The following is a 576,716-nucleotide window of genomic DNA, read 5'->3' on the forward strand; positions in this document are numbered from 1 at the left end:
ACCACTGTTGAATTTTTTAAACAAAATACAAAGACGGCGTCATCTAGATCCATCGAGTGGGAGACGTTCAAAATAGTAATCAGGGGCACTTGTATTATTGAGAACATAGGTGTTCAAACGTCAATGGAAACAGAGCTCCGGACACTGGAAGACTCCCTTAGGGACCTCGAGCGTAGATGCCCTGCACAACCAGACTTGGCCCCCCAGTTGAACGAAACCAAAACCAAAATAACTGAGGCAAACACTAGATTATCACGCTTCGACTACAAGCAGCACTTAATCAAACAACACTCAGAGGGTGATAAAAGAGGTGCCCTACTAGCCTGGCTGGCTAAACCACCAAAACAACAAACAGTCATAGTTGAAATTGAAGAAACCCCAGGTACCAGCGTTTATAGCCAAAAAGAGATAAATGCTAGCTTTACTAAATACTATTCAACACTGTATGCACCTCCCACCGAGACACTAAATAACTCCCAGATACTAGAGCTGGAAGAACTTGCCCTCCCTAAACTGGGAGCTGAGGAGAGTTCGGCCCTAGCAGCTCCAATATCGATCGCAGAGATTAAAACCGCGATCCAAAGTATGGCAAAGGGCAAGGTCCCGGGAGCTGATGGACTTCCATTGGAGTTCTACCACCTATACGAAGAACTACTAGCCCCACATCTCTGCACAATATATGCAGAAGCATGGATAAGCAACAACCAGCCTCAATCTACTAACAAAGCCATTATGATTCCCCTACTGAAACCAGGTAGACCACCTACTGATGTCCGCTCCTATTATCCACTATCCATGCTTAATTTAGATGACAAAATATTAAGCCGGATACTAGCAAACAGACTCTTACCTCATATGTCATCACTGATCCACCAGGATCAGTCAGGTTTTATCCCACAACGTAGCACGCCTCAAAATATTAGGTGCCTAGTATCAATTCTCCACTCCATACCTCCGACAATGACACAAGCAGCGATCATATCAGTAGATATCAAGAAGGCCTTTGACAGCTTGAGGTGGGACTATTTGGAACAGGTCATTCTAAAGTTGGGGCTAGGAGAGGGATTTACACGATGGACAAAGCTACTGTACACTAATCCGACGGCGAGGGTGCGAACAGGCAGTACTATATCTGGCCCTTTCCCGGTTTGTAGGGGCACTAGACAGGGTTGCCCAATATCCCCCCTTCTCTTTGCAGTAGCAGTAGAACCCCTAGCTCAAATGGCCAGAACTGGGCAGTATTTCAGGGGCATTTTAATTAACGACTGGACTCATCATATCGCCCTCTATGCAGATGACATGCTGCTTTTCCTTCGGAATCTGGAGATCGATCTGCCAGGAGCAATGGCTATGTTGGAGAACTACAGAGCAGCCTCCGGACTCCGAATCAATTGGAGGAAATCATCTATATTCCCTACGATCAGGGGCACCGCTGAACCCAATGACACAAGAGGCCTGCCCTGGTCCCCTAACACGTTTAAATATTTAGGAGTGAATATATACCACAAAACGGAAGACCTGCTAGAAGGAAACATACATGGAGGCTCAGAGGGATTAGGGCTAGCATGCACTTCTGGGAGACACTACCTCTGACGGTGTCAGGAAGAACTGCCATACTCAAAATGATAGTGTTGCCCAGAATGCTATATTACTTCTCCACTTACCCACTCATAATCCCGAAAGCAGTGTTCAGAAGCATAGAATCCATGACCGCAAGTTTTATATGGAGATCTGGGAGACACAGAATCGCATTACACTCCTGTAGGAAGTTGGCTCTGTATGCAAAATTTCAAAGTAAGGAATAGTATGCACAGAGTCCAAGGGTTCCCCTTAGAGGTAAGATAGTGGCAAAAAGAGATAATACTAATGCTCTATTTTGTGGTAGTGTGGTCGAGCAGTAGGCTTATCAAAGGAGTAGTGTTAAGCATTTGTTGTACATACACACAGGCAATAAATGAGGAACACACACTCAGAAACAATTCCAGGCCAATAGGTTTTTGTTATAGAAAAATATATTTTCTTAGTTTATTTTAAGAACCACAGGTTCAAATTCTACATGTAATATCTCATTTGAAAGGTATTGCAGGTAAGTACTTTAGGAACTTTGAATAATTACAATAGCATATATACTTTTTACATAAAACACAATAAGCTGTTTTAAAAGTGGACACACTGCAATTTTCACAGTTCCTGGGGAAGGTAAAGTATTGTTAGTTCTTGCAGGTAAGTAAACCACCTACGGGGTTCAAATTGGGGTCCAAAGTAGCCCACCGTTGGGGGTTCAGAGCAACCCCAAAGTCAACACACCAGCAGCTCAGGGCCGGTCAGGTGCAGAGTTCAAAGTGGTGCCCAAAACACATAGGCTTCAATGGAGAGAAGGGGGTGCCCCGGTAGACCAGGGGGGTTTTGTAGGGCACCGGGGGGGGGGGACAAGTCCACACAAAAAGTACACCCTCAGCAGCGCGGGGGCGGCCGGGTGCAGTGTGTAAACAAGCGTCGGGTTCGCAATGTAAATCAATGGGAGACCAAGGGGTCTCTTCAGCGGTGCAGGCAGGCAAGGGGAGGCTCCTCGGGGTAGCCACCACCTGGGCAAGGGAGAGGGCCTCCTGGGGGTCACTCCTGCACTGAAGTTCCGATCCTTCAGGTGCTGAGGGCTGCGGGTGCAGGGTCTTTTCCAGCCGTCGGGATTTTAGAGTCAGGCAGTCGCGGTCAGGGGGAGCCTCGGGATTCCCTCTGCAGGCGTCGCTGTGGGGGCTCAGGGGGGACAACTTTGGTTACTCACTGTCTTGGAGTCGCCTGGGGGTCCTCCCTGCAGCGTTGTTTCTCCACCAGTCGAGTCGGGGTCGCCGGGTGCAGTGTTGCAAGTCTCACGCTTCTTGCAGGGATTGCAGGGGTCTTTAAATCTGCTCCTCTGGATACAAAGTTGCAGTCTTTGTTGAACAGGGCCGCTGTTCTCGGGAGTTTCTTGGTCTCTTGGAAGCAGGGCAGTCCTCTGAGGATTCAGAGGTCGCTGGTCCTGGAGAAAGCGTCGCTGGAGCAGGTTTCTTTAGAAGGCAGGAGACAGGCCGGTAGGACTGGGGCCAAAGCAGTTGGTGTCTTCTTTCTTCTTCTGCAGGGGTTTTCAGCTCAGCAGTCTTCTTCTTCGGTAAGTTGCAGGAATCTAAATTCTTAGGTTCAGGGGAGCCCTTAAATACTAAATTTAAGGGCATGTTTAGGTCTGGGGGGTTAGTAGCCAATGGCTACTAGCCCTGAGGGTGGGTACACCCTCTTTGTGCCTCCTCCCAAGGGGAGGGGGTCACATTCCTATCCCTATTGGGGGAATCCTCCATCTGCAAGATGGAGGATTTCTAAAAGTTAGTCACTTCAGCTCAGGACACCTTAGGGGCTGTCCTGACTGGCCAGTGACTCCTCCTTGTTATTCTCATTATCTCCTCCGGCCTTGCCGCCAAAAGTGGGGCCGTGACCGGAGGGGGTGGGCAACTCCACTAGCTGGAGTGCCCTGTGGTGCTGGAACAAAGGGGGTAAGCCTTTGAGGCTCACCGCCAGGTGTTACAGCTCCTGCCTGGGGGAGGTGATAGCATCTCCACCCAGTGCAGGCTTTGTTACAGGCCACAGAGTGACAAAGGCACTCTCCCCATGTGGCCAGCAACATGTCTCGGGTGTGGCAGGCTGCTAGAACCAGTCAGCCTACACGGGTAGTTGGATTAGGTTTCAGGGGGCACCTCTAAGGTGCCCTCTGGGGTGTATTTCACAATAAAATGTACACTGGCATCAGTGTGCATTTATTGTGCTGAGAAGTTTGATACCAAACTTCCCAGTTTTCAGTGTAGCCATTATGGTGCTGTGGAGTCCGTGTTTGACAGACTCCCAGACCATATACACTTATGGCTACCCTGCACTTACAATGTCTAAGGTTTGGCTTAGACACTGTAGGGGCACAGTGCTCATGCACTGGTGCCCTCACCTATGGTATAGTGCACCCTGCCTTAGGGCTGTAAGGCCTACTAGAGGGGTGACTTATCTATACTGCATAGGCAGTGTGAGGTTGGCATGGCACCCTGAGGGGAGTGCCATGTCGACTTACTCGTTTTGTTCTCACCAGCACACACAAGCTGGCAAGCAGTGTGTCTGTGCTGAGTGAGGGGTCCCCAGGGTGGCATAAGATATGCTGCAGCCCTTAGAGACCTTCCCTGGCATCAGGGTCCTTGGTACCAGGGGTACCAGTTACAAGGGACTTACCTGGATGCCAGGGTGTGCCAATTGTGGAATCAAAAGTACAGGTTAGGGAAAGAACACTGGTGCTGGGGCCTGGTTAGCAGGCCTCAGCACACTTTCAATTCAAAACATAGCATCAGCAAAGGCAAAAAGTCAGGGGGTAACCATGCCAAGGAGGCATTTCCTTACAACTCCCTTCAAAGAACCACTGCAGAGGGAGGTCTAGCTGCCCCAGATCTAGAGATATATTACTGGGCAGGGCAACTACAATGGCTGGCAAAATTCATTAGCGAACCCCCAGTCCCAAAAGAACTACAGATCCCTTTAAATTGCCCACCTGAAAAGGTACTAGGTATATTGTTAAACCCCAGGAAGCCAAAACAACAATTACCATTGGAGTGGGAATCGACAAGATATTGCTGGGAACAATACCTAAAACGTACCTGTACAAAGACTCCATACGCACCAGAGGCACCCCTGGCCTGCATGACATACATGATAGGGGACCAAACGCTAATAGGTCTTAATAAACTAATGGCACACAATATCACAAAATTGGGAGATCTATACAGTAGCGGGAAACTTCGCACTTACACAGAGCTACAAGATCAGTTTAATCTTCCACCTGGATTATTCCTTACCTATAGCGCAGTCACCAGAATCACACAAAGGACCTGGAGAGCAGGAACACTCGAGCTGCCGACCCACAGAGGTTGTAACCTTCTCTGCTCAATAGGGGAGAGGAAGGGGGTGATATCAGAAATATATAAATCCTTACAAAGCAGTAGATGCACACCTCTAAACAAACTTAAAATCATGTGGCAGACAGAGTTAGACACCTCCATTAACAAATCACAGTGGGCTAGGATCACCTCTCATATTTACTCAGTGTCTAGAAACGCCAGATTCAAACTAATAAATGTATACATCTACTATAGGGCCTATTTAACCCCGCAAATGATAACTAAAATATACAATACAAATAACACAGGCTGTCCCAGGTGTGCCGAACCAGCCGCAGGATTAGTACACATGCTATGGAGTTGCCCTCAACTCAGTTCATATTGGATAGAAATATTTAGGAAAATCTCCACTAGCACTGAAAGGACGTTGACCCTATCTCCACTGGTGGCCCTACTGGGAGATTTCACACCCCTCAGTTCATAAAACATCTAGCAAATTTATCGATCCGGCTCTCGTCCTCGCCAAAAGAGAAATCACTTCACATTGGAAAGACTCAGTGGGCCCGCAGGAAAATAGATGGCAGGACGCCCTAGAAATATGGGCAGAAATCGAGGGAACTGTATTACTAAAAGAGGCTTTACGAGGGCGGAGACCCATGGATAGCGCTACGCAATGGGATTCAATACTGGAGAGCCTGAGGACCCTCGATGCCCCCGCCCCAGAGGATGTTTTAGCTGCCTCGGACTCCGAATCTGAGTCCGCCCCCACGCCTACAACATAGAACTTTGTGTGCCTCTGTGGTACTGTTTAGTTCATCAGAGAATTATCAGCTCAGGAACATAATGCGATGACTTAAGTGCAAGAACGGAGCTTCCCTTGAAAGAGGTTGTGGAATTTATTGCACATGTTTAAAATGCAATAAAAGATAAAAAAAAATAAAAAGTATTCTTGACACACATAGGGGCATATTTATACTCTCTTTGCACCGGATTTGCGTCATTTTGTTTACGCAAATCTGTTGCAAACTTAACTGCATATTTATATTTAGGCACTAGACATGTCTAGCTCCAAAATATTGGAGTTAAAGTCAATTTTTGCCTGCGGAAAACTACCTTGCGTCAATGAGATGCAAGGTAGGCATTCCCGGGTAAAAAATGATTCTAAGGCCCTAGCGCCTTATTTATCCTCTCATGCAAAAATCAAGCACGGGAGGAGGAGTGCCTTAAATAATGGCGCTAAGCCTCCTTAGCACCATTATTTAACGCCTGAGTCAGGGCAGGTGGTAGGGGACCTGTGGGCCTTTTTCCATGGTCAGATACCATGGAAACAGCCCACAGGTGCCCTTCCCTGCCCCCAAGGACACCCACACCCATCCACACCCACACATGGAGGACACCTAAGGATGGGGGGACCCATCCCAGGTAAGTATTTTTCATTTTTTTTCAAAGTGCCATAGGGGGGCCTAACTTGGGCCACCATACATGGCACTGTGCCCAATGGCCATGCCCAGGAGACATAAGTCCCCTGGGTATGGCCACTGGGCTGGGGACATGACTCCTGTCTTTATTGAGACAGCAGTCATGTCCATGGGGGTTGTGTGTAAAAAAAATGACGCTAGTCAGGTTAGAGTCATTTTTTTTACTTTAACCTGACTAGCACCATTCTTTCCCGCACAACCTCCAGTTTTCCCTACGCCTCCCCTACCCGGTTAGCGTCATGTATTTTGACGCTAACCAGGCCTTAGTGCTGGCTTGCGCCATTCCTTCAACATGTTGCTGCTCTATATTTTTTTACGCAAACCTGCGCTAACACAGGTTTACATCAAAAAGTATAAATATGAGCCATAGTCTCTAGAACCCATAAGGAGATCCTCTTCATGTGAATTATAAGCACCTAGGGGTCAAGTGTTACACTTTGAGACCATGGATGATACCACGTACAACCATCCAATGACTGCAGCAGAAGAAACATTCAACACTGCAATTGGAAGACATGTGGCATCATTGAGAAATTATTTTGCATATTCAAATTCCGATTAAGATGACCAGATCTGTCTGGGTAGACTTTTCTAAAGTCCCAAAATAATTTGTTACTTGATTGTTGCACACAGCACATTACACAACGTCAGTGTACGAGCTGGAATGTCACTTGAGGAATACTTAGACAGAAGTCTTCAACAAACCATTGTTGACAGCGACTCATAGGATGGATGAGAAGAGACAAAATCATGCATAATCTTTTAAGTTGTAAGTCGTATCAACAATGCAACTCAACATTTACATGTGCTGCAGAACAACATCTCTGACCTCATGCTGGTAATAAAGGATATGCCCATTAGCAAGGGACAAAGATGTGTAGGGAATTATACAAGCAGGATACATCTCATATGCATACAGACCAATATCTCAGTTAAATTGCTTATGTGTATCAAAACACTTGTCTGAAATGGAAATGATACAACAATCATGATTAAGAAAATGAGGAATAAACAAACTATTCTTTGTAGAATGCTTTTTTGGAACAAACATAAGTCGTTTTTAGGAATGTAATTGTATTATATTTGTTACAGATTAATGCATTCCCATTTCCTGCGGACGTTACACCATAGAGCTGCTCCTCGTTTATTGCTGCCATGCCCATGTCATCTGACATTACGCCCAAAGGTTTTACCATTCCAACAGCCATGTCCCCATGAGTCTTCTCAATGGCATTCGGTGTTGAACTATCCAAAAAGGACTCCTTTTCATCCAGGAACGTATATTCCATTCCAATCATGAGAGTGTTGGGGTACTTTGCCTGCTCAGCATTCACATTAAAAGGTTCTTTTGGGTGGCTTCCAAGTCTGCAAGGACTCTTGACAGGCCATCTTCTATAACTGTAGTTGTGTGTGTCTGTCATTGAATGATCTTGTTGTCAAAGCCAATTATATTTTCTTGTGTTTCTCTGGACATGCTGACAGGTGTCACTTTTGGAAACTGGCATGGATGACATGGGAATGTTCATTACTTCCTCTGAAGGGACTGTGATTTTCAGAGGCAATAATATCACAGTATCATCTTCTTTGCATAATTCAGGGTTGGAACTGACATGACAATGTCTTCAGAAGGTTGTATTCCATATTCTGCAATATTAGTTTCACTTACACAGAAGGGGAACAATGGATGATGAATACTGTTGTTTTATTATGCACTTTTCTATGTGTGATATTCATGTACAGATGTTTATGACATGTTATGAACAAGCATGGTCATGTTCACCCTTCACACGAATAGTGGACATCCAACCTAGTACTGTGGATTGAAATGACCATACGGCTAGGAAAACACTTTTTTATGATGCATTGCAATGGCTTACAACCCCACATATGCACAGACTTTTACTATGATTGTGTCTAACGTTTGACTCACTCATGGTCAGATGTATGCTGATTCTTAATGTTGTCACTTTAATCAACTCCTATGTGGAAGTGCAGAAACTGCTGCATTACAGCTGAGTTCATCACACTCACTAGCATAAGCATTAATAACATGTTGGATACATGTTCCAGTCTTTCATGTGCCATGGTAGATGTCTGGATTACTGTGGGCTTTATTCCAGGTAATTGGCATCTCTGCAACCATCTCCCACCATCTGTTACTCCACTGCGACTCTAATCTGTTTGTGTCACGCATTGTTCGTTTGAAGGGGCCATGTCCTTCACATGGTAAAATATGGACTTACAAATGGACTGGAGAAATCGCCTACACATGTCACTGTGAGGATTGTGAATTCGATGTGTGTGCCAATAGCACCACGAAGACTGAGTTCAACGTGTGAGTCAATAGATTTTCTTACCTGGTGTTGGTCTATCCTCCTTGTAAGCAGGATCTGGACCTTCACTTCCAATTACCGTAGCAGGTGCAGATGTGGCCGCCAATTATTCCTAACTTCACAAATTTCTTCTTTGTCCAGCACTTCATGTTGTGGTATCTTTTTTAATATCTTCAGTAGCCCTTTTGGTATATGCCACTGCTTTGAAATTGTCAGGGACTTATTGCAGTTTTCTTCTACTGTGCACTTCAATAACGTTTGTCTTGTGTTTGTTGACCTTAGCAATGCATACCTGCACCTCTTCAGCTGTCAAGTACAGCTTCTTTTTCCTTCCATCACTGACTTCTGCAGTGTGTTCTGAATCTCCTGGCTCTCAGATTGCGCCATTTTTAGATCTCGCCTGCGAACAGCTTTTATCTGTTTGATGTCTAAGACCTATTGTGTCAATACCAATATTTACAGTAGCCATGAACATTGGTTGGATTTCTTGTCAATCTCATTTGCTTGCTATCTTATTTGATAACTTTCCTTCCTCTTGCGTATGTCTCTACCCTGAAGGATAGCTTATTTACCATCCCTTTGACTGGATGACTTGATCTGTATCCTCTCGTGGTGCTGTTTCCCCCTTCGCAACCGCACCCCTCGCACTCTCACTGTTACTCCCCATGCCACCCAGTTCGTTCATCAAACTACAGCAACAGGTATGTTGTTACCAAGGTTTGAGTAAAGAGCGGTCTTTATTGAGTTGGTTTATTTTTTTTTATTTTCTGCGTTTCATTAAACCCTTAAGCCTTGGCACACAAAGGAGGCAATGATGGTGCTCTGGAAGGGGAGGGCTGCTGCACTCAATTAGCTGTCAGAAGGTGTACTTAGAATGAATGTACAAGAGGTGTAGTTTCCCTATGGGGGACCATTAATCTGTTCCATACGCTCCTGCTGAGCACCAAATGGTTCTAGCATTTATTTCAGTTCTGACTTCTGTGAAAACTAAAAATGCCTTGGCAAACATTTGCCTTAATTTATTTCACCTCTTTATACTTTTCAAATTTTCTTCAGAGGTTCTTACGTAAAAGGTATTTGAAAAATATAAACTATGCCATATTTAAAGATTGGACGTATTGAATGCAGTGTTTGAGGTGGCTTATGTTTCATACAGTATTTTGATATGTTTTTGTTTTAATTTTTTTAACAATGCTTTACAAACAAGTATAGGCAAAGCAGGTAGCTTGGCACTCACATAAAAAAGGAACAACCTATTGGCTTTGGAATTGCTTGTGGATCCTCGAGTCTTCTCTATCTCTTCCAAATAATTGATGGGTTCCTGGTTTTGTCTTCATTATGCATGATGGCACCACACTATCCAGCTTGTGTATCACATGTGGACCTCACACTGCGTTCCTTTGTATGTATTTCTTTATGCCATTGGGATTCAACATTTAAAAGACCTCACACAAAGCAACGTTGGGGTGTTGGTGCAATGCCACCAAGCTAGTCCCAATGAAAAAGTCAAGACCTCACCCATAGGAAGATATTGCTGTCCTGAAATGACCATTGAAAAGTGAGATTGGGTCAGAGGAATAGAAGGCTAATATCGCCTGCATTAGAAATACAGGGCTACATTCTGATCTCTGTGCAAACAGGTGTTGGCATAGGTATTGAACTACGAGTAGATTCATAACTTTCAGACCTGAGCAATTTCCCCCTGATACGTTCTGGCAGATCAAACCTTCCAAAGCTTATGAGGGGGAAATGCCCCTATAAAGCAGGGCTGGCCCCTCCAAGAGAGTGGACAAAAATGCCACTAAAATGCCCCAGAGCTGAAAAATACAATGATAATAAACTTTATTACCATTTTATTTTTCAGTGCCCTGTCCTGAACTGAGTGTCAGGACATGGCGGGCCAGAGTTGTGCACTTTTGTTTAAAGTGCGCATGTCCCTTTGTCCTGCTTTCTTGTAATGGCCAGCCTGACATGCGCACTTTAAACTTCTCTAAGCCAACTGTCTTAAGACAGCTGAGTTAGAGAAAGCACAGGCCTCCAGCGCTCTGGTGAGCGCTGAGAGAGGCCGCTCCCACCAATCCTGACGCTGGTGTCATGCTGGTTACCAGCATGAAACCAGCGTCAGGATTTGGTAATGCTGTTTCCTGGTTCCCACTGCGCGTTGAAGCCACAACAAGAGGAGTACACCGTGAGGAGAGGGAGACCCGTCACAGTCAGGTAAGTGCCTTTTCTTTAAAAAAAAATATATATTATAGTGTACTCCCTGCCCCCGCCGTAAATTGAAACCATCCACCACTGCTAAAAAGGCTACCAGGCAACATTTGATATGTTAAATAATAATACTGGGTGTAATTCCTCATTCTCAAGTTGAAAATTCCTTGGTGATAGTATATACAAAGACTTTCATGATTATAACCTGGAAAAAAGAAACACAAGGGTAGTAAGGGTGAAAAATGCCGCACTTCTAGGCAGTAAAACAATAATTTTTAACAGGTATATAAGTTAAAGCAAAGTCTGGTGCAACCTGGCCCAGTGCCTTACTACCCAGTAGGCACCAAAACGGGTATCAAGGTACCCAAGGACGAAAATGGAACAATTTGGCCACAGCACACAGAATGTATTGTCCAATAATATGACAAGGATGAATATCCCTGATGGTGTGTTGTAGGTTGGAGGAAGTATGAGGTTGAAGAAAAGTCTTGAGTCTTGTTAGTAGATGATGCCTTTATTCGTGGGTGTTAGAGATCATTGTGCCATCATAGATATACAGCCAAGACGTGTTTCGTCACACAGGTGACTTCATCAAGGCTGGGCCGTCCGGCCAGAGTGGTAGGTAATAATCAGCTAAGTGGGCTATAGAAGGTGAAAATGATCTTATTAGATTAGTAGACCTGAGAGTAGGTAGACTGCCCAAGCAGCAGCAGGTGAGCAAAGTATTGAGCACGTAAGTTAAGACAGGTATAGAAATCCCTGATAAGCCTTGAGTCAAAACCTGAAAAAGCCGAGTAGAGAAGCGCGGTACACAGTCTAGGAGCGTCTGATGGCATCATCTACTAACAAGACTCAAGACTTTTCTTCAAGACTTTTCTTCAACCTCATACTTCCTCCAACCTACAACACACCATCAGGGATATTCATCCTTGTCATATTATTGGACAATACATTATGTGTGCTGTGGCCAAATTGTTCCACTTTCATGATTAGGTAAGGATTGAATTTCTATTCCTTTTCAGTTTGCGGTTTAGTCTGTTAATTATCACACCCTTACTGTTGTCACCTGATAGATTCCAGCAGATCAAACTTGCTGAATTTTTTTAGGGAAAAAGGCAAATAAATACTTTTAGGCAAAACATACAGAATTGGGGCCAGATGTTCTAACATTAGAAATACCGATTTCCTAATTGCAGTTCTCTGCAAATCGCAATTAGGAAATCAGAATTTCTAATATATGAAACTCTTTTGAGGTTCATTAGCAATTCATAGTGGGTCGGAAATAAACCAACCTCATAAATATTAATGAGGTTGGTCGCAATTTATGAACATTAGGAATGTTAATCATCACAGGGATGGTGGCCAGCTGTGGTCAGCAGACCACTACACCTGTCATTGCTTTTTAATAAAGCAGTCTTTTTGCAGGCTATTTTCCTTAAAGAAAAACAGAATGTGTTTAAAAAACAGAAAATTAAACTTCGAACTTTCATTTTTAAAGAGTCTGTGGGACCAACGCCTGCTCTTCAAAATATTTCTTTTCCATTCTCAATCGGCAAGAGGTCTCTTCAGGGCCCCTTCCCATGTGTGACTGGGTTACCATCTTCTTCAAGAAGTCAGTAAAATATTAATGTTTTGTAACTGTAATTCAGTTGCAAAACATTCATACATCCCATTCAGATTCAGCACTTGAGATGGGCCACTCTAAACATGCCCCTACCAAAAACCGAATCGCAAACAAGAATTGCGATTCGGAAACATGTTACAGAATTGCATTTTGTGTTTTGTACATGTGCAAAAGCATTTTTACAGTCCGAAACGGCCCTACCGGACGCTTCCAACTTTAAAAATAGTTTGTACATATGACCCTAGCTGTGCTAAAACCTGATTATGAATGGTACGGTTCATTTTTACATTGCTAACTCAAAATAGGAGGAACTTCACCATGGACTAATGATATTTACCAAGTGTAGTAAATGCCCCACCATTCTGTTCAAGTTATAATGAGGGTCAAGGTGTGGACTATATTCTACCCTATTCTGCCTAAGGCCCTCATTATGAGTGGCCTGGCAGGAGGTATAATAATGATCACACCTTTTAAAATCTCAAACCCCCGGGATCGTAATTTAAAAGGTGTGATAATTATCGAACATTATATGTGTTCCCATTTAATAGTGGCATAACATGCAGATTTTTTGTGCTTTTTGGGCCAAAATTCACATGTAGTAGTATAAATCTGCAGAAAGTCACATGGGGAAATTGCATGAGGTAATTACAGTGAAGCGAAGCTTGTTATTCTGTTCCCTGCACAAATATGTTTGCACAAGTTTGAAGGTTTATTTATTTATTAGCAAGGTTAATTAAAACCATTGCTATTCAAGCGTACATACTATATATATACTCAAACATACTCTCTGTATAAAATAAAATCACTTAAAAAAATTATTTTTGCTGATTTGAAACTAAATCATGTCATGGTGTTAAATTGTACATGATTCAAACGTACTCCACTGATTTCAACCTTATTCTTGATCTTAAATTCAGGTCTTTCTTACTCCCGTGTTAAAGCCATGTTGCGTCCTGGTTACTAAAAGTAAACAATGGCAATTTCCTAAAGTAAATAACACAAAATTATAGCTATGACTAATTTCTAGCTGGAATTAACCATTTGGGAACTCTTTTAACATAAGCCGATAAACCATGCACTCTCGGCTTACTAGACTTCATTCTCCATTTATTTTTTGGCATCTACCATAAATTTGGTCTCTCGACAAGAAAACAGGATTGAAAGTCCACTAAGCCTACTGATAACGCCCGGCCTACATGAGTGTATATTTAGTGACCTGAAGATGTTTTTCAAATACAATGTCCTGAGGCCTAGCAAAGCCAGGCACATGCAAAAAATATGTTCGAATGGCTCTTGTCAGTACCCACACAGTCAGAAAAAAATGTGTTGGTGCTGGCTGTCTCCATAAAGGGGCCTTGTCTTTTGTTTCCATCAACCCAAATCGAAAAAGCATAAACTGATGTTTTAACGACTGGTTGAAGGATGCTGCTAGATATTCCTGAGCCCGTAAGGTTTTGTATGAAGCAATTACAGTCCAGGCATGTTGTCTTCTTGCCAATTTTTGTTTATCAAAAATTAGAGACTTCAACCTTGTGATAGCATTTGCCTTCTGATAAGACTCCACTTTGCCCAGATTCCGCTCCCAGGCTTCTTGCAAACCTAGCTCTTTAATACAGTTGATTAAATGATGACCCCAGGTGCCTTTATCATTGTGACGCTGCTGCTCCCCGATTTTGATCTAGCATAGATTATTGATGGTACCGATCTCTGCTGCACGCATTCTCCAGCATAATTTGATAAAGGCGCATTTACTCTGATATTCCTAATATTTCAGACCCAATTCTAAGCAGACCTGGGCTGGAGATGCTGATCATGGAATCTGAAAAAACGATTTATGGGCCTTAGTCTGGACTTGGTTATAAAAAGCTGCTTCCTTCCCCAGCATGATTTCGGCTACATAAGTAATGGTGGGCATTAGCCGTGCTACCATGACAGAAAGCAAGTGAGTGTATGACGGGCAACTCAGTTTTTGTTTTAATACTTTAAAGCCATAGGTCAATGAGTGGGCTTTAGCTTGAGCAACAGCAAGCTATGGTTTGAAAGTCAAGAGGCGATCCATAGTGAATCCCAAATATTTATATGGGGGTGCAACCTCCACCCGGGTTCCATTTAAAGAAACATAAGAAAGATTTAAACTTCTTATCAACCAGGCGAACAACCTTAGTTTTGCTCAAGTTCAGTTCCAGCCCTTGCACTGTTATGTATGTATAAAATGCGTCAATGCTATGCTGTAGTCAGACTGGTGTTTGGCTGAGTAAAACTATGTTGTCTGCAAACTTTAACCATGCTATTCCTTTCCTGGCCAATACTGGCCGAAGACTATTTACGGGTGTGAGAGCCACGGCTGGGTCTACAAGGTATAAATTGAACAGCATGGGAGCTAATACACACCCTTGTTTTAATCCTTTTTCTGTTGATATTCTATTGGTGAGGTAGCCACCCTCCCCAGCTTGCGCCCAAGTGCCTGTACAGAAGTCCATCATTGCATTCCAAAGGCTGCAGAGTAAGCCCCAAACTTTCAGTTTCTCCCATAACCGGGTTCTTGGTACACAATCAAAAGTAGCCTTGAGGTCAATAAAACTCGCAAATAACCATTTGTTCTTAAGCCTGGCTTTATTTCCCAACAGGGCCAGGACTGCCAGGTTGGTAGAGGCTCTCATACCAGCTCTAAAAAACCTGGCAGTTCGGGCTGGACTGTTCCCATGAGGAACAGGGTCAAGACTGCTTTGCATATGGCTGGGTCTAAACTGGGGTGGCATGGTGAGCAAAATAACGATGGATTAAACCCAGATCTGTGACTGGGGGTGAATGTTTGATTGGTTTCGCATTCGGCCCAACATTTGTGTTTTGCTTTGCTTTTGCTGCCATAAGTGCACTCGGTAAGCCCAGATGTGGGTCCCGGGCTCACTATGCCACTGGATTCAAACTAGACTGGCTGATGAAGGGTAAAACCCCGAAACCGGTCCCAGGATGCTTGTTTCTGGTCGAGGGAGGACCAGGCCTGGCAGTTCGGGCTGGACTGTTCCCAAGTGGATCAGGGCCAAGACTGATTTGCATATGGCTGGTTCTAAACTGGGGTGGCATGTTGAGCACAATAATGATGGATTAAACCCAGATCTGTGACTGGGGGTGAATGTTTGATTGGTTCTGCATTCAGTCCATCATTTGTGTTATGCTTTGCTTTTGCTGCCATAAGTGTGCAGGGTATGCCCAGACATGGGTCCCGGGCTCACTATGCCACTGGATTCAAGCCAGCCTGGCTGATAAAGGTTGAAACCCTAAAACCGGTCCCAGGATGCCCGTTTCCAGTCCAGGGAGGACCTGGCCGGCAGTTCGGGCTGGACTGTTCCCATGAGGAACAGGGTCAAGACTGATTTGCATATGGGTGGGTCTAAACTAGGGTGGCATGGTGAGCAAAATAACGATGGATTAAACCCAGATCTATGACTGGGGGTGAATATTTGATTGGTTCCGCATTCCGTCCATCATTTGTGTTTTGCTATGCTTTTGCTGCCATAAGTGTGCCAGGTATGCCCAGACGTGGGTCCCGGGCTCACTATGCCACTGGATTCAAGCTAGCCTGGCTGATGAAGGGTGAATCCCTGAAACCGGTCCCAGGATGCTTGTTTCCGGTCCAGGGAGGACCTGGCCTGGCAGTTCGGGCTGGACTGTTCCCATGATGAACAGGGTCAAGACTGATTTGCATATGGCTGGGTCTAAACTGGGGTGGCATGGTGAGCAAAATAACAATGGATTAAACCCAGATCTGTGACTGGGGGTGAATGTTTGATTGGCTCCGCATTCCGTCCATCATTTGTGTTTTGCTTTGCTTTTGCTGCCATAAGAGCACCGGGTATGCCCAGACGTGGTTCCCGGGCTCACTATGCCACTGGATTCAAGGGCTCACTATGCCACTGGATTCAAGCTAGCCTGGCTGATGAAGGGTGAAACCCTGAAACCGGTCCCAGGATGCTTGTTTCCGGTCCAGGGAGGACCTGGCCTGGCAGTTCGGGCTGGACTGTTCCCAAGAGGAACAGGGTCAAGACTGATTTGCATATGGCTGGGTCTAAACTAGGGTGGCATAGTGAGCAAAATAACGATGGATTAAACCCAGATCTGTGACTGGGGGTGAATGTTTGATTGGTTCCCCATTCCGTCCATCATTTGTGTTTTGCTTTGCTTTTGCTGCCATAAGTGCGCCGGGTATGCCCAGACGTGAGTCCTGGGCTCACTATGCCAGTGGATTCAAGCTAGCCTGGCTGATGAAGGGTGAAACCCTGAAACCGGTCCCAGGATGCTTGTTTCCGGTCCAGGGAGGACCTGGCCTGGCAGTTCGGGCTGGACTGTTCCCATGAAGAACAGGGTCAAGACTGATTTGCATAAGGCCGGGTGTAAATTAGGGTGGCATGGTGAGCAAAATAATGATGGATTAAACCCAGATCTGTGACTGGAGGTGAATGTTTGATTGGTCCCACATTCCATCCATCATTTGTGTTTTGTTATGCTTTTGCTGCCATAAGTGCGCCGGGTATGCCCAGACGTAGGTCCCGGGCTCACTATGCCACTAGATTCAAGCTAGCCTGGCTGATGAAGGGTGAAACCCTGAAACCGGTCCCAGGATGCTTGTTTCCGGTCCAGGGAGGATCTGGCCTGGCAGTTCGGGCTGGACTGTTCCCATGAGGAACAGGGTCAAGACTGATTTGCATATGGCTGGGTCTAAACTGGGGTGGCATGGTGAGCAAAATAACAATGGATTAAACCCAGATCCATGACTGGGGGTGAATGTTTGATTGGTTCCGCATTCCGTCCATCATTTGTGTTTTGCTTTGCTTTTGCTGCCATAAGTGCGCCGGGTATGCCCAGACGTGGGTCCCGGGCTCACTATGCCACTGGATTCAAGCTAGCCTGGCTGATGAAGGGTGAAACCCTGAAACCGGTTCCAGGATGCTTGTTTACGGTCCAGGGAGGACCTGGCCTGGCAGTTCGGGCTGGACTGTTCCCATGAGAAACAAGGTCAAGACTGATTTGCATATGACTGGGTCTTACCTGGGGTGGCATGGTGAGCCAAATAACGATGGGTTAAACCCAGATCTGTGACTGGGGGTGAAGGTTTGATTGGTTCCGCATTCCGTCCATCATTTGTGTTTTGCTTTGTTTTTTCTGCCATAAGTGCGCCGGGTATGCCCAGACGTGTGTCCCGGGCTCACTATGCCACTGGATTCAAGCTAGTCTGGCTGATGAAGGTTGAAACCCTGAAACCGGTTCCAGAATGCTTATTTCCGGTCCAGGGAGGACCTGGCCTGGCAGTTCGGGCTGGACTGTTCTCATGAGGAACAGAGCCAAGACTGATTTGCATATGCTGGGTCTAAACCGGGGTGGCATGGTGAGCAAAACAACGATGGATTAAACCCAGATCTGTGACTGGGGGTGAATGTTTGATTGGTTCCGCATTACGTCCATCATTGCCTTGCTTTTGCTGCTATAAGTGCGCCGGGTATGCCCAGACGTGGGTCCCGGGCTCACTATGCCACTGGATTCAAGCTAGCCTGGCTGATGAAGGGTGAAATCCTGAAACCGGTTCCAGGATGCTTGTTTACGGTCCAGGGAGGACCTGGCCTGGCAGTTCGGGCTGGACTGTTCCCATGAGAAACAAGGTCAAGACTGATTTGCATATGACTGGGTCTTACCTGGGGTGGCATGGTGAGCCAAATAACGATGGGTTAAACCCAGATCTGTGACTGGGGGTGAAGGTTTGATTGGTTCCGCATTCCGTCCATCATTTGTGTTTTGCTTTGTTTTTTCTGCCATAAGTGCGCCGGGTATGCCCAGACGTGTGTCCCGGGCTCACTATGCCACTGGATTCAAGCTAGTCTGGCTGATGAAGGTTGAAACCCTGAAACCGGTTCCAGAATGCTTATTTCCGGTCCAGGGAGGACCTGGCCTGGCAGTTCGGGCTGGACTGTTCTCATGAGGAACAGAGCCAAGACTGATTTGCATATGCTGGGTCTAAACCGGGGTGGCATGGTGAGCAAAACAACGATGGATTAAACCCAGATCTGTGACTGGGGGTGAATGTTTGATTGGTTCCGCATTACGTCCATCATTTGTGTTTTTCCTTGCTTTTGCTGCTATAAGTGCGCCGGGTATGCCCAGACGTGGGTCCCGGGCTCACTATGCCACTGGATTCAAGCTAGCCTGGCTGATGAAGGGTGAAACCCTGAAACCAGTCCCAGGATGCTTGTTTCCGGTCCAGGGAGGACCTGGCCTGGCAGTTCGGGCTGGACTGTTCCCATGAGGAACAGGGTCAAGACTGATTTGCATATGGCTGGGTCTAAACTGGCGTGGCATGGTGAGCAAAATAACAATGGATTAAACCCGGATCTGTGACTGGGGGTGAATGTTTGATTGGTTCTGCATTCCATCCATCATTTGTGTTTTGCTTTGCTTTTGCTGCCATAAGTGTGCCGTGTATGAAGAACTTTTTGTTATTTTTCTGTTTGTTGTACATGAGAAGCGTGGTCCACAAATCCTCATGATATCTCTGTTTTGCCACCAGCATTTGTTCTTGTATTTGGCTCTTAATTCAGAAAGCCTTGTATTATCAGATTTCCTTCCCTGGTGTATGACCTTTAGGACTGTTTTTGTTTCTCTAGAAACTTGGGGCCTTATTTATACTTTTTGGTGCAAAACTGCACTAAGGCAGTTTTGCCCCAAAACGTTTTGCACCGGCTTGCACCATTTTTGAGCACCAGCTGGGCACCATATTTATGGAATGGTGCAAGCCAGTGCAAAGGGTAGGCTAGCTTAAAAAAAAATGACGTTAGGCAGTTTTGAGTCAAAATAAATGATTCTGACCAGATTAGCATCATTTTTTGACGCTAAGGGGCATATTTATACTCTGTTTGCACTGAATTAGCGTCATTTTTTAAAAACTTTAATTCAGTGCAAAACTAACTCCATATTTATACTTTTGTGCTAGACCCGTCTAGCACCAAATTTATGGAGTTAAAGTCATTTTTTGGAAGTGGAAACCTACCTTGCCTTAATGAGATGCAAGGTAGGCGTTCCCGTGCAAAAAAATGACTCTATGGCCTTAACACCATATTTATACTCCCATGTAAAAATGGTACAAGGGAGGGAGGAGGGGTCAAAAAATGAGGCAAAGCTTGCTTTGCCCCATTTTTTAAGACCTGGGTCAGGGCAGGTGTTACGGGACCTGTGGCCCTATTTCCATGGTGGAACACCATGGAACAAGCCCAGAGGTGCCCTCCCTAGGCCCTAGGGGCACCCCCACCCACACTAGATGGACTGAGAGGATGGGGGACCACATCCCAGGTAAGTACAGGTAAGTGCATTTTATTTTTGAAAGTGCCATAGGGGGCCCTGAAAGGGGCCCCCATACATGGCACCGGGTGCAATGGCCATGCCCAGGGGACCCCTGTCCTCTGTGCTGGCCACTGGGGTGGTGGGCATGACTCCTGCCTTTTCTAAGGCAGGAGTCATGTGGCATGGTAGGTTTAGCACCATAAAATGACGCTAATCTGGTTAGAGTCATTTTTTTTTACTCTAACCTGCCTAAAGCCATTTTTGGGTGCTAAACCCTCTTCTTCTATACTGCCAGCCCCACCCGACTAAAGTCATTTTTAAAACTCTAGCCTACCCTTTGCACCGGCTTGCACCATTCCATAAATATGGTGCCCGGCTGGTGCACAGAAATGGTGCAAGCCGGTGCTAAACTTTTTGGTGCAAAACTGAGTTAGTGCAGTTTTGCAGCAAAAAGTATAAATGAGGGCCAATATTTTGTAAGTTTGCGCCACTTTTGTGTCATAAAATGACGTTAAAGCGGTGCAAAAAAAGTTTAAATCAGGGCCTTGGTGCTAGATGGGTCTAGCACCAAAGTATAAATATGGAGTTAGTTTTGCACCCAATTAGAGTAAAAAAAAAATGACACTAATTCGGTGCAAACAGAGTATAAATATGCCCCTAAATATGGCGTTAAGGCCATAGAGTCATTTTTTGCACGGGAACGCCTACCTTGCATCTCATTAAGGCAAAGTAGGTCTCCACTTTCAAAAAATGACTTTAACTCCATAAATTTGGTGCTAGAGGGGTCTAGCACCAAAGTATAAATATGGAGTTAGTTTTGCACCGAATTAGAGTAAAAAAAATGACACTAATTCAGTGCAAACAGAGTATAAATATGCCACTTGATTTTTCTGATTATGTAGTGTTTTTTTATACCATGGCTTTCCCGCTCTGCCACTCTTAACTTTGTTATTTGCCTCTATTACCGAAATTAGGAGACGTTTTTTGATGGTGAATTTGTTCATTAAGGAGTCACACAAGTGCTTCCAAGCCGTCACCCGTTCTCCTAGAAGATGTTCTTCATGTTCCTGTATTCTTGTTTTTTTTTTTTTTAACATATTTTTTTTTATTTTTCAATTGTGACATACATTTCAATGCGCTCAGTTAACAGCAATACAAGGATATTGTCAGTTACAGTAATTTGCTGGGCACTTGTTATTAAACTTAACAAACAACTAATAACTTCTGTGCACTGCTAGATCCGCGCATTTATGTCTAGACTTTCAGGCCATGCCGGCACTCGCATTTAAAGCTTTCTTTCGTGTGAGGTTTTAATTGCCGGTTAGGGTTCTAGAAGAGGGAGCCCCCTATGAAAGGAGGGGGGGGGAGAGGGGAGCAGGGGGGTGGCTTGGCTTCTGTAGAGCCTGCATCCACTACTTGGGCATGATGGTCTGTGCGTGCTATTTGTCTTGTATGCGCTTAAGGGTGTGGTGTGTTGATATCAGTGCCGAGGTGCTGTTGGTAGGCGTGTGCGCTTCTCCTGATTTACTGCCGCTTTACAGCCAGGGCGAAGCCCATGATTAACTGTATAGTCGCGGCTATCTGCGGTTCATGGGGGTTTTTCGTCGTTCTTTGCTTCTAATTTGGAGACCAGTGTACCCCAGGTTTCACAGCCCGAGTGTCGCAGTCCACCCCGCGCTAGTTTCGTTAGTACTTGATATTCAGCTCGTGCCCAGCGAAGCGTGAGAGTGAGCCAGGCACCATGGTCGGGGGCCTTGGGGGCCTTCCAGTTCATGGCTATTAGTCTTTTATACATTGCATAAGCCAGGTCTACGAATCTATGCATGTGTTTGCTTCTTTTGGTTCTTGTCCTAAGGCCAAGGAGACAGGATTTGGGATTTGCGTCTAGGCCCAGGCCAGTCATTTCCGACAGTACAGTGGTCAGCACGGCCCACTCCCCCTGCACCCGCGGGCACTCCCAAACCATGTGATAAAACTGTGCTGCTGGGGTTTTGCATCTGGGGCAAGTTGGGTCCGATCCAGGGAACATGCGTTTTATCCTGGCTGGCGCTAAATATGTCTGATGTAAGTAATTAAACTGTGTGTATCGGAATCTGGGGTTCCTTGAGACCTCGCGTGTGTGACTCAGGGCTTTCGGCCATTCTGCCTCTGAGATCGGGGCAGGCAGTGCGGCATTCCACCTCTCCCGAGCTTTTTGCAGGCTAGCCTCCGGGGGCTTATTCAGAAGTTTATACGTGTTTGATACTACTTTTTCACGAGCGTTGTAGCTCAGCATGTGGTGCAGGTTAGCCGAGATGCTTGGCTCAGCGTTCCCAGACTCCCATGTGCTTCTAATGGCGTGGCATATAGCGTGGTATGTCAGAAATTGCCCCGAGCTGATCTCTGTGAGGGCCTGTATGGCTTCGAAGGACATTAGTTTTCCTTCTTCGAAGCATTCTCCCACCGTGCTTATGCCCGCATCTATCCAGGTTACGGACGAGTGAGATCCAGTTGTCACCCATCCGGGGATTCGTTCTAGTGGTAGGAGAGGTGAGTAGGGAAGTTTTTTGGCTTCTTTTTGAATGTACTTCTTCCAGTATGCATGAGCTGCTGTCATCAGTGGATTTACGCGTGTGGCTTTGGTTTGCCTGTTCATGAGCCACTCAAGCAGAGGGACTCCCCGGAGTCGGGTTGTCAGCCAGGTGGCCTCCGCTGCACCAGGATTATGGATCCAATTTAATATCCACTGCAGCTGTGCTGCTGCAGAATAGAGCTCAAAGTTAGGGGCTCCCAGCCCACCCGCCGCAACCGGGTGGTGTTGTGTGTTGAGTGCGACCCGCCTTCTACCATCACCCCACACAAGCTGCACCAGTGCAGAATTTAAACTGTTGAAAAAGCTTTTAGGGATTGTGATCGGCAGGGCAGCGAAGTAATACAGCAGCCTGGGCAGTACTAGCATGTTGGCTATGGCTACCTTTCCCAATGGTGAAAGCGGTAGTTTATTCCAGAAACGCAATGAGCTCTTCATAGATGTCACCGCTCTCCCCAGGTTGCCATCCCTGAGGTCTTCCGCACTGTGGTAGACGTTGACCCCTAAATATTTAAATGTGTCAAAGCACCATTTTAATTGGCCTGATGGGGTATTCTCACGTCGCGCTGGGGACCAGCCGACCAACGGGAATATGCAGGATTTCCCACAATTCACTATCAATCCCGAGATCGCTCCAAACTCGTACAGCAATGACATCACTGGTGGGAGCACCTCCTCTGCGCTGCGTATATATATCAAGGCATCGTCTGCGTACAATGATATGACGTGGGAGGTGCCGTTCCTTACCACCCCCCAGTCTTCCGTTTTTGCTCGGACACACGCGGCCAGTGGTTCCATCGCCAGGGCGAACAACAGGAGGGATAGGGGGCACCCCTGCCTTGTTCCCCTGCTAATCTGGAAGCTCTCTGAGATGACACCCCCTGTCTTCACCCTGGCCTGTGGGTTCGTGTACAGAATGCGTACCCATCTTATAAATTTTGGGCCTATGCCCATTCGATGCATGGTGGTAAACAGGAAGTCCCATTCCAGTGTGTCGAATGCTTTTTCGATGTCTAGTGAAATCACTGCTTCCTCAAATGCACTCGGGGGGGTGTCGCCCATTACGCTCAGTAACCTGCGAATGTTGAGGAAGGTGTTACGTTTTGGAATGAATCCATTCTGGTCTTCGTGTATCAAAGTGTGCATGTGTGGAGCTAGCCTGTTGGCTAGTATTTTGCCAAGTAGTTTGCAATCTAGATTTAGCAGGGACAGAGGTCTGTAGGACCTAACGTCGGTGGGGTCTCGTCCCTGTTTCGGGAGGACCACTATCATTGCCTCTCTCATTGTGTGGGGGAGAATTCTGTTAACCTCCGCTTCTTCAATAACTTTTAGGAGACGTGCAGTAAGGTGTGACGCAAAGGTAGAGTAATATTCTGATGGCAGGCCATCTGTCCCTGGAGCTTTGTTTCTAGGTAGTTGTTCTAAAGCCTTGTTAAGTTCGCCTAGTGTAATAGGGGCCTCTAGTGACTCCTTGTCAGCGTGTGTGAGTTGGGGCAGGGAGGAGTCCGCCAAAAAAGACTCGAGTTGTTGGAGGGTGCATGATGTGCGTGAAGTGTATAGTTGTGTGTAGTATTCCCTGAACGCATCATTTATTTCTTCCTGTGTGGTTGCTAGTGCGCCTGCGCCTAACCCTATTGCCCCAATTGGAGGGCATTGCCGTTCCTCCCGCAGGAGCCATGCGAGCAGCCTGCCCGATCTGTCGCCTTCCGCTTGTAATCTGGTCAAGTGATATTTGTAGACATGAAGGCGTAATGTGGCGTCGGCGGCTGCGTATTCTGCGCGCGCATCTTTTAATGACGTGTATGGTGTTTCGCTGCGGGCCACTGCATTTTCTAGTGCTCTTAATTTCTTCTCCAGCTTGCTAACTTCTGCATGGAGCGTGCTTCTTACCCCCCATGTAGTGGAAATACAATGCCCACGAGTCACTACTTTGTGTGCGTCCCACTCCGTTGCTCTTAAGTTTGTGGTGTCAGCGTTCAATTCCCAGTACTGTTTGAGCGCTGTTTTCAGAGCGTCTGTGAATGCAGGGTCCTGCAGTGCTTCCACTTGTAGTCTCCAGGTTGGGATCGCTTGACGCCTCCTGCCCCAGTCTAGAGTTATTTTGAGTGGCGAGTGGTCTGATAGTGTTTTAGCTAAGTATTCAATCCTGTTAGTTACTGTGCAAATGTCCTGGGTGCCCCATAGTAGATCTATCCTGGTGTGCACCTTGTGTGGTACAGAGTAAAATGAATATTCTCTGTGGTGTGGATGCTTCATACGCCACAAATCATAGAGGCCCATGTTGTTGGCCCATGTTGCCAGTGGGTGCCTGGGGTGTCTATTAGCCGCTAGGTGTGTGGGGGGGCTGGACCTATCCAATGTCGGGTCCGGCGTATTGTTAAAATCTCCCCCCCATATTGCGGATGTTGCGGGGTTCGCCAATAATGCTGGGGTAAGCGTGTTCAGGAACTCAGGTAGCGCAGTGTTAGGGGCGTATATTCCTATAAGTGATAGTTGTTTGCCGTCTAATTTACCCTCCACTATTACGTACCTACCCCCCTGATCTATCCTGTGTGATGTTTGAAGAAATGGGACACTCCCTGCTATCCATATGAGGACCCCCCTCGCGAAGGTTGAATAAGATGTACCTACAATCTGTCCTCCCCATTTGTTCCGCAGTTCTTGTAGGTCTGGATCCCGCAGGTGGGTTTCTTGTAGGATTGCAATGTGTATGCCCTGGCGTTTGAGTCTTGCGTGCACCCTGGTCCTTTTGCTATGATTCCCGAGGCCCCTGACATTCCAGGTGATTATGTCATATTTGCGTGCGTTATAGGCTGTATGTTGGGCCATGTTTATTTTGTAGTGATGCAACTAACATTCTGCTCCCTGGTAGGATCCGAGCAGTTTCCTCCCTTCCCCTCACCTCGTCGACCCTGTATTCCGCCCCCAGCCATGTGTCCTGTGTTATGCGCAGATCCGCGGTGCACGAACTAGTGATTACCCTCCCACCCTCCCCAACTGGATCCCATCCCCAACTGTGAACCAACAAAAAACTGCGCACCCCGTTGGGGTGCGAACTAGGCTGTGTCCATGTGGATGTCTGCGGGGGAGCAATGATACTATCCAGGTGCGGCTCATAATAGGGGCTCGCATCCTTCTGCAGACACAGTCTGCAAGTATTGTAGGGCGTCCCCAGGTCGCAGCTAACCATCCCTCCCCCCGCCGCGCGCCGCCTCCATTTACGCGCAAGTTGAGTACAGGAGTTGGCTCTAAGAGCAGCAAAACAAGGATATATAATGTCAAGCGATATGTCCAACCGCAACCAACAAAGCACACAATGTACAGTCCTGCTCTCCTTCTATGGCGGCGGATCTCGCCCTGGTGGCCGGTCAGCGGCGCTCGTTTAGAGTATGTCTGCGGACCGGGGGGTGATCTCCGGGCCCTTCAGCGACCCGGTTAGTGTGGAATCCGAACTTATTGACTCCGATTCCGAGCCCTCCTCCTGTTGGGTTCTGAGGGCCTCGAAAGAGTTTTGTGTCAGAAGGGGAGTTTCCTTCAGGACCCTGGCTCTCTCTTCCGCAGCCTGTTTCACCGTGGGTTGACCCCCGGGTCGCCTCTTGGAGCGTTTCCGTGGGGACGCTGTGGACCAGCTTTCGTTGATTCCGGTTTCTTCTCGGGGTTGGGCAAAACCCTTGGCATGCAGCCATGTCCAAGCGTCCTCCGGAGATGTGAACACGTGGGTGCGCTCATCTGTTAGTACTCTTAGTTTGGCGGGGGAATAGCAGAGCATACTTTATGTCATGCTCACGGAGACGTTGTTTTATTTGAGCAAAGGAGTTGCGTTGTCTTTGCACTTCCTGAGTGAAGTCTAGAGAGGCGTGAACAGTTGAGTCATCATACTGAAATGGGCCTCTACTGCGAAATTGTTGCAATATCGCATCCCGGTCTCTAACGTTCAGGAACCTGGTTATCAGCGGTCTTGGGGGCTGGCCCAGTACTGGGGGGCGTCCGGGAGTCCTGTATGCTCTTTCAACTGAGAAGAATTTCGATGGGGCTCCATTCAAGACCACTTCGGCTAACCATTGTTCCAATAAAATCTCTGAATTTTGATCTAATGATTTTTCCGGAAATCCAAGAAACCGAATGTTGTTGCGTCGTGATCTTCCCTCCGCCTCTTCTGCTCTTCTCTGCAGTGTTTTTACTTCTAGATCCAGGCGGAGAATTTGTTTTTGGTTGTCCGTTACTTTGGGGCTCATTTCGTTTAGCACCACCTCCGTTGACTTCACTTTGTCGGATAGTTTGCGGTGGTCCGCTCTGAGGATATTTAGGTCTTGTGATACTGTGTCTATTCTATTTTCCAATGAAATTTTAGTTTCCATGATTGCTTGGGGTACTTTCTCAAATTGTGTGGAGTGGGCCAAAAGTGTAGATTCCAGTGATTGTAAAGTGGGTATGGATTGCTGGTCCCCAGGCGCTGGTCCATGCGTGCCCCGGTCTTGACTCCTCGCTGATTTTGATCTCCCGGCCATTTTGTCTCAGTTTGTGAGTCCCTGTTCCTTCTGCACCCACGCGAACTCCCACGGTCCCCGGGTTGGACAGGTATGGAGGGCCGTATATCCGCTCGGATCCACACCGGAATACGCTTCTAGTTCTTAGGGTTGCCGACCGCCCTAAGTTCTTTGATGTGAGTTCCAGGCCCCTCCACCGGCACCGGCGGGAGGGCGACGGACGGCGGGGCGGGGGGGCGGCGAAGCCCGCACGCCCCTAGTGTTACTGCAGTCGACCTGGACAATTCACGGCCTGGGTGTGGGCCCCTCATCCTCACGACGTCGATCGCCATGTGCGCGCTCCTTCATTTGAGCTTCCATGCAGGGTTCTAATCCCCGTGCCAGGGGAATGATGGTGTACATAATTTACTGCAGTGAGCGCTTCCCACGTGGCCCACGAGCGTTCAAAAAAATTGCCGGAGCCACCAGTAATGTTCAGGGGGCGTAGAGAGCAAGCCCCCCCGCTGATCCCAATCCGCCGGCGCTCCAGACGGCCAAGGGGAGGGGGGCACGCCTCGCAGCCAGTCCGCGGGCTAGGGGGGCGGGGGGAACCACCAAGAGTCCCCGTCCGCCACTTCACCGCCGCTCCGCCCCGGGCCAGCAATGGAAAAAGTTATCAAGCGGTAGGGGGGAGCAGCCCAAAGCGGTGCAGGGCCCAGCGGCGGGCCTGCTGCCCTCCCGCCAAGGGATCCCCTCGCCGCTGCACCCCCACCTCACCTTCGGGGCTCAGGGACGGAGCTCCGGGCCTCGCTACGAGGCAAGATGGCGGCCGCAGTTCCCGAGGCGGCGTCGTTGTTCAGGAACCTCCTTTCTCGGCCACACAGACGCCTCCGTAACCGTCGACGGGGGGAGAGAGGTTCCCAGAGCGGGTCCCACTCCTGTGTGAGGATGTTGGCGTCCCCGGGGCGCCCTGCAGTTATTTTGGTGGCGAGCCCGAGACGGAGCGCTTTCTTAAGCGACCTTCCCGGTCGCCATCTTAGCTCCTCCCCCATGTTCCTGTATTCTTAATGTTACTTTGAGCTCTTCAATTGTACCTGCACATCAATACACTTCTTCCATCACTTTCTCAAGGCCCAGCCCCTTCCATTTCAATTTTTTTATATCATAAGTCACTGGGGCAGAAATTATGATATTAGCAGAGGGAAGCCGATTCCATTCGTTCCAGATCTGAATGAGTTGTGGGAAGTGATCGCCCTCTGTGCGTTGGTGGATCCTATATGCTAAGATCAATGACAGTGCTGTTTCACTTATTAACGTGAAATCAATAGTGGATTTTTTGGTATTACTTGAGAAGGTTACTTGTGCGGATGAAGCATCCTCAGGGAGAGGCGTCAAGCAGCGCAAACCCAGATTTTCAAGCCTTATATTCAGATGTGTTCCATTGAAGGGTTTTGTGCTGCCTTTTTTCAAATCTAGGTTAAAATCACCAGACACAATGAGGATAGCATCCTTATTTTGCTTCTGCAGCATTTTTAAAATACTGATCAATGTTTCCGTATTTTCACTGTTTTGAGTTTTGTTTGGGTGAATATATACATTGATCAGTAGTAAAGTTCTGTTGTTGCCTGATGAAACGTGATGTTCCAACTTTATTGGTAGCAGCCAATCGATCCCCAGGTCAATCTGTTTGATCACCCAGTTGATTTTCGTAGAGCAGTATGTTATGAGGCCACCCTTGGGCTGTCCGTGTCTTTGAGGTTGTTTTGCGGAGACGTCCATCCCAGTATATCCAGAGATTTATTACGGCTCCATAGACCATGTTTCCTGAAACATGATGATTTCGAACTGCTGTAGGAAACTCAGAGCCGCCTCGTCAGTAACCAGATCCTTTAGACCATTAGCATTCCAGGAGCATATGTAGATGTTTTCTGGATTTTCGTCAGGACCAGTTGCGGCTGTTGTCGTTTACGTTTTGCCTTCCTACCTGTTTGACTGTTGAGGGCATACCGAGGAAAACTTGTTGGTACATGCCGTGATGAAGCATGCTTTGGTGCTTTACTATTGTTAAATGTTCCTGTCTACTTAGGGAAGTTTCTACTCCCACTGCCCCTTTTGAAATCGAACCGCCCTTCTTTTATTCCGGTATCAGAAGTTTGGGGTATCAAAGCGGTTCTAATTTTTGCAGAGCGATGCCCCATGCGCTAAACGTGTCGTGATATGCTAGAATTTGGTCAATTATGGCAGACGTGGCCCAAGATGTCAGAGTTGCCTCTTTGTCTTTATTATTTGGATGTGGAGTAAACTCCACAGTCCTCAATTCTGTTGTTGAGATATGAGCCCGGGGCGGAATAGCTTTTATTAACTTCAATATTGTGCCTCTGTTTAGGATGTTGAATGCCCCCTTTGAGTCATAACAAGGGATTAGAAGTAGTTTATTGTATTCTGAAGTCACCTTATCATACAATGTATGATGTCCTGGAATTCTTGTTTGTGCTGCACTGTTTGTGCAATTATCTGGCAAAGGGTAGTAAACTTGATCTGAAATCTGTTTATTATTTCCCACAGAGTGGTTTAAAATGATTGTGTAATGTTCGGTGCATGCACATTAAGGGTTATACTCCCAGAGTTTGACAGCTTCCAGCCTGTTGAATTCCCTGTTCAGGGCACGGACAAATAATTGTTATTTTTCCCTGTGGTTCTCTTGAGGCCACTTCACCATATGAGGGGCTACCGCCCCGCTCGCCACTGGAAAAAGGGTTTTTAGGTGACTGTTGCTGTAATTGATTACCAGGAGCACTTGGTTCACACATGGGGTTGTCCTCGCTAGCCGGCTGCTCTTCCCTCATCTGTCTGGATTTTGTCCTACTTGCTACCACATTACTATTGTCTATTCTTCCTGATTCCTTACTCTGCAAGTCCTTGAATTCAGCAAATGATTTCTGTATACCTCTTTGTTGGACCCCCTTTGATTTTTCCGTGCTTTCCTTTGTCGTTTCTTTTCCCTTTTCGTGAGGGAGGTTTCCTCCACTATTGAACTGTTAGCAACTGATTCCTTCAATCCGCCCATGGTCGAGCCTATTTCTTGTGTGCTGAGACATGATCTGCCCTCAATGTTGCTCAGAACCCTTTCCTGTTTGGAAGAATGGTTTTCTGTGAAATCTTTGCTTTCGCGTGGGGGATCTCCACGTTTTGTGTACTTTTCTTCTTCACTGGGTTTTTGAAGGCCTTCTCATTGTTGCTGCTAAAGTGATCTTGAGTTCTAAGGGTCTGAACTTTTACCTCTTTCAGGATGTCATTTAAACTTTCCAAGGTTCTTTGTGAGTTGCCACCTAAAGTGGCACACTGGCATGTCACCTGGTGGGTGTATGAGTGGGTTTGAGCCCTCTTTATCAGATCGTTCAACGCTTGAAGCTTGTTATCGATGCCCACAATGTGGACTGCCAAAATATTAAGTAAGTCTACCTGAGTGTCTTGTTGATCTGCTTGAAATTGGATGGCTGCAGACATCGCATCCATTGTTGATAGCAAAGCCTTCCACGAGCTTCCAGATGTTGATGGTTCTATATTTGATTTAGCCCCCATAATATGGTCCGATTGGGCGTCAGTTTCCTCTTGTCGATCCATTGCCATATCTGCTGAAGTTGCATGAGTATCAGATGTCGATGAAGTTATTATTTTGCAAAGTGAGTAATCTTTCCTTGGTGAGCTTGTGCTACAGATGGATCTCAATTTTGCTTTATTATTTACGATCTGATTGCCTAGTGGTATGTCTGAACAGGTTTCTGAAATATCCATTAGCGGATGTCCCTCTATTATAATACAATCAGTATCGTTCTCTTTTTGCGGAGGTTGTTTGGATTGTGAGGTGCAGCACAGACGCTCCCCCCAGTTGTTCCAGTTACTAAAATCTAAGGTGGAAAAAGTATCATTTTGGTAGTGTAAGGAAATGCCTCCTTGGCATGGTTACCCCTCGACTTTTTGCCTCTTGCTGATGCCAGTTATGATTGAAAGTGTGCTGGGACCCTGCTAACCGGGCCCCAAAACCAGTGTTCTTTCCCTAAACTGTACCTTTGCTTCCACAATTGACACAACCCTGGGACTCAGATAAGCCCCATGTAAATGGTACCCCTGGTACCAAGGGCCCTGATGCCAGAGAAGGTCTCTAACAGCTGCAGCATGTATTATGCCACCCTGGGGACCCCTCACTCAGCACATGCACACTGCCTCACAGCTTGTGTGTGCTGCTGGGGAGAAAACAACTAAGTCGACATGGCACTCCCCTCAGAGTGTCATGCCAACCTCATACTGCATGTGGCATAGGTAAGTCACCCGTCTAGCAGGCCTTACAGCCCTAAGGCAGGGTGCACTGTACCACAGGTGAGGGTATATGTGCATGAGCAATATGCCCCTACAGTGTCTAAGAAAAACCTTAGACATTGTAAGTGCAGGGTAGCCATAAGAGTATATGGTCTGGGAGTTTGTCAAACACGAACTCCACAGTTCCATAATGGCTACACTGAAATCTGGGAAGTTTGGTATCAACCTTCTCAGCAAAATAAATGCACACTGATGCCAGTGTGGAATTTATTGTAAAATGCACCCAGAGGGCATCTTAGAGATGCCCCATGAATACCAGTCCAACTCCTAGTGCTAGGCTGACCAGTTTCTGCCAGCTTGCCACAACCAGACGAGTTTCTAGCCACATGGGGATAATGCCTTTGTCACTCTGTGGCCAGGAACAAAGCCTATACTGGGTGGAGGTGCTTCTCACCTCCCCCTGCAGGAACGGTAACACCTGGCGGTGAGCCTCAAAGGCTCATGCCTTTTGTTACAGCACCCCAGGGCATCCCAGCTAGTGGAGATGCTCGCCCCTCTGGCCACTGCCTCCATTTTTGGCGGGAAGACTGGAGGAGATAATACGAAAAAGAAGGAGGAGTCACCCACCAGTCAGGACAGCCCATAAGGTGTCCTGAGCTGAGGTGACCCCTGCCTTTAGAAATCCTCCATCTTGAGATTGGAGAATTCCCCCAATAGGATTAGGGAATTGCCCTCCTCCCCTCAGGGAGGAGGTACAAAGAGGGTGTAGCCACCCTCCAGGACAGTAGCCATTGGCTACTGCCCTCCTGACCTAAACACACCCCTAAATGTAGTATTTAGGGGCGACCGAGAACCCAGGAAATGGATTCCTGCAACCTGAAACAAGAAGAAGGACTGCTGACCTGAAAGCCCTGCAGACGACGTAGACGACAACTGCTTTGGCCCCAGCCCCACCGGCCTGTATCCTGACTCGAAGAAAACTGCAACAGCGACGCATCCGACAGGGACCAGCGACCTCTGAAGCCTCAGAGGACTGCCCTGAACCAAGGGACCAAGAAACTCCCATGAACAGCGACTCTGTTCAACAACAGCAACAACTTAGCAACTTTCTTGCAACTTTTAAAGACTTCACTCTTCCTGCCGGAAGCGTGGGACTTCACCCTCTGCACCCGACGCCCTCTGCTCGAGCTCCAGAGAACCAACACCACAGGGAGGACTCCCAGGCAACTGCGACCTCGTGAGTAACCCGAGACTATTCCCCTGGACCCCCACAGCGACACATGCAGAGAAAATCCAGAGGCTCCCCCTGACCGCGACTGCCTGTACCAAGGAACCGGACGCCTGGGCCAAGCACTGCACCCCCAGCCCCCAGGACTAGAAGGAACCGAACTCTAGTGCAGGAGTGACCCTCAGGCGACCCTCTGCCTAGCCCAGTCGGTGGCTAGCCCGAGAAGCCCCCCTGTGCCCTGCCTGCACCACTAGAGTGACCCCCGGGTCCTTCCATTGATTCCAATACAAAACCCAACGCCTGCTTTGCACACTGCACCCGGCCGCCCCTGTGCCACTGAGGGTGTGTGTTGTGTGCCTACTTGTGTCCCCCCCCCCCCAGTGCTCTACAAAACCCCCCTGGTCTGCCCTCCGAAGACGCAGGTACTTACCTATTGGCATACAAGAACCGGAGCACCCTTGTTCTCCATAAGCGCCTATGTGTTTTGGGCTCCTCTTTGACCTCTGCACCTGACCGGCCCTGAGCTGCTGGTGTGGTAACTTTGGGGTTGCCTTGAACCCCCAACGGTGGGCTACCTATGCCCAGGAACTTAGACATGTAAGTGCTTTACTTACCTGAGAAACTTAACCTTACTTACCTCCCCCAGGAACTGTTGATTTTTGCACTGTGTTCACTTTTAAAATAGCTTATTGCCATTTTAACTAAAACTGTGTATGTTACTGCTCTAATTCAAAGTTCCTTACTTATCTGTGTGGAGTACCTTGCATTTTATGTATTTACTTCAAATCTTGAATCTTGTGGTTCTAAAATAAATTAAGAAAATATATTTTTCTATATAAAAACTATTGGCCTGGAGTTAAGTCTTTGAGAGTGTGTATTCCTCGTTTATTGCCTGTGTGTGTACAACAAATGCTTAACACTACCCTCTGATAAGCCTACTGCTCGACCACACTACCACAAAATAGAGCATTAAAATGATATCATCATTTTACCACTATCTTAACACTAATGGGAATCCTTGGACTCTGTGCACACTATCTCTCACTTTGAGATAGTATATACAGAGCCAAACCCTACAGGTAGCATCTGTGAATTTCTGCATTAATCGTTAAGCCAGTTTTATTAGGCTGAGGGTTAAGTGTGTTTGTTGTTCCCAAGTAAACACAAGACCTTTCCACGTCCTGCGCGGTCTTCACATCAACTGTGACTGTTGTCTCAGTGTCATTTTCAAAAGCGAAACCTTTTGAAGAGTTGGAGGAATTCGACTCCCTCTTAGTATGGAAGAAATCCGTGATTTTGTATCCTGCCTTTTTTCCCTGGCTCAGCAAGGATCTGAAAACAACTTTTTTTCTTAATGAGTGGCATAATGAGCCACGCATTGTGCTTGCTGGTTTTTATGGAACTAGATTCATGTCTTTTCTCATCATTGTCATCTGACCTTTGCTTGTGACAACTGAGGTCTTCCTGTGAGTCTGAAAAGGGTCAGTCTAAACAATCAAATGCTGAAAGGGGGTACACTGAAAAATAAACTGGTGGGTAAGACGCTGACTCAAAAACATTTTTCGGACCCCTATAATCGACACCAAACGCTGTTGATGGGGTGTGGTTAGTAACTTTGCTTCAGTCTTGGAGTGTAATCAGGGTCAGACTGCCCTTCAAGGAAATGAAGCAGTGCCCAGAGTGCTTGCCTGCAAAGTCGGACTCGCCTAGATGGCATTGTGGCACTGCCCGAAGTGCTGCACTGACAGGTTGGTATGTAGGCTTCTTTTTGGCTGTTTGTGGGCTGCTTTCATGTTGTGATGAGCCAGTTGTTGCATTGGTTTCCATGGTATTACTTCAGTCATTGCCTATAGCACACAAATATGCATGCAGTCTCCCATACCTAGCTACATACCTATAGAGCATGTCTTTAAAAATACAAAACTTCCCTTATTTGCAAATGTGGCCCACCTTGTTAGAGCTAACTAATTCTCTAAAGGGGGCTTCTTTTATTCTGATTCCTGGGTATGTTTTCTGTCTCATTCCGACCTTGCTGGTCTGCAGGGTCTCATAAAACAGCATGGACAAAGTGGTGGGACCAGATGTCCTTTACCAGAAGCATGGCCTATGTAATTAAGGGTGTGGCCTAAAACAAGTTAATCTGGAACCCTGCATCTAACAAATTCTAAAAGTGAGCATACTGCCTGAGATGTATGAAGGAGCAAGGACCCCACAGTACAGTCCAGAAACTGAACACACTAAAGATAAGGCTGAAAACATACTGCCAGGGATCAGACAGTAAAAGTGCCTTGTCTCATCTGAGGTGGACCAGATTCAAATTTTGCTCTTTCCTTTTGAGGCTCAGTCACAGTCCTGTTGCAGAATGTGGTACGAGAAACCATAAAAACAAAAAAATTACATTGTTTTCCATTATTTAATCTCTGTATGGGACCCAGAGCAGTAGCGTAACCAGGGTGTCATGGGCTACAGGGTAAGGAAGGAGGAGGGCCTCTTCGGTGCTGTTCGATTTGAAAAATGCTGCTATAATCAGGGCTCAGTGGGTCACTCAGGCTCCTGGTGCCACTGCGCGTGCTGCACCAATAGAAGGTATGCCCCTGCCTAGTGTTGCTGATCTTTCTTTCGCAAAAACATTATTTCCTTACCCTCCTGATGGAGCACCCAGAACAGGTAAGGGACAGTCTGTCTCCTGCAGCTGCAGATAAATAGTTACAAAATGCATACTATCAGTGGAACTGCCAACAGTCTCCATAGCTCACCATTTACCATTGCAGTACACTTGGAGAATGGGATGTGTACTCAGAGCAGTGCTGATGCCGGGGGTAGTAAGTACTATATAAAATGTAAAATGCAGCAGCAAATTAAGTTCCTCCTGTTCAATGTGGAATGCAAAGGCCCAAGAGGTGAGCCTCTTAGGAGAGCTCAGCCCTGGCTGAAGAAGGTCCTCATCTTCAACAAAACAGAAAAGAAAGCACACCGGTCCTTCTTTCTTCTGGTATTTCTGTTCAGTGCAAGCCCCGAGAAGTGCAACAGTGAGCCATAAAACTGTCGCCAGTCACTCAGGGAAACGTTTTGTTTGTTTTTCCCACTTCTGCAGTCTGTGTGTTTCAGCTTTTTCTCTGCTGGGTATATTAAGGGGCAAAACAAAGAGCCCGAAAGAAACCTGTTTCACTTGCCCATTTTAATTACTGACCCGAGAGTTCCTGGCCCAGTGAAAGCCCTGCTGGTCTGGCAGATCAGAGTAGGTACTGTGTTTCTAGGTTGTTTTTTGCCTGTTTTATTGTCTGGTAGACCGGTTTTTGCTGTTGGTTTCTATTATTACCACAGGTATTGGCTGCAGCAAGCACAACTGTGTATGTTGTCTCCCATACCTTATAAAACACCTACACTACTTGTCTTTACAAGTTTAAAACTGCCCACATTTGCAAATGTGGGCCACTTTTTTAGCTATCTGGGGCCGTATTAAGGAAGTGCCCCGGGGGTTGCAACAGGCCCTTGCGGCACTTTGGTATTACAGAAGGGGCTGCAGATGCTTATGCATCCTCTTCTGTAATATCAATAGCGCTGGCTCACATAAAGCACGCAAAGCACAGCCCCATGCAAATGAGGGAATTCCTTTGCCTCTGCACCCGCGGTGTATCATACACGCGGGCGCAGAGGCAAAGAAGCTGTCAGGAGGTACACTGATGGTGCACCACACTGTCAGTGTGCCCCCTGAAGGCAGCCCTCTGGAGGGGAAAGGGGGTCCCATGGACCCCCCAGACATCCCCTTGCAGGTGGGTGCAGTCACTCACTGCACCCGCCTGCAGTGGGATCCCTAATCCCCCCTAAAAGTGCAGACAGTTCCCGCCTGCACTGTGAAACATGGAGTGACTTCAAAGCAGCCGCTGTTTTTCAAATGAATGCGCTGGGGCAGCGCATTCATCCTAATACAGAGCATTTTTCTTGTTTGCGCCAGGTAAACAAACAAGCAAAATGCGCTATATCTGTGATACGACCCCTGATTCACTAATGGAGGCCACATTTGATTTGGTGCCCAAGGCTATTTTTAGTCCCTGTCCAACCATGAGCGCAATCACAAAGAACATGGAGTTAAGGGCACCATGGCACACATTAGGATAATAGCGGCAATATTTTTTATTCTATTGTGGCGCTTTGCTGGACTAGCGCCAAAATGTTGGCACTAGTCCAGCAAAGCACAGGGAGGCCCATAGGATAATGCACTAGCGTAATTTTAATGCTCGCCTGACCAGCCATTGAAAAATGACGCTAGAATGGCGCAGTGAAATCTTATTAATTTCCCTGTGCCATTTTTTGGGCCTCCATACGGGGGAACACCCCCTTGCATTATTAAACGTGGTGCAGGTAGAATGTGGCGCAAGGAGTTACGAAGTGGCACAATGCAAACTTGCATTGCGCCACTTTGTAAATATGGCAAAGGGTGGGGAAACGGTTAGCGCCACCTTAGCGTAAAAAAATGAAACTAAGGCAGCGCTAGGGGGCATGTAAATATGCCCCTAAGTATTTTCACGACATGCTTGTGAGCCATCATAGTCGATATTTGCCTTTCGATAGCTTTACTACACTGAAGGACTATCAAACCTAGGACAGGCTCCTCCTTCTGAACCTAAAAACTAACATAACACTCATATTTGTTAAGTGCGCTCTTACCCCAGGAGCCACATTCTGGATATTGATAGTTTGTTGATATCAGTGCTTAATGTGTGCTTGTTGTTTCCTTTGCGGAGCACCGGCACTTATTGTTGAGGTCCGGCACCTATTTTTCTGCCTCAAGCATTTACTGCGAGCAAAAGACACATACGGGAAAGAGGGAGGAAGAGAAAAACGACATTTCTTCACAATGGGAGAAAGCAGAATGCTGCAAGAGTGAGTTTATGGGGCAGGAAGTGGCTTTAAATGGATTGAAGAGGTCCGAGCTGGTTTCAGGATTAAGCTGCCTCTGTATTCTGTGCTCGCACTTTTAATTGCAGCAGCCCCGTGTTTAAGAGGAGGGCTTTGGGCACCGGCACGTTTTTATTTACAAATTAAGCACTGGTTGTTATCCAGGCTAAAGGTACTCATTATGTCTACCTTGGAAGGATGAAAGGCCGAGTGGACGCCAGCAATAGGAACCTGTGACTACAAACACAGATATCTGCGTGGATACATTACATTAGTCTGCCGCACTACCTCAAGAGGCTTTACAACCACCATGTAACTCACGAAGTTGTGAAGCTGGAAATTAGCTTGCAATCACAGCTATGTGTGGTTTCCTATATACATTACGGATATATTATTTCAACATTAACGGGCTTGCGCCATCTGGCGTACATAGCAGTCCTTGCACGTTCATGCCTTCATGCGACTACCATAGAGATGTGAAGAGAATATTATTCATGAAGCCATATCAACCTTGGGAATGCATTTGCCACTTAGGTGCGTTCAGTCTTCTTCAAACTACGCGTCAGAGTTTCGTAGCATACATCATTCGATGCAACTTTTCTTGGACTTGTATCTCTTAAATTTTTTGTTTTGTTTTGTTTTTGCTGTTGAACCACCAACCATCTTAGAAAGACCAAAGGGCAGCGGTGGCTTCTGCACCTGTTATAGCTGGGTGAATCTGCCTCTTTTGAAACGCTTGGCTAATGACCATTGACTCCTCCTTGGTCAGCTCAGTCAGTCATTGGCTTATTATATCAAAAAGTAACCGCTGCACTCGAGAAAGATATCCAGTACTTCTTTAAATTGATTATTGTTGTAATTAACCCTTTAACTCATGTTCACCACCGCCCCTCTCGTGCTGAGCACTTTTTTGGCTATTTTGGGTAGTTTGCCCTTAAGACGTCATAACCTTTTTTCACATATAGAATATACGCCAAATTTGCGTCGTTTGTTATCAACATCCTGGGGATTCTAAAACTACCCAGGGTTTCTGGATTCACCTAGAGAGGACGGAGAAAATAGGAACAATCTAGCATACATTTGAGTTTTTGGAGAAACGTATTAAAAAAAAACTACTCAGGATAAAAGTCTCTGCTTTTTTTCCTGCAACGGCATCAATAAACGGTTTGCTGTTCTAAAGTCACCATCTTCCCACCTATAAGGAACAAGCAGGGCAGAATCAAAAATCCTAATTTTGCACAACAGCTTTGGCATTTTTCAGGGGGCCCATTTTTCCTATTTTTTGTGCTCCTAGCCTACTTTCAGTTTGTGGTGGAAAGCAGTGTGAAACCCATGGGTGATCTAGGAAAGCAATAGATTTCTGAAAATTAGATACAATTCCAAATTCAGCAAGGTGTCATATGTGTAGATCCTTCAAGGTTTTCCTAAAGAAAATAACTGTTGAAATAAATAAATATTGAAAATGAGTAGGAAAAAACGGCCATTTGTGACATTTTCATCTGTAACTTTTTCATACAATGGCCAATATACCGATCTGATAGACCCTGCTGGTTGCAGGGATATATATGGTTTAGAAGCAGTGGTTATTTGTACAGCTCTTGTATTTATGGATACTGGTGCCAGAGTATGATTTAGAGGGTATTTTTCAAAACGTATTCTTTATTATACACTGGTTTACATTTGAAACACACAAATGGTAATAACAAATGTTCTACAATTTGGTGCTCCCACATGTCACGTGACAGTAAATGTCCTAAAACACAACATGGACGCGCCACTCAAAACTGACCTTTTTTTTGCTAAATGGGTAGCCGTGGATTTTAGGAACCGAGCTCAGCCAGCCCCTCAGGAAACCTAGAAAAACTGGACATTTTTGAGCACTAGACATCTGGAGGAATCCAGGGTGGGATGACTTGCCTGGCTCTCACTAGGTATTCTTACCCAGAATCCATTGCAAGCCACATTTACCTCACATTTCTGTGCTGGAAAGTCCTACAAGCTGTAGGGAACCACAAATTACCTTCCACCCAGCATTTCCCCAAGTCTTCCAATAAAAGGATACCTCAGTTGTGTGGGTGAGGCCTAGTGCCCGCAGCAGGAAATGGTTGGGAATGCAACATGAATACATCACAGTTTCCCACTCAAAACGGATCCTTTTTTTGCAAAGTGGATTGCTATAGATGTTGGACCCAAGCTCAGCTGGCACGTCGGGAATCCTAGCTAACCTATACATTTTTTTAAACTAGACACAGGGGTATCCAGGATGGGGTGCCTTGCATGGATCTCACCAGGTTTTTGAACCCAGAATTCCCTGCAAATTTCAAACTTTGAAAAAAACACTTTTTCCTTACATTCCTTTGATGGAAGGTTCTGGAATCTGTGGGGAGCCACATAATTCCTTCCTCTCAGCATTCACCCAAGTCACCCAATAAAAATGGTACCTCTCTTGTGTTGGCAGGCCTATTGCCTGCAACAGAAAATGGCCCAAAACACCACTTGGATGCTTCCCATTTTACCACTGAAAACTGGCCCTTTTTTCAATGTGGGTAGCTAAAGATTTTGGACCCTAGCTCAGCTGGCACCTAGGGAAATCTAGCAAACTTATACATTTTTTAAAACTAGATACCTAGAGGTATCCAGGGTGGGGTTATTTGCATGGCTTTCACTAGTTTTTTAAAATACAGAATTCCTTGCAAGCCTCACACTTTGGAAAAAAAAACACATTTTCCTCACGTTTCTGTGATGGGAAGTTCTGGAATCTGTTGGTAGACACAAACTTTCATCCACCCGGCATACCCCCAAGTCTCCCGATAAGAATGGTACCTCACTTGTGTGGGTAGGCCTAGTGCCTCCGACAGGAAACGGCCCAAAACACAACATGGACGCAATACATTTTTCCACTGAAAACTGTTCCTTTTTTTAATGTGGGTAGCTGTAGATTTTGAACCCTATCTCAGCCAGCACCCAGGGAACCCTAGTAAACCTGTATATTTGTATAAACCAGGCAACTAGCAGTATTCAGAGGGAGGTAACTTGCATGGCTCTCTCCAGGTTTGTTTTACCCAGAATCCCTTGCAAACCACTGCCTTTGACTAAAACAACACATTTCCTGACATTTCTGTGATGGAAAGTTCTCAAATCTGTGGGGAGCCACAAATTTCCTTCCATCCAGCATTCTGCTAATCTCCCAATAAAAATGGTACCTCACTTGTGTGGGTAAACCTAGTGTCCACAACAGGAAACAACCTAATAAACAACATAGAGGCATCACATTTTACCACTAAAAACTGACCTTTTTTAAGTGTGTAGCTGTGGATTTTGAACCATAGCGCAGCCTGCACCTAGGCAAACCCAGCAATCCTGAACATGTTTGAAAACTAGACAAGCAAGGGAGTCCATGGATGTGTAGCTTGCTTTCACCAGGTAATTTTACCCAGAAGCCCTTGTATATGTCAAACTTTGGTAAGAAACACACATTTTCCTAATATTTCTGGGACAGAAAGTTCTGGATTCCTTGGGGAGCCATACATTTCCTACCACTCTGAGTTCCCAAAAATCTCCTGTTAAGAACAGTACCCCACTTTTGTGGGTTCGCCAAGAGGCCACATCACAAAACGCCCTAAGGTACTATGTTGGGAGAAAAGGAATAGGTGTTAGCTGCTGTATTTGAGGCCATGTTGTGGCACCCCCTTGCAAAGCTATAAACCATAGACATTTTTGAATACTAGACAAGCATTGGGGTCTAGGGTGGTGTGCCTTGCATGGATCCCACAAGATGGTGGTGGAGTCCATCTTCTTTGCTTGCATTATGGCTCATGACACCTTTGCAACACCACTGTGAACTGGAAAGCAATGGTACAAAGGCTGTCGTACTTTCAAGATACATGACAACTCAGGAGTAGATGTCGGTTGAGGGACATGCACTAGGAGAGAGGACGGTGTACCAGTAGTGAAGTTGTCTGTGACATTATCATAAAGGCTGGAACTTAATACTAATGAAAGGGACCCTACGTGCACCGTTACAGACCTATTCATGAACAGTGCAAGGGGCGAGGAATGGTAAACATGATTCCTGTCAGAAATGTAATCTTTTGTGGCAATTATTTGACTTAGAAACCCATCTTGATGCGTAATTGTAGTTGATGCCTGCTTCCTATCACCAAGGGGTCGATTATGACTTCGGCGGAAAGAAAAGCCTGTTCGCCGAAGTTTCAACAGATAGGTTGCCGCCAGTGCGCCCGCCTCCCCCACCAGCCCCATAACGAGTTTCCCGCTGGGTCAGCCGGTGGAAAAAACAGAGTTTCAACCCGCTTTCCCAGTGGAAAACTGCCTACTGTATTGTTGCTGGCTCGTAATCGAGCCGGCGGTAATGCTGCAGTGCATAGGGTGCCCCAGCAGCCGTCGTGATGTTCAAAGCAGACAGTGAACATTGCGACGGGGTTGCCCAGTGGGACCCCTGCACTGCCCATGCCAAGTGCATGGGCAGTGCAGGGGCCCCTCTGTTGCCCTCTGCACCCGTCTCTGCCAGCCGTTTCATGGCAGTGCTACTGTTGAACAGCTATTTTAGACATGTTTCAGTCACATTATTTTAGCAAACTAGGCCTGCCGTTGTGCACTTTAGCCCAGGTACATTTTATTCAGCATCACTTTATTTTTCTAGCGTTAGCCACATTTGCGGTGTTGTTTTATTTTCTCTATCTATTTGTTCCTTTGCCTAGGCAAGCAGCACGTTCTTAGCATTGCACTTTGTGCTTTCCTCAAGGCTGCAGTCAGATAGGGTTGCCGGCAAAAGTGGTACGCTGTGTCTCCAACATTCACAGAAACATACATATCCTTACGTGAGGACCCTTCCTTAGAATGTCAACTGTTTTATTATAATAACACTCCTTTGTCCCATACACGTTAGAGAGAGATTCCAGCCAGATGACTATGACTGCATGCTGATTGCTGATTGCATTCGCTACAGCTGCTTCCTTAGACTACAAAATCCCTGGCCTATATGGGGACGGTGTCTTTCTAGACTACAGGCTTCCTTGCTCAGGTATGGGGGATAATGTCTTCCCAGCGGGGAAACCTGAAGGGCGGATTAGGGATTATTATGCTGTTGAGCTCTAACATAGCTTAGGTAGGAAAGATATAGATCACTCCTAGTGGCAGTATGGTGGGACTGTTTTTGTATTTCACACTCCTTGTCACCTTCTTGCTTCTAGTGTGTTTTATCATCCTAATTACTGCGATACATGCCATTTTATCTAAGATGCAGTTACTTCAATAAACCATTATTGAACCATAGTCTGCCTCTGTTTGTCTTTGCCCATGTGAGACTAATGTAATCAAGAGAAAGGGGTGCGATCTGATCGATCACGATTCCGCTGAGGAGTCTTACTTGTCATGTGCCCGGTTGTCACAATCATTCCTGCTCTTGGGCAGAGATGAGGTACTGCTAGTTAGCCGGAAAACCCGGATTAGGCCTCACATAGTGTGGAATTGTACTTAGTACCCCACAATCCCTGCGACTCTGCCGCCAAAATCCAGTAGCCTCATTAGAATAATGAGAACCTACGCAACACTACCACCATGAAACTGCTGGTGGACAAGGGAGTCGTAATCCCCAGGGCAGCGCTGCCCTGGCGGATTAGGACTGCCAGCACTGCCATCCCGTCCTGTGGATGAAAACTGGTGGTGCTGGCAGTCTGACCACAGCCCTACCTCCGCGGTTTAATGTAGGGGTCGGACCACCACATTGCCGGCGGTCCGACTGCCACCACAACCCGTCATATTGAGAGCCCAAGTGTCTTTACTTTACCAGTTGTGAAATGTTCCCTGATTAAAGCTTAAAATGAAGAGATAAATACATTAAATAGTCTCATGTTAGCTTTTTCTTGAATTCCAGATGTAAAAGTTAAGGGTGTACCAGGTCCCGGCTTTCACTACAATAAATGATCTGCGTCCTCATCCCTTGTATTTTACTTCAGGGACCACAAGAAAAAAAATTGTCCCTGATCATAGATTGCGTAAAGGTGAATATTTTATGATTTTTGTGACAAACATTTCAGGCATGATTCCATTCTAGGGACATGTCTGTCCCCTAGCACAGGAGTATTTATTATTTTCCAAAAGAGGATATTGTCCTTTGTACGGCTAGCTTTATGTAAAGGTTCCCACAAGTTTCCCTTCAGAATGGATTTCCTTTTTTGTATGGCTACCTTATATTCCTGTCTACACATACGTATTTCGATCGGGCATCTTGTTGGAGCGCTTAAGGCCTTTTTTAATCTCTTGTGTGCTTTTGTGCAATCGTGATCGTTATCTGCAAAAAGGCACTTAAGCATTTTCCTGTGTCTATATCATCACTAAGGCAGTCTGCAAAGGCTTGATTGTGGTCACAGATTAGCTGTTTCATTAAGGCCTTTGGATCTGTCTGCGAACATTGCAAGGTATATCCATTGCGCAGGCTAGTTCGATGTCATTTACCAACACAACATTAACCACTTTTGCCGGTGTAGAGGGAGTTAGTGGAACTTTCAGGCTCTGAGGGAAATGATCGCTTATTGCAATATCATGAAGTGTATAGTTGGTAAGATAATATGCAAAACGGGTGGACATTAAAACATAGTCAATCGCCGTGTCAGCACCCCTTCCATTGAAAGTTGGTTTAAACTGTGGAACTTCGAAATATAGTCATTTACAAAAGACAAGTTATATTTTTGGGCCATTAGGTTCAACGGATCACCTTGGATAGTGTGTGAGAAATGAGGCCTTAAGCCAGTGTCTTCAGTATCCCAGCCGCATACCTTCTCCAAGGTTTCTTTGCAAATGTGGATATTAAAATCACCACCCCATATGATAAGGGTCTCACGTCTATTATTTACACATATTTTCTCTAAATCCTCTCCCATCTCCGTTAGAATATTGGGGGCTTCTCCTGATGGTGCATTATTATAAAAATTTATAATTACTAACTGAGTCTTCTGGTCCAGGTTTCTCTTAATCATTTGATAATGCAATCTCGTAATTTGCATCTTTAGATTCTTTAACGGCAACTTATTGGATATATATGTGCATAAGCCTCCTTTTGGCCTGCCATGTTTGGGCTGTACAGCTGGTGTATGGAATGTTTTGTAACCATTTATATGAACAGGATTTAGTACCCAGGTTTCCTAGAGGCATAAGCATGAAAAATCTTCAATAAAATTCACCCAGAGCTCATTACTAATCATATTAGTTAAGCCTTCCACATTCCAATAAAGTAGAGCTATTTCTGGTTTCTGCTGGGATTGGCAATATATTTTATTTATAATTGTCGGGGGGTATGCCACCATCTAATATATGAGTTATTGTCGGAGGGGGGTCTCTCTGATTTGACCGTCTTCCTGCTAAATTTCTTTCAAGTGCCACTTCATGAGCTATATCGTTCTTATTCATGCTAAGCCCTTCTGTATTTATTTCCGGCGCCGTTTCATGGAGTGTATCTTTCTTATTCATTATAAGTCAATCTAGACCTTCTAAAGTTGTGAGAGGTTGAAATCTGTTACAAGAAAGAATGGGGTCAGGACTGATTAGGGGTATTTTGCATGCTGATTGTGGATTATTAAAATTATGCCCCACAGGTCTTTGATAAAGAATCCCAAGGGTAGTAAAGAGATTCCTTGATGAGTAGCCTGCCTAGACCCTAATTCGTGGGAAATTCTATCCACTAAATCTTGGGATTTAAATTAAAGAACCACGCAGTCTCCTTCCAATACTTTCTGACTGCTTCCTATCCACTTAACTCTTCTAACCATTTTTATATCATCAAAGAGGGGCCCCACCATTCTAAAGCCCAATCGTGTTCCTATCCAATTGAGAGACTTATTCCTCAAAGCTGTCCATGATTTCCGCTGTTGGTCAGCTACAGGTGGAACATTAGCCAGGACCACTACATATGGAGTTGCCTCCGGGGGGAGATGTAAAAGGTCGCTTGACATATATAGAGGCTTCGAGGGTCTTATTCCTCTGCGTTGATCCCCTCCTATATTTATCTGGGGCTGATTTATCCTACCCATAGGTAGAATATTATTCACTGTCCTTGTTAGTATATGGCTAGTATTTGGTACTGGTGGTAGTGATTGTAAATTAGTCAGAGGCTTTGAAGTCAAATGTAATTCATCTGTCCTGTCTTGCGTGGCAGGTTGTCTATTACTCCCAGAATTTGGGATCAACAATGGTGTGCTAGAGTCTTTCTTCAAAGAGTATAAGTCATCAGGTTGGAGACACTTCATGATTTCTAGGCCTGCCTCAAGGTTACTCTCCACCGCTTTTAAGCGCTGTGTCAGAGAGTCCAGTGAAGCCCCAATTGATGATTTCAAGGTATTTACTAATTCATAAAGGTTTGCAAGGAGGGTTCGAGTCGTGTCTACTGGATTACTTGAGGTTTTCCTTCGAGATGGTTTCTTTAATGGCTGTCTACCAAGAGTAATTACTGGGTCTTTCTTTAACAATTTTTGGGGGATATTATCTACCGTCCCTACCACCGGTTTCCTTGGGCGTTTAGCTACAGGAGAAAGAACATCCGGGGTATAGATTAAATCCGAGGTATTTTGGATACATCCATTTGTGTGCCTTACTTCTATATTCACACCCTATGATCACAATGGTTGGACTCATCATGCATCCCAGTATTCTTTGGTGATTGAATAGTATGTTCTTTAGGTGTCAACAGTTTTTCTTCTACGTTAGCGATTTGTTTATCTATCACCCCCATCGCCCCTTAAATGTATTTTAATATAGATGTACTATCTTTTAAATTTGGGGGGTGGTTCAATGTTGAATGCTTTCTTTTACCCATACTTTGTATAATGTCAGACTTATTCCTCTGTAGAAGTAGGGCTGAACAGGAATAGAGGTTAGGTTGGCTTACCAACCCCCACAGATCCTCATATAGTTATACCCAAAACCAGCACTGTCCCAGTTAGATAGCTTAGCCACAAGGTTTAATTACACACTCACAGTTGATAATCGCTGGTTGCAAGCTTACTAAAGGAGTGAGGTCAAATGTCACATAAAGGTAACAAACGTTCTCACTTGTAAGTCCAGTGTTCCATCAGCGGCCACTTCACCTCCAAGTTTTTCCTTAATTCTAGGAGCGGTGGCCCAACCCGAACTCCTTCGGGCTCTGGCGAGCCCCCTCAGGGCGTTACGGTGCACTTTGTAGTGCCTGCGATGTCAGCCAGCCCCCGCTGGCATGCAAAGGGCTCCTGGAGTGCTCCTGGGTTTTGAAGTCCTACCAGGAGCTAAGGCAAGGCGAAGAAGAACCGTGGCGTTTTCAATATACCATCACCTAGCCCAGGGTGACTGAGGCTCCTCTTTCTCCTCCTGGTAGTCAGCGTTGATATGTAGGTCTATCCCAGGGGCCCCCAAAGGAAAAATTAAAAAGGGGGAGCCCAACCAACCTCTTCCTGGTGATGACGGGCGAAGGATGGGACCGCCCTCGGCCCGGGCTTTGCCTGGGCACCGCCTGCGTTCGAAAGTTTAAAGGGCTCTTCTCTGCCCCCGGCAGCCACAAACAGGAAACCAGCGCTTCCCGCGAGGCGAGAGCACGTTCGAAAGTTTAAAGGGCTCTTCTCCGCCCCCGGCAGCCACAAACAGGAAACCAGCACGTCCCCAGGCATCATTCATAAAAATGTTTGTGTGTTATGCAAGATGTCGTAATAAGAACTCTTTTCTAGATGAGGGGCCAGAAAATCTGACGACTATGCCTCCATTTTGTCAAATCTAACAAGGTCTTTGCAGCTGTATTTTTTAACTTTATTTTCATTTTTTATATGCATGGGTAGTACAGATACATTTTTCAGTATTGAATACTAGACATTTAGAAGGGCAAGACAACTTTATGTAAAAAAAAAAATATTATCAATACTCCCAGCGCCCTACTCCAGTACAACAACCTTCATCACACCTCACTCAGGTTGGTTAAAAAACTGTATGATCATTCTCACCACATCTTAAGTGTGCAGTGTAGCATCATCATCGTCTCTAGGAGGTGAAAACGTACAAAACCTAGGATAGCACCGTCAGCAACAGAATCAAAGGGTTGCTACCTAGCTTTTGATCTATCTTCATGTGGTCAAATGGTAGCCAAACCCTCTTAAGCATAGAGGCCCTGTCCTGCCCTGTCCTGCACAATAGCTGAGAGCTTTTCCATTGTATATATATATATACCACATCTTGCCCCACCACATGTCATGTTGAGTTGGAGGATTGTTAACAACTTCCACATCTGTGCAATATACAGTCGCGCCGCCAGTGGCAGGCGGGCATTCCCAATGGTGGGGACACTGTTCTCCCTTGGGCCCTTTAGTAGTAGCAATAGAGGCTGGGACGGCAACGTAATGCCCGTTATTGTTTTATTATGTGAGAGATTTTTTCGCCAGTACTTTTGGATGTGTATAGAGGATCACCAGGTGTGAAGTAATGTGTCCTTCTCCCCACAACCTTTTCAGCAAACATCAGAGCCCCAGTACATTGCTTTTAATTGAGTTGATGAAAGATGGCAGCTGGTAATTAGCTTGAAACACTTTTCTCTATATTGTATGTAGATGGAGGATTTAGCTGCCCTCTTCCTGATAGCCCACCAGGTCTCCTCGGGCACTTGTAGCTAAATTTTGAATGCTCTGAAAGTGCTGAATACTTGTGCTCAGATGCCTTAAATAAACTGAGTTAACAAAGTGAACGTGTGATTGGATCAATGCATAACCTGCAACAACTCTATGAAAGGAGAATGGGAATGGAAATGTACGCCAAAGGATGCGTAGGTGACACAATCAAGATTTGATTACAGCTGCTGTTGGAAAATGGGTTATTGGTAGGGCAGGTAGGTACCTACACCTAGCAACAAGCCACTAACCTCCACATAGGTACAGTTAGGTCTCAGTAAATTAATCCCAGCTCAACCCTTGGTAGCTTGGCAACGAGCGTCAAGGCTTAACTTAGGAGACAAAGTGTAAAGCATTCAAATATCACAAAACAGTAATTAAATAAAACACAGGAAACAGTTTAAAAATCCAAAACCAATTTATAAAAATAGTTTATATTTTTATCTTTAAAATGACACAAAAACGATTAAAATCGGTTCAGGGGAACCGGAGATATGAATTTTTAAAGAATTATTACTTTTCTAGCGCTTAGAAACAAAAAGCGCCAATCGGGTCATCTGGTTGCACCTCGACCGGGGCAAAGTCAAACTTTCAGGCCGACCGCGATGGAGCCCTGCTCGGCTACAGGTCGCGGGAGGCCTCGGTTAAAAAGTTACCTTCTGACTTAGTCTTTATTTTGAAGTTTTTCTTCACCGGGACGAACCTGCCAGTTGAATCCGACCTCCTGGAGCCCTTGTCCGGATACGCGATGTGGGTTTCCTCGGTGGAGACTTTTACCTTCGGACTTAGTCGTTTTTTCGAGATGAAAATCCTTCGACCGGGGTAAACCTGGATCTTGATCCGACGTCCATGGAGCCCTTCTCGGATACGATGGCTGGGAGGTCCCGGTCAACTTTTTACGTTCGGACTTAGTCTCTTTTTTGGATGTTTTTCTTTACCGGGACGAACCACGAAGTCAGGCCGGGTCGCGGTTGAGGCAAGCCGGCTAGAATTTCCGCGGCGGGTCGGTCCCTCTCTGGAGCTTTTTTCCAAAAATTCTCAAATCTTTTCCAAACTTCTGGGGCTTCACCCAGATGTTCTTTTAAGGTTCTTTTGGGGTCCACAGCTCACCCCAAGGGTCCAGAAGTTCTGTGATGGTCCTTGGGGGGTGCGGACTTCAACTCCCAGAATGCACCTGGCGCAAACTCCTTTTTGGCCACTGGACAGTGGTCAGCTGGTCGCTTTCTTCAAGAGTTGGTGCAGGGGACTCTGGTTAGCAATTTTTCACCTGTAGCAAACAGGGAGTCCCTCCTTGAACCAGTTGAAGCCAGGCAAAGTCCTTCTTGTGGTGAAGCCCAAGTGTGCAGCTGGTGCAGTCCTTCTGAGTGCAGGTTCCAGGTGCAGGCCAGGGGTCCAGCAGGGCAGTCCTTCTTCTCCTTAAGTTCTTTCTTCTTGAAATTTGGTGGGGATCTGAGGTGTGGGTGCAGGTCTGCCAGTTTTATCCTTGCTCCTAGGTGAAAAGCAGGGAAGCCCTGGTTCTCCAATCAGGGACAGGGTCGTCCCCCTGTGATGACCACTTCCTGGGAAGTGTGGCAAAAATCCATCCCAGAAGGCAACAGTTTCTAAAAATCCAACATGGATGAATCTGATTTTTGGAGGTTACATCTGGCTGAGCCCACCCACTGGTGTGGCTAAAAATCATAAACACACCCCTCTCCTGCCCTCTCCTAATCTAATCAAGGGGGCACCTAATTGTCTGGGGTTGCAGGATGTGGGGGTGTTGCTGGGTGCTCCAAATGTCCTTCTCTGCCTTTGAAGACCAGTTTGGCAGCCCTCCCCCTTCCTGCCTCACCATCTGCTGAGGGGAGATTCTCTCCCCCAAGCACATTCCTTTGTGTGAAGCCTGGTCACTTCACACCTCATCAAGGCAGCCTGGCAGAAGCTGCTGCAGGCTGGCCAATCAGAGCACAGCAGCAAAAACAATGCAGAGCTGAAATTGGCAACTTTTTAGGTAAAGTCTAAACTTTTTACCTGAACAAGTTATATTAAATCCAACAACTGGAAGTTGTGGGATTTATTACAACAATTAATTTGATACCAAATTCTTGGTATGTAACATTTAAGGAGACTTTAAAATTTAAAATAAAGTCTGCCCATTCTAGCCTATGAAGGCCATTTACTTCAATGAGGGAAAAACGAATTTGGCTGTTTTTACCTCACCAGGGCTTATAAATCTATTTTTATAAAGTCCCTGCTTATAGTTACATGGCACCCAGCCCTAGGGGCACATAGGGCACACCTTAGGGGTGACTTATATGTAAAAATAAGGTAGTTTAAGACTTTGGAAGTACCTTTAATTCCAAAGTCGAATTTGCATATAACTTTAATTTAAAAGCAGCCAGCAAGGCAGGCTTGCTTTTAAAATGACACTGGGCACCTCAGCAGTGCACCTAGGTGTGCACCACCTATGCTGTGGTCCCTAAACCTACATGCCCTACCATATACTAGGGACTTATAGGTAGGTTAACTTAGCCAATTATAATTAGCCTAATTTGCATATCCATTTTACTCAGAGCACAGGCCCTGGGACTGGTTAGCAGTACCCAGGGCACCATCAAATTCAGGAAAACACCAGCAAAAAGTGGAAAATGGGGGCAAAAAGTTATGGGGCCTCTGCAATCAGCCCTGTTTTCTCACACAACCCCCCCCCCCCCCAGCCCACACGCTCAGGAGACTCAGCCCAACCCTGGGAGAGTCTTCCTGGCTTGTTAGGCGAGGAAGACAGTGAAGAAAACTGGCTGTCCCTTTGCAGGGCCTACTCTGCCTTATATCCTCCTGTGAGGGTCACTCCCTATGGGTAGTGAAGCCATCCCAACAGTAAAAGGACCCAACTCAAACTGAAACTTCCCTCTAGGGGGGTCTTCCTCCTTTCTCTCTGCCAACTTGGGTAGTGAGGTGCCCACCTCCCCTACTCCAAACTTTGCTAGGGCAACACCTAGCTTACCCAAAGAGGCCACCCAACACTTGAGCAAGCCCACCATGACCAATAGGGTCAGAGGGCCTACTTTACTATTGGCCCTGGGGTCTGCCTCCCAGGCCAAGTACAGTGCTGCCAGGAAGGCTATCACCCAGCAGAGGCTACTGACAGCTGTCAGTACCCAGAACCACACCCTAAGCTCTCCACTGACAGGTGGCTGAGCTGCTTTAAGGGCAACTTTGGGGTCCTGGCACCCCTCTTGCTGTCTAGAGTGGGGGGCTACCACCTCCTGTGGCAGACACCCTCCTTCCACTCTCCCTTCTGTCAGTGCAGGGGCAACACCTTGCATCTGGACAGCTGCCTGACTACTCAGGACTTCCTTGGGGTCAGGTGAGGCCTCACCAGTGCCAACTCTGGGCTCCCCACCTACTGGGACAGAAGGCCCTTGGCTCCCTGGAACTCTCTTTAAGAGTGGCCTACCCTTCCTTTTCTTCTTTCCTTTTCTTGGGGACCCCTGTCTCCTAACTGTAGGGACTGACTCCCCAGGACTTTGGGTTGGGGGGGGCGCCCTGGGCGACCACCCCATCTGGGACCAGACTCACCTCTGGGAGGTCATTGCCCAGGATACAATCTAGGGGAAGGTCAGCACTGACTACCACCCTAATCCAGTCAAGGATACCCTCCCTCTCTAGGGGCACTATGGCTACAGGTTTGGAGGTGACCTCCCCTGTGGCTATCCTGACTTTCTTTGTCTTTCCTGGGACATACATGTCTGGGGTCACTAACCGGTCACTCACTATAGTGTGACTGGCACAGGTGTCTCTCAGGCCAGTGGTAGGGATCCCATTCACTTGAATGTGGTGGAAGTGCCTACTCCCACCCTCAGGGATCACCAGCTTACCATCTGGTCCTGTCTCCCAGCACAATGCTAGGAGGACTTCATCATCTGAGGAATCCTCCTCTATGGCTACACTGGACAGCCCAGTGCTAACCACCTTCCTTGGACAGGCTGCATCTCCTCTGAAGTGACCTGTCTGCTGACAGTCAAAGCAAGCCCTACTGTCCAATAGTTTTTTTAACCCTGGGTCTCCCTGTCTCTGCTTGTCAGAGTGGGAGTGGGATTTACTCTCCTCCTTCTTAGGGTTCTGGGGTACAGAGGGAGTCTCTGTGGTGGGCTTACCACCTCCCTCCTTAGGTTTTTGGGGACCTATCCCCCCCTTCTTGGAGTCTCCCCCCTGGGACTTGACAACCACCCTGGTTCTCAACCACTCATCAGCTGCCTCCCCTAGCTCTCTAGGGTTGGTCTGCTTAGAGTCCACTAGATGCTGGCGTAACCTTTCTTGGGTACAATTGGTCAAGATGTGCTCTCTCATGATCAGATTGTATAACCCCTCATAAGTATCTACTTTGTTACCAATAATCCAGCCCTCTAGTGCCTTTAGTGAAATGTCCACAAAGTCAACCCAAGACTGGGTACTGACCTTCTGGGTGTCCCTGAACTTCATTCTATATTGCTCTGGGGTCAGACCAAACTTCTTGGCTAAGCACCTCTTCATACTAGGGTATGAATCTGCCTCCTCCCCCCTTAAGGTCAGAAGCCTATCCCTCCCTGAGTTGGGGACCAACTCCCACAAAAGGGAACCCCAGTATTGAGGCCTAACCCTTCTCATTTGGAGTGCCCTCTCAAAGGCCCCCAGCCACTTATCTATGTCATCCCCCTCTACATAAGCAGGAACTACCCCCTTGGGTAATCTGGGGCAAACTCCCCCACCCATGGACACCTCAGCTTCTTTATCGCTGCTTCCATCTCTTTTTTCTTTGTATGCCCACTTTTTCTTTTCTAGGGCCAGCTTCTCTGCTTCCAAAGCTATGTATGCTAGCTGGGCCTCCAGCTCTCTTTCTCTGATGGATGGGTTCTCTCCTCCTGAAAGGACCCCCTTCCCACCACTAGCTTTGGATCTGCCCCTAGTGACTGTGTTTACTGAGGACAGTTCTTCCTCATCCTCACTTGGGCTCAGATGCCTTCCCTCCCCTGAGTGGTTAGAGCTTGCATCCTCCCTTCTTTCTCCCTCCTCTGGAGCTTCTTCTGACTCTACCTCTTGGGCCTCAGCCCATGCTGTCAGGGATGTGATCAGGATTTGCTTCCTGAGATCAGTGGTTGCAGGCAACCCTCTTTCAATACACAACCCCCTAAGCTGGACTACTGTCAGTGTGGGTAGGCTAGCCAGATCAAGCTCCATGGTTCCCTAGTTTTGTGTCAACAAAAACTTTTTGCAAAAATTGGAAACAAGAATTTAGAAAAACTACAAAAATTCAATAATTGAAATTAATCCAAATTAAAAATTAAAAACAATTTTTGCACTAGGACAATTTAAAGGATTTTTAATTTGTTTTACCTAAAACTGTAACGTGATATTGAACACAAGTACAGGATCCCGTCGCTGCTTCCAATTATGTTGGAAAATGGGTTATTGGTAGGGCAGGTAGGTACCTACACCTAGCAACAAGCCACTAACCTCCACATAGGTACAGTTAGGTCTCAGTAAATTAATCCCAGCTCAACCCTTGGTAGCTTGGCAACGAGCGTCAAGGCTTAACTTAGGAGACAAAGTGTAAAGCATTCAAATATCACAAAACAGTAATTAAATAAAACACAGGAAACAGTTTAAAAATCCAAAACCAATTTATAAAAATAGTTTATATTTTTATCTTTAAAATGACACAAAAACGATTAAAATCGGTTCAGGGGAACCGGAGATATGAATTTTTAAAGAATTATTACTTTTCTAGCGCTTAGAAACAAAAAGCGCCAATCGGGTCATCTGGTTGCACCTCGACCGGGGCAAAGTCAAACTTTCAGGCCGACCGCGATGGAGCCCTGCTCGACTACAGGTCGCTGGAGGCCTCGGTTAAAAAGTTACCTTCTGACTTAGTCTTTATTTTGAAGTTTTTCTTCACCGGGACGAACCTGCCAGTTGAATCCGACCTCCTGGAGCCCTTGTCCGGATACGCGATGTGGGTTTCCTCGGTGGAGACTTTTACCTTCGGACTTAGTCGTTTTTTCGAGATGAAAATCCTTCGACCGGGGTAAACCTGGATCTTGATCCGACGTCCATGGAGCCCTTCTCGGATACGATGGCTGGGAGGTCCCGGTCAACTTTTTACGTTCGGACTTAGTCTCTTTTTTTGGATGTTTTTCTTTACCGGGACGAACCACGAAGTCAGGCCGGGTCGCGGTTGAGGCAAGCCGGCTAGAATTTCCGCGGCGGGTCGGTCCCTCTCTGGAGCTTTTTTCCAAAAATTCTCAAATCTTTTCCAAACTTCTGGGGCTTCACCCAGATGTTTTTTTAAGGTTCTTTTGGGGTCCACAGCTCACCCCAAGGGTCCAGAAGTTCTGTGATGGTCCTTGGGGGGTGCGGACTTCAACTCCCAGAATGCACCTGGCGCAAACTCCTTTTTGGCCACTGGACAGTGGTCAGCTGGTCGCTTTCTTCAGGAGTTGGTGCAGGGGACTCTGGTTAGCAATTTTTCACCTGTAGCAAACAGGGAGTCCCTCCTTGAACCAGTTGAAGCCAGGCAAAGTCCTTCTTGTGGTGAAGCCCAAGTGTGCAGCTGGTGCAGTCCTTCTGAGTGCAGGTTCCAGGTGCAGGCCAGGGGTCCAGCAGGGCAGTCCTTCTTCTCCTTAAGTTCTTTCTTCTTGAAATTTGGTGGGGATCTGAGGTGTGGGTGCAGGTCTGCCAGTTTTATCCTTGCTCCTGGCTGAAAAGCAGGGGGGCCCTGGTTCTCCAATCAGGGACAGGGTCGTCCCCCTGTGATGACCACTTCCTGGGAAGTGTGGCAAAAATCCATCCCAGAAGGCAACAGTCTCTAAAAATCCAACATGGATGAATCTGATTTTTGGAGGTTACATCTGGCTGAGCCCACCCACTGGTGTGGCTAAAAATCATAAACACACCCCTCTCCTGCCCTCTCCTAATCTAATCAAGGGGGCACCTAATTGTCTGGGGTTGCAGGATGTGGGGGTGTTGCTGGGTGCTCCAAATGTCCTTCTCTGCCTTTGAAGACCAGTTTGGCAGCCCTCCCCCTTCCTGCCTCACCATCTGCTGAGGGGAGATTCTCTCCCCCAAGCACATTCCTTTGTGTGAAGCCTGGCCACTTCGCACCTCATCAAGGCAGCCTGGCAGAAGCTGCTGCAGGCTGGCCAATCAGAGCACAGCAGCAAAAACAATGCAGAGCTGAAATTGGCAACTTTTTAGGTAAAGTCTAAACTTTTTACCTGAACAAGTTATATTAAATCCCACAACTGGAAGTTGTGGGATTTATTACAACAATTAATTTGATACCAAATTCTTGGTATGTAACATTTAAGGAGACTTTAAAATTTAAAATAAAGTCTGCCCATTCTAGCCTATGAAGGCCATTTACTTCAATGAGGGAAAAACGAATGTGGCTGTTTTTACCTCACCAGGGCTTATAAATCTATTTTTATAAAGTCCCTGCTTATAGTTACATGGCACCCAGCCCTAGGGGCACATAAGGCACACCTTAGGGGTGACTTATATGTAAAAATAAGGTAGTTTAAGACTTTGGAAGTACCTTTAATTCCAAAGTCGAATTTGCATATAACTTTAATTTAAAAGCAGCCAGCAAGGCAGGCTTGCTTTTAAAATGACACTGGGCACCTCAGCAGTGCACCTAGGTGTGCACCACCTATGCTGTGGTCCCTAAACCTACATGCCCTACCATATACTAGGGACTTATAGGTAGGTTAACTTAGCCAATTATAATTAGCCTAATTTGCATATCCATTTTACTCAGAGCACAGGCCCTGGGACTGGTTAGCAGTACCCAGGGCACCATCAAAGTCAAGAAAACACCAGCAAAAAGTGGAAAATGGGGGCAAAAAGTTATGGGGCCTCTGCAATCAGCCCTGTTTTCTCACAGCTGCAAACTAGATACCAGGAGGGAGCTCTGATTCAAGACACGGTTCAAATCTACTTGGGGCAGTGGTACACTCAACAGTGGAGACATATTTTGTTTATACTTTTTTAATGATTAGATAGAGTTCAATCAACCAAAAATGTGCATTTAATGTCCGATTAAAGAATTAAATGATAACAATTTGTATGACAAAATCTGTTTTAACCAAAGATTCTTGTTTTGTTAAAGATTAATTGGAAGAAGTTTCCTTTAATTTAAGTAATTTCCGGGCAACCATTTATTGCGGACAGCAAAAGGCTCTGAGGACTCTAAACTTGTTGCTGTCTCCTGTGAGGTGTTGCAGGGCTCTCCATTATCTATTCATTTGTTTATGCGAAAATTATTTGCCATTAGTTTTCCTTACTCCCCTCCATGTCCAAGGACCTACATCCCAACCTCTTTCCTGTGGTTCTTCAGTCTATGGTCTGGGAGATTGTGGGGTGAGTTCCCCAATTTTTGGGCACCTTAACGAGGGGATGGTCTTTAGACGTAAACTGAGTCAAGAGAAACAAGCATTTGACAAAGTCAGTAGGTCTCGCCCATGACCTTTAACTCAGGGTTTGTACTTGTTCTTGATCTATGTATTTCATAAGAGACACTTCGTTTAACTTAATATTTGGCCTGCTGTTTCTCCAGGTTGGTTAGGGTTTATTGTGTGCTGGGAGTTGATTGTGTCATCCTAAGAATGGTTTTGCAGCTGAGAAAATCATGTGGTTAACTGCGTTGAGGCTTTGTCCCAATTAAACTTAGTTGAAAGGATTCAGATACCGGATTGTTGAAACTGAAGTACTGCTTCTAGCTGGATATGAATTATTTGCAGTAGCTGGTAAAGACGCGTTATTTATTTTGAGGATAAGAGTTTATTTAGGCCTCCTAGAACTACACAATATTACTGATAAATTGAGGGGCTTCACAATGAGGTGGAATTGCAGCTAATAGGCAGTCTTGTCTTGCTGCATATGGGTAACTGGAATATCAGCACTTGCACCTACAACTTCAGCTTCCAGATGGACACATGCACACTGCGCCTATTTGCCTTAAGTACCATCTGTTGTTGAACTCATGGAAGCATACAGTGGATAGATACAACAAAGCCTGGTAGGGCACATATTGATGATCCAAGGAGCTCTTTCAGCTGTGATTAATGGTGTTTCATGGTATTGCATAAACTAAGGCCCATATTCACGGGCTTTGTGGCCCAGGGTGGTGCAGTTTTATGGTCGGGGTCAGTTTTATGTATCACAGCAGGGGTCGGGTAGTTTTAAGGCATGGCGTGGCCAGTTTTATGGATGAGGGTGGGGATTTGGGGTAGTTTTAACAGCAGAGCGGGATCAGTTTTAGGGCTCAGAGCAGTGGGCTGGGGTAGGCTTAAAGGCAGGGCGAGGTCAGTTTTAGGGATCAGGGCGAGGGGTCAGTGTAGTTTTATGGGCAGGGCGCGGTCAGTTTTAGGGTTCAGGGTGGGGGTGTCTGTGCTTAGTTTTAACGGCTGTGAAAGACTGGATTGTAGGGTTGGGATATCAGGCATGAGGGGCAGGACGCGAGTGGCGGGCTGCAACTTACCAGGCATATTCCTTTACCACACATGCTTTTACAACAAAAGTTGTTGTAAAAGCATGCATGGTAAAGGTATGCATGGAAAAGACACAGTCTTAGTCCTAACCGCGTGGTTAAGAAGGCATGCGCAGTTCGAGCATACGTTGTTGTGTCATACAACCCTGTCCTGAGTCACATGGGAATGGCAGAGATGCACCACATTTATCTAATTTGGAGCGTTCCAGTCCTTTCCCCCCTGTGCTGGCACCCTTTTGGTAGCATAGCGCCAACAGAGGCACCCTTACACCATGGTGCAAGGGTGCCTGTGTTGCATGCAGGATTGTTTTTGAGTAGGAAGTGACACCTTCCTGCACAAGAACAATCCTGAGAGGTTTTTTCCTCTTTCTATGTGTGCTGTGTAATGCAGCACACATAGAAAGTGGAAAAACTAGGATAAATAAACAAATTTCTTCTCATTGCGGCGGTGTATCTTTTTGGCACATTTCTAAATTTTCAATTTCTTGTAAATCTGGGAATGCGTCACAATAGTGTAGAAATCCATGTATTTTGAGTGGGAACAACCACGCAATACCCATGGAAATGCGTCCCAGACACAGAGTAATCTAACACAGTGATTTGTGCTCCATTACATTACTCGAGATTTATGAAGTCACACTGGGCCACACAAGGTGGCCTTGCGTGGCTTCATAAATCTCACTTAAGGTTTGCATCGCTCTTGCACCACGTTGCATTGTGCAAGAGCAATGAAAACCAGGACATAAATATGGCCATGAGGGCCAAATTTAAGAGAAGTGGTGCTGCATACAAACAGCACCACTGTTCTTGCGCCCCTGCGCTCTCCTAATGCTACCATGTGTGCGCCCTATTTAAGATACGGCGCACCATGGCGGTAGTTAGAACAATAACGTCAACTGTTTTGATGCTGTTGTGCCGCTTTGCTACACTAGCGTCAAAATTTTTGACGCTAGTGTAGTAAAGTGCAAGGAGGCCCATTGATTTAACTGGGTGCATCATTTTAACGCTTTCTCTGAGCAAACGTTTAAAATTAGGAAAAAAATGGTGCAGTGAAATCTTTTAAATTTCCCTGCATCATTTTTTTCGGGCCTCCTTGCGTACATTATGCCAGGCACAGGCATAATGTGCCGCAATGGGTTACAAAGTGGTGCAATGCATGCATTGCACACTTTGTAAATATGGCATGGGGAAAAGTCCACCTTAGCACCAAAACAATTACGATAAGACAGTGCTAAAGTGGCGCAAGGGGCTCTTAAAGCTGCCCCTAAATCTTTTGTGAAGTAGAATTGCACTTGCAGAGCTACAGACTGTTTTACAACAAGCTAAGAAGCATTTTGCTAAAACGTGGAGCTCTAGAAATTTGACGTCTTCTTATAGTATATCTTTTGTACCCCATACTATGAATTTGAAGAAGATAAGTATTGTTTACGCTTGCGGTGCTTTTTGCAAAACAAAATTCAAACAGTGTATCTTGCACAATGTACAGGGTGAAATCAATGATAAGACCCTCTTGGACTAATGTAAATTATCATATGTAATAAATCATTATTAGTATGTTATAGTTATATGCAATACATGCACCACTGTGTAAATCCCAGATTGGCTCTCGAATTCCGGGTCTGAAGTTACAGCTACAGTGGAGGATGTCCTGCAGATACATACATCCGGTTAATCCTGGCGCTTTCCCACTCATAATGCCATAGACCAAACGAGGAAGCCCTTCTAGGGGCTATGTGCATTGACCCATCACGTGCTACCTGACATCATGCTTCTAGTAAGCCTTAATTAACAATTATCCAGGCACGTTGCTCACATGGCATTAACTGCAAAAGGCTGTAAGACTGAGTTGCCCCACCAAGATTGCAAAGTAAAATCATTACAGCACAGGGATTTCTCAGCACAGTGTGCATTAACCTCCTCTTTACAGGTAAGAGGGCTCAGGTCCTCCTATTGTTAAGTGATGAAAGTAAATACAGGTTTTAGAACAGAAAAGTGCTGGAATTATATGTATATGAAGTGTGGTGCTTGTAGAAGTAAGATATAAAACGTGTACATGGATATGATCTGTATAGCAAATGAACATTACATTCTGGAAATAAATATTGTACAAAGTCTGAAAAATGTTTTACATTTTTATATCATCTTTATGAGTTGTTGCTTTTAGCATTAAGAGCTGTCAACTCCACATTGGACACCTGCACTTGTCTAAATGACTGTGGAAAACTATGTGTACATCCATGCTCCAATGACAATGCACACATGCAAGCCCAACAACTGCAGTACCCTCGTACTCTTAAGGACCTCACTAACAATAAAAGCTTCATCCACAGACAGGAAAGAAAAAGGAAGAAAAAGAGGAAACCTGGTAACCTCATGGCACTGTAGTCCCCCAGTGCAAGACGCAGACAGGCGATCACATCAGGCAATGTAAATTACTATACGAATAGGATCAACAAAGCCAGAAGTAAAACACTTTTCAAGACTATCAAACCTTGCTTCAATCACGTGCCTTACCCACATATCGCACACTTCATCATGTCATCAGTCTCTTGTACAATTTAAAAAATAAAGATCTGCCAACACATTGACCACAACAAGTATTCTTCTCTTATGTCCACCCATTTTCATAGAATTCCACAATGGTCAAAGACCTGTCTCTCACAGATCTCACAGACATATTCAACTCCCTCCAAGCCACTTCCTAAAAAGATGATATCTTGCCCTCATACTTTATCAAAGTGCTCTCCGGAGAAGCCCTCTGACCCCTACTCACCATTGTCAATGCCTCCCTCTCACAAGGCATCTTCCCAGAAGCTCTCATGACATGATCAACCGTCCCACTTCTAATCAAACCTAAATTAGATCCTGATGACCTCACCGACTACCTACCTATCAGTCACCTGCCCTTCATTGTCAATATCACTGAAAAAGCAGTCTACACTCAACTCCAAGATCACACCAATGCTAACCAAGTACTGTATGACTACCATTCTGGATTCAGATCATGCAGCAGCATGGAGACTGCTATCTTACACATCACAGACGAATCTCTCTTGACCAAAGATAAATTTACCCCTGCCTCCTCATATTGCTGGACCTCTCAGCTGCATTCAACACAGTTCCCATCCAATTCTCTTTCACACCCAGAAGTCTTGAATGTGATTCACTGGCAATATCCTTCACTGGTTCTCCTGCTACTTTCTGCGAATGGCAGGTCAATCCTCTCTTATATTAAACAGAACACTGAAAGATGATGAGGCAACTGTTCCCAGCAACCTTAACACTGTATTCCAAAGTGACTAAAAGACAGAAAGGAGATGGTACCCAAATTAACCTCAAAAAGAAAGGAGCTAAGATGTAAAGATGGTAACCTAAGAGAGGAAAAAACCGTGCATAATTACACCTCTCAACAAAAGCAAACAACAGAAGAAACATAAGCAATTAAAAACAAGGAAAAAAGCAAGCACAAAAACAAACCCAATGGAGCCCAGAAAGACAAAACATGGAGTGGAGTGCAAGGGGCTTTGGAAAGGAAAAAGGTAGAATCATCGAAGCATTGCATTAAACTGAAGAATGCAAAACATCCTTTTAAACGCATTACAGCCATTTTATATTAGCAAGCCCAATATAGAAAAAAATAGAAATGGTACTTCCTGTATCAAGATAGCCTTTGTCCTTCAGACCTCCAACCACTAGATTTCCTCATAGCTAAGCAAATTACATTAAGACCATTCAGTTTCACCATCTCTGTCAACCGAAAATCAAAATGTGGTGTATATGGGGATCTTATCTACCAAATGGCCTAGAGGTATGTACAAGACAGCTCGCCTTGCCCTGCTGTCAGTGCGGCACCTGCAGCCTTTTCAGATAGGGTGGTCATTTGTTTGATGCACACAGTTCTCATGCACGCCAGAATCACAAATTTTCTAGCTTTCGCGTCAAGAATTTTCAATTCTATTAAGGACACGGAGGCGAAGATTATTCTTCTCTTTCTATGCTTTATTTTTTCACAGCAGCCAATAAAAAACCTTTATTATAAAAAAACTTAATTTCCCATAACCAAGATCACATGACCAACCATAGAGTATGCACTATAAAACCCCAAGTCCTGAACTCTCGTCCTCTTTCTTTGCAACAAAATAAACAAAGTCTCATCCTGGAACTTGACGAAAACAGTCCTAGCATGAGCATCCGAACACAAGTCCAAACAGACCATCCAGATTCTTAGAAGATCCTGAACCACAACTGCAGCTGAAGATCTCAAATGAAAATGACTCCCAGCTGACGAACCAGAGAGCTTCAAGATTGCTTCTGGATATTTCTTAGGATACAGATTGCAGGGGACATGGTGGGTTGCGTCGCGGCCGCAGCTCGCTAGACGCACCTCCCGCCGTTCCTGGGGGCGTGGCACGCACACACAGCGATCGGCTGGATGTGCTGCCCGGCCGTTCGAGACGCGGAATCCCGGCCGTTGCTGAGACCGGGGGAGGCATCCGGCGAGAGACTCCGGCACTGGGGGCGTGCCGCGCTGGAGCTCCGCCGGGTGCGAAGGGGTTCGGCGAGGATTCCCCTGCGGGGGAATCCAGGCAGAGCCAGCATCGGAAAGGCTCCTGAGAAGGTTTCTCAGGAGCCTGATAGCGTGACAACGCGCTACTCTTCAAATCCAAACCCGGAATTTACAAGTAAGGTGGTGGGTGTCACGGGGGCCAGGGGCGCTTACAGACAAGGAGATAAGAGTTCTCCCCCACCCCAGACCTCTGTTAACGCCTTACAGGTAGGGGGTTTGGGGCTGAAGGGGGGGAAAAAGGACATTGATGTTGGTGGAAGACAGGGGAAATTTAAAAGCAAAACGGACCAGGTGAATCATTTATTTAAGAAAAAGAAAGAAGGAAGTGAGGGGAGATTAAAAAATAAGCACGGACTTGCGCCCTCATTAAGGGCTTATTTTAAGGTTAGGCCGGAGGATATTGTGTTGGTACCGGGACAAGGAAAAATGGATAGCCACACGATTAAGTACACTAGGAACTGCGCAGACCCTGGCGAGGGGGCTGAAAGTTACCCTCCCCCTTAATTGATATTTCAGCTCACCAGGAGAATACACAAGCCGATTTCGATTCTTCTTTGAGCCAAGGTGGTAATTCATCTATTTTGCGACAGGAGGAAGGAGTCATACCAGAAGCGGTTACTAGCCCTCCCCTTGCTCAGGTTTTGGCCCCTGACCCCAGACACAATACTTCCATGGAGGAAGTAATTCTCTCCATCTCGGAGGATATAAAAAAGGGCTTTGCAAGCTCGGAGAGTAATCAAGGAGAGATTAGAGAGGCCTGTGAGGTTTTGGAAAGAAAATTTGATAGTTTAATGGAGAGGATCCAGACATTGGAGGAGACGGTAGGGGGGATGAAGGAGGAGTTGAAACACCAGAAGGATGAGATTCGAGACTTAAACGAAAAAGAACAAGGTTTACAAGTCAGAATTGAGCAATTGGAGAACTATTTACGACGGAACAACATAAAGCTGTTAAAGATCCCGGAAGGGGCAGAAGGGGTAAACTTGAAGTCCTATGTGGTTTCCCTTATTAAAGCTGTATGTGAGCTGGAAGAGAGTGGGGAAGAGATTGAAAAAGACATTCAGAGAATACACCGTGATCCCTTTACGAGGCGGGCCAACAGCACTAGACCAAGGAAAATCTTGGTTAATTTTTTAACCTATCATCTAAAAGAAAAAATCTTGAATAGCGCATTGAAACAGAAATCATTAAGAGTTGAAAATGTGTCATTTGAGATTAGATCCGATTTATCAAAGATTACAATGGATAGGCAGTGGGAGTTGGGGAAAAGGTTGGATGAATTTAAAAAGCTAGGAATCACGGCCCAGTGGAAGTTTCCGGCATTTTTGCGGATAATGTACAACAATAAAATGTATAACATAAGGGAAACAGGTCGGGCGGATGAGTTGTTAGATCTTATTAAAAAGGAACAGACCGATCATGTAAAATAATTTTTCTTGAAATCTTACGCTCCCAGGTAGGCGGGGTGCTCTAAAATCAGGCCCATGGTGGCCGATATAGTGGGGGGGTCCCCCATGGGAAGGTTTAGGGAGGGGGTGGTATTAGGCGGGGGTCTCTGTTTCTTTTTTAGAGTTTTGTGTTTTTGAGTTTTGTATTGAAATAGTTCCTCATTCACCAGGGCAGTGGGACGACGGGTTAATTTTGAATGGTTAGATTGGGTAAAGGGCAGGGGGAGGGGAATTTCACAATTAAGCTACTTTCTTGGAACATCAATGGTTTAAGGACCAAATCAAGGCGGAATAAAATCCTACAATACTTAAAAGATTCACCGGCGCAAATTTTAATTCTGCAGGAGACTCATTTGGCTGCAGATGAGTGTAAGGAGTTGTTTAAGGCCCAAAAATGGGTGCAAGTGTGTCTTTGTACTACTCATAATTTTCACACAAGGGGAGTAGCCATTTTGGTCAAACAAGGTCTGCAAGCTAGACTAGAAATTTTCGAATTTAGAGCGGATCAAGCTGTTCGTTGGGTCACAGTAAGAATTCAGGTTGATGAGGTCACTTTGATATTGGTTGGATTCTATGGCCCAAACACGGATGATATTGAACCTCTCAAAAAGGTTTTTTCCCAGCTTACTGAATTTTCAGATCCAATTATTATGACGGGTGACTTTAATGTGGTGCTGGATAATAGACTGGATAGAACGGACACTTGCAGATCCTTAGGTACGCCAAAATCACAATGTTATTTAAAGAGAATGATGAAAGATTACGGTTTGTGTGATATATGGCGAAAGAGGGAAGGGGGGGCCAGAGTCTTTTCCTTTTTTAATAAGAAATATAGCCACGCGTCATGTATCGATTATTTTGCAGTAGATGATAGGATGTTGGAAAATGTTGATAGAATTGAATATTTGCCCCCACATTTATCAGACCATGCTGCGGTAGCATTGCATTTGACGCTCCCCCAGAGAAGAATGTTCAAGAGGTGGACATTGGAGCGTGCACTATTGCTAGATGAGGATGTCTTGGTGCAATTACGCAGAGAGACGGAAGGTTTTTTTAAGGTTAATATAGGCTCAGCATCATTATCAACGGTTTAGGACTCCTTTAAGGGGGTAATACGAGGGGAAATTAAGAGTATTTCATGCTATAAACGTAAAGCGTTTAGTGAGGAAATAAATAGGGTAGAGCAGGAAATGATAATAAAAAGTGAGAAGCTGGTTGGCAAAGATGAAGGGACCCAGGAGGAGCTAGGAAGAGCAGAGCTGGCCGAGCTAAGAATACGATTGGCAAATATTTTACATGCACGAACGGTTAAGAGATGGGAGGTTAGCAAACTTAAACACTTTGAATATGGGGAGAGTTCAGGGAAACTGCTTGCTTGGAAAGCTAAATCAGATCAAGTTAGGGGCCATGTTAAGGAAATAGTGGCGGGAGACACTGGCACAAAACTATCCCGTAGGGAGGATATTGAACAAGGGTTTCAGGACTTTTTTATATCTCTGTATTCGGAGCACCTGGAGGTGCGAGAAGAATCAGTGGAGGACTGGCTAGCTCAGGACGTGTTACCGGAAATCTCGCAGCAGACACAGGAATTTCTTAATGGCCCTATTACGGTTGAGGAAGTGAGGGCGGCTCTAGCTGGGGGTAAAGAAGGGAAAGCCCCGGGCCCTGATGGCATTCCGGTGGAGCTGTATAAAGTATTAGGCGATGTTATTACTCCAATTTTGGTCGAGCTATTTGGTAAGATTTTTTCTAATGAGATAGGAATGCCTGTTTCATGGAATGATGCAGTGATTTCATTGATTTTGAAACCCGGGAAATATCCGACTAATTGCTCTTCTTACAGACCTATCTCATTATTGAATAGTGATTATAAAATGTTTACCAAAATAGTGGCAGACAGACTAAGCAGAGTAGCAAATAGTTTAATACACTCTGACCAGAAGGGCTTCTCAAAAGGGAGATATTTGCACGAGCTGACATATGAATTAGTTGGGCCATAGATATGGCAGTATCCTTTGATTCCCCTTTAGGGATTATCACGGTTGACGCCGCAAAAGCCTTCGATCAGGTAAATTGGGCTTATTTGAAACTCTTGTTAAAAAAAGCTAAGTTGGGAAACAATCTCTGTGGGGTAATAAATCAGATATACACGGCCCCTACAGCTAGAATATTAGTGAATGGGAATCGTACTGGCCCTATAGCTATAGCAAGGGGCACCAGACAGGGCTGTCCGTTATCTCCTGTACTGTTTAACTTATATATGGAGCCATTTGCGAGGAAGATCCGGCAGAACAGGATGATTTCTCCCTTCTGTTTTCAGGGCTGGGAGAGGAAACTTGCTTTGTATGCAGACGATCTTTTGGTGTACACAGATAATCTAGTAACTGCATTCTCTGAGATTCTCAAGCTGGCTGAGGAGTTCGGTAAGGTGTCTGGTTATCAAGTGAGTGTGGAAAAAACAGAAATTATGGCTTGGAATATGGAGTATGAATCTGTTTACTGTAAAAAGGAAATTAGATATTTGAGAATTCTGATACCTCAAAATATTAATCAACTAGCTGAGAGGAACCAGTTAAAATTGTTGTTGGAATGTAAGAGTTTACTACAAAGCTGGATTCACCTTCCCTTAACGATTATCGGAAGAGTTAACTTGGTAAAAATGTTTATTCTTCCAAAGTGGAATTTTTTGTTCTCTACTTCCCCACTCCCAATGCAGAAAATATACATAGAAAAAATGCAGCGCCTCATAAGTGACTTCATTTGGAGTTTTAAAGGTGTTAGAATTTCTCGGAAGAAGTTACGTCGGTGTAAGGATAAGGGCGGGTTGGCTTTACCAGAGCTGCAATATTATGCATGGGCCTTCCTTTTGAAAAACTTTAGAACATTGTCTCTTGCCTCAGACTCAACGACTACGGGTTTAATGTTTAAGATAATGGCTTCTAATATCAAAAGCGCTTCAACCAATTTTATGTTTAAATTCGGGGACCCCAAATTTTTCAAAAAGATAAAACTGAAAATTATGCGGGTGCTGGCAGAAAGCTGGTACCACATCAGACAATATGCAAAACTTACCTATTATAATCCCGATGCACCTATTTGGGACTCCCCGGGAACCCCGGAATGCTTTCAAGATATTTTAGCACTACCGATAAAACAAGCAGGATTAGAGCACTGGGGAGATTTGTTTTCGGAGGGGGTTCCTCTTCTTTGGGAAGTATTGCAGTTAAAGACGGGTGGTTCCTTGTCTAGGTGGAAATTTTTACAGATAAAAAAATGGGCTCAGGGGGTTAAGGAAGGTGTTGGTATGTCCAATCCATTGAGTGAGATCACCCCGAGCCCACTGGGAGGCTCCCACGAAGTGTCTGCTTGGTACTGGGGGATCCTAGAAGGGGTGGATGGCGAATTTGTACTTCCCAGTGATTTGTGGAGGAAGTTTTTTTCAGAAGAGGAAGTTAAGAGTTGGTGGGAAGAGTCACTAAAAATGCTTTTTTGTATTGTGAAACCGGCCACTCTTAGGAAAAATCATTATTTCACGATACATAGAGTTTATATTTCCCCTGAGAAATTATCTAAAATGAGAGGAGGGCAGGAGTCAAGATGTCCAAAGTGTGGGTTAATCCAAGCAACTGATATTCATATGTTTTGGGAATGTTCTGATATTCAACATTTTTGGGAAGGAGTGTGTGAAACAATTTCGAGTATACTAGATCGGGAAATTGAAGCTTCTCTCCAGTTAATAATCTTTGGTCAGTATCAAGATCATCAGGGACGGTCTGATCGAGACATAATTGTAGATAAGAAGCTTATATTTTACGCAATACTGTTGGGGAGGCGGGAAATATGCAGAAAATGGGTTTCAAAGACCCCTCCAGGCCACTCAGATTGGCTTAAGGACCTTTTTTGCACTGCAGAATTGGATCAAATGACGGGGGGCGGGGCAGGACGGGGGGGAACATTTGGGCACCATTATTGAATTGGAAATCAGGACATTGAGATAAAGAATTTTTTTGTTTAAGTATTACTGAATGAAAGTGTATTTCTGTTATTGGTCCAATGATTTTATATCTTGCTCTGAAATCCTCCTGGAACTGGGACAGTCTGAGGATTGTTTGAGAGGAAAGAGCAACCCCTGGCCAAGGAAAAACTCTTCTCGTCTTGGTTGAAAAGAAAAGGAGGTTTATATAAGGCCTAGGGTGAATGAGGACAAAAAAAAAAAGATTGCTTCTGATCATTTCCTAGGAATAAAGAAAAAAACTTAAAAACTACCCCCCAAAAGAACGATCACATCTGAATGACATAATGGGCTGGAATATATTAACATTTTAACTTTGTAAAACCTTAACAGTAGTACTTATACCTTACTATGTCGGAACGCATCTCCTTTGGGTGGGATAATCTTCGCCTCCGTGTCCTTAATAGAATTGAAAATTCTTGACGCGAAAGCTAGAAATGTTTTGATTCTATGTCAGGACTGGAGGCTCTGATTATGCTTGTTCAAAGCTGTGCAACCACCACTGACGCTATATTCACAATTGGTTTATAATAAAAAGATTTAAACGTAGATTCAGAAGACCAAAACCGCTGCCTTCATGATCTCATTCAAACTAGAGCCTAACAAAAAGGATTTTGAAGCCATAGCTCCTCTCGCTGAATGAGCCCCAAAAACTGAGATATCAATACCTGCCTCCGAAAGCAACCATCTTATCCATCTTGCCAAAGTGGCAGAAGAAATTGGCTTAAATGGTTTCTGTAAAGCAATAAGAAGTTGCCCGAGTGGTTCCTGTCGAACGTCACAGGTTGCTGCTTTATATGCTTTAAGATATTGCACAACGCAGAGTTTAGAATCCTGAGGAAAACACGGATATGAAACTGATTTAGTATTGTTCTTTGTTCATCTTGACACAGCAAAAGATACTCCCTCCGGGGAAAAAGATCTACCTTTGAGGTCCAAAGCTCTCACATCTGACACCAGCTTACAGGAATTCAGACATAATAACATGGTTAATTTGGCTGACAACTGTTTACGAGACAAATATTTGTTATCAGGCCATGACCTGAGAAACCTGAGCACTACATCAACATCCCATAGGGACGTATATTTTGGTTGGGGAGGCGAGGCAAAACGAATGCCTCTGAGTAACTTGCACACCAAGAGATCCTCCCCTACCGGTTTTCCATTAACTGGAACATGCCCTGCTGATATAGCCGATCTGTAATTGTTAACCGATCTATAGACTAAACCAGACTCAGCTAAAGAGGATAAGAAATTCACTATGAAGCAGACATCCGCCTTAGAGTGATCCAAATCCCTGTCGCTACACCAATTACCCACTTTCGCCATGCCGAAGCATATCGTTTATGGGTATTATCGGACCAAGCCTGGTTGATGAACGCGGAAGCTGCTGACAAAATGCCTGACATTTGCCATCTGCCCCTGAAATTCTCCATGCCACTAAGCTCAATTGTTCTGATAGAATCAGAGGGTGGGGACAGCCTACTGGGTCCAGCAACAGGTTCTGACGATCAGGAACCAGGAGAGGAACATCGAATGACATCTCCAGAATCAAAGGGAACCACGGCTGAGCCCTCCACAGGGAAGTCACTAACACCAGGTCCACACACTGACGCCTGACCTGAGTAAGAACCCTGGGGATCATGCTGAATGGAGGAAACACATACCCCCTGAGGGATGACCAGTCCTGCAAGAACGCATCCGTCACTAACACTTCCGGATCCGGACGCCAACTGAAGAACACAGGGATCTGACGATTGAGCCGAGAGGCAAAGAGATCCACAGAACATGGGCCCCACAAGCAATTGATCTGAGCAAAGATCTGAGGATGTAACCCCCAGTCGCTGAAGTCCCGAAGGTGCCGGGAGAACCAGTCTGCCACCACATTTGTGGTCCCTGGTAGATATTCCACTATCAGCGATAATCGATGTTGGAGATAATAATGCCAAAGATCCTTGGAAATCTCGGCGAGCATCCGAGACCTCATCCCTCCCAGCCTGTTGACATAGCGTACCGCTGAGACGTTGTCCATCCGCAACAGAATGCAACAATCGCTTTTAAGGGGAGACAGACTCCTGATCGCAAACGAGCCTGCCAGCAGTTCCAAGCAGTCGATGTGGAGTTGTAATTCCGACTCTGACCAGCGACCCCCCGTGGAGTGTAAACCGCACCTGGCTCCCTAACCCCACCTGCTGGCATCCGATTCCAGACCACATCCGGTGCGCTGACAAAGATTGCTCTGGCATTCCAGGCTTCCATGTGGTTCAACCACCAGTTCATCTCCAGCCTGGCTTCCTGAGACAGATGGATTTGATCTGCATAGGCTAATCCCTTCTGCAGATGTTGAATTTTTAAGCGTTGAAGAGCCCTGTAGTGAAGGGGACTGGCAAAAATCGCCTGGATAGAAGAGGCCAAAAGACCTACAATCCGAGCCACTGATCTCAATGATATTGTCTGGGCTTGCACAGCAGATTTCAATTCCCTCTTGATATTCTGAATCTTGTGTAAGGGAAGAAGCAACTGGGATAGAACCGATCTATCTGGAACCCCAAGAATTCCATCCGCTGGGAGGGGATTAGACTTGACTTCGGTTGATTGATTACAAATCCTAGGGATTGCAGAAGATGCACTGTCCAAGACAGATGCTGAGTAACTGAAAGAGGATCCTGGCCCATCAGGATGAGGTCGTCCAAGTAGACGATCAACCGAACGCCTCTGGCACAAAGGGCCTCCACGACCGGCCTCATCAGTTTGGTGAAGCACCACGGAGCTGATGAGAGACCAAAAGGGAGGACTTTGTACTCGTAGCATTGCCCCTGCCAAAAGAACTGCGGGAAGCGCCTGTGAGGAGCGAAAACAGGAACCGAAAGATAGGCGTCTTTTAGATCTAAACAGACCATCCAATCGTCCTTTAGAAGCAAGTCCCTGAGAAGATGGATACCCTCCAGCTTGAAGTGTCTGTAAACTATCCAGGAATTGAACTCCTTGAGATTGAGTACTAAGTGAGAGCTCCCTCGCCGCTTGCTGACCAAGAAAATGGGACTCACAAAACCCTTGGGATGAGGGCTGGTGCAGCATATAGCATCTTTGAGGAGCAGGCAGGCGATCTCTTGAGATATGAGCTCTTGATCGGGAAGGGAAAAATACAGATCTTGAGGAGGAAACTCCTGAACTGGGGTATTGTAAAACTCCAGCTTGAACCCCCGTACTGATTCTAGAACCCAGGGATCTTGGGTGATCTGCATCCAGTTGTTGACAAAATATTGAATCTGTCCCCCCAAAATTACCTCTGAGTAAGGTAAAATGCTCACCTGAGAAACCTGACTCCTGGGAGTTTCGCTGCTGGCCTCTGCCATAACCTCTGCGGAATCGCTGGCGACCTCCACGGGGACGGGAGGGATAGAAGGTTTGATCAGATGACTGGTCCTGCCAGCTACCCCTTGAACGATTAAAATTTTCCCTCTGGTGGCCCTGATTGAAACCTCGGCCTGACCAATGGGCCCTAAATCATCCGGCCCTGCCAAAAAGGGAATTGTGAAAATCCTTTTTTGAAGACAATTGGGCTTTGTCTAATGTATTGTAAGTGGCTGCAAATGTTGCTAAATCCTTCACAAAAGGACCTCCAAAAAGGAGGCCTTGAGCCACAGGACCAGACTCGGAGGATGCTAATTCGATTAGTTTCGGATCAATACGCATGAGGATGGACCTTCTTCTCTCCGTCGACATTGCCACATTATTATTGCCTAAAAGACAGACTGCGCGATGTGCCCATCCAATAAGGACATCCGGGTCAACATCCACTCCAGATTCCTTTGCCTGAAACCCAAGTTCAAGAATCTTGGTGAGCAGTCCAGACATGTCCAATAATTTGTCTTGGCAAGACCGCCAAGCTCTGTCAAGACCCTTTTTTGGGTCCTTGGACCACTTCTTTAGAAAATTGACCATAGTGAGATCCACCTCCGGGGTATCTGAGACCTTTCCAGCGAGATCTGGGCGTGGGCATTCCGAGCGAAGCCTCACTCTGACATTCTTGTCAAAACCCTGGCGAAGATGGCATTGGACATAAGAGGCGACCTCAGGAAGAGGCACCCAGTTGGAGGACCTGGGATGGCTGATCTCAGTGGGATCGAAGGTGAGAACTTTAGGTGGGCTTGGGCCAGAATCGGAATCGCAGTCCCATCGCTGTTTCTTACTAGGACCTGGAAGATCCACCTGGTCGCTGTCGGACAAATCCTGAGACGAGGAGTCCGAACTCAGAGCGTCTGGATAATTTGAGTTATCGTTGGGAGTATGACTATAGCCATGGTCCACCAGTACGGAAGCTGAAAACTGTTCAAAGGCATCAGAGTGCCAACGTTTGCCCTGGGACTTTCCTTTAGCTTTGCCACCAGGATTAGGATTTTGAGAATTTGATTCTGAGAATGGCATGGAAGGAAGCCAGCCCTGCTGGCGCGCAAACCCTTTCAGGTGTGAAGACAATGGTCCTAAAGCCTTCGCCAAGGCTTTATTGACTGAATATTGGACATTAGAGTCCAAAGCCTCAACAAAGCTGTCTTCAAAAGAAGGACCCATGTCCTGGGCTTCTCCCTGTGCCTCAAAAGGGTCATACTGCTCCATATTGCCTGTTTCTGAAGGCAAAGGACCCCACAAGATGAGTAAAATTATAAATTTGAAAAAAGTATATATACATCAATATATTTATAGCAGAGCTATAATTCAAGGGGGAGTGTGGCCCCTGCAGGCAAAGTACAACTTAAAGAGTGGAGAGAGACACCTGCCAAAACACTCTAGGCAAAGCCTATTCAAATTTTACTACCTTGGCCCACAAGAAGGCACCAGGGCGTCAGGAGCCACTACCAACACTGCCTAAGGAGCAATTATTAATAATCTGTGGAATAAGAGGCACACGAGTGGTGAAGCGCACCGCTAACGCTCTCCCCAGTCTCCTCGCCACGGTAAAAATTGAAAACGGCATATGCGCACATGCGCGCAGCAGTGATCTAGTCCGAAGACTAGACTGTAAAGGTTGCGGCCATCCAAGATGGCGGCCGCGACCGGCTCCACTCTTGCTCCACAGAACTGAGGGACCGCGAGATACTCGCGGCCTAGGGAGGCCGATGCACTCCCAACCTGGAAAGAAAATGAACACAACTACCAGCATTAACGAGCCGGGATATAAACACACACGCGGCGCGTAGAGCAACCGTGAAAAACACCAGTACGCGCGCTGAAACACAGTTCAATGTAAGAAAAGAACAGAGAGGACTTAACTGGCTGCCGAACAGCAAAGAAAGAGGACAAGAGTTCAGGACTTGGGGTTTTATAGTGCATACTCTATGGTTGGTCATGTGATCTTGGTTATGGGAAATTAAGTTTTTTATAATAAAGGTTTTTTATTGGCTGCGGTGAAAAAATAAAGCATAGAAAGAGAAGCATAATCAGAGCCTCCGGTCCTGACATAGAATCCACAACACGCCACACTCGGTGGTGACCACTGAGCATACCTGACACCAATTTGTTCACATAGGCAACTTCAGGTCCCAAAAGATTGCTATCTCAAGCGGAGTCCCCAATATTGTATACGGTCTCCTGTCATCATCAACCTCAATGCATTTTACCAAAATGCTATTTGTAATATAGGTGTAGATAAGTAAAACACTGAAATTCAGAGTAGTTTCATACTTATGTGTAATATTCTGCAACCTTCGAAGCAGTTTGTTCATAAAATTATTTTTAAAATTGAACATTGCATTAACATATTGCTTCTTGCATTCCCATAAAGCCTTTTACTATCATTTTAAAATTTCTCAAGAAACATATTTAATTAAAGGTAAGGTATGTGAAAAAGAAGGGGGTTGAGGAATTAATGTCTACTTGCAGACAAATCTTAAGTGGCCTGAGAGCCTCGGTATACCACAAGCTATCAAAAGAATTGAAGATAGAGTAAATGAAATTGATAGGATAATTGACCTGTTCACCTAACATTCAGAGGTAAATGAATGGCAGTAAAGAATGTCTTAACATAGACATAAACAGAGTTTCCTACAGTGTTCTACTAAGAAGGCAAAACTCCTACGGAAATTTAGATTTGTCTCTGCCTTTGGAAACACAAATGGGGGAGTAGTGCCCTAAGTGTTTTGGGTAGCAGATGATTCATAAATGCTTTCCTTATGACACCCTAAAATGAGCATTTATAACACTGCTGTTACCCACTGCATGAAACACATATTATATCACTAAGGTGGTACAGGTGCGTGAAGCAAGACTGTTGACTGTCCTGATCTGAATGGTGGTACTCTGGTATGCAAGTGGACCACAATGGATGCCAATAAAGGCATTGCTCATTGTGGACATGAGGCTTTGGTGGGTTTGTCAATCCACTTGCAAATGGAACATTAGGACAAAAAATATGCCTTTGACAGAGGCTCTTAGACAAGGCTTTTCTGGAATGACGGCACCTTGATGCTGGGTGACTTTCTGAAGATATCTAAGAGTCTTTTTTGTGAAGAGGAAGGGAGCTCTGTGGTTGCATGGTGGACCCTTGGATGGAGAATTTCAACATGGAGTGTGCTCCCAGGGGAGCGAAGTGTGGCAGAGATTTGGTGTTGGCTTGTCCTTCACTTGTGTTCATCGATCTTCAGTGGTGTCTACGTGCTTTAACTTTTTTCGCCCGCTTTATCCCTTTGGATTACAAGGTTGTAACAATAAAGATACTTTTTTGTAGGCTGCTGCACATAATAATGACAATCTTAGTGATGATTCCATTTTGAGTTGCTCTCACCCAGTACTGAGAGTGGTAGATATTCTGTGGAGGGTAGCTTGCATTTTCAAGCATTTTCAAGCAATGCTCCAATAATCCTACATACTGTGCTACAAAAATATCATAAACGGAATATCACCTATGACACAACTGTGAAGGAACGTATACATAGGTGAGTTTACATTTACTATACCTTACTCCACATTTCTATATGTCGATGATTACCTTCAGAGTACCTAGGGGCGGAGTTAAAAATAGTGAATTTATATTTACCTTATCATCACCATAGTTTGGCTGTCGATATTCTGGTATACAGTCTTAGGTGGTCCTCTAACAGTGTATGTAATTGAACTGGCTCTGACCACATCTTAAACCTAGTTCTATTCCCTAATTTTACCACAAACTCACTTAAAGGCCATCATTATTTCACTTTTTAAGCCTTGATCAAAATTTTCTAATCAACGTCAATTTGTTTTACTCTCAACTCCATCCTTATTATTTCATTGCCTCTTAAGCCTTAATTAAAACTGTCTGATAAATGTCAATTTCTCCGACTCCCACCACCAATTTCTCTCACTCTAAACCTAATTCCCAACAAGTATAGGTATCCGTGACTAGGGATAATCCAAATCAGCAGCGACAATTCTTTTTGCAGAAAACATAAGTTACCTAATTCACAACAAATTTTTGACATTTTGGAAATTCCATGCACATTTTGAATGTTTTGAGACTTCTGTGTACTTTTTAGACATTTTCAAAATTTCGCAGACAGAGGCAAAGGCCTGTAAAATTTTCAGAGAGGGAGGAATGAATGATGGTAAGGAGCCATAGTTAAAGCGGCAGTGATCAACATTGGTGGGGAGCTCAGCAAGCAGTTGCTGAGGTACATATTGTTTGTAATGACAGCATAGGTGAGTTACAGGTTAGGCTAAGCACTGGGTACCTGCATTGTGAATCATTTTAGGTATTTCAAGCATGGTTGAAAGATACATCTGGATGCAATTACAGAAAACTCATCATGAAGCAACCAAATATTGGTGGTTTGTTTTGAATTACTTGTGAGAAAGTGTGACTCAAAGTGTCACACATTTGGCTGTAGAGTGCCACTAAAATACACAGAAACCATATAAATGTCACACCTAATCTGTCTGAAGACTTGCTGGGTATGTACAGCCCTTCTGGGAAACTGCATTTATGAGGGTGCACTGGTGACCTCCAGATTCAGTGCTGAATGTCAGAGGTTTGGCGGTGTGCGGCAGCGTGACAGTGGAGAGTGAGAGGAACCTGCTGAGTAAGAAATGTTGAGCAGCACAAATTAATACCGGGCAACTGGAACATGAATAACAGGCCCACTATGGATCTGTAGTGATACAGAGGGTCCACAGTGTGAAGGAAAAAGAGGGCCTGAGCCACGGAACATGTATATTGCCAGAAAAGAATGAAGACGATGGACAGGCATAATCCCACTAAAGTAAGGTCAGAGCATTGGGCAGAGTGTACCAGCATACAAAATCAGAATCCACTGTTGCACCACATCAGTGAAGACCCCAAAAACTACCTCATGAGCAGCACCGATGCCCATACCCCCATCACCGAACACCTACACTTTCAGATTCAGACAAATCCAAAACACCACCCTACGCGGCACCATCATCTACAGACCCCACCCCCTTTCAATGAAGCCTTGACCGATCTTTGCTCCCCGTGCCCTCTCCTCAACGGACTATATGCTCCTCAGCAACCACAAATTTCACCTCGACAAACTCAGCAACCTGAACACATCAACCTTCATGGAGAACCTCGCCACCATTGGGCTCTTACAACTGGTCAACCTCCCCACACACTCAGCAGGACACACCATCGACCCAGTCTTCTCTGCCGAAAACCACATCTCTTTCTCACACACCTCCGAACTCCGCTGGACTGACCACCACTGCATCCATTTCTCCTTCACCAAGACCACCGAATGGAATCGTGCTCACCTCCCTACCCCCCGCAGAAACTGGACTAAGGTTACCAAAGCCTAGGTCACCCCGCTCTCCACTGCTCCCCACCACCAGACACCGAGGACATCAACGCGTTGGCCCACAAACTCCACCAATGGATCCCTAACCGTGCCAACACTCTAGCCCCCTAAGGAAACTCGCTGGCAATCAACACCATAGGAGACCCAGCTGGTTCTCCTCCGATCTCCAAGAAGCCAAGAGCACCTGCAGACAACTCGAGAGAAAGAGGAGAACCAGTAAGAGCAGCAAGACAGACAACAAAGCCTTTAAAGACTTCGTCACATCGCACCACCTGCTCATCAGATCAGCCAGAAAATCAGCCATTCAGGAGTGCATCAACGCCAATGCACACAACATCAAGGAACTCTTCACCATAGTCAAAGGATTCACAAAACCTGGCACGGACTCCACAGACATCCCCCATCTCAAGACTTCTACAACAACCTCGCCAGCTTGTTCCAATGAAAAATCCAGGACATCTACGAAGGATTCACAAGCGCTCCACAGACCCAAAGGAGCTGAAGAACTACAGACTGATCTCACTGCTCCCTTTTCCAGCCAAGGTAATCGAATAAGCGATCAACACACAGCTCACTGAGTTCATCAAGACAAACCACATTCTAAATCCCATCCAATCCAAATTCAGAAGCAATCACAACATTGAAACCGCACTACTAGCAGCCACGGATGACATCCGTGCTCTACTGGACCACAGTGAAACAGCTGCCCTCATCCTCCTCGACCCCTCCACTTCTTTTGACACCATCTCTCACACCACCTCGTGCACCAGACTACACAACGCCAGCATCGGCAGCAAAGCACTGGAGTGGACCCGCTTGTTCCTCACTGGCCAAAGAAAGTCAGGGTCCCACATTTCACATCAAAACCCACAGAAACCAGCTACAGAGTACCCTAGGGCTCCTCTATGAGTTCCACCCTTTTCAATGTCTACATGACCCCACTTGCTAAGATCGTCAGACCCCCATGGGCTCAACATCGTCTCATACGCCAACAATACACAGCTAATTCTCTCCCTTACCGACGAACCTTCGACAGCCAAAAGCAACTTTCACAACGGAATGAAGGCAGTTACCGACTGGATGAAAGACAGCTGCCTCAACTCAAATTGGACAAGACGGAGATTTTCATCCTAGGCTCCACCACCACTGCCTGGGATGAGTCCTGGTGGCCCACTGCCCTCGGAACTGCCCTTTCTCTCATTCACCACGCACACAACCTCAGCATCATTCTCAACTCCTCGCTCTCTATGGCCTGCCAGGTCAACGTTGTCTCGTCCTCGTGCTTCCTCACACTCCGCCTTCTCCAGAAGATTTTCAAGTGGATCCCCATTGATGAAAGAAGAACAGTCCCCCATGCACTCGTCAGCAGTAAACTCACCTACTGCAACACACTCTATGCCAGCATCAACAAGAAACTCCAAACAAGATTCCAGAGAATATAGAACACCGCAACCAGACTCATCCTGGACATCCCCCACCACAGCCACATCTCCTCCCACCTGAGAGACCTACACTGGCTCACCGTAAAAAAAGGCATCACTTTCAAACTCCTGACACATGCTTACAAGGCACCTCACAACATAGGATCTGCTTACCTCAACCACCGCCTTTCCTTCTAGGCAACGCCCAGGCAACTCCACTCTGCTCAACGGCCCTTCGCCAAAGTCCCTAGGATCTGGAAGAATATGGCTGTACGAAATTCCTTCTCCTACCTCACCGCATGGACCTAGAACACGCTGCAGCTTCACCTCAGGCAGTGACCCTCGCTGGCTCAGTTCAGGAATGAACTCAAGACCTGGCTCTTCTACTGACCCGCGTCCCCTTTCAGCGCCTTGTGGCCCCCTCGAGTTATAAGTTGTGCTCTACAAATATTTGATTGATTGCATGACCCTTGCAGCCCACCTTGTTAATGGCATCCTTTGACTCTCCTTCTTTTTTACTCTCCTGTGTTTTGAGCCAATTTGCCTCTCTGAACTTCATATTGGGTATGAGACCAAGAGCCTGCCTGAAACAAGGAAATAGGGTACCACATTTGGAAATATCTTACACTTCCAGACACCCAGATCATGCTGCGGATAAATAGTAGATATTCCGGACAACAACAACAAAAAAGCTACTTTGAAGTCCTCCAAGATAACAAACAACTCTGCTAATCCAGTCACTTATCCATCGTCTCATTAGATTGGTGGTGATTGGTTTGGGCTTCATGAGACCGGTGTAAAAAAAATAAAGTGATGTGGTACAATACGAAATGAGGTTGAAAATTATTTTCTCTTTTGTATTATCCAATTGTAAACACATTCTTCACGGTATAGCCATGCTACCTAGCTAGGGTACCATCCAAGCCAACCTGGAATAAATAAACGCACCACATGTCGATCGAAAGGAACAACCAGCAGGCCATCCAAAAGGATGCCCTCAGATGGATCACCTCCTTCCTCCTGAGAAGGTCCCAGAAGATCAATTTCCCACCGTTCACCTCCAAACCCAAGGAGATCACCTGCAGTGTCACCCAGGGCTCAGCCCTCAGCACCACACTGTTCACCACATATATGACCCTGCTAGCCAGCATTGTCAGATCCCACGGTCTCAAGATAATTTCCTACGCAGACAACACCCAACTCATCCTCTCACTCACCGACAACCCCTCCACCTCCAGCACCAATGACAGATCAATGCAGTCTCCTCTGCATGTTTCCTCACTTTGTACATGCTACGTAAGCTCTTCAAGTGGCTGACCCTACACATGAGACTCACTGTGAGACATGCCCTCATCACCAGCTGACTGGACTACGGCAACACCCTCTTAGTATCAATTGCCACATACCTCCGACAGAGACTTAAGAACATACAGAAAGCCGCAACCCGACTCATCCTCGGCCTTCCCTGATGAACCCACATCACATCCCACCTCAGCCAACTCCCCTGGCTCCCTGTACAGGAGAGGTGCCAACTCACGCACATGAAGCTCTAGATAACCAAGGACCTCTGTACATTAATCAGCACCTGAACTTTGACCACACGTTGAGCAGAGTATGCCCTGCCTCCCTTTCACTTGCCCACATACCCCGCATCTACTGAAGCAGAAGTGGAGGACGCTCCTTCTCTCACATCACAGCAAAAACTTGGAACAGCCTTCCCACGCACCTCTGGACCATCACCTCACTTCCAGAATTCCGAATGGTCCTCAAGACCCAGCTGTTCGAATAAGCCTCCTGGACCTGCATGCGTCTGGATACCCTATTGGGTGGTTAGCCGCGCTTTATAAATCCTGATTGATTAATTGAAACAATTGTCCTCTTCTTAGAGTCAGAGAAAGCACCTGATTGTATACAATGGAGGTACATAGTCTACACAGTGTAATGAGCACGTATGGGACCACAAATTATGGCAAGGGAGGGGCCGCTCAATGAGGAACCAGTGGCTAGGGTAACCTGCAGAGGATTTTGGTGTGACCTGAAGGCACTACATAGGGTTGTCCCTTGGCCGCACTCCTATTATTTTTAGCACTACAGTCTTTGGCAACAGCCATACGTCACAACAATGGGATGCAGGGGATAGTTACAGCTGCAGGCCAACCTAAAAAGACAGTATCCTCCTTACACTTTTAAATCCTGCTTGATCGATCCTGGAAATAATGCCCATTATCTCTGATAGTTCATTTTCTTGGGATAATTAAATTCATTGGCATAAAAGTGAGATTTTGACTCTCTATATCAAGATGCGAGAAGAGGTGATTGGTTCATATCTACTCAATGGGTCTCCATGAATTTAACATATTTAGGTATGGGATACTAGTTGACTGGGGTCTAACAGACATGGCCTAAGACATTAAGCGTTATTGCAGAAAATATTGATCGACTTCCTGGGTTTATCACGTTAGGGGACGGTACAAGTGATAAAGATATATGACGCACCTAGGTACAATTATGTTTCTGTCATGTTGACAATTGCGGTTTCCAGGTCCTTAATCTAAGAGACAGATTCTGCAACAAACTGTTTTGTGAGGAATGGTGCAAGACTGAGGCTTAAAATGTCAAAACTGTGTGCTGTGATTCAAATGCATGGCCTTTGGTTACCACATAAGTACTCTTATTATCTGGCACACGCAGAGTCCCACTTTTGTAGTTTTTTTTTATCCCACAGGGAGCAACCTAGCATGGTTAGAAATGGACACGCATGTGCTGTCCATGAGAGAGAGGGAATGCTAGGTTTTGTAGACAGCAAAGGTTTACAAAACCATCACATCATCCACCTAGGATGTCTGGAAAGTAGTCCAGAAATTGCTGAAGGTGTAACTAGATCTACATGCTGAAGTGTCTTTGTGGTTAATCACTAAACCCGGGATAGTGGGGACACATTTCTTTGAGCATAATGGCTGATGGTGGTTATAAAGAATTCCATGACACTTTTGTCTGTTGACCCTCTTGATTCCTTTGAGGAATTAAGACTTGAATATGATTCTACACCACTCTCATAGACAGCTATATGTACAATTGTATTGTACTGTATTGCAACATTTATGTAATGCTTACCATCCCTATGTGGATGCTGAAGCTCTTGCCTACATAGGTACATTTGTACACTGTGTTAGGTGTGTGGATGGAAGTTTGTTGTCTTTGATTTGATTCTATGGGGGAATTGTTTTTATGTTGTGAGTGATGACCACCGAGCGCGTAGCAGTATGATGGAAGGAGAGGTGTGAGAGACAGGTGTGCAGTTTGTGGCTTTCAGTAAGCTAGCAGCAGAGAGGATCTCTGCAGGTGTTGCCAAGAGCTCCTCCAAGTGGCCACTTGATTCTGCCATCTTGAATTCAAGGTGGGCAGAGGCCCATGAGAGCATCTGAGCGGCCAGGTCAGGCAGGTGACTGACAGCCCCTCCTGATAGGTGGTTATTCTTCCTGGGCTATTTAGGGTCTACCTCATGGGTGGGTCTTCAGATTTGACGTGCAAGATTCCAGCAGGACTCCTCAGCATTGTTTACTTCATATTCTGCCCACCGGGACTGCAACTGGACCCTCCAGGAACCGACAATCTGCAACATTGTTTCTCTGGTTCCTTCTAGCAACTGCAACATTTCCCTGGCTGTGCATCCTCTGAGGGTGACAAGTCTTCAGCCTTCTCAAGAAGCAAGATTGAATCTCCCCTAGAGTGAAGGAGTCACTCCCCTGCATCCGCAGGTACCAACTGCAATGATGACCAGCTATGTGGATCCTCTCTCCTCCAGACCTACGTGGATCCTGCATCACAGGTGGTGATCTGGATTGGTCCTCTTGGTCCTCTCTACCAGCTGTCTAACTTGGGAGATGGTAAGCCCTTGTCTCCCCTCGCAGGACAGTACTTCTGTGTGTTGCGGCTCTTGCAGCTACCAAGACTTGTTTGTTCCTCCTCCAAGGCATCTTCGTGCCATCTTTGTGTAGCCCCAACCTCCAGCACCCTTCCCTGAAAAGCAGAGTCTCCTGCCTGCGGCCCCAGCAACGTGGGACTCCTCTCCATGTGTGTTGAATGGGCCTCACTGTGACTCCTGTGCCAGCTGTCTGTGGGTCACCTGTGGGGGCTGCCTCCTCTGCTTGTGAATCTCCCAGCTGCTGAGTGTCACCTCAGACTCCTCTCCTTGGGTCGAGTCCCCTGGGCCGTGCTGGACTTCTTCAGCTTTACAAAACCTTCTTCACTGACTCTTGCATGTGCCAAGGCTTGTTGGTTGCTTTCCAGCACCACTGACTGACTGCGTTATGAACACTGACATGGGACATCACTTGCATCACTTCTTGAACTCTTCTGCTCCTATGCTGCCCTGCTGACTTTCTTCATCCACTGTCGACCTGGTCCTGCATCCACAGAAGGGTGGGTAGTGGCCCCTGTGACAGCCAGACACTCCAACTGGAACTGGACTTGGTCCCCTTCCTTTGCAGGTCCTCTTCTGTCAGGGTCCACATTTGTTTTTTTCCAGTCTTGTCTGGGTCTTGCACAGTCCTTTTCCAAAGTTCTCCTGTGGGTTTAGGTAAAAACCAGGTACTTACCTCTTTTCTCCTGGTCAAAGTGCCCCCCCGGTACTTACCTTTTGGGGTTCCTCTAGCTCACCTCTACTGATTCCACTTCCTTGGATGTGGGACTGCCTTTCACATTCCACTTTCTTAGTATATGGGTTGGTCTCCCCCTAAGGCCTTCAAAGTTGTCAATTATTGTATTATTTGCTATTGCTTTCTATGCTAATCGCTGACTTCTAATGTGTACATAATAGTGTGTTTACTCACCTCCTAGTGGAGTATTGCCTATACGGTATTTTTGTAATTGTGTAACCATAATAAAGTACCTTTATTTTGTAACACTCTGTAGTTCTTTCATGTGTGTAAGTGTTGTGTGACTGTATTGGTATTGCATAAGCTATGCATGTCTCCTAGATACGTCTTGGCTGTCCATCCACAGCTACCTCTAGAGAGCCCTGGTTTCCTAGACACTGTCTAACCTCACTAATAGGGGATCCCTGGACCTGGTATAAGGTGATAATACCATAGATGTTCACAACACAGGCCAGCTTCCTACAGGGTGTTATGTGGCACCATAACATGCATAACACAAACAGACAACCATACTTTAAATGGGAGAAATTTAAAGTGCAGGAAAGTGTTCTGCAAGAATGTTCATAATATGGAACATTCTGCACTTCAAATTTCCCTCACTTAAAATAACAGCTGTATTTGTCAGTTATAAATATGGCACTAGGCCTGTCAGCCACTGAGAGCAAGATGCCTGCTGTGTGCAAAGGCTTCACTTTAAAATGGGAAAAAATTAAACTGAAGAGTTAAGTTTATGTTTATATGGATTCCATAAAACTCATCATTTAAATTTTCTCCTATTTCCAAGTGTCATATTTACAAACAGCAGGCATCTTGCTTCCAGTGGCCTGTAGGTACAATGTCATATTTATAACAGAAAAATAAGGTAATTTGTTTAAATGGGAGAAATTCCAAGTGACGAAACATGCTTCATAAACATTAATATGTAATTGGCTTAATTGAAAGTGGAGAAAAACATTTAAACATTATGTTTTATAAAAATAATTTTCTTCACTTTGAATTTCTCCCATTTAAAACAAAATTACCGTATTTTTCACCTTACTGCTACAGTTTCTCCTGCATCATTGTCACCCACCCATGTTTTCATCTCCACCCTCCCTCTTGCTCCCCCTCTCCAAGTTGGCTGTAGCTGCTCTCCTAAAAGGGGTGGTGTCACCTTTGATGTAGGCACTTCCCCCCTGCCTCTGTCTCGCAGGCTGTGCTCAATGAAGAGGCTATTGTTTTATTGCGGACTATCGCTGTAGGTCAGACCACACTACTGAATGTCATCCAAGGGCTTAGTGGTCAGATGACCCCAATTCTGGCTTACCTGAATGACAACAATGTCAGTCTGGCCTCATTGACTGCAGACTCCTACCCACCCCAATCTCGTTCTCCAACTCCCACCCCTTCTCCAGTCAACATCCCTCTTTCCAGCCCTATCCAAAGCACATGCACACCTTTACATGTACCCATGCAAACACACACACACAGCTCATCCTCACATAAACACAAACACAGTAAGAAACACAGAGACACACACATATGCAGATGCTACACACCCCACCACAACACAAGCATACCCACAGACACCACTCCAACCCCAACACACACATCCACACTCATCACCAGCACACCCGAGACCCACACCCACCATGACACACACAACCACACTTGCCACCAGCACACCAGCAGACACCATACCCATAACAACACAAAAGCCCACACCCACCACTACCACACCCCCAGACATCCCACCCACCACGACAAACACATGCACTAGCACATCCATAGGCACTGCAACCACACACAGCAGACACATCCACACACACATACTGTACACAAACAGTCACACTCACCAACACAACAGACACCCAGTAAAAAACACAAACCAAAACATACACCACATACACCCGAGCCTCGGGCACCCATACCATCAACAGACACATAAACAGACTTTTTCTACCTCCGAAGCAGAAACACCTCCTGAACACCCTACCTGTTTCCCCAAGGAGGACCTAATGTTTGCCCTGGGCCTGACCCCTTCCTCATCACAGACTACCCACCCAAATGTCTACGTACCTCTTCCTCAACCCACCCCTTCTACACCCCAAGCCACCCCTTCCACATCCAAACCACCCCTTCCACATCCCAACCCACTCCTTCCAAATCCAAACCCACCCCTCCCAAATCCAAACCCATCTTTCCCAAATCCAAATCCACCCCTCCCAAATCCAGGAACCCCACCCCCCACCCAGTAAGATCACTGAGGTGCCTGATCTCTGCCACAGGATGTTTATTCTCGTAGTGCCTAGAGGAGGCAACTTATGAGCATGCAACCCATACTACAAGTCATGGCCTAGTGTGTTTTTTTTTTTCTTTGAACAATTATTTTATGATACTTTTGAGACAGTTATCTCATTTATATAAAATGAATATTTTGAGAATACCTTTGTCCCGGCCTTATTTTTTGATTGTTACTAATTGTTTACTGATGACATTTCGGCTCATTTGTGTGCTATCCACTCATTCTCTTTTGTAACTGTGACAAGCACAGGTTCTATATGTTAGTTATTTTTTTAAATGCATACATTAGTTTTTGTACCTTTGTGATGAACCTGTTCATTTTGGTTCAAACATTCATCATGTTACTGGACACTTAAACCAAAATTATAAGTGTTTCTGATATTGTGACTGGAGAATGCATGTGTGTTTATTTGTACGTGATGTGTCATTAATATGCACACATGCATTACACACGGCATATAACACTTTACAGTTAAATGGCATCTTAGGTTTATTATGAATTGCATAAGCCAAGGGGATATGACACCTTCATATATCTCTGACATGTTTGCAGTTTTTAGGTAGGTTGGTTGTACATTCTGTGTACACCCACTAGTAGTTTTTTGTTGTACAGTTGCTACATTATCATGGATATAAGTAATCCCTTTTGTGTATACTGGGTATGTATATGATATGATAGTTTAGGGAAAATTATTGCACACACCCATATGGACACATTCCTATTTAGGATTGCTGTGACTTATTGTGTAGGTATCCATTGCCATGAGTGCAGAAAGTATCAGATTAGTGGGTGTTACTATTATCTTGAGGTCTTTTTTAAAACATTTTTCTGACTACAACATTACACACATATGCATTGCACATCATTGTAATATTGCCTTAAAGGTTTTTTTTAAACATGCATGAGATCAGTGCCAATGTAACCCGACAATTCCAATGATGACTAGTGAGTTACCTTCTGTTCAGGCAATGACGAGATTGATTTTCATTTAGGTTCAGGAGCAGCAACAATGGCAGGACTTGTATGACCAGATTCATGGCAGCAGGAAATGAGAAAACTCAGAAAAGGGTGAGCTATGTCCATTTCTCTGTCCCAATCCGCCAACAAAGGTGTGAAGGTTTAGTCGCAACAGTTGCGCCAGTGAGCAGACACTTCATGAGTGGTTCAACAGTAAAAGTGACTGGAGTCCCGCCGACAGCAACTTTTGCCCACGTTGTCATCGACGCTGGTGGTGATTCAGAGCTGTGAAGGCCATTTGTCGGTGGTCTTTCGCCTGTGAACCCGCTAACATCTAAATAGAGCGGGCAGACCACCTTTTAGACGGACAGGAAATCCAATGGAGAAACCGGGTATTTGATGGGAATGGATGGGTCATGTATCTTGCCTGGCATGTTACCCCCATTTTTACTTGTGTGTCAGTTTGTTTTTGCCTGTCTGACTGGGATCCTGCTAGCCAGGACCCCAGTGCTCATAGTTGTGGCCTGAATGTGTTCCTTGTGTGGTACCTAACTGTGTCACTGAGGCTCTGCTAATCAGAACCTCAGTGCTTATGCTCTCTCTCTCTCTCTGCCTTTCAAATTGTCACTGCAGGCTAGTGACCATTTTTCAATTCTGATTGGCACACTGGAACACCCTTATAATTCCCTAGTATATGGTACCTAGGTACCCAGGGTATTGGGGTTCCAGGAGGTCCCTATGGGCTGCAGCATTTCTTTTGCCACCCATAGGGAGCTTCGACAATTCTTACACAGGACTGCCACTGCAGCCTGAGTGAAATAATGTCCATGATATTTCACAGCCATTTTACACTGCACATAAGTAACTTATAAGTCAACTATATGTCTAACCCTCACTTGGTGAAGGTTAGGTGCGACGTTACTAAGTGTGAGGGCACCCTGGCACTAGCCAAGGTGCCCCCACATAGTTCAGGGCAATTTCCCCGGGCTTTGTGAGTGCGGGGACACCATTACACGCATGCACTACATATAGGTCAATACCTATATGTAGCTTCACAATGGCAACTCCGAATATGGCCGTGTAACATGTCTAAGATCATGGAATTGTCCCCCCATGCCAAATCTTGTATTGGGGTGCCAATCTCATGCATCCCCAGGGCTCCAGCATGGTCCTCGGGTACTGCCAAACCAGCTCTCTGGGGTTTTCACTGCAGCTACCGCTGCTGCCAACCCACAGACAGGCTTCTGTCCTCCTGGGGTCTGGGCAGCCCAGTCCCAGGAAGGCAGAACAAAGGATTTTCTCTGAGAGAGGGTGTTACACCCTCTCCCTTTGGAAATAGGTGTTAAGGGCCTGAGAGGAGTAGCCTCTCCTGGCCTCTGGGAATGCTTTGAAGGGCACAGATGGTGCCCTCCTTGCATAAACCAGTCTACACTGGTTCAGGGACCACCCAGCCCCTTCCCTGGCGCGAAACTGGACAAAAGAAAGGGGAGTGACCATTCCCCTGTCCATCACCACCCCAGGGGTGGTGCCCAGAGCTCCTCCAGTGTGTCCCAGACCTCTGCCATCTTGGCTGCAGAGGTGTGAGGGCACAATGGAGGCCTCTGAGTGGCCAGTGCCAGCAGGTGACGTCAGAGTCCCCTCCTGATAGGTGTTTACCTGACTAGGTGGCCAATCCTCCTCTGAGGGCAATTTAGGGTCTCTCCTGTGGGGTTCTCTTCAGATAACGAATGCAAGAGCTCACCAGAGTTCCTCTGCATCTCCCTCTTCGACTTCTGCCAAGGATCGACCGCCTCTAAAACTGCAACAAAGCAGCAAGAAGACTACCAGTGACATTGTAGCGCCTAATCCTGCCTGCTTTCTTGACTGTTTCCTGGTGGTGCATGCTCTGGGGGCTGTCTGCCTTCACCCTGCACTGGAAGCCAACTAGAAATCTCCTGGGGGTCGATGGAATCTTCCCCCTGCTAACACAGGCACCAAACCTCTGCTTCACCGGTCCTCTGGGTCCCCTCTCATCGTGACGAGCGTGGTCCTTGGAACACAGGGGCTGGATCCAAGTGACCCTGACAGTCCAGTGGTCCATCTGTCCAAATTTGGTGGAGGTAAGTCCTTGCCTCCCCACGCCAGACAGTAATCCTGTGTACTGCATGAATTGCAGCTGCTAGGGCTTCTGTGCACTTTTGCAAGGAATCCTTCATGCACAGCACAGCCCAGGTCCACAGTACTCTGTCCTACATTGCTCAACTCGCTGAGTTGACCACCGGCTTCGTGGGACCCTCTGTTGTAGTGTTGAGACGACTGCCGTGCTCAGTTTTCTTGAACCCGTGTTCAAGTACTTCTGTGGGCGCTGCCTTCATCTGCATGGGATCTCTGTGTTGCTGAGCGCCCCCTCTGTCTCCTCGACCTCCTGGTCCTTCCAGGGCCCGGCCAGCACCCATTTTCTTCAGCCGCGACCTTTGCAGCTAGCAAGGCTTGTTTGTGGTCTTTCTGCAAGTAAACAACTCTGCATCCTCCAGCATTCCATGGGACAGCTTCTATGCAAAGGAGAAGTTCCTGGCATCTTCGGTTGTTGCAGAATCTTCAGCTTCTTCCACCTGGAGGCAGCCGTTTTGCACCTTCATCTGGGGTTTAGTGAGCTCCTGCCCCCCCCCCGGACACTTTCGTGACTCTTGGACTTGGTCCCCTTCCTTTACAGGTCCTCAGGTCCAGGAAACCGTCTTCAGTGCTTTGCAGTCAGTTGTGGTCTTTGCAGAATCTCCTATCACGACTTTAGTGTGTTTCTGGGGAAGTAGGGTCACTTTACTCCTACTTTTCAGGGTCTTGGGCTGCGGTATCTTGGACACCCTTAGTGTTTTCTTACACTCCCAGCGACGCTCTACACGCTACACTGAGCCAGGGGTCCCTAAGTGGTTCGCATTCCACTTTCTTAGTACATGGTTTGTGTTGCCCATAGTCCTAAGGCATCGTATTGTATTCTGCAGTGTTTGCACTACTTTTCTAACTGTTTACTTACCTGAAGTGTGTATATTTTGTGTATTTTACTTACCTCCTAAGGGAGTATATCCTCTGAGATATTTTTGGGACATTGTCACTAAAATAAAGTACCTTTATTTTTAGTAACACTGAGTATTGTGATTCTTGTGATATAGTGCTATATGATATAAGTGGTATAGTAGGAGCTTTGCATGTCTCCTAGTTCAGCCTAAGCTGCTCTGCTATAGCTACCTCTATCAGCCTAAGCTGCTAGAACACTACTAATCTACTAATAAGGGATAACTGGACCTGGCACAAGGTGTAATATACATAAACTGCATAATGTGACATATAATTGAGATTGACACTTTATGCCTTTATTGCGATATTATTTTTATCACTCTGGTGGGGAGTTAACTGACTAAGGGAGGGGGGTCTTATGCTGAAACCACTGTTGATATTAATGTTATTGTCATGTTTAGTGTCTTTTGATTTTGATGTTTCAGTCTTTCTTTTACTTATCTCTTTCAAAAGTTCCTTAAGACTGAATATGGGATGTGAGCTGTAAGATCACATTTTGAAATGCTAATGCTATAATGCAAAATGTCCTGGTTGGATTGCAATGTGGAAAATTATTCTTTGTGGTTTCTACATGTGGCCTAATGCTGATGAATAAAAATAATTACTTCTAAAAATATGACAGAAATTGTTCTCAATTTTTGTTACCTTCTAACTATGTGCTGGGCGCCTGAGGTACAATGCACTATTTTGATACATCATTATGGGCCTCATTCTGACCCTGGCGGCCGGTGACCGCCAGGGTCACCGGCCACGGGAGCACCGCCGACAGGCTGGCGGTGCTCAGAAGGGCATTCTGACCGCGGCGGTTCAGCCGCGGTCAGAAAGGGTAAACCGGCGGTCACCTGCCGGTTTACCATTGCCCTTCTGAATCCTCCATGGCGGCGGAGCGCGCTCCGCCGCCATGGGGATTCGGACACCCCCTACCGCCATCCTGTTCATGGCGGGAAACCCGCCATGAACAGGATGGCGGTAGGGGGTGCCGCGGGGCCCCTGGGGGCCCCTGCAGTGCCCATGCCAATGGCATGGGCACTGCAGGGGCCCCGTAAGAGGGCCCCGCAAAGTATTTCAGTGTCTGCTATGCAGACACTGAAATACGCGACGGGTGCCACTGCACCCGTCGCACCTTCCCACTACGCCGGCTCAATTCTGAGCTGGCGTCCTCGTGGGAAGGTTGATTTGCCCTGGGTTGCCGGGCGGCCTTTTGGCGGCCGCCCGCCAGCCCAGGGCAAATCTCAGAATCACCGCAGCGGTCTTTCGACCGCGGTGCGGTGTTCTGACGGGGTTACTTTGGCGGGCGGCCTCCGCCGCCCGCCAAAGTAAGAATGACCCCCTATGTGTTGCCAAGATATTACAGATATTCTTGGAATTTCCTGTCTTGAAATTGAAATATTACTATCCAGCTGCGACACTGAGTCCTAAGCAACTTGCACTTAGAAAACATTATAGAGGTAAAAAGGCCCAACTGGACTGATGAGAAAATAAATGCAATCTAACTTCCAGAAAGCCGACTGTGTTACAACAAAGCCACTTTCAAAACAAACATCTTAGTCTTACAGGCAAAATAGATGGTTTCAAAAACTAGCTTGACCCAAGAGTGTAGGCATTTGGCCTGGAGATGGTAGTTCCTCTGGTCAGTTCTTCCACACCAGCACTTAAAAGAATATAGAGCTGAAAACTCCTCAGAGGGACAACCCTAGAGGCTATACACTATAGAAAAAGATCCATGGGGCTGGATAAGTCTTGCAATATCCCTTGGTCAACCACCAAGAAATTGTGCAAATGCTTTGAGGGATCAAAGTTCAAAACAGGATCAAGACAAGTCATGTGCCGAAGATATGGTTCTTGGTTTGAATTGGTTAAAAAATTGTAAAGGTAGGACACCCTTTAGAGATCGGCAAGAAACCTTTGTAACAGGCCTCCAATGAATGGGTTCACTTACTGAAAAGTTATTGAAGTATTCCTTAAAAGACCCATGTTCACTGGATTGTCTCTTCCAAGGTATTGTTTATTCCTCAGGACTCCAGGCCTCAGGAATAAAAATCACATAGTAGTATTCACAACTAGTTTCAAACCACTTACGATTTCAGCGCTTCCAATTAACTGGAAATCGAACACAGTTCTGTAGCCACCTCTAAAACTGTACGCCCCTCTGAAAGCAACTGCTCTTGTGAGTAAGAAGTCATCCTGCAGGTGAAAGACAGTTTCACTATACCTGAAAATCAATTTTAGTCAAAATAGGTGGTCCACTGGTTACAAAGCTGAAACAAATACTTTCTAGCAGGATTCAGGCGGACAATCTGGGTGTCTTCCGAGTATTTTCTTCCAAATGTGCAACATGAACTTCGTCATCAGTGCTTCCCCTTTTTAACTCCCAGAAAAGGGTGAATGGAACTATTTGATGAGAAATCAAATATGCCATTGGTAGAAAACGTATAGTTGATCCTAAATGACTTCCCACACTTATCAGTCTCACATCTACTACAAAATGACATGTCAAGCCTTGTAGGATTTGCTTGTATAATGTTCACATTTTGCAGAGATTTAGATTAAAATGTTGTAGACCTACTTCTACCTGGAAGGGAGCTCTCTCTCCCTCTCTAGACTTTACCCTTTTCACTGAAAGCAAAACAGCCATACAAAGGCATGCATAATCTCCCTTTGAAAACAACAAGCAGGGCAACTGCAGATCTAGTAAAGCTCCTCCACAGAAAATAATTGGATCACACTTCGTAGCAGAGGATTAAAATACCTAATAGCGCCACCATCTTGCCCATCACTTTATAAATGATGCCTTTGAACTGGCAGCCGCTAATAAAAGAGAGGCCATTACTGTAATCTGTATAGGAGTAACTACATCACAGGAGATGCAGTTATCTCTGGTGTTTGGCACTGCTGGAAAATATATCAAATATTTAAACAACTAGAGCCAGATTTATGCTGGCCTTACGCCATTCCATCGCCACATTAGCGTAATTTCTTTTTTACGCTAATCTGGCGTTGAAAGGGGGAAAGCGCCGCACCATATTTACAAAGTGGCGCAATGCTTGCAACCCCTTGCACCATATTATGCCAGTGCCAGTTATAATGTAAGCAAGGGGAACGTTCTAGCGCTAGGGGGGCTAAAATAGCACATGGGAATCTATGAGATTCCTTTGCGCCATTGTTATCGGCATTTTTTAACGCCTGCTAAGTGCAGGTGTTAAAAATAGACTCCCATTGATTACAATGGGCCTCTGGGTGCTTTGCAGGATTAGCGTAATCATTTTTTACACTAATCCAGCAAAGCGCCAGACTAGCGTAAAAAATTATGATGCTAGTCACCCTACCTACTGCCATGGTGCGGCATATTTTAAATACGGTGCACACATGGTGGCGTTACGGGGGCACTAAGGGGTGCTAGAAAAGTGGTGCTGCACTAAGTGCAGTGGTGCTTTTCATCAATCTGCCCCTTAGAGGTCAAACACTGAAGGATGTGTTTGAAATCCTTTGGAAGCTGTGTGCCCTCCATGCAAAGTTATCCTTATAGCACCATTGTTGTCAAGTTGCCTTTAACGCAGTCAATTGGACCTTTTTTTAACAGCAGGTGCTCCAAAGGATAGCTTTTGCCCCACACATCCTTAGATACCTAGCTGTGCTAAATGCCCCTCCACATGCTCAAGTCAGTGTGAACGGAGTAGTATCAACACATTTTGCCAGGGAACGTGGTACACTTTTGGGTGCCCACTCTCACCACTCCTGTTTGCTTTAGTAATAAAACAATTCCCAGAATAGTTACGCCACAACACACAAATTATAGAATTTCAGTGAAGAGAGGTGCACAAAGACATGGTGTCCCTCTATGCCAATGACCCGCTGCTATACATTCTACAAACTAACAAGTCTATCCCTATAATAAACCAGATATTATGAATCTATGGTGAAGCAATAGATTTCAAAGTAAACTGGAAAATATATACGTGGCAATAGTGGGAAGCCTGTCATTAATACTCAAATAAATGTGGCAGACAGTAATTTTAATTACTTGGATATGATCGTAACTAAAGACTCAGACGAGATTTGCCTCACTCCTCCGACACACAATAAGCGTGAATTGGAGGGGTGGGCTTCCTTGTCACTCTCCACCATGGGAAGAAGCGCACTTCTTAAAATGATCTCACCCCCTCCGTTTTTATATATTCTCCAAAACTACCCTTTTACTATTCCACCTCAATTCTTTCAGAACTTACAATCCCTGCTGAGTAAATTGCTATAGCAGGTTGCACCACAAGAGCCTCCTTATGATAATGTACACACGCTCCAAACCATGGAGGGCTAGGGGCACCTGACATTCGAGTTATACTGCGATTTCATTTAACATTCTTCTCCCAGGTACTTAGGGCCTGATTTATACCTTTTTAGCACCGCATTTATGTAATTTTTTACGCAAAATCAGCGCAAATTTACAAAATATAATTGAATTGTGTACGTTTGCGCCGCTTTTGCATCAAACAATGACGCAGGCCCTTATCGTCTAGGCTCATCTGTAGTTTAATGCCCCTACTATGGCGACTGAGTTCAATCTGCATCTCATGAGTTCCAATCCTAGTGAAGTAGCCCCATTCCAACAATGCACAGTGTGGCATTTCTCTTACTGATGGCTTAAAAATTGAAAGCTTGATAGATTTTCTTACTGGGTTTGCGTGTCAACAGTCAACGCTTTTAAAAGTCAAACAAAATATTGTTTAACTGTCAGAAAAATATGTGGCTGGACCAATATTGTCTGTTTTTGTGGTTTTCTAAAGCTCTTCACGTGCATCTTTTGGTTATTTGAGAGGGCTGCAGGTGATGATGACAAAGAAACAGGTTCATGCGGGCAAACTAAAAGTCCAATCAGGTGTCTGACATTCTTTAGTCGCAATGTTTGAAGTTCAGCTGATGACGTCCTTCCTTCTATACAGTCGACAGTGGAATGCTTTGAGACATGTTCAATATTGTTGTATTTGCAAAAGGTTAAGCATATGCTGGCTTTCTAGTTATGGAGGTTTTGCAAAATGGCAATGATTTCCTCATGGAGACCCTTGCAGATAAAACTATAGATGTTCAGTCACTCTGTGATAAAGATTCTACTTTCCTCCGCTTTAGGTCTTTTTGGAGTAGAGAGGATTTTCGGACTGCATGTAGTTGCTGATCAATCTACTAGATCATTGAGTTAAGTTGTGGGGAAAACAAAAGTCCTGGTTAAAAAAAATATCTTGAGGGTTTCTTACTTTTGAACAGGTTGATGGAGGTAGTCTCAAGGACCTGAGGGCAGTCAAATGTAATGAATTTGACTGTTTCTCACCTTGCCAGAATGTCTGTTTTTGCATCATTCAAACAGATGACGTGTTTCCTCCTCCAGTAGAATCCACAGTCCAAACGAGAGGTAATATTAGCTGATATCCCCGGGTTCACCTGGTACTTTCGGAGTACTTGTACCAAGTGTTGCACATAAATATTGAAAAGTTGTCGTAGGTTGATAAGGATAAGACTGGAAGAATAGATAAGTCAATAGTACCGATCCTTTGGCTGCAATTGGTGAGAATCAGTTAGTTCCCTGGCAGATCAGATCCAGATATGTTCAAAAACTGCACCATTTTTTCAAAAATAGTGTGGTCAACTATATGATAAACAGTGGACATGTCAAGAAGTATGGATGCTATTTCCAGTTCTTCATCCACACAGAGCAAGAACTCTTCCCCCATGTTGGATAAGGCAGATTTGGTGCCCAGTTCACACACATGCATCTTGACTGATGGTCATGCAAAAGATGGTTTATTTCACGTGCTCACTGAGTTGTCTCCTTGCTTGTGTTTTCATTATTTTGCTGGGGTATCAGGAGCTGGAGAGGTTTTGTAGTTCGCCATTGTTTTTGAGTGTTCAGATGTTTTCTTAAGGGGTGATGGTGTGCCTCAAAATGCAAAAGGCAGCTCCAGAAAACATGGAGGCTTTTATCACACTTTTCATGTTTGATGTATATGTTGCAGAAGAGTGGAAGAACTGTTGAAAATGGGGCTTAAGCACGGGAGTGTTGGCTAGTTTGATGCTTTCGTCTTGAAGGTCATAAGTCTTCAATGGTTTGAATGAGGTAAATACATTGAAAAAGTGGTTGTGAAGCTGGAGGGCGAAGATGCCTTTTGTGAAGTTAGCTTTTTGGCTCACTTCATGGTTTTAGGCCGGCACTAAAGCCACTGCCCGTTCCAGTCTACACTTGGCCCATTACAATGGCTTATTCACCGGTGAACCACTTGCCCATTTGTTTTTATTTTGTTTTTGGTTGTCACTACAATATCTAGCAAAGACAATAAATTCTGATAGAGACTGTCAATCAAGATTTCAGAATTTATTGAATCAGGTCGGTTGCTTTTTTTCTGGTTTATAAACATATGTCGGGCATGTCACAATATCAACAAATGAGATTTTATTATGCTTTGTGAAAACAACAGCAACCTCTTTAGTGAAAATTACATCTCACTCAAAGTAAACCTTCTATGTGAATACTCTGTGCAACTGTGACACTCTGAAGTGACCCAGTAAAAGGAGAGGGGGAGTGAGTGGGAGAAAGCATTTCTGATCAGCTCTACAATATTACTAAGGTTAGACAAAATCTCTGCCTCTGCTTCAACCTTCTTGGGGAGGCCTTTGTGTCAGCCAAAACCAGAGAGGCAAAATCAAGTGTCAGTGTCTACTCTTCACCATTTGGTCACTATCAAGTCCTTCTCCATTTTAGGAAGCCTCTGGCCGCCTCCAGATGATTGATGGTGTGGGACTTACCACCACACCTCATCTTACTTTGAGCAGCAAACTAAGGCAAAACAGCACAGTTTTATGTTATTCGTTTTTTTAATCTTTTGAGGCTCTTTCCTTCTTTTTGGGCTGCAAGACTTTAATCAGGATTGTTAAAATTTCACACCAGGTAAACATCAATGCTTTCTTGTTGGTTGCCTGTTACAGGCTGCATAGCTCAATCAAAACCATTCCCCCATCTGTGGTACTTTTTCCAGCACCTTGGGTGGGCAGTCAAAGCACCCTGCGTATCTCCAATAAAATAATTTCCTCATTCTCCTTCACCTCTGTTTGCAGAAAATGGAGCATTACGACATCAAACTTGTTGAATACAGAAACTGTGGAAGGCCCATTACTTTCAGCTTTGAAGCCCGTGCAATATGCTCTTATAGCTCCATTTGTTGCTGAAGAAAAACCACTAACATTATAGGGCAATTCATGATCCCTACATGGGCCTGTATTCCCATTACTTGATGTTGAACTTTTGCTTATAGCTTCATCATTCTGCAAAGCAGCCCAGAAACTTTATGTTCAATCTGGTTCACATGTGTGTTTAACTCATACTGATCAGCAAAGGGAATACCTTCCAGTCTCTGTGTTGTGTAGTAGTTTAGAAATTCCATAAGGAGAAGTTGGTACCCCTTGTGGAGGGGCAGCCCACTGCAGTTTCTCAGTATCATACTCCTCTTCACCAGGCTGTACTACTAAATATCGAAGACAGAAATACCAGCATGAACAAAATATCAAAGACCAAAATATATAAAGTGAGGTACTTATAAAGGGAGTATAGATTTTCTATAGAGAGAGAGCGGGGGGAGACAGATGGATAGATAGATAGATAGATAGATAGATAGATAGATAGATAGATAGATAGATAGATAGATAGGTGTGTATATATATGGGGAGGAGATAGACAATTGAGCCTAAGAAGAATGGAATCACGCTTAATAATACAGTTGAGAACGGAGATTCCACATGGACATAATTTAGATGCAGAATTGCATGTGCATTTGTGAGATGCATAAGATTGAAAATAAGAACCTTGTGGTATAAGGTGCTGATAGTTTATAATCTATGCAAAGGTGTGCAGTATTCATATACAGAATGGTAGTGCAATAGTAAAGGATTTGGAAATGGAGAAGGAAAACCCTCTTTCTCTTTTTCATGCCCTAGATATACAGTAACGCAATTTGTGGTAAAGATTACTGACTTTGCACCTTAGTTGATGAACTGGCCCATATTGACATTTCTTTGGAAAAATAATCAATTATGTATTGAATTATAAATAAACCCTAAGAACGAGAATTTCGACTTTAGGACATTTAGAAATGAGAAATGATTGTATTGATAATTTGAGAACTCTTTAAACTGCACTTGAGTGGCTTGCACATACTGAATTTCAAAATGTTTGAATTTTTGAATTTTATGGCGTACTTATATATTTATTTAATAATGAAGAGATTCTGGGAATTATGATTTATTGAAATAGGAGAATATTTGCACTTTATACATTTGCACTTTAAAAATCTTTTTAAAGTAATGGAAATAGTTACACTTTATGCATACACATAATGATGATTGTTGAACATTCATCTCATTCTCTAATTTTGAATATTGTAGATCCTTTTTGAGGTTTTGGGGATCCTACCTTACTCTCCTGCAGTTTGCGGCTTCCCATATTGTGGCCCTGGGCTCTAAAAGCCTCGGTACACCTCTATGAAAATAAGAATGAGATTATGGAGAGGGCAGGCCCACCTATTAGCTTATGCCTTACATCAAAACATAAATGATAAAATAAGGCCGCCCAGCCCATCCTCCTTCGGGCTCCGACGGGCCCTTGGCCTGGGCTTCCCTGGGTGTGCCCTGCATGCTTCTTGTGCTGCGGTGTGCCCCCTCGCGCTTTATAGCGCTTATTGGAAATGCCAACTGGGAGCCGGTGATGTAAAAAATGGCCTCCTCTTTGGGCCACAAAGCAGTCTGGGATATGTAGCCCTTTGTAGTAGAGTTTAGCGCTTCCCTAAACCCAATTTTGCCCAAGTGGGCATAACAGATATCATAACTCCTTCGCATCTTCTCCCATTAACCCTCAGCATACAATTTGTCCAAATTCAAGTTACCAAGGGGTTTGCTGTTAAGCAGGATGACATCTTCTGATTCTAGTAATCTCGGTTTCTTCTCCCTGTCTCCACTTCTTGGCGTCTGAATAACCCTGTGGACTCAACAGCCAATCAGCACTTGGGATTCCTGGACTTGGCTGAAGGTGGATCTTCTGGCAATCGGTAACCAATGTAAGGCTGTGATGGTGATGATGTCAGCTTAGATGAGGTTTTACCCTGGCCCTTCCCTTCTCCTTCTGCAACACAAGATGAGTCTGTCTTTTTCTTACAGACTACATGGAACATCTGTCCCTTTAAGACATATAGGCCCATATTTATACTTTTTGACGCTAAACTGCGCTAACGCAGTTTAGCGTCAAAAAGTTTTGCGCCGGCTAACGCCATTCTGAAGCGCCATGCGGGCGCCGTATTTATTGAATGGCGTTAGCCGGCGCAAGCAGACCGGCGCTGCCTGGTGTGCGCGAGAAAAACCACGTACACCAGGCAGCGCCGGCGTAGGGGGAAAATGGCGCATGGGCGTCTTAAAATGGGGCAAGTCAGGTTACGTCGAAAAAATCGTCGTAACCCGACTTGCGCCATTTATTTTCGACGCCCATCCCCCATCAACATGACTCCTATCATTGTAAAGATAGGAGTCATGCCCCCTTGCCCAATGGCCATGCCCAGGGGACTTCTGTCCCCTGGGCATGGTCATTGGGCATAGTGGCATGTAGGGGGGCACAAATCAGGCCCCCCTATGCCCAAAAAAATTATTTAAAAAAAATAAAAAAATACTTACCTGAATGTCCATGGGATGGGTCCCTCCGTCCTTGGGTGTCCTCCTGGGGTGGGCAAGGGTGGCAGGGGGGGTCCCTGGGGGCAGGGGAGGGCACTCTGGGCTCATTTTGAGCCCACTTGTCCCTTAACGCCATGCCTGACCCAGGCGTTAAAAAGCGGCGCAAATGCGCCGTTTTTAGTCACGCCCACTCCCGGGCGTCTCTTTTGCCCGGGAGTATAAATACCACGTAAAGGCCTGGGAGTCATTTTTTAGACGGGAACGCCTCCCTTGCATATCATTAACGCAAGGAAGGGGTTCACGCTAAAAAATGACGCACATTCCGGGAACTTTGGCGCTATTCGCCTCTAACGCCATAGTATAAATATGGCGTTAGTTGGCGTTAGTTTAGCGTCGAATTTGCGTCGAAAAAAACGACGCAAATTCGGCGCAAACGGAGTATAAATACGGCCCATAGAGAGAGACGTGAGGAGAGGCGTGGCCTTGAGTGTGATGCTGATCAGGCCCCAGATGAATGGTGGCCGTAAATTGGAAGGACGACGAACCAATAAGGATGGAGTGCCGATAAGAGAGGGAGAGAGGAGCACCAAATGGAGCCAATGTGGGAGACCTGAAAAGGACCAGACCGACTGGCATGGGACAACTCGGGAGGCTCCAAGGCCATGTTGGAAATTTCAAGGGAACTGGATGAGAGTTGGTGGAGTAAGCTTGGAAGTAACATCCCCTTGTGTCGCTCCGCCACGCTCCCGGAGGAGTGTGGCTAACCAAGTTATGTGGCATCTGCCAGGACAAGTCGGAGGTTGGAAAACAGGTAGTTGTGAAGAGGGGACACCTGTCAGAGAGACAGGCTCCTCTTCTTATTGGAAGATAGGAATGGGCCTAGCATGCTTTCAAGTAAAAGAAACAAGCATGACAACACAGTGACGGGATAGGGAAAACATGATTATCTCACACCCACACCCATAAAATTAAGACAAAACTAAAGAGCATACACTTACCTGTGGTTCTTTCCTCTTCTGTCCGAGGGGCGCTACAACCACGCTGGTCCAGTCTGGTCGAGAATAGAAGGGTGAGGAAGAACCGAGAGGACCATTATGAACCAAGCTGCAGAGGAGCAAAGCATGAACTGTACATAGAGAAAATAAAGAGACCCATAAGTAACCAAACAAGGCGTAGAGTACTTCCTTTATCCGTCTACATAGCCGTTTGCCTGCCTGTGTCACAAAGGCCCTCAAGGCAGGGGAGATATGGGCGTGTGGCTTCACTTGAAGGAGTAGCGGCAGCAGAGTTCTGAATCCGTTGTAGTCTTTTCATAGTAGATACAGATGATCTGTGATAGAGGTCATTGGTCTAATCCAGTTTAGACAGTACTAGAGAGATAGTAGCCTGGACCTTGCGTGGAAATCCTTGGTGGGGGAAGATGCATCACAGAGTTTTCATGGCGATGAAGCTTGATCTTGCTAACTTGTCCGCTTGGGCATTCATTGTTAACTTGGAGTCCATGGTAATTCCAAGGTTTCTAACTTCCTTAGATACTTTAGGAGGTGGACCCAGATCATCAGGCGCGGAGTTGGTCATAATTTTTCCAATCGCCACATGAGTATTTCAGTTTTGGAAGCATTCAGTTTGAGATGGCTCCATGTCATTAACTGATCAACGGCTCTGAGGCAACTGAAGATTGGTGAGTTTTTAATGTCTTTGGGGTATTTCAGTTTAAGGAGTATTATTGTGTCATCTGCATCCACAACAACCAACACACTCATCTACTGACACAGAAGTACAACTACACACATCATGACAGCAACCGCCACTCAACATTCACCTGAATTATGCATGCAGCAGCACAACACAACATCCACGCCATATGCAAGAGGCGCCCTCTACACCTCCTTCCACTTCACGGAACCAATCACATACACATATACACATATATGCATGTTCTGACACACACATACACACACAACACAAGCACAACATGACAGGTACATGTCCCCTTGCAATGTGCACACATCGGCACAGTTTACAAGTGTGATTGGGTCGTTATTGTGGTGCCAGCATTCATGTGACATGAATACTGATGCCATATTAACAGTTGTGTATGTGTTTGATATGTGTTGTGTACCAGTATGCCCCCACCCATGTCCCTAACATATGCATGTAACAGTAATTTAAAAAAAAATACTGCAACATGTATGTCTGCAGTGGTTCCGTGCCCATGTGCAGTGATCCCCCTACATAGCCAATGCGGGGTGGGGATGTGTGTGTCATGTTTTCTCGTGGGTTTCCGTGACTGCAGCGATGGAGGGTCATGTCCAGCTGGAAACAGAAGGAGGACAGGGAGAAACTGTGAGTTTTCACCCCACCTGCCAAGTCATAAGTGGAGGTCAAACCGCCACTTTTTGCTTGGCGGTAAGGTACATCCAAATCTGCTCCGCGGTAAGAGTGTCAGCCACTCTTTCCTATGATGCTGTGGAGGTGGATGGGATTCCTTGGAGGAGTCGACGGGACTCGGTCGGTTTAAAGTCTGTGAGACTGTCAACATCTAAATAGGGTGGGCAGACCACCAAGGCAGCGGGCGAGTTTTCTGTTGGAATAAGATGGCAGGACCGTTATCATCTACATTTAAATCAGGCCCTTAGTCTCTTTTATGGAAGTCAAAAACCTCCAGCAGGACAAAGGTCCAGGTTATAGTTGACAAGGGCTTCACAAGGCTGGATACCCCTTCTGTGAGGAGCTGCTGTACAGGTTTTGCTGCTGCAGCAGCAAAGAACATAGCCGGAGTTACCATGACGTTAAGCTGACTGGTGATAAGCCTTGGGCAGATCGGCAAGTAGGTAGGACCCAGTCTCCTCTCAGATCCCAGAGCACTTTTTGGTTGAACATATTCTAACTCCTGGGTTTTAGATTTGGACTATCTTGGCACCTTTAACACTACTTCCTAGGGTCCAGGACTGAGGGTCACCACTTGGAGGGTCAGGACTCACTCAGGCTGGGTCCAGGTGCGGGTTGAAAATAGAGGGATCCCTGTCCCGTAGGCTCTAATCTGGAGGCCAGAGAACTAGCCCTTTGCATTACTTTGGAAGTCCTGGGCTCAAGCAGAAAATCAGGTCTCAAGCTGCAGGGAAGTACTCTGAGAACACAATGCAGGCTTCAGGCATAAGGACACTCCTCTTGGTGCAGCAGAGCAGCCCTCTGAAGTACACAGCAGGCCAGTGGAGTTAGGTGAGTCCTCAAAGTCCTTCCACATGTTCAAAAGTGAACTCAAGGGTGGATCTAAGGGTCCTAGTTTTAATCCTGGTGCTAGCATCTAAGTGCAGGAGACTTCAGGAGTCTTCTCCCCACAGAAGTGTCTCCAAAACGTAGTGCTAGACCAAGCAATATAAAATCAGGATACTAAGGTGTTATCAATAGCTAAGATAAAAAAAAAAAACGTTCACCCAAGTTTAAAAACTGAAATTACCATTGTAGGCCATATATCAGAATACCACAATACTCTTTGCAAGTAAAATAATTAATGGAACCAGGGTCAGCCAAAAACACCTATTCCAATATGTGCCTAGCCCACTCTCCAACATTCACTACTAGACTGATAAAGGAATGTAAAATCAAAAAACAAAGCTAATATCAATACTATAGGTTAAAAACAACGCATCCATCTCAGTTTTAAAACTAAAATTCCCATTGTTGGCATGTATGATTAATACCATTGTACTCTGAGCAAGTGCATGAAACGTTGTCATAATCCATCCTAAATACTATTATTACTAGTCTAATGTAAATAGTAAATGGCTCAAATATCCTAGAATATGAAGCATGCAATCAAATTATCTCAAAACAAACCTAATCAGACAAAAAAGTAATATAAAAAATTAACTTAATCAGACAAAAAAGATATACAATTCCCTATGCATATTAAGTCCACAATCCACTCTTTTTAATTTATTAACCCATCTGGATTCACATCTTAAACTAAGGATTCTGTATCCCCCCCTTCTGTCCAACTTCACCTGCTAGATTTCTAAAGGTTTAATGGTATCAATGTTTCTACTTTCATGTATAGACCAAAAGTGATTCACCACTGGGTATGACGTCCTTATTATGAAGTGCTTGCATATGTTCCTTCCACCACTCTATAGGTGATCTTGTGGTCAAACCTACATAATTTTCCACTGGAACAAAACACTATGTAAACGCAAGAGGTTGAATTACAATTCATTAATGTTGAAATAGAATAACTCTTGTTATTTGCACAAAATTCTGTACATTTGTCCAAAGCCAATTTACAACAGACATAACAGACACGTTTATATAAACCTGTGGGCAAAATAGGTAGTCACCCTTGTTTAGGATTGTTATGATATTAAATATTATTACTTGGACATAAGGATTTAGCTTTTCTAACTGTAACTCCTTGAGCCTCCTCCAGTCCCTGCTCTAACATCGCTGCTACAGCACTCCATGCCAGGCCATGTCATATCGAGGCTGTAGGCCGTAATGCAGGAAGCGCATAGATCAGAAGTGTCCAGGGCTTGACTAGCATGGCAAAGGGACCTGGATGATAAGCAATGGGTATATTGTCATTCGGTAACTGAAACTATTTCCCTCGATGGAAGGCATTGACTCAAACACTTCAAATACTTCAATCACATATAATACACTCCGTCGAGGTTGCACAGGTATGGCCTCCATACACGCAATGTGCTATAAATGCTCGGAGGATGCAGAAGGATTTCTACATATGGCATGGGCTTGTCCAGCCATAGAACTTTTTTGGGCAAAGGGTCTTCAGGGAGTAGAGTTCCAATCCCGACGTACTGATAAAACCAGACCCTATGCTGTCGCTGCTGGCTATGACAGCCGACTACCACCCGGGCTTTTCTTGGCAAAGAGGTGAGTGGCTATGCGCTGGGACAGAGGGCCTCTGCCAATGCTGTGGGAGTGGATAAGAGATTTGACGTATTGCAGTCTGCAGTCAGATGCATATGGCGAACTCCTTCCCAGTTGCAGTCATCCCCGGGCCCCTTCCAGACCTACTTGGTGGGACTGGAGCCAGAGGTGTAGAATGGGAAGTGTACTTCTTGATCATGAGTAGGAGGCCCTGAAGAACTGGGCCCCTTAGCTGGGACTGGATGACCTGCCGCACCCTCGCTGCTTGCCATGTTATTGATAAGGGGGTGGCGAGGGCCTGTGTTGCTAATATGTAAATTGTTATTGGTTACCTGTCTTCATTTTGCAGCTGAGGATGGGCTTCTTTGTCTTGCCTGGATAGGGCGCAGGGTGAGGACAACAACAGTGATGTTAGACGAACTATCTATTTGAAGGCACGGCATGGGTAGTCCCCTGTCATGGAGGGGGCCTGGCTGCGATGCAGGGCTGGAAGCGGGGGTACTGCTAATGTATACTATTCATTGATGTCTGAATGTTAGTGCTTTATGTGTTACTGTTACTATACATTAAAAACTCAATAAACAGAAATAAAAAAAATGAATATGATACAATGTTCTGTAGATTCATTGGCCCTAGGTTTTCCCATCAGTTATGTTGGTCTTTTAACAAGGGCAGCTCTAAATTTGGATTTCATTAACACTTTTTCTGAATTCTCTCTACCTATAAATTGGTTCAAAGTGTTTATGCTTTCCAAAGTATAGATCTCATGAGTGCTACAATTCGTCTTTGTACTGAGGAGCTCATCATAAGGGATGTTAATAATCTGGTGGCAAGGGTGACATGACATGACATACAAAAGACTGTTGCACACTGTGGGTTTTCTAAAGATCCTACTCTGTAATCTGTCATTCACTACATATAATCCAAATCTAGAAATACTATCTGAATAGCAGTATATTCTACTGTCAATCTAACGTTAAAGCCTTGTTAAGAAAACCATGATATTCCATGAAATCATAAATAGTACCATTCCATATTGAAATAATGTAATTCATAAACTGAACCCATAGTATGATTTTATGACCTATCTGGTAAAGGTCGTCATTCCAAGCATAAATCTTCTCAAAATATCCTTTAAACAGATCTGCATACAACAGGGCAAGCCAAGAGCCCAATGCAGTCCCCCATTTGTTTAAAATTATTTTTATTGATTTCAAAATAACACAAGAGAAGAATGCATTTGTAACAATGTTTCTACTCTGATAAGCAAAGCAAGAAAGCATGAGGGCAGAGCTATTATACAACACTTAAAGTGCAATTTGTCCTTTATTACACCACACCAGCCCGGCTATGTAAGGGCTCAAGACCTATAAAGTGCAGATTATAAAGTGCAATGTGTGTCAAACTATCAAAGTTATACTCATACATTTAACATGCCAGTCGTAAGTACCCTATGTCTGGGTATTTTGCATGAGACCTTATTGTCAACTGCTTTGCTAAGCATAACACAGTTCTAAGGGCATATATAGACTTTCATATTAAGACACCACCTAAAAATGTACCCATCCCAGCAAAGGTACCCAGATCTGCTCCCCTTTTTCCTAGCTTTCTTACTTTTGGATATTTATAAAGACCTTTCTAGGCTAAATAAAGCCAACAATCGTGGTAACCATTGCAAGAAAATTGTGGGGACAGGATCGAGCCTAGCCAAGGCAATGCATAAGCAGAGCATCACCATGGCAATGAAGACAAATAGCAGGTATGGCGCTGGAACCACCTACTTATGAACTGCCAAGATTACTAGTTGTGGGGTTAAAGTAATGTCTAACTCTAAAGATTTCTCAAAAAATTGGTACTTTCCCTTTTGAGTAATTCCAATTCTGGGCAAGTGGAGAGCATGTGAATTAAATCCACTTCTTGAGACTGACATTGCGGACAGTGAGTGTCCACCATTTCCCCCATTTAGCAATTTTAGCTTATATGTAGTATAAATCAAAAATTGTTTTGTAGTGTTGAGTTTGGAGTCCGGCTCAGCATAACACCGTTCAGCCTAGTTTGAGAGACTCGAGGAAGGGGCAGTCTGAGTAGCCAACTTTTTTCTGCCACTTTCCCGTCTGTTTTTTGAGAACTTCATGGGCTCGATCATTCAGTGTGTGCTATATATTTGGCTACTTGAACATGTCACACTGTCCTCCAAGAACTCCATCAGCTCTACTTTACTAACACCCCTTGGTTCACCCTTTCCTAAAAAGAAAGTCACAGATTTGAAGGTATTTTAAAAAATCCTTATGCTGAACCTTCAAAATTCCCCCTCAGTTCCTCAAAAGTGACAATTCCATCCCAATCACAAAGCTCACCCAGCCTCTTCAACCCTAGGCCTTCCCAGGCTCGATCCCAACAATCATTGAAACTTTCAGGGGGCATTGGATTTCTTTGAATGGGAGTATAATAATTCAAACGCCCCTACATTAATTTTCTTGGTAAAGCAGTCCAAATCTTACCAGTGGCCTGGAGGGTCTTAAACGAGACCTTCTTAAAATAACTGGTTTTAACTTGTCTTAAAAAACACCCCCGGGCTTCTTCTCCAATCAAAGGGACATAGACAGATGGTACTGTACTATCGATCCACTGGTCTTAGCTACAGCCCCCAACCATGTTACACATATATTGCAGTGCTGCTGCCCAATAGTATAGTTTAAAATTTGGAACAGCACAGCCCCCCTTTCCCTAGGCAGTGTTAGATATTTTTAAATCCCTTCTGGTCTTAGCATAGGCCCAAATAAATCTAGATGAAAGCTCATCCAAAATCTGAATCTGGCAGCCCTCAAATTCAAGAGGAATAGGCTGGAAAAAATATAGAACTTTGGGCAGAAAAAGCATTTTATTGATGTTACAGTGGCCAACTATAGATAGATGTAGATTCTCCGTATGTAGTCTAATCTCCAGAATTTATTTTTGGACTTCTCAATGACCGGTTCTAAGTTTCCTTCCACAATTTGATCTAGATTGGCCGTAATAGTGACCCCCAGATAGACAGTTCTCTCATCAACCTGTATGTCCTCAAATTGTGTAATTCTGTTAATCACTATCTGGGTCTTGCTCTGATTCAGCAGATAACCCACAAATTTGCCAAATGCAATCTCCTTCATAGCCACCCCCTGAACCGGTGTGACAATAGCCACATTGTCTGCGTATGCTAGCACTTTCATGTCCCAGCCTTCAAAATACATATATAAAATTGGTTCATGACTCTCCAACTTCCTGAGCAGAGGATCAATTTGAAGGGTAAAAAGGAGAGGGGAATAAGGACACTCCCGCCCTATGCTCCAAACTGGCCACCCATCAACTGCAACGTAGCCATAGGTTGAAAATAGACTGCATGTACCACCTTAATAAAATTCAGCCCAATTCCAAACCAGCTTATCACCTGCCACAGGTACCTCCAGTAGACCGTGTCAAAATCTTTTTCTGCATCTAGCAGAATCAGAGCCATGGGGTCTCCGGAGGCAGCTGTGGCATCAAAAAGCATTATAACTCTGTGGATATGGTCCATGGTCTCACTTCCTGGGATAAAACCATGCTGTCTCAAAGAGACAATCTTGACTATAATTTGACTAAGCCTTGATGCCAACACCGTGGAGCATAAATTTGTATCACTGTTTATCAAAGTTATGGGTCTATCAGACCCTGGCTCCTGTGAAAGCTTCCCCTTTTTTAGAAAGACTACAATATTAGCTGAAGAGCAGGATTCCAGGACAAATTCATCTTTTTGTATCCTCAAAAATAATTGTACCAGATCTGGACCAATTACATAAAAAAAACTTTATAAAATTCCAGCAGACTTTTATCAGGACCAGTCACTTTCCCGGATGCCAGATTTTTAAGTTTTAAGAGCAGCAAATATTTCTTCCTCTGTCCTGGGGGCATCCAAAAAATCTTAATCTTCGCATCCTATCTTGTTTACTGGTAAGGTTTCCAGATATTGCCAATTGTTTCCAACCTCCTGTTGCTCTTTTTCCTGATAAATCCCCACATAGTGTACCTGAAACACCTCCTGAATTTTATCTGACGCATCCCCGATTTTTAATGATACATTTGATCTATTATGAAGCACAACATTTATCAAGCCCAATAACATTGCTGTATGTTACCAAAACAGTCCTTATCTGGTAAAAAAAAGCTTAATTCCTTGTTCATGTTTCATAATAGTGTACAAACTCTGTACATCCATTGTTGCCACTATGTAGTTGAGATACCAAGGAATATTTTAGATCTTTTTCAATAAATACTTTGTGTATTTAATGAAAGACGGAAGGGACAACAAAAATGGGAATAAATGTTTATGAATGTACTTGGAAACCCTGTATGTACAAGACCCTATCCCAAACTTAATGGGCCTGCATAGAAGAAATCTGACATTTTTTAGATCTTCTTTCAAGCCCCTTGGCCTATTCTCTCTCCTCTCATCTTTACCATGGACTCTAGTGCCTTGCCTACTTTATACTACTTTATAACTGAGGTAATTTTCTTTCTAGTGGATGGCTGTGAATAATTTTCTTTTTTTCTCGCTCCCTCTTTTTCCACTATTTGTAATACAATGACAATTTGATAATGAATAAGTGTTTTCATAAAATGTGTTTCTCTTTCTTCATGGATGATTGTTATCCATATGTAAATGTCTGTCTTTCATGCTAGTTTGAAATAAGTTGTTTCATTTGTGATGTTTCAACTGACCTGTTCAAGATATGTATTTTTGTTCTTTAATCAGTATTTTTGTGGACTACTGAATTTGGGTATAGAGCATAATGATTAGTTTTATCATAGCATTTAATTGCATGCATGATTAAGCAGTTTTCTTGTTTTTTAACACTACAGCCTTGCGAAAATAATGTTTTCCTGAACTAATTATAAAGCAGTACACTACAAATTATTGTATCATTATTGGAAGACTACACTAAGCTTATTGAACTGAGCTGTTTGTATCTATTTTATGCAATTGTCACTGAATCTGTTTATTCCATTATTATGAGAATAATTAACTTCATGTTATAAATAAACCCATGTTGACTGATTTAAAAGCAATAGTATTTGAATGTTTGATTTTTGTGTTGCCCCAAATGTTTATTTTCTGATTTTCTTGGGTTGCAGCTGTTGGCCCTGGTGCTGGACATTTTAACCCTTTCTTTTGCCTCACTGTTTTGGGAAAAATGGTAACATAACTAAATGATAACTTATAGGCCAATAGAAGGAGATTCTGGTGAGCTACGTTCAGTAAGTGGTGGACTTGACTAAATCTCTGGGATTTATAATAAAATGTGAAGAAATCAGACTTAATACCCTCAATGATGATGGATTTTTTGGGGTTTCCTGTTGAACTCAGATAAAGGTACATTTTCTCCTTTCTTTAATATGTGAAGAATTAGGTTCATCTTATGAATAAACCTATGTTGACTGACTGAAAAGCAGTGGTATTTTGAATATTTGAATGTTGTGGTTCCTCCTATATTCATTTTCTGACTCCCATTTTTAGCCTTTGAGATCTGAGGGTGGCTGCGGCTGGCTTCAGGAGCTTAGTGAAACACCATAGGGCAGAGAACAGACCAGATGGAAGGGATTTCAACCAGTAAATCTGGCCTGAAGACATTCCCTGTGTTACCAACATATTTGGACCATCAGATAGGCATCCTTCAGGTTTAAATACATCATCCAATCTTCTGGAAGTATTGAGATCTATTACATTTCTTACTGACCTGTACTTTTCCTTTTTTAAAGACTCGAAAAATGTTGCTGAGAAATCCCCCAGAATGTCTGTAACACTTTCCTATCGCCCCGTCCGTCAACAAATCCTTGCCTGCAACAGAAATCAGATCCACATTCTCCTTTGGGAATTGCATCATGGTAGGAAGCTTTATTTGACCCGGAATGGTATAGAAATCCATTCTGAACCCTTGCACTGTCTGCAAAATCCATAGATCTTTTGATATCAACTTAAAATGTTGTACAAACAAGGCTAACCTGTCCCCTACCTACTGTGGGGGAGTGGAAAGAACTCTTACCTTGGGTTTCCCCTCTTTAGGGTCTATTCTCAAGACCAATCTTTTTTTCCTCTCATAAGAGAACCCTGAATATGCATTGCCCAGAAAGCTAATTGCCCTTTGGCCCCAGCAGGAGACCACCTCCAAATTTAAAAGCCCACATTATATCTTAGTCAAAGGATCTGAAGAGTCCAAATGCTTCCCTTGAAATAGGGTGCTGGAGCAACGTGGGTCAAACATAGGACTGCCCTCAGTATCCAAAATAATAGATTCAGCCTTTTTGCCTTATTAGGATTACCATTCTGATCATACCAACTAGTATCATAGGATACATCATCCAACTATACATCAGAAATGTCAATGAATTGTGTCATATAGCTACCAATCATATAAAACGCTAATCATACCAAATGATATATAAATCCATATAAATATGCAGAATTTTTACACAGGCAAATATATCATGCTCCTGGTCATGGCACTGCACAACCACTTGCTTATTTTTCCATTTATTTGATATCCCTGAGGGTGCCACAGAGCTTGTTATCACTGTAGACACTGAGGGCCTCATTACGAGTTTGGCAGTCGGATTGCCAGACCACCATGTTGACGGTCCTGAAAAGACTGGCATGCTGGTGATCTTTCAGAAAAAAACGAAAAAAGGCAGACTGCCAGAGGCCTGGTGGTCTGGAAATAGGCCACCAGGCCTCTGGCGGTCTGCCTGGAAATAGAAGGTCCTACCTCCAGCTCCAACAGTACAGCAACCAACCACTGACCTTATTAGAAGCACACAGTCGCCGTGGCGGTCCAAATCAATGCAGTTTGCGGTCAGCAAAGTAATACACAACTGCACATGGATGAATTTGTAAACAACACAGCTGACAAACATTGCCACACTGGACACACCTGCAAAAGATACTATAAAAGACACCCCTTCAAAGACCACAATCCTTTGAATTTACACTGCAACAAACAGAAGCTTTTGTCCCTACAGTCCATATATTAGGCACTCCTTTTTTTCACCATTCCATTGAACACCCTGCACACACTTTTGTCATTTCACACCCTTTTACACTTCCCCCTGTTTAGTAAGTCACTGTCACTCGTTTTTTTCTGTTCCACCATGTCATGTTCCAAAAATTCTCATTTTTTAGAAGATGAGTTAAGAGTCATGGTGCATGAAATCATAAAAGTAGAGCCACAATGGCTTGGAGCACAAGTCCAGCATACTCCTCTCAGTAGGAAAATTGAAATGGGGGACAGGATAGTTGAAAGGGTGAGTGCTGTAGGCGCACAAGGAAGGACTTCAGGAAGAGGTGGAATTACCTCAGGGTCAAAGTCAATTTCCTTGTCTCCAGGCACCAGCTGCTGGCCAAGAAGACTGGATGTGGCCCTCCCAGTGCCCCATTACGTCTCTTTCCCTGGGAGGAGAAGGTCTTGGCCTTCCTGAATCCTGAGGGCTTGACAAGAATACCTGGGGGAGTGGAGTCTGGTAAGACACAACAATCACAACAATTCAATGTCATACATAGTTCATAGATCACCCTTTGCCTCATTTACTGTTACTCCACTCACCAGACCAGTGTTCACCTGTCCAAAGACCTCTACTGGGCAACTCACAATTGAAGTATACTTACGTGGGGATATGACATTTGTATAGTGTGTGTAGTACAGGGACTGATATGACTCCAAACCCCAACAGGCACTGTTTCTTTAACTCCAAACACAAGTCTAGTGGTCACTTGTCCAAATACCCATGTTTGTTAACTATCAATTTGAGGGTACTCACTTGGTCATATAACATTTGTCAAGTGTGTGTAGTACAGGGACTGACATGACTCCACCTCTCAGCTGACACTATTTCTGTAACCACAGACACTAGCACAATGGTCGCATGCTACAATGCATCTGTTAGTAAACTCTCACTTGCAGTTTACTCACCTGGGGGGGAGAACATTGGGCATGTGTGTGCAGTAGGGAAAGTGTCCTGACTGCAACTCACATGAGGCACTGGTTCTCTAACTCCAACCACCAGCACAGTGGTCACATGCCCTAATACATCTGTTTCACAATTATCAATTGCAGTGTACTCACCTGGGGGGGTAACATTTGTATAGTGTGTGTAGTGGAGAGACTGACATGACTGAAACTCTCAGGGGGCACTGTTTATATAGCCTCAACCATCAGCCCAGTGTTCCCTTGTCGAAAGACCCCAGCTTGACAACTCCCAAAAAAGGTTTACTCACGTGGAGAGATAGCATTGGTCAGGTGTGTGAAGTAGATGGAATAACTTGACTGCAACTCAGAGGAGGCACTGTTTCTCTGACTATGAACACCAGAACAGGGTTCATTTGTTGAAGGACCCCTGTTTGGCAACTCCCAATGTAGGTTTACTCAGCTGGGAGGATACCATTTGTATAGTGTGTGTAGTAGAGGGAGTGACAGGACTGCTACGGTCAGGAGACTCTGTCACTGTTACTCCACTCACTGGCACCATGTCCTCTTCCCTAAAGACTCCTATTTGGTAACTCACACATGAAGTGTACTCACCTGAGGGGGATAATATTCGTATAGTGTGTGTAGTACAGGTGGTGATATGACTGCAGGTCACAAGGGGCAATATTACTATCACTCCAACCACCAGTTCAGTGTTCTCTTCTCCAAATGTCCTTGTTTGGTAACTCACAAATGGCGTTTACTCATCTATAGGGATGACATTTATCAATTGTATAAAGTAGAGGGAGTGACATGACTGCTAAGGCCAGGAGATCTGTTTTTTTTAACTCCAACCACAAGCCCAATGTTCACTTGCTCAAATCTATCTATTAGTGAACTCTCAAATGAGGGAGGATAACATTTGTCACATGGGAGGATAACATTTGTCAAGTGTATGGAGGAGTGGGAGTGGCATGACTGCTAAGGCCAGGAGGCTCTGTTTCTCTAACTCCAAACACAAGCCCAGTGTCCTCTTGTCGAAATACCCATGTCTGTTAACTCACAATTGAAGTGTACTCACCTGGGTGGATACCATTTGTATAGTGCTGGGGAGTAGAGGGAGTGACCAGAATGCAAAGCCCAATAGGCCCCATCTCTCCAACTCCAACCACAAGCCCAGTTTTCACGTGCCCAAATCTATCTATTATTCTCAAATGAAGGGTACCCACCTGGGCAGTTAACATTTATCAAGTGTATGAAGTAGAAGGAGTTACATGACTGCTAAGGCCAGGGGGCTCCGTTTCACTAACTCCAAACACAAGCCCAATGTTCTTTTGTTCAAATACTCATGTATGTTAATTCACAATTGAAGTGTACTCACCTGGGATGATTCCATTTGTACAGTGGTGGGAAGTAATGGGGGTGACTGGAATGCAAAGCCCAATAGGTCCTGTTTCTCTAATTCCAAGCACAAGCCCGGTGTTTACTTGCCCCAAATCCATCTAGTAGTGAATTCTCAAATGAAGTATACTCACCTGGGAGGATACCATTTGTTAAGTGTGTGTAGTAGAGAGAGTGAGATGATTGTAACCAGGAGGCACTGTTACTATCACTCCAACCACCAGTCCAGTGGTCACTTGTCCAAATACCCTTGCTTGCTAACTCTCAATTGAAGTTTATTCACTTGTCAGTGACCAAAATACAGAACATGCTAACTCTGAGATGTGTCTGGCTACTGAGCTCCATCTTGACCTCCTAACCCAATTTGAAAATATTGAGGACAGGAAGGACAGCTTACCCAGTGTGGAAAACAATGAACCGAAAGGCCTCAAGATGCATAACCAGAATGGTATTGGCAGCAGACACATTCACACTGCACTGACCACATGATGACTCCAGTCACATATACAACAAACTCATGTGTCTGCCTTCATCACAATCAACTAGGCCTCAAAATGGCCAAAGATATGTCTTGCATGGCCACTGTTTTGCCTGCACTGGTGTCAAGATGGCATTCTCAGGCCATCCCCCCAAATGCTAAAGATCTCCAACTTTCAGCAGCTGCTTCAGTCAAAAAGATCTAGCATGATCCCCAAATGTAATTTCAATACAACCAATACCATGGGTACTTGCCACAATTGTATTAACTGCAACTTAACTTTGTACAAGATACCCACTTAATGTAACACTAAACTGTTGAAGGTAGATGTCACAATACAACCAGTAACATTGTATCTTTCACATCAACAGGTCAAGCTGCCACTAGCACATAGAGGCCACAGAAGAGACTGCTTCTACCCCCCTGGATGAAGCCCTCAGCGAAGAAGACACTCCTGGACCTCTGGACATGGAGGACGGTTCTGGCCCATCTGGGCAACCTGGTCAGACACCAACAGAGAGTCTCACTCTGGCCACATCAACACCTCCTAGCCCGGTTGTCTCAACATCACAGGCAGCCATTCACTCCCCAACCTGCATACTGAGCATAGTGTCTACCACCTTGTGCCCCCCTGTCCTAGATCCTGCATTTCAGCGCAACACTTCGAACAATGAGGTGCCAGAACCTGGTTGGAGAGGGCACCCTGTGGCAAGGGCACAGGCCTGTGGGGGTAGGGTGCGTGGGAGGGATGCTGTGGGCCAGCAGGTGAGGCCACTGTGGCTGATCTTGGCCAGAATGTTATCAGCCACATCTTGGGGGTCTATCAAGAGTCTGAAGGCGTGATGGGCCAGGTCTTGAGTGACCTCCGGGAAATCAAGCAGCTATGAGGGACATGCACAGGGACATGCAAGAACAGATGGAGGCTCACAATAACAACATGGTCTTCCTAACAGGGGTGCTGAGGGACATTCACACAGCACTGAGCAGGAATTTTAAAAACCAATCATCCCCTTACTTTGGCTCATCAACAGCAGGTCCATCAACATTGGTGCCAGTCACTGGAAGACAGGCCCTACCGGAGAAAAAAACAGACCCACACAACCCTGCCTCTGTAGCAGCTGATACCCCTCCCCATACAAGTGCGGGCATCCAGCAAACAATCCAGATACCCCTCCCCACACAAGTGGGGACATCCAGCAAAGAATCCAGGAGGTGCAGATGGCAAGACACCCACCACTGCCAGCAAGTGACCTCTTCCTAAATGACCTCCTTTGTGTGCCAGATAATCACTCTGTTGACTGATCCTCAACCACCTACTAGTTCCAATGGGAGGAGTACTCTTGACCTTGGACGCCTGATGGTGTGGCATCTACTCCAATGATTTAATTCACCATGACTGACCCCTTCACTTTACTTTTTTGTTCCTTTCTGTCCAAACTGTATTTTCTGCATCAGCATTGTAAAAAATGCACCAATCACAAACTCATTGTGTGCTTGCTTAATTCCCACAGTTTGCTATGTAGAGATGTAAGACCATGTGAACCATATGATGAAGACACAAGCTACATGTGCAGGCAGGTATATGTTACAAGTACACAGTGTCCTGCTGAGGAGTACAACCATTACATACAATCACATTAGTACAGGTGTCTGGTCACAACAAACATTTTTTTTCTAGTGTACAGCACATAGGCTGTCTATATGTCTACACTGTACAAAACAAAAATGTGTGACTCATATTGAGGCAAAGTACATATCCCAAGGTGCAACCCCCATAACATGGAAGGAAGGGAGTTGTCAGACATTGTCCCGTAGAATAGGCAAACATTAAAGTGGATGATGTTGCCAGTTTGAACCTTAACACATACCACACTAAAGTAATCCAACATCACATAATACAAGATATAAACAGATGGCAGTACAACAGTTTCTGGTGACACACCCATCATAATCCAATGACCATGCATTTGGTGGTATGACACAAAAATATGTCAGCATTATGGCACAGGCACTGTGGCCTGCAATGATGAAACACATATACAGTAACATGCCAGTCATACAAGAAGTGTTTAGCCGATGTGAAGGTGTAAAGAAATGGCTCCCTGTTGCAGTTACCCCCCCACTTTTTGCCTGATACTGATGCTGACTTGACTGAGAAGTGTGCTGGGACCCTGCTAACCAGGCCCCAGCACCAGTGTTCCTTCACCTAAAATGTACCATTGTATCCACAATTGGCACACCCTGGCATTCAGATAAGTCCCTTGTAACTGGTACTTCTAGTACCAAGGGCCCTGATGCCAAGAAAGGTCTCTAAGGGCTGCAGCATGTCTTATGCCACCCTAGAGACCCCTCACTCAGCACAGACACACTGCTTACAAGCCTGTGTGTGCTGGTGAGAACAAAATGAGTAAGTCGACATGGCACTCCCCTCAGGGTGCCATGCCAGCCTCTCACTGCCTATGCAGTATAGGTAAGACACCCCTCTAGCAGGCCTTACAGCCCTAAGGCAGGGTGCACTATACCATAGGTGAGGGTACCAGTGCATGAGCACTGTACCCCTACAGTGTCTAAGCAAAACCTTAGCCATTGTAAGTGCAGGGTAGCCATAAGAGTATATGGTCTGGGAGTCTGTTTTACACGAACTCCACAGCACCATAATGGCTACACTGAAAACTGGGAAGTTTGGTATCAAACTTCTCAGCACAATAAATGCACACTGATGCCAGTGTACATTTTATTGTAAAATACACCCCAGAGGGCACCTTAGAGGTGCCCCCTGAAACTTAACCGACTATCTGTGTAGGCTGACTAGTTTTAGCAGCCTGCCACAAACCGAGACATGTTGCTGGCCCCATGGGGAGAGTGCCTTTGTCACTCTGAGGCCAGTAACAAAGCCTGCACTGGGTGGAGATGCTAACACCTCCCCCAGGCAGGAATTGTCACACCTGGCGGTGAGCCTCAAAGGCTCACCTCCTTTGTGCCAACCCAGCAGGACACTCCAGCTAGTGGAGTTGCCCGCCCCCTCCGGCCAGGCCCCACTTTTGGCGGCAAGGCCGGAGAAAATAATGAGAAAAACAAGGAGGAGTCACTGGCCAGTCAGGACAGCCCCTAAGGTGTCCTGAGCTGAGGTGACTCTGACTTTTAGAAATCCTCCATCTTGCAGATGGAGGATTCCCCCAATAGGGTTAGGATTGTGACCCCCTCCCCTTGGGAGGAGGCACAAAGAGGGTGTACCCACCCTCAGGGCTAGTAGCCATTGGCTACTAACCCCCCAGACCTAAACACGCCCTTAAATTTAGTATTTAAGGGCTACCCTGAACCCTAGAAAATTAGATTCCTGCAACAAGAAGAAGGACTGCCCAGCTGAAAACCCCTGCAGCGGAAGACCAGAAGACGACAACTGCCTTGGCTCCAGAAACTCACCGGCCTGTCTCCTGCCTTCCAAAGATCCTGCTCCAGCGACGCCTTCCGAAGGGACCAGCGACCTCGACACCCTCTGAGGACTGCCCCTGCTTCGAAAAGACAAGAAACTCCCGAGGACAGCGGACCTGCTCCAAGAAAAGCTGCAACTTTGTTTCCAGCAGCTTTAAAGAACCCTGCAAGCTCCCCGCAAGAAGCGTGAGACTTGCAACACTGCACCCGGCGACCCCGACTCGACTGGTGGAGATCCGACGCCTCAGGAGGGACCCCAGGACTACTCTGATACTGTGAGTACCAAAACCTGTCCCCCCTGAGCCCCCACAGCGCCGCCTGCAGAGGGAATCCCGAGGCTTCCCCTGACCGCGACTCTTTGAACCTAAAGTCCCGACGCCTGGGAGAGACCCTGCACCCGCAGCCCCCAGGACCTGAAGGACCGGACTTTCACTGGAGAAGTGACCCCCAGGAGTCCCTCTCCCTTGCCCAAGTGGAGGTTTCCCCGAGGAATTCCCCCCTTGCCTGCCTGCAGCGCTGAAGAGATCCCGAGATCTCTCATAGACTAACATTGCGAACCCGACGCTTGTTTCTACACTGCACCCGGCCGCCCCCGCGCCGCTGAGGGTGAAATTTCTGTGTGGACTTGTGTCCCCCCCGGTGCCCTACAAAACCCCCCTGGTCTGCCCTCCGACGACGCGGGTACTTACCTGCAAGCAGACCGGAACCGGGGCACCCCCTTCTCTCCATTCTAGCCTATGTGTTTTGGGCACCACTTTGAACTCTGCACCTGACCGGCCCTGAGCTGCTGGTGTGGTGACTTTGGGGTTGCTCTGAACCCCCAACGGTGGGCTACCTTGGACCAAGAACTGAACCCTGTAAGCGTCTTACTTACCTGGTAAAACTAATCAAAACTTACCTCCCCTAGGAACTGTGAAAATTGCACTAAGTGTCCACTTTTAAAACAGCTATTTGTCAATAACTTGAAAAGTATACATGCAATTTTGATGATTTGAAGTTCCTAAAGTACTTACCTGCAATACCTTTCGAATGAGCTATTACATGTAGAATTTGAACCTGTGGTTCTTAAAATAAACTAAGAAAAGATATTTTTCTATATAAAAACCTATTGGCTGGATTTGTCTCTGAGTGTGTGTACCTCATTTATTGTCTATGTGTATGTACAACAAATGCTTAACACTACTCCTTGGATAAGCCTACTGCTCGACCACACTACCACAAAATAGAGCATTAGTATTATCTATTTTTACCACTATTTTACCTCTAAGGGGAACCCTTGGACTCTGTGCATGCTATTCCTTACTTTGAAATAGCACATACAGAGCCAACTTCCTACATTGGTGGATCAGCGGTGGGGTACAAGACTTTGCATTTGCTGGACTACTCAGCCAATACCTGATCACACGACAAATTCCAAAATTGTCATTAGAAATTGATTTTTGCAATTTGAAAAGTTTTCTAAATTCTTAAAAGACCTGCTAGGGCCTTGTGTTAGATCCTGTTTAGCATTTCTTTTAGAGTTTAAAAGTTTGTTAAAAGTTTGAATTAGATTCTAGAACCAGTTTTAGTTTCTTAAAAAGTATTCCAACTTTTAGAAGCATAATGTCTAGCACAGATGTGAATGTGGTGGAACTCGACACCACACCTTACCTCCATCTACAGATGAGAGAGCTAAGGTCACTCTGTAAACTAAAGAAAATAGCAATAGGCCCCAAACCTACCAAAGTACAGCTCCAGGAGCTTTTGGCAGAGTTTGAAAAGGCCAACCCCTCTGAGGGTGGCAACTCAGAGGAAGAGGATAGTGACTGGGAGGAAAATTCCCCCCTACCAGTCCTATCTAGGGAGAACAGGGTCTCTCAAACCCTGACTCCAAAAATAATAGTCAGAGATGCTGGTTCCCTCACAGGAGAGACCAACACCTCTGAAATCACTGAGGATAACTCCAGTGAAGAGGACATCCAGTTAGCCAGGATGGCCAAAAGATTGGCTTTGGAAAAGCAGCTCCTAGCCATAGAAAGGGAAAGAAAAGAGATGGGCCTAGGTCCCATCGATGGTGGCAGCAACTTAAATAGGGTCAGAGATTCTCCTGACATCCTAAAAATCCCCAAAGGGATTGTAACAAAATATGAAGATGGTGATGACATCACCAAATGGTTCACAGCTTTTGAGAGGGCTTGTGTAACCAGAAAAGTAAACAGATCTCACTGGGGTGCTCTCCTTTGGGAAATGTTCACTGGAAAGTGTAGGGATAGACTCCTCACACTCTCGGGAAAAGATGCAGAATCTTATGACCTCATGAAGGGTACCCTGATTGAGGGCTTTGGATTCTCCACTGAGGAGTATAGAATTAGATTCAGGGGGGCTCAAAAATCCTCGAGCCAGACCTGGGTTGATTTTGTAGACTACTCAGTAAAAACACTAGATGGTTGGTTAACTGGAAATGAAGTGTGTGACTATGTTGGGCTTTATAATTTGTTTATGAAAGAACACATTCTAAGTAACTGCTTCAATGAAAAGTTGCATCAGTATCTGGTAGACCTAGGTCCAATTTCTCCCCAAGAATTGGGAAAGAAGGCAGACCACTGGGTCAAGACTAGGGTAACCAAAACTTCCACTGGGGGTGACCAAAAGAAAGGGGTTACAAAAACTCCCCAGGAGAAAGTGGGTGACACTAGAAACAAAGAAAAAGAGTCCTCTGTAGGCCCCCAAAAACCAGAACAGGTGGGTGGGCCCCAAGACACAACCCAAAACAAAGGTGGGTACCAGGGTAAGAACTGGGATGCCACTAAGGCATGGTGCCACAACTGTAAACAGTCTGGGCACCACACCAAGGACACTTCTTGTCCCAAAAACAAACCTCAGAACAAAATTCCAGGGGTAACCAGTATAGCCATGGGAGATGACTCTTCAGATGAGGAGGTCTTCATAGCCTTCAACTGGAAACAGGGCCCAACAGGTGAGTTGGAGATTCCAGAGGGAAGTAGACACTTCCACCACCTACTGGTGAATGGAATCCCAACCACTGCCCTGAGAGACACTTGTGCCAGTCACACTATTGTGCATGACAGGCTGGTGCTCTCAAACCAGTACATCCCAGGTGAGACTGCCAGGGTAAGAGTTAGCCTAGACAGGGTCACTAAGAGGCCTGTGGCTTTAGTACCCATAGAAGTGGGTGGCACTCTTAGCTGGAGAAGGGTAGTAGTCAGTACAGACCTCCCCCTTGATTGTCTCCTTGGAAATGACTACCCAGAGGTTAGTCAGAGCCCAAGAGAGGAACTGGTCCAGTGCCAGTCCTCTCCCAAGGATTCTGGAAGTCCTGCCTCTGCAGTAAATGCAAGCAGACCCCAGAAGAAGAAGAAAAGAAAACAGAGTAGGAAAGGTGGACAACCTTTAGCCAAGGTTCCAGCAAGCCAAGGAGATTCTGCTCCAGTAGGGGAGAACTCCAAAAATGGCTCTGATAAAGTCCAACCTGACCCACAAGAAGTCCTGGCTAGTCAGGCAACTGTTAAACCTGAGTGGGTGGCTCCTCAGCTAACAGAAGAAAGAGTGGAAGAAGGGTGTTTTCTACAAGATGTGGTAACCCCCCACTCTAATACAGCAGACAGGCAACCTGAACCCAAAGAAGCCTGTAACTTAGCCCCTTCCCTTTTAGGTGAAGAGCTAAAGGTGTGGTTCTGGGCACTGACAGCTGTCAGTGGCCTCTGCTGGGTGTTAGCCTTTATGGCTGCACTATCCTTGGCATGGTGGTCTGACCCCATGCCAAATAACAAGTTAGGCCCCCTGACCCTGTTGGTCATGGTGGGGTTACTCCAGCTCTGGGTAACCTCTTTGGGTAAGCTAGGGGTGACCCTGGCTAAGATAAGATTAGCAGAGGTGGATACCTCTGACCTCAAAATAGAGAGAATGGGTGAAGACATAAAAAGCACAGACAAGAGGCAGTTCAGACTAGGTCCTATCACTGTGGAAGTGGGTCAGTTCCCCAGAGGGAATGACCTGAACAGGAGGATGTAAGGCAGAGTAGGCCCTGCAACAAACCAGCCATTTCCTCTACTCTTCCTCGCCTGACAGACTAGGAAGACTCTTCCAGCGTTGGCTGAGTCTCCTGGCCTGTGGGCTGGGGGGGGCTTGTGTAAAGAAATGGCTCCCTGTTGCAGTTACCCCCCCACTTTTTGCCTGATACTGATGCTGACTTGACTGAGAAGTGTGCTGGGACCCTGCTAACCAGGCCCCAGCACCAGTGTTCCTTCACCTAAAATGTACCATTGTATCCACAATTGGCACACCCTGGCATTCAGATAAGTCCCTTGTAACTGGTACTTCTAGTACCAAGGGCCCTGATGCCAAGAAAGGTCTCTAAGGGCTGCAGCATGTCTTATGCCACCCTAGAGACCCCTCACTCAGCACAGACACACTGCTTACAAGCCTGTGTGTGCTGGTGAGAACAAAATGAGTAAGTCGACATGGCACTCCCCTCAGGGTGCCATGCCAGCCTCTCACTGCCTATGCAGTATAGGTAAGACACCCCTCTAGCAGGCCTTACAGCCCTAAGGCAGGGTGCACTATACCATAGGTGAGGGTACCAGTGCATGAGCACTGTACCCCTACAGTGTCTAAGCAAAACCTTAGCCATTGTAAGTGCAGGGTAGCCATAAGAGTATATGGTCTGGGAGTCTGTTTTACACGAACTCCACAGCACCATAATGGCTACACTGAAAACTGGGAAGTTTGGTATCAAACTTCTCAGCACAATAAATGCACACTGATGCCAGTGTACATTTTATTGTAAAATACACCCCAGAGGGCACCTTAGAGGTGCCCCCTGAAACTTAACCGACTATCTGTGTAGGCTGACTAGTTTTAGCAGCCTGCCACAAACCGAGACATGTTGCTGGCCCCATGGGGAGAGTGCCTTTGTCACTCTGAGGCCAGTAACAAAGCCTGCACTGGGTGGAGATGCTAACACCTCCCCCAGGCAGGAATTGTCACACCTGGCGGTGAGCCTCAAAGGCTCACCTCCTTTGTGCCAACCCAGCAGGACACTCCAGCTAGTGGAGTTGCCCGCCCCCTCCGGCCAGGCCCCACTTTTGGCGGCAAGGCCGGAGAAAATAATGAGAAAAACAAGGAGGAGTCACTGGCCAGTCAGGACAGCCCCTAAGGTGTCCTGAGCTGAGGTGACTCTGACTTTTAGAAATCCTCCATCTTGCAGATGGAGGATTCCCCCAATAGGGTTAGGATTGTGACCCCCTCCCCTTGGGAGGAGGCACAAAGAGGGTGTACCCACCCTCAGGGCTAGTAGCCATTGGCTACTAACCCCCCAGACCTAAACACGCCCTTAAATTTAGTATTTAAGGGCTACCCTGAACCCTAGAAAATTAGATTCCTGCAACAAGAAGAAGGACTGCCCAGCTGAAAACCCCTGCAGCGGAAGACCAGAAGACGACAACTGCCTTGGCTCCAGAAACTCACCGGCCTGTCTCCTGCCTTCCAAAGATCCTGCTCCAGCGACGCCTTCCGAAGGGACCAGCGACCTCGACACCCTCTGAGGACTGCCCCTGCTTCGAAAAGACAAGAAACTCCCGAGGACAGCGGACCTGCTCCAAGAAAAGCTGCAACTTTGTTTCCAGCAGCTTTAAAGAACCCTGCAAGCTCCCCGCAAGAAGCGTGAGACTTGCAACACTGCACCCGGCGACCCCGACTCGACTGGTGGAGATCCGACGCCTCAGGAGGGACCCCAGGACTACTCTGATACTGTGAGTACCAAAACCTGTCCCCCCTGAGCCCCCACAGCGCCGCCTGCAGAGGGAATCCCGAGGCTTCCCCTGACCGCGACTCTTTGAACCTAAAGTCCCGACGCCTGGGAGAGACCCTGCACCCGCAGCCCCCAGGACCTGAAGGACCGGACTTTCACTGGAGAAGTGACCCCCAGGAGTCCCTCTCCCTTGCCCAAGTGGAGGTTTCCCCGAGGAATTCCCCCCTTGCCTGCCTGCAGCGCTGAAGAGATCCCGAGATCTCTCATAGACTAACATTGCGAACCCGACGCTTGTTTCTACACTGCACCCGGCCGCCCCCGCGCCGCTGAGGGTGAAATTTCTGTGTGGACTTGTGTCCCCCCCGGTGCCCTACAAAACCCCCCTGGTCTGCCCTCCGACGACGCGGGTACTTACCTGCAAGCAGACCGGAACCGGGGCACCCCCTTCTCTCCATTCTAGCCTATGTGTTTTGGGCACCACTTTGAACTCTGCACCTGACCGGCCCTGAGCTGCTGGTGTGGTGACTTTGGGGTTGCTCTGAACCCCCAACGGTGGGCTACCTTGGACCAAGAACTGAACCCTGTAAGCGTCTTACTTACCTGGTAAAACTAATCAAAACTTACCTCCCCTAGGAACTGTGAAAATTGCACTAAGTGTCCACTTTTAAAACAGCTATTTGTCAATAACTTGAAAAGTATACATGCAATTTTGATGATTTGAAGTTCCTAAAGTACTTACCTGCAATACCTTTCGAATGAGCTATTACATGTAGAATTTGAACCTGTGGTTCTTAAAATAAACTAAGAAAAGATATTTTTCTATATAAAAACCTATTGGCTGGATTTGTCTCTGAGTGTGTGTACCTCATTTATTGTCTATGTGTATGTACAACAAATGCTTAACACTACTCCTTGGATAAGCCTACTGCTCGACCACACTACCACAAAATAGAGCATTAGTATTATCTATTTTTACCACTATTTTACCTCTAAGGGGAACCCTTGGACTCTGTGCATGCTATTCCTTACTTTGAAATAGCACATACAGAGCCAACTTCCTACATTGGTGGATCAGCGGTGGGGTACAAGACTTTGCATTTGCTGGACTACTCAGCCAATACCTGATCACACGACAAATTCCAAAATTGTCATTAGAAATTGATTTTTGCAATTTGAAAAGTTTTCTAAATTCTTAAAAGACCTGCTAGGGCCTTGTGTTAGATCCTGTTTAGCATTTCTTTTAGAGTTTAAAAGTTTGTTAAAAGTTTGAATTAGATTCTAGAACCAGTTTTAGTTTCTTAAAAAGTATTCCAACTTTTAGAAGCATAATGTCTAGCACAGATGTGAATGTGGTGGAACTCGACACCACACCTTACCTCCATCTACAGATGAGAGAGCTAAGGTCACTCTGTAAACTAAAGAAAATAGCAATAGGCCCCAAACCTACCAAAGTACAGCTCCAGGAGCTTTTGGCAGAGTTTGAAAAGGCCAACCCCTCTGAGGGTGGCAACTCAGAGGAAGAGGATAGTGACTGGGAGGAAAATTCCCCCCTACCAGTCCTATCTAGGGAGAACAGGGTCTCTCAAACCCTGACTCCAAAAATAATAGTCAGAGATGCTGGTTCCCTCACAGGAGAGACCAACACCTCTGAAATCACTGAGGATAACTCCAGTGAAGAGGACATCCAGTTAGCCAGGATGGCCAAAAGATTGGCTTTGGAAAAGCAGCTCCTAGCCATAGAAAGGGAAAGAAAAGAGATGGGCCTAGGTCCCATCGATGGTGGCAGCAACTTAAATAGGGTCAGAGATTCTCCTGACATCCTAAAAATCCCCAAAGGGATTGTAACAAAATATGAAGATGGTGATGACATCACCAAATGGTTCACAGCTTTTGAGAGGGCTTGTGTAACCAGAAAAGTAAACAGATCTCACTGGGGTGCTCTCCTTTGGGAAATGTTCACTGGAAAGTGTAGGGATAGACTCCTCACACTCTCGGGAAAAGATGCAGAATCTTATGACCTCATGAAGGGTACCCTGATTGAGGGCTTTGGATTCTCCACTGAGGAGTATAGAATTAGATTCAGGGGGGCTCAAAAATCCTCGAGCCAGACCTGGGTTGATTTTGTAGACTACTCAGTAAAAACACTAGATGGTTGGTTAACTGGAAATGAAGTGTGTGACTATGTTGGGCTTTATAATTTGTTTATGAAAGAACACATTCTAAGTAACTGCTTCAATGAAAAGTTGCATCAGTATCTGGTAGACCTAGGTCCAATTTCTCCCCAAGAATTGGGAAAGAAGGCAGACCACTGGGTCAAGACTAGGGTAACCAAAACTTCCACTGGGGGTGACCAAAAGAAAGGGGTTACAAAAACTCCCCAGGAGAAAGTGGGTGACACTAGAAACAAAGAAAAAGAGTCCTCTGTAGGCCCCCAAAAACCAGAACAGGTGGGTGGGCCCCAAGACACAACCCAAAACAAAGGTGGGTACCAGGGTAAGAACTGGGATGCCACTAAGGCATGGTGCCACAACTGTAAACAGTCTGGGCACCACACCAAGGACACTTCTTGTCCCAAAAACAAACCTCAGAACAAAATTCCAGGGGTAACCAGTATAGCCATGGGAGATGACTCTTCAGATGAGGAGGTCTTCATAGCCTTCAACTGGAAACAGGGCCCAACAGGTGAGTTGGAGATTCCAGAGGGAAGTAGACACTTCCACCACCTACTGGTGAATGGAATCCCAACCACTGCCCTGAGAGACACTTGTGCCAGTCACACTATTGTGCATGACAGGCTGGTGCTCTCAAACCAGTACATCCCAGGTGAGACTGCCAGGGTAAGAGTTAGCCTAGACAGGGTCACTAAGAGGCCTGTGGCTTTAGTACCCATAGAAGTGGGTGGCACTCTTAGCTGGAGAAGGGTAGTAGTCAGTACAGACCTCCCCCTTGATTGTCTCCTTGGAAATGACTACCCAGAGGTTAGTCAGAGCCCAAGAGAGGAACTGGTCCAGTGCCAGTCCTCTCCCAAGGATTCTGGAAGTCCTGCCTCTGCAGTAAATGCAAGCAGACCCCAGAAGAAGAAGAAAAGAAAACAGAGTAGGAAAGGTGGACAACCTTTAGCCAAGGTTCCAGCAAGCCAAGGAGATTCTGCTCCAGTAGGGGAGAACTCCAAAAATGGCTCTGATAAAGTCCAACCTGACCCACAAGAAGTCCTGGCTAGTCAGGCAACTGTTAAACCTGAGTGGGTGGCTCCTCAGCTAACAGAAGAAAGAGTGGAAGAAGGGTGTTTTCTACAAGATGTGGTAACCCCCCACTCTAATACAGCAGACAGGCAACCTGAACCCAAAGAAGCCTGTAACTTAGCCCCTTCCCTTTTAGGTGAAGAGCTAAAGGTGTGGTTCTGGGCACTGACAGCTGTCAGTGGCCTCTGCTGGGTGTTAGCCTTTATGGCTGCACTATCCTTGGCATGGTGGTCTGACCCCATGCCAAATAACAAGTTAGGCCCCCTGACCCTGTTGGTCATGGTGGGGTTACTCCAGCTCTGGGTAACCTCTTTGGGTAAGCTAGGGGTGACCCTGGCTAAGATAAGATTAGCAGAGGTGGATACCTCTGACCTCAAAATAGAGAGAATGGGTGAAGACATAAAAAGCACAGACAAGAGGCAGTTCAGACTAGGTCCTATCACTGTGGAAGTGGGTCAGTTCCCCAGAGGGAATGACCTGAACAGGAGGATGTAAGGCAGAGTAGGCCCTGCAACAAACCAGCCATTTCCTCTACTCTTCCTCGCCTGACAGACTAGGAAGACTCTTCCAGCGTTGGCTGAGTCTCCTGGCCTGTGGGCTGGGGGGGGCTTGTGTAAAGAAATGGCTCCCTGTTGCAGTTACCCCCCCACTTTTTGCCTGATACTGATGCTGACTTGACTGAGAAGTGTGCTGGGACCCTGCTAACCAGGCCCCAGCACCAGTGTTCCTTCACCTAAAATGTACCATTGTATCCACAATTGGCACACCCTGGCATTCAGATAAGTCCCTTGTAACTGGTACTTCTAGTACCAAGGGCCCTGATGCCAAGAAAGGTCTCTAAGGGCTGCAGCATGTCTTATGCCACCCTAGAGACCCCTCACTCAGCACAGACACACTGCTTACAAGCCTGTGTGTGCTGGTGAGAACAAAATGAGTAAGTCGACATGGCACTCCCCTCAGGGTGCCATGCCAGCCTCTCACTGCCTATGCAGTATAGGTAAGACACCCCTCTAGCAGGCCTTACAGCCCTAAGGCAGGGTGCACTATACCATAGGTGAGGGTACCAGTGCATGAGCACTGTACCCCTACAGTGTCTAAGCAAAACCTTAGCCATTGTAAGTGCAGGGTAGCCATAAGAGTATATGGTCTGGGAGTCTGTTTTACACGAACTCCACAGCACCATAATGGCTACACTGAAAACTGGGAAGTTTGGTATCAAACTTCTCAGCACAATAAATGCACACTGATGCCAGTGTACATTTTATTGTAAAATACACCCCAGAGGGCACCTTAGAGGTGCCCCCTGAAACTTAACCGACTATCTGTGTAGGCTGACTAGTTTTAGCAGCCTGCCACAAACCGAGACATGTTGCTGGCCCCATGGGGAGAGTGCCTTTGTCACTCTGAGGCCAGTAACAAAGCCTGCACTGGGTGGAGATGCTAACACCTCCCCCAGGCAGGAATTGTCACACCTGGCGGTGAGCCTCAAAGGCTCACCTCCTTTGTGCCAACCCAGCAGGACACTCCAGCTAGTGGAGTTGCCCGCCCCCTCCGGCCAGGCCCCACTTTTGGCGGCAAGGCCGGAGAAAATAATGAGAAAAACAAGGAGGAGTCACTGGCCAGTCAGGACAGCCCCTAAGGTGTCCTGAGCTGAGGTGACTCTGACTTTTAGAAATCCTCCATCTTGCAGATGGAGGATTCCCCCAATAGGGTTAGGATTGTGACCCCCTCCCCTTGGGAGGAGGCACAAAGAGGGTGTACCCACCCTCAGGGCTAGTAGCCATTGGCTACTAACCCCCCAGACCTAAACACGCCCTTAAATTTAGTATTTAAGGGCTACCCTGAACCCTAGAAAATTAGATTCCTGCAACAAGAAGAAGGACTGCCCAGCTGAAAACCCCTGCAGCGGAAGACCAGAAGACGACAACTGCCTTGGCTCCAGAAACTCACCGGCCTGTCTCCTGCCTTCCAAAGATCCTGCTCCAGCGACGCCTTCCGAAGGGACCAGCGACCTCGACACCCTCTGAGGACTGCCCCTGCTTCGAAAAGACAAGAAACTCCCGAGGACAGCGGACCTGCTCCAAGAAAAGCTGCAACTTTGTTTCCAGCAGCTTTAAAGAACCCTGCAAGCTCCCCGCAAGAAGCGTGAGACTTGCAACACTGCACCCGGCGACCCCGACTCGACTGGTGGAGATCCGACGCCTCAGGAGGGACCCCAGGACTACTCTGATACTGTGAGTACCAAAACCTGTCCCCCCTGAGCCCCCACAGCGCCGCCTGCAGAGGGAATCCCGAGGCTTCCCCTGACCGCGACTCTTTGAACCTAAAGTCCCGACGCCTGGGAGAGACCCTGCACCCGCAGCCCCCAGGACCTGAAGGACCGGACTTTCACTGGAGAAGTGACCCCCAGGAGTCCCTCTCCCTTGCCCAAGTGGAGGTTTCCCCGAGGAATTCCCCCCTTGCCTGCCTGCAGCGCTGAAGAGATCCCGAGATCTCTCATAGACTAACATTGCGAACCCGACGCTTGTTTCTACACTGCACCCGGCCGCCCCCGCGCCGCTGAGGGTGAAATTTCTGTGTGGACTTGTGTCCCCCCCGGTGCCCTACAAAACCCCCCTGGTCTGCCCTCCGACGACGCGGGTACTTACCTGCAAGCAGACCGGAACCGGGGCACCCCCTTCTCTCCATTCTAGCCTATGTGTTTTGGGCACCACTTTGAACTCTGCACCTGACCGGCCCTGAGCTGCTGGTGTGGTGACTTTGGGGTTGCTCTGAACCCCCAACGGTGGGCTACCTTGGACCAAGAACTGAACCCTGTAAGCGTCTTACTTACCTGGTAAAACTAATCAAAACTTACCTCCCCTAGGAACTGTGAAAATTGCACTAAGTGTCCACTTTTAAAACAGCTATTTGTCAATAACTTGAAAAGTATACATGCAATTTTGATGATTTGAAGTTCCTAAAGTACTTACCTGCAATACCTTTCGAATGAGCTATTACATGTAGAATTTGAACCTGTGGTTCTTAAAATAAACTAAGAAAAGATATTTTTCTATATAAAAACCTATTGGCTGGATTTGTCTCTGAGTGTGTGTACCTCATTTATTGTCTATGTGTATGTACAACAAATGCTTAACACTACTCCTTGGATAAGCCTACTGCTCGACCACACTACCACAAAATAGAGCATTAGTATTATCTATTTTTACCACTATTTTACCTCTAAGGGGAACCCTTGGACTCTGTGCATGCTATTCCTTACTTTGAAATAGCACATACAGAGCCAACTTCCTACATTGGTGGATCAGCGGTGGGGTACAAGACTTTGCATTTGCTGGACTACTCAGCCAATACCTGATCACACGACAAATTCCAAAATTGTCATTAGAAATTGATTTTTGCAATTTGAAAAGTTTTCTAAATTCTTAAAAGACCTGCTAGGGCCTTGTGTTAGATCCTGTTTAGCATTTCTTTTAGAGTTTAAAAGTTTGTTAAAAGTTTGAATTAGATTCTAGAACCAGTTTTAGTTTCTTAAAAAGTATTCCAACTTTTAGAAGCATAATGTCTAGCACAGATGTGAATGTGGTGGAACTCGACACCACACCTTACCTCCATCTACAGATGAGAGAGCTAAGGTCACTCTGTAAACTAAAGAAAATAGCAATAGGCCCCAAACCTACCAAAGTACAGCTCCAGGAGCTTTTGGCAGAGTTTGAAAAGGCCAACCCCTCTGAGGGTGGCAACTCAGAGGAAGAGGATAGTGACTGGGAGGAAAATTCCCCCCTACCAGTCCTATCTAGGGAGAACAGGGTCTCTCAAACCCTGACTCCAAAAATAATAGTCAGAGATGCTGGTTCCCTCACAGGAGAGACCAACACCTCTGAAATCACTGAGGATAACTCCAGTGAAGAGGACATCCAGTTAGCCAGGATGGCCAAAAGATTGGCTTTGGAAAAGCAGCTCCTAGCCATAGAAAGGGAAAGAAAAGAGATGGGCCTAGGTCCCATCGATGGTGGCAGCAACTTAAATAGGGTCAGAGATTCTCCTGACATCCTAAAAATCCCCAAAGGGATTGTAACAAAATATGAAGATGGTGATGACATCACCAAATGGTTCACAGCTTTTGAGAGGGCTTGTGTAACCAGAAAAGTAAACAGATCTCACTGGGGTGCTCTCCTTTGGGAAATGTTCACTGGAAAGTGTAGGGATAGACTCCTCACACTCTCGGGAAAAGATGCAGAATCTTATGACCTCATGAAGGGTACCCTGATTGAGGGCTTTGGATTCTCCACTGAGGAGTATAGAATTAGATTCAGGGGGGCTCAAAAATCCTCGAGCCAGACCTGGGTTGATTTTGTAGACTACTCAGTAAAAACACTAGATGGTTGGTTAACTGGAAATGAAGTGTGTGACTATGTTGGGCTTTATAATTTGTTTATGAAAGAACACATTCTAAGTAACTGCTTCAATGAAAAGTTGCATCAGTATCTGGTAGACCTAGGTCCAATTTCTCCCCAAGAATTGGGAAAGAAGGCAGACCACTGGGTCAAGACTAGGGTAACCAAAACTTCCACTGGGGGTGACCAAAAGAAAGGGGTTACAAAAACTCCCCAGGAGAAAGTGGGTGACACTAGAAACAAAGAAAAAGAGTCCTCTGTAGGCCCCCAAAAACCAGAACAGGTGGGTGGGCCCCAAGACACAACCCAAAACAAAGGTGGGTACCAGGGTAAGAACTGGGATGCCACTAAGGCATGGTGCCACAACTGTAAACAGTCTGGGCACCACACCAAGGACACTTCTTGTCCCAAAAACAAACCTCAGAACAAAATTCCAGGGGTAACCAGTATAGCCATGGGAGATGACTCTTCAGATGAGGAGGTCTTCATAGCCTTCAACTGGAAACAGGGCCCAACAGGTGAGTTGGAGATTCCAGAGGGAAGTAGACACTTCCACCACCTACTGGTGAATGGAATCCCAACCACTGCCCTGAGAGACACTTGTGCCAGTCACACTATTGTGCATGACAGGCTGGTGCTCTCAAACCAGTACATCCCAGGTGAGACTGCCAGGGTAAGAGTTAGCCTAGACAGGGTCACTAAGAGGCCTGTGGCTTTAGTACCCATAGAAGTGGGTGGCACTCTTAGCTGGAGAAGGGTAGTAGTCAGTACAGACCTCCCCCTTGATTGTCTCCTTGGAAATGACTACCCAGAGGTTAGTCAGAGCCCAAGAGAGGAACTGGTCCAGTGCCAGTCCTCTCCCAAGGATTCTGGAAGTCCTGCCTCTGCAGTAAATGCAAGCAGACCCCAGAAGAAGAAGAAAAGAAAACAGAGTAGGAAAGGTGGACAACCTTTAGCCAAGGTTCCAGCAAGCCAAGGAGATTCTGCTCCAGTAGGGGAGAACTCCAAAAATGGCTCTGATAAAGTCCAACCTGACCCACAAGAAGTCCTGGCTAGTCAGGCAACTGTTAAACCTGAGTGGGTGGCTCCTCAGCTAACAGAAGAAAGAGTGGAAGAAGGGTGTTTTCTACAAGATGTGGTAACCCCCCACTCTAATACAGCAGACAGGCAACCTGAACCCAAAGAAGCCTGTAACTTAGCCCCTTCCCTTTTAGGTGAAGAGCTAAAGGTGTGGTTCTGGGCACTGACAGCTGTCAGTGGCCTCTGCTGGGTGTTAGCCTTTATGGCTGCACTATCCTTGGCATGGTGGTCTGACCCCATGCCAAATAACAAGTTAGGCCCCCTGACCCTGTTGGTCATGGTGGGGTTACTCCAGCTCTGGGTAACCTCTTTGGGTAAGCTAGGGGTGACCCTGGCTAAGATAAGATTAGCAGAGGTGGATACCTCTGACCTCAAAATAGAGAGAATGGGTGAAGACATAAAAAGCACAGACAAGAGGCAGTTCAGACTAGGTCCTATCACTGTGGAAGTGGGTCAGTTCCCCAGAGGGAATGACCTGAACAGGAGGATGTAAGGCAGAGTAGGCCCTGCAACAAACCAGCCATTTCCTCTACTCTTCCTCGCCTGACAGACTAGGAAGACTCTTCCAGCGTTGGCTGAGTCTCCTGGCCTGTGGGCTGGGGGGGGCTTGTGTAAAGAAATGGCTCCCTGTTGCAGTTACCCCCCCACTTTTTGCCTGATACTGATGCTGACTTGACTGAGAAGTGTGCTGGGACCCTGCTAACCAGGCCCCAGCACCAGTGTTCCTTCACCTAAAATGTACCATTGTATCCACAATTGGCACACCCTGGCATTCAGATAAGTCCCTTGTAACTGGTACTTCTAGTACCAAGGGCCCTGATGCCAAGAAAGGTCTCTAAGGGCTGCAGCATGTCTTATGCCACCCTAGAGACCCCTCACTCAGCACAGACACACTGCTTACAAGCCTGTGTGTGCTGGTGAGAACAAAATGAGTAAGTCGACATGGCACTCCCCTCAGGGTGCCATGCCAGCCTCTCACTGCCTATGCAGTATAGGTAAGACACCCCTCTAGCAGGCCTTACAGCCCTAAGGCAGGGTGCACTATACCATAGGTGAGGGTACCAGTGCATGAGCACTGTACCCCTACAGTGTCTAAGCAAAACCTTAGCCATTGTAAGTGCAGGGTAGCCATAAGAGTATATGGTCTGGGAGTCTGTTTTACACGAACTCCACAGCACCATAATGGCTACACTGAAAACTGGGAAGTTTGGTATCAAACTTCTCAGCACAATAAATGCACACTGATGCCAGTGTACATTTTATTGTAAAATACACCCCAGAGGGCACCTTAGAGGTGCCCCCTGAAACTTAACCGACTATCTGTGTAGGCTGACTAGTTTTAGCAGCCTGCCACAAACCGAGACATGTTGCTGGCCCCATGGGGAGAGTGCCTTTGTCACTCTGAGGCCAGTAACAAAGCCTGCACTGGGTGGAGATGCTAACACCTCCCCCAGGCAGGAATTGTCACACCTGGCGGTGAGCCTCAAAGGCTCACCTCCTTTGTGCCAACCCAGCAGGACACTCCAGCTAGTGGAGTTGCCCGCCCCCTCCGGCCAGGCCCCACTTTTGGCGGCAAGGCCGGAGAAAATAATGAGAAAAACAAGGAGGAGTCACTGGCCAGTCAGGACAGCCCCTAAGGTGTCCTGAGCTGAGGTGACTCTGACTTTTAGAAATCCTCCATCTTGCAGATGGAGGATTCCCCCAATAGGGTTAGGATTGTGACCCCCTCCCCTTGGGAGGAGGCACAAAGAGGGTGTACCCACCCTCAGGGCTAGTAGCCATTGGCTACTAACCCCCCAGACCTAAACACGCCCTTAAATTTAGTATTTAAGGGCTACCCTGAACCCTAGAAAATTAGATTCCTGCAACAAGAAGAAGGACTGCCCAGCTGAAAACCCCTGCAGCGGAAGACCAGAAGACGACAACTGCCTTGGCTCCAGAAACTCACCGGCCTGTCTCCTGCCTTCCAAAGATCCTGCTCCAGCGACGCCTTCCGAAGGGACCAGCGACCTCGACACCCTCTGAGGACTGCCCCTGCTTCGAAAAGACAAGAAACTCCCGAGGACAGCGGACCTGCTCCAAGAAAAGCTGCAACTTTGTTTCCAGCAGCTTTAAAGAACCCTGCAAGCTCCCCGCAAGAAGCGTGAGACTTGCAACACTGCACCCGGCGACCCCGACTCGACTGGTGGAGATCCGACGCCTCAGGAGGGACCCCAGGACTACTCTGATACTGTGAGTACCAAAACCTGTCCCCCCTGAGCCCCCACAGCGCCGCCTGCAGAGGGAATCCCGAGGCTTCCCCTGACCGCGACTCTTTGAACCTAAAGTCCCGACGCCTGGGAGAGACCCTGCACCCGCAGCCCCCAGGACCTGAAGGACCGGACTTTCACTGGAGAAGTGACCCCCAGGAGTCCCTCTCCCTTGCCCAAGTGGAGGTTTCCCCGAGGAATTCCCCCCTTGCCTGCCTGCAGCGCTGAAGAGATCCCGAGATCTCTCATAGACTAACATTGCGAACCCGACGCTTGTTTCTACACTGCACCCGGCCGCCCCCGCGCCGCTGAGGGTGAAATTTCTGTGTGGACTTGTGTCCCCCCCGGTGCCCTACAAAACCCCCCTGGTCTGCCCTCCGACGACGCGGGTACTTACCTGCAAGCAGACCGGAACCGGGGCACCCCCTTCTCTCCATTCTAGCCTATGTGTTTTGGGCACCACTTTGAACTCTGCACCTGACCGGCCCTGAGCTGCTGGTGTGGTGACTTTGGGGTTGCTCTGAACCCCCAACGGTGGGCTACCTTGGACCAAGAACTGAACCCTGTAAGCGTCTTACTTACCTGGTAAAACTAATCAAAACTTACCTCCCCTAGGAACTGTGAAAATTGCACTAAGTGTCCACTTTTAAAACAGCTATTTGTCAATAACTTGAAAAGTATACATGCAATTTTGATGATTTGAAGTTCCTAAAGTACTTACCTGCAATACCTTTCGAATGAGCTATTACATGTAGAATTTGAACCTGTGGTTCTTAAAATAAACTAAGAAAAGATATTTTTCTATATAAAAACCTATTGGCTGGATTTGTCTCTGAGTGTGTGTACCTCATTTATTGTCTATGTGTATGTACAACAAATGCTTAACACTACTCCTTGGATAAGCCTACTGCTCGACCACACTACCACAAAATAGAGCATTAGTATTATCTATTTTTACCACTATTTTACCTCTAAGGGGAACCCTTGGACTCTGTGCATGCTATTCCTTACTTTGAAATAGCACATACAGAGCCAACTTCCTACAGAAGGGAAAATGACTTGGTTGCAATCTATGACTACATATTTCATGCCCACATGATGACACACATGATGCAATCGGCCCACCACAGCACACAAAACAAGTCTAATGTGAACTTCTGACGGTCTACCCAAACACTGTGCAAGATGTCTTGGAACAGGTCTCATACACCTAAACTATGTGAACTACATTCCCTGGAACAATCCATGCCCAATTTGTATGTCAGAACAGCATTAGATACCTGCTAATGTCACAACTCTGAAATGCTATCATGAAGATGTCATGGCGAAGGTACCTGTACAAAGACAAAATAAGGAGTATAACCTTGAAAATATACCTATTACACAAATCACATAGCAAGCATCTGGAAATGAAATGACATTGCAAGGAAACTGACGCAAACAAAGTAACATCATCAAGATGGGGATTTGTCAAAAGCTAACTCATCAAGCTGCCTTTGGCTGAATATTGCAGAGTATCAACTCCCTAGCTGTTTCAAAAAAAACAACTCAACACGTTCTCACAACTACAGGTCATTGTACAGTCTTACATCACAACATACTTACACTCATGAAAGTAGCTGCTGATTAGATCTTGCCGCAAGTCAGCTGCTTCCTCTTCGCCACCGTAATCCTTGCTTGGCATTTCAGGAGTCTCACCCAGTGGCACTGCAGGCTCCCCCTCCTTTGGGATGTACGGATGATGTTGTGGCACATGCAGCATGCCACAGCGATCTCACATACCTTTTCTGGGTCATCAGAGTAGGGCTCCACGAGTCCTGTCCAGAACCTAAATCTGGCTTCAGGAGTCCAAAAACCCGCTTTACTACCCGGTGTGTTCTTCCATGGGCCTAACTGAAGTGGAGTCAACAACCAAGGACAGTTTGGAAATGCGGAGTCTCCTGTTAAGGAATGGGACACATGTCTAACAATGAGTCACTCAGTTCATGATTGAAGCAGCTGACTTTGCACACACACAATCAGAACAGATGTGATTTACCAATCAGCCAGGATCTCTCTGGGTACAGTTGTGACATCAGCTGGGGTACGGTGCTGTTTTGCATTGTGAAGGAATCATGGGCTGAACCCAGATAACGGGCACAGACATGTGAAATGTAGATATCCACCAAACAGGCAACTTGCATGTTGATGGATTGGAACTTTTTTTTGTTATGATAAACTTGTTAATTGGCCTTCGGTGGCACTAAGTCAACATCTGTGCCATCAATGGCCCCCACCACATGTGGGAGGCGGGCAAAACCATAAAAGTCAACCTTCACATGGGCTAAATCCTCACGTCAGGGAAACCGGATATAGCTGTCAAGGTGTTTCAACACTGCTGAGAGGACATCCTTCAACACCAGACTGAAGATAGGTTGGGACATACGAGCAGATAGGGCCACTATAAGATGGAAGAGCCCTGTGGCTAGAAAATTGCAATACCGGCATGACTTGTACAATGGGTGGTATGCTGGTTAGATAACTAATAGCTGGAATCAGATCTAGCTCCATCTGACGACATGTATGCACTATTGTTGGCCTATCAAGGCGGTAGTACATGATAATGTACCGTTGCTCCATGGTCTGAAGGTCTGGCAGTTGACGGTGGACAGGTGGTTTTCACATCCTCCCTCTCCCAGGGTACCTGTGTGGGCCAAGAAAGGATCTCTAACATTAGCCAGTGTGTCCACAGCAACATATATGATATATGCCAATGATATCATGTGACAAAGCATTTCTGACTGTATAGACATGGCACCCAGTACACATCAAAGCTGGCTACTACACAAGGCTCACATGTGACCCACATGGTTTTCAAAACATGTATCCACAACATGGATTTGGAAAAAACTCAAAGATGTGCAACACAATTACCACTCAAAATCTGACTGTATATTCCAACCGACAAAATGACTGTCGGCGGTGGTGGACTGTGCCCCGCTGTGAAATGCCATCTGTGCCCTGCAACATACTACAATGGTGGTTGAGTAGAAGGACCTACATGGCAAGACAGGATAAGGATGTTTGTGAGGTAAAAAGACATGTTTTGTAGGTGTGATGCAGTCTATAAAGCCCAATACAGCATTTCAGGCCGCCAAAATAGCATGTGCCTGACCCACTCCACTGGACATTAGGAACCACCCACGGCAGCCGGCAGAAGTCATCATTGCGGTAGGCGGTTTCAACCGCAGCAGACAGCCATAGGCTAACGTTGTTACCAGTGGCGGTCAAGGACCAATGGCTGTGTCTGCCGGCGGTAAAGACTGCAGACATGGCGGATGTGACTGCCATGTTCTACAGATTCACTCACTTGATTCCTGACACTGCTGCCAGCAACACCTCCATGACCTGAGCTGCTTGTGCCACCCCTGGGAGAAATCATGCCAAGTCCAGCAGGTGATTGCTCTCCAGTGGAGCTGCAGAGGCTTGTTACTGAGGTCCTACCCCTGTATGGACAGCTCTGTGGCTCACCAGAGGAGCAGGGCACAATTTTTTCTGTACTTTACCATCCTTTTCCTCCTCGCAGGCTACAAATTGCCCCTGTGTGCCAGTTAGACTTCCTGTGTGCCCGTTGTTTCAGTCGGTGTGGCATCAATAGGATATACAATGTGCAGGTATTGGTGGCCAGTACCATATGTTAAGTTCAGTCACATTGTATTTTGTGAGGTTTTTGAGGTCCTAGATCATCCTTGTGTTGGATACACATAACTAGGTAAGGAAACATTACTGGCATCCAGTGACATCTCTTTCCTCAGGATTGTTGTAAATGTTGGACAACATGTATGTGCATGACAGCATGAGCTGTGTATGCATCTTTGATTTGAGAATCATGTGAGCAAACGGTATATTGCCACAGAGCTTTCAAACCACATCGGCTTTGCTAAACTGTTGTGTGGAAGGAATATCATGACTCACTATGCCCTTCAGGTTGCCACACACACCACATGCCAAATTGCTGATGACCACATGATGTACTGTCATGCATAGAAGTGATGGGAATGGAGTGTGATGTAGGTTCTGTCTGCTCAGCCTGCAGAAACCAGGGCCTGTCAAATGTATCTCCCAGTATTGGACCTAGTCCAGGCTGTGGGAGAGTCACTATGGCTATGCAACTGTGGCACTGTGCCCACTCCCTATACCCCACCACATCCTGGCATGTGTCCAATATGATGCTTTAGTGCCAAAACCTGCCCTGAATGCTTCATTCCTTTGACAAGATTAGGAATGAGTACAGAGGTAAATCATTAAACTATTCCATATGTGCATGTTGCATCATTGTCAATGTGTGTCTTTCACTCATGACAGGTCCCTTACTCCCACAGCTCTGTTGTCACCTTCCCACAGGTCATATGAAACCTGTACAGGCTTATTGCATAAATGACGGTCCCACAGTCCAGACAGTGTGTTGTTTTCTGGGAGGCCATTATATGTGACTCAGTAGATTGGTCACAAAGCTGAAACTGTTCAATGCATGCCATTGTATGCTGGAAGCCATCTCTGTAGGATAAACACATATGACTGTTTTGTGGTGCAGTTATATACCACAGAACCCACCCCCTGAAGTGGCATAAGTCTGCATTTGTTATTCCACATGTCTACAAATGGACAAGGAAGACACTTTCTGTACCCACCATACCAGCCCCTTGATTGTTACTCAAGTGTAATGGTGAAGTTTGCACTATGGCAGTTGCCAGTAGGGACTGTATGAAGTGAGTCAATCTCACAGAGTGTGAATGTGTTGGTCCATTCAGGTCTAAGGAGTTTACCCTTAGACGCCACATAGGTGGGTGGTGTTTCATTGTGGCTCACATCACAGCACAGGTTGCTGGAGCAGGGGCTACCTGATGTCACTAAGCTTGCTTAGTCATTGTAGGCCATGAGCAGTATAGGTGGTTAGTCTGCAGATGCAAATACATATGTGTGTAGTCATGAACCTGTAATTATTGGCTTGTGTGTTTCAAACTTGTGGAGTGTTAACAAATTGAAAAGTTCTAGCTTGGTGTTTCTGACATGTATGTGACTCAACCATTTGTGACAAAACTTGTGATTGTAATCTCTTGATTTGTTTTTTGCATCCATGCAAGTCAATGCCCATCATAAGAAGGAGCTATGGAGAGCCATCGCCAAGAAGGTGCGGACCCTGTGGGTGCATTGGCTGGCCATGGTCCCCCATATGTGTAGTCCACACAGTTCATCAGGTCCGTGTTTCATGTGGGAAATGAGTTGTATTCTGGGGTAGTGGCCACTAGTCAGGGGCATAGTCATGACGATTGTTGTAGGTGCTGTGTGTAGGTGTGTGAGCTGGATGTGGTTGTGTGTGCACCAAGTATGTGCATTCATTCAGGTATTTACAGATTGCTCTCATGTTTGTGTTCCCCACCCCTGTTCTTTGTGTACATCACTATCATCTGGCGAGGGAGCAGTGGCACCGGCGAGTGGGGATGCAGAGTCCCACGGATCCAAGATCCAAGGAGGCAGAGTCGTCGGAGCCCAAAGGGACCAGTGGGTTGGAGGGCGAGGGGAGTACCACGGGGAGGCAACTACCACTGGCGGTGGTGACTCTGATACCTCCTCCGATGGCAGCTCCCTGGTGGTGGCAGACCCATTCTTTGTCATCTTCCGCCACCCCCCATGCCATCTCCACCCTCCCCGTTGCTCCCCACCCAGTTGCCCATGCCCGCTCACCCAGAAGGGTGGGCAACTCCTTCACCCCAGGCACCTCATCCCCTGCCCCAGGCACCTCATCCCCTGCCCCCGTCAGCCCTGCTGCCCTCACAGAGGAGGCTATTGACCTCCTGAGGACCATCTCTGTAGGGCAGACAACCATTGTGAATGCCATCCAGGGGCTAGCATCCCAGATGCAGCAATGCAATGCATATCTGGAAGGCATTCATGGTGCCATGTCTGGCCTACAGAGATATTTTAAGGCTCTGGCCGCCTCTTTGACAGCAGCCAGTGTCCCTAGCCTTTCCGTCCCACCACCAACCACCTCTACCCCTTCCAGCACCCCACTCCCTTCATCCATCCTAAGCACACTTTCAGACAGCCATAAACACACCTCAACACACAAAAAGCACACAGAGAAACACAATCACCACACTTCCCACTACAGGCATACACACACCCAACATACAAAGGCACACACAACAACATCCACATCCCCCAGTGTGTCCACCTCTCCCGTCTCCCTGTCTGTTACCTCAACATGCACACCCACAAGCACTGCACCATCAGTCACTGCTGCTGGCCCCATTCTTGCAGTCACCACCACATCTGACATCAAGTCATCCACCCCAGACACCACACCTGCACTCACTACAACTACATTGACTGACACATGCAGCATATTCACCAGACCTGCAGACATCCAGACAACATCCATTTACACTTGCAGCCTGTCTTGTCCCACTGTGTCCACCCCCCTCCTCCCAAGACACTCAAACGTTCACAGACACCCACTCAACACACATCCATCACACATCAGCATACTGTACAGGCACCTTCATCCACATCCAGTGCACATACACCTGGTAGAAGCACTCCCTCTACCTCCACTCCCACACCTTCCTCCATATCCACCCCAACTGCCCCTAAGAAACTTTTCCTCTCCCGTGTTGACCTGTTTGAACCCACTGGCCCAGTCCGTCTTGTCCCTAAACGTGCCCATCTCCTTGCCTTGACCACTCCTTTCTCGTCCAATTCTGCCCCAGTCCGCCCTTCCCATTCCTGTGCCCCTTCACCAGAGAGGAAGAAGCCCTGTGTTGCCCCAGGTCCCTCTGCCACCCCCGGTCCAAGCCCACTCCCACACCTTCCAAGAGCAATCCCAAACCCCCTCCACCTCCCAAACGTAAGCACAAACCCCCCCTTCCAGGTGTAAGTCCCCACCCCCGCTACCCCCGCCCCTGTTCCCTGAGATGCCTGGCTACCTCATTGATGTCCCTTTACAGTGGAGTACCCTGTGCACATGTGGGAGTCAAGTCCGGCCTATTTGGGCCATTCAGGGTATTCGTTATGGGCTGGCCAATGGTCTTATTTGGACATTACTTTTTTAAAGTTCTATTAAAGTTTGTGTGCCCAGTGGTGCTGTTGGCACAATATGGAGACGAGGTTCATCGTTTCATTGTGGGGGTGTGGTGTGCACATGTGTGTACTTTGGTGCAGGTCTTTGTTGCCTTGTGTCGGGTAAGTACCTCGTATTCTGGTGTGTATGGCTTGGGATGGTGGGAGTGGTTGGGAGTGCGGTGCAGGGTGGGTGGGGTGAATGGGTGTGTAACTGTGCCCTTTCTTCCCATGTGTACTAAGTTGCTGGACTTACCGTCGTCGTCTTCGGCGGCGGTCACGGTCGTGGAGGTATATTGCAAGGAGCAGCACTGGCATTATTTGCAACTCTCTCTCCATGTCTGCTTCGGCGTGTTGTGTGTGCCTACGGTGAGTGTTTCCTTTTAATTGGTTCATTTCCGCACCCCGGAACTGACGGCGGTCTTGTGCTTCATTATTTGGTGGGCAGATAGGGCCTTTCCGTCGGCCAGTGGGTGGCCTCTTCCGTCGTCGTCGGCACTACAATGATGGCGGTGTGTGGATGGTCCGCTACTTGTTTCTCATGTGTGCCATTATTTGGCGGTCCGGACCGTCAGCCTGTTCGCAGTAGTTACTGCCAACGCTGGCGGAGCGGTGATTGCAGCCATGTTCAAAATGAGGGCCACAGTTTGGCATGCACATATATGTGAGTGAATACAGAAATTATTCCCTTAATACAGATAGACCATGCATGAAACAGCAGCTTACAAATGTTTTTTTAAGAGAAATTGACACAAGTTGGCATGTAGGCACAAGGAATATTAGCAACAGTGATGACACACAAATCATGTCAATGGTCATTCCCCACTTACCAAGGGAAAGTATTGATCTATAGCTGCAGCAGAAAATAGTATGATGTGTCACATGTATGATGGCTATCCTCACATTACAGACAGTCCTACGCTAAAAACAAGTAGCCTCTGGGTGGCAGATGCCAATATACTCCTTTCACCAGACACTGGCTGAGGACAGTGATCCATCGCTACCTTTATATTGACCTGTAATATTGAGGAGTAGTGGTCTCTTGCATAGAAATTACACCCACAACAACAACAAAGAGTACTTGATTGATAACTGTACACAGCCATATGTTGTCCCTGGAGAGCAATTTGTTTGTGGATTGTTCACAGTTGTGTCCTAGATCCCCGGGCCAATAGGCAAGGCACATCAGTATGCAACACATGACATGTCTACACAAACAATCACTCATCTACTGTGCTACACATGGCTCATCCCTAATCGTCATGGGGAACTGTCAGAATCTAACATATTCACTTGGCAATGTGCCAGGCAGGAATATGCCCTGTACTCACCCCCTTGTGGCTGCTGTGCCGCCTTCAAGTGCCCATCCAAATCCGGATAGGCCACCGCCAGAATGCGGGCCATTAGGGGGGTCAGAGTCTGACGGGCACCCCTTACTCGTTGGGAGGCCTTCCCCCGCTGGGCCTCGCAGGTCTTCCTCGCCCAGCGCCTCAGGTCCTCTCACCACTTCCTGCAGTGGGTGCTCCACCGGTTGTAGACCCCCAGGGTCGGCATCTCTTTGGCAATGGCTTGCCAGCGTCCCCTCTTCTGATGGGCGCTGACCTGTATGGGACACACTGGGAAGAAAAACAGATGTCAGGATATGGCCATCTGATACAGCTGACATGTCGTCCCCTATGGGACAGAAACTTCACAGAATCATTTTACCAACTCACGGTGTGCACCGTCACCGCCGGCGGTGATCATGATAGACCCAGTTTCCCCTTTGACAACCATGTAAACCAATGAATGGGTGCATGGCAGTGAACACTGCCTTCCGCCATGACAACTACCGCCAACCGAATGATGTCACTTCCACTCCCTCAGATCTGGATGGCAGGAGGCTGCCTCGTTTGCTAGCACCACGTACATATTTCCTGGTCGGGGACCATTCAGGGCCTACAAATCCCAGCCCTTAGTCGCCTGAGCACATGAGTGACTGATACTCACATCCATCCATCTCATGAAATGTATTCACACTGGCATGCCATCAGACCAATGGTATCTCTGCATACATGTGCCTAACGTTGTACATCATACATCGCTTGTGTGTGTAACCTACGTATTGCACACTAGTTGTTCATTCACAACATGTTTTGCACGTGTATGTGTGTTCCTCATATGTGTTCTTTCCTCCCCCATAGGTACAGACCCATGTGGTGAGGGAGGGCCCCATCTGTGTACAGACCTCTTGTTGATTTGGATACCCTGGAGGAACGTAACATCATTGTCACCTACAGACTCAGTTGTTCAACAATCCATGACATATGTGCTTTACTGGATCCTGTACTGAGACCGGCTAATCGGAATCAGCATGTCCCCCTCTTCATCCTCACCATCACTCTCATCCCCTCTCAGAGTTTGAAGGTCTGGATGTACAGCACCCTCCTTCTCCTCTAGAAGGGGGATAGCTCTCCTCACAGCCAAGTTGTGAAGCATGCAGCAGGCTACCACTATTCTACACACCTTCTCAGGGCCATAGCACAGGGATCCCCCAGAGAGATGAAGGCAATGGAATCTAGCCTTCAGGAGACCTATAGTGCGCTCAATCACCCTCCTAGTATGTCAATGGGCCTCATTATACTTCCTCTCTGCATTTGTCCTGGGATTTCTCACAGGGGTCAGGAGCCATTGCAAGTTGGGGTACCCAGAATCACCTGCAATAATGAGTGAAAGAGGACCTTAAAATAATGCCATAACTTGCATACAGGCTGGTTGTCAGCTATATGCAGATCCAGTGTCATACCCACTCACCTATGAGTCATCCTCTGTCCCCTTGTAGTTGTCCCATCAAGTGTGGTACACTGCTGTTCCTCAGGACGAAGGAATAATGGACTGATGTTGTGCTATCTGCAGCCTTTGATTCTGCTCCAGGGTGGCCAGGATCTGGCCCTTCCTGTCTTGGGTATGGTGGTATGCTCCCAGGACCTCAGATATCACCTCCTGGGCTGCAGCATCTATCCTGTGGACTCCCCCGTGGCCCACTGATGCCCTCCACTGGCCCTTGCACCCTGTGCCTGTATCCCCTGCACAGGTCTGGCAGTCCCACTTGCACTGGGGAAACCTTGCCTCTACCTCACAGCATTCTGTGGCATAAACAAGACCATCTTGGAGCTAAAAATAATTTGGGGAAGAAAAGGCTGTAGGCTTCATGCCCTCAGACCCTGCTGATGCACCATGCTCCTGCATCTCCTCTCCACCTCTCTTCCACCCTGATCAAGAGAAGGAGACTGGAGAAACATGGGTGGAGCTGGAATGCCTAGTCCTGGAGCACCCCCTGCCCTGAGAGATACTCACTGCTCTTTTTGGGGTCCCAGTTGCTGTGAAACATACTGGGTCCCCAAGACTGGGACTTTCCCATTCAGAGTATTCAACACTGAACACAGTCTCCAGAGTTTTCCATCAGTGAGGCTCAGCTGAGCTGGGTGGTCTCTCCCACCTCTCAAATCCTCCTGTGGTGCCTCCTGTGGAGGTTTCTGTTTTTGGCATAATTATATGGTGGTGTGCTGTTCACCGCCACTGGCGGTCTTCTGTTCACTGTCGCCACAGCGGTCGGCGGTGTTTCCCGCCATGTTCATAATGACCACCTGTGTGTGGAATAGGACATTTACAATGGGGGTACATTTAATGTTGTGCCAAAAACAGCAGTGTGTCACCATTGATTATTGGCTGACACATACCGTCACCCATCATAGCATGTCATTTGGCATATACAACTGCAGTAGCAACGAGCGACATTGAAGTTTGCAGTTTAAAACAAGATTTATTTGGCCGTAGCTCTAAAACGTAGCACAAGTCAATTAAAATCATGATTAGATCATTACTTAAAACACAATACACAACTCAAAATATAAAGTAGAAATATCATTATGTCTTGTAATTCTGGTAAAACATACAGGGCAACATTACACAGTACAACAGAACAATTCTCACAACACCCAAAGATGTAACTCATTGTATTTCTTGAAGGTGCAAGGTGCAATACATATTAGATAGCACTTGCATAGTCCTTACTACTTGATTGGTAATTAAAAACAATTTAATCCTTGTAAAAACTAACCCTATATTAGTTCAAAATCACATATTAGCTTTCTTACCCCTTATAATGCTTCCGAGAGGCCAATTAAGGAACCCCGTATTTCATTTAAAAATTGGCCGAAGGCTCATACCACATTAAAGTATCTAATCTCTACCAACAAGCACAGAGCCTGATCCCAGTTAATAACATTGTATTCCCTAAAAATTGGTTTTAGAAACATTTTCCGCTCATCTGAAAACCACAAGTAGACCAATAAAGTATGTTAGCCACTACATTTTACTTTGAGTCCACATATACATAGGCCCAGATCATCCCTCATTATGGCCCTTACTTTCATATCCATATAGCACGGATCTAGCCCAACCCGAAATATTATTATCGCATAGTTTACTTGGGGTTCGCAGGGCCTCTATACAGGAAAACGTATCCTCATTTCTCCAACTACGTGCCAAGAACTGGATAGATATTTTACCCTCCAGTTAACATAAATCGTCTTCTCTGGCACCTTTATTTACCATGAAGCACAACTCCTGCTTTGGGATCTGTTGTTCTGGGCACCACTAATCGGTTGCTAACCCCAAAACCAAAGTGACCCAGATCTTCTCTAGCCTACCTCTCCCTTGGGATGCCCGATTCAAATCACTTTTCCTTAATTCCCTTTGACAGAGGCATGCAGTTTGGGGGATACCCTCTTCAGGCAGTCTCAACCAAAACTATTACTAGATCATCTGCACATAGTAAACAAGACATATGGGTCCTATCCATTTTTGGGCATACACCCCCAGCCTTATTTAATACATTTGGCACATCAGAGAGGAATATGACAAACAATAGAGGGGCCAAGACACAACCATGTTGCATCCCATTCATTATTGGGATCTTCTTTTATAAAGTCCCACAAGTATCTAAAATCACTTGGGCCCAATTTTGCGTATGTAATCCCTGGAGGAGAGAAAGCAATGACGAGTCAATCCCAAGCCACCTCAAAATATCCCACAACAAACTCCAAACCACCAGATCAAAAGCGGCTCGAAAAAATCCACAAAGCAGCAAAATAGGTGACCTCGTATTGACGTCTTTGTCAATGCCCAAAAATTAAAACAGTGGTTTATTGTCAAATGACCTTCCTTGAAGCCACCTTGATCTACTGGAATTAAAATATGTAATTCTACCCAGGACTTCATTAGACCCAGCAATAATTTAGCAAACACAACCAGAATCCAATATTTTATGGAAGGTAACATAAACAAGTCTTGCCTACCAATCTACATTGTTTTTTTATTATAACTGCTGGAGGTTTATTTGGGCCAGTTGCTTTAGCTAACTTAAGAGCCACAATTATTTCTTTTATCTTCTGAAGGGAGAAGTATGACCTTATATCTCAACTTTATTCTCCAGGTTTAACCCATGGTCCTTCCCCCATATAGACTGCCTAAATGCTTATTCAAATAATCTTCCCCAACTAAACACCACTTTTCCCCAGGGACCCTCCCTTCCCTTACCAACTGCCAAAACTTCCTAATGTTGTTAGTTCCTATCACATCCAACATAATTTGCCAATTTGTATTTGTGTACTCCCTTTTTCTTTATCTCAGGATGTTTTTATAGTCTTGTTTGGCTGAATGGAGCTTTTGTTCAGTTCCATTATAGCGCCTTTTCCTAAATTCCCTTTTCCAACTTCTGCACCTTTAACTTCACAGTTCTATACTCGTGATTAAACCAGGTATTTTTATAATACCCTCAAGCTTGTCCCTATTCTTTATTCACATGCATTGTTTTTAATTTTATATTCTAACAATAAGCCACTTGTTCAATTACTCTTTCATATCCCATTAACACATCATTTGGATCTTCATCCAAGTTGAGAGCCCTATAATTTATCATCAGGTCACTGAGCAATTTTAAGCTGTTATACAAGTGGTTCTCTGATAGTGGAACTCTACCTGCAGAGCAGCCACTCTTTCTCTTAGATCTTTATTCTCTGCCCTAAGTCTTAACTGTAGGGGCCAAAGACCAATACCCTCTAAGTGCAAAACTTCAAACCCCACCACCTCCTCAAAGTGCCAAACATTTACAAAGGCATAATCAATTGGACAAGCCTGGTTACCTTTGCGGAAGTCTGTTTTGCAGAGCGGCCTGCATCCTCCATCCGTTTACACAAAACAAACCTATAGAGTCTAAAATCTTTACTAAGGCCCTATCACATGCTGTAACATCTGATCTGGGCTGTTGCGCAGTGGCGAACAACTCTTTATACAAATGGTCACAAAATGTTGGCTCTAATTTAGAGTTAAAATCTCCTAAAATGATTACCAATTGCTCTACTTTATTCATGCATATTGTCTCCTGACCTTCTTCTAACAGACCCAGTTGGGTGTCATAACCTGCTGTCTTTCCTGGATGGATATATACATTAATTACAGTGAGCTGCCTCAACCCTCCAACATCATTATAAAAGTCTACCAGGCCAGCTAATAGCAAACAACTTTTTGTTTTTATTTTTGTTAATCTGTTAGCTATTCTAGTCGAGATCAAGGTGATTAGGCCACCTTAAGGTCATCCTGGGACAAGACGTACAGCATCCTTAAAGAGTCTTAGGAAGCCATCTACTGACTCAGGTTCTTTGCTCAACAAAGTTTCCTGAAAATACACAATATTATACTTTGCCAACATCTTTTTAAATGTGTCTTGATTTAAATGCTTCTTCTAGCCTCCTGAATTCCAGGAAAGAATCAAATGGCCGTACAAGGCATCTAATACTGAGTCCAAGTCACTCAACTCCCTCCCCACTATAAGCCTCAGAGTAGTTTAAAAGGGACTCCAAGTGATTCCTCAACATTGGGCTTTTAGAGTCAGCTACTATGGTCACACTTAGCCTGCCCTTGCTTCTATCCACACACGTTCTTCGATTTGGGGTACCTACTAAACTATATCATACTTGCTATAGGAGCAGCTCTGCATGACAATTATGGGCTCTGTGACTTTTCTCTACGTTCTCCAACTCACTCATCTGTACCAATCTTATATCATCCTTCTCTGATTCCTTCTCCACCCTCAAAACCAATTGTCTGACACATCCTGAGTGAAAAAGGGCTTTTGTCACCTCATCCCCTACAAGGTTTTTTGTAAACCCTATTTGCTTTATATCCTCTGAGCTGATTGTGCACAAACTGGGACAGATACCCATAACTTCTAATAGGCGCGATTCAAGGGTTTAAGCTCCTTCTGGCTATCTAGCAATCCCAGGGTTCCAAATGTACCCACAGACTCTCTCTTCCGTTCTGGCAGTCTACATTCCTCATGTTTCCATGACCAATAAGTAGCAGTGAGGGATCACCCTTCTCCAATTGTTCTATACTTACTTTCTCCCTTTTGTTTGCACTAATTACCTTTCATTTAATACCAGCAGCTTCCTTACTTTACTCTGTTAGGATCACTCAGGGGTACCTATTCTCCTTTACTAACAGCATGTCTTCTGCTGTATCTACTACTACTCCCCCCTCTTGCAGATGCCCATTTCCTACTTCTGTCATAGGGCTACCCTGGGATCTTATGCTGATCTATCCTACCCCCTCTTTTCATTGGCCTTTTCTTTTTGGTGTTCCTGTTTTCCTCAAAATGTATTAAATTAGGGTATATAGCCACTTACTCCCCAGCTTCGACTCCTTTTTATCACCAGCATGGGCTGTTTTGAAATATATACTGATGGTAAATTCTGTGTTTTTATAGGCCCTCCTTCACTACTTTCTATGGGCACGTCCATATCCTGGTCCCTTTTCTCGGGTACTGGGCACACTAGGGCCGGCATACATCTATTTGTTTGTTTTAGTTCTTCCGTAATCCCCTGTAGTTGATTTTTACCCAGCCCATTATTCACCATCAATACTTCTAAAATGGCCTGAAGAGTTTTGGCATTAGGAACATTACCTCTAATAGAGATGCTTCTAGAGTTGCAGTAATATCTATACCTAATGCAGACTGCATGGCAACAGGTGAGGAAGTATACACCCCGGGGACATCCCTACCTTCCTTTTCTAACCCCTCCTTCTCGATTGTAGCATAAAGCGGGGGTTTTCACCCATCATTCAATCATTCGCCACAAGGGGGAAAGGCGGTAGATGAAGATAACTCAGGCTCCATTAAGAGCACCCCCCCATGTTTCTACCCATCCTTTCCCCTGAAAATAAGCCCTCATTCTGTAATGAATCCAGGATAATACAATCAATTGCTACAATTCTGTCTTCCTCCCCCTGACCAACATTCAAGGGTTTTTTCTTTGCTATATGCTGGAATACATTGGCATTCCTTTTGAAATATTTCCCTACAAATTCTTTAATTGATTGACCCATAGGCGTTACACCAGCTTCTTCCCTGATGCGTGTCAGGACATCCTCATGTTGCAAAATAGGGGACATATTTCCTCCTTCAGGGCTAATAGCAATATCTCCTGTGGATTAGCACGCTTTAGGATTACCCTTTTTCCCAATGATGTCTTTTAAACCCCTCTTCGGGCCGCCCCCCTCATATCTCCATGTTTTGCTTAGTGGCATTAAATATTTAAGTTTTGCCAGGAAATGATAAGGCTGTGTGAATAGAAAGAGCTTACTTCCACCTCTAAACTGCCACTGCCGTCGCCTCCACAAACCAAGTTACTTGTCCACATTCAAAGGCCAAGTCGGCTTTTCCACTCCTTGTTTCCACTATCCTGCTGGCCTTTTATCTCCTTGGTGCTTTTTCTCTACTTCTATAGTGTCTCTTATCACCACTAATAACTCATTAATGCTTCTTATTTGTGCTTCTTCTGCCCTACCTCTACGCACTCATGCTGCAGTATCGCTCCGCCGTACGCCCTAACTCCCCCAGATCCCCAGGGGAGCGGAGCACAGTAGTGCACTATACCAAGGAGCTCAGAGTACACGGGGCCTGGTTTAATAACAGTGATGCAATTTACTCCAATACTGTGCAACTTAAGAATATACCCTGCTTAGGCCACGAAACTGAGGATCGATCCCCTGTGCATAAATAAAAAGGCTAGATGCAAATATATACAGTTCACCTGTTCAGGGGTGTCCCACGGACCAAGTATATATACAATGCTGATTCACAGGAGGGCACTCAGACTAAGCAATCCCGGGCAGTTCTATCCGCAAAACCGCAGTTCCATGCACCAAATACCACAATGCTGTACCGTCCTACCACTCCTGATGTCCATCTGCACAGCACAAAACAAGCACAATGATTAAGATTTACGTCAAATCAGGCCACACGCAACCCCCTGTCCGCCACCCACTAACACTGCTTCAGCACAGTTCCAACTCCTGCTCCCGCAACTTCCGCGGCTTCCGCGGCTCCCACGGCTCGCACCAGGACACATTGCCTCGGAGTCAGGAGTGAGATGCGGAAGCACACAGAAGCGTGAGAGGCATGAGAACCAAGGGTGCAGGGGGCGGCACAAGCACGGTAGCAGCAGAGATGGGGCAGCCTCAGTAATTCCTTACAGTTTAGAAGGTTGGCAATGCTGTTACTTGCGAAAGAATGCTCCTGTTCCTGCTGTTGCAGCGCTTAGAGTGAACGAGAGCATGGACGGGGGTGTGCAGAATCCGGTCCTCTGGCCGCTGCGTGGGTCTCTTCATCCGTAGCTCCTTACAAAACCAGGTTGAACGCTCCCAGTTTCACAGCGTCTCATGCGGACAGAGCTCGGTGGTCTCCAGCAGTCTCCACACTCCCTGGGTGGAAAGTCACAGTCCCAAGGCCACTGTGCCTCCTTCTCATCCTTCCAAGTGCTTGTGTCTGCATGTCATTTGGCATGTACAACTGTAGTAGAAACGAGGGACATGACAGGTAGGACTAGAGTTTCAATGCCATTGATGTAGAATCATGTGGCAAAGTGCTTTGCACATGTGAAATGGGGACGGTCTGTAACCTGACTGTTGACATGCATCATAGAGTGACTTGCATTTATGTTGGAAACACATGTGTTTGGGTACAAGCATTCATCCACAGACATCTGGGTTTGCATGCCCAAAATGGAGACAATGATGTAGCTTCCAATTGGGCAACATGTTGAGGGTGTTCTACTAGTGCTTGCATCTCTCTGGGCCCCTCCAACATCCAAAGGACTAATGGCATCTACTGATGCACTCAGAGTATGTCATTGTAAGGGGTGCCAGACATTAGTGGTGATTTCCCTGGGACTGATTCATTGCGTTGTGGAGTTTAGAGACATATCTCCCTGACATTTTGCATATTTTGTCTACAGTGTACATTCCAATGCCAAATGTGTGCCATATCTAAGCCACATTAGTAATACCTCCATGACTTAGTTGGGACAATATCACTTGGATGAAGTGTGCAATGTGGATCTGTATCCAGTGTGACATGAGTATTTCCATGTCACCTTCTCCAGGCTATTGTGCTGTTGTCAGCAACATGCCATGTTCTGGGAGCATCAGTGTGTATTGCTGTGTTCTGGTGTATGTGACAAATAGATGTGTACATGACCTTGTGGGGAATCTGTGGGAATGGAGATCGCATTGTCCTACTATTGTGTGACAACAGGTATGTAATGTATGCTCCATGAGGCAAAGCATTGAAGGTGGCAAGGTCTCCTACTTGTTCAATGGTTACTATGATTGTACAACTTCAGCCATGCAATTGTAGTTGTATGAGATCCTGATTTTCCTGTGGACAACTATTGACAGTTCAGGTGGCATGCATGCATATGGTATGGTACATGTATGGGCCACTTAGGTGGAGTTTGTTGCTGGGGCCGACTTGACATCATGGTAATGTTTGCTAATCACAACTGTTGTTCAAGAATGATCGTGGACATGTGATGATCCTATTTCTCTTTGTATTTGCAGCATCAGCCCAGGGAAGCAAAGGAGACAGGGCACAGTTGAGTAGGGAAGCATCTGGCCACGGGACCTTGGGTGAAGACACCACCAACAAAGAGGAACCCAGTGGTCCGGAGGGTGAGGGGAATGCCCCAGGGGAGACCGGATCTACATCCTCGTCATCATCAGATTCTTCCTCCAGTGACCACTTACTAGTGGTGGCAGACTCATCAGGATGTACCCCTGTATCATCTTTGTCCACCAAACCGAGTTCTTTCGCCACCCTCCTTGTTGCTCTCCACCCATTTGGCTGTGCCTGCTCACTAAAGAGGGTGGGCGTCTCCTTTGCCGCAGGCACCTCCACGCCAGCCCGTTACCCATGCTGCCCTCAGTGAGGATGCTATTGACCACCTGAGGAGTATCTCTGTAAGTCAGACAGCCATTGTGAATGCCATCCAGGGGTTGTCCACCCAACTGCAGCAGACAAATGCTTTCTTGGAAGGCATTCATAGTGCAATGTCTGGCCTACAGAGATCTTTTCAGGCTCTGGCCTCCTCACTGACAGTAGCCAGTCACCCCCCACCTTCCGTCCTCCCTCCACCTACCCCTTCCCAATCCAAATCCCCCATTCCCCTACCTATCCCAAGCACACAGACAAATCCGCACGCACCCACCTCAACACAAAAGAGCAGCACACATAAACACAAACAGCACAAAACACATTGGCACGCAAGCACTCAGCAGACACCCACACACACAACATCAGCCACCAGTTCCCCAAGCATCCCCGCCACCCCCACTGTACCATACACCACATCAAGCACACCCACAGGCACCACCACAACAGTCAGTGACACACCCACCACACCCACCTACCTGCAGACACCACCCCAACACACACACATCCACCATACCTGCAGACACCAGCCCAAAAGACACACACACATCCACCACTACAAGCATACCCGCAGACACCACCCCAAAAGACACACACCTCCATCACCCAGCATTTCCACCTCCCAGGCCCTAAGAGACGCAAACACCCACACTCACATATGCAACAGCCATCACCCAAACATAAGCATACCTCACACATACACACAGCCAAGACATCCACACCAACACAGCAACTACTCCCTCGACCTCCAAATCCCCATCCCCTTCTGCCGACCATCCCTGTGTCCCTAAGAGAGATTTTATTTTTAGCTCGCCCCCTCCCCATTTCCCTCCACTGCATCCCAAACCCAAGGGGCCCGACCCACCTCTCAAACCATCCCTTGCATCTCCAAGTCCTCCCCTGTCACACCTGCTCCCCCTGCAAGCACCCATACCCTTGCCCCCCAAAAAGAAGCTCACTCGTCCTAAGAAGCAGTCCACCCATCCCAAACCCACCCATCCTAAATCTGACCCCCTCCCCCAGGATGATTCCCTGAGTCGCCTACCTGCCCTCTTGATGCCCCTTCTTCTGGGAGTTCCCTGTCAGTAAAGGAGTCAAGTGAGAGCACAGTGATGTGCATGGACAATGCCATATGGACTGGCCAATGGCCTTGGACAATTCACATTTGTTTATTAATAAATCTGAACAGTTGTTTTTTGGGTAAATATTTGTCCTGCAATTCCTTTTGTATCTTTATATTGTTCCTGAGTAACTTGTGTTATCTGCCTACGGTTGTGTGTGTTTCAGCCTGCTTGCTGATCCATTTGCTGTTGTTTGCAGTATCTGACTTTGTGAGCAGTGCTGGTGTCACCGAAGACAGAGGTAGATCTTGACCGTATGAATATGTGGGTGTTAATGCAATTGTGGTGTCATCGCATTGTGTTCTGTTTGGTAAGGTAAGTATTTCATCTTGAGTTGTCCAATGTGAGCATCTATGGTGTTAGACTTGTCCCCTGATATGGATTATAGGTTCATTTAATGTGTGGCAGCTTGAGGTTTGTTTGTGCAGACATGGAGTGTGTTCAAGTGCGCTACCTTTGTTTGCATTTGACTGTGTATGTGTCCATTTTGTTGTGTGTACCTTGCAGCTACTTCATGTAGACTTATACCCCATGCAGTTGGCATTATATTTGCTTTGTTGACTTGCGCTTCCACATTGTGCAGATTGGCATGTCACTTGACTCTAACATTATGTGTCCCAGAGATACCTGAAGGGCCAGTTAAACAATGTTGTTTAAGGGGTGTGTACAAAGTGTTATGTGTCCCAGTGCAGCCCCCTTCACTGAGTGCTCCTGATGTCCCCATCCCTATTGTGCAGGTATTGTTTGCAGAGTGAGGTTTGGCTATTTGTCTCTCTGTCTATTGCACATCCCATTGTCCTTCCATTGCTCCACAGCTTGATACCTTAAAGTCCAAGTGTTAATGTTAACCTAAAACCTTGTTGTAGGCCACATGATTTGTTTTAAAATGAGCCCATTGAAAGAAGCTAACCAATTTTAATAGAAATACAACCAAAATAACTGTCATGAAATGGAATGGGCCCTGTCTCTCTGAACTTCTGCAGATACAAAGTAACACTTCCGAAGTCACACTAAAACTGGCAATGGCCTCAAAGCTGCAGAGAGAACAATAATAAACCAAGTCTGCTCTCAGAACATGAGCACAATTCTAACAGTCTACAAACAGCAATTGACAAATAGCTAAAAAGCTGCACGCCCCAGATAACATGCTGAATTAAAATGCCAAGATGTAAGGCATATAACACCAACCTGTTATGTTCTTATGGTCAGTTTTAAAATGTTTGTGCTGATGTTCTGTTGCTGTGGTGCTGCCATAGGGTTCCATCGAGATCAGTTGGAGCGCATCGGACAGGGGACACAGCGGTGGTTTCTTTGTTCATGTTCAACAGATTAAATACTCACGGAGACGTAATTCTGGCTTCCGCGCTTCACTTGCGATAGACTGCAACATAGGATTTTTGGAGACAAGTGAAACCAGCGACCCACGTATCGGCGACTCACACTGTTTGCTGCTTATGCCGGTGTCTGGTTTGAGGTGAGATCGAGCCTTGTATGCCCTTCAAGATCATTCACTTCGTGTTCAGTATAGATATATTGGAGCCACCGCGATGTCATCTGTGCGGTAGGGAAGGATCCCGTTGCACAGCTCGCCCATGCACATTTTGGCGGACTCGATCTACAACGTTGAGTCATCTCCATTAGGAGCGGTTACAGCCGCCATCTTGAATGCTCTATTAAACGCACATAGCGGAACACGAGCTCAGCAGGCATGGATGCATTTTAAACGCATAAGGAGGAACACCCGAAAAGCAACTATTGTGCAGTTATCTTTCTGTATTTTGCTACGCCAGATATTTTCAAGCACAATTTTGACAGATAACAGAGTTCGTGTGTCCTCAGCATATATAAAACTGTCAGTTATACAAGTAGGAAGAACTCAGGACAACATGCAGCCTAGAAGCATATCACAGTGGTGATACGCGCACCTTGTATACATCAACTGATTTTGAGGAAAGTTGTTTAATCTGAAGCACACTTTGTGTCACACCAAAACAATTTGATCTGTTTATTTATTACAGTATTGGTGTATTGTTTTTTAGGTGTGCCAACTATGCAGTCTGTAAATTCACCACCACCATTTTTAGAGACACCTGGAACGCCATCCATCCCTTGGAAGCAATGGTTTGATGGCTTTGAAACTTACCTTGGGGCTCTTGGTGCGGCTTGTTACGGACCGGAAAGAAAGAAATATTTGTTACTACATTCTTTGGGTTATGAGGGTAAAGAGATTTTTAAACATCTACCTGATTTAGTACAAAATGAAGAAGAATTTGATGACTATCAAGTGGCTAGTAAAAGATTAGCTACGAGGATTGATACAGTCTGGTGGTTTTGAGGCATAAATTCTTCAAACTTACAAAAAATGCATAATAAAGATGTTGATGCGCACATTAGTGCACTTATGAAGTTATCTTCGCAATGTGAATTTCGGAATTTTCAGGACCAATCGATAAGGGATAAATTAATTGGTCATTGTGCAGATAAACACATTCAACAAAAACTCTTGAGCATGGGTAATCCAACGTTGGAGGAGGTCATTAAAGTTGCTAAGAGTATTGAACTAGCACAAGTATCACTGAAGGAACTCTGTGCTAGAACCCCCGTAAAAGAGAATGGTCATGTAAATGTTAATGCAGTCAAGTCTGTAGCAAAGTCAGGAGGTACAAACAGAAGTGAGCTAAAAAAATCTGAGAACAGTTTTCTAAGTGCATTAACATATCTTTTAGGTGTGGTAATGTACCACACAACAGAAAAAGCAGAGGTTGTCCAGCAAAGAATGTTTTGTGTAGGAAGTGTGGTAAAATTGGTCACTTTGCCAAGATATGTCCATCTACACAAAGTAGGCAAACAAAAATAAGTAGTGTGGTGGACAAGGATGATAGAAGCAGAGATGAACTTATGGCAAAAGCATTACAGGACATGATTGTTGTCATCACAGATGGTCAGATTGTTAGTGGAGACCAAAGTGAGTGTGTGGATCCCTATGTGGAAATTCTTGTGAGAGATAAAACTTTACATTTGTTGGTTGACTATGGTGCACGCATTACAATGATTTCATCAGACTTATTTCATAACACCTGGGGTGATAGGAAGTTGCATCCCCCAGACAGGGCACCTGTCTCTTATGAAGGGAGGAAAATAGAACTAGAAGGTTTTATTGAAGACTGTTTAGAGTTCAAAGGTCGCAAGATCCAAGGCAAAATATATGTGGCATTTAAGGGTTTGAACATTTTGTGGTGGTTTCACCAAGGTTTGTTTGGCATGATACTTAAACGTAGGTGCTAGAGAACAAGTTCTGGTAGTGAAAGATTCCACGAATGTGGTTCCATTTGAGAGTGATGTAAGGAAATGCCTCCTTGGCATGGTTACCCCCTGACTTTTTGCCTTTGCTGATGCTATGTTTTGAATTGAAAGTGTGCTGAGGCCTGCTAACCAGGCCCCAGCACCAGTGTTCTTTCCCTAACCTGTACTTTTGATTCCACAATTGGCACACCCTGGCATCCAGGTAAGTCCCTTGTAACTGGTACCCCTGGTACCAAGGGCCCTGATGCCAGGGAAGGTCTCTAAGGGCTGCAGCATATCTTATGCCACCCTGGGGATCCCTCACTCAGCACAGACACACTGCTTGCCAGCTTGTGTGTGCTGATGAGAACAAAACGAGTACGTCGACATGGCACTCCCCTCAGGGTGCCATGCCAACCTCACACTGCCTATGCAGCATAGATAAGTCACCCCTCTAGTAGGCCTTACAGCCCTAAGGCAGGGTGCACTATACCATAGGTGAGGGCACCAGTGCATGAGTACTGTGCCCCTACAGTGTCTAAGCCAAACCTTAGACATTGTAAGTGCAGGGTAGCCATAAGAGTATATGGTCTGGGAGTCTGTCAAACACGGACTCCACAGCACCATAATGGCTACACTGAAAACTGGGAAGTTTGGTATCAAACTTCTCAGCACAATAAATGCACACTGATGCCAGTGTACATTTTATTGTGAGATACACCCCAGAGGGCACCTTAGAGGTGCCCCCTGAAACCTTAACCGACTATCTGTGTAGGCTGACTGGTTCCAGCAGCCTGCCACAACCGAGACATGTTGCTGGCCCCATGGGGAAAGTGCCTTTGTCACTCTGAGGCCAGTAACAAAGCCTGCACTGGGTGGAGATGCTATCACCTCCCCCAGGCAGGAGCTGTAACACCTGGCGGTGAGCCTCAAAGGCTTACCCCCTTTGTTCCAGCACCGCAGGGCACTCCAGCTAGTGGAGTTGCCCGCCCCCTCCGGCCACGGCCCCACTTTTGGCGGCAAGACCGGAGGAGATAATGAGAATAACAAGGAGGAGTCACTGGCCAGTCAGGACAGCCCCTAAGGTGTCCTGAGCTGAAGTGACTCTAACTTTTAGAAATCCTCCATCTTGCAGATGGAGGATTCCCCAATAGGATTAGGGATGTGACCCCCTCCCCTTGGGAGGAGGCACAAAGAGGGTGTACCCACCCTCAGGGCTAGTAGCCATTGGCTACTAACCCCCCAGACCTAAACACGCCCTTAAATTTAGTATTTAAGGGCTTCCCTGAACCTAAAGATTTAGATTCCTGCAACTTACAAGAAGAAGAGGACTGCTGAGCTGAAAGACCCCTGCAGAGGAAGAAAAGAAGACACCAACTGCTTTGGCCCCAGACCTACCGGCCTGTCTCCTGCCTTCCAAAGAAACCTGCTCCAGCAACGCTTTCCCAAGGACCAGCGACCTCTGAATCCTCAGAGGACTGCCCTGCTTCAAGAAAGACCAGAAACTCCCGAGGACAGCGGCACTGCTCCAAAAGACTGCAACTGTGTTTCAAAGGAGCAGATTTAAAGACCCCTGCAATTCCCCGCAAGAAGCGTGAGACTTGCAACACTGCACCCGGCGACCCCGACTCGACTGGTGGAGAACCAACACCTCAGGGAGTACCCTCCGGCGACTCCGAGACTGTGAGTAACCAAAGTTGTCCCCCCTCAGCCCCCACAGCGACGCCTGCAGAGGGAATCCCGAGGCTCCCCCTGACCGCGACTGCCTGAACCTAAAGTCCAGACGGCTGGAAAAGACCCTGCACCCGCAGCCCCCAGCACATGAAGGAACGGAACTTCTGTGCAGGAGTGACCCCCAGGAGGCCCTCCCCCTTGCCCAGGTGGTGGCTACCCCGAGGAGCCCCCCCTTGCCTCGCTGCACCGCTGAAGAGATCCCTTGGTCTCTCATTGAAAACCATTGAAAACCCGACGCATGTTTGCACACTGCACCCGGCCGCCCCCGCGCTGCTGAGGGTGTTCTTTTTGTGCTGACTTGTGTCCCCCCCGGTGCCCTACAAAACCCCCCTGGTCTGCCCTCCGAAGACGCAGGTACTTACCTGCTGGCAGACCGGAACCGGGGCACCCCCTTCTCTCCATTGAAGCCTATGTGTTTTTGGGCACCTCTTTGATCTCTGCACCTGACCGGCCCTGAGCTGCTGGTGTGGTAACTTTGGGGTTGCTCTGAACCCCCAACGGTGGGCTACCTTGGACCCAAACCTGAGACTTGTAAGTGATTTACTTAACTGCTAAAACTAACAATAACTTACCTCCCCCAGGAACTGTGAAAATTGCACTGTGTCCACTTTTAAAACAGCTATTTGTGTTTTATGTGAAAAGTATATATGCTACTGTAATTATTCAAAGTTCCTAAAGTACTTACCTGCAATACCTTTCAAATGAGATATTACATGTAGAATTTGAACCTGTGGTTCTTAAAATAAACTAAGAAAATATATTTTTCTATAACAAAACCTATTGGCTGGATTTGTCTCTGAGTGTGTGTTCCTCATTTATTGCCTGTGTGTATGTACAACAAATGCTTAACACTACTCCTTTGATAAGCCTACTGCTCGACCACACTACCACAAAATAGAGCATTAGTATTATCTCTTTTTGCCACTATCTTACCTCTAAGGGGAACCCTTGGACTCTGTGCATACTATTCCTTACTTTGAAATAGTGCATACGGAGCCAACTTCCTACATTGGTGGATCAGCGGTGGGGTACAAGACTTTGCATTTGCTGGACTACTCAGCCAATACCTGATCACACGACAAATTCCAAAAATTGTCATTAGAAATTGATTTTTTGCAATTTGAAATTTTTCTAAATTCTTTAAAGTCCTGCTAGGGCCTTGTGTTAGTCCCTGTTAGCATTGCTTTTAGAGTTTAAAAGTTTGGTAAAAGTTTGAATTAGATTCTAGAACTAGTTTTAGATTCTTAAAAAGTATTCCAACTTTTAGAAGCATAATGTCTAGTGCAGAGATGAATGTGGTGGAACTCGACACCACACCTTACCTCCATCTTAAGATGAGGGAGCTAAGGTCACTCTGTAAAATAAAGAAAATAGTAATGGGCCCCAGACCTTCCAAACTACAGCTCCAGGAGCTGTTGGCAGAGTTTGAAAAGCCCAACCCCTCTGAGGATGGCAACTCAGAGGATGATGATAGTGACTTGGAGGGTGATTCCCCCCTACCAGTCCTATCTATGGAGGACAGGGCCTCTCAAGCCCTGACTCCAAGCATAATAGTCAGAGATGCTGGCTCCCTCACAGGAGGGACCAACCTCTCTGAAATCACTGAGGATAACTCCAGTGAAGAGGACATCCAGTTAGCCAGGATGGCCAAAAGATTGGCTTTGGAAAGACAGATCCTAGCCATAGAAAGGGAAAGACAAGAGATGGGCCTAGGACCCATCAATGGTGGCAGCAACTTAAATAGGGTCAGAGATTCTCCTGACATGTTGAAAATCCCTAAAGGGATTGTAACTAAATATGAAGATGGTGATGACATCACCAAATGGTTCACAGCTTTTGAGAGGGCTTGTGTAACCAGACAAGTGAACAAATCTCATAGGGGTGCTCTCCTTTGGGAAATGTTCACAGGAAAGTGTAGGGATAGACTCCTCACACTCTCTGGAAAAGATGCAGAATCTTATGAACTCATGAAGGGTACCCTGATTGAGGGCTTTGGATTCTCCACTGAGGAGTATAGGATTAGATTCAGGGGGGCTCAAAAATCCTCGAGCCAGACCTGGGTTGACTTTGTAGACTACTCAGTAAAAACACTAGATGGTTGGATTCAAGGCAGTGGTGTAAGTAATTATGATGGGCTGTACAATTTATTTGTGAAAGAACACCTATTAAGTAATTGTTTCAATGATAAACTGCATCAGCATCTTGTAGACCTAGGACCAATTTCTCCCCAAGAATTGGGAAAGACTAGGGTGTCCAAAACTTCCACAGGGGGTGACCAAAAGAAAGGGGTCACAAAACCTCCCCAGGGGAAGGGTGGTGAGACAGCCAAAAACAAAAATAGTAAAGAGTCCTCTACAGGCCCCCAAAAACCTGCACAGGAGGGTGGGCCCAGAGCCTCTTCACAAAACAATTCTGGGTACAAGGGTAAAAACTTTGATCCCAAAAAGGCCTGGTGTCGTAGCTGTAATCAGCCTGGACACCAAACTGGAGACAAGGCCTGTCCCAAGAAAAATACCACTTCAAACTCCACTCCAGCTAACACTGGAATGGCTAGTCTCCAAGTGGGATCAACAGTGTGCCCAGAGCAAATCAGGTGTCACACTGAAGCTACATTAGTCTCTGAGGGTGGGGTGGATTTAGCCACACTGGCTGCCTGGCCCCCTAACATGCAGAAATACAGGCAGCAGCTCTTAATTAATGGGACAAGTGTAGAAGGCCTGAGGGATACAGGTGCCAGTGTCACCATGGTGACAGAGAAACTGGTTTCCCCTGGTCAATACCTGACTGGACAAACCTATCCAGTCACCAATGCTGACAATCAAACTAAAGTACATCCCATGGCAATGGTAACTTTAGAGTGGGGAGGGGTCAATGGCCTGAAACAGGTGGTGGTCTCCTCAAATATCCCAGTAGACTGTTTGCTTGTAAATGACCTGGAGTCCTCAGCATGGGCTGAGGTAGAACTGAAAACCCATGCAGCCATGCTGGGTATCCCTGAACTGGTGTGTGTCAAAACAAGGGCACAGTGCAAGGCACAGGGTGAAAAAGTAGAGCTGGAGTCTGGAAGAAAGGCCCAGCCTACCAAGAGAAAAGGAAAGTCAGCTGGGAAACCAGCTGCAACACAACAAGAAAAAGAGAGCCTTTCTTTTCAGGAAGAAGTTCTGCCCTCTGAGGGAACTGAGCCTATGGAGCTGGAACCTTATCAGGTTGAGCTCTTGGGCCCAGGGGGTCCCTCAAGGGAAGAGTTGTGTAAGGGGCAAGAAACCTGTCCCTCTCTTGAAGGCCTTAGGCAGCAAGCTGCTGAAGAGTCCAAAGGCAAGAAAAATGGAACACATAGGGTCTATTGGGAAGATGGACTCCTGTACACTGAGGCAAGATATCCCAAACCTGGTGCCACTAGGAGAGTGGTAGTGCCACAGGCGTTCAGAGAGTTTATTCTGACCTTAGCCCATGATATTCCCCTTGCTGGGCATTTGGGACAAACCAAGACGTGGGAGAGGTTAGTTAACCACTTCTACTGGCCCAACATGTCCCAGAAGGTTAAGGAGTTTTGCATCTCGTGTACCACCTGTCAAGCCAGTGGTAAGACAGGTGGACATCCAAAGGCCCCCCTCATTCCACTTCCAGTGGTGGGTGTCCCCTTTGAAAGAGTGGGTGTGGACATAGTGGGTCCACTTGAACCTCCCACAGCCTCAGGAAATATGTACATCCTAGTAGTAGTGGATCATGCTACTAGGTATCCTGAAGCTATTCCCCTTAGGTCGACTACTGCCCCTGCAATAGCCAAGTCCCTCATTGGTATCTTTACCAGAGTGGGCTTCCCTAAGGAGGTGGTGTCTGACAGAGGTACCAACTTCATGTCAGCATACCTGAAACACATGTGGAATGAGTGTGGAGTGACTTATAAATTCACTACACCATATCATCCACAAACTAATGGCCTTGTTGAGAGATTCAACAAGACATTAAAGGGCATGATCATGGGGCTCCCAGAAAAACTCAAAAGGAGATGGGATGTCCTCCTGCCATGTCTGCTTTTCGCTTACAGAGAGGTGCCTCAGAAGGGAGTAGGGTTCTCACCCTTTGAACTTCTGTTTGGCCACCCTGTAAGGGGACCACTTGCTCTTGTTAAAGAAGGCTGGGAGAGACCTCTTCATGAGCCTAAACAAGACATAGTGGACTATGTACTTGGCCTTCGCTCAAGGATGGCAGAGCACATGGAAAAGGCAAGTAAAAACCTTGAGGCCAGCCAACAGCTCCAGAGGTTTTGGTATGACCAAAAGGCTGCACTGGTTGAATTTCAACCAGGGCAAAAAGTCTGGGTTTTGGAGCCTGTGGCTCCCAGGGCACTTCAGGACAAATGGAGTGGCCCTTACCCAGTGCTAGAGAGGAAGAGTCAGGTCACCTACCTGGTAGACCTGGGCACAAGCAGGAGCCCCAAGAGGGTGATCCATGTGAACCGCCTTAAGCTCTTCCATGACAGGGCTGATGTACATCTGTTAATGGTAACAGATGAGGATCAGGAAGCTGAGAGTGAACCTCTCCCTGATCTTCTGTCATCAAACCCTAATGATGGCTCAGTAGATGGAGTGATCTATTCAGACACCCTCTCTGGTCAACAGCAATCTGACTGTAGGAAAGTCCTGCAACAGTTTGCTGTGCTCTTTTCCCTAACCCCTGGTCAGACACACCTGTCTACCCATGATGTGGACACAGGACACAACATGCCTGTCAAAAACAAAATATTCAGACAGTCTGATCAAGTTAAGGAAAGCATCAAGGTGGAAGTCCACAAGATGCTGGAATTGGGAGTAATTGAGCACTCTGACAGCCCCTGGGCTAGCCCAGTGGTCTTAGTCCCCAAACCTCACACCAAAGATGGAAAGAGAGAGATGAGGTTTTGTGTGGACTACAGAGGACTTAACTCTGTCACCAAGACAGATGCCCATCCCATTTCTAGAGCTGATGAGCTGATTGATAAATTAGGGGCTGCCAAATTCTTAAGTACCTTTGACTTAACAGCAGGGTACTGGCAAATCAAAATGGCCCCTGGAGCAAAAGAAAAGACAGCATTCTCCACACCTGATGGGCATTATCAGTTCACTGTTATGCCCTTTGGTTTAAAGAATGCCCCTGCCACCTTCCAAAGGTTGGTGAATCAAGTCCTTGCTGGCTTGGAGTCCTTCAGTGCAGCTTATCTTGACGATATTGCTGTCTTTAGCTCCAACTGGCAGGATCACCTGGTCCACCTGAAGAAGGTTTTGAAGGCTCTGCAATCTGCAGGCCTCTCTATCAAGGCATCCAAATGCCAGATAGGGCAGGGAACTGTGGTTTACTTGGGACACCTTGTAGGTGGAGGCCAAGTTCAGCCACTCCAGCCTAAGATCCAGACTATTCTGGACTGGGCAGCTCCAAAAACCCAGACTCAAGTCAGGGCATTCCTTGGCTTGACTGGGTACTATAGGAGGTTTGTGAAGGGATATGGATCCATTGTGACAGCCCTCACAGAACTCACCTCCAAGAAAATGCCCAAGAAAGTAAACTGGACTGTAGAATGCCAACAGGCCTTTGACACCCTGAAACAAGCTATGTGCACAGCACCAGTTCTAAAAGCTCCAGATTACTCCAAGCAGTTCATTGTGCAGACAGATGCCTCTGAACATGGGATAGGGGCAGTTTTGTCCCAAACAAATGATGATGGCCTTGACCAGCCTGTTGCTTTCATTAGCAGGAGGTTATTCCCCAGGGAGCAGCGTTGGAGTGCCATTGAGAGGGAGGCCTTTGCTGTGGTTTGGTCCCTGAAGAAGCTGAGACCATACCTCTTTGGTACTCACTTCCTAGTTCAGACTGACCACAGACCTCTCAGATGGCTGATGCAAATGAAAGGTGAAAATCCAAAACTGTTGAGGTGGTCCATCTCCCTACAGGGAATGGACTTTATAGTGGAACACAGACCTGGGACTGCCCATGCCAATGCAGATGGCCTTTCCAGGTTCTTCCACTTAGAAAATGAAGACTCTCTTGGGAAAGGTTAGTCTCATCCTCTTTCGTTTGGGGGGGGTTGTGTAAGGAAATGCCTCCTTGGCATGGTTACCCCCTGACTTTTTGCCTTTGCTGATGCTATGTTTTGAATTGAAAGTGTGCTGAGGCCTGCTAACCAGGCCCCAGCACCAGTGTTCTTTCCCTAACCTGTACTTTTGATTCCACAATTGGCACACCCTGGCATCCAGGTAAGTCCCTTGTAACTGGTACCCCTGGTACCAAGGGCCCTGATGCCAGGGAAGGTCTCTAAGGGCTGCAGCATATCTTATGCCACCCTGGGGATCCCTCACTCAGCACAGACACACTGCTTGCCAGCTTGTGTGTGCTGATGAGAACAAAACGAGTAAGTCGACATGGCACTCCCCTCAGGGTGCCATGCCAACCTCACACTGCCTATGCAGTATAGATAAGTCACCCCTCTAGTAGGCCTTACAGCCCTAAGGCAGGGTGCACTATACCATAGGTGAGGGCACCAGTGCATGAGTACTGTGCCCCTACAGTGTCTAAGCCAAACCTTAGACATTGTAAGTGCAGGGTAGCCATAAGAGTATATGGTCTGGGAGTCTGTCAAACACGGACTCCACAGCACCATAATGGCTACACTGAAAACTGGGAAGTTTGGTATCAAACTTCTCAGCACAATAAATGCACACTGATGCCAGTGTACATTTTATTGTGAGATACACCCCAGAGGGCACCTTAGAGGTGCCCCCTGAAACCTTAACCGACTATCTGTGTAGGCTGACTGGTTCCAGCAGCCTGCCACAACCGAGATATGTTGCTGGCCCCATGGGGAGAGTGCCTTTGTCACTCTGAGGCCAGTAACAAAGCCTGCACTGGGTGGAGAAGCTATCACCTCCCCCAGGCAGGAGCTGTAACACCTGGCGGTGAGCCTCAAAGGCTTACCCCCTTTGTTCCAGCACCGCAGGGCACTCCAGCTAGTGGAGTTTCCCGTCCCCTCCGGCCACGGCCCCACTTTTGGCGGCAAGACCGGAGGAGATAATGAGAATAACAAGGAGGAGTCACTGGCCAGTCAGGACAGCCCCTAAGGTGTCCTGAGCTGAAGTGACTCTAACTTTTAGAAATCCTCCATCTTGCAGATGGAGGATTCCCCAATAGGATTAGGGATGTGACCCCCTCCCCTTGGGAGGAGGCACAAAGAGGGTGTACCCACCCTCAGGGCTAGTAGCCATTGGCTACTAACCCCCCAGACCTAAACACGCCCTTAAATTTAGTATTTAAGGGCTTCCCTGAACCTAAAGATTTAGATTCCTGCAACTTACAAGAAGAAGAGGACTGCTGAGCTGAAAGACCCCTGCAGAGGAAGAAAAGAAGACACCAACTGCTTTGGCCCCAGACCTACCGGCCTGTCTCCTGCCTTCCAAATAAACCTGCTCCAGCGACGCTTTCCCAAGGACCAGCGACCTCTGAATCCTCAGAGGACTGCCCTGCTTCAAGAAAGACCAGAAACTCCTGAGGACATCGGCACTGCTCCAAAAGACTGCAACTTTGTTTCAAAGGAGCAGATTTAAAGACCCCTGCAACTCCCCGCAAGAAACGTGAGACTTGCAACACTGCACCCGGCGACCCCGACTCGACTGGTGGAGAACCAACACCTCAGGGAGGACCCTCCGGCGACTCCGAGACTGTGAGTAACCAAAGTTGTCCCCCCTGAGCCCCCACAGCGACGCCTGCAGAGGGAATCCCGAGGCTCCCCCTGACCGCGACTGCCTGAACCTAAAGTCCCGACGGCTGGAAAAGACCCTGCACCTGCAGCCTCCAGCACCTGAAGGAACGGAACTTCTGTGTAGGAGTGACCCCCAGGAGGCCCTCTCCCTTGCCCAGGTGGTGGCTACCCCGAGGAGCCCCCCCCTTGCCTGCCTGCACCGCTGAAGAGATCCCTTGGTCTCTCATTGAAAACCATTGAAAACCCTACGTGTGTTTGCACACTGCACCCGCCCGCCCCCGCGCTGCTGAGGGTGTACTTTTTGTGCTGACTTGTGTCCCCCCCGGTGCCCTACAAAACCCCCCTGGTCTGCCCTCCGAAAACGCAGGTACTTACCTGCTGGCAGACCGGGGCACCCCCTTCTCTCCATTGAAGCCTATGTGTTTTTGGGCACCTCTTTGACCTCTGCACCTGACCGGCCCTGAGCTGCAGGTGTGGTAACTTTGGGGTTGCTCTGAACCCCCAACGGTGTGCTACCTTGGACCCAAACCTGAGACTTGTAAGTGATTTACTTACCTGCTAAAACTAACAATAACTTACCTCCCCCAGGAACTGTGAAAATTGCACTGTGTCCACTTTTAAAACAGCTATTTGTGTTTTATGTGAAAAGTATATATGCTACTGTAATTATTCAAAGTTCCTAAAGTACTTACCTGCAATACCTTTCAAATGAGATATTACATGTAGAATTTGAACCTGTGGTTCTTAAAATAAACTAAGAAAAGATATTTTTCTATAACAAAACCTATTGGCTGGATTTGTCTTTGAGTGTGTGTTCCTCATTTATTGCCTGTGTGTATGTACAACAAATGCTTAACACTACTCCTTTGATAAGCCTACTGCTCGACCACACTACCACAAAATAGAGCATTAGTATTATCTCTTTTTGCCACTATCTTACCTCTAAGGGGAACCCTTGGACTCTGTGCATACTATTCCTTACTTTGAAATAGTGCCTGCAGAGCCAACTTCCTACAAGTGAATTTCCCAGTGTCTTCGCAGAAGGGTTAGGGAAAATTGTAGGTTTTAAACATAGGATAAAACATTTTTTTAAATGCCATTCCTGTAAAACATAAAATTAGGTCTGTCTCATTCAGTTGATGATCTCAAATGTGAACTGAACAAGCTTAAAAAAATGGAGTGATAGAACCCTTTGAATCTAGTTTGTGGCTTTTGCCCTTAGTTGTCACCCAGAAACTAAATGGGACATGCATTTGTGTGTCAACTTGAGGAGTCTAAACAAAGAAATATGGGTGGACTCGCATCATGTACTCAAGATTAGTGATCTTCTAGAAGAGCTCAAAGGTGCAGTGTGGTTTTCAAAAATTGATCTTGCGTCAGCTTACCACCAAGTGGTGTTGGATGAAGAATCTCGCCACTATACAGCTTTTAACTCACCGTTTGGCACTTTCCAATTTTGTAGGATGCCATTTGGCTTGGCATCCGCGGCTTCAGTTTTCCAGTGCACAATGCACAAGTTGTTGGAAAATGTTAATGGATTTATGCTAAGTATTTAGAAAACCATGACAAGACCATTAAATCAGTTGTCAATATTTTTCAGACAAATTAAGTAATTGTTAAAAAGGAGAAATGTGAATTCTGGAAAAAGAAACTGAATTTTTGGGGCACTGTGTGTCAAGCAAAGTAATAGCACCTAAGTCAGGCTTGGTTAAGGCTGTGATAGATGCCCCCAATCCCAGAAACAAAGATGAACTACACTCATTGGTATGTGTGAACATTATGCCAGATTAATTCCTGCCTACGCCACCAAGATGAAAGTTTTGTCTAATATGCTAAAAAATAAGATTGCCTTTGTGTGGGATAGTGAATGTCATAACACATTTCACAACGTCAAACAGGAATTGACTATTTCTAGAACATTGTGTCCATATGACCCCAGCAGATTGTGTATCATCACAGTGGATTCCAGTAAATATAGGTTGGGTGCAGTTTTGTCTCAGGGTTCCAATGAGAATTAAAAAATCATTAGTTATGCTTCAACAGTATTGTGTGAACCTGATCTCAATTACTCTGTAATTGAGAAGGAATTACTTGCTTGTTACTGGGCGAGTGAGGAATTCAGGAGTTATGTCTGGGGAAGGAACTATGTACTACAAACTGATCATAAGCCTCTGCTGTACATTCTGAGTGGTAACAAAGTTAACTACACTACTCCACGCATTGCACGTCTCACTACGAAATTATTACAGTATAATTTCCACAGTAAATACATTCCAGGAAAAGAAAATTTCACAGCAGATTTCTTGTCTCGATTACCTATTTCAGAACAAGATGCAATTGATTTAGAGGATGATAAGGAAGATTGTTTTATAGCAGCTGTAGATGTAGACGAGTCTAAGGTTTGCACTGAAGCAGTTTGGAAAACTGCAAACAGTAAGGATGTTGTTCTTAGCAAAGTTACAGAATATATTGTCAATGGTTGGCCCAAGGAAAGGTGTTTAATTACCAAAATTCAACCTTACTCAAAAGTCTGTGAAGAACTCTCTATTGAAGATGGTGTTATGTTGAGGAATGATTAATGTGTTCCCCCATATGACATTAATACTATGTTGGTAAATCATGCACATGAAGGCCATTTAGGCTCAACCATGATGAAGAGACAGGTGAGGGCTCATTATCGGTGGCCCTCTATGGACAGAGATGTGGAAATGGTTGTTAGTAGGTGTGTGGGGTGTAGCGGAGCAGAAAAGGGGTTTAAAGTTGGGACACCTCCCTTACAATCTATGCCTGTGCCTGAGAAACCTTGGATGAAAGTTGGCGTTGACATGATGGGACCTTTCTATTTTCTCCCATATCAGTTAAGCTATGCATTTGTTTTGATGGATCACCATAGCAAATGGCCAGATGTTTTTTTTTCTAATCCCACGGCTGGCAGTGCTATACAATTTCTCAACGATATTTTTATGAGAGAAGGGTTTCCGGAGTACATAGTCTCTGATAATGGTGTCCAAATTCTTAATCAAGAAATGGAAGCTTTTTTGGAGGAGGCTGGTGTGAAGCATTTGAAAAGTTCTCTCTACCATTCTCAAACTAATGGTTTGGTAGAAAGGATGAACAGAGTGGTGGTGGAATGTATCAAGCGGGATAAAGCTAATGGGTATGGTGTGAGAGAGGCGGTGAAGTCTATGCTGTGGTTTTATCATACTATTCCACATTCGCTCACTAAACTTTCCCTGTTTGAACTTCTCAGGGGAAGACGTTCCACGTCTAAGCGTTTTCCTGCCTGGTGAGCCAATGCAATAGAGGGTGAACTCACTGTTAAGGTGGACCAGGGCAAAATGTTGGGAGAAGTAAAGGAAGCACAAGAAAAAATGAAAAATAAGTATGATTTTAAAAAATCTACTAAGGTCTACATGTTTCAACCTGGAGATTTAGTACGCATTAAATGTCAAACTTTTGTTAAAAAGGGGAATGCTAATTATGGTGAACCTATTACTGTGAAGAAAGTGTGCAGCAATGCTGTTATGGTTGAGGGTGGTCATTGGTGGAATGTTGGGAAAGTCGTTAAGGTTAAAGGTGTTAGTGTCAATGAGTCTAGAACCAGAGAAAATGTGTTCTCCAGTTAAGTGATCGAAGAGAACAATTTGTCAAACTTTAAAGATATGGAACAACACATTCCACTGAGGTCTGCCCATGAAAAGCATGTACCTTGGAAACTCAAGGAATGTTACAGATATTAGTGAGCTTTTACATTTGTGATACTGGTACGTATTTTGACCATCATGAAATTTTATGATCTAGTTTAGTGCATTCACGTTGTCACAAGATGTTAAGATGAGATATTATGTTTGGTTTATAGGTTCTGTTATAGATAAAATAGGGATAAGGATGTTAATAGTGATAGGTTAAGTTCATGTGTTCTTTTCTGTATAAATATTTTCATGTTATTTTCTGTAAAAAAAAAAGGAGATAATATGTTATGTTCTTAGCTCAGTTTTTGAATGTTTGCGCTGATGTTCTGTTGCTGTGGTGCTGCCTGAGGGTTCCAACGAGATCAGTTGGAGCGTGTCGGACAGCGGACACAGCGGTGGTTACTTTGTACTTGTTAAACTGATTAAATACTCACGGAGACGTAATTCTGGCTTCCGCATTTCACTGCGATAGACTGCAACACAATCCACTAAAAAAAATGTATCTGAGCAGCAAGTAAAGAGGAAGTGACTTGTGGGACTGCCCTATTCATAGTGTGATAAAATATTTCTTTTGTGTTTACACTTCCTGTCTTGGGAACATGATTGTGGGAACTGTAGTTGTGTTTAAGTGTTGTGTGCATAAACAGTAAGAAAAGACACTGCTTAATATGAGTCTCCAATCTTTTAATAAAATGAAGAGTATATGAATAAACACAACATTTTGAAGGGTGGGGTAGGTTTGCAGAGAGGGTGACCTTATATGAAAGTCTAAGGAAGCATGTTACTTTTCAGAGCTTTTATATTATTGCAAAGATGGTGACTACCACCAAAAGAAGGTGAGTTAACATGTATGCTTTCTGCACAGTTGCTCGGCACCAAATGACCACACCTGACTTAACCCCGCAGAGCACAGCACCCACCTGTGTTTCACTGACTCCTGCTTCATCACAATTATACTTTTTTTTTATAATTGAATTACTTTTCTGAGTGAAAGTAAATATAACAAAACCTTCCCACATCATCTGATACCAAACTTTTGATTCTTAGAAATTCTTTGTCAGGACTGGAGGCTTCGATTATGCTTCTCTATCTTTACTGAATCAAAAACACAGCAGCCAATTAAAACACAGTATATTTAAAACTACATATCCCATGAACAACCGGTACATGGCAACCATCACGTGCTCCAATTACAATTAAGTTAGCTCCTTAAGTACTGGAACTTCCATCTTGATTCCTATTTTTTTGCTGTGGCTCAAACAGTTAAGTTTAAATTATTTTTCCCGATAATAGTTCAGTGACATTATTGAATTAAATGGTGGGCGGTTTATGGCCTGTTCACTAATCTCGGCGCCACCCTTGGCTGTCACGTTTGCTTATAATCCTTTTTTTGAGTTATGAATTTTTAGGGGAGCTGTTATGCACTTTGTGTTGGCTTTTTAATAATCATTGGGAGAACATGCTACTGCTTCTCGACCTGTGACTGTTGCCTGACGCTGATGGTGGTGTTTAGTAGAGTGGGAAAAGACTGCGCTGACCCTTTGTGATGGGCGCAGTCTTGTTTCCTTGTTGCTGGAGACGGCGATCATGTGACCTTGAGACAGCAGACTTCTAACAGCAGCATGTTCCCGACCACACTACTTGGAGCGGTCAGACAGCACACTCACCACATCAAAAAAACGGTCCTGCCACAGCTCTCCAGTTTACACCCTGGACAGCTGAGCCTGCCAGGGTTGTAGAAATGTAGAAGGCTTGGCACACAGAGTGTCGTGCTCAAGCAGCTCTTGCCATACTTTATTTTGCTATATATTGGCTTAACTGGGTCTCACTAGCTGGGTGCGTGGATAATTTACTTTGGTTGTTTTAACAACGCTATGGCTCAGTACGATCCCTACGAGAATGATTATGATGGTTACCTGGTGGAACCTGATTCTAGTCTGGAAGTCTAGATATCAGTGTCCAGCTCTCTGTGAACATAGGCCTGGGCCCTGGCATTGGGACAACTTACTAAGCATTTACATGACTACTCCCTGCCGCAGTGCTGGGGTCCACACAAGTTGAGAGCGGGTGACTCAGCCATCACTGGACCCAAAAAGAGTAAATCAAAGTCCAAGGGTGCCTCTTGGCTTCATTCGGAAACCTTTGAAAAGTTGTCTGATTCTTTGGCTGGCAATTTCGTTTTTAACCCATAAAGTAAACTAAAGTTTTTCACCTTAGTAGGTGCAGCAAGTGCTGTAAATCTCTGGACACGTGTTTCTGGGTAACCCCTTCATCAGCAGAGAGAAGCTTTGTCTGTGGGGTTGCTGGAAGTTCTGCCAAAAGTCCTCTCATGTTTGTGTAGCACTCACTGGCACACAGGTGCTTCAACCAGAGCTTGTCAGCTCATTGGCTCAAGGGAGCCTTCTTAAACAGAAAAGACAGAAAGGGAGCACCCTGCTCACACTCCAGCATACAGTCAGCCCCAGTGAATCATGGTAAATGCAGTACAATTTCATTTTTATTCCATAAAGTAAACTAAAGTTTTTCACCTTAGTAGGTGCAGAAAGTGCTGTAAATCTCTGGACACGTGTTCCTGGGTAATCCCTTCATCAGTAGAGAACAGCTTTGTCTCTGGGGTTGCTGGAAGTGCTGCCAAAAGTCCTCTCAGGTTTGTGTACCACTCACTGACACGCAGGTGCTTCAACCAGAGCTTGTTGGCTCAAGGAAGCCTTCTTAAACAGAAAGGGAGCACCCTGCTCACACTCCAGCATACAGTCAGCCCCAGTGCATCATGGTAAATGCAGTACAATTTCATTTTTAATCCATAAAGTAAACTAAAGTTTTTCACCTTAGTAGGTGCAGCAAGTGCTGTAAATCTCTGGACACGTGTTTCTGGGTAATCCCTTCACCAGCAGAGAGCAGCTTTGTCTGTGGGGTTGCTGGAAGTGCTGCCAAAAGTCCTCTCAGGTTTGTGTACCACTCACTGGCACGCAGGTGCTTCAAACAGAGTTCGTCAGCTCGTTGGCTCAAGGAAGCATTCTTAAACAGATAAAACAGAAAGGGAGCACCCTGCTCACACTCCAGCATACAGTCAGCCCCAGTGAATCATGGTAAATGCAGTACAATTTCATTTTTATTCCATAAAGTAAACTAAAGTTTTTCACCTTAGTAGGTGCAGAAAGTGCTGTAAATCTCTGGACACGTGTTCCTGGGTAATCCCTTCATCAGTAGAGAACAGCTTTGTCTCTGGGGTTGCTGGAAGTGCTGCCAAAAGTCCTCTCAGGTTTGTGTACCACTCACTGACACGCAGGTGCTTCAACCAGAGCTTGTTGGCTCAAGGAAGCCTTCTTAAACAGAAAGGGAGCACCCTGCTCACACTCCAGCATACAGTCAGCCCCAGTGCATCATGGTAAATGCAGTACAATTTCATTTTTAATCCATAAAGTAAACTAAAGTTTTTCACCTTAGTAGGTGCAGCAAGTGCTGTAAATCTCTGGACACGTGTTTCTGGGTAATCCCTTCACCAGCAGAGAGCAGCTTTGTCTGTGGGGTTGCTGGAAGTGCTGCCAAAAGTCCTCTCAGGTTTGTGTACCACTCACTGGCACGCAGGTGCTTCAAACAGAGTTCGTCAGCTCGTTGGCTCAAGGAAGCATTCTTAAACAGATAAAACAGAAAGGGAGCACCCTGCTCACACTCCAGCATACAGTCAGCCCCAGTGCATCATGGTAAATGCAGTCCAATCCCTCCGAATCCTTCTCCCCAGAAGAAAAGAACAATCCAAAGAAAGTTGATGTGTGCCTTGAACAGTCAGACTGTTTTGTTCAGGTCTTTGGCCAGGATTATGGGTCTTTTGGATCAGATCAATTTGTCAGGGGAATCCAGGGTGGAGATGTTGTGGTTGGACCATATGGAGGCCACCTTGCTGGAGGTCATCATAGAGTCAGATCCTAGCAAATGGGGCTGGGGAGCGTGTTGCGGGCCAGTCTCCCGGGGGGGGGGGGGTGTTGGTCAAAGACAGAGCTACAGCTGCACATAAATTGCTTGGAGCTCCTAGCAGGCTTGTTTGCTATCTGAAGTCTGCTGCCATCATAGACTGATTGTTGTGCTTTGCTGAGGATGGACAACTTCTCAGCAGTCAGGTATGTCAACAAGCTGGGCAGGATGAAATACTGTCTCTTGGCGGAGATCGCTAAGGACTTCTGAGAGTTTTGCCTCCAACATCATATTTTGGTCTTGGGCAAAAAAAATTAGGGTCAGAAGAATACGATAGCTGACTGGCATTCCCGGTACCTCAGAGACAACAGCGATTGGAGGCTTCATTGAAGGGTGTTCTGAGCCCTCAATCGCTGCTGGGGTCCGTATAAGGTAGACCTTTTTGCATCCCGCCTCAATTGTCAGCTTCAAAATTTCTTCATTTGGCATCTGGATAAACGATACGCTTCAGCATTGCGGAAATGGGTTAACTGGTTAACGAACTGGGTGCTGGTCCCTTGGAGGCAGACTATTTCTTGGTGATTAGTTTTCTATCGTCCTTGGCGGATTCAGGGCTGGCTTACAGGTCAGTTAATAATTTTCAGTCTCCAATTTGCACAGCTCATTGTCTGGTTGAGGGCAAACCAATTGGCAAGCATCCCCTGGTGTGTGAGCTATGCAAGGCACTCAACTCGCAAAGCCACCTTAACAGAAATGCTTTGGTTTATGGGATATCAACATAGTTATTCAGTTTTTGGAATGTTGCCTGGATAATGATGCTTTATCCCATAAGCAGCTTTCAGCTAACCTTACAGTCCTGTTGTGTTTAATCTCCTGTGAGAGAGTGTCATGTGTTCGTGGTCTGAATCTTTCAGGCACAATATTGTCTCTGGGTGGACTTCCTTTTTCCATTCCTAGGTGAATTAAATCCAATTTCAGGTATGTATCTTACCATGGTTTCCCCAGTAATGCAAATTTATGTGCTGTACATTGCTTGAAAGAGTATGAAGCATGTACTAAGGAGTTTAGACAAGATAATGGGGGGGGTAATAAACATTTTTCTAGCTTACGCGTCAATAATTTTCAATTCTATTAAGGACACGCAGGCTAGGATTATGCTATCTCTTTCTTTACGGAATAAAAATAGCAGCCAATCAAATAACCCCAAACAAAAAGCTACACATCCCATGATACTAGTAATCAAGTATCACATGCACCAATCACTGCACATGACCTTAGTCCATATAAAGCAGGACCCCCAATGTCATATCCTCTTTCTTTGACCAAACAGATAACCTTGAAACTTTTGACACGAAACGTCCTTCTGAAAAGTTGAAACAAGACTTCTCCGGGACGATCCCAACATGACCGGACTTCACCTGAAACTGGAAGTCGATATAACCTTCTAATGGTTGAAGACGAAGAACATCTTCCCCGATATCCACTGAACCAGGCAATCAGGCATTCTTCTGATCAGAACCTAAAAGAATAATGATGAAAGGTAATACCTCATAGTGCTGACATAGTCAGTAAATGTATATCAAACTTATTCAATAACCCAGGGCGGGCAATAATAATACAAAATCTGAATAAATATGCAGTTATATACCTGTATAACATCATAATACACTTAAGGGAGGGATAATCCTCGCCTCCGTGTCCTTAATAGAATTGAAAATTCTTGACTCGTAAGCTAGAAAATTTGTTATTATATGTCAGGACCGGAGGCTCCGATTATGCTTGTTCAAAGCTGACTAATTACAACAGATGCAACATCTACCACAGGTTTATGGTAAAAATTCTTAAACGTAACCTCAGAAGACCAGTCTGCTGCCTTCATAATATCTTCCAATCTAGAACCTAAAGCATAAGATTTTGAGGCCATAGCTCCTCTAATAGAATGAGCTCCAAAAAGACTAGTATCTATGCCTGCTTGCTTCATCAACCATTTTATCCATCTTGATAGAGTGGCTGAGGAAACTGGCTTAAAAGGTTTCTGCAAAGAAATGAGTAATTGTCCATTAGCAGACTGCCTAAATTCCTCTGTGACCACCTCATAATCTTTTAAACATTGCACAACACAGAGTTTTGGATTATATGGATCCATAGGATAGGTTGCTGACCTGCAATTAGTCTTTCTCCTTCTGGTAATGGTAAAAGTAGCACCATTAGGTGAGTAAACTCTACCCGATAAATCCAAAGCCTTGACATCTGAAACCCTCTTACAAGAAATTAAACCTAATAACATAGTTAACTTGGCCGAGATCTGCTTACGAGTAAGATACCTGTTACTAGGCCAGGAAACTAGAAACTTTAACATAATGTTCACATCCCATAAGTCTGAATATTTAGGCTGAGGAGGATTGGCAAAACGAATACCTCTCAATAATTTACAAATTAGGGGATGCTCACCCACTGGTTTGCCATCAATATGTCCATGACCAGCAGAAATGGCTGATCTGAAATTATTAATGGCTCTATATGCCAGACCCGAGGAGGCCAATTCAGCAAGAAAATTAACAATCACTTCAATACCTGCCTCCAATGGATTACTACCCCTTCCGTTGCACCAACTATTCCATCTGCGCCATACTGAAGAATATCTTTTGTGGGTGCCAGGGGCCCAAGCCTGTTTGATGAAGTTTGTAGCTTGTTGCGAAAGGCCTGGGGTTTTCCATCTTGACCTGAAACCTTCCATACCATCAGTGTCAATTTCCCTGTTAAAATCACTGGATGTTGAAGGCCCTCCGGATTCAATAATAGATTCAGATGAGGAGGAATGATAAGCGGGAGAGCACAAGCTAATTGAAGAGCAATTGGGAACCAGGGTTGTGACCTCCAAAATGGTGTCACCAGAATCAGGTCTGACTCCTGTCTCCGAACTTGCGACAGTACCCTGGGAATCAGCAGAAAAGGAGGGAAGGCATATCCCTGAAAGGGAAACCAGGTTTGCAGGAAAGCATCAGTCACCAGAGCCAGAGGGTCTGGGCACCAACTGAAGAATTTCGGAATCTGGGCATTGAGCCGAGACACAAAAAGATCCACCTCGCAAGGACCCCACTCCTTGACTATCTGTTGAAAGACTAACGGATCCAATTTCCGGTCACTGGGATCTGTCAAGTACCTGGAGTTCCAGTCCGCAATAGTGTTCTGGACTCCTGGAAGGTATTCTGCCAACACAACTAGTCGCTGGTTCAAGCAATATGGCCAGAACTCCTTGGCAATCTCTGCTAGAATCCTGGACTTCGTTCCCCCTAGCTTGTTGACGTACCGGACTGCTGAAATGTTGTCAATTCTCAAAAGAATGCAACAGTCTGTCTTCAGGGGAGAGAGGCTCCTTGTAGCAAAGGACCCTGCTAGGAGTTCCAGGCAATTGATATGCAGGTTTTGTTCCATCTGAGACTAACGACCTCCGGTCACTATGGACCCGCAGCGAGCTCCCCATCCCCACTGACTGGCGTCTGATTCTATCACTACTTCCAGGTGCGATCCAAAGATGGCTCTGCCATTCCAGGCTTCCATGTGCTGAAACCACCAATGAATCTCCTCCTTGACTTCGGGGGTTAACGGAATCAATTCTGAATAGCTCAGACCCTGACGTAGGTGTCTGATTTTCAACCTCTGTAGAGCACAGTAGTGCAGGGGGGCTGGAAAGATTGCCTGAATAGATGAGGCCAATAGACCCACTATTCTGGCAATGTTCCTCAAGGAGATGGTCGGGCTGGCTAAGGCTGATCTCAGTTCCCTCTTGATATTGCGAATTTTTAACAAGGGAAGGATCAACTGAGAAAGGACTGAGTCTATCTTGAAACCCAAGAACTCTATTACTTGAGTCTGATTCAAGAACGACTTCTGCACATTGATCAGGAAACCTAAATTCTGTAACAGACTGATTGTCCAATTCAAGTGAATCTGAAGAGAACAGGGTTCCTGTGCCATCAATAAGATGTCGTCCAAATAAATGATCAAAGGTACACCCTTGGTTCTCAAGCACTCCACCACTAGTCTCAGCAGTTTCGTGAAACATCATGGTGCTGAAGACAGGCCCAACGGCAGAGCTTTGAATTCTAGACAATGGCCCTTCCAAATAAACTGAAGGAATCTCCTGTGAGGGTGAAATACCTGATGGCCTCTTTTAAAGACTTTTTAAGGGACATTTGTGCCTTATCTAATGAAGAGAAGGTGGAACAGAATTTTGCCAATTCTTTTATGAATGAGGAGCCAAAAACCAAACCTTCTGCTGCTGGACCTTGCTCAGAAGAAGCTAAATCCACTAATTTAGGGTCAATTCGCATAAGCACAGATTTCCTGCGTTCTGCCGAAATAACGCAATTGGTGTTACCCAGCTGACAAACGGCTCTTTGAGCCCATCCCATCAGAACATCAGTGTCTACCGGGGTACCTGACTCTTTAGCAAGAACGGCCATGTCCAAAATTTTTGCTAGAGGGCCTGTTAAATCTAAAAGCTTGTCTTGACACAAACGCCAAGATCTGTCTAGACCTTTCTTAGGATCCTTTCCAAACTTTTTCATGAAGGTCACCATTGTAGGATCAATTTCTGGAGTATCCGATACTTTATTATCCAAGTCTGGTCCAGGGAGTTCTGCTCTCAGCCGAGAGCGAACCTCTTTATCAAACCCCTGTCTCAGATTAGCATGAATATATTGAGATACCTCATCTGACGGAAGCCAATTAGAAGATCTAGGGTGAACTATTTCAGAAGGGTCGAAGTCCAAAAACTGAGAAGTAGAGGGTTGTTTTCTTGACTTTTTACAAGGGCCAGGAGTGTTAGAATTATCAGAGTCACTGTCTGAAGAGCTCTTATCCGAAGAGGATGGAGAAGTATCTTTAGTACTATAATTATGTTCCGCCACTCGTTTCTTGTGGAGTTTCTCAAAAATATGGGCATGAAAATCCCTATCAGGGACATCAGAACTTTCAAGATTCTTGGATTTGTTCGTAGATTTATTCTTTGCCTTAGGTTTCTTCCCTTCGGGTAAAGATGAGGATTGACTAGACAACCAGCCGTGTGACTGAGCGTATTCAAAAAGATGACCCGAGAAGTGTCCTACGCTCTCACTAGGGCATCATTAACAGACTGCTGAACCCTTGAGTCCAATGCTTCAACCAGATTAACCTCTAACTGTTTGTTAGAATCATCAGGATAATATCCTGCATCTTGCTCATTCCATTGAGCCATTTTTTAATAGAACCTAGGCAGAAATATAATTTATTAAGGGGGAGTGTAAAAACCCCTTACAGGCACCAAATTTGTGAGGCCCATTAAGATGTGGATGGAGAAACCTGCAAGAACACTCTAGGCAATGCCTATTTTAATTTTACAACCCAAGCGTCAAAACGCTGGGCGTCAGGGAGTACAAATATATATAATTCAGGAGGCAACCAGTTTCTGAGGCACACCGCACTTGAAATCACGAGCCGATCTCCTAGAACACAGGAAAGATCGGCTTGTGATATCGTGCGCTCACGAAACCTGTCATGCCATAAAATAGAAATGGGACTGTACGCGCGAGGCGCGTATAAACTCCCGCTCCACCTAATTAAACAAATAAGGGCACCGATATCGGCACAAAGCCGAAAATGGTATGAAATTAACAAAGCTAGCGAGCGGAATTGCTTCGCTAAACGCCTACATAAAAATATACACAATAAGCATATAATACAAGCAAATATAAGGAGAGAAAATGAAAATACACTTAACTGCTGTGAAGCAGCAAAGAAAGAGGATATGATGTTGGGGGTCATGCTTTAAATGGACAAAGGTCATGTGCAGTGATTGGTGCAAGTGATACTTGATTACTAGCATCATGGGATGTGTAGTTTTTTGTTTGGGGTTATTTAATTGGCTGCTATTTTTATTCAGTAAAGAAAGAGATAGCATAATCGGAGCCTCAGGTCCTGGCATAGAATTGTTGATTGCTTTACAGAAACTGTTCAAACGAGTGTCCGTTGCAACCCTGGCAGGATGGATGTGCTGGCTTCTAGCTACAACAGTGTTTCCAGGTTTGGCGCCAATTCCACTTGGGGAGTTATGGCCTTCAAATCCTTTGCTTTGGGTTCTCGTTTGGAAGATATTATGAGGGCTGCCAATTGGTCGCCAGAGTCTACTTTCAAAGCATTCTATTACAACCCCATTGTGCATGTTGCTTGCTTTGTGGTATCACAAGTTTAAACAAACATAATCTGAGCCGCTGGTCCTGACATAGAATAAAACATTTCATAGCTCATGCAACAAAACTTTTTAATTCTATTAAGGACACAGAGGCGAGGATTATCCCACCTAGGGTTTGTTCTAATGTTAACATGATGGTACTGTTTGTGGCTTTCCCTGTCTGTTCTTCAGGAAATTATCAGAAGGGAGGCTAAGGAGACAGTGGACGCATTAGTCGCCGGTTAACGGAAAGATCGGATGGTTCCAATCCAGTTCTGCAGTTTGCGCTCACCACGTTAGAGTTTCTGATTGGCCTATCGCTCTGGGCTTCGATCAAGTTTGACGTGTTCATCGTTGGAATGTTGGTTCTTAGTTCGAACTCTCTACATGATTGTTATTCCAATGGTTCATACTGGTTCTACAGAGCAAAGAAAAAGGAATCAAGATGGTGGTCCCAGTTTTTAAGGAACTAAGATCATTGTGATTGAAGCATGTGATGGTTGCCATATGCAGGTTGTTCCTGAGATAAGTAGTTTTAAATTAATTGTATTTTAATTGGCGGGTGTGTTTTTTTGATGCAGTAAAGATAAACATAATTTACTTCTAAAAATGTGGACATGGATTTTGATGACTTTCTTCAGTATAAAGTTAAGTGACACCATCTAAACGACGCGTAAGTATTTTGGGAAGTGCTGCAGACAAGGGTGTAAATTAGGACTTTATACGTAACAACAGTTACACAATTGCAGAAGACTTAAAGACCAACACTCTCCTCGAACATTTTTAAGTCATCCAAACCTAGAAGCTTGGAAAAAAGACGGTGGGCCGAAAAGGGCGGAGCTCATACTATGTGCGGAATTAGTTTAGACAGCCTGTGACTGTTATAAAATATCGCCCAGAGAGAAACCAGTGCAGAGAAACCACCCTTCGATATTCTATAGCGGGGTAACACTCAAACCTTTGCGGCATAAATATTTGTTAACACTGGAAATGTTGTCAATGCACGCAGTCATACCACACCCTTCAACACTGGGAGCCATATTTAAATTACAGATTTCAGTCGTTTTAGATTCTTCTGAAGTACATTAAAATAACCCCATTCCAAGATGGTGTCGTTACATACTAGACACTGAAAGAGGATTGTTCAACGACAGTTCATTATAGTCTGTTTTTCATTTCTCTTAGGTAGACGGCCCTTGCTGTTGGCCCCAGACAGTATTCTAGTACGTGCCTGCGTCAAAGTCTCGCGTGCCGGTACCTCGCTGCAATCAGTTCTACTCGTTGACCAATCAGAGACTGCAGACTGTGGTAATGGGCGTAGCGCGCCCACACCTCCCAGAGCGAGGCTTCCCCCCTCTGTGCCGGCATTCCGCCCAAGCAACCAGCGAGGAAACCGAACGTTTCGGGTGCCGTGCACAACGCGCAGAAAACTAGCTGCTGAGACCCACCTTCTTCCCGTCTCTTTCATCCGACAGAAAGCGCAGCGTCGTTCCGAGTCCCTAACTCGCCATGGCCGACAGCGAGAAATTAGACAACCAGCGCCTCAAGAATTTCAAGAACAAAGGCCGCGACTTGGAGGTACGCACCCATATCCGTCGTATTGTGAGGGAGGCAGCACTCGCTCCTGTTCAGACTACTGTTCCTGCTTTTCTCCCCTTGTTTTTAGACTTTGGCGGGTGTGTGCGACCCGGAAGAGGCCTAGATAGGCCCCGGCCTATTGGCGGGGGAATGCTGCTGATGTAGAAGGCTTTTAACTGGGACATGGTTCAGTGTGGTTAGTAACACTTGAAGCTAAACGGCATCGTAAAATAAGTAATTAAATACTGTGACGTGGTAGTGCCGAGTGGGGTAATGAGTAGGGAGTCATTAGATGGCCTTCAAAAGTGACGTGCACTGTTGGTAATGCAGAAGAAGCAACGACTGGAGGGGTGTTTCTGACTATGGTTGGCATGAGTGATTGGTATACATCCGCAGGGGGAGGTTATCACGCATCCTGCTTGTGTTAGCGTAGGGGGAGGCAGGGTGATGCCTGGGATTATATTGCGTGGGTGGTACTGTCAATTCTCCCGCCCTCTGCTGGTTGTCGGTCGCTCTGTAGGGTGGGCCGCATCCCCTTTTAGTATTTTTACCGGTGTGAGCTACATTGGCTCCTCCCGCTGCTGCTCAGGCACGCGGGTCCGGCAATTGTCGGGTCACGTGACTTTGCCGTGCAGATCATGGTTCAAAAACAAACTTCACCATAATCGGTTTTTTTTTAACCTGGATCCCGGAGTCCGACAGGAAGGAGCTATATGTATATCAAATGAGGCATTGTTAAAAGCAAGCTATTGGCAAAGGGGCATGTTTGCGAAATTATTTTGCTGCTGATCGTAGTATGTGGTAGTGCAGACTTAATAGCTTTCTTTCATCTGATTGTGCCTCCGACCCCCCCCTCCCAGTACGCTTATCTAAAAATGTTTATTTGAAGTTCCTTGACCCGACCACTTTCCAGACACTGACGTGATGAATACATGGGTCCCTTTTGCAGGTTAAAGGGGGGAATTGGCCACGGTAATGCCAAGTCCGATCATTGACCATTAATTGGTTTTCTAACAATGGGATACACATAATTTGATTAAATGTCACATTCAATCTAAATTTGCATTGTTTCCTATAATAAGCTTAGTTTTTCCAGAAAGGTGGTCCATTTCAAGTCAGCTAAGGGTGTAGCTGATCGCTGTTCTAAATACAACAGCCAGGTGAAGAAACGGCCTGTAGAAGACCCAAAGATTTGTTTCCTAATCTAACCAGGTCCCTAATTGGGAGAATCAGTAAGGGCAGGCTTTCCTCTGGTCCACGTCAACCCAAATGCTAGGTTCCAATTTTCAGGCGGCAGCTCTAGCTTTTTAAATAATTATTAATTTCTTTGTAATATTGCTGAGGCTTTCATAATAATGACCCGTGTGCTGGGCTAGTGAAATGTCTTTAGCAGTTTGACACTACATGTAAGCTTTTACACACCTTCAATACGATTTGTCAGTTTTTAAGTACACTATTCATTCATACTTTTGTCAGCGAGACCGACCCTTTTTGAATTGTTTTTAAGTCAAGTGCGCTAATGCTTTGACCTTTTGTAAGTATTGTGGGCTTTTAACCACGACCATCACTTCCATTCGTTGCTGGGCTTGCTTTTTAAAAATCACGTGCTGTCATTGGTAAATGTTTACGTTCGTCTCACCTTGAGGCTGTTTTCATCATGCCTTGCAGACTGCTCCTGTTACATGGATTTTTACACAAATGCCGATATACTTCAGCGTGGGCAAACTACTTCTTTTTATTTTATTTTTTCTTTGCCCCTACCCTACGTGCTGCATGGTGGCCAGGGCACTCGCAGTGCAAACGGGCACAACCGCGTATTTGAGCGCTGGTCACACTGTTCAGTTACCTAATCAGTCATTTCTGGTGACTCTCCCCTGAAAACACTTGAAATTGGTAAATGCTTTACTTAAAACAGAAGTCCTCAAAGAGAAAGCGGATCTCCGTGCACAGCGGCAGAGCTGATACTACAATTTACGGCACTCTGGGAAAGTCCCACCCCAATACTTTGCAGGGATTAATTTTACAAAACATTTTTGCTCATAACTCTGTCTGTGGCAGTCCTATGACAATGTGACCACCAAAATGTTCACAACAGCATCCCCTTTCTGTCCACATCATCTCTGGGTCTCCACAGTAGGTTAGTGGGGAGCCCAAAATAATGGTGACTTTGTTTTATTGGCTTTTGGTGGTATTTATATGAACTTTTTCATGTTGTGTGCTGTACCATCTTGCTTTTTGTGGCTTATTGCCTAAATTAAGTTGTTGTGGCTGACTGACGGGTATTCTATATAAATTAGCATGGAAGATTTAAATCAAGATGCTAAATGGCAACATTTTCATTTTTTGCTGCAGATGGAGTAAGAAGGTAATTGGAAGTGCTTTAGTTATATGCAGGGCCATTAGAATTATATGGCAGGAAAAGACAAAATTACGAGGCAGGATTGACGAACTTGAGGCAAAAAAAAGTCCAATTATGGATTTACAATGCCAATAGCTGTAACTCAAGCAAATGTGAGACCTATTGTATTGCAAATGCTTGTTATTAGATTTCACTTGATACAAAATAATGTGCAAGTACAGTTGCTTTAGATTCATCATGTATGTGAGGCGCTGTCACAGACTAAGCACAAAACAATAAAACTATAACAAGAACCTGTGCCCAATAAGCAAGATCTGCACCCCAAATTTAACTTCTTGTATATCAATTTTCCCGTTCTTTTTTTCAATATACTTCCTGCATTATTTTTTTTCTCGACAGCCATTCCTATGCTGCCCCACTCACCCCCACCTCCGTGCAGCCTGTTGCATGGTGACCACCTAAGTGAGACCTGCTCTGTCATCAGCAAAAATACCAGGGATTATGCTCCATATCTTTCAAAGTTATCTGCCTATCAAAAAGGATGAAGTCCTTTTTTGACGTTAGACTTAGAATTTTCACCTACCTCACAGCCCGAAATGTATAATTATATAATGCTTTTACACACGTCTTTCTTCTGATTTGAGACCATGCATTTAGGGTCAGGCTCTGTGGCATGTTGTAATCTCTTTGGGCTTTTAACCACATACCACTTTGGCTATTCCTTCTTTATTGTGCTTGTTTTAAATACTTCCTTTTTATTGGTGTATTTTGTGAAATGTCCCGCCTCTGTGTGCAGAGTTCCCTCCCAAGCGATTTTCACCAAGTGAACATTTTTGTTGGCCATCACAGTACGTCCCCCTGCCTCCTTTTACAGCATGTGATGACCCCTCTTTCGGTTTCTTTCATCCCAGCCGTGATCCTTTCTAGACATTCACGCTGGGAGCTAGTAACTCTTGCACTCATGGCAGCCGTGACACTTTGAATTGACTTGCTTATGTCAGCTGTCTTACTTCTCATTTTCAATTTATGTGGCATGAAAAGTCTAGTTAGGAATTTACAACGTTAATAGCTCTAGCTCGACCATACGCGATACTCAATGCATTGTGAATACTTGTTTTTCCTCTTCTCGCAGCCATTCTGTTTTTATTGGCTGTAACCATCCACACCCTTCATATCAAACTATGCTTCCTTGCCATTTTGTACCTTCTAGGATTACTGGTGAAGATGAATAATGTCTCACAAAGATTGTTTGGCCCGGTTCACAATATGGCTGCATGTTGTTGCGCTTTCAGTAACACCTTGGATTTTAGGTTTGCAACAATAAAAGTATCATATTTTTCACATTGATTTGTGGCATGGTGTCCTGCAATTGTCACCCTTATTTTTGCTTTCATGACAGATATTAGTTGTGCTTTCATAATGATCCCATATCCGAGACTAGTGTAGGCGCTTCCAAGTCGGGAGTCCATTTGAAAGGGTTGCTGCTTTATTCGGTTGAATTTGATTATAGCAAGACATTGTGTTGGGGTCCAGTATATGTTCAAGAAATTGGTGCCTGGGTTGAATATAAATATTGAGCAGTAGCTCATGACTGTTGTGGAGGTCCACAAAGCACAATGCAAAGTGTCAAAGCTAATTGCTCTGTTCCATGTTTACTTGCAGCTGAACAGAGGATGTAAGCCACCCTAGGCAGTCTTATACAGCGTGCCTTGCTCCACTGTATCTGAATTCTACCACTACCTCATATTTTATAATTTGAAATCATGGACATTGAATTTTTTTTGTTTTCTATGCACCTTGTTTGCAGTGTTCTCTGCGTCCTCGTACGTCCAGTTTGCAATGTCTTTGATTTACCCATTGGCACATGAAATATAGAAATAAAATGCCCCCCCACCCCAGAAGGGCTCTAGTAAAATGTTGACACAAGGGAAAAAGTTTATATCTGGAAGTCTTAAAAGTTGCTACAAGACTTTCTGCCGTTGAGTGCTGCAAATACCCACAGCCAAAAGTTAGCTTCGGAACAACACAGCACTGTTCTTTAACACTGGTTGTTTAGATAGAATTCTAGATCATGTACACAGAGTTTTTATACATCTGTATTCCACAATTACCTTTCATATATTTACATTTGTTACATAGTACACACATTTTAAACTATATACCTAGGTAATTACCCATTATTTCACATTTTTTGGTAATTGCCATTGTTGAAACTCAAGAGTGAATTCTCCAAAGTATGCTTCTTAGCCATTAGACCTTACCTCCTTCCCCTTTGTAGGTGCAATTCTTTTTTAAGTTAAGTGTAAATCACTTCTGAGAGTTATTACATAGTGAATCAGATGCATCAAAGGATAGAAGAATGATAGAGTAGCATGACTCAAACCAAGGGGCATATTGATGGGTTTCTGGCGTAGGGCAGCACAGCAAGTCGCATTGCTGCCCTGCATCAAACTGAAGAGGCAGGAATGGACTGTATTTAACCAATATGACACATTCTCCCCCCCCAGTGCTGTCGCCCTATTGGCTGGCTAGCACAGACACCCTTGCACCAAGCATTTAACACAGCTTTTGGGTTTATAGTATTTGCTGTTCTCGATTTGGCACAGTTTCACTCGCTCCTGATGTGTCTTGTGACCTGACTATCCTGTTAGTCTTTAAACAGCTATTCTTTAAACAACTATTAGCTCGAATGCTAAGCAGCATTTAATGCAATAATCAAGCCCTGTGATGCGCCCAGCGCCGGCCGTGTCATGAAGCTTACATCTAACTGTTCCATTTTCTCTCCCTCCGCAATCCATCCTTTTGCCTGTCTTTCCACCCACCAAAAGGAAAACAGGCATTTGTAATGGAGTGGGTCTCGTATTTGCTTGAGTTAAAGCTATTGGTGTTGTAAATTCATAACTGGACTCTTCCTGCAACATAAATTGGTTAGCCAATCCTCATCATAATTGCAATAAGGAAAGTTTTTAATAAAACATATATAATTATCATATAAATACAATAAAAACCTTTATCAGAAATAAATGGCATTGGACTGTAACGCTCAGGACAGCCCCTAGAGGACACCACAATGAAAATACAATTTGTAAGAAATCTGGTCATGTTACCATATAGTTAGCCCCTAGAGGGCATAACCACATGAAAGAAAGAAAAAAAAATGACTGAAAGTATTGCAGTGTAATCACACTTGGCCCCTAGTGGCCGTACTGCATTACACAATTTCGGGGCTAGCGGGCCTAGTGCAATGATATTACAAACAGTCCTTAAAACAAAACTACTCGCACCTGTAAAGCAAAAGTTCTAGCCGTGAGAGAGATTAAAAAGACAGACTAGAGGGATGGGTTATTTTGGGGTCTTCACTAACCTAGTGTGGGGGCCCAGAGATCATCTAGACAGAAGCAGCAGGTTGCGGTGAAAGTTTTGAAGGTGGTCCAATTGTCCTAGGACAACCACAATCTGGGTTATGAGCAAAAATATTACAAGTGTTTTTGGAAAGGCTATGGAGCTTGAATATGAGAGCTGAAATAAATTACTCTGATTAAGTAATAGTGTGAACAATGACAGTCAATGGAGTTTGTGCTGTAAGGGCCACAGCTGCAATGGAGCACGAAGGGGAGAGACAAAAGAGATAAAAAGTAGTTCACCCACTCTGAAGTATATCAGCAATTGTGCAATTATCCATGTAAAGGGGGCAGTCTGCAAGGTGGTAACAAAACCACCCCAAGGCAGGACCAACATAAGGCAGTTACCAATGACATAAAGTGATTTTTGAAAGGCAAGCCAATGAACCAGTGAAAATGATGGGCATGGTGAAAAGCACACAATACTTGCAACCAAAGTGCTTGCACGCTTGACCTAAAAACACTGTGATGACACTCTTTTTTTCAAGCTTTGGTTTTAGCTATGTTCCACTCCTGCAACATGGTTAAAAAAAAAAGCCGATATCTCTCTCATAAGGCAGTGCTTGTTAGATATTGTATACCGGATAACACCAGCTGTTTGATTAGAAAATACCTATTATGGGCTTGCGGAGAACTTATAGCCTTCCCATTACTCACCATTGTTTGGCTTTATTGTCACTTATCTGCTTGCTTCTTATTCAACAACTTTCCTTGTCTGGCTTGTTTCCTATGGTGTTTGTCTGTCCCCTGCAGAATAGCTTGTTAACCATCTTTTGTCTTGGCAGGCTTGTAGCTGTCTGCTGCCCACTATTACAAAACCAATTTATGTTTTTTGCTTAAGCGTTCCACAAAAGTGTTGTAATTCAAGTACTGTGTTCCATCCTCCACACTTCGGCTGTTTAGGAGCCTCCCCCCCCCCCCCCCCCAACCACCACCAACATAACAAGAAAAAAAACTAGAACTTTAATATTTAATAGGGTCTTTCAGTTGTACATAATGTTGTTTGTCGTATATAATGTAACAAAAATGCTTATAGCACTTCTATTATAACTTTTCAACATGCTGAACAGCTGCTGCAATGCACTATAGCATAGTTTAGACATTGACAAAGCCAGTAGCTCTGGCTAAAATCCTATAAGGTTAAGACAATGCTTTTACAAAACATTTTTGTTCTTCACCGCAACTAGTGTTTAGCACGACGTTCTCTTTCTGTGTACATCATCTTTGGGTCTTCTTTAGTTATGCAGAGCCACTGGTATGGCAGGAAAAGGTGTAATTGTGAGTCGCGGTTGACTAGTTTACGTGGCTAGAAAAGTCCAGTTATGAATTTACAATGCCAATAGCTCTAACTCGAGATAATGCAAGGCCTGTTGCGGTGCAAATTAATTTCTTGCTTGTGTACGTCTCCCCTGGCCATCATTGCTGTCCCTAATGATTCCCCTACCTACTCCTGTTGTCCCTAAGAGCAAGGTCTTCTTAAAACCATTTTTGTATAGTATTTGGTGTGGGGGCAGGGGCCAGGTGGTTGTCACTATACTTCTGCTACTATTTCAATTTTTTTAATTTACTGATCCATTGTATATTTGCATTTTTAAGAAAAAAACCTACAAGACGCTATCTGCGTCACCACCTCATTTTTTCCCTTTTTGTCCCCGCTGTACTGCGTCAACAAAGGACATTGGCAAAGCCAATAAGTCCCGATTGCAAGCCCAATTGTATTAGCCATGATTTGTTTTATTTGTCCACTTTAGAGAAGCTAATTATCTATACGGGTATACATAAGCACCTGTGTGCTTCGGGTGTGGGGCATTTCACCTTTCTGCACTTTCTGTGCAATTTGGTCGTATGGTGAATAAGTAACTTTATTTATACCTGTTCTTTTGCATGGACAAGTACAGGTCGAGGGATTTGTATTGTATGTTTAATAAACTAAAGTTTGTCCAGTTTATCCACGTTTTTCTTCTGACTTTCTAAGTGCCCTTTGCTCAAATTTAAATTTGGGAATGTTATGGTTGATTTGTTATGCTGTACTATCCAATTTCATGTCATTTCTAAATATATATTGCACACTCACTGTTCGTGACTGTCATGCTCTGTAGTATACTTAGACTGTGGCCGATGTCCAGCCTGGTTGGATATCTTCATCAGCTGCCAAACACATTGAGTTTGTCATCGTTTCTTGTTATCATGTGCTGTTACTTAAAACGGGCTGCAGATTTTGTATTTTCGTACTTTACGCCTTGGCACCCGTGTAACTTTTCACCATTAAAGTTCCGAACTACTTTCCCTCCTTAGACTAATACTCTCCATATTAGCCTATTAGTACTTGGTAGTTTAATAGGAGAGCCGTCATTTAGCCTTCCTCTCAGGGAACCATGAATTCCAACATTTGATTTACATCTAGTGATATGCTTCCGGCATATTGAAGAGTTTATTTTTGCAAAATAACCATGGTACATTTACACTAATGTTCGTAATAACTGATATATTTTTTTATAGGTGTAATTTTTCGGTTCTCCCATTCCAAAGTCACTCTGAGAGCCATAGATGTGTTCCTTTAAAATATTTTCAATACTCTTTGGAATCTGTATCTGTTTACGGCCGGTTTTCCGTATGCCTCCCTGCCTTTCTGGCCACGAAGGGTGGGTGAGGGGGGGGGGGGGGGTTGTAGAGGACCTATTCAGGCAGCTGCCACACTTCTTGTCAGAGTGAACCACAAACGTCACTCAAACAACCTGTGCTTAACCCTCTGGCAACTTGCCACTGAAGCATGCAGCCTTAACATGGAGACAATGTGTAACGTATTTATACTCCATAAAGTATATATGTGGCACATAAAAGAAAAAAATAAAGTGAAACCACAAGATAAATCCCAACCCAATTTAGATAAGTAGAGTACATTTTAATAAATAAAATATCAGAATGCCAGTTTAAAACTGCACCACAGACCTGTTTGAAAAGCCTACTTTAGTAGGTAACACGAGTGCTGTATGCTATGGTATATTAAGTGTTCATGTCCTCTTAAAATTTGGTGCCCCATTTCCTAATAGAAAACTTATCAGCTTGACTTGCACCATCGTTACTAATGGTGTATAAATGTATTTCTTAGACATCTTAAATTCAAGCAAGAAGCACTGCTGTGAAACTGACATTGCTGTCAAATTCTGAATAACTGCTTTTTGTACATCATTCGAAGTGGAAAACATGTGCCTCCTTTACCCAACCCAGTGCAATTGATGTTGAGGAGTTCACTCTCAAATCACTGACCTCCAGTTTAAAGAAGACCATTTTTGGGTCAAGCATATTAGCGCGCGAGCATTGCTATGTTCACCCCATTGCTATGTTCACCCCATTGCTATGTTCACCCCATTGCTATGTTCACCCCATTGCTATGTTCACCCCATTGCTATGTTCACCCCATTGCTATGTTCACCCCATTGCTATGTTCACCCCATTGCTATGTTCACCCCATTGCTATGTTCACCCCATTGCTATGTTCACCCCATTGCTATCAGTTTGGTGGGCTTTAGCCATGCCCATGACTTTCGTTGGTACTTAGGCCTACCTTCCAAAATTTCCTTGATTTCGGTGGGAAATGATTTAGGTTTGTCCCGCCTTGGGGCTGCTTTACCGCCTTGAAAACTGACCCTATTACATGGATTATTGCACGATTGGTGAGATGCCTTAATGTGGCGCATAATTTTTGTTCGTCCTCGCCACTTTGCGCTGCATGCCGTATGTTTCTTTCTCTTCCTTCTTGTGGGCGTGCCGCTGTAACCTTTTTTTATTTATTTCAAAAAGGTTCACAGTTTGCGATCTCAATCGGAGAAGCGCTTACATAACAGTGAAGTTTCTTATGGCGCGATCTAAGGATCGCAAAATAATATATAAAACAATAATGGCAATATTTCCATTTTTTTGCTGCAGATAGAGAAAGAAGGTAAATGGAATCGCAAAAGTGCTCCAGAAGAAAGCACCGGTACCCCCCCCCCCCCCCCCCCCCTCGCAAATGGCATCAACGAAGGGCTTGAGGTGCCAAAATCACCTTCTTCCCAGCTTTCACTAACAGTCAGACTAGAAACAGAAAACCGTTTTTTTTTTTTTTTGCAGTTTTGCCTTTTTTATTTTTATTTTGTGCATGCGCGCTTTCAACCTCCTTCCAGTTAGTGACAGAAGTCGGTGTGAAATAAATTGTGGATGCTGGAAACTAAACATTTCTGAAAAGTAGACACAATTCTGAAATCAGCAAGGGGTAATTTGTGTAGATCCTTCAGGGTTTTCCAGTTGAAAGTAGCAGTTGAAATGGAAAAAAAGGAAATATTGAAATGGAGTTTAAAAAAAACAAAAAGCCATTTCGGACTACGTTTTCTTATGTAACTTTTTCCAGCTACAGCAACATTTTTTTTAAAGCAATACACCATTACTTCTGTTGGGGATACCCAGAGTAGACTGTGAATTACAGGGCATTTCTCAAAGTGACTTCTTTCTTACACACGTCAATTGGCAATAATACTTGTTCTACTATTCTGGGTTCTCCCAAGTCTTCCGGTTAAAAATGGTATCTCACTTGTGTGGATAGACCTAGTTCCCACAACAGGCAACGCCACGAAGCGCAACATGAACACATCACATTTGTCCCATAAAAACTGATGCGCTTTTTGCAAAGCGCCTAGTTGATTTTGGCCTCTAGCTCAGATGCACTTGAGGAAACCTACCAAACCTGTGTTATGTGTGTTTTTTTTCTTTTTTTTTTTTTTTTTTTCTTAGACTAGACAACGGGGGGGAATCCAGGATGGGGTGACTTTGGGACTCTTACCAGGTTCTGTCACCCAGAATCCTTTGCAAACCTCATTTTGTCTATTTAAAAAAACTCATTTCGATGCTGCAAAGTTCTGCAATCTGAGGGGAGCCACTCAGTATTACCCCAGGTTCCCAGATAAAAACAGTACTTCACTTGGGTGGATAGGCAAAGTGTCTGCGACTGGGAATAGCCCGAAACGTATTGTGACAATAATAACTAAGTTGAGTGAACTAATTAGTCCTCGGATCGGGAACCAGTTAGGGAAACCTATCAAACCCAGACATCTCTGAAAAGTGGACATCCAGTAGAATCCGGGGAAATATTGCTTCTGCGGATTCCCCAAAGTTTTCTGTGACATAAACAACAGCAATATGGCAGGGATCCACTAACTTCCTATCACCCAGCGTTTCCCTACTTCTCCCAATAAAAACAGTACCTCACTGGTGTGCCTGGGCTTAGTGCCCATGACTGGAATGGGTTACTCAAGGGTCAATGATGATCCTAGCCTGGGGGCTAATGTTGTCCCTGGGGTGATCCATTGCTGACAAGGGTACTAGGCACAGACACACAAGTTGGGAGTGTTTTATCAGGACAAATGTTGTGGGTCCCTGCACATTCCTGTAGTTTACTTGATAGAAATGTAGAAACGTGTGTTTTTTTTTTTTTTTTTTTTTTTTTTTAAATTCAATGTTTACATTTGCTGTTTAATTTGGGGAAATAAAACTTAGGGGAAACTACACCTGCGTGGACTCCCCTGGCTGTCTAGTTTTCAGAAATGTAGGTCTTCCTGTATCCACTTGCTTACCCACCCAAGTAAGACAACGTTTTTCTCTGGAGACACGGGGAATGCTGGGTGGTAGGAAATTTGTGGCTGCCTACAGATTCCTGGACTTTCCCTCGAGGAAATGCAAGGAAAATGTGTTTTGTAAGCAAAGTTTGTGACTTGCAGGGGGTTCTGGGTGAAGAAAAACAGGAGAGAGCCACACAAGTCTTTCACCCTTGGACTCCCCTGGTACTAGTATGTTAAAGTTAATCGACTACCCACACTGGTTGGTTTTAGCATCGCCATAAATTCTGGTTTTAAAGCCCAGTTCCAAACTATCATTGCACTCCATCAACTTGCCGCCGGGCAAGGGACCATCACATTCATGTGCCATATGACTGGATACGTTTTGCTACGTTTTACCACCTGTCAAGTAACCACTGCCTTCTTCACGGACATTATGAAACGTGTGTGTAAAACTTTTTACTCGTGGCTCCTGTGACAGCCACACAAAGCTCAGGTAGACGTGTCTTTCATGCGGCTTTAGCGTGCTCACTGTGCTAAATCCAACTCCCTCCAGTTTGTGGATGCAAGAAGGGGGGTGACTGAAAATGGCTTGTGAGGCACAATCATTGAACTGTGTGAGCCTAGTTACCTTTGGAACCAAGACAGACATGCTGGGGAATTTTCACAAAACTCCATATAAAGAACACCCCTGCTGTGTGCATCAAGATACTTATGTAGTGAAAAATGATCAGGCCTCTACAGAATACAGGAACTATTACAGGTTAACTAACACATAATTACACCAATTTGCACAGAATCCCTTATTTTCCTAACCACTTCTCTCCTTATACTTGTACACAAAGCCCCCACACACAGCTAAAATCAAAATACCTCTTCAGTTCTAGGGAGCTTCAAAACTGTTTTCTCAGTGCACATTTTTGCATCAGCTCTGATTGAGGTGGTACTTTAGTTGAGGTAGCTCTCAGAAAATCCTGCGAACATCTGAAGAGCTGTAGGAAGTTGGCTCTGTATGCACTATTTCAAAGTAAGGAATAGTATGCACAGAGTCCAAGGGTTCCCCCTTAGAGGTAAGATAGTGGCAAAAAGAGATAATACTAATGCTCTATTTTGTGGTAGTGTGGTCGAGCAGTAGGCCTATCAAAGGAGTAGTGTTAAGCATTTGTTGTACATACACAAGCAATAAATGAGGAACACACACTCAAAGACAATTCCAGGCCAATAGGTTGTTGTATAGAAAAATATATTTTCTTAGTTTATTTTAAGAACCACAGGTTCAAGATTTACATGTAATACTTCAAATGAAAGGTATTGCAGGTAGGTACTTTAGGAACTTTGAATTAGAAAAATAGCATATACAGTTTTCACATAAATCACATATAGCTATTTTAAAAGTAGACAGTTCAATTTTCAACAGTTCCTGGGGGGAGTAAGAGTTTGTTAGTTTTTGCAGGTAAGTAAACCACCTACGGGGTTCAAGTTTGGGTCCAAGGTAGCCCACCGTTTGGGGTTCAGGGCAACCCCAAAGTTACCACACCAGCAGCTCAGGGCCGGTCAGGTGCAGAGGTCAAAGTGGTGCTCAAAATGCATAGGCTTCAATGGAGAAGGGGGTTCCCCGGTTCCAGTCTGCCAGCAGGTAAGTACCCGCTTCTTCGGAGGGCAGACCAGGGGGGGGTTCTGTAGGGCACCGGGGGGGGACACAAGTCCACACAGAAAGTACACCCTCAGCGGCACGGGGGCGGCCGGGTGCAGTGTGTAAACAAGCGTCGGGTTTTCAATAGAATGCAATGGGAGACCAAGGGGTCTCTTCAGCGATGCATGCAAAGGGGGTGGGGGGGGCTCCTCGGGGTAGCCACCACCTGGGCAAGGGAGAGGGCCTCCTGGGGGTCACTCCTGCACTGGAGTTCGGATCCTTCAGGTCCTGGGGGCTGCGGGTGCAGAGTCTTTACCAGGTGCCGGATCTTAGAAGCAGGCAGTCACGGTCAGGGGGAGCCTCTGGATTCCCTCTGCAGGCGTCCGGGGTTCAGGGGGGGGGCAACTCTGGCTACTCGCGGTCGCCGGGGAGTCCTCCCTGAAGTGATGGTTCTCCACAAGTCGAGCCGGGGGCGTCGGGTGCAGTGTGTCAAGTCTCACACTTCCGGCGGGAAACGCAAGTTGTTTCAAAGTTGCTTTTTTGTTTCAAAGTTGCAGTCTTTGGTGAACAGGGCCGCTGTCCTCTGGAGTTCTTGGTCCTTCTAGATGCAGGGCAGTCCCCTGAGGATTCAGAGGTCGCTGGTCCCTGGGGAAAGCGTCGCTGGAGCAGTGTCTTTAGAAGTGGGGAAACAGGCCGGTAGAGCTGGGGCCAAAGCAGTTGGTGTCTCCGTCTTCTCTGCAGGGTTTTTCAGCTTAGCAGTCCTCTTCTTAGGTTGCAGGAATCTGAGTTCCTAGGTTCTGGGGAGCCCTTAAATACTAAATTTAAGGGTGTGTTTAGGTCTGGGGGGCTTGTAGCCAATGGCTACTAGCCCTGAGGGTGGGTGCACCCTCTTTGTGCCTCCTCCCTGAGGGGAGGGGGGCACATCCCTAATCCTATTGGGGGAATCCTCCATCTCAGCTCAGGACACCTTAGGGGCTGTCCTGACTGGCCAGTGACTCCTTGTTTTTCTCATTATCTCCTCCGGCCTTGCCGCCAAAAGTGGGACCGTGGCCGGAGGGGGCGGGCAACTCCACTAGCTGGAGTGCCCTGGGTTGCTGTAACAAAGGGGGTGAGCCTTTGAGGCTCACTGCCAGGTGTTACAGTTCCTGCAGGGGGAGGGGTGAAGCACCTCCACCCAGTACAGGCTTTGTTACTAGCCGCAGTGTGACAAAGGCACTCTCCCCATGTGGCCAGCAACATGTCTGGTGTGTGGCAGGCTGCTAAAACTAGTCAGCCTACACAGATAGTTGGTTAAGGTTTCAGGGGGCACCTCTAAGGTGCCCTCTGGGGTGTATGTTACAATAAAATGTACACTGGCATCCGTGTGCATTTATTGTGCTGAGAAGTTTGATACCAAACTTCAGTTTTCAGTGTAGCCATTATGGTGCTGTGGAGTTCGTGCATGACAGACTCCCAGACCATATACTCCTATGGCTACCCTGCACTTACAATGTCTAAGGTTTTGCTTAGACACTGTAGGGGCATAGTGCTCATGCACTTATGCCCTCACCTAGGGTATAGTGCACCCTGCCGTAGGGCTGTAAGGCCTGCTAGAGGGGTGACTTATCTATACTGTATAGGCAGTGTGAGGTTGGCATGGCACCCTGAGGGGAGTGCCATGTCGACTTAGTCTTTTTATCCCCACTAGCACACACAAGGTGGCAAGCAGTGTGTCTGTGCTGAGTGAGGGGTCCCCAGGGTGGCATAAGATATGCTGCAGCCCTTAGAGACCTTCCCTGGCATCAGGGCTCTTGGTACCAGGGGTACCAGTTACAGGGGACTTATCTGGATGCCAGGGTGTGCCAATTGTGGAAACAAAAGTACAGGTTAGGGAAAGAACACTGGTGCTGGGGCCTGGTTAGCAGGCCTCAGCACACTTTCAAATCAAAACTTAGCATCAGCAAAGGCAAAAAGTCAGGGGATAACCATGCCAAGGAGGCATTTCCTTACAATGTTTGTTTATGGCTCTTACAGCATTAACTGCTGTTTATGGCAGACTCCTGATATGTCTTTCTCTCCCTTTCTCTACCTTCCTTTCTCTCCCTCTCTCTCTTTCTCTTTGTACCCCTCTCCCCCTTACCCCCTATCTATGTAATAGGGGCAGTGTCCAAGGTGGTAATAAAACCATCCCAAGGAGGGACAAATGTAAAAACATACGGAGGATTTTTGAAAGGCAAGCCCATAAAGGTCCAATAGTGATGGGTGTGGTTAAATACTCAGAATACAACATTCCAGTGTTTGTGCGCCCAACCTAAAAAGTAGTTCACCCTTGCTAAAGTATATCAGATATCGTGCAATCATCCATGTAAAGGGGCCAGTTTGCACGGTGTAAGAAAATAGCCTCAAGGTGGGACAAACTGAAAGCATTTACCAATGACATCAAGGGATTTTTGAACGGCAAGTCAAGGAACGAATTAAAATAATGGGCATGAGATGGGTGTGGTTAAAGCCACAAAATAGCAGTGCCTACAGGCTGCTATGCTTAACCTAAAAAGTGGCTTTAAATCCTGTACAGAACATTCTTCAAAAAGAAAGATATCCAAACATTCCACTACAGTTAACACATCACTTAAGCTGCATGCTCTACCAAAGAAATGCTCTAGTTAATTAATTTTGCTCCTCTATCGGTGCAGCACTTCCTTGAAAAAGATGTCAACCGTGAATCCTATTTTTACTCCAAGGCAATCAACGAGTACCAATCGGTACACTTTCAACCACTTTCCCAGAATACACAACTTAAATGTATGCTACTTCAAACTATTGTGTGAAGGGGAATCCATCAACCTAATGAAAGGTATAGACTTTACCTACCCCACAAGACTCTAATCTTCCAAAAATTTTCAGATCCCCGTTATTAGATTTCCCCTCTTCCATACAAGATCATTAACTCCCATCAAGGGCAAGGATTCAGATGTGAACTGAAAACGTTCGTACAGAAAGACAGAACTTTTCTCGATCTGGTAGAAGCATGTACACAATCTTCATTTGGGACAACCTTAAGAAATTAGTTAACATAAAAAGAGGGGTTGTCCTATATCAACTATAGGTATTGTCGGCATTCTATAGGACTGACCACCAAATACTAGCCTAAAGATTTGAAGAGACAGGAATTAAGGGCACTGCTAAAACACATACACACACACACACACACTCATTAGCAAGTAAACAGTGAGTAGATTGGGTATGAGGAACTATCTAACCAATTAAGGAACTTTTTTAAAAATTTGGTCTGAACAACTGACTGTCTGCCTTATGGATAGAGAATCGACTGCTAGCTTGCACATGCCTCACAACACTGCACAAAATAATCATAACATTGATGTTGATTGGAGGTTGGTTGAGAGGGGGGGGGGCACATTTTGAAGAAAATTATTCCCGCTGAGTGGTTGGCAGCTGTTTCGGTCAACACTGTTAACTTTTGCACATGCTCCGAAAAAGGGTAACCAAAGTCTTGTTTGGCTTTATTAGATGGCATAGTGCAAATTTTCTAAATGAGCTTAGCCGTAGGTTTCATGACCACACAATATTTTAATATGCACAGCTACCAGATTAGCATGTAGACACTATGATTTTCTTTTTAATCCATGCTAGAGGTGAATGTGGGAAAGTGCCACCTTTCTGGCGTAGTTACCCCCACTTTGTGCCTGATCTCAGTGTGTTATGACAATAGTTCACTGGGATCCTGCTAACCAGGACCACAGTGACTGTTTTCTCTCTCTCCCTTAAATGTAGTTGTTGGTAAGCTTTCACACCCACAATTGGCATACTGGTGCACCCATGCAGGTCCCTAATATATATTATCCAGGAGGGCATTGGTACACCAGGGGTCACCATGGGCTGAAGCATGCATTATGCCACCCACGGGAGCCCATGCAAACTGTGACTGCAGGCATGCTATTGCTGGATGCATGAGGTGCATGCACCCTTCCACTGCCAAACCGAACCACTGCACTTAGACATATGTCACCTCTCTGGTGGGCCTGTCAGCGTAAGCAGGGTACCCCTACAGACCCTAGGCCAATTCCTGGACTCTGCAAGTGCTGGGAAGCCATTTTTAAGTATGTGTTTGGACCACTCCTGTTGACCAGTGTCCACTACATAATGGGTACTCCGAACCTAGGCATGTTTGGTATCAATCTGCAACTACTCAAATTCCAGTGTCGGTTGCATGATACCATGTACTCGGAGTTCCCTAGGGCAGTGGTTTGCATCCTTGTGACTCTTGACGACCCCACTGAAACACTACTGGAAGCCGGGGACTGCCAAGCAATTTGTACAATTTTTTAAATTTCAAACATTAAAACAGTATTTCACAAAAAACACACAAACAAGTCAACTAAACAGATACTCAAATTACTAAAGATATGATTATTTTGTACTGAAAACAAATGGAAAGGTTGGCGCTGCATCTTGACGACTAACTTTTCAATGTTTGATTTTAGTTAGGAAAGCTGAATCCTCAGGTCAGATTCTACACTTTCCAAGTGATTTTCTGTTTTAGGTAAATAACATCTGAGAAAGCTTTTTCACATAAATATGTGGTAGGGAAAGGAAGTAAAAGCATAAGGGCCTCCTCTATTGCCTCTGCAGTGACCAACCCCCTTTTTAGGGTTACTTAAGTGCTCCCTTTTGGAGGTGGGTGCTGAGATTCGTCAAGCACGACTTTTCAAGGAACTCTCTCTGTAAGGCATTTTCTGCTACTGGTCTCTGGAACCACTGCTGGTCTTTGCTGAAACTGAACAAGTCTGCTTCTGGTGGGAAGGCTCCCATTGCAACATTATTTCTCTGGATCCTGCAACGTTCAAGAATGTGCATCCTCCAGGGTCTCGAGCTCTGTTTGCACCAGAAGCAGAAATATCTCTTGGAACGAAAGGGTCACTCCCCTGCAACCGCAGGCACCGTAAGACAACGTCGACCAGCTGGTGGGGGTCTACTGTCCACAGACATCTGAAGATCCTGCTAAACAGGTGGCAAGTCTGTGGCCTCCTCTGGGTCTTGCTTGTCTTCTATCCAATTTGGGAGACTGTGGGTGCTTGCTCCTGCCACTGGACTGGAACCCTTATGCACTGCAAGTGTTGCACTTGCCAAGGCTTGTTGACTCTTCCTCCGGGGGATCTTCAGGCTCCAAGAAGCCTCAGCATCCAGCTCCTAAGATCAGCTCCTGTCCTGCAACTCCTGAGACATGGTACTTCTGTTTTGCTGGGATGGTAAAGCCAACTGTGGGGGATCCATCGACTTCTGTTGGCCTTCCTGTGAGCCGAGGGCCAACTCTGACTCCTCCTCCTGGGTAAAGTCTTTTGGACCTTGCCAGTCCCCAAAACTTTGCAAACTCTTCTGCAACTCCCGATTGCATTTGCCAGTGTGTGTTGGTGCCCTGGCTGGTCACTGACTCTACTGCAATTCAGTGATGTTGAGGGACAGCTTGAAGGAGACTCCTTGAATCTTCTGCAGCTCCTGTACCCCGCAGCTGGACTTCCTCTCCCACCGACTTGCAGGAACTTCATATTCAGGAGGGTGGGCATTGCCACCTGCACTACCTGTCCCCTTCCTTGGCAGGTCCTTAAAGTCTGGAATCCATCCCTGGGTTTCACCGGCCTGGTCCATGGGTCATGACAGCAACCGGACAATCCGAGGCATCTTCACTCCCTTCTCCCCTCTGCATCCCGGTCCCTGGTGTAGGTACTCCTGCCTTCTGGGTATCCTGGGGTAGGAGCACTCTCCATCCATCCTCTTGCCTGCTGGTTTCCTTGGGGTCCCCTGTGAAGGGTCCCGATTTCCACAAAACTCCAACCACTACTCCCTGTGTACTACTTTACTCATGGTTGCTGGGGTCACTTACTGTTCTCACCTCGGGTGTTCATAAATGCCCCCAGCTAACCCCCACACTTACCTTGGTTGGAGTCACTGTTTCACATTCCACTTTTTTAGTATATGGTTTGGCCCAGTGTATTTTTAATGCTATTTCTGTCGGTTATTTTATGTGTATATTGTGTGTAAAATCTCCAAAGGGAGATATACTAATGCCAGTTTAGTAGTAGTGCTGTAATGAAGTAATTTTTATTGTGGCAACACTGATGTGGTTCTTTCTTGTTAGTTACTATCTGACTACTGTGGTATTTCAAGTGTTTTACATTCCTCCTGGATAAGGTTTAGCTGTTTGTCCCTAGAGAGGTTCTGCTAGCTGGACGCTTATTCATTACCACTAGTAGCCTGGACACTATAGGTGTGCACCATAAACCGAGGCAGCCTCCTACAATGAACAGAATGCATCAGAGCAGAGTTAAAAAAGCAGGGAAGGTATTTAGAGGATGTTTTTCCTTTTGTCTCTTTGCACTCATGCTCATTGCGGCCTTGGCATTTTGAATCTACTCGCTTTTGTCAACTGTTTAGTTTTCTATTTCAATTTGTGGCAAGAAAAGTCCAGTTATGAATTTACAACACTAATGGCTCTAACTCTAGCAAATGCAAGACCCATTGCGTTGCAAATGCTTTTTTTTTTTTTTTTTTTTGTCTTTTACGCTCCATAGCGTTTTTAAGGTTCATTGAGCGTAAACTCGATTGGCAGTATTGGAGTGCTCATCACATTGTTAACGCTGTTACTTAATCAGGCATTTCAGTTTTTCTTTAGTCTCGTCCCTTCGCGCTCTATGGCTTTAAAAAATGACTTGTAATTGGTAAATCGTTTGGTTTAAAAAAAAAAAAAAAAAAAAACATAGGAATCATCAAAGCGGTTTTCCTAGCACAGTGGGAGAGCGGATTCAATATTCACTGAACTTAGTTAAAATCACCCCATAATTCTTTGCAGGGCATTATTTTTACAAAACATTTTAGTGGTCCTAGGGCAATGGGACTACCTTCAATACGCTCACCACAGTGTGCACTTTTTGCCTAGATAATCCCTGGGTCCCCACACTAGGTTAGTGGGGACCCCAAAATAACCCCTACACCAGTCAGTGTCTTTTCTTTAAGCTCTTATGGCTGGAACTTTTGTTTTACATCTCGGAGTAGTTTGTGTTTTAAGGGCCTTTTTTGTAAAAAAAAAAAAAAAAATCCAATAGGCCTGCTCGCCCTGAAAATGTGCAATGCACTACCCCCTTGTAGGAAGTTGGCTCTGTATTTGCTATTTCAAAGTAAGGAATAGTATGCACAGAGTCCAAGGGTTCCCCTTAGAGGTAAGATAGTGGAAAAAAGAGATAATACTAATGCTCTATTTTGTGGTAGTGTGGTCGAGCAGTAGGCTTATCAAAGGAGTAGTGTTAAGCATTTGTTGTACATACACACAGGCAATAAATGAGGAACACACACTCAGAGACAATTCCAGGCCAATAGGTTTTTGTATAGAAAAATATATTTTCTTAGTTTATTTTAAGAACCACAGGTTCAAATTCTACATGTAATACTTTGCATGAAAGGTATTGCAGGTAAGTACTTTAGGAACTTTGAATAATCACAATAGCATATATATTTTTCAAATAAAACACATAGCTATTTTAAAACTAGACAGTGCAATTTTCACAGTTCCTGGGGGAGGTAAAGTAATGTTAGTTCTTGCAGGTAAGTAAACCACCTACGGGGTTCAAATTGGGGTCCAAGGTAGCCCACCGTTGGGGGTTCAGAGCAACCCCAAAGTCACCACACCAGCAGCTCAGGGCCGGTCAGGTGCAGAGTTGAAAGTGGTGCCCAAAACGCATAGGCTTCAATGGAGAGAAGGAGGTGCCCCGGTTCCAGTCTGCCAGTAGGTAAGTACCCGCGTCTTCGGAGGGCAGACCAGGGGGGGTTTGTAGGGGAGACCAAGGGGTCTCTTCATTGGTGCAGGCAAGGGGGGGGGGGCTCCTCGGGGTAGCCACCACCTGGGCAAGGGAGAGGGCCTCCTGGGGGGTCACTCCTGCACTGAAGTTCCGATCCTTCGGGTGCTGGGGGCTGCGGGTGCAGGGTCTTTTCCAGCCGTCGGGATTTTAGTCAGGCAGTCGGCGGTCAGGGGGAGCCTGGGGATTCCCTCTGCAGGCGTCGCTGTGGGGGCTCAGAGGGGACAACTTTGGTTACTCACAGTCTCGGAGTCGCCGGGGAGTCCTCCCTGTAGCCTTGTTTCTCCACCAGTCGAGTCTGGGTCGTCGGGTGCAGAGTTGCAAGTCTCACGCTTCTGGCGGGAAATGCTGTTGTCTTTAAGTTGCTTCTTTGGAAACAAAGTTGCAGTCTTGGGTGAACATGGCCGCTGTTCTCGGGAGTTTCCTGGTCCTTTTAGAGCAGGGCAGTCCTCTGAGGATTCAGAGGTCGCTGGTCCTGGGGAAAGCGTCGCTGGAGCAGTTTTCTTCTGAAGGAGGGAGACAGGCCGGTAGAGCTGGGGCCAAGGCAGTTGGTGTCTCCGTCTTCTCTGCAGGGTTTTTCAGCTCAGCAGTCCTCTTCTTAGGTTGCAGGAATCTGAGTTCCTAGGTTCTGGGGAGCCCCTAAATACTGAATTTAGGGGTGTGTTTAGGTCTGGGAGGGCAGTAGCCAATGGCTACTGTCCTTGAGGGTGGCTACACCCTCTTTGTGTATCCCTATTCCTATTGGGGGAATCCTCCATCTGCAAGATGGAGGATTTCTAAAAGTCAGTCACCTCAGCTCAGGACACCTTAGGGGCTGTCCTGACTGGCCAGTGACTCCTTGTTTTTCTCATTATCTCTCCTGGACTTGCCGCCAAAAGTGGGGGCTGTGTCCAGGGGGCGGGCATCTCCACTAGCTGGAGTGCCCTGGGGCATTGTAACATGAAGCCTGAGCCTTTGAGGCTCACTGCTAGGTGTTACAGTTCCTGCAGGGGGGAGGTGTGAAGAACCTCCACCCAGAGCAGGCTTTGTTTCTGCCCTCAGAGAGCACAAAGGCTCTCACCGCATGGGGTCAGAAACTCGTCTCTCAGCAGCAGGCTGGCACGGACCAGTCAGTCCTGCACTGAACAATTGGGTAAAATACAGGGGGCATCTCTATGATGCCCTCTGTGTGCATTTTTTAATAAATCCAACACTGGCATCAGTGTGGGTTTATTATTCTGAGAAGTTTGGTACCAAACTTCCCAGTATTCAGTGTAGCCATTATGGAGCTGTGGAGTTCGTTTTTGACAGACTCCCAGACCATATACTCTTATGCTACCCTGCACTTACAATGTCTAAGGTTTTGCTTAGACACTGTAGGGGCATAGTGCTCATGCACATATGCCCTCACCTGTGGTATAGTGCACCCTGCCTTAGGGCTGTAAGGCCTGCTAGAGGGGTGACTTACCTATGCCACAAGCAGTGTGAGGTTGGCATGGCACCCTGAGGGGAGTGCCATGTCGACTTAGTCATTTTCTCCCTACCAGCACACACAAGCTGGCAAGCAGTGTGTCTGTGCTGAGTGAGGGGTCCCTAGGGTGGCATAAGACATGCTGCAGCCCTTGGAGACCTTCCCTGGCATCAGGGCCCTTGGTACCAGGGGTACCAGTTACAAAGGGACTTACCTAGGTGCCGGGGTTGTGCCAATTGTGGAAACAATGGTACATTTTAGGTGAAAACACTGGTGCTGGGGCCTGGTTAGCAGGTTCCCAGCACACTTCTCAGTCAAGTCAGCATCAGTATCTGGCAAAAAGTGGGGGGGTAACTGCAACAGGGAGCCATTTCTTTACACCCCTCTAGGGGATAAAAATATGGTTATACTGGATTACATCGTGCCATTCTGTTTTCATGTGGGTATGCTCTCTATGGGCTAACTATAAAGTTATGTCATCATGTTTCTTACCAATGCTATTTTTATTGTGGTGTCCTCCTAGGGGCTGTTCTAAGCATTACAGGCAACATACTACTATATTCCCTGCACTCGGAAACTTGCCCGATAATGCTTTGCATGGCATTCCTTCCCCCAAAACATTTTTGCTCATAACTCAACCTGTGGTGGTCCAAGGACAATGGAACCACCTTCAAAACGTTCACTACAATGTGCTCTTCCTCTCTGGATCCCGACACTGTTAGTGGGGAGACCAAAATAATACCCCTCCCACCACAGCTAGAACATTTGTTTTACAGCTGGGAGTAGATGTGTTTTAAGGTCCTTGTTGGAAATAATATTCCAGTAGGCCTGCTAGCCCTTTAGTGCATTTATGCATATACAATGCCAATAGCTCAATTTCCATACAAGCAAATGCGAGACCTGTTGTATTGAAAATGCTTGTTGTCATTAAGTTTGTATGGTTTTTTTTTTTTTTTTTTTTCCCTCTCCATACTCTTTTGAAATATTTGCTTTCTGCCTGTCAGTTTTGTCTGCATTGATTCCCTTTGGGTTGTAGCTTTGGTTTCACCACTTAATACACAATTTGAAAGACTACATCATCTTAACCTCTGTAATCTTGACGGAAACTATTTATTTTAAAAGGTCACCTGCAGGGTAGTTTTAAATGTAAGCCTTATCACTCAGACATTAAGTAATGTAAAAAAAAAATTGGTTGATATTCAGTGGCATAATAGGAAAGAAACCAGTAATTGACCTGTGTATGTGGAACACAACCGCACAGAATGACAAATATATATATAATTTTAATAGTGGAAGCCAACCTTTTAATGCATCTTCCTTTATTGTATCAAATTTCAAAATGTGTAAGATTTTTTTTTTTTTTTCCCCCTCTAGAGCATGAGAAGGCAAAGGAATGAAGTAGTCGTAGAGCTTAGAAAGGTAAGATTTAGTTAAACTAAATGGTAAAATGCACACCCAAAGCAGTGTTCACTTAACATTACAAAGATGTATGCTTTTGAATAAATGTTATATTTAAAGGACCCTATACATCATACAGTAATAACCACAGTTGCAAAAGATTGTAAAATGACACCACCTGCATCTAAACTCGACTTGGAATAACAAAAAAACTAGACTTTATCCTTACAAAAAATGATCATATGTATGGTAACTAAATTGAATGGGTTTCTAAGTATACCAAGTCGTTATTGCGATTTCCATGGTTAAATTTGGAGGGTGTTACACACCATCATCTTGATGGTTTCATACCAGTATTTGCTGTAATGATCATTCACAGACTGTTGTGATTTTAAGTCCAGTTTATACCTTGCCTTATACTAGCCTCCATTATGTTCTTCTCCATTGCAGCTATAGCCCTAGTAAAATCTCTCCCCTCAGCACCTGTTGTCCTGTAACAAGCTGTAGTGTCCAGACTATTCCACTAGTTTATGAATATTGTTTCTTTGCCCACCAGTAGCTTTCACTGCTATTCCTCCACCCATCCTCATTTGCACTTTTTCCCCGTTTATATTACTACATTTGGACCTTATTAATCCCACATACTTTTGTAGCACTTAACTGTAGTACTATTCTAAAGCTTGTTTTATTGTCCTAACTCAGAATAAAAGAGATGAGCACCTTCTGAAGAGGAGAAATGTGCCACATGAAGATGTTGGTGAAGATTCAGATATTGATGCTGATTACAGAATGGTAGTAATCACTTATTTAATTTATAAATGTTTTAGCTGTACACCGCTGGTTGTAATTCTTGTGTGTTTTTTTTGCTCCCCACCCCCATTCTCAGCAAAATACATCTCTTGAAGCAATAGTGCAGGTAAGCCTTATAAGATTTAATTTGCTCTACCAGGTCAAATGCTGTCTCTTTATTTTAATTTTTAATTTTTTTGGTTTAATTCTAAATTTTCATTTACTGCAGAATGCTTCAAGTGATAACCAAGGTGTCCAATTAAGTGCTGTACAGGCTGCCAGGTAAAGAACTGCTCATTTTTTTGTCCTTTGCTTGTTTCATGAACTAAAACGAAGTTTATATGTTTTTATGCAGCATGCCATGATCTACAATAATTATAGACTGCTCCAATGGAAATGTGTAGAAATACAGGTTCTATTTATACAGTGAAAGTAAAATAGTGGCAGATTGTGACGTGCTAAAAAATTAGCTTTTTATTTTTCATGGCTGTGGTGCTGATACTGTGCAAGCTTGGGGAAATAAAAAATAAAAAAATGGTAGAGGCAAGTTGCCTAGAAACACGGCATAAATGGGTTGAACGTTCGTGCATTTATGTTTGCATGCTTTAGCACAGTGGTTTCTCAACCTTTCGACTTCTGTGGATCCCACCTTAATCATTACTGGAATCCAGAGACTGCTGCAACACCCCCTCCCACCACCACACCCCACTGAATCATTGTTGGAATCCAGGGACACCCCCCCCCCCCCCCCCCCCCACACACACACCCCAATTTCAGCTCCCCATTTTAAGTTTTACATTTTGAGTCTTTATTTTTATACCCCTTATTAATCTCAATATTTTCCTAAGCAGGTTAAGAAATGCTGTTTTAGCATATTATAGCTTGACATTGACTTTGCTAGTGCTTGTTAAACTTGTACTGTTAGGGTATTGCTTTGAATAAGTATATATATATTTTTTTAAACAGAAAACTCTTGTCCAGTGATCGAAATCCTCCAATTGATGACTTAATCAAATCGGGAATATTGCCTATTCTAGTACACTGCTTAGAAAGAGATGACAAGTGAGTATTCATAAATTATTGTGCCAGCATTCCTCCATTCTTCCCCACACTTTGTGCATGGAATTTTGGTATAGCTTACAGGGGGGGCGGGGGGGGGGGGGGGTTTGTCTGGGTAAGCAGGGAGAATCTAAGATTGTGCCCAGAAAAGTTAAGCTTCATTTAACCAGCTGGTCTGCCACGGATTGTGGGGCTCAACAGATGAGTGACTTTTTTTTGGTCTTCTGCATTTTTAAAAAAAAATATATAATATCCATTCGCTGGACTGATTCGATGCTTGTGAAACATTCCACTTTTAGAGTCTTGAACTTGTCAGACACAACATTGCAAGCTTTTTCACATTGTATTTTGAGGGCTCTTAAACACTTTTCCTTTTTTCCTGAGTAGTTCTACTCCTTTCTGAGCTTTGAGTCATAGTAAATTTTCACTTTGCCCCGGTCAATATTTGATCAGGTAAAATAACCATTAAAGTATAACAGTCAGGGAAAATGTGACACTGGTCTTGTCATTGCAGATGTTAGGAGCGTTTCTATATTTATGCTTGGTGTAAAATAAGTGAATTGAATTGTTTAATTTTTTTTATTTTTTTAGCCCTTCTTTGCAGTTTGAAGCTGCGTGGGCCTTGACTAACATTGCTTCTGGAACATCTGAACAAACTCAAGCTGTAGTTCAGTCTAGTAAGTAAAAACGCATTGGATTGACCTAGTGCTCTCATTTCATTTCAGCGATAACATACGTCAGTTATGTTCATAAAGACAGTGGTTTTGGGGGTTGTTCTACACCTCTGGCTACAATTTGCTCTTTCATATTTAAAGTTGGCCTCAAGCACACTGTGTGTTAAACATAATATTAAATGAGAAAGGCTTTGAGTATTTGGTTATTTATGAAGCAAAACATCCTCATTTACTACATGGAGCCTTCTACTTTTTCTTTTGCTCTCGTGATGTCTTAATTTCTTGATTTATATTTGCTGTTTTTATGTATAGTATCTGCACTCCTTTCTCTGGTTGCATTTTTTGCTCAGGCAAGCCACCCAAAGTTAACCTCGTTGAAACCTGTTTGACTGGAAAGTGCTTTGTGAACGCCCAGTCACAGCTCACGTTAAGACTTTGCCCTCTCCTAGAACTGGTTGGTGCAATTCCTCCATCTTTCCTATTGTCATTCTATAATAGGTTACGGGGACTGCATGAAGTGTTGCCAATTAATGAAACTCTAAAAGACCTGCAAGAGCATTGAGGCTTACTAACTCTGAATCAGACAGGAGAGAAAAAGCTAGATAAAGAAGCTGTATTTTTCATTTTTTTATTTTAAGAAGTGTTAAATTGGGAGATGGCTTTCACGCTTTAAATGCCGGAACTTCAGATGTTTTAAAACTAAAGATGCAACCATAATTGTGAGGCATCACCAAACTAATGAGAGCAGCAGAAAGAAGGCTTTGTGGAGGTTTTGCAGGTGTATTGATTTTTCCGCAGTTGTTTGGTCAAGTAGTAGTAGTTGGTCAGTAGCGAGGCTTCAGTGCAGATATAATGTGAGAGCTAAGCAGCAACCTTTTGCAGACCATGCCCACATACAGGATTCAGTCATGCCCCTGCCATAGTTAGAAGAATACCACATAAGTGGAATAGCAGTTTTGGTCATGTTCACTTGTGCATTAAAGAAGGCTTTGGGGAGGGCAGACCTCCCCTAGATGCCAAGATGACCGATATTTGGGGGGGGAGGGGGTGTGAGTGAGATTCATGCTTAACTCCTAACAGTTTATTGTCTAAAAAGCACAATCTGTGAGAAATCTCGGCTTGCCCTTGAAGTGTGGCAGAAGCTGGCACAATTCCTTCTGGGGAAACTTGTCTATGAACAGACGTCCCTAAACAGAAAACTATTCACAGCACATTTTAATTAAAAAGGAAACATTGTGACTCCAAACATGAAGCAAATGTGATGTAGGGAGCAAGAGTTAGTTTAAAAAAACACAAGCAGCCTGTGAATAATTGAAAATGCCAGTTCTTACCATCAATGTTTAAAACAAACAAAAGAAATTCCCCCTCACGGGGTGTGTAGTCCATTTGTGTTTAGAACCGAAAGCCATCTCCCAACTTGAAAAATAATTCTGGTGTTCTCTTCGTAGTACACTAGATGTTTCCAGGGAAGGCTTCGTGGACTCCAGGTCACAAATTCAAGTGGGAGGAAATCAGTTTTTGCAATTCATACATTTCCACAAGTACATTAATCACTGGGTTTCTTCCAAGCTGATGGACCTCCTTCTTTAGCTAGTATATTTCATTCCCCCAACATCTTCCTCCACCGTTCACTCCCCTCCCCCCCCCTTCTAAAAAAGCAGGAATACTTTATGGCCAGACCTGAGCCCTCTTGGTCTTCTCCCCCTTTCTAGCTATGCCATTCAGTTTTAACACCTTACTTTGCAATGAATGATTCAAGTATATAAAATCCATTCCAGTGTGTCTGAAAACAAGTGATTACTTACATGGTGGGCATTTTTTTGGCCCATTCCTGGTGTTATTAAATAACTGGGTTAACTGTTGTCCGTGACTTTCAAGGCCTCTGCCTATAACCTTGGAGTACCCAGTCTGCATTCATCAAGCCCTCACCGATCTATCCACATATTAACTCATTTTCACATGCAACTCGCCTATTCAGCCTTCCAAACTCACACCCATAAGCAATGCACATTGTGTATTGCATGACATTTCTTATGAATTTGATTCTGGCATAACATTCTTCTATTTGAATTTTGTCATGAGCATTTACTTATTATTGACAACACCATAATACATAGTTAAATGGGGAAAGTGTTCCCTAATGGGAGTGTGGTAAGATTGTTCATTTTGCCCCAAATCACTTCAAGTTAATAACATACCTTTTTGTATTTTAGATGCTGTGCCACTGTTCTTAAGATTATTGCATTCAAATCATCAAAATGTTTGTGAACAAGCTGTCTGGGCCCTCGGCAACATCATAGGTTTGTATTTTAATTAACAATTGTGCTCTGAGCCTTGAATGTTTATGTCTTAGTGTGACCATGATACCATGCCTCCGGTTTTGTTTCTTTCTCATTGTTAATCACATTTCTTTTTAAAGGATGTACAGTTGCTTTGGTGTTATCTTTAGTTAAAAATGTGTTTGCTCTCCTCTGCCCTTGTCTCTGACTTCCACCCTAAGTAGATAGTGTCCCTTTAGAACACCAGCCTGCAATACGTGTGCATTTGTCAGAAATAATTTTGCAGCATCAGTTTATTGATGTGATCCGGAATGCCTCGGTAACCAAAACTTTTACATTTTAGGTCAGCTTTTGTATAGTAAGAAGTTATCTGGTGAGAACTGAGAAATGGTTTGTGTAGGAAGTTGGCTCTGTATGTGCTATTTCAAGGTAAGGAATAGCATGCACAGAGTCCAAGGGTTCCCCTTAGAGGTAAGATAGTGGCAAAAAGAGATAATACTAATGCTCTATTTTGTGGTAGTGTGGTCGAGCAGTAGGCTTATCCAAGGAGTAGTGTTAAGCATTTGTTGTACATACACATAGACAATAAATGAGGTACACACACTCAGGGACAAATCCAGCCAATAGGTTTTTATATAGAAAAATATCTTTTCTTAGTTTATTTTAAGAACCACCGGTTCAAATTCTACATGTAATATCTCATTCGAAAGGTATTGCAGGTAAGTACTTTAGGAACTTCAAATCATCAAAATTGCATGTATACTTTTCAAGTTATTCACAAATAGCTGTTTTAAAAGTGGACACTTAGTGCAATTTTCACAGTTCCTAGGGGAGGTAAGTATTTGTTAGGTTAACCAGGTAAGTAAGACACTTACAGGGCTTAGTTCTTGGTCCAAGGTAGCCCACCGCTGGGGGTTCAGAGCAACCCCAAAGTCACCACACCAGCAGCTCAGGGCCGGTCAGGTGCAGAGTTCAAAGTGGTGCCCAAAACACATAGGCTAGAATGGAGAGAAGGGGGTGCCCCGGTTCCGGTCTGCTTGCAGGTAAGTACCCGCGTCTTCGGAGGGCAGACCAGGGGGGTTTTGTAGGGCACCGGGGGGGACACGAGCCCACACAGGAATTTCACCCTCAGCAGCGCGGGGGCGGCCGGGTGCAGTGTAGAAACAGGCGTCGGGTTCGCAATGTTAGTCTATGAGAGATCTCGGGATCTCTTCAGCGCTGCAGGCAGGCAAGGGGGGGATTCCTCGGGGAAACCTCCACTTGGGCAAGGGAGAGGGACTCCTGGGGGTCACTTCTCCAGTGAAAGTCCGGTCCTTCAGGTCCTGGGGGCTGCGGGTGCAGGGTCTCTCCCAGGCGTCGGGACTTTGGATTCAAAGAGTCGCGGTCAGGGGAAGCCTCAGGATTCCCTCTGCAGGCGGCGCTGTGGGGGCTCAGGGGGGACAGGTTTTTGTACTCAGTCTTAGAGTAGTCCTGGGGTCCCTCCTGAGGTGTCGGATCTCCACCAGCCGAGTCGGGGTCGCCGGGTGCAGTGTTGCAAGTCTCACGCTTCTTGCGGGGAGCTTGCAGGGTTCTTTCAAAGCTGCTGGAAACAAAGTTGCAGCCTTTCTTGGAGCAGGTCCGCTGTCCTCGGGAGTTTCTTGTCTTTTCGAAGCAGGGGCAGTCCTCAGAGGATGTCGAGGTCGCTGGTCCCTTTGGAAGGCGTCGCTGGAGCAGGATCTTTGGAAGGCAGGAGACAGGCCGGTGAGTTTCTGGAGCCAAGGCAGTTGTCGTCTTCTGGTCTTCCTCTGCAGGGGTTTTCAGCTAGGCAGTCCTTCTTCTTGTAGTTGCAGGAATCTAATTTTCTAGGGTTCAGGGTAGCCCTTAAATACTAAATTTAAGGGCGTGTTTAGGTCTGGGGGGTTAGTAGCCAATGGCTACTAGCCCTGAGGGTGGGTACACCCTCTTTGTGCCTCCTCCCAAGGGGAGGGGGTCACAATCCTAACCCTATTGGGGGAATCCTCCATCTGCAAGATGGAGGATTTCTAAAAGTTAGTCACCTCAGCTCGGGACACCTTAGGGGCTGTCCTGACTGGCCAGTGACTCCTCCTTGTTTTTCTCATTATCTTCTCCGGCCTTGCCGCCAAAAGTGGGGCCTGGCCGGAGGGGGCGGGCAACTCCACTAGCTGGAGTGTCCTGCTGGGTTGGCACAAAGGAGGTGAGCCTTTGAGGCTCACCGCCAGGTGTGACAATTCCTGCCTGGGAGAGGTGTTAGCATCTCCACCCAGTGCAGGCTTTGTTACTGGCCTCAGAGTGACAAAGGCACTCTCCCCATGGGGCCAGCAACATGTCTCGGTTTGTGGCAGGCTGCTAAAACTAGTCAGCCTACACAGATAGTCGGTTAAGTTTCCGGGGGCACCTCTAAGGTGCCCTCTGTGGTGTATTTTACAATAAAATGTACACTGGCATCAGTGTGCATTTATTGTGCTGAGAAGTTTGATACCAAACTCCCCAGTTTTCAGTGTAGCCATTATGGTGCTGTGGAGTTCGTGTTTGACAAACTCCCAGACCATATACTCTTATGGCTACCCTGCACTTACAATGTCTAAGGTTTTGTTTAGACACTGTAGGGGTACCATGCTCATGCACTGGTACCCTCACCTATGGTATAGTGCACCCTGCCTTAGGGCTGTAAGGCCTGCTAGAGGGGTGTCTTACCTATACTGCATAGGCAGTGAGAGGCTGGCATGGCACCCTGAGGGGAGTGCCATGTCGACTTACTCGTTTTGTCCTCACTAGCACACACAAGCTGGCAAGCAGTGTGTCTGTGCTGAGTGAGAGGTCTCCAGGGTGGCATAAGACATGCTGCAGCCCTTAGAGACCTTCCTTGGCATCAGGGCCCTTGGTACTAGAAGTACCAGTTACAAGGGACTTATCTGGATGCCAGGGTCTGCCAATTGTGGATACAAAAGTACAGGTTAGGGAAAGAACACTGGTGCTGGGGCCTGGTTAGCAGGCCTCAGCACACTTTCAATTGTAAACATAGCATCAGCAAAGGCAAAAAGTCAGGGGGCAACCATGCCAAGGAGGCATTTCCTTACAGTTTGCAAAAGTGGAAAAGATTGAACACTGGCAATAAGATTGTCCTTAGGCCAGACATACCATTTCCCCACTTGAACAGTGTTGGAAAAACAATTATTCACATGCTACATTTAATCATTTCAGCTGTCCTTTGATGATTGTGCCTTGACAGAGTACATTTTTGCTAAGTCCTTCATGACATCCTAGACCCACACCTTTGATGTAATTTGATTTTTTGTATTTTAAGTAGCTCCCCCCCCCCCCCCCCCCCCCCCCCCCCCTCAAACACACACAAAACGTATGGTGGTGCACCACTTCATGTCAATCAAAACAAAGGAATTCACCTGGAACTGTTTCATAAAACCATGTTTTCACTTTACAATCTTGGATAATTCTTGAGAAATGTCTTATGGTTTTTAAGGTTTGATGGAGCTTTTTTTTTTAAGCTTTGGTCAGAAACTAAGAAAGGAAAGACTACAGTGCAATGAAGCAGTTTCTGACCACATACGATTTAACAATGAGTGAAAATATTGCTGACACTGAAATCCGTATAAGTGTCATACTCCAATTTCTTTTGTTTATTGTTCACTTGACGACCTTTCTCCTTGCCAAAGTCACCTTTTCCGCACTATTTCTCTCCAGTTGCAGAACAGTCCAGTTGCCTTCATACCACTTTTTTCAGGATATTTAATCCTATTAATTCTTTCTCAGGTGATGGACCGCAGTGCAGAGATTATGTCATCAGTCTTGGAGTGGTGAAACCCCTGCTTTCTTTCATCAACCCATCTATTCCAATAACTTTCTTACGAAATGTTACTTGGGTAATGGTTAACTTATGTCGTCACAAGGACCCACCACCACCAATGGAAACCATTCAGGAGGTGAATATACATACATCCTTATTGAAACCTAAAACTGGAGTGGAGGTTATTTGTTGTTTTTAATAGTCTCCAATTGTTTTTCAGATTCTTCCAGCTTTGTGTGTTCTAATCCACCACACAGATGTAAATGTGAGTAATGTTGTATGTTTTTTTTAACTTGAATGTGTTGACCATGTGCATATTTTGGGTCAAACGATGCACAATAAGGATTTTGTTAACTTTTGGCTTCTGAACATTAATTTGTAGGAAGTTGCTTTCTTTTGTTCAAGCCAAGATGACTCTAAATCCCCAGACCCTATGTGCTTCAGTATTGGATAAGTGTTTCACCACCTTCATATTTTTGCAGTTGATTTAAAACACCAAAACCTTTACAAATGTACTTCTTTTCAAAATAGGCTGCCAGTAAAGCTCTCAACCTTAATGCAATCTGTGCCTTTTAAATTTTAGAATTACATATTTGTGCTTAACTTTGTCCAGCTGTCTGAAGATAATTTGTGTCTCTTTTCTAAGCCACCCTTCCCCCTTTATTTTATTTTTTCTTCTCCGTCTTTCATGAGGTACAGTTTCTGGTTTTGTTCCAAGACAGTGCGAAATCCCCAAGTGTTAATTTGTAGACTCTACACTTTGCGTTGAAGTTAATAAAGGGACACATTTAATGTTTCTTAATTACTTGACTATCGTAATGAGAATATTGTTCATGTTTATCAGATTTTGGTGGATACCGTCTGGGCCCTATCCTACCTCACGGATGCTGGCAACGAACAGATTCAAATGGTAATAGACTCTGGAATTGTTACAAATTTGGTACCTCTTCTCAGCAACCTTGAAGTTAAAGTGCAAGTAAGTATTTTTTTTTCTTTCCCTTAGCCATTCACATACTTTTCAGAAGGCAGAATGAAGTTCTAGAGATGATACCGATTTTTTTTGTGATTGTCTTACTACATTTAGAGGTTTATGGTTGTACTGTAATTGTATTAACTTTTCTTTAAAAGTTTTTAATTTAGCATTTAAAGTGTGAACAAATTTAATGACTATACAAAATGTATACCTAGGCATTGGTTTCATGGCTCACTGTGAACACCGCCACCCCCTCCCCCCAGACTGGTGCAAACCAGTTTATGCAAGGAGGGTACCAAATGTGCCCTTCAAAGCACACCCAGTGGCTTGGGGGAGTCCACCCCTCCCAAGCCATGTAACATTTATTTCCGAAGGGGGGGGGGGGGGGAGGTGTTGCCTCCCTCTCCCAAAGGAAATCCTTTGTTCTGTCATCCTGGGCTTGAGTTGGTCAAGCAGCAGGAGGGCAGAAACCTGTCTGTAGGATGACGGCAGCGCGGGCTGCCTGGAAAACCCGGAAAGACTTGTAGGAGCAATCCTGGGAGTCCTCTAAGGAGCCCCAAGAGTGCATGGAATTGTACATCCAATATTGGCAACAGTATTTTGGTATGATCCTGACCTGTTTTATACCAAACATGCCCAGGTTTGGAGTTAACATTATGTAGCTGGACAGTGACATGTGTGCCCCCGCACTTTCCAAGTCCAGAAACTTGGAGCTGGAGTTCGCAGGGGTTCCCTCACACACTACTTGCACCCTGCCCTCTGGGCTAAGAGGGCCTGCCATAAGGAGTGACTTCCAGTGACCTGTATCTAACGTGCATCCTTAAGGATTACACAAATAATTCCGTTGTCACACCAACGCGGATGAAGCATTAACAATAGCACCAGGAGCTCACTCTGCACTAAAAAAGGTTGCAACTATTGCTTTTATGTTAAATAATCCATTACAAGAAATCTGCTTGGCAGAAACTTGGTCATCAGTGCACAGGTTTACGAAACATTATTGTATTGACATTCAGGTGAACAAGGAAGCTCATAGGACCAAACGTGCTAATGCATTCATTTACAAGTCAATGCCCATCTTCAGCCTAGTCACCACAGTAATTAAAACCGCTTTAAAATCGATGCACAGCATGTGAATCAAGACAAGATTCATGCTGTAAAGTTTCTTACCTATTGGTGTAGTTTTGCTGCTTTTTGGATTCACAGCCGACCCACCCATATTCACCAGCAAGATGGGAGGGGAAAAATGAATCTGTAGATAGTGACCTTGGGTGAGAACATCCAGAGGAAGTATGACAATGTCACAAAGACAAAGACACCAACTTGAGGTTCTGTCTACACCCACCAACAAGGTACAAAAGGAAGACCGACAAAATGTTGTTTTTGGTAAAGTAGTAGGAATTCCAGACCCAACCACTAGATGGCGGAATAATGAACAGCATGTGAATCCAGAAATTTCCTCATGCTCCAAAACTACACCCACCGTTAAACATTACCTTTCTGAGCCCTTCAATACAGTCTTGAACAATAGGTGGAAAATACAGTTAATAAATAGGGTATCTTTTAATATTAATTACTGGAAGACAAATCCAAACTATTCCAAAGACTTGAATAAAAGTTGACATGCTAGAGAGTGATTTCTGCTCAGTTTTGGTAGTCTACCTGCCATTAGGAATGCCTAATTGCTCTAGTTTAACTTCATAAGGTATGCCTGATGTAACTAAACTGTATCTTAAGTATTTTTTGTTCCTCTGTAATTGTGTAACTTTTTTTTTTTTTTTTTAAAAAGACTGCTGCCCTTAGAGCTGTGGGGAATATTGTGACTGGCACAGATGAACAGACCCAAGTTGTTCTGAACTGTGATGCTCTTTTGCACTTTCCTGCACTTTTGACGCACCCAAAGGAGAAAATCAATAAGGTTTGGCTGTGATTTTATTAACATTTATCTTTGTTTTATTTGATTGCTTGAATTTGTTAGTGCATGTGACTACTTTGTTACTTGATGTTACAGCCTTATGTTTGAACTTTAAATGTCTACTGCTTTCTTGATTGCGTTTTTGTTGGTGTTGGGCTACTTTCGAGATGCTACATAGCAAACAGGGGCCGAGGGGTCATGGCACCTCGGCGGTGGGGGTTGTTTGCCTCTGTCCTGTGTGTTTTTTTTTTTTTTTTTTTTTTTTTTTTTTTTCCCCCCTATTATGGTTCTGCAAACTGGTCCAGGTAACCTCCTCCCATATCACTTAACTGCCAGGCGAGCATTTTAAGTCTTTTTCAGGAGGGTAGTATAGGGGTGCTTCAAGCTCTGTCCACCAAACTCCCATCATTATAGTAGGCTTTATGATCTTGTGGTCTTTGAGAGACATCGGTGACATCTTTTGGCAAAAGTGACAATGTGAAGATTGCAAACACCCTGCACACACAACGTGGTTTGGGGGCAGTGACCACCTTTTACACGAAGGGCACTTAACTAATAAGGAAGGGATTCTGACTGAATACTATTTTTCAAAAAGACACACAAAAAAAGCTTGCCTCTCCGCCTCATGTTACAAATGTTGACTGGTGGGTACAGTTGGAATTCTGAGATGAATTTGTCAGAAAAAACAGGTGTGAACACAATCTCAGCCATTTTAAGTTTTATTTTTCTCATTTGACAATGAGCAGTGTAAAATTCGTAAATTTTCTGTGATGGGGTTTCGGAGTATTCTATGATACAGAATTATAGATTTATTAATTAGAACACTTTGTAAGCTTTTAAAGACTATTGTTTGGCACCAAAAGTGCCAAATTATAAAAGAGGAGAGGCTTGTAGTTTGAAGCATCTTGTGCATTACACAATCACTGAAAATCTGATTTTATTTGTAAAGCTGTGCCAATAGTTTGTGCTAAGTGTACGAAAGTGCCCCTTTTTGACGTGGTCACCACCACGTTTTGCCTGGTATTTGATGCAATTTTGACATGGTCAGAGCTCCTTGTAACCAGGTCTCCAGTGCTAAATCTTTCTCTAAAACTGCAATTGTTCTCCAGCTGGCAATACCTTAAGCACCACTGTAAGTCCCTAGTAAAAGGTTCACCTGGTACCTAGGGCATGGGTACTAAGCGTTAAGGGCTGCAGCGTTTATTGTGCAACTCTAAGGGACCCCTCATCACACTCCTACAGATGCCAGGGCAGGCTGCTTAACATGGTACAGACAAAAGGGAAAACAAGACCTAGCACACATCCTGTGTGCCATGCCTGCAGACACTGCATGCAGTATGTTAGTCACCCCTACAGCAGGCGTTACAGCCTAAGGCAGGGTGCATTATACTACACAAGTGGACCTATTTGCATGAGGAGATATGCCTCTGTGATGTCTGCGTCCATTCTTAGACGTTACAAGTGATCAGGGAAGCAATCCTAAGGTATGTCCTGGGCACTGGTAAACACAAGTTTTGCAGCATGAATCCTTTTCTGGATTCACATGCATGCGTTATTCCACCATCTAGAGGTTTGGTCCGGAAATGTGTTAGTCTCCCATACCACCAGCCCAGCCCAGCCTGCTACCTCAGACAGGCTTCTGACCCACAACATGTGAGAGCCCTCGTTCTCGGAAGCCAGAAGCAATGCTTGTTCTGGAGGAAGGTGTTCACACGTCCTCCTGCAGGTTGGTCTGTGATTTAGCATACAAGACCAAGGACTTCAAAGTACAGGATGCCACCACCCTGGCCCGAGGCCCATTTGGCGCCAAGCCAGTGAGAAATTAGCTATGCTAGGAGGTGTGGAAGTACACCTAGATCAAACATACCCCTAAGGTGAGTTGCCTACTGTGCTCCACTCTAGGAAAAATGCACCATTTTGATAAAAACAGAATTAAGACCTTTGGGACAGGGTTATGCCCACTCCCCACAGGAAGTGCTCATAAAGGGGGTGTAGTGACCCCAACAGTAAGTAGCCCATTGGCTACTACCCTTCACTTCCCGTAATGATCCTAAAACTAGTATTTAGGGGAGCCTTTGACACCAGGAAAGCAGATTCTTCTGACCCAAGGACACGAGTGATGAAAAGCAATAACAGAAGAGCAGCAACTGACTTGGCGCAACCCTACTGGTTGGCATGATGTCCCAGACAATTGCGCAAAAGACAACTTGTCCTGCAGCTGGCCAGCCTCCAAAAGCCTGGGAGGGCTACCAGCCCTTTGAGAAACAGCCAGCATCTCCTGCGGAGTAATGCAGTTACTCCCTTGCATACTGCAGGAACCTCAAAAGACAAAGCCTCTGCCAGCGCAACCCTTCTGTACAAAATGACAGTGGACCCGACCCCCACACCACGAGTAGAAGTGAACCTACAGTGTCCCTGAAGAGCAAGAATCTTCTAGAGTTGAGCAGACCCTACCCACCCCTGGTCTCCACCTGCATTCTTTCTACAGGAAAGCAGGAACTACGGGATCCCCAGACTGCCACAAACCTGACACCAGAAACAACCACTGCACCTCAGCTCACCAGCCTGAGTATAAGTGGGTCAACTGAGTCCTAAGACCCTCGAGAGCTGAGCTCCCCTCTGGGTTTGACCGGACTGGACCCCCAGTCCTTCCCTCAACCCTCTTTTGCAGGGAACACAGAAAACTGGGAGTGCTTGTCACTGGGCAACCCCATCTGATTTAAAAAAAAAATAATAAAAAAAAAAAACTGCACATAATCGTCCCAGCCTGATTTGCCGTGGAATGACTGTCCCTCTGCACCCAGGACCCTCTTGATCAAAGCGCCCCTGTGGGTTCCACCGGACTGGCCCTCCTAGTCCTTACTTGCAGCCTCTCTCCACCAGGACTGTTTTCCCATTGAAATCAACAGGGCATCTGATGCTCAAAAGAACCTCTGTACCCGGTAACCACCCCCTCTGTTCCCCCTTTTAGGTGACCTGTTGGTGCTGCCTTAGACCTTGGCCCATACTAATCATAAGTCACAAAGAACAGTCCTGCAAGTCATTGAGTGACCCAATGTAGTGTTTATTCCTTCTAGAAGAACATTACTACTTTAAAGTCCATGCAGGTGTTTTTTTTTTTTTGTATACTTAAAAAGTGATAACTCAAAGTACGTAACGGATTGCAAGGTTCTTGATGTGTGTGTGTGTGTGTGTGTGTGTGTGTGTGTGTAAAAAAAAAAAAAAAAAAAAACTTTATTTTCCTAAGTTGGTGTGGTTCTCCTTGTTGACTGTGTATCATTTATTGACTGTGTATGCAACAAATGTCTAACACGCCTCTCTGATACCCTAAGGTTGCTCAACCGCACTACCCCAGGTCGAGCACTCTGGCGTTGCTAGAGCAAGCACCTGTCAATTTATAAGGAGTACCTGGACTCATTACACAGCATAACATTTTGGTATACTATATAAAGAGCCATCTTCCTACACCAAGGGGAAAGATTTTCACTTATTTGAATGTTTGTTTGTTTTCAGGAACCGTCAGATTGTTTGGGCTTAAATCCCTTTCCAGTCATTGAAGCTAGACCACACCCCTCAGTAATGAGAGCCTAATTATACATAATCTTGCTCGTAATTTACAACTTTTTTTTTTTTTTTCTTCTTCAACTTAAGTCACAATTGTGCAGTTATCTGTATCCTGTTCTGGTCATTGAATGTAAGGCATTGATACTCACTATGAAAACTGGTAAATGTTCTCAGCCCTATTTATAGTGTTTTGTAGGGCATCTTATGGGGAATAAAGTTTTAATAATTGTCGTTTTTTTTGTTTTTTTTTACATGATTTCTGATTCAACCTGTCTTGTTTTTTCAGGAGGCAGTATGGTTTCTCTCAAATATAACAGCAGGCAATCAGCAGCAGGTTCAAGCTGTGATTGATGCCAACCTGGTACCAATGATCATACACCTGTTAGATAAGGTAAGAATGCAAGAGGTGTGATATATAATTTGACTTTTTACATCTTTAGTCATTGGCTTTCAGTCACCTCTTGCTTGCCTTAGACTCTTACAGTTTCATTTAGATTGTACTTCAGCCCATCAGAGCAGAGGGGTAATGGGTCAGCCCACTCCAGTCACTAGTTCCCGTCTTTGTAAGTAATGGCATGCTTCCAAAGCACAAAGTACTTATCCACACATCAAGTGGTGAACTCCAGTGCCTGGGATCTCAAGTCAGTGTTTGTTTTATTTAGTGTTTCTGTCTTCTTTGTTTCTGTCTTCTTTAACATCGTGAGCCAGCAGCCTTTTATGCTACAATTGGGCCACTTTTGTTTATTGATCATTATACAGATGTATTTCATTTTCCTTAGAAGCATTCTTGTAAGGAAATGCCTCCTTGGCATGGTTACCCCCTGACTTTTTTGCCTTTGCTGATGCTAAGTTTTGATTTGAAAGTGTGCTGAGGCCTGCTAACCAGGCCCCAGCACCAGTGTTCTTTCCCTAACCTGTACTTTTGTTTCCACAATTGGCACCCCCTGGCATCCAGGTAAGTCCCTTGTAACTGGTACCCCTAGGGGCTGCAGCATATCTTATGCCACCCTGGGGACCCCTCACTCCGCACAGACACTGCTTGTCAGCTTGTGTTTGCTAGTGGGGATAAAATGACTAAGTCGACATGGCACTCCCCATGTGGCCAGCAACATGTCTGGTGCCATGCCAACCTCACACTGCCTATGTAGTATAGATAAGTCATCCCTCTAGCAGGCCTTGCAGCCCTAAGGCAGGGTGCACTATACCATAGGTGAGGGCGTAAGTGCATGAGCACTATGCCCCTACAGTGTCTAAGCAAAACCTTAGACATTGTAAGTGCAGGGTAGCCATAAGAGTATATGGTCTGGGAGTCTGTCATGCACTAACTCCACAGCACCATAATGGCTACACTGAAAACTGAAGTTTGGTATCCAACTTCTCAGCACAATAAATGCACACTGATGCCAGTGTACATTTTATTGTAACATACACCCCAGAGGGCACCTTAGAGGTGCCCCCTGAAACCTTAACCGACTATCCGTGTAGGCTGACTAGTTCTAGCATCCTGCCACACACCAGACATGTTGCTGGCCACATGGGGAGAGTGCTTTTGTCACTCTGTGGCTAGTAACAAAGCCTGTACTGGGTGGAGGTGCTTCACACCTCCCCCTGCAGGAACTGTAACACCTGGCGGTGAGCCTCAAAGGCTCACCCCCTTTGTTACAGCACCCCAGGGCACTCCAGCTAGTGGAGTTGCCCGTCCCCTCCGGCCACGGCCCCACTTTTGGCGGCAAGGCCGGAGGAGATAATGAGAAACAAGGAGTCACTGGCCAGTCAGGGCAGCCCCTAAGGTGTCCTGAGGTGACTCTAACTTTTAGAAATCCTCCATCTTGCAGATGGAGGATTACCCCAATAGGATTAGGAATGTGCCCCCTCCCCTCGGGAGGAGGCACAAAGAGGGTGTACCCACCCTCAGGGCTAGTAGCCATTGGCTACTAACCCCCAGACCAAAACACGCCCTTAAATTTAGTATTTAGGGCTCCCCAGAACCTAGGAACTCAGATTCCTGCAACCTAAGAAGAGGATTGCTAAGCTGAAAAACCCTGCAGAGAAGACGGAGACACCAACTGCTTTGGCCCCAGCTCTACCGGCCTGTCTCCCTACTTCTAAAGACACTGCTCCAGCGACGCTTTCCACAGGGACCAGCGACCTCTGAATCCTCAGAGGACTGCCCTGCATCTAGAAGGACCAAGAACTCCAGAGGACAGCGGCCCTGTTCACCAAAGACTGCAACTTTGAAACAACTTGCGTTTCCCGCCAAAAGCGTGAGACTTGACACTCTGCACCCGACGCTCCCGGCTCGACTTGTGGAGAACAATCACTTCAGGGAGGACTCCCCGGCGACTGAAAGACCGTGAGTTGCCCCCACAGCGACGCCTGCAGAGGCAATCCCGAGGCTCCCCCTGACCGCGACTGCCTGCTTCTAAGATCCGACGCCTGGTAAAGACACTGCACCCGCAGCCCCCAGGACCTTAAGGATCCGAACTCCAGTGCAGGAGTGACCCCCAGGAAGCCCTCTCCCTTGCCCAGGTGGTGGCTACCCCGAGGAGCCCCCTATTGCCTGCTTGCATTGCTGAAGAGACCCCTTGGTCTCTCATGGAAAACCCGATGCATGTTTGCACACTGCACCCGGCTGCCCCCGTGCTGCTGAGGGTGTACTTTCTCTGTGGACTTGTCCCCACCAGTGCCCTACAAAACCCCCCCCTGGTCTGCCCTCCGAAGACGCGGGTACTTACCTGCTGGCAGACTGGAACCAGGGCACCCCCTTCTCCATTGAAGCCTATGTGTTTTGGGCACCACTTTGACCTCTGTACCTGACCGGCCCTGAGCTACTGGTATGGTAACTTTGGGGTTGCCCTGAACCCCCCAATGGTGGGCTACCTTGGACCCAAACTTGAACCCCGTAGGTGGTTTACTTACCTGCAAAAACTAACACTCTTACTCCCCACGCCCACCCCCCCAGGAACTGTTAAATTGCACTAAATGTCTAGTTTTAAAATAGCTATATGTGATTTATGTGAAAACTATATATGCTATTTTGCTAATTCAAAGTTCCTAAAGTACCTACCTGCAATACCTTTCATTTGAAGTATTACATGTAAATCTTGAACCTGTGGTTCTTTAAACTAAAAATTTTTTTCTATACAACAACCTATTGGCCTGGAATTGTCTGAGTGTGTGTTCTTCATTTATTGCTTGTGTATGTACAACAAATGCTTAACACTACTCCTTTGATAAGCCTTCTGCTGAACCACACTACCACAAAATAGAGCATTAGTATTATCTCTTTTTGCCACCATCTTACCTCTAAGGGGAACCCTTGGACTCTGTGTATACTATTCCTTACTTTGAAATAGTGCATACAGAGCCAACTTCCTACACCATGTATTGTGCGGATATACATTGCCCGATCAGAAGCACAGGTTGGGCAAACTGTCTTTAAAAGTTTTTGGGAATGCGTTCTGCTACAGCTCAGAAGCCACCACTTTAAACGTACGGGCACTGCTTTTCAGTCTGTGCAAATCCTATCCTGTACAACAACAGATACAAACAGTGGTTTTGCAAGTTGTAGTTCGGTAAATCTACATGAGTCCTCCCATGGCCCCAGTTGTAGGCTCTTGATAGTTACAACATCAAAGTCTCATACATGTTTACATTACACCAGTTCATATAGACTACCCTGCTTCGCATTACTTCACCTAGTTACTAACCCACAGGGGCAAGCACAATCTATAATGAGATCTGTGTCCTGGTGCACAGTTTAGTTTTTTTTGGGAACAGGATCACTAGGTACAGTGAAACGTATACTTCAAACAAAAACAACCTGCAATGTCTGGGCCCCATACTAGGTGGTGGGAGTCTGCTGAGCATTTTACTACACAGAGCTACAATTACAAACTGTAAGGAAATGCCTCCTTGGCATGGTTGCCCCCTGACTTTTTGCCTTTGCTGATGCTATGTTTACAATTGAAAGTGTGCTGAGGCCTGCTAACCAGGCCCCAGCACCAGTGTTCTTTCCCTAACCTGTACTTTTGTATCCACAATTGGCAGACCCTGGCATCCAGATAAGTCCCTTGTAACTGGTACTGCTAGTACCAAGGGCCCTGATGCCAAGGAAGGTCTCTAAGGGCTGCAGCATGTCTTATGCCACCCTGGAGACCTCTCACTCAGCACAGACACACTGCTTGCCAGCTTGTGTGTGCTAGTGAGAACAAAACGAGTAAGTCGACATGGCACTCCCCTCAGGGTGCCATGCCAGCCTCTCACTGCCTATGCAGTATAGGTAAGACACCCCTCTAGCAGGCCTTACAGCCCTAAGGCAGGGTGCACTATACCATAGGTGAGGGCACCAGTGCATGAGCATGGTACCCCTACAGTGTCTAAACAAAACCTTAGACATTGTAAGTGCAGGGTAGCCATAAGAGTATATGGTCTGGGAGTCTGTCAAACACGAACTCCACAGCACCATAATGGCTACACTGAAAACTGGGAAGTTTGGTATCAAACTTCTCAGCACAATAAATGCACACTGATGCCAGTGTACATTTTATTGTAAAATACACCACAGAGGTGCCCCCTGAAACTTAACCGACTATCTGTGTAGGCTGACTAGTTTTAGCAGCCTGCCACAAACCGAGACATGTTGCTGGCCCCATGGGGAGAGTGCCTTTGTCACTCTGAGGCCAGTAACAAAGCCTGCACTGGGTGGAGATGCTAACACCTCCCCCAGGCAGGAGTTGTCACACCTGGCGGTGAGCCTCAAAGGCTCACCTCCTTTGTGCCAACCCAGCAGGACACTCCAGCTAGTGGAGTTGCCCGCCCCCTCCGGCCAGGCCCCACTTTTGGCGGCAAGGCCGGAGAAAATAATGAGAAAAACAAGGAGGAGTCACTGGCCAGTCAGGACAGCCCCTAAGGTGTCCTGAGCTGAGGTGACGCTAACTTTTAGAAATCCTCCATCTTGCAGATGGAGGATTCCCCCAATAGGGTTAGGATTGTGACCCCCTCCCCTTGGGAGGAGGCACAAAGAGGGTGTACCCACCCTCAGGGCTAGTAGCCATTGGCTACTAACCCCCCAGACCTAAACACGCCCTTAAATTTAGTATTTAAGGGCTACCCTGAACCCTAGAAAATTAGATTCCTGCAACTACAAGAAGAAGGACTGCCCAGCTGAAAACCCCTGCAGCGGAAGACCAGAAGACGACAACTGCCTTGGCTCCAGAAACTCACCGGCCTGTCTCCTGCCTTCCAAAGATCCTGCTTCAGCGACGCCTTCCGAAGGGACCAGCGACCTCGACATCCTCTGAGGACTGCCCCTGCTTCGAAAAGACAAGAAACTCCCGAGGACAGCGGACCTGCTCCAAGAAAAGCTGCAACTTTGTTTCCAGCAGCTTTAAAGATCCCTGCAAGCTCCCCGCAAGAAGCGTGAGACTTGCAACACTGCACCCGGCGACCCCGACTCGGCTGGTGGCGATCCAACAACTCAGGAGGGACCCCAGGACTACTCTGATACTGTGAGTACCAAAACCTGTCCCCCCTGAGCCCCCACAGCGCCGCCTGCAGAGGGAATCCCGAGGCTTCCCCTGACCGCGACTCTTTGAACCTAAAGTCCCGACACCTGGGAGAGACCCTGCATCCGCAGCCCCCAGGACCTGAATGTAGGAAGTTGGCTCTGTATGTGCTATTTCAAAGTAAGGAATAGCATGCACAGAGTCCAAGGGTTCCCCTTAGAGGTAAAATAGTGGTAAAAATAGATAATACTAATGCTCTATTTTGTGGTAGTGTGGTCGAGCAGTAGGCTTATCCAAGGAGTAGTGTTAAGCATTTGTTGTACATACACATAGACAATAAATGAGGTACACACACTCAGAGACAAATCCAGCCAATAGGTTTTTATATAGAAAAATATCGTTTCTTAGTTTATTTAAAGAACCACAGGTTCAAATTCTACATGTAATAGCTCATTTGAAAGGTATTGCAGGTAAGTACTTTAGGAACTTTAAATCATAAAAATTGCATGTATACTTTTCAAGTTATTCACAAATAGCTGTTTTAAAAGTGGACACTTAGTGCAATTTTCACAGTTCCTAGGGGAGGTAAGTTTTTGTTAGGTTAACCAGGTAAGTAAGACACTTACAGGGCTTAGTTCTTGGTCCAAGGTAGCCCACCGTTGGGGGTTCAGAGCAACCCCAAAGTCACCACACCAGCAGCTCAGGGCCGGTCAGGTGCAGAGTTCAAAGTGGTGCCCAAAACACATAGGCTAGAATGGAGAGAAGGGGGTGCCCCGGTTCCGGTCTGCTTGCAGGTAAGTACCCGCGTCTTCGGAGGGCAGACCAGGGGGGTTTTGTAGGGCACCGGGGGGGACACAAGCCCACACAGAAATTTCACCCTCAGCAGCGCGGGGGCGGCCGGGTGCAGTGTAGAAACAAGCGTCGGGTTTGTAATGGAAGTCAATGGGAGATCTAGGGATCTCTTTAGCGCTGCAGGCAGGCAAGGGGGGGGTTCCTCGGGGAAACCTCCACTTGATCAAGGGAGAGGGACTCCTGGGGGTCACTCCTCCAGTGAAAGTCCGGTCCGTCAGGTCCTGGGGGCTGCGGGTGCAGGGTCTCTCCCAGGCGTCGGGACTTTAGGTTCAAAGAGTCGCGGTCAGGGGAAGCCTCGGGATTCCCTCTGCAGGCGGCGCTGTGGGGGCTCAGGGGGGACAGGTTTTGGTACTCACAGTATCAGAGTAGTCCTGGGGTCCCTCCTGAGGTGTTGGATCGCCACCAGCCGAGTCGGGGTCGCCGGGTGCAGTGTTGCAAGTCTCACGCTTCTTGCGGGGAGCTTGCAGGGTTCTTTAAAGCTGCTGGAAACAAAGTTGCAGCTTTTCTTGGAGCAGGTCCGCTGTCCTCGGGAGTTTCTTGTCTTTTTGAAGCAGGGGCAGTCCTCAGAGGATGTCGAGGTCGCTGGTCCCTTTGGAAGGCGTCGCTGGAGCAGGATCTTTGGAAGGCAGGAGACAGGCCGGTGAGTTTCTGGAGCCAAGGCAGTTGTCGTCTTCTGGTCTTCCGCTGCAGGGGTTTTCAGCTGGGCAGTCCTTCTTCTTGTAGTTGCAGGAATCTGATTTTCTAGGGTTCAGGGTAGCCCTTAAATACTAAATTTAAGGGCGTGTTTAGGTCTGGGGGGTTAGTAGCCAATGGCTACTAGCCCTGAGGGTGGGTACACCCTCTTTGTGCCTCCTCCCAAGGGGAGGGGGTCACAATCCTAACCCTATTGGGGGAATCCTCCATCTGCAAGATGGAGGATTTCTAAAAGTTAGAGTCACTTCAGCTCAGGACACCTTAGGGGCTGTCCTGACTGGCCAGTGACTCCTCCTTGTTGCTTTCTTTGTTCCCTCCAGCCTTGCCGCCAAAAGTGGGGGCCGTGGCCGGAGGGGGCGGGCAACTCCACTAAGCTGGAGTGCCCTGCTGGGCCGTGACAAAGGGGTGAGCCTTTGAGGCTCACCGCCAGGTGTCACAGCTCCTGCCTGGGGGAGGTGTTAGCATCTCCACCCAGTGCAGGCTTTGTTACTGGCCTCAGAGTGACAAAGGCACTCTCCCCATGGGGCCAGCAACATGTCTCGGTTTGTGGCAGGCTGCTGGAACCAGTCAGCCTACACAGACAGTCGGTTAAGTTTCAGGGGGCACCTCTAAGGTGCCCTCTGTGGTGTATTTTACAATAAAATGTACACTGGCATCAGTGTGCATTTATTGTGCTGAGAAGTTTGATACCAAACTTCCCAGTTTTCAGTGTAGCCATTATGGTGCTGTGGAGTTCGTGTTTGACAGACTCCCAGACCATATACTCTTATGGCTACCCTGCACTTACAATGTCTAAGGTTTTGTTTAGACACTGTAGGGGTACCATGCTCATGCACTGGTACCCTCACCTATGGTATAGTGCACCCTGCCTTAGGGCTGTAAGGCCTGCTAGAGGGGTGTCTTACCTATACTGCATAGGCAGTGAGAGGCTGGCATGGCACCCTGAGGGGAGTGCCATGTCGACTTACTCGTTTTGTCCTCACTAGCACACACAAGCTGGCAAGCAGTGTGTCTGTGCTGAGTGAGAGGTCTCCAGGGTGGCATAAGACATGCTGCAGCCCTTAGAGACCTTCCTTGGCATCAGGGCCCTTGGTACTAGAAGTACCAGTTACAAGGGACTTATCTGGATGCCAGGGTCTGCCAATTGTGGATACAAAAGTACAGGTTAGGGAAAGAACACTGGTGCTGGGGCCTGGTTAGCAGGCCTCAGCACACTTTCAATTGTAAACATAGCATCAGCAAAGGCAAAAAGTCAGGGGGCAACCATGCCAAGGAGGCATTTCCTTACACAACCCCCCCCCAAACGAAAGAGGATGAGACTAACCTTTCCCAAGAGAGTCTTCATTTTCTAAGTGGAAGAACCTGGAAAGGCCATCTGCATTGGCATGGGCAGTCCCAGGTCTGTGTTCCACTATAAAGTCCATTCCCTGTAGGGAGATGGACCACCTCAACAGTTTAGGATTTTCACCTTTCATTTGCATCAGCCATTTGAGAGGTCTGTGGTCAGTTTGAACTAGGAAGTGAGTCCCAAAGAGGTATGGTCTCAGCTTCTTCAGGGACCAGACCACAGCAAAGGCCTCCCTCTCAATGGCACTCCAACGCTGCTCCCTGGGGAGTAACCTCCTGCTAATGAAAGCAACAGGCTGGTCAAGGCCATCATCATTTGTTTGGGACAAAACTGCCCCTATCCCATGTTCAGAGGCATCAGTCTGCACAATGAACTGCTTAGAATAATCTGGAGCTTTGAGAACTGGTGCTGAGCACATTGCCTGTTTCAGGGTGTCAAAGGCCTGTTGGCATTCCACAGTCCAGTTTACTTTCTTGGGCATTTTCTTGGAGGTGAGTTCAGTGAGGGCTGTCACAATGGATCCATATCCCTTCACAAACCTCCTGTAATACCCAGTCAAGCCAAGGAATGCCCTGACTTGAGTCTGGGTTTTTGGAGCTACCCAGTCCAGAATAGTCTGGATCTTGGGTTGGAGTGGCTGAACTTGGCCTCCACCTACAAGGTGTCCCAAGTAAACCACAGTTCCCTGCCCTATCTGGCATTTGGATGCCTTGATAGAGAGGCCTGCAGATTGCAGAGCCTTCAAAACCTTCCTCAGGTGGACCAGGTGATCCTGCCAGGTGGAGCTAAAGACAGCAATATCATCAAGATAAGCTGTGCTAAAGGACTCCAAGCCAGCAAGGACTTGATTCACCAACCTTTGGAAGGTGGCAGGGGCATTCTTTAAACCAAAGGGCATAACAGTAAACTGATAATGCCCATCAGGTGTGGAGAATGCTGTCTTTTCTTTTGCTCCAGGTGCCATTTTTATTTGCCAGTACCCTGCTGTCAAGTCAAAGGTACTTAGAAATTTGGCAGCACCTAATTTATCAATGAGCTCATCAGCTCTTGGAATTGGATGAGCATCTGTCTTGGTGACAGAATTGAGCCCTCTGTAGTCCACACAAAACCTCATCTCTTTCTTTCCATCTGTGGTGTGAGGTTTGGGGACTAAGACCACTGGGCTAGCCCAGGGGCTGTCAGAGCGCTCAATGACTCCCAATTCCAGCATCTTGTGGACTTCCACCTTGATGCTTTCCTTAACATGGTCAGACTGTCTAAAGATTTTGTTCTTGACAGGCATGCTGTCTCCTGTGTCCACATCATGGGTACACAGGTGTGTCTGACCAGGGGTTAAGGAGAAGAGTTCAGGAAACTGTTGTAGGACTCTCCTACAATCAGCTTGCTGTTGGCCAGAGAGGGTGTCTGAGTAGATCACTCCATCTACTGTACCATCTTTTGGGTCTGATGACAGAAGATCAGGGAGAGGTTCACTCTCTGCCTCCTGATCCTCATCTGTTACCATCAACAGATTGACATCAGCCCTGTCGTGGAAGAGTTTAAGGCGGTTTACATGGATCACCCTTTTGGGGCTCCTGCTTGTGCCCAGGTCCACCAAGTAGGTGACCTGACTCTTCCTCTCTAGTACTGGGTAAGGGCCACTCCATTTGTCCTGGAGTGCCCTGGGAGCCACAGGCTCCAGAACCCAGACTTTCTGCCCTGGTTGGAACTCAACCAGTGCAGCCTTTTGGTCATACCAAAACTTCTGGAGTTGTTGGCTGGCCTCAAGGTTTTTGGTTGCCTTTTCCATGTACTCTGCCATTCTAGAGCGAAGGCCAAGTACATAGTCCACTATGTCCTGTTTAGGCTCATGGAGAGGTCTCTCCCAGCCTTCTTTAACAAGGGCAAGTGGTCCCCTTACAGGATGACCAAACAGAAGTTCAAAGGGTGAGAACCCTACTCCCTTCTGTGGTACCTCCCTGTAAGCGAAAAGCAGACATGGCAGGAGGACATCCCATCTCCTTTTGAGTTTTTCTGGGAGCCCCATGATCATGCCTTTTAATGTCTTGTTGAATCTCTCAACTAAGCCATTAGTTTGTGGATGGTAGGGTGTAGTGAATTTATAAGTCACTCCACACTCATTCCACATGTGCTTTAGGTATGCTGACATGAAGTTGGTACCTCTGTCAGACACCACCTCCTTAGGGAAACCCACTCTGGTAAAGATACCAATGAGGGCCTTGGCTACTGCAGGGGCAGTAGTCGACCTAAGGGGAATAGCTTCAGGATACCTGGTAGCATGATCCACTACTACCAGGATATACATATGTTCGATGGCATCTGTCGCTGTAGATACACATGGTATGCATGAGCTCGCCATCTGGTGTTGGGTCGGAGTGTTACAAGTTGTTTTTCTTCGAAGAAGTGTTTTCGAGTCACGGGGCCGAGTGACTCCACCTTCTGTGCTCATTGCGCATGGGCGTCGACTCCATCTTCGATTGTTTTCTTTCCGCCATCGGGTTCGGACGTGTTCCTGTCGCTCCGAGTTTCGGAACGGAAAGATAGCTGAAGACGGAAGATTTTCGACGGTATCGTTGCGATCCGGTTAGAGATAGACACATACGACGACGCGTTGAACATCGAAGCGCTTCGGTGCCCTTCGGGGTAGATTTCGGCACCCCGTCGGGGCCTAGTCGGCCCGACCGCGTGGAGGACAACGCCGATGGATCGGACCCCGTTTCGATTCTGCCCCGAATGCCACAACAAATATCCTTATACGGACCTACACTCGGTCTGTAATCTGTGCCTGTCACCCGAGCACAGCGAAGAATCCTGTGAGGCCTGTCGGGCGTTCCGGTCCCGAAAAACTCTGCGCGACCGTCGAGCGAGAAGACTGCAGATGGCGTCCACGCCAAAAGAGCGTCGACAGTTCGAGACAGAAGAGGAACAGGAGGAATCCTTTTCCATCCAGGATTCAGACTCCGACGAGCTACACTCTACAAGAACTGTGAGTAAGACGTCGAGATCAAACCTTAAAAAAGGAAAGAAGGCCCAGGGGACGCCACTGCCAACCGGCCATGGCTCCACCCAAATTCTCGGTGACCAACAATCGGCACCGAAAAAGGCCCATTCAGTGTCGAGATCGTCCGACTCCGGTCGAGACACCGGCACGCAGCCTCCTCGAGACCGAGAGAGTGCTAAACAGAAGCATCGACACCGAGAGTTCGGTGTCGACACGGATCGACGCCGAGACAGTGGCGCCGAAGACCATAGAGGCCCAGAATTTTCGGCACAGAAAAAGAGGAAGGTTACCTCGGAGCCGAAAAAACAATCGACAGGGTTTTCGGAGCCGAAAAAAGCGACATCAGACCCTGTTTCTGGCTCCTACACTGAAGAGCATTCTATGTCTTCTCAAATGAAGAAACATAGATTTGAACAAGAACTGCAATCCACTGACGTGGATCACACGCAAAAGCGTATCTTTATTCAGCAGGGGACTGGGAAGATCAGTACCCTTCCACCTGTCAAACGAAAGAGAACGCTTCAGTTTACTCCTCAGCAACAAACAGCACAAAAGGTAACACCTCCTCCCTCGCCTCCACCTGTAACTCCGGCTTCGCCAACTTACACCCCGTCACATTCGCCAGCTCACACCGCCATGAGCCACGATGACCAAGATCAGGATGCGTGGGACTTGTACGACGCACCAGTGTCTGATAACAGCCCAGACACATACCCAACTAGGCCATCACCACCGGAAGACAGCACAGCCTACTCACAAGTGGTGGCTAGAGCAGCACTATTCCATAATGTGGAACTACACTCGGAACAAGTAGAGGATGATTTTTTATTTAACACCCTCTCCTCAACCCACAGCTCCTACCAAAGCCTGCCGATGCTCCCAGGCATGCTACGCCATGCAAAGGACATTTTCAAGGAGCCAGTTAAAAGTAGGGCAGTGACGCCTAGGGTGGACAAAAAGTATAAGGCGCCTCCTACGGACCCCGTATTCATCACCTCTCAGCTGCCACCAGACTCTGTGGTGGTAGGGGCTGCCAGAAAACGGGCAAACTCACACACTTCTGGGGATGCACCTCCCCCAGATAAAGAAAGTAGGAAGTTCGATGCAGCCGGGAAGAGGGTTGCTGTCCAAGCAGCAAACCAGTGGCGCATCGCAAATTCACAAGCGCTGCTAGCGCGATACGACAGAGCCCACTGGGATGAGATGCAGCATCTCATTGAACATCTCCCAAAAGATCTGCAAAAAAGAGCAAAACAGGTTGTTGAGGAGGGTCAAAACATTTCCAACAATCAAATACGCTCCTCCATGGATGCAGCAGACACGGCCGCAAGAACCATTAATACGTCGGTTACCATCCGTAGGCACGCATGGCTCAGAACGTCTGGATTCAAGCCAGAAATTCAGCAGGCAGTGCTTAACATGCCAGTAAACGAGAAACTTCTGTTCGGTCCGGAGGTCGACACAGCCATAGAAAAGCTCAAGAAGGACACTGACACTGCCAAGGCCATGGGCGCACTCTACTCCCCGCAGAGCAGAGGATCTTATAACACCTTCCGCAAAACACCTTTTAGAGGAGGGTTTCGGGGTCAGGCCACACAAGCTAGCACCTCACAGTCCGCACCGCCCACCTACCAGGGACAGTACAGGGGAGGTTTTCGGGGCCAGTATAGAGGGGGGCAATTTCCTAGGAATAGAGGAAGATTTCAAAGCCCCAAAACCACTACCAACAAGCAGTGACTCACACGTCACTCACCCCTCCCACACAACACCAGTGGGGGGGAGGATACATCAATATTACGAAGCATGGGACAAAATAACTACAGACACATGGGTCCTAGCAATTATCCAACATGGTTATTGCATAGAATTCATGCAATTCCCTCCAGACATACCACCAAAATCACAAAATTTATCAAAATACCATTCACAGCTTCTAGAGATAGAAGTTCAAGCACTACTGCAAAAAAATGCAATAGAATTAGTACCAAGCACACAAATAAACACAGGAGTTTATTCACTGTACTTCTTGATACCAAAAAAGGACGAAACACTGAGACCAATTCTAGACCTCAGGGTAGTAAACACATTCATCAAATCAGACCACTTTCACATGGTCACACTACAAGAAGTGTTACCATTGCTCAGAAAACACGACTACATGACAACCCTAGACCTCAAGGACGCATATTTCCATATACCAATACATCAATCACACAGGAAATATCTAAGGTTTGTATTCAAAGGAATACATTACCAATTCAAAGTATTGCCTTTTGGTTTAACAACCGCTCCAAGAGTATTCACAAAATGCCTAGCAGTAGTCGCTGCACACATCAGAAGGCAGCAAATACATGTGTTCCCGTATCTAGACGACTGGCTAATCAAAACCAGTTCGCTCACACAATGCTCAAACCACACAAATCAAGTCATACAAACCCTCTACAATCTAGGGTTCACCGTCAACTTTGCAAAATCAAACATTCTGCCAAGCAAAGTACAGCAATATCTAGGAGCCATAATAGACACGACAAAAGGAGTAGCAACGCCAACTCCACAAAGGATCCACAATTTCAACAGGGTCATTCAACACATGTCTCCAAACCAAACAATACAAGCAAGAACAATACTACAGCTCCTAGGCATGATGTCCTCATGCATAGCCATTGTCCCAAACGCAAGACTGCACATGAGGCCCTTACAACAGTGCCTAGCCTCACAGTGGTCTCAAGCACAGGGTCACCTTCTAGATCTGGTGTTGCTAGACCGCCAAACTTACCTATCGCTTCTATGGTGGAACAGTATAAATTTAAACATAGGGCGGCCTTTCCAAGACCCAGTGCCACAGTACGTAATAACAACAGATGCTTCCATGACAGGGTGGGGAGCACATCTCAATCAACACAACATAAGAGGACAATGGAACATACATCAAACAAAACTGCATATAAATCATCTAGAATTATTAGCAGTTTTTCAAGCACTAAAAGCTTTCCAACCAATCATAACCCACAAATACATCCTTGTCAAAACAGACAACATGACAACGATGTATTATCTAAACAAACAAGGAGGAACACATTCAACGCAGTTAAGCTTGTTAGCTCAACAAATATGGAAGTGGGCAATCCACCATCAAATTGGTCTAATAGCACAGTTTATTCCGGGGATCCAGAATCAGCTGGCAGACAATCTCTCTCGAGATCACCAGCAAGTCCACGAATGGGAAATCCACCCACAAATTCTGAACACCTACTTCACACTCTGGGGAACACCACAAATAGACTTATTTGCAACAAAAGAGAACGCAAAATGCCAAAACTTCGCGTCCAGATACCCACACAAGCAATCCCAAGGCAATGCCCTATGGATGAACTGGTCAGGAATATTTGCTTACGCTTTTCCTCCTCTCCCTCTCCTTCCTTACCTAGTAAACAAATTGAGTCAAAACAAACTCAAACTCATTTTAATAGCACCAACGTGGGCAAGACAACCCTGGTACACAACACTGCTAGATCTGTCTGTAGTACCACACATCAAACTGCCCAACAAACCAGATCTGTTAACGCAACACAACCAACAGATCAGACACCCGGACCCAGCATCGCTGAATCTAGCAATCTGGCTCCTGAAATCCTAGAATTCGGACACTTACAACTTAGCCAAGAGTGTATGGAAGTCATAAAGCAGGCCAGAAGGCCATCCACTAGACACTGCTACGCAAGTAAGTGGAAAAGATTTGTTTGGTACTGCCATCATAATCAGATACAACCACTAGAGGCAACTCCAAAACATATAGTAAATTACTTGCTCCATTTACAAAAAGCAAAGCTAGCCTTCTCTTCTATTAAAATACATCTTGCAGCAATATCTGCATACCTGCAAACTACATATTCAACTTCCTTGTATAGGATACCAGTTATCAAAGCATTCATAGAAGGGCTTAAAAGAATTATACCACCAAGAACACCACCTGTTCCTTCATGGAACCTAAACGTGGTTCTAACAAGACTCATGGGCCCACCTTTCGAACCCATGCACTCTTGCGGAATACAATTCCTCACCTGGAAAGTTGCCTTTCTCATCGCCATTACATCTCTAAGAAGAGTAAGTGAAATTCAAGCGTTCACAACACAAGAGCCTTTTATACAAATACATAAAAATAAGGTCGTCCTACGACCTAATCCAAAATTTTTACCAAAAGTTATTTCTCCATTCCATCTAAATCAAACGGTAGAACTACCAGTATTCTTCCCACAGCCAGATTCTGTGGCTGAAAGAGCACTACATACATTAGATGTCAAAAGAGCATTAATGTACTACATTGACAGAACGAAGAACATCAGAAAAACTAAACAGCTATTTATTGCATTCCAAAAACCTCATGCAGGTAACCCAATATCAAAACAAGGTATAGCCAGATGGATAGTTAAATGCATCCAAATCTGCTACCTTAAAGCAAAAAGACAACTGCCCATTACTCCCAGGGCACATTCAACAAGGAAAAAAGGTGCTTCAATGGCCTTTTTAGGAAACATCCCAATGCAAGAAATATGTAAGGCAGCCACTTGGTCTACGCCTCACACATTCACCAAACACTACTGTATAGATGTGCTATCCGCACAACAAGCTACAGTAGGTCAAGCTGTATTAAGAACTCTATTTCAGACAACTTCTACTCCTACAGGCTAAACCACCGCTTATGGGGAACTAACTGCTTACTAGTCTATGCATACCATGTGTATCTACAGCGACAGATGCCATCGAACTGAAAATGTCACTTACCCAGTGTACATCTGTTCGTGGCATCAGTCGCTGAGATTCACATGGACCCACCCACCTCCCCGGAAGCCTGTAGCAGTTCAGAAGTTACCTTCAATTTTGTACATTTGTATATATATTACTTAATCCTTTAATAGGTACATACTTACATTTTTCATTGCGCGGGCACTATTACTATAGTACAACTCCTACCTCACCCTCTGCGGGGAAAACAATCGAAGATGGAGTCGACGCCCATGCGCAATGAGCACAGAAGGTGGAGTCACTCGGCCCCGTGACTCGAAAACACTTCTTCGAAGAAAAACAACTTGTAACACTCCGACCCAACACCAGATGGCGAGCTCATGCATACCATGTGAATCTCAGCGACTGATGCCACGAACAGATGTACACTGGGTAAGTGACATTTTCATTCCTGAGGCTGTGGGAGGTTCCAGTGGACCAACTATGTCCACACCCACTCTTTCAAAGGGAACCCCCACCACTGGAAGTGGAATGAGGGGGGCCTTTGGATGCCCACCTGTCTTACCACTGGCTTGACAGGTGGGGCAGGAGAGGCAAAACTCCTTAACCATGTTGGACATATTGGGCCAGTAGAAGTGGTTGACTAACCTCTCCCACGTCTTGGTTTGTCCCAAATGTCCAGCAAGGGGAATGTCATGGGCCAATGTTAGGATGAATTCTCTGAACAGCTGAGGCACTACCACTCTCCTAGTGGCACCAGGTTTGGGGTCTCTGGCCTCAGTGTACAGGAGTCCATCTTCCCAATAGACCCTATGTGTTCCATTTTTCTTGCCCTTGGACTCTTCAGCAGCTTGCTGCCTAAGGCCTTCAAGAGAGGGACAGGTTTCTTGTCCCTTACACAGCTCCTCCCTGGAGGGTCCCCCTGGGCCTAAGAGCTCAACCTGGTAAGGTTCAAGCTCCAAAGGCTCAGTTCCCTCAGAGGGCAGAACTTCTTCCTGAGAAGAGAGGTTCCCTTTCTTTTGCTGTGTTGCAGTTGGTTTCCCAACTGACTTTCCTGTTCTCTTGGTAGGCTGGGCCATTTTTCCAGACTCCAGCTCTACTTGTTCACCCTGTGCCTTGCATTGTGCTCTTGTTTTCACACACACCAGTTCAGGGATACCCAGCATTGCTGCATGGGTTTTTAGTTCTACCTCAGCCCATGCTGAGGACTCCAGGTCATTTCCAAGCAGACAGTCCACTGGGATATTTGAGGAGACCACCACCTGTTTCAGGCCATTGACCCCTCCCCATTCTAAAGTAACCATTGCCATGGGATGTACTTTTCTCTGATTGTCAGCGTTGGTGACTGTGTAAGTTTTTCCAGTCAGGTATTGGCCAGGGGAAACCAGTTTCTCTGTCACCATGGTGACACTGGCACCTGTATCCCTCAGGCCCTCTATTCTAGTCCCATTAATTAAGAGTTGCTGTCTGTATTTTTGCATGTTAGGCGGCCAGACAGCTAGTGTGGCTAAATCCACCCCACCCTCAAACTAGAGTAGCTTCAGTGTGAACCCTGATTTGCTCTGGGCACACTGTTGATCCCACTTGGAGACTAGCCATACCAGTGTTACCTGGATGGGAGTTTGGAGTGGAACCTTTCTTGGGACAGGCCTTGTCTCCAGTTTGGTGTCCATGCTGTTTACAGCTATGACACCAGGCCTTTTTGGGATCAAAGTTTTTACCCTTGTACCCATTGTTTTGTGAAGAGGCTCTGGGCCCACCCTCCTGTGCAGGTTTTTGGGGGCCTGTAGAAGACTCTTTACTATTTTTAGTTTTGGTTGTCTCATCACCCTTCTGCTGGGGAGTCTTTGTGACCCCTTTCTTTTGGTCACCCCCTGTTGAAGTCTTGGACACCCTTGTCTTGACCCAATGGTCCGCCTTCTTTCCCAATTCTTGGGGAGAAATTGGTCCTAGGTCTACCAGATGCTGATGCAGTTTATCATTGAAACAATTACTTAACAGGTGTTCTTTCACAAATAAATTGTACAGCCCATCATAATTACTTACACCACTGCCTTGAATCCAACCATCTAGTGTTTTCACTGAGTAGTCAACAAAGTCAACCCAGGTCTGGCTCGAGGATTTTTGAGCCCCCCTGAACCTAATCCTGTACTCCTCAGTGGAGAATCCAAAGCCCTCAATCAGGGTACCCTTCATGAGGTCATAAGATTCTGCATCTTGTCCAGAGAGTGTGAGGAGTCTATCCCTACACTTTCCTGTGAACATTTCCCAAAGGAGAGCACCCCAGTGAGATCTGTTCACTTTTCTGGTTACACAAGCCCTCTCAAAAGCTGTGAACCATTTGGTGATGTCATCACCATCTTCATATTTAGTTACAATCCCTTTGGGGATTTTCAACATGTCAGGAGAATCTCTGACCCTATTTATGTTGCTGCCACCATTGATGGGTCCTAGGCCCATCTCTGGTCTTTCCCTCTCTATGGCTAGGATCTGTCTTTCCAAAGCCAATCTTTTGGCCATCCTGGCTAACTGGATGTCCTCTTCACTGGGGCTATCCTCAGTGATTTCAGAGGTGTTGGTCTCTCCTGTGAGGGAACCAGCATCTCTGACTATTATTTTAGGAGTCAGGGTTTGAGGGACCCTGTTCTCCCTAGATAGGACTGGTAGGGGGGAATTGTCCTCCAAGTCACTATCCTCTTCCTCTGAGTTGCCACCCTCAGAGGGGTTGGCCTTTTCAAACTCTGCCAAAAGCTCCTGGAGCTGTATTTTGGTAGGTTTGGGGCCCATTGTTATTTTCTTTATTTTACAGAGTGACCTTAGCTCCCTCATCTTAAGATGGAGGTAAGGTGTGGTGTCGAGTTCCACCACAGTCACATCTGTGCTAGACATTATGCTTCTAAAAGTTGGAATACTTTTTAAGAAACTAAAACTGGTTCTAGAATCTAATTCAAACTTTTAACAAACTTTTAAACTCTAAAAGAAATGCTAAACAGGATCTAACACAAGGCCCTAGCAGGTCTTTTAAGAATTTAGAAAACTTTTCAAATTGCAAAAATCAATTTCTAATGACAATTTTGGAATTTGTCGTGTGATCAGGTATTGGCTGAGTAGTCCAGCAAATGCAAAGTCTTGTACCCCACCGCTGATCCACCAATGTAGGAAGTTGGCTCTGTATGTGCTATTTCAAAGTAAGGAATAGCATGCACAGAGTCCAAGGGTTCCCCTTAGAGGTAAAATAGTGGTAAAAATAGATAATACTAATGCTCTATTTTGTGGTAGTGTGGTCGAGCAGTAGGCTTATCCAAGGAGTAGTGTTAAGCATTTGTTGTACATACACATAGACAATAAATGAGGTACACACACTCAGAGACAAATCCAGCCAATAGGTTTTTATATAGAAAAATATCGTTTCTTAGTTTATTTAAAGAACCACAGGTTCAAATTCTACATGTAATAGCTCATTTGAAAGGTATTGCAGGTAAGTACTTTAGGAACTTTAAATCATAAAAATTGCATGTATACTTTTCAAGTTATTCACAAATAGCTGTTTTAAAAGTGGACACTTAGTGCAATTTTCACAGTTCCTAGGGGAGGTAAGTTTTTGTTAGGTTAACCAGGTAAGTAAGACACTTACAGGGCTTAGTTCTTGGTCCAAGGTAGCCCACCGTTGGGGGTTCAGAGCAACCCCAAAGTCACCACACCAGCAGCTCAGGGCCGGTCAGGTGCAGAGTTCAAAGTGGTGCCCAAAACACATAGGCTAGAATGGAGAGAAGGGGGTGCCCCGGTTCCGGTCTGCTTGCAGGTAAGTACCCGCGTCTTCGGAGGGCAGACCAGGGGGGTTTTGTAGGGCACCGGGGGGGACACAAGCCCACACAGAAATTTCACCCTCAGCAGCGCGGGGGCGGCCGGGTGCAGTGTAGAAACAAGCGTCGGGTTTGTAATGGAAGTCAATGGGAGATCTAGGGATCTCTTTAGCGCTGCAGGCAGGCAAGGGGGGGGTTCCTCGGGGAAACCTCCACTTGATCAAGGGAGAGGGACTCCTGGGGGTCACTCCTCCAGTGAAAGTCCGGTCCGTCAGGTCCTGGGGGCTGCGGGTGCAGGGTCTCTCCCAGGCGTCGGGACTTTAGGTTCAAAGAGTCGCGGTCAGGGGAAGCCTCGGGATTCCCTCTGCAGGCGGCGCTGTGGGGGCTCAGGGGGGACAGGTTTTGGTACTCACAGTATCAGAGTAGTCCTGGGGTCCCTCCTGAGGTGTTGGATCGCCACCAGCCGAGTCGGGGTCGCCGGGTGCAGTGTTGCAAGTCTCACGCTTCTTGCGGGGAGCTTGCAGGGTTCTTTAAAGCTGCTGGAAACAAAGTTGCAGCTTTTCTTGGAGCAGGTCCGCTGTCCTCGGGAGTTTCTTGTCTTTTTGAAGCAGGGGCAGTCCTCAGAGGATGTCGAGGTCGCTGGTCCCTTTGGAAGGCGTCGCTGGAGCAGGATCTTTGGAAGGCAGGAGACAGGCCGGTGAGTTTCTGGAGCCAAGGCAGTTGTCGTCTTCTGGTCTTCCGCTGCAGGGGTTTTCAGCTGGGCAGTCCTTCTTCTTGTAGTTGCAGGAATCTGATTTTCTAGGGTTCAGGGTAGCCCTTAAATACTAAATTTAAGGGCGTGTTTAGGTCTGGGGGGTTAGTAGCCAATGGCTACTAGCCCTGAGGGTGGGTACACCCTCTTTGTGCCTCCTCCCAAGGGGAGGGGGTCACAATCCTAACCCTATTGGGGGAATCCTCCATCTGCAAGATGGAGGATTTCTAAAAGTTAGAGTCACTTCAGCTCAGGACACCTTAGGGGCTGTCCTGACTGGCCAGTGACTCCTCCTTGTTGCTTTCTTTGTTCCCTCCAGCCTTGCCGCCAAAAGTGGGGGCCGTGGCCGGAGGGGGCGGGCAACTCCACTAAGCTGGAGTGCCCTGCTGGGCCGTGACAAAGGGGTGAGCCTTTGAGGCTCACCGCCAGGTGTCACAGCTCCTGCCTGGGGGAGGTGTTAGCATCTCCACCCAGTGCAGGCTTTGTTACTGGCCTCAGAGTGACAAAGGCACTCTCCCCATGGGGCCAGCAACATGTCTCTAGTGTGGCAGGCTGCTGGAACCAGTCAGCCTACACAGACAGTCGGTTAAGTTTCAGGGGGCACCTCTAAGGTGCCCTCTGTGGTGTATTTTACAATAAAATGTACACTGGCATCAGTGTGCATTTATTGTGCTGAGAAGTTTGATACCAAACTTCCCAGTTTTCAGTGTAGCCATTATGGTGCTGTGGAGTTCGTGTTTGACAGACTCCCAGACCATATACTCTTATGGCTACCCTGCACTTACAATGTCTAAGGTTTTGTTTAGACACTGTAGGGGTACCATGCTCATGCACTGGTACCCTCACCTATGGTATAGTGCACCCTGCCTTAGGGCTGTAAGGCCTGCTAGAGGGGTGTCTTACCTATACTGCATAGGCAGTGAGAGGCTGGCATGGCACCCTGAGGGGAGTGCCATGTCGACTTACTCGTTTTGTCCTCACTAGCACACACAAGCTGGCAAGCAGTGTGTCTGTGCTGAGTGAGAGGTCTCCAGGGTGGCATAAGACATGCTGCAGCCCTTAGAGACCTTCCTTGGCATCAGGGCCCTTGGTACTAGAAGTACCAGTTACAAGGGACTTATCTGGATGCCAGGGTCTGCCAATTGTGGATACAAAAGTACAGGTTAGGGAAAGAACACTGGTGCTGGGGCCTGGTTAGCAGGCCTCAGCACACTTTCAATTGTAAACATAGCATCAGCAAAGGCAAAAAGTCAGGGGGCAACCATGCCAAGGAGGCATTTCCTTACACTGAAGGACCGGACTTTCACTGGAGAAGTGACCCCCAGGAGTCCCTCTCCCTTGCCCAAGTGGAGGTTTCCCCGAGGAACCCCCCCCTTGCCTGCCTGCAGCGCTGAAGAGATCCCGAGATCTCTCATAGACTAACATTTCGAACCCGACGCTTGTTTCTACACTGCACCCGGCCGCCCCCGCGCCGCTGAGGGTGAAATTTCTGTGTGGACTTGTGTCCCCCCCGGTGCCCTACAAAACCCCCCTGGTCTGCCCTCCGAAGACGCGGGTACTTACCTGCAAGCAGACCGGAACCGGGGCACCCCCTCCTCTCCATTCTAGCCTATGTGTTTTGGGCACCACTTTGAACTCTGCACCTGACCGGCCCTGAGCTGCTGGTGTGGTGACTTTGGGGTTGCTCTGAACCCCCAACGGTGGGCTACCTTGGACCAAGAACTGAGCCCTGTAAGTGTCTTACTTACCTGGTTAACCTAACAAATACTTACCTCCCCTAGGAACTGTGAAAATTGCACTGTGTCCACTTTTAAAACAGCTATTTGTGAATAACTTGAAAAGTATACATGCAATTTTTATGATTTGAAGTTCCTAAAGTACTTACCTGCAATACCTTTCGAATAAGATATTACATGTAGAATTTGAACCTGTGGTTCTTAAAATAAACTAAGAAAAGATATTTTTCTATACAAAACCTATTGGCTGGATTTGTCTCTGAGTGTGTGTACCTCATTTATTGTCTGTGTATGTACAACAAATGCTTAACACTACTCCTTGGATAAGCCTACTGCTCGACCACACTACCACAAAATAGAGCATTAGTATTATCTATTTTTACCACTATTTTACCTCTAAGGGGAACCCTTGGACTCTGTGCATGCTATTCCTTACTTTGAAATAGCACATACAGAGCCAACTTCCTACACAAACCTATTGTTAATGTAATGGTTTCCTTATGTCCCAGCCACTAAAAAGGTGACTTTGTTCTGAATTCCTTTTTATATTCACTTTATCTTACCTACCTCAACAAAAAAACTTTATTTACATTCGTATTTATATTTCAGGGGGATTTTGGCACACAAAAAGAAGCTGCCTGGGCTATAAGCAACTTAACGATCAGTGGAAGAAAAGATCAAGTAAGTAACAGATTTTAAGTCAAAGGCTACTTAAAGAATTTCAAGCATGGTAAATCTTGGATTTGCACGGAACTATTAAATGATTGGAAATGTCTTGAATATCAACATATGTATTTGTGACTCACTATAGCAATACAAACCAGTGAATTGTACATTTTGAACGCAGTTAGGACACCTTGGGAGAGCCTCTTTCTGAGGTCAGTTCAAAACTATAATTACTTTTTAGGTTGGCCTGCATTTATAACAATCAGCATAGTATCTGTGGCCTGTTATCAACCAATTCTTAAGAAAGCATCCATGGTGGTTATACTGTATAGCATTGGCATCCCAGGGCTGCAAGTACCATTGCATTACAGTTTGATAACTAAATTTCCTGTCTACTGTTTTAGTAAGTTGATCAGTATCACTTGCTCTTGGAGGTGATAAAATGTTTAAAACTCCAAGACCAGTGTGGTCAGTGATTTAAACTATATATATATATATATATATATATATTACACGTTTGATGGCTTGTGTAGCTGCAGATACACATGCTATGCATATTCTGCCATCTAGTGTTGGGCTTGGAGTGTTACAAGTTGTTTTTCTTCTAAGAAGTGTTTTCGAGTCAAGGGATCGAGTGACTCCTCCTCTTCTCCATTGCGCAAGGGCATCGACTCAATATTAGATTGTTTTCTTTCCACTATCTGGTTCGGACTGGTTTCTTTTCGCTCTGATAGTTCGAGTCGGAAAAGTTCTACAACTCGCTAATTCTCGTCGGTATTGTTTCGATCGCGTAACATCTTCCATCCATACTTCGGTACTGTCGGGTCAAACGTCTTTACTCGCCCTTTGGGGCGCGTTTGCCCTACTCTCACCTAGTCGGGTCGACCACGTGGAAGCCTCATGGACCGGGCCCCATTACACTTTTGTCTTCGGTGCCACGCAAAATTTCCCTACACAGACCAACATCTCGTCTGTAATCTCGGTCTCTCCCCAGACCATTGGGAAGAAAATTGTGAGGACTGCAGATCCTGCCGTTCGAAGAAAACTCTCAGACAGAAGAGCATGAAGACTCGAGATGGCATCGAAGAGCACCGAACGTCCCGACGTCGAGGAAGAGGAGATCATGCACATGGCAGTCTCAGACAGAGGGTCCAATTCCGAGCAGGAGTCCGAGGAGGACAGACTAGTCAAGGCAAGACAGCACATGAGTACGCCTGCCGGTGTCACAGCCAAGCCCAAACATAAGGCCTTGAACGACACTGCCGGAAGGCCATGGCTCGACCCGTAAAAAGACCTTTGTTGACCAACCTACAACTTGGGCACCGAAAAAGGCCACGCCACCAAAGCCTTCAGACTCGAGACGAAGCTCTGTCTCTGAAACTATCAGACATCGATGCTTCGAGTTGAAACATTGAAAAACACTTTCAGAGCCGAGGCCAACATCCACTCCCAGCCTTTCGATACAGAAAAAAACAGCTTCAGAACCAAAAAGGCCAGTTTATACGGAGGAACATGGACTTTAGCAAGTACTTAAAGAAAGCCATAGAATCACGGAGGAACACTCACAAATGGAGGATATAGAAAGGCAAGCCAGAATTCATAGTCACAAGGACACTGGCAAAATTATAATTGCACCTCCTCCTGAAGCCTAATAGGAAATTGGCCTTTCAAGAACAATTTGGACACTGCTCGGCCACCAGCTAAAGTGCCAAAGACTAAACCAAAATCTCCACCTCCTCAATTTTCTCCTCCTCATTCTCCTCACTTGCTTGTCTCTTCCCCCTACTACTCCCACACCTGTACAATCTCCTGTACATTCATTTGATTCACAGCAAGACAATGTGTATCCATGGGATCTGTATGGTCCAGATCCCATTCCTGATAACCCAGACTGCTATCCCGCCAAGCCATCACCACCGGAGGATAGTACCGGATATACTCAGGTTTTAGCGAGGGCGGCATCCTACCACAATGTCACCATGCACACTAAGCTCTTAGAGGATGATTTTCTTTTTAACACACTATTCTCTAGACACACTATCAGTCCGTTCCCATGCTTCCGGGCATGTTAAAGCAAGCACACCACATTTTCCAAGAGCCAGTGAAGGGTAGGATAATTACTCTGAGTGGAGAAAAAATATAAGCCACCTCACTCTGATCCTGCCTTTATTACACAGCAATTGCCTCCTGACTCTGTAGTCGTAAGCGCGGCCAGGAAAAGAGCAAACTCCCAACCATCCGGGGATGCACCCCCACCAGACAAGGAGAGCAGAAAATTTGATGCTGTGGGCAAGAGGGTAGCATCTCAAGCACAGTTGGCTAGATATGTTAGGGTCCACTGGGATGAGATGAAGGATATAATACAACATCTCCCCAAAGGCCAACAAAAAGGGGTGCAACAAATAGTCGAAGGGCATGCTATTACAAACAACCAAATCAGGTCAGCCCTAGATTCTGCAGACACAGCAGCTAGAACAATTAATACTGCTGTCACTATACGGAGACACACATGGCTTAGGTCTTCAGGATTTAAGCATGAATTTCAACAGGCAGTCCTTAAAATGCTGTTTAATCAAAAACAACTTTTTGGCCCCGCAGTAGACTCGGCTATTGAGAAAAATGAAAAGATTCGGACACCGCTAAAGCCATGGGTGCTTTGTATACCACACAATACAGGGGGTCCTTTCGGAAACTTCAATACAGAGGTGGATTTAGAACCCAAACACTTGAGGCATCCACCTCACAAACAGTCAGCCTACCAACCTCAATTACAACAGACAACTGGGTATTAACTATTATCCACAATGGCTATTGCGTATATGTAAGGAAATGCCTCCTTGGCATGGTTGCCCCCTGACTTTTTGCCTTTGCTGATGCTATGTTTACAATTGAAAGTGTGCTGAGGCCTGCTAACCAGGCCCCAGCACCAGTGTTCTTTCCCTAACCTGTACTTTTGTATCCACAATTGGCAGACCCTGGCATCCAGATAAGTCCCTTGTAACTGGTACTTCTAGTACCAAGGGCCCTGATGCCAAGGAAGGTCTCTAAGGGCTGCAGCATGTCTTATGCCACCCTGGAGACCTCTCACTCAGCACAGACACACTGCTTGCCAGCTTGTGTATGCTAGTGAGGACAAAACGAGTAAGTCGACATGGCACTCCCCTCAGGGTGCCATGCCAGCCTCTCACTGCCTATGCAGTATAGGTAAAGACACCCCTCTAGCAGGCCTTACAGCCCTAAGGCAGGGTGCACTATACCATAGGTGAGGGTACCAGTGCATGAGCATGGTACCCCTACAGTGTCTAAACAAAACCTTAGACATTGTAAGTGCAGGGTAGCCATAAGAGTATATGGTCTGGGAGTTTGTCAAACACGAACTCCACAGCACCATAATGGCTACACTGAAAACTGGGAAGTTTGGTATCAAACTTCTCAGCACAATAAATGCACACTGTAAAGAAATGGCTCCCTGTTGCAGTTACCCCCCACTTTTTGCCTGATACTGATGCCTGACTTGACTGAGAAGTGTGCTGGGACCCTGCTAACCAGGCCCCAGCACCAGTGTTCCTTCACCTAAAATGTACCATTGTATCCACAATTGGCACACCCTGGCATTCAGATAAGTCCCTTGTAACTGGTACTTCTAGTACCAAGGGCCCTGATGCCAAGGAAGGTCTCTAAGGGCTGCAGCATGTCTTATGCCACCCTGGAGACCTCTCACTCAGCACAGACACACTGCTTGCCAGCTTGTGTGTGCTAGTGAGGACAAAACGAGTAAGTCGACATGGCACTCCCCTCAGGGTGCCATGCCAGCCTCTCACTGCCTATGCAGTATAGGTAAGACACCCCTCTAGCAGGCCTTACAGCCCTAAGGCAGGGTGCACTATACCATAGGTGAGGGTACCAGTGCATGAGCATGGTACCCCTACAGTGTCTAAACAAAACCTTAGACATTGTAAGTGCAGGGTAGCCATAAGAGTATATGGTCTGGGAGTCTGTCAAACACGAACTCCACAGCACCATAATGGCTACACTGAAAACTGGGAAGTTTGGTATCAAACTTCTCAGCACAATAAATGCACACTGATGCCAGTGTACATTTTATTGTAAAATACACCCCAGAGGGCACCTTAGAGGTGCCCCCTGAAACTTAACCGACTATCTGTGTAGGCTGACTAGTTTTAGCAGCCTGCCACAAACCGAGACATGTTGCTGGCCCCATGGGGAGAGTGCCTTTGTCACTCTGAGGCCAGTAACAAAGCCTGCACTGGGTGGAGATGCTAACACCTCCCCCAGGCAGGAATTGTCACACCTGGCGGTGAGCCTCAAAGGCTCACCTCCTTTGTGCCAACCCAGCAGGACACTCCAGCTAGTGGAGTTGCCCGCCCCCTCCGGCCAGGCCCCACTTTTGGCGGCAAGGCCGGAGAAAATAATGAGAAAAACAAGGAGGAGTCACTGGCCAGTCAGGACAGCCCCTAAGGTGTCCTGAGCTGAAGTGACTCTAACTTTTAGAAATCCTCCATCTTGCAGATGGAGGATTCCCCCAATAGGGTTAGGATTGTGACCCCCTCCCCTTGGGAGGAGGCACAAAGAGGGTGTACCCACCCTCAGGGCTAGTAGCCATTGGCTACTAACCCCCCCGACCTAAACACGCCCTTAAATTTAGTATTTAAGGGCTACCCTGAACCCTAGAAAATTAGATTCCTGCAACTACAAGAAGAAGGACTGCCCAGCTGAAAACCCCTGCAGCGGAAGACCAGAAGACGACAACTGCCTTGGCTCCAGAAACTCACCGGCCTGTCTCCTGCCTTCCAAAGATCCTGCTCCAGCGACGCCTTCCAAAGGGACCAGCGACCTCGACATCCTCTGAGGACTGCCCCTGCTTCGAAAAGACAAGAAACTCCCGAGGACAGCGGAGCTGCTCCAAGAAAAGCTGCAACTTTGTTTCCAGCAGCTTTAAAGAACCCTGCAAGCTCCCCGCAAGAAGCGTGAGACTTGCAACACTGCACCCGGCGACCCCGACTCGGCTGGTGGAGATCCGACGCCTCAGGAGGGACCCCAGGACTACTCTGATACTGTGAGTACCAAAACCTGTCCCCCCTGAGCCCCCACAGCGCCGCCTGCAGAGGGAATCCCGAGGCTTCCCCTGACCGCGACTCTTTGAACCTAAAGTCCCGACGCCTGGGAGAGACCCTGCACCCGCAGCCCCCAGGACCTGAAGGACCGGACTTTCACTGGAGAAGCGACCCCCAGGAGTCCCTCTCCCTCGCCCAAGTGGAGGTTTCCCCGAGGAATCCCCCCCCCTTGCCTGCCTGCAGCGCTGAAGAGATCCCGAGATCTCTCATAGACTAACATTGCGAACCCGACGCTTGTTTCTACACTGCACCCGGCCGCCCCCGCGCTGCTGAGGGTGAAATTTCTGTGTGGACTTGTGTCCCCCCCCGGTGCCCTACAAAACCCCCCTGGTCTGTCCTCCGAAGACGCGGGTACTTACCTGCAAGCAGACCGGAACCGGGGCACCCCCTTCTCTCCATTGAAGCCTATGTGTTTTGGGCACCACTTTGAACTCTGCACCTGACCGGCCCTGAGCTGCTGGTGTGGTGACTTTGGGGTTGCTCCGAACCCCCAACGGTGGGCTACCTTGGACCAAGAACTGAACCCTGTAAGTGTCTTACTTACCTGGTAAAACTAACAAATACTTACCTCCCCTAGGAACTGTGAAAATTGCACTAAGTGTCCACTTTTAAAACAGCTATTTGTGAATAACTTGAAAAGTATACATGCAATTTTGATGATTTGAAGTTCCTAAAGTACTTACCTGCAATACCTTTCGAATGAGCTATTACATGTAGAATTTGAACCTGTGGTTCTTAAAATAAACTAAGAAAAGATATTTTTCTATATAAAAACCTATTGGCTGGATTTGTCTCTGAGTGTGTGTACCTCATTTATTGTCTATGTGTATGTACAACAAATGCTTAACACTACTCCTTGGATAAGCCTACTGCTCGACCACACTACCACAAAATAGAGCATTAGTATTATCTCTTTTTACCACTATTTTACCTCTAAGGGGAACCCTTGGACTCTGTGCATGCTATTCCTTACTTTGAAATAGCACATACAGAGCCAACTTCCTACACACACTGATGCCAGTGTACATTTTATTGCAAAATACACCCCAGAGGGCACCTTAGAGGTGCCCCCTGAAACTTAACCGACTATCTGTGTAGGCTGACTAGTTCCAGCAGCCTGCCACACTAGAGACATGTTGCTGGCCCCATGGGGAGAGTGCCTTTGTCACTCTGAGGCCAGTAACAAAGCCTGCACTGGGTGGAGATGCTAACACCTCCCCCAGGCAGGAGCTGTAACACCTGGCGGTGAGCCTCGAAGGCTCACCCCTTTGTCACAGCACCGCAGGACACTCCAGCTAGTGGAGTTGCCCGCCCCCTCCGGCCCGGCCCCCACTTTTGGCGGCAAGGCCGGAGAAAATAATGAGAATAACAAGGAGGAGTCACTGGCCAGTCAGGACAGCCCCTAAGGTGTCCTGAGCTGAGGTGACTCTAACTTTTAGAAATCCTCCATCTTGCAGATGGAGGATTCCCCCAATAGGGTTAGGATTGTGACCCCCTCCCCTTGGGAGGAGGCACAAAGAGGGTGTACCCACCCTCAGGGCTAGTAGCCATTGGCTACTAACCCCCCAGACCTAAACACGCCCTTAAATTTAGTATTTAAGGGCTACCCTGAACCCTAGAAAATTAGATTCCTGCAACAACAAGAAGGACTGCCCAGCTGAAAACCCCTGCAGAGGAAGACCAGAAGACAACAACTGCCTTGGCTCCAGAAACTCACCGGCCTGTCTCCTGCCTTCCAAAGAACTCTGCTCCAGCGACGCCTTCCAAAGGGACCAGCGACCTCTGAGGACTGCCCTGCTTCGACGACAAGAAACTCCCGAGGACAGCGGACCTGCTCCAAAAAGACTGCAACTTTGTTTCAAGGAGCAGCTTTAAAGACCCCTGCAACTCCCCGCAAGAAGCGTGAGACTTGCAACACTGCACCCGGCGACCCCGACTCGGCTGGTGGAGAACCAACACCTCAGGGAGGACCCCCGGACTACTCTACGACTGCGAGTACCAAAACCTGTCCCCCCTGAGCCCCCACAGCGCCGCCTGCAGAGGGAATCCCGAGGCTTCCCCTGACCGCGACTCTCTGAAACCTAAGTCCCGACGCCTGGAAAAGACCCTGCACCCGCAGCCCCCACGACCTGAAGGACCGGACTTTCACTGCAGAAGTGACCCCCAGGAGTCCCTCTCCCTTGCCCAAGTGGAGGTTTCCCCGAGGAAGCCCCCCCCTTGCCTGCCTGCAGCGCTGAAGAGATCCCTTGATCTCTCATTGACTTCCATTGCGAACTCGACGCTTGTTCTAACACTGCACCCGGCCGCCCCCGCGCCGCTGAGGGTGAAATTTCTGTGTGGGCTTGTGTCCCCCCCGGTGCCCTACAAAACCCCCCTGGTCTGCCCTCCGAAGACGCGGGTACTTACCTGCAAGCAGACCGGAACCGGGGCACCCCCTTCTCTCCATTCTAGCCTATGCGTTTTGGGCACCACTTTGAACTCTGCACCTGACCGTCCCTTAGCTGCTGGTGTGGTGACTTTGGGGTTGCTCTGAACCCCCAACGGTGGGCTACCTTGGACCAAGAACTGAACCCTGTAAGTGTCTTACTTACCTGGTAAAACTAACAAACTTACCTCCCCCAGGAACTGTGAAAATTGCACTAAGTGTCCACTTTTAAAGTAGCTATTTGTGAATAACTTGAAAAGTATACATGCAATTGAAATGATTCAAAGTTCCTAATGTACTTACCTGCAATACCTTTCAAACAAGATATTACATGTTAAATTTGAACCTGTGGTTCTTAAAATAAACGAAGAAAATATATTTTTCTATAACAAAACCTATTGGCTGGATTTGTCTCTGAGTGTGTGTTCCTCATTTATTGTCTATGTGTATGTACAACAAATGCTTAACACTACTCCTTGGATAAGCCTACTGCTCGACCACACTACCACAAAATAGAGCATTAGTAGTAATCTATTTTTACCACTATTTTACCTCTAAGGGGAACCCTTGGACTCTGTGCATGCTATTCCTTACTTTGAAATAGCACATACAGAGCCAACTTCCTACAGTATAATTGGCACAAAAACTCCCAACTATTCCACCAAAACCACACAATCTCTCCACCCAACATATCCATGTTGCAGGAAGAAGTAAAATCTCAATTACTCAAACAAGCGATAGCTTGTGCCACAAGGTCAAATAGGAGCATGAGTTTACTCACTATTTCCTCATCCCCAAAAAAAGGTCGGAACCTTAAGACTGATATTAGATCTCAGAACCCTCAATCTTTACATCCTATCAGAACACTTTCACATGGTTACACTACAGGATGTAGTCCCACTGCTACAGCAGCAGGAATTCATGGCAACATTAGACCTCAAGGATGCGTATTTTCACATACCCATCCAGCGCACAGAAAATAGCTCAGGTTTGTAATTCAGGGAAAACACCTTTCGGGATAACAGCTCCCAGAGTAATAACACTTTGAACTGGTATTCACGAAATGCCTGGCAGTAGTAGCTGCCTACCTAAGAAGACAACCCATTCATGTCTTCCCACATCTCGACGATTAGCTAATAAAATCCAACAGTCATACAGTGTCAAAACCATACACATTATGTAATACAAACCCTACACACCCTAGGGCTCTCCATAAACTACCAAAAATCGCACCTACAACCTGCGCAAATTCAACAGTATTTAGGAGCCACACTAAATACACAAACAGCACTTGCAAGCCCAAGCCCGCAAAGAATACAAGCCTTTCACAATGTATTGACGCAAATACAGCCAGACCAATGACACACTGTCAAATTTGTCATGAAACTGTTGGGCATGATGGCATCATGAATCGCCATTGTCCCACATGCAAGACTAAACACGCAGCCTTTACAATAGTGCCTTGCACAGCAATGGTCCGAGCCACAGGGTCAACTTCACGAACTAGTGTTTGGCGGTCTATCATGCAGATCACTTCAGTGATGGAATTCCACAAACCTAAACAAAGGGTGGCCTTTTCAAGACCCTGTGCCTCAGACCATACTTACAACAGATGCATCAATGATTGGATGGGGGGCACACCTCAACAATCGCAAAATTCAAGCACAATGGGACGCCAAACACAAACAGTTTCATATAAATCACCAAGAATCGCTAGCCTTATTCCTAGCACTCAAAGCTTTTCAGCCTCTTCTCACTCACAAGAACATCCTTATCAAAACAGACAACATGACGACAATGTATTACCTAAACAAACAAGGAGGGACCCATTCATCCCAACTCTTCCTCCTAGCCCAAAAGATTTGGCAATGGGCAATCCACAGCAATATTCCCCTGGTAGCACAATACATTCCAGGAATACACAACCAATTGGCAGAAGTTCTCAGCTGAGATCATCTACAAACACACACGTGGGAAATTCATCCCCAAGTGCTTCAAACATACTTTCACCACTGGGGAACAGCAGACATAGACCTATTCGCCACCAGCGAAAACGCAAAATGCCAAAACTTTGCATCCAGGTACCCACATGTTCTATCCAAAGGCAATGCTCTATGGATGAATTAGTCAGGGATATTTGCTTACGCTTTTCCCCCCTCTCCCGCTCATTCCATTTCTAGTCAACAAACTGCATCCAAACTCATACTTATAGCACCAACGTGGGCACGTCAACCCTGGTGCATAACACTATTAGATCTCAGTAGTACCACATATCAAACTCCCGAACAGACCAGATCTGTTAACACAAAACAAACAACTAATCGGGCACCCAGATCCCCAAATACTCAATCTAGCGATTTGGCTCCTGCAGTCATAGTTTGGATATCTGCAACTACCAACTGAGTGTATGGAAGTAATTAAACAAGGAAACCCACTGCCAGGTAGTGTTATGCAAACAAATGCAAAAGATTTGTGTATTACTGTCCATCTAAACATATTACCCCTCTTTCAGCATCAATACAAGACATTGTAAGTTATTTTCTTCATTTACAAAAGGCTAACTTAGCTTTTTCATCCATTAAAATACATCTCACTGCAATCTCTGCGTATTTGCAAAATATACAACACAGCTCTTTAGAGTCCCTGTTATCAAAGTCTTCATGGAAGGCTTAAAACGCATTATTCCACCTAGAACACCTCCAATACTATTGTGGAATCTAAACATAGTGCTCAAACGATCATTTGAACCTATGCACTCATGCCAGATTCAATACTTAACATGGAAAGTTGCCTTCCTAGTCGCAATTACTTCATTAAGAAGAGTTGGTGAAATCCAGGCTTTCACAATTCAAGAACCGTTCATACAAGTACATAAACATAAAATTGTACTTCAAACAAACCCAAAATTTCTCCCAAAAGATATATCCCCGTTTCATATTAATCAGTGGAGCTACCAGTCTTCTTCCCACAGCCAGACTCAGTAGCAGAGAGCCCTGGATACATTAGATCTTAAGAGCCTTAATGTACTACATTGACGGGACAAAATCCTTCACAAAAACCAAACCATTATTTGTAGCATTCCAAAAGCCACATACTGGTAACCCTATTTCAAAACAAGGGTTAGCTAGATGTATAGTAAAATGTATCCAAACATGTTAACTAAAAGGCAGCTAAAGCACATTCCACACGGGGAAAAAAAGGGGCTACAGTGGCTTTCTTAGGTAACATACCAATGGCCGAAATTTCTAAAGCAGCCACTTAGTCAACACATTTACCAAGCATTACTGTGTAGATGTGTTAGCAACACAGCAGGCCACAGTAGAACAGGCTGTATTAAGAACACTATTTCAAACAACTTCAACTCCTACAGGCTGACCACCGTTTAAGGGAGGTAACTGCTTTTGTCTATGCACAGCATGTGTATCTGCAGCTACACATGCCAACGGATGGAAAATGTCACTTACCCAGTGTACATCTGTTTGTGGCATGTTCCGCTGCAGATTCACATGCACCCTCCCACCTCCCTGGGAGCCTGTAGTCGTTTATTCACTTGTACACGTGCCACGTGAGCGTGTATGTATATATATGTTCGATGGCATGTGTAGCTGCAGATACACATGCTGTGCACAGTCCGCCGTCTGGTGTTGGGCTCGGAGTGTTACAAGTTGTTTTTCTTCGAAGTCTTTTCGAGTCACAAGACCGAGGCAATCCTCCCATTTCGACTCCATTGCGCATGGGCGTCGACTCCATCTTAGATTGTTTTTTTCCGCCATCGGGTTCGGACGTGTTCCTTTTCGCTCCGTGTTTCGGGTCGGAAAGTTAGTTATAATCTCGGAAAAAATCGTCGGTATTGTTTGCGTTCGGTATTGGGTTAGTTAGAACAAATCGACACCGAATTTTGAAGAGCTCCGGTGGCCCTTTGGGGTTTTTTCGATCCCCCGTCGGGGCCTGGTCGGCCCGGCCACGTGCGACTTCACGGCTGATGGAACGGACCCCATTCCGCTTCTGCCCAAAATGCCATAACAAGTATCCGTATACGGATCAGCATCTGGTCTGTAACTTGTGCTTGTCCCCCGAGCACAAGGAGGATACTTGTGAAGCCTGTCTAGCGTTTCGGTCGAGGAAGACTCTGAGAGACCGAAGAGCCAGGAGACTACAAATGGCGTCCATGCCGACAGGTCAAGAACGTTTCGAGGAGGAAGAAGAAGCTTTCTCCATCCGCGAGTCGGATTCTGAAGAACTCGACGCCGAAGAAACACACCAAACCGTGAGTAAGACGTCGAAAATAAAGACTCACGAGAAGTCCACAAAAGCCCAGGGGACGCCACCGCCAACAGGCCATGGCTTAACCCGAAAACTAGGTGACCGATCCAAGGCACCGAAAAAGGGCATGCTGGTGTCGAAGTCATCCGACTCCGGTCGAGATACCGCCACACAGCAACCTCTGAGCCAAGACAGCGGCTCTGAGAAACTTCGGCACAGACTGCGTGTAGGAAGTTGGCTCTGTATGTGCTATTTCAAAGTAAGGAATAGCATGCACAGAGTCCAAGGGTTCCCCTTAGAGGTAAAATAGTGGTAAAAATAGATAATACTAATGCTCTATTTTGTGGTAGTGTGGTCGAGCAGTAGGCTTATCCAAGGAGTAGTGTTAAGCATTTGTTGTACATACACATAGACAATAAATGAGGTACACACACTCAGAGACAAATCCAGCCAATAGGTTTTGTATAGAAAAATATCTTTTCTTAGTTTATTTTAAGAACCACAGGTTCAAATTCTACATGTAATATCTCATTTGAAAGGTATTGCAGGTAAGTACTTTAGGAACTTTAAATCATAAAAATTGCATGTATACTTTTCAAGTTATTGACAAATAGCTGTTTTAAAAGTGGCCACTTAGTGCAATTTTCACAGTTCCTGGGGGAGGTAAGTTTTTGTTAGGTTAACCAGGTAAGTAAGACACTTACAGGGCTTAGTTCTTGGTCCAAGGTAGCCCACCGTTGGGGGTTCAGAGCAACCCCAAAGTCACCACACCAGCAGCTCAGGGCCGGTCAGGTGCAGAGTTCAAAGTGGTGCCCAAAACACATAGGCTAGAATGGAGAGAAGGGGGTGCCCCGGTTCCGGTCTGCTTGCAGGTAAGTACCTGCGTCTTCGGAGGGCAGACCAGGGGGGTTTTGTAGGGCACCGGGGGGGACACAAGCCCACACAGAAATTTCACCCTCAGCGGCGCGGGGGCGGCCGGGTGCAGTGTAGAAACAAGCGTCGGGTTCGCAATGTTAGTCTATGAGAGATCTCGGGATCTCTTCAGCGCTGCAGGCAGGCAAGGGGGGGGTTCCTCGGGGAAACCTCCACTTGGGCAAGGGAGAGGGACTCCTGGGGGTCACTTCTCCAGTGAAAGTCCGGTCCTTCAGGTCCTGGGGGCTGCGGGTGCAGGGTCTCTCCCAGGTGTCGGGACTTTAGGTTCAAAGAGTCGCGGTCAGGGGAAGCCTCGGGATTCCCTCTGCAGGCGGCGCTGTGGGGGCTCAGGGGGGACAGGTTTTGGTACTCACAGTATCAGAGTAGTCCTGGGGTCCCTCCTGAGGTGTTGGATCGCCACCAGCCGAGTCGGGGTCGCCGGGTGCAGTGTTGCAAGTCTCACGCTTCTTGCGGGGAGCTTGCAGGGTTCTTTAAAGCTGCTGGAAACAAAGTTGCAGCTTTTCTTGGAGCAGGTCCGCTGTCCTCGGGAGTTTCTTGTCTTTTTGAAGCAGGGGCAGTCCTCAGAGGATGTCGAGGTCGCTGGTCCCTTTGGAAGGCGTCGCTGGAGCAGGATCTTTGGAAGGCAGGAGACAGGCCGGTGAGTTTCTGGAGCCAAGGCAGTTATCGTCTTCTGGTCTTCCTCTGCAGGGGTTTTTCAGCTAGGCAGTCCTTCTTCTTGTAGTTGCAGGAATCTAATTTTCTAGGGTTCAGGGTAGCCCTTAAATACTAAATTTAAGGGCGTGTTTAGGTCTGGGGGGTTAGTAGCCAATGGCTACTAGCCCTGAGGGTGGGTACACCCTCTTTGTGCCTCCTCCCAAGGGGAGGGGGTCACAATCCTAACCCTATTGGGGGAATCCTCCATCTGCAAGATGGAGGATTTCTAAAAGTTAGTCACTTCAGCTCAGGACACCTTAGGGGCTGTCCTGACTGGCCAGTGACCCCTCCTTGTTTTTCTCATTATTTTCTCCGGCCTTGCCGCCAAAAGTGGGGCCTGGCCGGAGGGGGCGGGCAACTCCACTAGCTGGAGTGTCCTGCTGGGTTGGCACAAAGGAGGTGAGCCTTTGAGGCTCACCGCCAGGTGTGACAACTCCTGCCTGGGGGAGGTGTTAGCATCTCCACCCAGTGCAGGCTTTGTTACTGGCCTCAGAGTGACAAAGGCACTCTCCCCATGGGGCCAGCAACATGTCTCGGTTTGTGGCAGGCTGCTAAAACTAGTCAGCCTACACAGATAGTCGGTTAAGTTTCAGGGGGCACCTCTAAGGTGCCCTCCGCTGTGTATTTTACAATAAAATGTACACTGGCATCAGTGTGCATTTATTGTGCTGAGAAGTTTGATACCAAACTTCCCAGTTTTCAGTGTAGCCATTATGGTGCTGTGGAGTTCGTGTTTGACAAACTCCCAGACCATATACTCTTATGGCTACCCTGCACTTACAATGTCTAAGGTTTTGCTTAGACACTGTAGGGGTACCATGCTCATGCACTGGTACCCTCACCTATGGTATAGTGCACCCTGCCTTAGGGCTGTAAGGCCTGCTAGAGGGGTGTCTTACCTATACTGCATAGGCAGTGAGAGGCTGGCATGGCACCCTGAGGGGAGTGCCATGTGGACTTACTCGTTTTGTCCTCACTAGCACACACAAGCTGGCAAGCAGTGTGTCTGTGCTGAGTGAGAGGTCTCCAGGGTGGCATAAGACATGCTGCAGCCCTTAGAGACCTTCCTTGGCATCAGGGCCCTTGGTACTAGAAGTACCAGTTACAAGGGACTTATCTGGATGCCAGGGTCTGCCAATTGTGGATACAAAAGTACAGGTTAGGGAAAGAACACTGGTGCTGGGGCCTGGTTAGCAGGCCTCAGCACACTTTCAATTGTAAACATAGCATCAGCAAAGGCAAAAAGTCAGGGGGCAACCATGCCAAGGAGGCATTTCCTTACACGGCGGCACTGAAGATTTTCGGCACCGAGACACCACGCCGAAAACAAAGAAGGTTTCTTCGGAGCCTAAAAAGACTTCCGAAAAGGTTTCGGTTCCGAAACATCCAGTGTAAAGAAATGGCTCCCTGTTGCAGTTACCCCCCACTTTTTGCCTGATACTGATGCTGACTTGACTGAGAAGTGTGCTGGGACCCTGCTAACCAGGCCCCAGCACCAGTGTTCTTTCCACCTAAAATGTACCATTGTTTCCACAATTGGCACAACCCTGGCACCTAGGTAAGTCCCTTGTAACTGGTACCAAGGGCCCTGATGCCAGGGAAGGTCTCTAAGGGCTGCAGCATGTCTTATGCCACCCTAGGGACCCCTCACTCAGCACAGACACACTGCTTGCCAGCTTGTGTGTGCTGGTGGGGAGAAAATGACTAAGTCGACATGGCACTCCCCTCAGGGTGCCATGCCAACCTCCCACTGCCTGTGGCATAGGTAAGTCACCCCTCTAAGTAGGCCTTACAGCCCTAAGGCAGGGTGCACTATACCACAGGTGAGGCATAGTGCTCATGCACATATGCCCCCTACAGTGTCTAAGCAAAACCTTAGACATTGTAAGTGCAGGGTAGCCATAAGAGTATATGGGCTGGGAGTCTGTCAAAAACGAACTCCACAGCTCCATAATGGCTACGCTGAATACTGGGAAGTTGAGTATCAAACTTCTCAGAATAATAAACCCACACTGATTCCAGTGTTGGATTTATTAAAAAATGCACACAGAGGGCATCTTAGAGACGCCCCCTGTATTTTACCCAATTGTTCAGTGCAGGACTGACTGGTCTCTGCCAGCCTGCTGCTGAGACGAGTTTCTGACCCCATGCGGTGAGAGCCTTTGTGCTCTCTGAGGACAGAAACAAAGCCTGCTCTGGGTGGAGGTGCTTCACACCTCCCCCCTGCAGGAACTGTAACACCTAGCAGTGAACTTCAAAGGCTCAAGCTTCGTGTTACAATGCCCCAGGGCACTCCAGCTAGTGGAGATGCCCGCCCCCTGGACCCAGCCCCCACTTTTGGCGGCAAGTCCAGGAGAGATAATGAGAAAAACCAGGAGGAGTCACTGGCCAGTCAGGACAGCCCCTAAGGTGTCCTGAGGTGACTCTGACTTTTAGAAATCCTCCATCTTGTAGAAGGAGGATTCCCCCAATAGGGATAGTAATGTGCCCTCCTCCCCTTGGGAGGAGGCACAAAGAGGGTGTACCCACCCTCAGGGCTAGTAGCCATTGGCTACTAACCCCCCAGACCTAAACACGCCCTTAAATTTAGTATTTAAGGGCTCCCCTGAACCTAAGAATTTAGATTCCTGAAACCTACAAGAAGACTGCTGAGCTGAAAAACCCCTGCAGAGGAAGAACAGAAGACACCAACTGCTTTGGCCCCAGTCCTACCGGCCTGTCTCCTGCCTTCCAAAGAAACCTGCTCCAGCGACGCTTTCCAAAGGACCAGCGACCTCTGAAACCTCAGAGGACTGCCCTGCTTCAAGAAAAACAAGAAACTCCTGAGGACAGCGGCCCTGCTCCAAAAAGACTGCAATTTTGTTTCAGAGGAGCAGATTTAAAGACCCCTGCAATCCCCGCAAGAAGCGTGAGACTTGCAACCCTGCACCCGGCGACCCCGACTCGAATGGTGGAGAAACAACACCTCAGGGAGGACCCTCCGGCGACTCCGAGACTGTGAGTAACCAAAGTTGTCCCCCCTGAGCCCCCACAGCGACGCCTGCAGAGGGAATCCCGAGGCTCCCACTGACCGCGACTGCCTGACTCTAAAAATCCCGACGGCTGGAAAAGACCCTGCACCCTCAGCCCCCGGCACCTGAAGGATCGGAACTTCAGTGCAGGAGTGACCCCCAGGAGGCCCTCTCTCGTGCCCAGGTGGTGGCTACCCCGAGGAGCCCCCCTTTGCCTGCCTGCACCGCTGAAGAGACCCCTTGGTCTCCCATTGATTTACATTGCGAACCCGACGCTTGTTTGCACACTGCACCCGGCCGCCCCCTTGCTGCTGAGGGTGTACTTTCTGTGTGGACTACAAAACCCCCCTGGTCTGCCCTCCGAAGACGCGGGTACTTACCTGCAAGCAGACCGGAACCGGGGCACCCCCTTCTCTCCATTGAAGCCTATGCGTTTTAGGCACCACTTTGAACTCTGCACCTGACCGGCCCTGAGCTGCTGGTGTGGTGACTTTGGGGTTGCTCTGAACCCCCTACGGTGGGCTACCTTGGACCCCAATCTTAACCCCGTAGGTGGTTTACTTACCTGCAAAAACTAACAGTTCGATGGCATATGTTGCTGCAGATACACATGTTTGGCACAGTCCGCTGCCTGGTGTTGGGCTCGGAGTATTACAAGTTGTTTTTCTTCGAAGAAGTCTTTTTGGTCACGGGACCGAAGGACTCCTCCCTCCTCGGCTCCATTGCGCATGGGCGTCGACTCCATCTTAGATTGTTTTTTTCCGCTGTCGGGTTCGGACGTATTCCTTTTCGCTCTGTGTTTCGGTTCGGAAAGTTAGTCAGAATCTCGGAAGAAAGCGTCGGTATTGTTCCGTTCGGTATCGGGATAGTTAGGTACATCGACACCGATCATCGGAAGACTTTGGGGTAGTTTCGATCCCCCATCGGGGCCTGGTCGGCCCGACCGCGTGCGACATCGAAGCCGATGGAACGGACCCCGTTTCGTTTCTGCCCAAAATGTCACAGTAAGTATCCTTATACAGATCAGCACTTGGTCTGTAACTTGTGCTTGTCCCCCGAGCACAAGGAGGATACCTGTGAAGCCTGTCGAGCCTTCCGGTCCAGAAAAACACTCCGGGACCGAAGAGCCAGGCGTCAACAAATGGCGTCCACGTCGACAAAACAACGTTTCGACGAGGAAACATTCTCGGTTCCGGAATCAGAATCCGGAGACTCTGACGTCGAACAACAGCAACAAACTGTGAGTAAGACGTCAAAGTAAATCCATCGACAAACCGAAAGCCCAGGGGACGCCACTGCCAACAGGCCATGGCTCGACCCATAAAACAGGCGACCCGTCGAAGGCGCCGAAAAAGGGCAGGCCCATAGCGAAGACACCCGACTCCGGTCGAGGGACCGCCATGGAGCAACCTCGGAGCCGAGAAAGCGGCTCCGAGAGACAAAAACAAGATACCGGCACCGAAAAACATCGGCACCGAGAATCCATGCCGAAAGGAACAAAAATTCTGTCGGTGCCGAAACCGAAAAAAGATTCTCTCTCGGCGCCGAAAAATACCACACCTTCATCCTACTCAGAGGAACAAGGAATGAGTGGCCAAATGCACAAATTTGGACAAGAGCTCCAAAGTGTAGAATCGGACTACACACAAAAGAGACTGTACATCCAGCACGACACAGGGAAGATATCAACCCTTCCCCCAATCATGAGGAAAAGAAGGATCGGACTTCCAAAGGATGACGCACAACCACAAGCCAAAGTGGTTAAAGTCACGCCTCCGCCCTCTCCACCACAGGCATCGCCGGCACAAACACCGCCACAAATGCACTCACCAGCGCAAACTACCATAAGTCATGACGATCAGGATCAAGACGCTTGGGACCTGTATGACACCCCAGTGCCGGACAATGATCCCGAGTCATACCCCACAAAGCCGTCACCGCCAGAGGACAGTACCTCATACTCGCAACTGGTGGCTAGGGCAGCAGAATTCCACAATGTCCAACTGCATTCCGATCCTATAGAGGATGATTTTTTATTTAACACCCTCTCGGCTACACACAGCCAATATCAATGTCTCCCAATGCTACCAGGGATGTTACGGCACGCAAAACAAATTTTTGAAGAGCCCGTAAAATCAAGAGCCATCACCCCAAGGGTGGATAAGAAATACAAACCACCACCCACAGACCCAGTGTTTATTACTTCGCAGTTACCACCTGACTCCGTGGTAGTAGGGGCAGCTCGCAAGAGAGCGAATTCACATACATCTGGCGACGCCCCACCTCCGGACAAAGAAAGCCGAAAATTTGATGCGGCAGGGAAAAGAGTAGCATCACAGGCAGCCAACCAGTGGCGCATCGCAAATTCACAAGCGCTGCTGGCCAGATATGACCGCGCACACTGGGACGAGATGCAACTTCTCGTAGACCATCTTCCCCAGGAATACCAAAAAAGGGCGCAGCAAATAGTGGAAGAGGGACAAACGATCTCAAACAATCAAATCCGCTCTTCACTAGACGCAGCCGATACTGCAGCAAGAACAGTCAACACTGCTGTCACCATAAGGAGACACGCTTGGCTACGCACTTCAGGCTTCAAACCTGAAATCCAGCAGGCTGTCCTTAATATGCCCTTCAACGAGAAAAAACTTTTTGGCTCTGAAGTGGATACAGCCATTGAAAAACTTAAAAAGGACACAGACACGGCCAAGGCCATGGGCGCACTCTACTCCCCGCAGAGCAGAGGCTCTTTCAGAAAAACTCCATTTAGAGGGGGGTTTCGTGGCCAACCCACAGACACCACCAGCCAACAAACAAGAACCACACCATATCAGGGTTCCTTCCAAAGAGGAGGTTTCAGGGGATATCGGGGGGGTCAATTCCCAAGGAGTAGGGGAAGATTCCAGACTCCAAAAACACCTCCACCTAAACAGTGACTTTCAAGTCACGCAACCCCTTCACTCAACACCAGTGGGGGGAAGACTAAGCCAATTCTACCAATCTTGGCAACAGATTACAACAGACAATTGGGTATTAGCAATAATCCAACATGGCTATTGCATAGAATTCCACAACTTCCCACCAAACATCCCCCCCAAAACACGCAAAATGTCACCACAACATTTAGAACTTTTAGGACTAGAAGTTCAAGCACTACTGCAAAAGGATGCAATAGAGTTAGTACCAGTACAACAAAAAAACACAGGAGTTTACTCCCTGTACTTTCTAATTCCAAAAAAAGACAAAACATTAAGACCAATATTAGATCTCAGGACACTAAATACCTACATCATATCGGACCATTTTCACATGGTCGCACTACAAGACATCATTCCACTGCTCAAACAGCAAGATTACATGACCACATTAGACCTAAAGGATGCGTACTTTCATATACCAATACACCCTTCTCACAGAAAGTACCTACGGTTCGTATTCAAAGGAATACATTACCAATTCAAGGTGTTGCCATTCGGAATAACAACTGCACCAAGAGTGTTCACAAAATGTCTAGCAGTAGTAGCAGCACACATCAGGAGAACACAGATACATGTGTTCCCTTACCTAGACGATTGGCTAATCAAGACCAACACAGTAAAAAAATGCGCAAACGACACCACATTTGTCATACAAACCCTTCACAAACTGGGGTTTTCCATCAACTATACAAAATCACACCTAGAACCGTGTCAAACACAACAATATCTAGGAGCAACCATCAACACATCAAAAGGAATTGCCACTCCAAGTCCACAAAGAGTGCAGGCATTCCACAAGGTAATAAGTGCTATGTTTCCAAACCAAAAGATACAAGCAAAATTTGTGCTAAAACTTCTAGGCATGATGTCATCATGCATAGCCATTGTCCCAAACGCAAGACTACACATGCGACCCTTACAACAGTGTCTAGCATCACAATGGTCACAAGCACAGGGTCAACTTCAAAATCTGGTGTTGGTAGACCGCCAAACATACCTCTCGCTTCTATGGTGGAACAACAAAAATTTAAACAAAGGGCGGACATTTCAGGACCCAGTGCCTCAATACGTTATAACAACAGATGCTTCCATGACCGGGTGGGGAGCACACCTCAATCACCACAGCATTCAAGGACAATGGGATATACACGAAACAAAATTTCATATCAATTACCTAGAACTGTTAGCAGTATTTCTAGCGTTAAAAGCCTTCCAACCCATAATAACACACAAATACATTCTTGTCAAAACAGACAACATGACAACAATGTATTATTTAAACAAACAAGGAGGAACACACTCAACACAATTGTGCCTCCTAACACAAAAAATTTGGCAGTGGGCGATTCACAACAACATTCGCCTAATAGCACAATTTATTCCAGGAATACAAAACCAACTAGCAGACAACCTTTCGCGAGACCACCAACAAGTCCACGAATGGGAAATTCACCCCCAAGTTCTGAACAAGTACTTTCAAATTTGGGGAACACCCCAGATAGATTTGTTCGCAACAAAAGAAAACTCAAAATGCCAAAACTTCGCATCCAGGTACCCACACCGCGAATCACAAGGCAATGCTCTATGGATGAGTTGGTCAGGGATATTTGCGTACGCTTTTCCCCCTCTCCCTCTCCTTCCATATCTAGTAAACAAGTTGAGTCAAAACCAACTCAAACTCATACTGATAGCACCCACATGGGCAAGACAACCTTGGTATACAACTCTACTAGACCTTTCACTAGTACCGCATGTCAAACTACCCAACAGGCCAGATCTGTTAACACAACACAAACAACAGATCAGGCATCCAAACCCAGCATCATTGAATCTGGCAATTTGGCTCCTGAAATCCTAGAATTCGGACACTTAGACCTCACACAAGAATGCATGGAGGTCATAAAACAAGCTAGAAAACCTTCCACTAGACACTGCTATGCATCTAAGTGGAAAAGATTTGTTTACTACTGCCATGCCAATCGAATACAACCATTACATGCCTCTACTAAAGACATAGTAGGATACTTACTACATTTGCAAAAAGCAATTCTCGCTTTTTCATCTATAAAAATACACCTCGCAGCAATATCTGCTTACCTACAAACTACTCATTCATCGTCTCTATTTAGAATACCAGTTATTAAAGCATTCATGGAAGGGCTAAAAAGAATTATACCACCAAGAACACCACCAGTTCCTTCATGGAATCTTAACATCGTCTTAACAAGACTCATGGGTCCACCTTTCGAACCCATGCATTCCTGTGAAATGCAATATCTAACCTGGAAGGTCGCATTTCTCATTGCAATCACATCCCTCAGAAGAGTAAGTGAAATACAGGCATTTACCATTCAAGAACCATTTATTCAAATACACAACAATAAAATAGTTCTAAGAACAAATCCAAAATTTCTGCCAAAAGTAATCTCACCATTCCATTTAAATCAAACAGTAGAATTGCCAGTGTTCTTCCCACAACCAATTCTGTGGCTGAAAGGGCACTACATACATTAGACATCAAAAGAGCACTAATGTATTACATTGACAGAACAAAGCTAATCAGGAAAACAAAACAACTGTTCATAGCTTTTCAAAAACCACACATAGGAAATCCAATCTCTAAACAAGGCATTGCTAGATGGATAGTCAGATGCATTCAAACATGCTATCTTAAAGCCAAAAGAGAATTGCCTATTACACCAAAGGCACACTCAACCAGAAAGAAAGGTGCTACAATGGCCTTTCTAGGAAACATTCCTATGAGCGAAATATGTAAGGCTGCAACCTGGTCTACGCCTCATACGTTTACTAAACACTACTGTGTAGACGTACTAAATGCACAACAAGCTACAGTGGGCCAAGCTGTACTAAGAACATTATTCCAAACTACTTCAACTCCTACAGGCTAAACCACCGCTTTTAGGGGAGGTAACTGCTTTATAGTCTATGCGAAACATGTGTATCTGCAGCAACATATGCCATCGAACTGAAAATGTCACTTACCCAGTGTACATCTGTTCGTGGCATTAGTCGCTGCAGATTCACATGTACCCTCCCACCTCCCCGGGAAGCCTGTAGCCGTTTAGAAGTAGATCATAAATCTTAAACATCTGAACATTTGTAAATAATTATTAGAAACTCTTAACGTACATACATATTCACTCCATTGCATGGGCACTATTTATACCAAACAACTCCATCCTCACCCTCTGCGGGGAAAACAATCTAAGATGGAGTCGACGCCCATGCGCAATGGAGCCGAGGAGGGAGGAGTCCTTCGGTCCCGTGACCAAAAAGACTTCTTCGAAGAAAAACAACTTGTAATACTCCGAGCCCAACACCAGGCAGCGGACTGTGCCAAACATGTGAATCTGCAGCGACTAATGCCACGAACAGATGTACACTGGGTAAGTGACATTTTCATTACTTTACCTCCCCCCAGGAACTGTGAAAATTGCACTGTCCACTTTTAAAACAGCTTATTGTGTTTTATGTAAAAAGTATATATGCTAATGTGATTATTCAAAGTTCCTAAAGTACTTGCCTGCAATACCTTTCAAATGAGATATTACATGTAGAATTTGAACCTGTGGTTCTTAAAATAAACTAAGAAAATATATTTTTCTATAACAAAACCTATTTGCCTGGATTTGTCTGAGTGTGCGTTCCTCATTTATTGCCTGTGTATGTACAACAAATGCTTAACACTACTCCTTTGATAAGCCTACTGCTCGACCACACTACCACAAAATAGAGCATTAATATTATCTCTTTTTGCCACTATCTTACCTCTAAGGGGAACCCTTGGACTCAGTGCATACTATTCCTTACTTTGAAATAGTGCATACAGAGCCAACTTCCTACATCCAGCCTCAGAGCCGAAAACTAGTTCCTATAGAGAGGAACAAGGATTAACCTCCCAATTACGTAGATTTGGAGAGGAGCTTCAAGCTGCAGAGCCTGACTACACGCAAAGAAGGCTTCATATTCATGAGGACACAGGGAAGATAACCACTCTTCCCCCAATCAAAATAAAAAGGAAACTTGCCTTTCAACAAAAGGACAAGCAACCACAGGCCAAAGTGGCAAGGAAAACAACCCCGCCACCGTCTCCACCACCATCAACACATGCATCACCAGCAACAACTCCACAACTGATGCACTCACCAGCTCATACTACAATGAGTCAGGATGATCCCGATGCATGGGACCTTTACGATGCTCCAGTGTCTGACAACAGCCCAGACTCCTACCCCACAAAACCGTCACCACCTGAGGACAGTACATCCTACACACAGGTGGTCGCAAGGGCAGCCGAATTTCACAACGTCACCTTACATTCTGAACCGATTGAGGATGACTTTCTGTTTAACACCCTATCCTCCACCCATAGCCAGTACCAAAGCCTTCCCATGCTCCCAGGAATGCTAAGACATTCAAAACAAATATTTCAGGATCCAGTTAAAGGCAGAGCCATAACTCCAAGGGTGGAGAAAAAGTACAAGCCACCGCCAACAGATCCAATCTATATTACAACACAACTAACACCAGACTCAGTAGTTGTCGGGGCAGCTCGTAAGAGAGCCAACTCTCATACCTCAGGAACGCACCACCTCCAGACAAAGAGAGCCGCAAATTTGATGCTGCAGGAAAAAGGGTTGCAGCAAATCAATGGCGTATTGCCAATTCACAAGCACTTTTGGCAAGATACGACAGAGCTCATTGGGATGAAATGCAACATTTCATCGAACACTTACCCAAGGAGTTCCAAAAAAGAGCGCAACAGGTGGTAGAAGAGGGACAAAGTATCTCAAATAATCGGATACGGTCTTCCATGGATGCAGCAGATACAGCTGCAAGGACAATAAACACTGCAATCACGATACAAAGGCACGCATGGCTGCGCACTTCAGGATTCAAGCCGGAAATCCAACAAGCTGTGCTCAATATGCCATTTAATGAACAGCAATTGTTTGGGCCGGAGGTAGACACTGCCATTGAGAAACTCAAAAAAGACACCGATACAGCCAAAGCCATTGGCGCACTCTACTCCCCGCAGAGCAGAGGCACATTTCGGAAAACACCTTTTAGGGGAGGGTTTCGAGGTCAACCCACAGAAACCACAATCTCACAAACAAGACCTACTTACCAGGGTCAATATCAGAGGGGAGGTTTTCGGGGGCAATATAGAGGGGGCCAATTCCCAAGAAATCGAGAAATTCCAAGGCCCCAAAACTCCTCAAAATAAACAGTGACTCACAAGTCACACAACCCCATCACAACACCTGTGGGGGGGGGAAGACTAAGCCAATTTTACAAACTTTGGGAGGAAATAACAGACACTTAGCAATTATCCAGCATGGTTATTGCATAGAATTTCTTCAATTCCCTCCAAACGTCCCACCGAAAACACACATGTCAAAACAACATATAGATCTTCTAGGACTAGAAGTTCAAGCATTGCTACAAAAGGGCACAATAGAATTAGTACCAAATCTACAAAAAAAACACAGGCGTTTACTCACTGTACTTTCTAATACCCAAAAAGGACAAAACTCTGAGACCAATACTAGATCTCAGAACACTAAATACCTACATCAAATCAGACCACTTTCACATGGTCACGTTACAAGACGTAATCCCACTGCTCAAACAGCAAGATTACATGACAACATTAGACCTAAAAGATGCGTATTTCCATATACCAATACATCCTTCACACAGGAAATACCTAAGGTTCGTATTCCAAGGAATACATTACCAATTCAAAGTGTTGCCATTCGGAATAACAACTGCGCCAAGAGTTTTTACAAAATGCCTGGCAGTAGTAGCTGCACATATCAGAAGGCAGCAAATACATGTGTTCCCGTACCTATACGACTGGTTAATCAAAACCAACACGCTAAAACAGTGTTCACAGCACACAAAATATGTCATACAGACCCTTCACAGGCTAGGTTTCTCCATCAACTACACGAAGTCACACCTTTTGCCGTGTCAAACACAGCAATACTTAGGAGCGACAATCAACACAGCAAAACGGATTGCCACTCCAAGTCCACAAAGGGTTCAAACATTTCACAAGGTAATACAGGCCATGTATCCAACACAAAAGATACAAGTCAAAATGGTAATGAAACTCCTAGGCATGATGTCTTCATGCATAGCCATTGTCCCAAACGCAAGATTGCACATGCGGCCCTTACAACAGTGCCTAGCATCACAATGGTCACAAGCACAGGGTCAACTTCTAGATCTGGTGTTGATAGACCGCAAAACATACATCTCGCTTCTATGGTGGAACAGTACAAATTTAAACCGAGGGCGACCTTTCCAAGACCCAGTGCCACAATATGTCATAACGACGGATGCTTCCATGACAGGGTGGGGAGCACACCTCAATCAACACAGCATCCAAGGACAATGGGACATACATCGGAGGCAGTTTCACATAAATCACTTAGAACTGTTAGCAGTATTTCTAGCGCTGAAAGCATTTCAACCCATAATTACCCCAAAATACATTCTTGTCAAAACAGACAACATGACAACAATGTATTATCTAAACAAACAAGGAGGGACACACTCGACACAGTTGTGCCTCCTAACACAAAAAATATGGCATTGGGCGATTCACAACCACATTCGCCTAATAGCACAATTTATTCCAGGGATTCAGAACCAGTTGGCAGACACTCTCTCGATCACCAACAAACCCACGAATGGGAAATTCACCCCCAAATACTAAACAATTACTTTCAAATTTGGGGAACACCTCAAATAGATCTATTTGCAACAAAGGAAAACTCAAAATGCCAAAACTTCGCATCCAGGTACCCACAAGATCAATCCCAAGGCAATGCTCTATGGATGAACTGGTCAGGGATATTTGCGTACGCTTTTCCCCCTTCTCCCTCTCCTTCCATATCTAGTAAACAAGTTGAGTCAAAACAAACTCACTCATACTAATAGCACCAACATGGGCAAGGCAACCTTGGTACACAACACTACTAGACCTTTCAGTAGTACCTCATGTCAAACTACCCAACAGACCAGATCTGTTAACACAAACAACAGATCAGACATCCAAATCCAGCATCGTTGAATCTAGCAATTTGGCTCCTGAAATCCTAAAATTCGGGCACTTAGACCTCACACAGGAATGTATGGAGGTCATAAAACAAGCTAGAAAACCTACCACTAGACACTGCTATGCAAATAAGTGAAAGATTTGTTTTTTACTGCCATAATAATCAAATTCAACCTTTACACGCATCTGCAAAAGAAATCTAACCTAGCTTTCTCTTCCATTAAAATACATCTTACGGCAATTTCTGCTTACCTACAAATTACGCACTCAATTTCATTATTTAGGATACCAGTCATAAAGGCGTTTATGGAAGGCCTAAAGAGAATTATACCACCAAGAACACCACCAGTTCCTTCATGGAACCTCAACATTGTCCTAACACGACTCATGGGTCCACCTTTTGAGCCCATGCATTCTTGTGAAATGCAATACTGTAGGAAGTTGGCTCTGTATGTGCTATTTCAAAGTAAGGAATAGCATGCACAGAGTCCAAGGGTTCCCCTTAGAGGTAAAATAGTGGAAAAATAGATAATACTAATGCTCTATTTTGTGGTAGTGTGGTCGAGCAGTAGGCTTATCCAAGGAGTAGTGTTAAGCATTTGTTGTACATACACATAGACAATAAATGAGGTACACACACACTCAGAGACAAATCCAGCCAATAGGTTTTGTTATAGAAAAATATCTTTTCTTAGTTTATTTTAAGAACCACAGGTTCAAATTTAACATGTAATATCTTGTTTGGAAGGTATTGCAGGTAAGTACATTAGGAACTGTGAATCATTTCAATTGCATGTATACTTTTCAAGTTATTGACAAATAGCTACTTTAAAAGTGGACACTTAGTGCAATTTTCACAGTTCCTGGGGGAGGTAAGTTTTTGTTAGTTTTACCAGGTAAGTACAACACTTACAGGGTTCAGTTCTTGGTACAAGGTAGCCCACCGTTGGGGGTTCAGAGCAACCCCAAAGTTACCACACCAGCAGCTCAGGGCCGGTCAGGTGCAGAGTTCAAAGTGGTGCCCAAAATGCATAGGCTAGAATGGAGAGAAGGGGGTGCCCCGGTTCCGGTCTGCTTGCAGGTAAGTACCCGCGTCTTCGGAGGGCAGACCAGGGGGGTTTTGTAGGGCACCGGGGGGACACAAGCCCACACAGAAATTTCACCCTCAGCGGCGCGGGGGCGGCCGGGTGCAGTGTTAGAACAAGCGTCGGGTTCGCAATGGAAGTCAATGAGAGATCAAGGGATCTCTTCAGCGCTGCAGGCAGGCAAGGGGGGGCTTCCTCGGGGAAACCTCCACTTGGGCAAGGGAGAGGGACTCCTGGGGGTCACTTCTGCAGTGAAAGTCCGGTCCTGGGGGCTGCGGGTGCAGGGTCTTTTCCAGGCGTCGGGACTTAGGTTTCAGGGAGTCGCGGTCAGGGGAAGCCTCGGGATTCCCTCTGCAGGCGGCGCTGTGGGGGCTCAGGGGGGACAGGTTTTGGTACTCGGTCCTAGAGTAGTCCGGGGGTCCTCCCTGAGGTGTTGGTTCTCCACCAGCCGAGTCGGGGTCGCCGGGTGCAGTGTTGCAAGTCTCACGCTTCTTGCGGGGAGATTGCAGGGTTCTTTAAAGCTGCTTCTTTGGATAAAGTTGCAGTCTTTTTGGAGCAGGTCCGCTGTCCTCGGGAGTTTCTTGTCGTCGAAGCAGGGCAGTCCTCAGAGGATTCAGAGGTCGCTGGTCCCTTTGGAAGGCGTCGCTGGAGCAGAGTTCCTTGGAAGGCAGGAGACAGGCCGGTGAGTTTCTGGAGCCAAGGCAGTTGTTGTCTTCTGGTCTTCCTCTGCAGGGGTTTCAGCTAGGCAGTCCTTCTTGTTGTTGCAGGAATCTAGTTTCTAGGTTCAGGGAGAGCCCTTAAATACTAAATTTAAGGGCGTTGTAAGGAAATGCCTCCTTGGCATGGTTGCCCCCTGACTTTTTGCCTTTGCTGATGCTATGTTTACAATTGAAAGTGTGCTGAGGCCTGCTAACCAGGCCCCAGCACCAGTGTTCTTTCCCTAACCTGTACTTTTGTATCCACAATTGGCAGACCCTGGCATCCAGAGAAGTCCCTTGTAACTGGTACTTCTAGTACCAAGGGCCCCGATGCCAAGGAAGGTCTCTAAGGGCTGCAGCATGTCTTATGCCACCCTGGAGACCTCTCACTCAGCACAGACACACTGCTTGCCAGCTTGTGTGTGCTAGTGAGGACAAAACGAGTAAGTCGACATGGCACTCCCCTCAGGGTGCCATGCCAGCCTCTCACTGCCTATGCAGTATAGGTAAGACACCCCTCTAGCAGGCCTTACAGCCCTAAGGCAGGGTGCACTATACCATAGGTGAGGGTACCAGTGCATGAGCATGGTACCCCTACAGTGTCTAAACAAAACCTTAGACATTGTAAGTGCAGGGTAGCCATAAGAGTATATGGTCTGGGAGTTTGTCAAACACGAACTCCACGGCACCATAATGGCTACACTGAAAACTGGGAAGTTTGGTATCAAACTTCTCAGCACAATAAATGCACACTGATGCCAGTGTACATTTTATTGCAAAATACACCCCAGAGGGCACCTTAGAGGTGCCCCCTGAAACTTAACCGACTATCTGTGTAGGCTGACTAGTTCCAGCAGCCTGCCACACTAGAGACATGTTGCTGGCCCCATGGGGAGAGTGCCTTTGTCACTCTGAGGCCAGTAACAAAGCCTGCACTGGGTGGAGATGCTAACACCTCCCCCAGGCAGGAGCTGTAACACCTGGCGGTGAGCCTCAAAGGCTCACCCCTTTGTCACAGCACCGCAGGACACTCCAGCTAGTGGAGTTGCCCGCCCCCTCCGGCCCGGCCCCCACTTTTGGCGGCAAGGCCGGAGAAAATAATGAGAATAACAAGGAGGAGTCACTGGCCAGTCAGGACAGCCCCTAAGGTGTCCTGAGCTGAGGTGACTCTAACTTTTAGAAATCCTCCATCTTGCAGATGGAGGATTCCCCCAATAGGGTTAGGATTGTGACCCCCTCCCCTTGGGAGGAGACACAAAGAGGGTGTACCCACCTAAACAATACTAAATTTAAGGGCGTGTTTAGGTCTGGGGGGTTAGTAGCCAATGGCTACTAGCCCTGAGGGTGGGTACACCCTCTTTGTGCCCCCTCCCAAGGGGAGGGGGTCACATTCCTATCCCTATTGGGGGAATCCTCCTTCTACAAGATGGAGGATTTCTAAAAGTCAGTCACCTCAGCTCAGGACACCTTAGGGGCTGTCCTGACTGGCCAGTGACTCCTCCTTGTTTTTCTCATTATCTCTCCTGGACTTGCCGCCAAAAGTGGGGGCTGGGTCCAGGAGGCGAGCATCTCCACTAGCTGGAGTGCCCTGGGGCATTGTAACACGAAGCTTGAGCCTTTGAAGCTCACTGCTAGGTGTTACAGTTCCTGCAGGGGGGAGGTGTGAAGCACCTCCACCCAGAGCAGGCTTTGTTTCTGTCCTCAGAGAGCACAAAGGCTCTCACCGCATGAGGTCAGACGCTCGTCTCTCAGCAGCAGGCTGGCACAGACCAGTCAGTCCTGCACTGAACAATTGGGTGAAATACAGGGGGTATCTCTAAGATGCCCTCTGTGTGCATTTTTTAATAAATCCAACACTGGCATCAGTGTGGGTTTATTATTCTGAGAAGTTTGATACTAAACTTCCCAGTATTCAGTGTAGCCATTATGGAGCTGTGGAGTTCGTTTTTGACAGACTCCCAGCCCATATACTCTTATGGCTACCCTGCACTTACAATGTCTAAGGTTTTGCTTAGACACTGTAGGGGCATAGTGCTCATGCACATATGCCCTCACCTGTGGTATAGTGCACCCTGCCTTAGGGCTGTAAGGCCTACTAGAGGGGTGACTTACCTATGCCACAGGCAGTGGGAGGTTGGCATGGCACCCTGAGGGGAGTGCCATGTCGACTTAGTCATTTTCTCCCCATCAGCACACACAAGCTGGCAAGCAGTGTGTCTGTGCTGAGTGAGGGGTCCCTAGGGTGGCATAAGACATGCTGCAGCCCTTAGAGACCTTCCCTGGCATCGGGGCCCTTGGTACCAGGGGTACCAGTTACAAGGGACTTACCTAGGTGCCAGGGTTGTGCCAATTGTGGAAACAATGGTACATTTTAGGTGAAAGAACACTGGTGCTGGGGCCTGGTTAGCAGGGTCCCAGCACACTTCTCAGTCAAGTCCGCATCAGTATCAGGCAAAAAGTGGGGGGTAACTGCAACAGGGAGGCATTTCTTTACAATACACAACTCCTACCTCACCCTCTGCGGGCAAAACAATCTAAGATGGAGTCGACGCCCATGCGCAATGGAGTCGAAATGGGAGGAGTCCCTCGGTCTCGTGACTCAAAGACTTCTTCGAGAAAAACAACTTGTAACACTCCGAGCCCAACACCAGATGGCGGACTGTGCACAGCATGTGAATCTGCAGCGACTAATGCCACGAACAGATGTACACTGGGTAAGTGACATTTTCCATATGTGTATATGTCTCCCTACTTCTAAGAAAACTGAAACAGCGACGCATCCAACAGGGTCCAGCGACCTCTGAAGCCTCAGAGGACTATCCTGCATCTAAAGGACCAAGAAGCTTCCGAGAACAGCAGCCCTGTTCAATAAATTGCAACACTTTGCAACAAAGAAGCAACTTTTAAAGACTACACGTTTCCCGCTGGAAGCGTGAGACTTTCCACTCTGCACCCAACGCCCCCGGCGGAAAACTAACAATACAGGGAGGACTCCACGGCGACTGCGAGCCCGTGAGTAGCCAGAGTTGACCCCCCCCCCCCCCCTTGAGCCCCCGTAGCGACGCCTGCAGAGGAAATCCAGAGGCTCCCCCTGACCGCGACTGCCTGCTTCAAGGAACCCGATGCCTGGAAAGCACACTGCACCCGCAGCCTGCAGGAGCGACTCCCCAGGCAACCCTCTGCCTAGCCCAGGTGGCTACCCCGAGGAGCCCCCCGTGCCTGCCTGCATCGTTGAAGAGACCCCCAGGTCTCCCCATTGATTCCTATTGAAAACCCAACACCTGTTTGCACTCTGCACCCAGCCGCCCCTGTGCCGCTGAGGGTGTACTTGCTGTGCCTGCTTGTGTCCCGTGCCCTCCAAAATCCCCCTGGTCTGCCCTCCAAAGTCACGGGTACCTACCTGCTGGCAGACTGGAACCAGGGCACCCCTATTTCCATTGAAGCCTATGTGTTTTGGGCACCACTTTGACCTCTGCACCTGACCGGCCCTGAGCTGCTGGTGTGGTAACTTTGGGGTTGCCTTGAACCCCCAACGGTGGGCTACCTTGGACCCAACTATGAACCCTGTAAGTGCTTTACTTGCCTGTGAACTTAACATTTACTTACCTCCCCCAGGAACTGTTGATTTTTGCACCAAGTATCCACTTTTAAAATATCTTATTGCTACTATTAACACTACCGTCTGATAAGCCTACTGCTCGACCACACTACCACAAAATAGAGCATTAGAATTATCTCTTTTTGCCACGATCTTACCTCTAAGGGGAACCCTTGGACTCTGTGCACACTATTTCTTACTTTGAAATAGTATATACAGAGCCAACTTCCTACACACTTGGACCAGGCAGCTATGACTCCCCATGCTGCTGTGGAGATGTCAGTCGGACCCTACAAGAAGTTCTTCTCGCACAGTGCAAGTGTCAGATCAGACCTCCAGAAGCTCAGCCTAACTATTTGGCACCTGGGGTCTTAGACTATGGTTATTTAAATCTTTCTGAGGAATGTATGATGTTAAATTGCAAAGTGGAAAATATCCATTATTGCATTGACAAACACCTCCACTCCTTTAAGCTTGATGACCAAAACCTTCTTTGCAAACTCTCACATTTGGAGACGTCTGGTCTTGCCTTTACACCTCTATGGTTACACCTACCTACTGTTGCGGTCTGTATCCAAAATGTGCAAAACATTGAACATTCATCCTTAGGATTCCAGTAGTCCTGGCATTTATGAAGGATTTTACAGTTTTAATCTTCAAAAATGCCCCCTGCATGAAACTGTTCTGTGGTCTTCATATGCCTCGTGGGGCCACCCTTTCAACCCTTCCATTCATGCTACTTCCAGTTCCTTTCCTGGAAGGTAGCTTTCCTCGTGGCCATAACTTTCGTCAGGTGACTTAGCTTACTACAGGCGCTCACTATATAAGCGTCCTTCATTGACGTTCCCAAAGATGCCATTTATAATCAGAACCAATCCCAAATTTCTCACTAAGGTGGTCTCCCGTTTCCACCTCTTTCCCAGTCTTTACTTAGTCTGACTTGGTAGCCGAAGGAGCATAACCTACATTGTCTAGCAAAAGAGCTCTTATGTATTACATTGACCGGTTCAAGCCTTTTTGTTATTCTAATAAGCTCTTTGTTGCCTCACACAGGCTCCCAGTCTCTAAAGCTACCATAGCCAATTGGATAGTCAAGTGCATCCAAACCTACTACCACAAAACCAAGGGGTCCTAACTGTTATGTCCCACCCAGGAAACACTCCACTCATAAGGCAACCATGGCTTTCTCTGGGAAACATTCCTTTAACTGCAGAACTGCTAGGTGGTGCAGTCCACACGTTTACCAAACACTTTGGGTCATCTAGTCTGGCAACAGGCCAAACAGTCTTAAGGATTTTATGTTAGACAACTGCATTGTAAACACGCTAGCTGCATCTTCATGAGAGTACTGCTTTTCAGTCCATGCAGAGCATGTGTATCTACAGCCACACATGCTACAGATAGACCCTGTAAGCATCTGATAGTAGCTTGTAATGTTGTATATCAGATGTCTCCAGCTGGTTGATCGCAGGCTACCAGTAGCTTGTAGGCACGTTTTAGGTAGCTCATGCATTTAACCCAGGGAAAAAAAGATAAAGGAAAATAAAGATGCTTTTAAAATACAGGGAGTGCAGAATTATTAGGCAAGTTGTATTTTTGAGGATTAATTTTATTATTGAACAACCATGTTCTCAATGAACCCAAAAAACTCATTAATATCAAAACTGAATATTTTTGGAAGTAGTTTTTAGTTTGTTTTTAGTTTTAGCTATGTTAGGGGGATATCTGTGTGTGCAGGTGACTATCACTGTGCATAATTATTAGGCAACTTAACAAAAAAATATATATACCCATTTCAATTATTTATCATTACCAGTGAAACCAATATAACATCTCAACATTCACAAATATACATTTCTGACATTCAAAAACAAAACAAAAACAAATCAGTGACCAATATAGCCACCTTTCTTTGCAAGGACACTCAAAAGCCTGCCATCCATGGATTCTGTCAGTGTTTTGATCTGTTCACCATCAACATTGCGTGCAGCAGCAACCACAGCCTCCCAGACACTGTTCAGAGAGGTGTACTGTTTTCCCTCCTTGTAAATCTCACATTTGATGATGGACCACAGGTTCTCAATGGGGTTCAGATCAGGTGAACAAGGAGGCCATGTCATTAGATTTCCTTCTTTTATACCCTTTCTTGCCAGCCACGTTGTGGAGTACTTGGACGCGTGTGATGGAGCATTGTCCTGCATGAGAATCATGTTTTTCTTGAAGGATGCAGACTTCTTCCTGTACCACTGCTTGAAGAAGGTGTCTTCCAGGAACTGGCAGTAGGACTGGGAGTTGAGCTTGACTCCATCCTCAACCCGAAAAGGCCCCACAAGCTCATCTTTGATGATACCAGCCCAAACCAGTACTCCACCTCCACCTTGCTGGCGTCTGAGTCGGACTGGAGCTCTCTGCCCTTTACCAATCCAGCCACGGGCCCATCCATCTGGCCCATCAAGACTCACTCTCACTCTCACTCTCATTTCATCAGTCCATAAAACCTTAGAAAAATCAGTCTTGAGATTTCTTGGCCCAGTCTTGACGTTTCAGCTTGTGTTTCTTGTTCAGTGGTGGTCGTCTTTCAGCCTTTCTTACCTTGGCCATGTCTGAGTATTGCACACCTTGTGCTTTTGGGCACTCCAGTGATGTTGCAGCTCTGAAATATGGCCAAACTGGTGGCAAGTGGCATCGTGGCAGTTGCACGCTTGACTTTTCTCAGTTCATGGGCAGTTATTTTGCGCCTTGGTTTTTCCACACGCTTCTTGCGACCCTGTTGACTATTTTGAATGAAACGCTTGATTGTTCGATGATCACGCTTCAGAAGCTTTGCAATTTTAAGAGTGCTGCATCCCTCTTCAAGATATCTCACTATTTTTGACTTTTCTGAGCCTGTCAAGTCCTTCTTTTTACCCATTTTGCCAAAGGAAAGGAAGTTGCCTAATAATTATGCACACCTGATATAGGGTGTTGATGTCATTAGACCACACCCCTTCTCATTACAGAGATGCACATCACCTAATATGCTTAATTGGTAGTAGGCTTTCGAGCCTATACAGCTTGGAGTAAGACAACATGCATAAAGAGGATGATGTGGTCAAAATACTAATTTGCCTAATAATTCTGCACTCCCTTTAGGAAAAAACACACCAGTGCTCAAATTTCTTTCTCTCCTCCTTCACACTGTGCCTTTCAAGTGCCCACACATCCCAGCTGGTTATTCTCACTGACTGATACAAGGTTAGCTAGTCGAGGTAAGGTCATGTTGCATGGGCCTAGCGGGAGGTGCTGTAACAGCCAACAGGCATTTTATTTGTGTGACAAATGTTTAATTGAGGTATTCGTCCCAAGTGGGGAGGGAGTATCACATCTGCTACTAAAGTTTGAGTAATATGGCAAAAAATACTGTGACTGCATATCTTGCAAACTTTGTCTTGTGAATTTTGTAAGGAAGGTGAGATTAAGTACTTGTGAATGGTAGCCCCAGTACAATCAATGGAGATATGCATTTGAAGGGGTGGAAAGGTTTTCATTGCAGGTGAGCCAAAGCAGTCAAAATGTGTTTGCCTACTTGTGACATTAACCTCCTTTGAATTTGCAAGCATAATTCATAGGGATTGGTGTCCATGTCATAGCTAGAAATTGTGAAGCTGTTGCAGTGGCTCTGAAGCCCAAAGTTACAGTTTCTAGTATACGTTTAAATTTAGCTTAATTAACTTAATAGTAAATATACATATCATTTTAATGGGCTAGGATTCCACAAAAAGTGCACTAGTTGGTTGGCTTTTTAGTAGCTCACATGCTCTTCATTGATCTGAAGCTTCTCTTAGTACTCCAAAGACTGGGGACTGCTGTTTTAAATTAACTGGTGTCCACCCTCCTCCCTGTGACCCTGTGTTTAAAAAAAAAAAAAAAAAAAAAACACTACGGATTTGTTGCCCAAAACGTTCGTGCATTGAAAATGTGCTCTTACCTACATATGGGCATTTCAGGCTGATGCTTTGTTTGGCAGGGTGTGCTTTTCAGGCTTGAAAATCTCTGCAGGCATGAGTTTCCCCATCCTGAAAATCCCCTTGAAGTAGTTTCAGAAATTGAGATCCTACATATAGAGCTGATTTGAAGTGGATGACTAATTTAAATGGATCATGAAGCCTTGTGGCTTATACTAGTCTGTGTATGAACAATGGAAAAAGCACCTTACACTTCTGTTTTTGAAGTGTAATGCATTTTTATAAATATATGAAGGGCAAAAAAAAAATTACATTACTTTTTTACTGGCAAGTCCACTGAAACAGGTGAAGGTGTTCACATGCTTATGGCATAAGTATCTGATCTATTTTACAAACTTGTTCACTTACACAACTTTTTTCATTTAAATGTTTAAGTTTCATTCATGTTTACCACTTGAGTACAGAAAACATATGTTTGCATTTAAAAATTAAAAAAAACCAGCCCTTTTTCATTTGGATACTGGTTAAGCAGTGCTACCGTGTGAAATCTGTGGCTGCGTAGGAGGACATAGACTATCCTTGGTGCAGAGGCTCTTACACCGGTCTGGTACAGGACCACTTGGTAGTTTTTATATCACTTCTGGCTGTGTGAAGGCCAGTGACAGGCAGAAGTGGTCTTTCAATATCTTTTCCTGAGTAATAAATCCAAATTTTGCTGGCATCTGAGTGGGAGGATACCCCACACCAAATTCTTGTATGTGAAGTGCCAATGGAAAGCAGGTTGAGGAGTGACCCCTTAAGTGACTGCTTGATTGTGAAAAATGCAGTGGGTGGTTTGAAGTAGGTTAGCTTTACTTTTTTTCAGTAACCTGTGGGGAGACATTTGTAATATTTGCTGCTTAAATTATCACCTTATTTATGGTCCCATAATTATGCTGCTTCTTTATATTTGTCTTTATATTTTTGTTGGGACTGCACCTCAATGTGTAATTTTAGTGCCACAGCCCACTTTTAAAGTACAACAGTGCAATCAATTGAAATGTCAACATTGTACGCACTAAAACAGATTACATTCTGAGTATGTCAATATCGATTTAAAAAAAAAAAAAAAAAAAAATTATGTATGCTTAACATCCCTTCCATTATTGTTCTTCTAGGTTGCCTATCTTATCCAACAAAATGTAATTCCACCCTTCTGCAACTTACTAACTGTAAAAGATGCTCAGGTCATACAAGTAGTGTTGGATGGACTAAGTAACATATTAAAAATGGCTGATGATGAAGCTGAAACAATAGCAAATCTCATAGAAGAGTGTGGAGGTATGACTTTACATTACTGCTTATGAAGCAAGTTTTTCTTTAAATTGTTGAGTACTGATCACTGCTTGAAAAAGTTGCTTACCTGTAATCATTGTTTTCGTCCTGGGAATCCTTTTCAAAGTTAAAAGCACTGAATAGTCCCGCCCACATGTGAAAATCTCTGAGCATGATTGAATGTTTTTTATATATATGTAATAAACTTTGTAAGTAGTACCTAACATCTACAGCCTAAAGAAAGGCTAAAATAAGAGGGCCAGATTACATTGAATTTGCATTTTAAAAAGAATCCAGTTGCACAGAAATGTTAATACAAAATGGCTACGGAAAATCTCCTACAAACCTTTTTGAAAGGGAGAATGAGGCCTTGTTAGCCTATAGGCTGCCATTTACAGAATAGAGAACTGGCACTGTGCCTTTAAGAACCAAGCAGTACAACTTGTATCCCATCATGCCTCATAGGTGACCGGTCCCAGTGATTGTGCTCTCTTCTAACGTTGGGTGTCTTGGTACTTCTTAAACCCCACAACTGGCAGACTGGTGTATCCCTGTAAGTCCCTGGTACCCAGGGCATTGGTACACCTGAGGTCTCTCAGGGGCTGCAGCATGTTATACCACCCAAGGGAGCCCATGCAAACTGTCTTCAGGTCTCCCCTTTGCAGCCTGCGTGAATCGGTGCATGCCTTCACTGTAAGTCACCCCCTCATAAGGTCCTTTAAATCCCAAAGGACAGGGTGTAGGTCTCTGCATGAGCATAGGTCCCCTTACGAACTCCTGTTCCAATACCCTGGACTTTATAAGTGTGGTCTAGCTACATAATGGTAACTCCGAACCTGAGCGTGTTTGGGGTATGATTACGACATGTTTGAAACCAATGATGATGTCAATATTGGTGGCATGATTCTACACACACACGGGGGGGGGCAGGCATTCTTTAGAGGATCCCAAGTTCTGCTCCTACCAGTCTTCCAGAGTCTGTGGGCTGCCAGAAGACCCCAGGCATTATTCTGCACTCCTGCTCCTTGAAGCCCCTGCTTCAACACTCAACCAGGTCCTCTCTGCAAAGACATCTTCTGCTTCTGGCCTCTGGAACCGCTGCTGGACTGCTCAATAACTGAACAAGACTACACCACCTGAGACTACCTCTCCTTTCAACATTGTTTCTGTGGCTCCTGTCAGCACTCTGCAACATCTCCATGGCTGTGCATCCTCTTGGGTTGGCACAAGTTAAGCTGCACCAAGAAGGAATCGCCTTCGGAGTGAAGGAGTCGCCCCTCTGCATCTGCAGGCACCCAAGGCAATGAAGTCGGATTGGTGGGGTCTCTCTGTCCTCCGGATCTGTGAAGGTTCTTCAACACTGGTGGTGGTTCTGAGGGATCTTTTGGGTCCTACCTGCCTTGTATCCAACATGGGAGACTGAGCACTTGCCTCTTCCACTGTGACAGGATCCCTGTGCACTGCGAGTGTTGCACCAATCAAGGTGTGTTGGCTCCTGCTTCAAGGTATTTTCAGGCTCCAAGTAGTCCCAGCTTCCAACACTCTACCTCTGCAAGGACAGTCACCTCTGCGTGTAGGACTCCTTCGGGTGTGCTGACTGGGCCTCACTGCGGCTTACTGTGCCTGCTGCCAGTGGGCTGCTTGTAGGGGCTCCAACTGCTTATGGTGGCTGTCATGTCTTCTGAAGGTCAGCCCAGACTCTCCTCCAAGGGTCAAGTCCCCAGTACCTTAATGGCACTCCCCAGCTCTGCAAAACATCCAACAGCTTCTTTTGCATTTGCTTGTTGGTGGTCCTCCTGACGCCAGCAGCTCGTAGGTGACTTCAGGGACTTCTCAGCAGCTCCTGGACCCTGCTGCTGGACTTCATCCATCACCGTTGATCTGGATCTTCAGCTACAGAAGGGAGTGCATAGGCTCCTGCCTCACCTTGACATTCTTGCATGGACTGGACTCTGTCCCCTTCTTTTGCAGGTCCTCCTAACCCAGAATCCACCCTTTGGTTCCACTGATCCGGTCCTGCTTCTGCTTTCTCCAATTACGACACCCCCATGTTAGCCTATTGGAGAACCGGGTAACTTACCGACCTGCGCTCGGTCGCTAGGTATCTTCTAGGTACTTATTTTTGGGGTTCCACCATCCCCCACCCTTTCCCACCCCCCAGCTCATGTCTAGCTACTCCATATACTCTGGTGGAGGACACCCATTTGCATCCCATTCTTTTAGTATATGGTTTGGCCCCACCATAGAGCCCTTGCTAATTTATGCTTTTCCTGCGTAAATTTTGTGTGTTCATACCTCCAGACAGAGGTATTCCAATGGTAGTCTAGTTTGGTGTGCTTATAATAAAGTACCCTTATTTTTGCAACACTGTATTGTTCCATTTGTGTGATATGTTACTGTGTGACTACTGTGGTATTGCATGTGCTCCACATGCCTTCTAGATAAGTATTGATTATTCAACACAGCTACAGTGTCTAGACAGCCAGGGCTCTCTAGGGTAACACTAACTAATTGGGGTTTGCCTGGACCCAGTATAAAGTGTAATACCATAGGTGTCCACCACACATTAGGCAGGCTTCCTACATCAAACACTCCTGGATTCAGTGAAGCCATCATGGTGCCGGGGGACTTGAGTTGTCGAGTTTCTATCCCATATACTCTAGCTTCACTGGCAATTAAAATATTAAGAATAGACTTACATATTGTTGGGGCAGATCTGCTCATGCAGATATGCTCACACCTGAGATATAGTGCACCCTGCCTCAGGGCTTGTAAGGCTTGCTAGAAGGGTGACTGTAGGAAGTTGGCTCTATGCACTATTTCAAAGTAAAGAATAGTATGCACAGAGTCCAAGGGTTCCCTTAGAGGTAAGATAGTGGCAAAAAGAGATCATACTAATGCTCTATTTTGTGGTAGTGTGGTCGAGCAGTAGGCTTATCAAAGGAATAGTGTTAAGCATTTGTTGTACATACACAGGCAATAAATGAGGAACACACACTCCGAGACAAATCCAGCCAATAGGTTTTGTTATAGAAAAATATATTTTCTTAGTTTATTTTCAGAACCACAGGTTCAAATTCTACATGTAATATCTCATTTGAAAGGTATTTCAGGTAAGTACTTTAGGAACTTTGAATAATTACAGTAGCATATATACTTTTCACATAAAACACAAATAGCTGTTTTAAAAGTGGACACTTAGTGCAATTTTCACAGTTCCTGGGGGAGGTAAGTTTTTGTTGGTTTTACCAGGTAAGTAAGACACTTACAGGGTTCAGTTCTTGGTCCAAGGTAGCCCACCGTTGGGGGTTCAGAGCAACCCCAAAGTCACCACACCAGCAGCTCAGGGCCGGTCAGGTGCAGAGTTCAAAGTTATTGTTAGTTTTAGCAGGTAAGTAAATCACTTACAAGTCTCAGGTTTGGGTCCAAGGTAGCCCACCGTTGGGGGTTCAGAGCAACCTCAAAGTTACCACACCAGCAGCTCAGGGCCGGTGTAAAGAAATGGCTCCCTGTTGCAGTTACCCCCCACTTTTTGCCTGATACTGATGCTGACTAGACTGAGAAGTGTGCTGGGACCCTGCTAACCAGGCCCCAGCACCAGTGTTCTTTCACCTAAAATGTACCATTGTTTCCACAATTGGCACACCCTGGCATCCAGATAAGTCCCTTGTAACTGGTACCTCTGGTACAAAGGGCCCTGATGCCAGGGAAGGTCTCTAAGGGCTGCAGCATGTATTATGCCACCCTAGAGACCCCTCACTCAGCACAGACACACTGCTTACAAGCCGTGTGTGCTAGTGAGAACAAAATGAGTAAGTCGACATGGCACTCCCCTCAGGGTGCCATGCCAGCCTCTCACTGCCTATGCAAGTATAGGTCTGTCACCCCTCTAGCAGGCCTTACAGCCCTAAGGCAGGGTGCACTATACCACAGGTGAGGGCATATGTGCATGAGCACTATGCCCCTACAGTGTCTAAGCAAAACCTTAGACATTGTAAGTGCAGGGTAGCCATAAGAGTATATGGTCTGGGAGTTTGTCTAACACGAACTCCACAGCACCATAATGGCTACACTGAAAACTGGGAAGTTTGGTATCAAACTTCTCAGCACAATAAATGCACACTGATGCCAGTGTACATTTTATTGCAAAATACACCCCAGAGGGCACCTTAGAGGTGCCCCCTGAAACTTAACCGACTGTCTGTGTAGGCTGACTAGTTCCAGCAGCCTGCCACACTAGAGACATGTTGCTGGCCCCATGGGGAGAGTGCCTTTGTCACTCTGAGGCCAGTAACAAAGCCTGCACTGGGTGGAGATGCTAACACCTCCCCCAGGCAGGAGCTGTAACACCTGGCGGTGAGCCTCAAAGGCTCACCCCTTTGTCACAGCACCGCAGGACACTCCAGTTAGTGGAGTTGCCCGCCCCCTCCGGCCACAGCCCCCACTTTTGGCGGCAAGGCCAGAGGAAATAATAAGAACAACAAGGAGGAGTCACTGGCCAGTCAGGACAGCCCCTAAGGTGTCCTGAGCTGAGGTGACTCTAACTTTTAGAAATCCTCCATCTTGCAGATGGAGGATTCCCCCAATAGGGATAGGATTGTGACCCCCCCTCCCCTTGGGAGGAGGCACAAAGAGGGTGTACCCACCCTCAGGGCTAGTAGCCATTGGCTACTAACCCCCCAGACCTAAAAACGCCCTTAAATTTAGTGTTTAAAGGCTTCCCTGAACCTAAGAATTTAGATTCCTGAAACTACAAGAAGAGGACTGCTGAGCTGAAAAACCCCTGCAGAAGAAGAACAGAAGACACCAACTGCTTTGGCCCCAGTCCTACCGGCCTGTCGCCTGCCTTCCAAATAAACCTGCTCCAGCGACGCTTTCCAAAGGACCAGCGACCTCTGAATCCTCAGAGGACTGCCCTGCTTCAAGAAAGACAAACTCCCGAGGACAGCGGCCCTGCTCCAAAAAGACTGCAACTTTGTTTCGAAGGAGCAGATTTAAAGACCCCTGCAACTCCCCGCAAGAAGCGTGAGACTTGCAACACTGCACCCGGCGACCCCGACTCGACTGGTGGAGAACCAACACCTCAGGGAGAACCCTCCGGCGACTCCAAGACTGAGTAACCAAAGCTGTCCCCCCTGAGCCCCCACAGCGACGCCTGCAGAGGGAATCCCCAGGCTCCCCCTGACCGCGACTGCCTGACTCTGAAATCCCGACGGCTGGAAAAGACCCTGCACCCGCAGCCCCCAGGACCTGAAGGAACGGAACTTCAGTGCAGGAGTGACCCCCAGGAGGCCCTCTCCCTTGCCCAGGTGGTGGCTACCCCGAGGAGCCCCCCCCTTGCCTGCCTGCACCGCTGAAGAGATCCCTTGGTCTCTCATTGAAAACCATTGAAAACCCGACGCGTGTTTGCACACTGCACCCGGCCGCCCCCGCGCTGCTGAGGGTCTACTTTCTGTGTGGACTTGTGTCACCCCCCCCCCCCCCCCCCCCCCCCCCCCCCCCCTCCGGTGCCCTACAAAACCCCCCTGGTCTGCCCTCCGAAGACGTGGGTACTTACCTGCTGGCAGACTGGAACTGGGGCACCCCCTTCTCTCCATTGAAACCTATGCGTTTTGGGCACCACTTTGAACTCTGCACCTGACCGGCTGTAGGAAGTGGGCTCTGTATGTGCTATTTCAAAGTAAGGAATAGCATGCACAGAGTCCAAGGGTTCCCCTTAGAGGTAAAATAGTGGTAAAAATAGATAATACTAATGCTCTATTTTGTGGTAGTGTGGTCGAGCAGTAGGCTTATCCAAGGAGTAGTGTTAAGCATTTGTTGTACATACACAGACAATAAATGAGGTACACACACTCAGACAAATCCAGCCAATAGGTTTTGTATAGAAAAATATATTTTCTTAGTTTATTTTAAGAACCACAGGTTCAAATTTAACATGTAATATCTTGTTTGAAAGGTATTGCAGGTAAGTACATTAGGAACTTTGAATCATTTCAATTGCATGTATACTTTTCAAGTTATTCACAAATAGCTACTTTAAAAGTGGACAGTGCAATTTTCACATTTCCTGGGGGAGGTAAGTTTTTGTTAGTTTTACCAGGTAAGTAAGACACTTACAGGGTTCAGTTCTTGGTCCAAGGTAGCCCACCGTTGGGGGTTCAGAGCAACCCCAAAGTTACCACACCAGCAGCTCAGGGCCGGTCAGGTGCAGAGTTCAAAGTGGTGCCCAAAACGCATAGGCTTCAATGGAGAGAAGGGGGTGCCCCGGTTCCGGTCTGCTTGCAGGTAAGTACCCGCGTCTTCGGAGGGCAGACCAGGGGGGTTTTGTAGGGCACCGGGGGGGGGGACACAAGCCCACACAGAAATTTCACCCTCAGCGGCGCGGGGGCGGCCGGGTGCAGTGTTAGAACAAGCGTCGGGTTCGCAATGGAAGTCAATGAGAGATCAAGGGATCTCTTCAGCGCTGCAGGCAGGCAAGGGGGGGGTTCCTCGGGGAAACCTCCACTTGGGCAAGGGAGAGGGACTCCTGGGGGTCACTTCTGCAGTGAAAGTCCGGTCCTTCAGGTCCTGGGGGCTGCGGGTGCAGGGTCTCTCCCAGGTGTCGGGACTTTAGGTTCAAAGAGTCGCGGTCAGGGGAAGCCTCGGGATTCCCTCTGCAGGCGGCGCTGTGGGGGCTCAGGGGGGACAGGTTTTGGTACTCACAGTATCAGAGTAGTCCTGGGGTCCCTCCTGAGGTGTTGGATCGCCACCAGCCGAGTCGGGGTCGCCGGGTGCAGTGTTGCAAGTCTCACGCTTCTTGCGGGGAGCTTGCAGGGATCTTTAAAGCTGCTGGAAACAAAGTTGCAGCTTTTCTTGGAGCAGGTCCGCTGTCCTCGGGAGTTTCTTGTCTTTTCGAAGCAGGGGCAGTCCTCAGAGGATGTCGAGGTCGCTGGTCCCTTCGGAAGGCGTCGCTGGAGCAGGATCTTTGGAAGGCAGGAGACAGGCCGGTGAGTTTCTGGAGCCAAGGCAGTTGTCGTCTTCTGGTCTTCCTCTGCAGGGGTTTTTCAGCTAGGCAGTCCTTCTTCTTGTAGTTGCAGGAATCTAATTTTCTAGGTTCAGGGTAGCCCTTAAATACTAAATTTAAGGGCGTGTTTAGGTCTGGGGGGTTAGTAGCCAATGTTTACTAGCCCTGAGGGTGGGTACACCCTCTTTGTGCCTCCTCCCAAGGGGAGGGGGTCACAATCCTAACCCTATTGGGGGAATCCTCCATCTGCAAGATGGAGGATTTCTAAAAGTTAGAGTCACTTCAGCTCAGGACACCTTAGGGGCTGTCCTGACTGGCCAGTGACTCCTCCTTGTTTTTCTCATTATTTTCTCCGGCCTTGCCGCCAAAAGTGGGGCCTGGCCGGAGGGGGCGGGCAACTCCACTAGCTGGAGTGTCCTGCTGGTTTGGCACAAAGGAGGTGAGCCTTTGAGGCTCACCGCCAGGTGTGACAATTCCTGCCTGGGGGAGGTGTTAGCATCTCCACCCAGTGCAGGCTTTGTTACTGGCCTCAGAGTGACAAAGGCACTCTCCCCATGGGGCCAGCAACATGTCTCGGTTTGTGGCAGGCTGCTAAAACTAGTCAGCCTACACAGATAGTCGGTTAAGTTTCAGCGGGCACCTCTAAGGTGCCCTCTGGGGTGTATTTTACAATAAAATGTACACTGGCATCAGTGTGCATTTATTGTGCTGAGAAGTTTGATACCAAACTTCCCAGTTTTCAGTGTAGCCATTATGGTGCTGTGGAGTTCGTGTTTGACAGACTCCCAGACCATATACTCTTATGGCTACCCTGCACTTACAATGTCTAAGGTTTTGTTTAGACACTGTAGGGGTACCATGCTCATGCACTGGTACCCTCACCTATGGTATAGTGCACCCTGCCTTAGGGCTGTAAGGCCTGCTAGAGGGGTGTCTTACCTATACTGCATAGGCAGTGAGAGGCAGGCATGGCACCCGGAGGGGAGTGCCATGTCGACTTACTCGTTTTGTCCTCACTAGCACACACAAGCTGGTAAGCAGTGTGTCTGTGCTGAGTGAGAGGTCTCCAGGGTGGCATAAGACATGCTGCAGCCCTTAGAGACCTTCCTTGGCATCAGGGCCCTTGGTACTAGAAGTACCAGTTACAAGGGACTTATCTGGATGCCAGGGTCTGCCAATTGTGGATACAAAAGTACAGGTTAGGGAAAGAACACTGGTGCTGGGGCCTGGTTAGCAGGCCTCAGCACACTTTCAATTGTAAACATAGCATCAGCAAAGGCAAAAAGTCAGGGGGCAACCATGCCAAGGAGGCATTTCCTTACACAACCCCCCCCCCCCCCCCAAACGAAAGAGGATGAGACTAACCTTTCCCAAGAGAGTCTTCATTTTCTAAGTGGAAGAACCTGGAAAGGCCATCTGCATTGGCATGGGCAGTCCCAGGTCTGTGTTCCACTATAAAGTCCATTCCCTGTAGGGAGATGGACCACCTCAACAGTTTAGGATTTTCACCTTTCATTTGCATCAGCCATTTGAGAGGTCTGTGGTCAGTTTGAACTAGGAAGTGAGTCCCAAAGAGGTATGGTCTCAGCTTCTTCAGGGACCAAACCACAGCAAAGGCCTCCCTCTCAATGGCACTCCAACGCTGCTCCCTGGGGAGTAACCTCCTGCTAATGAAAGCAACAGGCTGGTCAAGGCCATCATCATTTGTTTGGGACAAAACCGCCCCTATCCCATGTTCAGAGGCATCAGTCTGCACAATGAACTGCTTAGAATAATCTGGAGCTTTGAGAACTGGTGCTGAGCACATTGCCTGTTTCAGGGTGTCAAAGGCCTGTTGGCATTCCACAGTCCAGTTTACTTTCTTGGGCATTTTCTTGGAGGTGAGTTCAGTGAGGGCTGTCACAATGGATCCATATCCCTTCACAAACCTCCTGTAATACCCAGTCAAGCCAAGGAATGCCCTGACTTGAGTCTGGGTTTTTGGAGCTACCCAGTCCAAAATAGTCTGGATCTTGGGTTGGAGTGGCTGAACTTGGCCTCCACCTACAAGGTGTCCCAAGTAAACCACAGTTCCCTGCCCTATCTGGCATTTGGATGCCTTGATAGAGAGGCCTGCAGATTGCAGAGCCTTCAAAACCTTCCTCAGGTGGACCAGGTGATCCTGCCAGGTGGAGCTAAAGACAGCAATATCATCAAGATAAGCTGTGCTAAAGGACTCCAAGCCAGCAAGGACTTGATTCACCAACCTTTGGAAGGTGGCAGGGGCATTCTTTAAACCAAAGGGCATAACAGTAAACTGATAGTGCCCATCAGGTGTGGAGAATGCTGTCTTTTCTTTTGCTCCAGGTGCCATTTTTATTTGCCAGTACCCTGCTGTCAAGTCAAAGGTACTTAGAAATTTGGCAGCACCTAGTTTATCAATGAGCTCATCAGCTCTTGGAATTGGATGGGCATCTGTCTTGGTGACAGAATTGAGCCCTCTGTAGTCCACACAAAACCTCATCTCTTTCTTTCCATCTTTGGTGTGAGGTTTGGGGACTAAGACCACTGGGCTAGCCCAGGGGCTGTCAGACCGCTCAATTACTCCCAATTCCAGCATCTTGTGGACTTCCACCTTGATGCTTTCCTTAACATGGTCAGACTGTCTGAAGATTTTGTTCTTGACAGGCATGCTGTCTCCTGTGTCCACATCATGGGTACACAGGTGTGTCTGACCAGGGGTTAGGGAGAAAAGCTCAGGAAACTGTTGTAGGACTCTCCTACAATCAGCCTGCTGTTGGCCAGAGAGGGTGTCTGAGTAGATCACTCAATCTACGGTGCCATCTTTTGGGTCTGATGACAGAAGATCAGGGAGAGGTTCACTCTCTGCCTCCTGATCCTCATCTGTTACCATCAACAGATTCACATCAGCCCTGTCATGGAAGAGCTTAAGGCGGTTCACATGGATCACCCTCTTGGGGCTCCTGCTTGTGCCCAGGTCCACCAGGTAGGTGACCTGACTCTTCCTCTCTAGCACTGGGTAAGGGCCACTCCATTTGTCCTGGAGTGCCCTGGGAGCCACAGGCTCCAGAACCCAGACTTTCTGCCCTGGTTGGAACTCAACCAGTGCAGCCTTTTGGTCATACCAAAACTTCTGGAGTTGTTGGCTGGCCTCAAGGTTTTTGGTTGCCTTTTCCATGTACTCTGCCATTCTAGAGCGAAGGCCAAGTACATAGTCCACTATGTCCTGTTTAGGCTCATGGAGAGGTCTCTCCCAGCTTTCTTTAACAAGGGCAAGTGGTCCCCTTACAGGATGACCAAACAGAAGTTCAAAGGGTGAGAAACCTACTCCCTTCTGTGGTACCTCCCTGTAAGCGAAAAGCAGACATGGCAGGAGGACATCCCATCTCCTTTTGAGTTTTTCTGGGAGCCCCATGATCATGCCTTTTAATGTCTTGTTGAATCTCTCAACTAAGCCATTAGTTTGTGGATGGTAGGGTGTAGTGAATTTATAAGTCACTCCACACTCATTCCACATGTGCTTTAGGTATGCTGACATGAAGTTGGTACCTCTGTCAGACACCACCTCCTTAGGGAAACCCACTCTGGTAAATATACCAATGAGGGCTGTAAGGAAATACCTCCTTGGCATGGTTGCCCCCTGACTTTTTGCCTTTGCTGATGCTATGTTGACAGTTGAAAGTGTGCTGAGGCCTGCTAACCAGGCCCCAGCACCAGTGTTCTTTCCCTAACCTGTACTTTTGTATCCACAATTGGCAGACCCTGGCATCCAGATAAGTCCCTTGTAACTGGTACTTCTAGTACCAAGGGCCCTGATGCCAAGGAAGGTCTCTAAGGGCTGCAGCATGTCTTATGCCACCCTGGAGACCTCTCACTCAGCACAGACACCCTGCTTGCCAGCTTGTGTGTGCTAGTGAGGACAAAACGAGTAAGTCGACATGGCACTCCCCTCAGGGTGCCATGCCAGCCTCTCACTGCCTATGCAGTATAGGTAAGACACCCCTCTAGCAGGCCTTACAGCCCTAAGGCAGGGTGCACTATACCATAGGTGGAGGGTACCAGTGCATGAGCATGGTACCCCTACAGTGTCTAAACAAAACCTTAGACATTGTAAGTGCAGGGTAGCCATAAGAGTATATGGTCTGGGAGTTTGTCAAACACGAACTCCACAGCACCATAATGGCTACACTGAAAACTGGGAAGTTTGGTATCAAACTTCTCAGCACAATAAATGCACACTGATGCCAGTGTACATTTTATTGTCAAATACACCCCAGAGGGCACCTTAGAGGTGCCCCCTGAAACTTAACCGACTATCTGTGTAGGCTGACTAGTTTTAGCCGCCTGCCACAAACCGAGACATGTTGCTGGCCCCATGGGGAGAGTGCCTTTGTCACTCTGAGGCCAGTAACAAAGCCTGCACTGGGTGGAGATGCTAACACCTCCCCCAGGCAGGAATTGTCACACCTGGCGGTGAGCCTCAAAGGCTCACCTCCTTTGTGCCAACCCAGCAGGACACTCCAGCTAGTGAAGTTGCCCGCCCCCTCCGGCCAGGCCCCACTTTTGGCGGCAAGGCCGGAGAAAATAATGAGAAAAACAAGGAGGAGTCACTGGCCAGTCAGGACAGCCCCTAAGGTGTCCTGAGCTGAAGTGACTCTAACTTTTAGAAATCCTCCATCTTGCAGATGGAGGATTCCCCCAATAGGGTTAGGATCGTGACCCCCTCCCCTTGGGAGGAGGCACAAAGAGGGTGTACCCACCCTCAGGGCTAGTAGCCATTGGCTACTAACCCCCCAGACCTAAACACGCCCTTAAATTTAGTATTTAAGGGCTACCCTGAACCCTAGAAAATGAGATTCCTGCAACAACAAGAAGGACTGCCCAGCTGAAAACCCCTGCAGAGGAAGACCAGAAGACAACAACTGCCTTGGCTCCAGAAACTCACCGGCCTGTCTCCTGCCTTCCAAAGAACTCTGCTCCAGCGACGCCTTCCAAAGGGACCAGCGACCTCTGACTCCTCTGAGGACTGCCCTGCTTCGACGACGACAAGAAACTCCCGAGGACAGCGGACCTGCTCCAAAAAGACTGCAACTTTGTCTCAAGAAGCAGCTTTAAAGAACCCTGCAACTCCCCGCAAGAAGCGCGAGACTTGCAACACTGCACCCGGCGACCCTGACTCGGCTGGTGGAGAACCAACACCTCAGGGAGGACCCCCGGACTACTCTCCGACTGTGAGTACCAAAACCTGTCCCCCCTGAGCCCCCACAGCGCCGCCTGCAGAGGGAATCTCGAGGCTTCCCCTGACCGCGACTCTCTGAAACCTAAGTCCCGACGCCTGGAAATGACCCTGCACCCGCAGCCCCCAGGACCTGAAGGACCGGACTTTCACTGGAGGAGTGACCCCCAGGAGTCCCTCTCCCTTGACCAAGTGGAGGTTTCCCCGAGGAACCCCCCCCTTGCCTGCCTGCAGCGCTGAAGAGATCCCGAGATCTCTCATAGACTAACATTGCGAACCCGACGCTTGTTTCTACACTGCACCCGGCCGCCCCCGCGCTGCTGAGGGTGAAATTTCTGTGTGGGCTTGTCCCCCCCCCCCCGGTGCCCTACAAAACCCCCCTGGTCTGCCCTCCGAAGACGCGGGTACTTACCTGCAAGCAGACCGGAACCGGGGCACCCCCTTCTCTCCATTCTAGCCTATGTGTTTTGGGCACCACTTTGAACTCTGCACCTGACCGGCCCTGAGCTGCTGGTGCGGTGACTTTGGGGTTGCTCTGAACCCCCAACGGTGGGCTACCTTGGACCAGGAACTAAACCCTGTAAGTGTCTTACTTACCTGGTTAACCTAACATATACTTACCTCCCCTAGGAACTGTGAAAATTGCACTAAGTGTCCACTTTTAAAACAGCTATTTGTGAATAACTTGAAAAGTATACATGCAATTTTGATGATTTGAAGTTCCTAAAGTACTTACCTGCAATACCTTTCGAATGAGATATTACATGTAGAATTTGAACCTGTGGTTCTTAAAATAAACTAAGAAAAGATATTTTTCTATACAAAACCTATTGGCTGGATTTGTCTCTGAGTGTGTGTACCTCATTTATTGTCTATGTGTATGTACAACAAATGCTTAACACTACTCCTTGGATAAGCCTACTGCTCGACCACACTACCACAAAATAGAGCATTAGTATTATCTCTTTTTGCCACTATCTTACCTCTAAGGGGAACCCTTGGACTCTGTGCATACTATTCCTTACTTTGAAATAGTGCATACAGAGCCAACTTCCTACAAGGGCCTTGGCTACTGCAGGGGCAGTAGTTGACCTAAGGGGAATAGCTTCAGGATACCTAGTAGCATGATCCACTACTACTAGGATGTACAGATTTCCTGAGGCTGTGGGAGGTTCCAGTGGACCAACTATGTCCACACCCACTCTTTCAAAGGGGACCCCCACCACTGGAAGTGGAATGAGGGGGGCCTTTGGGTGCCCACCTGTCTTACCACTGGATTGACAGGTGGGACAGGAGAGGCAAAACTCCTTAACCTTCTGGGACATATTGGGCCAGTAGAAGTGGTTGACTAACCTCTCCCACGTCTTGGTTTGTCCCAAATGCCCAGCAAGGGGAATATCATGGGCTAAGGTCAGAATAAACTCTCTGAACGACTGAGGCACTACCACTCTCCTAGTGGCACCAGGTTTGGGGTCTCTGGCCTCAGTGTACAGGAGTCCATCTTCCCAATAGACCCTATGTGTTCCATTTTTCTTGCCCTTGGACTCTTCAGCAGCTTGCTGCCTAAGGCCTTCAAGAGAGGGACAGGTTTCTTGTCCCTTACACAGCTCTTCCCTTGAGGGTCCCCCTGGGCCTAAGAGCTCAACCTGATAAGGTTCAAGCTCCAAAGGCTCAGTTCCCTCAGAGGGCAGAACTTCTTCCTGAGAAGAGAGGTTCTCTTTTTCTGACTGTGTTGCAGTTGGTTTCCCAACTGACTTTCCTTTTCTCTTGGTAGGCTGGGCCATTTTTCCAGACTCCAGCTCTACTTTTTCACCCTGTGCCTTGCATTGTGCTCTCGTTTTTACACACACCAGTTCAGGGATACCCAGCATGGCTGCATGGGTTTTTAGTTCTACCTCAGCCCATGCTGAGGACTCCAGGTCATTTCCAAGCAGACAGTCTACTGGGATGTTTGAGGAGACCACCACCTGTTTCAGGCCATTGACCCCTCCCCATTCTAAAGTTACCATTGCCATGGGATGTGCTTTAGTCTGATTGTCAGCGTTGGTGACTGTATAAGTTTTTCCAGTCAGGTATTGGCCAGGGGAAACCAGTTTCTCTGTCACCATGGTGACACTGGCACCTGTATCCCTCAGGCCCTCTACACTTGTCCCATTAATAAAGAGCTGCTGCCTGTATTTTTGCATTTTAGGCGGCCAGGCAGCTAGTGTGGCTAAATCCACCCCACCCTCAGAGACTAGAGTAGCTTCAGTGTGGACCCTGATTTGCTCTGGGCACACTGTTGATCCCACTTGGAGACTAGCCATTCCAGTGTTACCTGGATTGGAGTTTGGAGTGGAACTTTTCTTGGGACAGGCCTTGTGTAAGGAAATGCCTCCTTGGCATGGTTGCCCCCTGACTTTTTGCCTTTGCTGGTGCTATGTTTACAATTGAAAGTGTTCTGAGGCCTGCTAACCAGGCCCCAGCACCAGTGTTCTTTCCCTAACCTGTACTTTTGTATCCACAATTGGCAGACCCTGGCATCCAGATAAGTCCCTTGTAACTGGTACTTCTAGTACCAAGGGCCCTGATGCCAAGGAAGGTCTCTAAGGGCTGCAGCATGTCTTATGCCACCCTGGAGACCTCCCACTCAGCACAGAGACACTACTTGCCAGCTTGTGTGTGCTAGTGAGGACAAAACGAGTAAGTCGACATGGCACTCCCCTCAGGGTGCCATGCCAGCCTCACTGCCTATGCAGTATAGGTAAGACACCCCTCTAGCAGGCCTTGCAGCCCTAAGGCAGGGTGCACTATACCATAGGTGAGGGTACCAGTGCATGAGCACTGTACCCCTACAGTGTCTAAGCAAAACCTTAGACATTGTAAGTGCAGGGTAGCCATAAGAGTATATGGTCTGGGAGTCTGTTTCACACGAACTCCACAGCACCATAATGGCTACACTGAAAACTGGGAAGTTTGGTATCAAACTTCTCAGCACAATAAATGCACACTGATGCCAGTGTACATTTTATTGCAAAATACACCCCAGAGGGCACCTTAGAGGTGCCCCCTGAAACTTAACCGACCGTCTGTGTAGGCTGACTAGTTCCAGCAGCCTGCCACACTAGAGACATGTTGCTGGCCCCATGGGGAGAGTGCCTTTGTCACTCTGAGGCCAGTAACAAAGCCTGCACTGGGTGAAGATGCTAACACCTCCCCCAGGCAGGAGCTGTAACACCTGGCGGTGAGCCTCAAAGGCTCACCCCTTTGTCACAGCACCGCAGGACACTCCAGCTAGTGGAGTTGCCCAGCCCCGGCCCCCACTTTTGGCGGCAAGGCCGGAGAAAATGAGAATAACAAGGAGGAGTCACTGGCCAGTCAGGACAGCCCCTAAGGTGTCCTGAGCTGAGGTGACTCTAACTTTTAGAAATCCTCCATCTTGCAGATGGAGGATTCCCCCAATAGGGTTAGGATTGTGACCCCCTCCCCTTGGGAGGAGGCACAAAGAGGGTGTACCCACCCTCAGGGCTAGTAGCCATTGGCTACTAACCCCCCAGACCTAAACACGCCCTTAAATTTAGTATTTAAGGGCTACCCTGAACCCTAGAAAATTAGATTCCTGCAACAACAAGGACTGCCCACCTGAAAACCCCTGCAGAGGAAGACCAGAAGACAACAACTGCCTTGGCTCCAGAAACTCACCGGCCTGTCTCCTGCCTTCCAAAGAACTCTGCTCCAGCGACGCCTTCCAAAGGGACCAGCGACCTCTGAATCCTCTGAGGACTGCCCTGCTTCGACGACAAGAACCTCCCGAGGACAGCGGACCTGCTCCAAAAAGACTGCAACTTTGTTTCAAGAAGCAGCTTTAAAGAACCCTGCAACTCCCCGCAAGAAGCGTAAGACTTACAACACTGCACCCGGCGACCCCGACTCGGCTGGTGGAGAACCAACACCTCAGGGAGGACCCCCGGACTACTCTACGACTGTGAGTACCAAAACCTGTCCCCCCTGAGCCCCCACAGCGCCGCCTGCAGAGGGAATCCCGAGGCTTCCCCTGACCGCGACTCTCTGAAACCTAAGTCCCGATGCCTGGAAAAGACCCTGCAACCGCAGCCCCCAGGACCTGAAGGACCGGACTTTCACTGCAGAAGTGACCCCCAGGAGTCCCTCTCCCTTGCCCAAGTGGAGGTTTCCCTGAGGAAGCCCCCCCCTTGCCTGCCTGCAGCGCTGAAGAGATCCCTTGATCTCTCATTGACTTACATTGCGAACCCGACGCTTGTTCTAACACTGCACCCGGCCGCCCCCGCGCCGCTGAGGGTGAAATTTCTGTGTGGCCTTGTGTCCCCCCCGGTAGGCAGGAGACAGGCCGGTGAGTTTCTGGAGCCAAGGCAGTTGTTGTCTTCTGGTCTTCCTCTGCGGGGGTTTTCAGCTAGGCAGTCCTTCTTGTTGTTGCAGGAATCTGATTTTCTAGGGTTCAGGGTAGCCCTTAAATACTAAATTTAAGGGCGTGTTTAGGTCTGGGGGGTTAGTAGCCAATGGCTACTAGCCCTGAGGGTGGGTACACCCTCTTTGTGCCTCCTCTCAAGGGGAGGGGGTCACAATCCTAACCCTATTGGGGGAATCCTCCATCTGCAAGATGGAGGATTTCTAAAAGTTAGAGTCACTTCAGCTCAGGACACCTTAGGGGCTGTCCTGACTGGCCAGTGACTCCTCCTTGTTGCTTTCTTTGTTCCCTCCAGCCTTGCCGCCAAAAGTGGGGGCCGTGGCCGGAGGGGGCGGGCAACTCCACTAGGCTGGAGTGCCCTGCTGGGCTGTGACAAAGGGGTGAGCCTTTGAGGCTCACCGCCAGGTGTCACAGCTCCTGCCTGGGGGAGGTGTTAGCATCTCCACTCAGTGCAGGCTTTGTTACTGGCCTCAGAGTGACAAAGGCACTCTCCCCATGGGGCCAGCAACATGTCTCTAGTGTGGCAGGCTGCTGGAACTAGTCAGCCTACACAGTCGGTTAAGTTTCAGGGGGCACCTCTAAGGTGCCCTCTGGGGTGTATTTTGCAATAAAATGTACACTGGCATCAGTGTGCATTTATTGTGCTGAGAAGTTTGATACCAAACTTCCCAGTTTTCAGTGTAGCCATTATGGTGCTGTGGAGTTCGTGTTTGACAAACTCCCAGACCATATACTCTTATGGCTACCCTGCACTTACAATGTCTAAGGTTTTGTTTGGACACTGTAGGGGTACCATGCTCATGCACTGGTACCCTCACCTATGGTATAGTGCACCCTGCCTTAGGGCTGTAAGGCCTGCTAGAGGGGTGACTGACCTATACTTGCATAGGCAGTGAGGCTGGCATGGCACCCTGAGGGGAGTGCCATGTCGACTTACTCGTTTTGTTCTCACTAGCACACACAAGCTGGCAAGCAGTGTGTCTGTGCTGAGTGAGAGGTCTCCAGGGTGGCATAAGACATGCTGCAGCCCTTAGAGACCTTCCTTGGCATCAGGGCCCTTGGTACTAGAAGTACCAGTTACAAGGGACTTATCTGGATGCCAGGGTCTGCCAATTGTGGATACAAAAGTACAGGTTAGGGAAAGAACACTGGTGCTGGTGCTGGGGCCTGGTTAGCAGGCCTCGGCACACTTTCAATTGTAAACATAGCATCAGCAAAGGCCAAAAGTCAGGGGGCAACCATGCCAAGGAGGCATTTCCTTACAGACACTTAGTGCAATTTTCACAGTTTCTGGGGGAGGTAAGTTATTGTTAGTTTTAGCAGGTAAGTAAATCACTTACAAGTCTCAGGTTTGGGTCCAAGGTAGCCCACCGTTGGGGGTTCAGAGCAACCCCAAAGTTACCACACCAGCAGCTCCGGGCCGGTCAGGTGCAGAGGTCAAAGAGGTGCCCAAAACGCATAGGCTTCAATGGAGAGAAGGGGGTGCCCCGGTTCCGGTCTGCCAGCAGGTAAGTACCCGCGTCTTCGGAGGGCAGACCAGGGGGATTTTGTAGGGCACCGGGGGGGTACACAAGTTCACACAAAGTACACCCTCAACGGCACTGGGGCGGCCGGGTGCAGTGTAGAAACAAGCGTCGGGTTTTCAATGTAAATCAATGAGAGATCAAGGGATCTCTTCAGCGTTGCAGGCAGGCAAGGGGGGGGCTCCTCGGGGTAGCCACCACCTGGGCAAGGGAGAGGGCCTCCTGGGGGTCACTCCTGCACAGGAGTTCCGTTCTTTTCGGTGCTGGGGGCTGCGGGTGCAGAGTCTTTTCCAGCCGTCGGGAAATGGAGTTCAGGCAGTCGCGGTCAGGGGGAGCCTCGGGATTCCCTCTGCAGGCGTCGCTGTGGGGGCTCAGGGGGGACAACTTTGGTTACTCACGGTCTCGGAGTCGCCGGAGGGTCCTCCCTGAGGTGTTGGTTCTCCACCAGTCGAGTCGGGGTCGCTGGGTGCAGTGTTGCAAGTCTCACGCTTCTTGCGGGGAGTTGCAGGGGTCTTTAAGTCTGCTCCTTGAAACAAAGTTGCAGTTCTTTTGGAGCAGTGCCGCTGTCTTCGGGAGTTTCTTGTCTTTCTTGAAGTCGGGCAGTCCTCAGAGGATTCAGAGGTCGCTGGTCCCTTGGAGAGCGTCGCTGGAGCAGGGTTCTTTGGAAGGCAGGAGACAGGCCGGTAGGACTGGGGCCAAAGCAGTTGGTGTCTTCTGTTCTTTCTCTGCAGGGATTTTTCAGCTCAGCAGTCTTCTTCTTGTAGTTTCAGGAATCTGAATCTTTAGGTTCAGGGGAGCCCTTAAATATTAAATTTAAGGGCGTGTTTAGGTCTGGGGGGTTAGTAGCCAATGGCTACTAGCCCTGAGGGTGGGTACACCCTCTTTGTGCCGCCTCCTAAGGGGAGGGGGTCACATTCCTATCCCTATTGGGGGAATCCTCCTTCCACAAGATGGAGGATTTCTAAGTCAGTCACCTCAGCTCAGGACACCTTAGGGGCTGTCCTGACTGGCCAGTGACTCCTCCTTGTTTTTCTCATTCTCTCCTGGACTTTCCGCCAAAAGTGGGGGCTGTGTCCAGCGGGCGGGCATCTCCACTAGCTGGAGTGCCCTGGGGCATTGTAACACGAAGCTTGAGCCTTTGAAGCTCACTGCTAGGTGTTACAGTTCCTGCAGGGGGGAGGTGTGAAGCACCTCCACCCAGAGCAGGCTTTGTTTCTGTCCTCAGAGAGCACAAAGGCTCTCACCGCATGAGGTCAGACACTCGTCTCTCAGCAGCAGGCTGGCAGAGACCAGTCAGTCCTGCACTGAACAATTGAGTAAAATACAGGGGGTATCTCTAAGATGCCCTCTGTGAGCATTTTTTAATAAATCCAACACTGGCATCAGTGTGGGTTTATTATTCTGAGAAGTTTGATACTAAACTTCCCAGTATTCAGTGTAGCCATTATGGAGCTGTGGAGTTCGTTTTTGACAGACTCCCAGCCCATATACTCTTATGGCTACCCTGTACTTACAATGTCTAAGGTTTTGTTTAGACACTGTAGGGGCATAGTGCTGATGCACACATGCCCTCACCTGTGGTATAGTGCACCCTGCCTTAGGGCTGTAAGGCCTACTAGAGGGGTGACTTACCTATGCCACAGGCAGTGGGAGGTTGGCATGGCACCCTGAGGGGAGTGCCATGTCGACTTAGTCATTTTCTCCCCACCAGCACACACAAGCTGGCAAGCAGTGTGTCTGTGCTGAGTGAGGGGTCCCTAGGGTGGCATAAGACATGCTGCAGCCCTTAGAGACCTTCCCTGGCATCAGGGCCCTTGGTACCAGTTACAAGGGACTTACCTAGGTGCCAGGGTTGTGCCAATTGTGGAAACAATGGTACATTTTAGGTGGAAAGAACACTGGTGCTGGGGCCTGGTTAGCAGGGTCCCAGCACACTTCTCAGTCAAGTCAGCATCAGGCAAAAAGTGGGGGGTAACTGCAACAGGGAGCCATTTCTTTACAGTTAGGGAAAGAACACTGGTGCTGGGGCCTGGTTAGCAGGCCTCGGCACACTTTCAATTCAAAACAGAGCATCAGCAAAAGCAAAAAGTCAGGGGGTAACCATGCCAAGGAGGCATTTCCTTACAGTGACTTACCGATACCTTAGGGGCAGTGCTGCTGGACATGACACACAGTCTGTGCCCTGTCGACTTGGTAGTTTGTCTCTGCACCAAGGGATGCCAGCTGCAGGGGTGTGGCCTTAGTGAGTGGTCCCTAGGTAGCAAAGGTACCATTTACTAGGACCTTATGGGGGGCACTGAAGGTGTGCTAATTGTGTTACGGTTTTAGGGAAAAAGCACCGACACAAGGTACCGGGTCGGCGGGGCCCTTGTGCACTAGAACCAAAACCACATCATTTTCCAGGCAAAAAGTGGGGGGGTTATCCATGTCAAGAGGTGCTTTCTCACACACTATATATTACATGTGAGGGCATATCGGCAAGAGCAGATATGCCCCTGCTATGCCTTTGTCAATTCTCAGACGCAGTAAGTGGCTATGGAAGCCATTTTAAATGCATGTGCTGGACACTGGTCAGCAAGAGTTCCCCAGCTATATGATAGTTTCCCTTCAGGTATTGGTGTTTGGTATCCAATATCTCGTAGCCATCGTTGGATTTACCAATACATCCACCCACAGGGCACTTTAGTGGTTTCACGGTTCTGGCCCCCTAGTGTGGGGGGGAGGGGCGGTATCAGGAGGCCCAAAACAAAAGCCTGTCCGAGTAGAAGGTTTTACACTGCCTCCCACAGGATGACCTGCAGATTAGTCTTCCTAACGCTGCAAGCCTCAAGGACTGCTGAATTCGAAATGTGAATCTGGCTCCCCTCACATGAGGAAGCCAACCATCATATCTTTTCCCCACTTCTTCCTCTTCCTGAAACAAAAAAAAAACACCAGACACACTTGCCACCTGGACAAGTGAGAAAATTGGTTAGTTGGGTGGCGTGAAACCTCCAGGCTAGTACCACCCCCAAGATGAGTTACTCTGAGGTGGAAACGAAATTTCAGAGGTAGCCATCTTTGTGATGGCATTCCTAGAAATTCTGTGACTGGGTTATGCTCACTTCCCTACTATAGGGTGCGTAGTGACCCCAGGGGTCAGTAGCCCATTAGTTACTACCTTACACATCCCTAACGCCCGTAAATTCAGTATTTGGGGCGTCCCCTGGCACCAGAGTGGCAGATTCGGACTACCTGAGAAGACCAAGGACACTGAAGAGCCACGAAAACAGAATAGAAAAGGAGCAGCTGACTTAGTACCAACCCTGATGGCCTATCTGCCTCCCTCGAGGAAATCTGCACCAAAGGCGATTCGTCTTGCAGCTTTGACTCCTGAAACCTGGGAGGACTTACTGTCTTCAATAAATACTCAAGACCACCTGTGAACAGCGGACCGGTCCTCCATCAAACTCCAAAAGAAGGAACTCTGAAGCCTCAAACTGCCAAAACCTGATACATTAAGTCTGCACTGCACCTGCCGTCTCTGACCACAGTTGAAGTGGACCAACCATGCCAACAAGGTTCCCCAGCCCTCTACATTTATTCCATTGTGGTTCCAACCCTCCTTGACTCCCTGACGCCTTCAGCCTCCCCTCCTTCATGACTACTCTGGTAAAGAAGCCCCAACACCTGAAGACAACTCTGCGCCTGTCTGCCCTGAGTCGTAGAGAGGAGGACCAAAGGTGCACCTGTGCCCGATCATTGTGAGGCCAGAGTCCTGCTGTTGATTCAGCTTGACTGGCCTCCTGGCCAAAGCCTGTGGCCTCTTTTCACAGTGACTGATTGCCAGTGAAACACATTGGGCACCTCTCGCTGTTTGGCACCCTGCACCAATCCGCCCTCATGATGTTGGTATTGTACTGCTTGTGCTGCCATGGAACTTGCTCAATACCCACCTTAACTCATGGGAATTGTTGTTGTAAGTCGCTATACTCTACCTGTTTGCAGGCCTTATTTTTCCTCCTATTGGATAATATTTCAGAACTCAGAAATTGCACTTAGTGTGCACTTTTCAAAGTGAAAAGAATTCCTATTGAACGTATGTAAGGAAATGCCTCCTTGGCATGGTTGCCCCCTGACTTTTTGCCTTTGCTGATGCTATGTTTACAATTGAAAGTGTGCTGAGGCCTGCTAACCAGGCCCCAGCACCAGTGTTCTTTCCCTAACCTGTACTTTTGTATCCACAATTGGCAGACCCTGGCATCCAGATAAGTCCCTTGTAACTGGTACTCCTAGTACCAAGGGCCCTGATGCCAAGGAAGGTCTCTAAGGGCTGCAGCATGTCTTATGCCACCCTGGAGACCTCTCACTCAGCACAGACACACTGCTTACCAGCTTGTGTGTGCTAGTGAGGACAAAACGAGTAAGTCGACATGGCACTCCCCTCAGGGTGCCATGCCAGCCTCTCACTGCCTATGCAGTATAGGTAAGACACCCCTCTAGCAGGCCTTACAGCCCTAAGGCAGGGTGCACTATACCATAGGTGAGGGTACCAGTGCATGAGCATGGTACCCCTACAGTGTCTAAACAAAACCTTAGACATTGTAAGTGCAGGGTAGCCATAAGAGTATATGGTCTGGGAGTCTGTCAAACACGAACTCCACAGCACCATAATGGCTACACTGAAAACTGGGAAGTTTGGTATCAAACTTCTCAGCACAATAAATGCACACTGATGCCAGTGTACATTTTATTGTAAAATACACCACAGAGGGCACCTTAGAGGTGCCCCCTGAAACTTAACCGACTATCTGTGTAGGCTGACTAGTTTTAGCAGCCTGCCACAAACCGAGACATGTTGCTGGCCCCATGGGGAGAGTGCCTTTGTCACTCTGAGGCCAGTAACAAAGCCTGCACTGGGTGGAGATGCTAACACCTCTCCCAGGCAGGAATTGTCACACCTGGCGGTGAGCCTCAAAGGCTCACCTCCTTTGTGACAACCCAGCAGGACACTCCAGCTAGTGGAGTTGCCCGCCCCCTCCGGCCAGACCCCACTTTTTGGCGGCAAGGCCGGAGAAAATAATGAGAATAACAAGGAGGAGTCACTGGCCAGTCAGGACAGCCCCTAAGGTGTCCTGAGCTGAAGTGACTAACTTTTAGAAATCCTCCATCTTGCAGATGGAGGATTCCCCCAATAGGGTTAGGATTGTGACCCCCTCCCCTTGGGAGGAGGCACAAAGAGGGTGTACCCACCCTCAGGGCTAGTAGCCATTGGCTACTAACCCCCCAGACCTAAACACGCCCTTAAATTTAGTATTTAAGGGCTACCCTGAACCCTAGAAAATTAGATTCCTGCAACAAGAAGAAGGACTGCCCAGCTGAAAACCCCTGCAGCGGAAGACCAGAAGACGACAACTGCCTTGGCTCCAGAAACTCACCGGCCTGTCTCCTGCCTTCCAAAGATCCTGCTCCAGCGACGCCTTCCGAAGGGACCAGCGACCTCGACATCCTCTGAGGACTGCCCCTGCTTCGAAAAGACAAGAAACTCCCGAGGACAGCGGACCTGCTCCAAGAAAAGCTGCACTTTGTTTCCAGCAACTTTAAAGATCCCTGTAAGCTCCCCGCAAGAAGCGTGAGACTTGCAACACTGCACCCGGCGACCCCGACTCGGCTGGTGGCGATCCAACACCTCAGGAGGGACCCCAGGACTACTCTGATACTGTGAGTACCAAAACCTATCCCCCCTGAGCCCCCACAGCGCCGCCTGCAGAGGGAATCCCGAGGCTTCCCCTGACCGCGACTCTTTGAAACCAAAGTCCCGACACCTGGGAGAGACCCTGCACCCGCAGCCCCCAGGACCTGAAGGACCGGACTTTCACTGGAGGAGTGACCCCCAGGAGTCCCTCTCCCTTGCCCAAGTGGAGGTTTCCCCGAGGAACCCCCCCCTTGCCTGCCTGCAGCGCTGAAGAGATCCCTAGATCTCCCATTGACTTCCATTACAAACCCGACGCTTGTTTCTACACTGCACCCGGCCGCCCCCGCGCTGCTGAGGGTGAAATTTCTGTGTGGACTTGTGTCCCCCCCGGTGCCCTACAAAACCCCCCTGGTCTGCCCTCCGAAGACGCGGGTACTTACCTGCAAGCAGACCGGAACCGGGGCACCCCCTTCTCTCCATTCTAGCCTATGTGTTTTGGGCACCACTTTGAACTCTGCACCTGACCGGCCCTGAGCTGCTGGTGTGGTGACTTTGGGGTTGCTCTGAACCCCCAACGGTGGGCTATCTTGGACCAAGAACTGAACCCTGTAAGTGTCTTACTTACCTGGTAAAACTAACAAATACTTACCTCCCCTAGGAACTGTGAAAATTGCACTAAGTGTCCACTTTTAAAACAAGCTATTTGTTAATAACTTGAAAAGTATACATGCAATTTTGATGATTTGAAGTTCCTAAAGTACTTACCTGCAATACCTTTCGAATGAGCTATTACATGTAGAACTTGAACCTGTGGTTCTTAAAATAAACTAAGAAAAGATATTTTTCTATATAAAAACCTATTGGCTGGATTTGTCTCGGAGTGTGTGTACCTCATTTATTGTCTATGTGTATGTACAACAAGTGCTTAACACTACTCCTTGGATAAGCCTACTGCTCGACCACACTACCACAAAATAGAGCATTAGTATTATCTATTTTTTACCACTATTTTACCTCTAAGGGGAACCCTTGGACTCTGTGCATGCTATTCCTTACTTTGAAATAGCACATACAGAGCCAACTTCCTACAACGTACTTACCGGAATGATTTTTCTCCGATGCCTAAACATATAATTTTTTTTAAATTTTTTTTAATTGGTGTGGATATCCTTTTTTGAGTTTTTTTCATTTATTGGCTATTGAGTAGTAGATGTCTTGCACTCCTGTGTTAAGCCTAAGGCTGCTCGACCACACTACTCGTAAATGGAGCACTTGTGAATTGCATAGCAAGCCGTTTCCAGTCACCGGGGAACCCCTAGACCCTTTGCACAATAATAACATGCCACATAAAGGGCCATTTGCGTACAGACTACATGTAGTCTGATTATTTCTCTGTCCTTTAACTTGGAGAACTTCTAACAGTGGCCACAAAATTAAGGATGATGAGACTCCAGAAGACAGAAAAAAAGGCTCATTCTGTATGTATTGTTTAACAGGAGGGACACTTAACAAAACGTTAGGGCATTCATGTCTCTCTGCACTCTAGATGCTGAAGAATGACTTTCAAAAGAAAGTTTTGGAAAGATTTTCCAGTCTTTTGTTAAAAAGGCAGAGCTCATTGGTCCAGGGTCCTGTCAGTAGGAGCCATAAAAATGTACTGACCTAGCATTACAACATAGTGTTACATTGACAAATAAGAAAGCAACTTTTTGAACCATTGTTCAAAACAGAGAATGGCCCTATAGTTACATTCTTGTAGTCTTAAAGAACTAGGAAGAGAACCTTAAAAACCTGGTAAAGGGTGAGATCATTACACAGTGAGAAGTATATATAAAAAGCTGCTGTACTGGATCAGCTTTAAATTGGAGGTCACATCCCTTGATTTGATCAATCTTAAGCAAGGATACGACAGAGAAAGTACCATAACAGATATGATTGAGGTGCCTACTCTCTATTCTTCCCAGTACCAAATAAAGGGATACCACATGGTATTTATTGTACTGGTTCTGTGAAGGTCCTAAACTTCTGCGGTCCATCGGTTTCAGAATTACATTATAGGATGTTTTTCCCCTTCAACAAGAAGGCAACTTTCTTGTGAAAGTCAGCATACATCAGTGTCTTCCAGTTATCCCTTATTCCTAGACATTATAAGTACTTACAATTTATGGCAGATTCACAAAATGTCTTGCTGTGATGCAGCTCACCTATTCTGCAAAGGAGTGCATGTTTGCACTTAACTGGGCACTTTGCTTGTAAAGGGAAAACCGCTCAGCGATGACTTCAACTTTCAGGGAACAGTAACCTTGTTTCTGATGAATATTTGTACCTGAAGATTACGCCACTTTGAATATCGCAGATTATGGAAACTCTTCAATGTCTTCTATTTCAGAAGGGTCACAGACTCCATTTCAGCTCCTCGCATGGTGTTCCTGTGACATTACTGGAACCATAAAGCCCTGCTTTTGGCGTGTTTACATCCGTTCCATTTTTTTTCTGCACCATTGACATGATCTGAAGCTCTCCAATTCCCCTCAGGAGTTGATTTTATCAACAATTTCTAATAGTTCATCGCTTTTTGATGCAGTTTTCTCTTCAAAATGTCTCCTCCTAAACAGTCCAATTTTAAACCTGGTAGAGGTCATGGGGATCTGTAATGGCCTTTGGCCATCAGTCTCTGTTTGGTGCTTGATATTTGACCACTATGTTGAGGCCCGCAAGTTGTGTTGGTGGATGCATCCTAAGGCAATCAAAGAAAGGGAGTAGAGCACCTCAAATTCAGGCAGAGGTCAGGTCACCAAAGTCTCCTGCAATTATCAATTTTTAGAGAGCTTGAATCAGGACCTCCTCATATATCAAGAAGTAAGTCACCAAAAACGCCTATTTCTCCAACTGTCGGAACAAGACCCTGCGGAGGATCGGACAAATGTAGACGCTGATCCCAGAGTCTCTATCAACTGCGGTGCCAGCTCCAAGGCACCAACCCAGTATGTTGTCCTTGGAGTTTCCCATTCCAGGAACATCAAAGGATCTGTGCCAAAACATATGTTCAACATCTTCAGTAGATCTACAAGCTCCTCTAGAGGGTCAGCTGGCCCCCAAGGGTCCAATGACTGACTTATGCTGGTTTGCAGACTACATACACAAGGCTCCCTTCACACAATGTCTGCCATTGTCTCCAGTTACATGGGCTGCGTCCCGGACACCAGTGATATTGCAAACATGAGACTCGGCGTTTCCTCACATGCCTCCTCAGTTAACCATGCCATCATTGTAATCATCAGTGCCAGAACTAATAAGCTGCATCGCACCATGTCGATCAGTCTGGTGCTGCAGTTGGCACCACAGTTGACTTCATTGGTGCAGATACTGATGCCACTACTCTCACCCATTGTCTCCTATGACTGAATAGACTCCACTGGTGTCACAACCCACCTAGCCGAAGTCTCTATGCAAAGGCTCATGGAGGATGGTAAGTTTAGTCTTTTATGAAGTCTTCATTTTAAAGCCCCTATCAAAGATCCTACTTCTCACTGTGATCATTTTTTTTAATTTTTTTCTTCACTCAGTATGATTTTGAGCCTATGGCTTGTGATATACTGACAAGTTTTATCAGAGCATGTGTGGATGTAGATATTCCCCCCCCCCCCCCCCCCCCCCATGTGGCCAGAAACACGTCGGGTTGTGGCAGGCTGGCAGAAACTGGTCAGCCTAGCACTAGGAGTCGGACTGGTATTCAGGGGTCATCTCTAAGATGCCCTCTGGGTGTATTTTACAATAAATCCCACACTGGCATCAATGTGTATTTATTGTGCTGAGAAGTTTGATACCAAACGTCCCAGATTTCAGTGTAGCCATTGTGGAACTGTGGCGTTCGTAAGTGACAGACTCCCAGACCATATATTCTTTATGGCAACCCTACACTTACAATGTCTAAGGTTTTGTTTACACTGTAGGGGCATAGTGCTCATGCTCTTATGCCCTCACCTGTGGTATAGTGCGCCCTGCCTTAGGGCTGTAAGGCCTGCTAGAGGGGTGACTTACCTATGCCACAGGCTGTATGAGGTGGGCATAGCACCCTGAGGGGAGTGCCATGTCGACTTAGTCATTTTCTCCCCACCAGCACGCAAGCTGTGAGGCAGTGTGCATGTGCTGAGTGAGGGGTCCCAGGGTGGCATAATAAATGCTGCAGCCCTTAGAGACCGTCCCTGGCCACAGGGCCCTTGGTACCAGTGGTACTATTTACAAGGGACTTATCTGTGTGCCAGGGCTGTGCCAATTGTGGGAACAAAGGTGCAGTTTAGGGAAAGAACACTGGTGCTGGGGCCTGGGTAATCATAACTGGCACCAAAAGGCAAAAAATCAGGGGGTAACCATGCCAAGGAGGGCATTTCCTTGCAGGGTGCATATCTGCTCTTGCAGATCTGTCCACAAATGTAATATACTGCACCCTTCCTGCCTTGGGGCTGTAAAGCCCGCTGTAGGGATGACTTACAAATATTACATGCAGTGTTTTAGGGGACGTGGCACACAGGATGTGTGCCATGTCATGTTTTTACCCTGTCACGCAGCCTGCATTGGTAGTTTGCATGAGGTCGGTGCTGGGTCCGTCATAGTGGCACAAGTTGTGCTGCAGCTCATAGCAACCCTCTGCAGTACCTAGGTACTAGAGGTACCACTTACAAGGGACTTTAAAAAAGGTGTTGCAGGTCACGGGGGGTCAAGTGACTAGATGTCTTGTTTTGGGGAAGAAATACTGGCACAGAACCAGGTTAACAGGAATCCATTGCACTTCAAAGTTGTACCAAAAACTAGGCAAAGTGTAAACCCCTTCTCCCCCCCCCCCCCTTGCGAACCAGAACCTGAACCTATCTTCCTTCCTTCATATGGATGTGATAGAAGGAACACCCATCCAACACTGCCTCTGGTGCTACTCAAGTATCTGTGTTTGGAGAACAAAATCTGCAACTTGTCTCTCCCTCGAACCGGACACTTTCTTGGAGTCATTGCACTATCTGCTTGAAGAAGACCTTAAGTTACCGACGGAAGCGGGGTAGGCAAACTGCAAAGTACACTAACAGACATTTCCGATATTTTCAGAGGGTCCCTTCATCGCTGAGGAAGAGGCATGTCCATCAAGAATCCTGGCAACCCTTATTCCAGAATCTGTACTCTTCAGCACATCTGAGAAGGAGGAAGTGGAAGATATTGAGTCAATACCATAGAACTTGTTTTTCCAGGGGACCCATATATGGTCTGGCGTATGCCCGAGTGCTGCATTGAAGCCAGTGGGATGGGAGTGGGGCATTGCGGGCTGGGGATAAGGTGGGCATTGGGGAAGTGAAGGATAAATAGTGTGGTCAGTGAGTCAGTTATTTTGTGGGTGTCCGTCTGTAAGGAAATGCCTCCTTGGCATGGTTGCCCCCTGACTTTTTGCCTTTGCTGATGCTATGTTTACAATTGAAAGTGTGCTGAGGCCTGCTAACCAGGCCCCAGCACCAGTGTTCTTTCCCTAACCTGTACTTTTGTATCCACAATTGGCAGACCCTGGCATCCAGATAAGTCCCTTGTAACTGGTACTTCTAGTACCAAGGGCCCTGATGCCAAGGAAGGTCTCTAAGGGCTGCAGCATGTCTTATGCCACCCTGGAGACCTCTCACTCAGCACAGACACACTGCTTGCCAGCTTGTGTGTGCTAGTGAGGACAAAACGAGTAAGTCGACATGGCACTCCCCTCAGGGTGCCATGCCAGCCTCTCACTGCCTATGCAGTATAGGTAAGACACCCCTCTAGCAGGCCTTACAGCCCTAAGGCAGGGTGCACTATACCATAGGTGAGGGTACCAGTGCATGAGCATGGTACCCCTACAGTGTCTAAACAAAACCTTAGACATTGTAAGTGCAGGGTAGCCATAAGAGTATATGGTCTGGGAGTCTGTCAAACACGAACTCCACAGCACCATAATGGCTACACTGAAAACTGGGAAGTTTGGTATCAAACTTCTCAGCACAATAAATGCACACTGATGCCAGTGTACATTTTATTGTAAAATACACCCCAGAGGGCACCTTAGAGGTGCCCCCTGAAACTTAACCGACTGTCTGTGTAGGCTGACTAGTTCCAGCAGCCTGCCACACCAGAGACATGTTGCTGGCCCCATGGGGAGAGTGCCTTTGTCACTCTGAGGCCAGTAACAAAGCCTGCACTGGGTGGAGATGCTAACACCTCCCCCAGGCAGGAGCTGTAACACCTGGCGGTGAGCCTCAAAGGCTCACCCCTTTGTCACCGCCCAGCAGGGCACTCCAGCTTAGTGGAGTTGCCCGCCCCCTCCGGCCACGGCCCCCACTTTTGGCGGCAAGGCTGGAGGGAACAAAGAAAGCAACAAGGAGGAGTCACTGGCCAGTCAGGACAGCCCCTAAGGTGTCCTGAGCTGAGGTGACTCTGACTTTTAGAAATCCTCCATCTTGCAGATGGAGGATTCCCCCAATAGGGTTAGGATTGTGACCCCCTCCCCTTGGGAGGAGGCACAAAGAGGGTGTACCCACCCTCAGGGCTAGTAGCCATTGGCTACTAACCCCCCAGACCTAAACACGCCCTTAAATTTAGTATTTAAGGGCTACCCTGAACCCTAGAAAATTAGATTCCTGCAACTACAAGAAGAAGGACTGCCTAGCTGAAAACCCCTGCAGCGGAAGACCAGAAGACGACAACTGCCTTGGCTCCAGAACCTCACCGGCCTGTCTCCTGCCTTCCAAAGATCCTGCTCCAGCGACGCCTTCCAAAGGGACCAGCGACCTCGACATCCTCTGAGGACTGCCCCTGCTTCGAAAAGACAAGAAACTCCCGAGGACAGCGGACCTGCTCCAAGAAAGGCTGCAACTTTGTTTCCAGCAGCCTTGAAAGAACCCTGCAAGCTCCCCGCAAGAAGCGTGAGACTTGCAACACTGCACCCGGCGACCCCGACTCGGCTGGTGGAGATCCAACACCTCAGGAGGGACCCCAGGACTACTCTGATACTGTGAGTACCAAAACCTGTCCCCCCTGAGCCCCCACAGCGCCGCCTGCAGAGGGAATCCCGAGGCTTCCCCTGACCGCGACTCTTTGAACCTAAAGTCCCGACGCCTGGGAGAGACCCTGCACCCGCAGCCCCCAGGACCTGAAGGACTGGACTTTCACTGGAGAAGTGACCCCCAGGAGTCCCTCTCCCTTGCCCAAGTGGAGGTTTCCCCGAGGAACCCCCCCCTTGCCTGCCTGCAGCGCTGAAGAGATCCCGAGATCTCTCATAGACTAACATTGCGAACCCGACGCTTGTTTCTACACTGCACCCGGCCGCCCCGCGCTGCTGAGGGTGAAATTTCTGTGTGGGCTTGTGTCCCCCCCGGTGCCCTACAAAACCCCCCTGGTCTGCCCTCCGAAGACGCGGGTACTTACCTGCAAGCAGACCGGAACCGGGGCACCCCCTTCTCTCCATTCTAGCCTATGTGTTTTGGGCACCACTTTGAACTCTGCACCTGACCGGCCCTGAGCTGCTGGTGTGGTGACCTTGGGGTTGCTCTGAACCCCCAACGGTGGGCTACCTTGGACCAAGAACTGAACCCTGTAAGTGTCTTACTTACCTGGTAAAACTAACAAAAACTTACCTCCCCCAGGAACTGTGAAAATTGCACTAAGTGTCCACTTTTAAAACAGCTATTTGTCAATTACTTGTAAAGTATACATGCAATTTTTATGATTTGAAGTTCCTAAAGTACTTACCTGCAATACCTTTCGAATGAGATATTACATGTAGAATTTGAACCTGTGGTTCTTAAAATAAACTAAGAAAATATATTTTTCTATACAAAAACCTATTGGCTGGATTTGTCTCTGAGTGTGTGTAAGGAAATGCCTCCTTGGCATGGTTGCCCCCTGACTTTTTGCCTTTGCTGATGCTATGTTTACAATTGAAAGTGTGCTGAGGCCTGCTAACCAGGCCCCAGCACCAGTGTTCTTTCCCTAACCTGTACTTTTGTATCCACAATTGGCAGACCCTGGCATCCAGATAGGTCCCTTGTAACTGGTACTTCTAGTACCAAGGGCCCTGATGCCAAGGAAGGTCTCTAAGGGCTGCAGCATGTCTTATGCCACCCTGGAGACCTCTCACTCAGCACAGACACACTGCTTGCCAGCTTGTGTGTGCTAGTGAGGACAAAACGAGTAAGTCGACATGGCACTCCCCTCAGGGTGCCATGCCAGCCTCTCACTGCCTATGCAGTATAGGTAAGACACCCCTCTAGCAGGCCTTACAGCCCTAAGGCAGGGTGCACTATACCATAGGTGAGGGTACCAGTGCATGAGCATGGTACCCCTACAGTGTCTAAACAAAACCTTAGACATTGTAAGTGCAGGGTAGCCATCAGAGTATATGGTCTGGGAGTCTGTCAAACACGAACTCCACAGCACCATAATGGCTACACTGAAAACTGGGAAGTTTGGTATCAAACTTCTCAGCACAATAAATGCACACTGATGCCAGTGTACATTTTATTGTAAAATACACCACAGAGGGCACCTTAGAGGTGCCCCCTGAAACTTAACCGACTATCTGTGTAGGCTGACTAGTTTTAGCAGCCTGCCACAAACCGAGACATGTTGCTGGCCCCATGGGGAGAGTGCCTTTGTCACTCTGAGGCCAGTAACAAAGCCTGCACTGGGTGGAGATGCTAACACCTCTCCCAGGCAGGAATTGTCACACCTGGCGGTGAGCCTCAAAGGCTCACCTCCTTTGTGCCAACCCAGCAGGACACTCCAGCTAGTGGAGTTGCCCGCCCCCTCCGGCCAGGCCCCACTTTTGGCGGCAAGGCCGGAGAAAATAATGAGAATAACAAGGAGGAGTCACTGGCCAGTCAGGACAGCCCCTAAGGTGTCCTGAGCTGAGGTGACTCTAACTTTTAGAAATCCTCCATCTTGCAGATGGAGGATTCCCCCAATAGGGTTAGGATTGTGACCCCCTCCCCTTGGGAGGAGGCACAAAGAGGGTGTACCCACCCTCAGGGCTAGTAGCCATTGGCTACTAACCCCCCAGACCTAAACACGCCCTTAAATTTAGTATTTAAGGGCTACCCTGAACCCTAGAAAATTAGATTCCTGCAACTACAAGAAGAAGGACTGCCTAGCTGAAAAACCCCTGCAGAGGAAGACCAGAAGACGACAACTGCCTTGGCTCCAGAAACTCACCGGCCTGTCTCCTGCCTTCCAAAGATCCTGCTCCAGCGACGCCTTCCAAAGGGACCAGCGACCTCGACATCCTCTGAGGACTGCCCCTGCTTCGAAAAGACAAGAAACTCCCGAGGACAGCGGACCTGCTCCAAAGAAAAGCTGCAACTTTGTTTCCAGCAGCTTTAAAGAACCCTGCAAGCTCCCCGCAAAAGGCGTGAGACTTGCAACACTGCACCCGGCGACCCCGACTCGGTTGGTGGCGATCCAACACCTCAGGAGGGACCCCCGGACTACTCTAAGACTGTGAGTACAAAAACCTGTCCCCCCTGAGTCCCCACAGCGCCGCCTGCAGAGGGAATCCCGAGGCTTCCCCTGACCGCGACTCTTTGAAACCAAAGTCCCGACACCTGGGAGAGACCCTGCACCCGCAGCCCCCAGGACCTGAAGGACCGGACTTTCACTGGAGGAGTGACCCCCAGGAGTCCCTCTCCCTTGCCCAAGTGGAGGTTTCCCCGAGGAACCCCCCCCTTGCCTGCCTGCAGCGCTGAAGAGATCCCTAGATCTCCCATTGACTTCCATTACAAACCCGACGCTTGTTTCTACACTGCACCCGGCCGCCCCCGCGCTGCTGAGGGTGAAATTTCTGTGTGGGCTTGTGTCCCCCCCGGTGCCCTACAAAACCCCCCTGGTCTGCCCTCCGAAGACGCGGGTACTTACCTGCAAGCAGACCGGAACCGGGGCACCCCCTTCTCTCCATTCTAGCCTATGTGTTTTGGGCACCACTTTGAACTCTGCACCTGACCGGCCCTGAGCTGCTGGTGTGGTGACTTTGGGGTTGCTCTGAACCCCCAACGGTGGGCTACCTTGGACCAAGAACTGAACCCTGTAAGTGTCTTACTTACCTGGTAAAACTAACAAATACTTACCTCCCCTAGGAACTGTGAAAATTGCACTAAGTGTCCACTTTTAAAACAGCTATTTGTGAATAACTTGAAAAGTATACATGCAATTTTGATGATTTGAAGTTCCTAAAGTACTTACCTGCAATACCTTTCGAATGAGATATTACATGTAGAATTTGAACCTGTGGTTCTTAAAATAAACTAAGAAAAGATATTTTTCTATATAAAAACCTATTGGCTGGATTTGTCTCTGAGTGTGTGTACCTCATTTATTGTCTATGTGTATGTACAACAAATGCTTAACACTACTCCTTGGATAAGCCTACTGCTCGACCACACTACCACAAAATAGAGCATTAGTATTATCTATTTTTACCACTATTTTACCTCTAAGGGGAACCCTTGGACTCTGTGCATGCTATTCCTTACTTTGAAATAGCACATACAGAGCCAACTTCCTACATTGGTGGATCAGCGGTGGGGTACAAGACTTTGCATTTGCTGGACTACTCAGCCAATACCTGATCACACGACAAATTCCAAAATTGTCATTAGAAATTGATTTTTGCAATTTGAAAAGTTTTCTAAATTCTTAAAAGACCTGCTAGGGCCTTGTGTTAGATCCTGGTTAGCATTTCTTTTAGAGTTTAAAAGTTTGTAAAAGTTTGAATTAGATTCTAGAACCAGTTGTAGATTCTTAAAAAGTATTCCAACTTTTAGAAGCATAATGTCTAGCACAGATGTGAATGTGGTGGAACTCGACACCACACCTTACCTCCATCTACAGATGAGAGAGCTAAGGTCACTCTGTAAACTAAAGAAAATAGCAATGGGCCCCAAACCTACCAAAGTACAGCTCCAGGAGCTTTTGGCAGAGTTTGAAAAGGCCAACCCCTCTGAGGATGGCAACTCAGAGGATGAAGATAGTGACTTGGAGGGAAATTCCCCCCCTCCAGTCCTACTTAGGGAGAGCAGGGCTTCTCAAGCCCTGACTCCACAAATAATAGTCAGAGATGCTGGTTCCCTCACAGGAGGGACCAACAACTCTGAAATCACTGAGGATAACTCCAGTGAAGAGGACATCCAGTTAGCCAGGATGGCCAAAAGATTGGCTTTGGAAAGACAGATCCTAGCCATAGAGAGGGAAAGACAAGAGATGGGCCTAGGACCCATCAATGGTGGCAGCAACATAAATAGGGTCAGAGATTCTCCTGACATGTTGAAAATCCCCAAAGGGATTGTAACTAAATATGAAGATGGTGATGACATCACCAAATGGTTCACAGCTTTTGAGAGGGCTTGTGTAACCAGAAAAGTGAACAAATCTCACTGGGGTGCTCTCCTTTGGGAAATGTTCACTGGAAAGTGTAGGGATAGACTCCTCACACTCTCTGGAAAAGATGCAGAATCTTATGACCTCATGAAGGGTACCCTGATTGAGGGCTTTGGATTCTCCACTGAGGAGTACAGGATTAGGTTCAGGGGGGCTCAAAAATCCTCGAGCCAGACCTGGGTTGACTTTGTTGACTACTCAGTGAAAACACTAGATGGTTGGATTCAAGGCAGTGGTGTAAATAATTATGATGGGCTGTACAATTTGTTTGTGAAAGAACACCTGTTAAGTAATTGTTTCAATGATAAACTGCATCAGCATCTGGTAGACCTAGGACCAATTTCTCCCCAAGAATTGGGAAAGAAGGCGGACCATTGGGTCAAGACAAGGGTGTCCAAGACTTCAACAGGGGGTGACCAAAAGAAAGGGGTCACAAAGACTCCCCAGCAGAAGGGTGATGAGACAACCAAAACTAAAAATAGTAAAGAGTCTTCTACAGGCCCCCAAAAACCTGCACAGGAGGGTGGGCCCAGAGCCTCTTCACAAAACAATGGGTACAAGGGTAAAAACTTTGATCCCAAAAAGGCCTGGTGTCATAGCTGTAAACAGCATGGACACCAAACTGGAGACAAGGCCTGTCCCAAGAAAAGTTCCACTCCAAACTCCAATCCAGGTAACACTGGAATGGCTAGTCTCCAAGTGGGATCAACAGTGTGCCCAGAGCAAATCAGGGTCCACACTGAAGCTACTCTAGTCTCTGAGGGTGGGGTGGATTTAGCCACACTAGCTGCCTGGCCGCCTAACATGCAAAAATACAGGCAGCAGCTCTTTATTAATGGGACAAGTGTAGAGGGCCTGAGGGATACAGGTGCCAGTGTCACCATGGTGACAGAGAAACTGGTTTCCCCTGGCCAATACCTGACTGGAAAAACTTATACAGTCACCAATGCTGACAATCAAACTAAAGCACATCCCATGGCAATGGTAACTTTAGAATGGGGAGGGGTCAATGGCCTGAAGCAGGTGGTGGTCTCCTCAAATATCCCAGTGGACTGTCTGCTTGGAAATGACCTGGAGTCCTCAGCATGGGCTGAGGTAGAGCTAAAAACCCATGCAGCAATGCTGGGTATCCCTGAACTGGTGTGTGTGAAAACAAGAGCACAGTGCAAGGCACAGGGTGAAAAAGTAGAGCTGGAGTCTGGAAAAATGGCCCAGCCTACCAAGAGAACAGGAAAGTCAGTTGGGAAACCAACTGCAACACAGCAAAAGAAAGGGAACCTCTCTTCTCAGGAAGAAGTTCTGCCCTCTGAGGGAACTGAGCCTTTGGAGCTTGAACCTTATCAGGTTGAGCTCTTGGGCCCAGGGGGACCCTCAAGGGAGGAGCTGTGTAAGGGACAAGAAACCTGTCCCTCTCTTGAAGGCCTTAGGCAGCAAGCTGCTGAAGAGTCCAAAGGCAAGAAAAATGGAACACATAGGGTCTATTGGGAAGATGGGCTCCTGTACACTGAGGCCAGAGACCCCAAACCTGGTGCCACTAGGAGAGTGGTAGTGCCTCAGCTGTTCAGAGAGTTCATCCTAACATTGGCCCATGACATTCCCCTTGCTGGACATTTGGGACAAACCAAGACGTGGGAGAGGTTAGTCAACCACTTCTACTGGCCCAATATGTCCAACATGGTTAAGGAGTTTTGCCTCTCCTGCCCCACCTGTCAAGCCAGTGGTAAGACAGGTGGGCATCCAAAGGCCCCCCTCATTCCACTTCCAGTGGTGGGGGTGCCCTTTGAAAGAGTGGGTGTGGACATAGTTGGTCCACTAGAACCTCCCACAGCCTCAGGAAATATGTATATCCTGGTAGTAGTGGATCATGCTACCAGGTATCCTGAAGCTATTCCCCTTAGGTCGACTACTGCCCCTGCAGTAGCCAAGGCCCTCATTGGTATCTTTACCAGAGTGGGTTTCCCTAAGGAGGTGGTGTCTGACAGAGGTACCAACTTCATGTCAGCATACCTAAAGCACATGTGGAATGAGTGTGGAGTGACTTATAAATTCACTACACCTTACCATCCACAAACTAATGGCTTAGTTGAGAGATTCAACAAGACATTAAAGGGCATGATCATGGGGCTCCCAGAAAAACTCAAAAGGAGATGGGATGTCCTCCTGCCATGTCTGCTTTTCGCTTACAGGGAGGTACCACAGAAGGGAGTAGGGTTCTCACCCTTTGAACTTCTGTTTGGTCATCCTGTAAGGGGACCACTTGCCCTTGTTAAAGAAGGCTGGGAGAGACCTCTCCATGAGCCTAAACAGGACATAGTGGACTATGTACTTGGCCTTCGCTCTAGAATGGCAGAGTACATGGAAAAGGCAACCAAAAACCTTGAGGCCAGCCAACAACTCCAGAAGTTTTGGTATGACCAAAAGGCTGCACTGGTTGAGTTCCAACCAGGGCAGAAAGTCTGGGTTCTGGAGCCTGTGGCTCCCAGGGCACTCCAGGACAGATGGAGTGGCCCTTACCCAGTGCTAGAGAGGAAGAGTCAGGTCACCTACCTGGTGGACCTGGGCACAAGCAGGAGCCCCAAAAGGGTGATCCATGTAAACCGCCTTAAGCTCTTCCACGACAGGGCTGATGTCAATCTGTTGATGGTAACAGATGAGGATCAGGAGGCAGAGAGTGAACCTCTCCCTGATCTTCTGTCATCAGACCCAAAAGATGGTACAGTAGATGGAGTGATCTACTCAGACACCCTCTCTGGCCAACAGCAAGCTGATTGTAGGAGAGTCCTACAACAGTTTCCTGAACTCTTCTCCTTAACCCCTGGTCAGACACACCTGTGTACCCATGATGTGGACACAGGAGACAGCATGCCTGTCAAGAACAAAATCTTTAGACAGTCTGACCATGTTAAGGAAAGCATCAAGATGGAAGTCCACAAGATGCTGGAATTGGGAGTAATTGAGCGCTCTGACAGCCCCTGGGCTAGCCCAGTGGTCTTAGTCCCCAAACCTCACACCAAAGATGGAAAGAAAGAGATGAGGTTTTGCGTGGACTACAGAGGGCTCAACTCTGTCACCAAGACAGATGCCCATCCAATTCCAAGAGCTGATGAGCTCATTGATAAGTTAGGTGCTGCCAAATTTCTAAGTACCTTTGACTTGACAGCAGGGTACTGGCAAATAAAAATGGCACCTGGAGCAAAAGAAAAGACAGCATTCTCCACACCTGATGGGCATTATCAGTTTACTGTTATGCCCTTTGGTTTAAAGAATGCCCCTGCCACCTTCCAAAGGTTGGTGAATCAAGTCCTTGCTGGCTTGGAGTCCTTTAGCACAGCTTATCTTGATGATATTGCTGTCTTTAGCTCCACCTGGCAGGATCACCTGGTCCACCTGAGGAAGGTTTTGAAGGCTCTGCAATCTGCAGGCCTCTCTATCAAGGCATCCAAATGCCAGATAGGGCAGGGAACTGTGGTTTACTTGGGCCACCTTGTAGGTGGAGGCCAAGTTCAGCCACTCCAACCCAAGATCCAGACTATTCTGGACTGGGTAGCTCCAAAAACCCAGACTCAAGTCAGGGCATTCCTTGGCTTGACTGGGTACTACAGGAGGTTTGTGAAGGGATATGGATCCATTGTGACAGCCCTCACTGAGCTCACCTCCAAGAAAATGCCCAAGAAAGTGAACTGGACTGTGGACTGCCAACAGGCCTTTGACACCCTGAAACAAGCAATGTGCTCAGCACCAGTTCTCAAAGCTCCAGATTATTCTAAGCAGTTCATTGTGCAGACTGATGCCTCTGAACATGGGATAGGGGCAGTTTTGTCCCAAACAAATGATGATGGCCTTGACCAGCCTGTTGCTTTCATTAGCAGGAGGTTACTCCCCAGGGAGCAGCGTTGGAGTGCCATTGAGAGGGAGGCCTTTGCTGTGGTTTGGTCCCTGAAGAAGCTGAGACCATACCTCTTTGGGACTCACTTCCTAGTTCAAACTGACCACAGACCTCTCAAATGGCTGATGCAAATGAAAGGTGAAAATCCTAAACTGTTGAGGTGGTCCATCTCCCTACAGGGAATGGACTTTATAGTGGAACACAGACCTGGGACTGCCCATGCCAATGCAGATGGCCTTTCCAGGTTCTTCCACTTAGAAAATGAAGACTCTCTTGGGAAAGGTTAGTCTCATCCTCTTTCGTTTGGGGGGGGGTTGTGTAAGGAAATGCCTCCTTGGCATGGTTGCCCCCTGACTTTTTGCCTTTGCTGATGCTATGTTTACAATTGAAAGTGTGCTGAGGCCTGCTAACCAGGCCCCAGCACCAGTGTTCTTTCCCTAACCTGTACTTTTGTATCCACAATTGGCAGACCCTGGCATCCAGATAGGTCCCTTGTAACTGGTACTTCTAGTACCAAGGGCCCTGATGCCAAGGAAGGTCTCTAAGGGCTGCAGCATGTCTTATGCCACCCTGGAGACCTCTCACTCAGCACAGACACACTGCTTGCCAGCTTGTGTGTGCTAGTGAGGACAAAACGAGTAAGTCGACATGGCACTCCCCTCAGGGTGCCATGCCAGCCTCTCACTGCCTATGCAGTATAGGTAAGACACCCCTCTAGCAGGCCTTACAGCCCTAAGGCAGGGTGCACTATACCATAGGTGAGGGTACCAGTGCATGAGCATGGTACCCCTACAGTGTCTAAACAAAACCTTAGACATTGTAAGTGCAGGGTAGCCATCAGAGTATATGGTCTGGGAGTCTGTCAAACACGAACTCCACAGCACCATAATGGCTACACTGAAAACTGGGAAGTTTGGTATCAAACTTCTCAGCACAATAAATGCACACTGATGCCAGTGTACATTTTATTGTAAAATACACCACAGAGGGCACCTTAGAGGTGCCCCCTGAAACTTAACCGACTATCTGTGTAGGCTGACTAGTTTTAGCAGCCTGCCACAAACCGAGACATGTTGCTGGCCCCATGGGGAGAGTGCCTTTGTCACTCTGAGGCCAGTAACAAAGCCTGCACTGGGTGGAGATGCTAACACCTCTCCCAGGCAGGAATTGTCACACCTGGCGGTGAGCCTCAAAGGCTCACCTCCTTTGTGCCAACCCAGCAGGACACTCCAGCTAGTGGAGTTGCCCGCCCCCTCCGGCCAGGCCCCACTTTTGGCGGCAAGGCCGGAGAAAATAATGAGAATAACAAGGAGGAGTCACTGGCCAGTCAGGACAGCCCCTAAGGTGTCCTGAGCTGAGGTGACTCTAACTTTTAGAAATCCTCCATCTTGCAGATGGAGGATTCCCCCAATAGGGTTAGGATTGTGACCCCCTCCCCTTGGGAGGAGGCACAAAGAGGGTGTACCCACCCTCAGGGCTAGTAGCCATTGGCTACTAACCCCCCAGACCTAAACACGCCCTTAAATTTAGTATTTAAGGGCTACCCTGAACCCTAGAAAATTAGATTCCTGCAACTACAAGAAGAAGGACTGCCTAGCTGAAAAACCCCTGCAGAGGAAGACCAGAAGACGACAACTGCCTTGGCTCCAGAAACTCACCGGCCTGTCTCCTGCCTTCCAAAGATCCTGCTCCAGCGACGCCTTCCAAAGGGACCAGCGACCTCGACATCCTCTGAGGACTGCCCCTGCTTCGAAAAGACAAGAAACTCCCGAGGACAGCGGACCTGCTCCAAAGAAAAGCTGCAACTTTGTTTCCAGCAGCTTTAAAGAACCCTGCAAGCTCCCCGCAAAAGGCGTGAGACTTGCAACACTGCACCCGGCGACCCCGACTCGGTTGGTGGCGATCCAACACCTCAGGAGGGACCCCCGGACTACTCTAAGACTGTGAGTACAAAAACCTGTCCCCCCTGAGTCCCCACAGCGCCGCCTGCAGAGGGAATCCCGAGGCTTCCCCTGACCGCGACTCTTTGAAACCAAAGTCCCGACACCTGGGAGAGACCCTGCACCCGCAGCCCCCAGGACCTGAAGGACCGGACTTTCACTGGAGGAGTGACCCCCAGGAGTCCCTCTCCCTTGCCCAAGTGGAGGTTTCCCCGAGGAACCCCCCCCTTGCCTGCCTGCAGCGCTGAAGAGATCCCTAGATCTCCCATTGACTTCCATTACAAACCCGACGCTTGTTTCTACACTGCACCCGGCCGCCCCCGCGCTGCTGAGGGTGAAATTTCTGTGTGGGCTTGTGTCCCCCCCGGTGCCCTACAAAACCCCCCTGGTCTGCCCTCCGAAGACGCGGGTACTTACCTGCAAGCAGACCGGAACCGGGGCACCCCCTTCTCTCCATTCTAGCCTATGTGTTTTGGGCACCACTTTGAACTCTGCACCTGACCGGCCCTGAGCTGCTGGTGTGGTGACTTTGGGGTTGCTCTGAACCCCCAACGGTGGGCTACCTTGGACCAAGAACTGAACCCTGTAAGTGTCTTACTTACCTGGTAAAACTAACAAATACTTACCTCCCCTAGGAACTGTGAAAATTGCACTAAGTGTCCACTTTTAAAACAGCTATTTGTGAATAACTTGAAAAGTATACATGCAATTTTGATGATTTGAAGTTCCTAAAGTACTTACCTGCAATACCTTTCGAATGAGATATTACATGTAGAATTTGAACCTGTGGTTCTTAAAATAAACTAAGAAAAGATATTTTTCTATATAAAAACCTATTGGCTGGATTTGTCTCTGAGTGTGTGTACCTCATTTATTGTCTATGTGTATGTACAACAAATGCTTAACACTACTCCTTGGATAAGCCTACTGCTCGACCACACTACCACAAAATAGAGCATTAGTATTATCTATTTTTACCACTATTTTACCTCTAAGGGGAACCCTTGGACTCTGTGCATGCTATTCCTTACTTTGAAATAGCACATACAGAGCCAACTTCCTACAGTGTGTGTACCTCATTTATTGTCTATGTGTATGTACAACAAATGCTTAACACTACTCCTTGGATAAGCCTACTGCTCGACCACACTACCACAAAATAGAGCATTAGTATTATCTCTTTTTACCACTATTTTACCTCTAAGGGGAACCCTTGGACTCTGTGCATGCTATTCCTTACTTTGAAATAGCACATACAGAGCCAACTTCCTACACCGTCCATACTGACCTCTAAATCCTCTAGCAGTCTCGTAGATTTGGCAATAGTGTGTTTTGCCATAACTGAATCGCTGTCCCTTTACCAACCTTCTATTGGGGGGGGGGGGGAGAAGACATATAACCCCTCACCTAACAGCCCTATTGTAGGAAGTTGGCTCTGTATGTGCTATTTCAAAGTAAGGAATAGCATGCACAGAGTCCAAGGGTTCCCCTTAGAGGTAAAATAGTGGTAAAAAGAGATAATACTAATGCTCTATTTTGTGGTAGTGTGGTCGAGCAGTAGGCTTATCCAAGGAGTAGTGTTAAGCATTTGTTGTACATACACATAGACAATAAATGAGGTACACACACTCAGACAAATCCAGCCAATAGGTTTTGTATAGAAAAATATCTTTTCTTAGTTTATTTTAAGAACCACAGGTTCAAATTTAACATGTAATATCTTGTTTGAAAGGTATTGCGGGTAAGTACATTAGGAACTTTGAATCATGTCAATTGCATGTATACTTTTCAAGTTATTCACAAATAGCTATTTCAAAAGTGGACACTTAGTGCAATTTTCACAGTTCCTGGGGGAGGTAAGTTTTGGTTAGTTTTACCAGGTAAGTAAGACACTTACAGGGTTCAGTTCTTGGTCCAAGGTAGCCCACAGTTGGGGGTTCAGAGCAACCCCAAAGTTACCACACCAGCAGCTCAGGGCCGGTCAGATGCAGAGTTCAAAGTGGTGCCCAAAACGCATAGGCTTCAATGGAGAGAAGGGGGTGCCCCGGTTCCAGTCTGCCAGCAGGTAGGTACCCGCGTCTTCGGAGGGCAGACCAGGGGGGTTTTGTAGGGCACCGGGGGGGACACAAGCCCACACAGAAATTTCACCCTCAGCGGCGCGGGGGCGGCCGGGTGCAGTGTTAGAACAAGCGTCGGGTTCGCAATGGAAGTCAATGAGAGATCAAGGGATCTCTCCAGCGCTGCAGGCAAGGGGGGGGCTTCCTCGGGGAAACCTCCACTTGGGCAAGGGAGAGGGACTCCTGGGGGTCACTTCTGCAGTGAAAGTCCGGTCCTACAGGTCCTCTGGGCTGCGGGTGCAGGGTCTTTTCCAGGCGTCGGGACTTAGGTTTCAGAGAGTCGCGGTCAGGGGAAGCCTCGGGATTCCCTCTGCAGGCGGCGCTGTGGGGGCTCAGGGGGGACAGGTTTTGGTACTCACAGTCGTAGAGTAGTCCGGGGGTCCTCCCTGAGGTGTTGGTTCTCCACCAGCCGAGTCGGGGTCGCCGGGTGCAGTGTTGCAAGTCTCACACTTCTTGCGGGCAGATTGCAGGGTTCTTTAAAGCTGCTCCTTTGGATAAAGTTGCAGTCTTTTTGGAGCAGGTCCGCTGTCCTCGGGAGTTTCTTGTCGTCGTCGAAGCAGGGCAGTCCTCAGAGGATTCAGAGGTCGCTGGTCCCTTTGGAAGGAGTCGCTGGAGCAGAGTTCTTTGGAAGGCAGGAGACAGGCCGGTGAGTTTCTGGAGCCAAGGCAGTTGTTGTCTTCTGGTCTTCCTCTGCAGGGGTTTTCAGCTAGGCAGTCCTTCTTGTTGTTGCAGGAATCTAATTTTCTAGGGTTCAGGGTAGCCCTTAAATACTAAATTTAAGGGCGTGTTTAGGTCTGGGGGGGTTAGTAGCCAATGGCTACTAGCCCTGAGGGTGGGTACACCCTCTTTGTGCCTCCTCCCAAGGGGAGGGGGTCACAATCCTAACCCTATTGGGGGAATCCTCCATCTGCAAGATGGAGGATTTCTAAAAGTTAGAGTCACCTCAGCTCAGGACACCTTAGGGACTGTCCTGACTGGCCAGTGACTCCTCCTTGGTGCTTTCTTTGTTCCCTCCAGCCTTGCCGCCAAAAGTGGGGGCCGTGGCCGGAGGGGGCGGGCAACTCCACTAAGCTGGAGTGCCCTGCTGGGCTGTGACAAAGGGGTGAGCCTTTGAGGCTCACCGCCAGGTGTCACAGCTCCTGCCTGGGGGAGGTGTTAGCATCTCCACCCAGTGCAGGCTTTGTTACTGGCCTCAGAGTGACAAAGGCACTCTCCCCATGGGGCCAGCAACATGTCTCTAGTGTGGCAGGCTGCTGGAACTAGTCAGCCTACACAGACAGTCGGTTAAGTTTCAGGGGGCACCTCTAAGGTGCCCTCTGGGGTGTATTTTGCAATAAAATGTACACTGGCATCAGTGTGCGTTTATTGTGCTGAGAAGTTTGATACCAACCTTCCCAGTTTTCAGTGTAGCCATTATGGTGCTGTGGAGTTCGTGTTTGACAAACTCCCAGACCATATACTCTTATGGCTACCCTGCACTTACAATGTCTAAGGTTTTGTTTAGACACTGTAGGGGTACCATGCTCATGCACTGGTACCCTCACCTATGGTATAGTGCACCCTGCCTTAGGGCTGTAAGGCCTGCTAGAGGGCTGTCTTACCTATACTGCATAGGCAGTGAGAGGCTGGCATGGCACCCTGAGGGGAGTGCTATGTCGATTTACTCGTTTTGTCCTCACTAGCACACACAAGCTGGCAAGCAGTGTGTCTGTGCTGAGTGAGAGGTCTCCAGGGTGGCATAAGACATGCTGCAGCCCTTAGAGACCTTCCTTGGCATCAGGGCCCTTGGTACTAGAAGTACCAGTTACAAGGGACTTATCTGGATGCCCGGGTCTGCCAATTGTGGATACAAAAGTACAGGTTAGGGAAAGAACACTGGTGCTGGGGCCTGGTTAGCAGGCCACAGCACACTTTCAATTGTAAACATAGCATCAGCAAAGGCAAAAAGTCAGGGGGCAACCATGCCAAGGAGGCATTTCCTTACACCTATCTATATCAAGGGCGAGGTACCCCATGCCTCTCTGGTCTTTTACACCACCTGCAAGGGCTTCCACCCAAGCCACAAGCGATCCTCCGATGTTTCTCCACCTAATAAGGAGATGAGTTATATAAAAATAAAAAAAATAAAAAAAAGTTGATCTGGTGGACAAGAAAGTAGCGATGGGGGCTCCAAAAGCCTGGGGGCAAAGCCAGCTCTGTCAGACTTCTTTACAGGCCTGATTGATCCCAGTGGAGGAGATGCTGAAACTCGTGAAACATCCCTCAGAGTAGTGCATCTAGAGGTGAAGGAGATAATGTCTTAGGACAAGACCATTCCGATTTCAAACATTTATTGCATGTTTGATGCTGCATACACCGCCTCCTGGGCATTAACACCAGCATCCTCCGGAGATAAGACAGCTCTGGGTTCAAACCTAATATCCCCTGCATCTCCTCAACCTCCAAATAAACAGTAAATCTCTTCAATCCCCAGGTTGACGAGATCTAGAAACAAGCATTTGCAATAGCGTTGTAAACTCCTAACAGGACTTTTCTTGCCACATTAAATGAAGGGGGAAAAAAGATCGCGCTGTGTAACAATGCAATCGTGCTGCAAAATAAAGGGGAAAAAGTAGTCCAGAAACCATACGGGAAACATGGAGCCTCGTATTGTAGGAAGTTGGCTCTGTATGTGCTATTTCAAAGTAAGGAATAGCATGCACAGAGTCCAAGGGTTCCCCTTAGAGGTAAAATAGTGGTAAAAATAGATAATACTAATGCTCTATTTTGTGGTAGTGTGGTCGAGCAGTAGGCTTATCCAAGGAGTAGTGTTAAGCATTTGTTGTACATACACATAGACAATAAATGAGGTACACACACTCAGAGACAAATCCAGCCAATAGGTTTTTATATAGAAAAATATCTTTTCTTAGTTTATTTTAAGAACCACAGGTTCAAATTCTACATGTAATATCTCATTCGAAAGGTATTGCAGGTAAGTACTTTAGGAACTTCAAATCATCAAAATTGCATGTATACTTTTCAAGTTATTCACAAATAGCTGTTTTAAAAGTGGACACTTAGTGCAATTTTCACAGTTCCTAGGGGAGGTAAGTATTTGTTAGGTTAACCAGGTAAGTAAGACACTTACAGGGCTTAGTTCTTGGTCCAAGGTAGCCCACCGTTGGGGGTTCAGAGCAACCCCAAAGTCACCACACCAGCAGCTCAGGGCCGGTCAGGTGCAGAGTTCAAAGTGGTGCCCAAAACACATAGGCTAGAATGGAGAGAAGGGGGTGCCCCGGTTCCGGTCTGCTTGCAGGTAAGTACCCGCGTCTTCGGAGGGCAGACCAGGGGGGTTTTGTAGGGCACCGGGGGGGACACAAGTCCACACAGGAATTTCACCCTCAGCAGCGCGGGGGCGGCCGGGTGCAGTGTAGGACCAGGCGTCGGGTTTGCAATGTTAGTCTATGAGAGATCTCGGGATCTCTTCAGCGCTGCAGGCAGGCAAGGGGGGGATTCCTCGGGGAAACCTCCACTTGGGTAGGGGAGAGGGACTCCTGGGGGTCACTTCTCCAGTGAAAGTCCGGTCCTTCAGGTCCTGGGGGCTGCGGGTGCAGGGTCTCTCCCAGGCGTCGGGACTTTAGGTTCAAAGAGTCGCGGTCAGGGGAAGCCTCGGGATTCCCTCTGCAGGCGGCGCTGTGGGGGCTCAGGGGGGACAGGTTTTGGTACTCACAGTATCAGAGTAGTCCTGGGGTCCCTCCTGAGGTGTTGGATCGCCACCAGCCGAGTCGGGGTCGCCGGATGCAGTGTTGCAAGTCTCACGCTTCTTGCGGGGAGCTTGCAGGGTTCTTTAAAGCTGCTGGAAACAAAGTTGCAGCTTTTCTTGGAGCAGGTCCGCTGTCCTCGGGAGTTTCTTGTCTTTTCGAAGCAGGGGCAGTCCTCAGAGGATGTCGAGGTCGCTGGTCCCTTCGGAAGGCGTCGCTGGAGCAGGATCTTTGGAAGGCAGGAGACAGGCCGGTGAGTTTCTGGAGCCAAGGCAGTTGTCGTCTTCTGGTCTTCCGCTGCAGGGGTTTTCAGCTGGGCAGTCCTTCTTCTTGTTGCAGGAATCTAATTTTCTAGGGTTCAGGGTAGCCCTTAAATACTAAATTTAAGGGCGTGTTTAGGTCTGGGGGGTTAGTAGCCAATGGCTACTAGCCCTGAGGGTGGGTACACCCTCTTTGTGCCTCCTCCCAAGGGGAGGGGGTCACAATCCTAACCCTATTGGGGGAATCCTCCATCTGCAAGATGGAGGATTTCTAAAAGTTAGAGTCACCTCAGCTCAGGACACCTTAGGGGCTGTCCTGACTGGCCAGTGACTCCTCCTTGTTATTCTCATTATTTTCTCCGGCCTTGCCGCCAAAAGTGGGGCCTGGCCGGAGGGGGCGGGCAACTCCACTAGCTGGAGTGTCCTGCTGGGTTGGCACAAAGGAGGTGAGCCTTTGAGGCTCACCGCCAGGTGTGACAATTCCTGCCTGGGAGAGGTGTTAGCATCTCCACCCAGTGCAGGCTTTGTTACTGGCCTCAGAGTGACAAAGGCACTCTCCCCATGGGGCCAGCAACATGTCTCGGTTTGTGGCAGGCTGCTAAAACTAGTCAGCCTACACAGATAGTCGGTTAAGTTTCAGGGGGCGCCTCTAAGGTGCCCTCTGGGGTGTATTTTACAATAAAATGTACACTGGCATCAGTGTGCATTTATTGTGCTGAGAAGTTTGATACCAAACTTCCCAGTTTTCAGTGTAGCCATTATGGTGCTGTGGAGTTCGTGTTTGACAGACTCCCAGACCATATACTCTTATGGCTACCCTGCACTTACAATGTCTAAGGTTTTGTTTAGACACTGTAGGGGTACCATGCTCATGCACTGGTACCCTCACCTATGGTATAGTGCACCCTGCCTTAGGGCTGTAAGGCCTGCTAGAGGGGTGTCTTACCTATACTGCATAGGCAGTGAGAGGCTGGCATGGCACCCTGAGGGGAGTGCCATGTCGACTTACTCGTTTTGTCCTCACTAGCACACACAAGCTGGCAAGCAGTGTGTCTGTGCTGAGTGAGAGGTCTCCAGGGTGGCATAAGACATGCTGCAGCCCTTAGACTTTCCTTGGCATCAGGGCCCTTGGTACTAGAAGTACCAGTTACAAGGGACTTATCTGGATGCCAGGGTCTGCCAATTGTGGATACAAAAGTACAGGTTAGGGAAAGAACACTGGTGCTGGGGCCTGGTTAGCAGGCCTCAGCACACTTTCAATTGTAAACATAGCATCAGCAAAGGCAAAAAGTCAGGGGGCAACCATGCCAAGGAGGCATTTCCTTACACAACCCCCCCCCCAAACGAAAGAGGATGAGACTAACCTTTCCCAAGAGAGTCTTCATTTTCTAAGTGGAAGAACCTGGAAAGGCCATCTGCATTGGCATGGGCAGTCCCAGGTCTGTGTTCCACTATAAAGTCCATTCCCTGTAGGGAGATGGACCACCTCAACAGTTTAGGATTTTCACCTTTCATTTGCATCAGCCATTTGAGAGGTCTGTGGTCGGTTTGAACTAGGAAGTGAGTCCCAAAGAGGTATGGTCTCAGCTTCTTCAGGGACCAAACCACAGCAAAGGCCTCCCTCTCAATGGCACTCCAACGCTGCTCCCTGGGGAGTAACCTCCTGCTAATGAAAGCAACAGGCTGGTCAAGGCCATCATCATTTGTTTGGGACAAAACTGCCCCTATCCCATGTTCAGAGGCATCAGTCTGCACAATGAACTGCTTAGAATAATCTGGAGCTTTGAGAACTGGTGCTGAGCACATTGCTTGTTTCAGGGTGTCAAAGGCCTGTTGGCAGTCCACAGTCCAGTTCACTTTCTTGGGCATTTTCTTGGAGGTGAGCTCAGTGAGGGCTGTCACAATGGATCCATATCCCTTCACAAACCTCCTGTAGTACCCAGTCAAGCCAAGGAATGCCCTGACTTGAGTCTGGGTTTTTGGAGCTACCCAGTCCAGAATAGTCTGGATCTTGGGTTGGAGTGGCTGAACTTGGCCTCCACCTACAAGGTGTCCCAAGTAAACCACAGTTCCCTGCCCTATCTGGCATTTGGATGCCTTGATAGAGAGGCCTGCAGATTGCAGAGCCTTCAAAACCTTCCTCAGGTGGACCAGGTGATCCTGCCAGGTGGAGCTAAAGACAGCAATATCATCAAGATAAGCTGTGCTAAAGGACTCCAAGCCAGCAAGGACTTGATTCACCAACCTTTGGAAGGTGGCAGGGGCATTCTTTAAACCAAAGGGCATAACAGTAAACTGATAATGCCCATCAGGTGTGGAGAATGCTGTCTTTTCTTTTGCTCCAGGTGCCATTTTTATTTGCCAGTACCCTGCTGTCAAGTCAAAGGTACTTAGAAATTTGGCAGCACCTAATTTATCAATGAGCTCATCAGCTCTTGGAATTGGATGAGCATCTGTCTTGGTGACAGAATTGAGCCCTCTGTAGTCCACACAAAACCTCATCTCTTTCTTTCCATCTTTGGTGTGAGGTTTGGGGACTAAGACCACTGGGCTAGCCCAGGGGCTGTCAGAGCGCTCAATGACTCCCAATTCCAGCATCTTGTGGACTTCCACCTTGATGCTTTCCTTAACATGGTCAGACTGTCTAAAGATTTTGTTCTTGACAGGCATGCTGTCTCCTGTGTCCACATCATGGGTACACAGGTGTGTCTGACCAGGGGTTAAGGAGAAGAGTTCAGGAAACTGTTGTAGGACTCTCCTACAATCAGCTTGCTGTTGGCCAGAGAGGGTGTCTGAGTAGATCACTCCATCTACTGTACCATCTTTCGGGTCTGATGACAGAAGATCAGGGAGAGGTTCACTCTCTGCCTCCTGATCCTCATCTGTTACCATCAACAGATTGACATCAGCCCTGTCGTGGAAGAGTTTAAGGCGGTTTACATGGATCACCCTTTTGGGGCTCCTGCTTGTGCCCAGGTCCACCAAGTAGGTGACCTGACTCTTCCTCTCTAGTACTGGGTAAGGGCCACTCCATTTGTCCTGGAGTGCCCTGGGAGCCACAGGCTCCAGAACCCAGACTTTCTGCCCTGGTTGGAACTCAACCAGTGCAGCCTTTTGGTCATACCAAAACTTCTGGAGCTGTTGGCTGGCCTCAAGGTTTTTGGTTGCCTTTTCCATGTACTCTGCCATTCTAGAGCGAAGGCCAAGTACATAGTCCACTATGTCCTGTTTAGGCTCATGGAGAGGTCTCTCCCAGCCTTCTTTAACAAGGGCAAGTGGTCCCCTTACAGGATGACCAAACAGAAGTTCAAAGGGTGAGAACCCTACTCCCTTCTGTGGTACCTCCCTGTAAGCGAAAAGCAGACATGGCAGGAGGACATCCCATCTCCTTTTGAGTTTTTCTGGGAGCCCCATGATCATGCCTTTTAATGTCTTGTTGAATCTCTCAACTAAGCCATTAGTTTGTGGATGGTAGGGTGTAGTGAATTTATAAGTCACTCCACACTCATTCCACATGTGCTTTAGGTATGCTGACATGAAGTTGGTACCTCTGTCAGACACCACCTCCTTAGGGAAACCCACTCTGGTAAAGATACCAATGAGGGCCTTGGCTACTGCAGGGGCAGTAGTCGACCTAAGGGGAATAGCTTCAGGATACCTGGTAGCATGATCCACTACTACCAGGATATACATATTTCCTGAGGCTGTGGGAGGTTCCAGTGGACCAACTATGTCCACACCCACTCTTTCAAAGGGCACCCCCACCACTGGAAGTGGAATGAGGGGGGCCTTTGGATGCCCACCTGTCTTACCACTGGCTTGACAGGTGGGGCAGGAGAGGCAAAACTCCTTAACCATGTTGGACATATTGGGCCAGTAGAAGTGGTTGACTAACCTCTCCCACGTCTTGGTTTGTCCCAAATGTCCAGCAAGGGGAATGTCATGGGCCAATGTTAGGATGAACTCTCTGAACAGCTGAGGCACTACCACTCTCCTAGTGGCACCAGGTTTGGGGTCTCTGGCCTCAGTGTACAGGAGCCCATCTTCCCAATAGACCCTATGTGTTCCATTTTTCTTGCCTTTGGACTCTTCAGCAGCTTGCTGCCTAAGGCCTTCAAGAGAGGGACAGGTTTCTTGTCCCTTACACAGCTCTTCCCTTGAGGGTCCCCCTGGGCCTAAGAGCTCAACCTGTTAAGGTTCAAGCTCCAAAGGCTCAGTTCCCTCAGAGGGCAGAACTTCTTCCTGAGAAGAGAGGTTCCCTTTCTTTGGCTGTGTTGCAGTTGGTTTCCCAACTGACTTTCCTGTTCTCTTGGTAGGCTGGGCCATTTTTCCAGACTCCAGCTCTACTTTTTCACCCTGTGCCTTGCATTGTGCTCTTGTTTTCACACACACCAGTTCAGGGATACCCAGCATTGCTGCATGGGTTTTTAGCTCTACCTCAGCCCATGCTGAGGACTCCAGGTCATTTCCAAGCAGACAGTCCACTGGGATATTTGAGGAGACCACCACCTGTTTCAGGCCATTGACCCCTCCCCATTCTAAAGTAACCATTGCCATGGGATGTACTTTTCTCTGATTGTCAGCGTTGGTGACTGTGTAAGTTTTTCCAGTCAGGTATTGGCCAGGGGAAACCAGTTTCTCTGTCACCATGGTGACACTGGCACCTGTATCCCTCAGGCCCTCTATTCTAGTCCCATTAATTAAGAGTTGCTGTCTGTATTTTTGCATGTTAGGCGGCCAGACAGCTAGTGTGGCTAAATCCACCCCACCCTCAGAAACTAGAGTAGCTTCAGTGTGGACCCTGATTTGCTCTGGGCACACTGTTGATCCCACTTGGAGACTAGCCATACCAGTGTTACCTGGATGGGAGTTTGGAGTGGAACCTTTCTTGGGACAGGCCTTGTCTCCAGTTTGGTGTCCATGCTGTTTACAGCTATGACACCAGGCCTTTTTGGGATCAAAGTTTTTACCCTTGTACCCATTGTTTTGTGAAGAGGCTCTGGGCCCACCCTCCTGTGCAGGTTTTTGGGGGCCTGTAGAAGACTCTTTACTATTTTTAGTTTTGGTTGTCTCATCACCCTTCTGCTGGGGAGTCTTTGTGACCCCTTTCTTTTGGTCACCCCCTGTTGAAGTCTTGGACACCCTTGTCTTGACCCAATGGTCCGCCTTCTTTCCCAATTCTTGGGGAGAAATTGGTCCTAGGTCTACCAGATGCTGATGCAGTTTATCATTGAAACAATTACTTAACAGGTGTTCTTTCACAAATAAATTGTACAGCCCATCATAATTACTTACACCACTGCCTTGAATCCAACCATCTAGTGTTTTCACTGAGTAGTCAACAAAGTCAACCCAGGTCTGGCTCGAGGATTTTTGAGCCCCCCTGAACCTAATCCTGTACTCCTCAGTGGAGAATCCAAAGCCCTCAATCAGGGTACCCTTCATGAGGTCATAAGATTCTGCATCTTGTCCAGAGAGTGTGAGGAGTCTATCCCTACACTTTCCTGTGAACATTTCCCAAAGGAGAGCACCCCAGTGAGATCTGTTCACTTTTCTGGTTACACAAGCCCTCTCAAAAGCTGTGAACCATTTGGTGATGTCATCACCATCTTCATATTTAGTTACAATCCCTTTGGGGATTTTCAACATGTCAGGAGAATCTCTGACCCTATTTATGTTGCTGCCACCATTGATGGGTCCTAGGCCCATCTCTTGTCTTTCCCTCTCTATGGCTAGGATCTGTCTTTCCAAAGCCAATCTTTTGGCCATCCTGGCTAACTGGATGTCCTCTTCACTGGAGTTATCCTCAGTGATTTCAGAGTTGTTGGTCCCTCCTGTGAGGGAACCAGCATCTCTGACTATTATTTGTGGAGTCAGGGCTTGAGAAGCCCTGCTCTCCCTAAGTAGGACTGGAGGGGGGGAATTTCCCTCCAAGTCACTATCTTCATCCTCTGAGTTGCCATCCTCAGAGGGGTTGGCCTTTTCAAACTCTGCCAAAAGCTCCTGGAGCTGTACTTTGGTAGGTTTGGGGCCCATTGCTATTTTCTTTAGTTTACAGAGTGACCTTAGCTCTCTCATCTGTAGATGGAGGTAAGGTGTGGTGTCGAGTTCCACCACATTCACATCTGTGCTAGACATTATGCTTCTAAAAGTTGGAATACTTTTTAAGAAACTAAAACTGGTTCTAGAATCTAATTCAAATTTTTACAAACTTTTACACTCTAAAAGAAATGCTAAACAGGATCTAACACAAGGCCCTAGCAGGTCTTTTAAGAATTTAGAAAACTTTTCAAATTGCAAAAATCAATTTCTAATGACAATTTTGGAATTTGTCGTGTGATCAGGTATTGGCTGAGTAGTCCAGCAAATGCAAAGTCTTGTACCCCACCGCTGATCCACCAATGTAGCAAGTTGGCTCTGTATGTGCTATTTCAAAGTAAGGAATAGCATGCACAGAGTCCAAGGGTTCCCCTTAGAGGTAAAATAGTGGTAAAAATAGATAATACTAATGCTCTATTTTGTGGTAGTGTGGTCGAGCAGTAGGCTTATCCAAGGAGTAGTGTTAAGCACTTGTTGTACATACACATAGACAATAAATGAGGTACACACACTCCGAGACAAATCCAGCCAATAGGTTTTTATATAGAAAAATATCTTTTCTTAGTTTATTTTAAGAACCACAGGTTCAAATTCTACATGTAATATCTCATTCGAAAGGTATTGCAGGTAAGTACTTTAGGAACTTCAAATCATCAAAATTGCATGTATACTTTTCAAGTTATTCACAAATAGCTGTTTTAAAAGTGGACACTTAGTGCAATTTTCACAGTTCCTAGGGGAGGTAAGTATTTGTTAGGTTAACCAGGTAAGTAAGACACTTACAGGGCTTAGTTCTTGGTCCAAGGTAGCCCACCGTTGGGGGTTCAGAGCAACCCCAAAGTCACCACACCAGCAGCTCAGGGCCGGTCAGGTGCAGAGTTCAAAGTGGTGCCCAAAACACATAGGCTAGAATGGAGAGAAGGGGGTGCCCCGGTTCCGGTCTGCTTGCAGGTAAGTACCCGCGTCTTCGGAGGGCAGACCAGGGGGGTTTTGTAGGGCACCGGGGGGGACACAAGTCCACACAGGAATTTCACCCTCAGCAGCGCGGGGGCGGCCGGGTGCAGTGTAGGACCAGGCGTCGGGTTTGCAATGTTAGTCTATGAGAGATCTCGGGATCTCTTCAGCGCTGCAGGCAGGCAAGGGGGGGATTCCTCGGGGAAACCTCCACTTGGGTAGGGGAGAGGGACTCCTGGGGGTCACTTCTCCAGTGAAAGTCCGGTCCTTCAGGTCCTGGGGGCTGCGGGTGCAGGGTCTCTCCCAGGCGTCGGGACTTTAGGTTCAAAGAGTCGCGGTCAGGGGAAGCCTCGGGATTCCCTCTGCAGGCGGCGCTGTGGGGGCTCAGGGGGGACAGGTTTTGGTACTCACAGTATCAGAGTAGTCCTGGGGTCCCTCCTGAGGTGTTGGATCGCCACCAGCCGAGTCGGGGTCGCCGGATGCAGTGTTGCAAGTCTCACGCTTCTTGCGGGGAGCTTGCAGGGTTCTTTAAAGCTGCTGGAAACAAAGTTGCAGCTTTTCTTGGAGCAGGTCCGCTGTCCTCGGGAGTTTCTTGTCTTTTCGAAGCAGGGGCAGTCCTCAGAGGATGTCGAGGTCGCTGGTCCCTTCGGAAGGCGTCGCTGGAGCAGGATCTTTGGAAGGCAGGAGACAGGCCGGTGAGTTTCTGGAGCCAAGGCAGTTGTCGTCTTCTGGTCTTCCGCTGCAGGGGTTTTCAGCTGGGCAGTCCTTCTTCTTGTTGCAGGAATCTAATTTTCTAGGGTTCAGGGTAGCCCTTAAATACTAAATTTAAGGGCGTGTTTAGGTCTGGGGGGTTAGTAGCCAATGGCTACTAGCCCTGAGGGTGGGTACACCCTCTTTGTGCCTCCTCCCAAGGGGAGGGGGTCACAATCCTAACCCTATTGGGGGAATCCTCCATCTGCAAGATGGAGGATTTCTAAAAGTTAGAGTCACCTCAGCTCAGGACACCTTAGGGGCTGTCCTGACTGGCCAGTGACTCCTCCTTGTTATTCTCATTATTTTCTCCGGCCTTGCCGCCAAAAGTGGGGCCTGGCCGGAGGGGGCGGGCAACTCCACTAGCTGGAGTGTCCTGCTGGGTTGGCACAAAGGAGGTGAGCCTTTGAGGCTCACCGCCAGGTGTGACAATTCCTGCCTGGGAGAGGTGTTAGCATCTCCACCCAGTGCAGGCTTTGTTACTGGCCTCAGAGTGACAAAGGCACTCTCCCCATGGGGCCAGCAACATGTCTCGGTTTGTGGCAGGCTGCTAAAACTAGTCAGCCTACACAGATAGTCGGTTAAGTTTCAGGGGGCGCCTCTAAGGTGCCCTCTGGGGTGTATTTTACAATAAAATGTACACTGGCATCAGTGTGCATTTATTGTGCTGAGAAGTTTGATACCAAACTTCCCAGTTTTCAGTGTAGCCATTATGGTGCTGTGGAGTTCGTGTTTGACAGACTCCCAGACCATATACTCTTATGGCTACCCTGCACTTACAATGTCTAAGGTTTTGTTTAGACACTGTAGGGGTACCATGCTCATGCACTGGTACCCTCACCTATGGTATAGTGCACCCTGCCTTAGGGCTGTAAGGCCTGCTAGAGGGGTGTCTTACCTATACTGCATAGGCAGTGAGAGGCTGGCATGGCACCCTGAGGGGAGTGCCATGTCGACTTACTCGTTTTGTCCTCACTAGCACACACAAGCTGGCAAGCAGTGTGTCTGTGCTGAGTGAGAGGTCTCCAGGGTGGCATAAGACATGCTGCAGCCCTTAGAGACTTTCCTTGGCATCAGGGCCCTTGGTACTAGAAGTACCAGTTACAAGGGACTTATCTGGATGCCAGGGTCTGCCAATTGTGGATACAAAAGTACAGGTTAGGGAAAGAACACTGGTGCTGGGGCCTGGTTAGCAGGCCTCAGCACACTTTCAATTGTAAACATAGCATCAGCAAAGGCAAAAAGTCAGGGGGCAACCATGCCAAGGAGGCATTTCCTTACACGTATGTTTCCAGTAGTTTACCAGTGCTCTCGGAGGGCTAAACGCCAGAAAATGCATGACATCTGCATGCCTTTCACAAATAAAAACAAGTGGTTTTTAAAAAGCAAGCCCACAAACCAATGAAAGTGACTGACGTAACATGGGTGTGGTTAAAACCCCCCTAAAGAGATTAGAAGAGGGACGGAACGCTTTGCGCTCGCCCCTAAAAACCGCAAAATGACCTGGAGATTGCCAAATCTATTGGTGCCCTGCAAACTTCAGCTACGAGCGGTTCCTTACGCAAGCAAGTCCCAGGAGGACCAATTCCACATCACCAGACCAGGCACAGCCTTATCAGAGATGGCAGTACACCTTATAAGAGCAGGCTTCAGGGGTTTCCCAGGTAGCTCTTTTAAAGGAGCTTCCACAGGTGACCATTACTACGCACAGTCAGTTACCAAGAACTGCTGGCCATAAACTTGGCCCGCAGTCTTTTTCAAGGTCATTCAAGGGAAGGTAGTCCTCAAGACACATAGCTCAGACTAACAATCTCACCAGAGTCCTAGAGTTTAGCTGTCTAAACCTCCCTAGCACATTGGCCCACCACTTGGACCTGCTACGCTTCAAAGTGAGAGGTATGCAATTGCTGCATTTCCCAGAACCAAGACTACCCTATAGGCTAATGTTCAGGACATTGTCTGCTTTCTTTCACTTCTGCAGGAGTCGGGCTTGGCCTACAAAACATGTCTACATAGTTGCTATAACAGATTACATGCAAAATAAACATTCATCCCAATTGTAGTAACCTCTTTACTTTTAAGCCTGATCAGGCATGTGGAGACACTCCCCTATCTTAGCATTTAGGGATGTGTAGTGATGCTCAACTAGTTTGACAACTTGTATGGGAAAATTACCTTCATGTTAACTATGAAATACCATATCCTTGCTCTCCATCTTTGACAACACTGATTCGGCTACCCCTTTTAATTACCCATCTAACAGTTACTTTTTCATACTTTTGAACTATAGAATGTTAGTTTGGAACCATTTTAAGGATTAATAATTGGAACCTACTTATGGTAAAAGGTATTACTTTCCAGTGGTAGCTGAGCACAATGTGAACAGTCTTTAAATGTTTTGTAAATCTTCGATCCACTGATGAGCTTTTGGTATTCTACATTTTCAGAGAAAAATGCTTTTTGATTTGGAGCTCTGTGTCTGTTTGCTTAATGGTTTACCTGTGTAGAAGGGCAGAGGATTTACCCAGGGGTCTGAACAATATATTTTGCTTATATACTCCTTTGTTGTACATTTAGTGTACTACATACACAACTTTGATAACACCAGTGGTATACATTAGCAATTTTCTTAACCTTCAGCAAGCTTGGCAACTTATTTGCTGCACAGTGTTGCTTTCTTTGAGTCATTTATTTTTCTATCTTAATGTTTTCCTTGTAGGACTGGAGAAGATAGAGCAACTACAAAATCATGAAAATGAAGATATTTACAAATTGGCTTATGAAATCATTGAGCAGTTCTTTTCATCAGAAGATGTAAGTAATGTTTAGTTCCCAATTTCATTTGCCAAGCTAATTGATAATGACTACTTTAAATTTCCTGATGAAGTGTATATTTTTAGTAACTTCAGATGTATGTGCAATTCTTGTCCTTGAAGCAAGGAGCCATGATATAGTATTGAAATACTATGTTAATATACCATGACCAACTGGGTACCAGGAACCCAGTGCACGTTCTATACAAAATCGCATTGAATTCCAGACAAAGTGGTGGCAATCATGTGGAAAGGGGGTGCTTTCTTACATAATTTGAGACATCTTATTGCTTACAGCGAGCTTAGAGCCCACCAATTGCTTACCGTTTTCTGCAGTTCGATGGCATCTGTCGCTGTAGATACACATGGTATGCATGAGCTCGCCATCTGGTGTTGGGTCGGAGTGTTACAAGTTGTTTTTCTTCGAAGAAGTGTTTTCGAGTCACGGGACCGAGTGACTCCACCTTCTGTGCTCATTGCGCATGGGCGTCGACTCCATCTTCGATTGTTTTCTTTCCGCCATCGGGTTCGGACGTGTTCATGTCGCTCCGAGTTTCGGAACGGAAAGATAGCTGAAGACGGAAGATTTTCGACGGTATCGTTGCGATCCGGTTAGAGATAGACACATACGACGACGCGTTGAACATCGAAGCGCTTCGGTGCCCTTCGGGGTAGATTTCGGCACCCCGTCGGGGCCTAGTCGGCCCGACCGCGTGGAGGACAACGCCGATGGATCGGACTCCGTTTCGATTCTGCCCCGAATGCCACAACAAATATCCTTATACGGACCTGCACTCGGTCTGTAATCTGTGCCTGTCACCCGAGCACAGTGAAGAATCCTGCGAGGCCTGTCGGGCGTTCCGGTCCCGAAAAACTCTGCGCGACCGTCGAGCGAGAAGACTGCAGATGGCGTCCACGCCAAAAGAGCGTCGACAGTTCGAGACAGAAGAAGAACAGGAGGAATCCTTTTCCATCCAGGATTCAGACTCCGACGAGCTACACTCTACAAGAACTGTGAGTAAGACGTCGAGATCAAACCTTAAAAAAGGAAAGAAGGCCCAGGGGACGCCACTGCCAACCGGCCATGGCTCCACCCAAATTCTCGGTGACCAACAATCGGCACCGAAAAAGGCCCATTCAGTGTCGAGATCGTCCGACTTCGGTCGAGACACCGGCACGCAGCCTCCTCGGGACCGAGAGAGTGCTAAACAGAAGCATCGACACCGAGAGTTCGGTGTCGACACCGATCGACGCCGAGACAGTGGCGCCGAAGACCATAGAGGCCAAGAATTTTCGGCACAGAAAAAGAGGAAGGTTACCTCGGAGCCGAAAAAACAATCGACAGGGCTTTCGGAGCCGAAAAAAGCGACACCAGACCCTGTTTCCGGCTCCTATACCGAAGAGCATTCTATGTCTTCTCAAATGAAGAAACATAGATTTGAACAAGAACTGCAATCCACTGACGTGGATCACACGCAAAAGCGTATCTTTATTCAGCAGGGGACTGGGAAGATCAGTACCCTTCCACCTGTCAAACGAAAGAGAACGCTTCAGTTTACTCCTCAGCAACAAACAACACAAAAGGTAACACCTCCTCCCTCGCCTCCACCTGTAACTCCGGCTTCGCCAACTTACACCCCATCACATTCGCCAGCTCACACCACCATGAGCCACGACGACCAAGATCAGGATGCGTGGGACTTGTACGACGCACCAGTGTCTGATAACAGCCCAGACACATACCCAACTAGGCCATCACCACCGGAAGACAGCACAGCCTACTCACAAGTGGTGGCTAGAGCAGCTCTATTCCATAATGTGGAACTACACTCGGAACAAGTAGAGGATGATTTTTTATTTAACACCCTCTCCTCAACCCACAGCTCCTACCAAAGCCTGCCGATGCTCCCAGGCATGCTACGCCATGCAAAGGACATTTTCAAGGAGCCAGTTAAAAGTAGGGCAGTGACGCCTAGGGTGGACAAAAAGTATAAGGCGCCTCCTACGGACCCTGTCTTCATCACCTCTCAGCTGCCACCAGACTCTGTGGTGGTAGGGGCTGCCAGAAAACGGGCAAACTCACACACTTCTGGGGATGCACCTCCCCCAGATAAAGAAAGTAGGAAGTTCGATGCAGCCGGGAAGAGGGTTGCTGTCCAAGCAGCAAACCAGTGGCGCATCGCAAATTCACAAGCGCTGCTAGCGCGATACGACAGAGCCCACTGGGATGAGATGCAGCATCTCATTGAACATCTCCCAAAAGATCTGCAAAAAAGAGCAAAACAGGTTGTTGAGGAGGGTCAAAACATTTCCAACAATCAAATACGCTCCTCCATGGATGCAGCAGACACGGCCGCAAGAACCATTAATACGTCGGTTACCATCCGTAGGCACGCATGGCTCAGAACGTCTGGATTCAAGCCAGAAATTCAGCAGGCAGTGCTTAACATGCCAGTAAACGAGAAACTTCTGTTCGGTCCGGAGGTCGACACAGCTATAGAAAAGCTCAAGAAGGACACTGACACTGCCAAGGCCATGGGCGCACTCTACTCCCCGCAGAGCAGAGGATCTTATAACACCTTCCGCAAAACACCTTTTAGAGGAGGGTTTCGGGGTCAGGCCACACAAGCTAGCACCTCACAGTCCGCACCGCCCACCTACCAGGGACAGTACAGGGGAGGTTTTCGGGGCCAGTATAGAGGGGGGCAATTTCCTAGGAATAGAGGAAGATTTCAAAGCCCCAAAACCACTACCAACAAGCAGTGACTCACACGTCACTCACCCCTCCCACACAACACCAGTGGGGGGGAGGATACATCAATATTACGAAGCATGGGACAAAATAACTACAGATACATGGGTCCTAGCAATTATCCAACATGGTTATTGCATAGAATTCATGCAATTCCCTCCAGACATACCACCAAAATCACAAAATTTATCAAAATACCATTCACAACTTCTAGAGATAGAAGTTCAAGCACTACTGCAAAAAAATGCAATAGAATTAGTACCAAGCACACAAATAAACACAGGAGTTTATTCACTGTACTTCTTGATACCAAAAAAGGACGAAACACTGAGACCAATTCTAGACCTCAGGGTAGTAAACACATTCATCAAATCAGACCACTTTCACATGGTCACACTACAAGAAGTGTTACCATTGCTCAGAAAACACGACTACATGACAACCCTAGACCTCAAGGACGCATATTTCCATATACCAATCCATCAATCACACAGGAAATATCTAAGGTTTGTATTCAAAGGAATACATTACCAATTCAAAGTATTGCCTTTTGGTTTAACAACCGCTCCAAGAGTATTCACAAAGTGCCTAGCAGTAGTCGCTGCACACATCAGAAGGCAGCAAATACATGTGTTCCCGTATCTAGACGACTGGCTAATCAAAACCAGTTCGCTCACACAATGCTCAAACCACACAAATCAAGTCATACAAACCTTCTACAATTTAGGGTTCACCGTCAACTTTGCAAAATCAAACATTCTGCCAAGCAAAGTACAGCAATATCTAGGAGCCATAATAGACACGACAAAAGGAGTAGCAACGCCAACTCCACAAAGGATCCACAATTTCAACAGGGTCATTCAACACATGTCTCCAAACCAAACAATACAAGCAAGAACAATACTACAGCTCCTAGGCATGATGTCCTCATGCATAGCCATTGTCCCAAACGCAAGACTGCACATGAGGCCCTTACAACAGTGCCTAGCCTCACAGTGGTCTCAAGCACAGGGTCACCTTCTAGATCTGGTGTTGCTAGACCGCCAAACTTACCTATCGCTTCTATGGTGGAACAGTATAAATTTAAACATAGGGCGGCCTTTCCAAGACCCAGTGCCACAGTACGTAATAACAACAGATGCTTCCATGACAGGGTGGGGAGCACATCTCAATCAACACAACATAAGAGGACAATGGAACATACATCAAACAAAACTGCATATAAATCATCTAGAATTATTAGCAGTTTTTCAAGCACTAAAAGCTTTCCAACCAATCATAACCCACAAATACATCCTTGTCAAAACAGACAACATGACAACGATGTATTATCTAAACAAACAAGGAGGAACACATTCAACGCAGTTAAGCTTGTTAGCTCAAAAAATATGGAAGTGGGCAGTCCACCATCAAATTGGTCTAATAGCACAGTTTATTCCGGGGATCCAGAATCAGCTGGCAGACAATCTCTCTCGAGATCACCAGCAAGTCCACGAATGGGAAATCCACCCACAAATTCTGAACACCTACTTCACACTCTGGGGAACACCACAAATAGACTTATTTGCAACAAAAGAGAACGCAAAATGCCAAAACTTCGCGTCCAGATACCCACACAAGCAATCCCAAGGCAATGCCCTATGGATGAACTGGTCAGGAATATTTGCTTACGCTTTTCCTCCTCTCCCTCTCCTTCCTTACCTAGTAAACAAATTGAGTCAAAACAAACTCAAACTCATTTTAATAGCACCAACGTGGGCAAGACAACCCTGGTACACAACACTGCTAGATCTGTCTGTAGTACCACACATCAAACTGCCCAACAAACCAGATCTGTTAACGCAACACAACCAACAGATCAGACACCCGGACCCAGCATCGCTGAATCTAGCAATCTGGCTCCTGAAATCCTAGAATTCGGACACTTACAACTTAGCCAAGAGTGTATGGAAGTCATAAAGCAGGCCAGAAGGCCATCCACTAGACACTGCTACGCAAGTAAGTGGAAAAGATTTGTTTGGTACTGCCATCATAATCAGATACAACCACTAGAGGCAACTCCAAAACATATAGTAAATTACTTGCTCCATTTACAAAAAGCAAAGCTAGCCTTCTCTTCTATTAAAATACACCTTGCAGCAATATCTGCATACCTGCAAACTACATATTCAACTTCCTTGTATAGGATACCAGTTATCAAAGCATTCATAGAAGGGCTTAAAAGAATTATACCACCAAGAACACCACCTGTTCCTTCATGGAACCTAAACGTGGTTCTAACAAGACTCATGGGCCCACCCTTCGAACCCATGCACTCTTGCGGAATACAATTCCTCACCTGGAAAGTTGCCTTTCTCATCGCCATTACATCTCTAAGAAGAGTAAGTGAAATTCAAGCGTTCACAACACAAGAGCCTTTTATACAAATACATAAAAATAAGGTCGTCCTACGACCTAATCCAAAATTTTTACCAAAAGTTATTTCTCCATTCCATCTAAATCAAACGGTAGAATTACCAGTATTCTTCCCACAGCCAGATTCTGTGGCTGAAAGAGCACTACATACATTAGATGTCAAAAGAGCATTAATGTACTACATTGACAGAACGAAGACCATCAGAAAAACTAAACAGCTATTTATTGCATTCCAAAAACCTCATGCAGGTAACCCAATATCAAAACAAGGTATAGCCAGATGGATAGTTAAATGCATCCAAATCTGCTACCTTAAAGCAAAAAGACAACTGCCCATTACTCCCAGGGCACATTCAACAAGGAAAAAAGGTGCTTCAATGGCCTTTTTAGGAAACATCCCAATGCAAGAAATATGTAAGGCAGCCACTTGGTCTACGCCTCACACATTCACCAAACACTACTGTATAGATGTGCTATCCGCACAACAAGCTACAGTAGGTCAAGCTGTATTAAGAACTCTATTTCAGACAACTTCTACTCCTACAGGCTAAACCACCGCTTATGGGGAACTAACTGCTTACTAGTCTATGCATACCATGTGTATCTACAGCGACAGATGCCATCGAACTGAAAATGTCACTTACCCAGTGTACATCTGTTCGTGGCATCAGTCGCTGAGATTCACATGGACCCACCCACCTCCCCGGAAGCCTGTAGCAGTTCAGAAGTTACCTTCAATTTTGTACATTTGTATATATATTACTTAATCCTTTAATAGGTACATACTTACATTTTTCATTGCGCGGGCACTATTACTATAGTACAACTCCTACCTCACCCTCTGCGGGGAAAACAATCGAAGATGGAGTCGACGCCCATGCGCAATGAGCACAGAAGGTGGAGTCACTCGGTCCCGTGACTCGAAAACACTTCTTCGAAGAAAAACAACTTGTAACACTCCGACCCAACACCAGATGGCGAGCTCATGCATACCATGTGAATCTCAGCGACTGATGCCACGAACAGATGTACACTGGGTAAGTGACATTTTCATTGTCATTCATTTCCTTGCTTATTTTTGGTCAAAACATGCTGGCTTCACTTCTGGGTTTGTCCCACCACTTGAGCATAACCCAAGTACTGCTTCCTTGCCCAGTGTCCTTCCACTGTTCATGCTTTTGCAACTGCTTTTTTCTATCTGATAGACATCTACTTGCAGACTGCTTACATTAGAATTTCCCCAGGTGTCTGTCTGGGTCCAGAGATTTTTTTCAAGCAGTACCCCTGCGTGCAGTTCGTCATCTGTGCTGGATATGACATCATGGGTACTACATAGACACCACAGTGGCTCCCTGACGTCAGTTTTTTTTTCTTTCCGTGCCAGTCCGCGCTGATCCAAAGAAAGAGGTACCCTTCCGTCTCTTGTTGACTGGTCTATTTTGTCTTTTGTCAAAGCTTTTTGGAGTGTTGTGCCTGGAATGCCGCCACAACACATCCTTCTTGATGAAACAGAGCTGCAGATTCTGGTTGCAGTCTTGCCAACTGTGTCGGATCCTGGGTTTTAGGGCTAGGATTTGGGGGTGGGGTTTGAATACCAGCTCCAAGACACCATTGCCTGGTGTATGTACTTGGGTGTGAAGCCAGTGGCCTGGATACCTTCCCAGATACTGGAATTTTCTTTCTCTCCCGTCGTCGTCCCCCGACCCCCTCTGGGCATGCCCTTTGATGGCACCTCTCTCTTCAGAGAGAAAGCAGACTCTGCGTTTGAGTTCAATGATTCTTCTGCTATTGCCAGGTCATTAGGCCTAGTGGCGGTCCCTCCTCCTCAGTCTGCTTTTTGCCCCTTTTGTGGCTACGGAAGGGGCCTCCAGCCACCGTACCATGCATGCTGCCCAGCCTCTGCATGGCTGGGGATATGGGATCTACTGCCTTAGTGTAGGAAGTTGGCTCTATGTGCTATTTCAAAGTAAGGAATAGCATGCACAGAGTCCAAGGGTTCCCCTTAGAGGTAAAATAGTGGTAAAAAGAGATAATACTAATGCTCTATTTTGTGGTAGTGTGGTCGAGCAGTAGGCTTATCCAAGGAGTAGTGTTAAGCATTTGTTGTACATACACATAGACAATAAATGAGGTACACACACTCGGAGACAAATCCAGCCAATAGGTTTTGTATAGAAAAATATCTTTTCTTAGTTTATTTTAAGAACCACAGGTTCAAATTTAACATGTAATATCTTGTTTGAAAGGTATTGCAGGTAAGTACATTAGGAACTTTGAATCATTTCAATTGCATGTATACTTTTCAAGTTATTCACAAATAGCTATTTCAAAAGTGGACACAGTGCAATTTTCACAGTTCCTGGGGGAGGTAAGTTTTTGTTAGTTTTACCAGGTAAGTAAGACACTTACAGGGTTCAGTTCTTGGTCCAAGGTAGCCCACCGTTGGGGGTTCAGAGCAACTCCAAAGTTACCACACCAGCAGCTCAGGGCCGGTCAGGTGCAGAGTTCAAAGTGGTGCCCAAAACGCATAGGCTTCAATGGAGAGAAGGGGGTGCCCCGGTTCCAGTCTGCCAGCAGGTAAGTACCCGCGTCTTCGGAGGGCAGACCAGGGGGGTTTTGTAGGGCACCGGGGGGGACACAAGCCCACACAGAAATTTCACCCTCAGCGGCGCGGGGGCGGCCGGGTGCAGTGTTAGAACAAGCGTCGGGTTCGCAATGGAAGTCAATGAGAGATCAAGGGATCTCTTCAGCGCTGCAGGCAGGCAAGGGGGGGGGCTTCCTCGGGGAAACCTCCACTTGGGCAAGGGAGAGGGACTCCTGGGGGTCACTTCTGCAGTGAAAGTCCGGTCCTTCAGGTCCTGGGGGCTGCGGGTGCAGGGTCTTTTCCAGGCGTCGGGACTTAGGTTTCAGAGAGTCGCGGTCAGGGGAAGCCTCGGGATTCCCTCTGCAGGCGGCGCTGTGGGGGCTCAGGGGGGACAGGTTTTGGTACTCAGTCGTAGAGTAGTCCGGGGGTCCTCCCTGAGGTGTTGGTTCTCCACCAGCCGAGTCGGGGTCGCCGGGTGCAGTGTTGCAAGTCTCACGCTTCTTGCGGGGAGATTGCAGGGGTCTTTAAACCTGCTCCTTTGGATAAAGTTGCAGTCTTTTTGGAGCAGGTCCGCTGTCCTCGGGAGTTTCTTGTCGTCGTCGAAGCAGGGCAGTCCTCAGAGGATTCAGAGGTCGCTGGTCCCTTTGGAAGGCATCGCTGGAGCAGAGTTCTTTGGAAGGCAGGAGACAGGCCGGTGAGTTTCTGGAGCCAAGGCAGTTGTTGTCTTCTGGTCTTCCTCTGCAGGGGTTTTCAGCTAGGCAGTCCTTCTTGTTGTTGCAGGAATCTAATTTTCTAGGGTTCAGGGTAGCCCTTAAATACTAAATTTAAGGGCGTGTTTAGGTCTGGGGGGTTAGTAGCCAATGGCTACTAGCCCTGAGGGTGAGTACACCCTCTTTGTGCCTCCTCCCAAGGGGAGGGGGTCACATCCCTAATCCTATTGGGGGAATCCTCCATCTGCAAGATGGTGGATTTCTAAAAGTTAGTCACCTCAGCTCAGGACACCTTAGGGGCTGTCCTGACTGGCAAGGGACTCCTCCTTGTTGTTCTCATTATTTTCTCCGGCCTTGCCGCCAAAAGTGGGGGCCGGGGCCGGAGGGGGCGGGCAACTCCACTAGCTGGAGTGTCCTGCGGTGCTGTGACAAAGGGGTGAGCCTTTGAGGCTCACCGCCAGGTGTTACAGCTCCTGCCTGGGGGAGGTGTTAGCATCCCCACCCAGTGCAGGCTTTGTTACTGGCCTCAGAGTGACAAAGGCACTCTCCCCATGGGGCCAGCAACATGTCTCTCTAGTGTGGCAGGCTGCTGGAACTAGTCAGCCTACACAGACAGAGGTGCCCCCTGAAACTTAACCGACTAAGGTGCCCTCTGGGGTGTAGTTTACAATAAAATGTACACTGGCATCAGTGTGCATTTATTGTGCTGAGAAGTTTGATACCAAACTTCCCAGTGTTCAGTGTAGCCATTATGGTGCTGTGGAGTTCGTGTAAAACAGACTCCCAGACCATATACTCTGATGGCTACCCTACTCTGATGGCTACCCTGCACTTACAATGTCTAAGGTTTTGCTTAGACACTGTAGGGGCACAGTGCTCATGCACTGGTACCCTCACCTATGGTATAGTGCACCCTGCCTTAGGGCTGTAAGGCCTGCTAGAGGGGTGTCTTACCTATACTGCATAGGCAGTGAGAGGCTGGCATGGCACCCTGAGGGGAGTGCCATGTCGACTTACTCCTTTTGTTCTCACTAGCACACACAAGCTGGTAAGCAGTGTGTCTGTGCTGAGTGAGGGGTCTCTAGGGTGGCATAATACATGCTGCAGCCCTTAGAGACCTTCCCTGGCATCAGGGCCCTTGGTACCAGAGGTACCAGTTACAAGGGACTTATCTGGATGCCAGGGTGTGCCAATTGTGGAATCAAAAGTACAGGTTAGGGAAAGAACACCTTAGACATTGTAAGTGCAGGGTAGCCATAAGAGTATATGGTCTGGGAGTCTGTTTTACACGAACTCCACAGCACCATAATGGCTACACTGAAAACTGGGAAGTTTGGTATCAAACTTCTCAGCACAATAAATGCACACTGATGCCAGTGTACATTCTATTGTAAAATACACCACAGAGGGCACCTTAGAGGTGCCCCCTGAAACTTAACCGACTATCTGTGTAGGCTGACTAGTTCTAGCAGCCTGCCACAAACCGAGACATGTTGCTGGCCCCATGGGGAGAGTGCCTTTGTCACTCTGAGGCCAGTAACAAAGCCTGCACTGGGTGGAGATGCTAACACCTCTCCCAGGCAGGAATTGTCACACCTGGCGGTGAGCCTCAAAGGCTCACCTCCTTTGTGCCAACCCAGCAGGACACTCCAGCTAGTGGAGTTGCCCGCCCCCTCCGGCCAGGCCCCACTTTTGGCGGCAAGGCCGGAGAAAATAATGAGAATAACAAGGAGGAGTCACTGGCCAGTCAGGACAGCCCCTAAGGTGTCCTGAGCTGAGGTGACTCTAACTTTTAGAAATCCTCCATCTTGCAGATGGAGGATTCCCCCAATAGGGTTAGGATTGTGACCCCCTCCCCTTGGGAGGAGGCACAAAGAGGGTGTACCCACCCTCAGGGCTAGTAGCCATTGGCTACTAACCCCCCAGACCTAAACACGCCCTTAAATTTAGTATTTAAGGGCTACCCTGAACCCTAGAAAATTAGAGTTCGATGGCATCTGTCGCTGTAGATACGCATGTTCTGCAATAGCTCGCCATCTGGTGTTGGGCCGGAGTGTTACAAGTTGTTTTTCTTCGAAGAAGTCTTTCGAGTCACGGGACCGAGTGACTCCTCCTTTTGTCTCCATTGCGCATGGGCGTCGACTCCATCCTCGATTGTTTTTTTTCCGCCATCGGGTTCGGACGTGTTCCTGTCGCTCCGAGTTTCGGAACAGAAAAAATAGTTAATTTCGGAAGATTTTCGTCGGTATTGTTGCGTTCGGGATCGGCATACTTACATTCAACACCGCATCGAAGATCGAAGAGCTCCGGTGCCCTTCGGGGTAATTTTTCGATCCTCCGTCGGGGCCTGGTCGGCCCGACCGCGTGCTGAAGAACGCCGATGGAACGGACCCCGTTCCGTTTCTGCCCCAAATGCCACAATAAATACCCCTACACAGACCAACACTTGGTCTGCAACCTGTGCCTGTCACCTGAGCACAGCGAAGACACCTGCGAGGCCTGTCGTGCGTTCCGGTCCCGAAAAACACTCCGAGACCGTCGAGCCAGAAGACTTCAAATGGCGTCCGCACCGACAGCCCGACGGGAGTTCGAGGAACAGGAAGAGGAAGGTACCTTCTCGATCCAAGACTCAGACTCCGAAGGATTCGACGATACACAAACCGTGAGTAAGACGTCGAAAACCACACAAAGAAACATTTACAAGGCCCAGGGGACGCCACTGCCACCAGGCCATGGCTCAACCCATAAAATCGGTGACCGACCGTCGGCACCGAAAAAGGCCCAAACAGTGCCGAGATCGTCCGACTCCGGTCGAGACACCGGCACGCAGCCTTCTCGGGACCGAGAAAGTGCTGGAGACAAGCCTCGACACCGAGATGCCGGTGTGGACACGGCTCGACGCCGAGACAGCGGCACCGAAACAGATCGACGCCGAGAGGTTTCGGCCCCGAAAAGGAAAAAAGTCACCTCGGAGCCGAAAAAACACGCAGACAAAGTTTCGACGCCGAAACAAACTGCAAGCGACCCAGCTTCAGGCTCTTATACAGAAGAGCACTCGCTAACCTCCCAAATGCAGAAGCATAGGTTTGAGGAAGAGCTACAAGCAACTGATGCGGACCATACGCAAAAGCGTATCTTCATTCAGCAGGGGACAGGAAAAATAAGCACCCTTCCCCCCATTAGGAGAAAGAGAAGGTTGGAGTTCCAGACGGAACAAGCACCACAACCAAAAGTGGTGAAAAGAGTTACACCACCACCCTCTCCTCCGCCCGTGATTAACGTTTCACCAGCACAAACGCCATCACACTCCCCAGCTCACACCACCATGAGCCAGGGTGACCAAGACCAGGACGCATGGGACCTATACGACGCCCCAGTGTCAGATAACAGCCCAGAGGCATACCCTACAAAACCATCTCCACCAGAAGACAGCACCGCGTACTCTCAGGTGGTGGCTAGAGCAGCACAATTTCACAACGTAAGCCTCCACTCAGAACAGGTCGAGGATGATTTCTTGTTCAACACACTCTCCTCCACCCACAGCTCCTACCAAAGCCTGCCTATGCTCCCTGGTATGCTCCGGCACGCAAAAGACATATTTAAGGACCCGGTCAAAAGTAGGGCAATCACACCAAGGGTGGAAAAAAAGTATAAGCCGCCTCCTACAGACCCGGCTTTCATCACAACACAGCTGCCACCAGACTCTGTTGTTGTAGGAGCAGCTAGGAAAAGGGCCAACTCTCACACATCTGGAGATGCACCACCCCCAGATAAAGAAAGCCGCAAGTTTGATGCAGCTGGTAAAAGAGTCGCAGCACAAGCTGCAAACCAGTGGCGCATCGCGAACTCCCAGGCACTACTTGCGCGCTATGACAGAGCCCACTGGGACGAGATGCAACATCTCATTGAACATCTGCCCAAAGACTTCCAAAATAGGGCAAAACAAGTGGTTGAGGAGGGACAAGCCATCTCTAACAACCAGATCCGCTCCTCCATGGACGCTGCAGATACAGCTGCACGGACAATTAATACATCTGTAACTATCAGAAGGCATGCATGGCTCCGAACGTCTGGATTTAAACCAGAGATTCAACAAGCAGTTCTCAATATGCCTTTTAATGGAAAAGAACTGTTCGGTCCAGAAGTGGACACAGCGATTGAGAAACTCAAAAAAGATACGGACACTGCCAAAGCCATGGGCGCACTCTACTCCCCGCAGAGCAGAGGGAATTACAGCTCATTCCGTAAAACGCCCTTTCGAGGGGGGTTTCGAGGTCAAAGCACACAAGCCAGCACCTCACAAGCCACACCGTCCAGTTACCAAGGACAGTATAGAGGAGGTTTTCGGGGACAATATAGAGGAGGGCAATTCCCTAGAAATAGAGGAAGATTCCAAAGCCCCAAAACCCCTACTACTAAACAGTGACTCACATGTCACTCACCCCCTCCACACAACACCAGTGGGGGGACGAATAGGTCATTATTACAGAGCATGGGAGAAAATCACTACAGACACTTGGGTTCTAGCAATTATCCAACATGGTTACTGCATAGAATTTCTACAGTTCCCTCCAAACATACCACCAAAAGCACAAAATTTAACAACACACCATTCCAATCTCCTAGAGATAGAAGTGCAGGCACTATTGCAAAAGAATGCAATCGAATTAGTGCCAAACACACAAATAAACACAGGAGTTTACTCACTGTACTTTCTGATACCAAAGAAGGACAAAACACTGAGACCAATCCTAGACCTCAGAGTAGTCAACACTTTCATCAAATCAGACCACTTCCACATGGTCACACTACAAGAAGTATTGCCATTGCTAAAGCTGCACGACTACATGGCAACTTTAGACCTCAAGGATGCTTATTTCCATATACCAATTCACCCATCGCACAGGAAATACCTAAGGTTTGTATTCAAAGGAATACATTACCAATTCAAGGTACTGCCTTTCGGATTAACAACCGCACCAAGAGTCTTTACCAAATGTCTAGCGGTAGTCGCTGCACACATCAGAAGGCAGCAAATACATGTGTTCCCATATCTAGACGACTGGCTAATCAAGGGCCATTCGTTAATAGAGTGCTCAAATCACACAAATCATATCATACAAACCCTCTTCAAACTAGGGTTCACCGTCAATTTCACAAAATCCAAAATTCGGCCACGCAAGGTACAACAATACCTGGGAGCCATAATAGACACATCAAAAGGAGTAGCCACTCCAAGTCCACAAAGAATTCAAAATTTCAACACCATCATACAACGCATGTATCCAACACAAAAGATACAAGCAAAGATGGTATTACAACTCCTAGGCATGATGTCATCATGCATAGCCATTGTCCCAAACGCAAGACTGCACATGAGGCCCTTACAACAATGCCTAGCATCACAGTGGTCTCAAGCACAGGGTCACCTTCTAGATCTGGTGTTAATAGACCGCCAAACTTACCTCTCGCTTCTGTGGTGGAACAACATAAATTTAAACAAGGGGCGGCCTTTCCAAGACCCAGTGCCACAATACGTAATAACAACAGATGCTTCCATGACAGGGTGGGGAGCACACCTCGATCAACACAGCATACAAGGACAATGGAACGTACATCAAACAAAACTGCATATCAATCACCTAGAACTTCTAGCAGTTTTTCAAGCACTAAAAGCCTTCCAACCAATAATAGTTCACAAATACATTCTCGTCAAAACAGACAACATGACGACAATGTATTATCTAAACAAGCAGGGGGGGACGCACTCCACGCAGTTAAGCCTGCTAGCACAAAAAATTTGGCATTGGGCAATTCACAACAAAATTCGCCTAATAGCACAGTTTATACCAGGGATCCAAAATCAACTCGCAGACAATCTCTCTCGAGATCATCAACAGGTCCACGAATGGGAAATTCACCCCCAAATTCTGAACACTTATTTCAAACTCTGGGGAACACCTCAGATAGACTTGTTTGCGACAAGGGAGAACGCAAAATGCCAAAACTTCGCATCCAGATACCCACACAAACAATCCCAAGGCAATGCCCTATGGATGAACTGGTCAGGGATATTTGCTTACGCTTTTCCTCCTCTCCCTCTCCTTCCTTACCTGGTAAACAAACTCAGTCAAAGCAAACTCAAACTCATATTGATAGCACCAACTTGGGCAAGGCAACCCTGGTACACAACGCTGCTAGACCTATCAGTGGTACCCTGCATCAAATTGCCCAACAGGCCAGATCTGTTGACACAGCACAACCAAAAGATCAGACACCCAGATCCAGCATCGCTGAATCTAGCAATCTGGCTCCTGAAATCCTAGAATTCGGGCACTTACAACTTACCCAAGAATGTATGGAAGTCATAAAACAAGCCAGAAGGCCATCCACCAGGCACTGTTATGCAAGTAAATGGAAGAGGTTTGTTTGCTACTGCCATATTAATCAAATACAACCATTACACACAACTCCAGAACATGTAGTGGGTTACTTGCTTCACTTACAAAAATCTAACCTAGCTTTCTCTTCCATTAAGATTCACCTTGCAGCAATATCTGCATACCTGCAGACTACCTATTCAACTTCCCTATATAAAATACCAGTCATTAAAGCATTCATGGAGGGCCTTAGGAGAATTATACCACCAAGAACACTACCTGTTCCTTCATGGAACCTAAATGTTGTCCTAACTAGACTTATGGGTCCACCTTTTGAACCCATGCACTCCTGCGACATACAGTTCCTAACCTGGAAGGTGGCATTTCTCATCGCCATTACTTCCCTGAGAAGAGTAAGCGAGATTCAGGCGTTTACTATACAGGAACCTTTTATACAACTACACAAAAATAAAGTCGTCCTAAGGACCAATCCTAAATTTTTGCCAAAGGTTATTTCACCGTTCCATCTAAATCAAACAGTGGAACTTCCGGTGTTCTTTCCACAGCCAGATACCGTAGCTGAAAGGGCACTACATACATTAGATGTCAAAAGAGCATTAATGTATTACATTGACAGAACAAAGAACATCAGAAAGACTAAACAACTCTTTATTGCATTTCAAAAACCTCATGCAGGAAACCCAATTTCAAAACAAGGTATAGCCAGATGGATAGTTAAATGCATCCAAATCTGCTACCTTAAAGCTAAACGACAGCTGCCCATTACACCAAGGGCACACTCAACCAGAAAGAAAGGTGCTACCATGGCCTTTCTAGGAAACATCCCAATGCAAGAAATATGTAAGGCAGCCACATGGTCTACGCCTCACACATTCACCAAGCACTACTGTGTAGACGTGTTATCCGCACAACAAGCCACAGTAGGTCAAGCTGTATTAAGGACATTATTTCAGACTACTTCCACTCCTACAGGCTGATCCACCGCTTTTGGGGAAATAACTGCTTACTAGTCTATTGCAGAACATGCGTATCTACAGCGACAGATGCCATCGAACTGAAAATGTCACTTACCCAGTGTACATCTGTTCGTGGCATCAGTCGCAGTAGATTCGCATGTGCCCACCCGCCTCCCCGGGAGCCTGTAGCAGTTTGGAAGTTACCTTCAATTATTTATATATGTATCATCTCAACCTTAAATAAGTGCATACTTAGTCACTCCATTGCATGGGCACTATTACTACAATTCAACTCCTACCTCACCCTCTGCGGGGAAAAACAATCGAGGATGGAGTCGACGCCCATGCGCAATGGAGACAAAAGGAGGAGTCACTCGGTCCCGTGACTCGAAAGACTTCTTCGAAGAAAAACAACTTGTAACACTCCGGCCCAACACCAGATGGCGAGCTATTGCAGAACATGCGAATCTACTGCGACTGATGCCACGAACAGATGTACACTGGGTAAGTGACATTTTCATTCCTGCAACAAGAAGGACTGCCCAGCTGAAAACCCCTGCAGCGGAAGACCAGAAGACGACAACTGCCTTGGCTCCAGAAACTCACCGGCCTGTCTCCTGCCTTCCAAAGATCCTGCTCCAGCGACGCCTTCCTAAGGGACCAGCGACCTCGACATCCTCTGAGGACTGCCCCTGCTTCGAAAAGACAAGAAACTCCCGAGGACAGCGGACCTGCTCCAAGAAAAGCTGCAACTTTGTTTCCAGCAGCTTTAAAGAACCCTGCAAGCTCCCCGCAAGAAGCGTGAGACTTGCAACACTGCACCCGGCGACCCCGACTCGGCTGGTGGAGACCCGACACCTCAGGAGGGACCCCAGGACTACTCTGATACTGTGAGTACCAAAACCTGTCCCCCCTGAGCCCCCACAGCGCCGCCTGCAGAGGGAATCCCGAGGCTTCCCCTGACCGCGACTCTTTGAACCTAAAGTCCCGACGCCTGGGAGAGACCCTGCACCCGCAGCCCCCAGGACCTGAAGGACCGGACTTTCACTGGAGAAGTGACCCCCAGGAGTCCCTCTCCCTTGCCCAAGTGGAGGTTTCCCCGAGGAACCCCCCCCTTGCCTGCCTGCAGCGCTGAAGAGATCCCGAGATCTCTCATAGACTAACATTGCGAAACCGACGCTTGTTTCTACACTGCACCCGGCCGCCCCCGCGCCGCTGAGGGTGAAATTTCTGTGTGGACTCGTGTCCCCCCCGGTGCCCTACAAAACCCCCCTGGTCTGCCCTCCGAAGACGCGGGTACTTACCTGCAAGCAGACCGGAACCGGGGCACCCCCTTCTCTCCATTCTAGCCTATGTGTTTTGGGCACCACTTTGAACTCTGCACCTGACCGGCCCTGAGCTGCTGGTGTGGTGACTTTGGGGTTGCTCTGAACCCCCAACGGTGGGCTACCTTGGACCAAGAACTGAACCCTGTAAGTGTCTTACTTACCTGGTAAAACTAATCAAAACTTACCTCCCCTAGGAACTGTGAAAATTGCACTAAGTGTCCACTTTTAAAACAGCTATTTGTGAATAACTTGAAAAGTATACATGCAATTTTGATGATCTGAAGTTCCTAAAGTACTTACCTGCAATACCTTTCGAATGAGATATTACATGTAGAATTTGAACCTGTGGTTCTTAAAATAAACTAAGAAAATATATTTTTCTATAACAAAACCTATTGGCTGGATTTGTCTCTGAGTGTGTGTACCTCATTTATTGTCTATGTGTATGTACAACAAATGCTTAACACTACTCCTTGGATAAGCCTACTGCTCGACCACACTACCACAAAATAGAGCATTAGTATTATCTATTTTTACCACTATTTTACCTCTAAGGGGAACCCTTGGACTCTGTGCATGCTATTCCTTACTTTGAAATAGCACATACAGAGCCAACTTCCTACATTGGTGGATCAGCGGTGGGGTACAAGACTTTGCATTTGCTGGACTACTCAGCCAATACCTGATCACACGACAAATTCCAAAATTGTCATTAGAAATTGATTTTTGCAATTTGAAAAGTTTTCTAAATTCTTAAAAGTCCTGCTAGGGCCTTGTGTGTTAAGTCCCTGTTTAGCATTTCTTTTAGAGTTTAAAAGTTTGTAAAAGTTTGAATTAGATTCTAGAACCAGTGGTAGATTCTTAAAAAGTATTCCAACTTTTAGAAGCAAAATGTCTAGCACAGATGTGACTGTGGTGGAACTCGACACCACACCTTACCTCCATCTTAAGATGAGGGAGCTAAGGTCACTCTGTAAAATAAAGAAAATAACAATGGGCCCCAAACCTACCAAAATACAGCTCCAGGAGCTTTTGGCAGAGTTTGAAAAGGCCAACCCCTCTGAGGGTGGCAACTCAGAGGAAGAGGATAGTGACTTGGAGGAAAATTCCCCCCTACCAGTCCTATCTAGGGAGGACAGGGTCCCTCAAACCCTGACTCCTAAAATAATAGTCAGAGATGCTGGTTCCCTCACAGGAGAGACCAACACCTCTGAAATCACTGAGGATAGCCCCAGTGAAGAGGACATCCAGTTAGCCAGGATGGCCAAAAGATTGGCTTTGGAAAAACAGATCCTAGCCATAGAGAGGGAAAGAAAAGAGATGGGCCTAGGTCCCATCAATGGTGGCAGCAACTTAAATAGGGTCAGAGATTCTCCTGACATCCTAAAAATCCCCAAAGGGATTGTAACAAAATATGAAGATGGTGATGACATCACCAAATGGTTCACAGCTTTTGAGAGGGCTTGTGTAACCAGAAAAGTGAACAGATCTCACTGGGGTGCTCTCCTTTGGGAAATGTTCACTGGAAAGTGTAGGGATAGACTCCTCACACTCTCTGGAAAAGATGCAGAATCTTATGACCTCATGAAGGGTACCCTGATTGAGGGCTTTGGATTCTCCACTGAGGAGTATAGAATTAGGTTCAGGGGGGCTCAAAAATCCTCGAGCCAGACCTGGGTTGATTTTGTAGACTACTCAGTAAAAACACTAGATGGTTGGTTAACTGGAAATGAAGTGTGTGACTATGTTGGGCTTTATAATTTGTTTATGAAAGAACACATTTTAAGTAACTGCTTCAATGAAAAGTTGCATCAGTATCTGGTAGACCTAGGTCCAATTTCTCCCCAAGAATTGGGAAAGAAGGCAGACCACTGGGTCAAGACTAGGGTAACCAAAACTTCCACTGGGGGTGACCAAAAGAAAGGGGTTACAAAAACTCCCCAGGAGAAAGTGGGTAACACTAGAAACCAAGAAAAAGAGTCCTCTGTAGGCCCCCAAAAACCAGAACAGGTGGGTGGGCCCCAGGACACAACCCAAACCAAAGGTGGGTACCAGGGTAAGAACTGGGATGCCACTAAGGCATGGTGCCACAACTGTAAACAGTCTGGGCACCACACCAAGGACACTTCTTGTCCCAAAAACAAACCCCAGAACAAAATTCCTGGGGTAACCAGTGTAGCCATGGGAGATGACTCCTCAGATGAGGAGGTCTTCCTAGCCTTCAACTGGAAACAGGGCCCAACAGGTGAGTTGGAGATTCCAGAGGGAAGTAGACACTTCCACCACCTACTGGTGAATGGAATCCCAACCACTGCCCTGAGAGACACTTGTGCCAGTCACACTATTGTGCATGACAGGCTGGTGCTCTCAAACCAGTACATCCCAGGTGAGACTGCCAGGGTAAGAGTTAGCCTAGACAGGGTCACTAAGAGGCCTGTGGCTTTAGTGCCCATAGAAGTGGGTGGCACTCTTAGCTGGAGAAGGGTAGTAGTCAGTGCAGACCTCCCCCTTGATTGTCTCCTTGGAAATGACTACCCAGAGATTAGTCAGAGCTCAAGAGAGGAACTAGTCCAGTGCCAGTCCTCTCCCAAGGATTCTGGAAGTCCTGCCTCTGCAGTAAATGCAAGCAGGCCCCAGAAGAAGAAGAAAAGAAAACAGAGTAGGAAGGGTGGACAACCTTTAGCCAAGGTTACAGCAAGCCAAGGAGATTCTGCTCCAGTAGGGGAGAACTCCAAAAATGGCCCTGATAAAGTCCAACCTGACCCACAAGAAGTCCTGGCTAGTCAGGCAACTGTTAAACCTGAGTGGGTGGCTCCTCAGCTAACAGAAGAAAGAGTGGAAGAAGGGTGTTTACTACAAGATGTGGTAACCCCCCACTCTAATACAGCAGACAGGCAACCTGAACCCAAAGAAGCCTGTAACTTAGCCCCTTCCCTTTTAGGTGAAGAGCTAAAGGTGTGGTTCTGGGCACTGACAGCTGTCAGTGGCCTCTGCTGGGTGTTAGCCTTTATGGCTGCACTATCCTTAGCATGGTGGTCTGACCCCATGCCAAATAGCAAGTTAGGCCCCCTGACCCTATTGGTCATGGTGGGGTTACTCCAGCTCTGGGTAACCTCTCTGGGTAAGCTAGGGGTAACCCTGGCCAAGATAAGGTTAGCAGAGGTGGATACCTCTAAGACCAAAATAGAAAGAATGGGTGGAGACATTGAAGAGGCAGACAAGAGGCAATTCAGACTAGGTCCTATCACTGTGGAAGTAGGTCAGTTCCCCAAAGGGAATGACCTGAACAGAAGGATGTAAGGCAGAGTAGGCCCTGCAACTAACCAGCCTATTTCTCCTACTCTTCCTCGCCTGACAGACTAGGAAGACTCTCCCAGCTTGGGCTGAGTCTCCTGGCCTGTGGGCTGGGGGGGGCTTGTGTAAAGAAATGGCTCCCTGTTGCAGTTACCCCCCACTTTTTGCCTGATACTGATGCTGACTTGACTGAGAAGTGTGCTGGGACCCTGCTAACCAGGCCCCAGCACCAGTGTTCTTTCACCTAAAATGTACCATTGATCCCACAATTGGCACACCCTGGCATCCAGATAAGTCCCTTGTAACTGGTACCTCTGGTACCAAGGGCCCTGATGCCAGGGAAGGTCTCTAAGGGCTGCAGCATGCATTATGCCACCCTAGAGACCCCTCACTCAGCACAGCCACACTGCTTACAAGCCTGTGTGTGCTAGTGAGAACAAAATGAGTAAGTCGACATGGCACTCCCCTCAGGGTGCCATGCCAGCCTCTCACTGCCTATGCAGTATAGATAAGACACCCCTCTAGCAGGCCTTACAGCCCTAAGGCAGGGTGCACTATACCATAGGTGAGGGTACCAGTGCATGAGCACCGTGCCCCTACAGTGTCTAAGCAAAACCTTAGACATTGTAAGTGCAGGGTAGCCATAAGAGTATATGGTCTGGGAGTCTGTTTTACACGAACTCCACAGCACCATAATGGCTACACTGAAAACTGGGAAGTTTGGTATCAAACTTCTCAGCACAATAAATGCACACTGATGCCAGTGTACATTCTATTGTAAAATACACCACAGAGGGCACCTTAGAGGTGCCCCCTGAAACTTAACCGACTATCTGTGTAGGCTGACTAGTTCTAGCAGCCTGCCACAAACCGAGACATGTTGCTGGCCCCATGGGGAGAGTGCCTTTGTCACTCTGAGGCCAGTAACAAAGCCTGCACTGGGTGGAGATGCTAACACCTCTCCCAGGCAGGAATTGTCACACCTGGCGGTGAGCCTCAAAGGCTCACCTCCTTTGTGCCAACCCAGCAGGACACTCCAGCTAGTGGAGTTGCCCGCCCCCTCCGGCCAGGCCCCACTTTTGGCGGCAAGGCCGGAGAAAATAATGAGAATAACAAGGAGGAGTCACTGGCCAGTCAGGACAGCCCCTAAGGTGTCCTGAGCTGAGGTGACTCTAACTTTTAGAAATCCTCCATCTTGCAGATGGAGGATTCCCCCAATAGGGTTAGGATTGTGACCCCCTCCCCTTGGGAGGAGGCACAAAGAGGGTGTACCCACCCTCAGGGCTAGTAGCCATTGGCTACTAACCCCCCAGACCTAAACACGCCCTTAAATTTAGTATTTAAGGGCTACCCTGAACCCTAGAAAATTAGATTCCTGCAACAAGAAGAAGGACTGCCCAGCTGAAAACCCCTGCAGCGGAAGACCAGAAGACGACAACTGCCTTGGCTCCAGAAACTCACCGGCCTGTCTCCTGCCTTCCAAAGATCCTGCTCCAGCGACGCCTTCCTAAGGGACCAGCGACCTCGACATCCTCTGAGGACTGCCCCTGCTTCGAAAAGACAAGAAACTCCCGAGGACAGCGGACCTGCTCCAAGAAAAGCTGCAACTTTGTTTCCAGCAGCTTTAAAGAACCCTGCAAGCTCCCCGCAAGAAGCGTGAGACTTGCAACACTGCACCCGGCGACCCCGACTCGGCTGGTGGAGACCCGACACCTCAGGAGGGACCCCAGGACTACTCTGATACTGTGAGTACCAAAACCTGTCCCCCCTGAGCCCCCACAGCGCCGCCTGCAGAGGGAATCCCGAGGCTTCCCCTGACCGCGACTCTTTGAACCTAAAGTCCCGACGCCTGGGAGAGACCCTGCACCCGCAGCCCCCAGGACCTGAAGGACCGGACTTTCACTGGAGAAGTGACCCCCAGGAGTCCCTCTCCCTTGCCCAAGTGGAGGTTTCCCCGAGGAACCCCCCCCCTTGCCTGCCTGCAGCGCTGAAGAGATCCCGAGATCTCTCATAGACTAACATTGCGAAACCGACGCTTGTTTCTACACTGCACCCGGCCGCCCCCGCGCCGCTGAGGGTGAAATTTCTGTGTGGACTCGTGTCCCCCCCGGTGCCCTACAAAACCCCCCTGGTCTGCCCTCCGAAGACGCGGGTACTTACCTGCAAGCAGACCGGAACCGGGGCACCCCCTTCTCTCCATTCTAGCCTATGTGTTTTGGGCACCACTTTGAACTCTGCACCTGACCGGCCCTGAGCTGCTGGTGTGGTGACTTTGGGGTTGCTCTGAACCCCCAACGGTGGGCTACCTTGGACCAAGAACTGAACCCTGTAAGTGTCTTACTTACCTGGTAAAACTAATCAAAACTTACCTCCCCTAGGAACTGTGAAAATTGCACTAAGTGTCCACTTTTAAAACAGCTATTTGTGAATAACTTGAAAAGTATACATGCAATTTTGATGATCTGAAGTTCCTAAAGTACTTACCTGCAATACCTTTCGAATGAGATATTACATGTAGAATTTGAACCTGTGGTTCTTAAAATAAACTAAGAAAAGATATTTTTCTATAACAAAACCTATTGGCTGGATTTGTCTCTGAGTGTGTGTACCTCATTTATTGTCTATGTGTATGTACAACAAATGCTTAACACTACTCCTTGGATAAGCCTACTGCTCGACCACACTACCACAAAATAGAGCATTAGTATTATCTATTTTTACCACTATTTTACCTCTAAGGGGAACCCTTGGACTCTGTGCATGCTATTCCTTACTTTGAAATAGCACATACAGAGCCAACTTCCTACACCCTATCTCGCCGACTGGCTGTTGAAGGCAAGGCCGTCTCCCACTTCCACACTACGGCGGGCCTCCTGCATGCACTGGGGTTCACTATAAACATGCTGAAGTGTCAGCTGACTCCCTCTCCAACACTCCCTGTCATCGGAGGTGTTCCAGACAGTGCAGTTTTGGGCTTATCCTCCCGAGCAGCAAGTCCAGGATATTCAAGCTGTGACACCAATGGCATGTGCAGGGACTGTAGTGGGACTTGAAGTTCCAGTGGGCGAAGTACAGAGGAATCTTTCCGACATGGTCCAAATATCAGCCTCCACTGCAGATATCGTGCAGTTCCCTCTAATGAACCACGTTAGGGTCAGAGGCAGATCCCTCTCCCTTCCTCAACCAGATCTGAGATTAGTGACATATGTCACTCATGAGATGGGGCAGCCACGTGGAAGACGTTGAGATCAGAGGCTTCTCTTCCAGGGGATCCTCATCAATAGTCATAAACATTGAATATTTCCGCCCTGGTGCGGGGACCCCGGAGCATATATAAAATACACATAAAGTATGAAATATGCATGAAAAATATATATATATAGCATTTTTAGTAGACAAATTTTCATACCAAACTCATATATACATGTGTAAAACAGCAATGCAGACTATAGTCATAAACAGGCTAAAATGCTTTATTTCTATGGAGTTTTTATTTTTTATTTTTTTAATTGTTCTCAAAATTACAATAAAAGAAAAATATCTACCACTGAGCCTAGGGGAAATCAGCAGTAGTAATCATCAGAGAAAAAAAGATAGAAAACTACATTAAAAAACACTAGGGCATTTTTAGCCAATAGGCTGCATGCAGGTTAACACAGGAGAACCATAAAAACTTTGGCACCGTGCCTTTAAGACCCTGAGCACCTCCAGTATCCCACCATGCCTCAGGGGTGAAGGAGAGGTGACAGTTGGTTCACAGTTAGGTCAGTTCTTTTTTCCGGCTTCTTCTGAGAGGATCCTGGAGCATTGAGCTCTCAGTTTTTCTGAGTTTTTCTCAGAAAAATACTTAAGAACAGCATTTTTTTCCTACTTTACTCAACATCTAACATCATTGTCTGAGTTTGGAAGTTTTTTCCTGAGAGAAAAATGCCTTCACTTTATGTGAAATGCCCTTCCTGTGGGAAGAAGGCCCAGTCAGATCCACACACTCTCTGTATTGTGTGCTTGCCTCAGAGTCACTGCCCTGACACTTGCAAACACTGCAAGAACATGTCAAAGAGGACTTTGAAGGACAGGGAAAAAAGATCAGGCTTCATGGGCTTCTCGAGAGGCAGAAAACATCATCCTCTTCGCTTCCCAGGCAGCCAGCAAGCCACTCTCAGGAGAGACCGGCTAGATCGACGTCAGCAGGTAGGAAGATACCTGTTTGTTCCCCGTCGTCGCTGCCACCATCTCACACCATAGATCGGCGACCCGACCGACGTCTAAGGATACGGCGTCGAGAGAACATGGCCATCACAGGGGCATATCTCCGTAGAGTCATCACCGGCGTGCCCATTCGCCGCCGAAGGCCTCGCACCCCTCGACGTCGAAATTGCCCCAGCGGCAAGAGCGAGGACATCCACCGTCGGCCGCCCACCACTCGACGTCGAGGCACACGACGGTGAGCAGGTCGCGGTCCAGAGATCGCCATTCGACGTCAAGACACTCAACATTGAGACAGGAACAACCGGCGTCGCTCCCTTCGACGTCATTACGGCTGTCGGCGTCGACACAGGTTTTACCTGTCTTGCAGGGAGCAGATAAGACCACTCCATCTCCAGTGGTCTCCATAAGAAGTGGTTCATCTCGGTCGAGACCGGCATCGTCTGGGCATGTCTGACCCATCAATTTGTCACCAAGATGGTTGGAGAGCCTTAACAGACCAACGGCCTCCCCGGATTCGCAGTATTCAAGGATGTACTTTCCTACTGCCTCTCTCCCGAGAACACCATCAACGACAGCGCGGGCAGGACAGGCTCGTTCTGCTTCTCGCCAACCGACCACGAGGCCTGGGCGCTCTGCTACAGCGTCGCGCAGCAAGTCACGTTCCCAGCGACGATCTAGGTCACGATCAAGACACAGAAGGTCGCCCTCTTGGTCGTCGTCCGAGTCATCCGTCAGACGATACTCCCCCACCTTAACAGATTCTCCACCAGCTAGGGTTTCACCGGTGGACGACATCACTACTTTTAATGAGGTGCTTGTCAGGGGAGCACAGAAGCTAAACATAGAGGTTCCAGAACCATCAACCTCCTAATCAGTCATTTTTGAGACTCTACAGCATAGAGCGGTTTCGAAAAAGCTACTGCCGCTAGTGCCTGGCCTGTTGCAGCCAACCATGGACACCTTTTTAGCGCCAGCCACCCTCAAATCGGCTCCTACTAGGATTTTGAAAAAATATAAAGCGCCTGAACAAGATCCTTTATTTCTCAGAACGGATCCGCCGCCAGACTCCGTCATATTGGCCGCAGCCCGAAAAACTCACTCAGTGGCATCATCCTCCACGGTTCCACCAGACAAAGAGAGCAGACATCTAGACTCTCTTGGGAGAAAAATGTGCGGCACGGCGGCATCTATGATGAAGGTCTCCAGCGCGTCTGCACTCCTAGGCAGATATGACCGTTCACTGTGGGACTCTCTGAACAGGTTCACAGAAAAATTACCTAGAGAGGACAGGCAGGACTTCCAAGAGATCCTTCAAGAGGGATGTCTGGTCTCCAACCAGGTCATCAGTGCAGCGGCAGATGGGGCAGACTTAGCTGCACATGGGTACGCACATGGGATCTGTGCAAGAAGGTCTTCCTGTTTGAGACTGACCGGATTAAAACGGGAAGCACAACAGCGCATCCTAAATCTTCCATTCAACGAGAACTCGCTGTTTGGTACCCATACGGACGAAGAAATGGTGCGCATGTGTAGGAAGTTGGCTCTGTATGTGCGATTTCAAAGTAAGGAATAGCATGCACAGAGTCCAAGGGTTCCCCTTAGAGGTAAAATAGTGGTAAAAAGAGATAATACTAATGCTCTATTTTGTGGTAGTGTGGTCGAGCAGTAGGCTTATCCAAGGAGTAGTGTTAAGCATTTGTTGTACATACACATAGACAATAAATGAGGTACACACACTCAGACAAATCCAGCCAATAGGTTTTGTATAGAAAAATATCTTTTCTTAGTTTATTTTAAGAACCACAGGTTCAAATTTAACATGTAATATCTTGTTTGAAAGGTATTGCAGGTAAGTACATTAGTGTAAGGAAATGCCTCCTTGGCATGGTTGCCCCCTGACTTTTTGCCTTTGCTGATGCTATGTTTACAATTGAAAGTGTGCTGAGGCCTGCTAACCAGGCCCCAGCACCAGTGTTCTTTCCCTAACCTGTACTTTTGTATCCACAATTGGCAGACCCTGGCATCCAGATAAGTCCCTTGTAACTGGTACTTCTAGTACCAAGGGCCCTGATGCCAAGGAAGGTCTCTAAGGGCTGCAGCATGTCTTATGCCACCCTGGAGACCTCTCACTCAGCACAGACACACTGCTTACCAGCTTGTGTGTGCTAGTGAGGACAAAACGAGTAAGTCGACATGGCACTCCCCTCAGGGTGCCATGCCAGCCTCTCACTGCCTATGCAGTATAGGTAAGACACCCCTCTAGCAGGCCTTACAGCCCTAAGGCAGGGTGCACTATACCATAGGTGAGGGTACCAGTGCATGAGCATGGTACCCCTACAGTGTCTAAACAAAACCTTAGACATTGTAAGTGCAGGGTAGCCATAAGAGTATATGGTCTGGGAGTCTGTCAAACACGAACTCCACAGCACCATAATGGCTACACTGAAAACTGGGAAGTTTGGTATCAAACTTCTCAGCACAATAAAGGCACACTGATGCCAGTGTACATTTTATTGTAAAATACACCACAGAGGGCACCTTAGAGGTGCCCCCTGAAACTTAACCGACTATCTGTGTAGGCTGACTAGTTTTAGCAGCCTGCCACAAACCGAGACATGTTGCTGGCCCCATGGGGAGAGTGCCTTTGTCACTCTGAGGCCAGTAACAAAGCCTGCACTGGGTGGAGATGCTAACACCTCCCCCAGGCAGGAATTGTCACACCTGGCGGTGAGCCTCAAAGGCTCACCTCCTTTGTGCCAACCCAGCAGGACACTCCAGCTAGTGGAGTTGCCCGCCCCCTCCGGCCAGGCCCCACTTTTGGCGGCAAGGCCGGAGAAAATAATGAGAAAAACAAGGAGTCACTGGCCAGTCAGGACAGCCCCTAAGGTGTCCTGAGCTGAGGTGACTCTAACTTTTAGAAATCCTCCATCTTGCAGATGGAGGATTCCCCCAATAGGGTTAGGATTGTGACCCCCTCCCCTTGGGAGGAGGCACAAAGAGGGTGTACCCACCCTCAGGGCTAGTAGCCATTGGCTACTAACCCCCCAGACCTAAACACGCCCTTAAATTTAGTATTTAAGGGCTACCCTGAACCCTAGAAAATTAGATTCCTGCAACTACAAGAAGGACTGCCTAGCTGAAAACCCCTGCAGAGGAAGACCAGAAGACGACAACTGCCTTGGCTCCAGAAACTCACCGGCCTGTCTCCTGCCTTCCAAAGATCCTGCTCCAGCGACGCCTTCCAAAGGGACCAGCGACCTCGACATCCTCTGAGGACTGCCCCTTCTTCGAAAAGACAAGAAACTCCAGCGGACCTGCTCCAAGAAAAGCTGCAACTTTGTTTCCAGCAGCTTTAAAGAACCCTGCAAGCTCCCCGCAAAAGGCGTGAGACTTGCAACACTGCACCCGGCGACCCCGACTCGGCTGGTGGAGATCCAACACCTCAGGAGGGACCCCAGGACGACTCTGATACTGTGAGTACCAAGACCTGTCCCCCCTGAGCCCCCACAGCGCCGCCTGCAGAGGGAATCCCGAGGCTTCCCCTGACCGCGACTCTTTGAATCCAAAGTCCCGACACCTGGGAGAGACCCTGCACCCGCAGCCCCCAGGACCTGAAGGACCGGACTTTCACTGGAGAAGTGACCCCCAGGAGTCCCTCTCCCTTGCCCAAGTGGAGGTTTCCCCGAGGAACCCCCCCCTTGCCTGCCTGCAGCACTGAAGAGATCCCGAGATCTCTCATAGACTAACATTGCGAACCCGACGCTTGTTTCTACACTGCACCCGGCCGCCCCCGCGCCGCTGAGGGTGAAATTTCTGTGTGGACTTGTGTCCTCCCCGGTGCCCTACAAAACCCCCCTGGTCTGCCCTCCGAAGACGCGGGTACTTACCTGCAAGCAGACCGGAACCGGGGCACCCCCTCCTCTCCATTCTAGCCTATGTGTTTTGGGCACCACTTTGAACTCTGCACCTGACCGGCCCTGAGCTGCTGGTGTGGTGACTTCGGGGTCGCTCTGAACCCCCAACGGTGGGCTACCTTGGACCAAGAACTAAGCCCTGTAAGTGTCTTACTTACCTGGTTAACCTAACAAATACTTACCTCCCCTAGGAACTGTGAAAATTGCACTGTGTCCACTTTTAAAACAGCTATTTGTGAATAACTTGAAAAGTATACATGCAATTTTTATGATTTGAAGTTCCTAAAGTACTTACCTGCAATACCTTTCGAATAAGATATTACATGTAGAATTTGAACCTGTGGTTCTTAAAATAAACTAAGAAAAGATATTTTTCTATACAAAACCTATTGGCTGGATTTGTCTCTGAGTGTGTGTACCTCATTTATTGTCTGTGTATGTACAACAAATGCTTAACACTACTCCTTGGATAAGCCTACTGCTCGACCACACTACCACAAAATAGAGCATTAGTATTATCTATTTTTACCACTATTTTACCTCTAAGGGGAACCCTTGGACTCTGTGCATGCTATTCCTTACTTTGAAATAGCACATACAGAGCCAACTTCCTACAATTAGGAACTTTGAATCATTTCAATTGCATGTATACTTTTCAAGTTATTCACAAATAGCTATTTTAAAAGTGGACACTTAATGCAATTTTCACAGTTCCTGGGGGAGGTAAGTTTTTGTTAGTTTTACCAGGTAAGTAAGACACTTACAGGGTTCAGTTCTTGGTCCAAGGTAGCCCACCGTTGGGGGTTCAGAGCAACCCCAAAGTTACCACACCAGCAGCTCTGGGCCGGTCAGGTGCAGAGTTCAAAGTGGTGCCCAAAACGCATAGGCTTCAATGGAGAGAAGGGGGTGCCCCAGTTCCAGTCTGCTTGCAGGAAAGTACCCGCATCTTCGGAGGGCAGACCAGGGGGGTTTTGTAGGGCACCGGGGGGGACACAAGCCCACACAGAAATTTCACCCTCAGCGGCGCGGGGGCGGCCGGGTGCAGTGTTAGAACAAGCGTCGGGTTCGCAATGGAAGTCAATGAGAGATCAAGGGATCTCTTCAGCGCTGCAGGCAGGCAAGGGGGGGGCTTCCTCGGGGAAACCTCCACTTGGGCAAGGGAGAGGGACTCCTGGGGGTCACTTCTTCAGTGAAAGTCCGGTCCTTCAGGTCCTGGGGGCTGCGGGTGCAGGGTCTTTTCCAGGCGTCGGGACTTAGGTTTCAGAGAGTCGCGGTCAGGGGAAGCCTCGGGATTCCCTCTGCAGGCGGCGCTGTGGCGGCTCAGGGGGGACAGGTTTTGGTACTCAGTCGTAGAGCAGTCCGGGGGTCCTCCCTGAGGTGTTGGTTCTCCACCAGCCGAGTCGGAGTCGCTGGGTGCAGTGTTGCAAGTCTCACGCTTCTTGCGGGGAGATTGCAGGGTTCTTTAAAGCTGCTCCTTTGGATAAAGTTGCAGTCTTTTTGGAGCAGGTCCGCTGTGCTCGGGAGTTTCTTGTCGTCGAAGCAGGGCAGTCCTCGGAGGATTCAGAGGTCGCTGGTCCCTTTGGAAGGCGTCGCTGGAGCAGAGTTCTTTGGAAGGCAGGAGACAGGCCGGTGAGTTTCTGGAGCCAAGGCAGTTGTTGTCTTCTGGTCTTCCTCTGCAGGGGTTTTCAGCTAGGCAGTCCTTGTTGTTGCAGGAATCTAAATCTTTAGGTTCAGGGAAGCCCTTAAATACTAAATTTAAGGGCGTGTTTAGGTCTGGGGGGTTAGTAGCCAATGGCTACTAGCCCTGAGGGTGAGTACACCCTCTTTGTGCCTCCTCCCAAGGGGAGGGTGTCACATCCCTAATCCTATTGGGGGAATCCTCTATCTGCAAGATGGAGGATTTCTAAAAGTTAGAGTCACCTCAGCTCAGGACACCTTAGGGGCTGTCCTGACTGGCCAGTGACTCCTCCTTGTTGTTCTCATTATTTTCTCCGGCCTTGCCGCCAAAAGTGGGGGCCGGGGCCGGAGGGGGCGGGCAACTCCACTAGCTGGAGTGTCCTGCGGTGCTGTGACAAAGGGGTGAGCCTTTTAGGCTCACCGCCAGGTGTTACAGCTCCTGCCTGGGGGAGGTGTTAGCATCTCCACCCTGTGCAGGCTTTGTTACTGGCCTCAGAGTGACAAAGGCACTCTCCCCATGGGGCCAGCAACATGTCTCTAGTGTGGCAGGCTGCTGGAACCAGTCAGCCTACACAGATAGTCGGTTAAGTTTCAGGGGGCACCTCTAAGGTGCCCTCTGTGGTGTATTGTACAGTAAAATGTACACTGGCATCAGTGTGCATTTATTGTGCTGAGAAGTTTGATACTAAACTTCCCAGTTTTCAGTGTAGCCATTATGGTGCTGTGGAGTTGGTGCATGACAGACTCCCAGACCATATACTCTTATGGCTACCCTGCACTTACAATGTCTAAGGTTTTGCTTAGACACTGTAGGGGCACAGTGCTCATGCACTGGTACCCTCACCTATGGTATAGTGCACCCTGCCTTAGGGCTGTAAGGCCTGCTAGAGGGGTGTCTTACCTATACTGCATAGGCAGTGAGAGGCTGGCATGGCACCCTGAGGGGAGTGCCATGTCGACTTACTCGTTTTGTCCTCACTAGCACACACAAGCTGGCAAGCAGTGTCTGTGCTGGGTGAGGGGTCTCTAGGGTGGCATAATACATGCTGCAGCCCTTAGAGACCTTCCCTGGCATCAGGGCCCTTGGTACCAGAGGTACCAGTTACAAGGGACTTATCTGGATGCCAGGGTGTGCCAATTGTGGAATCAAAAGTACAGGTTAGGGAAAGAACACTGGTGCTGGGGCCTGGTTAGCAGGCCTCAGCACACTTTCAATTCAAAACATAGCATCAGCAAAGGCAAAAAGTCAGGGGGTAACCATACCAAGGAGGCATTTCCTTACAGCTACCCTGCACTTACGATGTGTAAGGTTTTGCTTAGACACTGTAGGGGCATAGTGCTCATGCACTGGTGCCCTCACCTATGGTATAGTGCACCCTGCCTTAGGGCTGTAAGGCCTACTAGAGGGGTGACTTATCTATACTGCATAGGCAGTGTGAGGTTGGCATGGCACCCTGAGGGGAGTGCCATGTCGACTTACTCGTTTTGTTCTCACCAGCACACACAAGCTGGCAAGCAGTGTCTGTGCGGAGTGAGGGGGTCCCCGGGGTGGCATAAGATATGCTGCAGCACTTAGAGACCTTCCCTGGCATCAGGGCCCTTGGTACCAGGGGTACCAGTTACAAGGGACTTACCTGGATGCCAGGGTGTGCCAATTGTGGAATCAAAAGTACATTTTAGGTGAAAGAACACTGGTGCTGGGGCCTGGTTAGCAGGGTCCCAGCACACTTCTCAGTCAAGTCAGCATCAGTATCAGGCAAAAAGTGGGGGGTAACTGCAACAGGGAGCCATTTCTTTACAGCATCTCCATCCAGAGGTGGCACAAGGTCTCGTTCAGCCGAAGGGAGAGCCTTGGTTAGATCTGTTCGCCTCTGAAGAAAACACGCATTGTCCGCAGTATTGCGTGTTGGAGTTTCCAAGGCAGCAATCACACTGCAGCACTTGAGTAGACCTCAGGGCTTCTGTTTGCTTTTCTGACCATACTACTTCTACCCTGAGTTCTCAAGAAGATCAAGAATGACCAGGCCCAAGTAATCCTTGGTTCGATGGCATCTGTCGCTGTAGATACGCATGTTCTGCAATAGCTCGCCATCTGGTGTTGGGCCGGAGTGTTACAAGTTGTTTTTCTTCGAAGAAGTCTTTCGAGTCACGGGACCGAGTGACTCCTCCTTTTGTCTCCATTGCGCATGGGCGTCGACTCCATCCTCGATTGTTTTTTTTCCGCCATCGGGTTCGGACGTGTTCCTGTCGCTCCGAGTTTCGGAACAGAAAAAATAGTTAATTTCGGAAGATTTTCGTCGGTATTGTTGCGTTCGGGATCGGCATACTTACATTCAACACCGCATCGAAGATCGAAGAGCTCCGGTGCCCTTCGGGGTAATTTTTCGATCCTCCGTCGGGGCCTGGTCGGCCCGACCGCGTGCTGAAGAACGCCGATGGAACGGACCCCGTTCCGTTTCTGCCCCAAATGCCACAATAAATACCCCTACACAGACCAACACTTGGTCTGCAACCTGTGCCTGTCACCTGAGCACAGCGAAGACACCTGCGAGGCCTGTCGTGCGTTCCGGTCCCGAAAAACACTCCGAGACCGTCGAGCCAGAAGACTTCAAATGGCGTCCGCACCGACAGCCCGACGGGAGTTCGAGGAACAGGAAGAGGAAGGTACCTTCTCGATCCAAGACTCAGACTCCGAAGGATTCGACGATACACAAACCGTGAGTAAGACGTCGAAAACCACACAAAGAAACATTTACAAGGCCCAGGGGACGCCACTGCCACCAGGCCATGGCTCAACCCATAAAATCGGTGACCGACCGTCGGCACCGAAAAAGGCCCAAACAGTGCCGAGATCGTCCGACTCCGGTCGAGACACCGGCACGCAGCCTTCTCGGGACCGAGAAAGTGCTGGAGACAAGCCTCGACACCGAGATGCCGGTGTGGACACGGCTCGACGCCGAGACAGCGGCACCGAAACAGATCGACGCCGAGAGGTTTCGGCCCCGAAAAGGAAAAAAGTCACCTCGGAGCCGAAAAAACACGCAGACAAAGTTTCGACGCCGAAACAAACTGCAAGCGACCCAGCTTCAGGCTCTTATACAGAAGAGCACTCGCTAACCTCCCAAATGCAGAAGCATAGGTTTGAGGAAGAGCTACAAGCAACTGATGCGGACCATACGCAAAAGCGTATCTTCATTCAGCAGGGGACAGGAAAAATAAGCACCCTTCCCCCCATTAGGAGAAAGAGAAGGTTGGAGTTCCAGACGGAACAAGCACCACAACCAAAAGTGGTGAAAAGAGTTACACCACCACCCTCTCCTCCGCCCGTGATTAACGTTTCACCAGCACAAACACCATCACACTCCCCAGCTCACACCACCATGAGCCAGGGTGACCAAGACCAGGACGCATGGGACCTATACGACGCCCCAGTGTCAGATAACAGCCCAGAGGCATACCCTACAAAACCATCTCCACCAGAAGACAGCACCGCGTACTCTCAGGTGGTGGCTAGAGCAGCACAATTTCACAACGTAAGCCTCCACTCAGAACAGGTCGAGGATGATTTCTTGTTCAACACACTCTCCTCCACCCACAGCTCCTACCAAAGCCTGCCTATGCTCCCTGGTATGCTCCGGCACGCAAAAGACATATTTAAGGACCCGGTCAAAAGTAGGGCAATCACACCAAGGGTGGAAAAAAAGTATAAGCCGCCTCCTACAGACCCGGCTTTCATCACAACACAGCTGCCACCAGACTCTGTTGTTGTAGGAGCAGCTAGGAAAAGGGCCAACTCTCACACATCTGGAGATGCACCACCCCCAGATAAAGAAAGCCGCAAGTTTGATGCAGCTGGTAAAAGAGTCGCAGCACAAGCTGCAAACCAGTGGCGCATCGCGAACTCCCAGGCACTACTTGCGCGCTATGACAGAGCCCACTGGGACGAGATGCAACATCTCATTGAACATCTGCCCAAAGACTTCCAAAATAGGGCAAAACAAGTGGTTGAGGAGGGACAAGCCATCTCCAACAACCAGATCCGCTCCTCCATGGACGCTGCAGATACAGCTGCACGGACAATTAATACATCTGTAACTATCAGAAGGCATGCATGGCTCCGAACGTCTGGATTTAAACCAGAGATTCAACAAGCAGTTCTCAATATGCCTTTTAATGAAAAAGAACTGTTCGGTCCAGAAGTGGACACAGCGATTGAGAAACTCAAAAAAGATACGGACACTGCCAAAGCCATGGGCGCACTCTACTCCCCGCAGAGCAGAGGGAATTACAGCTCATTCCGTAAAACGCCCTTTCGAGGGGGGTTTCGAGGTCAAAGCACACAAGCCAGCACCTCACAAGCCACACCGTCCAGTTACCAAGGACAGTATAGAGGAGGTTTTCGGGGACAATATAGAGGAGGGCAATTCCCTAGAAATAGAGGAAGATTCCAAAGCCCCAAAACCCCTACTACTAAACAGTGACTCACATGTCACTCACCCCCTCCACACAACACCAGTGGGGGGACGAATAGGTCATTATTACAGAGCATGGGAGAAAATCACTACAGACACTTGGGTTCTAGCAATTATCCAACATGGTTACTGCATAGAATTTCTACAGTTCCCTCCAAACATACCACCAAAAGCACAAAATTTAACAACACACCATTCCAATCTCCTAGAGATAGAAGTGCAGGCACTATTGCAAAAGAATGCAATCGAATTAGTGCCAAACACACAAATAAACACAGGAGTTTACTCACTGTACTTTCTGATACCAAAGAAGGACAAAACACTGAGACCAATCCTAGACCTCAGAGTAGTCAACACTTTCATCAAATCAGACCACTTCCACATGGTCACACTACAAGAAGTATTGCCATTGCTAAAGCTGCACGACTACATGGCAACTTTAGACCTCAAGGATGCTTATTTCCATATACCAATTCACCCATCGCACAGGAAATACCTAAGGTTTGTATTCAAAGGAATACATTACCAATTCAAGGTACTGCCTTTCGGATTAACAACCGCACCAAGAGTCTTTACCAAATGTCTAGCGGTAGTCGCTGCACACATCAGAAGGCAGCAAATACATGTGTTCCCATATCTAGACGACTGGCTAATCAAGGGCCATTCGTTAATAGAGTGCTCAAATCACACAAATCATATCATACAAACCCTCTTCAAACTAGGGTTCACCGTCAATTTCACAAAATCCAAAATTCGGCCACGCAAGGTACAACAATACCTGGGAGCCATAATAGACACATCAAAAGGAGTAGCCACTCCAAGTCCACAAAGAATTCAAAATTTCAACACCATCATACAACGCATGTATCCAACACAAAAGATACAAGCAAAGATGGTATTACAACTCCTAGGCATGATGTCATCATGCATAGCCATTGTCCCAAACGCAAGACTGCACATGAGGCCCTTACAACAATGCCTAGCATCACAGTGGTCTCAAGCACAGGGTCACCTTCTAGATCTGGTGTTAATAGACCGCCAAACTTACCTCTCGCTTCTGTGGTGGAACAACATAAATTTAAACAAGGGGCGGCCTTTCCAAGACCCAGTGCCACAATACGTAATAACAGATGCTTCCATGACAGGGTGGGGAGCACACCTCGATCAACACAGCATACAAGGACAATGGAACGTACATCAAACAAAACTGCATATCAATCACCTAGAACTTCTTGCAGTTTTTCAAGCACTAAAAGCTTTCCAACCAATAATAGTTCACAAATACATTCTCGTCAAAACAGACAACATGACAACAATGTATTATCTAAACAAGCAGGGAGGGACGCACTCCACGCAGTTAAGCATGTTAGCACAAAAAATTTGGCATTGGGCAATTCACAACCAAATTCGCCTAATTGCACAGTTTATACCAGGGATACAAAATCAACTCGCAGACAATCTCTCTCGAGATCACCAACAGGTCCACGAATGGGAAATTCACCCCCAAATACTGAACACTTATTTCAAACTCTGGGGAACACCTCAGATAGACTTGTTTGCGACAAGGGAGAACGCAAAATGCCAAAACTTCGCATCCAGATACCCACACAAACAATCCCAAGGCAATGCCCTATGGATGAACTGGTCAGGGATATTTGCTTACGCTTTTCCTCCTCTCCCTCTCCTTCCTTACCTGGTAAACAAACTCACTCAAAGCAAACTCAAACTCATATTGATAGCACCAACTTGGGCAAGGCAACCCTGGTACACAACGCTGCTAGACCTATCAGTGGTACCCTGCATCAAATTGCCCAACAGGCCAGATCTGTTGACACAGCACAACCAAAGGATCAGACACCCAGATCCAGCATCGCTGAATCTAGCAATCTGGCTCCTGAAATCCTAGAATTCGGGCACTTACAACTTACCCAAGAATGTATGGAAGTCATAAAACAAGCAAGAAGGCCATCCACCAGGCACTGCTATGCAAGTAAATGGAAGAGGTTTGTTTGCTACTGCCATATTAATCAAATACAACCATTACACACAACTCCAGAACATGTAGTGGGTTACTTGCTTCACTTACAAAAATCTAACCTAGCTTTCTCTTCCATTAAGATTCACCTTGCAGCAATATCTGCATACCTGCAGACTACCTATTCAACTTCCCTATATAAAATACCAGTCATTAAAGCATTCATGGAGGGCCTTAGGAGAATTATACCACCAAGAACACTACCTGTTCCTTCATGGAACCTAAATGTTGTCCTAACTAGACTTATGGGTCCACCTTTTGAACCCATGCACTCCTGCGACATACAGTTCCTAACCTGGAAGGTGGCATTTCTCATCGCCATTACTTCCCTGAGAAGAGTAAGCGAGATTCAGGCGTTTACTATACAGGAACCTTTTATACAACTACACAAAAATAAAGTCGTCCTAAGGACCAATCCTAAATTTTTGCCAAAGGTTATTTCACCGTTCCATCTAAATCAAACAGTGGAACTTCCGGTGTTCTTTCCACAGCCAGATACCGTAGCTGAAAGGGCACTACATACATTAGATGTCAAAAGAGCATTAATGTATTACATTGACAGAACAAAGAACATCAGAAAGACTAAACAACTCTTTATTGCATTTCAAAAACCTCATGCAGGAAACCCAATTTCAAAACAAGGTATAGCCAGATGGATAGTTAAATGCATCCAAATCTGCTACCTTAAAGCTAAACGACAGCTGCCCATTACACCAAGGGCACACTCAACCAGAAAGAAAGGTGCTACCATGGCCTTTCTAGGAAACATCCCAATGCAAGAAATATGTAAGGCAGCCACATGGTCTACGCCTCACACATTCACCAAGCACTACTGTGTAGACGTGTTATCCGCACAACAAGCCACAGTAGGTCAAGCTGTATTAAGGACATTATTTCAGACTACTTCCACTCCTACAGGCTGATCCACCGCTTTTGGGGAAATAACTGCTTACTAGTCTATTGCAGAACATGCGTATCTACAGCGACAGATGCCATCGAACTGAAAATGTCACTTACCCAGTGTACATCTGTTCGTGGCATCAGTCGCAGTAGATTCGCATGTGCCCACCCGCCTCCCCGGGAGCCTGTAGCAGTTTGGAAGTTACCTTCAATTATTTATATATGTATCATCTCAACCTTAAATAAGTGCATACTTAGTCACTCCATTGCATGGGCACTATTACTACAATTCAACTCCTACCTCACCCTCTGCGGGGAAAAACAATCGAGGATGGAGTCGACGCCCATGCGCAATGGAGACAAAAGGAGGAGTCACTCGGTCCCGTGACTCGAAAGACTTCTTCGAAGAAAAACAACTTGTAACACTCCGGCCCAACACCAGATGGCGAGCTATTGCAGAACATGCGAATCTACTGCGACTGATGCCACGAACAGATGTACACTGGGTAAGTGACATTTTCATTACTTCCGACTGGGAACGAAGAGTTTGCCATCCTGAGCTATTGAGCATGGCCATCAATCCTCCGATCAGACTGACCCCATTGGGAGGATCTTCTGTCACAGCAGCAGGGAAGGGTTCTCCACCCGAACCTGTCCAGTCTCCGTCTTCTTGCATGGCGATTGAGCAGCAGCTGTTGACCGTTTTTGACCTTCCGCCCAAAGTCTGTATTGTAATCTTGGCAGCCAGGTCGCGCCGGACACCAACCCACCACCATCAAAACGGTATAGTCCTTTTGTAAGATGTGGCATTGTGCACATACAAGTCTGTTGCAACCCTCCCTCCTTCTCTAAAGTCTTACTGTTTCTTTTCTCCAGCCCAGCAGGGCTCTGCAGTGGGCACACTCAAAGCATATCTGTCTGCCATTTTTGCTTTTTTGTGGTTGCCTGATCAACCTTCCTTGTTTAAATCTCCCAATTGTAAATAGGTTCCTTAAAGCCTTACTCATATTTCGGCCACCCCCATTCATTTTGCCTTAATGTAATTTGAATTTGGTTCTGACATTTCTGATGTTAGCGCCTTTCGAGCCTCTCCACAACTGTCCTCTCAGGCTTCTCACTTCAAAGACCGGTTTCCTTATGGCCTTTACATCTGCCTGAAGGGTGAGTGAGCTGCAGCCATTGTCATCTAAGCCCCACCCTACCTTTCCATCTAACCTGACAGTGGTGGTTCTCACTATGGCGTTCTTTCTTCTGAAAGTGGTTACGCCCTTCCATGTTGGCCAATCCATCCCCATGGCTACTTTATACACACTCATGCGTCCTTATAATTAAGTCTCCACTGCATGGACCCAAAGAGTGTTGGGGTTCTACCTTGATTGTACCAAAGAGTTCCAGGTGTGTTGGAAAATGGGTTATTAGTAAGGGCAGATAAGTACCTACACTTAGCAATAGGCCACTAACCTCCACTTAGGTCCGGTTAGGTCTCAGTAAATTAAACCCAGCTCAACCCTTGGTAGCTTGGCAACAAGCGACAATGCTTAACTTATGGGACAAAGCGTAAAGCATTCAAATATCACAGAACAGTAACTAAATAAAACACAGGAAACAGTTTAAAAATCCAAAATCAATTTATAAATATAGATTAAATTTTAATCTTTAAAACTACACAAAAACGAATAAAATCGGATAAGGGGAACCGGAGATATGAATTTTTTAAGAATTATTGTTTTCTAGCACATAGAAGCAACTAGCACTCAAAGGGTTACAAAAGGTCACACTGGAAAGGAACAAAGTCCAGAGTTCATGCCATCCACGAGGTAACACTTTCACACTTACTTTCAGAAGTGTTTGATTCAGGAAAGAGGTCCACAGCACCAACCAAGGGTTCAGAGGCTCTGGTGTGCCTCTTGGTGTCTGGGACTAAAACTCCCACAATGCACCTCTACAACTTATGGAGTTGCTCCAAGCATCTCCAAACTTCTGTAGCTTCTTCCAGAGGTCCTTTTTGTGTCCTTGAAGTGTCCACAACTTGATCCAAGGTTCCAGAAGCTCTGAGTTGCTCGTGGGAGTTTGGACTACAATTCCCAGAATGCACCTGGTCAGAATCCTCAAATGGACGCTGGTCAGCTGGGCTCTGCTTGCAGGACTTGATGCAGGGGACTCTGGGCAGCTCCTTTGTAGCTGTAGCAAACAGGGAGTCCCTTCTTGAAGCAGTAGAAGACAGGTCAAGTCCTTTTAGTGGTGAAGCCCAAGTGTGCAGCTGGTGCAGTCCTCCAGAGTGCAGTGTCCCGGTGCAGGCCAGGGGTCCAGCAGGGCAGTCCTTCCTTGTTGGAATCTGATAGGATCTGAGGTGTGGGTGCAGGTCTGCCAGTTTTATCCTTGATCCTGGATGAAAAACAGGGGGGGTCCTGGTTCTCTAATCAGGGGCAGGGTCCTTCCCCCTGTGATGACCACTTCCTGGGAAGTGTTGCAAAAATCAATCCCAGGGAGCAACATTCCTCCAAAAATGCATCATGGCTGAAAGTGATTTTTTGGATATTACATCTGGCTGAGCCCACCCACTGGTGTGGCTAAAAACCCTAAACACACCCTTCTCCTGCCCTCTCCTAATCTAATCAAGGGGGCACCTAATTGTCTGGGTTTGCAGGATGTGGTGGTGTTGCTGGGTTGCTCTAAATGTCATTCTCTGCCTTTGAAGACCAGTTTGGCAGCCCTCCCCCTTCCTGCCTCACCATCTGCTGAGGGGAGATCTCCTCCCACAGCCACATCTGTGTGAAGCCAGGCCACCTCGCACCTCATCAAGGCAGCCTGGCCAGGCAAGCCAGAGGCTGGCCAATCTGAGCACAGCAGCAAAAACACTGCAGGGCTGCAGTTGGCAACTTTTCAGGCAAAGTTTAAAACTCTTTACCTGAACAAGTTATATTAAATCCAACTACTGGAAGTTGTGGGATTTAGTATAACAATTAATTTGATACCAAACTTCTTGTATCCCTTACTTAAGGGGACTTTTAAAATGTAAAATAAAGTCTCCCCATTCTAGCCTATGGAGGCCATTCACTACAATGGGGGGAAAAATGAATTTGGCTGCTTTTACCTCAACAGGGCTTAAACTATTTTTATAAGGTCCCTGCTTATAGTTACATGGCACCCAGCCCTAGGGACCAAGGGCACACCTTAGGGGTGACCTATATGTAAAAAATAAGGTCGTTTAAGACTTTGGAACTACTTTTAATTCCAAAGTCGAATTTGCATATAACTTTTAATTTAAAAGCAGCCAGCAAGGCAGGTCTGCCTTTAAAATGACACTGGGCACCTCAGCAGTGCACCTATGGGTGCACTACCTATGCTAGGGTCCCTAAGCCTACATGCCCTACCATATACTAGGGACTTGTAGGTAGGTTGACTTAGTCAATTATAATTAGCCTAGTTTGCATACTGAATTTTACACAGAGCACATGCCCTGGGACCGGTTGGCAGTACCCAAGGCACCATCCGAGTCAGGAAAACACCAGCAAAAAGTGCAGAGGCCCCCTAACTTTTTGCCCCCATTTTCTACTAAGCCTTGTTCTCTTACAAGGTGTATGATCAACTCTTGGTTATGTGGGTGCAAAGAAAGGTCTGGCAGTGCAGAAGAGAACCATCTCCAGATGGGATGTTCCCTGCATTAAAATGTGCTACACACTGCGTAAAAAAAAAAAAGCAGCCACTTGAAGTGGTAGTCAACCTGCCACCACTACATAAGCATGTAGAGTTTTAACCCTTGACATGTCAGTTTGAAACTTGGGCATCTCTGTACATGTTTACAAACACTACTGCTTGGACAGGACTGTAGGGGCGGGCACTTTCCCTGTTCTGTCCTGCAGGACTTTATAGTATGATATTATTTTGCAGACCCACCTCTGGGGAATGGTTTTGCTTGGGTATCTATTCTGAGGTAAGGAATTTGCAGCTACAAGTCTCTATCAGGGGGTCAGTTTATTTAGCTTCTGTAACGCCTTATCTGGTAGAGACCATAAACCTACTTGCAGATTCCTTACCGACCCATCCACCCTCCCCGCTCTGAAAACTAATGTTCGATGGCATATGTTGCTGCAGATACACATGTTTCGCACAGTCCGCTGCCTGGTGTTGGGCTCGGAGTATTACAAGTTGTTTTTCTTCGAAGAAGTCTTTTTGGGTCACGGGACCGAAGGACTCCTCCCTCTTCGGCTCCATTGCGCATGGGCGTCGACTCCATCTTAGATTGTTTTTTTCCGCTGTCAGGTTCGGACGTATTCCTTTTCGCTCCGTGTTTCGGTTCGGAAAGTTAGTCAGAATCTCGGAAGAAAGCGTCTGTATTGTTCCGTTCGGTATCGGGATAGTTAGGTACATCGACACCGATCATCGGAAGACTTTGGGGTAGCTTCGGGGCCTGGTCGGCCCGACCGCGTGCGACATCTAAGCCGATGGAACGGACCCCGTTTCGTTTCTGCCCAAAATGTCACAGTAAGTATCCTTATACAGATCAGGACTTGGTCTGTAACTTGTGCTTGTCCCCCGAGCACAAGGAGGATACCTGTGAGGCCTGTCGAGCCTTCCGGTCCAGAAAAACACTCCGGGACCGAAGAGCCAGGCATCTACAAATGGTGTCCACGCCGACAAAACAACGTTTCGACGACTAAGAGGAAACATTCTCGGTTCCGGAATCAGAATCCGGAGACTCCGACGTCGAACAACAGCAACAAACAGTGAGTAAGACGTCGAAAATTAAAACCATCGAGAAGACAAAAGCCCAGGGGACGCCACTGCCAAGAGGCCATGGCTCGACCCATAAAACCGGCAACCCGTCAAAGGCGCCGAAAAAGGGCACGCCCATAGCGAAGACACCCGACTCCGGTCGAGGGACTGCCATGGAGCAACCTCGGAGCCGAGATAGCGGCTCCGAGAGGCAAAAACAAGATGCCGGCACCGAAAAACATCGGCACCGAGACACACTGCCGAAAGCCACAAAAATTCTGTCGGTGCCGAAGCCGAAAAAAGAGTTCGATGGCATCTGTCGCTGTAGATACACATGGTATGCATGAGCTCGCCATCTGGTGTTGGGTCGGAGTGTTACAAGTTGTTTTTCTTCGAAGAAGTGTTTTCGAGTCACGGGGCCGAGTGACTCCACCTTCTGTGCTCATTGCGCATGGGCGTCGACTCCATCTTCGATTGTTTTCTTTCCGCCATCGGGTTCGGACGTGTTCCTGTCGCTCCGAGTTTCGGAACGGAAAGATAGCTGAAGACGGAAGATTTTCGACGGTATCGTTGCGATCCGGTTAGAGATAGACACATACGACGACGCGTTGAACATCGAAGCGCTTCGGTGCCCTTCGGGGTAGATTTCGGCACCCCGTCGGGGCCTAGTCGGCCCGACCGCGTGGAGGACAACGCCGATGGATCGGACCCCGTTTCGATTCTGCCCCGAATGCCACAACAAATATCCTTATACGGACCTACACTCGGTCTGTAATCTGTGCCTGTCACCCGAGCACAGCGAAGAATCCTGTGAGGCCTGTCGGGCGTTCCGGTCCCGAAAAACTCTGCGCGACCGTCGAGCGAGAAGACTGCAGATGGCGTCCACGCCAAAAGAGCGTCGACAGTTCGAGACAGAAGAGGAACAGGAGGAATCCTTTTCCATCCAGGATTCAGACTCCGACGAGCTACACTCTACAAGAACTGTGAGTAAGACGTCGAGATCAAACCTTAAAAAAGGAAAGAAGGCCCAGGGGACGCCACTGCCAACCGGCCATGGCTCCACCCAAATTCTCGGTGACCAACAATCGGCACCGAAAAAGGCCCATTCAGTGTCGAGATCGTCCGACTCCGGTCGAGACACCGGCACGCAGCCTCCTCGAGACCGAGAGAGTGCTAAACAGAAGCATCGACACCGAGAGTTCGGTGTCGACACGGATCGACGCCGAGACAGTGGCGCCGAAGACCATAGAGGCCCAGAATTTTCGGCACAGAAAAAGAGGAAGGTTACCTCGGAGCCGAAAAAACAATCGACAGGGTTTTCGGAGCCGAAAAAAGCGACATCAGACCCTGTTTCTGGCTCCTACACTGAAGAGCATTCTATGTCTTCTCAAATGAAGAAACATAGATTTGAACAAGAACTGCAATCCACTGACGTGGATCACACGCAAAAGCGTATCTTTATTCAGCAGGGGACTGGGAAGATCAGTACCCTTCCACCTGTCAAACGAAAGAGAACGCTTCAGTTTACTCCTCAGCAACAAACAGCACAAAAGGTAACACCTCCTCCCTCGCCTCCACCTGTAACTCCGGCTTCGCCAAATTACACCCCGTCACATTCGCCAGCTCACACCGCCATGAGCCACGATGACCAAGATCAGGATGCGTGGGACTTGTACGACGCACCAGTGTCTGATAACAGCCCAGACACATACCCAACTAGGCCATCACCACCGGAAGACAGCACAGCCTACTCACAAGTGGTGGCTAGAGCAGCACTATTCCATAATGTGGAACTACACTCGGAACAAGTAGAGGATGATTTTTTATTTAACACCCTCTCCTCAACCCACAGCTCCTACCAAAGCCTGCCGATGCTCCCAGGCATGCTACGCCATGCAAAGGACATTTTCAAGGAGCCAGTTAAAAGTAGGGCAGTGACGCCTAGGGTGGACAAAAAGTATAAGGCGCCTCCTACGGACCCCGTATTCATCACCTCTCAGCTGCCACCAGACTCTGTGGTGGTAGGGGCTGCCAGAAAACGGGCAAACTCACACACTTCTGGGGATGCACCTCCCCCAGATAAAGAAAGTAGGAAGTTCGATGCAGCCGGGAAGAGGGTTGCTGTCCAAGCAGCAAACCAGTGGCGCATCGCAAATTCACAAGCGCTGCTAGCGCGATACGACAGAGCCCACTGGGATGAGATGCAGCATCTCATTGAACATCTCCCAAAAGATCTGCAAAAAAGAGCAAAACAGGTTGTTGAGGAGGGTCAAAACATTTCCAACAATCAAATACGCTCCTCCATGGATGCAGCAGACACGGCCGCAAGAACCATTAATACGTCGGTTACCATCCGTAGGCACGCATGGCTCAGAACGTCTGGATTCAAGCCAGAAATTCAGCAGGCAGTGCTTAACATGCCAGTAAACGAGAAACTTCTGTTCGGTCCGGAGGTCGACACAGCCATAGAAAAGCTCAAGAAGGACACTGACACTGCCAAGGCCATGGGCGCACTCTACTCCCCGCAGAGCAGAGGATCTTATAACACCTTCCGCAAAACACCTTTTAGAGGAGGGTTTCGGGGTCAGGCCACACAAGCTAGCACCTCACAGTCCGCACCGCCCACCTACCAGGGACAGTACAGGGGAGGTTTTCGGGGCCAGTATAGAGGGGGGCAATTTCCTAGGAATAGAGGAAGATTTCAAAGCCCCAAAACCACTACCAACAAGCAGTGACTCACACGTCACTCACCCCTCCCACACAACACCAGTGGGGGGGAGGATACATCAATATTACGAAGCATGGGACAAAATAACTACAGACACATGGGTCCTAGCAATTATCCAACATGGTTATTGCATAGAATTCATGCAATTCCCTCCAGACATACCACCAAAATCACAAAATTTATCAAAATACCATTCACAGCTTCTAGAGATAGAAGTTCAAGCACTACTGCAAAAAAATGCAATAGAGTTAGTACCAAGCACACAAATAAACACAGGAGTTTATTCACTGTACTTCTTGATACCAAAAAAGGACGAAACACTGAGACCAATTCTAGACCTCAGGGTAGTAAACACATTCATCAAATCAGACCACTTTCACATGGTCACACTACAAGAAGTGTTACCATTGCTCAGAAAACACGACTACATGACAACCCTAGACCTCAAGGACGCATATTTCCATATACCAATACATCAATCACACAGGAAATATCTAAGGTTTGTATTCAAAGGAATACATTACCAATTCAAAGTATTGCCTTTTGGTTTAACAACCGCTCCAAGAGTATTCACAAAATGCCTAGCAGTAGTCGCTGCACACATCAGAAGGCAGCAAATACATGTGTTCCCGTATCTAGACGACTGGCTAATCAAAACCAGTTCGCTCACACAATGCTCAAACCACACAAATCAAGTCATACAAACCCTCTACAATCTAGGGTTCACCGTCAACTTTGCAAAATCAAACATTCTGCCAAGCAAAGTACAGCAATATCTAGGAGCCATAATAGACACGACAAAAGGAGTAGCAACGCCAACTCCACAAAGGATCCACAATTTCAACAGGGTCATTCAACACATGTCTCCAAACCAAACAATACAAGCAAGAACAATACTACAGCTCCTAGGCATGATGTCCTCATGCATAGCCATTGTCCCAAACGCAAGACTGCACATGAGGCCCTTACAACAGTGCCTAGCCTCACAGTGGTCTCAAGCACAGGGTCACCTTCTAGATCTGGTGTTGCTAGACCGCCAAACTTACCTATCGCTTCTATGGTGGAACAGTATAAATTTAAACATAGGGCGGCCTTTCCAAGACCCAGTGCCACAGTACGTAATAACAACAGATGCTTCCATGACAGGGTGGGGAGCACATCTCAATCAACACAACATAAGAGGACAATGGAACATACATCAAACAAAACTGCATATAAATCATCTAGAATTATTAGCAGTTTTTCAAGCACTAAAAGCTTTCCAACCAATCATAACCCACAAATACATCCTTGTCAAAACAGACAACATGACAACGATGTATTATCTAAACAAACAAGGAGGAACACATTCAACGCAGTTAAGCTTGTTAGCTCAACAAATATGGAAGTGGGCAATCCACCATCAAATTGGTCTAATAGCACAGTTTATTCCGGGGATCCAGAATCAGCTGGCAGACAATCTCTCTCGAGATCACCAGCAAGTCCACGAATGGGAAATCCACCCACAAATTCTGAACACCTACTTCACACTCTGGGGAACACCACAAATAGACTTATTTGCAACAAAAGAGAACGCAAAATGCCAAAACTTCGCGTCCAGATACCCACACAAGCAATCCCAAGGCAATGCCCTATGGATGAACTGGTCAGGAATATTTGCTTACGCTTTTCCTCCTCTCCCTCTCCTTCCTTACCTAGTAAACAAATTGAGTCAAAACAAACTCAAACTCATTTTAATAGCACCAACGTGGGCAAGACAACCCTGGTACACAACACTGCTAGATCTGTCTGTAGTACCACACATCAAACTGCCCAACAAACCAGATCTGTTAACGCAACACAACCAACAGATCAGACACCCGGACCCAGCATCGCTGAATCTAGCAATCTGGCTCCTGAAATCCTAGAATTCGGACACTTACAACTTAGCCAAGAGTGTATGGAAGTCATAAAGCAGGCCAGAAGGCCATCCACTAGACACTGCTACGCAAGTAAGTGGAAAAGATTTGTTTGGTACTGCCATCATAATCAGATACAACCACTAGAGGCAACTCCAAAACATATAGTAAATTACTTGCTCCATTTACAAAAAGCAAAGCTAGCCTTCTCTTCTATTAAAATACATCTTGCAGCAATATCTGCATACCTGCAAACTACATATTCAACTTCCTTGTATAGGATACCAGTTATCAAAGCATTCATAGAAGGGCTTAAAAGAATTATACCACCAAGAACACCACCTGTTCCTTCATGGAACCTAAACGTGGTTCTAACAAGACTCATGGGCCCACCTTTCGAACCCATGCACTCTTGCGGAATACAATTCCTCACCTGGAAAGTTGCCTTTCTCATCGCCATTACATCTCTAAGAAGAGTAAGTGAAATTCAAGCGTTCACAACACAAGAGCCTTTTATACAAATACATAAAAATAAGGTCGTCCTACGACCTAATCCAAAATTTTTACCAAAAGTTATTTCTCCATTCCATCTAAATCAAACGGTAGAACTACCAGTATTCTTCCCACAGCCAGATTCTGTGGCTGAAAGAGCACTACATACATTAGATGTCAAAAGAGCATTAATGTACTACATTGACAGAACGAAGAACATCAGAAAAACTAAACAGCTATTTATTGCATTCCAAAAACCTCATGCAGGTAACCCAATATCAAAACAAGGTATAGCCAGATGGATAGTTAAATGCATCCAAATCTGCTACCTTAAAGCAAAAAGACAACTGCCCATTACTCCCAGGGCACATTCAACAAGGAAAAAAGGTGCTTCAATGGCCTTTTTAGGAAACATCCCAATGCAAGAAATATGTAAGGCAGCCACTTGGTCTACGCCTCACACATTCACCAAACACTACTGTATAGATGTGCTATCCGCACAACAAGCTACAGTAGGTCAAGCTGTATTAAGAACTCTATTTCAGACAACTTCTACTCCTACAGGCTAAACCACCGCTTATGGGGAACTAACTGCTTACTAGTCTATGCATACCATGTGTATCTACAGCGACAGATGCCATCGAACTGAAAATGTCACTTACCCAGTGTACATCTGTTCGTGGCATCAGTCGCTGAGATTCACATGGACCCACCCACCTCCCCGGAAGCCTGTAGCAGTTCAGAAGTTACCTTCAATTTTGTACATTTGTATATATATTACTTAATCCTTTAATAGGTACATACTTACATTTTTCATTGCGCGGGCACTATTACTATAGTACAACTCCTACCTCACCCTCTGCGGGGAAAACAATCGAAGATGGAGTCGACGCCCATGCGCAATGAGCACAGAAGGTGGAGTCACTCGGCCCCGTGACTCGAAAACACTTCTTCGAAGAAAAACAACTTGTAACACTCCGACCCAACACCAGATGGCGAGCTCATGCATACCATGTGAATCTCAGCGACTGATGCCACGAACAGATGTACACTGGGTAAGTGACATTTTCATTCTCTCTCGGTGCCGAAAAGTTCCACACCTCCATCCTACACAGAGGAACAAGGAATAAGTGGCCAGATGCACAGATTTGGACAAGAGCTCCAAAGTGTAGAATCAGACTACACACAAAAGAGACTGTACATCCAGCAAGACACAGGGAAGATATCAACCCTTCCCCCAATAATGAGAAAAAGGATCGGACTTCTCAAGGATGATGCACAACCACAAGCCAAAGTGGTTAAAAAAGTCACGCCTCCGCCCTCTCCACCACAACAGGCATCGCCGGCACAAACACCGCCACAAATGCACTCACCAGCCCAAATAACATAAGTCAAGATAATCAGGATCAAGACGCTTGGGACCTATGACACCCCAGTGCCGGACAATGATCCCGATTCATACCCCACAAAGCCGTCACCGCCAGAGGACATTACCTCATACTCGCAACTGGTGGCTAGGGCAGCAGAATTCCACAATGTCCAACTGCATTCCGATCCTATAGAGGATGATTTTTTATTTAACACCCTCTCGGCTACACATAGCCAATATCAATGTCTCCCAATGCTACCAGGGATGTTACGGCACGCAAAACAAATTTTTGAAGAGCCCGTAAAATCAAGAGCCATCACCCCAAGGGTGGATAAGAAATACAAACCACCACCCACAGACCCAGTGTTTATTACTTCGCAGTTACCACCTGACTCCGTAGTAGTAGGGGCAGCTCGCAAAAGAGCAAATTCCCATACATCTGGCGACGCCCCACCTCCGGACAAAGAAAGCAGAAAATTTGATGCGGCAGGAAAAAGAGTAGCATCACAGGCAGCCAACCAGTGGCGCATCGCAAATTCTCATGCGCTGCTGGCCTGATATGACCGCGCACACTGGGATGAGATGCAACTTCTCATAGACCATCTTCCCCAGGAATACCAAAAAAGGGCGCAGCAAATAGTTGAAGAGGGACAAACGATCTCCAGCAATCAAATCCGCTCTTCAATGGACGCAGCAGATACTGCAGCGAGAACAGTCAACACTGCTGTCACCATAAGGAGACACGCTTGGCTCCGCACTTCAGGCTTCAAACCTGAAATCCAGCAGGCTGTCCTTAATATGCCCTTCAACGAGAAACAACTTTTTGGCCCTGAAGTGGACACAGCCATTGAAAAACTTAAAAAGGACACAGACACGGCCAAAGCCATGGGCGCACTCTACTCCCCGCAGAGCAGAGGCTCTTTTAGAAAAACTCCATTTAGAGGGGGGTTTCGTGGCCAACCCACAGACACCACCAGCCAGCAAACAAGAACCACACCATATCAGGGTTCATTCCAAAGGGGAGGTTTCAGGGGATATAGAGGGGGTCAATTCCCAAGGAGTAGGGGAAGATTCCAGACTCCAAAAACACCTCCACCTAAACAGTGACTTTCAAGTCTCACAACCCCTTCACTCAACACCAGTGGGGGGAAGACTAAGCCAATTCTACCAATCTTGGCAGCAGATTACAACAGACAATTGGGTATTAGCAATAATCCAACATGGCTATTGCATAGAATTCCACAAATTCCCACCAAACATCCCTCCAAAACACGCAAAATGTCACCACAACATTTAGAACTTTTAGGACTAGAAGTTCAAGCACTACTGCAAAAGGATGCAATAGAGTTAGTACCAGTACAACAAAAAAACACAGGAGTTTACTCCCTGTACTTTCTAATTCCAAAAAAAGACAAAACATTAAGACCAATATTAGATCTCAGGACACTAAATACCTACATCATATCGGACCACTTTCACATGGTCACACTACAAGACATCATTCCACTGCTCAAACAGCAAGATTACATGACCACATTAGACCTAAAAGATGCGTACTTTCATATACTGATACACCCTTCTCACAGAAAGTACCTAAGGTTCGTATTCAAAGGAATACATTACCAATTCAAGGTGTTGCCATTCGGAATAACAACTGCACCAAGAGTATTCACAAAATGTCTAGCAGTAGTAGCAGCACATATCAGGAGACAACAGATACATGTGTTTCCTTACCTAGACGATTGGCTAATCAAGACCAACACAGTAAAAAAGTGCACAAACGACACCACATATGTCATACAAACCCTTCACAAACTGGGTTTCTCCATTAACTATACAAAGTCACACCTCGAACCGTGTCAGACACAACAATATCTAGGGGCAACCATCAACACATCAAAAGGAATTGCCACTCCAAGTCCACAAAGAGTGCAAGCATTCCACAAGGTAATAAGTGCTATGTTTCCAAACCAAAAGATACAAGCAAAATTTGTGCTAAAACTTCTAGGCATGATGTCATCATGCATAGCCATTGTCCCAAACGCAAGACTACACATGCGACCCTTACAACAGTGCCTAGCATCACAATGGTCACAGGCACAGGGTCAACTTCAAGATCTGGTATTGGTAGACCGCCAAACATACCTCTCGCTTCTATGGTGGAACAGCAACAATTTAAACAAAGGGCGGACATTTCAGGACCCAGTGCCTCAATACGTTATAACAGATGCTTCCATGACAGGGTGGGGAGCACACCTCAATCACCACAGCATTCAAGGACAATGGGATGTACACCAAACAAAATTTCATATCAATTACCTAGAACTGTTAGCAGTATTTCTAGCGTTAAAAGCCTTTCAACCCCTAATAACACACAAATACATTCTTGTCAAAACAGACATGACAACAATGTATTATTTAAACAAACAAGGAGGAACACACTCAACACAATTGTGTCTCCTAACACAAAAAATATGGCAGTGGGCGATTCACAACAACATTCGCCTAATAGCACAATTCATTCCAGGGATCCAAAACCAACTAGCAGACAACCTTTCGCGAGACCACCAACAAGTCCACGAATGGGAAATTCACCCCCAAGTTCTGAACAAGTACTTTCAAATTTGGGGAACACCCCAGATAGATTTGTTCGCAACAAAAGAAAACGCAAAATGCCAAAACTTTGCATCCAGGTACCCACACCGCGAATCACAAGGCAATGCTCTATGGATGAGTTGGTCAGGGATATTTGCATACGCTTTTCCCCCTCTCCCTCTCCTTCCATATCTAGTAAACCAGTTGAGTCAAAACCAACTCAAACTCATACTGATAGCACCCACATGGGCAAGACAACCTTGGTATACAACTCTACTAGACCTTTCACTAGTACCGCATGTCAAACTACCCAACAGACCAGATCTGTTAACACAACACAAACAACAGATCAGGCATCCAAACCCAGCATCATTGAATCTGGCAATTTGGCTCCTGAAATCCTAGAATTCGGACACTTAGACCTCCCACAAGAATGTATGGAGGTCATAAAACAAGCTAGAAAAGCTTCCACTAGACACTGCTATGCATCTAAGTGGAAAAGATTTGTTTGCTACTGCCATACCAATCAAATCCAACCATTGCATCCCTCTACAAAGGACATAGTGGGATACTTACTACATTTGCAAAAAGCGAATCTCGCTTTTTCATCTATAAAAATACACCTCGCAGCAATATCTGCTTACCTACAAACTACTCATTCATCGTCTCTATTTAGAATACCAGTTATTAAAGCATTCATGGAAGGGCTAAAAAGAATTATACCACCAAGAACACCACCAGTTCCTTCATGGAACCTTAACATCGTCTTAACAAGACTCATGGGTCCACCTTTCGAACCCATGCATTCCTGTGAAATGCAATATCTAACCTGGAAAGTCGCATTTCTCATTGCAATCACATCCCTCAGAAGAGTAAGTGAAATACGGGCATTTACCATACAAGAACCATTTATTCAAATACACAAAAATAAAATAGTTCTAAGAACAAATCCAAAATTTCTACCAAAAGTAATCTCACCATTCCATTTAAATCAAACAGTAGAATTGCCAGTGTTCTTCCCACAACCAGATTCCGTGGCTGAAAGGGCACTACATACATTAGACATCAAAAGAGCACTAATGTACTACATTGACAGAACAAAGCTAATCAGGAAAACAAAACAACTGTTCATAGCTTTTCAAAAACCACACATAGGAAATCCAATCTCTAAACAAGGCATTGCTAGATGGATAGTCAGATGTATTCAAACATGCTATCTTAAAGCCAAAAGAGAATTGCCTATTACACCAAAGGCACACTCAACCAGAAAGAAAGGTGCTACAATGGCCTTTCTAGGAAACATTCCTATGAGCGAAATATGTAAGGCTGCAACCTGGTCTACGCCTCATACATTTACTAAACACTACTGTGTAGACGTACTAAATGCACAACAAGCTACAGTGGGCCAAGCTGTACTAAGAACATTATTCCAAACTACTTCAACTCCTACAGGCTAAACCACCGCTTTTAGGGGAGGTAACTGCTTTATAGTCTATGCGAAACATGTGTATCTGCAGCAACATATGCCATCGAACTGAAAATGTCACTTACCCAGTGTACATCTGTTCGTGGCATTAGTCGCTGCAGATTCACATGTGCCCTCCCGCCTCCCCGGGAAGCTTGTAGCCGTTTAGAAGTAGATCTTAAATCTTAAACATTTGTACATTTGTAAATAATTATTATAAACTTTTTATGTACATACGTATTCACTCCATTGCATGGGCACTATTTATAGCAAACATCTCCATCCTCACCCTCTGCGGGGAAAACAATCTAAGATGGAGTCGACGCCCATGCGCAATGGAGCCGAAGAGGGAGGAGTCCTTCGGTCCCGTGACCAAAAAAGACTTCTTCGAAGAAAAACAACTTGTAATACTCCGAGCCCAACACCAGGCAGCGGACTGTGCGAAACATGTGAATCTGCAGCGACTAATGCCACGAACAGATGTACACTGGGTAAGTGACATTTTCATTCTAGGGACAGAGAAAACCCTTTCGGGGCCCTGGTTTTGACGTACCAGTGGTCAGTGTTCTCTGCGGCTTTGCGCTTCTGGTGTAGAAAGTTGTGAAAAGAAACTGACATCGGCGCACCAGGGTGGCGCCTCGACTTCATGCATCCGGCACGGACAGTGACCGATGTGGAGCTGATCGGTGCCTCCTAACGGCGCACAGGGGTACTGCTCAAGAAACCTCTCCAGATCCACACTGACTCCTCAAATTTTAAGGTAAGGAATGGGAAACAGTCTTCTTTTAGTTGAAGGTCTCCATAACCGTGCGTGTGTTTGCAGGCCACACACCATCTTGTTGTGGCTTGCTCCTTCCCACTCTTCAGTCCCCCTCCATGTTTCTAACCCATCCCAGCCACCATCTCCCATGTAATTGCTCACCCTTCCCAAGTGTTGTTGCTTGCCCTCTTGGGGGTTGCACGCCCCCTCCTGCTTGCCCTCTCCCATGTTGTGGCTTTTCTCCTTCCCATCACGCCAGGAAATAAGTGCTACTGTTTCTAAGCGCTGTATATGTAGGAGTGTTGTATGAACCACCACATAAAACAGATTGCTTTAATATTCTGTGTAGGAAGTTGGCTCTGTATGCACTATTTCAAAGTAAGGAATAGTATGCACAGAGTCCAAGGGTTCCCCTTAGAGGTAAGATAGTGGCAAAAAGAGAATACTAATGCTCTATTTTGTGGTAGTGTGGTCGAGCAGTAGGCTTATCAAAGGAGTGTAGTGTTAAGCATTTGATGTACACACAGGCAATAAATGAGGAACACACTCAGACAATTCCAGGCCAATAGGTTTTTGTATAGAAAAATATATTTTCTTAGTTTATTTTAAGAACCACAGGTTCAAATTTTACATGTAATACTTCAAATGAAAGGTATTGTAGGTAAGTACTTTAGGAACTTTGAATAATCACAATAGCATATATACTTTTCAAATAAATCACATATAGCTATTTTAAAACTAGACACTTAGTGCAATTTTCACAGTTCCTAGGGGGAGTAAGAGTTTGTTAGTTCTTGCAGGTAAGTAAACCACCTATGGGGTTGAGCCACCCCAAAGTTACCACACCAGCAGCTCAGGGCCGGTCGGGTGCAGAGTTCAAAGTGGTGCCCAAAACGCATAGGCTTAAATGGAGAAGGGGGTGCCCCGGTTCCAGTCTGCCAGCAGGTAAGTACCCGTGTCTTCGGAGGGTAGACCAGGGAGGTTTTGTAGGGCACCGGGGGGGGGGCACAAGTTAGCACAGAAAGTACACCCTCAGCAGCACGGGGGCAGCCAGGTGCAGTGTGCAAACATGTGTCGGGTTTCCAATGTAAATCAATGGGAGACCAAGGGGTCTCTTCAGCGATCCAGGCAAGGGGGGGGCTCCTCGGGGTAGCCACCACCTGGGCATGGGATAGGGCCTCCTGGGGGTCACTCCTGCACTGGAGTTCCGATCTTTCAGGTCCTGGGGGCTGCGGGTGCAGAGTCTTTACCAGGTGTCTGGATCTGGGAGTCAGGCAGTTGCGGTCAGGGGGAGCCTCTGGATTCCCTCTGCAGGTGTCGCTGTGGGGGGCTCAGGGGGGTCAACTCTGGCTACTCACGGTCTCGCAGTCGCTGGGGAGTCCTCCCTGAAGTGTTTCTCCACAAGTCGAGCCGGGGGCGTCGGGAGCAGAGTAGCAAGTCTCAAGCTTCCGGCAGGAAACGCAGTTGTGTTAAAGTTGCTCCTTTGGAAACAAAGTTGAAGTCTTTGGGAGTTGAGAGCCGCTGTCCTCGGGAGTTTCTTGGTCCTTCTAGAGCAGGGCAGTCCTCTGGGGATTCAGAGGTCGCCGGTCCTGGGGAAAGCGTCGCTGGAGCAGTGTCTTTTAGAAGGGAGGAGACAGTCCGGTAGAGCTGGAGCCAAAGCAGTTGGTGTCTGTCTTCTCTGCAGGGTTTTTCAGCTTAGCAGTCCTCTTCTTCTTAGGTTGCAGGAATCGGAGTTCCTAGGTTCAGGGGAGCCCCTAAATACAGAATTTAGGGGTGTGTTTAGGTCAGGGAGGGCAGTAGCCAATGGCTACTAGCCCTGAGGGTGGCTACACCCTCTTTGTGCCTCCTCCCTGAGGGGAGGGGGGCACATCCCTATTCCTATTGGGGGAATCCTCCATCAGCAAGATGGAGGATTTCTAACAGTCAGTCACCTCAGCTCAGGACACCTTAGGAGTAGTCCTGACTGGCCAGTGACTCCTCCTTGTTTTTCTCATTATCTCCTCCGGCCTTGCCGCCAAAAGTGGGGCTGTGGCCGGAGGGGGCGGGCAACTCCACTAGCTGGAATGCCCTGTGGTGCTGTAACAAAGGGGGTGAGCCTTTGAGGCTCACCGCCAGGTGTTACAGCTCCTGCAAGGGGGAGGTGATAAGCATCTCCACCCAGTACAGGCTTTGTTACTAGCCACAGAGTGACAAAGGCAACTCTCCCCCATGTGGCCAGCAACATGTCTCTAGTGTGGCAGGCTGCTAAAACCAGTCAGCCTACACGGGTAGTTGGTTAAGGTTTCAGGGGGCACCTCTAAGGTACCCTCTGGGGTGTATGTTACAATAAAATGTACACTGGCATCAGTGTGCATTTATTGTGCTGAGAAGTTTGATACCAAACTTCCCAGTTTTCAGTGTAGCCATTATGGTGCTGTGGAGTTCGTGTTTGACAGACTCCCAGGCCATATACTCTTATGGCTACCCTGCACTTACAATGTCTAAGGTTTTGCTTAGACACTGTAGGGGCACAGTGCTCATGCACTGGTTCCCTCACCTATGGTATAGTGCACCCTGCCTTAGGGCTGTAAGGCCTGCTAGAGGGGTGACTTATCTATACTGCATAGGCAGTGTGAGGCTGGCATGGCACCCTGAGGGGAGTGCCATGTCGACTTACTCGTTTTGTCCTCACCAGCACACACAAGCTGGCAAGCAGTGTGTCTGTGCTGAGTGAGGGGTCCCCAGGGTGGCATAAGACATGCTGCAGCCTTTAGAGACCTTCCCTGGCATCAGGGCCCTTGGTACCAGGGGTACCAGTTACAAGGGACTTACCTGGATGCCAGGGTGTTCCAATTGTGTAAACAAAAGTACAGGTTAGGAAAAAACACTGGTGCTGGGGCCTGGTTAGCAGGCCTCAGCACACTTTCAAATCAAAACTTAGCAGCCTCAAAGCCAAAAAGTCAGGGGGTAACCATGCCAAGGAGGCATTTCCTTACATTCTGTTAGTATCATAGGTGACGGTGTGCTGAGCTTCAGTGAGGGAACAGAAGGCACCAGACAAAGTAGCGCTCACTGAATCACCTATACTACACAAGCACTAGAAACTGCATGGTGGACTTTTAGCATGCCAAGAACATTGACTAGCTCTGCACTCTTTGGCCATGCATCAGCCACTATATTGAGGCAGTGACCATATGGAGTGCTCGAGTCCTGCAGCCTCTGGTTATCTCACTGGAAAACGTAATAGAACTCAGTCTATCGTGTCTAAACGGTAGCCACCCCAACCCCTCCCAATCCCCCCCCCCCCCCCCCCCCCCCCCCCAGCACTCAGTAAGTCTAAGTGGGTGTTTCAATGCAAATGGACACCTTTTTATTGCCAGTGTGCGCTTTCCCTAGTCTGTCTGTTGGTGTGAGATGTGCAGACCAAGAGATGGCTTCTACCACATGGTTGGATGGATGGAGCTACATCTGTGATATAAAGGGCCCAACTTCAATGTTTAAAGCTCGCAAAACACCTGCAGCCCCTAGATCGTGGTCCAGCTCCACCAGAATCTGCACAATCTTGGATTTGGACGGAGATTCATAAATAAAATAATAAACCGTGCATAATACCAGAAGTGTGAATCAAAGAAAATGTGTTTTTACTTTGTTAAAATAGTGGACTGGGGCTTTTCAAACAATGCAAAAGTGGGACTATAAAAGATGTACCAAGACTGTAAAGAAATGGCTCCCTGTTGCAGTTACCCCCCACTTTTTGCCTGATACTGATGCTGACTTGACTGAGAAGTGTGCTGGGACCCTGCTAACCAGGCCCCAGCACCAGTGTTCCTTCACCTAAAATGTACCATTGTATCCACAATTGGCACACCCTGGCATTCAGATAAGTCCCTTGGAACTGGTACTTCTAGTACCAAGGGCCCTGATGCCAAGGAAGGTCTCTAAGGGCTGCAGCATGTCTTATGCCACCCTGGAGACCTCTCACTCCGCACAGACACACTGCTTGCCAGCTTGTGTGTGCTAGTGAGGACAAAACGAGTAAGTCGACATGGCACTCCCCTCAGGGTGCCATGCCAGCCTCTCACTGCCTATGCAGTATAGGTAAGCCACCCCTCTAGCAGGCCTTACAGCCCTAAGGCAGGGTGCACTATACCATAGGTGAGGGTACCAGTGCATGAGCATGGTACCCCTACAGTGTCTAAACAAAACCTTAGACATTGTAAGTGCAGGGTAGCCATAAGAGTATATGGTCTGGGAGTCTGTCAAACACGAACTCCACAGCACCATAATGGCTACACTGAACTGGGAAGTTTGGTATCAAGCTTCTCAGCACAATAAATGCACACTGATGCCAGTGTACATTTTATTATAAAATACACCCCAGAGGGCACCTTAGAGGTGCCCCCTGAAACTTAACCGACTATCTGTGTAGGCTGACTAGTTTTAGCAGCCTGCCACAAACCGAGACATGTTGCTGGCCCCATGGGGAGAGTGCCTTTGTCACTCTGAGGCCAGTAACAAAGCCTGCACTGGGTGGAGATGCTAACACCTCCCCCAGGCAGGAATTGTCACACCTGGCGGTGAGCCTCAAAGGCTCACCTCCTTTGTGCCAACCCAGCAGGACACTCCAGCTAGTGGAGTTGCCCGCCCCCTCCGGCCAGGCCCCACTTTTGGCGGCAAGGCCGGAGAAAATAATGAGAAAAACAAGGAGGAGTCACTGGCCAGTCAGGACAGCCCCTAAGGTGTCCTGAGCTGAAGTGACTCTCTTTTAGAAATCCTCCATCTTGCAGATGGAGGATTCCCCCAATAGGGTTAGGATTGTGACCCCCCTCCCCTTGGGAGGAGGCACAAAGAGGGTGTACCCACCCTCCGGGCTAGTAGCCATTGGCTACTAACCCCCCAGACCTAAACACGCCCTTAAAATTTAGTATTTAAGGGCTACCCTGAACCCTAGAAAATCAGATTCCTGCAACTACAAGAAGAAGGACTGCCTAGCTGAAACCCCTGCAGAGGAAGACCAGAAGACGACAACTGCCTTGGCTCCAGAAACTCACCGGCCTGTCTCCTGCCTTCCAAAGACCCTGCTCCAGCGACGCCTTCCAAAGGGACCAGCGACCTCGCCATCCTCTGAGGACTGCCCCTGCTTCGAAAAGACAAGAAACTCCCGAGGACAGCGGACCTGCTCCAAGAAAAGCTGCAACTTTGTTTCCAGCAGCTTTAAAGAACCCTGCAAGCTCCCCGCAAGAAGCGTGAGACTTGCAACACTGCACCCGGCGACCCCGACTCGGCTGGTGGCGATCCAATACCTCAGGAGGGACCCCAGGACTACTCTAAGACTGTGAGTACAAAAACCTGTCCCCTCTGAGCCCCCACAGCGCCGCCTGCAGAGGGAATCCCGAGGCTTCCCCTGACCGCGACTCTTTGAATCCTAAGTCCCGACACCTGGGAGAGACCCTGCACCCGCAGCCCCCAGGACCGGAAGGACCGGACTTTCACTGGAGAAGTGACCCCCAGGAGTCCCTCTCCCTTGCCCAAGTGGAGGTTTCCCCGAGGAACCCCCCCCCTTGCCTGCCTGCAGCGCTGAAGAGATCCCGAGATCTCTCATAGACTAACATTGCGAACCCGACGCTTGTTTCTACACTGCACCCGGCCGCCCCCGCGCCGCTGAGGGTGAAATTTCTGTGTGGGCTTGTGTCCCCCCCGGTGCCCTACAAAACCCCCCTGGTCTGCCCTCCGAAGACGCGGGTACTTACCTGCAAGCAGACCGGAACCGGGGCACCCCCTTCTCTCCATTCTAGCCTATGCGTTTTGGGCACCACGTTGAACTCTGCACCTGACCGGCCCTGAGCTACTGGTGTGGTGACTTTGGGGTTGCTCTGAACCCCCAACGGTGGGCTACCTTGGACCAAGAACTAAGCCCTGTAAGTGTCTTACTTACCTGGTTAACCTAACAAATACTTACCTCCCCTAGGAACTGTGAAAATTGCACTAAGTGTCCACTTTTAAAACAGCTATTTGTGAATAACTTGAAAAGTATACATGCAATTTTGATGACTTGAAGTTCCTAAAGTACTTACCTGCAATACCTTTCGAATGAGATATTACATGTAGAATTTGAACCTGTGGTTCTTAAAATAAACTAAGAAAATATATTTTTCTATACAAAAACCTATTGGCTGGATTTGTCTCTGAGTGTGTGTACCTCATTTATTGTCTGTGTATGTACAACAAATGCTTAACACTACTCCTTGGATAAGCCTACTGCTCGACCACACTACCACAAAATAGAGCATTAGTATTATCTATTTTTACCACTATTTTACCTCTAAGGGGAACCCTTGGACTCTGTGCATGCTATTCCTTACTTTGAAATAGCACATACAGAGCCAACTTCCTACAAAGACCTTGGAATATTCGAAATAATTTGGTATTAAACCACTTTAATAAATATTTAAAAGGTAAAGAATAGATTTAGTTACATGTTGGTAACTAAATGTGTGGTCAGTTTAATTTTTGAGTTATTGCCGCAAGGGGGACAATAAGGCAGCCCATGGCTTTTATTTGCCTCAACTGTTCTTATTTTGTTTAATCACTTTCTCCTTCCTTGAACATCTCCCACCACAGACAAAAGGTAGTGAGCACTGATGAAGGAAGTAGGTCTCACCTGTGAAATCTAATGCTAATTGCTTTGTTGTACAGCAGTGTTGCTCTGCAGCATGTCTAAAAGTTAAAATAAAAGCACTATGATGTGTCTAGCTCTGATGGCACTCTTATTTTTCCAACTTTCAGCCGTACTGCATAGCCAGTATAGCTCTTAGGTGGTGGTGATTGGTTTTCCAATGCCTGTTTACCTGAAACTGTAATGCCATTTAGCTTGACCCATTGGTGAACTGGTGGCCGTGTATGAGACCAAGCCTTCAAGCTTTATTCTTTGAACCCGGGCTCTCATTCTTCACAGAAGAATCCACAGTATGTTTAGCAACAGGTTTACTAAACACCTTCCTCCAGAAACTTGTTTAGAAGCGCTTTAGGTAATTCTTCATGTTACATATTTGTAACCATGCCTACTGCAACCACACGTTTTTTTTTTTTCAGTGGCCTTTTTCCTTTGTCATCTGCCTTTTCCAGTCTTCATCTATAATTGTCTCCATTTAAACAGTTTAACAGGATATTCTCAGTGTAGGCAACTCTTGTCCCGGCTTTTGAAAAAAACTTATTTGCATGTTGTCCCTTCAAAGCTAATGACATCTGCACATTTATTTGTTGGGTACTTTACTATATGAATTCATAACTCTCTGAATTTCCAATGGAACTGTAAATAATTGAATGTTTTTAGTATTTGAAATTACTGTACTTATATTGACCATTTTAAATAGTGTTCTGATGTGAGATTTTTCTTTACAGATTGATGAAGATCCTGCCCTTGTCCCAGAGGCAATACAAGGTGGGACATTTGGGTTCAATTCATCTGCCAACGTACCAGCTGAAGGATTCCAGTTTTAGAAAGTGTATTTGGAATTTAGGGTACAGTGCAGCACTGAAATGGTTTGATCCATCAAGCTTGGCTCATGGGATCCGCTGCTGCTGCATTAAATCGGGAAAGAATTGTGCAGTTTTCATTTGGATTCAAGAAGCCCAGATGAAGTCAAGATGGCGAGTGGGTGCGAGTGAGAATGAGTGGCAAATGTAACGAAAACCTACACAATGAATGCTTATTTAGGTTGTGCAAAGGAGAAGGGCTAAAGGTCAAAGATCTTCAGTGACTGAGAAGGAACATTGACTTGGAGCGATTGTGGGGGGAAAAATGCAGTTCTATCATCATCAAGCCTTCTAAGCATAAGAGAATAGGATACCCATAGAAGTCAAAGGAGAATGAGCCCAGGGCTTGCTACGAAGCACTGTGTGAATGCAAGACATTGAATGAATGTCTAGGCTCAAAGCTGTAGAGCCAGGCTTATCTTTCAAATGTGGGGCTTTTCAGCCAAGAAGCTGACACCCAGATCTGGAGTGGCGTGTGTACGAGAGACGAGAGTATGGGTGTGGCGCTGTATGTGAACGCATGCAAGCTTGATTCGCCTTCAAGGGGCCGATACTAAACCTAGAAAATCATCAAAATGAGTTTATAAGTGTTACCTTACACTGGACATGAAAACGAAGACCGGTTTAGCAGCAGATTATGGATAACTCTGCATCCTGTGTGCTTTTTTTCACATTTCCCTTTCTCCTCCTTCAGTTACTTCTTTTTAATTTCTTATTTACATGTATGGCTTATATTTTTATTTGCTTGTATGTTGAAGATAAATTCTGGAAGGCTTCCCTGTGCATTTGCACCAGATGAACGTTTGATGTTAGGAAATATGTTCCGTATCATCAAAACTAATTGGCAATAACTTTGCATGAAAAAAAATTGTTCCTAAGGACGAATGGAAAAAGCAGATTCCATATAGAATAAACAGTCCAGACGCTGTTTAAAAAAAATCTTTTCATTTTCAGCAATACCCTAAAAATCTCTGCATGTGGTAATCTGCAAAATAGTTCATTTTTAGATGAATTTGAGTCTGTACAAATGTTTAAGTTGTGGTAGAATCCTGTGCTGTGTTTCAATGTTTCTTGTTTTCAAACTTTGTTTTCTATGAAAATGATATGGAAACTTATCAATAGAAATTTGGTGCATATGTACTGCTGAATAAAGACAAGTAAAAAGATGTGAATAGATGTACAAATCGAACTGGTCTGAACACCTTTAATATGCTTAATCTGTTCAGTTGTTTTAGAATCTTTTTATCTTACAGTAGACGTAGGCAGCCACAAACTATCTATTTTGAGCCACTTTAAAGAGAAAACTTTGTATTTTTTAAAAAACTTGCATTTGGAGCATGCAAGTGTTTTTTAATTGGAAGATTGCCTCGGTTTTGAGGCGCTGCGCACTAAATCAAAGGCAACCTCGATTAGTATAATAACCTAAAACTCTTCATAAGGTGGCTCATTGTAGGAACTGCTGTGCCTTCCCCTTTGAGCACAAATGTTGCATGAACAACAGTTTGCTGTTACAAAACTTACAAAGTTAGCCACCATTAGCAAGTAGACCTACTTTGTTTTACAAGTTAAATCGTCCTGAAACAGTGTAGAATGGATAAAATTATTTTGTGATCATAACTCTTTGTTGATCTAAAGTATTTTTGCAGCATTCCTTGTCATCTAAAACATGGTTACAATTTAACACAGCAGAAATTATCTAGCTACAACAAAGGCTAGTCTTTCTTGGGGGAAATAAAGATTAAAACACCGAGATATTGCCTTTGTGTTTTTTTTTTTTTTTTTGGTTTTTTTATGCATTTGAAAATACTATTAAATCTGAAAATTTATGAAAACATGATTTAATATGGAGAGTCCTCTCGTTCGTTTCAGTATTTCCCTTTTACAATACTGCTGTTACATTAAGTTTTAGAAATAGACCAGCATAATAAAACTTTCTTCTCCCACCTTTGGGAAACAATGGGAAAACTATTGGTGTTTATGTTGTGGTTCCATTGAAAGACAGTTTTTTTGGCATGGCCGGTTTAAATGGGTTTGTTACTTTCCTAGATTCTTCGCAATGTTTGACCCTTATGTCAATACGGTTTTAACTCCTTGTCAAGGGTCCATTTCATTCTAGTTGTTGCAGTATCCTCTGTGTAGGAATTGGCTGAGTAGTCCAGCAAGTGCAAAGTCTTGTACCCCACCGCTGATCCACCAATGTAGGAAGTTGGCTCTGTATGCACTATTTCAAAGTAAGGAATAGTAATGCAGAGAGCCCAAGGGTTCCCCTTAGAGGTAAGATAGTGGCAAAAAGAGAATTCTAATGCTCTATTTTGTGGTAGTGTGGTCGAGCAGTAGGCTTATCAGAGGAGTAGTGTTAAGCATTTGTTGTACATACACAGGCAATAAATGAGGAACATACACTCAGAGACAATTCCAGCCCAATAGGTTTTTATATAGATGTAAGGAAATGCCTCCTTGGCATGGTTACCCCCTGACTTTTTGCCTTTGCTGATGCTAAGTTTTGATTTGAAAGTGTGCTGAGGCCTGCTAACCAGGCCCCAGCACCAGTGTTCTTTCCCTAACCTGTACTTTTTTCACAATTGGCACACCCTGGCATCCAGGTAAGTCCCTTGTAACTGGTACCCCTGGTACCAAGGGCCCTGATGCCAGGGAAGGTCTCTAAGGGCTGCAGCATATCTTATGCCACCCTGGGGACCCCTCACTCAGCACAGACAAACTGCTTGCCAGCTTGTGTGTGCTGGTGAGGACAAAACGAGTAAGTCGACATGGCACGCCCCTCAGGGTGCCATGCCAACCTCACACTGCCTATGCAGTATAGATAAGTCACCCCTCTAGCAGGCCTTACAGCCCTAAGGCAGGGTGCACTATACCATAGGTGAGGGCACCAGTGCATGAGCACTGTGCCCCTACAGTGTCTAAGCAAAACCTTTAGACATTGTAAGTGCAGGGTAGCCATAAGAGTATATGGTCTGGGAGTCTGTCATGCACCAACTCCACAGCACCATAATGGCTACACTGAAAACTGAAGTTTGGTATCAAACTTCTCAGCACAATAAATGCACACTGATGCCAGTGTACACTTTATTGTAACATACACCCCAGAGGGCACCTTAGAGGTGCCCCCTGAAACCTTAACCGACTATCCGTGTAGGCTGACTGGTTTTAGCAGCCTGCCACACTAGAGACATGTTGCTGGCCACATGGGGAGAGTGCCTTTGTCACTCTGTGGCTAGTAACAAAGCCTGTACTGGGTGGAGGTGCTTCACACCTCCCCCTGCAGGAGCTGTAACACCTGGCTGTGAGCTTCAAAGGCTCACCCCCTTTGTTACAGCACCACAGGGAACTCCAACTAGTGCAGTTGCCCGCCCCCTCCGGCCACGGCCCCACTTTTGGTGGCAAGGAGGAGCTAATGAGAAAAACAAGGAGTCGTCACTGGCCAGTCAGGACAGCCCCTAAGGTGTCCTGAGCTGACGTGACTCTGACTTGCAGAAATCCTCCTTCTCTCGTAGGGGATTTCCATGTATAGTCATAAGCACTGAATAGTTCCGCGGGGACCCCGGAGCACTGTTGTGAAGTATATTCTTAAGTGCAATCATCAGCCCCTTGACAAAAAAGGTCTGTGAAAAACACTTAAGAATAACAATGTGCAGCCTATGTGAACAGCTACACAGGCCAAATTGTTAGAAGAAAAAACAGTTGTAGTGTAAATTCACGTTTAAACCTCTATTTATTCTATAAATAAATACATTCTCATATTTTATTTACACCTCATGAGAATAAAACAATGTAGGGCAGTGTTGCCCATAGGCTGCCATTATACAGAATGAAAATAGAGCTGTGCCTTTAAGAAAGTAAAGTCTTCCTGTTTCCCATCATGCACAGCAAAAGGCAGTTGCCTCAGTTCTTTTTTCCGGCTCCTTTCTGACAGGACCCTGAAGCATTGAGCTCTACCTCACAAAATCCTTTTGTGACAGAAATTCATTTAAAATCTTTTGAATTTCAATTTCACTCGACGTTTTTAACATTGAGTGATCACTTTTTGCTTTTTTCTGTTAAATTCTGACAGAATTTTGAGGTTTTTCTACTTCAGAAATGCCTTCACTGTTTGACAAATGCCCTTCTTGTGGCAGAAAAAAGGCCAAAACAGATCCACATCGGGTCTGTATCATTTGTCTTCCATCCAGCCACAAACCGGAGTCGTGTGACATCTGCAAAACTTTCTCCAGAAGGACCCTTCGTGACAGGGAGAAAATCCGACTCCAGGCGAAAGAGGACAGGAGGAAAAGTGGTCATTCTACCACAGAGCGAGGAGAAGGTCAGTCTTCTACCAGGGCTCACCCTGTTTCCTCTATAACTCCGACCAGACCTGCTCAAAAACGGCACAGGTCTCCGAGACAATGAACGGCGCCAACATGCTCGCCGTCGAGGAGTGGTTCGCCGGCGAGAAATACATCGCTCGCCGTCGACAACTATTTCGCCATCGAAGACGTGGACTCTCGCCGTCGAGATCTGGGTCGCCGTCGACACGGCGAGGACGTTCCACGTCGAGGCGATCAACGTCGAGGGGGAGTGCTCTCGTCACCGTACTTAGACGTCGAGGAGTGTCGACGTCGAGACAACAATCAAAAAGGCCTAGAAAGGTTTATACAACGTCAGAATCCTCGGCCTCACTCATCCTACTTCCAGCGTCTCCACAACTCTCTCCTCAACAATCGCCATTGCCACAGACGCCGGTAACATCTACGGCGCCTCTTCCGGCTCCTCCTTCAGAGTCTGTTTTGAGGACTCCAACGCGGTCTGTAAGACGTTCTGGACATTCCTCTAGACGCTCATCTTCCTCTCTGCACCACCGTCATGAATCAGAGATCTCAGCATTCACATCACAGGCGTTCTTCGTCTACACGGGACTACTCTCCAACCCTATCGGACTCGCCGTCCCCGAGTGTCTCCCCCATAGATGATGTGAATACGTTCCAGGAGGTCTTAGTACGAGGGGCGACCAAGCTGAACATCCCGCTGGCGGTACCTGCCCCATCGACGTCAGTGATCTTCGAGACCTTACATCACAGGACATCTTCCAGACCTTTACTTCCACTGGTTCCAGGTCTCCTTGAACCAGCAATGGATATTTTCCTTGCACCGGCCGCAACGAAGTCTGCTCCCTCCAGACTTATTAAAAAATATCGTCCACCAGAACAAGATCCTCTATTCTTGAGGTCGGACCCAGCACCGGATTCGGTGGTCATAGTAGCGGCAAAGAAACTGCATTCAACTTCACCGTCTTCTTCTTCGCCCCCAGATAAAGAGAGCAGGAAGATAGATGCTGCAGGACGAAAAGTATGTTCTACTGCAGCCGTCACGATGAAGGCAGCCAGCGCTACTGCGTTATTAGGGCGATACGACCGGGCCCTCTAGGACTCTTTAATGCAGTTTGCGGAACATCTTCCTAAGGACAAAAGGGAAGATTTCCTGGAGGTCGTGGGTGAGGGAGCCATGGTTTCTAACCAAGTTATAAGTGCTGCAGCTGACTCTTCGGTGCTATCCGCACACAATTATGCTCACGGGATAGCTCTCAGAAGGCATGCATGGTTGACTTACATCACTCAAACCTGAAGCACAGCAGAGAATACAGAATTTACCTTTCTCGGGCTCCACCTTGTTCGGTTCTCATGCCGATGATGAGATGGCTAGAATGAAGGCTGAACTAGATACCCTGAAAGCGGTAGGCATGGAAAGACCGAAAGAACAAAGAAAGGTATTCCGGCCATATCAACGACAACTTTTCACCCACCGGTATCAGTCTCCACACTGGATGTCTTCGCGCCCCCAGCAGCAGCAACAGCAACATCAAAGGGGTTTCTCCACACAGCGAAGGTCGACAAGGGGTCGTTCAACACCCCAAACTCAGACAACTCGACAGGCTCCCACGTCTAAGCCCTGAATCTTTGCTTCCCCCTCCTCCGTTATCCACTCCGGTAGGGGGAAGTATCTCAAATCATCTGGACGAGTGGCTACGCATCACATCAGACGCCTGGGTATTGAATATTGTGAAACATGGTTACGCTCTCAGATTCACCAGTTCTCCACCATCTGTTCCACCCAAAACAGCCAACCGCCATCTCGAAGCTCTTCAGTTAGAGGTCAATATCCTATTGCAAAAAAGAGCCATAGAACCCGTTCCGATCAGCCAGCAAGGGAAGGGGATTTATTCGAGATATTTCCTTGTACCGAAAAAAGACAAACAAGAGTTTCGTCCTATTTTAGATCTGAGGACAGCAAACAAATGGTTTCGCAAAGAAAAATTCAGGATGTTAGCCTTGCACCAAATTTACCCACATCTACGTCGGGGCGACTGGCTCTGTGCAATAGACCTTTGCGACGCTTACTTCCATATCCCGGTGACCAAGAAACATCAAATTCCTAAGGTTCACCGTCGGAAAACATCATTTCCAATTTGCAGTTCTACCTTTCGGCCTAAAATCAGCACCGAGAACTTTTTCCAAATGCATGGCGGTAGTAGCCGCCCACTTGAGAAAACAGCGAATATTCGTCTACCCCTATCTAGACGATTGGCTCATAAAGGCCTCCAGTTATCTCGAGGCGCAACAACATTTCAAATGGACTCTACAACTGTTGCAGAAACTTGGTCTTCAAGTCAATCTCCTGAAATCTACAGCAACACCGGTTCAGAGGTTGCATTACTTAGGGGCCATTGTAGATACCAGGCTAGGAAAGGTGTTTCCTTCGGAGGAACGACTATTATCGATTCTCCAAAAGTGCAAACAACTGCAGGAAAGACCTCAAGCCACTGCAAGACTAATAGCTTCTCTACTGGGCTCGATGGCGTCTTGTATCCATCTTGTTCCCAATGCTCGCCTCCATATGAGACCATTGCAGGAAAATCTGGAGGATCAGTGGTGTCAACTGAGGGACGATTGGGAGAACAAAGTCCTTCTTTCCCCTCACACTCTACAATCCCTCAAGTGGTGGTGTTTACCCAGCAATCTCTTGGTGGGGGTTCCGTTCCAACAACGGCCTCCATCTCAAACCATCATAACAGATGCGTCACTGCTCGGATGGGGGGCGCACATGGAACATCTTCGAGTCCAAGGCGAGTGGTCACAGAGAGAGAGTCTCTATCACATCAACCTGCTGGAACTTCGCGCAGTCCACCTTGCGCTCAAAGCCTTCCTTCCCTCTCTCAGAACAGAAACTCTCCTTCTCCAGACAGACAACGTGGCCACTATGTACTACGTGAACAAACAAGGAGGCACCAGGTCCAGAATTTTATCCAGAGAGGCTCAGACAATCTGGCATTGGCTTCTAGCCAGGAACCAGTCGCTAGTGGCAACTCACCTGCCCGGCATCCAGAATGTTCAAGCGGATGCCCTCAGTCGGGTAATGGACGAGAACCACGAATGGGTACTACACGACGACGTCGTTCATTCCATTTTCGCACTCTGGGGTACCCCCTCTACAGACCTATTCGCAACCCCAGAAAACAAAAATGCCAAAACTTCGCCTCCAGATATTACCATCCAGGGACACTGGGGAATGCCCTGTGGATAAGCTGGTCAGGAGCATTTCTTTACGCCTTTCCACCGCTTCCCCTGATTCCGGCGGTCCTCCAGAAGCTGTCCAATGCTCAGACCAAAATGATCCTAATTGCTCCGGAGTGGCCACGCCAGTGGTGGTTCCCAGACCTTCACCGGTCACTCAAACCACACATCAGGCTACCATATCGTCCAGACCTGCTCACGAAGTTCAGAGGGCAGATATCTCATCCCAACCCCTCATCGTTGAGTTTGGCAGCATGGCTCCTGAGAGTGCAATATGGACACTTGAACCTACCTCAGGACTGTATGGAAATTCTGAAAGAAGCAAAGCGCCCTTCCACACGATCAGCCTATGCAAGCAAGTGGAAGAGATTCTGCATTTGGTGTTTACACAACAACATTGACCCGGTTTCCTGTGGAGAACAATCGATCCTGCCATACTTGTTAAGTTTGGCAAAATCGGGCTTACAACTGTCATCAATAAAAGTTCACTTGGCGGCTGTAACGGCATACAGAAAGAGTCCTTCACAAACTTCCTTTTTTCGGATTCCGATTATTAAGGACTTCCTAGAAGGTTTAAAAAAGGTTTTCCCCCCCATTAGAAAGCCTTCTCCTCCATGGGAACTGAACGTTGTCTTATCACGTCTGATGCTGCCTCCATTCGAGCCGATACATAAGGCATCGCTGCAGCATCTCACATGGAAAGCTGCTTTTCTGGTGGCAATCACTTCAGCGTGTAGGGTCAGCGAAATCCAGGCCCTTTGCGCTCAGGAACCCTACACGGTTTTTCATTCTGCGAAAGTGGTAATGAGAACTCATCCAAAATTTTTACCTAAGGTAGTCTCCGACTTCCATGTGAACCAAACAATTTCATTACCGACTTTCTTTCAGAATCCAGCTACTCCTGCTGAGAACTCTGCACTCTCTGGATGTAAAGAGTCTTGAAATTTTACTTGGACAGGACAAAAAGCTTATGAAAATCACAACAGCTTTTTATTAACTATGGCCCAATCAGAACAGGTTTGGGCACGTCTAAACAATCTTTATCCAGGTGGATTGTTTCATGTATAATGTTATCAGTTAGCAAACAAATCCCTTGGTGGTAGGCCAAAAGCCCACTTTACCAGAGGGAAGGCAGCTACTGCAGCCTTGATGAGAAATGTCCCTTTGGCAGAAATATGCAAGGCTGCCACTTGGAAGTCGGTCCATACCTTTACTAAGCATTACTGCCTTGATACAGACGCTAGGGCAGATGCGCAGGTTGGACAGGCCTTGCTCAAGAATTTATTTGCATGATTCATGTTTTCTCAGTGCTCTTCTGTCTACTCCACCGCGGTTATGGGGATGGGCTTGCTACTCTATTCAGTGCTTATGACTATACATGGAAATCCCCTACGAGAGAAGGAATGGTTTCTTACCTGTAACTCCAGTTCTCTCGTAGGGGTATTTCCATGATAGTCATAAGCAACCCTCCCTCCTCCCCGGTGGAGTTGACATAGAACATGAGTATTATTGAGGTTGGTACTCCAACAAATGTTTTTTTGTTTCTTCATGTCAGGTTACTAGCCTCCAAAAAAGAACTGAGGCAACTGCCTTTTGCTGTGCATGATGGGAAACAGGAAGACTTTACTTTCTTAAAGGCACAGCTCTATTTTCATTCTGTATAATGGCAGCCTATGGGCTACACTGCCCTACATTGTTTTATTCTCATGAGAGGTGTAAATAAAATATGAGTATGTATTTATAATAGAGGTTTAAACGTGAATTTACACTACAACTGTTTTTTCTTCTAACAATTTGGCCTGTGTAGCTGTTCACATAGGCTGCACATTGTTATTCTTAAGTGTTTTTCACAGACCTTTTTTGTCAAGGGGCTGATGATTGCACTTAAGAATATACTTCACAACAGTGCTCCGGGGTCCCCGCAGGCGCGCGGAACTATTCAGTGCTTATGACTATCATGGAAATACCCCTACGAGAGAACTGGAGTTACAGGTAAGAAACCATTCCATCTTGCAGATGGAGGATTCCCCCAATAGGGATAGGAATGTGACCCCCCTCCCCTTGGGAGGAGGCACAAAGAGGGTGTACCCACCCTCAGGGCTAGTAGCCATTGGCTACAAACCCCCCCCCCCCCCCCCAGACCTAAACACGCCCTTAAATTTAGTATTTAAGGGCTCCCCAGAACCTAGGAACTCAGATTCCTGCAACCTAAGAAGAGGACTGCTCAGCTGAAAAACCCTGCAGAGAAGACGGAAACACCAACTGCTGTGGCCCCAGCTCTACCGGCCTGTCTCCTCCCTTCTAAAAGACACTGCTCCAGCGATGCTTTCCCCAGGGACCAGCGACCTGAATCCTCAGGGGACTGCCCTGCTCTAGAAGGACCAAAAACTCCCGAGGACATCGGCTCTGTTCACCTAAGACTGCAACTTTGTTACAAAGGAACAACTTTAAAACAACTTGCGTTTCCCGCCGGAAGCGTGAGACTTGCTACTCTGTATCCGACGCCCCCGGCCCGACTTGTGGAGAACAAACACTTCAGGGAGGACTCCCCGGCGACTGCGAGACCGTGAGGAGCCAGAGTTGACCCAGCGACGCCTGCAGAGGGAATCCCGAGGCTCCCCCTGACCGCGACTGCCTGCTCCTCAGATCCCGACACCTGGTAAAGACTGCACCCGCAGCCCCCAGGACCGGAAGGATCCGAACTCCAGTGCAGGAGTGACCCCCAGGAGGCCCTATCCCATGCCCAGGTGGTGGCTACCCCGAGGAGCCCCTCTTCCCCCCCCCCCCCCCCCTTGCCTACCTGCATCGCTGAAGAGACCCCTTGGTCTCCCATTGCTTTCTATTACAAACCCGACGCTTGTTTACACACTGCACCCGGCCGCCCCCGTGCCGCTGAGGGTGTACTTTCTGTGTAGACTTGTCGTCCCCCCCCCGGTGCCCTACAAAACCCCCCCTGGTCTGCCCACCGAAGACGCAGGTACTTACCTGCTGGCAGACTGGAACCGGGGCACCCCCTTCTCCATTGAAGCCTATGCGTTTTGGGCACCACTTTGACCTCTGCACCTGACCGACCCTGAGCTGCTGGTGTGGTAACTTTGGGGTTGCTCTGAACCCCCAACGGTGGGCTACCTTGGACCCAAACTTGAACCCTGTAGGTGGTTTACTTACCTGCAAAAACTAACAAACGTACTCCCCCCAGGAACTGTTGAAAATTGCACTGTCTAGTTTTAAAATAGCTATATGCGATTTATGTGAAAACTGTATATGCTATTTTGATTATTCAAAGTTCCTAAAGTACCTACCTGCAATACCTTTCATTTAAAGTATTACATGTAAATCTTGAACCTGTGGTTCTTAAAATAAACTAAGAAAATATATTTTTCTATACAAAAACCTATTGGCCTGGCATTGTGGGGGCTCAGGGGGACAACTTTGGTTACTCAGTCTTGGAGTCACCTGGGGGTCCTCCCTGTAGCGTTGTTTCTTCACCAGTCGAGTCTGGGTCGCTGGGTGCAGTGTTTCAAGTCTCACGCTTCTTGCTGGGATTGCAGGGGTCTTTAAATCTGCTCCTTTGGATACAAAGTTGCAATCTTTGTTGAACAGGGCCGCTGTTCTCTGGAGTTTCTTGGTCTCTTGGAAGCAGGGCAGTCCTCTGAGGATTCAGAGGTCGCTGGTCCTGGGGGAAGGGTCGCTGGAGCAGTTTTCTTTGGAAGGCAGGAGACAGGCCGGTAGGACTGGGTCCAAAGCAGTTGGTTTCTTCTTTCTTCTGCAGGGGTTTTTCAGCTCAGCAGTCCTCTTCTGTAAGTTGCAGGAATCTAAATTCTTAGGTTCAGGGAAGCCCTTAAATACAAAATTTAAGGGCGTGTTTAGGTCTGAGGGGTTAGTAGCCAATGGCTACTAGCCCTGAGGGTGGGTACACCCTCTTTGTGCCTTCTCCCAAGGGGAGGGGGGCACATTCCTATCCCTATTGGGGGAATCCTCCATCTGCAAGATGGAGGATTTCTAAAAGTTAATCACTTCTGCTCAGGACACCTTAGCTTAGGGGCTGTCCTGACTGGCCAGTGACTCCTCCTTGTTATTCTCATTATTTCCTCCGGCCTTAACGCCAAAAGTGGGGCCGTGGCCAGAGGGGGCAGGCAACTCCACTAGCTGGAGTGCCCTGCGGTGCTGGAACAAAGGGGGTGAGCCTTTGAGGCTCACCACCAGGTGTTACAGCTCCTGCCTGGGGGAGGTGATAGCATCTCCACCCAGTGCAGGCTTTGTTACTGGCCACAGAGTGACAAAGGCACTCTCCCCATGTGGCCAGCAACATGTCTCGAGTGTGGCAGGCTGCTAGAACCAGTCAACCTACACTGGTAGTTGGTTTAGGTTTCAAGGGGCACCTCTAAGGTGCCCTCTGGGGTGTATTTTGCAATAAAATGTACACTGGTATCAGTGTGCATTTATTGTGCTGAGAAGTTTGATACCAAACTTCCCAGTTTTCAGTGTAGCCACTATGGTGCTGTGGAGTCCGTGTTTGACAGACTCCCAGACCATATACTCTTATGGCTACCCTGCACTTACAATGTCTAAGGTTTGACATAGACACTGTAGGGGCACAATGCTCATGCACTGGTGCCCTCACCTATGGTATAGTGCACCCTGCCTTAGGGCTGGAAGGCCTACTAGAGGGGTGACTTATCTATACTGCATAGGCAGTGTGAGGTTGGCATGGCACCCTGAGGGGAGTGCCATGTCGACTTACTCATTTTGTTCTCACCAGCACACACAAGCTGGCAAGCAGTGTCTGTGCTGAGTGAGGGGTCCCCAGGGTGGCATAAGAGATGCTGCAGACCTTAGAGACCTTCCCTGGCATCCGGGCCCTTGGTACCAGGGGTACCAGTTATAAGGGTCTTACCTGGATGCCAGGGTGTGCCAATTGTGGAATCAAAAGTACAGGTTAGGGAAAAAACACTGGTGCTGGGGCCTGGTTAGCAGGCCTCAGCACACTTTCAATTCAAAACATAGCATCAGCAAAGGCAAAAAGTCAGGGGGTAACCATGCCAAGGAGGCATTTCCTTACAATGGGTCTCCCTGAAAAACTCAAAAGGAGCTGGGATGTTCTCTTGCCATGTCTGCTTTTCGCTTACAGCGAGGTGCCTCCGAAGGGAGTAGGGTTTTCCCTCTTTGAACTTCTGTTTGGCCACCCTGTAAGGGGACCACTAGCTCTTGTGAAAGAAGGCTGGGAGAGACCTTCATGAGCCTAAGCAAGATATAGTGGACTATGTGCTTGGCCTGCGTTCAAGGATGGCAGAGTACAGGGAAAAGGCAAGTAAAAACCTTGAGGCCAGCCAACAGCTCCAGGAGTTTTGGTATGACCAAAAGGCTGCAATGGTTGAATTTCAACCAGGGCAGAAAGTCTGGGTTCTGGAGCCTGTGGCTCCCAGGGCACTTCAGGACAAATGGAGTGGCCCTTACCCAGTGCTAGAAAAGAAGAGTCAGGTCACCTACCTGGTTGACCTAGGCACTAGCAGGAGCCCCAAGAGGGTGATCCATGTGAACCGCCTTAAGCTCTTCCATGACAGGGCTGATGTGAATCTGTTGATGGTAACAGATGAGGACCAGGAAGCTGAGAGTGAACCTCTCCCTGATCTCCTCTCCACAAACCCTAAAGATGGCTCAGTTGGAGTGATCTACTCAGACACCCTCTCTAGCCAACAGCAATCTGATTGTAGGAAGGTCCTGCAACAGTTTGCTGAGCTTTTCCCTAACCCCTGGTCAGACACACCTGTGTACCCATGATGTGGACACAGGAGACAGCATGCCTGTCAAAAACTAAATATTCAGACAGTCTGACCAAGTTAAGGAAAGCATCAAGGTGGAAGTCCACAAGATGCTGGAACTGGGAGTAATTGAGCACTCTGACAGCCCGTGGGCTAGCCCAGTGGTCTTAGTCCCCAAACCTCACACCAAAGATGGAAAGAGAGAGATGAGGTTTTGTGTGGACTACAGAGGACTTAATTCTGTCTCCAAGACAGATGCCCATCCCATCCCATTCCAAGGGCTAATGAACTGATTGACAAATTAGGTGCTGCCAAATTCTTAAGTACCTTTGACTTAACAGCAGGGTACTGTCAAATCAAAATCGCACCAGGAGCAAAAGAAAAGACCGCATTCTCCACACCTGATGGGCATTATCAGTTTACTGTTATGCCCTTTGGTTTAAAGAATGCCCCTGCCACCTTCCAAAGGTTGGTGAATCAAGTCCTTGCTGGTTTGGAGTCCTTTAGTGCAGCTTATCTTGACGATATTGCTGTCTTTAGCTCCAGCTGGAAGAATCACCTGGTCCACCTGAAGAAGGTTTTGAAGGCTCTGCAATCTGCAGGCCTCTCGATCAAGGCATCCAAATGCCAGATAGGGCAGGGAACTGTGGTTTACTTGGGACACCTTGTAGGCGGAGGCCAAGTTCAGCCACTCCAGCCTAAGATCCAGACTATTCTGGACTGGGCAGCTCCAAAAACCCACTCAAGTCAGGGCATTCTTTGGCTTGACTGGGTACTACAGGAGGTTTTTGAAGGGATATGGATCCATAGTGACAGCCCTCACAGAACTTACCTCCAAGAAAATGCCCAAGAAAGTAAATTGGACTGTAGAATGCCAACAGGCCTTTGACACCCTGGAACAAGCAATGTGCACAGCACCAATTCTAAAAGCTCCAGATTACTCCAAGCAGTTCATTGTGCAGACAGATGCCTCTGAACATGGGATAGGGGCAGTTTTGTCCCAAACAAATGATGATGGCCTTGACCAGCCTGTTGCTTTCATTAGCAGGAGGTTACTCCCCAGGGAGCAGCGTTGGAGTGCCATTGAGAGGGAGGCCTTTGCTGTGGTTTGGTCCCTGAAGAAGCTGAGACCATACCTCTTTGGTACTCACTTCCTAGTTCAGACTGACCACAGACCTCTCAGATGGCTGATTCAAATGAAAGGTGAAAATCCAAAACTGTTGAGGTGGTCCATCTCCCTACAGGGAATGGACTTTATAGTGGAACACAGGCCTGGGACTGCACATGCCAATGCAGATGGCCTGTCCAGGTTCTTCCACTTAGAAAATGAAGACTCTCTTGGGAAAGGTTAGTCTCATCCTTTCGTTTGGGGGGGGGGGGGGGGAGGGGGGTGCGTTGTGTAAGGAAATGCCTCCTTGGCATGGTTACCCCCTGACTTTTTGCCTTTGCTGATGCTAAGTTTTGATTTGAAAGTGTGCTGAGGTCTGCTAACCAGGCCCCAGCACCAGTGTTCTTTCCCTAACCTGTACTTTTGTTTCCACAATTAGCACACCCTGGCATCCAGGTAAGTCCCTTGTAACTGGTACCCCTGGTACCAAGGGCCAAGGTCTCTAAGGGCTGCAGCATATCTTATGCCACCCTGGGGACCCCTCACTCAGCACAGACTCACTGCTTGCCAGCTTGTGTGTGCTGGTGAGGACAAAACGAGTAAGTCGTCATGGCACTCCCCTCAGGGTGCCATGCCAACCTCACACTGCCTATGCAGTATAGATAATTCACACCTCTAGCAGGCCTTACAGCCCTAAGGCAGGGTGCACTATACCATAGGTGAGGGCACCAGTGCATAAGCACTGTGCCCCTACAGTGTCTAAGCAAAACCTTAGACATTGTAAGTGCAGGGTAGCCACAAGAGTATATGGTCTGGGAGTCTGTCATGCACGAACTCCACAGCACCATAATGGCTACACTGAAAAATGTGAAGTTTTGTATCAAACTTCTCAGCACAATAAATGCACACTGATGCCAGTGTACATTTTATTGTAACATACACCCCAGAGGGCACCTTAGAGGTGCCCCCTGAAACCTTAACAGACTATCCGTGTAGGCTGACTGGTTTTAGAAGCCTGCCACACTAGAGACATGTTGCTGGCCACATGGGGAAGAGTGCCTTTGTCACGCTGTGGCTAGTAACAAAGCCTGTACTGGGTGGAGGTGCTTCACACCTCCCCCTGCAGGAACTGTAACACCTGGTGGTGAGCCTCAAAGGGTCACCTCATTTGTTACAGCACCACAGGGCACTCCAGCTAGTGGAGTTGCCCGCCCCCTCCGGTCACGGCCCCACTTTTGGCGGCAAGGCCGGAGGAGATAATGAGGAAAAACAAGGAGGAGTCACTGGCCAGTCAGGACAGCCCCTAAGGTGTCCTGAGCTGAGCTGACGTGACTCTGACTTGTAGAAATCCTCCATCTTGTAGATGGAGGATTCTCCCAATAGGGATAGGAATATGACCCCCTCCCCTTGGGAGGAGGTACAAAGAGGGTGTACCCACCCTCAGGGCTAGTAGCCATTGGCTACTAACCCCCCAGACCTAAACACGCCCTTAAATTTAGTATTTAAGGGCTCCCCAGAACCTAGGAACTCAGATTCCTGCAACCTAAGAAGAAGAGGACTGCTAAGCTGAAAAACCCTGCAGAGAAGACGGAGACACCAACTGCTTTGGCCCCAGCTCTACCGGCCTGTCTCCCCACTTCTAAAGACACTGCTCCAGCGACGCTTTCCCCAGGGACCAGCGACCTCTGAATCCTCAGGGGACTGCCCTGCTCTAGAAGGACCAAGAACTCCTGAGGACAGCGGCTCTGTTCACCCAAGACTGCAACTTTGTTACAAAGGAACAACTTGCGTTTCCCGCCGGAAGCGTGAGACTTGCTACTCTGCACCTGACGCCCCTGGCCTGACTTGTGGAGAACAAACACTTCAGGTAGGACTCCCTGGCGACTGCTGTTCTGCCTTCCTACTTATCTCGTATCAGAGCTTACAGAACCTCTCTGGAATGCACTTTTGAGTTCAAAGAAGACCTTTATTGTTGTTAATTCTTCCCCACCCCCAAGTTCTTGAGAGACGAATTAATAGACTTCAAGCACACAATCAAATGAGTAAAAGTAGTTGCAGCAATGAAAACAAAATATATCACAGTACTTCTCAGTTGCAATGTACACAGCCTATAGATAGGATATTCAATGCAAAGCATATAGATCAAAATGCATCACCGTTTGAGACCTATCTTCAGCTTCATCTTTCTGGGGTCTGCAAGTTGATGACTCCGGTCAACTGCGAGAAAGAGATTATCTACCCAAACGGGAGACTGGCAACTGGCGCCTAGTTCCAGCCTGAAGTCAAGCAGATTTGAATCTAAATCTCTGGAGCCCCGAGTCATCCTTACAAAAGCGTGCCCCCTCCTCCCAGACTCGTGAAAACTACGCAAGCCTTTGGAGACTGGCCAGATCTCCTAGACTTCTCCCCTTCCCAAGCCTGAGCAGAAAGGAAAACAACAAATGTACTCTCTAATCAGGTCTAGTCTGGTGTGAAGAAAACAGCTTGGTTCATCTTGTGGAAAAACATAGCTTGGAAAAATACAGCTTGGATTCTCAACTGCAATGTCTAACTCCACGTTAAAGCCAATAGGCAGCTAACCTAAATATCAAATGTAATGTCTAATGTCATGTCAAAGCCAATAGGCAGCTGAGCTGAATACAAAATGCAATGTCTAATATGTCAAAGCCAATAGGCAGCTGAGCTGAATACAAAATGCAATGTATAATATGTCAAAGCCAATAGGCAGCTGAGCTGAATACAAAATGTAATGTCTAATATATCAAAGCCAAAAGGCGGCTAAACTGAATACAGAAAGTAATGGCTAATGCGTTGTCAAAGCCAATAGCCGGCTGAACTGAATACAGAAAGTAATGGCTAATGCCATGTCCAAGCCAATAGGCAGCTAAACTGAATACAGCATGTCAAAGCCAATAGGCAGCTGAACTGAACAAAACATATAATGTGCTACTGGTGAACATTAGGCAACTAATATGCGCAGTGGTGAAACAGTCATTGGTCAAACGCAATTAAAAGCATCACATTTCACCCTATGACCAATGAATTTTTGTTTCACATATCTCTTGTTTCAAACAAAAACAAAAAAAATCAGCACAAAAAAAACATTATATTTGAATGATAAAAGCAATCACTGTAAAGCAATGGAAGTGGATTAACATATTGAACTCATAACCTTTCACATCAGCAAAATCTACTCAGAAAAGACAAACTTTAATACTCTGAGATGATAGTGTCTCTAAAATAGCAATTTGATGTAGCATGAGTTCTACTCATGTAAAGGTGCACGGTCCACCTGAAAGGTTTGCTGGAAGGTAAGTGAAAGTCAGAGTTCCACATGAAAACACAGACAGTTTGCTGTTAAGGTTGCTTAGTTCCAGTGGAAGAATGTAATCAAACCAGTTGAGCTTGAACTGAAGGCGCCATTTGCGCAAAATGGATCCATGGGGGTGGAGGGTGGGTGGGGAGGGGGGGGGGGGGGGCAGAGGGGGTGAAAACAGACACGGGGGGGAAAGGAAAGGGTTTTTCCTTTCCCCCTGTGCCTGTTTTCACAAGATTCCTGCTCCACGATCGCGGGCAGGGCTCGCGATCGTGGAGCAGGAATCTCCACTAGACCCCAGGGATTTTTCCTTTTAGGTTTCTTTTGGGGGCGACCCCCTTGGGCAAGGGTCGCCCCCACCGGGGGCAGATCCGCCGTTTTTTTGGCGGATCTGCCCCCGGGGGGGGGAAACCACTAGACACCAGGGATATTATTTTGTGTGTGTATTTTGGGGGCGACCCCTTGGGCAAGGGTCGCCCTCCCCCCGGGAGCAATTTGTTTTTTTTTAGTATTTTGCCCCCCCCCCTGGGGGCAAATCTGCCGAAAAAACAGCGGATCTGCCCCCAGGGGGGGGGGCGAAAACCACTAGACACCAGGGATTTTATTTTGGGTCGCCCCCCACCCCCCAGGGGCAATTTTTTTTAGTGTTTCACCCCCTCTTGGGGCAGATCGCCTTTTTTTCAGCCGATCTGCCCCCGGGGGGGGGTGAACTCCACTAGACACCAGGGATTTATTTTTATTGTAAAGTTTCTTTTGGGGGCGACCCCTTGGGCAAGGGTCGCCCCACTGGGGGGCTATTTTTTTTTGTATTTCGCCCCCCTTCCCTCGGAGCAGATTGCTAATTTTTGGGCTGATCTGCCCCCAAGGGGGTGGGGGGGTGAAATCCACTAGACACCAGGGATTTTGTTTTTATTGTTTATTTTGGGGGCAACCCCTTGGGCAAGGGTCGCTCCCCTGGGGGGCTATTTTTTTTTTTTCTGTTTCGGCCCCCCCCCCCCCCCCCCGATGGCAGACCAGCCATTTTTTTGGGACGATCTGGCCCCCGGGGGGGGTGGAAGCACACTAGGCGCCAGGGATTGTGTGTGTGGTGTGTGTTTGCGGGCACCCCTTGGGCAACGGTCGCCCCCCTAAAGTGGGGAAAGTTCGTATTGGCCATCTCTGCCCCTATTTTTGTAGGCCCATCTGCCCCCAAGGAGGGCAGAAACCACCAATACGGCAGGGATTTTTTTGTTTTGTGTTGTGTTGGGGGTGCCCCCTTTGGGAAGGGTCGCCCCCTAAAGGGGGCACAGAGGTGTTGCCCATTTTTGCCCCCCTTGGGGGCAGATTGGCCAATTTATTTACGCCCATCTACCCCCGAGGGGGGCAGAATCCACTTGGGTACCAGGGACAACTTCTAAGTTCTTGGTGGTGGGGTGTTTGTCAACTGGCAAAGTATTTGTATTTGTGATTATAGCAATTTATTTCTTCTTTTTCTTCTAGTTCAACGCTTTTGCTTCCTTTGCTGTGGATCTTTGCGGTTTTGGCAGTAGTTGTCCTGCGGTTTGCATAGTTGCATGTTTTAGGTAAGTGAAAGCAATTTACTCCAAAGGAGTATTGTTGACATGCATGAATGACATGTTTGTAGGTGGTGTACTAAATGCAGTATTGTGTGTTTGACTTTGTCCTTAGATTTGAGCACAGTGATGTTTGTGTTGTCATATGTCTAATTTGCTTTTTTCTTTTTAGTGTGATATCATTGGTGATTGCTGTGTCTGTGCAGAGTAGTTGCTTGGTGAGTAGCTTTTTCAGGCAAGTGAGTGGTATAGATTTTTGTAGTACATAACTCTTTGTGATAAAGCTACACTTTGTTTATTACTTATTTTAGTGCTAGTTGTTGTTGGCAATCCATTTGTTGTTAGGATCATGGCTAGCCGCAAAGTGACCGCTCAGTAGGTTGTTTGCATGCTCTTTGAGTCGTCTTCAGACCATGATTACGACACTGACTGCATCTGAGGCAGAGGAGGAAGCAGGAGATTCTGGAAGTGAGTTTTCTGTCCGAGAGTATTCTTCTGATGAGTAATCTACTCTCAGTGCAGATGAAGGGCCTGTGTTAGAGGAGGACATTGATGTGCCAAGAGTGCAGCAGCCTGGGGCTGAAGGGTTTCCCATTAGAAGACCTGACACCTGGATTGCCCCAAACATGGAGCAGCCACAGTTACCTGCATTTACTGGTCTCCCAGGGTGTAGAGTTAATACGGAAAACTTTTTGCCTGTCCATTTCTTTCACTTGTTTATGGACGATGTATTTTTGGAAGAGATTGTGGCGCAGACAAATGTGTATGCAGAGCAATATTTGCGGGACAACGCTGCCAGACTTAGGCCTCAGTCTGGAGCTACTCAGTGGGTTCCCACATATCTGGAAGAGATGAAAAGGTTTTTAGGTTTGTCTTTTTTGATGGGGTTGATCAGGAAGCCGTCACTGGCTTCTTATTGGTCTACTAGTCCCTTGATGGCAACTGCTATATTTCCTGCAACTATGATAAGTACTCTGTATTTGCTTCTTCTGCGTATGCTGCATTTTGTAGACAATGCTTTAGCCTTGCCACGAGATCACCCTGATTGTGACCGCCTTTTTAAGATTAGGCCTGTCTTTGATCATTTTGTGGATCGTTTTTCAGAGGTCTATGTTCCAGGCAAAGAGAAGTGTGGACGAGTCTTTGGTCCTTTTCAAGGGGCGTTTAGTTTTTAAGCAGTACATTCCTAGTAAGAGGGCACGGTATGGGATTAAATTGTATCTGCTGTCAGAAAGCAGTACAGGATGTGTATAATTTCCGGGTCTACACTGGTAGGGATTCCAGTATTGACCCTCCTGGTTGTCCGGCCACTTTTGGAGTTAGCGAAAAAATTGTGTGGGAACTTGCTAGACGGCTGTTTAACAAAGGTCACCATTTGTACGTAGTTAATTTCTACACTGGAGTGCAGTTGTTCAAGGAGGAGTTTAGGGTGGACACTGTTGCTTGTGGCACAATCCGTTCTAACCGGAAAGGCTATCCAAGGGAGCTTGTCTGTAAAATAAAATTGAGAGGGGACAGTGCAGTGCCTTGCGGAATAATGAGCTGCTAGCTCTGACATTTTCAGACAGGAGGGATGTGTACATGCTATCGACCATCCATGATGAGAGTACTTCCCCTGTGGATGTTTGGGGTCAGGTTGCGGAAGTGCGCAAACCTGCGTGCATTTTGGACTACAATAGGCACATGGGTGGTGTTGATAGAGTAGATCAGAGGTTGGAACCTTACACTGCTCTTCGTAAGTCTTATGTGTGGTATAAAAAGTTGGCCCTACATTTATTTCATTTGGCAACTTTTAATGCCTTTATTGTATACAAGGATTGTTCACCTGAGTCAAGGATGACATTTGTTAAATTTCAGGAGTCGGTGATAGAAAGCCTTATTGTGGTGGAACCGGTAAGAGTTCCTAGAGTAGAAGTGGTGGAGGATGTGGCTAGATTGAAAGATCGGCACTTTCCAGATCACATTCCTCCCACTCCCAAAAAAGACATGCCCACAAAGAAATGTAGAGTATGTGCCCAGAGATCAATCCGGAGGGAGAGCTGGATGTACTGCCCCGAATGCCCTTCAAAGCCTGGGCTGTGTGTGCCCAGCTGTTTTAGAAGTTACCACACAAGGAAAAACTTTTGTGAAATACCGTGAGCGTAAGCTGTCTGTTTTATATTTTCATATGTTTCACGGTTGGCATCTCTGTCATGTATTTAGTTAGAGCTTTTGTGTTTGTAGTTTTGTGCTTATTTTATAATTAGTGGTTTATTTGTTGTTTATAAACAAAAAAGGTGATGGCGGTGTGCGTGGGGTGGCGCTTGGCTGGCGCTTGGCTGGCGGTGTGCGTGGGGTGGCGCTTGGCTGGCGGTGTGCGTGGGGTGGCGCTTGGCTGGCGGTGTCCTTGGGGTGGCGCTTGGCTGGCGGTGTGCATGGGGTGGCGCTTGGCTGGCGGTGCCAGCCAAACGGCAGTCCACACTCCCATCAGCTGGTGTGATTCTTGTATCAGGCATGTGGGCGTATGTAAGGGCCCTTGAGTGGCGCGGTCTGTCGATGTGAGTGTTGTAATGTGCTGGGCCCGTGGCTGTGCGTGTCCTGTATGAAAGGTGTGTGAATGGACTGTAAAGCGGTTGGTGCCTTGTCGCGGCTTTACAGCTCACGAGCTGTGAGTCATTGGTTCAGTTTTTTGCCTTTCAGTTATTAGCAGTGCATTTCATTTTTGTGAAATCTCTTGTTAATAAAATTTGATCCACTGAACCATCACTTACCCTCGTGCCAAATCCAACCAGTATGTGTGCTAAAAATGTCAAAACCTGCTCCGCTGTAATCAGGCGTCACAGCACACCTGTGACACACTAGGTGCCTCGGGTGGGACCCCGATGATGAAGCATGCCACCAACTTGGTTGGTGGGTGAGGGGTCTTCTTCACATAACCTAAGTGTGTTTCTTTTCACAATTTTAGTGTTTGGCACATCACAGACGTATGTGCACACATCAAAATGATATATTACAAAAATACCTGTGTTTGGGGGGGGGGAGGGCCCACCTATGTTTTTGGTCCTGGGTGCGGCCTTCATCTAGGGAAACCTACAAAACCCAGACATTTTTTAAAACTAGACACCCCAAGGAGTCCAGGGAGGTGTGGCTTGCGTGGCTCCCCCAACATTTTCTTACCCAGACTCCTCTGTAAACCTCAAAATTTGCATAAAAAAGCATATTTTCCTGACTTTTCTTAGTAGGATCACCGCTCCAGCACAAAATTCCTACTCCCCAGTTTTCTCCTCAGTCTCCCAAGTAAAATGACACCTCACTTATGTGGGTCCCCAAAGCAGAGTCCGTCTAAAGATGTATAAAAGAATATGCCCTTATAAACTCGCTGTGCTATCCCTTCTATCTCTTCAAGATTTGGGCCTTATTCTGTTGCAGGCACCTGGCCCACCCACACAAGTGAGGTATCATTTTTATCTGGAGATTTGGGGGAACGCTGGGTGGAAGGAAATTTGGGGCTCCTCTCAGATTCCAGAACTTTCTGTCACCGAAATGAGAGGAAAGGGTGTTTTTTTTTTTTTTTTTTTTAGCCAAATTTTGAGGTTTGCAAAGGATTCTGGGTAACAGAACCTGGTCCGAGCCCCACAAGTCACCCCATCTTGGATTCCCCTAGGTCTCTAGTTTTCAGAAATGCACAGGTTTGGTAGGTTTCCCTAGGTGCCGGCTGAGCTAGAGGCCAAAATCTACAGGTAGGCACTTCGCAAAAATCACCTCTGTTTTCTTTCCAAAAAATGGGATGTGTCCACGTTGCGCTTTGGGGCGTTTCCTGTCACGGGCGCTAGGCCTACCCACACAAGTGAGGTATCATTTTTATCGGGAGACTTGGGGGAACATAGATTAGCAAAACAAGTGTTATTGCCTGTAAGGAAATGCCTCCTTGGCATGGTTGCCCCCCTGACTTTTTGCCTTTGCTGATGCTATGTTTACAATTGAAAGTGTGCTGAGGCCTGCTAACCAGGCCCCAGCACCAGTGTTCTTTCCCTAACCTGTACTTTTGTATCCACAATTGGCAGACCTTGGCATCCAGATAAGTCCCTTGTAACTGGTACTGCTAGTACCAAGGGCCCTGATGCCAAGGAAGGTCTCTAAGGGCTGCAGCATGTCTTATGCCACCCTGGAGACCTCTCACTCAGCACAGACACACTGCTTGCCAGCTTGTGTGTGCTAGTGAGAACAAAACGAGTAAGTCGACATGGCACTCCCCTCAGGGTGCCATGCCAGCCTCTCACTGCCTATGCAAGTATAGGTCAGTCACCCCTCTAGCAGGCCTTACAGCCCTAAGGCAGGGTGCACTATACCATAGGTGAGGGTACCAGTGCATGAGCATGGTACCCCTACAGTGTCTAAACAAAACCTTAGACATTGTAAGTGCAGGGTAGCCATAAGAGTATATGGTCTGGGAGTTTGTCAAACACGAACTCCACAGCACCATAATGGCTACACTGAAAACTGGGAAGTTTGGTATCAAACTTCTCAGCACAATAAATGCACACTGATGCCAGTGTACATTTTATTGTAAAATACACCACAGAGGGCACCTTAGAGGTGCCCCCTGAAACTTAACCGACTATCTGTGTAGGCTGACTGGTTCCAGCAGCCTGCCACACTAGAGACATGTTGCTGGCCCCATGGGGAGAGTGCCTTTGTCACTCTGAGGCCAGTAACAAAGCCTGCACTGGGTGGAGATGCTAACACCTCCCCCAGGCAGGAGCTGTAACACCTGGCGGTGAGCCTCAAAGGCTCACCCCTTTGTCACAGCACCGCAGGACACTCCAGCTAGTGGAGTTGCCCGCCCCCTCCGGCCCCGGCCCCCACTTTTGGTGGCAAGGCCGGAGAAAATAATGAGAATAACAAGGAGGAGTCACTGGCCAGTCAGGACAGCCCCTAAGGTGTCCTGAGCTGAGGTGACTCTAACTTTTAGAAATCCTCCATCTTGCAGATGGAGGATTCCCCCAATAGGGCTGGGATTGTGACCCCCTCCCCTTGGGAGGAGGCACAAAGAGGGTGTACCCACCCTCAGGGCTAGTAGCCATTGGCTACTAACCCCCCAGACCTAAACACGCCCTTAAATTTAGTATTTAAGGGCTACCCTGAACCCTAGAAAAGGAGATTCCTGCAAACTACAAGAAGGACTGCCTAGCTGAAAACCCCTGCAGAGGAAGACCAGAAGACAACTGCCTTGGCTCCAGAAACTCACCGGCCTGTCTCCTGCCTTCCAAAGAACTCTGCTCCAGCGACGCCTTCCAAAGGGACCAGCGACCTCTGAATCCTCTGAGGACTGCCCTGCTTCGACGACGACAAGAAACTCCCGAGGACAGCGGACCTGCTCCAAAAAGACTGCAACTTTATCCAAAGGAGCAGCTTTAAAGAACCCTGCAATCTCCCCGCAAGAAGCGTGAGACTTGCAACACTGCACCCGGCGACCCCGACTCGGCTGGTGGAGAACCAACACCTCAGGGAGGACCCCCGGTCTACTCTACGACTGTGAGTACCAAAACCTGTCCCCCCTGAGCCCCCACAGCGCCGCCTGCAGAGGGAGTCCCGAGGCTTCCCCTGACCGCGACTCCCTGAAACCTAAGTCCCGACGCCTGGAAAAGACCCTGCACCCGCAGCCCCCAGGACCTGAAGGACCGGACTTTCACTGCAGAAGTGACCCCCAGGAGTCCCTCTCTCTTGCCCAAGTGGAGGTTTCCCCGAGGAAGCCCCCCCTTGCCTGCCAGCAGCGCTGAAGAGATCCCTTGATCTCTCATTGACTTCCATTGCGAACCCGACGCTTGTTCTAACACTGCACCCGGCCGCCCCCGCGCCGCTGAGGGTGAAATTTCTGTGGGGGCTCGTGTCCCCCCCGGTGCCCTACAAAACCCCCCTGGTCTGCCCTCCGAAGACGCGGGTACTTACCTGCTGGCAGACTGGAACCGGGGCACCTCCTTCTCTCCATTGAAGCCTATGCGTTTTGGGCACCACTTTGAACTCTGCACCTGACTGGCCCTGAGCTGCTGGTGTGGTAACTTTGGGGTTGCTCTGAACCCCCAACGGTGGGCTACCTTGGACCAAGAACTGAACCCTGTAAGTGTCTTACTTACCTGGTAAAACTAACAAAAACTTACCTCCCCCAGGAACTGTGAAAATTGCACTGTCCACTTTTAAAGTAGCTATTTGTGAATAACTTGAAAAGTATACATGCAATTGAAATGATTCAAAGTTCCTAATGTACTTACCTGCAATACCTTTCAAACAAGATATTACATGTTAAATTTGAACCTGTGGTTCTTAAAATAAACTAAGAAAATATATTTTTCTATAACAAAACCTATTGGCTGGATTTGTCTCTGAGTGTGTGTACCTCATTTATTGTCTATGTGTATGTACAACAAATGCTTAACACTACTCCTTGGATAAGCCTACTGCTCGACCACACTACCACAAAATAGAGCATTAGTATTATCTCTTTTTACCACTATTTTACCTCTAAGGGGAACCCTTGGACTCTGTGCATGCTATTCCTTACTTTGAAATAGCACATACAGAGCCAACTTCCTACATTGGTGGATCAGCGGTGGGGTACAAGACTTTGCATTTGCTGGACTACTCAGCCAATACCTGATCACACGACAAATTCCAAAATTGTCATTAGAAATTGATTTTTGCAATTTGAAAAGTTTTCTAAATTCTTTAAAGTCCTGCTAGGGCCTTGTGTTAGTCCCTGTTAGCATTTCTTTTAGAGTTTAAAAGTTTGGTGAAAGTTTGAATTAGAACCTAGAACTAGTTTTAGATTCTTAAAAAGTATTCCAACTTTTAGAAGCATAATGTCTAGTGCAGAGATGAATGTGGTGGAACTCGACACCACACCTTACCTCCATCTTAAGATGAGGGAGCTAAGGTCACTCTGTAAAATAAAGAAAATAGTAATGGGCCCCAGACCTTCCAAACTACAGCTCCAGGAGCTGTTGGCAGAGTTTGAAAAGGCCAACCCCTCTGAGGATGGCAACACAGAGGATGAAGATAGTGACTTGGAGGAAAATTCCCCCCTACCAGTCCTACTTAGGGAGAACAGGGCTTCTCAAGCCCTGACTCCACAAATAATAGTCAGAGATGCTGGCTCCCTCACAGGAGGGACCAACAACTCTGAAATCACTGAGGATAACTCCAGTGAAGAGGACATCCAGCTAGCCAGGATGGCCAAAAGATTGGCTTTGGAAAGACAGATCCTAGCCATAGAAAGGGAAAGGCAAGAGATGGGCCTAGGACCCATCAATGGTGGCAGCAACATAAATAGGGTCAGAGATTCTCCTGACATGTTGAAAATCCCTAAAGGGATTGTAACTAAATATGAAGATGGTGATGACATCACCAAATGGTTCACAGCTTTTGAGAGGGCTTGTGTAACCAGAAAAGTGAACAGATCTCACTGGGGTGCTCTCCTTTGGGAAATGTTCACAGGAAAGTGTAGGGATAGACTCCTCACACTCTCTGGAAAAGATGCAGAATCTTATGACCTCATGAAGGGTACCCTGATTGAGGGCTTTGGATTCTCCACTGAGGAGTATAGGATTAGATTCAGGGGGGCTCAAAAATCCTCGAGCCAGACCTGGGTTGACTTTGTAGACTACTCAGTAAAAACACTAGATGGTTGGATTCAAGGCAGTGGTGTAAGTAATTATGATGGGCTGTACAATTTATTTGTGAAAGAACACCTGTTAAGTAATTGTTTCAATGATAAACTGCATCAGCATCTGGTAGACCTAGGACCAATTTCTCCCCAAGAATTGGGAAAGAAGGCGGACCATTGGGTCAAGACAAGGGTGTCCAAAACTTCCACAGGGGGTGACCAAAAGAAAGGGGTCACAAAACCTCCCCAGGGGAAAGGTGGTGAGACAGCCAAAAATAAAAATAGTAAAGAGTCTTCTACAGGCCCCCAAAAACCTGCACAGGAGGGTGGGCCCAGAGCCTCTTCACAAAACAATCCTGGGTACAAGGGTAAAAACTTTGATCCCAAAAAGGCCTAGTGTCGTAGCTGTAATCAGCCTGGACACCAAACTGGAGACAAGGCCTGTCCCAAGAAAGGTTCCACTCCAAACTCCAATCCAGGTAACACTGGAATGGCTAGTCTCCAAGTGGGATGAACAGTGTGCCCAGAGCAAATCAGGGTCCACACTGAAGCTACTCTAGTCTCTGAGGGTGGGGTGGATTTAGCCACACTAGCTGCCTGGCCGCCTAACATGCAAAAATACAGGCAGCAGCTCTTTATTAATGGGACAAGTGTAGAGGGCCTGAGGGATACAGGTGCCAGTGTCACCATGGTGACAGAGAAACTGGTTTCCCCTGGCCAATACCTGACTGGAAAAACCTATACAGTCACCAACGCTGACAATCAGACTAAAGCACATCCCATGGCAATGGTAACTTTAGAATGGGGAGGGGTCAATGGCCTGAAACAGGTGGTGGTCTCCTCAAACATCCCAGTAGACTGTCTGCTTGGAAATGACCTGGAGTCCTCAGCATGGGCTGAGGTAGAACTAAAAACCCATGCAGCCATGCTGGGTATCCCTGAACTGGTGTGTGTAAAAACAAGAGCACAATGCAAGGCACCGGGTGAAAAAGTAGAGCTGGAGTCTGGAAGAAAGGCCCAGCCTACCAAGAGAAAAGGAAAGTCAGTTGGGAGCCCAACTGCAACACAGTCCGAAAAAGAGAACCTCTCTTCTCAGGAAGAAGTTCTGCCCTCTGAGGGAACTGAGCCTTTGGAGCTTGAACCTTATCAGGTTGAGCTCTTAGGCCCAGGGGGACCCTCAAGGGAGGAGCTGTGTAAGGGACAAGAAACCTGTCCCTCTCTTGAAGGCCTTAGGCAGCAAGCTGCTGAAGAGTCCAAGGGCAAGAAAAATGGAACACATAGGGTCTATTGGGAAGATGGACTCCTGTACACTGAGGCCAGAGACCCCAAACCTGGTGCCACTAGGAGAGTGGTAGTGCCTCAGTCGTTCAGAGAGTTTATTCTGACCTTAGCCCATGATATTCCCCTTGCTGGGCATTTGGGACAAACCAAGACGTGGGAGAGGTTAGTCAACCACTTCCACTGGCCCAATATGTCCCACAAGGTTAAGGAGTTTTGCCTCTCCTGCCCCACCTGTCAAGCCAGTGGTAAGACAGGTGGGCATCCAAAGGCCCCCCTCATTCCACTTCCAGTGGTGGGGGTCCCCTTTGAAAGAGTGGGTGTGGACATAGTTGGTCCACTAGAACCTCCCACAGCCTCAGGAAATATGTATATCCTAGTAGTAGTGGATCATGCTACTAGGTATCCTGAAGCTATTCCCCTTAGGTCAACTACTGCCCCTGCAGTAGCCAAGGCACTCATTGGTATCTTTACCAGAGTGGGTTTCCCTAAGGAGGTGGTGTCTGACAGAGGTACCAACTTCATGTCAGCATACCTAAAACACATGTGGAATGAGTGTGGAGTGACTTACAAATTCACTACACCATACCATCCACAAACTAATGGCTTAGTTGAGAGATTCAACAAGACATTAAAAGGCATGATCATGGGGCTCCCAGAAAAGCTCAAAAGGAGATGGGATGTCCTCTTGCCATGTCTGCTTTTCGCTTACAGAGAGGTGCCACAGAAGGGAGTAGGGTTCTCACCCTTTGAACTTCTGTTTGGTCACCCTGTAAGGGGACCACTTGCTCTTGTTAAAGAAGGCTGGGAGAGACCTCTTCATGAGCCTAAACAGGACATAGTGGACTATGTACTTGGCCTTCGCTCTAGAATGGCAGAGTACATGGAAAAGGCAAGCAAAAACCTTGAGGCCAGCCAACAGCTCCAGAAGTTTTGGTATGACCAAAAGGCTGCAATGGTTGAGTTCCAACCAGGGCAGAAAGTCTGGGTTCTGGAGCCTGTGGCTCCCAGGGCACTTCAGGACAAATGGAGTGGCCCTTACCCAGTGCTAGAAAGGAAGAGTCAGGTCACCTACCTGGTGGACCTGGGCACAAGCAGGAGCCCCAAGAGGGTGATCCATGTGAACCGCCTTAAGCTCTTCCATGACAGGGCTGATGTAAACCTGTTGATGGTAACAGATGAGGATCAGGAGGCAGAGAGTGAACCTCTCCCTGATCTTCTGTCATCAGACCCAAAAGATGGCTCAGTAGATGGAGTGATCTACTCAGACACCCTCTCTGGCCAACAGCAAGCTGATTGTAGGAGAGTCCTACAACAGTTTCCTGAACTCTTCTCCCTAACCCCTGGTCAGACACACCTGTGTACCCATGATGAGGACACAGGAGACAGCATGCCTGTCAAAAACAAAAATTTTAGACAGTCTGACCATGTTAAGGAAAGCATCAAGGTGGAAGTCCACAAGATGCTGGAATTGGGAGTGATTGAGCGCTCTGACAGCCCCTGGGCTAGCCCAGTGGTCTTAGTCCCCAAACCTCACACCAAAGATGGAAAGAAAGAGATGAGGTTTTGTGTGGACTACAGAGGGCTCAACTCTGTCACCAAGACAGACGCCCATCCAATTCCTAGAGCTGATGAGCTCATAGACAAATTAGGTGCTGCCAAATTCTTAAGTACCTTTGACTTGACAGCAGGGTACTGGCAAATAAAAATGGCACCTGGAGCAAAAGAGAAAACAGCATTCTCCACACCTGATGGGCATTATCAGTTTACTGTTATGCCCTTTGGTTTAAAGAATGCCCCTGCCACCTTCCAAAGGTTGGTGAATCAAGTCCTTGCTGGTTTGGAGTCCTTTAGCACAGCTTATCTTGATGATATTGCTGTCTTTAGCTCCACCTGGCAGGATCACCTGGTCCACCTGAAGTAGGTTTTGAAGGCTCTGCAATCTGCAGGCCTCTCTATCAAGGCATCCAAATGCCAGATAGGGCAGGGAACTGTGGTTTACTTGGGCCACCTTGTAGGTGGAGGCCAAGTTCAGCCACTCCAACCCAAGATCCAGACTATTCTGGACTGGGTAGCTCCAAAAACCCAGACTCAAGTCAGGGCATTCCTTGGCTTGACTGGGTACTACAGGAGGTGTGTGAAGGGATATGGATCCATTGTGACAGCCCTCACTGAACTCACCTCCAAGAAAATGCCCAAGAAAGTGAACTGGACTGTAGAATGCCAACAGGCCTTTGACACCCTGAAACAAGCAATGTGCTCAGCACCAGTTCTAAAAGCTCCAGATTGTTCTAAGCAGTTCATTGTGCAGACAGATACCTCTGAACATGGGATAGGGGCAGTTTTGTCCCAAACAAATGATGATGGCCTTGACCAGCCTGTTGCTTTCATTAGCAGGAGGTTACTCCCCAGGGAGCAGCGTTGGAGTGCCATTGAGAGGGAGGCCTTTGCTGTGGTTTGGTCCCTGAAGAAGCTGAGACAATACCTCTTTGGGACTCACTTCCTAGTTCAAACTGACCACAGACCTCTCAAATGGCTGATGCAAATGAAAGGTGAAAATCCAAAACTGTTGAGGTGGTCCATCTCCCTACAGGGAATGGACTTTATAGTGGAACACAGACCTGGGACTGCCCATGCCAATGCAGATGGCCTTTCCAGGTTCTTCCACTTAGAAAATGAAGACTCTCTTGGGAAAGGTTAGTCTCATCCTCTTTCGTTTGGGGGGGGGGTTTTGTAAGGAAATGCCTCCTTGGCATGGTTGCCCCCTGACTTTTTGCCTTTGCTGATGCTATGTTTACAATTGAAAGTGTGCTGAGGCCTGCTAACCAGGCCCCAGCACCAGTGTTCTTTCCCTAACCTGTACTTTTGTATCCACAATTGGCAGACCTTGGCATCCAGATAAGTCCCTTGTAACTGGTACTGCTAGTACCAAGGGCCCTGATGCCAAGGAAGGTCTCTAAGGGCTGCAGCATGTCTTATGCCACCCTGGAGACCTCTCACTCAGCACAGACACACTGCTTGCCAGCTTGTGTGTGCTAGTGAGAACAAAACGAGTAAGTCGACATGGCACTCCCCTCAGGGTGCCATGCCAGCCTCTCACTGCCTATGCAAGTATAGGTCAGTCACCCCTCTAGCAGGCCTTACAGCCCTAAGGCAGGGTGCACTATACCATAGGTGAGGGTACCAGTGCATGAGCATGGTACCCCTACAGTGTCTAAACAAAACCTTAGACATTGTAAGTGCAGGGTAGCCATAAGAGTATATGGTCTGGGAGTTTGTCAAACACGAACTCCACAGCACCATAATGGCTACACTGAAAACTGGGAAGTTTGGTATCAAACTTCTCAGCACAATAAATGCACACTGATGCCAGTGTACATTTTATTGTAAAATACACCACAGAGGGCACCTTAGAGGTGCCCCCTGAAACTTAACCGACTATCTGTGTAGGCTGACTGGTTCCAGCAGCCTGCCACACTAGAGACATGTTGCTGGCCCCATGGGGAGAGTGCCTTTGTCACTCTGAGGCCAGTAACAAAGCCTGCACTGGGTGGAGATGCTAACACCTCCCCCAGGCAGGAGCTGTAACACCTGGCGGTGAGCCTCAAAGGCTCACCCCTTTGTCACAGCACCGCAGGACACTCCAGCTAGTGGAGTTGCCCGCCCCCTCCGGCCCCGGCCCCCACTTTTGGCGGCAAGGCCGGAGAAAATAATGAGAATAACAAGGAGGAGTCACTGGCCAGTCAGGACAGCCCCTAAGGTGTCCTGAGCTGAGGTGACTCTAACTTTTAGAAATCCTCCATCTTGCAGATGGAGGATTCCCCCAATAGGGTTAGGATTGTGACCCCCTCCCCTTGGGAGGAGGCACAAAGAGGGTGTACCCACCCTCAGGGCTAGTAGCCATTGGCTACTAACCCCCCAGACCTAAACACGCCCTTAAATTTAGTATTTAAGGGCTACCCTGAACCCTAGAAAATTAGATTCCTGCAACAACAAGAAGAAGGACTGCCTAGCTGAAAACCCCTTCAGAGGAAGACCAGAAGACAACAACTGCCTTGGCTCCAGAAACTCACCGGCCTGTCTCCTGCCTTCCAAAGAACTCTGCTCCAGCGACGCCTTCCAAAGGGACCAGCGACCTCTGAATCCTCTGAGGACTGCCCTGCTTCGACGACGACAAGAAACTCCCGAGGACAGCGGACCTGCTCCAAAAAGACTGCAACTTTATCCAAAGGAGCAGCTTTAAAGAACCCTGCAATCTCCCCGCAAGAAGCGTGAGACTTGCAACACTGCACCCGGCGTCCCCGACTCGGCTGGTGGAGAACCAACACCTCAGGGAGGACCCCCGGACTACTCTACGACTGTGAGTACCAAAACCTGTCCCCCCTGAGCCCCCACAGCGCCGCCTGCATAGGGAATCCCGAGGCTTCCCCTGACCGCGACTCCCTGAAACCTAAGTCCCGACGCCTGGAAAAGACCCTGCACCCGCAGCCCCCAGGACCTGAAGGACCGGACTTTCACTGCAGAAGTGACCCCCAGGAGTCCCTCTCCCTTGCCCAAGTGGAGGTTTCCCCGAGGAAGCCCCCCCTTGCCTGCCTGCAGCGCTGAAGAGATCCCTTGATCTCTCATTGACTTCCATTGCGAACCCGACGCTTGTTCTAACACTGCACCCGGCCGCCCCCGCGCCGCTGAGGGTGAAATTTCTGTGTGGGCTTGTGTCCCCCCCGGTGCCCTACAAAACCCCCCTGGTCTGCCCTCCGAAGACGCGGGTACTTACCTGCTGGCAGACTGGAACCGGGGCACCCCCTTCTCTCCATTGAAGCCTATGCATTTTGGGCACCACTTTGAACTCTGCACCTGACCGGCCCTGAGCTGCTGGTGTGGTAACTTTGGGGTTGCTCTGAACCCCCAACGGTGGGCTACCTTGGACCAAGAACTGAACCCTGTAAGTGTCTTACTTACCTGGTAAAACTAACAAAAACTTACCTCCCCCAGGAACTGTGAAAATTGCACTGTCCACTTTTAAAGTAGCTATTTGTGAATAACTTGAAAAGTATACATGCAATTGAAATGATTCAAAGTTCCTAATGTACTTACCTGCAATACCTTTCAAACAAGATATTACATGTTAAATTTGAACCTGTGGTTCTTAAAATAAACTAAGAAAATATATTTTTCTATAACAAAACCTATTGGCTGGATTTGTCTCCGAGTGTGTGTACCTCATTTATTGTCTATGTGTATGTACAACAAATGCTTAACACTACTCGTTGGATAAGCCTACTGCTCGACCACACTACCACAAAATAGAGCATTAGTATTATCTCTTTTTACCACTATTTTACCTCTAAGGGGAACCCTTGGACTCTGTGCATGCTATTCCTTACTTTGAAATAGCACATACAGAGCCAACTTCCTACATTGCCCCTTGTCTTTCTCTATATTTTTTCCTTCCAAATATAGGAGAGTGTGTAAAAAAGACATCTATTTGAGAAATGCCCTGTAATTCACATGCTAGTATGGTCACCCCGGAATTCATAGATGTGCAAATAACCACTGCTCCTCAACACCTTATTTTGTGCCCTTTTTGGAAATACAAAGGTTTTCTTGATAGCAATTTTTTACTCTTTATATTTCAGCAAATGAATTGCTGTATACCCGGTATAGAATGAAAACGCACTGCAGGGTGCAGCTCATTTATTGGCTCTGGGTTCCTCGGGTTCTTGATGAACCTACAAGCCCTATATATCCCTGCAACCAGAGGAGTCCAGCAGACGTAACGGTATATTGCTTTCGATAATCTGACATTGCAGGGAAAAGTTACAGAGTAAAACGTAGAGAAACATTTATGTTTTTTCACCTCAATTTCAATATTTTTCTTTTTCAGTTGTTGTTTTCTGTAGGAAACCCTTGTAGGATCTACACAAATGACCCCTTGCTGAATTCAGATTTGTTTAGGTTTCTGGGATCCAGCATTGGTTTCATGCCCATTTCTGTCACTGACTGGAAGGAAGCTGAAAGCACACAAAATGGCAAAAATGGGGTATGTCCCAGTAAAATGCCAAAATTGTGTTGAAAACTTGGGTTTTCTGATTCAAGTCTGCCTGTTCCTGAAAGCTGGGAAGCTGCTGAGTTTAGCACCGCAAACCCTTTGTTGATGCCATTTTCAGGGGAAAAACCACAAGCCTTCTTCTGCAGCCACTTTTTCCAATTTTTTTGAAAAAAACGAAATTTTCACTGTATTTTGGCTAATTTCTTGGCCTCCTTCAGCGGAACCCACAAAGTCTGAGTACCTCTAGAATCCCTAGGATGTTGGAAAAAAAGGACGCAAATTTGGCTTGGTTAGCTTATGTGGACAAAAAGTTATGAGGGCCTAAGCGCGAACTGCCCCAAATAGGCAAAAGGCCTGGCACAGGAGGGGGAAAAGGCCTGGCAGCGAAGGGGTTAACATCTGCAAGGGAATTGAACCAGTTATGCACAAGCCATGTGGAAAACCAAACAGCTAAACCATTGGCAGCGAACCAAGAATCAGTGTAAAAATGACACATCTCAAGCAGCTCTTGCTTTAAAATCTGACACACATTATACAACGCTGTTCCTTCTACTGTGCCAGAAAACATTTCAGTCAATGAATTCATTAGTCAAACAAACATGCTTTTTATCCTCAGTGGACACAAATTCAAATGGTGCACTCAATTTCACTAGTGACGCTTTTACCTGTGGTACTCTAGTCCTGTCTTGCATGTACCAGATCCAATGTATGATCCTAGATAGGGGCACTCTTTTCTTCCCCTGTTCCTGATTTACATGTAAATCCGTGTTTCCCTCTTGCACTGCGCAGAAACCTAAAGTCTGCATTATTTCATTTGCCAAATCACAAGCGCGCAGCTGCTTATATTTGTTCCTAGGAACCATATACCAAAGTGTTAGGATTTCACTCAGATGAGGGCTATTCTGTTTCCAAAAATCAAACAGGCTAATGAAACTCTGTCTCTCTAAAATCTTTCGTTTTAATTGTGCATTTTGCGATGGTAACTCATAAATCACATTCTGAGCTCCGTCATGTTATCAGTTAAGGAATGCACTTTGACTGCCAAAAAACCATGCTCACAAGGAGGCTCAGACTGTCTCAAAGCTGTCTTAACCCCCTCATTACTGGAATGGGAAAAGACAGATTCTTCTAAAACAGCATTTTTATACATTTCAGCATTATCTTGCATTAATGTATTCTGGTTAATTTGCTCACGTTAATTCTTATTTTCATGTTCTAACTGCCTACATTTCTCCTGCATTTTTCTGTAAGCAGATAAAAGTATCCAAACCCTTCTGTCAAAAACAAAAGGAACATCATTGCTTCCAAAAGGCACATTTTCTAAATATGCTTTATCACAAAAAGAAAACATGTTTCTCACAGCACCATCAGGCAGTTTAACTACACATGCATTTTCAAACATGGTCTGCCGTGCTTCTGTAATTCTCCAAACAACAAAAAACAATTACACTTTTAAATTGTGCACGTAGAAATCTATAATTCGACCCCACTTCTGGTACCAAAAATGTTCTGCCTTCCTACTTATCTCGTATCAGAGCTTACAGAACCTCTCTGGAATGCACTTTTGAGTTCAAAGAAGACCTTTATTGTTGTTAATTCTTCCCCACCCACAAGTTCTTGAGAGACGAATTAATAGACTTCAAGCACACTTTCAAATGAGTAAAAGTAGTTGCAGCAATGAAAACAAAATATATCACAGTACTTCTCAGTTGGAATGTACACAGCCTATAGATAAGATATTCAATGCAAAGCATATAGATCAAAATGCATCACCGTTCGAGACCTATCTTCAGCTTCATCTTTCTGGGGTCTGCAAGTTGATGACTCCGGTCAACTGGGAGAAAGAGATTATCTACCCAAACGGGAGACTGGCAACTGGCGCCTAGTTCCACCCTGAAGTCAAGCAGATTCGAATCTAAATCTCTGAAGCCCTGAGTCATCCTTACAAAAGCGTGCCCCCTCCTCTCAGACTCTGGAAAACTACGCAAGCCTTTGGAGACTGGCCAGATCTCCTAGACTTCTCTTCCCAAGCCTGAGCAGAAAGGAAAACACCAAATGTACTCTCTCTTATCAGGTCCAGTCTGGTGTGAAGAAAACAGCTTGGTTCATCTTGTGGAAAAACATAGCTTGGAAAAATACAGCTTGGATTCTCAACTGCAATGTCTAACTCCACGTTAAAGCCAATAGGCAGCTAACCTAAATAGCAAATGTAATGTCTAATGTCATGTCAAAGCCAATAGGCAGCTGAGCTGAATACAAAATGCAATGTCTAATATCATGTCAAAGCCAATAGGCAGCTGAGCTGAATACAAAATGCAATGTCTAATATCATGTCAAAGCCAATAGGCAGCTGAGCTGAATACAAAATGTAATGTCTAATATATCAAAGCCAATAGGCAGCTGAGCTGAATTCAAAATGCAATGTCTAATATCATGTCACAGCCAATAGGCAGCTGAGCTGAATACAAAATGCAATGTCTAATATCATGTCAAAGCCAATAGGCAGCTGAGCTGAATACAAAATGCAATGTCTAATATGTCAAAGCCAATAGGCAGCTGAGCTGAATACAAAATGCAATGTCTAATATCATGTCAAAGCCAATAGGCAGCTGAGCTGAATACAAAATGCAATGTCTAATATCATGTCAAAGCCAATAGGCAGCTGAGCTGAATACAAAATGCAATGTCTAATATCATGTCAAAGCCAATAGGCAGCTGAGCTGAATACAAAATGCAATGTCTAATATCATGTCAAAGCCAATAGGCAGCTGAGCTGAATACAAAATGCAATGTATAATATGTCAAAGCCAATAGGCAGCTGAGCTGAATACAAAATGTAATGTCTAATATCAAAGCCAATAGGCAGCTAAACTGAATACAGCATGTCAAAGCCAGTAGGCGGCTAAACTGAATACAGAAAGTAATGGCTAATGCCATGTCAAAGCCAATAGGCGGCTGAACTGAATACAGAAAGTAATGGCTAATGCCATGTCAAAGCCAATAGGCAGCTAAACTGAATACAGCATGTCAAAGCCAATAGGCAGCTGAACTGAACAAAACATACAATGTGCTACTGGTGAACATTAGGCAACTAATATGCGCAGTGGTGAAACAGTCATTGGTCAAACACAATTAATAGCATCACAACTGCGAGACCGTGAGTAGCCAGAGTTGCCCCCCTGAGCCCCCACAGCGACGCCTGCAGAGGGAATCCCGAGGCTCCCCCTGACCGCGACTGCCTGCTCCTCAGATCCCCGACGCCTGGTAAAGACTCTGCACCCGCAGCCCCCAGGACCGGAAGGATCCGAACTCAAGTGCAGGAGTGACCCCCCAGGAGGCCCTCTCCCTTGCCCAGGTGGTGGCTACCCCGAGGAGCCCCCCCTCCGCCCCCCGGCCTGCCTGCATCGCTGAAGAGACCCCTTGGTCTCCCATTGCTTTCTATTACAAACCCAACGCTTGTTTGCACACTGCACCCGGCCGCCCCCGTGCTGCTGAGGGTGTACTTTCTGTGTGGACTTGTGTCCCCCCCGGTGCCCTACAAAACCCCCCTGGTCTGCCCTCCGAAGACGCGGGTACTTACCTGCTGGCAGACTGGAACCAGGGCCCCCCCTTCTCCATTGAAGCCTATGCGTTTTGGGCACCACTTTGACCTCTGCACCTGACTGGCCCTGAGATGCTGGTGTGGTAACTTTGGGGTTGCTCTGAACCCCCAACGGTGGGCTACCTTGGACCCAAACTTGAACCCTGTAGGTGGTTTACTTACCTGCAAAAACTAACAAACTCTTACTCCCCCCAGGAACTGTTGAAAATTGCACTGTCTAGTTTTAAAATAGCTATATGTGATTTATGTGAAAACTGTATATGCTATTTTGATTATTCAAAGTTCCTAAAGTACCTACCTGCAATACCTTTCATTTGAAGTATTACATGTAAATCTTGAACCTGTAGTTCTTAAAATAAACTAAGAAAATATATAGGCCTGCTAGAGGGGTGACCTATCTATACTACATAGGCAGTGTGAGTTTGGCATGGCACCCTGAGGGGAGTGCCATGTCAACTTACTCGTTTTGTCCTCACTAGCACACACAAGCTGACAAGCAGTGTGTCTGTGCTGAGTGAGGGGTCCCCAGGGTGGCATAAGACATGCTGCATCCCTTAGAGACCTTCCCTGGCATCAGGGCCCTAGGTACCAGGGGTACCAGTTACAAGGGACTTTACCTGGATACCAGGGTGTGCTAATTGTGGAAACAAAAGTACAGGTTAGGGAAAGAACACTGGTGCTGGGGCCTGGTTAGCAGGCCTCAGCACACTTTCAAATCAAAACTTAGCATCAGCAAAGGCAAAAAGTCAGGGGGTAACCATGCCAAGGAGGCATTTCCTTACAGTAACCAGCAGTAAGGCTTATCAGATGGTAGTGTTAAGCATTTGTTGTGTACACACACAGGCAATAAATGAGAACACACACACTCAATGACTTAACTCCAAGACAATAGGTTTTAATATAGAATAATTTTCTTAATATATTTTAGAACCACAAGATTCAAATTGCAGGTAAATACATTAAATATAAGGTACTTTGTATAGGTATAGATGGAACTTTGAATCAAAACTGTGTAATGTTTGGCATAAAATGGCTAGCTATTTTAAAAGTGGGCACAGTGCAAAATTCAACAGTTCCTGGGGGAGGTAAGTACAGGTTTGTTTTTGAGGTAAGTAAAGCCAGGACAGGCTTTGTTCCTGGTCACAGTGCACAAAGGCACTCTCCCCGTGTGGCCAGAAACTAGTCTGGAAGTGGCAGGCTGGCACTAGCAGTTGGGCTGGCATGCCCTCTGTGCATTTCTCAGTAAATCCCACACTGGCATCAGTGTGGAGTTATTGTGCTGAGAAGTTTGAAACCAAACTTCCCAGTATTCAGTGTAGCCATTATGGACAAACTCCCAGACCATATACTATTTATGGCTACCCTGCACTTACAATGTCTAAGAATTGGCTTAGACCGTGTAGGGGCATAGTGATTATGCAGCTATGCCCTCACCTGTGGTATAGTGTACCCTGCCTTAGGGCTGTAAGGCTTGCTAGAGGGGTGACTAACCTATGCCACAGGCAGTGGTTTGCGGGCATGGCTCCCTGAGTGAGTGCCATGTCGACTTAGTCATTTTCTCCCCACCAGCACACGCAAGCTGTGAGGCAGTTGCATGTGCTGAGTGAGGGTTCCCCAGGGTGGCATAATACATGCTGCAGCCCTTAGAGACCTTCCCTGGCCACAGGGCCCTTGATATGAGGGGTACATTTTTACAAGGGCCTTGTGTGTGCCAGGGCTGTGCCAATTGTGGAGACAAAGGTACAGTTTTAGGGAAAAAAACACTGGTGCTGGGGCCTGGTCAGCAGGGTCCAGCACATTTTCAATCAAAGCTGGCATCAACAAAAGGCAAAAAGTTAGGGAGTTACCATCCCAATAGTGGCATTTTCTTACATCAACTATTGGAGTGAAATCTTTGGATTCATATATGGTGCTGTTGCCATGCACGTATGGTTTACAGTTTAGGTATTCCTTATGTTAATGTTATGGGTTTGAAAAACCTGGTCAAGAAAAGGGATTTTGCAATACGTTGAGGCTTAAACAATAAAGGCATTGTCCTACTTGAAACAACTGATGCGGGATGCAGCGGGGGGGCCTTCACATTGAATGCATTATTGGTAATAAGCATAGGCAGGAGGAAAGAATAGTGCTGGCATCCTGAAGTCATCTTTTTCCATATTAAATGCCTTCTCCAGTGTTGCTCAGTCTCTGCTGCCTTTTTGGTCCTAATAGGACTATATTTAGAACCCACCCAACATATTTCTGAACCAACCAGTGGATGTCTAAAGATGGTGGTCACACTGATTTCATGACTAACATCTTGCCGACACATATTGGCTTCTATTGTTGATGCTTAAAGTTAAAACTTCTATGTATGTTCAATGGTATATGTAGCTGCAGATACACATGCTTTGCATAAGTCCGCCATCCATTGTTGGGCTCTGAGTGTTACATTCCTTTTTCTTCGAAGAAGGCATTTGAATCACAAGATCGAGTGACTCCTCTTGGTGATCGTGCACGTGGGCATCTAGTCCTTTGTTAGATTGTCTTCTTTCTGCCATCTGGTTCGAAATGGTTTCCTCTCGGTTCGGTACTATTTGAACTTCTCTCTTTTCTATAAACATCAGTATAGTTCTCGATTGTGACAAACAGTTAGGAGCGCACCTGTCTGACATCCCAGCAATTAATCTGCCCCATTGCATCATGGTAGATGTAGTATCTTCAAAAAACGAACTCCATTAATTTTTAAATATTTCACCTTTAAGTAGGTACAGCCTTTACTGTGCATCTCTGGACACATGTGTTTCTGGGTTAGTCCCTTCTTCAGCAGAGAACATATTTGCGGGGTGCTGGGAATGCTGCCATAAATCACCCGGTTTCAGTACCTCTTCCCTGGCCTGCTGGTGCCTGCTCCAGAGCTCGTCAGCCCAATAGCTCAAGGGAGCCTTTAAAGTCACAAACAGTTAGGAGCGCACCTGCCTGACATCCCAGCAATTAATCTGCCCCATTGCATCATGGTAGATGTAGTATCTTCAAAAAACGAACTCCATTAATTTTTAAATATTTCACCTTTAAGTAGGTACAGCCTTTACTGTGCATCTCTGGACACATGTGTTTCTGGGTTAGTCCCTTCTTCAGCAGAGAACATATTTGCGGGGTGCTGGGAATGCTGCCATAAATCACCCGGTTTCAGTACCTCTTCCCTGGCCTGCTGGTGCCTGCTCCAGAGCTCGTCAGCCCAATAGCTCAAGGGAGCCTTTAAAGTCACAAACAGTTAGGAGCGCACCTGCCTGACATCCCAGCAATTAATCTGCCCCATTGCATCATGGTAGATGTAGTATCTTCAAAAAACGAACTCCATTAATTTTTAAATATTTCACCTTTAAGTAGGTACAGCCTTTACTGTGCATCTCTGGACACATGTGTTTCTGGGTTAGTCCCTTCTTCAGCAGAGAACATATTTGCGGGGTGCTGGGAATGCTGCCATGATGCAATGGGGCAGATTAATTGCTGGGATGTCAGGCAGGTGCGCTCCTAACTGTTTGTGACTTTAAAGGCTCCCTTGAGCTACTGGGCTGACGAGCTCTGGAGCAGGCACCAGCATGCCAGGAAAGAGGTACTGAAACCGGGGGATTTATGGCAGCATTCCCAGCACCCCGCAAATATGTTCTCTGCTGAAGAAGGGACTAACCCAGAAACACATGTGTCCAGAGATGCACAGTAAAGGCTGTACCTACTTAAAGGTGAAATATTTAAAAATTAATGGAGTTCGTTTTTTGAAGATACTACATCTACCATGATGCAATGGGGCAGATTAATTGCTGGGATGTCAGGCAGGTGCGCTCCTAACTGTTTGTGACTTTAAAGGCTCCCTTGAGCTACTGGGCTGACGAGCTCTGGAGCAGGCACCAGCATGCCAGGAAAGAGGTACTGAAACCGGGGGATTTATGGCAGCATTCCCAGCACCCCGCAAATATGTTCTCTGCTGAAGAAGGGACTAACCCAGAAACACGTGTCCAGAGATGCACAGTAAAGGCTGTACCTACTTAAAGGTGAAATATTTAAAAATTAATGGAGTTCGTTTTTTGAAGATACTACATCTACCATGATGCAATGGGGCAGATTAATTGCTGGGATGTCAGGCAGGTGCGCTCCTAACTGTTTGTGACTTTAAAGGCTCCCTTGAGCTACTGGGCTGACGAGCTCTGGAGCAGGCACCAGCATGCCAGGAAAGAGGTACTGAAACCGGGGGATTTATGGCAGCATTCCCAGCACCCCGCAAATATGTTCTCTGCTGAAGAAGGGACTAACCCAGAAACACATGTGTCCAGAGATGCACAGTAAAGGCTGTACCTACTTAAAGGTGAAATATTTAAAAATTAATGGAGTTCGTTTTTTGAAGATACTACATCTACCATGATGCAATGGGGCAGATTAATTGCTGGGATGTCAGGCAGGTGCGCTCCTAACTGTTTGTGACTTTAAAGGCTCCCTTGAGCTACTGGGCTGACGAGCTCTGGAGCAGGCACCAGCATGCCAGGAAAGAGATACTGAAACCGGGGGATTTATGGCAGCATTCCCAGCACCCCGCAAATATGTTCTCTGCTGAAGAAGGGACTAACCCAGAAACACATGTGTCCAGAGATGCACAGTAAAGGCTGTACCTACTTAAAGGTGAAATATTTAAAAATTAATGGAGTTCGTTTTTTGAAGATACTACATCTACCATGATGCAATGGGGCAGATTAATTGCTGGGATGTCAGGCAGGTGCGCTCCTAACTGTTTGTAGTTCTCGATTGTGTTTTCTAAACCTACATTCGATCCGATTGTAATTGTCCGGGTCAATTAAACGCCCTTTACAGGTGACCTCGCCCTAACTGGACCTACTTCCATGTGTGGTAGTCAAACAATGTCAGGCTGATCGAATGGACTCCGTTTCGCTTCTGCCCTCGGAGTCATGCCAAGTTTCCATTCACCGATCAGCACTCTGTGTGCATTCTGTCATTCTCCGGATTACAGAGAAGAGAGATGTGAAGCCTGTTGATCCTTTCATTCTAAGAATCCTCTTAGGGATCGAAGTTGTCGGAACAAATGCCTGACATCTTCGGGAAAGAACACGCACAAGGAGGATTGGTACATCATACACAATTTTCCATTGCAGACTCCGATTCGGATCGAGATTCCGATGGCGACACCCGATCCATCCCACCGGTGCAATACGTGAGTACATCAGTCCCTTCCCATCAACAAAAAACAGCCCAAAAGACTGTAGCACTGGTCCTGGGTCCCCCACTGCTTGCCCGTCATGGTCTGACTTGAAAAAATACAATCAGATGACCAACCTTTGGTTTCGGCACTGAAACACAAGACCAAAGTGCATTCGGCACCAACCAAACAGCTTGCTATAGCTGTTTCGGGTTTGAGACTAAAATCGGAAACTTTCCACCTCAGACCCGAAAAAGCTATCAACGCTTTTGGAGCAGTCTGTTTCGGCCTGACTAAGTTAGGTTTCCAAACTTTCTGAGCTGAAACCTGTGGATGGAAAATATGCTCCAGTTACTGAGGAGTCTTATGAAATAAGGTCCATATTGGAAGTAATGGGCGCTAACAGTGAAAGACTCACATACATAAGGACACAAGAAGAATCATAGTTTCTCCTGCTCCTCCAACAATCAAAAGAAAATTATCTTTCAAGAGACTTTCGAAACTGGGACTCCCCCTGCGAAAATAGTTAAACAAAATGAGAAACCAAAGGCACCACAGCAGCCTTCACTGCCACAGTCTCCTTTACTCCCTGCTTTTCCACCACCAGATGCTCCACTACCACCTTCAGTTTTCTCCACTGTCCCCTATCTCAACACATGGGGATGATTTATATGATTCATGATATAGATCCATGGGGACTTAAGATTCAGATCCCATCCCTTCTAATGAGCCTGATTTATACCCTGCAAGACCATCTCCACCTGAAGATACCACTGCTTACAATCAGGTTATAGTTAGGGCAGCTGTGTATCGTAAGGTACAATTACATACAGATCCCTTTGAGGAGGATTTTTTTTTAATATATACACACTACTACTTAAAATGTATCGAAGTAGCATATTAAAAGACGATGCTCTACATTTTTTGGTAAGTGTGAGTGCCATATTTTATTTTCACATTACTCTAGCCTTTCATGTTAGTTTTTTAAAAACTGATATTTCACACCTGAAAACATTATTGGTAGACAAAATAGACTGGTGAATTTTACTTTCTGGTTAATTGGTGTAAGCCAACTCCTATTAAATGTATTTTAGCTGGTTTCACTTTAGTGTTCCACGTTCTTGCCTTGTATCTACCCTGTATTGAGAGATAAGTATTTCAGTGGGCTCAGTCCCAAACAAAAAGTTTCATCCCTTCTAGACAGCTGCACTGTTGTGACTTTGCCCTTCAGAATAAAGCACACATACTTTTGCATCCATGGGATAAAGGTAATTATTTTAGAATGATATTATTTATAAGACAGAGGCTACGTAAGCAGTATTTTGTTGCATAGAGTTCAGCCTACTAACTTTGCATACAAACTCCCTCCCTCAGCTCCAGCAACAAAGCAATCCTCATAGATTTTCCAAGATGGCAGCCTGAACAAGTGGTTAGGGGTGGAATTCGAATAGGAATTAGAAAACCCATTTTTTTGGCATTGTACTTGAATGAATAAAGAAAAGAGATTTATGTATTACCTCTGTAACCCAAAAGATGATGCCTTGGCACTGAGGAATTAAGGAGGTAATTAAGCAACAAAGGTAACACTGAAGAGCCAAGCTTTTAGCCCCTTCTAATTTGAAGATGGCAGGACATATGTAGGAAGCTGACCTAGTGTAGGTGGTGGGTACCTAAGGTACTTAGACCATATACCAGGGCCAGGTATGCCCTATCAGTGTAGTGTAGGCAGTGTCTAGAAGCCAGGCTCTCTAGAGATTAGCTGTGGATGAGCAGCCAAGGCTTATCTAGAAGACATGCAAAGCTCATGCAATACTGCTGTAGTCATACAGCAATTACACACATGGAAGAAAACACTCAGTGATACAAAAATAAAGGTACTTTATTTTAGTGACACAGTTACCAAAACATACTCCAACAGGAGGTAAGTAGGACACTAGATATATACACTAATAATTAGAACTAGGCATAGAAAGCAATAGAAAACAGTGCAATAGCAAATAGGCAATAGTGACCCTAGGGGGAACCCAAACCATATACTTAAAAAAATTGAATGGGAATGCAGGAACCCCAATTCCGCCCCCCCCCCCCCCACCACCACCTCTCCTGGTGACTGGGATGTGTAGAGGGAGCTGGAGGAATTAGGAAACCACAAAGGTAAGTACCACAGTGCCAAACCACCCAAAAGGACGAAAAAGAAGATAATGCAACACCCAGACAAGATTGCAAGAAACCAGCTGTAAATTCCTGAAGAGGAAGACCTGTGGAAGAAAGGGACCAAGTCCAGAAGTCACAGAAGTGTCCAGTGGGAGTAGGAGCCACTACCCACCTGTCTGTGGTTGCAGGAGTTGGCCGATGGTGGGACGAAGATGGTCAGCAATGCAGCCCCGGAATCGGTGAAGAGTTCCTGGAGGATGCAGTGACATCCCACGCTGGATGGGTGATTGCTTTCGTCCGTGGCGTGGAAAAGCTATCAACAAGCATTGGCAAATGCAGAAGTCGCAGTGAAGCAAAAGTGGAGCTGCTGGGGACCAGCAAGGTCCAGGAGGACTCAACCCATGGGGGGCAGTCCTATGGGGACCCTCGGCAAGACTGAGCCCACAGAAGAAAAGGCAGCCCCCACAGGAGACCCACTGGAAGAGGAACCAGGAGTCGCAGGGGAGCCCACGCAGCACAACTGGAGAAAGGTCCCAGGCCACATGAGAAGCACGCATAGCACTTTTGCCTTTTACAAGGGACTTGGCTGTGTGTAAGGGGTGTGCCAACTGTGGAAGCAGTGGTACAGTTTAGGGAAGGAACACAGATGCTGGGCCCTGGTTAGCATGATTACACCTTTCCCTCTCATTCCATTTCTGGTTTGGAAGCTCAGGCAGACGTCTCACCATGATCTTTGTAGCTCCCACTTGGGTGCGTCAGCCCAGGTTCACAACACTACTAGATCTCACAGTAGTTCCTGATGAGACACCCAGACGCAAAAAATGCTCAACCTAGCAATTTGGCTCCTGAGGTTATAGTTTGGCTACCTTGGCTTACCACCAGAATGTATGAACATTCTCAAGGAAGCCCGCAGACCTACCATTAGAACCTGTTAGAAAGCAAAATGGAAGCGTTTTGTTTGCTACTGCCAACCCAACAAATTGATCCTATGAAAGCCGCGGTGCAAGACGTTGTCTGCTACCTGCTTCATTTGCAGAAGGCATATGTAGCATACACTTCTATACACTACTTGCTGCGATGGCTGCCTATCTTCAGACTAACAGCATCTCTCACTGTTCAAAATTCCAGGCACTGAAGCTTTTATTAAATATTCCGCCTCTGGTTTCTCCAGCACAGTCCTGAAACGTTAACATTGTTCTCACTAGGCTCATTGCTTCCCCATTTGAGTCTCTTCCCTCATGCCGACTTCAGTTTGTCATGGAAGGTGGCATTCTTAGTCACCACTTAGGCATGTTAGTGCGCTCCAGGCTTTAACCTTAGAAAAAACTTTTTTCCAAATACATAGTCAAAGTGGTTCTTTGCATTAATCCTAAACTCCTACCCAAGGTAGTTTCACATTTTCACCACAATCGGTCCATTGAGCTCCCAGTCTTTTTCCCGCAAACAAATTCTGTTGCGGAAAGAGCTCTTCATACTTTAAATGCAAATCCAGCACATCCAGATTAAGTCACAAGTGTATACACACTTGCTACACTAAGACCTTTACCTTTTTCGCCCACAGCACACCCTAATTGTAAAAAGTGAGCCAGTATGACCTTTCTTTAACTTTCCCTTAGCGGACATTTGTAAGGCAGCTTCATGGTTTACACCACACACCTTCACTATTGAATGGCTGTCTTAGCACACCAACACGCCAGTGTGGGCCAGACAGTGCTAAGAACTCCTTTTCTTACACCTACCTTTCACTTCTTTCTCACTTGCCTGTGGGAAAACAATCTAACAGTGGAGTTGATGCACATGCGCAATATCGCAGAGATGAGTCACTCTACCTTGTGACTCGAAAGACTTCTTCGAAGGAGAAAAACAACTTCCACAACTCCGGACCCAACACTAGATGGCAGAAGTATGCAGAACATGTGAATGTACACCTCTACGAGAGTTGAGGAATGCTGGTAAGGTGGTGGAGGTTGGTTAAGGATGACTTAAGAATGTTGGGGGAAGATTCTGCAGTGATGATGGAGGTGAGGAGAAGAGAACAATGATATGATGTCTGACATGCCAGCGGTTGTTGTAACTGAGTGGAATAAAAGTTCAACTTTATTTATACATCATCTAATCACTTCTTAAAATGTTCAGCGTGAACCCAATGTTGATCGGTTACCCGCCACCCCAGGACTAATCATCCTCTCTTCCATTACCTAGTTCATAAGGGTACTAGTTGTGCTTCAGTGATGACGGGCACGTGCTACTACCATGACCTCCCAAACAGCCCTACTAAATTCGCCCTCATTTATCTCACCCTGCTACTATGATCTCCCTAACCCTTCCACAGAATCTTCCCTCCTCCATCCCACTTTACTCATCCCAAGCCCCTGGGATGAGTAAATGAGGGATATACTCCCAATTAACACTTCTGGATTTCTTTCCTCCTCCACCCCTCCATTACTCCTGTCAGTCTAACTAACAAACTCTCATATCCACGGCTCAAATTAACTCATAATAATACTAAAACTGTACTCATATTTCCCGATACTAATCCATCACTAATTCTAGTTGGGTTCCGGAGTAGCGTGCTACTCGCCAAAAAGCGCTTCAACGCCTCGTCAGGGGTAGTAAGCGCTGTATAAATACTATTACAATACAATACAATACAAACAATACAATACAATACTACCATCTACTCATAAGGAGTATTGGTGTCTTCCTTTGCTCCCAGGCATGCTTAAACATGCAGAGAACATTTTCAAGGAACTGGTGAAATGTAGAATTATTACACCAAGGGTGGATAAAAAGTATAAACCTGCACCCTCTGATCCAGTTTTTATTAGAGCTCAATTGCCACCTGACTCTATAGTTGTCAGTGCAGCAAGGAAAAGAGCTAATAGCCAATCTACAGGGGATGCTCCTCCTCCACATATAGAGTTGTAAATATGACTCAGCTGGAAAGTGTAGCAACTTGAGCTGCTAACTATTGGAGGATTGCAAACTCAAGCACTGTTGGCAAGATATGATAGAGCTCATTGGGACGAAATGGAAGATTTGTTACAATACCTTCCACCAGACAAGGGCACAACAGATAGTAACAGAGGGGAAGGCCATTTCTAATCAAATTAGATCTGCAATAGATGCAGCAGCAAGGGGTATCAACACTAGTGTCCTCATTAGAAGGCACGCATGGTTAAGGACGTCGGGTTTTAAACCAGATATACAACAGGCAGTGTTAAATATGCCATTTGAAAAGCAACTCCTTTTTGGGCCAGAGGTTGGTACCACCATAGAAAAACTGAAGAAAGACTGATGCAGCTAAAGGTATGGGTGCCCTTCACACTACACTTACTTGGGGAACTTTTTGCAGGTGGCAGTTTAGGAGTGGTTTCAAACCATCAACCTCAGCTATCCACATCCCCAAAGAAATGGGGACCACATTTTTACAACAGGCTGTTACAGAGAAAATAATTATAGAGGGAACGGTGAATCAATCACCCCAAGAGGTTCCTCCACCGCAATCAGTCACTTTATACACATCCCCACACAGCATACATCTCCTGTGGGAGGAAGACTGAAAAATGTTTACACACAATGGTACAACATTACAGATCAATGGGTTCTAGCAATTATCCAACATGGTTATTGCCTAGAACTGCTCTACTCCACCAAACATCCCCCCTCGCTCCCACAAACTTACTCTGGAACATATCATTACAATAAAACAGGAGGTACAATCACTTCTACTCAAAGGTCCATAGACATGGTACCTACATCACAACAAGGGTCGGGTTATGTTCATTGTACTTCCTCGTACCTAAGAAAGATGGTACTCTCAGACCAATCTTAGATCTCAGACCCCTCAATTAGTACGTTCTGTCAGAACACTTTCACACGGTCATTCTACAGGACATAATTCCCCTGCTACAAAAACAAGATTACATGTCGGCATTAGATTAAAAAGTTTCTTATTTTCTCATTCCCTTCCATCGAGCACATAGGATGCATGGAAATCTCTGCCATTGTTATAGCAGGGAAGCACTACCAATTCAAAGTACTACCCTTTGGAGTAACAACAGCACCAAGGGTATTCACCAAATGCCTGGCAGTAGTTGCAGCATTCCTCAGAAGACAACACATACATGGCTTTGTTTTTGGATGACTGGCTAATAAAAGCCAGTACAATTCAAACCTGTCAGTAGCACACACAGTATACAGTGGACATCCTACACAACCTAGGATTCTCAATCAATTATGAAAAATCAACTGCAGCCAGCACAAATAAAACCATATCTAGGAGAAATTCTGAACACTCAATCAGCATTAGCATACCCAAACCTAGTGAAAATTCAAGCTTTTCACAATCTCATATCTCAACTTAAATACAACCGCACTTGCACAGTGAAGTTGATAATGAAATTATTGGGAATGACGGCATCATGCATAGCTATAGTACCCAATGCATGCCTAAACATGAGACCCTGCTACAGCAGTCTCTCTTTCCAACAATGGTCTCAGGCACATGGTACATTCAGGATCTAGTGTTGTTGGTGTGTCAGACTTATCACTCTGCTCTGGTGGAATCACACCTACCTATTAAAAGGGTGGCCCTTTTAGTTCCCTGTGCCACAGACCATAATCACAACTGATGCATCAATGATAGGTTGGGGAGCCCATCTCAACAACCTCACCATACAAGGGGAATGGAACTTAATTCAACAAACTTTATCACAGAAATCATTTGGATTTTTTAGCAGTATTCCTAGCACTCCAAGCTTTTCAAACACACATCGCACACAAGACAGTATTAATAAGGACAGACAACATGACCACAATGTATTATCTGCAAACAAAAAAAAAAGGGGGGGTCGGGAGGGATGCATCTCAATTGTCCCTTTTCACAATCAACTAGCAGACCTCTTAAGCAGGATGCAGCAACAAGTACACAAATGGGAGATTCACCCTCCAGTGATTCAACAATACTTCCAAATGTGGGGGACTCCAGACATAGACCTCTTTGCCACAAGCAAACGCAAAATGCCCAAACTTTGCATCCAGGTACCCACACCCTCAATCCAAGGGCAATGCTCTATGGATCAATTGGTCAGGGATATTTGCTTATGGTTTTCCACCTCTCCCACTAATTCCATTTATGGTCAATAAGATCTGTCACACCTCCCTCACTATGATACTCATAGCTCCCACAGGGGCATATCAACACTGGTACACAACACTATTGGATCAGTCTGTAGTACCACATAACATGCTTTCAAACAGACCAGACCTATTGACTCTGAACAAAGGTCAAATCAGGCATCCCAATCCCAGTATGCTCCACCTGGCGATTTGACTCCTGAGGTCATAGAATTTGGCTATCCACTGCTTCCATCTAAATGTATGGACATTCTAAAAGAAGCATGCATACCTACAATTATTGTGTTAGGCAGCTAAATGGAAATGTTTTGTATATTACTGTCAACACAAACATTAACCCACTTAAAGCATCAGTACACAATATTGTCTGTTATTTCCTTCATTTACAAAAAGCAAATCTTGCATATTCATCTATTAATATCCATTTAACAGCAATAGCTGTACCTCCAAAACAGACAGCATACTTCTGTTTAGTATTCTTGTTATAAAGGTTTCATGGAAGGCCTTAAAAGAATTTTCTACCTAGAGCTCCACCAGCTACTGCCTGGAATCATAACCTCGTGCTCACAAGACGTACAAGTCCACCATTTGAATCCAGGCATTTTTGCACACTCCAGTTTTTGTCATGGAAGGTTACTCTCTTTAGTAGCAATTACTTCCTTAAGAAGAGTTAGTGAAATCAAGTATTCACTTTGGAAGAACCTTTCTTTTAAATTCACAAAAATAAAATAGTCCTTAGGACAAACCGAAAAGTAGTGTCCCCATTTCGTATCAGTCAGTGAAATTACCAGTCTTCTTTCCACCGCCAGATTCAGTTGCTGAAAGCTCTTCGTACCCTTTGTTAAAAGGGCTCTCATGTATTATATAGATAGAACAAAAAATTCAGAAAGTCTAAACAACTTTATGGCGCTTAAATAACCTCACAAGGGTAATCCTATTTCAAAACGGATTAGTCAGATGGATAGTAAAGTGTATACAAACTTGCTTTCTTAAAGCTAAAAGACAGTTCAGAGTAACCCCTTAAGCACATTCTACTAGAAAGAAATTAGCTTCAATGGCATTCTTAGGAAATGTACCAATGGCAGATATATGTAAAGCAGCCACATGGTCCACACCACACACATTCACTAAACACTTCTGTGTGGATGTCTTATCTCACCAATAAGCAAATGTTTGACAAGCAGTGCTTAAAACAATTTCAAACTACTCCAACTCCTCCAGGCTAGCCACACCTTATTTTGGGAGGGGGACTGCTTTATAGTCTAGGCAAAGCAAGTGTATCTGCAGCTACACGTGCTATCGAATGGAAGATGTTACTTACCCAGTAGACATCTGCATGACATGTAGTGTTGTGAGTTTACATGCACCCTCACTCCTCCCTGGAAACCTGTAGCCGTTGTGGTACTTTTTCTGTAAATATGTATATGCATTGCATGGACATCTTTTTTTTTTCGTCTCACTTTATATGTTCGATGGCATGTGTAGCTGCTGATACACATGCTGTGCATATACTTCTGCCGTCTAGTGTTGGGCTCGGAGTCTTACAAGTTGTTTTTCTTTGATTAAGTGTTTTCGAGTCACGGCATAGAGAGACTCCTCCTTCGGTTCCATTGCGCATGGGCATCGACTCCATGTTAGATTGTCTTCTTTCCGCCGTTTGGTTCGGATGTGTTTCCTTTTGCTCCGATAGTTCGATTCGGAAAACTTTGAAAACGCTTAATTTTCGTCAGTATTGTATCAATCGGGTCTACATCTTCTATCGAAACATCGGTACACTCGGAACAGACATCTCCACTTGCCCTTCGGGGGCCACGCACCCAACTCTGGCCTGGTCGGGCTGACTGCGTGGAAGCCTCATGGATCGGGCCCCATTCCAATTCTGTCCTCGGTGCCACGACCAAATTCCCATATACAGACTGTAGGAAGTTGGCTCTGTATGTACTATTTCAAAGTAAGGAATAGTACGCACAGAGTCCAAGAGTTCCCATTAGAGGCAAGATAGTGGCAAAAAGAGATAATACTAATGCTCTATTTTGTGGTAGTGTGGTCGAGCAGTAGGCTTATCAAAGGAGTAGTGTTAAGCATTTGTTGTACATACACAAGCAATAACTGAGAAACTGTAAGGAAATGCCTCCTTGGCATGGTTACCCCCTGACTTTTTGCCTTTGCTGATGCTATGTTTTGAATTGAAAGTGTGCTGAGGCCTGCTAACCAGGCCCCAGCACCAGTGTTCTTTCCCTAACCTGTACTTTTGATTCCACAATTGACACACCCTGGCATCCAGATAAGTCCCTTGTAAGTGGTACCCCTGGTACCAAGGGCCCTGATGCCAAGGAAGGTCTCTAAGGGCTGCAGCATGTCTTATGCCACCCTGGAGACCCCTCACTCAGCACAGACACACTGCTTGCCAGCTTGTGTGTGCTGGTGAGAACAAAACGAGTAAGTCGACATGGCACTCCCCTCAGGGTGCCATGCCAGCCTCTCACTGCCTATGCAGGTATAGATAAGTCACCCCTCTAGTAGGCCTTACAGCCCTAAGGCAGGGTGCACTATACCATAGGTGAGGGCACCAGTGCATGAGCACTGTGCCCCTACAGTGTCTAAGCAATACCTTAGACATTGTAAGTGCAGGGTAGCCATAAGAGTATATGGTCTGGGAGTCTGTTTTACACGAACTCCACAGCACCATAATGGCTACACTAAAAACTGGGAAGTTTGGTATCAAACTTCTCAGCACAATAAATGCACACTGATGCCAGTGTACATTTTATTGTAAAATACACCCCAGAGGGCACCTTAGAGGTGCCCCCTGAAACCTTAACCAACTATCTGTGTAGGCTGACTGGTTCTAGCAGCCTGCCACACAAGAGACATGTTGCTGGCCCCATGGGGAGAGTGCCTTTGTCACTCTGAGGCCAGTAACAAAGCCTGCACTGGGTGGAGATGCTAACACCTCCCCCAGGCAGGAGCTGTCACACCTGGCGGTGAGCCTCAAAGGCTCACCCCTTTGTGCCAGCACCGCAGGACACTCCAGCTAGTGGAGTTGCCCGCCCCCTCCGGCCCTGGCCCCACTTTTGGCGGCAAGGCCGGAGAAAATAATGAGAAAAACAAGGAGGAGTCACTGGCCAGTCAGGACAGCCCCTAAGGTGTCCTGAGCTGAAGTGACTCCAACTTTTAGAAATCCTCCATCTTGCAGATGGAGGATTCCCCAATAGGATTAGGGATGTGACCCCCTCCCCTTGGGAGGAGGCACAAAGAGGGTGTACCCACCCTCAGGGCTAGTAGCCATTGGCTACTAACCCCCCAGACCTAAACACGCCCTTAAATTTAGTATTTAAGGGCTCCCCTGAACCTAAAACTTTAGATTCCTGAAACTACAAGAAGAAGAGGACTGCTGAGCTGAAAAACCCCTGCAGAGGAAGAACAGAAGACACCAACTGCTTTGGCCCCAGTCCTACCGGCCTGTCTCCTGCCTTCCAAAGAACCCTGCTCCAGCGATGCTTTCCAAGGGACCAGCGACCTCTCAATCCTCAGAGGACTGCCCTACTTCCAAGAGACCAAGAAACTCCCGAGGACAGCGGCACTGCTCCAAAAGAACTGCAACTTTGTTTCAAGGAGCAGCTTTAAAGACCCCTGCAACTCCCCGCAAGAAGCGTGAGACTTGCAACACTGCACCCGGCGACCCCGACTCGACTGGTGGAGAACCAACACTTCAGGGAGGACCCTCCGGCGACTCCGAGTCCGTGAGTAACCAAAGTTGTCCCCCCTGAGCCCCCACAGCGACGCCTGCAGAGGGAATCCCGAGGCTCCACCTGACCGCGACTGCCTGAACTCCATTTCCCGACGGCTGGAAAAGACCCTGCACCCGCAGCCCCCAGCACCTAAAGGAACGGAACTCCTGTGCAGGAGTGACCCCCAGGAGGCCCTCTCCCTTGCCCAGGTGGTGGCTACCCCGAGGAGCCCCCCCTTTGCCTGCCTGCGACGCTGAAGAGATCCCTACCACAAAATAGAGCATTAGTATTATCTCTTTTTGCCACTATCTTACCTCTAAGGGGAACCCTTGGACTCTGTGCATACTATTCCTTACTTTGAAATAGTGCATACAGAGCCAACTTCCTACAAAAACACACTCAGAGACCATTCCAGGCCAATAGGTTTTTGTATAGAAAAATATATTTTCTTAGTTTATTTTAAGAACTACAGGTTCAAGATTTACATGTAATACTTCAAATGAAAGGTATTGCAGGTAGGTACTTTAGGAACTTTGAATTAGCAAAATAGCCATATACAGTTTTCACATAAATAACATATAGCTATTTTAAAACTAGACACAGTGCAATTCTCAACAGTTCCTGGGGGGGATAAGAGTTTGTTAGTTTTTGCAGGTAAGTAAACCACCTACGGGGTTCAAGTTTAGGTCCAAGGTAGCCCACCGTTGGGGGTTCAGAGCAACCCCAAAGTTACCACACCAGCAGCTCAGGGCCGGTCAGGTGCAGAGGTCAAAGTGGTGCCCAAAACGCATAGGCTTCAATGGAGAAGGGGATGCCCCGGTTCCAGTCTGCCAGCAGGTAAGTACCCGCGTCTTCGGAGGGCAGACCAGGGGGGTTTTGTAGGGCACCGGGGTGGACACAAGTCCACACAGAAAGTACACCCTCAGCAGCACAGGGGCGGCCGGGTGCAGTGTGCAAACATGCGTCAGGTTCTCAATAGGTTTCAATGGGAGACCAAGGGGTCTCTTCAGCGATGCAGGCAAGGGGGGGGGGCCTCCTCAGGGTAGCCACCACCTGGGCAAGGGAGAGGGCCACCTGGGGGTCGCTCCTGCACTGGAGGTCGGATCCGTCAGGCCCTGGGGGCTGCGGGTGCAGTGTCTTTACCAGGCGTTGGATCTTAGAAGCAGGAAGTCGCGGTCAGAGGGAGCCTCGGGATTCCCTCTGCAGGCGTCGCTGTGGGGGCTCGGGGGGGGGCAACTCTGGCTACTCACGGTCTTGCAGTCGCCGGGGAGTCTTCCCTGAAGTGTTTGTTCTCCACCAGTCGAGCCGGGGGCGTTGGGTGCAGAGTGTCAAGTCTCACGCTTCCGGCAGGAAACGCAAGTTGTTTCAAAGTTGCTTCTTTGTAGCAAAGTCGCAGTCTTGGGTGAACAGAGCCGCTGTCCTCGGGAGTTCTTGGTCCTTCTAGATGCAGGGCTGTCCTCTGAGGCTTCAGAGGTCGCTGGTCCCTGTGGAAAGTGTCGCTGGAGCAGTGTCTTTAGAAGTGGGGAGACAGGCCGGTAGAGCTGGGGCCAAAGCAGTTGGTGTCTCTGTCTTCTCTGCAGGGTTTTTCAGCTTAGCAGTCCTCTTCTCCTTAGGTTGCAGGAATCTGAGTTCCTAGGTTCTGGGGAGCCCTTAAATACTCAATTTAAGGGCGTGTTTAGGTCTGGGGGCTTAGTAGCCAATGGCTACTAGCCCTGAGGGTGGGTACACCCTCTTTGTGCCCCCTCCCTGTGGGGAGGGGGGCACATCCCTAATCATATTGGGGGAATCCTCCATCTGCAAGATGGAGGATTTCTCAAGGCAGGGGGCACCTCAGCTCAGGACACCTTAGGGGCTGTCCTGACTGGCCAGTGACTCCTCCTTGTTTTTCTCATTATCTCATTATCATCCTATTTGGCCTTGCCGCCAAAAGTGGGGCCGTGGCCGGAGGGGGCGGGCAACTCCACTAGCTGGAGTGCCCTGTGGTGCTGTAACAAAGGCGGTGAGCCTTTGAGGCTCACCGCCAGGTGTTACAGTTCCTGCAGGGGGAGGTGTGAAGCACCTCCAACCAGTACAGGCTTTGTTATTTGCCACAGAGTGACAAAAGCACTCTCCCCATGTGGCCAGCAACATGTCTGGTATGTGGCAGGCTGCTAAAACTAGTCAGCCTACACAGATAGTCGGTTAAGGTTTCAGGGGGCACCTCTAAGGTGCCCTCTGGGGTGTATGTTACAATGAAATGTACACTGGCATCAGTGTGCATTTATTGTGCTGAGAAGTTTGATACCAAACTTCCCAGTTTTCAGTGTAGCCATTATGGTGCTGTGGAGTTCGTGTTGGACAGACTCCCAGACCATATACTCTTATGGCTAACCTGCACTTACAATGTCTAAGGTTTTGCTTAGACACTGTAGGGGCATAGTGCTCATGCACTTATGCCCTCACCTATGGTATAGTGCACCCTGCCTTAGGGTTGTAAGGCCTGCTAGAGGGGTGACTTATCTATACTGCATAGGCAGTTTGAGGTTAGCATGGCACCATGAGGGGAGTGCCATGTCGACTTAGTCTTTTTATCCCCACTAGCACACACAAGCTGGCAAGCAGTGTGTCTGTGCTGAGTGAGGGGTCCCCAGGGTGGCATAAGATATGCTGCAGCCCTTAGAGACCTTCCCTGGCATCAGGGCCCTTGGTACCAGGGGTACCAGTTACAAGGGACTTTTCTGGATGCCAGGGTGTGCCAATTGTGGAAACAAAAGTACAGGTTAGGGAAAGAACACTGGTGCTGGGGCCTGGTTAGCAGGCCTCAGCACACTTTCAAATCAAAATTTAGCATCAGCAAAGGCAAAAAGTCAGGGGGTAACCATGCCAAGGAGGCATTTCCTTACACAACCTCCCCCCCCCCCCCCCCCCCAAACGAAAGAGGATGAGACTAACCTTTCTCAAGAGAGTCTTCATTTGCCAGTACCCTGCTGTTAAGTCAAAGGTACTTAAGTATCTGGCAGCACCCAATTTGTCTATCAGTTCATCAGCCCTTGGAATGGGATGGGCATCTGTCTTGGTGACAGAATTAAGTCCTCTGTAGTCCACACAAAACCTCATTTCTCTCTTTCCGTCTTTGGTGTGAGGTTTGGGGACTAAGACCACTGGGCTAGCCCAGGGGCTGTCAGAGTGCTCAATGACTCCCAATTCCAGCATCTTGTGGACTTGCACTTTGATGCTTTCCTTAACGTGGTCAGACTGTCTGAGAATTTTGTTTTTGACAGGCATGCTGTCTCCTGTGTCCACATCGTGGATACACAGGTGTGTCTGACCAGGGGTTAGGGAAAAGAGCTCAGCAAACTGTTGTAGGACCTTCCTACAGTCAGATTGCTGTTGGCCAGAGAGGGTGTCTGAATAGATCACTCCATCTACTGAACCATCTTTAGGGTCTGTGGAGAGGAGATCAGGGAGAGGTTCACCCTCAGCTTCCTGGTCCTCATCTGTTACCATCAACAGATTCACATCAGCCCTGTCATGGAAGAGCTTAAGGCGGTTCACATGGATCACCCTCTTGGGGGTCCTGCTAGTGCCTAGGTCCACCAGGTAGGTGACCTGACTCTTCTTTTCTAGCACTGGGTAAGGGCCACTCCATCTGTCCTGAAGTGCCCTGGGAGCCACAGGCTCCAAAACCCAGACTTTCTGCCCTGGTTGAAATTCAACCATTGCAGCCTTTTGGTCATACCAAAACTTCTGGAGCTGTTGGCTGGCCTCAAGGTTTTTACTTGCCTTTTCCATGTACTCTGCCATCCTTGAACGTAGGCCTAGTACATAATCCACTATATCTTGCTTAGGCTCATGAAGAGGGGTCTCCCAGCCTTCTTCACAAGAGCTAGTGGTCCCCTTACAGGATGGCCAAACAGAAGTTCAAAGGGGGAAAACCCTACTCCCTTCTGAGGCACCTCTCTGTAGGCGAAAAGCAGACATGGCAAGAGGACATCCCATCTTCTTTTGAGTTTTTCAGGGAGCCCCATGATGATGCCTTTCAATGTCTTGTTAAATCTTTCAACAAGACCATTGGTTTGTGGATGGTATGGTGTGGTAAATTTTTAAGTCACCCCACACTCATTCCACATGTGCTTCAGGTATGCTGACATAAAGTTGGTACCTCTGTCAGACACCACCTCCTTAGGAAATCCCACTCTGGTAAAAACACCAATGAGTGCTTTGGCTACTGCAGGGGCAGTAGTCGACCTAAGGGGAATTGCTTCAGGGTATCTAGTAGCATGATCCACTACTACTAGTATGTATTGGTTCCCTGAGGCTGTGGGAGGTTCAAGTGGACCCACTATGTCCACACCCACTCTTTCAAAGGGGACCCCCACCACTGGAAGTGGAATGAGGGGGGCCTTTGGGTGTCCACCTGTCTTACCACTGGCTCGACAGGTGGCACAGGAGACACAAAACTCCTTGACCTTCTGGGACATGTTGGGCCAATAGAAGTGGTTGACTAATCTCTCCCACGTCTTGGTCTGTCCCAAATGCCCAGCAAGAGGAATATCATGAGCTAAGGTCAGAATGAACTCCCTAAACTCATGAGGCACTACCACTCTCCTAGTGACACCAGGTTTGGGATCTCTTGCCTCAGAGTAAAGGAGTCCATCTTCCCAATAGACTATGTGTTCCTGTTATTTTTCCATTGGACTCTTCAGCAGCTTGCTGCCTAAGGCCTTCAAGAGAGGGACAGGTTTCTTGCCCCTTACACAACTGTTCCCTTGAGGGTCCCCCTGGGCCTAGGAGCTCAACCTGATAAGGTTCTAATTCCAGAGGCTCAGTTCCCTCAGAGGTCTCTGGCCTCAGTGTACAGGAGTCCATCTTCCCAATAGACCCTATGTGTTCCATTTTTCTTGCCCTTGGACTCTTCAGCAGCTTGCTGCCTAAGGCCTTCAAGAGAGGGACAGGTTTCTTGTCCCTTACACAGCTCCTCCCTTGAGGGTCCCCCTGGGCCTAAGAGCTCAACCTGATAAGGTTCAAGCTCCAAAGGCTCAGTTCCCTCAGAGGGCAGAACTTCTTCCTGAGAAGAGAGGTTCTCTTTTTCTTGTTGTGTTGAAGCTGGTTCCCCAGTCTTCTTTCCTTTTCTCTTGGAGGGTTGGGCCCTTTTTCCAGGCTCCAACACCAACCACGTTTTCACCCTGAGCCTTGCACTGTGCCCTTGTCTTGACACACACCCGTTCAGGGATTCCCAGCATGGCTGCATGGGTCTTTAGTTCTACCTCAGCCCATGCTGAGGACTCCAGGTCATTTCCAAGCAAGCAGTCTACAGGGATATTTGAGGAGACCACCACCTGTTTCAGGCCATTGACCCCTCCCCACTCTAAAGTTACCATAGCCATGGAATGTACTTTAGTCTGATTGTCAGCGTTGGTGACTGGATAAGTTTGTCCAGCTAGGTATTGACCAAGAGAAACCAGTTTCTCTGTCACCATGGTGACACTGGCACCTGTATCCCTCAGGCCTTCTACACTTGTCCCATTAATTAAGAGCTGCTGCCTGTATTTTTGCATGTTAGGGGGCCAGGCAGCCAGTGTGGCTAAATCCACCCCACCCTCAGAGACTAATGTAGCTTCAGTGTGAACCCTGATTTGCTCTGGGCACACTGTTGATCCCACTTGGAGACTGGCCATTCCAGTGTTAGCTGGAGTAAAGTTAGAAGTGCAACCTTTCTTGGTACAGGCCTTGTCTCCAGTTTGGTGTCCTGGCTGATTACAGCTACGACACCAGGCCTCTTTGGGATCAAAGTTTTACCCTTGTACCCAAAATTTGATTGTGAAGAGGCTCTGGGCCATCCCTTCTGAGCAGGTTTTTGGGGCCCTATAGAAGACTCTTTACTATTTTTCCCTTTGGATGTCTCAACACTCTTCCCTTGGGGAGTCTTTGTGACCCCTTTCTTTTGGTCACCCCCTGTGGAAGTCTTGGTCACCCTAGTCTTGACCCAATGGTCCGCCTTCTTTCCCAATTCTTGGGGAGAAATTGGTCCTAGGTCTATCAGATGCTGATGCAGTTTCTCATTGAAACAATTACTTAACAGGTGTTCTTTCACAAATAAATTGTACAGCCCATCATAATCATTTACACCACTGCCATGAATCCAACCATCCAGTGTTTTTACTGAGTAGTCAACAAAATCAACCCAGGTCTGGCTCGAGGATTTTTGAGCCCCCCTGAACCTAATTCTATACTCCTCAGCGGAGAATCCAAAGCCCTCAATCAGGGTAGCCTTCATGAGGTCATAGGATTCTGCATCTTTTCCAGAGAGTGTGAGGAGTCTATCCCTACACTTTCCAGTGAACATTTCCCAAAGGAGAGCACCCCAGTGAGATCTGTTTACTTTTTCTGGTTGCACAAGCCCTCTCAAAAGCTGTGAACCATTTGGTGATGTCATCACCATCTTCATATTTAGTTACAATCCCTTTAGGGATTTTCAACATGTCAGGAGAATCTCTGACCCTATTTATGTTGCTGCCACCATGGATGGGACCAAAACCCATCTCTTGTCTTTCCCTTTCTATGGCTGGGAGCTGTCTCTCTAAAGCCAATCTTTTGACCATCCTGGCTAACAGTAGGTCATCTTCACTGAGGCTATCCTCAGTGATTCCAGAGGTGCTGGACTCTCCTGTGAGAGAAGCAGCATCTCTGACTATCACATTTGGAGGTTTGAGGAACCCTGACTTACCTAACTAGGACTGGAGGTGGGACTTCCTCTACATCACTAGCTTCCTCCTCTGTGAGGTCATCCTCAGAGGGGTTGTTCTTGGCAAACTCTGCCAAAAGCTCCTGGAGCTGTATTTTGGTAGGGTTTGAACCAGTTCTAATCTTTTTTGTTTTGCAGAGAGACCTTAACTCTTTCATCCTAAGATTCAGGTAAGGGGTGATGTCGAGTTCTATCACATTTTCTTCTGCATTAGACATTATAGCCCTCATTCTAAGTTTGGCTGGCGGCGGGCGCCGCCAGCCAAACGGGAACCACCAAATGGCCGCTCCGCGGTCAGAAGACCGCGGATGCCATTCTGGCTTTCCCGCTGGGCCGGCGGGCGACCGCCAAAAGGGCACCCGCCGGCCCAGCGGGAAAGACCCTGCAACAAGGAAGCCGGCTCCGAATGGAGCCGGCGGAGTTGCAGGGGTGCGACGGGTGCAGTGGCACCCGTCGCGATTTTCACTGTCTGCAAAGCAGACAGTGAAAATCTTTATGGGGCCCTGTTAGGGGGCCCCTGCACTGCCCATGCCAGTGGCATGAGAAGTGCAGGGGCCCCCAGGGGCCCCACGACACCCGTTCCCGCCATTCTGTTTCTGGCGGTGAAAACCGCCAGAAACAGGCTGGCGGGAAGGGGGTCGGAATCCCCATGGCGGCGCTGCAAGCAGCGCCGCCATGGAGGATTCCCTGGGCCAGGGGAAAACCGTCGGGAAACCGCCGGTTCCCCTTTTCTGACCGCGGCTTTACCGCCGCGGTCAGAATGGCCCTGTAAGCACCGCCAGCCTGTTGGCGGTGCTTCCGTGGTCCCCCGGCCCTGGTGGTCGGAATGACCCCCTATGTTTCTAAAAGTTGGAATACTTTTTAAGAATCTAAAACTATCTCTAGAACTTAATTCAAACTTTTACAAAACCTTTAAACTCTAAAAGAAATGCTAACAGGGACTAACACAAGGCCCTAGCAGGACTTTTAAAAATTTAGAACAATAGCTCAAATTGCAAAAATCAGTTTCTAATGACAATTTTGGGAATTTAGTTGTGTGATCAGGTATTGGCTGAGTAGTCCAGCAAATGCAAAGTCTTGTACCCCACCGCTGATCCACCAATGTAGGAAGTTGGCTCTGTATGTACTATTTCAAAGTAAGAAATAGCATGCACAGAGTCCAAGGGTTCCCCTTAGAGGTAAGATAGTGGCAAAAAGAGATAATACTAATGCTCTATTTTGTGGTAGTGTGGTTGAGCAGTAGGCTTATCAGAGGAGTAGTGTTAAGCATTTGTTGTACACACACAGGCAATAAATGAGGTACACACAATCCGAGACAATTCCAGGCCAATAGGTTTTTGTATAGAAAAATATATTTTCTTAGTTTATTTTAAGAACCACAGGTTCAAGATTTACAAGTAATGCTTTAAATGTAAGGTACTTCACTTAGGAAGTTCAGGAACTTTGAATTAGCAAAATAGCATATACAGTTTTCACACAAATTACATATAGCTATTTTAAAACTAGACATTTAGTGCAATTTTCAACAGTTCCTGGGGGAGGTAAGTGTTAGTTTTTGCAGATAAGTAAACCACCTACGGGGTTCAAAGCTGGGTCCAAGGTAGCCCACCGTTGGGGGTTCAGGGCAACCCCAAAGTTACCACACCAGCAGCTCAGGGCCGGTCAGGTGCAGAGGGCAAAGTGGTGCCCAAAACGCATAGGCTTCAATGGAGAAGGGGGTGCCCCGGTTCCAGTCTGCCAGCAGGTAAGTACCCACGTCTTCGGAGGGCAGACCAGGGGGATTTTGTAGGGCACCGGGGGGGGACACAAGTCAGCACAAAAAGTACACCCTCAGCGGCATGGGGGCGGCCGGGTGCAGTGTGCAAACAAACATCGGGTTCGCAATAGATTTCAATGGGAGACCAAGGGGTCTCTTCACCGATGCAGGCAGGCAAGGGGGGAGCTCCTCGGGGTAGCCACCACCTGGGCAAGGGAGAGGGTCACCTGGGGGTCGGTCCTGCACTGGAGGTCCGATCCTTCAGGTCCTGGGGGCTACGGGTGCAGTGTCTTTACCAGGCGTCTGGTCTTTGAAGCAGGCAGTCGCGGTCAGGGGGAGCCTCGGGATTCCCTCTGCAGGCGTCGCTGTGGGAGCTCAGGGGGCTGGGCTCAACTCTGGCTACTCACGGTCTTGCAGTCGCCGGGGAGTCCTCCCTGTGGTGTTTGTTCTCCACAAGTCGAGCCAGGGGCGTCGGGTGCAGAGTGCAAAGTCTCACGCTTCCGGCGGGAAACGTGTGTTGTTTCAAAGTTGCTTCTTTGTTGCAAAGTTGCAGTCTTTGGGGAACAGAGCCGCTGTCCTCTGGAGTTCGTGGTCCTTCTAGATGCAGGGTAGTCCTCTGAGGCTTCAGAGGTTGCTGGACCCTGGGAACGCGTCGCTGGAGCAGTGTCTTTAGAGGTGGGGAGACAGGCCGGTAGAGCTGGGGCCAAAGCAGTTGGTGTCTCCGTCTTCTCTGCAGGTTTTTCAGTTCAGCAGTCCTCTTCTTCTTAGGTTGCAGGAATCTAGTTTCCTAGGTTCTGGGGAGCCCCTAAATACTGAAGTTAGGGGTTTGTTTAGGTCTGGGGGGTTAGTAGCCAATGGCTACTAGCCCTGAGGGTGGCTACACCCTCTTCGTGCCTCCTCCCTGAGGGGAGGGGGGCACATTCCTATCCCTATTGGGGGAATCCTCTGTCTGCAAGATGGAGGATTTCTAAAAGTCAGAGTCACCTCAGCTCAGGGCACCTTAGGGGCTGTCCTGACTGGCCAGTGACTCCTCCTTGTTTTTCTCATTATCTCCTCCAGCCTTGCCACCAAAAGTGGGGCCGTGGCCGGAGGGGGCGGGCAATTCCACTAGCTGGAGTGCCCTGGGGTGCTGTAACAAAGGGGGTAAGCCTTTGAGGCTCACCGCCAGGTGTTACCGTTCCTGCAGGGGGAGGTGAGAAGCACCTCCACCCAGTACAGGCTTTGTTACTAGCCACAGAGTGACAAAGGCACTCTCCCCATGTGGCCAGCAACATGTCTGGTATGTGGCAGGCTGCTAAAACCAGTCAGCCTACACGGGTAGTCGGTTAAGGTTTCAGGGGGCACCTCTAAGGTGCCCTCTGGGGTGTATGTTACAATAAAATGTACACTGGCATCAGTGTGCATTTATTGTGCTGAGAAGTTTGATACAAAACTTCACAGTTTTCATTGTAGCCATTATGGTGCTGTGGAGTTCGTGCATGACAGACTCCCAGACCATATACTCTTATGGCTACCCTGCACTTATAATGTCTAAGGTTTTCATAGACACTGTAGGGGCATAGTGCTCATGCACTTATGCCCTCACCTATGGTATAGTGCACCCTGCCTTGGGGCTGTAAGGCCTGCTAGAGGGGTGACTTACCTATACCTATAGGCAGTGGGAGGTTGGCATGGCACCCTGTGGGGAGTGCCATGTCGACTTAGTCTTTTTATCCCCACTAGTGCACACAAGCTGGCAAGCAGTGTGTCTGTGCTGAGTGAGGGGTCCCCAGGGTGGCATAAGACATGCTGCAGCCCTTAGAGACCTTCCCTGGCATCAGGGCCCTTGGTACCAGAGGTACCAGTTACAAGGTACTTACCTGGATGCCAGGATGTGCCAATTGTGGAAACAAAAGTACAGGTTAGGGAAAGAACACTGGTGCTGGGGCCTGATTAGCAGGCCTCAGCACACTTTCAAATCATAACTTGGCATCAGCAAAGGCAAAAAGTCAGGGGGTAACCATGCCAAGGAGGCATTTACTTACAGCTGTCATTCTTGAATGCCTGCAACAATCTCTCATAACACGCATGTATCTACTCCTTTGCTTCCTGAGCTGTCCTGTCAATCCTCTGCCAATCAATATTCTTGGGCGAAACTCTAAATTTAAAAAATTCAATTACCTTGTAGTAATATTTAATTACCTCAGGAGATGGTGCACCTGTATTTTTGTCTTTCTGTGGTTCGCTTGTTGGCCAATCTACATTCCCCTTGCATTCAATCCACAAATCAGCTGGAATTACTATCTCCAGTAACCTGCTCAAGTCCTCCCACAGGCACTTTGCAAGTTTCACAAACCTGTATGTCTGTCTGCTGATAGCACTCTACTGGCTTCCCTCTCAATTTTGGATAATCATTTGTAAATGCCAGAATGTTGCTTCTGCTCCAAGGGACATGAATAACATTCCCTCCTGGAATCTCTCTCATTGGTAACATTTTCACTCGATCTTTATCCTGCTGCATATTTGCAGCTCCACAGAATCCCTTTTCCTCTTGTCTCTTTGCTTTACCCATCTGCCTTTCCATTTGTCTAATGCTCCCCAAGTCTGGGCACTTTGAAGCAATTCCTTAGGGTGTGCCTTCATTCCGGCAGATCTCATGTGTTCAAAATCTAATGTACATTGCTCACTTCCCTCATAGTCTTTGGGCACAAATATCTCAACTCTGCCTCTGTGTAGGATTCTAACCTGTTCACACCCATAGTTCCCTCAATGACTTCACCTGCTTCCATGCTTAGCCTAGCATAATTCAAAAACTCATCTCTCTTAGGAGCACTCTGCGGGGTATTCAGCTTGTCTAACCATTCAGTCAACTACTGAGCTGTCAAACCTTGTAACCAGATGTTACTGGCTTGGACTGGTGGCACCAGCTGAGCTACCCCATTCGGGGTCTGTGGTGTCAAACATTTCGAACATTGGCTAACATTTGACCCTACCATACTATCTGAAAGTCCTACAAATGGACTAAGGTCTAACAATGATCTTGATCCGTCAAAAGTCTGTCCCACAGGAGAGACTACCCGAGCATTTTGATTATGTCCTCCCCTCATTACATTCTGGGACATGGCACCCTGCTCACCTACAGTAGGTTTCTTCTGTGCAAATAAGGGTACGGCTGGACCAACAGTAATAGGTAGCGATATAGCATCTAGGGTTGGTCTGGCATTTACACTCTGTGGGTGAGTAACTCCCATGTTCTGATTCATCATTGAAGACATATCTGACTGTCGCTGTTACTGGAGTGAATATCGGCATGACTTGTGGCTGTACCTGGGGCAGTAAAAGTGGAGTTGGTTCAGTTTGAACCAACATTGGTATAGTGAAAACCTGTTCCGTAGGCACCATTACGTTCGGAGTTGTTTCCATATTTCTTTTTTTTTATTTAATGCGTTTTTATATAGCGCGGACTTTACCCGAAGGTGTCAGAGCGCTTCACAATAGGCAAAGTAAAGATGCAAGAGGAGAGGAATTACAAGTGAGCCTGTTACAAAAGAAAAAGGTTACATTACATGAGGCAATACGAAAGGAAAAAGTGACGTGTGCAGGTTACAAGAGCAAATAAAGTACGAGTAGAGGTAAAAAAAAAAAAAAAGATTTACAAATATTGGGCACATCAGGGTAAATTCTCTGAACCTGTGGCGGTGGCACCTGATTTTGTACTACAGGAGTAGTAGGCACGTTAAGACCACTCTGCATTGCATTCTGCATCAGGCTAGCATTAATCTGCATCTGACTCATTGTCCATTAACTTGTGTTTGAGTTGTGGGATCAGCACTGGTACTCAGACCACTCATGTGCTGCATATGGTGGTGGGCAATTTCTCAATAACTGTGTAATAAACTCATCATCATCCGATTCCTCCTCCACTGTTGAAGACTTTCTAGCCTCCCTACTTTCGGACTGACTTCTGTTAGTCTTTCTAGTAGCTTTCCTTCCTTCCTTCTCATTGTCTTGCGTAATTGCCGGAAACAACTTAATTCCGTGCAAAGTCTCCATCCTCCAAACTCTCTATCACTGTCCCACCTAGCCTCTGTCAAAGTCTATTCTGCTATTCTCATCCTCCTCTCGAATTTCTGTTGCTGTTGCTGTCTGGCTACTAGCTCCCAAATCTCTAATGCCTCGAACTGTGTGGTCTCAGAACGGGCTTCAATTCATATAGGACCATCCTTAAATGCTCTAGAACCCTCAAATGGAATGTCCCATTTGTAAGAAATGCTAAGTTCTTACCTTTTTCTGTCACTTTGCACCATTGCTTTGCCAAAGACATGGCGCAACACCATTTTCTTCCATTGCAATGTAAGCTGGTGTACCTTCTGGTGGTGTAGCCTCACGTATATTCGTTGTAATATATGTATCTCCCCTTAATGCACTCCTAAAAGCTTTGAAAAATGTAATCTTTTTGTTATTCAAAATCAGATCAGAAGTGACTTTTAATCCCAGAATTCCCTTCACCTGCTTTCTCAACCAATTGCCTCTCACGGACGGCTGCCAATCCATGCCTGACCCTTCTCACTAACTGACCTATCCCAGCGCGTCTCCAATAACATCACACTCACACGTACTGTGGCTGACAAAGTCTTGCGGCTTGTCCTCCCAAACTTCGAATCACACAAAACTAATGCAAAAATTTGGAGCGCTAAACAAAAACCCAAAAAACAAATCTGCTGGTTTACTACAGGAAAGTTTATTCAGTCGCTTCAGAAACTTTATGGATTTTTCACTGATGGCTCTTCCCACACTTAGTTACTCCTTCTTTCTCAGTCTCCCAGATTCGCAAGCAAAATTTGACCTGCAAATTTTACTCTCAACTGATCAGTGGGTCTGTCCTGGTGCACATAGGACTCGTGAGATCTCAGTCGAAAATTTCTTTCACTCACTTTGACTCACACCCGGACTTGTCGACCACGCCCGATCAACCTACTAAACCAGACAGATTACAACATAAAACCAAGGCCCATATTTATACTTTTTTAGCGCCGCCAAAAACGGCGCAAACTTACAAAATAGTTTGCGCCATTTTTGCGTCAAAAAGTGGCGCAAATGCGGCGCTAAAAAAGTATAAATATGGGCCCAAGTGTCTCATACACTTTTCCATGTACTCCGGAGTCTTAGACCGCACAGGGTCCGTACATCAACAACCACGTGGACAATTTATGAGCACAAAGCGCGACACACATGTGAAGTTCAACGACTTTCCTACTCTCATACTGTGGAGGATGCACACTCCTTCTACAACTTCATTTGGAGTATACAAGCTCCCTAAACCCTCACAAACCTCACAATTCACCTGCGATTTGCATAAGCTGTGCAAGTGCAACTTACTACAGCCACACTGTCACTAGAACGCCGAGAACATCCTCAGACAACCATTAGCAAGTCAGAGATTCTGGGAAAGTCATTTCTGGACTTAGGGAAACATTTTCTCTCCAATCAATTAGCATCACTGAAAAATAAAATCCAAATCTCAGTAATAATGAACTCTCAAAGGACCAAATCATCAAGCTACCACCATCTCTGGGAACACCTACAAAAGCTCTTAGGGAAACAAACCATCAATCTCTGCCATCTTCTCTGTACCGGACGTCTATGGTGAGCTCTTTAGGAGACAAACTTTAACATCTGTTACTACCTCTGGACGTCTATAATGGACTCTTAAGGAGACTAACCATCACCTCTGCTACCATCACTGTTAGCGTGTCTGACCTTAATAAGTAAACTTACAAGGGGACGCGAATAGGTCGATGAACATTTTGACTCGCAATTAAGATGATCCCATCATAATTCCAGTGTGTGTAGATCAATAATCAATAACCAATACACAACATCAATAATAAATAACATCATTATTCAATAGAGTCAGGAATTGTCACGCACCATGATCTTTCAGTCATGAATAACCACACCTTCTATTAAAAGTTAGAATATTTATTTCCCTATATTAATAATGCTAAAGTCATGTAAATTAACCTCAAAATCAAATGATACACATACAGAAACAACACTGGCTGTCCAAAGCGACGGAGAAATGTAATCTAATCAAAGCTTGAACTATTACACATTATAAGGTTACAGTGTAAATTAATAACAAGGACAATTTCACTACAAGATCACATACAAGTAGATTCAGCAAAGAAATTCATCAAGTATTATTCCCTATTAGCAGACTTTCATTAGTGTGAATCCTTATCTAACACCAGATTAGCATCAGCATGTTGGGCTTCATGCAAATCAATTTAGTAATTCAAATTTGGAAAAACAACTAACTATGGCTCTATCAAAACAGTGCGGTTGGTACGTAGAAAGAAAAAGCAAATATGCATAACAGACAAATAGGTACAATTTATACCTCTCCTCAATTGGATCGGCAATACAAGATAGTCTTCGACATCAGTCGATCAGCAAGGCATCAGGATTCATCATCAAAGTTCAGAAAACGCAAAGTCTTTAAGCAATAACGTTAAGAAAATATTGGCCTTTCGGCCAGCAAAGGCAATGTCTTCCCTCGGTGCAGTCTTGTTAAATTAAATTCACTAAAATTATTTCCCAAATCCCTATTGGTCAAGGGAACGCATGTTCACCTTTTGTCCAATAAACCTAAAACTCCAAATCTAATAATTCTACCATTACTCGATTCACATGTTACTGATTGGTTTTCCTGCAATGTCCTCATCGTCCGGCTCGTCAGGTAACAATATTGTTGCAGCTTCTACTCCAGTCAGTGTCTCCATTGTTCTCCTCCTGAGAAAGTCAGTCTTACACACATTACACACAAAATGTTAAATTAGCAAGAACAGCATCTTCTAGCAGTCGGTTCTCATGAGAAAACTTCTCAGTTGTGAGCACATTTACACAATACAATGGAAAATCACAGTTTAACTCTCTAGGACAGCCATTTATTAAACGTTAAGAAATACAGCTGACATGAGGCCTGGCAACTAAGCCAATACCTTCGCTAAATTAAGGCCTACAAGTAATAAAGCTAATACATAATGCATAACCTTTAATATGACATATTACTACTTTATATACAGTATTTCATATTAATTATTATTAGCAACTACACGTCGTGAACATTGGCGGCCCCTCATTGTAATCACATTTTCCAATGCATGCATTATTTTCTACGTTATATTTTCTACACAAATTCATTACTCAGAATACATTAATCATTTTTATTAGAACACTTGCGCTAGCAGGGCCACAAACCACCATGCAGGACAGGCAAGAGAGGCTTTGGCAATATAACAGGCCATTGAGGGCAGAAGGAAGAGGCAGTGGCAGTACAACCATATATCACCACAAAATAAGATGATGGACGGAGTGTTGAAACTTTTCAAATACTAACCCCCAGTCACAAATTTGGCTTTAATCTATCTTTATTTTGCTCGCTATGTCACCCCAGTTTGGACTCCGCCATTTGCAAATCAGTCTTGACCCTGTTTCCCATGGGAACAGTCCAGCCCGAACTGCCAAGACAGTTCCTCGTTGGACTGAAAACAAGCATCCTGGGACCAGTTTCGGGGTGTCACCCCCATCAGCCTGGCTAGCTTCAATCCAGTGGCGCAGCGAGCAAGGGACCCACGACTGGGCATATCCTAGCCACTTAGGGCACACATAGCAACACATTAAAATAAAATGATGGACGTAGTGTTGAAACTTTGCAAACACTCACCTCTATTCACGGACAGAGGTTTAGTCCATCGTTATTTTGCTCGCCACGTTACCATAAGTTTGGACCCAGTCATGTGCAAATCATTCTTGACTCTGCTCCCCAAGGGAACAGTTCAGGTCGAACTACCATCAAAAGTTAGTTACCTTATGGACATGCGTTAATTACTTGAAATAACTCTACTATCTGAATTTCTATGGTTTTATGCGTGTAAAATCTGAACCTAACTAACGCCTCTGTAGCCTTTCATTTTTTAGTGTGTGTGTGTGTGTGTGTGTGTGTGTGTGTACATATGTGTATATATATATATGTGTGTGTGTATATATATATATATATATATATATATCAAACCAAGGCCCTTTCAGGGTTAGAGTGACGCATAAATTATGCAAAAAACAAAGGAGAACTCTGGGAAGTTCCCAATTTTAGGTGGAGAGCTGCTCTAGTAAGGGGCACCCTGCAACACCAGCGACACTCTAAATTTGCTCAACTCAAATGTCTGCTTATCTAGCAAAGTTTTTAAGCATAGGATCAGCACAGTGCTATCCTTGCCGAGCTAGATAGTGACAAAGTCTTTTGCCATTTGTACAACAAAATCTTTAAGCCTGGAGTGGTAAATGGCTTAAAAACTTTGTTCTCCTTTGTTTTTTGCATAATTTATGCGTCACTCTAACCCTGAAAGGGCCTTGGTTTGACTTCTACTGGGTGCTCCCATGTGTCTGGGCAAAGCTATACCCCTCTGAAGAGCTCTAATGAGAGCGAAACACGTGACAGGGGTTGCTTTACTCATTCCAGGTTGGCTTTTTGTTAGAAGAATCTTTTCAAGTCACAAGTTCGAGTAACTCCTCCTCTCAGTGACACTGTGCATGGGCATCAAGTCCTTTATTAGATTGTTTTCTCTCTGCAATTGGGTTTGGACGTGTTTCCTCTCGCTCTGGTATTCCTTGGCTCGGTCTATTCCGAACTCATCTTTCCATCTTTCTTTCAACTACGGTATTGTATTTCGATCGCATATTCAAAACCTAACGTACTCAAACCAAATTTCTGCATCGGGGTCGGTTTACTGCCCTTTGGATGTCAATGGCCTTTTCAGGCCCACTTCTCCACTTGGTGGCTGAACATGCAGGGCTGATGGGAACAGACTCCATTTGGTTTTAGCCCGATGCCATTCCAAATTCACACACACCGATCAACACCTAGTGTATAAGTTGTGCTTGTCCCAGGACCATAAGGAAGAGAACTGCAATTCCTGTCTGTCTTTTCGATCTAAAAAGAGCGCTTCGGTTGGTGAAATGCAGTTGAAGACACTGGATGACACTCCTCATATTGTTTAGAGAGGCAAATGCACAGGAGGAGATCGAACACGAGGTGGTCCTCTCTATTTGAGATTCCGAGTTGGAGTTGGAGTCTGACATCGAAAGGCAGCCACTCACCTCAGCACAATATGTGAGTACATCAGCCCTGACCTCCCAGACTCTGAAAAAACCATCCAAACTGGTTGTTGATCCACCACTTCTTTCGGGACATGATCTGATTCGAAAGGTACATTTGGATGCCCTGCTCTCTGAATCAGCACCAAAAATTACCCAGGCTAAGAAGTTTTTGGCATCGACCTCCATCTCTACAGCATCCTACACAGTCTTGGGATCGAGTCGCCTCTTCAATCCCTGCATTTCGCCTCCGAAAAAAAAGCCTTCCACATCGGCTTTGGAGCAGACATCTTCCACTGGGCACAAGGCTTCCACTCCGAAAACTTTGGAACCAAGGGTGCTGCCTTCTAAAGAATCCACTCCTTCCTCTAATGCAGCTTCACCAGGAGAGCCATTTCTGGAAGTAATGGACACTTATTAGCGCCAGCTCCACATACAAAAGGTAACAGGGAAAATAATTGCTTCTTACCCCTGTCCCAGTCAAGACTAGACATACTTTTATAGAGACATTGGACACTGCTCCTCCTCCTAAAAAGCTATCCACGGACAAAGACAAGGCTCCAATTCAACCTCAGCCTTCTCCACTTCACTCTCTGATACTTCCTCTCACTTCACCACCACCATCATCTCACACATCTATTATGGCGCCACAGTTTTTTCCACAAGGTTCACCACCACCTCACGGAGATGATTTGGGCAAAAGTCCACAGGATTTCGACTCATGGGATTCATATGATCCAGATCCCATAGTCCCTCATGATCCTGATTTGTACCTGGCACGCCCCTACACCTCCTGAAGATGCAACATCATACCAACAGGTTATAGCACAGGCAGTTGCATACCATGACGTACACATTGACTCTACCACCCACAAAGAAAGTCCGCTCCTGCCCATGTTGCCAGGTGTGCTTAGACATGCCACAGAGATCTCTAAAGAACCTATTAAGTCAAGAGTTATTACTCCAAGGGACGTTAAAAAAAAAAAAAAATACAAGGCAGCACTCTCAGACCCTATATTTATTAGATCAGATACCTCCTAACTCTAAGTTGTCAGCACAGCACAGAAACATGCTAATAGTCGACAGGAGATGCACCTCCCCCTGATAAGGAGAGCAAAAAAGTTGATGCAGCAGTTAAGAGTGGCTGCACAGGTTGCTAATCATTGGTGGATTGCCAGTTCACAGGCGCTTCTGGCAAGATATGATAGGGCCCACTGGGACAAGGATGGAAGAACTTCTGCAGTACCCCTCAGAGGAACATCGTAAAAGGGGACAGGAGCTAGTTTCAGAAGGGCAAACTATCTCAAACAACTCCATTAGGTGTGCCACTGATAATGCGGATACTGCAGCACATGGTATGAATACCAGTGTTATTATAAGAAGGCATGCTTGGCTCAGATGCTCAGGCTTCAAGCCAGAAATACAGCAGACAGTTCTTAACATGCCTTTCGATAAAGAACACTTGTTTGGCCCAGAGGTTCACACCACCATAGACAAGCTCAAAAAGGATGATTCTGAAACAGCAAAAGCTATGGGGGGCCTACTCACCACACCACTTAGGGGAATTTTCACCAGCCACAATTTAGGGGAGGCTTCAAAACATCATCTAGTGAGCCTTCCACTTCCTAAACCACACAAGGCATACACTTCTATAAGAGAGGTTCCTACAGAGGTGTAAATAATAGAGGTAAAGGTAAGGTGTCCACCTCTAGAGGTTCTGCCTTAAATACATGCCAATGACTACTTACACCAGCACACACCTCTCCAGTAGGGGGAAGACTAATGCAGTTCTATCTCCAATGGTCCAACATCACCACAGATCAATGGGTTCTATCAATTATCCAACATGGTTACTGTCTAGAACTCATCTCCACTCCACCAAATATTCTCCTTCGCACTCACAAACTTTCACATGCCCACCTCATTCTTTTAAAAGAGGAGGTACAATCCTTCTTCTCAAAGGGGCTATAGAGCTAGTTCCCCTATCTCAGGAAGGGTTAGAAGTATATTCCCTATACTTCCTTATATCAAAGAAAGATGGGTCACTGAGACCAATGCAAGATCTCCAACCTCTCAACCTATTCATTCTCTCAGAGCATTTCCATACGGTCACTCTTTAGGATGTTATTCCCCCTATTACAGCAGTGCAACTTCATGACTGCTTTAAAACTCAAAGAGTTATTTTCACATTCCCAGTAGTGGCGGCCGCCAGCTTTAGGAGGGAGGGGGCGGGCGGGCGGGAAGCACACACACACTCATTCTTTCACACAAACGCACACATGCACGCACATCCATTAACAACACTCATAACAATCAAACATGCATGCACGCACCAAGCATTCATTTTAAAAGATCACACACTCATTCTTTGACACGCACGCACGCATGCACGCAGGCAGGCATATCCATTAACAACACTAATAACATTCAAACATGCATGCACGCACCAAACGTATTTTAAAAGATTACACACAGTCATTCTTTCACACACACATGCACGCACATCCATTAACAACACTCATAAGATTATAACATTCAAACATGCGCGCACGCATCAAAAATTCATTTTCAAAGATCACACACACACACACTTACCTTCAGCCTCGGAGGTCCCAGGAGGGTTGGGAGTGCTGCCTTCCCTCATTGGCTGACATTAGGTCAGCCAATGAGGGAAGGCAGCAGTCCCAGCCTCGTCACAGAATGGGATGGGAGCAGTGAGACTGCTGACCCCACATCACTCTCTGGCGAAGTGTGACTGATTGACACTCGCCCTGGGCGCTTCAAGGCTTAAACCTGAAGCACCCAGGTCGAAGTCAATGGGTGACGCTTTCCTCGTCACCCAAGGGGGGGCCTTGAGGCACCTTTGATGAGCCGAAGAGGTCACGCCCATAGGAGCTGTGACCTCCTCAGTACAGCAAAGTTCAGCTCAGGCAGCCAGGAGCCTGCGCAAATCGCGCATGTATGCTCCTGGCTGCCTGACCTGAACCCTGGGATTCGCAATCAACTTTCTCAAATTCCGTCTGCAAACTTCACAGATACATCCTTATCTGGGAGCAGTTCTCAATGCTCATTCAGGGTTGGCATATCCAAACCCAGCTTGAATCCAACCTTTCACAACTCTTCTGTCTCAATTACAGGAAAACCACACTTACACTGTGAGAATAGTGATGCAGCTACTAGGGATGATGGCTTCATGCATTGTCATTGTTCCTCAGGCCAGACTACACATGCGTACCTTACAGCAGTGTCTATCTTGTCAGCGGTCTCAGTCACAGGGTCATCTCCAGGATCTAGTGTTGTTGGGCCACCAGACTCACCACTCTCCAATAGTGGAATCCCACCATTCTTTCCAAGTGGCGACACTTTGAAGACCCTGTGCCTCAAGTCAGTCTCACTTCTGATGCATCACAGATAGGTTAGGGAGCTCACCTCAACAACCTCGCAATTCAAGGCATATGGGATCCCGTAAAAAAAACTTATCACATCAACTATTTGGAGTTACAAGCACTCTTTCTAGCACTCAAATCCATTCTGCCACAACTTTCTCACAAAGTGCTTCTAGTTTGTATAGACAATATGATAGCCATGTATTATCTATAGAAATGGGGGGGGCGCACTTGTCTCAATTTTCCTTCTTGCTCAAACAATTTGGAAATGGGTAATTCACCATCACATTCACTTACTGGCAAAATATCTCCCAGGAAGGAACAGCCAGTTTGTAGACCTCAGTAGCAGGATGCAGCAACTAGCCCAGGAACTTCACCCACAAGTACTTCACCAATACTTTCACTGGTGGGGCACACCATAGACTTCTTCACCACCGCAGAAAATTCCAAATGGCAAAACTTTGTGTCCAGATACCCACACCCTCAGTCCAAGGGCAATGTTGTATGGATGAATTGGTCAGGGATAGTTGCTTACATTTTTCCACCTCTCCCTTTCATTTGTACTTCACAAAATGTGACAAACATCACTTACCATGATCCTTGTGGCTCCCACATGGGCACGTCAACCTTGGTTCACAACACTATTGGATCTCTCCGTAGTTCCGCATGAGAAACTTCCCAACAGTCCAGACCTTCTGACTCAAAGACAAGGTCAAATCAGACGTCCAGACCCCAAAACACTCAATCTTGCGATAGAGTTTGGTTATTGGCATCTCCACTCAGGATGTATGAACATTCTTAGAGAGGCATGTAAACCTACAACTAGACAGTGTTATGCTGCAAAATGGAAACGTTTTGTTTACTACTGTCAACCTGAACACATTGATCCACTCAAAGCCTCAATTCAAGACATTGTTTGTTACCTGCTACGTTTACAAAAAGCAACCTTAGCATACTCATCCATTAGACTTCATTTAGGGGCTATAGCGGCTTGCCTCCAAAATAGACAACATATTTCTTTATTTAGAATTCCAGTAATCAAAGCATTTATGGAAGGGCTTAAGAGTCATTCCACCCAGGGTTCTTTCAGTCCCAATATGGAACCTTTAATGTTGTTCTTACTAGACTCATGGGCCCACCTTTTGAGCCTGACTTTCCTGCTCCTTTCAGTTTCTTTAATGGAAAGTAGCCTTTTTAGAAGCTTTCACTTCCCTAAGACGTGTAAGTGAAATACAAGCTCTAACTTTAGAAGAACATTCTTCCAGTTTTACAAAGATAGGGTAGTTCTTAGACCAAACCCTATTTTACTTCCAAAAGTACTTTCAACATTTCACATTAACCAATCGGTTGAGTTACCTGTTTTTGCCACTCTCTGTAGCTGAAAGAGCTCTTCACACATTAGATGTTAAAAGGCCTCTTATGTGTTACATTGATAGGACTAGGGGCCAGATGTAGCAAAACAAAAAATTGCGACTCGCATTTTGCGAGTTTATGCGACTCGCAAAATGCGAGTCGCAATTTGCAATGCAAGGAAAAAAAACGTTCCGAAATAGCGACTCGCACCCGGACTCGCAACGCAGTGTGCGAGCCCGCAGATTGCGAGGTCGCTTTTTGCGAGTGTGCAAAATACGAACTCGCAATTAGCGAGTAGGTGTCGCAAATTGCGATTACCTTGAAAATTGCTTACAGGTGCAGCAGAACACTCCAGAAACCACACCAGAACACTCTGGAAACACTTCCTGGCACATGATGATGACATCACAGCCAGGAAGTTTACAAATACACCTGGGAGGAGGGAGGACCACACCCTTTTATAACTGCTGAATTTCACACAGGATAAACAGCAGCTGCCATGGAGGGAACCCCAAGAAAGAGGAAGCTAACATTTTCTGAGAGGGAGCTGGAGGTGCTGACAGAGGAATGCTGTCAGCACTATGATGACTTGTTTGGGAGAGCAGCCCACAATGTTCCTGAGGCCACAAAAAAAACAACTGTGGCAGGACATCCAGGACAAGATCAATTCCCTGGGGGTGAGCCATAGGACCATCGACGACATCAAGAAGAGGTGATATGACCTCCGCTCCCGGACCAAGGAGAGGGTGGCTGAAAGGCTCTGGGAGATGAGAGGCACAGGAGGGGGACCATCGTCTGTGCCACCACCCACACCACTGGAAGAAAGGGTGGAAGAAACCTTGGAGCAGGAGGCAGTGTCTGGATTTGGGGACCTGGACACCTCAGAGCCCAGCACATCAACCGGTGAGTACCATGTGATATGCCTGTACCCCTATCAATGCCATACCCCCACCCACCATGTACTCAGGGGCATGCACAACCAAAATAGCTCCATTTCAGGGTAGCAAATGCCAGAATGATGCATTATGGGAAATGTAGTCAAGTAGGCAGTTCATAGGCAAATGTTTATTAGGAAGTGTGCAATAGATAGTAGACACTGACAGTCTGTTCCCCATGTCCCACAGGTCTCCAGCAAGACACCACCAACACTCCAAGCACCCAGGCCCATGAGGACACCTCAGGACCCCCCAGCACCCCCACCTGCACGATCAGCAGCATTCCTGCAGTAGCCACACCTGCTGCAACAATTCAGCAAGAGGCTGCCCCATCAACAGGCAGGGAGGAGACAGGTGGAAGCACAGGGCAGCCACCGCTGCGCAGGTGTCGCAGGTCAATACCATCTGGGCTGCAGTCTGCATCCGGGCTACTTCCTCCAACCACCAGTGAGGCACATCTGCTGCGTGGTCAGCGCCTGCAGAAAAGAATTTTGGGCAGAATTAGTGGTGTGCTGCACCGCTTTGTGCGCAACAACCATGCCAGCATGCAGCACCTCAACACACGGATGGACATGATCTGCAGTAACACTGGGGACCTTGCCCTTGCCATGAGGGAACTGGCGGGAGGACTACTGGCCCAGGCAGAGGGTGGGCGGCGCAGGGATCGGCAGATCATGCACAGACTGGACAGGATGGCCACATCCATCGGCAGGCTCGCCATGAATACCACAGGCCTGTCGAGGAGGACAGTTGGGCTGCAAGTGGAGATGGGCCATTTCGCTGGGGATGTGGCAAGGGGCCTGGGACGTCTCACCCACATTATCGAACTGATGGAGACACGGGAAATGTAGAGGGCCACAGGGGAAACACCCCAGGACAGTGAGGAGGGCTCAACAGTGAGCAGTGTCTCTGTCACTGACAGCAGGGTGCTCAGGAGTGGCAGGCAGAGCACCACGGAAGCAGCAGGGACCAGTCAGGCTGGCAGGAGGGGCAGAAGGTCTTAGAGATCACCCTGGACCATTAAATGTGGCACATGACGTTAATGTGCCACATGCCTGGTTGGCATTTTACTGCCCATGGACAATCTTCACTTGTGAATAGTTTATTTAATACACTAATAAAACAGTTATTTTTTTGCCACTTAACAATTTTGGTTAATAGGTGAGTATGGTTGGAGTTGACACGTACCGTCCAAAATATTGTGTTGCAATGTGTTCCCGTCTCAGTCTGCCTTGATTTGCCAAACTCCTATCCCCATGATGGCGATGTGGTTGTTCTTGCTCTTCATCATCAGGATCTGGGTCTGCAGGGGTGAGAGGTAGCCCACGTCGGGTGGCTATGTTGTGGAGGATGGTGCATGCGACCACAATTTTAAATGCGGTAATGGGGGTGTATTGGAGGGCACCTCCACTGCGGTGGAGGCATCTGAATCTTGCCTTCAGGAGTCCGAAGGTGCGCTCTATGAGGTTCCTGGTCCTCTTATGTGCACTGTTGTATTGCCTCTCTGAATCATTGCTGGGTGTTAAAAACGGAGTCATGATCTAAGGCCTGAGAGCATATGCACTGTCACCTGTTGGGCACAAAAGTACACTGTTAGGAAGTCCAGATTGTCGTGCACAGTGACCTGTGTGTATGTCTGCAAGTGTCTGTGGCTCTACCTAGGAGGTAACCGTCTCCGAATTCCCCACGTTCCAGACGTTGATGTATCCCACTGTGCCTAAAAATGTATGAGTCATGGGTACTGCTTGGAAACTTAGCTACAATCTCAGTGATGACATAATGGGCGTCACAAACAACCTGAATATTGAGTGAGTGGGTGTAAGGAAATGCCTCCTTGGCATGGTTACCCCCTGACTTTTTGCCTTTGCTGATGCTATGTTTTGAATTGAAAGTGTGCTGAGGCCTGCTAACCAGGCCCCAGCACCAGTGTTCTTTCCCTAACCTGTACTTTTGATTCCACAATTGGCACAGCCTGGCATCCAGGTAAGTCCCTTGTAACTGGTACCCCTGGTACCAAGGGCCCTGATGCCAGGGAAGGTCTCTAAGGGCTGCAGCATATCTTATGCCACCCTGGGGACCCCTCAATCAGCACAGACACACTGCTTGCCAGCTTGTGTGTGCTGGTGAGAACAAAACGAGTAAGTCGACATGGCACTCCCCTCAGGGTGCCATGCCAACCTCACACTGCCTATGCAGTATAGATAAGTCACCACTCTAGTAGGCCTTACAGCCCTAAGGCAGGGTGCACTATACCATAGGTGAGGGCACCAGTGCATGAGTACTGTGCCCCTACAGTGTCTAAGCCAAACCTTAGACATTGTAAGTGCAGGGTAGCCATAAGAGTATATGGTCTGGGAGGCTGTCAAACACGGACTCCACAGCACCATAATGGCTACACTGAAAACTGGGAAGTTTGGTATCAAACTTCTCAGCACAATAAATGCACACTGATGCCAGTGTACATTTTATTGTGAAATACACCCCAGAGGGCACCTTAGAGGTGCCCCCTGAAACCTTAACCGACTATCTGTGTAGGCTGACTGGTTCCAGCAGCCTGCCACAACCGAGACATGTTGCTGGCCCCATGGGGAGAGTGCCTTTGTCACTCTGAGGCCAGTAACAAAGCCTGCACTGGGTGGAGATGCTATCACCTCCCCCCAGGCAGGAGCTGTAACACCTGGCGGTGAGCCTCAAAGGCTTACCCCCTTTGTTCCAGCACCGCAGGGCACTCCAGCTAGTGGAGTTGCCCGCCCCCTCCAGCCACGGCCCCACTTTTGGCGGCAAGACCGGAGGAGATAATGAGAATAACAAGGAGGAGTCACTGGCCAGTCAGGACAGCCCCTAAGGTGTCCTGAGCTGAAGTGACTAACTTTTAGAAATCCTCCATCTTGCAGATGGAGGATTCCCCAATAGGATTAGGGATGTGACCCCCTCCCCTTGGGAGGAGGCACAAAGAGGGTGTACCCACCCTCAGGGCTAGTAGCCATTGGCTACTAACCCCCCAGACCTAAACACGCCCTTAAATTAAATATTTAAGGGCTCCCCTGAACCTAAGAATTTAGATTCCTGAAACTACAAGAAGAAGAAAACTGCTGAGCTGAAAAACCCCTGCAGAGGAAGAACAGAAGACACCAACTGCTTTGGCCCCAGTCCTACCGGCCTGTCTCCTGCCTTCCAAAGAACCCTGCTCCAGCGACGCTTTCCAAGGGACCAGCGACCTCTGAATCCTCTGAGGACTGCCCTGCTTCAAGAAAGACAAGAAACTCCCGAGGACAGCGGCACTGCTCCAAAAGAACTGCAACTTTGTTTCAAGGAGCAGATTTAAAGACCCCTGCAACTCCCCGCAAGAAGCGTGAGACTTGCAACACTGCACCCGGCGACCCCGACTCGACTGGTGGAGAACCAACACCTCAGGGAGGACCCTCCGGCAACTCCGAGACCGTGAGTAACCAAAGTTGTCCCCCCTGAGCACCCACAGCGACGCCTGCAGAGGGAATCCCGAGGCTCCCCCTGACCGCGACTGCCTGAACTCCATTTCCCGACGGCTGGAAAAGACCCTGCACCCGCAGCCCCCAGCACCTAAAGGAACGGAACTCCTGTGCAGGAGTGACCCCCAGGAGGCCCTCTCCCTTGCCCAGGTGGTGGCTACCCCGAGGAGCCCCCCCCTTGCCTGCCTGCACCGCTGAAGAGATCCCTTGGTCTCTCATTGAAAACCATTGAAAACCCGACGCGTGTTTGCACACTGCACCCGGCCGCCCCCGCGCTGCTGAGGGTGTACTTTTTGTGCTGACTTGTGTCCCCCCCCGGTGCCCTACAAAACCCCCCTGGTCTGCCCTCCGAAGACGCGGGTACTTACCTGCTGGCAGACCGGAACCGGGGCACCCCCTTCTCTCCATTGAAGCCTATGTGTTTTGGGCACCTCTTTGACCTCTGCACCTGCCCGGCCCTGAGCTGCTGGTGTGGTAACTTTGGGGTTGGTCTGAACCCCCAACGGTGGGCTACCTTGGACCCAAACCTGAGACTTGTAAGTGATTTACTTACCTGACAAAACTAACAAAAACGTACCTCCCCTAGGAACTGTGAAAATTGCAGTGTGTCCACTTTTAAAACAGCTATTTGTGTTTTATGTGAAAAGTATATATGCTACTGTAATTATTCAAAGTTCCTAAAGTACTTACCTGCAATACCTTTCAAATGAGATATTACATGTAGAATCTGAACCTGTGGTTCTTAAAATAAACTAAGAAAATATATTTTTCTATAACAAAACCTATTGGCCTGGATTTGTCTCTGAGTGTGTGTTCCTCATTTATTGCCTGTGTGTATGTACAACAAATGCTTAACACTACTCCTTTGATAAGCCTACTGCTTGACCACACTACCACAAAATAGAGCATTAGTATTATCTCTTTTTGCCACTATCTTACCTCTAAGGGGAACCCTTGGACTCTGTGCATACTATTCCTTACTTTGAAATAGTGCATACAGAGCCAACTTCCTACATTGGTGGATCAGCGGTGGGGTACAAGACTTTGCATTTGCTGGACTACTCAGCCAATACCTGATCACACGACAAATTCCAAAAATTGTCATTAGAAATAGTTTTTGCAATTTGAACTATTTTTTCTAAATTCTTAAAAGACCTGCTAGGGCCTTGTGTTAGATCCTGTTTAGCATTTCTTTTAGAGTTTAAAAGTTTGGTAAAAGTTTGAATTAGATTCTAGAACTAGTTTTTAGATTCTTAAAAAGTATTCCAACTTTTAGAAGCATAATGTCTAGTGCAGAGATGAATGTGGTGGAACTCAACACCACACCTTACCTCCATCTTAAAATGAGGGAGCTAAGGTCACTCTGTAAAATAAAGAAAATAGTAATGGGCCCCAGACCTTCCAAACTACAGCTCCAGGAGCTGTTGGCAGAGTTTGAAAAGGCCAACCCCTCTGAGGATGGCAACACAGAGGATGATGATAGTGACTTGGAGGGTGATTCCCCCCTACCAGCCCTATCTAGGGAGGACAGGGCCTCTCAAGCCCTGACTCCAAGCATAATAGTCAGAGATGCTGGCTCCCTCACAGGAGGGACCAACTTCTCTGAAATCACTGAGGATAACTCCAGTGAAGAGGACATCCAGTTAGCCAGGATGGCCAAAAGATTGGCTTTGGAAAGACAGATCCTAGCCATAGAAAGGGAAAGACAAGAGATGGGCCTAGGACCCATCAATGGTGGCAGCAACATAAATAGGGTCAGAGATTCTCCTGACATGTTGAAAATCCCTAAAGGGATTGTAACTAAATATGAAGATGGTGATGACATCACCAAATGGTTCACAGCTTTTGAGAGGGCTTGTGTAACCAGAAAAGTGAACAAATCTCACTGGGGGGCTCTCCTTTGGGAAATGTTCACAGGAAAGTGTAGGGATAGACTCCTCACACTCTCTGGAAAAGATGCAGAATCTTATGACCTCATGAAGGGTACCCTGATTGAGGGCTTTGGATTCTCCACTGAGGAGTATAGGATTAGATTCAGGGGGGCTCAAAAATCCTCGAGCCAGACCTGGGTTGACTTTGTAGACTACTCAGTAAAAACACTAGATGGTTGGATTCAAGGCAGTGGTGTAAGTAATTATGATGGGCTGTACAATTTATTTGTGAAAGAACACCTATTAAGTAATTGTTTCAATGATAAACTGCATCAGCATCTGGTAGACCTAGGACCAATTTCTCCCCAAGAATTGGGAAAGAAGGCGGACCATTGGGTCAAGACTAGGGTGTCCAAAACTTCCACAGGGGGTGACCAAAAGAAAGGGGTCACAAAACCTCCCCAGGGGAAGGGTGGTGAGACAGCCAAAAACAAAAATAGTAAAGAGTCTTCTACAGGCCCCCAAAAACCTGCACAGGAGGGTGGGCCCAGAGCCTCTTCACAAAACAATCCTGGGTACAAGGGTAAAAACTTTGATCCCAAAAAGGCCTGGTGTCGCAGCTGTAGTCAGTCTGGACACCAAACTGAGACAAGGCCTGTCCCAAGAAAGATACCACTTCTAACTCCACTCCAGCTAAAACTGGAATGGCCAGTCTCCAAGTGGGATCAACAGTGTGCCCAGAGCAAATCAGGTGTCACACTGAAGCTACATTAGTCTCTGAGGGTGGGGTGGATTTAGCCACACTGGCTGCCTGGCCCCCTAACATGCAAAAATACAGGCAGCAGCTCTTAATTAATGGGACAAGTGTAGAGGGCCTGAGGGATACAGGTGCCAGTGTCACTATGGTGACAGAGAAACTGGTTTTCCCTGGCCAATACCTGACTGGACAAACCTATCCAGTCACCAATGCTGACAATCAAACTAAAGTACATCCCATGGCAATGGTAACTTTAGAGTGGGGAGGGGTCAATGGCCTGAAACAGGTGGTGGTCTCCTCAAATATCCCAGTAGACTGTTTGCTTGGAAATGACCTGGAGTCCTCAGCATGGGCTGAGGTAGAACTGAAAACCCATGCAGCCATGCTGGGTATCCCTGAACTGGTGTGTGTCAAGACAAGGGCACAGTGCAAGGCACAGGGTGAAAAAGTAGAGCTGGAGTCTGGAAGAAAGGCCCAGCCTACCAAGAGAAAAGGAAAGTCAGCTGGGAAACCAGCTGCAACACAACAAGAAAAAGAGAGCCTCTCTTCTCAGGAAGAAGTTCTGCCCTCTGAGGGAACTGAGCCTATGGAGCTGGAACCTTATCAGGTTGAGCTCTTGGGCCCAGGGGGACCCTCAAGGGAAGAGTTGTGTAAGGGACAAGAAACCTGTCCCTCTCTTGAAGGCCTTAGGCAGCAAGCTGCTGAAGAGTCCAAAGGCAAGAAAATGGAACACATAGGGTCTATTGGGAAGATGGGCTCCTGTACACTGAGGCAAGAGATCCCAAACCTGGTGCCACTAGGAGAGTGGTAGTGCCTCAGGGGTTCAGAGAGTTTATTCTGACCTTAGCCCATGATATTCCCCTTGCTGGGCATTTGGGACAAACCAAGACGTGGGAGAGGTTAGTCAACCACTTCTACTGGCCCAACATGTCCCAGAAGGTTAAGGAGTTTTGCACCTCCTGTCCCACCTGTCAAGCCAGTGGTAAGACAGGTGGACATCCAAAGGCCCCCCTCATTCCACTTCCAGTGGTGGGGGTCCCCTTTGAAAGAGTGGGTGTGGACATAGTGGGTCCACTGGAACCTCCCACAGCCTCAGGAAATATGTACATCCTAGTAGTAGTGGATCATGCTACTAGGTATCCTGAAGCTATTCCCCTTAGGTCGACTACTGCCCCTGCAGTAGCCAAGGCCCTCATTGGTGTCTTTACCAGAGTGGGCTTCCCTAAGGAGGTAGTGTCTGACAGAGGTACCAACTTCATGTCAGCATACCTAAAACACATGTGGAATGAGTGTGGAGTGACTTATAAATTCACTACACCCTATCATCCACAAACTAATGGCCTTGTTGAGAGGTTCAACAAGACATTAAAGGGCATGATCATGGGGCTCCCAGAAAAACTCAAAAGGAGATGGGATGTCCTCTTGCCATGTCTGCTTTTCGCTTACAGAGAGGTGCCTCAGAAGGGAGTAGGGTTCTCACCATTTGAACTTCTGTTTGGCCACCCTGTAAGGGGACCACTAGCTCTTGTGAAAGAAGGCTTGGAGAGACCTCTTCATGAGCCTAAACAAGACATAGTGGACTATGTACTTGGCCTTCGCTCAAGGATGGCAGAGTACATGGAAAAGGCAAGCAAAAACCTTGAGGCCAGCCAACAGCTCCAGAAGTGTTGGTATGACCAAAAGGCTGCACTGGTTGAATTTCAACCAGGGCAGAAAGTCTGGGTTTTGGAGCCTGTGGCTCCCAGGGCACTTCAGGACAAATGGATTGGCCCTTACCCAGTGCTAGAGAGGAAGAGTCAGGTCACCTATCTGGTAGACCTGGGCACAAGCAGGAGCCCCAAGAGGGTGATCCATGTGAACCGCCTTAAGCTCTTCCATGACAGGGCTGATGTAAATCTGTTAATGGTAACAGATGAAGATCAGGAAGCTGAGAGTGAGCCTCTCCCTGATCTTCTGTCATCAGACCCTAATGATGGCTCAGTAGATGGAGTGATCTATTCAGACACCCTCTCTGGCCAACAGCAAGCTGACTGTAGGAAGGTCCTGCAACAGTTTGCTGAGCTATTTTCCCTAACCCCTGGTCAGACACACCTGTGTACCCATGATGTGGACACAGGAGACAGCATGCCTGTCAAAAACAAAATATTCAGACAGTCTGATCAAGTTAAGGAGAGCATCAAGGTGGAAGTCCACAAGATGCTGGAATTGGGAGTAATTGAGTACTCTGACAGCCCCTGGGCTAGCCCAGTGGTCTTAGTCCCCAAACCTCACCCCAAAGATGGAAAGAGAGAGATGAGGTTTTGTGTGGACTACGGAGGACTTAACTCTGTCACCAAGACAGATGCCCATCCCATTCCTAGAGCTGATGAGCTGATTGATAAATTAGGGGCTGCCAAATTCTTAAGTACCTTTGACTTAACAGCAGGGTACTGGCAAATCAAAATGGCCCCTGGAGCAAAAGAAAAGACAGCATTCTCCACACCTGATGGGCATTATCAGTTCACTTTTATGCCCTTTGGTTTAAAGAATGCCCCTGCCACCTTCCAAAGGTTGGTGAATCAAGTCCTTGCCGGCTTGGAGTCCTTCAGTGCAGCTTATCTTGACGATATTGCTGTCTTTAGCTCCAACTGGCAGGATCACCTGGTCCACCTGAAGAAGGTTTTGAAGGCTCTGCAATCTGCAGGCCTCTCTATCAAGGCATCCAAATGCCAGATAGGGCAGGGAACTGTGGTTTACTTGGGACACCCTGTAGGTGGAGGCCAAGTTCAGCCACTCCAGCCTAAGATCCAGACTATTCTGGACTGGGCAGCTCCAAAAACCCAGACTCAAGTCAGGGCATTCCTTGGCTTGACTGGGTACTATAGGAGGTTTGTGAAGGGATATGGATCCATTGTGACAGCCCTCACAGAACTCACCTCCAAGAAAATGCCCTAGAAAGTAAACTGGACTGTAGAATGCCAACAGGCCTTTGACACCCTGAAACAAGCTATGTGCACAGCACCAGTTCTAAAAGCTCCAGATTACTCCAAGCAGTTCATTGTGCAAACAGATGCCTCTGAACATGGGATAGGGGCAGTTTTGTCCCAAACAAATGATGATGGCCTTGACCAGCCTGTTGCTTTCATTAGCAGGAGGTTACTCCCCAGGGAGCAGCGTTGGAGTGCCATTGAGAGGGAGGCCTTTGCTGTGGTTTGGTCCCTGAAGAAGCTGAAACCATACCTCTTTGGTACTCACTTCCTAGTTCAGACTGACCACAGACCTCTCAGATGGCTGATGCAAATGAAAGGTGAAAATCCCAAACTGTTGAGGTGGCCCATCTCCCTACAGGAAATGGACTTTATAGTGGAACACAGACCTGGGACTGCCCATGCCAATGCAGATGGCCTTTCCAGGTTCTTCCACTTAGAAAATGAAGACTCTCTTGGGAAAGGTTAGTCTCATCCTCTTTCGTTTGGCGGGGGGTTGTGTAAGGAAATGCCTCCTTGGCATGGTTACCCCCTGACTTTTTGCTTTTGCTGATGCTATGTTTTGAATTGAAAGTCTGCTGAGGCCTGCTAACCAGGCCCCAGCACCAGTGTTCTTTCCCTAACCTGTACTTTTGATTCCACAATTGGCACACCCTGGCATCCAGGTAAGTCCCTTGTAACTGGTACCCCTGGTACCAAGGGCCCTGATGCCAGGGAAGGTCTCTAAGGGCTGCAGCATATCTTGTGCCACCCTGGGGACCCCTCACTCAGCACAGACACACTGCTTGCCAGCTTGTGTGTGCTGGTGAGAACAAAACGAGTAAGTCGACATGGCACTCCCCTCAGGGTGCCATGCCAACCTCACACTGCTTATGCAGTATAGATAAGTCACCCCTCTAGTAGGCCTTACAGCCCTAAGGCAGGGTGCACTATACCATAGGTGAGGGCACCAGTGCATGAGTACTGTGCCCCTACAGTGTCTAAGCCAAACCTTAGACATTGTAAGTGCAGGGTAGCCATAAGAGTATATGGTCTGGGAGGCTGTCAAACACGGACTCCACAGCACCATAATGGCTACACTGAAAACTGGGAAGTTTTGTATCAAACTTCTCAGCACAATAAATGCACACTGATGCCAGTGTACATTTTATTGTGAAATACACCCCAGAGGGCACCTTAGAGGTGCCCCCTGAAACCTTAACCGACTATCTGTGTAGGCTGACTGGTTCCAGCAGCCTGCCACAACCGAGACATGTTGCTGGCCCCATGGGGAGAGTGCCTTTGTCACTCTGAGGCCAGTAACAAAGCCTGCACTGGGTGGAGATGCTATCACCTCCCCCCAGGCAGGAGCTGTAACACTTGGCGGTGAGCCTCAAAGGCTTACCCCCTTTGTTCCAGCACCGCAGGGCACTCCAGCTAGTGGAGTTGCCCGCCCCCTCCGGCCACGGCCCCACTTTTGGCGGCAAGACCGGAGGAGATAATGAGAATAACAAGGAGGAGTCACTGGCCAGTCAGGACAGCCCCTAAGGTGTCCTGAGCTGAAGTGACTAACTTTTAGAAATCCTCCATCTTGCAGATGGAGGATTCCCCAATAGGATTAGGGATGTGACCCCCTCCCCTTGGGAGGAGGCACAAAGAGGGTGTACCCACCCTCAGGGCTAGTAGCCATTGGCTACTAACCCCCCAGACCTAAACACGCCCTTAAATTAAATATTTAAGGGCTCCCCTGAACCTAAGAATTTAGATTCCTGAAACTACAAGAAGAAGACTGCTGAGCTGAAAAACCCCTGCAGAGGAAGAACAGAAGACACCAACTGCTTTGGCCCCAGTCCTACCGGCCTGTCTCCTGCCTTCCAAAGAACCCTGCTCCAGCGACGCTTTCCAAGGGACCAGCGACCTCTGAATCCTCTCAGGACTGCCCTGCTTCAAGAAAGACAAGAAACTCCTGAGGACAGCGGCACTGCTCCAAAAGAACTGCAACTTTGTTTCAAGGAGCAGATTTAAAGACCCCTGCAACTCCCCGCAAGAAGCGTGAGACTTGCAACACTGCACCCGACGACCCCGACTCGACTGGTGGAGAACCAACACCTCAGGGAGGACCCTCCGGCGACTCCGAGACCGTGAGTAACCAAAGTTGTCCCCCCTGAGCCCACACAGCGACGCCTGCAGAGGGAATCCCGAGGCTCCCCCTGACCGCGACTGCCTGAACTCCATTTCCCGACGGCTGGAAAAGACCCTGCACCCGCAGCCCCCAGCACCTAAAGGAACGGAACTCCTGTGCAGGAGTGACCCCCAGGAGGCCCTCTCCCTTGCCCAGGTGGTGGCTACCCCGAGGAGCCCCCCCCTTGCCTGCCTGCACCGCTGAAGAGATCCCTTGGTCTCTCATTGAAAACCATTGAAAACCCGACGCGTGTTTGCACACTGCACCCGGCCGCCCCCGCGCTGCTGAGGGTGTACTTTTTGTGCTGACTTGTGTCCCCCCCGGTGCCCTACAAAACCCCCCTGGTCTGCCCTCCGAAGACGCGGGTACTTACCTGCTGGCAGACCGGAACCGGGGCACCCCCTTCTCCTCTCCATTGAAGCCTATGTGTTTTGGGCACCTCTTTGACCTCTGCACCTGACCGGCCCTGAGCTGCTGGTGTGGTAACTTTGGGGTTGCTCTGAACCCCCAACGGTGGGCTACCTTGGACCCAAACCTGAGACTTGTAAGTGATTTACTTACCTGACAAAACTAACAAAAACTTACCTCCCCCAGGAACTGTGAAAATTGCACTGTGTCCACTTTTAAAACAGCTATTTGTGTTTTATGTGAAAAGTATATATGCTACTGTAATTATTCAAAGTTCCTAAAGTACTTACCTGCAATACCTTTCAAATGAGATATTACATGTAGAATTTGAACCTGTGGTTCTTAAAATAAACTAAGAAAAGATATTTTTCTATAACAAAACCTATTGGCCTGGATTTGTCTCTGAGTGTGTGTTCCTCATTTATTGCCTGTGTGTATGTACAACAAATGCTTAACACTACTCCTTTGATAAGCCTACTGCTCGACCACACTACCACAAAATAGAGCATTAGTATTATCTCTTTTTGCCACTATCTTACCTCTAAGGGGAACTCTTGGACTCTGTGCATACTATTCCTTACTTTGAAATAGTGCATACAGAGCCAACTTCCTACAGTGGGTACACTTTCTGTTGCGGAAAATGTGTTCTAGATTAGCAGGGGGGCATATTTGAATGTGTGTCCCATCTACACACCCTATGACATGGGGAAAGTGGGCAATGCGGTAAAAGTCCAGCTTGGTGCTGTTCATTTCTGCCTCATTCCTTGGTAAGTATATGAAGTGGGACATGTGCGTGACTAAGGCATCTAGGAAGGCCCTGAGGAACCTTGACACTGCACTTTGGGATACCCCACCTGCCACAGCAATGACCCCCTGATAGCTCCCTGAGGCCAAGAGGTGCAGTGAGCATAGCACTTGCACATGCGTAGGGATGGCGCAGCCACGCAGAGTTTGGTGCTCTAGCTGTGGTTTGAGTAAATCTATTAATTCTAGGATGGCTGCGCTGCTAAGGCGGTATTTGTCATAGATCTCATCCTCTGTTTGCTGAAAAAGAGTCTGCCTTGTTCTATATATCTTCTCCTGTATGTGGCCCCTCCTCCTCCTCTGCTGGGCTGCGTGGACTCTCCTTCTCACTGCTATCAGGTATATCTCTGCCATCTTGTGTAACCCAGATGCCTTCTGGGTCTCCTTTTATACTTTGGTAATGGTTACCACCTGCTCTGAGTTAGTGGTAAATGGGACATGCAAAATGGCCTTTTTGCGACTAGTCGCAATTTGCGAGTTGCAATTGCATAAGGTTTGCGACTCGCAAATTGCGACTTGGTATTTGCGGGTCGCAAAATGGGGTCGCAACGGATGCGACTCGCAAACGGGTCCCATCGCTTTTTGCGAGTCGGAAATGGGCTTTTTGCATCCCATTTCCGATTTTGCACTGTCGCAAATTGCGATTCTGCCCGTTTGCGAGTCGCAAACCTTTGCTACATCTGGCCCTAAATGTTTTAGAAAATCTAAATAGCTTTTTGTAGCATTTTCAAAACCTCATACAGGCAATCCAATTTCAAAAACTGGTATAGCCAGATGGATAGTCAAGTGTATTCAAACTTGCTATCTGAAAGCTAAAAGACAATTACCTATAACTCCCAGAGCACATTCTAACAGAACAAAGGTGCTTCTATGGCTTTTTTTTAAGGAAACATTCCATTATCAGACATGTGTAAAGCTGCTACCTGGTCTATACCACACACATTTACTAAGCACTATTCTGTAGCTGTTTTAGCACTGTAACAAGCTACCCCAACTCCTCAGGCTAGCCACTGCTTACTTGGAGGGGACTGCTCTACAGTCTGTATCTACAGCCACACATGCATCAAATGGAAAATGTTACTTACCCAGTAGAGATCTGTTCGTGGCATGTACTGCTGTAGATTCACATGTGCCTGCCCTCCTCCCCGGAAGCCTGTGGTGGTTGTAGTGGCATTAATTTACAAATATTGTATGTATGTATATACACTGCATGGGCATCCTTTTTCTTTACTATCTATATCCATTTATATATCTATATATAAATATACATACACGCCTTACCTCACCCACTTGCGGGAAAACAATCTAACAAAGGACTCGATGACCATGCGCAGTATCACCGAGAAGAGAAGTCACTTGATCTTGTGACTCAAAATGATTCTACGAACAAAAACAGCTTTCAATACTCAAATCCCAACATTAGATGGTGGACTTATGCAAAACATGTGAATCTACAGCACTATATGCCACGAACAGATGTCTACTGGGTAGGTAACATTTTTCAAAAATCAAGAGGTTGGATGCAGTGTTTTTTTATATATCAGAATATGCACAGCACGCGAATCGAAATAAGCTTCAGGCTGCAAAACTATTGTTATAGGTAAGTGGGTTCTTTGATTTGATCATTGGATTGTCAAAGGCTTTTAGGGGGCTATTAACATTATGACTAGAGGGAACAAACCATTCAATCAAGAGGTAAAGACTAGACTAGAAAATTGAATTTAAAAAAATCATCTTGGTCTTGTTTACATCAAGAGTAGTTCCACAGATATCTTAGCTTGAATAAGGACTTTAACATAATTACACCCAAATGTGTAACACAAACAGGCTAGGAACATCTCTGACCAGGTTCTATGAGCACATAACATCTAGGTGTACTATCCTGTTCCTGTTATCTAACAATACAATTGTGTGTATGAAAGATGAGGTTGCTGAAGTACTCAAATCTTTCAAGGAGGAGCTGTGTACTGTTAACGGAAGAGGGCATGGGTGCAATTAAATAATACATGGACAACCCAGACCAGCTAAAACTGATTGTTTGGCTAGTCATAGCTTGAATGTCCTAATCTTATGTAGGGTCAGTCCTTTATAGCTAGGAAATTGTGACAAATATATTTTGTTTTAGTCTTGTTCTACAACACCTTTGATCAACAGCTAGGAGGAACACTGACCATGTTTTCTAACCATTTCCCTTAACTTCTAAAATGTTTAGGCTCTTTGAAGACTATCATGGTTATCCCTAATCCTAGTGAAATCTCCACATTTCTGCTAATTCCAGAAAGATATCTTTACTAAATCTGAACTATTCATTTTTGGTGAATTCTAGCCAGTGGACCTGAAAGTCACAATCTTAAATTTGCCAGAATCAAACTAGGTTTATAACAGGTCACCTAGTGAGCAGTAACAAGACTGATGTCACCACAAAGGAAGTGCAAAACAACTAGACACCATCGCTGGCTGCATCTCACATTTGATCAAATCTACCCCCCATAGTGGTTCATTAGAGGTATTCTGCAACCCTTTGTTTGTCAAGAATGTTATATTTGGTGCTACGGCTCAATAAAATGTGACAAAAGTGTGAGCCGAAAGTAAATTACATTTCTTTGGAATAGTTCAGTTTAAATCCTTAAACTCATCATGAAATGTTCTTGCCCCTTTACTGTTCTAATTACTCCTTAAACTATTGCTACGTAAAATTCTTTACTCAAAATGTTCAAGATCCTAATAGGTAAGTATTAGACCTCGCAGCTCTTGCCGTGGTTTCCCCTCTCTTTTGGCTTCTGACCTCCTGTTCTTGATCCTGTGCTGAATTTCGTTTTTGCTGGCTTTAGGACTCTGGGCACTTTATCACTGCTGACCATTGCTAAAGTGCTCTCTGTCTAAATGGTGTTGGTTGTAGGAAAGTACCCCCTTTTTGTCATGGCTTCCCCACTTTTTGCCTGCTGTCAGTGTGTTTTGACTGTGTTCACTGGGATCCTGCTAACCAGGACCCCAGTGACTGTGCTCTCTCCATCTAAATTTGGTTGCTTAGGACTTAGCACTAATCATAATTGGCATACTGGTGCCCCCATATAAGTTCCTAGTATATGGTACTTAGGTACTCAGGACATTGGGACACCAGGGATTCCCCATCGTCCGGTTGCATGTATTATGCCACCCATGGGAGCACATGCAAAATGTGTCTGCAGGCCTACCATTCCAGCCTGCATGAAAAGGTGCATGCACCCTTTAACTACAGGTCACTGCACCAGGTCCCTGTAGGTCACCCCTATGGTAGGCCACCCTACTCCAAAGGGCAGGGTGCAGGTACTTGTTCGTGAGGGCCTCCCTGTATGAGCAGAGGTGCCCCTACAAGCTCTAGGTCCATTACACTGGACTTCGAAAGTGCGGGGAAGCCATTTTACAGGTCACTGTCCAGCTACATTATGGTAACTCTGAACCTGGGCATGTTTGATATTAAACATGTCAGAATCATACCCCAATACTGTTTACAGTATTGGTTGCATGATTCCTTGCACTTCGGGGGCTCCTTAGAGGACCCCCAGCATTGCTCCTACTAGTCTTCTGGGGTTTTCCAGGCTGCCTATGCTGCTGCCATTCCTCAGACAGGTTTCTGCCCTCCTGTTGCTTGACCAGCTCAGGCAGAAGAAGATGGAACAAAGCATTTCCTGTGGGAGTTGGAGTTAATACCCTCTCCCTCGGAAATAGGTGTTACATGGCTTGGAAGGGGTAGCCTCCCCAAGCCACCAGTATGCTTTGAAGGGCACATTTGGTGCTCTCCTTGCATAAATGGGTTTGCACCAGTCCAGGGACCCCCGGTCCCTGCTCTAGCGAGAAAGTTGACAATGGAAAGGAGAGTGAACACTCCCCAGTCCATCACCACCACCGGGGTATTGCCCAGAGCTCCTCCAGGTGGCCACTTGGTTCTGCCATCTTGAATCCAAGGTGGGCAGAGGCCCCTGGGAGCATCTGAGTGGCCGGGCAGGCGATGTCACAGCCCCCAGCTGCTAGGTGGCCACCATGCTAGCAGGCCACCCTGCTGGGTAACCAATCCCCTTTTCAGGGCTATTGAGGTTCTCCCTTTTGGGTGGGGTCCTCAGATTCGATGTGCAAGTTTCCAGCAGGACTCCTCTGCATCGTTCACTTCATCTTCTGGCTACTGGGACTGCAAGATGGACCCTCCTGGAACCGACAATCTGCAACTTCAGCAATGACTCCGCTCTGCAACATTGTTTCTCCGGCTCCTTCGAGCAACTGCAACATTTCCCCAACTGTACATCCTCTGAGGGTGATGAGTCTTCAGCCTGTGCAAAAAGTAAGAAGGAACCTCCCTTGGAGTGAAAGAGTCAGTCCCTTGCATCCGCAGGCACCAACTGCATGATGACCGGCTGCGTGGATCTGCCCTCCTCCGGAACTGCGTGGATCCTGCATCACAGGTGGTGTTCTGAAGTGGTCCATTTGGACCTCTCTGCCAGCTGTCCAACTTGGAAGATGGTAAGCCCTTGCCTCTCCTTGCAGGACAGTACCCCTGTGCACCACAACTCTTCCTACTACCACAGATTATTTGTTCCTCCTCCAAGGGATCTTCAGACTCTGTGTAGCCACAACCGCCAGCAGTTCTTCCTGCAATGCATGCTGCTCAAGTGACGTGGGACAATCCTTCAGGTGTGCTCATAGGGCCTCACTGCGACTCCTGAGCTTGCTGCAAGTGGGTTGCCTGTGAAGGTTTCCTCCTCTTCTTGTTACTGTCCCAGCTGCTGAGGGTCACCCTAGACTCCCCTCCTTGGGTCGAGTCCCCTGGACCTTTCTGGTCCTCTTCAGCCTTGCAAACCTTCTTCTAACTCTCTTGCATTTGCCAAGGCTTGGTGGTGGTTTTTCAGCACCACTAACTGACTGCATCTCGACCGCCGATGGTGGACATCTCTTGCATCACTCCTGGGACTTTAGCTCCTGTGCTACACTGCTGACCTTCTTTGTCCAGTGTCGACCTAGTTCTGCATCCACAGAAGGGTGTGTAGTGGCTCCTGCCACAACCGGACACTCCAACTCAAACTGGACTTGGTCCTCTTCCTTTGCAGTTCCTGTTCTGTCAAGATCCACCTTTGGGTTCTTCCAGTCTTGTCTGAGTTTTGCACAATCCTTTTCCAAAGTCCTCCTCTTGGTTGTTTTGGGGAAAACCAGGTACTTACCTCTACTCTCCTGGTAGCTCGGGGTCACTCTGGTACTCGCTTCTAGGGGTTCCTAGTTCCTCCAGCTTCCCACTACTGATTTCACTTCAATGTGTGGGGGGCTGCCTTTCACATTCCACTTTATCTATGTCTGGCTCTAGAAAACTGAAGATAGGGAGAAATCCCAATAAGAGTCTGCTTTCACAGTTCCTCCTCCAGGCTGACCAGGGCAATGCAGGCAGCAAAGAGGAATAAGTAGAAACTGGTCCTCAGTCCTAGACAGGGTCGATTTAGGCTACACTCGGGGGTGGGGACAGGATGAACCTGGACAACACCACAGCCCTGTTAGGAGCACTGCAGGTAGTGAGGGGGCATCGTATCAGTAGGCCCACCTTCACTCCTAAGGAGGTTGGTTCAGAGACTTCCCAGGAGGAGGGATAGAGCCTCCTCTGTCAATACACGTCTCATCAGTATCTGAGGGGACTCACTGCTCCACCTCAGGGGAAGATTCCTTAGATAGGGGACTTAGGAAACTAAAGTTAGAGTAGGCCAAGCTAAGGCTGCAGCAGCAATAGCTGGCTCTAGATAGGGAGGCCTTGGCAGTAGAGAGGGACAGGGTTTGGGGTTAGCACCAGAATCAGGGAGGACTCTTATGATTCTAGGAACCTGAGCAAGATAGTCCCACCTTACAAGGTGGAAGGTGATATTTACAAATGGTTCACTGCTTTGGAGAAGGCCTGTAAAGTTCAGAAGCTCCTCCAAAGGCAGTGGGCAGCAATTTTGTGGCTCTCCTTCTCTGACAAAGGCAAAGACAAACTTCTCACTGTCAGAAAGGAAGATGCAGATAACTCTACAGCACTCATAAATGCTCTTTTAGATGGTTTTGGTTTGACTGCTGAACAATACAGGATCAAGTTCAGGGGAACCAAAAAGGAGTCCCCCAAGATTGGATAGATTTTGTGTACTGCTCAGTTAATGCTCTAGAAGGCTGGTTGCATGGGATCAAAGTGAGTGACTACCAGGGCTTATACAATTTGAGAGCACATTTTGAATAAGTATATATCTGATCAGCAGCATCAGTAGCTATTGAACTCTAATCTAACCTCTCCCCAAGAATTGGGAAAGAAGTCAGATATGTGCGTCCGCACCAGGATGAGTAGAAAAACTCACAGGGGATGATCACAAAAAGAAGGAAGCAGGTAAGCATCAAGAGAATGGTGGAGACAAAGATAAAACTAAAGAGTCTTCATGAGGCCCACAAAACACCTCTGGGGTGGGAATAAATCCACTCTCTCAATTTTTAAGAAGCCTTGGTGCTACATTTGTAAAAACAAAGGCCATAGGGCAGAGGACAGCTCCTGTCCTAAGAAAGCACCATGCCCCCCCACCACTACTAATACCACTTCTACTCCTCGTGCCCCTAGCAATAGCAGTAGTGGTGTTAACAATAACAGTAGTCAGTCCAAAAGTGTAGCTAGGCTCGCCCTGGGGACTGTAGTAGGATCTGGGCTAGTCAAGGAGACCACTGAAGCTGTGTTGGTCTCTGATGGGGGCATTGACTTGCCACCCTAGCTACCTGTCCCCTTAACAATGGTAAGTACAGGCAGCATCGCTTAATCAATGGTGTTGAGACACCCCTTCCTCATTGGGAGGCCATCCCCAGCTGGGCCTCTGCTCTCTTCCATGCCCAGCATCTCAGGTCCTCCCAACGTTTCTGACCGTGTGTGCTCTGCCTGTCATAGACCCCCAGGGTCCGCACGTCCTTGGTGACTGCACACCATATATCCTTCTTTTGATGGGCACTGACCTGCAGAGGCAATACACATAGGGAAATAGAATTAGTCAGACAGTCCTGCCTGTTACACTTATGGCCCACCCTACCACTTCCCTTCACCATTTACACACACATGGCCCAGCACACAACCTGTACGCTTCCCAGGGGACATCCACCCACCCCCCTAACACGAGCCCTTCACACACCACTCCATGCATTCATGCCACATGCATCGTGCCAACAGTGTACTCACCTGTTGGTCTGGAGGCCCATACATCAGTCGGTACTGGAGTAGGACCCCATCTACCAGTCTCTCCAACTCCGCCGAAGTGAAGGCAGGGGCCCTTTCCCCAGTCACACGGGCCATGGTAGGTTCCAGACACAGGTCACCAGAGCACATGCAGTGTAGGTCCTCTCCTGTTTAAGGTCAGGTAGCAAGTGAGGAATCAGATAGAAAATGGTGGTCACGTCCACGGCGGTGCATACCATCACCGCCGGCGTACATCACCATTGGCCACTGTAACCCATAGGGCCCAATGTTAACCAATAAGGACTTGCACAGCGGTTCCCGACCGCCTCCTGCGACAGCGCACAATGTCAACGGAATTACCTCACTTCCACCTGTCCCTCCACACAGGACAGGCGGATGCCATTTCAGGGGAGGGGGAGGCAGGCACTGGATAATTTCTGCGTCACTGTTTAAATCTGGACATACAGGACAATTCTCACTGACCCATTACAATTTGACAGCATCCATCGTACTGTTGTTGCCCCATTGTTCAGTTTGGGACCGGCTCCTCACTCTTTTGCCCCGTAGATTGCTACCACTGCGGATGAATAGGAGATGGAGACATACCCCCATGTACAGACCCCTGGTGGACTTGACAACAATGGAGGCCAGGTACATCAACCTCACCTATAGACTGGACAGGGCCACAATCATAGAGCTGTGTGCCCAATTGGAGCCTGACCTGTTATCTGCTATCCAGCACCCCACTGGGATCCTCCCTCTTGTGCAAGTTCTATCAGTGCTCCATTTCCTGGCAACTGGTTCTTTCCAAGTGACAGTGGGCTTGGCAGAAGGAAGGTCACAGCAAATGTTCTCAATTATGCTGACAAGAGTGTTATCTGCCCTAATTAAACACATTGTATTTTCCCAGGGGGAAGATTTGGCCACAGTGAAGGCTGACTTCTATGCAATGGGACATATCCCCAACATAATTGGGGCGATTGATGAAACACATATTGCATTTGTCCCCCTGTCAAAATGAACAGGTGTACAGAAAGCGTAGGAGTTTCCACTCAATGAATATCCAGATGGTGTGCCTTGCGGACCAGTACATCTTCCATGTCATTGATAAGTATCCTGGGTCAGTGCATGATGCCTATGTCCTGGGGAATAGCAGCATCCCAGATGTGATGGCCCAACTACAAAGGCACAGGGTGTGGCTAATAGGTGAGCCCTGGTCCTCACCCAGTATATGTTGGTGTATGGGTATGTAGTGGGCCATATAGGATAGTGTGTGGCTAAATGATGTCCCTTAATATTTGCATGTGACTCTGGTTACCCCAACCTATCACAGCTACTGACCCCTGTGAGGAATGCCAGGACAAGCGCAGAAGAACGTTACAATGAGGCACATGGGTGAACCAGAAGGATCATAGAAAGAACCTTTGACCTCCTGAAGGCCAGGTTTTGGTGCCTCCATCTAACAGGTGGATCCCTGTACTACTCACCCAAGAAGGTCTGCCAGATAATAGTGGCATGCTGCATGTTGCACAACCTTGCCCTATCCTCCCTTTTCTGCAGGAGGAGGAGGCTGGAGATGCCCGTGTGGAAGCAGTGGACCCTGTGGACAGTGAGGATGAGGAGGCAGAGGATTAGGACATCAGAACAGCAGTGATCAGACAATATTTCCAATGACACACAGGTAAAACAGCATTACTTCACATTTCATTGTCATTATTTTGAAATTCTTTGGCACTGGCCTGCTGTTATTTCCCACTTCTATGCCCCCTTCCTGTACCCTTTGGCAATTCGTTTTACAGATGTTGGTGCCTCACAATAGCTCCTGGTGTGATCACTGGTCTTTCATATGTGCTCATTTTGTGTACAGTTAAATTGCAATGTTTGTACATGGTTAAACGTATACATACTTAAAAAATGGGACATACTCCATTCTTCTATCTTTTCCAAGGGTGTTTATTGAAGTGCTAAGATATTGAAGGGCAAGGGCAATGGCATGGGGTGATGATGGAGGAAATTACAGGGTATAGTTCCAGTCTGTAGCACAGGTGCATTGTCCATGGGGACATAGGAAGGGTAGCATTGGCAGTTCAAGGTAGTCAGGGTGACAGAGTAGGACACAAGGGTGACATTCAGGAGAGTCTAATTTCCTGGTGGGGGTCTTGGCAATAGTCTTTGGCTTCTGCCTGGATCACAAGGAACATTTGTGGGGTGGTTCTCCTTCTGCAGGGGGAAGGGTGCTGGTGGCCTGTGAGTCCTGTGGCAGGACCTCCTGTCCACTATCGGCAGCAGAGGTGGAAGGCAGTTCAGTTGTTTGGGTAGTGGTAGGGGCCCACTGTTGTGTGACTGCCTCCCTCATAATATTGACAACAAGAGGGGAGTTCCCTATTAACCCACTGGATCAGGGACTAATAGAAATATACAATATATACATATTATACATCACAAAAATCATCAAACAAAAATTCCAATAAAGCACCGTAAGAAAATAAATATGATCTGCAAAGCCATTCAATGACCAGTAGTCACAAAAGGAGGAGATGACGGTTATCCATGGAGCGTATCTTGCCTCAGTGGGAAAGAGCAAAAACCGAGAAAAGAGTCTGATACAATCCATAATTTCTTAACTCATAGTTCATAAATTCCAAGAGTCACTCCTCGAAGAATACAATATGCTGGTCATTGAATGGCTTTGCAGATCATATTTATTTTCTTACGGTGCTTTAATGGAATTTTTGTTTGATTTTTGTGATGTATAATATGTATATATTGTATATTTCTATTAGTTGTATATAAGATTTCCGTGGGTGCACAGGTACCTGTGGACACTATAGTTTAATTGCTGAATTGGTTAATAAAAGAAATTATCTTCTAGTGAATAATTGAGTTTTTCACTGTGATAGTTAAGTCTATATCCATCCCTTCTGGATACCTCTTTGTTTACATTATTCCCTCATAATATTGGCCATGTCTGCCAGCACCCCTACTAAGGAGACCTGGGTGGTGTTAATGGCCTGCAAGTCCTCCCTGAGCCCCTGGTACTGTCCCTCCTGCAGCCACCTGTTCTCCTGCACATTGTCCAGGATCTGGCCCATCGTGTCCTGGGAATGTTGGTATGCTCCCAGGATCTCTGCAAGTGTCTCCTGGAGAGTCGGTTCTCTGGGCCTGTCCTCCCCCTGGCACACAGCAGTCCTCCTGCTTTCCCTGTTGTCCTGTGCCTCTGTCCCCTGAACCGTGTGCCCACTGCCACTGACCCCAGGTCCCTGATTGTCTTGGGTATGAGGTGTGGCCTGGGGTTCCTGTAGAGGTGGACACACTGCTGATTGATGTGTTCTGGGGACAGAGATGTGGGTACGCTGGGTGGGTGCTGTGGTGGTGTTTCCAGATGAGGGAGGCTCTGTGGTTGTCTGTGACTGGGCTTGGGTAACCGACTGTCCAGAGGTCACTGATGGGCCAGGTTGGTCATCCAGATCCAGCCGGATAGAGTTGCTCTTCAGTTGGGAGACTGGATATTGCTGGCACCTCCTCCGCTGACATTGGCTGGGATACCTGTGGGGATGTAAATGGTGTTTTATTGTTTCTGTGTGTGACATATTGTGCAACAGTGGCTTGCCCTCTTTGGTTGTATTTGCTCTGGCAGCTTTCACTTGTGTAAGTTGGTATGTGGTGGGCTAGCTGATTCTCTCTAGTGTGCATGCTTTAGTGATAGGTATCCATGCAGGGCTGTGTATGATGTCGATGCATTGGTAGGGCATGCAGGGCTTGCCAATGGGATGAGTGAGATGTGATGTTGGGGTGGGTGGGAGGTGGTGAGTATGAGGATGAGGGTACATGATGGCATGCGGGTAGGGGGGTAGTAGTAGTATAGAGTTGACTTACCAGAGTCCAATCCTCCTCCTACTCCGACCAGGCCTTCAGGATGCATGATTGCCAAGACTTGCTCCTCCCATGCTGTGAGTTGTGGGGGAGGAGGTCGGGTCCACTGCCAGTCCTCTGTACAGCGAGATGGAGTCTTGCTGTAGTGTAACGTACATTCCCCCGTACGTTGTTCCACCTCTTCCTGATGTCATCCTTGGTTCTTGGGTGCCGTCCACGGTGTTGACCCTGTCCACGATTCTCATAGCTCCATCTTCTTAGCTATCGATATCTGCTGCACCTGTGCTACAAATAGCTGAGGCTCTACCCTGATGATTTCCTCGGCCATGACCCTTAGCTTCTCCTCTGAGAATTGGGGGTGTCTTTGTGGTGCCATGGGTGTTGTGTGAGGTGTGTAGGTGAGGGTGTGTAGGGTAATGTGTTGGGACGAGATGTGGGGTACGTGAGTGGTGTATAGGTGTGAGTAGGGTGTGGCTCTGGTTGTGTCAGTGGTCTTGCCGTCTCTCTCTGATGGTAATTGTTTGTAGTCGTAAAGGGTTGTGGGTACTGTGGGTGTGTGTTTTATAGTTGTGTGGGTGTGATGTGTGTATAGGTGTCAGGTGTGTGTTGTTTGAATTGTCCAATGTGGTGGTGTTTTGTTTGTGTGTGTATATTTTGAGCGCAGTGGATTGTACCGCCAATGGTTTACCGCTGTTAAATGTCTGCTGTGGTGATTCATGGGTCATATTGTGGTGGGTGTTGTGCCGTGTGCATAACGGTGTGGGTTTTGATACCACTAGTTTATCGCTGACCTTTGGTGTGGTGGAATTGTGTTTGTGGCTGAATAGTGATGGATTGGTGTGTGTGTATCGTAATATGGTGAACGGATATCCGCCGCCGTGGCGGTATGTTGGTGGCAGTCGGCATGGCGGTAAGTGGGATTTACCGCCAAAGTCATAATGAGGGCCACAGTCTCTAGGGTTTGGGTAAGGGAGGGGTCAAGGCATAGCCCTTGCTCAAAACTTCTGTGAAAGAGACTAAAGGTTAGGGAGGTTAGGCACACCCTACATCACTCTAAAATGTCTTCAGTACCTAGCACATCTCAGAACATGGGTTCTCACTATGAGGACCTTACCTTTCAGGAACTGAGGGAGGTGAGTAAGAGTAGGAAACTGAAGACAGGGAGGAACCCTAATACGAGTATGCTCTCAGGACTTCTCCAGGATGGCAAGGAGCAAGCTGGTAATCAGGAGGAGAGGGAAGAGGAACGAGACTCTAAACCCCCAGTGATAGAAAGAGGGGATCTGCACACCGAGGATGGTTAGGAGGGTCAATCAGAGGATCACAGGGTCTCTAGTAAACCCACTAGTGTAGCTGGAAGTACTACAGGTAGTGCCAAAGGTGGCCATGTTCGTTGGTCCCCCTTTGTACCCAGGGGACAAGTTCAGAGGGTTGCCAAGCCTAGGGACAGATACTCATCCTGCCACTCATGTCACCTCTGTATATGAGCGGGACAAACTGCTCAACTCCAGAAGATGACTCCTTAGATAGGGAACTTAGAACACTGAGACTGGAGGAGGCCAAGCTGAGGCTGCAGCAGCAACAGCTAGCCCTAGCCAAGGAGGCCTTGGCAGTGGAAAGAGAGAGAGGCAGTGATTAGGGTTAGCCCCCCATGGTGGCAGCACCTTTGGTTTCAGGGAACCTAGGGTCAGGGAGGACTCTTTTGATTCTAGAAACCTTAGCAAAGTTGGTCCCCCCCCTATAAAGTGGGGGGTATGACGTCCATAAGTGGTTCTCTGCTCTGGAACAGGCTTGCAAAGTTCAGAGGGTCAACCAGAGGCAGTGGGCTGCTTTCCTTTGGCTCTCCTTCTCTGACACGGGTAGGGATAGGCTTCTTACTGTGAGAGAGGAGGATGCTGACAATTACACAGTTTTAAAGTCTGCTCTGTTACATGGATTAGGTCTTACCACTGAACAGTACATAATTAAGTTCAGGGAGACCAGGAAAGAGTCCTCCCAAGTCTGGGTTGATTTTGTGGACTGTTCTGTGAAGGCTTTGGAGGGCTGGTTACATGATAGCAAAGTCAGTGATTGTGAGGGCTTGTACAATCTGATTTTAAGAGAGCATATACTGAACAATTGTGTGTCTGAATTGTTGCACCAGTACTTGGTAGACTCAGATCTGACCAAGAACCGGGACAGAAGGCAGACAAGTGGGTCAGAACAAGGGTGAGCAGAAAAACTCACACTGGGGGTGACAGGTCAAGCAAAAGGAAGCAGGTAAGTCTCAGGAAAGGGGTGGGTACAAAACTAAGCCAAACGAGTCTTTATTAGGCCCACAAAATTCCAATTCCTCTGGGGGGGTGTCCAAATCCTGTTCCTCTTCCCATAACAAAAAGTCTTGGTGCTATGTTTGTAGGAACAAGGGCCACGGGCCAGGAGACATCTCCTGACCTAAGAAAAGCACCAAACCACCCACCACTGCAATCCCCTCCTCTACCACTAGTGCCCCGAGTAACAACACTAGTGGCGGCTCAGGCAGCAATAGCCATTCCAAGGGAGTAGCTGGGCTTACTTTAGGAAGTGTGAGAGGCTGGCTTTTTTAATGAAACTACTGAGGCTTTTTTAGTCTCAGAAGGGGGCATTGATTTTGCCACCCTTGCTGTATGTCCCTTTAACATGGGTAAGTACAGGCAGCTGCTCTTGATAAATGGTGTTCAGACAGAGGCCTACAGGGACACAGGTGCCAGTGTCACTATGGTGACTGAAAAACTGGTGTCCCCTGAACAACACCTACTTGGTCACCAGTACCAAGTGACTGACGCCCACAACACTGTATGCTTCCCCATGGCAGTTGTAGATTTCAGCTAGGGGGGCTACCGGCTCAAAGAAGATTGTAGTGTCCACAGACTTACCGGTAGAGTGTCTATTGGGGAATGACTTGGAGACTTCAGCGTGGGCTGAAGTGGAGTTGGAGGCCCATGCAGCAATGCTGGGCATCCCAGGGCATATTTTTGCCTGGATCAGGGCTCAGGCCAAGAAGCAAAAAGAAAAAGGAATCTTGGAGCCTGGAACAATGCCCCAAGAAGCTCACAAAGCCAAGGGTAGAAAGGGCAAAACATTGACCCCTACCCCATCCTCCAGTGAGACTTTGAGGAGGAGGAATAGACTCCTTTAGTAAAACCTACACCTGAAGAGTTGAAAGCTGATACAGCTGAACTTGAAGGTACATGGGGGGCTGCCAGGCAGGATTACAGTAGGGCACAGCACACCTGTCCCACACTGGAAGCGTTAAGACAGCAAGATGTCCTTCAGGAAGCAGGGGATGTCAGTGGCACTCACAAGGTGTATTAGGAAGACAACCTCTTATACTCAGAAGCAAGGGAACCCAAACCTGGTGCCACTAGGAGGTTGGTAGTACCTCTGCAGAATAGATAATGTTTGTTGACCCTTTCATATGCCATACCCCTGGCAGGTCATCTGGGGCTAAGCAAGACTTAGGACAGACTTGTCCCACACTTTCACTGGCCCCATATGTCTGAAGATACAAGGAGTTTTGTCACTCCTCTGTCACCTGCCAAGCCAGTGGCAAGACAGGTGGCACCCCAAAGGCCCCCTAATTCCACTACCAGTGGTTGGGGTTCCCTTTGAGAGGGTTGGGGTGGATATTGTTGGCCCCCTAGATCCGCCCACTGCCTCTAGACACAGATTAATACTGGTGGTGGTGGTGGACCATGCCACCAGGTATCCAGAGGCTATACCTCTAAGGACCGCTACAGCTCCTGCTGTGGCAAAGGCCCTCCTGGGAATCTTCTCCCGGGTGGGCTTTCCAAAAGAGGTGGTATCAGACAGAGGTACAAACTCCATGTCTGCATACCTTAAGGCCATGTGGAACAAATGTGGTGTTACTTACAAGTTCACCACACCTTACCACCCCCAAACCAATGGTTTGGTTTAAAGATTTAATAACACTCTCAAAGGCATGATTATGGGACTCTCTGAAAAACTCAGGAGGAGATGGGATGTTCTATTGCCATGCCTCATGTTCGCCTACGGGGAGGTTCCTTAGAAGAGAGTGGGTTACGGCTCCTTTGAACTTCTGTTTTGTCACCCTGTTAGGGGTCCACTTGTAAGGGAAGGGTGGGAGCAACCTCTCAAGCCCCCTAAACCAGACATTGTGGATTATGTACTTGGCCTCAGATCCAGGATGGCTGAGTACACGAAAGAGGCCACTGAACACCTTCAGGCCAGCCAAGAACTGCAAAAGCAGTGGCATGATCAGAAGGCTGTCCTAACTGCACCAGCCAGGACAGAAAGTGTGAGTCCTGGAGCCCGTGGCTCCCAGGGCATTCCAAGACAAATGGAGAGGTCCTCACAACATAGTGAAGAAAAAAGGTGAGATCACCTATTTGGTGGACTATGGCATTCCCAGAAGCCCCCTCAGGTTGCTTCATGTAAACCGCCTTAAGCTCTGCTATGACAGGGCTGATCTGACACTTCTCATGGCAACTAGTGAGGGACAGGAAGAAGAGAGTGACCCTCTCCCTGATCTCTTCACCACCACTGCAGCTGATGGCTCAGTGGATGGAGTGGTCCTAGCAGACTGTCTTTCTGAGTCTCAGAACTGCAGGAACCTCCTAGGCCAGTTCTTTGAACTGTTTTCTCTGACACCTGGACAAACAAGATGGTGTGAACACACCATTGACACAGGGGACAGTTTGCCTGTTAAAAGTAAAATGTACAGACAGCCTGATCATGTTGGGGATTGCATCAAAGCTGAAGTGCAGAAGATGTTTGACCTTAGGGTGATTGAGCACTCTGACAGCCCCTGGGCTAGCCCAGTGGTGCTGTTGCTGGTGCCAAAACCTCACTCCCAAAATGGGAAAAGGGAGATGAGGTTCTGTGTAGATTACAGAGGGCTCAACACAGTCACAAAGATTGATGCTCACCCTATTCCTATGGCAGATGAGCTGATAGATACATTGGCATCTGGCAAGTATGTAAGCACCGTTGACTTGACTGCAGGATATTGGCAGATCAAATTGTCATAGGAAGCAAAACCAAAAACTTAAATATCAACCATTGGAGGGCATTATCAATTTACTGTTATGTCCTTTGATTGGAAGAATGCACCTGACACTTTTCAGAGGCTGGTAAATACAGTCTTCCAAGGTTTGGAAGCCTATAGTGCAGCCTTTCTCGATGATATAGCTGTTTTTACCTCCACCTGGGATGACCACCTGGTCCACCTCTGGAAGGTTTTGGAGGTCCTGCAGAAGGCTGGCCTCTCTATCAAAGGCCTCTAAGTGCCAGATAGGGCAGGGGAAGGTTGTATATCTGGGCCACTGGGTAGGTGGGGCCAGATTCAACCATTGCAGGGGAAGATCCAGGCTGTCTTAGAATGGACTCACCCTACCACACAGACCCAGGTGAGAGTCTTCCTAGGCCACACTGGGTACTATAGGAGGTTCATCAAGAATTATGGCTCCATTGTAGCCCTTCTTAATGACCTCACATCTAAAAAAGATGCCAAAAAACATTTTATGGACAGCTAGCTGTCAGAAAGCTTTTGAGGACCTTAAACAGGCTATGTGCTCTGCACCAGTGTTAAAAAGCCCTGAATACTCCAAGACATTACGGCCCTCATTATGACATTGGCAATAAGTACCGCTTACCACCATGCTGACTGCTGCCAACATACCGCTGCCGCGGCGGATTACCGCTACCCATATTATGACACACACATAGCAATCCGTCACTATACAGCCACACACACAAGTCAGCCACCCCAAAGGTCAGTGATAAACTTTCGGTATCCAAACCCACACCGTTACGCCAACAGAACTACGCCCACAACATTATGACCCACGAATCACCAGGGCGAACATTCAATGGTGGTAAACCATTGGCGGTACATAGCGCCGCGCTCAAAATACACACACACATACAAAACAACACCACAGTGGACAATTCAAACTACACACACCTGACACCTGTACACACACACCACCCCCACACCACTATAAAACACCCACCCACATTACCCACAACCCTTTACGACTAAAAACAAGTGCAACAAGAGATAGCAAGACAACAGAAAAGACCACAGCCACCCACCACCATCACCTACACACCATTCACGCACCTTACATCACACACCCCAACACATCACCCTACACACCCTCACCCACACCACTCACACTACACCCATGGCACCACAACGACACCCTAGGTTCTCAGAGGAGGAGCTAAGGGTCATGGTGGAGGAAATCATCCGGGTAGAGCCACAGCTATTCGGATCACAGGAGCAACAGAAATCCATTGCTAGGAAGATGGAGCTATGGCAAAGAATCGTGGACAGGGTCAATGACGTGGGAAAGCACCCAGAACAAGGGATGACATCAGGAAGAGGTGGAACAACCTACACGGGAAGGTGCATTCCGTGGCAGCAAGACACCAAATAGCTGTACAGAGGACTGGCGGTGGACCCCCACTCCCTCCCCCACAACTAACAACATGGGAGGAGCAAGTCTTGGCAATCATGCATCCTGAGGGCCTGGCAGGAGTAGGTGGAGGACTGGACTCTGGTAAGTCAACTCTTTACTACTTTCACCCCCCCCCTACCTGCATGCCTTCACATACCCCCACCCTTACCCTCACTCGCATCACTCAACCACCTCCCACACACCCCACCATCACAACCCACCCATCCCAATACCAAGCCCTGCATGCAACACCAATGCATGGACACCCATCACAGACCTGCATGGACACCTATCATTAAAGCATGTACACTAGAGGGAAACAGCTAGCCCACCAAATAACAACTCAAACAAGGCAAAGCTGCCAGGGCAAAAACAACCATAGAGGGCAACACACCCATGCCCAAGATGTCACACGCAGAAACAATAACACTGAATTTACATCCCCACAGGTCCCCCAGCCAACGTCACCTGAGAGGAGGTGCCAGCAACATCCAGACCCCCCCCCTCCCCCTCAAGAAGAGGCCCACAGTGATGACAGCAGCTCCGGACGCCTGGATCTGGATGACCAACCTGGCCCATAAGGGATCTCCAGACAGTCGGTTACCCAGTCACAGTCCCATACCACCACAGAGCCTCCCCCTCAGGAAACACCACCACAGTACCCACCCAGCAGGCCCATACCTCTGTCCCCAGGACACGTCAATCAGCAGTGGGTCCACCACTACAGGGACTCCAGGCCACCCCACAAACACAGGATGATCAGGGACCTGGGGTCAGTGGCGGTGGGCACACGATTCATAGGACAGAGGCACAGGACAACAGGGAAGCTGGGAGGACTGCTGTGCGACAGGGGGAGGACAGGCCCAGGGAACTGACTCTCCAGGAGGCACTCACTGTGATCCTGGGAGCATAACACCATTCCCAGGAGACGATGGGCCAGATACTGGACAAGATGCAGGAGAACCAGCGGCTGCAGGAGAGACAGTACCTGGGGATCCGGGAGGACTTGAAGGACATCAACACCACCCTGGTCACCATTGCAGGGGTGCTGGCAGACATGGCAACACTATGAGGGAGGCAGTGGCACACCACCGGGCCCCTACCACTAGCCAAACCAATGAACACCCCTCCACTTCCGCTGCCACTAGTGGACAAGAGGCCCCGACACAGGACCAACAGGCCACTAGCACCCCTCCCCCTGCAGAAGGAGAACCACCCCGCAAACGTTCCCTGTGATCCAGGCAGAAGCCTTGTGTCCCACCCTGTCACCCTGTCCACCTTGAACTGCCATTGCTCCCCTTCCTAAGCCCCCTTGGACAATGCACCTGTGATCCACATAGACTGGACTCTCCTGGAATTTCCTCCACCATCACCCCAGCCCATTGCACATCTCCTTCTACTTATTAGCACTTAAATAAACACCTTCTGAGAAATACAAGTATGGAGTATGTCAAATGATTTAACTATGTATTTGTTTAGCAAGGTTAAAACACTGCAGTACAACTGTACAGTAATGTACACATAGGAATGACCTGTAGTTGGCTGCAGTCAACACACCAGGAACGATAGTGGGGCATAAATATCTTCAAATAGAGGTGCCAAAGGGTACAGTGAGTGGCCATAGAAGTGGGAAAAACAGCCTGAAAGTGACAATGTCAAACATAAAACTGTCAATTAAAAGTGAAGTTACACTGTCTTACCTGTGTGTCATTGGAACTATTGACAAATTATTGCACTTCTGTTGTCCTCATCCTCTGCCTTCTCATCTTCACTGTCCACAGGGTTCACTGCTGCCACATGCCCATATACAGCCTCATCCTCCTGCAGAAAAGGCACATGGCGACATAAGGCAAGGTTGTGCAACATACTGCTTGCCACGATGATCTGCACACCTTCTTGGGTGAGTGGCACAGGGAACCACGTGTGAGATGGAGGCAGCAAAACCTAGCCTTCAGGAGGCTGAGTGTCCTCTCTATAATTCTTCTTGTTCGCCCATGTGCCCCATTGTAATGTTCCTCTGCCCTTGTCCTGGGAATCCTCACAGGGGTCAGTAGCCATGAGAGGTTGGGGTAACCAGAGTCACCTGCAAATATCGAGGGACACCTGTTAGACACACATTAACACTTAGGGCCCACACCATACACCAACATCCACTGGGTGGGATCCAGGGCTCACCTACTAGCCACATCCGGTGCCTCTGGAGTTGAGCCATCACATATGGGATGCTGCTATTCCTCAGGGTAAAGGCATCATGCACAGTCCCAGGATACTGTGCATTGACATGGGAGATGTACTGGTCCGCCAGGCACACTATCTGCACATTCATTGAGTGAAAGCTCTTTAGATTTCTGAACACCTGTTCATTTCTCTGGGAGGGGGAGGGGGGGGACACATGTGTACCATCAATTGCCCCAATAATGTTCGGGATGTGTCCCATTGCATAGAAATCAGCTTTCACTGTGGCCAAATCCTTCAACTGGGGGAAAACGATGTAGCTGCGCATGTGTTTAATCAGGGCAGACAACACTCTGGTCAGCACTATTGAGAACATTGGCTGAGGCATTCCTGCTGCCAAGCCCACTGTCACTTGGAAGGAGCCAGTTGCCAGGAAATGGAGCACAGATAGGACTTGCACAAGAGGGTGGATCCCAGTGGGGTGATGGATAGCTGATATCAGGTCACGCTCCAATTGGGCACACAGCTCAGTGATTGTGGCCCTGTCCAGTCTATAGGTGAAGATAATGTGCCTGGCCTCCATTGTTGCCAAGTCCACCAGGGGTCTGTACACGGGGGGTGCCTCCATCTCCTATTCATCTGCAGCGGTTGCAATCTATGGGGCAAAATGGTGAGCAGCTGGTCAGTATCTCATATTTCCAAACACTTCAGTTCATTGCATGTTGTGATTGTAACAGTATATTGTTGGATAGGTCCAAATGGTGCTTATGCGTACTGTGACGCTGTTAGGTGCCATGGCCTGCACCCCACCTGAAATGGCGTCCGCCTGTCCTGTATGGAGGGACATGTGGAAATGATGTAATTCCGCTGACGTGGTGCGCCGTTGCGGGAGGCAGTCGAGAACCGCTGTGCAACTCCTCATTGGTTATCATTGGGCCCTATGGGTTAAAGTGGCCAATGGTGATGTATGCCGGCGGTGATGGTATGCACCGCCACGGACGTGACCACCATTTCCTATCTCTTCACTCACTTGCTACCTGACCTTTAACAGGAGAGGACCTACACTGCATGTGCTGCTGTGACCTGTGTCTGGAACCGACCATGGCTTGTGACACTGGGGAAAGGGCCCTGCCTTCACCTCAGCGGAGTTGGAGAAACTGGTGGATAGGGTCCTACCCCAGTACCGAATGCTGGATGGGCCTCCAGACCAACAGGTGAGTACACTGTGAGCACGATGCATGGGGCATGAATGCATGGAGTGCTGTGTGTGAAGGCCTCATGTGGGGGGGTTGGTGGATGGGTCCTGGGCAGCATGCTGCATGTATGTTTGGCCATGTCTGTGCGTAAGGGAATGTAAAGGGCTATGGTGGGCGGAGGTCTCTGCAGGTCAGTGCCCATCAGAAAAAGGGTACGTGGCGTTCCATCGGCAAGGACCTGCGGACCCCGGGGGTCTACGGCAGGCCAAGCACCGGCTGTCACAAATGGTGGGAGGACCTGAGACGCTGGGCACGGAAGACGGCGGAGGCCCACCTGGGAATGGCTTCCCAACGAGGAAGGGGTGCCTGTCGAACCCTGACCCCCCTGATGGCCTTCATACAGGCGGTGGCCTATCCGGAGGTTGATGGGCACTTGGGGGCATCACAGCAGCCACAAGGGGGTGACTACAGTGCCCCAATATACTACTTGCGCGTGGTGGGGTGGTATCCAGGTGGGGGCCTGTGGGTGCTCCTAGGCCAGGCCGGACATTGCAGCGTAGGTTCTATGTTGGTCGTGGTCTGATATAAATTTCCTCCAACCAAGCTTGTAGGCATCCACTACTGGGCAGGGGTCAGTGGGTCTCAGGTATGCTGCAATTGGCGTTAGGTGTCCATATCCATTGGCTGGTGACTAGCATTGTGACTGGTAGTGCATAGGACTGTTCCCTGTGTGCTGTGTACACCAACGGTGGTGGTGTTGCCACCATTGACCAAGTGTATCCTTTGTCTCTTACCCCCCTTTTTGTTTTGTCACCCTGTCCTTATGTGCATTAGCATCATTTGGCAGAGGAGCAGAGTCAACGCCGACGGAGGAAGCTGCATCCCACAGGGCCCAGGAGGCGAATCACCCGACGGTGAGGGCACCAGTGGGATGGAGGGCGAGGGGAGTGCCATGGCTGAGACTGGAGGGAACAGTTCGGACAGTGATACCTCCTCTGATGGAAGCTCCCTGGTGGTGGCGGACAACTCTGTGCCCACCCCAACTACAGGTATAGCCGCCACCCCCGTACCAGCACCGCCCTCCCAGCAGCCCCTCAGTGTGTTTCCCGTGCCCTCTCACCCTTGGAGGGTGGGCATCTCCTTCGCCCCAGATACCTCAGGCCCTGCCCCAGTTAGCCCTGCTGCCCTGAGTGAGGAGGCTATTGAACTCCTGTGATCCATCTTTGGGCAGTCAACCATTGTGAATGCCATCCAGGGGCTGGCAGCCCAAATACAACAGACAAGTGCATTCCTGGAGGGCATTCACACTGGCATGACGGCCCAACAGAGATCAATCCATGGTCTGGCCTCCTCTCTGATGGCAGCCATTGTCCCTGTTTCTAGCCTCCCCCGCCAACTTCCTGTACCCAATCCCATTCCCCTCAACCCCAACCTATGCCAAGCACACAGGCAAACCATCATGCACAGAAGACAACACACAGGAGTGGTTCAGGCAAACAAAAGCACCACACATCATCCCACAGGCACTCACACAAACACCATCCAGATGCAGACATATCAACATCCGCTGCCTCTACTGTGTCCCCCTCTGGGGCGTGGCCACGGAGCCGAGCATGGCGCACGCTTGAAGGATCGGCTCCGGAGGGGCCGACTCTGCATCGGTGCCTGGAGGCGTTGAGGCGGGTGCTCCGGTGTGCGGAGCGGTAAGCGGCGGGTACCGTGGAAGGGGAGATCGCGGAGGTGCGGTCTTACCCCCCCCGGAGCGGGTCCCTGAGTGTCCCGGGCTGATCGGGACGGCGAGGAGGCTGCGGCCCGGCCGGCCGGCGGGTGAGGCGTTGACGCACTGAGCCAGAGAGCTCCCCGAGCGGGGGAGCAGCGGAGAAGCGGCCGTCACGGGCGGGGCGACCGGGGTGCGGCCGCGGCCCTGAGGGGCGGCCTTGGACGGACTTACGCGCGTCGGCGCGTACCTGGGCCGCGGCCTCGAATAAAGCGGGGCTCGGCGCCCGGCGCTGGCCTCGAGGGCAGTGCCGCCCGGAGGATGGGGTGAGGCCCGGAGCGCCTGCTGGAGGCCCCTGTCAGCATCGGCCGGCCTTCTGCTTGGAGGACGGAGCCTGACGCCCTCCCCTGACTGAGAGTCTACGCAGACCTGTGAGAAACGGAGGTGAGAGGCCCTCCGGAACCACCCGGTAAGGAGTCCACTTCGAGCGTGTCCAACTGGGGAACACATGGCCGGAGCCCTGGGGTCTGCTGCCCGGGAACCACTGGGGGCCCACAACGCAAACTACCGCGCCCCGGGTGCCCTGGGCTGAGCGCTGGCTGTCTTTTGTGGGGCGAGACAACGGGGATTCACCTGACGTCACCTACTGCCATCTTCCTGTGTTGGAGGTCGGGGACCCGTGTTGCCGGGTACGGGGCTCCCTTTGCTGGACCGGACCGAACCGGATCGAAGGTCCTTGCTGAACCAAACACTTATGCATACAGCAACGCAGAACCATAATAGAGTGTCAGCTCCGTTTTAGCCAAAAACTGATCCCCTGCCTATGGAGCAGAAATTGTGCGAAGGGGGGGACTGAGCAAGGCGCACTTGAGAGCATTCGTTTTGCGGGGGACCGCTAGTGGTTCTGGGCCTAAGCGCACTGGGCGCTAGCCTCGCTGAGTCGCCCCTACTTGCCTGGCAAATGCCCCCCAAGGGCAAGCATAAGAGTAAGACCATGGATACCCCGGCACATGCACCACTGGGGGAGAATGAACAGACCACGCAAAGCCAGCCGCAAAACAAAATGCAAGACACTCTTGACAAAATTCTGGGCGCCATTGAGGACACCAAATCCACATTACAGCGCGACATCAATCAGGTGGCGATAGAGGTGGGCCTCCTGAGAGCTGATCATCACAAACTGGCGGATAGAGTAAAAGAAGCGGAGGCAACGCTAGCGGAAGTAGTCCCAAAACATGATGATGTATCAGCGGAGGTGACTTCGTTGGTTGGCAGAGTGGCGAAGCTTGAACAGCGAGCTGAAGAAGCAGAGGGCAGGAACAGAAGGAATAACATACGTGTGGTGGGCCTCCCTGAAGGAGCCGAGGGGCCGAATATGTTGGAGTTTTTGGAGAAATGGCTACGCACAGTTGTCGCACCGGGATGTCTGACCCCCTTCTACTCATTGGAGCGAGCACACCGGGTACCGGCTAGTCCACTGGCTCCTGGCAGGCCACAGAGAACAGTAATAGCTAGGCTCCTGCACTACAGGGACAGAGACATTCTTTTACAGAAAGCCAGGGAAATGGGCCCGTTTAAAATAGCCAATGGTGAAGCGACACTATTTCCTGACTTCACCTTAGAGGTCCAAAACAAGCGTGCCTCCTTCCTAGCCGTTAAAAGAGCATTGCGTGAAGAGGGGATACAGTACTCGCTGCTCTACCCAGCAAGATTACGAGTGATCGCGGAAGGGAAGACCACGTTCTTCCAGGCTCCAGAGGAGGTATGGGAATGGCTCGAAAGGTCGGGGACACGGTCGACGCGACTGACACCGGAAAGTCGTGGGAAGAACGGGACCCGGCGGGCCCCGAAGGGGAAAAGGCTCAGAGACCGCCAGAGACTAGCACCAACGAGGACACAGAGAGAAACTGGCAGGAGGGAGGCCCTGGAGGCAGCGGCCAAAGTGAGTGGAGAATCGCCGACCCGGGAGATATCTGAAGAAGAATCGGAAGACACGGTAGTGTCTTCGCCCGACGGCTCTGGGGACTCGACTTATGCGCCAAAAGTGACCCCGCAGACCGCTGATGATCTTGCATAGATTGGCCCCGCACCGGCGCTGAAAGGCGAGACAAGATAAGAAACGAAATGGCCCCTCCGGACCTGGCCGCCCCCCGAACCTGACTCTTGCCTGTCAGTCCTGACTGGCGAGTATTGAAGTGATGTGTTTGAATAATTTGCTGTGTTGCAGTACTTATTGGGCAGCCTACAGTTCCGAAGGTGCCCTGGGGATGGGGAGTTGGGGTTTGCAGTTATTAGTTATATCGGCTACACGTGCGAAATGGTACGAACATGTGGAAGGTACATACTTGTGGGGGCCTCGATTGGGGCCTGGGGTGTGCCGGCCCTTCATGCAACAGGCTTTTAGAATAGGATGGCGAATTATAATATCATAACTTGGAACGTCAGGGGGATGGGTACTCCTGCTAAGAGACATAGGATCCTTTCCTTTCTGAAAAGGAGAGGGGTGCAAATAGCTATGCTACAGGAAACCCACCTCGCATTCGGAGAGGGAGAGAAGCTAAGGCGGAGGTGGAGGGGGCAGGTGTTCGCCACAGAATATTCAGCTTACGCAAGGGGAGTCTTGATCTGGATTAGGGCGGGGGTCCCCTTCACGATTGATTCCTCCAACATTGACAATGAGGGAAGGTTTGTCATATTGGAAGGGAGATTACAGGGGCTCCAGTTGACCCTGAGTTGCATATACGCCCCCAACCAGGACCAAACAACATTTATGATGACTCTGTCTAGGCACCTTACTCGTCAACACACGGGGGAAGTACTGATAGGTGGAGACTTTAACGCAGTGCTCGACACAGACCTAGATAGATCTACCCCCCCACTGCTGGGAGCAGCATCAACCAAAACAGCTAAAAACTTAGTTGGGTGGCTAGACGCCTGGGGCCTAGTGGACGCTTGGCGGTTACAACACCCAGTGACTAGGGACTACTCGTTTTATTCGGGTCTCCACCAGGTACATACCAGAATAGATAGGATAGTTTGTACTCCGGGACTGGCTCGTAGAGTGACCCATGCTGAATACCTTGCCCGCACAATATCAGACCACAACCCTCTATTACTGACGTGGAGAGCATCACAGGACAGACCCCCCATACCGGCATGGAGAATGCTCCCGACAGCGCTTGAAGATCAGGCATATAGGGAGGAATTAAGATGCTACCTAACAGAACTTATAGAAACTAACCAGGGATCCACTTCCTCCAGAGGCATGGAGTGGGAGACACTTAAAGTGGGGACACGGGGTCACTGTCTTGGCCAGTCAGTAGGGATAAAACGCACGCTCGAGAGAGAATTAAATGCGTTGGAGAGAGTCATACACGAGGGGGAGCTGAAACAGGGCGCCGCAGGGCAAGTGGACGAAGAATACGATCGTGCACGTAGAGAGTGCTCCCAGGCTGAAGAGCGACTTAGATGTCATAATATGCAAAGACACTTGGCATCCATACAGTCAGAGGAGGGAAGGTCTGGTAGACTATTGGCATGGTTGGTGCGCCCGAATAGAGATAGTGACCCTATTGCAAGCGTATTAGACAGGGGAGGTACACGTAGACTCAGCCCAGAATCCATAAATGACGCATTTAGAGATTACTACACACACCTATATAGGAGGCCCGCTGACATGGAAAGGGGGACCATTGACAACTTTCTAGCTACGATTCCACTGCCAGTATTGAGTCCAGAGGGCAGGGTCGGCTTGGGGGGCCCAGTGACTGCGGAAGAGACGGTTGAGGCAATTACACAATTGGCCCCTGGGAAGACCCCGGGAACAGATGGTCTTCCTATGGACTTTTATAAAAAATATAAAACCTTACTGGTCCCCAGACTGTTAGAAATGTATAGGGAATCGGCAAAGAACAGAGAACTCCCACGCACATTGCGCGAGGCATTGGTAGTGCCACTTCCTAAAACAAACAGCAAAGAAGCATCGGTGACAGACTACCGCCCGCTATCAATGCTAAATAGCGACTTTAAGATCCTCAGTAAGATCCTTGCCAATCGCCTGTTGCCCCTTATGCCCACCCTGATACATCCTGATCAGAACGGTTTCATACCCGGTCGCAGCACCTCCCTAAACCTTAGGCGTATTTTCTCTATCATACATATGCCTAGTGAATCGAAGCCGCCAACCGGGACCCTGCTAGCAGTGGACTTTGAAAAGGCCTTTGACTCAATTAGGTGGGACTACCTGAGGGCGACAATGCTGAAGATGGGCCTGGGGGAGGGCTGGGTTGAATGGGTGGACCTGCTATACTCATCCCCGCTGGCAAGGGTCAAGACAGGTAGGACAGTTTCTGGAGCCTACCCAGTACATCGAGGAACCAGACAGGGGTGTCCCCTGTCCCCATTGTTGTTCGCCCTAGCGATGGAGCCCCTGGCGGCCTGGGTACGAGGGGAGGGAGCTGATAGAGGGATTCAGTGGGGGCCTACTGACCATATTATATCGCTATATGCAGATGACATCCTGATCTATCTTAGAGACGGGGCGAGTGGCCTCCCCTGGGCCCTGTCCGCCCTGGAGGAATTTGGGGTAGTGTCGGGATTGCGACTTAATCGTAATAAAACATATGTGTTCCCCCTGGTGCCCGGATATAGTTGCCCAGCAACATGCCCAATAGATCTGAAATGGGCCCCACAGACATTTAAATATCTGGGGATCCAGATTTATCATGACGTGGGAGACTTAAGAGAGGGCAATCTTGGTAGCGCGCTCCGATCCCTGAGACCCTCGGTAGAATTTTGGCGCTCTTTGAAGCTGTCGGTGATGGCCAGGGTGGCGCTGTCCAAGATGATCATGCTCCCCCGACTCGTCTACTACTTTGCCAACTTACCAATACTAATACCCCGAGCATGGTTCCGCGACCTGAATGCAATACTCGGAGAACTAATATGGGACAATGGGCGCAGACGATCTACACTTGCAACTATTTGCAGACCACCCAATGCGGGTGGCCTGGGAGCCCCCGACTTTGAAGCATACTATCTAGCATCCCAACTACAGTGGATATCCGGCTGGCTAGTGGGCCAGGGCCAACTTGATCTATACACAGCCCAAGGACCAATAGATTCGGCATGGATTGCGACATGCATGACAAACAGGAAGATAACCCCCCCTGGGAACAATATAATGATAAAAGTGGCGCTGGCATGCTGGAAAAGATGCATGAAGAGAGTGGGAGTGGGCCCCCCATACTCCCCAGCTCTACCACTAGCGGTGCTTGCCATAGAACCCAAGGGGAAAGGGCCGGGAAACACCGGACTTGGCCCCTGGTTGTCAACTGGAATAGAAGTAGTGGGAGGACTCTTCGAGGAGGGAGTGCTGAGGGGGATTCGTTGAATTAATGGGAAAAGGGGTTCCCGGTGGGCAGTTCCTGCTTTATGGGAGATTAATACATACTCTTAAGACTCACTGGGGCACAGTGAACGCGGAGCCTACAATACACGAGGTTCTGCACTCGCTGTTGACATTAGGAGAGGAATCACATCTGATCACTAAAATATATCGGGCCCAAGCAGGGGCAGCCTTGGATCCATTATGGTCGCTGAGAGGAAAATGTGAGGGAACAATAGGGCGGGAATTAACTGACTCCGAATGGAGGAGGACACTGGCCTACCCTCAGAAAATATCACGTAATACACGGTTAAGATATATCCAGTATAATTATTTGCATAGAACCTACCTCACGCCTCACAGATTGTTCCGTATATATGGAGGGGCTTTGGGGAGTTGTCCGAGATGTGGAGGAGGAGGGGCAGACTTTGACCACATGGTTTGGAATTGTCCTGTGATCCAGACGGGCTGGAGGGAAATATTGCCTACCCTGTCTGAATTGTTTGAAATTGACTTGAGACCCACCCCTGAACTGTGCCTGCTGGGTCTCAGACCAGCGGCACTATGCGGAAAAGTGGAATGGCGCTTTTTGGACCTTTCCTTGGCCCTTTATAAGCGGCTAATCTCGAGGGGCTGGAAGGCTGCGGCTCACCCTCAATTATCTGACTGGAAAAGGGATATGTCAACATGGTCCAGAGCTGAACTGCAGGTCCTAAAGGCGGAAGAAGCCAGAAATATTCGCCAGGTTCCTATAGCCCCGGGGTGGGAGAATATAATGACGAACTGGGAGAATATAAATAGGAGAATGGTAAACTCAGTAGGAGAAACCAGTGCAACTCAAATCACATTGAGGACGGAACCAAATGGTGGAAACATATAGATAGGCACCCAAAATCAGACCCAAACCACACATAGAATGCATAAAGAATAAAGGTGGGTGGATAGTTGAAACCCTGACCCCTGAACCACTGACATAACCAGTGGGCGGGGTGAGCGACCCGCCACCTTCGCCGAATGCCGGTGCGCCCCGGACCCCCGTCCTCCCTCATTCAAAAACGAGTACATTACAGTGCCTCCAAACTAGCAACCACGAAAGCCAATCGCACGAAGTCGTAAAGGTTGACCGTTTATGGTCCTTTGTTCTCCTTTCTTTCTCCCCTTCTTCCTTTCCCTACGCCCAACTAAATTAATCCGATTGTCAGCAGAGACTATACACCGAGCACCTCGGGTTCCCCCTCCCCTCACCTCTATCTCCCCTCCATCACCCCTACCCTCCCACACCTAGCCCCAAACACCACTCTCCCAAGTTATAAAGAAGAAAGGGGTCAGGTTTGATGTTGGATTGTTTAATACACAGCACAGCGAATTGCAGTAACGAAAGGTAACTTAATAGAGTAAATGTACATAATCTACTGAATAAAAATCATTAAGTCTAATGATAATAAAAGATGCAAACAATGAGAAAAAAGTAGAATACAACAATGTACGCAAAACTGCATGTAATATGTACAAGCATGAAACTGTGTAAAAACAAAATGTTAATAAAAATATATTTTAAAAAAAAAATACTGTGTCCCCCTCCTCCTCCTCGTCTACCTCCCTCCCAGTTGCGTCTACACTCACACCTGCATGCACTACATCCTCATCCACTACCACCATCACCATCACGGCTATCACTACAAGCCCCTCACTGGCAGTCACCACCCCCACATCCATGCTCATGTCCCCTGTGTGCTCTCTCACTGTGTCTGTACCCCCTCCTCCCAAAGTACACAAACGCAAGCACTCAGACACCCAACAGCCATCCACCTCACAACATCATCCAGCCCATGCACCTGCACCCAAACACAGCAGACACCTCCTACAATCACTTCCTCTTCCTCCACTCCCAAACCTTCACCCTATTCCCACCACAATGTCCCTAATAAACTTTTTCTCTCCACCATTGACCTCTTCCCTACCACTACCCCCCGTCCTTCACGTTGGGCCAGGGTGGTCAGAACCCAGGCGAGCAGCTCAGCCACCCAGTCCACGGCCACAGTAGTGTCGACAGCTACTCCAGGTGGGAGAGGATACCGGGCACCAGGCAGCTATACTGAAAGGGTGCCTGCAACAGGTGCTGCAAGGAAGGCCAAGGAGGCACCCCCAGCTGCCTCAAGGAAGGCCAAGTTAGGCACCCCCAGCTGCCTCAAGGAAGGGCAAGGAGGCACCCCAGCTGCTTCAAGGAAGAGGAAGGAGGCACCCTCAGCTGCTTCAAGGAAGGGCAAGGAGGCACCCCCAGCTGCTACAGGGAAGAGCAAGGAGCAATCCCCGGCTGCAAGCAGGAAGGATAGGAGGCTTGGTACTGGGACTCATTCGGAGCCCCCACCACCAACCATGGTGGTTCAGCCGTTCGAGGCTGCAGGGTAAGGGCTGGAGCCTCCCCCCACCATTGCCAGCACCACCACCAGCACCGCCACCAGAAACACTGCCTGCAGCAGCCCCAGTGGGCAGCCGCCCGAGGCTGAAGGTGAAGGGCTGGAGCCTCCCCCACCCCTGCTAGCACCGCCACCAGCACCTCTGCCAGCAGCAGTAGCCCCAGTGGGCAGCCGTCTGGGGCTGCAGGGGATGGGCTGGAGCTCCCTCCACCACTGCCAGCACCTCGACCAGCACCACAGCCATCACTACTGGCAGACAGTGTGTGGTCCTGTATCCATGGCCTGTTGTTGTGCAGCCTGGCCCCTGCAAATCCTGTGGGTCAGACACCCAGGTGACAGACCGTGACATTGCACTACCCAAGATCTGCATCACAGGACACATTCCCCCCTCCAGCACCAGTGGAGAAGCCATACACTTACCCCATCCTTCCTAGGATGAAGCACACTGGGCACAATGCCCCCTCCAGAACCAGTGGAGAAGCCATCCACTCACCCCATCCTACCCAGGATGAAGCACACTGGGCACAATGTCCCCTCCAGAACCAGTGGAAGAAGCCATCCTCACTGGGCACAATGCCCCCTCCAGAACCAGTGGAGAAGCCATCCACTCACCCCATCCTTCCCAGGATGAAGCACACTGGGCACAATGTCCCCTCCAGAACCAGTGGAAGAAGCCATCCTCTTGTGGCCTTGCACTCCCCAAGACCAAGCAGTGGGCAGATCACCCACTTGAGAGACTGTAGCCTTGCACTCTTCAGGACCAATCAGTGGGCAAACCACCCACTTGAGAGACTGTGGCCTTGCACTCTCCACGACCAAGCAGTGGGCAAATCCCCCACTGGAGAGACTGTGGCTTTGCACTCCCCAGGACTTCGCACAGGGCATGTTGCCCCCTCCAGGACCAGTGGTGTTGTACCATTGTCTGGCTGAGGTGCCCCCTCATTTCCCATCCTCTTGAGATGCTTGTGTATTTTTGACCTGATGCCCCTGCAGTGTTCTCTCCGTGTTGTTGCAGGAGTGAGGTGGGGCCTTGGTCTATGTGTAGTGGCCCTGTGGCCCATGGACATTGAGGACTGGGCAGTGTCCCTACTTTTGTGAATATATATATATACGTTTGGATTTCTCTGCACTTATTCATAGTATTTTATCGTGTTACACTCACTTTCTTCAAATCATTTTGTCCTTGCATTATTCCTGAGGGGTACGGGGTAAATATGTTATGTTGCTGCATCTGGTTGTGTGTATGGTGTTGGGGGTGGGGGGGGGGGGGATGTTGCGTGTGTGTGTGTGTCACTCTCTTTTTCCTCCCCCTCCCTTGTGTGCTAGGCGGAAGTACTCACTGTGGTCGTCTTTGCCGGCGTTGGTGTTCATAATGAAGCAGAGGTAGACGAGCATGGGGAAGACCTGCAGCTCGGTCTCCATGGCGTCGTGGTTGTTCCCTCAGTTGCCAAAGGTGAGTCCTTTGACTTCTGAGATCTGTTTCCGTCAGGCTTTTGATGTCGGTGGCAGATAGGCCGGTCATAATAGAGTGGGCGGTACATTGTCTTCCGCCTGGCTGTTGGTGGTTACCGCTGTGGTGCTTGTTGATCCCGCCCTGGCGGTCGATGTGTTAAATTGGCTGTCTGTCTGAGCGGTTTCCACTGTGGTCATGATTCCATTTTTGTTACCGCCAACCTCTTGGCGGTATTACCGCCGCTTTATCACCGACCACCAGGGTTGTAAAGAGGGCCTAATTGTCCAAACTGATGCTTCAAAGGTAGGGGTGGGGGCAATTCTTGCTCAGCTCAACACTGAGGGCCAGGATCAACCAGTTGCTTTTATCAGCAGAATGCTGCCCCCTGGAGAAAAGCGTTGGTCAGCTACAGAAAGGAAGGCCTTTGCTGTGGTCTGGGCCTTGAAGAAGCTGAGGCCATACCTGTTTGGCACTCACTTCATTGTTTAAACAGACCACAAGCCCCTTCTATGGCTCAAACAGACGAAGGGAGAGAACCCCAAATGTTTGAGGTGGTCCATATCCCTACAGGGGATGGACTATACAGTGTAACATAGACCTGGGAGTAACCACTCCAATGCAGAGGGACTTTCCAGGTATTTCCACTTAGACAATGAAGACTCATCTGGGCAAGATTAGCCTTCTTGTCCTTTGTTTGGGGGGAGGTGGGGGGTGTAGGAAATTACCCTCTTTCCTGGCTTGTTACCCCCATTTTCTGCCTATTGTCAGTATGTTTGACTGTGTCTACTGGGTTCCTGCTAATCCCAGTAGTTTTGCTCTCTCCTCTAAATTGTACCTTTTTCTTCCCACAATTGGCATCCTGGTCCCCCCATGTAAGTCCCTAGTATATGGTACCTGGTACCCAGGGGATTGGGGTTCCAGGGGATCCCTATGGGCTGCAGCAGTTATTCTGCCACCTATGGAGGGAGCCCATGCAAACGGTTCTGCAGGCCTGCCTTTGCAGCCTGTGTGAAACGGGTGTATGCACCCGACAGGTCACTACATCAGGTCACTATAAGTCACCCCTATGGTTGGCCCTCTCAGCCTAGAGGGAAGGGTGCAGGTACCCATGTGTGAGGGCACCGCTGTACTATCAGAGGTGCCCCCACAAACTCCAGATTCAATTTCCTGGACTTTGTGAGTGCGGGGATGCCATTTTATGTGTGTACTGGACATAGATCTCTACCTATGTCCAGATATCCAGTGGAATCTCCGAACCTGGGCATGTTTTGTATCAAACATGTCAGAATCATACCCCAATACTGTTGCAAGTATTGGAAATATGATTCCATGCACTATGGGGGCTCCTTAGAGGACCCCCAGCATTGCTACCACCAGTCTTACAGGGTTTTCCAGGCAGCCCAGCTGCTGCCACCCCTCAGACAGCTTTCTTCCCTCCTGCTGCTAGATCTGATCAAGCCCAGGAAGGCAGACCAAAGGATTTCCTTTGGGAAAGGGCGGTAACACCCTCCCCCTTTAAAAATAGGTGTGACTGACTTGGGAGAGGTAGCCTCGCCAAGTCACTCGTTTGCTTTGAAGGGCACATTTGGCGCCCTCCATGCATAAACCAGTCCACACAGGGGTCCCTGCTCTGGCACAAACCTGGACAATGGAAAGGGGATTGACTACTCCCCTCTCCATCGCCACCCCAGGGGTCGTGCCCAAAGCTCCTCCAGAGGGTCCCTGGGTTCTGCCATCTTGTTTCCAAGGTTGCAGGGAACTCTTGGAGCATCTGAGTGGCCAGGCTTGGCAGATGACGTCAGAGACTCCTCCTGATAGATGCTTACCTGGATAGGTGACCAATGCCCCTTTCAGGCTATTTAGGGTCTCTCTCTTGAGTGGGTCCTCAGATTCAGCGTGCATGATTCCAGCAGGACTCCTCTGCAACCTCTGATTTGACTTCTGGCCACTTGAACCACGACTGGACCCTCCACGAACCGAATATCTGCATCCATGATGAAGACTCTGCTTGCAACATTGTTTCCAAGGCTCCTGCCAGCTTTGCAACATTTAACCCATTGTGCATCCTCGGAAGACTGCAACTTTTCAGCCTGCACAAGAAAAAGAATGAATCTCTCTTGGAGTGAAGGTGTCACTCCCCTGCAACTGCAGGCACCTACAACAAGTGATGACTGGCTGCATGGATCCCCTCTCCTGCTGAACTGCACGGATCCTGCATCACGGGTGGTGGACCGGAATAGTCGTCTTGGTCCCCACCGAAAGCTGTCCAACTTTGGTGGAGGTAAGCCTTTGTCTTTCCACGTAGGACAGTACCCCCGTGCACTGCGTCTCTTGCAGCTACCAGGGCTTGTTTGTATCTCCTCCAAGGGATCTTCACATGACGTGTAGCTCCAGCCCCTAGCACTCCATCCTGCAAAGCACAGCCTCCTGCACGGTTCTCCTGCAGTGTGGGATCCTCTTTTGTAGTGCTGCATGGGCTTCTTCTTCAACTCCTGTCATGTGGGACTCCTGTGGGTGCTGCTTTTGTTCCTGTGGGCTCTCTGTGATACTGAGTGTCCCCTGTGACTCCCCCTCCTCCTTTGAGTCCTCCTGAGCCTTGCTGGTCCCCGGCAGCACCTCTTTTTCACTAACTTCTGCATCTATCAGGAACTCTTCTCCGGCCCCAGGTTTGCAGTGCTGACCTGTTCTTCATTACCGTCGACCAACTCCTGCATCCTTTGCTGGGTGGGTAGTACCTCCTACTCTTCCTGAACTCCACTGTGACTCCTCAACGTGGTCCTCTCTCTCCACAGGTCTTCTTTCTTCAGGAATCCACTGCTGGTTTTCTTGCAGTCTTCTCTGGGTGTCTTCTTTTTCTCCTTTTGGGTGGTTTGGGGAAAATCCTGTCAACAACATGAACAGCACCCACTCCGGAGTCCCCTCGCACCCCTTCCCACACCACATATACATCAGAGTCAGCGCATTCATCGCCCCGAGCTCCAAAACACAATCAACTGCTCCATCAACATGGGCACCTTCTCTGAGGACTTGAAACACACCGAAATACGCCCTCTCCTAAAGAAACCTTCGGCCGACCCATCAGAACTAAAGAATTTCCGGCCCTTCTCGCTGCTACCCTACCCCGCCAAAATACTGGAGAAAGCAATCAACGCACAACTACGAAATTTCATCAAGGCCAACAACTCCCTGGACAGCTCCCCGTCCGGATCCTCACTGAGTCCCACCCTGTTCAACATATACATGGCCCCGCTTGCTGCCATCGTCAGAAGCCACAGTATGAACATCGTTTCATATGCCGATGACACTCAACTCATCATTTTCCTCATCGAAGACCTGGACATGGCCATAAGGAACTTCCACTCAGGAATGGAAGCCATCACCACCTGGATAAGAGAAAGCTGCTTAAGCTCAACTCCAACAAGGCTGAGCTCATCCTCTCCGGAAACGACTCGTCAGCTTGGGATGACTCCTCGTGGCCCACATACCTCAGTGCCCCCTCCCCCCCCACTGACTGAGCACGCCCACAACTTAGGAATCATCCTTCACTCCTTCCTATCCATGACCCACTAGGTAAACTCTGTTTCTTCCTCCTGCTGGCACACACACCGCAAACTTTGGAAGATCTTCAGATTGATCCCAGCAGACTGTCGCAAACATTTACCCAGGCCTTAGTCACTAGCAAGTTTGAATATGGCAACTCACTCTACGCCGGCACCTCAACCAAGAACATAAAAAAACTACAACTCCAGAACGTCGCCGCCAGACTCATTCTGGACCTCCCTAGTCGAGAACACATCTCCCAACACCTGAGAACCCTCCACTGGCTACCGGTCGAGAAGCAAATCACCTTCAAGCTTCCCACCCACACATACAAGGCCATACACAATGCAGGACCAGCCTACCTGAACCATCGCGTCTCCATCCACACCCCCGCCAGATCCCTCTGCTCTGCTCAGATGGCCCTGGCCGCCATCCCTCGCATCCGCAGAAACACCGCCTGAGGACGATCCTTCACCTACACTGCAGCGAAGACCTAGAACAACCTCCCCCTGCAGCTCAGACAAAGCCCGTTGCTCCCCATCTTCAGGACGAACCTCAAGACGTGGCTCTTCAGGAGAGGCCCCTCCCCAGCACCTTGAGACCCTCATGAGTGAGTAGCCGTGCTCTACAAATACTGATTGATTGATTGAGTGTTTTACTCCTGCATTCCTGGTCGCTGGGGGGTACTCTATTACTTAACTTTGTGGTTTTCTAGTACTCCCAGCTCCCCTCTACACATTTCACTTACCTAGGTGGGGATACCTTGTTCGCATTCCATTTTTTTATTATATGGTTTATGTTTCCCCCTAGAGTCACTATTGGTTATTGCTATTTGCACTGTTTTCTAACCTTTTCTATATCTATTTCTGATTATTAGTGTATATATTTAGTGTATAACTTACCTCCTACGGGTGGGTCACCTGTTTAGTATTTTGTGGTGATTTGTTCCAAAAATAAAGTACCTTTATTTTTGTACAACTGGGTGTTTCCTTTCATGCGTGCAAGTGCTGTGTGACTACAGTGGTATTGAATGTCTCCTAGATAAGACTTGGCTGCTCGTCCACAGCTACCTCTAGAGAGCCTGGCTTCTAGACACTGCCTACACTTTACTAAGAGGGATACCTGGTATAAGGTGTAAGTACCACAGGTACCCACCACACCCCAGTCCAGCTTCCTACACCTATACAGCATTTTAGTATTTGTGTTACAATAATAAAGCACATTTGTTTTTGCAACACTTTGTGATTCTTTCATGTGTGTAAGTGCTGTATGACAATAGTGGGATTGCATACACTTTACATGTCTCCTGGATAAGTCTTGGCTGCTCATCCACAGCTATCTCTAGAGAGCCCTGGCTTCCTAGACACTGCCTACACTTCACTAATAATGGATACCTGGACATGGTATAAGGTGAAAATACCATCGGTGCTCACCACACACCAGGCCAGCTTCCTACATTGGTGATTGCTTTATCCATGTTTGCTATATTTTATGTACTAGTAAGTCCAAAGTAACGTATTCTATGTGTGCCAACGGCCTGTAAATCAAATTCTACTAGTGGGCCTGCAGCACTGATTGTGCTACCCACATGAGTAGGCCTGTAAACAGGCCTCAGACCTGCTACTGCAGTGTTTGTGTGCAGTTTTATTTGCCAGTTCCATCTAGCAAGTGCACTCACTTGCCATGTTCGAACCTTTCCTTTTACTACATGTAAGTCACCCCTAAGGTAGGCCCCAGGGCAGCACATGGACATGCAGTGTATTTAAAAGGTAGGATATGTACTGGTGTATTTTACATGTCCTGGTAGTGAAATACTGCTAAATTTGGTTTACAATATTGCAAGGGCTATTTCTCCCAAAGGGTAACATGGGGATTCTCTTGAAATATCTTTTATGTGTAATTTTCCATTGGGAGCAGATAGCGATGTAGAGTTTGGGGTCTCCAAACTCACAATTAAAACATACATCTTTTGGTGAATTTGGTTTTTAAATTGTGAGTTTGAAAATGCCACTTTTTAAGAAAGTGGGCATTTTCTTGCTTAACCATTCTGTCCCTCTGCCTAACTGTGGAATACACGTCTGGGTCAGGATGACAGTTGGGCTGTTTGTAAATTCACTTTAGGTAGTCACGCAAAAAGAGCTGAGGTCTGCCCTGCAGATCCTGATGGGTCTTCCTTTGCTACAGGGATGTGAGGAGCTAATACTTGCACCAGAATAGGGCTGTGCTGTCCTTACACAAAGCAGTCTCCAACCTCTGGAGTGTGTCTGGGGCCAGGGTCGGAAAGGCAGGGTTTTGTGCACTACAAAGGCTTCTCTTGGAAGTTTGCCTACTTCAAAGACAGAAATGGGTATAAGTATTGGACCTTTGGAACCGCTACTTTAGAATCTTTCAGGACTGAGGACATACTGTCAGACAAAAGAGCTAGATGCAGTAGGAGAGACTGCCACTCTGCCTATTGCATTGCTGTGCTGCCTCACAGCTTCTGTCCTGGGAGTGAGAGGACTGGATTTTGCTTTCTACATCCTGCTTTCCAAGATTCTCCAAGGGCTTGGACTGAGCTTGCCTGCTGGTAGAAGTTACGGAACATCAATGTGCCACCACCTGGGCTCGCCAAGTAGTACCAAAGCCAGTTTCTGAGACCTTGGGAGTGAGGTCTGGTGTAACCAAGAAGAAACCAAGTACATAGACTTCAGAGCAACTTTGGAACCAGCCCGCTGCCTGACTTCGCGCTGCTGCCTGCCCCAGAGCTGTGATCCCCGCTGAGTGCAATGACCAACAGCGCCTCCAAAGTCCCACAAGTAGGAAAGCACTGTTTTTGACATGGTTAGCCCCCACTTTTTACCTGGTTTCTGATGTGGCTTTGACTGTAGTGCACTGAGTCCCTACTAAACAGGTCCCCAGTGAAGATTTATTTCCCAAAACTGCAGTTGTTTTGCACAATTGGCAATTTCTTTAGCTACCACTGCAAGTCCCTAGTAAATGGTACCCAGGTCCTGGGGTACTAAGGAAGGTCTCTGATGGCTGCAGTACAAATTGTGCCACCCCCAGGGACCCCTCACCAAACTCACACAAGTGCTCCCATTGTAGACTGCATGTGTTGGTGCAGGCTATATTGAAAACACAACCTGGCACACATCCCTGTGTGCCAGGCCCCCTTTCACTGCATTTGGCAGGTGTAAGTCACCCCTAAGGCAGGGTGCATCCAAGCACATGTGAGGGTATTGATGCATGAGCAGATATGCCCCTGCTATGTCTGTCGATTCTGAGAGATGGTAAGTGCACAGGGAAGCCATTTTAAATGCATGTGCTGGACACTTGTCATTATGAGTTCCCCAGCTACATGATGGCTTCTCTGAATCCTGGGATGTTTGGTATCAAACATCTCAGAATAATAAACCCTCACTGACCCCAGTGATGGATTTGTTAAAAAATGTGCACCTACATGGCCGATCACCCCAAGTCTACTACCTACCAGTTTGTTGTCCCTGACTGGCTTCCTAGCCACAGCCTACAGCCTGTTTTCACAAGGACCAAACTCCCATAGGAAACCATTGGGCACCTATTGGTGTGGTTCTGATCAGTGCCCATTATGTACCTTAACTCTCTGAGATTTGTTTTGTAAGTCGTTGATAACCCTGTTTTTGCTGAACATTGTTTTTCCTCCATAGGATAACATTGAGAGAACTGAGAAAATTGCACTGTCTATTTTTGAAACTGCAATGTATTTATGCTTAAAAGTCTACTTATCTGATTATTGTAATTGTAATAGTATTTATATAGCGCTTACTACCCCTGACGTGGCATGGAAGCGCTTTTCGGCGAGTAGCATGCTACTCCGGAACCCAACAAGAATTAGTGATGTATTAGTATCGGGAAATATGAGTACAGTTTTAGTATTATGAGTTAATTTGAGCCGTGGATATGAGAGTTAGATTTACTGGAGTAATGGAGGGGTGAAGGAGTAAAGAAATCCAGAAGTGTTAATTGGGAGTATATCCCTCATTTACTCATCCCAAAGGCTTGGAATGAGTAAAGGGGGATGGCGGAGGGAAGAGTCTGTGGAAGGGTTAGAGAGATCATAGTAGTAGGGTGAGATAAATGAGGGCGAATTTAGTAGGGTTGTTTGGGAGGTCATGGTAGTAGAGTGAGGTTTGGTGAGTTAGATGTGGAAGCGGAGGGAAGAGCTTAGGCAGAGTTATTTAGGAGATGAAAGTAGTAGACTGGATTTGTGATGAGTCAGAGTGGGAATGGAGGATAGATTGATAGAGACATGACATATGATGATGGGTAGATGAGTGTGAGAAGATGAGAGCAGGGATTCATAGATATCTAGTATAACAACCCACCCAGGAGCCATGCAATGACCCACGAACATGCCAAGCACAGAGCAACATACACACACACATATATATATATATATATATATGGAAAATGTCACTTACCCAGTGTACATCTGTTCGTGGCATGTTCCGCCGCAGACCCACATGCCATGCACAGGTCTCGCCACCCAGCGCTGGGCCCGGAGTGCCACAAGCTGCCCCTCCCCGAAGAAGTCCCCGAGCCACGGGACCGAGCGACTCCTCCCCCCCGGCTCCACCGCACATGGGCATCGACTCCATCCCAGACCGTTTTCCCACAGAGGGTAAGGTAGGAGTGATAGAGTGTAAAGAAAGAGATGTCCATGCAATGTAATAGAGATGTATATACAGAGATTAAATAAAGAGGTGTCCATGCAATGGAATAGAGATGTATATACATATGTACAAATTTTAAATGTAACTTAAACGGCTACAGGCTCCTGGGGTGGAGGGAGGGTGCATGTGAATCTGCAGCGGAACATGCCACGAACAGAGGTACACTGGGTAAGTGACATTTTCCTTTCGATGGCATGTGTAGCTGCACATACACATGCTATGCATAGACTACAAAGCAGTAATACTCCCCTAAGCGGTGGTCAGCCTGTAGGAGTTAAAGTTGTCTGAAATAATGTTCTTAGTACTGCCTGTCCTACTGTGGCTTGTTGTGTTGCTAACACATCTACACAGTAATGCTTGGTAAATGTATGAGGTGTCGACCAAGTGGCTGCTTTACAAATTTCTGTCATTGGTATGTTTCCTAGAAATGCCATTATTGCTCCTTTCTTCCTAGTGGAGTGCGCCTTTGGCGTAATTAGCAGTTGTCTTTTAGCCTTTAGGTAACAAGTTTGTATACATTTCACTATCCACCTGGCTATGCCTTGTTTTGATATAGGATTACCAGTATGGGGTTTTTAGAATGCGACGAACAATTGTTTCGTTTTACGAAATGATTTTGTTCTGTCGATGTAATACATTAGAGCTCTTTTAATATCTAATGTATGTAGTGCTCTTTCTGCCACTGAGTCTGGCTGTGGGAAGACGACTGGGAGGTCCACTGTTTGGTTTAAATGAAATGGTGAGATGACCTTAGGTAGAAATTTAGGGGCATATTTATCCTCCGTCTGCGCCAAATGTGCGTCAAAGATTTTGATGCACATACGGCGCAAACCTTGCCCCATATTTAAACTTTGACGCCCGAGCCCATGGATGTCAGAATCCCGCCATGTGCGGCATTTTCTGGATGCGGGAAACCACCTTGCGTTAATCATATGCAAGGTAGGCGTTCCCATCCAAAAATGACTTAAACGCCCGTGCGTCGTATTTAAGCTACTGGGCAAAAATCCTGCATGGCCGGGAGGCGGAGTTGGAAAATGACGCACAGCCCGATTTGCGTAAAAAAATAACGCCTGGGTCAGGGTAGGCGTTAAAATGGGGCAAACACACCTGTATTTAATCAGAACACACAGAAGCATCAGCAGAGCAGCAAAAGGGAGACATGGAGGTGCTTCTCATCCAGCGTGCACGCAGACGCAGAGCACAGCAACAACAACAGCAGCTATCACAACACCAGCACGGACCCCAAAGGCAACGCAGAAGGCAGGAGGGGATATTCCGCACCAGGACAACCCTTCATGGTCTCAGGGAACATGACATCATCCAGAGGTACAGGTTGAACTGGCAAGCCATTCAGCAGCTGCTGCGCAACATTGAGCCACAGTTGTCACCCAGCTTGCTGACACCCGCACCATCCGAACAGAAACCAAGCTGCTAGCTGTACTTCACATGTTGGCAAGTGGCTCCTTTCAAACCACTGGCGCTCTGGTTGCTGGGATATCACAGCCATCATTCTCCGCCTTCCTGCCCAAAGTACTGGATGCCATCATCGGACTCACACCCCGCCACATCTGCTTCCCAAACACACAGCAGAAGCAGCTGGAGACTAAACAGGGGTTTTACCTCATTAATGGATTCCCACATGTCCTTGGTGCCATTGACTGCACACATGTACGCCTTGTGCCACCTGCTGCAACTGAACACCTATACCACAACAGGAAGCACACACATTCCATCAATGTGAAGGCCATTGTGGATCACCAAGGATTGATCACCAATATCGTGGCAAAGTATCCTGGGAGTATCCATGACTCATTCATCTTCCGTCACTGTACCATTAATCAACACTTCCAGGATGGACGATATGGTAATGGACTACTTGTTGGTAAGTAAGGAAACCTACTTATATACACACTGCACAGTAACCCTCTAGGACAAACAACACATACACCACGACAGCGACATGTGAACAGGAACACACTGAGGTTGTGACACCGCTAGGCATGTTTGATAGGTCTGCAGTGAACGTGTCACACATCTGAAATTAGTGTACAGTCCAATGTCAAGACACCAATGATCACAACGTATGGAGAGGTTTGGCTAATTGCCACCTTGCAAAATGTAAGCGTCTCACTGATGTTTAAATTAATCCATTGCATATGTCTAAAAGTATGAGATGTCCTGGATACATAGATGGTAACGTCTTACCACCACTGTCAAATTGAATTTGTGTATGGAACTATCATCTCACCCCGAGTGAAAACACAGGAACAACTGTATCACAAGTCGCAATGCTAGGGAGTGCACACTGTACTGCAAATCCCAAAACATACTGCTGACAACCGGTCAGCAGGCAAACACTCGTTCAGCCAAGGAAACAACCCAATGCAGATGGTACATCCTAGAAGCCTAGGAATCAACACAATAACACAAAAGAGTCACAGACAACTACTGCCATGCAAGGTGATATTAATTGGGCAAGCTACATCAACATGATCCCAATCATTTTCTCTTTCAGCTGATCAGGGGTATGGGATCCAGCCATGGATTATGACACCATTTGGCAACCCAAGCACTGCAGCAGAGTGTGCCTACAATGAGGCACATAGGAGGACATGCACCATAGTCGAGAGGACCTTTGGCATCCTCAAGTCGAGATTCAAGTGCCTTGACATCACTGGTGGCAGCCTCCTATGTTCACCAGAAATGGTCTGCAAGATCATTTTAACATGTGCCATCCTGCACAACATTTGTGTACGAAGGAACATTCCCCTATTAGAACCAGAGCCACAAATGCCTGAAGAGGAGGAAGAGGAGGATGCTGGCCTGCAACACGAGGGGGAACAACAAAACACATCTGCTGGATTGCATAGGCGCCAACATATTGTGAACAATTTCTTTTTAAACAACTCACCATCCCCACTGTATTAACATATGTAAATAAACACCGATAATAATCACCATATCATGGTCTGGGTAATCATTTTTGCTCACCTTTATCTCTAACTATCAGAATAAGAGTGTAGCCTCATGGAGCATTGCTGACATAACGATCAGGACACCGAAATTTCCAAAGCAATTGTGATGCGTATTATACAACAGTCACATTCACACACACACACTGTAAATGAAATATATCCTGTACATTTCACCTTTGAAGGGCAATAGCAGAGGACCACACCTATTTCACACATACATGTTGGCAACATGGTTCATCGCAGCATATGGCACACAACTAAGACACCATCAGTCAATAAGGGGAAAAAAGCCTCATACATGAGGCAGTGGATGTGCTATTGCATTGGTAACAGGAATGTATGACCAGACCCTTGACAGCAGTAAGTCGTACAGCACCTATCTTTGCAAGGACTATCTATGACTAGAGTTCCATATAAGCAGAACATAGACAGCACAAGTGCCTCACCTATGACAAGCATTGCGCACATGACATTCCATGTACATGTCAGCACATGTCCTAACTCCTAACACACCCATGCTCCTGGTCTCACCCCACCTGTCTTAAAAGGTCCCTGGAATGGTAATATGTGTACCCAGATATTCCCTCCTCTACACACATACAGACTAACAATAGTAATCCAGTGTGCTTCACCCTTTCGTATGGTATGCCATATTCCTAGTACATCTGTCTGCATGGACGTCAGTTTAATAATAATGCACTGGCTTGTAGTCTCTAAGCCCTGTTATCACCTGTGGTTTGCTTCCCATGTGAAAGGTACTGTTGGCCATTTGAACTCAAATCTCACCTACAGGACTTGTGAGAAACTGATGCAGCACACACCTGTGAGCACCTTCATGCAGACCATCCATTTGAACATGCACTGCCCTTGCAGATGCTTGGAACAGCATAGAAGTTGCCATTTTGTCGAATACACTGTTATGCATTGCTAGAAAAATAAGCTGTGTAACAGAGCCCTTGGGTTTATGTGTCACCTTCCAAAACACAGGACAAACACAGTTTTCCATCTCAACTGTCTTGTTCTTCCTCCGACCAGTCTTAGTCAGACCACTGAGTATGTACCTTGTGAAATTGCTGGATCCTGATTGACCCTGCATCCTGTCAGCCTGACTGACACCTGTCTGTGCGTTACCCTAAAGGTTCCTTGTGGCTACATATGTATCATACTTGCTTTCCCAACCCTCACATTCCTCCGGGGCTATTTTGTCAGGTGGTTCCTCAATGCATACTCAAATACATTGTATAGCATAATCTGCTTATTTATCGTACCATATTTGGGAACTTGTCTCCAAATACCCAAATCATGGCCTATCCCTTGTCTGGGTCTCATGTATGCATGAGCGACAAAGTGTGACAGTGTACCATGGCCGTATGCAGGGATTGGGTATGGTGCCTCCAGCAGAACCCGCAACATCAGATAATGTGCATGAAAAGTCCACACATGTTAGGACCCTGACAGTTAATACCCAGAATCACATTGCTCACAACATATTGATGGGCTGTGCATGCTGAATAGCTGCAAAATTCATCAACACAGAGGCTATGATGTTCCCAGATGCAGTGGGAACTTTACAGGCCAACCTGTGTACAAATGTTGTAATGACACCTGCCGGAACATGATGATCTCACTCAGCACACCAAGGTTGCCCTGTTGACAGTCTCATAACACATCTGCAGGGTGGGACCATCCCCATGTAGGTTCTTATGTCCTCATTGGCTTTACATCCATTGATCTCCGAAGGATACTCAGTCGATACAGGAATAGCCGCCACTGACTCATGATGAGACCTGGACGTAACTGTGATAACATAGACCCATAAAAATATACAGGATCAACATTGGACCACACACATGAACCAAACACCTCTGTGCAATTGATCACTGGAAATATGTGGCCACGTGCTGTTTCGTCTGCAGGTCCGCCACTGCCACAGGAGAGTTATGGCTCAGTCATATGACCACAACGGTGGCGTGTTATTACATTTGTGGTTCACCTTTGGCTTTCTGTGTCAATAACATGGTACCCACTTAGTCTGTACATGTGCCTGACTCACGGTGTGTTCACCAACAAGTTCCTAGGAAGCAGTATCCAAAATTCCAGGACATGTGATGGGCAAGTTTTGGACCTTTGACATGAACAAGCGTCTGCCATCTATCCGGTGCATGCTTTGTCATTTGTGGTGTTTATGTTACCCAAAAACTATGAAGTGCACACAACAGATGTTGCTACATGTATGACTAACACATGTCCTCTCTCATTTCCACACTGACTTGCATGTGAGGGTTGGACACATTGACTTCACATTCATACAAGCATATTTTCAATGATGCATCTTGTGATGCACACACAGTGGATCAACAACTACATTAGTAGCCAATGCACCCACATTGAGCCATAGGCATTGAGGTATTGTACTTATGTACGTCACTTTGCTATCCTCTCCCGACGCCAGACATGCCCAATTTGTGCAATACAGATATGTAGGCCACATGTTTGGCCATCTAGTGCGTCAGTCAAGAGTGAAAATCCTGTAAATGAAGTAGCGGATCATGGTCTGCAGTAGTATGATGTCTCACATGTGCCCATACACCGTCATGACCAAAGTGGGTGCCATCAGCCTATCTCAGTTTTGTCACAAATGTAATATAACATTAAAATGGTAAAATGACCCAAACCCAGTTAATAACCTGAAATTTTGACGTATACGCGTCAAGAAATGACACACAAGCGTAAAAAAATGACGCTTATGCCTGAAAAACGACGTATAATGCCCTGAAAACACCATTGACTCTTCCACACTGTACCTCAGAAAATTGGTTAAGTGTTAAACTATTTCCAAATATATGGATGTGGACTCATTTCTACTCCTGTGCGTCGAAAAAAATGACGCCCAGACTGTATGCGTCAACATTTTTTGACGCATAACGATAAAAACAGCTGCCATTTTAGCCAGGAAGTGATGTAATGGGATATCCTGTTTACAGATTATGTACAGTGGGTGTACTTTCACTTTCACTTTGCATTCTGTGATACTTCCTGACTGTGTGGCTGTGTTGAGAGTTTTGTCTGGTCAAATTGTGCTTTTGTCTCCTGTGTTTCTTGTCTTTTTGTGAATAAAAAATTGTTGTTGTATCCTGTCTGAGTATTTTTTGTGTACAACTGTGTTGTATAGTATTGTTTTGTTGGGAGTCTGTTGTGGGTAGTGTTAATTTGGGTCTAGTTGGGCCGTTTTAGTTGTTTAGTTTAAGTTTTTCCTATTCTACTTTCCCCCTATTCTCCTTTGTTCCCCTTTATCCCCTATTTATCTTTTGCTGCTAAGATGTTGGGTAGGCCTTGTATTGGCAAGATGGGTGAGGAGGAGCAGGGTGGTTTTATATGGCTGTTGTGCCATTTCCTACCCCTTATGATTGAGGCAGGTGGGCGGGTGATACAGGGGTATCACACTGAGGCATGGAGGCTCCAGTGGGCAAAGGTCTTGCATCACCTGCAAAGCATTTATCGGACACCAAGGAATGACCACCAGCTGAAGCACCGCTGGGCTGACCTTATCTCCAGGGAGCAAGATCTGCTGGACCACCTGGGGATTGCCATTGGTGGCCCTGTTGGTGAGTAAAAAACATGTAGATGTGCACGATTAAATGCTCTGTAGTGACATCAGATGATTTGTATAATATCTGCCGGCAATGTTGTTGAGTGTGTGCAATGCTTCGGAAACATACAGGGTCATTTATGTACTATGTTAAGGACCACAATTGCTAGCTGTTAGGAAGCAAGAGCTCTGCAAACTTACTGAATACTTTTGCATTATGTAAGTTGGTGCTGCCTTTGTGTCAAACAGCAACACAAATCAGGAGCCAATTATGTATAGATATAGGTCACATTTGCCTGTGAGGTATAGAAATTTCCAATTCATTACCAACATTTGTTGACGCAACAGCTAGACTGACTTTTGAAACAATACATGAGGCTAAAAATGAGTGCAGGCTTCACGTCAATTGATGATAGCAATGTGGCCCAAACATATGTCTCATGTGTGTCTGGTGAGTGTGTAAGGAAAGCGATCACGGAAATTCCAAAAATCTTAGGGATTATTGTGGCCCTCCTTCATTTCGGATACATGTCAGATCTGGATTTGGACACATAGGGAACAGATTCTAGCCACCCTCAGCTAACATCTTAGACTGGTATTTGGTGTTTGTTGTTCCACCTTTCGTTTAAGGATGGCTGGCCAAAGGTATGCACATGGGTTCATATCTCTATGGTTGGTGCAACTCATCATAGCTGGGCCACATCAAATGAAAAAACTGTAACAACATGAGGGCTAACAACCGTCCCTGCCCCTCTGTACATTGTACCTGTGTGTCATAAATTTGCCATGGTCACAATGGCTGGTTGACTGGTAATGCACTCCTCAAGGAAAGTGGCTTTGGATGTCTCTTTTGGATACACATGATGAGACAAATACACTCCATTATTATGTCTGCTCACTACTGAAGGAGCATGTTTGCCACCACATGATAGTTAGGGCCCCTGCATGTGTGCAGATATGTGTGTAACACTCACTGGAGACCCATGGTATGTACATGTTATTTGTGCTATATCGGATGCAGTATCATCATGTCTGAGTGGCTTTGCTTACTTATGTAATCTTACACATAGTATTTGTCTTTGGAATTGTTGTACAGTGCACCGAAATTTAGCACATTTCTCCCTTCCATGCCTTACAGGTGGACCGGCACCCTACACTGTTGGCGAGGGGGCTAGATTCGAGGACCCAGACAACTGCAGTAAGTGGTGATATGTCTGTTATGTGTTGTGTTTGCTGGTGATGTGTGATGGACTCCTGTGTGTTGAACACATAGCATGGTGTAATGCGCTGGGCAATCTTTTGTTTTGTTCCATGAGTAGAATTTCATTTTATCACCATCTTTGAGTTGGCCAATCCTTATCCTATTGTCTTATTTTGGGATTCTAGGTCAGTCCTGTAGGCCCCGCAATGTGAATAGGGATGAGTCATGTGGATAACACTCGTATCAGAAAGAGTTGCACTGGACCTAATTTGTGATTTAGTCAGCCAGTCAGACCCAAATTCTCCCTGAATGGGGCTGCAAAACGCTTACCCACAGACTTCTGCTTCCCAATTCACTAATGTACTGATTAAACTGTAGGTTGAATTTCCTAGCAGCATGTAGCTCCACATGTAGTGCTACGAGTATGTGGCAATTGAGTGCAATGGACTAGGTGTGCATGCAACTCATGGCCAGGGGTGTTCTTGCATCTCTGTGTTTGTTGTAAGTCATAGCATACTGGTAGTAAATGATGTGGACAAAGATCTGCATTTCCAGACATGTGTGGCGCTGGGATTGGTCAAGGGTTTGCTGTCTCCTATTTGGAGATACTCCTTACCTGTGGGGTGTGTTTTGAGCCAAACACATGTCCAGCTTTCCTAACCTTCCTGGGTGTCCATGTTGTTTGAAATTCTTAGTTGTTAGTCCATCCCTCCACCCTCAAACACAGGCATGGGTTTGTGAATAGTGTACCTAGGACTCATGATACAAGTTTGGTACACAGACATGTCAATCAGTGAATCTTTTGTCTGAACCTAGTATACAAACTCATGTTTCCCACATGAGTACTATAGTACCAAATCCATTTACAACTTGCAGATCATGTGGCCCTAGATTCCCATCCCGTATAATGACATTTGTAGCCCTGGCAATGGCGGAGGATGTGCTGCATGATTGTTAGCTGACAACTGGCAGAACATAGATGCCAAAATCATGCCAGTTGTTACCCATCTTGTAGGGTTTGGATGTGCTATGTGTGATAGAACCTTTGTAGGCTGGCTTGCCATGTACTTCCTCTGGGACAATCAATGATCTGTATGATGATATGAGCTGTTACAAGTACAACAGATGTATTGTCTGATTTACTTCTTGTGCCATTTCACACAATGCAGTTCCTAATGTTAGTTTTTCTATTTGTCTTCACAGCTGCAAATATGACACCCATCCAGGTCAGGGAGTTTCAACGGTGAGCAATGAGGTATCAGCACATACTTCAAGTAGAGTCTGGGTACCGAAAAATGGCCTGCAGATACCGGCACGAATGGGCCTCCGGAGCCTGGAGGGCATTCCCACAAGGCAGCCCTTCTTTGCTCATCACAGCCACCACCAGCACCACTACCACCCAGGTGGCACCACCAGCAGCTGGGACCACCTCAGTAAGTGCTCCAGGCCCTAGCACAGCACCACCTGCAGGGCAGCCCACAGCCATGGACACTACATGGCCCCACACTTCCTCGGCTCGCACCCAGACCTCCCCAGCTGCAGCTTTTGACCCTGCTGCTTTTGTACATATGCAGCGTAAATTGGACCGTGTCCTGCGTAAGATGAGTCGACTGCAGCAGGAGGTGCGACATGTCAACTGGCAGGTGCGGTCAATCAAGAGGACCCTCCGGAGGGCCAACCTGTAGCAGTGTTGACGGACAGGATTCCCTCCCCTCCCTCCTCTTTCCTGATTCTTATACTTTGTGGGTTTAGGGGGCTTATTGTTAGGTTAGTATAGGATGTTAGTTTAGTTAGTATTAGTGGGTGGGGGGTCCTGAATATTTTCTACTGTTTGTGGTGGGGGTAATGTTGGGTTTCTTGTGTGTTAAAAAAAAAAAGAAAATATGTATTTGTTTAATATAGGATAGTATGTGTTTAGGTTAGTATCTGTTGTCCTCCATGTGTCCCGTCTCATGAGGGGGGTGGGGGTTGATGTTTAGAATGTTTCGTTAAATGTGATAAGTAAGTTTAGCTTAGGTTAGTTAGGGACAGTGGTGGGTAATGAGTAGTTAGAGTAGATTAGGGTAGGTAAGGCTTTTCCCCAAGTTTTCACTTCTGTTTTTACTGTTTAATAAATATCTAGGAAACCCTTTACAGTATGTGTGACATGCTTGTAGATCAGGGCCTTGGCATGAGTGTACAGTATTTCTTTTGTATTACATTATGGCCCTCATTCTGACCTTGGCGGGCGGCGGAGGCCGCCCGCCAAAGTCCCGCCGTCAGGTTACCGTTCCGCGGTCGAAAGACCGCGGCGGTAATTCTGACTTTCCCGCTGGGCTGGCGGGCGGTCGCCTTCAGACCGCCAGCCAGCCCAGCGGGAAAGAGGCTTCCACGAGGAAGCCGGCTCGGAATCGAGCCGGCGGAGTGGAAGCTGTGCGACGGGTGCAGTTGCACCCGTCGCGTATTTCACTGTCTGCGCAGCAGACAGTGAAATACTTGTAGGGGCCCTCTTACGGGGGCCCCTGCAATGCCCATGCCAGTGGCATGGGCACTGCAGGGGCCCCCAGGGGCCCCGCGACCCCCCCCTACCGCCATCCGGATCTCGGCGGTCCGACCGCCGGGATCTGGATGGCGGTAGGGGGGGTCGGAATCCCCGCGGCGGTGCAGCAAGCTGCGCCGCCGCGGAGGATTCAATGGGGCCGCGGTACACTGGCGGGACCCCGCCAGTGGTGCCGGTCCGACCGCGGCTTTACCGCCGCGGTCGGAATCCCCATTGGAGCACCGCCGGCCTGTCGGCGGTGCTCCCGCGGTCCTCCGCCCTGGCGGTCAAAGACCGCCAGGGTCAGAATGAGGCCCTATGTGTCCTATGCTGCAAACAAATCCCAACTGAGCTGTAACATTGGCAGCTACCCCAAAGCTACCTTGCAAAGATTAGACCATTCATTGCAACCACCAATTACAGTTACTATGGATCCCAACGTGTTTTTTTCATTAAGTATGTTTTCAATGTCACATACAGTGCTTCCAGATTTATGATTGGGGACACTGTGTTATGTCTGACTGCAGTTTGATGTCCAAGGAAACCCTTATAAGGTGATTGGTAGTAAGCTCTCTTGTAGTATAGTGTACATGACTCACATGGATCATTTGTTACACTGTTCAGCATGATTACTTATTTGGATGTAAACTCATACACCTCCATTCATGCAGTTTGGTGACTGTTCGCTTATATTTGAGGGCAATGTTACATGTGTTAGTTTTGCATTGAGGCAACATTTTGAAGGCACTATTTTATGGTTTAGATATCCCTTGAGGAAGCATTATTCTGTCCAACACAGCATTATGGTGTATAGTTTCTCTTTTCCTCAGATATTACCCTCAGGAAGGGCAGAGTATGGTAGAATCCAGGCCACTGTGCATAGTTATCAGCCTACATTAATTCAGGACAGTTGTATTGACAAGCTGTAGGAAGTTGGCTCTGTATGCACTATTTCAAAGTAAGGAATAGTATGCACAGAGTCCAAGGGTTCCCCTTAGAGGTAAGATAGTGGCAAAAAGAGATAATACTAATGCTCTATTTTGTGGTAGTGTGGTCGAGCAGTAGGCTTATCAAAGGAGTAGTGTTAAGCATTTGTTGTACATACACACAGGCAATAAATGAGGAACACACACTCAGAGACAAATCCAGGCCAATAGGTTTTGTTATAGAAAAATATATTTTCTTAGTTTATTTTAGGAACCACAGGTTCAAATTCTACATGTAATATCTCATTTGAAAGGTATTGCAGGTAAGTACTTTAGGAACTTTGAATAATTACAGTAGCATATATACTTTTCACATAAAACACAAATAGCTGTTTTAAAAGTGGACACAGTGCAATTTTCACAGTTCCTGGGGGAGGTAAAGTATTGTTATTTTTAGCAGGTAAGTAAATCACTTACAGGTCACAGTTTTGGGTCCAAGGTAGCCCACCGTTGGGGGTTCAGAGCCACCCCAAAGTTACCACACCAGCAGCTCAGGGCCGGTCAGGTGCAGAGGTCAAAGAGGTGCCCAAAACACATAGGCTTCAATGGATAGAAGGGGGTGCCCCGGTTCCAGTCTGCCAGCAGGTAAGTACCCGCGTCTTCGGAGGGCAGACCAGGGGGGTTTTGTAGGGCACCGGGGGGGACACAAGTCAGTACAAAAAGTACACCCTCAGCAGCGCGGGGGCGGCCGGGTGCAGTGTGTAAACAAGCGTCGGGTTCTCTGTAGGTTTCAATGGGAGACCAAGGGGTCTCTTCAGCGGTGCAGGCAGGCAAGGGGGGGCTCCTCGGGGTAGACACCACCTGGGCAAGGGAGAGGGCCTCCTGGGGGTCACTCTGCACAGAAGTTCTGTTCCTTCAGGTGCTGGGGGCTGCGGGTGCAGGGTCTTTTCCAGCCGTCGGGACTTTAGGTTCAGGCAGTCGCGGTCAGGGGGAGCCTCGGGATTCCCTCTGCAGGCGTCGCTGTGGGGGCTCAGGGGGGACAACTTTGGTTACTCACAGTCTCGGAGTCGCCGGAGGGTCCTCCCTGAGGTGTTGGTTCTCCACCAGTCGAGTCGGGGTCGCCGGGTGCAGTGTTGCAAGTCTCACGCTTCTTGCGGGGATTTGCAGGGGTCTTTAAATCTGCTCCTCTGTAACAAAGTTGCAGTTCTTTTGGAGCAGTGCCGCTGTCCTCGGGACTTTCTTGTCTTTCTTGAAGCAGGGCAGTCCTCTGAGGATTCAGGGGTCGCTGGTCCTTGGGAACGCGTCGCTGGAGCAGGTTTCTTTGGAAGGCAGGAGACAGGCCGGTAGGTCTGGGGCCAAAGCAGTTGGTGTCTTCTTTTCTTCCTCTGCAGGGGTCTTTCAGCTCAGCAGTCCTCTTTTTCTTGTAAGTTGCAGGAATCTAAATCTTTAGGTTCAGGGAAGCCCTTAAATACTAAATTTAAGGGCGTGTTTAGGTCTGGGGGGTTAGTAGCCAATGGCTACTAGCCCTGAGGGTGGGTACACCCTCTTTGTGCCTCCTCCCAAGGGGAGGGGGTCACATCCCTAATCCTATTGGGGAATCCTCCATCTGCAAGATGGAGGATTTCTAAAAGTTAGTCACTTCAGCTCAGGACACCTTAGGGGCTGTCCTGACTGGCCAGTGACTCCTCCTTGTTATTCTCATTATTTCCTCTGGCCTTGCCGCCAAAAGTGGGGGCCGTGGCCGGAGGGGGTGGGCAACTCCACTAGCTGGAGTGTCCTGCGGTGCTGGAACAAAGGGGTGAGCCTTTGAGGCTCACCGCCAGGTGTTACAGCTCCTGCCTGGGGGAGGTGTTAGCATCTCCACCCAGTGCAGGCTTTGTTACTGGCCTCAGAGTGACAAAGGCACTCTCCCCATGGGGCCAGCAACATGTCTCTAGGGTGGCAGGCTGCTGGAACCAGTCAGCCTACACAGATAGTTGGATACAGTTTCAGGGGGCACCTCTAAGGTGCCCTCTGGGGTGTGTTTCACAATAAAATGTACACTGGCATCAGTGTGCATTTATTGTGCTGAGAAGTTTGATACCAAACTTCTCAGTTTTCAGTGTAGCCATTATGGTGCTGTGGAGTTCGTGTTTGACAAACTCCCAGACCATATACTCTTATGGCTACCCTGCACTTACAATGTCTAAGGTTTGGCTTAGACACTGTAGGGGCACAGTGCTCATGCACTGGTGCCCTCACCTATGGTATAGTGCACCCTGCCTTAGGGCTGTAAGGCCTGCTAGAGGGGTGACTTATCTATACTTTCATAGGCAGTGAGAGGCTGGCATGGCACCCTGAGGGGAGTGCCATGTCGACTTACTCATTTTGTTCTCACCAGCACACACAAGCTGGCAAGCAGTGTGTCTGTGCTGAGTGAGGGGTCTCCAGGGTGGCATAAGTCATGCTGCAGCCCTTAGAGACCTTCCCTGGCATCAGGGCCCTTGGTACCAGAGGTACCAGTTACAAGGGACTTACCTGGATGCCAGTGTGTGCCAACTGTGGATACAAAAGTACAGGTTAGGGAAAGAACACTGGTGCTGGGGCCTGGTTAGCAGGCCTCAGCACACTTTCAATTCAAAACATAGCATCAGCATCAGCAAAGGCAAAAAGTCAGGGGGTAACCATGCCAAGGAGGCATTTCCTTACACAAGCTATGTAAGTTGACAGGAGGCAAAATTCGGTGGTCTACTGCACGGTTGATGTGTCACATTACACAGAGACAAAGTGGTTGTGTAAGTGCTATTTATTGAAAAGTGCTGTAGTGCTATATGTACATTGTCCATGATTGTTAGTCCATTATAGTGGCATCTTCCATTGTGATCGTACACAAGTGCTAAAGGATAATTAATTGGACATGCTGGGGTGGGGGGGGAGTGTCAGACAGTGCAGAGGGACAGGATTTGCCAATGAGTTAGTGAGAGAGAATCACAAGGCAGGCTGACAAGATAGACAGTGGTTTGCAGAACAGTACTTGAGTACAGTTATTGCAAGACTGGCATGTTACGAAGCGCAGGACCTTGGTAATAGGTGGCCATGTGGCAGGGACTAGTGCTTCCGGGTTCTTTTATGTGTGAAGGTGATCTGTTCCATGTCTTCATCTTCTGATGTGTGTGTTGCCTCCTCTGCCCTTGGTGGTGGTGGTTGTGAAGTGGCAACACACACCTCAGTGTGTGTAGACGTGGAGTCAGACATCCTGGTAGCTGCTACCTGTGGGGGTCTTAAGGGCAGTACTGCTGCACGGAGGATATGCTGGTTCTTAAGAATAGTAGCCACATCACGATGGTAGGCAGCCAGGTCGGCCCTGAGGGGGTCATGATTGCATTCGTGCATGCAGTGGAAGGTTTGGGGTGCGAGGTGTTGTGGCAACTCCCTTACTGCAGTGGTGAATTCCTTTATAGTTTGTTGTAGTCCTTGCAGGATGGATGTTAGCGCTTGCATGGCTGCTGCCTGATCTGCAGATGACATCATGCACGAACGCAGCCCCTCAAGGCTGGCTGCCATATTTTGCATCCCCACCCGCACCTCCTTGGCCAGCTCCCCCTGTACTCCGACTACAGTTCTCTCAAAGCTGGTGCCTGTGTCGGCTGAGTCCTCAGCTGTATTGGAGCTGTCAGGTTGTACAATTGGGGTTGTGGGTGGGTCCTCTGTGATGGATGCTTGTTCTGTGCTTCTCCTTGTGACTGAAGGTGGGGTCTGGAGGGTTCCAAGGACATCTTGGAGGGTCTGGTGGCTGATGTTTGTCAGCTCGTCATCCATGTCATCAGGGTAGTCCTGGACAGGCATATCCGCAGGAGATCCATCGTCCTCTGCAATGAGATAGGGTACAATTAGTGTGTCTGTGTTGTGGCATTTGTGATGTGTCATGCCTGCCTTGTGATGATTTCACATTGTGATCTTGGTTCCTGTTCATTGATCCAGACTTTCAGATGGGCATTCTCCCTGGCCTATGTCCCACCTGCATGTCACAGGTATTGTGGTCAGTTAGTAGATTTGTCAGCATCACATCCTCTAGGTGTTGGTTTTGGCCAAATAGTGAATTGCCACCTTCTTGTCCTACTCAACCCTCTGTCTACTTCCATTCTCATGGTGAGACCTTTCACTGGCTGTGGGTGCTCTGATGGCACTAGCAGCACACTTAACAATCTGGACCTGCCCAAGTCTCTGATCTTTCACATCCACTTATATGTAGTTGAAATGTAGCGTATACTATGCATAGCATTGTAATGGCACGATATGGATGTCAGCATTGGTAATGTGTACAGCTGATGTTGGGGAATGTGTGGTACATTGGATTGCCCTGATAGTCATAGCAGTGTCCTATTTCCTCCTCTGACTGTGCAGGTGTATTTCAGTGACCAGTTACATGTGTCCGTCCCCTCAATGCTGTTGTCTGAGCAGTATGACATTTGGGATGTTGCATTGTGACCTAGACACAGGATGGACCCTGACATGTGCAGCATGGGTGTGACATTAGTGCTGTGTAGCTCCTAATGTTGATGACGTTGGCTTATGTTTGTGGCAACTATGGGCATTCTCATTTGACAGGACTGGAACATTTGTCTTGTTTCAGAGGATTGTTAACGTTGTCATCCTAAACCCTCGAATTTAGGTGTATATGATCCATGGGGGACGTTACTGCCATTGGCTACTTGACCAGCACACACAGCGGAGGTGGTAGTGGCAACTGTTGTCAATGTTACATTCCAGTTGTCGGTATGGCTAGAGGTTGTTAATTGGGCCCTAGTTAATGTAGGGGGTATAGTGGCTGACGTGTGACGGGATGTCAGTTTGACGTTGTGCACTTCCCTCCTGGCGTGGCTTTACCTTTGCAACATCGTTGGCATGGCAGCATACCCCCATGGAAATGTTATTGGTGTTGTGTTATGCTGTGTGCCCCAGCTTTTCTCTGTACAGGCCATGCCCCCGTGCCGTACGCCTTTACCCATGCCACTCCATGTATATGATGACTTACATGCATTGTGTAGTCGGTATTCCCCCCCCCCCCCGGTTGCATTTAACATTAGTGCATTTTAGTTTCCCATGTGACTTACCCTGCATGTGCGTTGTCTCCTGGTGGTCTGCGCTGTCCTGTCCTTGAATCCCTGTGACAATCTCCTCAGGGATGACGGCTGCCACCACCTCCTCCATGTGGTCCAGGGCCTCCTGGTGTGCTGGACTCCCACCTCCAGTCTGCAGTGCTGCCTTCCTGTTTCTGGCCATCTTTTCCGTGGTCCTGCGCTTGCAGTCATGCCAGCGTTTCTTGCACTTAATGACTGTTCTGCGTGCTTCTGCCACACTGTTAATCTTGTCAACAATTTGTTGCCATATTGATTTATCTCCTACTGATTGTCAACTTTGAGGTGACAAACAGTTGGTGCTGGTGTTCCGTCACCTCTTTTACCAGAATTTCCAGCTCCCCTGCACTGAAGCGACACTTTCTTTTCTTCTTCTCCCTGTCCTGGTTCTTGTGTGGGTCCTCCTGGCTGGTTCCTGGTCTGTTATCATCTTCCTGGGGTCTGTACAGGCATCTGGAATCCATTTTGGCTCTCCTCTGCTGAAATGGCTGTGTTTGCGGGGAATTTTGCTGCTATTGCGTCAAAAAACGCAGCATATCCGGTTTGCGGTGTCGTAAATCGGCTCAGTCATTTTCGCTGCGTTAACTTCATTTTCCTTTACGACGTGACGCTGCGGTGTGCGTAAAAAAAAAATTACTGACATCTGTGGTTTGCGCCGCCGTGCGTCAAAGTATAAATTTGACGCCCGCACAGCACACAGTAATGGCGTTAGCCAGCGGTAATATTTTTGACGCAAAACTGCGTCGCCGCAGTTTTGCGTCAAAAAGTATAAATATGGGCCTTAGAGTTTGTGCAGAGTACAACCTTTTCTTGGTGTTCTTGTATAAAGGGTTGTTGAATAGTGAATGCTTGTATCTCACTAACTCTTCGTAATGAAGTGATTGCCACTAGAAATGCTACTTTCCAAGTTAGGAATTGAATCTGACAAGAGTGCATGGGTTCAAATGGTGGACCCATGAGTCGTGTAAGTACAATGTTAAGATTCCATGAGGGTACTGGTGGCGTTCTTGGAGGTATGATTCATTTTGGACCCTCCATGAAAGCTTTAATGACTGGTACCCTAAATAGAGATTTGGTTTGTTTATTTTGTAAATAAGCAGAAATTGCTGTGAGATGTATTTTGATGGATGAAAAAGCTAAATTTGCTTTTTGTAGGTGGAGTAAATAGCTTACGATGTCCTGTATGGACGCATCTAAAGGTGCTATGTGTTTTGCTTGACAGTAGAAAACAAATCTCTTCCATTTGTTAGCATAACCCTGTCTGGTAGTAGGTTTTCTTGCCTGTTTAATGACTTCCATACACTCTGGTGGAAGATTTAGATACCCAAACTCTAAGATTTCAATAGCCGGATTGCCAGATTGAGCATCGCTGGATTGGGGTGTCTGATCTGCTGTTTGTTCTGTGTCAGCAGGTCTGGTCTGTTTGGGAGTTTGACGTGTGGTACTATTCACAGGTCTAGCAGTGTGGTGTACCATGGCTGGCGTGCCCACGTATAAGCATGAGTTTGTTTTGACGCAGTTTGTTGACCAGAAACGGAATGAGCGGGAGATGGGGAAAAGCGTAAGCAAATATCCATGACCAGTTGATCCATAGACCATTGCCCTTGGATTGAGGGTGTGGGTACCTGTACGCGAAGTTTTGGCATTTTGCGTTGTGGTTGGTGGCAAACAGATCTATGTTTGGTGTCCCCCACTGATGAAAGTATTTGTGAAGTACCTGGGGTGAATTTCCCACTTGTGAGTTTGTTGGTGATCTCAACTGAGGTCGTCTGCTAACTGATTGTGAGTCCCTGGAATGTATTGAGCTACCAGGTGTATGTTGTTGTGAATTGCCCAATGCCAAATATTTTGTGCTAGAAGGCAAAGTTGTGATGAGTGGGTTCCTCCTTGTTTGTTTAAGTAGTACATTGTTGTCATATTGTCTGTTCTGACAAGAATGTGTTTGTGAGCAAGAAGAGGTTGAAAGGCTCTTAGTGCTAGGGAGACTGCTAGCAGCTCTAAGTGATTTATGTGAAGTTGTCTGTTTGTTGTCCCATTGTCCCTGAATATTGTGATTGTTGAGGTGTGCTCCCCATCCAATCATTGATGCATCTGTTGTGAGAATGGCGTGAGCCACAGGGTCTTGAAATGGCCGCCCTTTGTTTAAATTTGTGGGATTCCACCACTAAAGCGAAATGTGTGTTTGGCGGCCTATCAACACTAGATCTTGGAGATGACCATGTGCCTGCGACCATTGTTTTGCGAGGCACTGTTGTAAGGGCTGCATGTGTAACCTTGCGTTTGGGACAATGGCGATGCATGATGCCATCATACGCAGCAGTTTCATGACAAAACGGACAGTGTAGTGTTGGTTTGGCTGAATTTTTGGCAATATAGTTTGGAACGATTGCACTCTTTGTGGGCTTGGACTTGCAAGCAACTTTTGAGTGTTTAATGCAGCCCCTAAATACTGCTGAATTTGTGATGATTGCAGGTGTGATTTTTGGTAATTTATTGAGAACACTAGGGTGTCTATTACATAGCATGTGTGATGTTGACACTGTTTTTGAGTGTTGGCTTTTATTATACAATCGTCGAGATATGGGAATACATGCATATTTTGTCTCCTTATGTATGCTGCGACTACGGCAAGGCATTTTGTAAAGACTCTGGGGGCTGTTGTTATCCCGAAGGGTAATACCTTGAATTGGTAATGTTTTCCTTGTATAACAAACCTATTTTCTGTGAGCTGGATGGATGGGTATGTGAAAATATGCATCTTTTAGATCCAGTGTTGTCATAAATTCTCCCTGTTGTAGCAGTGGGACTACATCCTGTAGTGTTACCATGTGAAAGTGTTCTGATCGTATGTAGAGGTTGAGAGTTGTGAGATCTAATATTGGTCTTAATGTTTTATCCTTTTTGGGAATAAGGAAGTACAGGGAGTAAACCCCTGTTCCTTTTTGGTGATGCGGCACCAGTTCTATGGCTTGTTTGAGTAATAGTGCCTGCACTTCTGTTTGCAACATTGCAAGATGTTGCGATGAAAGTTTGTGCGCTTTTGAGGGAATGTCTGGAGGAAATTGTGTGAACTCTATGCAGTAACCATGTTGGATAAAGGATAGTACCCATGTGTCTGTTATGAAGTTCTTGGGTTTGAAACATATATACAAAGATGTATTATTTTTCTAAAGTGGCCTGATTTATTCTTTGAGTGTCTCATTTATTGCCTCTGTGAGTACCACAAATGCTTAGCACTACCCACTGATAAGCCTAACTACTCGCCCACACTTCTACAAATGGAGCATTAGTCCCATCCATTTTTGCCTCTGAAATACTAATTGGGGATCACTGGACTCTATGCACAGTTTAATTCATTTAAGTGCACTATACAGAGAGCCAGCTTCCTACACAGCCACAGCGTGAGTCCTGTCCCACAGTGTGATCGCAACACTGCAAAGGCAATGCTTTGCTTCTTGACCTGCTGGATTAACCCCCCCCCCCAAAAAAAAAATTGTAAGGAAGTGATGCTTCGCCACCGACGTTGCATCTCCTCCCCTGCAACCAAAAGGAACCAACTCCTCACCTCCCCTGCCTCGCAGTAAAGAACCAGCACCTCACCTCCCCGGTGCCAGTATGTGTAGGAAAGTGCCCTCTCTCTTGGCATGTTTACCCCCGTTTTCTGCCTGTTGTCAGTGTGTTTGACTGTGTTCACTGGGATCCTGCTAGCCATGACCCCAGTGATTATGCTCTCTCCTCTAATTTTGGTTGCTACTAACCTTTTCTCTCCACAATTGGCATACTGGTCCTCCCATATAAGTCCCTAGTATATGGTACTTAGGTACCCAGGGCAATGGGGTTTCAAGGGATCCCTATGGGCTGCAGCAGTTATTCTGCCACCCATAGGGAGCCCATGCAAAGGGTTCTGCAGGACTGCCATTGCAGTCTGCGTGAACCGGGTGCACACACCCAGTTTCACTACAGGTCACTGCACCAGGTCACTGTAAGTCACCCCTATCGTAGGCCCTCTCAGCCCAGAGGGCAGGGTGCAGGTACCTGTGTGTGAGGCCACCCCTGCACTAGTCCCCAGGGGTGGCCTTACAGTGCTCCCGTGAACTCAAGCCCATTTTTCTGGACTTCGTGAATACGGGGACGCCATTTTATATGCCACTACCTATGTCCAGCTACATAATGGTAACTCGGTACCTGGGCATATTTGGTATTAAACATGTCAGAATCATACTCCAATACTGTTGCAAGTATTGGAAGTATAATTCCATGCACTCTGGGGGCTCCTTAGAGGGCCCCCGGCATTGCTACAACCAGACTTACAGGATTTTCCGGGCAGCCCAGCTGCTGCCACCTCTCAGACAGGTTTCTGTCCTCCTGCTGCTTGATCAAACCCAGGAAGGTAGAACAAAGGATTTTCTTTGGGAGAGGGAGGTAACACCCTCTCCCTTTGGAAATAGGTGTGACTGGCTTGGGAGGGGTAGTCTCCTCAAGCCACTAGTTTGCTTTGAATGGCACATTTGGTGCCCTCCATGCATAGACCAGTAATCACCAGTTCAGGGACCCTCAGTCCCATCTCTGGTGCGAAACTAGACAAAGGAAAGGAGAGTGACCACTCCCTTGTCCATCATCACCCCAGGGGTGGTGCCCAGAGCTCCTCTAGAGGGTCCCTGGGTTCGGCCATCTTGATTCCAAGGTTGGCAGGGAGCTCTGAGAGAATCTGAGTGGCCAGGCAGGTGACGTCAGAAGTACCCTCTGATAGGTAGTTACCTGGTTAGGTGACCAAGCCCCTCTTTGGGCTATATAGGGTCTTCCTCTGGGGTGGGTCCTGAGATTCGGCTTGCAAAGCTCCAGCAGGACTCCTCTGCAACCTCTGCTTCAATTCTTGGCCTCCTGAACCGCGACTTGACCCTCCAAGAACCTACAAGCTGCAGATCCACAAGGAAGACTCTTCTGCAACATTGTATCCAGAATTCCAGCCAGCTTTGCAACATTTCCCCGGCCGTGCATCCTCAGAAGACTGCAGCTCTTCAGCCTGCACAAGAAGAAGAAGGAATCTCCCCTGGAGTGAAGGCATCACTCCCCTGTACCCACAGGTACCTGGCTGCAATGACAACAGGATGCATTGATCTCCCCTCATTCTGAGTGGCATGTGTCCTGCATCACAGGTTGTGGTCTGGAGAGTTGCCCTTGTTCCTCTCTACTGTCTGTCGCACTTTGGTGGAGGTAAGTCCTTTCCACTCCATGCAAGACAGTAACCGTGTGCTTTGCAGCTGCCAAGGCTTGTTTGCTTCAACTCTAAGGGGAACTTCAGGCAACGTGTAACTCCAGCCCCCAGCACTCCCTCCTGCAACTCCTGGGCCTATGCGTGGTCCTCCGGCGACGTGGGAGCAACTTCTGTAGTGCTGCGTGGGATGCTTCAGTGACTTCTGTATCCCTGTCCTGTGGGTCACCTGTGGGTGCTGCCTCTGCTCCTTTGGACCTTCTGCAATGTGGAGGGTCCCCTGTGATTCCTCCTCCTGGGTAGAGTCCTCCTGGAACTTGCTAGTCCCCGTTAGCACCTCTTTTCCTCCAACCGCAAATTTGCCTTTGCCAAGGCTTGTTGGTGGAAATCCTTCACCGACACCCATTGCAATCCAGCTTCCAGCATGGGACACCTTTTGCATGCATCAGGGACTCTTCTCCAGCTTCTGTGCTGCAGTGCTGACCTGTCTTCCTTCTTTGTCGACCAACTCCAAAAGGTACCTCTGGGTGGGTAGTATCTCCTACTCCCCCTGGACTCCACAGACACCTCTGTTCTTGGTCCCCTCTCTCTACAGGTCTCCATCTTCGATAATACACTGCAGATTTCTGGCAGGCTGGTCTGGGTGTCTTCTTTGTTTTCCTTTTCATCCTTTGGCGTGGTTTTGGGGAAATCCAGTGTTTTACTCCTGCATTCCTGGTTGCTGGGGGGAACTGCATTACTTACCTGTGTGGTTTCCTAGTACTCCCAGCTCCCCTCTACATGATTTACTTACCTAGGTGGGAGCCCTGTGTTTGCATTCCACTTTCTTAGCATATGGTTTGGGCTCCCCCTAGGACTACTATTGCTTGTTGCTATTTTACACTGTTTTCCAACCTTTTTATGCCTCTTACTGTTTATTAGTGCATATATATCTATATATACATATCTATATATATATATATATATCTATATATATATATATATATATATATATATATATATATATATGTGTGTATGTATATATATATATATATATATATATATATAGTTTATTTAGTTACCTCCTACTGGAGGGTTGCCTCTCTAGTATTTTCTGATTCTGTGTTCCAAAACAAAATACCGTTATTTTTGTACAACCGAGGCCCATATTTATACTTTTTATGTGCTGCATTTGTGTCATTTTTTTTATGCAAATGTGACGCAAACTTAACTTCATATTTATATTTTGACGTTAGACACGTCTGATGTCAAAATATTGGAGTTTGCACCATTTTTTAGATGCATGAACCTAACTTGCGTCAATAAAATGCAAGGTATGTGTTTCCATCTAAAAAATTGTGCTATCCCCCATATTTATGCCCCATGCTAAAATGATGCACAGGTGGGAGGAGGGGCCTAATAAGGGTGCAAAGCTTGCTTTGCACCATTATTTAACACCTGGGTCGGACAAGGTGTTAGCGGACCTGTGAACCCATTTCCATGGTCAGACACCATGGAATGGGTCCACAGGTGCCCTCCCCAAGCCCCAGGAACACCCCCACCCCACCAGAGGGACACTGGAGGATGGGGGACCCCATCCCAGGTAAGTAGAGGTAAGTATCCTTAAATCTTTTTTAAAGTGCCATTGGGGGCACTGAAATGGACCACCCTACATGGCCCAGGGTGCAATGGCCATGCCGAGGGGAACCTTGTGCCCTGTGATGGCCATTGGTGTGGTGGGCATGACTCATGTCTTTCATAAGACAGGAGTCATGTGATGTGGTATGGATGGTTTTGTGTCTGAAAATGACGCTAGGCTAGTTAAAGCCATTTTTTTGCCTCTAACTAGCCTAACGTCATTTTTGGTACAAAATTCCCTTCTCCCATACCGCCACCCCCACCCAGCTAACGTAATTATTTTTTACACTAGCCCACCCTTTGCACCGGCTTGCCGGATTCCATAAATTTGGCGCCCGTCTGGCACTCTGGAATGATGGAAGCCGGCGCTATACTTTTTGACGCAAAATTGCGTTTGCGCAGTTTTGTGTCAAAAAGTATAAATATGGGCCCAGGTGTTTTCTTTCTTGTGTGTAAGTACTGTGTAACTGTAGTGGTATTGCATAAGCTTTTCATGTCTCCTACATAAGCCTTGGCTGGACATCCACAGCTACCTCTAGAGAGCCTGGCTTCTAAACACTGCCTACACTTCACTGAGAGGCGATACCTAAGTACCATAGGTACCCACCACACACCAGGCCAGCTTCCTACATTGGTGGTGCAGCAGTGGGATAAGCACTTGCAATTGCCTTGCCACCCTTTCACTTGGTGCTTCCTGCAAGAAAGACCACATACCGGTTAAATTCACACTTATACCTAGTAGCAGGGATAGTCTCTTAAAGTTTGGGTAAGAGAGGGGTCTGGCATAGCCCCTACTCCAAACTTTTGTAAAAAAGAGACTAGATGTTAGGGAGGTTAGGCACACTCTGCACTACTCTAACATGTCTTCAGGATCTAGCACATCCCCGAACATTGATTCTCCCTATGAGGATCTCACCTTCCAGGAGCTGAGGGAAGTGTGCAAGAGTAGGAACCTGAAGACAGGGAGGAATCCTAATAAGACTCTGCTTCTTGCCCTGCTCCTCCAGGATGACCAGGAACAAGCTGGTAGCCTGGAGAAGGAGGAGGAGGAGGAGGAGGAGGAGGAGGAGGAGGAGGAGGAGGAAGAGGAGTCTACCTCCATGTTAGAGAGTATCTGAACACTGAGGAGGGTTAGGAGGGTCCCTCAGAGGATCACAGGGTCTCTAGTAAACCCCCTAGTGTAGCTGAGAGCACTACAGGTAGTGCAAAGGGTGGCCATGTCAGTAGGCCCACCTTTGTTCCAAGGGGACTAGTTGAGAGGGTTATCAAAGCCTAGGGACAGATCCTCGTCCTGACACTCATGTCACCTCTATTTTAGAGTGGATCAACTGCTCAACTCCAGATGACACCTTAGATAAGGAACTTAGACATCTGAGGCTGGAGGAGGCCAAGCTGAGGCTGCAACAGATAGCCACAGACAGGTAGGCATTGGCAGTGGAGAGAGAGAGAGGCAGGGATTGGGGTTAGCACCCCATGGTGGCAGCAGTAACTTTGGTTTCAGGGAACCTAGGGTCAGGGAGGACTCTTTTGATTCCAGAAATCTTAGTAAGGTTGTTTCCCCATACAAGATGGGGGATTACATCCAGAAGTGGTTTGCTGCTCTGGAGAGGGCCTGTAAAGTTCAGAAGGTGCCCCAGGGACAGTGGGCTGCTATTGTTTTACTCTCCTTCTCTGACAAGGGAGGGATAGGCTTCTTACTGTCAGAGAGGAGGATGCTGACAATTACACAGTTTTAAAGTCTGCTCTGTTGAATGGATTTGGCATTACCACTGAATAGTACAGGATTACGTTCAGAGAGCCCGGGAAGGAGTCCTCCCAAGATTGGGTTGATTTTGTGGACTACTCAGTAAAAGCTCTGGAAGGCTGGTTACATGGTAGCAAAGTCAGTAGCTATGAGGGTGTGTACAATCTAATTTTAAGAGAGCATATACTGTGTGTCTGATTTCTTGCACCAGTACTTGGTGGACTCAGATCTGACCTCTCCCCAAACATTGGGAAAGAAGGCTGACAAATGGGTCAGAACAAGGGTGAGCAGAAAGGCTCACACTGGGAGTGACAGGACAATGAAAAGAAAGCAGGTAGGTCTCAGCACAAGGGTGGGGAAAAACTAAAACTAAAGAGTGTTCATCAGGCCCACAAAATTCCTCTGTGGGTGGACCAAACCCTCTACCTCTTCCCACAATAAAAGGCCTTGGTGCTATGTCTGTAGGAACAAAGGCCATATGCCAGGAGACAGCTCCTGCCCTAAGACAAACACCAAACCGCCTACCACAACATCCCCCACCTCTACCATTAGTGCCCCAGTAACAACAGTAGTGGTGGGTCAGGCAGCAATAGCAATTCCAACGGTGTAGCTGAGCTAACTTTAGGAAGTGTGGTGGGGGCTGGCTTAGTTAGGGAAACTACTGAGGTGTTTTAATCTCAGATGGTGGCATTGATTTTGCCACCCTTGCTGCCTGTCCCCTTAATATGGGTAAGTACTGGCAGCTGTCCTTGATAAATGGTGTTGAGGCAGAGGCCTATAGGTACACAGGTACTAGTGTCACTATGGTGACTGAAAAACCGTGTCCCCTTAGAAAAACCTACTTGGTCAGCAGTACTGAGTGATCGATGCCCACAACACTGTATGCCACCACATGGCAGTTGTTGATTTCAGCTGGGGGGTTGGGTTACTGGCCCAAAGAAGGTTGTAGTGTCCACAGACTTGCTTGTAGAGTGTTTCTTGGGGAATGACTTGGAGACCTCAGCTTGGGTTGAAGTGGAGTTGGAGGCATATGCAGCAATGCTGGGCATCCCAGAGCATATGTTTGCTTTAACCAGGGCTCAGGCCAAAAAGCAAAAAGAAGAAGGAAACTTGGAGCCTGGAACATTGGCCCAAGAGGCTCCCAAAGCCAAGGGAAGGAATGGCAAAAAGTTGCCCCCTACTCAACCCTCCAGTGAGGATTCCCCATTTGAGGAGGAGAAATACACTCCCTTGGTAGAACCTGCACCTGAAGAGTAGAAAGCTGATACAGCTGAACTTGAAAGTGCAAGGGGCCTGCCAGGGAGGAGTCCAGTAGGGTACAGCACACCTGTCCCTCACTGGAACGGTTAAGACATCAAGCTGTCCTTCAGAAAGCAGGGGGTGTCAGTGGCACCCACATGGTGTACTGGGAGGACAATCTCCTATACTCAGAAGCAAGGAAACCCAAACCTGGTGCAACTAGGAGGTTGGTAGTACCTCTGCAGTAGAGAGTTTTTGCTGAAACTGGCACATGACATATCCCTGGGAGGTCACTTGGGGCAAAGCGAGACTTGGGACAGGCCTGTTCCACACTTTCACTGGCCCCACATGTCTGAAGGAGTTTTGTCGCTCCTGTGTCACCTGTCAAGCCAGAGGCAAAACAGGTGACACTCCAAAGCCCCCCCTACTTCCTCTACCTGTGGTTGGGGTTCCCTTTGAGAAGGTTGGGGTGTATATTGTTGGCCCCCTAGACCCACCCACTGCCTCTCGAAACAGATTTATACTGGTGGTGGTGGACCATGCCACCAGGTATCCAGAGGCCACACCTCTAAGGACCACTACAGCTCCTGCAGTGGCAAAGGCCCTCCTGGGAATCTTCTCCAAGGTGGGCTTTCCAAAACAGGTCGTATCAGACAAAAGTACAGACTTCATGCATTACTCAAAGCCATGTGGAACAGATGTAGTGTTACTTACAAGTTCACCACACCTTACCACCCCCAAACCAATGGTTTGGTTGAGAGATTTAATAAAACTCTCAAAGGTATGATTATGGGATTCTCTGAAAAACTCAGGAGGAGATGGAATGCCATATTACTATGCCTCCTGTTTGCCTACAGGGAGGTTACTCAGAAGGGAGTGGGCTACAGCCCCTGTGAACTTCTGTATGGTCACCCTGTTAGGGGTCCACTTGCACTTGTAAGGGAAGGATGGGAGCAATCTCCCAAGCCCCCTAAATAAGACATTGTGCATTATGTACTTGGTCTCAGACCCAGGATGGCTGAGTACATAAAAAAGGCCACTAAAAACCTTCAGGCCATCCAAGAACTGCAAAAGCAGTGGCATGATCAGAAGGGTGTCCTAACTGTGTACAAACCAGGACAGAAAGTGTGGGTCCTGGAGCCTGTGACTCCCAGGGCACTCCAAGACAAATGGAGTGGTCTCCACACTATAGTGGAGAAAAATGGTGAGGTCACCTATTTGGTGGAACTTTGCACTCCCAGAAGCCCCCTCAGGGTACTTTATGTGAACCGCCTTAAGCCCTACTACGACAGGGCTGATCTGAACTTGCTCATGGCAACTCATGAAGGACAGGAATAAGAGTTACATTTGCCCGGATCAATTCACCACCACTGAAGCTGATGGCTCAGTGGATGGAGTGGTCCTAGCAAACTGTCTTTCTGAGTCTTAGAAGGAGGACTGCAGGAACCTCCTAGGTCAATTCTCTGAACTGTTTTCTCTGACACCTGGTCAGACTACATGGCGTGAGCACACCATTGACACAGGGGACAGTCTGCCTGTTAAAAGTAAAATTTACAGCAACCTGATCATTTTAGAGATTGCATCAAAGCTGAAGTGTAAAAGATGCTTGACCTAGGAGTGTTTGAGCACTCTGACAGCCCCTGGGCTATCCCAGTGGTGCTGGTACCAAAACCTCACTCATAAAATGGGAAAAAAGAGATGAGGTTCTGTGTAGATTATAGAGGGCTCAATACAGTCACAAAGACTGATGCCCAACCTATATCTAGGGCAGATGAGATGATAGAAACACTGGAATCTGCCAGATATCCAAGCACCTTTGACTTGACTGTAGGATATTGGCAGATCAAGTTATCACAGGATGCAAAACTAAAAACTGCATTCTCAACCATTGGAGGGCATTATCAATTTACTGTTATGCACTTTGGTTTGAAGAATGCACCTGACACTTTCCAGAGGCTGGTGAATACAGTTCTCCAAGGTTTGGAAGCCTATAGTGCAGCTTATCTTGACAATATAGCTGTCTGGTCCACCTGTGGAATGTTTTGGAGGCCCTGAAAAAAACCGCCCTCACTATCAAGGCCTGTGAGTGCCAGATAGGGCAGGGGAAGGTTGTATTTCTGGGCCACCTGGTAGGTGGAGCCCAGATTCAACCATTGCAGGGTGAAGATCCAGACTATTTTAGAATGGGCTCCCCTTACAACACAAACCCAGGTAACAACCTTCCTAGGCCTAGCTGGGTACTACAGGAGGTTCATTAAGAACTATGGCTCTATTGTATTCCCTCTTAATGACCTCACATCCAAAAAGATGCCCAAGAAAGTTTTGTGGAAAGCTAGCTGTCAAAAAGCGTTTGAGGACCTCCAACATGCCATGTGCTCTGCACCAGTGTTAAAAAGCCCTGATTACTCCAAGACATTGATTGTCCAAACTGATGCTTCAGACGTAGGGGTGGGGCAGTTCTTTCTCAGCTCAACAATGAGGGCCAGGATCAACCAGTTGCTTTTATCAGCAGGTGGTTGACTCCTAGAGAGAAGCGTTGGCCAGCTATAGAAAGGGAGGCTTTTGCTGTGGTCTGGGCCTTGAAGAAGCTAAGGCCATACCTGTTTGGCACTCACTTCATTGTTCAGACAGACCACAAGCCCCATCTATGGCTCAAAGAGATGAAAGGAGAAAACCCCAAATTGTTGAGGCAGTCCATATCACTACAGGGAATGGAGTTTACAGTGGAACATAGACCTGGGAGTAACCACTCCAATGCAGTTGGACGCTCCAGATATTTCCACTCAGACAATGAAGACTCATCTGGGCAAGGTTAGCACTTTTGTCCTTCGTTTGGGGGGGGGGGTTGTGTAGGAAATTGCCCACTTTCTTGGCATGGTTACCCCAATTTTCTGCCTGTTGTCAATGTGTTTGAATGTGTTCACTGGGATCCTGCTAACCAGGACCCCTGTGATTATGCTCTGTCCTCTAAATTTGGTTGCTACTAACCTTTTCTCCCCACAATTGGCATACTGGTCCTCCCGTATAAGCCCCTAATATATGGTACTTAGGTACCCAGGGCATTGGGATTCTAGGGGATTCTTATGGGCTGCAGCAGTTATTCTGCCACCCATAGGGAGCTCATGCAAAGGGTTCTGCAGAACTGCCATTGCAGTCTGCGTGAACCGGGTGCACGCACCCAGTTTCGCTACAGGTCACTACACCAGGTCACTGTAAGTCACCCTTATGGTAGGCCCTCTCAGCCCAGGGGCCAGGGTGCAGGTACATGTGTGTGAGGGCACCCCTGCACTAGCAGAGGTGCCCTACGAACTCCAGCCCCATTTTACGGGACTTCGTGAGTGCGGGGACACCATTTTATATGTGTGTACCGGGCATAGGTCACTACCTTTGTCCAGCTAAATAATGGTTAGTCCGAACCTGGGCATATTTGATATTAAACATGTCAGCATCATACCCCAATACTGTTGCAAGTATTGGAAGTATGATTCCATGCACTCTGGGGGCTCCTTAGCGGAGCCCCCAGCATTGCTACCACCAGACGTACAGGTTTTCTGGCAGCTGGGCTGCTGCCACCCCTCAGACAGGTTTCTGCCCTCCTGCTGCTTGATCTGATCAAGCCCAGGAAGGTAGAACAAATAATTCCTTTAGGAGAGGGATGTAACACCCTCTCCCTTTCGAAACAGGTGAGACTGGCTTGGGAGAGGTGGCCTCCTCAAGCCACTGATTTGCTTTGAAGGCCTCTGTGCATAGACTAGTCCACACCGGTTTAGGGATCCCAAGTACCTGCTCTGATGCGAAACTGGACAATGGAAAGGGGAGTCACCACTCCCCTGTCCATCACCACCCCGGGGTTGTGCCCAGAGCTCCTCCAGAGGGTCCCTGGATTCTTCCATCTTAATTCCAAGGTTTGCAGGGAACTCTGGAAGCATCTGAGTGGCCAGGCCAGGCAGGTGACGTCAGAGGCACCTTCTAATTGGTAGTTACCTGGTTGGGTGACCAAGCCCCCTCTTTGGGCTATATAGAGTCTTCCTCTGGGGTGGGTCCTTAGATTTGGCTTGCAAGACTCCAGGAGGACTCCTCTGCAACCTCTGCTTTGACTCCTGGTCTCCAGAACCGCGACTGGACCCTCAAGGAACCTACAAGTTGCAGATCGACAAGCAAGACTCTTCTGCATCATTGTATCCAGGATTCCAGCCAGCTTTGCAATATTTCCCTAGCCGTGCATCCTCAGAAGACTGCAACTCTTCAGCCTGCACAAGAAGAAGAAAGAATCTCCCTTTGGGTGAAGACATCACTCCCTTGTAACCACAGGTACCTGGCTGCAACGACGACCGGCTGCGTGGATCTCACCTCATCCTGAGTGGCGTGGGTCCTGCATCACGGGCAGTGGTCCAGAGAGTCTCCCTTGGTCCTCTCTACCAGCTGTCGCACTTTGGTGGTGGTAAGTCCTTTCCACTCTATGCAAAACAGTACCCCAATGCACTGCATCCTTTGCAGCTGCCAAGGCTAGTTTGCTTCACCTCCAAGGGGTACTTGAGGGGTACTTGAGGCAATGTGTAACTCCAGCCCCCAGTACTCCCTCCTGCAACTCCTGGGCCACTGCGTGGTTCTCTGACGATGTGGGAGCAACTTTTGTGGTGCTGCTTCGGCTGCTCCAGCAACTTCTGTGTCCCTGTCCTGTGGGACACCTGTGGGTGCTGCATCTGCTCCTGTGGACATTCTGAGACGCAGAGGGTCTTCCTTCTTCATCGACCAACTTCAAAAGGTACCTCTGGGTGGGTAGTATCTCCTACTCACCCTTGACTCCACAGACAGTTCTGGGCTTGGTCCCCTCTCTCCACAAGTCTCCATCTTTGATAATCCACTGCTGATTTCTTGAATGCTGTTCTGGGTGTCTTCTTTTTCTTCTTTTCATCCTTTGGGGTGGTTTTGGGGAAATCCAGTGTTTTTTACTCCTGCATTCCTGGTCGCCGGGGGGGATTAGGGGGGTACTGCTTCACTTACCTGTGTGGCTTCCTATAGTTAACGCTGAAATTTTTTAATGAATATCCCTGTGTTCTGATTGTTGAATTTGCATAGGAAACAAATTAACTTAGAGAGAATTAATGCACGCACTTGAAGTTGAGCCCACCTGAATGTCCGCCAATATTCACAAAGTGTACTTTTTAATGGCTTATTAATGTAAAATGTTGATCTTATGTTTGATTAATGTAGTAATATGTCATATTAAGGGTTATGTATTATGTATTAGCTTTATCAATCGTAGGCCTTAACTTCAAGGTCTTGAGCCTAGTTGCACGGCCTCATGTCAAGCTGCATTTCTTAGGCGACTTATAAAATGGCTGTTTAGAGAATTAAACTGTGATTTTCCACTGTACTGGCCAAATGCTAGTAGCTGAAATTCTTTCTCATGAGAACTGCTTGCTAGAAGATTTTGTACTAGTAGGGATACAATGTTTAATGTAGTATATCTAAGACTGACCTTCCCAGGAGAAGACAATGGATGCACAGACTGGAGTACAAGCTGCAACAATATTGATACCTGGCAAGCCGAACGATGGGAATAGGAGAAGATGAGCCAATCATCGACATGTGAACCGTGTACTAGTAAAACTTTGAATTTGGGGTTTTATTTTCATTGGACTAAATGCAAACATGCAATTCTTTGAACAATAAGGATGTGGGAAGTAGTTTTAGGAAATCTAACTTAGCCGGACTGCACTAGGAGGAGAGAGGCCATTTCTCCCCATTCTTCTTGAGCGTTTAGTGTTTTTATTTGCGAACTGCATGAAGAGACTTTGCTTTTCTGAACTCTCATGCTGAATCCTGATGTCTTGCTGACTGAACTGATGTCCATTTGATGAAGACTGTCCCTGCTTGCTCACCCATACTGAGGCCAGGTACAAGACGATGTTACTGATTGTTATGTCTATTTGCTTTTGTTTCTAGGTACTGTTGGAAAAGGATTATTGGTAAGGGCAGGTAAGTACCTACACTTAGCAATAGGCCACTAACCTCCACTTAGGTCCAGTTAGGTCTCAGTAAATAAAACCAAGCTCAACCCTTGGTAGCTTGGCAACGAGCGACAAGGCTTAACTTAGGAGACATGTGAAAAGCATGTAAAAATCACAAAACAGTAAATAAGTGAAACAGAAAACATAATAAAAATCCAACACCAATTCATAACAATAGATTATATTTTTATCTTTAAAATGACACCAAAACGAATAACATCGGATAAGGGGAACCGGAGATATGAATTTTTAAAATAAATAATGCTTTTTAGCGCTTAAAAACGAATAGCGCCAATCTGGTCATCTGGTCGCACCTCGACTGGGGCAAAGTCAAAGGTTAAGGCTGACCACGATGGAGCCCTGCTTGAAGATTTTCTTCAGCTGGACCAAGTTGCCAGTCCAATCTAACCTCCAGGAACTCTTGCTCAGGTACGCGTCGCGGGAGTCCTCGTTGGAGATTTTTACCTACAAATGTAGTTATTTTTTTTCGAGGTGAAAATCCTTTGACCGGGGCAGACCTGAATCTTGATCCGACATCCCTGGAGCCCTCTTCGGATACACTGCCTGGGAGGTCCCGGTCAACTTTCTAAGTTCGGACTTACTCACCTTTTCGCAGATTTTCTTCACTGGGATGAACCTGCAAGTCAGGCCGGGTCGCAGTTGAGGCAAGATTTGTCGCATCAGGTCAGCCCCTTTATGGAGCTTTTTTTTCAAAAGTTCTCCAAACTTCTGGATCTTCTCCCAGATGTTCTTTTATGGTACTTTTGAGGTTCATAGCTCACCCCAAGGTTCCAGAAGCTCTGAGATGCTCCTTGAGGGTGCGGTTTACAACTCCCAGAATGCACCTGGCGCAAACACCAAATTGGCCACTGGACAGTGGTTTGCTGGTCAATTTCTTCAGGAGTTGGTGCAGGGGACTCTGGTTAGCAATTTCTAACCTGTAGCAAACAGGGAGTCCCACCTTAAACCAGTTGAAGCCAGACAAAGTCCTTCTTGTGGTGAAGTTCAAGTGTGAATCTGGTGCAGTCCTCCAGAGTGCAGTGTCCAGGTGCAGGTCAGGGGTCCAGTAGGGCAGTCCTTCTTCTCCTAAAGATCTTCATTGTTGGAATTTGGTAGGGATCTGAGGTGTGGATGCAGCTTCACAATATTTAGCCTTGCTCCTGGGTGAAAAACAGAGGGGGGTCCTGGTTCTCCAATCAGATGCAGGGTCCTTCCCCATGTGACAACCACTTCCTGGGATGAGGGACAAAAATCAATCCCAGGGAGCTTCATTCCTCAAAAATCGATCATGGGCTGAAAGTGATTTTTGGGGGTTACATCTGGCTGAGCCCTCCCTCTCCTAATCTAATGAGGGGGGCACCTAATTGTCTGGGTCTGCAGGATGTGACGGAGGTGCTGGGCTACTCCAAATGTCCTTCCCTGCCTTTGAAGACCAGTTTGGCAGCCCTCCTGCTTTCCCATCTGCTGAGGGAAGTTCTCCTTCCCCAGGCACATTCCTTTGTGTTCAGCCCAGGCTACTTCACACCTCATCAAGGCAGCCTGGTCAGGCTGCCAGAGGCTGGCCAATCAGAGCAGGGCACTACAGGGCTGAAGTTGGCAACTTTTAAGGTAGAGTTCAAAGCTCCCGTTACTTTAAATCCAACAATTGTAAGTTGTGGAATTTATTATAACAACTAATTTGATACCAAACTTAATGTATCTGACATTTAAGGGGACTTTGTGAATTAAAATAAAGTCTCCCCATTCTAGCCTATGGAGGCTATTCACTACAATGAGGGAAAAACTAATTTGGCTGTTTTACCTCACCAGGGCTTATAAAACTATTTTTACAAGGTCCCTGCTTATAGTTACATGGCACCCAACCCTAGGGGCACACCTTAGGGATGACTTATATGTACAAATAAGGTAGTTTAAGACTTTGGAAATACTTTTAATTCCAAAGTCAAATTTGCATGTAACTTTAATAAAAAAGCAGGCAGCAAGGCAGGCCTGCCTTTAAAATGACACTGGGCACCTCAGCAGTGCACCCACTACCTATGCTTGTGTCCCTAAACCTACATGCCCTACAATATACTAGAGACTTATAATTAGGTTGACATAGCTAATTATAATAAGCCTAATTAGCATATTTATTTTATACAGAGCACAGGCCCTGGGACCGGTTAGTAGTACCCATGGCACCATCAGAGTCAGGAAAACACCAGCAAAAAGTGAAAAATGGGGACAAAACATTAGGGGGCCTCTACAATCAGACCTGGTCTCTCACAGGTACCAACTGCTACTTTTGATACAGCCATACTTAGATGTTTTTCCAAATTTGTGTGACTAAATTGTTTTGCATGAATTCCAAACATGCTATTCTAATCTGAGGTTAGTTAGGGTTCTCACCAATGAAGTTCACTACATGTAATAACAGCTGATGTCTTCTCATTGCTGAATCTAAATGTATATAATATTTTTTGCGCAGTTATTCTTGCCATTCCTTTGCACTGTAACCTTAAAATGTGTAGTGGCTCAAGCTTTGATTAGGTTGCTATTCTTTCAATGCTTTGGGCAGCCAGTATGGTCATTTGATTTTGAGACTAAGTTACGAGACATAAGCGTTGTTAATATAAGAAAATAAACATTCTAACTTTTACATAAAGGTGTGGTTATTCATGGCGCAAGGTCAAGGTGTGTGGAAATTACTGACTCCTATTGATTATTGATGTCATGGATTGTAATTGCTATTGATTTGTTTTGGTACAGGGTTCCATGGTGGGAACTACTTGAAGCACAGTCAAAAGGTCCATTGGCTTATACGCGTCTCCTTGTAAGTTTACTTAATAAGGTCCGACGCGCTAACACTAGTACTCCTAGCTCCCCTCTACATGATTGACTTTCATAGGTGGGGGCCCTGTGTTCGCATTTCACTTTCTTAGTATATGGTTTGGGCCCCTCCCAGGGCTACTATTGCTTATTGCTATTTTACACTGTGTTGCCGGGCTAGAGAGAGCATGCACAGCCTCCGAGTCTGCCTGGCAGCGCCATGGCTGGGCACTCCAGCCAATCCTAAAGCTGCTTTCATGCAGTGTTAGGATTGGCTGCAGGGCAGGCTGGGAGCCTGTAGCTGGTGAGGGACGGAGGAGCAGTGCAGCACGGAAAGTATGTTTTTTTTTTTTTTTTTTGTAAACTATTGTTATTATTTTTATTATTAAAATTCCCGCCTACTGTGTTGCTCCGTCCCTTTTAACCCCCATGAGCCACGACTGAGATCCGTGCTCGGTTATGAGTAGCTTCTCAGTTTTCTATTTAGTGTATTAATGCATTCAGATACTCCACATTTTCCACACTTGTTCGGTACTCTTGCACAATGTTTTACCCATGGCACATGTATCATAGAATAGACCATCATCCATCGTAATTGATTTCCATCATTCCTCAAAGTTTAGATACGTCGTCTTAACTCATCCAACACTGTTCCCTAAAGGCAGCACGGTCCGATCACCTCTGCCAGTCTCCCATATAAAGCAAAGGATATTTGAGATCCAGGTAAAGTTATCAGGAAGAGGTTATCGTCCTCCTTGTGCCTAAAGATCACATTGGACATCTGTACAGCATTTTGAGTTCTTCCATGCAAGTGAACTCTCGGCTCTAGAAAGAGGTTAAAGAAGGCCTGGTCCTGAACGGAGGCCTGACATCTCTATCTGTCTGAATGTTATCTTTTGATTTTGAAGGCTGAGATGGTGCTGATTTAATTCATCTGGCTCTTTCTTTTGCTAGGAGGAGAGTTGTAATTTCTTTGAGTAAAGTCCTGTATTGGCTAAGGGATCAAGCATATGGTATATATTGCAATGATTTGTCAGACACTTAGGGGCATATTTACTAGAAGTGGCGCAACAAGGCAGCTGCTCCAAAACTGGCAGCACCGTGTCACTTCTAAAACACAGGGATGTGCTTTATTTAAAAGAATACGGCGCATCCCTAAATTTCTCCCTGGGCCTGTGCTAAATTAGCTGCCGAGTGCCAATGCAGCCACCCTTGCGCTGGGGTGGGTGATGGCTGCGTTGCGGGGCAGATTGTTTTTGTGCAGGAAGGAACACCTTCCTGCACAAAAACACTACTTAATGGCAATTTGCTCCTTGCAGAATGCAGCACACATACAGCAAAAAATTAGGAGAAATTAAAGCATTTCTCCTTTTTATCCCCATGCTAACGCCACCCCCGTGGTGGCGTTCGATTTTGGCACTGCCTCAGGTTTACGAAATCTCGTAAATCTGAAGAAGCGTTAAAATGCATTGCGTGTTGCTGTGGAACACCCACAGCAACACCCATTTCATGTCCCTTACATGCAAAGTGCTGCGTGTTAAGGTGCCGTATTTATAAGGTGGTGCTAAGCTACAAAAAGTGACAACGCCACCTTGTAAATACGGCACAATGCACAGTGCCACCGGAGCATCACAAAAAGTGATGCTCCGGTGGCGCTAGGGGCTTGTAAACATGCCCCTTAAGCTTTCTATACAAGTTGAGGGCTAAATTACAAACAAGTTTGCACAGGGATGGGAATAACAAGTTGTGTCGAACCATCGCACCCATAAACTTTTCCCTGAAATTCCAGAAGGTGAAATCTACCAAAATTGATTGGAAGCGGGAAAGGCTTTTTTTTTTTAAAAGGTGCAACATGCATAATTCGTTTTCATACTGATTCTGCATGTTACGCCTCAAGTTGAAGTTGAATAGAAGGTATTTACCATCTGTGGTAAATACTCCAACCTATTCACTCCACTTGAGGGCATTAGCTCCTTTGCTTCCCATTTCCTCTCGTCCCAGATACACAATAGTCTCTGCTGTAGCAGCAGAGCTGGCCTTTGCAAAGATGGCGCCTTGGGCGTGGGTAGAGAGAAATTTGGAGCTCTTGCTGATAGTAGTGAATTAAATGAGGCTGCAGTGGTTCCCTTTTGTGTTCACTAGTCAGTGCCTCGATGAGCAGCGACTGGCCCCTGAATACAGACATTCCTGGACCTTCCCAAGCACATCTCAATCACCAATAGCTTAGCTGCCCCACTCAGATGATGGTTTTGTTGATGTGTGTCAGCAGGGTTCAGAGGGGGATAAAGAGGTGTTTAAAACAGCACCTGCAGTATGATAATGAGGGGCTGAAACCACTTTAACCTGGCAACTCAGACAGAAACGAGCAGGCGAGGACCAGGACAAGGCTGGAGCAAGAGGAAATGGGCGCTGCTGTTTGCGAAACCTTAATGCACACAGCTCCATGCACCCCTCAAAATATTGGTGCCCTGGGCCCAGCTCACGCGTGCTAAAGGCCGGCCTTGTGTAGCAGTATTGTCGAGATGATTCCCATGCAGGCTGCTTACCTCAATCTGAACCCTTGAAATGCACTCAGCAATCACTCCAACTGCTGATGTCATTCCAAATGCTATAAGTGATTTGGTAGTTTAGGTGTGCCTTCAAGATATGAAGGGTGATGCCACGCTATTAGTGGCGGGCTAAATAGGGATTTGCACATGCTCCCCCCTCCCCGTCTTTTGTTTGCATGCCTTGCGGCAAGGGTAGTCAATGCTGTAATGATCACATGGTACGTGTTACAATATGCTGTTCCCTTGGTCTTTACTGATGTTACCTGTTTGGAATCCTAAACGACAAAAACACACTGACTCTTAAGAGAGACCTAAGTATTCTTTGAGTTTCAATTGTAGACAGGGTCCCTCTTTAGGCTCCCCAGACTTTTATATGCCCTTCAGAACTATACTCGCATTATAACAAAGGAGAGTTTTCAGTGGCTCACTGGACAGTTAGTTATTCATATGAGCTCGTAGGATGCTGAGGGTTTCCATGTGCAAATGCTACCCGTCGATACAGAAATGGAGAGATGGGAATGGAAAAATGCACTGATGCTATTGAACATCACTCTTATGCTGCATCAAATGATAGGCTTTTCAGTTATAGGCAATATTTGGCACTTTATGTGCAGTTATGGGCCTTCAAGGGTAAAAACCGCACTGCATGCCTTAGAGTGGACAAGTCAAGCGTGATCTTCTGCGGGCTACTTGGACAGTATTCTTGCGCTTGTCGAGAAGAGTTGGAAGCAATTGGACGGTCTTCATGTCTCTTTAAGGGATAAAGGAAAGGATCGTATAGGAACTGCTTAAAGAGACAATGTTCCAAATTTCTGCCACCCTAGATCACTTGTGAAATACAGAAATTAAATTCAGGTAGTCACTAGTCACGTAATTTTACCTGTAAGAATGAAATTGGAAGATCTCGAATATCTGAACCAGGCTGGTCGTCTCAAAGACCCATGTTTTCCGCACTTTTTTGGACCTGGGTATGATCCTCAGATATATTTAGTGCTTCTCTGCAAAGCGAATCACATCTGTGGCTTCTGTTGGAGGGAACAGAAGTATTTGTGCAGCTGGCCTCACAGGAATGACCACTGACCAAAAACAAAATGCCCCCATCTTGAATCCCTGGTAAAGTATCTTCTTTGCCTATGCACAGGCCTTCATCCTTTAAAAAAATATATATATATGGATTATTTTTTACTTAAGTAAAAGAACATTAGTCTCACTGCTTTTCCCAGTGCCACCTGCTAAACTGACACGTCTTTGGACATCGGGGGCATGTTTTCTTTACTTTTTTTTGTGCATATCTCGCTGTTAGACAGTCCACTCCTGACCTAAATCAACAGCTAATCTTTCAGTCAACGTTGCGGGCTGCTACCATGCATCCAAGGTCTTTGTCAAAAGATACACAAGGCTTTCTATTGCAGTGTGCATCACTCAATGTTGAACAGGATTCACAGTGTGAAGGCACTTAACTTTGCGTCGTCTCCGGAGGTCAGTTATAGGGTCACTCGATAAATGAAACCCACCTGCATATTTTCAGCATCGTTTTTAAAGCTGACCCACATATTGGTTAATAAATGATGATGGGGTTGGACATAATGTTTTTTTTTAAAGTTGGGTTATGAATAAATTACAAAGGCGCCCCACATTGTACACTAAATCATTACCACTAAATCTGTAATCTGATAAAAAGGACTATGCCCATTTTAGAGAAGACTGTCTCCCTTAATAGTGTTTCTATCCAAGTCGGTGGGCTGAAAGTGTCAGTGGGTCTGATAACACGAGGAGGACTGGGTCTCCTGAGTCCATCATTTCTCGTATAGTGGATTTCACATAAATCAGGCTAGTCTCAATTGACCTATGAGGACAGGATACTGACTGCTTGTCACTAAGAAGACCATATATATATATATATATACACATAACTGTGGCTGCACAGTGGCTGGCTTCTCAAATTTCAGTAGTCCAGGGTCATTAGAAATTGAGTGATGGTTTGTGTAATCCAAGAAGTTGAATCCACTTTTTTTTTAAAGAAGTGCCATCCCAAGATTTCTTTTCAAACAAAATAGGTTAACATCCTTAAAATAGCTATTTACAATGTCTCTTAAGAAACGAGCTAGCTCCTAATACCTGCCTTGTCGGAATGCATCCCATAGCTGAGTCTCATCCTTCTCGTCTAAAGGCCTGTTCTGTCACAACTGAATTAGGGCGAATCCCACTTAATGGTGTCTTTATTCCAGTCACTTTGGGATCGAACGTCAACTTCTAGGTGATGGTGATTCTGGGTGCAGTCTAGTACAGGGCAAAGTCTATACATTTACTGTTGGGAGGAGAATGTTCTGTGCATTGCGATTTGGAATGTATCCTAGTCCCAAGTGCCTGACTTCATATGAATCTGTTACCCTGACACTTATTTTGGACCCGCCGGTGCTAAAAGAATTTGAGTGCAGAGGCCCGGAATAGTCAGTGATGATGCGAAGGCCAGGACCTGTCCTGTGACCAAGAATGGCTTCATAGTATACAGACAACTATTGTCCTTGTCATGGGTTTAACACATAAAGTGAAGGTGTAGTGTGCCTGCTTTGTGATCTTACAGTTGACTAGGTTATGTGTAGTGCACAAGTAGACTGTATGAATACCGAAGCCTGTGGGATCCATTTTGTTGTTTGAATATTTTCATTGGCTTATCAGCAATTTGGTAAACTTCAAATGAAACAGTTACAGTAGTGATGTATGTTTTGAACAACCAAGTCGGACAGCTGTTACAAGCAATAATTACCTAGTTCATGTTGAAGAAATAAGAAAGGGGGAAATATATATTAATCAATCCACCATGCTTCTATCTCTGTTGCTTTATAATAGTCAACCACACAATCATAGCAAATGAAGGTTTTACTCGAAGCTCTAGGGGTCGGGGGTATACTGTAAACTGATAAATCACCACAGTGCCTACCAGATGTGTGTTCCTCTTCAGCCTGAAGGAGGAAAGTCAACATTGAATCAGGATCAATGAAGGAATGTGCCCCAAATGTCCATAAAAAGTTGAAACTGATCATTCAGCTGATAGAGCAGATGTTCATGTGTGGGATCTATTTTGGATGCTATTAGTTTGGCATAACACAATATGGAGGATGAAGACAATTTCCCCCAACAGTGGAAGTGTGTAGGAAGCTGGCTCAGCCTGTGGTGGACACCTATGGTGTTACACCTTATACTGCGTCCAGGCAACCCCAATAAGTTGGTGTTATAGTGTCTAGACAGCCAGGGCTCCCTAGGGTAGCTGTGATGAGTAGCCAAGACGTATCTAGAAGGCAGTGAAGCACTTGCAATACTACAGTAGTCACACAGTAACTTATCACACATGAAAGGAACCACACAGTGTTACAAAAATAAAGGTAATTTCTTAAAGGCACATCAAACTAGACCACCATTGGTATACCTCCTTCTGGAGATATGAACACACACAATATACACTGGTAAGTACTCAGGAACAGCATAACGTAGCAAGGGCCCTGTAGGGGGACCAAACCATATACGAAAAAATGGAATTCAAATGGGTGTCCCCCACCAGGAACACCATAAATTAGCAAGGGTCCTGTAGAGGGGGCAAATTATATACTACAAAATGGTATGCAAATGGGTGTCCCCCACCAGAGTATATGGAGTAGTTAGACAAGGGCTGAGGGACAGTGTAACCCCAAAAGGTAAGTACCTAGAAGATCCCAGCTGCCGGGTGCAGAGAGGTAAGTTACCCAGTTATCTCTTAGGCTAACATGGTGACACCGTGGTTGGAGAATGCAGAAACAGGACTGGTGGAACCCAAGGGCTGATTCCGGGCGAGAAGGACCTGCAAAAGAAGGGGACAGAGTCCAGTCCACAAAGGAGTGTCGGGGGGCAAGAGTCAATGTACACTCTTCTTTAGCTGAAGATCCGGATTGACGATGATGGATGACGTCCAGCTGCAAGGTCCAGGAGCTGCAGAGGAGTCCCTGAGGTCACCTAGGAGCTGCCCCTCAATGGTCGCCAGATTACACATGGGAAAGTGGTCAGGAGGACCACCAACAAGCACAGGCAAATGCAAAGGAGCGGTTGGAGGTTTTGCAGAGCTGAGGAGGACCAGCAAGGTCCTGGGGACTCTACCCTTGGAGGGGAGTCCGGACTGACCCTCAGGATGCAGGAGAGCCAGAAGAAGTCAACGGAGCCCCCACGAGCAACCCACTGGCAGCTGGCACGGTGAGTCACAGTGAGACCCAGTCAGCACACCTAAAGAGGAGTCCCACGTCGCTAGAGCTGCAGAAAGAAAACTGTGTTTGCAGAGGTAGAGTGCTGTGGCTATTTTGAGCATAAAGATCCCTAACAGCAGGAGTCAATAAGCCTTGGTTGGTGCAACAGTTGCAGTGCACAGGGGTTCTGTCCCAGTGGCAAGGGCTCACTGTCTCCCACGTTGGAGAAAAGGCAGATAGAACCCAGTGGATCCCTCAAAACCACCACCTGTGTTAGAGAATCTTCGCAGATCCGGAGGACAGAAGATCCACCAGCCAGATGGCTTTGCCTTAGGTGTCTGTGGATGCAGGAGAGTGACTTCTTCACTCCGAGGGAGATTGCTCCTTGCTTCCTGGTGCATTCGAAGTCTTGCTGATCCCAGAGGATGCACAGCCTTGGAGAGTTTGCAGAATGCTGACAGGAGCAGCAGGAACAATGTTGCAAGGAGAAGTCTTCTCAGGCGATGAGATTTCGTTCAGTTTCTGTGTAGCCCAGCAGTGGTTTCAAAGGCCAGGAGCAGAAGATGTCTTCGTTCGTGGCGGAGTCTTGTATGATGAATCTGGGGACCCACCCACAAGGGAGTCGCTAAATAGCCCGAAAAGGGAGTTTGGTCTCTCTCTGTGGTGACCACCCATCAGGAGGGATCACTTATGTCAGCTACCTGGCCTACCCAGTGAAATGCTTCCAGAGGCCACTGCACATCTTGTTTCCAAGATGGCAGAACCAAGTGACCACCTGGAGGAGTTCTGGGCACCACCTTACTGGTGGAGATAGACAAGGGAGTGGTCACTCCCCTTTCCTTCGTGTTTCTCACGCCAGAGCTGGAACCAGTGGTCCCTGGACTGGTGCAAACCAGATTATGCAAGGAGGGTACCAAATGTGCCCTTCAAAGCAGTCTGGTGGTATGGGGAGGCTACTCCTCCCCAGTCCAGTAACACCTATTTCCAAAGGAGAAAGGGTTGCACCCCTCTCCTACAGCAAATCGTTTGTTCTGCTGTCCTGTGGTCAACCAGGTGAAGCAGCAGGTGGACAGAATCGTGTCTGGGTGGGCTGCAGCAGCGCCAGCTGCCTGCAGACCCTGAAAGACTGGAAGCAGCAGAATTGTTGGAACCTCTAAGGAACCTCCAGGATGCATGAAATCATGCCACCAATACTGGAATTAGTACTGGGGTATAATTCTGACATGTTTGATACTAAACATGCCCAGGTTCGGAGTTAAATGATATAGCTGGACCACAGGTAGTAGCCAGTACATAAATAAAATGGCTTCCTACACTTACGAAATCCAGGGAATCGGAACTGGAGTTCGTAGGGGCACCTGTGCTCATGCAGAGGTGCCCACACACCCAGGGACCTGCAACCTGCCATTTGGGGTGAAAGGGCCTCCTATAGGGGTGACTTATAGCGACCTGGTGTAGTGACCAGCAGTGAAAAGGGTGCATGCACCATTTCATGCAGGCTACAAATGGCAGGTCTGCAGATACAGTTTGCAGGGCTCCCATGGGTGGCGGTAGCCCTAGGGAGACCCCTGGTGTGCAAATGCCCTGGGTACCATGTACTAGTAATGTATAGGGTTACACCAGTCTGCCAATTGGGTGTATGAAGTACCAAAACAACCAAATTTGGAGGAGAGCGCACAATCACTGGGGTTTTCATCAGTAGGATACCAGTGAAAACAGTCTAAGCACACTGACATCCAGCAAAAAAGCAGCGGTAACCATGCCAGAATGAGGGGACTTTCCTACAAAGTGTACTACCTGCATTTCTGTGGCTGTAATTTGGAAATCCATACACTTAAGTGAGGAGGATGGAGATGGAACTACAGTTAGAATCTCCATGAAATCCTTTTTTAACAAAGGGCTGCCGATAAATCTTCCTGTATTTAAAAAAGTGATGAATGGAATGCTTGAATTAATCTCAGCCACAGGGAATCACTCGGACCGTATCCCAATCCGTCATTATTTTGCACAACCTTGCACCTCAGTTTGGACCCAGCTATGTGCAAATCAGTCTTGATCCAACTCCAATTCGAACAGTTCAGCTCAAACTGCCTAGCCAGGCCCTTACTGAACTGGAACACGAGCAACCCGGGACCGGTTTCACCCTAGTTATGGGCTCATCAGCAGGTGACATTCAAACATTTCATCCATCACCTTGTTATTTTTGCATTTGAGGCCCTAAGTGTGACAGGTACGCCCTGACCTGGGTCCTGGGCTCACTGTGCCACTGGAGCCAAGCTATAACTGGCTGAAGACCCCTACCCAGGGCAAAACTGGCCCTAGGTTGCTTGTGTTCTGGTTCATGGAGGACCTGGTCTGGTAGTTGTGGCTGGAATGTTCCCATGACTAGCAGGGTGAAGACTGATTTGTATACGGCTGGCTCCAAACTGAGGTGGCATCGCGGACAAAACAAAAATGGATTTAGGATGCACTCTGAGCAATTGCCAGTAGCTGATATTAATTCAAGCATTCCATCCATCACCTTGTTGTTTTTGCATTTGACATCCTAATCATGTGTGTGCAACATGAAATAGGCCTGTCTCTCCGTTTGTGGCCTTGTTGGACCTGAAGGGGTGTCCAAAGCACAAACCTCATAGTGGTGGATGGCTGCTGCTTTCACCAGGGGGAAAGATGCACAAGAAAAGTAGTGGAAGCATACTGTGTGGCAGTCAGTAGTAGTGAACAGGAACTTTTTAACCTTTGTCGCTGAAGTGTGGCCTACAGGCTCAGTCACCTTTTTAAAGTTCCAACGCTGTGTGTGTAACTCAGCACTTGGCCCACATCAGGTAGATGTAGCATGCTGCACATTGTGGGAGTAGTGAGACTGCACTCATTGTAGGTGTACCTGGGAAGGGTATGTTACAGGGGTAGAGTAGTACTGTGCAGTATGTGTGTGGGTAATACATGTACTGGCTGTATGCATGGCTGTAAGGAATGCATGACACAAGAGATGTGCTGTGAAGTACGTGCACTGAGAGCATGTGCTGGGTGTTTGTGTGCTTGTCTGAAGTACAATACATAAAGGGTGAAATGTGCGGCGTACATATGATCAGTGTGCGTGCTGGTGTTTGTAAATAGCACACCCTAGTTAAATATAAAAAAGCGTCAGTGCTGAACAGTGCATGCAGACTGTGTGTGTTCTGTTAATGTAAACAGATTAAGTGTGCCATCAATGGTACATTACATCGAGGACCCTGGGTTCCATTTTTGGAGGCTCAGGCCAGCCTGATGAAGACATAGGAGGAGTGGATTTCCCCCAACACATTTGTCTCTTGCTGCATTCTTGTGAACTGGGTGGGACACACATTGGAGGGAAAGGGGAAGAAACCCCTTTTATGCTTCAAAAGACTGTTGTTTAATTTAGTGATAGATCACAAGGAACGGGCCTGGACACATCTAAAGAAGGGAAATGGGAAATTGAAAATTTAATCATAAAGAGTAGGGCTGGTATTAACCTTTTGATGCACATATCCCTGTGGCTGACATCCAGGTGTGAACTCTGTTCATTCCCATGAATTGTATTTTGGGACAATCAGCATCAGAGTTTTGGCTACTGTAACAGACAGCCTTTCATAAGGAAAGAAGTAAAGAAAAAGTGTCTACTTCTTATGAAGCAGAACCCCAACATAAAACTTCAAATAGTTAGACTGTAAATTACAAGTTGTTGCCTGGAAATGGACTATAAGAAGGGGGTGTTGAGGTTCCAAAACTTGTCATCTGCCAAGCAGCCAGATAGGTTGCGTTAGAACGGGAAGCTCTACAAGACCTCTGCCTGTGACCAGGACTTAGGACAAAGATTGGTTACTCTCCATCCTGGGTGAGGGGACATCAACCAGATAACCAAGATCATCCGTCTTAGAGCCTGAAGCACCAGCGCCTGCCTTCTTGCCAAGACCAGTATGTCCGCTGAGGAAGAGGAGCGTTGGAGGGAGAACGGTCCAGTGGCTGTGCACCGATTGAGCCGTTGCTTATGTGAAGTGTCGGCTCTACAACCCCTGTATACCAGGAGAGGGCCGCTGGAGACTGAGCCAAGAGTGAAGTGCCATTCAGGCCAGAGCAAACCAATGACACTGCGATGCGGTGACCCCATACGCCAGAGGGGGCCACTGGTAAAGTTGCTACTACTGATTAGCTGGGAACTATAACAGTCTGGGCGTGGGCTTTTGCACCAAGTAAGTCACCCCTGGTGTTTTCCAAGTACAAACTCGTATGCCAGGAACAGTTGCCAGTACCAACATGCTCAAGACTTTGGGTCATTACCCAAAGGAGAGACTGAGGCTACATTGCGCAGGTTGGACCCACACTGCAAGGGAACTACACCTGACGGATTGGAGGGCTGCTGAAGATGCCATGGATGACATTGAACCCTCATTGGCCTCTAGTAGGGAGTGAAGAAAGGATTCCCTCTCTCTTCCCTGCCTGGTAAAGCCATCTTACTACATATTCACAAGCTGCTCCGACAACTGAGGAGGACTTCAACAGCACTGCTCATGAGAGAGAGCCTGCGCCTCTGGGTGCTGGTACGTGGGTGATGAGCAGCCCAATGTCTCCAAACTGAATAGCACTCGTGGGTGCATATTCAGAGGTCACCCGCTGCTCAGCCTAACTCCCTGGGGCTGCAAGAGAGGGTAAGATTCGAACTTGGTCAGTTGGGCCCCAGGAGATTCGTTGCTAATGGTGCAACAGCATCATTAACACTTTGGACAAAAATTCTGAAGGGTCTAAGGGAAACCCTTGAGTATGACCTAAAGGTGTACTTTCCCTGGATGCTGTCACCAGTAAATGGGGAATAATCCTGAACACGGTACACAAAGGAGGGTTGGACAGGGATTTGCCTAACGACTACTAGAGCCCCGACCTTAATGGGGATGTTGTATACCTTTTCATGTTTAGAGTTAGAAATAAAATACTTATTTTGTTTATATAAGAACAAGTATTTGACAGGACATTCATTTACTGTTCGTACTGTGTGACCTTTGAGTTATGAGTCAGGTTCACTGCCCTGTATTTACACCACCCCTGAGGGAACCTTGACTGCTCAACAATAGCTACCACTGAGAGTCAAGTGCAGACGATGTACTTGGCCCAGTTGCTTGAATCCATAGCATGTTAAGCCCCGGGACGTCAGGAGTTAAAGACCTCAACCACCACATTTGGGTCCAGCAGCCCTTGTGTGCCCTGTCATCCTCTGAAAGGAGTTCTGACAGCATAATGAATAGAAGTAGGTTTTAGCATGTTAGGTTTCTAGATTATATTTTAACTATGGTAAAAATGTTCATATCTGATAGAGACATTGTGACCGGGCCGCCCCGGGCAACAGCGGGGAACCGGCAGAAACGGAACCGCTACGGCCGCGTTCCCAGGTTCCCCTGGGAACGCGTCCGCAGCGAGGCCAGCGTCCCGAGGTTGCCTCGGCAACCTCCGATGACGAGGAGGCTCCGGATTGGCCACCAGGCGGCCAAAAGACGGAAGCTCCGGTCGAGAGGAGGAGAGCCGGGGAGGAAGAGAGGAAGGAGAACGACGGCGGCGACGACGAACCGAAGAAAGAAGAGAGAGACGACGACGAGGACATCGGAGGAGGACCCCAGTGGCCTGGAAGCGGCGGAACCCGAACCCAGAGGAACAGCGCCCGACCGGAAGCAGGGGAGACCAGCCCAGACCGACGAGAGGACCTCCACAGAGCCAGCCACGACCCTGGAGGGTCGTGGCTCTACAAGGTACGGTCCTTCTGGACAAACCGAGGGGCACAATAAAAGGGGAGAAACGCTGGGGAAGGGAGGGAGGCAGGGTGAGGGGAGGGAGGAAAGAAGGGCACTTTAAAGAGCACCGGGAGAGCACAAAAGGGTAAAGTACGGAATATACACAAGCCCTGAAGTCCTCACTGGCACCGATATCACACATAAACCCCCCCCCCCCTCCTTAAACCTTTTCCCCAGTAAAACAAATAAGTAGAAGACGTGTTGTAAGGCGTTCGTTCCACTCACCAGCGATATGTGTTCCCTTTTTCTTGTATGTCACATCCGGGACCTTATGAGGACGATCCGGTACGCCACCTAGAGAAAAGGAAGAAAAGGGACACA

General features: G+C 47.2%; 1 protein-coding gene across 1 annotated transcript; it reads left to right on the forward strand.

Annotated features, from left to right (window-relative positions):
• Nucleotides 1-180,527: 180,527 nt before the first annotated feature.
• Nucleotides 180,528-400,699, forward strand: KPNA4 (karyopherin subunit alpha 4). Its single transcript, XM_069213245.1, has 17 exons — nt 180,528-180,918; nt 204,568-204,612; nt 205,294-205,383; nt 205,478-205,507; nt 205,610-205,662; nt 206,347-206,442; nt 207,031-207,116; nt 209,327-209,413; nt 213,161-213,330; nt 213,415-213,459; nt 214,039-214,170; nt 215,957-216,085; nt 219,933-220,037; nt 242,690-242,761; nt 279,757-279,919; nt 337,671-337,765; nt 398,815-400,699. The coding sequence occupies exons 1-17, from the start codon at nt 180,850-180,852 to the stop codon at nt 398,911-398,913; spliced, it is 1,566 nt and encodes a 521-aa protein (XP_069069346.1). The 5' UTR covers nt 180,528-180,849; the 3' UTR covers nt 398,914-400,699.
• Nucleotides 400,700-576,716: the final 176,017 nt, after the last annotated feature.

This window comes from Pleurodeles waltl, chromosome 11 (assembly GCF_031143425.1).
Source record: "Pleurodeles waltl isolate 20211129_DDA chromosome 11, aPleWal1.hap1.20221129, whole genome shotgun sequence".
Lineage (NCBI taxonomy): Eukaryota > Metazoa > Chordata > Amphibia > Caudata > Salamandridae > Pleurodeles > Pleurodeles waltl.

Bases quoted from the DNA above. Each gene is read 5' to 3' on its own strand.
- KPNA4 (XM_069213245.1), top strand. From the start codon at position 180,850: ATGGCCGACAGCGAGAAATTAGACAACCAGCGCCTCAAGAATTTCAAG. The intron at 205,508-205,609 runs GTAAGCCTTATA...CATTTACTGCAG, and splicing joins CTCTTGAAGCAATAGTGCAG to AATGCTTCAAGTGATAACCA. The intron at 337,766-398,814 runs GTAAGTAATGTT...TTTTCTTTACAG, and splicing joins AGTTCTTTTCATCAGAAGAT to ATTGATGAAGATCCTGCCCT.